The following is a 557,808-nucleotide window of genomic DNA, read 5'->3' as shown; positions in this document are numbered from 1 at the left end:
GGTCTATAATTACTAATAGTCATAAGATCAACTGATTTATACACTGGTGTATATTATAATATTTGAATAAATATTGTGTCCATTCCATATGTATCCTTTGCCCTTGAACAATTTAAAGAGGAAATAATTGTGCACTCTTTGGTATTTGTCACTTCTCTAAAAGTTAAAATGGGAGCATTAGTATTTAGAGAAGTGACAGAATATTTCAATTCACAGGAATTCTGAGTTAAAGTTTTTATAGAATCAATGAAATAAGCATTAAATGCTGTTGCCACTTTACTTGAATCATGGATCACGTTTCCTTCTACATTTAATTCGATTTTTTTATTAACGGTATTGGATTTCCCAGTTAATTCTTTAGATTCTGACAGATTTCTTTACTATTCCCCTTTGCTTCACTTCTAGCATATAAAGAATATCGCTTTTGCCTTTCTAGGCTCTTTTACGACTTTATTTCTCAGTGAGATAAATAGACGCTTCTCATGTTCCACTTTGTTCCTGAGAGCCATCTTAAGAGCCTGGTCCCTTTGTTTCATGAGTGTCCTTATGTTTTCATTCAACCACGGTAAATAATTTCTTTTGCCTGGTTTGTATTTCACTTTCCTCATAAAACTTTGTATAGTTGTTTGAAGTTCACACATCAATCTATTACAGTTATGATCTAAATTTGTATTTACATGTTGCTCATTCCAATTTATTTTTTTAATTGGATTTCCAAGATTAGTTAATTGTCCATTAGGAACTTTATAATGTTTGCTGATAAATTAAATCTCCGTTTTGTGAGTTTTCTTAGAATCAAAATCATATTGTGGTCAGATAAACCTGTAACCAGATTATATGATTTCTTTATTCTTTCTGGTCTGTTAGTAAAGACCAGATCAATGAGTGTTTCTGAGGAACTGGTAATCCTAGTCGGCAAAATTACTTATTACATGTTTTATCTCTTTCCTTTTTGCTTTATCATTCCAGTTTATATTAAAATCTCCTAATAAAATTATCTCATTGTTAGTATCAAACTCTTTAAGACGGATATTCAACTTATCATAGAACACGTTTTCTGCAGATGATGGTCTATGTATTACAATCACAGTGAATTACATTTGGGCTGAGAGAGTTCATTCAAGACCGATACATTCTAAGTCATTAACACAGGACCATTGAATTTGCTTACAACTTATATTATCCTTGACATAAAATAACACACCTCCACCCCGACCAGAGTTTTCATGCAACTATGTCTCTGATAGGCATAAAAAGTCCAAATTTGATTCGTAAAGAAAATGTTGTAGTTGTTCACTTTTAGGAATTGCGCTTCGGATATTCAAATGTCCGCCTAGTGATCCGCTTCGTTTGGCCTGAGAATCCCATAGAATACGAGCTGGTTCACGGTTCTAAAAAGTTTAAACCCACGGTGCACACAGTGATCTACATGTGGAAATAAGCTTGCTTGAGTTTGATGACTTTGTTTGAAGAAGAAATTATTCATCACAGGCTATCAGTGAATATTTTTAATATTTTTTGTGATGTCCTGGTTTAGAATCATTAGCCAGTCTTTTCACCTTGCCACGTTACATAATTTTGTTGTGTTTGTGACTGCTGTAGCAGTTCAGACTGTCAAAATGACCTTGTACCTCTGCAGGTTGTCCTATATGGTGAAGTCTATATGAACTGCTTAGACCTATATTAAGGCTGGTATGTTTGAAATTTACAGTGTTGTTTGGCCACTAAGGGAACTCATGTCTGTTCTAAATGGTCACTTGATGCTGGGGTGGAAAGCTGGGCGGGATATGCTGAATCTTGAATCTGAACAGGAATAAGAAAAACAGAAGTAGTGGCATAAGGAACTAACAAAGAGAGCTTGAGAGACATGTCAGAGCTTGCCTTCTTTCTCACCTCTGTACACCTGGCCAATCCATGCGTCATTGTTAGTTACAGCATTAGAACTACAAGTTACATTGGAACAAGTTACAAAAAAGTGTCAGACGTATTCCCCCAAATTGTGCATCCCAAAAAGCACTCAGTTTGAGGTAAACTATGACGTCTTTCAAGTTGACACAACAGATGTGAAATGGTAAGAGACAAAGTCTGAATTATCTGGAAAATGCTGAAAAACTGCATTAACAGAGGAAGAGTGCTCAAAAACATGCACAGACAATCAAGGACTGACTGGCATTATGACTGGCATACACTGTAGGACCACTTCATTATATTGTAATGTTTTATTTTGCCATGCCCTATAAACTCTAGTCTGTCTTTCTGTGTCTCTCGCTCTCTTCCTCTTCAGACTCTGTCAGGCTGGTTAATGGGACTAGTCTGTGTTCAGGCAGACTGGAGGTGAAGTCTAACCAGTCGTGGTCCTCAGTGTGTGAAGATGACTTTAACCAGTTGGATGCAGAGGTGGTCTGTAGGGAGCTTGGCTGTGGGGCTCCTTCAGTCAGTCCTCCAGGGGGCGCTCTATGCAGGAGTAGAGGGGCCCATGAGGACCAAAGAGTTCCAGTGTAAAGGCAATGAGTCTGCTCTCCTGGATTGTCAGATTGACAGCTCAGGCTCAGCTAGAGACACCTGCTCATCTGGCAAAGCTGTTGAACTCACCTGCTCAGGTAGGAGAGGAGCTGCAGCTTTGTTTTGGACTGATTTTCTATTTAATAAATGTGACTTCATCTATTTTTAATAATTACTCGTCTGCCCAGAGCCCAATAATGTTCGGTTGGTGAGAGGATCCAGTCAATGTGCTGGTGAACTGGAGGTCAAACAACAGGGACGGTGGAAAAAGGTGGACGACCAAACATCTGACTGGAATCTAAAGACAGCAGATGTTGTGTGTGAACAACTGGACTGTGGCTCTGCTGTTTATACAGGGAAGATAATGATTAGGTATTACAAAACAATATGGCGAATTAGATCAACTTGTCTTCGGTCCGTGTCTTCAGTTAGGGAATGTGTGTTTACATCGCTTGGCCTTTCACTTTCCAACCTGGAGATCAAGTGCTCAGGTAACTCCAGAAATACCTCAACTATAACAATAATCTTTCTTAGTCTTTTCTTCCTTTCTTATTTGTTCACTAGCTTAGTGTAGAGAATGAGAAGGCTTATAAACCTGAATAAGAGAGTTCCAGTAGTGGTCACTCTATAGGCAAGAATTTGTGACTTGAACTTAATATGAGCAACAACATGGAGTCAGTATACAGTAGTGAAATGTTTTGGCTATTTGAAGACAAAAGATACCTGCACGTTTTGGACCATTTGATTTCATTTACTGTGCACGTGAGAAGCCCTGTCAGGAGGGCATTACAGTAGTCAAGGTGTGAGATGACCTTTACACGCAGTTGAGTAGCATACTCTGTCACATAAAACCTGACATTTAAGATGTTATACACAACAGAAGGCCCATCTGTTATCACCAATAGTTCAGTCAAGACAGTGGGGTTGTGTGGTGGGAAGGACAGATATAGGTGGGTATCATCAGCATAGCAATGGTAGGAGAACAGAGAGTCAGTTAGACAAACAGCTAGGGGTGTCCCCGACTAAAGATTTACATAGTCAAATCAGAATTGTCAAGTCTCATCATGTGTTAATCTTGGGAAGCTGCAGAGCTGCAGTCTCTATTCAGTCAGTCACTGAGACTTACACTGTACATTTGCAGCTATATTGAGGCGTGCTGTTGCTCTGCTCGCCTGCCGTTGACCGGTTGTAGTGGCTATTCTGTTTCATTATTATAGCCACTGCCCCCAAAAAATACTATTTTGCCTCCTACATTGGTCTTGTGCGGAGTTGCGCATGCATTCGACAGTGAGATTGGCAGTCAAATCAGCTGCTCCTCTTATTGGGGGACAGTACAGACACTGTGGTAGAGACTGAGTCTCTGATTGGTTGTTTTGACCAGGGAGCGGTGGATTCTTAAGTAGCCTGATATTTTATTTTATGTCTAATTTACTACTGTCAGGATAAAGGGACAATTTAATCAAACAAACCAAGAAGTTATTTTATTAAAGGTTACCTACACTGACTGACTACAGAATACATATGGTTGAATTATCCCGGCAGGAGTGGCCTGTAGCTGAAAGAATGGGTAAAAAGTTAAAATTATTTTATTTTGCAGTGATGAGTCTGACTACTCCCGTGGTTGGCTCTTGAGATCCAAACATAGGTCATCAAGAAATGCTCCTACAGCCTTCCCCAATGCAGTAACACAAGTTAGAAAGAGATATTTTCCTTTCATCCGACACATCAAAACAAGGAGTTTTTGTAGATAGATGAGAGATGATGCAATAAACATATCTTTGTTTTTATTTAAAATTCTAATTCTGTCTCTCTTCATCTTTCTTCAGGATCTGTCAGGCTGGTTAATAGGACTAGTCCATGTTCCGGCAGACTGGAGGTGAAGTCTAACCATTTGTGGTCCTCAGTGTGTGAAGATGACTTTGACCAGCAGGATGCAGAGGTGGTCTGCAGGGAGCTTGGCTGTGGGGCTCCTTCAGTCCTCCAGGGGGCGCTGTATGGAGAGGTGGAGCCCCCAGTGTGGTCAAAAGAGTTCCAGTGTGGAGGCCATGAGTCTGCTCTCCTGGACTGTGGAAGCTCAGGCTCAGCTAGAGACACCTGCTCATCTGGCAAATCTGTTGAACTCACATGTTCAGGTAGGAGAAGATCTGCTGCTTTGATTTATTGCAATCTCTGTTGTAATGCAAGTTACTTTACTTCTTTAGCTAATTACTCTCTTGTATCTGTTCAGAGCCTGATGACGTCTGGTTGGTTGGAGGAGCCAGCCGCTGTGTCGGTAGACTACAGATGAAACGGAAGGGAGAGTGGAGACCAGTGGCTGATTCCACCTTTAACTGGGACCTGGTGTCTGCAGCTTTAGTGTGTAGGCAGCTGGACTGTGGCTCTGCTCTTTCAACAGGAAGAAGAGATGATTTAGGAAACCGCAAAGCATGGATAATTGTATCTGCCTGTGGTCCGTCTGAGTCTGCAATCAGAGAGTGTGCATTCATATCGCACCGGACTCATTTGTCAGTGCATAGCCTGACAGTCATCTGCTCAGGTAACGGCATCAATGAAAACACAGGAATCCTTATCTCTTACCTGCCTGTTCATTTTTAAACTAAGTCATCTGAATAAGATTTAATTATCCATTATCAATCTCCTGCTAATAAACAAATCTTGTCATCATACTGTGTTCAGTGTTGCTTTGACAAAACAAATGAAGATGAGGAATTTTATTTCTTAAAATGCAGACTAAATGTTTCATCTCCCACCGTGTTCGCAGATATTCTGGCTCAGCCAAACATCTCCTTCTCTGCCTACACTGACGGGGATTCTGAGGCCAAGCAGCAGGGGCTTCAGGTGCTCATGGGCTCCAACTTCACCATCAGCTGCTCCATCCTGCCACAGTATCCAGGAGGCTCCTTCCAGCTTATCTTCACCAACTCCAACACAACACAGAACTACACCCTGCCAGCTGTCAATCACACTGCCCATTTCCTGTTCTCTGCTGCAGACCACACCCACCAAGGGAACTACAGCTGTGTTTATCACATCTATGTTTTCTCCCATAACTTTTCTTCTGAGAGCCAGCCACTCCATCTCACTGTCTCAGGTAACTTCTTAGACAATCTGGGCCCAATAGGGAAATGTGACACTGAAAGGCTAGAAAGTACTACTGTATTTATCTTACAGACTAATCTAATGGATAAGGGACATGGAAACAGTAACTACGTATAAAGTTCATAAAAGTTTGATTGCCGGAGTGCAGATAAGTTGAGTGCATTTCAACAGGACAATACAACACAATTTAGTTTTGGTTTATAGATTATCTGCTTATTTGAGAACATACAATACAGAACAATTATTATACAATTATTTGACTGCATGAAAATATATTCAGTGATAATGAGACACCAAGTCTTCACTTCCATCCAGAAAACCAGCAGTCTAACGATGTTTTAATTTTTTGTCCATGACACACAAGACAGAGGATAAGGAGAGCAACTTTGTGAGGAACTCAAACGCTAAAAGTCAGCAAAAACAAGATTTATAGCATCAATTCCAACTGAAATGAACTTGCTTTTTTTTCGCTATTTGCTCTATACAGATGAGTATTAGGGCCACATGTGAAAAATGTATTTGAGCTCTGAGTCTATCTCAGAATTTAGACTTAGACTCAGAGCTCAAAGACACTTTTCACATGTGGCCTTCCTCTTCTGTTGCCCGTGAATAAAATGTCCTGTGTTCTCCTTTGGAGATATACATATCTTATACAGCCAGTCAAATCAGATGAATCAAATTAGGACTTGTGATTTCTAAATATTTTTCCTCTCAGTTGAAAATACAAAGCATGCAGATTTTTTTTTTTAAAACCGAACAAATTAATCTTCAAAAGCAAACTGCTGCACACCTGCTCTTATATGAACTGATGTAATGATTGTAAATCTGTTTCAGGGTTTTTGGAACCATTAATGACCATATTCGGGCGAGAGGGTGGCGCTAGCTAGCTTGGTTAGCATGGTGCATCCACAATTTATGTCTGTGATATTAATTGTGATGCTTAATTTTTGCTCAAAACAACCGGAAGAAATTAACCCCCTACTCTTTACAGGTCAGCATGCTAGCGACTTGTTCATCCACTGCTTAATTATCTATTTTACTCTAAATGGGACCATATTTCACTAAATGAACATCATACTGTATTGAAGAAGACTTGAAACTAGCGACTGAAACCAGAAACTCACTAGGAAAATGTTTACTGAGGTAATAAATCAAGTGAGAAGTAGAAGAATTTTGTCACTGAGTGCAATGTAATCAGACTTCTTTTTGCAACTAGTGGAGTCGCCCTTAAAGCCATTTTTTGCCATCTCTCTGTAGGCCACCAGAGGACAAATGCCAAGATGAGAGGACAACACTGAGCTCCATCACTTTGGTGGTTGTAGTGAACAGCCTCATTCAATAATACCCCTTGCCCCACAACCAAAGGAGGTGAAGGAATCACAAACACACCAAGCTGGTTCCCTGTGGATCTAAAGACCACACTTTATTATTCAAACACCATAATGGTGTCCGTCTCTACACTGTCCAGAAGAACAAACTGTCTCCAAAACCTCCAAAAAGTTGCTATGATGAAAAAAATCAAGGATGAGCTGGATTACACTCAGCTGTTTGCTCAAAGGGGGCTCTCACATACTGTCAAGTAAGCTGAGATCCCAACGCTGTTACTATCAGGTCGCATAGAAGAAAGCTGCAGCCATTCTCCCTTTAGTAACAACAGTGAGGAAAAGGGAAGTGTAACATACTTCCATCTGCAAAACACAGAGCTTAACAATGCTATGCAATATAATGAATAATGATTAAAAGAGAGTTTGATTGAACATGATATGATGATGACTGAAAATCAGCATCTCATTGATACTGAACATGAATACATTAAAATGATAATTTCATGGTCAAAGAATTAATATAGTCAAAGTAAGGAGAGCAGCAGAGGATAACCACGTCCAAACCATCCAAAGAATTATTGGACTCTGAAGTTTCTCTTGTTCAACTGCATCGTGGACTGAAGACTTTCCGAGGCACTTTGGAGAAAGTCTCAAGTTTCTACAAGATTCTACAGCTCCGCAGTGGAGGGAGGATTTACATGCCAGGACAACTTCTTCCCCTCCCTCTCTCTGAAAAAAGACATCATAAATTACTCAAGCTCAGCTTTTTTTAATCAGGTTTTCAATTTTAATCATTTTAATAAATTTTAATCAGTACAAGTTGTATGCTTGCCTTTGCTTAATTTTGCAATAAAAAATATAACCACTGCATTTAAAGAACAAGTAGTAGACTTTATTTCTTCACTAAGGTAGTAATTCATTAAGTAAAGTGTGTTTAACATCTTTAAAGTTCGTATAGGTTGCTCTAGCCAAGAAATTAACTTATCCTTGGGGCCCATTCTCCTGGCCACTATATATACTGAACAAAATTATAAACGCAACACTTTTGTTTTTGCCCCCATTCATTATGAGCTGAACTCAAAGATCTAAGGTTTCTGGACCCCCACCAGTACAGTGAAACTGCACGTTTTCAAGTGGTCTTTTATTGTGGCCAGCCTAAGGTCTTTTATTGTGGCCAGCCTAAGGCACACCTGTGCAATACCCATGCTGTCTGATCAGCATCTTGATCTGCCACACCTCTGATGTGGATGGATTATCTCAGCAGAGGAGAAGTGCTCACTAACACAGATTTTGACAGATTTGTGAACACTATTTGAGAGAAACAGGCCTTTTGTGTACATAGAGAAAGTCTTAGATCTTTGAGTTCAGCTCATGATGAATGGGGGGAAAAAACCAAAAGGGTTGCGTTTATAATTTTGTTCAGTGTACTATGCTAGCGACCATACCAAGTGCACCGATCAATAAGAAGAGAGCTGTCGTTAACGAGCTAGGATGAGTTGGTATTTGGCTCTGGGGCTATTCAGTTGGGTGCCATTTCAGAGTAAGCTGGATAGGCATCCAGATGAGTTAGTTAGAAGGAACAAATCTCACCGACACCAGCTTAAACAGTCCTCGGTCATACCTATTAGGGTAATACCCATAGGCCTGGAGGATCGGACCCTTAAGACAGAGAACTGGACCAGTACCTTCTGGAAAGGGATAACTCGGTATCTAACATCACTCAAGGAGAGGGAGGTCTACCACCTTTTGTACTTAACATCTGTGTGTGAACGGAGATAAAATCGACAGACACAGGACATAAAGTCTGATACTCTTTCCTGAGACAGAGGACTGAAAGTAGATCCTTATAACCAACATTGTCATACTATTGCAATCACAATGTAAACGGAATAAACATTCTAATAATCATGTGCAGAATGTATCCTTGATATTGTTAGCCAAAATCCGTTTTTCTTACTGTTAAAATGATTGAATTAACTAACTGTGTTAGCATGGCCCTTTTTCATTAGCTTTTCTTGTTATCTTGTTTTATCATTAGGAATTATGTTTCAGGACATAATTATATGTAGGAAGGTTGAGCTTCAGAAATGTTTTGATGACGTGAAATATATTTCTGTTCTTTATTAATTACTGATATGATTGTTTAACTGCCATTCTATTATTATTATTATAACATATTATTATAATCATATATAATAAGCATTTATGCATACTTACAGTTAAATTTCCCTTAAACAGAGAGAATCTTAACAAGAATGGGCAAAACCCGACCTCCACCCCCTCTGCCCACCCCTCGAAGAATTCTGTGATGAAAGCAGAAACTCTTTTGAACACTCCTGAGCTTTTAAAACTTGCGCCCGAGGACAGTGATGAAAGGACAGCATTGTAAGTGGGGAATAAGTGGTGTCGTAGACCCCCTTCGCTGTTAAGCGAGGGCTTCTGGGGGTCTTCGCCAACACTTATCCCCCACTTACAATGCTGTCTTTTCATCAGGAAACTTAACAAACGTTACCTCTTGGCCTCAGGTGAAGATGCCAACGATGGTCACACTTAACCTTGTTTGGATGACTGAGAACCTTCACAGACATGTTACATTTAATGAATTTAGCCAACGTAATTTGTCAGTGTTAGCTCGCCTTTTTAATAACTGTTTGTGTAACGTTATCTTTCACAGGAGGCTCAGTAATGTGAGCACAGCTAAATGTATTGGAAATGGTTAGTGAGCGGGACTGAATATTGTAAATGTGATCATTGCCACACTTTATATCAGTTTGACCGCAGTAAGTAACGTTACAGTCCAAAAAGGCCATCTGCATGAAATAATAACCTCTGCAAAAACACCAGAAAAGCATATTGGAAAGTCCCTCCAATTCCCTTGAAAGATTTTACTATGAGCAAGAAAAAAAAGCTCTTTTTGCACTCCAGTAGGGAAATTGCTGTCTATTTTAGGAAAGATTTTTATAATGGTGGATACATGTTTTGAGTATAAGAGCTACTAGCACACATCTGTTACTGGACCAAGGACCAACAGCCTGCTGTAAGAAACTGTTAATAGCCAGGTTACATAAGACCTCATCAGTCACTGTTAACAGCCTATGGGGACCTGCTTTCATGGCCGAGCGTCCTGTAACACCGTTTTCCTGTAGGCGAATACAGCTGGAGAGCCTACCTAACTCCAGGAAGCTGCAAAACAGAAAGGCAAAATATATCCTGTGGTCCGTGTTGATTTCAAAATAAGCTCTTAAATCCATAAATTTATAAATTTGAGGATTCAGCTTTCAGAAAATTAAGATTGAAGGAACTACAAATTTTGTTTTGTTATGCAGCCTTGTCCTGTATAATGAAAAAGAGCCATGTACCTTGTAGAGTGGCTGGGTGAACAGAGTAGGATGGTCAAGCTGCACACCCACATGGACTGCTCAGCTCTCACACAACACATTGGAGCAGCGTTCTTCTGAATTCATTGTTTAATCTTGAGACCACGCCTCTCTCACAGCAATAAGGTCCTGGACTGAGACCTCGGTTAGCCCAGGCCTTTCTTTGTGGAGCCTTTCTTTTGTTTGGGTGGGTTTCCCCCGGGTGCTCCAGTTTCCTCCCACCATCAAAGACATGCATGCTAAAATTCATAATTCTGCCAAAGTAATTGTTCATTTTCTTCCACAGAAACCACGGGGAGATCATAAAGCAAGACGTTGTCACTGCCCTCTGCTTCAACTCTAAGGTCCTGTTCACATATTTATTCAGGAGAGGACTGGGTTAAATTGAGTATTTAGCATGATCTATTTAATTAGAAGAGAACAGGTATTTGAGCAATAACAAAATATATTTGCTGTCATGTCTTTCCAGGCCAGTAAAAACCAGAGGCTGGGACGAGAGAACACTGAGATTGATGAGTATGTTCTTGGTGGTTCCAGTACTGAAGACTGGCTAGGTGATGGGGCTGAAGCATCTCCAAGGTGGATTCAGACATAAGAGTAGTGAAAGCAGTGAAATATTTTAGAAGTGAATATACTAATGTATAATAATTATACATCTAAATTGTAGATTTTACTGAGCTAAAACAGTTTAAAACAACAATATGTCTCTTGCAGTGTAGCTGAATCATTTCTTTTTTGCCTAAATTTCTCTCAGCTCTGTTGTCCTTGGTCGCTGCTAACTCTGCTATCTCCCCTGTTTAGGGTCCTTATAAAATAAGGATGAAAAACCAAAACTGTCTGAGTAAGTTTATGTCACATTTGCAAATGGGCTTGTGGGTCTACATAAGAGAAAAGGGAAGGTCTGTCTCACATACTTCGTTGCTAGAAATATGTTATATACCATAGGTTCCTGTTTTTCTCTGAAGACATGCAGCCCAGGCCTTCCTATTCTGAGTTAACTGTCACACCCTGAAGCCATAAATAACCAAAATCAGGCAAAGTTTATCACTTTAATGTTAACAGAGAAATAAAAATCTAGCATTTTAAAATGCATGTTCCATTACAAACCCCTCAAAGTTACAGTGAATTAAAGTGATACAGGTTTTACAAAGGGATTGTGGTAGAAGGATGAAGCTGCAGGTGACTTTATAATAATAATCCTTATTTGTAGAGCACTTTTCAAAAACAAGTTACAAAGTGCTTTAAAAAGTGTAAAGACAATAATACCCAAGAGACAATAATACAAAAAATAATACAAGATAAAAGCAAGAAAACATTGAAAAGACTAAAATACACGTTTAAGATAAATATAAAATTAGTAAAATAGAATAAAATAAAAGGGATAAAATAAAGTCAAATAAGATCGGGAAAGGCTCTCCTATAAAAGTATGTTTTAAGAAGGGACTTAAGAGTTCACTGACTCAGCCGACCTGATTTCCTCGGGCAGGCTGTTCCAGAGCCTCGGGGCCCTGACAGCAAACTTTACTAATGTACTGTGACATGGCATCTTGTAAGTAAAGAAGAAACTGGCAATCAGTGCAAATGAACTAAATCTATGGTGATGTGATACTGCAAAAACATTCTACGCAGGCCTACAACACTTTTAAATGGGATAAAGTGATAATTAAAATATTAAACCCCTTCAGGCTCCCCAGAGATCAGAACACAGTCTGGTTCCAGTAATTAAATGGTGCTGCAGTAAATGTAACTAATGAAAATGTTTTTATAAGTAAAAACATCATGAGGGAACATATGTCAGTATACCATTATCATGTTATCAATTAGCTTTCTGTTGACAAATGCCAAAGAGTCATTTAAGCAAGAAATGACATGGAGCCTGATAAGGAAGTTTAAAGATGAAGAGGAAACTGCACATCTGACGAGCATTGAGAGCTGTAACAGAGTATGAATTTAAGCCGGTAAATGAGGAAGCTAGAGTGACAGGTTTGTATGGACAACACACCAACTGGACATGGATCACGTACTGGTGGTTTTCATGTTGCTCTGGAGCTCAGGTAGGACTTTCGTCTCTTTAACCCCACTGACAGCTGCTCACAGTTTGGACTGAGTGGCATGAACTTTATTTTAACCAATATTTTAAATTAAAATCAAGCAAGGTAAGAAAATATAAGAAATTTCAGGAAGTGACAGGCTAAGAAAGAGAGCTTGGACATCAGACATCTCTAGAGAGCCGTGATGAAACTATAGGATGAAATTATATATCTCCTTTTTTTCATGCACATCTAATTTAAATGTTCTTTGTAATGTGTTGTTTGATGCCTCTGATGAAAGTTAGAAGAGGTCAAAACTTCCACTCCCAATTTTTTAATCCCACTTTAATACTAAAACCAACGCTTAATCCTCAAATGGGCCTTAAAAGAAACAATGACTGGCCAAGATGTCTCAAATTGGTGCTCATAAAAGTACAATCCACAGTTTTTTCTTCCTTGTGAAGACACAGCTTTGACCCTCATATTATGAATGATTCAGTGTATGGAGCTAAATCAGGTCCAAAGATTTTGCTAATCTGAAAAAATAAAATAAAATTGAAAAACTTGAACTGAAAATTAAAGTTTTGGTTTTTCACTTGAAAAATACAACCATGTATTCAAACCTTAAAATAACTGTACCATTTTTTGACAGTTTACATAAAATTTTGATTTAATTCTGGAATATTTTTAAATAAATTATTCATTTAAATTTTTCACTTTTATACATTTGAGGACTTGTTTTTTTCAGTTCCACATTTTACGTTTTCAGAATCAAAAGTCTTTTTCCTTAGAACTTCACTTTTTTTTAGTTTCAGATCTGTTATTCAGTTTTAGATCAGTTTTGCAGAAGCAGGATGGTCAAAATATGTTGTCTCCTAAGCAACTACAAAGTCCGGTAGAAATGCCCCTGCAAGCGTCATGCATTGCATGGGTGTCAATGAGAGGAGAGTGAAATGAATATAATATAATAATATGGAATATGGCATGCATGAATATGGTCTTCCCATAATGCAGTGCTACAGTAGGAGAACTCCATTCAAGTGTCGCTGCTGAACAGCACAATCTGGCACAGTGTATTGCTCTTATAGTGTAACTAGTGCTACGTGTTGTCTGAAACAGCTTTTAAAATTGAACTTTGTCATTGGTATCAGTTTGTTTCCTGCCAATCACACATTGATGGTGGATCCATCCATCCATCGTCAACCGCTTATCCTGCGTACAGGGTCGCGGGGTAGGTGGTGGATAGAAAGCACTAAGTCACAGTGGCTTGGCTACATTTCCTGAAGGCAACATGACTGAGGAGATTCTTCTGCCTTCTCTGTTTGGCTGTCACTCATGATTCCATGTCCATCTCAGTTGAAGCCACTCTCCTCTCTTTTGAAGCCACGGCCTCTACGCAACATCGGTGCCAAAAGTCTGAAACTGAAAAAAATAAGTAATTGAAAGTGAACAAAAATGAGCTTTGATTAAAAAAAAACAACTTAAAATTTGGAACTGAAAAAACAAGTCCTCAAATATTAAAATAAATAAAAGTAAAAAACAAAAATTAAATGTTTCTTCAAAAGAATTCCAGAACTGACCCTTCCCTAAGACACGCCCCGAATTCGCAGCTGGCCAATCACATCACAGTATAGGACTCTCTCTCTCTAACTGAGATGAAGAAGGAGTCGTTTTCTACCTTTTTTTGCTGTATTTTTCCAAGATATGGTCAAACATTGTTCCTGGGTCACATGTAATAGTCGCTACTCAAAAATGTTGAAAGGAGAAGTACGATTTATTCTCTTTCCAAAACCTAAAACAAATCCAGAAAAACATTGTCTGTTCCTAATGTAATGTAATGTTAGCTAATGCTAGCTAACTTACTACTGAATGTAACGTAATAAAGTCCTGCTGTTCTGCTTTTTAGTGATTGTAATAGTGAATAGAGACCTTCCCAGATGTACAGGAACAGTGTTAATCCTTAATATCGTTGTCCTTTGTCTCAATACTCAGGTAATATGGTGGTTCACTTTTACTCTGTGATCTGTAATGTTAACAGGCTTAAGCTTCTATCTTTATTTTTTTCATGTCAGTTTGACAGCCAGAATAAAATCTTCAAATGTATAATGCAACTGCAAAACGGTCTGCTTCTTTCTGAAGTTGCTTTTTCCAAAAATTAGAAAATATTTCTCCGGGGAGTGCAGTAAGACACAGTGGTGGCAGCACCGTGATAAAAGTCTGACAGGTCCGACAGGTTGTCGGACTAAGCAAAGAGTCAATTTTATTTAAACTGAAATATTGATGCACTTATAAAATAGAAGGAACTCTCTCAATACCTCCTAGTTGAAGTGGAGTAGAAGTACATAGCTGTGTGAATTAACGTGACATTTATATTTTAATGTGCCTGTTATAATAATAACACAATTCTAATGGAGTTTGTTTTTTAAGGATCTAAATACTTCTTCCACACTGGGATGTTGCTTCACATTCCCTTCCTCTCTCTTATTCTCTGCTGAAAGTGAATATAGTTTGGGTCAGATTGATTTTTGAACCATGAGTCTGTGAGCCCTTGATGCGTTTTGATGGCTTGGTTAGATCATAAAACCTTAGAAAACTGGGAAGGGGTGCTTCTCCTGCAACTTTTCTGTCTAGCCTGTCCAGAGCAGGACAAATTCCAATGACACTTAATGTTTTTTTTTCATGATTCTCTCCAGGTCTCCAGAGAGTGGAAGATCACACTTTAAAAGGTAAACAGAGAAAGTAGAAATATTTCAAAATTTACACAAGAGATTATTTCACTAATGAAACTCTTACCTGCATTCAGAGATTGATGAAATCCGCTTGCTGGGAGGATCCAGCCGCTGTTCTGGTTTGGTGCAGGTGAAGCACCAGGGAGTTTGGAGAGAAGTGGATGACCATGGCTGGGACCTGAAGTTAGCAGATGAAGTTTGTAGACAGCTGGACTGTGGTTCTGTGGTTCGGGCTTCGTCAAGATCACCTACATCTTCATCTCGATGGAGCATCCCACATTCCTGTCTAAACTCTAAATCTAGACTGAGGAAATGTTTGACAAAAAGGACCACGATTCCTGCTACCGTTTTGGGGATCACCTGCTCAGGTAACGCAATCTATAGCCAAAAAACAAGGCGCAAGGCGGGATACACCCTGGACAGGTCACCAGTCCATCGCAGGGCCACACATAGACGAACAACCACTCACGCTCACACTCACACCCCTAAGGACAATTTAGAGTCACCAATCAACCTACTCCACATGTCTTTGGATGGTGGGAGGAAGCCGGAGCACCAGGAGAGAACCCACGCAGACACGGGGAGAACATGCAAACTCCCCCGACAAATACATTGAAAATGTACTTTTACAACTACATTAAAAAAACTTCACCTTAAATATGTTTGTACAGCAAGATTATCTAACATTCCCTGCTTAAAACACATTAAATCCACCTCCTAAGACTGCATTTTCTTCTATCTGTGCCGTAGTCACCAGGACCGAAGCTTCTAACCACAGTTCAGGAGCTGAAGCTCAAATTATGCAACTTACATACAGTTCGTTGGAACTATGGTTTCGGGGAATGCCTGCGTCGCTTAACGATGGTTTGTAACATGAAATTTACCAACTTAGTTACCTCCATAGCCTGAACAAGGGTTTTGGCAAACAGTTGCGTTGCAACCGCATAGTTCCAACCAAGAAAGTTCCTACCGTAGCTAGCAGCGATGCTTTTCGGAAACACACCCCAGACCAATTGTCTGTATAAGAAAGAAAATATTATTATTATTACATAATAATCCCCAGGAAAGATTTACCTACCTTTTTCACATTTAAGTTAAAAGGGACAGTGCACATTAATGAACATAAAGACAAGGCCCAAATGTAAATGAGCCAGATTTAGCCATGCAGGCTAATTTTCATCTGGAGTCCCTGGCAGGTTGATGTTATAAGAACGTTAAAACATGGCATACAGACAACATTAAAAAAAACAAAACATGCACTTAAAATCATAAGCAGACAACACAGCAGCATGGATAAAACATTAACAAAAATAGATACATATATCTCGACATGAGAGTACAGGAATATATAAAAACAATTACAAAAGCATTACTGCACATTATGACAACATACTTGATTGTCCAGTAACCACTGTTTTATAGCTTTTGAAAAGGTACTAAGAGAAGAAATGTTTCTTAGTTCTGTAGGTATCGTATTCCAGGTATGTGCTGCTCGGTAGGAAAAGACTGACTGTTGTAAGGAACCTCTGGAAGTAGCTCTGGTAGGAGAGTGGAGAGTGTGTGGAGGGGGGGGCTAAACCATGGAACATTTTATACACAAGCTAGATATCAGCAAATTTGACCCTATTTTCCCAGTTTAAAAAAAACATGCTTCTTTAAAATGTTACAACGATGAAATGAATTTGACTTATCCATTGTTTTCAAAGCCCGCTTATAAACCATTTCTATTGACTGTAATGCAGTCCTTCCTGTCTGCGTCCAGCTGGTCATACAGTAGTTCATATGTGACAATATCATGACATTGATGTACAACTTTGAGGCCTCTGTATTTAAATTACTTCTAATGTGTCTAAAATTGACCAAAACGTTTTAAACTTGAGATTTAAATGTCAGTTGTCAGTAATATTATACCTAAATACTTAAACTCACTCACAACTGACAGTGTTGTGAGTGCTGCTACAGTAACCTCTGGGTCTGGATCTTTATTTGCAGATTTTGAAAAGAACGTGCATACAGTTTTGCTGGTATTAAGATGGAAACAAGAGTTTGTTAACCAATTAGAGATATTGACCATAGAAGCTGATAGTTGCTTAGCAGCTTGCTTCTTGTTTTTTGCATGTACATATATAACCGTATCATCAGCGTACATCTGAACAGTTACTGCAGAAGGACAAACTTCAGGCAGGTCATTAATATACAGACAGAACAACAGAGGACCCAAGGTTGAACCTTGAGGTAGACCTAAGTCATTATCAGTCATTTGGGAAATTTTATGGTCTATGCGAACACATTGTTATCTATCTAAAAGGTACGATTGTATCCATTTGATGACACTGGATGAAAAATTTAACTTCAATAACTTGGTAATTAAAACCTCATGATTTACTGTATCAAAGGCTTTCTTCAAATCAAGGACCGCCCCAACTACACCTCCTTGGTCCATTTTAGCCTTTTTTCAAAAGAAAACAATTAGCTGTTTCAGTGGAATGATATTTTCGAAAGCCAAATTGCAGAGGATGTAATGAAAAAGACGTAGCATTTAAATGCGATATTATCTGTTCGGAGATCCATTTTTCGGCAATTTTTGATATTGACGGAAGGATACAGATGGGTCTATAATTACTAATAGTCATAAGATCACCTGATTTATACACTGGTGTATATTTATAATATTTTGAATAAATATTGTGTCCATTCCATATGTATCCTTTGCCCTTGAACAATTTAAAGAGGAAATAATCGTGCACTCTTTGGTATTCGTCACTTCTCTAAAAGTTAAAATGGGAGCATTAGTATTTAGAGAAGTGACAGAATATTTTAATTCACAGGAATTCTGAGTTTTTATAGAATCAATGAAGTAAGCATTAAATGCTGTTGCCACTTTACTTGAATCATGGATGACGTTTCCTTCTACATTTAATTAGATTTTTTTATTAACGGTATTGGATTTCCCAGTTAATTTCTTTAGATTCTGACAGATTTCTTTACTATTCCCCTTTGCTTCACTTCTAGCATTAATAAAGAATGTCGCTTTTGCCTTTCTAGGCTCTTTTATGACTTTATTTCTCAGTGAGATAAATAGACGCTTCTCATGTTCCACTTTGTTCCTGAGAGCCATCTTAAGAGCCTGGTCCCTTTGTTTCATGAGTGTCCTTATGTTTTCATTCAACCACGGTAAATAATTTCTTTTGCCTGGTTTGTATTTCACTTTCCTCATAAAACTTTGTATAGTTGTTTGAAATTCACACATCAATCTATTACAGTTATGATCTAAATTTGTATTTACATGTTGCTCATTCCAATTTATTTTTTTAATTGGAATTCCAAGATTAGTTAATTGTCCATTAGGAACTTTATAATGTTTGCTGATAAATTAAATCTCCGTTTTGTGAGTTTTCTTAGAATCAAAATCATATTGTGGTCAGATAAACCTGTAACCAGATTATATGATTTCTTTATTCTTTCTGGTCTGTTAGTAAAGACCAGATCAATGAGTGTTTCTGAGGAACTGGTAATCCTAGTCGGAAAAATTACTCATTACATGTTTTATCTCTTTCCTTTTTGCTTTATCATTCCAGTTTATATTAAAATCTCCTAATAAAATTATCTCATTGTTAGTATCAAACTCTTTAAGACGGATATTCAACTTATCATAGAACACGTTTTTTGCAGATGGTGGTCTATGTATTACAATCACAGTGAATGACATTTGGGCTGAGAGAGTTCATTCAAGACCGATACATTCTAAGTCATTAACACAGGACCATTGAATTTGCTTACAACTTATATAATCCTTGACATAAAATAACACACCTCCACCCCGACCAGAGTTTTCATGCAACCATGTCTCTGATAGGCATAAAAAGTTGATTCGTAAAGAAAATGTTGTAGTTGTTCACTTTTAGGAATTGCGCTTCGGATATTCAAATGTCCGCCTAGTGATCCGCTTCGTTTGGCCTGAGAGTCCCATAGAATACGAGCCTAGTTCACCGTTCTAAAAAGTTTAAACCCACGGTGCATTCATTTTGCTTTGGTCTGAGTTTCTTGCATTGCTGAAATGCTGTAGCAGTACACTTTATGGCCAAGAATACAGTAAGTGATAAAACCTACAGTAAGAATGAACTGGTGAGTTAATCAGTGGTTTCCATTGGACTCAAGTATACAGTCATTCCGATAATGAAATTCTAAATGGTAAATAAGTGGGCTTGTTGCTGGAGGTTCATGACTTCAAACATTCGATACTGATCTCCCAGCAGCTACCAGTAGGGGACTGTGGCGGAATTGGCCTGCTTCCACTAGTCTCCATTAAAAGTGATCTACATGTGGAAACAAGCTTGCTTGAGTTGTTGATGACTTTGTTTGAAGAAGAAATAATTCATCACAGGCTATCAGTGAATATTTTTAATATTTTTTGTGATGTCCTGGTTTAGAAACATTATCCAGTCTTTTCACCTTGCCACGTTACATAATTTTGTTGTGTTTGTGACTGCTGTAGCAGTTCAGACTGTCAAAATGGCCTTGTTGTACCTCTGCAGGTTGTCCTATATGGTGAAGTCTATATGAACTGCTTAGACCTTTATTAAGGCTGGTATGTTTGAAATTTACAGTGTTGTTTGGCCACTAAGGGAACTCATGTCTGTTCTAAATGGTCACTTGATGCTGGGGTGGAAAGCTGGGCGGGATATGCTGAATCTTGAATCTGAACAGGAATAAGAAAAACAGAAGTAGTGGCATAAGGAACTAACAAAGAGAGCTTGAGAGACATGTCAGAGCTTGCCTTCTTTCTCACCTCTGTACACCTGGCCAATCCATGCGTCATTGTTAGTTATAGCATTAGAATTACAAGTTACATTGGAACAAGTTACAAAAAGTGTCAGACGTATTCCCCCAAATTGTGCATCCCAAAAAGCACTCAGTTTGAGGTAAACTATGACGTCTTTCAAGTTGACACAACAGATGTGAAATGGTAAGAGACAAAGTCTGAATTATCTGGAAAATGCTGAAAAACTGCATTAACAGAGGAAGAGTGCTCAAAAACATGCACAGACAAACAAGGACTGACATTATGGCATTATGACTGGCATACACTGTAGGACCACTTCATTATATTGTAATGTTTTATTTTGCCATGCCCTATAAACTCTAGTCTGTCTTTCTGTGTCTCTCACCCTCTTCAGAGTCTGTCAGGCTGGTTAATGGGACTAGTCTGTGTTCAGGCAGACTGGACGTGAAGTCTAACCAGTCGTGGTCCTCAGTGTGTGAAGATGACTTTAACCAGCAGGATGCAGAGGTGGTCTGTAGAGAGCTTGGCTGTGGGGCTCCTTCAGTCCTCCAGGGGACTGTTTATAGACAAATGCGAGTGCCAGTGTGGACCAAAGAGTTCCAGTGTGAAGGCCATGAGTCTGCTCTCCTGGATTGTCAGATTGACAGCTCAGGCTCAGCTAGAGACACCTGCTCATCTGGCAAAGCTGTTGAACTCACCTGCTCAGGTAGGAGAGGACCTGTGCTTTGTTTTGGACTGATTTTCTATTTAATAAATGTGACTTCATCTATTTTTAATAATTACTCTTGTCTGCCAAGAGCCCAATAATGTTCGGTTGGTGGGAGGATCCAGTCAATGTGCTGGTGAACTGGAGGTCAAACACCAGGGACGGTGGGAAGAGGTGGACGACCAAACATCTGACTGGAATCTAAAGACAGCAGATGTTGTGTGTGAACAACTGGACTGTGGCTCTGCTGTTTATACAGGGAAGATAATGAATAACTATTACAAAACAATATGGCAAATTAGATCAACTTGTCTTCGGTCCATGTCTGCAGTTAGGGAATGTGTGTTTACATCGCTTGACACTTCACTTTCCAACCTGGAGATCAAGTGCTCAGGTAACTCCAGAAATTCCTCAACTATAACAATAATCTTTCTTAGTCTTTTCTTCCTTTCTTATTTGTTCACTAGCTTAGTGTAGAGAATGAGAAGGCTTATAAACCTGAATAAGAGAGTTCCAGTAGTGGTCACTCTATAGGCAAGAATTAGTGACTTGAACTTAATACGAGCAACAACATGGAGTCAGTATACAGTAGTGAAATGTTTTGGCTATTTGAAGACAAAAGATACCTGCACGTTTTGGACCATTTGATTTCATTTACTGTGCACGTGAGAAGCCCTGTCAGGAGGGCATTACAGTAGTCAAGGTGTGAGATGACCTTTACACGCAGTTGAGTAGCATACTCTGTCACATAAAACCTGACATTTAAGATGTTATACGCAACAGAAGGCCCATCTGTTATCACCAATAGTTCAGTCAAGACAGTGGGGTTGTGTGGTGGGAAGGACAGATATTAGGTGGGTATCATCAGCATAGCAATGGTAGGAGAACAGAGAGTCAGTTAGACAAACAGCTAGGGGTGTCCCCGACTAAAGATTTACATAGTCAAATCAGAATTGTCAAGTCTCATGTGTTAATCTTGGGAAGCTGCAGAGCTGCAGTCTCTATTCAGTCAGTCACTGAGACTTACACTGTACATTTGCAGCTATATTGAGGCGTGCTGTTGCTCTACTCGCCTGCCGTTGACCGGTTGTAGTGGCTATTCTGTTTCATTATTATAGCCACTGCCCCCCCAAAATACTATTTTGCCTCCTACATTGGTCTTGTGCGGAGTTGCGCATGCATTCGACAGTGAGATTGGCAGTCAAATCAGCTGCTCCTCTTATTGGGGGACAGTACAGACACTGTCGTAGAGACTGAGTCTCTGATTGGTTGTTTTGACCAGGGAGCAGTGGATTCTTAAGTAGCCTGATATCTTATCTGTCTAATGTACTACTGTCAGGATAAAGGGACAATTTAATCAAATAAACCAAGAAGTTATTTTAATAAAAGTTACCTACACTGACTGACTACAGAATACATGTGGTTGAATTATCCTGGCAGGACTGGCCTGTAGCTGAAAGAATGGGTAAAAAGTTAAAATTATTTTATTTTGCAGTGATGAGTCTGACTACTCCCGTGGTTGGCTCTTGAGATCCAAACATAGGTCATCAAGAAATGCTCCTACAGCCTTCCCCAATGCAGTAACACAAGTTAGAAAGAGATATTTTGTTTTTATTTAAAATTCTAATTCTGTCTGTCTTCATCTTTCTTCAGGACCTGTCAGGCTGGTTAATAGGACTAGTCCATGTTCCGGCAGACTGGAGGTGAAGTCTAACCATTTGTGGTCCTCAGTGTGTGAAGACGACTTTGACCAGCAGGATGCAGAGGTGGTCTGTAGGGAGCTTGGCTGTGGGGCTCCTTCAGTCCTCCAGGGGGCGCTGTATGGAGAGGTGGAGCCCCCAGTGTGGTCAAAAGAGTTCCAGTGTGGAGGCCATGAGTCTGCTCTCCTGGACTGTGGAAGCTCAGGCTCAGGTAGAGACACCTGCTCATCTGGCAAATCTGTTGAACTCGCATGTTCAGGTAGGAGAAGATCGGCTGCTTAGATTTATTGCAATCTCTGTTGTAATGCAAGTTACTTTACTTCTTTAGCTAATTACTCTCTTGTATCTGTTCAGAGCCTGATGACGTCCGGTTGGTTGGAGGACCCAGCCGCTGTGTCGGTAGACTACAGATGAAATACAAGGGAGAGTGGAGACCAGTGGCTGATTCCACCTTTAACTGGGACCTGGTGTCTGCAGCTTTAGTGTGTAGGCAGCTGGACTGTGGCTCTGCTCTTTCAACAGAAAGAAGAGATGATTTAGGAAACCGCAAAGCATTGATAACTGTATCTGCCTGTGGTCCGTCTGAGTCTGCAATCAGAGAGTGTGCATTCATATCGCACCGGACTCATTTTTTGTCAGCGCATAGCCTGACAGTCATCTGCTCAGGTAACACCGTCAATGACAACTTCTTTAACAGGAATCCTTATAAACTCTTCCTTGTCTTTTAATTTTTCATTCAAGTCGGTCGAGGCAGATGGCCGCCCACCCTGAGCCATGGTTCTGCTCGACATTTCTGCCTCTTAAAAGGAAGTTTTTCCTTGCCTCTTTCGCCTAGTGCTGCTCTTGGTGGGAATTGTTGGGTTTCTGTAAATAGCATCAAAGAGTACGGTCTAGACCTGCTCTTTTATGAAAAGCTCTGAGATAACTTTTGTTGTGATTTGGCGCTATATAAATAAAATTGAATTGAAATTTAATTGAAGTGCTCTGAATAAGATATAAATGACTATCCATGCCCAATGTTGAGCTTCAACTTAATGCGAGAAACAATGGGGAATCAGTAGTGAAATGATTTGGCTAATGAAGACCAAACATATCACCATGGTTTGGACCATTTGCAGAGTGTTTACTGGGCATGTGAGAAGCCCTGTCATGAGGGCATTACAGAAGTCAAGGTGTAAGATGACCTTTACACTCAGTTGAGGGGCATACTCAGTCACATAAAACCTGACATTTATGATGTTATACACTGCAATGATACTAATATGTTGAGCTGAACAGAAGGTCTGTCTGTGATCACTAGTTCAGTCAAGACAGTGGGGTTGTGTGGTGGGAAGGACAGATATAGGTGGGTATCATCAGCATAGCAATGGTAGGAGAACAGAGAGTCAGTTAGAAAAACAGCTAGGGGTGTCCCCGACTAAAGATTTACATAGTCAAATCAGAATTGTCAGGTCTCATCATGTGTTAATCTTGGGAAGCTGCAGAGCTGCAGTCTCTATTCAGTCAGTCACTGAGACTTACACTGTACATTTACAGCAATACTGAGGCATATTGTTGACCCTTTCCCTCTGCTCTGCTAACAAATGCATGCACGCTGCTGTACCTCGCAGGTCTATTCCAAGTACTATTTCAAAAACAATATAATATTCTTTGGGTCGTTCATCAATGGTGATTAATGATACGAATGTCCTGCGAGGTGCACACATAACTCCAACAACACCGGCGCTGCTAATGCTCCGTTTCTCTTCCTCTTCAACCACACGTGCACACACAAACGCACCGACACTCCTTCCTTAAAGGTCGCAGTATATAGTTTTTCAATGAAATTATTTTTTAATAAATCAAATTTTCACTGCCTTATTCTCAATGGGCTAAAAATTCACTTACAAATGAAGCATGTGATTGAATAATTTCTTCCCAAAGAATATGGAGTCAAAGGTGTGATGAATCAATTCTTTATACGTGGCCACAGAGAAAAAGCACAGTTCTCTCTCGACAGTCTCCCTCTCCTTAAATGCACTCCAGTACAAACACACAAATAACAAATGGTAGACAAGAAAACATGGCAAATCACATCTAGAGTATTATTCAATTCAATTTTATTTATATAGCCCAAATCACAACAACAGTTATCTCAGAGTGCTTCATAAAAGAGCAGGTCTAGACCGTACTCTGTGATGTCAATTACAGAAGCCCAACAATTCCCACCAAGAGCAGCACTAGGCGACAGAGGCAAGGAAAAACTTCCTTTTAAGAGGCAGAAACCTCGAGCAGAACCATGGCTCAGGGTGGGTGGCCATCTGCCTCGACCGGTTGGGGGTGATTAGCATACACTCAATAGCTCTTCCTGAGCTGACAAAAGAATGCATATGTGTTTACCATCAGAGACGTCCCCATAGTCCTCGATTGGTCTGTTAAACTCTCCCCTACATGCCGTTTATCGTCAAAAACCAAGACTTATTTCTCAGAGTTAATTATAATGAGTCCTAGGAATCTGCAACCTAAAATTTATTTCTCATATTCCCTCCTTTTGACACAAATTGAGAACATTAAGTGATTGATGAATAATTAAAACAACAAAAAACAAGAGAAATATATGGAGGACTACATTTGTAAAACCCTATATCATCCGTACATTAAGGCTTGACAGTTTCAAAAAGTAGAATGATTTAAAAAAAAAAAAAACACTTAATACAAGAGATAAAATAGCCTACATGCATGGTCATAGTAGGGGCCAGAGTTGGTCATTTACCCATTTGTTGGAAAGAAACATGGAAACTAAAATTACAAAATATTATACAATCTGTTCAATAAGGGATGCATACAAAATCATAACGATAGTACTAAAAAGAATAAACAATCAGAAACAGGACTTAAAAAAATGAATGGAATTTTCGGGAGAGAAGAACTACAACAAATATGACAACAGATCATCTTGGTAGTTCAAAACAGGAATACTCCAGAAAACATGGCAATTGTCTTTCCCTTGATTACATGGTTTATTTGTGGTTATTGTGGACCCATTTTCTTCTGTCCCCTCACCCTGTGTTGGTAACATGCCAATGCTATGTCTCCCCTCTGTATCCTCTTCTTGCGCCTCCAATGATGGGGACAGCTTTCAGGACAAGGATGAATCACTGCATCCAATGTTTTCAGAAGACTCTTTCCTCCATTGTCCATGTGTATTGTTGGAGGGGATCCTCACTGGGGACAAACTTTGCACTGGGATGCATGAACCCACGTGTCCCTCTCAGCTACCCGGACAGCAGTTGGAGTCGTCAGCAGCACCTGATATGATCATAGCCTATGGGGATGGTGCCAATGTTTTCTTCGTAGATCCTCGATCTGTCCAGGCTGGATGGTCTGAAGTTGTGTCGTTGAAGGATCAGGGAGGGCCGCTTTTACCATAGGGAAAATAAGCTTCAAAGCATGGTTGAGTGCGCAACAATAGCTTACCATCTCATTATCCATCCCTGCCAGTGTAGGCCTGTTTTGAGGAAAAGGGGTGTTACCGCACGGGATGCCCAGTTAGAATCTCATGAAGGGAGACTGCACAGTGAGGCCCTCAGGTGGTGTGTGTGGCCTGGATTTCTCTTGATCTTGTCCTTCTTCTTGGTGAAAGCCAGAGGTGGGACACTGACATGATATGTGCCCATAGCCATCTGTTGCACCTTATTTTGTTTTGGTTTGTGATTTTGTAGTCCCCTTGATGTTCGGAATGTGGAGCTACCAGCAGAGTTTCAGGAGCAGGACCACTCACCAATCACGCCTCTCCCATACTTCCATAAATACCCAGCTAACCCATCTTTTCTCCTTTGCTCTCGCACTCTGCACCCCTTCCCCACCCTTGTTTCCGCATCTACTCCCTCTTCTCCATAGGATCATGAGGTCTGTCGTGCCCGGGCGCTATGGCAGATCCTCCCTACAGTAGCTACCCCACAATGACTCGAACACAGTGACCAGCATTGCATGCTTGCTCTTGTTATCCATTAATAAAGTATATAAACGTATCCATTGGTGGTGTGGTCCTTGCTAATGAAGTGGTCTTAGGGTCGTCCTTCCTCTGACACCTCGTCCTCTATTGTTTTGATGGGACTGCCACCTCTGTCCAGGATTCTTTGGTGCACCCTGCTGGTAGAACATTAACTGAGCAGTTTAGAGATGTTCCTATTGTTTACAGTCCATATCTGCCTTGTTTCTTTCGGCGTGCAAGATAGTTGCTATAGGTGCGCTTTCCCAGCCGACACCTGTAGTCACAACTTGGATCTTCAGGCCAGGGTGGAGACCCTTTACCAATGCAGTCTTTAGCAGGTAGGGGTATGCTTCATTGTCGGGGTTGATGCCAGAGTTAACTGCAAAAACAGCTTCCATGTGGACACGGTAGTCTGCAGCTGACTCCTCTTCCTTTTGTTTAGTGTTCTGGATCTCAGGCCAACAGACTCTCAGGGGAAAAGCCTGTCGCGCTGCGTCATACAAGGTGTCCATCATGGCACCAAACTGAGTTGATCCTACTGATGGTGCTGTGGACCAGGTGACAGGTCGAATGTTGGCCCGTCGGAGCTTGAAACACTTCCAACACAGTTTCCACTTCCTGCAAAATTGGATTATACGTGGACAACAATTGCTTCATTGATGTAACCCATTTCTCACTACCATTTTTCTGAGGATTAGGCAGTTTTTCTGCAACTTCTTAGTTCATCTGGCTGCCATGGCCAGTATACAAATACTTCCGGCTGGGGATTTGGAAATTTGGAAGGGTGGTTTCTGGTGTCATCAGAATGGGTGGCTTAGAGACAGCATTTGGTGGCGGTAAATTCAGATCTGGCCTTTTGTGTTTCTTTTTTCTCATCATTTAGATTTAGACCTGCATCCCATATTTGTTGTTTTACCATTAAAAGTGTGCTTCTTTTCCCCACTTTTCAAAAGCTAGCCAGCCAGTCTATTTTTTCTTTCCTACTTTATTTACATTCTCTGTCAACATAATTCTACATCTCCCTAAACAATCTGTACTCAGTGTGCCTATGATAGGGAAAACACCTTCAGTTAAATTGTGCCAAAGTGAAGCATCAACAACCACTCTCTTTCCCATTTTTCTGCCATTAATTTAGCTGGACCTGAAAGGGTGTCAGGCAAAGAGTTTAATTTCCCCTTTTTGTTCCCCATGTTTTCTTCTGACTCACTGGGACGGATGTGCTTTCACTTGCAATAGGCTTATCATTCACACATTTCACACAATCACTCTGATCTTCCCATATTGTAATATGGTCGGATCTTATCAAACACACATTAACTCTGGATAAACTTTTTTCAACCAAGTGACCTGTATGACACTTTCGCGTTCTGAGCGGTGCACTCTTTTGTTCTGTGTACTGGACACTGAAATTAGTTTATCACAAAGTTTATATATACACGCCCATTTTAGTTTTTCCCGTTCGTAGTTGGGCATAATGTTTAGAACAAACGCTTATCAAACCACAATAAATTCTTAAAACCTCTATAGGGCTTTAAATGGAAACATCTGGAATGTTTTTCTAAGATGAAAACATAATCACGAAAACATAATCATGCAACAGACCGCTACAGGTCAGAGCCTAACCCGGACCGCTACAGGTCAGAGCCTAACCCGGACCGCTACAGGTCAGAGCCGAATGTCTATTTTTCTTTCAAAAACACAGGAAAATGAGAAACTGTTCCAGGAAAGAATTTATAAATCTCCAAAGGAAATTATGTATTATAAGGAATTATGTCTTTAGGCCTTTGTTTGTATAAACCGCCAAAGGATCTCTAAAATACAAGTATCACCATATAGAAAATGGAATTATATACTATCTTATAGCCATCACCCACCGTAATTACATGTCTATCAACCTAGGGTATTTTTCTTTTTCAAGAACTGATTCATGACATCATACTCACGGTTTAAAATCGATTGGAGCGTCCAACCGGTCATCAGCCAGTCCAAATATCAGGCGGTTTCCTCTCGCATTTATTGAGGTGGACTTCTCTACTGGTAAATGTTACCTGCACTACATTTACCTGTAGCTGAAAGAATGGGTAAAAAGTTTAAATTGTTTTAGTTTACAGTGATGAGTCTGACTACTCCTGTGGTCAGTTCTTGAAATCCAAACATTAGATTATCAAGAAATTCCCCTACAGTCTCAGTGTAGTAACACAGGTTATAAAAGTTTTAAGATCTTTTCCTTTCATCCTACGCATCAAAAAGTTTTTTCAAATAGATGACGGATGATGCGAATTCTGTCTTCATCTTTCTTCAGGATCTGTCAGGCTGGTTAATGGGACTAGTCCATGTTCCGGCAGACTGGAGGTGGAGTCTAACCAGTTGTGGTCCTCAGTGTGTGAAGACGACTTTGACCAGCAGGATGCAGAGGTGGTCTGCAGGGAGCTTGGCTGTGGGGCTCCTTCAGTCCTCCAGGGGGCGCTGTATGGAGAAATGGAGCCCCCAGTGTGGTCAAAAGAGTTCCAGTGTGGAGGCCATGAGTCTGCTCTCCGGGACTGTGGAAGCTCAGGCTCAGCTAGAGACACCTGCTCATCTGGCAAAGCTGTTGAACTCACCTGCTCAGGTAGGAGAAGATCTACTGATTTGATTTGATGTAATCTCTGTTGTAATGCAAGTTACTTTACTTCTTTAACTAATTACTCTCTTGTATCTGGTCAGAGCCTGATGACGTCCGGTTGGTTGGAGGAGCCAGCCGCTGTGTCGGTAGACTTGAGATGAAACATTTTGGAGAGTGGAGACCAGTAGCTGATTCCTCCTCTAACTGGGACCTGATGTCAGCGTCTTTAGTATGCAGGCAGCTGGACTGTGGCTATCCTCTTTCAACAGGAAGAAGAGAGGATTTGCACAACCAAGATGCTTGGATAATAGCATCTTGTATTCCGTTTTACTCTGGAATTAGAGAATGTGCATTCTTATCGTTCGGGTATGATTCTAATAGAAGGGTTCTAAGTCTGGAAGTCACCTGCTCAGGTAACGGCATCAATGAAAACACAGGAATCCTTATAATCTCTTACCTGCCTGTTCATTTTTAAACTAAGTCATCTGAATAAGATTTCAATTTATCCATTATCAATGGCTCCTGCTAATAAATCTTGTCATCGTACTGTGTTCAGTGTTCGCTTTGACAAAACAAATGAAGATGAGGAATTTTATATTTCTTAAAATGCAGACTAAATGTTTCATCTCCCACCGTGTTCGCAGATATTCTGGCTCGGCCAAACATCTCCTTCTCTACCTACACTGACGGGGATTCTGAGGCCAAGCAGCAGGGGCTTCAGGTGCTCATGGGCTCCAACTTCACCATCAGCTGCTCCATCCTGCCACAGTATCCAGAAGGCTCCTTCCAGCTTATCTTCACCAACTCCAACACAACACAGAACTACACCCTGCCAGCTGTCAATCACTCTGCCCATTTCCTGTTCTCTGCTGCAGACCACACCCACCAAGGGAACTACAGCTGTGTTTATCACTTCTATGTTTTCTACCATAACTTTTCTTCTGAGAGCCAGCCACTCCATCTCACTGTCTCAGGTAACTTCTTACAATCTGGGCAGGCTAGAAAGTATTATTAATCTGAATCACATCAAAGTTCACGTGGTGCCAACTGTTCATAAGACGGCATTCACAGTCTTCATGTTTTCTGATGCTGTTCAGACTAATCTCAATAACTGAATGAATGGATAAGGGGCATGGAAACAGTAACTATGTATAAAGTTCATATAAAGTTTGATTGCAGATGTCTGCACAAGACAGAGGAGTAGGAGTGCAGCTTTGTGAGGAATTCAATCTCTAAAACTCAACAAGATTTATAACTGACTGAATTGAATTCTGACTTTAATGTCAGAAATCAAATACATTTAAATAGCCAATCAAATCAGTTGAATCAATGAGGACTTGTGATTTCTGGATATATTCTTCAAAGTTAGAAATACTAAGCTTACAGATTTTTAAAAAAAATATGAAAATCTCTATCTTCAAAAGTAAACTGCTGTTCAGCTGCTCATATATGAATTGACATAACGATTGTAAATCTGTTTCAGCCTCTTCACCAGATCTGATCATTGGGCTGGTTGTCCTAGTGCTGATTGTGGTCTTCAGTGCTGGTCTGTTTTTCTACTGCAAGGTACTATCAATGTGTGGATTGTAGGGATCGAATATCCATAGTCCAGAATTCAATGTATTCGGGATCAGAATTTGGTTTGTATTTGGGACAGTGGGGAAAGCATAAGCTACATGACTGAAATTGCGTGTATCCAACTCTATCCAACACTTTCTGCTCTGATGAAACGCCTTCCAGTGGCTCAGATGACAGGATTCCTCATTTTCCTGGTTGGCTTTTAATTTGAAACATCTGCTGAAAATGCTGTTTTTCCACTGATGATAGCGTCGCAGTAACATTTGAGATATTAGAATACAGGTAAATTCAACCTCCCTCTATTTTGTTTTATTTATTTGAGAATGTTTGGCAGCTAACAGTCATTCATGCTTTGAATTTACGATCAACAAGACCCAAAGCATAGACTATAATTAGTCTGTATTGGACTGTTCAGACTAATTTAGTTAGTCTGCTGACATGCGGACCTGAAACAAGCATGTTCCATCAAACAAACACATTCTTTAACAATATTTATGGGACTCCTACAGAATTGGGGGCTTGAGTTGAATCCTAACATATATGTATTTAGAAATAGGCGTATTTAAAACATAGACTGGATAAAACACGTGGACGTAGCCCCCGTGACGTCACCGATTAGTTGTGGACTACCGTTTTGAGTCCTCAATTTTGGCATTTTGGCTTTTCGCCATCTTGGGTTTTTGGAACCATTAATGACCATATTCGGACGAGAGGGTGGCGCTAGCTAGCTTAGTTAGCATGGTGCATCCATAATTCACATTAACTGTGATATTAATTGGGATGCTAATTTTGGCTAAAACAAAATGTACTTACCGTAAGAAATTAACCATGGGACCATAATTTACTAAATCAACATCATGCTGTATTGAAGAAGACTTGAAATTAGCAAATGAGACCATAAACTCACTAGGAAAATGTTTAAGTAAAAAAAAGGAGCCTTTTGTGATTGAGTCCAATCAGTCTTCCTTTTACAACTAGTGGTCGCTCCCTACTGGCCATTAGAAAGAATGCAGGTTTAAAACTCTTTGCAGCGTGATTTAAAGAGGCGGTATTCATTTTCAGGTTCATAATCTTATTTAGGGGTTGTACCAGTACAAGTTTCATTTTCAAAAAACACCATATTTTTTTGTCATACTGCACATTGCTGCATCTTGTTTCTACATGATCTTTGTTGGGAGTTGCACATGTGCAGTTCCTAGTTCAGGACTACTAGCCAATCAGAAGCAGAGTAGGGCGGGTCCTGAAAAGCTGATAAACACGACTTCGGTTCAGCTGTATTTCCCCTTATCAGCTTAGCAACATGGACTGGAGCAAGAGTTTCAGAGCGGTGAGTTATTAATCTGTATCCATAAAGTTTTAACTGAGCTCTGTCTCTACATCACAGGAACAACTTTCTGTCCACTGACTGCCTGAAGTCAGTCAAACGAGCTGTTTTCAGGCAGTATTTTCTGTGGGAGATGGGAACTCCCTTTGGCCTGAACTTTGGGCTTTTTCACTTCACAAACCTATTACATGCAAAAGGAAAGTATATAAGTCAATAGAGGAGAGGGAAAAAGCATAACACCACCTCTTTAAAGACTTAAAGCCATTTCCTACCATGTCTCTGTAGGCCAGCAGATGGCCACTGAGAGAAGCTCCAAAACAGTAAGGCAAAACACACCTACATCTGTGGTCGGTGGGGAAAAAAAAAAAAACAAAAAAACAAAAAAACCCCACACGATTCAGCATAGTATTGCGATATTTTCCGTGGCAAAATTTGTCAACATCGATCTTTTATTGTTTACTTTTTGGTACTATAATAAAATCAGTCCACTAGAAAAAGGTAATATTGCAATATATTTCAAATGGGTAAAGAAAACTGGCAAAATAAATATCAAATCAGAATCAACAATACTTCAGTATACACACACACACACACACACACACACACACACACACACACATCATTACTTTTAATTAATGGTACTTTTAATCAATTGTTTCAAGTGATTTAAAGCAACTTTACTTTAATTAAAATTATGTCATCGTGTTAGTTATCGCTGCACTCTGCTTTGACTCTTAAGTTACTATACAAACATTTATTCTGTCTTTTCAGGCCAGAAAAAGCCAGAGGCTGGGACGAGAGGAGAACACTGAGATTAATGAGTATGTTCTTATGAGGTCCAGTACTGAAGACTGACTAGATGAAGATGCTGGAGCCCAGAGGAAAGAGTAGTATCTCCACGGTGGTTGTTTCACATTCAGATATAAGAAAATTGAAAACAGTGTTTTAAAAACAGCAATAAAGCTTTTTTTCCCCCTCACCAATTTCTTTCTGCTCTGTTGCCCTTGGTCACTGCTATCTCTTTTTGTGTTACATGAAAATCTGTATTAAAGATGAAAAAACAAACTGTCTTTCAGTACATTTACATTATTTCACCTTTGCAAATAGGCTTAAAGGTCTCTGCAGCCATAAGGCAAAGTCCTCCTTCATTTTTAAACACCAAGCGAGACTATAGGAGAGGGCTGTGACATTAAAGTCACAAATGGTTCACTAGTTTGTTGCTAGAAACAGCAACCTGCAGTTCTTAACCACAGGTTACAGTTTTGTAGGCCTCCCTATTCTGAGTACACTCTCTGAACTTAAAGCAAGGTGTAAAAGAACTAAAACCCAAAATGTTTATCACTTTAATGTTAACAGAGAAGTAAAAGAAATCAAGCAGTTTAAAATACATTTCCCATTACATACCCCTCAAAGTAACAGCGAATTAATGAGACAGGTTTGTACAAGATTGTGTGATGATTGTGGTAGGTGAAAAACACTGCTTCTAAGTAAGTCTACAGGAAATGAGTGTTTGATATTGCAAAGATAAAGAGGTTGGGTTGAGTTTCACTGGTGAGACCTTTGATAAAATGACAAACCAATATATAAAATTGATAAATGTTGCAAAGGTCCTAAAAATCTCTTCCTCTTAACTGCTTTTTAGAAAGTCTAGTAGATTCAAAGTTTATGTGGTGTCCAAACAATTATGCTGTGATGATGTGTTAAGAAATCCGCTTGACACTGTTCTTGATCATAAAAGTTTAATCAAGGAGTTCAGCATCAATTACAAGCTCTGCAGCAGCTTGGAGAGTGACCCAACCCGATGGCCACTCTGTCTCTCTGTACATCAAACACAGCTTATATAGGATATGTTTTGGTATCCGTTAGGTACCATTGAAGGGTGTGAGTCAGCTAAATAAAAGGTCAAACCCATAGAAGGGTACAGAACTATTCTGAGGTAACAAAACAAGGGGTTAGAGGTCAAATTCTATAGAAGGGTTCAGTCCCTACATAACCACCAATCACTGCTCTCCCTGTAGAAGGTCACTGACCCTCTGTCCTGCTGCTACAGTGCTATTTTGAACTGTTATGAGCCAAAAGCACAAGCACTGGACACTAAATTTACCAATGTACTGTGGTGCAACACTTGTTAATCTATAAAAGCTTGTAAGTAATGAGCAGCCTAGGATTTAAAATGAATGCATAAAAATGGTAACCAGTACAAAGAAACTAAATCTAGGGTATATAAAACATTCAACACAGGCAAATAATAAAAAGGGCTGCAACACTTTTAAATGGAAAAAATATTCTCCCCTTCAGGCTCCCCGAACAGCAGAACACAGTCCTGTTGTAAAGTAAATGGTGCTGCAGTACCTGAAATTTAACTAATGAAATTGTTATGATTTTAGATGTTTAAAACATCTTGATGGGGCACATGCCAGTATATAATTATTACATAATTAATTAGCTTCCTGTTGACAAATCCTGCCAAGTAGTTGCTGTGACATTAAGAGGGAAACCACACGATAAGGAAATTAATAGATGAAGAGGAAACCTCAGAGGAGAGCTGTTACAGAGTATAAGATCAAGAGGCAGTAAATGAGGAAGATTGATACACTGATAAGCTTGTATGGACAACACACCAACTGGACATGGATCACATACTGGTGGCGTTCATGTTGCTCTGGAGCTCAGGTAGGACTTAAATCTCTTTAACCTCACTGACTGCTGCTCACACAAGCATGAGCTTGGATTGACTGACCCACTGGCAGATACATAAACTTCAGTTAAACCATCATTTTAAATTACAGTCAAGCAAGTCTAAAAATATAGGATAAAATGATGAAGATGAAATCTAGACTAGTTATTAAAGTGCACTGACTGCAGACTTGTAGCAGGAAAAGGACACTAATGATGTTAAACACGGCCATCAACAGTTAAAGCTCTGTTTGACATGTCTGTTGTGAGAATACAGAGAAATATGGACTGACTGAGAGCAACTTCTTTAGATTCTAATTGAAAATTTAGAAACTGTGTGATATTGGAGGATTGATAAGTGTTACTCACAAATAGGTCATTTTAAGATGATAGCATACTTCCTCATGTTTTACAGTCTGTTAACCCCCAGTCTACAATGTGCATGCAGTTAAGACTGGGCTGGAAAAGTGAGCTTGGATCTCAGACATCTCTAAAGTTCTGTGATCAAACATGCTGCATATGAGACAAATCAATCATAGATGTATATGATTGGTTGTGTTTTAAATATTTTCTCACTTATTTCCTTTTATGCACATCTTATTTAAATGTTCTTTGTAATGTGTTGTTTAAGGTCTCTAATTAAAGTTAGAAGAGGTCAAAACTTCTACTACCTAAAACCAAAGCTTAACCCTCAAATGGCCCTTAAAAGAAGTGATGACTGGCCAAGATGTCCTTACTATCAAGGTATAAAACTCAAATTGGTCCTCTCAAAAATAGGAAACAGTTTTTTCTTACTTGTGAAGACATTGCTTTGACTGATATATGGTGTGCATGCAAAACCTTGAATCTTAAGATGTAATTTTCAGGAGTTAAGTTCCCACAATGTCACTATGTAACCATATTTTTGTTTCTAGAACTTGACATGCACAAATTATAGTTTGGTATTGGGTTAAAAATAAAAACAAAACAGAAATATGGTGAAAATCCTCCTGGGTATCTCTGAAACTCTAAACACATATGGAATCACAGCTTTTTTATACACTAATTTCTAATTTCAACTAGAACTAAAAGCAGTTATAAACAGGGTCCTGCAGGGCTGAATTTCCCACATGGAGTATTTCAGAATAAAAGTGTTTTGCCTGCCTGATTTTGCTGAATTGTTTAGATTTTGTTGATTTGGTAAGTGGTCCTTGATTTTTGTGCTTCTACCGTGGTTAAGAAGGCTACGTGTTACGTGTGGTGACAGAGAGGAACCAAATGCAACGTTCGGAGGGAAGGAGGTTTTTATTGACGGAAAAAGGGGTAGAGGGACTGGAGTGGAGGGAGAGGTGGATGCCGGGGAAACACAGGCACGGGGAACCGAGGAGACTGGGACCAGGGAGCCGGGGAACACTGGGGCCGAGGGAGAACAGGGAGGAGGCCGTGGGGGAAGTCCGAGGAGGAGAAGACCGGTGGATGAGCCCAGCCGACTGAACAGAGGACGAGGGTGAGTGAACCTGGGAGAGAAACAGACAGAGAGAGCGACAGTGTTAGAGATAATGGGGACGAGGCACAGGGAAAATGTGAAAAAAACAAGAAACATGAAAGCCTGAACACAGAGGTGGCACTGGGTATGGAGCAACAACGATCAAGCAAGAGTGGTGTGGAGAACCGGGGTTGAAATACAGGCAGGGATGAGGTTGATTACTGGCAGGTGTGGCAGGCTGACGAGGTGGCTGATGAGGTGCAGGTGCAGGTAGTTGGCTGGGCTCAGGAACAGAGGGAGAGAGAGAGAGGGAGAGCACAGGCAGGGGAGGAAACACAGGGAGGCAGGCAGGGAACAGAAAACCAAGGAAAAAGCAGAACAACTGATAAAAAGAAAAAAAAAAGGACAATCCATAGTAAAATAGTTTTTTTTTTTTGTCTGTTTTAACTGTGTTTATTGTTGATATACGATCAGGAGTCTGCACAAGGTATTTTATTTTGAATTCTGGACTGGGTTTACTATGAATTTAATCATAAAGTTTGCATGCAAAACCTTAAAACATAAGACGTAACTCTGTAGAGGTGTGTCCCCACAATGTCACCGTAAGACCCTATGTTGGTCCCCAGGAACACAGACACACACAAGTAATAGCTCAGTGTTGCCCCTGGTGGCTGCAGCTGGAAATACACGGTGTCCACGTCCAAACATCTGCATGCTTGCTGATGACATGACATAGCCCAAAACATTACTAGTGATTATTTGTATTAGAATATATTTCTTACATCATATGTGTAGAAATAAGTTTAAAATACTTAATAATAAAACCTGTTAAAAAATTGAAAGTGCTAAAATATATAATGAAAAAAGAAATGGAAAAGCTTTTATTTCTTTTGACTCTTCTCTTCTTTTCAGAAATATTTGCAAGGACATTTCAAAATTAAAAATAAATAAATTTTAAATTATATAAGAATATCCAAATAAATTGTTGAGGGGGAATCAAAGTGTAACTCTAATGTCTTATTATTAACCACTATAATATATTTTTATTCCAAATAGTTTCTTTATAGAAAGTTTTGGTTAATAATTGTTTGATTCAAGTTATATTATATTTTAAATTTTTTCATTGTCAGTTTTTTCAATCCAGATTTTTTACTTGACGACTGCCTTGGATATGAGTTATTTGCTTTCTGTCATAGACTTATGAACAATTTTGTTTAAAACACTTTGTTTAAACACTTAAATTCCTGCATTCTGATGAATTGTTGTAAACTTCATGGCTGTGTGGGTGGAGTCAGATACTCTGTTGGAAAAATAAAATAAAAAGACACTGTAGTCCCCCTGAAAACAATCCTAGGGGAAACACTGAACTCATTTCCACCTAGCTGCGATACCTGCGTACACCGTAATAGCAATTAAGAATAGAAGTGGTAAGATAACTGGTAGAGTTTTGCTAAATAAATATCTAAAAAGTGAAGCACAGCCTTGCTCTATTTCTGTCACTAAGTTAACGGTGAGATTTCCGCCTGATGAGAAGTTTCAGTTTCCACCTTGTCTCATTCTCACTCACAGTCCCAAACGATAGTGTATCTGTCAGAAGATCTAAAGAGGATAGAACCATGTCAGCAGAGCAATAACGAAATGTACAGCAGAGTATAGGACAGGTAGACTTTTAAAAATATATGAATTCACATTAAATTATGACATTAATCTCATAATATTGTGACTTTTTTTCTGCAGAGAACACAGATATTTGGTATAGATTTTGAATATGCAGAAAACCTTGAACATCAGCAGGAAACCAGCTGAAGCACAGGAGCTATTAAAGTCCAGGAATTTACGACTTCAAATTAATTATTTTATCATTGAGGTTAAAAAGTGCAACATGCACATTTAAAGAGGTTACTCTGCCAAACAAAAGACACAAAAGAGAAGGGAGGACTAAAAGATGCCTGCATGTATGCTGACTCAGCAGGGATGATATTACATGAGAAAAGTTGACCTACAGGGGAAACATATCTAAAAGCAACACATATTTTTAATTGTCACCTGAATTTTTGTTTGTATTTTTATAAATTGATGCAGGAAAGGCAGAAATTGACCAGAATGCAGGAAATTTAATTCCCAGAAAACTGGGAAGGGCCTGCCTAACCTGTCCTGAGCAAGAAAGTTCATAATGACACTTTTAATTATTTTTTAAAACTTTTTATGATTCCCCAGGTCTCCAGATAGAGGAAGATGATACTTTCAAAGGTAAACAGAGAAAATATAAATAAATTACGATTTACACAAGACATTATTTTACTAATTACACTCTTACCTGCATTCAGAGATTGATGATATCCGCTTGCTGGGAGGATCCAGCCGCTGTTCTGGTTTGCTGCAGGTGAAGAGCCAGGGAGTTTGGAGAGAAGTGGATGACCGTGGCTGGGACCTGAAGTTAGCAGATGAAGTTTGTAGACAGCTGGACTGTGGTTCTGCGGTTCAGGCTTCGTCAGCATCACCTACATCTTCATCTCCATGGAGCATCCCACCTTCCTGTCTTAACTCTAAATCTAGACTGAGGAAATGTTTAACAAAAAGGTCAAAGACTTTTTCTGCCAGTTTGGAGATCATCTGCTCAGGTAACACAATCAGTAGCCAATAAAAAAAGACACAAATCCCCTAGGAATCTCAGAGACCAATAGGATTTAATTTAACAGCTGACTGGATTTGGTGTTACACAAATCCACTGATTTTTGTTTTTCGCTTAATTTCTGAGCACCATGGCATATTTTTTACATCTTGGTAATCTATGCGTTAGATATTTTGTGCGGTGTCCTCTTTTGAAAACATCAGCCAGTCATTTTGCCCCCAATAATTTGTGTGTTTTTTAGCAGTTCAGATGATCAAAATGGCGTCTTTGTACGTTTGCATGATGCCCTAAGTTGTAAAGTCTCTCAAGGAAAACAATAAAGCAATATTAAAGCTGGTATGTTTGAAATATACAGTGCTGTTTGGCCACTAAAGGAACTCATATCTGTTCCAAATAACCCTTGAAGGTGGGGTTAAAGCTGGGTGAGACACGATGAATCTTACAAAGGGGGATAAGGATAATGGGTGAAGTAGCATAAGGAATCAACAAAGAGAGCTTGAGAGATATGTTCAGATCTTGCATGCTTTCTCACCTCTGTACACCTGGCCAATCCCTTTGTAATTGTTAATTATAGTTTTACTATAATACTAGATACATTTAAACAAGTTACAAAAATTGACGTATCCCCGCAATTTATGACGTTGGAAAGCCGTGAGGCGAGCTGGTTTTAGACACCGATCTACATCCCAACAAGCACTCCCTTTGAGATTTAATATGACATATTTAAAGTTGACAGAACAGGTGTCAAAGGGTAAGGGACAAATCTCAAATATCAGGAAAGTACATGTCAAATGCAGGAAAACTGCATTGACAGAGAAACATTGCTCAAAAACATGTACAGACAAACGAAGGCTGACTGGCATAACGATTGGCACTTCATTATATTGTGTTATATTGCAATGCCTTATAAACTCAATTTTCTGTCTGTCTTTCTGTGTCTCTCGCTCTCTTCCTCTTCAGAGTCTGTCAGACTGGTTAATGGGACTAGTCTGTGTTCAGGCAGACTGGAGGTGAAGTCTAACCATTTGTGGTCCTCAGTGTGTGAAGATGACTTTAACCAGCAGGATGCAGAGGTGGTCTGTAGGGAGCTTGGCTGTGGGGCTCCTTCAGTCCTCCAAGGGACTGTTTATAGACAAATGCGAGTTCCAGTGTGGACCAAAGAGTTCCAGTGTGGAGGCCATGAGTCTGCTCTCCTGGATTGTCAGATTGACAGCTCAGGCTCAGCTAGAGACACCTGCTCATCTGGCAAAGCTGTTGAACTCACCTGCTCTGGTAGGAGAGGACCTGTGCTTTGTTTTGGTTTTCTATTTCAATAAATGGGGCTTCAATTATTTTTTAAAATTACTCTCGTCTGCCCAGAGCCCGATAATGTCCGGTTGGTGGGAGGATCCACTCGCTGTGCTGGTGAACTGGAGGTGAAACAACAGGAAGAGTGGGAAAAGGTGGACGACCAAACGTCTGGCTGGAATCTAAAGACAGCAGATGTTGTGTGTGAACAACTGGACTGCGGCTCTGCTGTTTCTACAGGTTTGAGGAGGAGTGACTTTTATGGATATATATGGCGGATCAGATCAACTTGTCTTCAGTCCAAGTCTGCAGTTAGGGAATGTGTATTTACAAAGTCTGGAACTTCAAATTTAAACCTGGAGCTCAAGTGTTCAGGTAAAATACATCAACTGTAACTTTAATCTTTACAGATTTCTTTTCTTTATTTGGTAGAGAGTTTTGTCCAAAGTCACAAAGAACTGAGGTACCACCCAAGCAGCATTGTTGCTGGTACATGCAGAAAGGCATACGTGCTTAGGAAATCAAAAGGCAGCATTGACTTAGATGACTTATTCATCCACTAAGAGACATATTTGAATTAAGATTTCCTTAAGTGTCCATCAGTGATCCAGCCACGGGCCCATCCATCTGGTCCATCAAGAGTCACTGTACCTTCATGTTTAATTCTCTTGCAGTTAATTTGCACCTTTTCTTCTCCAGGTGCTTTTTGCGCCCCAGTGTAGAGACAGTTTCAGTAAATATGCAAAGAAGAAGAAAAATCCCAGCAGGACTGGCCTGTAGCTGAAAGAATGGATAAAAGTTTAAAATCTTTTAGTTTACAGTGATGATTCTGACTACTCCCGTGGTCGGCTCTTCCAAAAAATCCAAACATGGGAGGTTGTCAAGAAATGCCCCTACAGCCTCCCTCAATGCAGTAACACAACTTATAAAAGTTATAAGATTATATTTTCCTTGATCCTACACATCCAAAGAGTTTTGTAGATAGACGAGAGATGATGCAGCAAACATATTTTTCATTTAAAATTCATATTCTATCTGTCGTTGTCTTCCTTCAGAGTCTGTCAGGCTGGTTAATGGGACTCGTCTGTGTTCCGGCAGACTGGAGGTGAAGTCTAACCATTTGTGGTCCTCAGTGTGTGAAGATGACTTTAACCTGCAGGATGCAGAGGTGGTCTGTAGGGAGCTTGGCTGTGGGGCTCCTTCAGTCCTCCAAGGGGCGCTCTATGCAGGAGTAGAGGGGCCCATGAGGACCAAAGAGTTCCAGTGTGAAGGCCATGAGTCTGCTCTCCTGGACTGTGGAAGCTCAGGCTCAGCTAGAGACACCTGCTCATCTGGCAAATCTGTTGAACTCACATGTTCAGGTAGGAGAAGATCTGCTGATTTGATTTGATGTAATCTCTGTTGTAATGCAAGTTACTTTACTTCTTTAACTAATTACTCTCTTGTATCTGTTCAGAGCCTGATGACGTCCGGTTGGTTGGAGGGGCCAGCCGCTGTGTCGGTAGACTACAGATGAAACACAACAGAGAGTGGAGAGCGGTGGCAGTTGACTTCTCTAACTGGGACCTGATGTCAGCAGCTGTAGTATGCAGGCAGCTGGACTGTGGCTCTGCTCTTTCAACAGAAAGAAGAGATGATTTGCACAACCAAAAAGCATGGATAATTGCATCTCCCTGTAGTCCGTCTGAGTCTGCAGTCAGAGAGTGTGCAGTGTTATCACCTTTGACACGTTATTATAGCCCGATTCTCGGTTTGGAAGTCACCTGCTCAGGTAACACTTTCAGTGACAACAACTTTAACAGGAATCCTTATAAACTATTTCCTGTCTGTTCATTAAACTGAGCTGTAAAGAAATAGCTGTCACTTTATAGAAAGAGAAAGTGTATTTTGGATAATTTATTTTATTTCATATGCTGTCGTGGTAGAGGTACTACTAGTAAAAGGATTTGCTTTTAAGACTACATTAACATTTCTTCATTTAGCTGACTTACAATTGCTATACATGTCAGAGGTCGCACACCTCTGGAGCAACAAGGGGTTAAGTGTCTTGCTCAGGGACACAATGGGGGATTGAACCCGGGTCTCTCACACCAAAGGCAAAGAGCCAAAGACTAGGGCCATTAACCAACGCTAAGGAGAAATTCAAACAGAAAACAGCCCTATATCAAACAATGCAGAGAGCTGGGTTGTATTTTTCCACACAGGGCAAAAGTTGGTCTGAAACCAGCTCTATAAACTCTGAACAGTGACGGTTATATCTCCATTTTTCATCTTACTGTGGTCAGTGTTCACTTTGACAAAACAAATAAAGATGAGGATAGAAATGTCTGCATTCTTCAGATGCAGACATTTTTTGATCTCCCACTGTGTTCGCAGATATTCTGGCTCGGCCAAACATCTCCTTCTCTACCTACACTGACGGGGATTCTGAGGCCAAGCAGCAGGGGCTTCAGGTCCTCATGGGCTCCAACTTCACCATCAGCTGCTCCATCCTGCCACAGTATCCAGGAGGCTCCTTCCAGCTTATCTTCACCTCCTCCGACATAACACAGAACTACACCTTGCCAGCTGTCAATCACTCTGCCCATTTCCTGTTCTCTGCTGCAGACCACACCCACCAAGGGAACTACAGCTGTGTTTATCACATCTATGTTTTCTCCCACAACTTCTCTTCTGAGAGCCAGCCACTCCATCTCACTGTCTCAGGTAACTTCTTAGAGAATCTGGGCCCAACAGGGAAATGTGACACATGCAGGTTTGAAGTAGTATTTATCTGAATCACATAAAAAGTCATGATGTGCCAACTGTTTATAAAACAGCATTCACTGTCTTCAATTTTCCTGCTGCTGTTCAGACTAACCTCATTAATAAATCCATGAATGGATAAGGGACATGCAAACAGTATCTACGTACAAAGTTCATGTAATGCTAGATTGCAGGATTGCAGATGTGTTGAGTGCATTCTCTGCAGGACAATACAACACAATTCAGTGTTGGTTTATAGAATTAGATTTTGCGTTTATTTGAGCACCTGACAATCTGAATCAGCCAGTTAATACTTTTATTTGACTGCATGCAAACCTGTTTAGTGCTAATGAGATAACAAAAAGCTTCACATCCAAGGGTGCAGAAGGTTCTGCAACACCCCCTATTGACAGGGAGGAACACAGTGTGCAAATTACATGTGCAGACTATATAATAGGCACTTTTGTTACTATGTGACAACACAAAATACAGCAGGTTAGTGCTGAAAGGAGAGGATGCTCTTGGCAATATAGCCTGATAATTTGACTTCAGCAGCTGTTTGCACTGTTTTGTCACGATTATAGGAGCTACATCGGTGTGATGCGCGGATTGGCTCAGACAATATCTGAATAATCATGTATGCACAAATCATCCACCTGCCCCCAACCTAACTAATTATTTTCTCAGATGTATCCCACCTCTACCTTTCCGTTTATATTAGGGCTGAGTAAGATGTGCTGCATATGTGGGTTCTAGTGATGTGCAGAGCTATATCCGCCGATTGGGTGGGTCATAAAAATTAACCTTCTGATTAATAGCGGCGGGATTGAAAAAGGATGAATCGTCTCCCCATTAAGAAAGACGCTGTGCGCATTTATGCATGAGGTACAGCAGCATAACATCATTGATTATTTGAATCTCCCGACCTCCGACAAGGTCGGCCAGGATGAACTGAGAGCAGACTATATTTACGCATGATCCATCAGGGAAGCTACTGTCTTGTTAAGAGGAGCCGAGCTCCCCCGTAGTTGTCACGCTAGTAGTGCTTCCGGTCGCTAACTAGCTAGCGATGTTTGTGTGTAAGGAGTTGACAGCCCCCCGAGGTAACTTACCCTAACCTTAACCGTCACAGCTAGAAGTTAGTGCCTAAACCTAAGTCAGTAAATATATGCATGTCGACCGGCTAACCCTACAGCTGTGCACCCTACTTGCTATGTGCACATAGCAATTAAGGTTAGCCTCCTTTGTGTTGCAACGCTATTGCAAACTGCAGCGTGTAATACATACGCAAAAATCACCGTTTTGCATACAATAGCACAGTTTTTCCAAAGTGTGTCAATGTGACGCCTTAGATGAGATCCCACCACATCCCAAAGATGCTCTATTGGGTTGAGATCTGGTGACTGTTGAGGCCATTTTAGTACAGTGAACTCATTAATAATAATAATAATAATAATAATCCTTATTTGTAAAGCACTTTTCAAAAACAAGTTACAAAGTGCTTTAACAAGTGTAAAGGATAATACAAAAAAACTAGATAAGAGCATGAAAAATTAATATAAAATGAGTAAAATACAATAAAATAAAAGGGATAAAATAAAGTCAAATAAGATCGGGAAAGGCTCTCCTATAAAAGTATGTTTTAAGAAGGGAGAGTTCACTGACTCAGTCGACCTGATTTCCTGGGGCAGGCTGTTCCAGAGCCTCGGGGCCCTGACAGCAAACGCTCTGTCCCCTTTAGTTTTCAGTCGAGACTCTGGAACAGACAACAGACCTCTGCCCGAGGGTCTCAAGGTACGTGCTGGTGCGTATGGGACTAAAAGGTCAGAAATATAACAAGGCGAGAGGCCATGAAGAGCTTTAAAAGTAATCAATAGAATTTTAAAGTCAATTCTAAAACATACTGGGAGCCTGTGTAATGAAGCTAAAATAGGAGTAATGTGGTCATATTTCTTTGTTCTGGTTAAAAGCCTGGTAGCTGAGTTCTGGACAGTCTGGAGTCGATCAATAGATTTTTTGGTTAAACAGGTGAAAAGGCTGTTGCAATAATCCAGGCGTGATGAGATGAAGGCGTGTAAAATGGTCTCGGTGTCCTTAAAAGTTAACATAGATCGAATCTTTGCTATATTTCTAAGTTGATAAAAACATGATTGAACAAGCTTTGCGGTGTGCTTCTTGAAATTTAAATTACTATCAAACCAAACACCAAGGTTCTTTGCCACAGGCTTAATGTGATTTACTAGAGAACCAGCAGATGGCAGTATTTGATTAGCCATCTGCTGGGACCCGATGACCAGGATTTCTGTTTTGTCTGAGTTCAGCTGGAGGAAATTATTTGACATCCATTTTTTAACTTCACAAAGGCAGTTGTTAAGTGAACTCAGCATTCCAGGGTCTGTGGATCTGACGGGCAAGTATATTTGTGTGTCATCAGCATAAATATGAAAAGAAATGCCATGTTTATGGATAATATGTCCAAGGGGAAGCAGATACAAGGAAAACAAAATGGGTCCTAAGACCGACCCCTGAGGCACACCATATTTAACTGGACAGAATGAGGAGACATAGTTGTTTACAGACACACAAAACTTCCTATTTGACAGGTAGGATGAAAACCATTCTAGGGCAGTACCAGAGATTGTCATGTTCAAGAAACCACTTTGAGATGATTTGAGCTTTGTGACATGGTGCATTATCCTGCTGGAAGTAGCCATCAGAAGATGGGTACACTGTGGTCATAAAAGGATGGACATGGTCAGCAACAATACTCAGGTAGGCTGTTGCATTTAAACGATGCTCAATTTGTACTAAGGGGCCCAAAGTGTGTCAAGAAAATATCCCCCACACCATTACACCACCACCAGCCTGAACCGTTGATACAAGGCAGGATGGATCCATGCTTTCATTTTGGCAACACCCTACCATCTGACCCTACCATCTGACCCGACCATCTGAATGTCGCAGCTGAAATCGAGACTCATCTGACCAGGCCACATTTTTCTAATCTTCTATTGTCCAATTCTGGTGAGTCTATGTAAATCGTAGCCTCAGTTTCCAGTTCTATGCTGACAGGAGTGGCACCCGGTGTGGTCTTCTGCTGCTGTAGCCCATCTGCTTCAGGGTTCAATGTGTTCAGCGTTCAGAGATGGTATTCTGCATACCTTGGTTGTAACTAGTGGTTATTTGAGTTACTGTTGCCTTTCTGTCATCTCGAACCAGTCTGCCCATTCTCCTCTGTCCTCTGACATCAGCAAGGCATTTTCGTCCAAACAACTGCCACTCACTGGATATTTTCTCTCTTTTGGACTGTACTGTGCAAACTCAAGAGATCATTGCACATGGAAATCCCAGTAGATCAGCAGTTCCCCTTCGAGGGAACTCGAACTGCGTCGGTTACGACACTATGGGAACGCCTCTAGGCGAAGCAGGTCTGAACGTGAATGAAATCACTCCAATCCTATTGGCCTGTTGCTAGAACGGTAAGGTGTGACGGAATAACCGGAGGAGTATAAAGCACACCTGTACACACTCATCATTAGCTTTTTTTTATTCAGCAGGCGCTCTGTATGTTGTTTGAAGAAAGCTCCAGTCCTACAAGCAGTATGTCTTACCTGAAGAAGAAGTCTACCAGCATGTCCGGCAACCAGATGTACAGAAGGTGTGTTTTTTTCTTGCCCTCGGTACATCACGGATGGAGATTCTCATGAGATGTGTGTCTCATGTTTGGGAATGGAGCACGCACGGGCAGCTCTCGAGGGGGCTGCCTGCGCCCGTTGCGAAGCCCTTTCCGTGCGGGTACTGAGGTCCCGCATGGCTCTCTTTTCCGAGGATGGCCGGATGTGTTTTCCCCGTGGCGCGGGCCATGCGGCCGCTGAGGCGGCCCGGCGGCTTCACTCATGGGTTCACAGCGTGATCTGTCGGAGGATTTCGGGACGGCTGAGGCTTTTTCCCGACCTTCATCCGCTGGCTCCGACGCTTCCTTTCCTCGTTCGGGGTGCCCGTTCTCGGCTTCTCCCGCTCGCGGTTTGGATCCGGAGACGCGGCAGCAATCCGACTCCGAGGAGGCGGACCTGCTCAGCGCAGTGGACGATGACTTCCGGGTGTCGGGGCGGCGACATCTGGCCGCGCCCGACTATGACGTGCTGCTGGAGGTGGTGACTAGAGCCGTGGCTAAGCTCAACACCAAGAGACAGGAGGAGCAGACACCACAGGCTAGTGGTAAGCTTGATGAAAGGTTTCTTAAGCACCACGCACCACCTCCACGCCGATCTCTTCCTGATTTACATGATGAACTGAGTAAATCATGGGGCAGACCCTTCTCTACATGGCTTTCCACACCCCGATCACTGAACTACAGTAATGTGATGGGGGTTAGGGACCGTGGTTATGGGAGGATGCCTCGGGTGGAGGATGAGCTTGCGAGCTATCTCTCCCCTCGACTTGCGTCCTCCCTGGAGAAGCCGGCGTTACCATCCAAACCATGTCGCACCACATCCACGCTTGTGGGGAAGGCGTACATGCCAGCGGGCCAGGCAGGTGCGAGCTTGCACACCACGGTGCTTCAAGCCTACCAAGCCAACCTGCTACAGGAGATGGTTCAGAGGGGGGGTCCCTCCGAGGAAGATCTGGCGGAGCTTCGCAGAACCACGAAGCGTTAGACGCAGTGCGAAGCGTTCCGCCAGTACCTCCCTCGCCGGTCTGGACCCAAGGCAGCTGAGGCTGCCAGGCGTAGGTCCCTTCCCTCTACGAGCTCCTACGGAGAGGAGGGAAGCAGAGTGTCGCTTCTCGGGGGCCCCCCGAGGAGCTGGGGCAGCGAGACGGCGCTCTCACCCTCAGCCGTCTGAGAGACGCGATCTGAGGACCGTCATCCAGTCCCGACGGAGCTCAGGGAAGACCGGGGTAGGGGAGTCTTTCTCCCCTCCCGCACCCCCCCCACCCCCCCCGGAGGCCGACCGAGGTCCCCTCCGCCGTGGCAACAGGTGATGTTATCCCGCCGTTTACACGTTCAGGACGCACCTGCCACCATCGAGTCCGCACCGTACTGCCTGCCCCGAGGGTCTGCAGACGGACGGCATCCCGACTCACTCACCGTGGATCTTCGGCGGCTCCCCCCTGCCGTTCTGGGGCTTCAGGGGTCCACCAGAAGATCACACGAGACACCGACCACCAGCCCCGAGGGGCTGGTTCCGTTGGCAGTCTTTGCAGACGCTTGGCGGAGCCTGACGAACATTTCTCCGCGGGTCCTGCGCACTGCCATAGATGGGTATCGACTACAGTTCATAGCCCGCCCTCCAAATTCAACAGAAGAGAGGGGGTGGTTTGGACTGTGGTCCGCCCGGAGCAAGGTCCGGTGTTGGGACAGGAAGTTTGTACTCTGCTGAGGAAAGGGGCCGTGGAACGTGTCTCCCCCCCAGACAGAGACTTCATAGTCCCCAAGAAGGACGGAGGGCTGCGTGCCCTATTTTGGATCTGCGGGTTCTAACCGGTCTCTGAGGAGATTCAGGTTAAAGATGCTCATCATCCCCGCCACCGTGACGCACATCCAATCTGAGGATTGGTTCGTCACGATAGATCTAAAGGACGCCTATTTCTAGGTCTCCATCCGTCCTTCTCACAGGAAGTTCCTGAGGTTTGCCTTCGGGGGTGTGGCTTACCAGTATCGGGTTCTTCCATTCGGCCTGGCACTTCCCCTAGCACATTCACCAAGTGTATGGATGCAGCACTGGCCCCGCTGAGGCTCCGGGGCATCCGGATTTCAACTTCATCGACGACTGGCTCATCCTAGCCCAGTCTCGAGAGTTGGCGGTTCGGCATCGAGATGTCGTTCTGGCTCGTCTGCGGCGTTTAGGGCTGAGGCTCAACGCAAAGAAGAGCGTGCTGGCGCCCACCCAACGGGCTACGTTCCTAGGGGTTGCATGGGATTCGACAACGATGCGGGCACAATTGTCTCCGGCACGTGTCGACACCATATTGGCTGCCGTGAAAGGGGTGAAGTTAGGCCACGCCATCACTATGAAACACTTTCAACGAGTGTTGGGTCTCCTGGCGGCTGCGTCCAGCGTAATACCATCTGGACTGCTGCACATGAGACCCCTGCAGTGGTGGCTAAGGAACAAGGGTTTTTCCCCGAGGGGAATCCTCTCCGTCTGGTTTGGGTTACGCGCAAGTGTCTTCGTTCCCTATCAGTTTGGAAGGAAACTTGGTTCCTGTCCCAGGGGCCCGTGCTGGGAGGGTCTTGTCGCCGGCTGGTTATTTCGACAGACGCCTCCCTCACGGGCTGGGGCGCGGTCATGGATGGCCGCTTTGCAAGGGGATCCTGGCAGGTGCATCGATCCGAGTGGCATATCAACTGTCTCGAGATGTTGGCGGTGTTCCAGGCTCTAAGGAGTTTCCTGCCCGATCTCCAAGGCCACCACGTCCTGGTTCGTTCCGAGTAGAACAACACAGCGGTGGTGGCCTATCTGAATCACCAGGGCGGTCTGCGCTCGCGCCCTCTGGACAGACTGGCGCGTCAGATCCTCCTGTGGTCCCAGCAGAGGTTACTATCGCTCAGGGCGATGTATTTCCTGGGGACACAGAATCAGGGAGCAGACCTGCTGTTGAGGCAGGGGCTGAGGCCCGGGGAATGGAGACTTCACCCCGAAGTGGTGGAGCTCTTGTGCGAAGAGTTCGGCCCCATAGACGTGGATCTGTTGCGTCTCAAGAGACTACGCACTGCCCGCTATGGTTTCTCTCGTTCCTCCAGCCCCGTTGGGTCTGGACGCCATGGTACATTCGTGGCCGAGGCTACGTCTGTACGCTTTTCCCTCAGTCGCTCTGCTCCCGGGGTTCTGGAGCGGGTCCGCCAGGACTATGTCGGCCTACTGCTCGTAGCCCCGTTCTGGCCAACCCGGGTGTGGTTCTCGGACATCATGTCGCTCCTGGACGGCCCGCCGTGGCGGGTCCCTCTGAGGAGAGACCTGCTGTCCCAGGCGCAGGGCCGGGTTCTTCACCCTTGCCCCGCCATATGGCGACTGTGGGTCTGGCCCCTGAGGGGGCACAGTACCTAGAGGCGGGTCTAACAGCCGGAGCAGTCGAGACCCTCCTGAGCTCCAGGGCCCCGTCCACACGGAGGATGTACGGCCTGAAGTGGAGTGTTTTCTCCACTTGGTGTAGGGAGCGGTCGGTGGACCCTGTTACCTGCCCGGTGGTTCAGGTACTTGAGTTCCTCCAGGACCGGTTCTCTGCTGGTCTTTCCCCTTCCACCCTCAAGGTGTACGTGGCAGCTATTTCATCTTTCCACACCCCTCTGAGGGAGGGGTCCTTGGGGAAACTTCCCTTGGTTGTACTTTTCCTCCGTGGTGCCCGGAGGATGAGACCTGCGACTCGGTCCAAGGTTCCCCTTGGGATCTGGCGGTGGTTCTTGGGGCGTTGGCTGAGGCCCCCTTCGAACCCCTAGAGTCAGCTGAGGCTAAGCACTTGACCCTCAAGATGGCCTTTCTCCTTGCTATCACCTCTCTGAGGAGGGTGGGGGATCTCCAAGCGCTTTCGGTTTCCCCGCAAAGCCTGGAGTTTGCCCCGGGGAATATTAGGGCTATCCTGCACCCTCGTCCAGGATACATCCCTAAAGTGCCTTCTTGTGCGGCAGGGTCCACAGTGCTGCAGGCATTTCATCCTCCACCTCATGTGACGGCGGAGGACGGGAGACTTCATCTGCCCTGCCCTGTCAGAGCACTGAGTATTTACACTCTGAGGTCCTCCCGTTGGAGGAAGGCTGACCAGCTGCTAGTGTGTTTTGGGTCTCCCAGGGCCGGGCTCCCTGCATCCAAACATACTATTAGCAACTGGATTGTTCAGACTATTTCCCTGGCCTATCAGGTGCGCGGTTTGCCTTCACCTGTGGCTGTGAGGGCTCATTCTACCAGAGGCAAGGCGGCCTCTCGAGCCCTCCTTTCCGGGGCCTCTTGCAGGATGTTGTTTAGCGGCTGGCTATGCCACTCCGCACACATTCATTCGGTTTTACAGTCTTGACCTTCCTTCGGCACCTGGCACTCGTGCGCTCTCCTCTTAGTAGTGCCACTTTATTGCACACAGGGGCAGGCGGGGTTTTCGGCACGGTTTAGTGGGTATCTCGTTCCCATAGTGTCGTAACCGACGCAGTTCGAGTTCCCTCGAAGGGGAACGTCTCGGGTTACGTATGTAACCCTGGTTCCCCGAGAAGGGGAACGAGAGACTGCGTCGGCCCGCCGCACCTCTCTCCCCGCCTGAAGCGCCTGCTTCATAGTTTAAGCTAATGATGAGTGTGTACAGGTGTGCTTTATACTCCTCCGGTTATTCCGTCACACCTTACCGTTCTAGCAACAGGCCAATAGGATTGGAGTGATTTCATTCACGTTCAGACCTGCTTCGCCTAGAGGCGTTCCCATAGTGTCGTAACCGACGCAGTCTCTCGTTCCCCTTCTCGGGGAACCAGGGTTACATACGTAACCCGAGACGTTTCTGAAATACTCAGACCAGTCCGTCTGGCACCAACAACCATGCCACGTTCAAAGTCACTTAAATCCCCTTCCTTCCCCATTCTGATGCTCGGTTTGAACTTTAGCAAGTTGTCTTGACCACATCCACATGCCTAAATGCATTGAGTTGCTGCCATGTGATTGACTGATTAGCTATTTGAGTTACTGTGAGTGTACCACAGTTAAAAACATAAAAGCTGAAAAACTTAAAAAGGAAACTGCTGCACACTTGCTCGTGAACTGACTTAATGATTGTGAATCTGTTTCAGCTTCTTTAACAGGTCTAATCATCAGACTGGTTGTGCTGATTGTGGTCTTCAGTGCTGGCCTGTTTTTATACTGCAAGGTACTATACACATCAATGTTCCACTGTAGGGATGTAATATCCAAAATTTAGTATTCAATGTACTTAGGATCACAGTTTGGTATGTGTTTGGCCCAGCGGGAAAACAGAAGCAAAACTTTTGAGCTACTATGTATCTAAATTAAACTATTAGTTCAAAACATCTGTGGTAAATGCAGTTTTTCACGGGAGATAGCGCCAATAGAAAAGTAGAAGCAATTAGAAATAACCAACATGTTCTCACTCCCGACTCGTCACAAATTAACGCTTGGTCAAGGCCCATTGGCGTCGCCTTTTAACAACCTGGGTAGCCCTTTTGCTTCATTTGTTTAGGGCTCTGCGGTCAAGTTAGCAACGATTAACAAATAATAAATATGCAATGTCCGGTTAGACTTTCAAAATAAAACGCTAGCATTTCGAAACATCGGCATTTTGAAATGGCACATTATTAAAGTCGTGAAACGTTGCAGTTTGGTTAGGTTTAGGCATGAAAAGTACTTGGTTAAGTTTAGGAAAAGATCATGGTTTGGATTAAAATAACTACGTACGTCAGTTAACACGTAAGTTAACTAACGTCACTTGCGTTAATTTACGTAACTTGCCTGAATAAAAATATTTAATGTTGACTTTTTATTTCACTTGGGACATGAACACCGGTCTCCTAGTTCAAAGTCCGGGTTCTGGCCCTCCATCCACCCCTTACCGATGCTACAGGGCTTCCCCCAATGCACTGAACTATGATGGTAAAGGGATCCCCAGTCACAAACTAACAACTATGCATCTACCATGCATCCATATGGGACAACTTGGGAGTGAGAACAGGTTGAAATAACGTGAATAAAAACAGAGTATTATGTTAAAATGACAAACTGAGAGCAGCAGAGTGCTGAGTATCACTTTACTGTATTGTTATGAAATGATGTGTCCTCTGGAAATGTACATTATACTGAATTTACCATTTGAGGTATTAGAGTACAGGTAGTTTCAACCTCCCTGTGTTTTATTGGCTAAATGGGCCTTAATGCTTTGCCAGTCTACACACAACACCAAACCCACATAACGTTACCAGCAAACATCGAGAGCAGAAGACAGCTTAATAAGCAGAGCTAACGTTAGCGATACAGTGGTTCCACAAAACGTAACTCACCACATCCCACTGACTTCTGTGGTGTTTTGATGGGCTTCATGCTCAATGCTAACGCTGCTAACGTGACAAACGTTAGCTTTGCTGTAAAATCCCTATAAAGCAATTTACCACACCTACTACTGTGTTTATTTAATTTACTTCATACAAGGTTTAACGTTCACACAATTCCTCTAGACTGTCTCTCAGTACGAAATGACGTTACTCCAACACTGCTCAGTGTGTGGAACAGACGCTTATCCACATTAGCCACGCAGCCTGCAAGCAGGAAAGTTCACCCGGCTAACATATTGTATAACAGTAAAACTGCATATAAAGACCACAACTTACATGTTCCAAGTTTGAAGTCGGCTTCAACCCATCCCTGTCCTTCCGTCCCGAAGTGAATCCTGGTTTGTTTTGTCACTGGTCCTCTTTGTGAAATGGTCAGTAACGTCACTAACTTACAGACAAGGTGCTGAGCAGCCTGTTAAAGCAGCTGTGTGTTCAAACTTAGCCTAGTTATTAGCCTAGTGTAAATTATTACTAATGTGATTTATGCTTTACTGAAAAAAAAAAACAGTTGCACCACAGAGATAATTTACAAAATAACTCTAACTTCTACACAGGCTATGAGTAGATCTGTCACAGCATTACTCACTAACGGTAAAACTGCCGCTTTTCTGTCCCTCAGCATAACATTTCATTAACTGCATGTCATTTAGCTACACCGTAACGTTAATCCAGTAGAGACAGAATTTATTGATATGATATTTCAATATCGATCTTTACTATGATGTGCTAAGGTGCCAAGTGGCTACATAGCCAGAAAGCTAATGCACACGGCCACTTGCCATAGTTATGGCTTACACCCAAGTTAATCTAGTGAAGGTCTGCCCAAGTAATTCTGGAGCAACCCATGTTAGTAGCTGATTTAGTTACAAACAAACTAGTAGTTACTTAACCTAGAGTGTGCTTTAGGAGATAACTGATGTTGGAGATTATCAGTGTGTCATATCTAATGATGTGGGGAAAGTTACCACTAAGGCCATAGCTAAACTTAAAGGTTAGTAAACCCTAGTTTAATAAAACTGTATTATTGTCTGAGGTTTAATCAATCGATCCAAACATCACGATGGTGTTTGAGAACAATGTTGCTAGCTTGTCGATAACAACAGTGGCCATCAGCCATGGCGGCAAGTATTTGTGCCAAGCTGAGAATGCAGCTGGACAACAAAAATGCGAAGCTACATTGACTGTGCAAGGTCAGATGACTTAGAGACAGAGAGTCTTGTACAGATTTTTGCTCCGATGTGGAGTTCTATAGCTTTTTGTGTCTTAACATCTTAAAACCTAATCGGTCTGTCTTATCCCAGAACCTGCAGAATCCATTAGTGTGACTGCAGGGGATTCAGCCACATTGGAGTGCATAATTTCTGGTAGCCCAGACCTCAAAGTGAAGTGGTTTAAAGATGGGAAAGAGATGCCGGGGCAACAGGCTGCTGGTGTGGAATACAGGAAATGGTCAAAAACAAACGTGCTGATTGGCCCGAAAAAGCGCTCTGTGCATCTGCACTGGATTGCTCTTCCTCAAGGACCTTGACCTGCCTGTGACCTTAAAACTGAATCTTGTGGATTGAAATTGAATTTAGAGAATTGAATTTGTATTGCGAGAACTGAAAGTGAAAGCACACAAAGACACAAATAAAAAAGTTTATTGGAATTCGGTTTCAAACTAATAAATTCAAATTCAAGTTGAGCAATTCAAATTCAGTTTTTTAATGCAAGTATTCAAGTTGAGCAATTCAAATTCAATTCTAAATGATTCAAATTCAGTCTGTACTGATACAAAAATCAGCCCATATTAGTAGAGACGAACAAAGAATAGCATCACAAAATCCACACATAAATTAAGGCAGAACAGGTAGTAGTGGTACAGGCTGACAACGAATAATGGTACAGAAAATTATAGTAATGTTAATAATAATAATAACAATTGGAGCAAAGGGTGTCGAGCAGGAACATGGTAGCAGCAGGCGACTAGCAACCACAGATCCAACTCCACAGCTCCAGAAACACCTGCAGACAGGAGTGGGACGAGAAAGACTACGGATAAAGGGAAGAAGTTAAGTTAGTAACACGCATTAATGGGATGAGTTTGCAACAGATAGAGAGAAAGAAGAGAAGAGAGGAGCTCAGTGCATCATGGGAAGTGACAGGCGCCTGACAAATCAGGGAAAGATACGCCGTGAATGATAAAAACCAAATGTTTGATAAAAGCCAAATGTTTGTTTTCAAAGTCCACTGTTTTTGCCTCTCTGCTCTAATATTCAAAATTTTTAAGACAAAAACAGGGTCTGCAGCCTTTTCCAGTTTTTCAGTCATGTTTCTACAGAAACCCAAACGGGCAAACCGCTTTACAGAGCGGACAAATGGAGCACAGAGCGTGTCGGCCACTGTAGCTTCTCCTGCGTGTTCGCAAAGGGCAGGGTGAACAGTGACTGAGCAGTTGGTTGCAGTTCACAACCCTCACCACTAGATGCCACTAAAACCTACACACTGAACCTTTAAAGACATAAAACCATTTATGTCTCTGTAGGCCACCAGAAAGCAAATGCCAAGACGAGAGGACAACATTGAGCTGGATCACTTTGGTGGTGCTGAAGAGGCAGGAGACCAGGATCCCCACGGTGCACACCCAGATGGACTGCTCAGCTCTCACACAACAGAGCAGCGTTCTTCTGAATTAACTGTTTAATAATCAATCAACCAATAATAATCTGTGGGAGTTGAGACATGAGGGGCTGAACAGTTAAACTATGAGCTTTTGTATCACAATAAAGGAAGCTTGCATTGACTTGTGTTGATGTTCTTGTTATTATAGTGTGTCCTTCTGCTGCAGCAGTTTCACTAAGCTGCTGTTTTGTGAGTAGTGAATGCTGGTTAGTACCGTTTCTGAATTTTTACTGGATTGATTCTTTCTTTCTATCCTCTGCTCTTTGAACTCTCACATTTTCAGTGAAAACTACAAATTAAAGCGCATGCATGCCAGATTGTCACAAAACAACAATTTAAGATATTTTTAGACACATTGTTGTCCATTTATTCAACTCAAATTATATTATATATTATATATTCAGTTCCTCGTGTAACCAGGGTAAAAGCTCTCTGTTAAAACAGGCCGACAACGCCACCTAAGTTTTTGGTTGTGAGGCCCGAGATCTCCTTAGATTGATAAAGATTTAAAAATGTAGTAAAAAGAGTAAATTTTTAAAAGAATAACAATATGTATTCTTAAAAAATATTAAAACAGTGTCTTCCTTAAAAACTACTGTGGGAGCATCAATTAGTCAATCTGCCATTGCATGATTTTCGCGTATGAGTCATCAATCTGTATCATTAATAATAAAACATGATACATACTGACCATTAGTTTTATTTAATAATTCCAAGTGACTGAAAGCGTCTTTACCTTTAATTAAAATGTCATGTCAGATGATCAGATGTGCTAATTTTACATCTGTTTCAGTCTCTAACAGAGTTGATCATCGGACTTGTTGTCCTGCTGGGTGTGATGTGACTTATTATTGCCCTCTGCTTCAACTCTAAGGTACTGTACACACATTTATTCAGGGGAGGAATGGGTTAAATTAAGAACTTAGCATGATGTGTTTAATTAACAGAAACCAGTTATTTGAGAAAAAATAAAATATGTTTGTTTTCTTTCCAGGCCAGTAAAAGCCAGAGGCCGGGATGAAAGAAGAACACTGTGATTAATGAGTATGTTCTTGGTGGTTTAGATACCGAAGGCTGGCAATGTGGAGAGGCCGCAGCTCAGAGGAAAGAGTAGTATCTCAGAGGTGGTCGTTTCACATTCAGATATAAGAATAGTGAAACAAGTGTAAGATTTTAGACAGCTGTTACCTCCAAACTCAGATCTGTGACACTCCTGATCCTATTTTTACCCCCTTTGATTCCTACTTGATTCAATGCACAGTCCAACAGCAGAGAAGTGGTTTTACAGTTTGGTGTTGCAGACCCTGAGGGCAAAACCATGAACTTTATCCACAAATGTCAGTACTCCTTCTGCACTTTCTTAGTATTATTGTATTATTTCTTTATTTCATCAACCGGCTGATTGCTGCTAGATAAAAAAAAACTCTTATTGAACTCAGCTGCTGAGAAATTCAGACATGTTAAATGTGAATATAAAAGTATAAACAGCAACAACACATCACTTGCAGTGTTGTTAATTTCCTTATTATTTTTTTAACCAATGTCTTTCTGCTCTGTTGTCCTCGTTCACTGATAACTCTGCTACCTCCCCTGTGTAGGACAGCAGGTCGGTGTTACATGGAAATCTCTATTAAATAAGGATGAAAAACCAAAACTGTCTTTGAGTGAGCTTACTTCACATTTTCAGACGGGCTCAATGGTCTCCACAGCAAAAAGTGTATTGTTCATGTGTATATTTTTATAGAGGATTTAGGGGACGGCCGTCACATAAAAATCACACGTACTTCATTAATTCATTGCTAGAAACAGCATCATGCAGTTCTTAACTGTAGGTTCCCGTTTTTCTCTTAAGCCCTGCAGCCCCGGTCTCCTTATTCTGAGGATACCATCAGACGCTAAAGGTGTAAAAGAACCGAAACCAGACAAATCGTTTATCACTTTAACAACAGAGAAGTAAAAAATTTATTTTCCATCACACACCCCTCAAAGTTACGCTGAAATAAAGTGATACAAGTTTGTACATGAGGATTGTGGTAGGTGTTGTGCATGTTACCTTATTTTGGAGAAATACGTAAATAGTTTGGATATGAACATATGGATGAACAGTGGAGAAATGGACAACACTGCAGGAAGAGTTTGAGTTTACTAATGTACTGTGGTCTGGCGTCTTTAGACCTGTAGAATCGTGTCAGTAATGAGCAGCCTAGGATTTCAAAATGCATACTAAAAGAAACTGGCAACCAGTGCAAAGAACCTAAACCTAGAGTGTAAAAACCATTCAAATCAGGCAAATAATTAATAGTATTTTCCCCTTCAGGCTCCCCAAACAGGAAATTTAACTAATGAAAATGTAATGGTTTTAGATGTTAAAAACATCATGAGGGGACAGATGTCAGTATATAATTTTCACTGGCAGCTTCCTGTTTGCAAATCTTGCCTAAAAGATGACAGTCGTGTCAAGATACCACACGAATGGTAATGGCTGATAAGGAAGTTAAAAGCTGAAGAGGAAACCACACATCTGACCAGCAGAGGAGAGCTGTTAGAGATCAAGGCAGTAAATGAGGAAGATAGAGTGACAGGTTAGTGTGGACAACACACCAACTGGACATGGATCACGTGCTGGTGGCGTTCATGTTGCTCTGGAGCTCAGGTAGGACTTCCGTCTCTTTGAACTCACTGACTGCTGCTCACACAGCATGAGCTTGCATTGAATAGCCCAATGGTAGATACATAAACATCAGTTAAACCAATATTATAATATTTCAAATTATAGTCAAGTAAGGTCAAAAAATAAAAACAATTGGGGAAGTGACAAGCTGGGAAGCCTCGATCTCAGACATCTCTAAAGTATCGTGATGAAATATGATGTATGCGATAACTGGACATAGATGTGTATGGTTGGTTGTATTTTCTATATTTCATTTTGTTTCTTGCACATCTTATGTAAATGTTCTTTGTAATGAGTTGTTTGATGACGCTGATGAAAGTTAGAAGAGGTCAAAACTTTATATCCCACCTTAATTCAATAACCAAAGCTTAACTCTTAAATGGTCCTTTAATAAAGTGATAAATGGCCAATTGACCCTCACAAAGACACATTTTCTTTTTACTTGTGAAGACACTGCTTTGACTGACATCTGGATTACAATGACCTTAGTCATAATCGCAAGCAAAACCTTAAACCGAAAGACTTAAGTTAAGGAGTTAAGTTACCGCAATGTCACCATGCGACCATATTTTTGTTCCCAAAACTTCACAATAGTTTGGTCTATGGGACTTGGTTAAAGATACTCAAAGATGGCCCAGAGGTTTAGTCAGAACTAAAAAAAAACCTCTTGGATGAGAAGCAAAACATCTTCAAGTATCGTCAACCAACTCCAGTTGCCCTTGATTTGAACCCACTTTGGATAACAATGACCCGGATGACTGAATCTTCACAGACATTTGGGTGTGTGGTCTTTCAGGTGGGCCATTATCTGTCTTCGCAGTTTATAAAACACAGAGTGTTGTGATGTTTGTTGAAATTCCTCCTGGTTTTCTCTGATACTCCAGAGACATATGGAATCACAGCTGTTTTCCTCCCAGGGTATCAAATACAGAGGCTTAGTTAAAGTTTTTTGATGCACTAACTAATTTCTAAAATCAACTTACTCCAATGTAACCAGGGTTAGCAGGAGACTGCTCATGTCCCCCCATTATACACATATATACACTTTCAGACAATTTCATATATTAGATCAAATCATGATTCATGGCTGATATTGACATGATGCATTAGAAGAAATTGTTCCATAGTGATATTGGTAGAACTGATATTATTTCTAACTGCGTCTGTCTGCTGTTTGCTTCTACGTTAGTGTACAGAGGCTCTGTAGAGAGTTTTCTCTGGATCAGCTGCCTGCTGATGATGAAAGCAGTGAGTACATTTTCAGGCTGTAAAACCCAAACAAAGACCTGAAACATGCTAAAATGCTCTGTAGCACTGAGGGGAATGCAAGGCGAGGTGATAATGTAATTTATTACTCGCTACGAGTGATCCCTCTCACATTCGGAAAGTCACTGTCGGTATGGAGAGACTGGGAAGATTAAATACAGCAAACAAGAACTTGCTCAATGTACATATGTATGTAATAAGTATGTAATAAGTATGTAATAAGCATGGGCGTATTTAGTTTCCTCAAGGTTTAGCTCTACCACTTAATATACCACTGGACAGTTTAATCCATAATAATGCATTGTTTTGTTTGGTGATCATGAGCTTTATGTGTAAAATCTGAATTGCTAAAGTAACCAGTAGCTGTAAAATAAATGTAGTAATATAATGTAATAATAAGTACGGCATTTGAAATACAACAGACTGACTTAATCCTTCGTAGAAGTGGAGTAAAAGTACATATCTGTGTAAAATGGATATTTTCAAGCTCAGGTTAATATCCCCATACTCTAATAAGATTTATACTTGAGTAAATGTACTTGGTTACTTTTCACAACCATTATGAAGGTTTCTGATTACCATGAATATAATGCGTCATAATAGATTCAACTGAAAGTGGATAAAAGTTCTAATTAAATGTTAAATAAAGTTAATTTTAAATGTTGCTTAATGTATGAGGATTTTTTTAGTATTGTTCTTTGAGAATCTAAGTATGTCTTCCACACTGGGATGTTGCACATTTCCTTCCTCTGTGAATATGGTTTGGGTCAGATTGAAGTTTGAACCATAAGTTTGGGAGCCCTCGATCTGTTTTAAAGGCTTGGTTATATTACAACTTCCTAACTTTTCTGTCTGACTTGTTCAGAGCAGGAAAAATTCTATTGACACTTTAAATGATTTAAATGAAATCACTATTTTATGATTCTCCTCAGGTCTCCAGAGAGAGGAAGATGATAGCTTAAAAGGTAAACATAAAAAGCAGAAATATATTAAGATTAATACAAGACATTATTTTACTAATTACACTCTTACCTGCATTCAGAGATTGATGAAATCCGCTTGCTGGGAGGATCCAGCCGCTGTTCTGGTTTGCTGCAGGTGAAGAGCCAGGGAGTTTGGAGAGAAGTGGATGACCGTGGCTGGGACCTGAAGTTAGCAGATGAAGTTTGTAGACAGCTGGACTGTGGTTCTGCGGTTCAGGCTTCCTCAGCATCACCTACATCTTCATCTTCAAGGAGAATCCCGCCTTCCTGTCTAAATTCTAAATCTACACTGAGGAAATGTTTAACAAAAAGGTCCATGATTGTTCATACAAATTTGGAGATCATCTGCTCAGGTAACGCCATCAGTAACCAATAAACAAAGACACAAATCCACAGTAAACTCAGAGACTGTTAGGATTCAATTTAAAGACTGTCTGGACGGTCAAAATAGCCTCTTTGTACGTCTGCATGTTGCCCTATGTTGTGATGTCTCTCAAAGAAATGGTCAAACCTATATTAAGGCTGGTTGTTTTGAAATCTACAGTGTTGTTCGGCCACTAAAGGAACTCATATCTCTTTCAAATGACCACGTGAAGGTGGGGTGAAAAGCTGTGTGGGGTTTTTACAGTTGGGAATAAGGATAATGGACTTCCGTCATCCTTATTCCCAACTGTAAAAATGGCCTAAGGAATCAACAAAGAGATCTTGCCTTATTTCTCCCCTCTGTACACCTGGTCAATCCCTCTTGAAAGTTGAAAGAACATATGTGAAAGGGTAAAGGACAAAGTCCAAAGACAAAGACAAAGGAAAACTTCATTAGCAGAGAAACAATGCTCTTTAAACATGCACAGACAAACAACCACTTCATCATATTGTAATGTGTTATTTTGCTTTGCCCCATGAACTGTATTTTCAAATCCAAACTGTCTGTCTGCATGTGTTTCTGTGTCTCTCGCTCTCTTCCTCTTCAGACTCTGTCAGGCTGGTTAATGGGACTAGTCTGTGTTCAGGCAGACTGGAGGTGAAGTCTAACCATTTGTGGTCCTCAGTGTGTGAAGATGACTTTAACCTGCAGGATGCAGAGGTGGTCTGTAGGGAGCTTGGCTGTGGGGCTCCTTCAGTCCTCCAGGGGGCGCTGTATGGAGAGGTGGAGCCCCCAGTGTGGTCAAAAGAGTTCCAGTGTGGAGGCCATGAGTCTGCTCTCCTGGACTGTGGAAGCTCAGGCTCAGCTAGAGACACCTGCTCATCTGGCAAATCTGTTGAACTCACCTGCTCAGGTAGGAGAGGACCTGTGCTTTGTTTTGGATTGATTTTACATTTTAATAAATGTTACTTCATCTATTTTTAAGAAATACTATTTGCTTGCCCAGAGCCCGATAATGTCCGGTTGGTGGGAGGATCCACTCGCTGTGCTGGTGAACTGGAGCTGAAACAACAGGGACGGTGGAGAAAAGTGGGCGACCAAACGTCTGACTGGAATCTAAAGACAGCAGATGTTTTGTGTGAACAACTGGACTGCGGCTCTGCTGTTTGGACAGGGCAGAGGAGGGGTAACTTTTACGGACAGTTCTGGTGGATTACAGCAAGTTGTCTTCAGTCTGAGTCTGCAATAAGGGAATGTGTATCTACAAAGTTTGACTCTTCACTTTTTAACCTGGAGCTCAAGTGCTCAGGTAACACCTTTGTGCCAGATTGTTGCAGGTGCATGCAGTTAGGCATATTTGCATAGAAATCGAAAAGGCAGCATTGAGATTGAGATTTCCTCCTTTCCATTGTGCAGTGCCAAAGAGCCTACTTCTTGTTCACTGGCTTATTGTAGAGAATGAGAGGGCTCATAAAGCCTGAATAAGAGAGCTCAAGTAGGGGGTACCGTGTAAGTGGTCACTCTATAGACAAACATTAGTGCCTTGAAATTTATGCAGACAACAACAGGGAATCAGCGTACTAAATGTTTCATCTCCCACTGTGTTTACAGATATTCTGGCTCGGCCAAACATCTCCTTCTCTACCTACATTGACGGGGATTCTGAGGCCAAGCAGCAGGGGCTTCAGGTGCTCATGGGCTCCAACTTCACCATCAGCTGCTCCATCCTGCCACAGTATCCTGGAGGCTCCTTCCAGCTTATCTTCACCAACTCCGACACAACACAGAACTACACCCTGCCAGCTGTCAATCACTCTGCCCATTTCCTGTTCTCTGCTGCAGACCACACCCACCAAGGGAACTACAGCTGTGTTTATCACATCTGTGTTTTCTCCCATAACTTTTCTTCTGAGAGCCAGCCACTCCATCTCACTGTCTCAGGTAACTTCATAGACAATCTGGGCCCAACAGGGAATAGGTTTTTCTTTGAGTCCCTGAGAATCTGAATCAGCTGGTTTATACAATTATTTGACTGCCTGAAAACATATTTAGTGTTAATGAAGTAACAAAAGTCTTCACTTCCATCTGGAAAATGTGCAGCTTTGTGGGGAACTCATCCACTAAATGTCAGCAAAAACAAGATTTATAGCAACAAATTTGATTTTAAACTATTGAATTCAAACATTTGATCTCCAGTGGTAGATTCTTGAGAGATGTAGAAGTATGTACAGGGTGTAATCGTAACACTGCAAGTACTGCAAATCAGAGTACAATAACAAACACGATGAGAACTTGTGATTTGTGATATTTGTTTTCTCAGCATACAGTTTTCAAAATTGTAAGGTGTAAAAGCTGAAAATAATATCAAATGAGCAACTTTATCTACAAAAAAAAAAAAAAATGCTGCATACATGCTCATGTATGAACTGGTGCAATAATTGTGAATCTTTTTCAGCCTCTTTAACAGGTCTGATGATCAGACTGGTTGTCCTAGTGCTGATTGTGGTCTTAAGTGCTGCCCTGTTTTTCTACTGCAAGGTACTATACACATCAATGTTCCACTGTAGGGATGTAATACTGAAGAACCCTGTATTCAGTGTACTTGGGATCACAGTTTGGTATTTGTTCAGAGCAGAGAAAAAAGAAGCTACATTTTTAAGCTACTATCTATCCAACTCAAAATTTCCTTCACCGACTTTGCACAATAAAAGCCGTTCAGTGGAGCATGGGACAGGATTAAATCAGTTAATATGACATGTTGAACTGAAACAAACGTGTTCCATTGAACAAAAATTAACAGCTGACTGATTCAGGTTGCCGTGGTATCAAATTGTCAATCACAAGGTAGCCTCGCCCTAAAATATCCCCTGCTTTATCGTCTGTTTTACTCTAAATGGGATCATACTTTACTAAATGAACATCATACTGGGCCCATAAACTCAAAAGAAAAATGTTTACTGAGGTAATAAATCAAGAGAGAAGTATGGTCATTTTGTCATTGTCATTAATGCAGTAGGACTTCTTTTGCAACCACTCTTCACTATTTTGATTCGTATGTTAGAAGAAGAAGAAGTAGTAATAATATACTGCAGATAATATAAGTCATAACTTATATCAACATGTTGTTTGGTTAGCTCAGTTGATAAGATGGAGGATTTGCAAACAAAGGGTTGAGTGCTTGACCCCATTTTGAGACAGCTTTTTTCCCCTCTCTCTCTGCAACAAATGGATTCTGCAGCGAATGTTTCTCAGACACAACATGTGCTGCACTGTTTTTGTTTTGGTGTTTGATCCGCATCCATCATCCAACGCTTTTTCATTTCCTCAGTATCTCCAGGCAGAGGACATTCAGGGGAATCACGTTCTCTGACGGCTCTTTCAGAATTGCAGAATTGCAGTAAATAAGCGTCTCATGCTTTTATTTTGTAGGCAAAACCACTAAAGAGGAAGTGATTATGCGAGTAACTGTTACTGTCATGACTGTGATCTATTTTAGCACCTATTTATTAATTTTTTTCAACATAATCTTACCGCCGCCCAGATATTATTGCTGACGGGGAGTTTTGGCGAGGAGAGAATAAACATGTTTCCCTTGTCAATGTTTGTATAAACTTTATTTAATGTGTGGTTTATAATGGAACAGTGACAGTGTTTCACACTCTTGGCTTACATTTTCCATGTTATCTGTCAGTGTCCAACCCCACTCTCTGCTGTCTCAGAAGAGACACCTTTTGTGCTGTGTAAGCCACCATAGCTGTCCTATGCTCTTTCAAAGGTTACGGGGCTGTGGTAGGCTGGACAAATGGTTTAAATTCACAACCTCACAGCTAGGTGCCACTAAATGTTACACGCTGAACCTTTAAAACTATTTTGTGCCATGTCTCTGTAGGCGACCGAAGAGCAAATGCCCAGACGAGAGGACAACATTGAGCTGGATCACTTTGGTGGTGCTGAAGACCGGCTGGGTGAAGAGCCAGGAGCCCGGGGAACAGAGTAGGATCCTCACTGTGCACACCCAGATGGACTGCTCAGCTCTCACACATCAACACATCAGAGCAGTCTTCTTCTGAATTCAGTGTTAAATCTTGATGCGTCAAAGTCCAGGTGTGGGATAAGACTCAGTACTAGGGTCAAAGGGGAATGAAATTTAATTATAAGTAATTATAATTGTATTATTTAATCTGCTAAGCCAGGCTCGAAACAGCAAAATAAAAAAACTCACCATCGTACTATCACAGGAAAGAAAGTGCATGTTGCAGGTTACAGTTGTTACAATTGTAGATGGTCAAAATCTATATTCTTTACATGCTGAAAACAATATGTGAGTAATGGTGACAGAGTTCTATGAATTAATAAAGTTGATTATAAGTGAAATGTTGTTTGTTTTAAGTAACTATTTGCAGTACTGACATTAACCTTTAGGAATATTTGTGCTGCTAAGTAATATTTTGATGCTTCTACTGACTGTGCTTAACATATTTGTCCGATATAATTGAAAAGACTGTGAATCTGTAAATAGTTAGGAGTCGACGAGAGGGGCTTTTGAGCCATTAAAACCAAAATACAAAGATCATTTGTTGATAAGTGAATGTTTCTGAACAGCTTTTGTATCACAATAAATGAGGCTTGCATTGGCTGGATTGTGTGGATGATTTTGCTGTTATTACAGAGTGTCTTTCTGCTGCAGCAGTTTCACTAAGCTGTTATTTAGTGAGCGGTGAACGTGGTTAGTAGCATTTCTGGATTTCAGCTGGAATGATTGTTTTCCCTGCTGTCACCTCTTGGTTACTGGGAAAAGTCTGCAATGTGCTGACAAGAAAAACACACATTGTTGACCAGTCATTCTGTACTAGACAGCAGTAAACAAGTATTAAAGCAGACAGTCAACTTGATAATCAATCAAACTTCAGACTCAAAACAACTTAAAGCAGCCACAGGGGGAGAGGAACAACCTGCAAACACAACATCTGTCACAGTTTATGCTCTCTGACCCTGTCTCTAGCCCCCCAGACCTGCTATCCTCTAGGACTTCCCCAGATGCCCTCGGAGTTTCCCTCCTCTTTTATTGCTGTACCTGCCTGTTTGTTGCCTGCCAGCTCATTTATGCACAATAAATCCTTGAAGTGCACCAGTCTGCATGTTCTTTGTTTGGGTCCAATCTCCGTTGTTTAACATATTATCACCTTTTTATGGTGAAAGTTGTGGTTTGGAAACAAGTGCCTATTTATACATCCAGCAAATGCACAACAACATTATTAATCATTTGGATAAGTGCTTTTGTGCATGGACGTCCACTATTCACTCCCCTCTTAGCTCAGGTTTGACAAACTCTAAACAAGCAGCTAGATGTTCCACTTTCTTCAAGTCTCTAACTGTGTCCATCTGTCTGCTGTTTGACGGCGGTGTACAGTTGGTTTATTAGAACATTTGTTTTCTGAAAACAGCTGCTGCTGCTCAAAAGATTGATGAGAGCCGTGGGACTGAACCAAAACACTCGACCACGTTGTTGTCGAACACTTGTAAGAGTTACAGTCGCTACCTTTTTTACCTATTCCCTTTCCAAAACCTAAAATAAATCCAGAAAAATGTAGGCCGTGGATTGTTCCTAATGTAATGTTAGTTACCTAACGCTATCTAACTTACTGCTGATACCAGCAGTTATAGACTGGATTTATTACGCCGCTGCCACTGGAGAAATATTGTAAAATGTCTGGAAAAACAATAAAGCGATCTCATGAGAAGGAGACAGAATGGTTTGCATTATGCATTTGAAGGTTATATTTAGGCTGTAAAACTGATAGAAGCGAGAGAGATAGAAGCTAAAGCCTCACAGAGTGAAAGTGAACCACGGCATCACCTGACAATTGAGACAAACAACGGTATTATTCTGATTCTGATATCTCTGACTCCAGGACCATCAGCACCGGTTCCCCTCAAGGCTGCATTCTTTCCCCCCTTCTCTTCTCCCTGTACACCAACAGCTGCACCTCCAGTCACCAGTCTGTCAAGCTCCTGAAGTTTGCGGATGACACCACCCTCATTGGGCTCATCTCAGGTGGGGATGAGTCCACCTACAGGTGGGAAAATCTGGTGACCTGGTGCAGCCAGAACAGTCTGAAGCTCAACGCTCTGAAGACAGTGGAGATGGTCGTGGAGCCCAGCCCCACCCTCCCCCATCATCCTGAGTGACTCCTCAATCACCACTGTGGACTCCTTCCGCTTCCTGGGCACCATCATCTCCCAGGACCTCAAGTGGGAGCTGAACATCACCTCCCTCATCAAGAAGGCCCAGCAGAGGATGAACTTCCTGCGGCAGCTGAAGAAGTTCAGCCTACCAAAGACAATGATGGTGCACTTCTACACCGCCATCATTGAGTCCATCCTCACCTCCTCCATCACCATCTGGTACGCTGCTGCCACTGCCAGGGACAAGGGCAGGCTGCAGTGCATCATTCGCTCTGCAGAGAAGGTGATTGGCTGCAATCTTCCGTCTCTTCAGGACCTGTACTCCTCCAGGACTCTGAGGCGTGCAGGAAAGATTGCAGCTGACTCCTCCCACCCCGGACACAAACTATTTCAGACTCTCCCCTCTGGCAGGAGGCTGCGGTCCATCAGGACCAAAACTTCTCGCCACAAAAACAGTTTCCTCCCGTCTGCAGCCTCATCAACAAGACCCGGGCCCCCCACTGACACCCCCCCCACTTCAAATAATACAATCGTCTCTGCACATGTAAACATCACTTCATGTCATATCATGCATGAACCTGGCACATTGCACATATTTGTTGTTAATTGTAAATTGTTCTTGTTCCCTTGTTATTTTTATTTTTAGTATTATTTGGCAGTTGTATTATGTTTCTCTATTCTTCTGTTATTCTTATATAACTTACATTTCTTTATTACATATTTCTATATTTCTACATCTATTTATGTCAGCTGTATGTCTGTCTGCGTGTAGCACCTTAACACCGAAGCAAATTCCTTGTATGTGTAAAACACTACTTGGCAATAAAGCTCCCTCTGATTCTGATTCTGAGACACACAGTGTCAAATCATAATGCGTTTGCTAAGACACTTCCTTGTCACTTCACTGTTTGCTAAATTGAGAGTGTCATCAGGGTTCTCCTACAACCTTGGATCTCAACAGTTGATGTCAGGTGAAAGTGCCAACTGAACTATTTAAAGCCATATTGAGCCACAAAAGTCCAATATTACCCAGGGATTGAGCCAAACATCGGAAATCCTTTGTAAAACATCAAAAATGCCTGTCGCCTTTCTTAGTCTTGACAGGCTGACGTTTTAGAGAGGTTTGTGAAGGGTGACAATGACACGCAGCGCTGCCTGTCATCATTACAAGTTCTCTTCTGGGTAATGGAAGCAGCAATTCGTGCAATCTGAAAACATCCAACACGTCTAACCATGACAGGGAATTCAGCTTCTGTATATAAAACTGACAATCACAATCAGTTGTTTAAAGAACAACACAGAAACTGTTTGTCAATGCACTCAAACATGGCAGTGAAAATGGACTGTCAACGAGACGTCATAATACAAATACAAGTTTTTGATCGGTACATAAGAATACATGTTTCTATTCAGACATGCACGTGCCTAAAGAGGTTGATCCAGATGTGATCATTTGTTCCAATGAGTCGTCACGACGACTAGGGCTGAACGATTTTGGAAAATAATCATGCATAGCGATTTTTTAAATTTTTTTACCAATATTGTGATTGCGATTTAATATGAGATAAATTTTAAGCTCTTTACCATCTGTATTCTTCAGAACAGACAAGCAATAAATCAGTGTACGCTATAACAAACACAATATTAGATAGATTAAACATACGCTGTTCTTTTTAGTAGATCAGGCCTGTGTTATGATGAAATTAGCATGAATGCATGAATTGCATAAATTATTATTATGAGCACTGGTGGAGAAGAAATATCAAATTTTGATAATATGAGAAAGATAATTTGATAATATGATATAATATCATCATCAGGTCGCCCTACCTACAGACGACAAGAAAAACAAAGTTCACCACAGTGTGTTATACAGTAAGCGCTCAATACAAAACCCACCGTTCAACCACCAATTAATGAGTCCTTATCTCAGTTCAAATCTCCTAGCAATCCATTTTTCTGTATCCCACTGAGCAAATAAAAAACACTCAGTTTGAGGTGACGCCTCTCGTGTTTAATAGACAAACTTAGTAATTCTCCGACAACACCGGAGACCCCCACCCCCGCAGCCCCCGATGCTGGTGAGCAGCACACTGGCTGTAACCCGGCAGACTGAGCCTCTTTCGGACTTGTGAGTTTGGTTTGAAACTCACAAGTCCGAAGTTACCAGCAGGTGGTGGGTAATTCTTTCATTCCTTGTGTGACACTAAAGTTTCTGTAGTTTCAGCTTCTGTCAAGCTTAAGGCCGTTGTACAACAACAAGTCAAGGTGCAGCGTAACGTGCAAAGTCGATGCTTCATCTGCAGACTGCTTTACACTTGGGTGTCATGTGACCACAGTGTGATAGCAGCCTTTGCGAGAAAATCTCGTTTTATCACAATATCGCAAATGCAATTAATCATTCAGCCCGAATCACGACTGATTTTAAACATTTTGTGGCGCATGTCTGACTTTCACAAGGTCATCTGAGAAGAATGGTGATATAAAAGAATAGAACATTTTGGGAAATATGCTTCTCTGCTTTCTATCCCAGAGTGAGAGGAGAATATCAACACACTCATATCTGTATGTTGAGAACAGAGCTGGAGTCAGGGGTGATACGGTTGGCTCAGAATACAGACTGGAAGCAGGGGGAAACAGGTAGCAAAAAATACACCTATCACACCTATCCCATTAGTTTAATCTGTACACACATAGAAATAACCATCTTCAGTTCTATGTATGTATAATTGTGTGACAGAGATGTACTTAAGGAGTGTAACGGGATCAAGATCAGTGCTGCTGCTTTGTGTGAGAAGCATACACGTTTTGACTGTGCTTGTGCCATGCACCTTTGTTTTCTCAGTTTTGCACTTACAATGGACATGTATATCACTGTATATTAAGTCGGCCTTTATCTAGGGTTACAAACGGTGCATTTTATAGATTAACAGCCCCTCTGTGGCTTTTAGGTATCGCAAAAGGTCACGGCAATCTCAGTGATGTTTTTAGATTAACCAGTGTTTTTTGAACAAACACTTAAGTCAACATGATACTTACACCCTCACCAGAAAAACAATCTTATAAGTCATTTGTGGAGGTGGATTGGGTGGATAGATGGGTCACACACTCAGAAATTTCCTGTGTATTTAAAGTTTTAAATACTGTTACTTTTTGTTTACTTACTAGTACTTTTAAGAAGAAGAAGAAGAAGATATACACTGCTCAAAAAAATAAAGGAAACACTAAAATAACACATCCTATATCTGAATGAATGAAATAATCTCACTAAATACTCCTTTCTTTACATAGTTGAATGTGCTGACAACAAAATCACACAAAAATTATTAATGGAAATTAAATTTATCAACCCATGGAGGTCTGGATTTGGAGTCACACTCCAAATCAAAGTGGAAAACCACACTACAGGCCGATCCAACTTTGATGTAATGTCCTTAAAACAAGTCAAAATGAGGCTCAGTAGTGTGTGTGGCCTCCACGTGCCTGTATGACCTCCCTACAACGCCTGGGCATGCTCCTGATGAGGTGGCGGATAGTCTCCAGACCTGGACTAAAGCATCCAAGCAGCCAACTCCTGGACAGTCTGTGGTGCAACGTGGCGTTGGTGGATGGAGCGAGACATGATGTCCCAGATGTGCTCAATTGGATTCAGGTCTGGGGAACGGGCGGGCCGGTCCATAGCATCAATGCCTTCCTCTTGCAGGAACTGCTGACACACTCCAGCCACACGAGGTCTAGCATTGTCTTGTATTAGGAGGAACCCAGGACCAACCGCACCAGCATATGGTCTCACAAGGGGTCTGAGGATCTCATCTCGGTACCTAATGGCAGTCAGGCTACCTCTGGCGAGCACATGGAGGGCTGTGCGGCCCCCCAAAGAAACGCCACCCCACACCATTACTGACCCACCGCCAAACCGGTCATAATGGAGGATGTTGCAGGCAGCAGAACGTTCTCCACGGCGTCTCCAGACTCATGTCATGTCTGTCACACGTGCTCAGTGTGAACCTGCTTTCATCTGTGAAGAGCACAGGGCGCCAGTGGCAAATTTACCAATCTTGGTGTTCTCTGGCAAATGCCAAACGTCCTGCACGGTGTTGGGCTGCAAGCACAACCCCCACCTGTGGACGTTGGGCCCTCATAATACCCTCATGGAGTCTGTTTCTGACCGTATGAGCAGACACATGCACATTTGTGGCCTGCTGGAGGTCATTTTGCAGGGCTCTGGCAGTGCTCTTCCTGCTCCACCTTGCACAAAGGCGGAGGTAACGGGCCAGCTGCTGGGTTGTTGCCCTCCTACGGCCTCCTCCACGTTAGACTTTTTATTAATTTGTTCATCAAACAATGCATTTGAATAAATAACATTATTTCCTGTTGAGTGAAAAGATCCAGTGTTTTCTTTCCTTAGTAAAATCTGGCCTGTTCCACTACTGGATGTTGTTGCTACTAGTCAAGCAGACTGCAATAGCACTCTCGTGAAATAGAGTGCTTCTGTCAGAGAAGAAACACATAGATCTGTTGAATAACAACACGTACACTCCAAGAAAAATACCTTTTTATTTCATTATAAATCCACATAATTGTATCTATGAAAGCATAAAATCCCCATTTCGCATGTTGGCGTGTTTTTTCTCCTTATTGTGGTCATTTGTTTTGTTATATTCAAAGTAAATCATGGGTATCAAACCATTGAAGACTGTAAGGTGTATGTCACATACAAACACAGACACTGTCAAACGGCAAAGGGGGAGAAAGTGGGAGGGAGGGGACGGGACAGCGCAAGTTCTGCTGGCCATCTTTTAAAACCGCTTAATACATTTAACGATCTCGAGTACCAGCTTTTAGTATTAGGAACACTTATGGTCAAGTTCACCATTGTTTCATACAGGTACTGTTGCTTTCCAGTGTCAAACAGAACATCAGAATTCACCATTTTCACCATCAATTGTCGAGCCAGACGTGTGTGCTTTAAGTTTGGCTTTGAATAAATCCTCGCTGGTGTTCCTCACGGCTCCATTCTCGGGACACCAAGTTTTTTTTTTTAATACTCCGACATAGATAGAGAACCGATCCACCATGGACGCAGACACAGATTATTTCAACATCATCGAAGTCATTCGCAGCCAGAAGAGTTGAGAGATTGCTAATACTGGAGAGTATACTATTCAGTTGTTCATGAAAATGAATGAGAGAGAAAGAGAGAGACAGACAGAGAGAGAGAGCGAGAAGGAGAGGAAGAGAGATGAGATGAAAACATACTATTAAAGTGCCAGATAAGTTGACCGTTTAGTTTGACAGTTTATTATTGATGCATTGAGACAAGACGTTGACAATGTGCTCGTATCGTATCTCGTAAGAGATAATAGAGAGTTGTGCTTTTGGAAGTCTGCATTTCTCCCAATATTGTAATAATGCGGTCAAAATACTGCAGTAATCCTTTGGCATATGACTGTATGCTGGGGAAAGAGAAGAGCGGTGCCACCGTCAATCGACAAACTTCAACCGAGAAGATCCTGGAAAAAATGTCTTTAAATCGTTTTTTTCCAAATCAACAGTAATCCGTTCAGTATATTCCCAGAGCAGCATTTAGTGTCCGCACGGATTCCAACTGTCAAATGCAGAGACTAAATCCACTCGACACCCTTTAAAAGCCCCAGCAGATCATTGGATACTTCCTTCAGAAAAGAAGAAGCGATTCCAGGCCGTGTTCACTGTGATCCAAGGTTTTAAGCCCCAGTTAAGCACCGAACATGAGCAGGGTCCAAAGCCCCGAGCCTGACCTGCGGCCACCATATCTGATTTCCAACATTGTGGAGACTTTTGCATGTCAACAGGAAGGCTGTTTATCCTCCTCTGGCTGCCCAAAGGATGTTCACATCAGTTCTGGTGGGGAGGGTGTGTCACTGGGATGATTACCTGATCAGCGGGGCTCAATAGAAGGATGCCACCATGCAAACCACTGGGACACCTGAAGAAGACAAGTGAAGGAGAAACAGATTGACTGAGTGATTATTCTGATACTTTGCCCAAAATAAACCATATGCCATTTAAAAAAATTCACAGTTTATCATGAAAATATCCTACCGGTAGATAAAAGTTCTGTTCACTTTTTTTTTTGTTTTTCTCACTCTTTTCTACTCAGAAGTAAACTTGTTTTTCGTGGACTCCTGTGGAGCTGTTTCGCTTATTTCTGGGAAAAAGAAAAATATTGCAGATATTCTCTCCCACCTTGTCCAAAATTAAACAAAAACCCCTCCAGTATCTGCAGAGGTCTATAAGGTTGTTTTTCAGTACTGATGACTCACTGACTGCTTGGCCAACAGCTGAGATTTCAGGCTTTGAAACCCATTTCCTGCCTATACTCTGCTTTGGAAACTACCCTCTTCACACCCACAGACTCTTTTGTACTTGGACTTGAAACACAGACTGTGGGCAAACAAATGGCATCACAACACTCTTCTTTGTCTGGTAAATAAAACAGACGATAAAGCTGTACTGTGGCGCATGGGGAGATACTTTATAAATGTGCAGGAAAATGAAGCAGTTCAACTAAAAGTTTTCCAGTAGGGGGCCCTCAAAGTCCAGTAAATGCAACTGAACTATGGCCAGGTGGAGATTTATAGAAACTGAAGTCATTAACATGTCATGGAAGGAAAGTATTTAAAATGTTTTCCTGGACAGAGGACCACAATGGAAATAAGATATCTTTTAACTTCACTGTGCATTCCTCAACATTCTCAATGAATATGTATTTGTTGCATAGTGTTTGACCTGTTATGTATCTGTTTAATAAATATATCACATTGGTTTCAACCTGTGCTACAACTGCGTGTATATACAAATGACAAGTGGGGATTGTGCAATATATAATAATAATATGTGCCACCAGAGTGATTATAGACTCTCTAATCAGAGCTCAGCTGCTACATCTATTTAAATGAAAGCAAACATGTAATGAAACATTTAAGCAGTAAACTAATGAATTGTAAGATGGAATATGACAGGAAGGCCACATAAGTAAATACACAAATGAATGATCAATTTAGACAAAATAAGGAAAGTCTAGTAAATTTTACAGCCCAATAAGACATATCAAAAATTTGCCTCAAGGGTCTTTAAAATTTGTACAGCACCCTCTATCCTTAGACAGTAAATTTAACATATTTTTATTTGTGCATCATTTAAATGCAAACTGATTTGACTTAATGTATAATCATGAACATATTCAGAATGGAGATACAAAATGATTCACAAAAAAAGTCCTTCACATGTAATGATGCAGAAAAAAAGAAAACATGGCATCTTGGGTTTGAATATCACTAAGTAACCATCATAGTTAAACTTGAATTGGCAAATTAAGAGCAATTAAAAAAAATTTGTAATGAAAAATAAAGACAGTGCTCTTAATATTAAGGTCTACAGTCCAGGTGTGGTTTTGTTCAGCTGTCTCCTGCAGCAGCGGATATGATCTTGTTCGGTGGTTTGTTTCGCTCGTCTGCTCTGCAGTAAAGAAATGAGTACTGGCCTGTCGAGCTGCTGTAACGAAGCCGTCTGAAATCAGCAACGCTCACGAGATGACGGAGGGGAGAAGGAAGGTTGAGGGAGGCGAGAAGATGAGGAGGAGAAATGAGACAAGAGTAGGGGATGAATAAGACGAGGGAATAGGAAGGGAGTTAGAAAAGATGAAAGGGCAAAAGAGAAGAAGATAAATGAAGAAGGAGAAAAGAACAGGGGAAAGTAAAACAAGACCAAAGAAGGTGAAACCACAGAGGGGATGGAAAAGGAAGAGAAGACAGGGAGAACAAAACATGATGCATGAGAAAAGAAGATGGGGGGGGAGTAAAGGAGATGATAAAAAGGAAAAAGAGAAAAGAAAGATGAGATTAGAAAAGGAGAGTAATAGAGGACAAGACAAAGCACAGACAAAAAGAGGAGAGATAAAAAGGAGATGGTGGAATAAGAGAAGTTAAAGAAAAGTTAGGATAAGTGGAGGAGGAGAGGAAAGAAAAGAAAAGAAATAAAGAAGAAAAAATAAAAAGAAGCACCAAAGGGAGGAGAGAGGAGAAGTGAAACGTAAGGTTAGGGTAAGTAAAGCACAATGACAGAATAAATAAGAGCAGAGGGGAGCATGAAAGGATAGAAGATACATGAAGAGAAGAGAAAAAGAGGAGGAGGGAAAAGGAGAGAAAGGTTGCAGAACAGAAGGGGCAAAAGGAAGAGGAAGGAGAAAGCAAAACAAATAAGCAAAGACTGAAAAGAGCGTTAAAAATCTAAGGAGAGAGTGACGAGGAAGTGATGGAGAAGTAGTGAAGAGAGGGAGAAGAAAGCTGGAGGAGTGGAGGAGAATGCTTACGTAACGGAAGAGAAAGCTTACATAATGGAGCGACACCAATCTGCATCCTGTGGGGGATCAGGGCATTATATAATGGCCCAATAAAGAGGAATAATGTTGTTTACTAAGACAAGGCGATATTTACAGAGCACTCACAGGCAGACAGACTCCAGGCCAGCTAATGGCTGCTGCTCTCTCTCTTTCCATCTCTTCCTCATTCACTCTCTCGTCCTCCTTTTCATCTCTCCGTCTTGCCCTGTTAAAGTATGCTTGGCATGTTTCCACATCTGTCTCCCTCAAGATGTTGTGTTGGAGCTTCTCTGGTGGAACAATGAGTGCGTACCCTCTCACCTGCGTGTCTGTGTGCGTGTGTTTGATCTCTCACCTCTGCCGCCTCTTCTCCCTCCAGCGCTGTGAAGCTGAATATAAGTAAATCTGAAAAACACACATAACCGACAATAAAAAATCACAACAAGAAAATGGAATTAGAGGATAGCTGGGCTGTATAAATGGATAGAAAACAGGGGGAAACAGCTGGCCTGGCCCGTCCAAAGGCAACAAAATCCACCTACCAGCGCCTCTAAAGATCACTAATTAACAGTTTGGTTTACAGGGTTATGTGCCAGACCATGGCTGGGCGCAGCAACTTCCTGCAGTCTTTTTGTCACCGTGAGGTTGCCAGACAATCAGCAGAGACTGCACTCGTGAAACCCAGAACATTTTGTTTTGAATCTTTGTTTTTTGTGCAGTCAACTAGTCCTTTAATGAACTTTCTGTCCTGAAAAATCACATTTAGTTTCAATGGTAGATAATGTTGTATTTGCATCTTTGCATCTTAAGCAGCGCTGTTCTTTACTGCCTTACCTTTAATTAATGTGAAGTTATAACTTCTCTTAAGAGAATATTAACTCAGGTTTTTCAGCCCTGAAAAGTGTCTGCAGCTGTCAGAGCGTAGCGCAGCCGTTTGAAGACTGACGCAGACCTTTTGCTACGTTTGCACCTCCCGTCAAGACTAAAACAGTGAATCCAAATACCTAAAACAAAGTCTGAAAACGCTGCTGACCCCGTTTTCGGTTTAAAACTCTGGGGTTGCGTTTGAGTGCAGACAGGCGAAAACAGAGGCTGCAGACATTCACATTTTTGTGAGTTTTTGTTTTGGCGTGGCGCTTTGTCTGTAGTAGAACTTTCTCCTTTCGCCAAATCTTCTGCAACTTGGGAGAAGTAGTACAATCTGCTTCCTGTGAACGGCCACTAGATGCGCGTTTTCATTCGTTTTAATATAGATGGAGATCGACTCTGAAACACAACTAAAACGCGAGAACGTTTTCTTTTTAAAACAAAAACGTAGCAGTGTAAATGTAGCCTGAGAGGGCTGAACAGTTCCCAACTCCAGCTTGTTAATCTGATTGCTATGAATGCAATAAAGTTGAGAAGAAAAAATTTAAGAAACTGAAAGTGTCATAAATGAGTGTCATGATCAGAAACGCCGCACTTTTCTCAAGTGGATTATTACAGCTGCACAGTCAGAGGACACTCTTTAGAGAGATTTTGGTGAGTAAATCAAACTCCCAGTGGAAATAACGGCCTTGAATAGATACAATTAATAGATTGTTGATGAAGACCATGAGATGTGGTTTAGACGATCCAGAAACAGATAGTAAGTGGACATTGACTTAAGATTGTTTTGTGAAACTTCAATTTCCAGGGTTAACTCAAATCAATTGATTGTTTACTGTGTCAAGTCTGGAGGGTCCAAAGTGACGTCTTCAAATGTTTCGTTTTGTTCGTCCAACAGTCCAAAACCCAAAGACATTTCATTTACAATAACATACATAAGAGAAAAGTATGTGGACGGACGGACGGACGGACGGACGGACGGACAGACAGACAGACAGACAGACAGACAGACAGACAGACAGACAGACAGACAGACAGACAGACAGACAGACAGACGCTTGCTCTGTCTTTTCTCACTGAGCTGTATATCTGGGCTTCAGCTTTCCATTTGCAGTCTTCTCCTGATCCTCTTCATGTCCAATCTCCCGGTCCTTCTCTCCATCTCTCTTTATCCCTCCATCTCTTCTTGTCAATAACTGTGTCTCGGGGCTCCGTGACTCATCTGTACTTTCTCTGTTTGGTTGGCTGTTTCTCTTCATATTTCTCTGTCATTTTTTTCGTTCTCTGTCTCACTAACTAAATATAAAGTCCATAATCCTCACTTCTGTCTCTCTTCTCTGGATGTTTCTCTCCTTCACAAGACATAAACCCACAGTGCGTCCGTCTGTCGCAGTCTTTCTGCTTCCTTCCATTCCACATACACACAGGTCTTTTTCTGATGGAGATTAAAATGACTTTGACTTTGTTTCATTTTAGTGAAAGGGTTTATGGAGCCAATGGCAATGTTATGCTGCAAATTATATTCAGAGGCCTCCTTGTAAAAATAGATATCAGGAAACAGCAGAGACTGAGTTGGGATTTCACTGCTTTAATGTGCATTCACAAGATGTATTTAGAGTTCGCAGCTATGTAGAAAAGAGTGAAACTAAACTAATTTAAACCCTAAAATAACTTATTTTGTTATCTTTTTACAATTATGCTATTTAAACCACCTTTGAAAGTGAAACTTGGAGCTTTTATACTTGTATCATATTATAACACAGTTTCTCAGGGGTTTTCCTTTAGATAAAATGGTTAAACTGGGGACTTAATTTATCCTTTTTGCATCGGCATGGCTGCAGTGGTCCGTGAGACATGACGTACATGTGGATACTATAACAGAACCTCCTGCACGTCCTCTGTTTCTGTTAGCAAAATACAATCAACACCTTCAGAGATGACGACCAAAACTATGAAAATAAGTTTCCAATAAAATGACGTAATTCAAACATTAGACTTAACATAATTGCTCAAATCTCAGTAGTCTCAGTATCGCCAGGTAAAGCGAATGGTATAATTATTATTCTGCATGTCATAAACGCATCTAATGCCAACATTCAGTGCCGTTTGTGTGGCATGGAAAAGGAAGGGTATACACTCAGATTAGATGCCACGTTGGCTTTGTAAAATATGTAATGGCGATCTTTCCCTAACCTCAACCGAGCCGTTTTAATTGTTTTAAAAGCCGTCCTTTAACTTCGTGAGGAGTCCTGGTGTTGTATTGGACAGTGCGTTTAAATTTGATAAACAGATATGCGCCACTGTTAGATCTTACTTCTTCTAGTTGAGAACTATAGCCAAGGTAAAGGCCTGTCTCCCTCCCTAAAGATTTAGATTTAAACGCTGCTGCCCGCCACCTGACGGGAAAGAAAAAGAGGGACCACATCACACCTGTGCTGCGCTCCCTCCACTGGCTTCATGTTCAGTACAGGATTGATTAGCTCTGCTTTACCTAACGGAGCTTCTTTGCGTTCACACTAACGCCCCCAACTCTCAATCGCTTTAGATCATTGTTAAAAACACATCTCTTTTCTTTGGCATTTCCTTCGAGTTAAGTAAGTTACTACCCCAAATGCGATTTATATCATTTATTGGATGTTATAATGTTTTATTGCTGTACTATTACTGTGTAATTAATGTTTTGTTGTTGTACTTTAAACCTGTAAAGCACCTTGGTCATCCTCGGTTCTTTTAAGTGTGCTTTATAACTAAACTTGATTTGATACCATCAAATTTTAGTCATTTGTCCAATATTACTATTCTATTTGTTTGTTCTGGTCGGGTGACCCCATCATGTCGAGGTTGCTAAGACTGCTCAGTTTTCCAAACTATAAATGTATCTTTGATGTAATGTTAGTTTATCATGCTCTGATGAAGACTGTGTTGCTGAAATGCTAAATAAACAAGTGATTTTCTGTTTGGGCAAAAATATAGCATATATTTTCCCTTCTGTTGTCAGGAGACCAAAGGAACACTGCAGACTGTCTGAACATGCTGCTTTGCTCCAGCAGCAGACTATGGCTGTGTGAATGTGTGAAAGCATGAACGTGAAAGATGGCATCCTTCTACTTTCCCCGGATACATGAGGGTAAAAATAAAAGCCCTGCCACTGTATGGTGTGACCACCAGGTGTCACTGTGACTCTGCGTAGGGCCGCTGCCTGCCGGCCTTGGTGGGAGCTCTGTCGCTAGCAGTTTAGTCACTGTGCCGTCCTGCTGCTCTGTTCCAGGCTCGGATAATAAAAGAACATTGAATGAGGCCCTGATGCCTCATGGCTTTACAGAGCGCACAGTGATGCTATCTGCCTGTATTTGCTTATGTCTCTCTAGCTTCTCTCTCCATTCCTGTGGTAATCAGTGAGGTGGGATGGTGGGATTGCATTGGAGGGAGCCAGCATGTGTTGAATTAATGTGGGTATTTCTGCACGGTGTGCAGCTTGTTTTCACGTGTGTGTAGGCGTGTGTTGTCCAAAATGATGTTTGTTGGAAAATCAGGCTTGTTCAAGTTGAATGAGTGCATTTCAGACGTCACAAATATAAACTGGCTTCCTACATACTCTGAACTCTTTTTACCACAGTGCTGTAACTGCTGTAAAAATAATAAACTGTTCTGTAAAATAATAAACACTAATACCAAACTATTCTTGAGATCTTTGCTCCATATTTATGCAATGTTATTATAGTAAAGAAGGCGAAGAACTACTGTTTACACGCACATCTATAATGTCTGCACTGAAGTAAGTCTTAATAGACTCACCGGGTGCTCACGGTTATAAAGTAAAGTAGTAAACTCCAGGTGAATGCAAGGTGCTCTTAAAGTCAAATTAGTCAACTCGAGAAAAAGGGAAGCCCCTGGGCTTACTTCAGGCACACTCGCACTGAGCCAAGGATGCAGTTAAAATACCTTATTAGTTGAGGGCATATCAAAGTAAAAAAATCACAAAAGGAGAACGCCGACTGGCTGAGGTAAGTTTCTTTTAATATTACTGCGACTTTAAACTTCTTTTCCTCGTAGCCTACTTGTGGTATATTTATTTTGCGTAAGTTGGCCTGGCCACTAATTGTCTATATAAGGAATCATGACTTTCCACTCTGGTTGACTCGTCTTTCCAGCAACGCCCTGAGGAAGACCCATTGTGGGTCACTGCACAATGTACGATGCTTCTGTTGCTATGATTGAGATATATGTTAGGACCTCCTCGAACACGAGATGGTGCATCTCAAGGGCTTTATCCTGTTAAATAACTTTGAATATATAAAACCAGTCAGTGTTCTCCTTTTGTGATTATTTACTTTGATATGCCCTAACTACATCCTTGGCTTAGTGCGAGAGCGCCTGAAGCAAGCCCAGGGGCTTCTATAAAAAGTCTTAATGTTTGCCGCTGCTTGCATTTATAATTTGGAGCCAAATCCACCCAAAAACAAAACACAGATTATGTTCAATGACTACATTTTTAAATGTCTAATTCCAGTGGTTTTAAAACTTCTGTCTTTGTGCAACATCTGCACACGACAACTTGTTAAGTATGAGGGAAAGATTGTCGCTACTATTAATGAAAAAGCAATCAGTGATTGTGGGTCTGTGATGGAACACAGGGTTGGGTTTACTACAGTACAATACCTTTGTAAAGGTTAGGAAAAGATAGTGGTCCAGTTAACTACGGAAAAAGTCCATATTTGCTGCTTCAAGTCAATGTTGACTTTTCCCTTCCCTAACATTCCCTAAACAGAACAAGGTGCCAAGTCTACAACCTCACTTGCTGCTCTGTGAGACTTCGATACTCACTGCAAAGAAAAACTAACTGGTGATCATCTCCTGTTCCAAAATTTCTGCCAATGCATCTGGTAGATGCTGAAATATTTCAGTGGATAAATGAAGTTTGACCTGCTGGTGGCGCTACATTAAAAGTCAGGAACATGACTGAACGCCTGTACAACATCTCATTGCAGCTGATCCAACTGCTGCTGAGATATTTCACTTTGGACAGAGATGGTGGACTTACTGAATGAAATACGCTGACAGCGGATCCATTCAGAATGAACATTTTGCAAATTATGCTGATAAAAATCTTGATGTGGTCAGAATATTGAAATGGATATGTTGATGAAACTTAATGGTTTATAAACATTACTTTTAGGATACAGAGTTACTCGGGTATCACTTGGCCAGAATACTCCTGTAAGATTTTCTTTTCCAAGTGAGGAAAGTTCCTGGTATCAATAAAACATAAAAGGTTGGGAAAGTATGTGTTTACAGTATAATTGTCCATACAATACATTCTGTGTTCCTGTTGCCTGTCTGTGTGTGTGTGTGTGTGTGTGTGTGTGTGTGTGTGTGTGTGTGTGTGTGTGTCTAGTGGCACTGATGGCATTTCAGGGAGCAGTGAGTCAGGTTGACCGGCTTTGAACACCAACTCAGTTCATTAGAGAGAAAGCAGGTGCGTTGAGTTCGTGTTTGTTTGTGAGCATGTATTTGTGCGTGTGTGAGTGAAAGTAGGTGTGTGTTTTATACTGTGTGTGTGTGTGTGGTAGATATTAAACCCACAACAAATGGCCTAAGGACCATCGGGGGCCGCAGAGATTGCTTCTGTGAGAATAAAATGAGTATGTCTGCATGTGCGTCTGTGTGTGTGTGTTTTTAGATGGGCTGTGTATTATTACAGGAAGGAAAGGAGGGACAATATTATAGAGTAGATAAAAGGAGGAAGTAATATTATAGGAGGAAAAGTGGGATAGTGGAATGCAGATGATGGAAAGAGTTTAGCGAAAAAAGGGAAGAGGGATGAAATATCCAGCGGAGGAGAAAAAGAAAAGGAGTCAGGGAGGAAGGAAGAGATGAGGGACAAATGGCAGACAGAAGGAGTCAATCCTCAAATCTGGAAATACCACATGAAAATACTGTGCTACAAGTAAAAGTCACGCATTTAAAACGTTACTCAAGTAAAGGCACAAATGTATTAGGATCACTATAAACATACTTAAAAGTAATTTTGGATTATAATTATTGGTGCATTACACTGTAAAAAAGGATTCTGTGGTCATGTAGATTTGAGTTAATATATTAGGTAAAATATATTCAATCTGTTTGTGTTTTTGATTTTGAGGCAAATATTTAATTGAATTTCAAATAAAAATGTTTGGAATAAAATCCACCAATTGTAGTTAAATAAAACATAAGCATTATATTTATCTTATCCCAAATAGAGAGAATATTGAGTGAATTCAAATGAATGTAATCAGGCAAATGTTAATTGAAAAGCACTTCCTGTCAAAAATTCCCATGATGCATGGCGGTGAAGGAAGTGTTGTAAAAATAAGCTAATAAGTCTCCTATTTTAATTAAATCAAACATTTATTGACGATATATTGAACATTTGTCATATTGTTCTTGAGGAAAATTATATCGCGATAATTATCATTATTGTTTTATTGGTTTGAAACTTACTGGCCCGGAGACAATTTTTACTGGCTCCTTCCAAAAGTTATTTATCAGTATTACAACAAAACCAAAGACTTATAAGTTTATGTTATACTGTTAACATGTTTAATCAGTTATTAAATACATCCTGGATATAAAAAAACTAAAATTATAAAAAATAAAAAGGTTTACAAACAATTTACTTTTGAAACCAAACATACTAACAGACTCGAACATGACGCTCTCTCTCCTGCTGACAAAATGTACAGAGAGCAGCGGATACTAGTTGCCTCTATCCTGATTGACAGGTCGCCATGGTAGCGATATTAGCATGGTAGCATATTCTGCATTAAAGTCTATTTCCCCCTAAATGGGACCATAATTTACTAAATGAACATCACGCTGTGTTGAAGAAGACTTGAAACTAGCGACTGAGACCATAAACTCATCAGGAAAGTGTTTACTGAGGGAATAAATCAGCTGACAAGTAGAAACATTTTACCATTATTCTAATGGAACCGGACTTCTTTTTGCAGCCAGCGGACTCGCCCCCTGCTGGTCGTTAGAGAGAACGCAGGTTTATGTTCCATCTGCACGGTTTCCCTTTCAGACCCAGAGGTCGCCGCTTGCTTAAGATTAGAGAAATAACATTTGACAACCACTCGTCACATACCGACAAATCTGGATTGGACAACGGTGCGCGGCATGAGCTGCAAAGCATCTGCAGGATGTTGAGTTTCTAATTTATTTATTTTAAATACTAATGTTTTGATCGGGCCAGTGAGTTGCTAGCTCAGCTGTCCCGCCCCGGGCCATCGGGCCACCGTTACTGTCGAGCTGTTGTTGTGATGTTAGCTATAGTAGCAGTAGAGTTGTGAGTATCGCTGGAGCTGGTGTGCTGGCTCTGGGGCCGTCTCATCCTCTCTGCATGTTAGCTTTCCAGCAGCAACTTTGCTAACCCACAACCTGGCTAACGTTGGTTACATTACTTGCTGTGTCATTGTTGGCTCTATACCATGGTGTTTGTCATGTAATTGTATTTCTCCAGAATTGCTTACTCCACCTTTAACATGCAATTTCCTGAACAAGATTAAACTTCCAGACAGATCCAGACATGTTAACACCACGTGGGTTGGGTTTTAATCCAAAAGAACAGCGTTTAAACAGAATTAAAATGTGAACTCCAGTACTGACACAAAGAGAATATGTGAACCATGTCAATGCAGAACCTCTTCAGACACAAAAGAGAATCTTCTGTCACGTTCCTGTCCTGTTGCTTATAAAACTTTTTCAGAGAATCAAGAGAAACAAGAATGAAAAGGTCATACAAAGCCTGTATGTGTCAGGTCACACAGGACATCAAGACCACAAACGACTTTAGTTCAACAGTGAAAGGAGCTGCTCCGCCTGACAGCGTTGGGTGTCACGCTTCATCCATTGAGCCACAGCAATATTTCAATTCTCACAGAGATAAAAAGAAGAGAAACAGCTCATAAACTGTGCGAAGAGGAGAGAATCCTCCAGAGCTTTGATAGATACCTCATGATAGGGTATACATCTCAATTTGAGAGTGAAATTGGTAGCCGAAATATCACAAGATAAAGAGAAAAGCTATGGCGGAGGATGGGAGACAAACAAAATGACCTTGAACTCAGAAATAAAAGCAGCGGAGATGAGAAGGAAGGCATCAAAACAAAACAACTCATTAAAATCAAACAAATGACTATAGGGAGGGAGGGAGAGAGGTGACACTGAGGGAAACACAACTTGTATTGGGAGGAAGAGGCAACAGGAAGTAAGAGAAAGAGAGAAAACAAGACATGGAGAAAGTAATAACGAGTAATATGGTGCGAAAGCGTGTGTTCGTTTTCATTGTCAAATAAAATCCAAGCACAGCCTCATTCACAATTTCTCTTGACAAGGAAAGTGAAAATGTAAAAAAAAACAAAAAACAAATCAAACAATCAAATCAACAGGGGTTACAGTACGATCAGAGCATGTTTGGTTTCAGGTAAATAACCTTATAAAGATTTATATTGTGAAGGGATTATGCGATAGCCGGAGTCTCATAACTTCTCATTAAGCTAGCTGATGAAATCACGGAAATATTAATTCTAGTTTTGGCTGAGCTGTGAATCAACCCGCACTGTCCATTACTAGCTTGGTGACGGTTCATCATTCCCAAACATACAAACAATTAACTTTGCTTACTTGCTCCGCTAGTGTTTCATCATATCATAAGACAGAAGAAGAAGTCAAGGTAGCCAGAATGTGCTAATCGAGGACTGAACAGCAACGGGTGATACGGTTTAAATCATTATCACAATATTTTTCTGTATAGTAAGTCTATATGGTATATTTACAGTAAGTGGGAATGGGTGCTGCAGTGGATAAGAAACATGCCTTTGGTGTGAGAGACCCGGGTTCAAGTCCATTGTGCACCAATGTGTCCCTGAGCAAGACACTTAACCCATAGTTGCGTCAGAGGCGTGCGACCTCTAAAATATATAGCAATTGTAAGTCGTTTTACATAAAAGCGTCAACTAATAACACGATATGAAAAATGTCTGCAAAAGCACATACAGTAATCATATTGATGGTCCACTGTTGCATGTTTTACAAAACATTTCAAACTTCTAAAGTAGTCAAAGTACTATTAATAGTAGTACTACAGTTTTGCTTGGAAAGAATGTTGTAAAACATACAATATGACGATATGATTCCAATAAAATGTGATGAAAGTTAACGCTGAATATTCACTCGTCGACGGAGTGTTGATGATGGGAATTAGGATGATGGCTGCAGGCTGTTAAAGGTTATGGGCGGGAATTCATGTTCAGTTTGGGATGAACTATGACAGTATGAGGTTTGTTCGCAACTGCAACTATGAGCTCTCACACCTCTGACTGACTTGTCCATAGTAATGACGGCAACAGCTCAAGGGCGTTGTGGTATTTAGAGCGACGTTCAAACTGAGTGACTAACACTCTGTAAAAACACAATTTGAAATAATTTAAACTGATGGCCATAACATCAACCTGTGGCACTGTTACATTACACATGACTCTCCTGTACCTCTGTGTTGAGGAACATTGCAGATATCATTGAAAGGGTTACTTGCACCTCGCACTTCGCTCCACTTCTAATAAAACATCACATTCTCACTCTCGACTCGTCACATATTGACGCTTGGTCAAGGCCCTTTGGCGTTGCTTTTTAAAGCCCCGGGTATCCCTTTAGTGTCATTTTTAGACGTTTAATGCTTCACGGTCAAGTTAGCGACGCTTAGCAACAATAAATATGCAACGTCCGGTTAGCCTTTCAAAATAAAACGCCAGCGTGCAGTTTGGTAAGGTTTAGGCACAAAAAGTATTTGGTTAACGGTTCTGGCCCTCCATCCACCCCAACTACCTCCTTACTTAGTCTTTTCTGTTAAATATTACATACCTGCCTTGACGCTTCAGGGCTTCCCACACTGCGTTGAACTCTGACGCTACAGGGATCCCCAGTGCATTACAAACTGACGCCGATGGGTCTTGACCATGTGTCCATATGTGACGAGAACGGGTTGAACAAAATTGAATAACAGGAACATACAGCCCTGTGTGTGTGTATGTGTGTGTGTACTTTAAAGGCTCTTTGCACAGTGGGATTTAACAGTGAATGCCTATTTCATTCAACCCGAGGTAGCAGCACTGCATACCTGCAACACCAAGGGGTCTGAGTGGCTGTGTCTGGGGGATCGGGGGCAGGACCGGATGAGTGAGTGTTCATTAAAGTGTATTTGTAACGGACGAGTGTTCAGTTGCTTCAGGCAGGCTGAACGAGCTGTGTCTGCATGGCTTACTAAAGTTGTTCACTGCCTGTCCCCTTTCGCAGCAGTGATCTGTTTCAGATTTCAATTTCAAACAAACTTCAGATGAAACTCTACTCTCTCTCTCTCTGTCTGTCCTCCCCCGTCTCCCCTGGCTGCACTACTATGTACCGTATTTAACTGAATTCAATCATTACAGCAGCAACAAACACCATGTGTGACGTTACATGTCCCTTCGCTTAACCTTGCAGGTGTTGGGCCTACAGAGCTGTTTGTCTCTACCAGTCCTGCATGTCACTGGTTGTCCTCCCACCTCCCTCATCCTGTACTTGCAGCTACTCACCAATGACAGGGGCCGCTCCTCTGAGAAAAGTGGAGTTTGGCTCCAGGCACCAGCAACAAATCAAAAAAGGAGGGTAGGAGGTGGAGTATTGGTTTGGGCTTAGAGATTGGTGGGTTGTGGGTTTGATTGACAGTTTCTTGTGTGTTATTGGGAGATGGCGTCATCGTCATGGGTGGGATTTAAGTCCACTACAGTCGTCCCTCGAAGAGAAGCTCCTCCCATCCCCTCTGTTGATGATGATGGTTGGGAGTTTTTATTAGCGCCTCCACCTAGGAGACAACAGGATGGAGTCAGGTTATTAGGAGCAGATGAAGAGGAGTGACATATTTTCTTTTCCTCGTCCATATTTTCTGCAGTTACCCTGCCCTGCAGAGGAGGAGGACGGCGGCAGAGCGAGGACGTTGGCTCCCCCTCCTCCTCCTCCGTTGGTCTGGGAACAGACGTTGGCATGGCGCGCGGCGGCTTTCTGTTTGTAGTGGTTACTGTGCAGCTTGTACTTCATCAGGAGGATGAAGATGAAGACCAGGACAGAGGCAACGATGATCCCCCCGATGATGATAATCATGGTGCCTCCCAGGAACTGGAGAAAAAGATCAAACACATGCAGACAGTTAGCCTGGAGTGCAGATCCTACGATTTAATAAGCAGCAGTCATCGTTTTACAAGTCCGAGTCAAGTCTCAAGTCTTAGCACTCAAGTCCCAAGTCGAGTCCCAAGTCCAGACCGATCATGACTGGCAAGTCTGAAGTCAAGGACCAACAAGTCCCAGTCAAGTCCAAGTCTTAAACTTTTGAGTTTCTAATCCAAACAAGTCATAACGCGCTCTTCAAAAGTTTTTACAAGTTAAAAATAAAAAAATGTATTGAATGAAGCTTTAGCCGGTACACAAAGAAGGCAGAGGTGCAGTTTCACACAACAGATGTTCTATAATTTCATGAATTAAATTAAATGTTCATGTAGGGCTGCTAATTATTTTGGTCAATATTGAGATCACAATTATTTAACAGAATTACTCATTGCCTTAGGAAACATTAAACTATTGAACTTCTAACATGTAATACTTTCTTTTTAAAAACTATTATATATGCATTACTCCACAATCTCATATAGCCCATGAAATAAGAAACAATAATCCAACATTATTAACTTTAAGCAGCATCTACAGTGCAAGAGGTAGCAGCACAGTTTCAGCACACAAACATTTTCCTCTGAAATGCGCTTTGTAAATATGCATTGGCATTAGCTTGTTTTGGGTAATATAGAACAAATCTACAGATGCAAATAGACAGAGGGTATTAGGCTTAAAATAATATAGTATTCTTGAAGTTTTATTTCCATTAGAGTAAAAGAAGACACGGAAGCAAAATAGACCACTCCATGAAAAAGTGCCTTAAAGAGTAACTTCATAGTTTTAATGGTCGGCTCCTCATCTAACAACTCTCAATTCTATTAGTTTGTTGTATGCTGACAGATCTTTACATAATACAGACAGCCCTCCCTCAAATGTGAAACTAAGTCCATGTCACCATCAGTAATTGTGTGTGTGTGTGTGTGTGTGTGTGTGTGTGTGTGCATGTGGTAAATGTAATATAATAGCAACAATAATAAAGTATTTGATCAATACATTAATGTATTCAGGCAGTTCAGTATTCCGTTGCTTGGCTGTGTGAAGCTGAAGGTTATCTTTGCTAATTTGGCATCTTGCTTGTAAAACAAAGAGTAAAAGTATTTAAATAAAATTTTAATTCTGCCTCCAGCCCAATGCCACAGTTTAGTGTGAAGATTTATGTGAAGTATTATGTATTCCAATAACACCAAAAGAATTGAAACGATTTATTGCCTTGTGAAAAATAAAGAAATTATTAATGAAACTATGTCATGGAGTTCCTCAAGGATCTGTCCTTGGACCAATCCTCTTCACTTTATATATGCTTCCTTTAGGCAATATTATCAGGAAACATTCCATAAGCTTTCATTGTTATGCAGATGATACTCAGTTATATCTATCGATCAAGCCAGATGAAACTCATCAGTTAGCTAAACTTCAAATGTGCCTTCAGGATGTTAAAACCTGGATGACCTGTAATTTTCTCATGTTAAACTCAGATAAAACTGAAGTTATTACTCTGGGGCCTAAGCACCTCCGTGACGCATTATCTAAAGATATAGTTTCCCTGGATGGCATCGCCTTGGCCTCCAGCACCACTGTGAGGAATCTTGGAGTTATCTTTGATCAGGACATGTCGTTTAAGTCTCACATTAAGCAAATTTCAAGGACCGCCTTTTTTCACCTACGTAATATTGTGAAAATCAGGAACATCCTGTCTAAAAATGATGCAGAAAAACTAGTCCATGCATTTGTTACTTCTAGGCTGGATTACTGCAATTCCTTATTATCAGGCTGCTCGAAAAAGTCCATTAAGACTCTTCAGCTGATCCAGAATGCTGCAGCACGTGTTCTGACAGGAACCAGGAAAAGAGATCACATTTCTCCTGTTTTAGCTTCTTTGCATTGGCTTCCAGTAAAATCCAGAATAGAATTTAAAATCATTCTTCTTACCTACAAAGCTCTTAATGGTCAGGCACCATCTTATCTTAAAGAGCTCATAGTACCTTACTACCCCACCAGAGTCTCCAAAAGTAGACTAGGAGCCAGAGCGTTCAGCTATCAAGCTCCTCTCCTGTGGAACCAGGTTCCAGTTTGGGTTCAGGAGGCAGACACCATCTCCACATTTAAGAGTAGGCTTAAGACTTTCCTCTTTGATAAAGCTTATAGTTAGGGCTGGCTCAGGTGAGTCCTGAACCATCCCTTAGTTATGCTGCTATAGGCCTAGACTGCCGGGGGATTTCCCATGATGCACTGAGCTCCTCTCTCCTCTACTTTCTCTCCCTCTGTATGCAACCTTATCCCATTATTGCATGTTACTAACACAACTTCTCCCCTTTCTGGTAGTCTTGTGCTTTCTCGTCTCTCTCCTCTCTCCTATCACTTCCTGCAGGTTTTATGGCTCTGGAGCTGTGGAGTCTGGATCTGTGGTTGCGGGTCACCTGCTGCCCCCGTGTTCCTGCTCGACACCCTCTGCTACAACAACTATTGTTGCTAGTCTTATTGTTATTATTGTTATTATAATCATTAACATTACGATGGTTACCATTAACACTATTATAAATATCTGTACCATTTTTCATTTAGTCTATAGCAACATCACCTTTACTGTCTGTACCTCTGTGTGTATATTGTGTAGGCTGCCTCCCTCCCCTCTCTCTCTCCTTACATCTCTCTCTCCTTACATCTCTCTCTCTCTCACCCCAACCGGTCGAGGCAGATGGCCGCCCACCCTGAGTCATGGTTCTGCTCGAGGTTTCTGCCTCTTAAAAGGAAGTTTTTCCTTGCCTCTGTCGCCTAGTGCTACTCTTGGTGGGAACTGTTGGGCTTCTGTAAATAACATCACAGAGTACGGTCTAGACCTGCTCTTTTATGAAAAGCACTGTGAGATAACTGTTGTTGTGATTTGGCGCTATATAAATAAAATTGAAATTGAATTGAATAAATATATCCTTGAAACTAGTAGCAAAGAAAACATGCACATTGTGGCGTAGTTTGCGTTTCTGTCGCCTGCTCCTGTGATAAACCTAGTGAATACTAAAGACGACCGTTGTCTCTGTGTGAACTGATTATTTTGTAGAAGAGTAAAAATGTTGCTGAGTTAATATATTTGTCTTTTTTTCACTTGAGCCCCTGCCCACCAAAATGTCTGTGCACGTCCCTGCAGAACACTGAAATACAACCGTGGTGTTTTGTCGGGAGAAGCAGTGACAGAAACCAGCGGTGAGAAAACCAGAGGCGTGCGATCACAAACTGTTCACAGCGCGCTGCTAATAGGCCTACTACACAACCCACTGAAGTCACTGGAGAGGGAATGGGTCGCTGGGGCGTACAGGGCCAGGAACAGGAGATCTTCGGACGGTCGGTGATTGTTCCCTCTTACTGGAGGAAGCCACGTCTAATTCAGCACCGCGTTATGTTGATGCGCTGCACAGTTTTTTTATATCATAATTTATATTCGGGCATGGGGAGTGTGAAGTCAGCTCCAGTCAAAAGGCTCAAGTCCAAGTGAAGTCGCGAGTCATTGGTGTTAAAGTCAAAGTCGAGTCGCAAGTCTCCTTTGATTTTGTCAAGTCGAGTCTAAAATCATCATTTTTGTGACTCGAGTCTGACTCGAGTCCAAGTCATGTGACTCGAGTTCACACCTCTGATAAGCAGCACATTTTGCTTAGTGGCTCCTTGTGTCTGACCTCTCCGATAACCGAGATGATTTTAAAACACGTTTTACCTTTACTGAAAGCTTAAAAGATGGCTAATTCCATGAGTTTAGAAGTTCATTCTTGACTGTGGAAACAAACTTTTAAGTTAACCTGAACAAGAAGTATTTAAAGTGCTCAGAATAATAGGACACGCATGAAAACTGGTCAAAGGAAGGAAGATTGTGGAAGTCGAAAGCTCCATACAAGATAATAACTTGTCGTCTATAAAATCAGAACACCACAGAGTTGGGTGACGCCTAGAAAGACCCGCAACAATCTTAATGACATGAAAAGTTAATAGATCAACTTAAAACAAGATAAATATAAATTTTATTTTTCATATATGTAAAGCTGTATACTTGCTTGTAATTTACAACCGCACAGACAGATTTTACTCTTTTGAGTGCTCGGCTCTGCTGCGTATGCAAAAAGACTAAAAGACTCTTCATTAAGCTACGTGACAAAATAATTGGAAGTAGTTAGCTGCACACTCCATTTTCTTGATAATTAGAATCACACTACTCCTTTCCAGAAGTGTAGGGTGTAACTTTGCACTTTAACACACTAACCTGGTCTCGTATAGAGTGACAGCGTCCGTATTCTGTGTCCGTACTAAAGGACACGCAGCCCACCAGCTTGGTGCCCGTCAGGGCGGTGATCCCGTCATCGTAGACGGCCAAAACACACAGCTCATAGTCCCGGGATGATGCCAGGTCGCTCAGCAGAAAGTACTTGTGGTTGGCTGGGATCATCCTGAAGGAGAGGAAGACATTTTAAATCATACTCATTAGTTAGTCAAAGATGCATCAGCCTCCATGCACTGAATCTGTACCTGTTATCACATGAACAACCTTCCACACCTGAGCTAACTCCATATGACCACAAGATGTGATTGGCAGCCCAAATAAATCTGGTAATTGGACGCTGTAGACGATGTATTTTCAGGCATCTTGGAGCCTTTTTGGGTGTCAAAGGTCATCATTCTCATTTGAAAATACACACATTCATTATTAATGATTCAGCAATTACAGGCACTGACATAGATTAACCACTGGACTACACAGAAGCAAAAATCTATTTCTCTTTTCACTGCGACTCTGACAGTTCTCCTAGAGAACAGGGGCGACAGACTGTAAAGATGTTTGTTGCTGTGTGTTAAACAGACAGAATGAAGGAACTGAATTCTGCACAAATGGACTTCTTTGTGTGACCACAAAAGTATTTAATTCCTCATGCAGTAAGTTTAAGAATGACAAAACTTTCAGAAACTATCAGAAAATGCCACAAGTTTTCACTGTTACTGGCATTAGGGAACTGAATCTCCCGACCCTGGCAGTCTCAGCGCCTTGCTATAACAATTCAGCTACACTAAGAGTAAAACCTGGGACCAGGGCAACAGAAAATATAACTGGGTTTTGGCAAATTCTTTTGGGACAAGTGCGAGTAAAGTCAGAAGCAGGCGCGCGGGAGGGCATTTTCGCTTAGCGGTACTGTACAGTAGAAATGCACGGATGACACGACTGTGTGTGGGCACGCACTTACACACTGTCCTTCAACACAACATGGTTACAAGCATAGTCGTATGAGGTCAGTGAGGTCTGGACCTATATGTATCAATAAAATCATTGATAACATGATTAACTTAAATGAAGGCCATGCAGGCGCAGCTGATTATACCGTCACTGACCTCATTCTCCACATCCAGTTTCCTCTGAAATAAAGAAATCACCTGGAATGTGACAAAACAATGCAAATAGTTGCTGACGTCAAATTATTAGGCTGTAATATAAACCAAAGCGTCCTCTGAATTCAGCACTGACCTGCTGTATTTATGTTGTCATGTATAATAACAAGTGCCCATTATGTAGTCCGCACATGTAATTTGCACACTGTGTTCCTCCCTGTCAACAGGGGGTGCTGCAGCACCCATCACACCCCCCTTCCCACGCGCTTGGTCACAAGTCTTCAGAAGCAATTTAAGCTGCATTTCGACCAAAAGAACCCAGGACTTTTCAAGGAACTAAAAGGTTCCTTCAGCCCACTGTTGTGTGCGTTTCCACCGCGGTCTAAAGACCTGCGAAGATTAGGCAAATTAACCAGCTGACGTAGGCTGTAGGCCTGCACGCCGTACAAAGCGATGCACAGGCATCATTATTTGTAACCACTATCCATGAGCAACATTTATAAATGAACATCAGATTTGATTGGAATATATTGAAAAACTACAGACTGTGCTTGACCATTAAAAACAGCTTTGTTGTGTGGGAGTAAAATGAGAGAGACACACGATAAAGTTCGTTACACATTTCACAACAAACTGGATAAAGCCATCATGTTCTTAAAATAACTCCAGCACAGAGAAAGAAACTCAAAAATAAAATCGTGACAGTTTGGAAGGTTATTAAAACCTTTCCATCGACGAGAGCTGCAGATCAACCGCGGGACTCGAGTCTGTGTCGCCTGAGCGTCGGAGGAAAGGGATTTCTAACGAGCTTTATTAACTGCTGTAATCAGCTGGTCCACTTGTTTTGGAGAAGATGAGAACGACTTCGGCTCCGTGTAAAAACCTCCTGACTGATGAACACTTAAAACAACTTCGGACCCAGTGTTTAGCGTAACTCCATCAGCTGTTTGCTGTAAACACACCGCTGCACGCTGGCTGCTATTTCCGAGCAACACATTTAATGCCGACGTACGATCTTGGGGACATCGCAGAGACTCGGGTTCTATTCGGCTGTTGATTGTGATTTTTATGTTTGCAAACAACGGTGGAAAAAAGAGGAGCAGTCGTAGAAAAACAGCCGACACGCTCGATTTAAAGCTAGCCTCAACTCGCCCATTCAGAAATTCACTGCAAGGCAAGCCCCACCCCCCAAAGGAACCGGTACTTTCGGAAAGTTTTCTGATCTCACAGCTTTCAAGTCTCGTGTTTTCATTTTACCAAGTTTACAGCCCTGGTGAACTATGATTGTTTATACTGAGCTATGCAATAATACTTTAGCATCACATGCTGCAACATAAACCACTGAGATTAATTTGAACATCTTTACCACATCTGAAATCTGGTTTCAGTAATTGCATTTTGCAAAACCACTTAATGTGAACTGTGAAAACTGCAGTAAATGGTGCTCCCAAGTTACCAAGACATTTATTATGAGCCATTATAATTAAGTCACTGCACTTTCAGAACTGTAAGCAGAATTTTTGACCTGAGTTACAGTAACTTTAAGTACGACTGGTTATGACATCAGTGACAGAAACATGGAACGACTCGCCTGTACACATCAGCCAATGTTTAAAGTCTCTTCTATTATTTTAAAAGCTCTTTTACTTGGAACAAGAACTTTGCTGTCAAATAAATTGCATAAAAATGATTTAAATCTACTGTGAAACTAATTTAAGAAAGTTCTCCGGGTCATTTTGTAAACGTTTTGCGACGACGGTGATCAGACAGTTTTGATTAGGTCTCTGAGATGTGAGTCGTATATGAGAAAAACCTGTATGGTAACAGCTGTGTTCATTAATGCAGGCAGACAAACTCTGTGTCAGTGGAGAGGGGAGGCCAGCACCTGCTATCTAAAGGAGTCCAGCAATCGAGTCTGAGGTCATAAAATCTACAGAGACAGAGGCCGTGGAAAACCAACAGCTTGTCCAGGATCATCTAGCAGTATTAAAGTACTTTCTAGCACAGACTGTAGGGCACATGACAACATGTGTTCTCATTTTTCTGTTAACTGGGTCGGAAATGCCAATACCTGAATGTGTTGTTTTTGTGCCATAATCAATAAGGTGATCTGTTGTAGTTACATTGCCATGTAGCTGTGATGCTGCATGTTGTGATTAATTAAATTGACCTCTAAGGGAACAAAATCAAACATCAACAGTCGAATTTCACATTGCATGTGTATTGTGACCTTTGGTGAAGTGTCAAGACCAAGACCAGAGTTTATCGAGACTGAGACAAGACCAAGACTTTTAGGGGCTGAGAGCAGTCGAGACCAAGACCGAGGGAGGGCGAGACTGAGTCAAGACCCAGACCAGTTCCCTGCATTGCATGCAATAAAATGTGGAACGAGATCATAGGTAGTTCTCAAATTGATCTGAAAGATCCACATTAAAACACCCACATACAAACACTAAGAGCTGAAATTAACGTAAGCATCGCAGGGAGGGGGGACAGCCGTTAACAGAAAAAACAGGTTTTAGGCTTATTGGTTGCATTTGAAGCAACAAGTTTTACTTCCAATCAAAGTTAGGATGTTAAATCAAATGCAAAAGCAATTTATTGATATTCCCAAAGTTATGGTCTTGACTGGTCTTGAAATAAAATCCCGAGTCCTCAATGTCCGAGACCGAGACAAGACCAAGTACAAAGGCGGTCGAGTCCGAGACGAGACCAAGACCATCAAAAAGTGACCGATCTCGAGTACTACAACACTAGTGTTACGGTGTTTATTTTTATTTTTGCGTTCTGTATTTTTCATCAGAGTTTGTCATGCTGGTATATTTTATCATTCTCAGTCCAACCTTTACACTAAATATGCTGCTGCAGACCTGTACCTTATCGTTCCGTCTCGGTTCGTCTAGATCTAATCAAGACGTGACAGCCCTCGTGCACTCATGTTTAGATTCTTGTATTGATGTTGCAGCTTTTGCTGGTCATAATGACTTCTGTTCCAGTTGTGCTGGAGAAAAACTGAAGTAGAGATCTAACACAATGTTCTGGAAAGAGAAGAGCTGGGGAGTTGTCCAATAAAACAAACGACTGAAGGTGAAGTTGAAAATTGAAGTGGAGAGAAAGAATATAAACACAGAGGGAAGACAGACAGCAAAAGAGAAGAGGGAATTGAGAGGGATGTTGCACCTTCAATTTTCAAGTTGAAGATATAATAGAACAAGGTAGAGTGAGATTAAAGATGGGAGGTGAGGATGACGGCGGTGAAAAGAGGAAAGAATAATATGAGGAAAGAAGAAGACACTGAGGAGGAGTGATGTGAGAGAGGAGACGAGGTGAGAGAAAAGAGAAAGATGGAGGAGGTGAGGGAGTGAAAATAAGGAATGTCAGAGAGGAGGCGGCAGAGGAACAAGGGGAAGATGAGACACAACATGGAAACAACATGGAGAGGCAGAGACATGAGCAGAGATGAAACGAGAAAGGCAGAGAGATGAGAATATACAAACTTTACATGTTTCAGTGATGCAGAGAGCAGACTTCTGTCAAGGCAGAACAATCTCCACTCTCAGCTCTTACAGTCAACAAGATAGGAATCTATTGACCCACACACACTTTTTAAAATTCATCCCCTTTTCACACTTGTTTCTTCGATATTGCCACTTATGATACATACATGTCAACAGTCCGGATCAGTTCACATACTATACATCTTATTTACCGGAAGCTCATTACTCGACACCATCTCTTTCACTGCTCACGTTGGATTAAAATGATAATCTTTGGCGCGTTACTACTACTTGCAACGAGCGGCTGTAGGGTAGTGCGGTCGTTCACTCATCAGAAGGTTGGCGGTTCGATTCCCGGTCCCCGCAGTCTGCACGTTGACGTCTCCTTGGGCAGGATACTGAACTGTGTGAATGTGTATTTCTGACTGGCCACTGAATTGGCAAAAAAATACGAGATTTGGATTAATGAATAAAGAAATATTGTACAAGCACTTGATTAAATTCCCAGATGACTTCTGTTATACTATACACATTTGAAAGAAATAAACAACACCAGCCCCTCTGACCTGTCTCCATGACCAACATCAATAACATGCTCATCCCAGCACTATACAGAAGAACTCATCTAATAGCAGTTGATGTTTGGCAGACTGCCATGGAGGAGAGACTCATTGTTTTCAAGCTATAGTGGTTGTTAACGCTGTTAAATATGTTGTAATAATGGTCAAATATTATAAAGGAAAATACAAAATATCGCAGTGGAGTGCGTCCTTGTTGTTGGGCAGTGCAAGGTGGATAGAAGGGTAGCATAAAGTATAAATCAGGTGATTCTGTACATTTTTCTTATTGTCAAATTCCATACAAAAGACTCAAATTAACAATGACTGTATTTACAAACAAGCACTGTATGTGTCACAGCCTGATATTTCTTCTTCCTGAGAGCCATAGAGTTCCATTGTTGTCCAAAACTATTAAAAACACATCAGTGAGGCACACTGTTGGGTGCCATGTTCTTTCTTCTTCTCTCCTTCCACTGTGTGGCACAAGACTGGATTTGCAGTGGCCGTTCAAGCAGGATTTTAGCAACACAGTCTCACTCCCTACTCGTCAAATGTCTGACGCATGGTCAAGGCCCTTTGTCGTCGCTTTTTAAAGACTTGGGTAGCCCTTTTGCATCAATTATTGACGTTTAGGGATCCACAGTCAAGTTAGCAATGCTTAGCAACAATAAATATGCAATATCCGGTTACACTTTCAAGATAAAACGTAACGTTTCGATACATTGCCATGTTGAAACGGGCATAATTAAAGTCGTGAAACGTTGCAGTTTCGTTAGGTTTAAGCACAGAAAGTACTTGGTTGGGTTTTGGCAACAAAACTACTTGGTTAAGGTTAGGAAAAGATCATGGTTTGGGTTAAAATAGCTATGTATGTCAATTAAGACTTAAGTTAACTAACGTTAATGTCAATTTACCTCACTCGCCTAAATAAAAACATTTAATGTTTTGTTTCGAACGGGACGCAAACCCTGTTCTCCTGCTTCAAGGTCCGGGTTCTGGCCCTCTATCCACCCCAATCACCTCCTTACTTCATCTTTTCTCTTAAATATCATACTTGCCTTTACCATCAAAAACTGACACAACAGGGCTTCCCTCAATACGTCGAACTATGACGTCAAAGGGATCCCTAGTGCGTCACAAACTGACCATTATGGCTCTTGACCAAGCGTCCATATGTGACGACTTGGGAGTGAGACCGGGTTGATTTTAGCTGTGCCGGCATTTAGATGAGCCTGTTCTGATTTCCCTAAATTATTTTGAACACAGACAGTGATGGAGGAGAGACGAGAGAACAGCTTGTAAAAATAACTGAAGGAAAAAAAGAACAAAGAGAGAGAGTATTCTGGGCTGCAGAGAGAGAGAGGAGGCGATGTTATCGATGGAATGATAATTGAGCGGAGAAACGTGGGAGCTGTGAACTAGGCCACCCTCTGAAACACGCCTGGACCGACTCCTTCACTCTGTCACACACATGCAGCCACTCACAACTAATAGACATGCAGGAATACTAACAGAAGAAGAGTAAGATGTTCTGACAGGTCAGCCTTTCTTCTATCATAGCGTACTATGTGGTAATGTGCCTACCATTAGGTTTTAACCTTTTTACACTAAAGTTCCACTGATAAATATTTCATCTCGAATCATAATGTGTGATGTGAAAGGCGTTACCTGCAGGGACAAATCCTAATGAATGATCTTCTGAGCTTTCCAGCCTCTTTTAACTCCTAGTTGTTTGGGGTTTTTCTAACACCACATTTACTGTCTGGTCCGGTCTCGCTGTTTCCACAGGCAGCGGCCGGCAGCTGTATTCATCAAACAAGATCTGATAAACCCACTGTCCACTACCGGATCAGCACCAAACAGCAGGTGAAGAAAGTGGAAGCAGATTAAGAGCAAGATGTTTTTCCTCACGAGTTGGTGGAGACGAATCACTTGCCAGACAAGAACATCATTCTTGCCTTACCCGATGTCTGTTCATGGCAACTACCATATTGATTAGGGTTGGGAAAATATTTTGGTTCTGGCAAATAAACCATGGATAAGGTAAGAGTTAGGTAAATACATCATGCCCATCCACCACCTCAGCATCATTACTTGGGAGACTACTTCCGGCAATTGGACAGAAATTGTAAGGTCACACACACCACTCTTAATGAAAGGTAATGTTACTCTGATTGTTCTTATGTTGTGTATATATGATGCTTTGGCAATGTTGTTATTACATTCATGCCAATAAAGCTAATTTGAATTTGAATTTGAGAGAGAGAGGAAAAACATCTGATTTGATTAAGAACATGTATACAAAAAGTGAATGTGCTATGAAGATTGGAAACAAACAGCGTTCTTCTCCAGGGCTGGGGAGTGAGGCAGGGATGCAATCGCAGTTCAGTTCTCTTCAATCTATATATCAATAAATTAGCGAAACAATTAGAGAGTTCCACGGCACCTGGCCTCATCCTGAACGACACAGAGATCAGAAGTCTGCTGTATGCAGATGACTTAGTGTTGCTCTCACCTACTAAAGAAGGTTTGCAGCGGCACCTTAACCTCCTTCAGAGATTCTGTCAGACCTGGGCCCTGACAGCAAACACAGCAAAGACTAAGATAATGATCTTCCAGAAACAATACAGAAGGTTACACACAATTTCTATTTAGACACCACTAAATTACAACACACAAAAAACTACACTTACCTTGGCCTCAACATTACATACACAGGGAACTTCAACATGGCTGTGAAAGATCTGAGGGACAAAGCAAGGAGAGCTTTCTATGCAATCAAAAAAGAAACATTAAAATATATATTCCAATTGAAATCTGGCTTAAAAGTTTGCAATTTGTACTAGAACCAATAATTCTATATGGTAGTGAAAGCTGGGGGCCAAAACTTAATAATGAATTTGACAAATGGGACAAAACAATCATAGAATCTTTCCATACTGAGTTCTGTAAGAGCATCCTGCAGGTGCAGAGAAAGACACCAAATAACCTGTGCAGAGCAGAGCTCGTCCAATATCCCCTCTTACTAAAAATACAGAAAAGCTGAAACCAGAGAAGAGTCCCCTCAGCCAGCTGGTCCTAAGTCCCCAACAGCCTCAGGACAGCAACACCAACTAAAGCAGACCAAGCCAAATTATCAGCAAGCAGAAAGAAAAATATATTGAATACTGGAAAGAAACGACCAAAACACAAAGTAAATTACACTGTTATCTGACCCAAAAAAGAGAATTCACACTGGCAAATTACCTGAGTACAATAAAATGTCCTAAACTAAGAAAAATGTTACAGACTGAGTGAACACAGCCTGGTCATAGAAAAGGGTCGACACAGACAGAGCTGGCTACCACAAGAGGAGAGACTCTGCTCTCAGTGTGACAGAGGACATGTAGAGACAGAGCTGCACTTTCTAACCTCATGCCCCAAATATAAAACACATTGAAACACTTTGCAAACATTTCCCAAATATACCCCGAATTCAAATACATATCAGACAGAAACTCCTCTATTTACTGGGAGAAATGCCCAAATGTTAAATAATTGCTGCAAAATATGTCTCCTCATGCCATGAAGTGAGGACAACCAGTGGAACATATACACACACTCACACGTTACTGTTTCATTTATTTATTGTATTTTAATTTTTTTAATATATTTTTATTTTTTAACACACACAAACACAGACACTTACTATTTTATTTATTTATTTTATTTTTAATATATTTAAATTTGTTTAACACACACACACACACACGCTTACCGTTTATTTATTTATTTAATTTAAATTTTTAATATATATTTTTTTAACACACACAGACACACACACACTCACTGTTTTATTCATTTTATTTTTAATATATATATATATATTTACACAATTACTTACGCTTTGATTACTTTATGCTTTAATTACTTGTTTAATGAAATGTATGGGGTTGTTTTTTCTTATGTAGTATGTATGATGCTTTGGCAATATTGTTGTTACACATACATGCCAATAAAGCTAATTTGAATTGAACTGAAATGAAACGAGAGACACAAAGACAGAGAGAGAGAGAGAGAGAGAGAGAGAGAGAGAGAGAGAGAGAGACTAAATCTGAGAGACACAAAGAGAGAGAGAGACAGAAGTGTGCTTGGGTGTATGTTTGTCTTTGTGTTGGTAGCTGTGTTTACAACTGTATTCTCTCGATGCATGTGTGTGTGTGTGTGTGCCTGTAGATGCTTGTGTCCTTTGTCTGTGTGTACCTGTGGGTCTGTGTATGTCCTCTGTGTGTGTCCTATATATTGTTCAGGTGTCAGCCGGCGCAGGGCATTGCCTATTTATCAACAGTGGAGCGGAGGTGACGAGACAAGGAATGGAATTATAAAGCCTAGCCTGACCCGCCGGGCGGGTGTGTGTGTGTGTGCATTTCTGTATGTGTTACAGTGGGAAACATGGTGAAAGGGCAAAAAGAAAAAGATAGAGAGATAGTGTCTAAAGAAAAGTGTTTCCACATTGTGAGTATGTGACTGTGTGTGTTTGTGTGTACTAGAGAGATACAAACAGTCTGTTATCGAGGTCTGGTCTATAAGTGCTGCAGCGTTCTGCGTCAGACTAATGGTTGAATGAACGCCTAAGGCTCTCTCTCTTTCACACACAAATGCACGGACACACACACACAGAAACAGGTGTTGCCTGTAGCCTTGTTGTTGCATGAGGTAAGTCATGTTTCAGCCCGAGGCTTCGATACAGAACTTTATACAGCACCACAGTCAGGGTTGGTTGGTGGTTCAACTCCCTGTGAAGCTCAAAGGGCAGAGGAAGGCACTTACTTGCAATACTGTCCGTGTTATTGATTTAAGAAGGTATAACTTAACTTTAACTTTTTTTTGTTCCTGTAGGGCAATTGGTTTTTGCAGCAAGACATCGATACGAGACTATAAAACACATAAAATACTGAATGTTCTGGGTGAACAACTGGGGAATAAAGGAATAAATGATTAAAGTGCTTGCAAGAATAAATTGCTAAATTGCGGGACATCAGTTACACAATAAACAGGACAACAATGTTAAATACAACATGGATATGTAAATAGGCTTACAATTCAACAGCCGTATGTAAAAATAATGTATGTCATTCTTGGGAGCATCCGTATGCACTCACGTTGTTGACTCCATCTTATCAGCGCTACTGTGGGACCCACAGTATATTTTGTAGCTCTATTTTTAGTTCTCCGCCATTTTTTAAATCAAATCCATCCATCATCAACCGCTTATCCTGCGTACAGGGTCGCGGGGGGGGCTGGAGCCAATCCCAGCTGCCATTGGGCGAAAGGCGGGGTACACCCTGGACAGGTCGCCAGTCCATCGCAGGGCCACAAAAAGAAAAACAACCATTCACACATGTCTTTGGATGGTGGGAGGAAGGCGGAGCACCCTGAGAGAACCCACGCGGGGACACGGGGAGAACATGCAAACTCCACACAGAAAGGTTTGAACCCGCGACCTTCTTGCAGTGAGGCGACAGCGTTAACCACCGCACCACCCAAACCAAACCTAAAAGATATTAATGACTCTGCAAAATGTTGTAAAAATGCTGCAAAATGTAAAAAGTATTATTTGATTTAGAGTTACATAGTTTGTTGTTTGTTTCAAGAACTGTATCTAAATATAGAAAATGCATATCATACATTCCAGTTATCTTACAGTACATAGGTCCATATAGGACTTGTGTAAATCCATCATCTTAGTGGAAGCAGGCTGAGTGAAGGCCAGTGAAGGTTATTCTTTATACTAAAGCTTTCTATTCTATAATACCCAAGTCAGAATCGTGCATAATGAAAATTTGAAAAGATCCAAGATAACTGCAGTTTAAATATGGCAGTGTGTATCATTTTAAGTTTTGAATAATGCAATGCTCATAATGACATGAAATACGATGACTGCCATTTTGGATTTAGAGAGAAGCGGGACCCTCAAGCGTTGCCTCTCTTTCTGTCCATGACAGCTTTGTGAATAATGCAGCGGCCACGACCGTATAAAACAGAGCCGCTCAGGATTTCACACGAGACATGACACTAAATCCAACCCATCACTCAGATTACATTTCATAACGACCACTCCATGCTCACATTCTCTATGTATGAGATGGCTATAAGCTTCCTTTCATTTTATGCTACATTATTAAATGAAACGGTTGAGAGAAATGTAGCTCACCCTGCCAGCATATATCTTTTTATCTTTTAAGTAAAGGTTGCAGGTTTGTTTCCTATATTGGCTGGACTGTACATTCTGTTAAAGCTGTTGAGCAAGACATCACTCTGGATTGGATCAATAACTTTAAGGTGTATATTTGATCAAGTGAGGTCATTACTACCGTGTCCCCGCAACACTTCTCTGTTTAATTGCCTTAAATGACCTGCATTTAGCTGGAGGCTGTGTGAATTATGACTCAAAAGTTGCACAATGTTGTTATTAGTGCAGGAAAACCTCTCAGGGTGGAGGTTAGATGGATGGTTGGGTCAACGAGGGGAGTGACTTGGGAATGTTGCCAACATTATGTCTGCAATGTTTCCCTGAGCTTAAAGAATGGTTTAGGACAAATATACATTTCTGATCTTCTGCTACGTTATGAACCATCCAGACCTCTCAGGTCATCTGGGACAGGGCAGGTTATTAGGTGTAGTAGATCTTGTCCTGTATCTCCAGTGATGAATCTTAAGGCTGAGTGAACAACCCGATTTCACTCCCCAACTTGTCACATATCAACGCAAGGTCAATCGGCGTCAGTTTGTAACTCACTGGGGATCACTATGGCGTCATAGTTCAACATTGGGGGAAACCCTGTAGCGTCAGTTTTTGACGGTAAAGGCAGGTTTATGATATTTAACAGAAAAGACCGAATAAGGAGGTGGTTGGGATGGATGGAGGGCCAGAACCCGGACTTTGAACCAGAAGATCGGTGTTCGTGTCCTGTGTGAAACAAACAGTCAACATTAGTTTTTTTTACGTTATTTGCGTTAGTTTACTTACATGTTATCTGACGAACATAGTTATTTTAATCCCACCAAGATCTTTTCCTAACTCTAACCAAGTACATTTTGTGCCTAAATCTAAGCAAATTGGTACGTTTCACAACTTTAACAACGAGCCATTTGAAAATGGCGATGTTTCACAACGCTAGCATTTTATTTTGAAAATCTAACCTGACATTGCATTTCTATTGTTGCTAACTTTACCGGACATTGCATATTTATTGTTGCTAAGCGTTGCTAACTTGACTGCAGAGCCAAAACATCTAAATATGAAGCTATAGGGTTTACCCAGGGTGTTAAAAAGCAATGCTAAAGGACCTTGACCAGGTGTCTATATGTGACAAATTGGGAGTGAGAATTGAGTGATATACAGTAATGCGTCTAAATATTGAGAGTGGAACTGGCAACCCGCCCATAAATAACACCACCATAGTCCACTACAGAGAGGAAAACTGCTTCAACAATTCTTTTTCTAGTAAATAATGGCAAGCAAGATTTATCTCTAAATATAAAGCCCAATTTCAATTTCAGCTTAGATAACAACATGTCAGTATGGACTATAGTAAGGGTCTTCATCCACCCAAATGCCTACATATGTATAATGTTACACTCTCTTTAGTATGGTGTTAACTAACATTAATTAACATAAGTAATTACAAAACTTCCATAGCCAGTATTTCTTGCATTTGATAACAGCATCTATTTTGTCTTTGCATAGTTTAGGACAAGTTTCAAATGATGAAGTATTGACAATCTCCCTTTTAAAGAGGCCTGGGTTAGGGTTAGGGTATAATAAAACCATCATTACAGACTCACTACGTGACATTATGTGCATCCTAATAGCAGAAGATACAGAATACATTCAACAGTGTTGTTTTTTTTAAATCTCCACATAGACAGAAACAACATCCTGTGAACTGTCCAGTACTTTTCCATCAGATATATCCACAGAGGCATAACGGGAGCACGGCAAGGACGGCTTTTTGAATAAAGGTGTACCAATACAAAACCCTACAGGGGGTGAGAGCAGGCCAACAAGCCGAGTGTGTAATTGACAGCAGTGAGTCAGCGCTATACAATTAGTACGGAACCTGAGGGAAGCACCTGGCAGGCTGTCAGCCATCTGACAACACAACGCTGAGGGTGGCAGAGAGAAAATCTCACACCTGGAAAAATGTGGACCACAAGCGCCAGATTTTAATGACCAAATATGCTTTCAGGGAACATGGAACTCAAGTTTGAACAAACCAAACGTAACAATTAATTGCAAATATCCCTATCAGAACTAAAACATCAACAGAGTTATCTTTAATTCTATTTAATTTAGTCTTACTTTTTAGTTTGTTTCCATTGCTGAAAAGGTGACTTTAAGGAGATTCCACAGGAAACTAAAGGTATAAAATATACATGGATAAATCCCTTCACACCCTACACACAAGGTCAGGGTGAGAGTTTCTCTGCATATCATCACTTTCATCGCCTCTCAGCCTCTGAATATCAACAATGAAAGAAAGAGAGCAGAAGAGAGACAAGAGAGATTGCAAGAGGATGGACGGTGAAGATGAGCAGAAGAAGAACAAGCATCCTTGAGTAGATGAAGAGACGGATAAATAAAAAGCACAGCCACACATGTTTAATGCCATGGCTCATTCACAACTCAATTCACAAAAATGTGTGTTTGGTATCAAAGAGATGAATGAAAGCAAGAGCAGCTAAAGAAAGTGATAACTAATGTCTCATAGTCAGCAACACAACGAAACCTGTAAAAACTGTCCTTCCGGTCTGCGGTTTGAGCACAGTCGGTGTTTAAAGTGATGTGCAGGATGAAAACACTCTAAATTTGGCATTTAAAATGTTTGGCCTTCTTAGCACACAAGCTTATAAAACAATTAAAAAACAATCCTGTAATTTTCAGCCAAGCAGACAAATGAAAAGCCTCTGTAGAAAGAAGAGCTGGTGTTGAATTCTTGCACTGGTCTGAGTTGCACAAATTAAATTCCAATCATCTCCATTGTAAAGACTAAAGCAGAAGTTTCAGATGCCGGTATTTCAAAATATCCGCCTTATAAACCGCAGCTACCTGCATAAGCTCTGAATTTATTTTGTATTGTATGTTTTGTCTTTTTTCAGCTTGATGGACCCAATAAAGACTGTTGACAGGGTCCTCTAAGGAAACAGGCTTGTCTGGCCTTATGTTTGCTGCAAGAACTTTTAGCCGAGGTCATAAAAAAGTAGTAGATGTCAGACTTATTTTACTGCAGATAAACACGAGAGGCCATATTTTCGAGGAACGACTTGGACTTAGCAGTGATGCTTATCAGCCCAGCAATTGCTCAGAATCCACTCACATCATCAGCAACTATAACACTTTTTCCCATTGCTGCCCTCTCATCCTATGAAAAATACAAACAAATAATGATGTTGCAACCACAGAGGATTATGTTACAACGAAACTACATATTTGCAGCTCACGTGCGTTTGGAGGGTAAGATGCGGGTGGGAGGTAATGACGGTAAACGCATCTCCTCCCAGCATCAAAGTTGTGACTGGATGTGTTCACATAAATAAAGAATAAAATTGATCAAATTATTTAATATACTGTAATTTTTTACACTGGGACTAAGCCTACAAAGACCTGTAAACAAAAGGCTTATATTCAACGTTAGAAATGTTTCTATTTTTTGGCACCCACAAAGTCAGTTTGTTCACTCAAACTACAGTAGAAGAAAGCAGCTAACCTTCTGTCTAATTTTATTTGAGCACAATTTTAAAAGACTGACTTGCTTGAGATTTGAATGGAAACGGAGGCAGAGATGGATTGACAGTCATATAATGAAGAGAAAGTGAGTCAGACAAAGAGACAAGGGGAGAAAGACAGAAAAAAGGAGAGACAGCTGGCAGAGAGGAGAGTGGGCATCATTAGTGGGGAAAGGGTCAGCGTGGCCTCGGGTTGGGTTTACTGTGGGGACTTATTACACACATGCAGGGATGTGGGTGTGTTCGGAAAGCATTGTTGCTGTCTGCTGAATGAGAGACTGAGGCAGGTGAGGGAGGTCAAGAGATAATGGTGTCAGATATAGACACTGGTCTACTGTGTGTGGGAGAGTGAATGGATGACTTATATAAAGATACAGATACAAAGAATTATATCAAGACTGAAGTCAGACGCTAGAAACTGTAGATAAATGTGTTTGTTCTGTAAAAGCCCCTTAAGGCAAACTGTGATTTTTGATATTGGGCTACATAAATAAAATTGACTTGATGGTCAATTGATGGACCGATGGTGGCGGCAGAGGAAAGGTCACGTTGTAAATCATAAGGGATTATCCTCTTCTTATTGTCAGCTTGCCAGGCTCAGACTTTTTGTTTGTTTTGTTTTGTTGAGCTGTAACTTCAGTCTAAAAAGTGTCAGTACAGTAAAGATGTAATGCGTCTTAAAAAAAGTAAGGTAAAAATAAAATGCCGACATTTAGCATCAAAAACATCCTTGTTGACATCATGTTTCCAACAATGCGCTACCTCATCGTAATTCAGCAAACTGTGGTGTTAATTCTCATTTCATTATTTACTTTCTCCTTGATTTCTATATGTTACATATAAACATACACATATGTGAAACAAATCTAAATGATTGTCTGTTTCTCTTCTTTCTTTGGTATGTCCTTATGATGTTTGGTTTGTCATCATTTGTAACCTAGGTTTTTAAAATGTAACACATTATTACTATTATTACACATGTTTACTTACATTACTGACGTTAGCAATATAAACACAACATTTAATCTCAAAGTACAGCTGAGGCAAATTCAGTCATGGCTTGTAGAGTTGTCAAAAACTAAAGTGTTGGAACACTCAAGCCCTCTATTCTCTATTTTCTGAGGAGGCTGAGGTCCTTCAACATCTGCAGGACAATGCTGAGGATGTTCTGAGTCTGCGGTGGCCGTGCTACACTGTTTGCTGTTGCATGCTGGGGCGACAGGTTGAGGATGATCCACACGGCCAGTGATGGAGCGGGAGTGGAGCTGGACTCTCTGTCGGTGGTGTCAGAGAGGAGGATGCTGTCCAAATATGTGTCATCTTGGACAGTGTCTCCCACCCACTCCATGATGATCAGACACTGGAGTAATTTTAGTGCAAGACTCAGCACCACAGGAAGTCATTCCTGCCTGTGGCCATCAAACTCTCTGAAGTGGACATTTCAAGGTGCTGGTGACTGTTCACGCACACTATAAAAAAAAAAATCAGGTGATCACTGAAGTCATAGTCTGGGAACTAGAATGTCTCTACCAAAATCTATGTTAATCCATCGAGTTTATGTTGCTGGACTTCAATTTGAACAAGTGACATTGCCATTCTTAGAGCCACTAAAAACAGTTCCCTGGTGATGTCTTTTGCATTGATGGGTCCTTTTTGCTGACTTGAGAACTCTCTTCAGAAGTTCTTACTAACTTTTCAACTTTTATGCAGCAACAAGGAGGAGGACGATTTGACCTCCTGCTGTCTGTAGAAGTGACACTGAGAGCTGAGCTCTGAGTGTGAGCAGGAGTTAAAACCTTTTGATTTGATCTCAGCCTAAAAGCCCAGCTGTCATCTTCTGTACTGAATGTCTTCTGACTGGAGACCCAGCTGGACAAAGTGACATTTGGCTGATGGAGGGAGAGCAGGGAGAGAATAAAAACAATATCCCCCTCTCACCCCTTGCGGGGTGGTCGCCACATCTATCACCGCGGCCTTCTTCTGCTGTTTGTCGATCAACACAATGTCTGGTTGGTCGGCCATCACCGGTTTGTCAGTCTGGATCTTGAAGTCCCACAGGATCTTAGCTCGGTCATTCTCTACTACCTTAGGAGGTGTCTTCCATTTTGACCTTGGGACTTCCAGCCCATCCTCATGGCAGATGTTCCTGTACACTATGTCAGCTACCTGGTTATGGCGTTCCATGTACGCACTTCCTGCCTGCATCTTACACCCTGCTGTTATGTGCTGTACTGTCTCAGGTCCTTCAGTCCAGCCTTTTCCAACCACTGCTAGGATTTCTTGATATCAGCCACTTCTTCTATTTGTCTGTGGTACATGCCGGGCAGCGGCTTGTCCCTATATATATATATATATATATATATATATATATATATATATATATATATATATACGTGCTATGATAGAGTGAGGGAAAAGAAGGAAGAGAAAGAAAAACTTTCTAAAGATCTGTGCACTGATAGAGTGATAGAAAAATTGGGGTCGGAGACAAAAAAAGGAGTGGTGTAGTAAGAGTGGAAAGCTGATGCCTCACCGTCTCAGCAGAAAATGACCAGCTGTCATTTCCTGGACCCTTGCTCTCCTTCCTTTCTCCCTTCCAGCCTCACTGCCACCTACCTATCTCTGTATCAGCTGAGTCAAAGAAACATCTCTTATTCAGAGCACTCCATCAATCTATACCTCCCTCTATCTCACCTCCATTCGTCTTTCTACTTTTCCATTCTACCTCTCTCTCTCTTCTTTAATCTCTCCTTCGAGAGTCAGGCAAGATGGTAATTAGAAAGCCAGTGCACACTCAAATTCAAATTCTCTCTCACACACACACACACACACACACACACACACACACACACACACACACTTTCTCACACTGTGCTTTATAAAGCCTTTCTTGCAGACACACACTCTCCTGTGTGGGACAGAAAGAGAAAGAGGAGCAGAAGAGAATATTAAAGGAGGGAGAATCAATAGATTCATTTCCTGGTGCTGACAGAGGTTGATCTCTCCCTGGACCCATAATCCTTAGAGTGTGTGTGTGTGTGTGTGTGTGTGAAAGAGAGAGAGAGAGAGAGAGAGAGAGAGAGAGGGGTGAACAATAAAGCTGGTCAGGTTATTCTTGCCCTGGGGCAGAATTGAGAAGGGGGAGGGAATATTGTAAAAATACAACTTCCTTTCTTCTCCTCCTCCTCCTCCCCTCCCTGATGCCTCCCCCTAACTCTGCTGGGAGTCCAACAGACACCGAGAGAGGGCAGGGGGGATGTCGATCCGTTATCTCGATGCTTCGGTTCTTCGCTTTTCTGCCGGCGCAGCACGCTGAACTGAAAACCCGAGTGTGCGAGGAAACTGAGATGAAAAATAAAAAAAACAGCAGGGAGGAGGAGGAGGTGCTGCGATGAAAACCAGGCAGTTAACACTCAGGTCTGACCAGCTTTCGACTCGCTCTCTCTCCATCCTTCACCCACCCTCTTTTCTCTTCTCTCTGGCCTTTTCTTTTACTCTTTTCTGTCTCCTTCTCGCTCCCCCACGATTTGCTCCTTATTCTGGAAACTTATGATCTTCAGATTCATAGCCAAAGTTAAAGGCCGAAAGACTTTTACAACTCATCTCTTCAAAACTGTGTTCAGAGAATACTAATTTGATTTAACAAATGCATTTTGAAATCTAATAAAAATATTATTGTAATTATGGTCGGGTGTAGCATTTTTCCAAACCGTGGTTCACATCTTACGTCCTGCACGTGGTTAGGATTAGTCTTCAATCTATCTATCTATACATGGTTACTTTATTTTACATCTCTTTTTTTGGGAAGTAATTTGTTTACACGTTGTTTTCAGTGCACTGTTACATTTTCAATTATTTTTTGGAACGGCCATATTATGCTAGATAGAGGCAAAAGCTTTTTTGAAATCTAAAAGGAAAGTTACCTTCATTCCTTGATTCAGTGTATCTTACATCTCTACGCTTTATTACAAATGCAAAGTCCCTCACTCACCATTGCATTCTGATCTGGTGGGTTGGACATCGCTGACCACCCGCAGAAAACAGCACTGGTATATTTTTATATATAAAGCCATGCTAGGTAAACTTCCAGCTTACCCCTGTACTCTTCTCTGTCTCAATTCTGCTAGTGTTAGCTTTTTAATGTACCCAGGGTTTTGACAGATCTGGGGATTTTCATACTATGCACCCTGGGCATGGAATAATTTGCAAAAAGATCTTAAGCTAGAAACGTGTATATCAATTGATAAATTTAAGAGCATCATAAAGAATGTGGTGAAGGAGACATGTGGTTGTTTTTTTGTTTGTTTTTGTGAATGTATGTAGCATTTTAATATGTTGTGTTTATGTATGGCTGCTACCTTGGTCAGGTCTCTCTTGTAAAAGAGATTTTTGATCTCAATGAGACTTCCTGATAAAATAAAGGTTAAAAAAAAATAAAAATACAATATGATGTGTGTGTTCAATAGTGTGGTATAAAATCAGCTGAAGATTAATGAAATTTTGTTGTCAGGTCTTCAGGTCTTGTTATTCACACATACTGTATGTCTGAGTTATTTCCACATTTAAAGATTAATATTATAATTATTTTACTCCAGATATCAGGAAAAGGTCTATCGATCGTTTTCTCACTGCATCCTTCCTTTTCTTTCTCTCTTCATAACATTTATATTGTCCATGTTGCACTAGTGTTTGTCTGTTATTATGACAGCTACAGTATGTTATAGATTTTTCCTCTGTATATATACAGTTTCCAACATGTAGCATTCATTTCTTTTGTGCCGCTACATTTGAGTCAGTCTTTCACTGTTGCTGTGTTCCTTCTCCTCATGTCACTATGAAAGCTGTTACGGCTAATAGCACAGAGCAAAGCTTTCTGATGTCAGGCTACGCTAGTGGGAAGGAAAACATCTGATGATAGGTTCCCAATGTGAAAAAACCTGGATACATTTTTAACATCTATTTCATTTGTAACACATAATTTGTTCGGCTGAACTGTGCTTCCCTGCAGCATGGGCAGCAGTGATAACCGCTATGATGGTCACCGAACTAAAAGTTTCATCACCCCATTTGTCACGCCATTATGATAGGGCAGCAGTAGCCTACAGAGAACAGCTGGCGCCTTTGGACTGGAAGATCAGCGCCTGTAAACCCTCCATCCTCCCACAATCCCTCGACAACTTGCATGATGAGCCCCAGAGCTGCAGCTCAATAACCGGCTGACTGCGGCTGCTCAGTTCACACTGCAGTTCACCAGTATTGGACATCTCCCAAATGTGAATGTGAAGCAGCCCGGTGAATAACAGCAGGCGTGCTCACTCGAATTTCCCTGGAAAGATAAAGGTTAGAAAAAGGCCGTGCACAGTTTGGAAGAGCCATTTCTGGGGAAGCTGACTGCATCAAGACTAGAATAGTGGGAGAGCAGATTTTAATGAGGGCTTAGAAAATGTAGAGGTGTCTTTGAATCAGAACTGGTAAGCTTTGAGTCTGGAAAATTGAAAAATAGCATATAACTGGAAGTGCAGCAGAGAAGATATTTTTATTACAGGTGTGCAGGTTTTACAGTTTTTCTCAGTCGCTTTGGTGCATTTCTCAGATCAGAATTGAAACTCTCAAAACTAATTGTTCAACCTCCACATCGTTATTCATATCCTTTGCCTACAATTGTATACTCTAGCGAAACGAAATGTTGTTTATCAAGGACCATAAACAAAGTAAGAATAGACCACAGCAACATCACAATAGCAACACTCATACCAATACTCAATACCAGCAAACAGTAACAACACAGAGTGAGAATTAATATATATCTTTATATATATAAAAATCGGATGTTCTTTTCCCCTGAGAACGGGATCATTAATTTTCTCATGCGTTTCTTTAGAATAATTTCAAAGCAATTACCAGTGTCACTTATGAAGTAATCCACTCTTATGAAGTATAGTATTGTAACAGTGGTGCATGTCATATGGTACAGACATGCCCATTATGACAATAGGTTTAGGATGCCAAGAGTCTATGAAGATTCTCTCTCATCCAGGTAATGGGATATCTTGTCAACGGAAGTGTGACCGAACATCTTCAAGAAAACTACGATTGCCTTTGGATATGATGCAGTAAGATAGCAGGTTGCTGCATCTCCTCCATTTTTCTTTTGCATTGTGCAGCTGTCAAGGCAGAAAATGTCCCACCACAAACATTTTAAAGGAAACATAATTGCTGCCTTGATTAAATTCAGTGACGACACTTTTTACAATAAAGGAAATGCGATATTTTCGTACTGCGGGGAACTTGTAAGAGGTGATCTTTGTCTTTAGCACCAGATACTGGGGTTCATAGCCCAGGTTCTTCATGTGGTTAGGTTTAGGCAACAAACACACTTTGGTTAAGGTTAAAGATGATTAAATGATACTCAAGTAAAATGCTGTCTCATGCTTCAAGTCACTGTCGACTTCTCTAACCACGTGCAGTAAACAGAGCTGTAAAATTGGTTTTGATGCTTTAGTTGCTACGAGTGGATGTTGCATTACAGATATCTTCAGGTTGACATTTTGCGTATACATTTATTAAAAATGTTTCCTCATTACGTTGATAAAATACAGAATGCTTGCATTATTAACCCCATTTTGTTTCTATTAAAGTGAATTTGCTGTTGCATATTAGTAGTGTATATATAAAAGGCAAGGTTTGTGTCTGCTATCAAAAGATGAAGTTAAAGTTGGCAGCATATGTTGTATATGGACACTGGAGACAGTGGTTTAACATGTAACATGCTGAATCACTAACTGTATGTGAACAAATAACTATTGTCTACTGATAGTTTGGAGTGTTCGATATGTACTGAGTCAGGACTGGCGGGGACTGCTTCCAGAAAATATTCATATGCTCGTACTCCCGCCTGCTCTGCTTTTATATACTGAACAAAAAATGCTAATAACAAAAAATCTGTGTCAGTGAGCACTTCTCCTTTGCTGAGATAATCCATCCACCTCACAGGTGTGGCATATCAAGATGCTGATCAGACAGCATGGGTATTGCACAGGTGTGCCTTAGGCTGGCCACAATAAAAGGCCTTAGGCTGGCTACAATAAAAGACCACTCGAAAATGTGCCTCTCGAAAATGGAACCACATCCCAATTTGGGATCGGGAATCAAACAAAATCACCACTTTTAAGGCTAGACTTAAAGCTTAGACTTTTCTGTTTGACAAAGCCTTTAGTTAGGGCAGGATTGAGCAAACTTTAAATTATTAAATGTTTTTTATCATTTTATTTTGCTGATTTTATTCTGATTGTATCTTATCTTGTGATTTATTACATGCATTCTGTATTTTATGGTTTATTTCATTTAATTTCAATGCATTTTGTGCAAGTGTATTGGGACCACGTCTTTTGGTGATTTTGCACTTTAAATACAACTTGACCTGACTTGACTTGACTGACACATGTTTTCCCCTCTGGGCTTACTGAAACTGTGTGCGCTTGATGTGTAGAACATTCGATACTACAAACTTGTATACTAAACTTGGCTGCTGCCGGCTCGCATTCATATTCGCTGGCCTCGACACACCCTTACATGCCGAACTACAACTTGTATGCTGAAAAATTCAGAAAAGACTGCTTTGGGGCTTCAGCGCTCACCAGTTTATCATGTTAGTGTGAAAACTCTAAATACTTTACGCATTACGTGGTCCCAACCCAAGGCAGCGTAACACTTGAACCTCCCAGCACTACTCAACATTACATAAATAAATGCACACGGGCAGCCAGTGATCCTTCACTGTGTTAGGTGAAAAAGAACGACATGATGCTCAGAAAATAAGGGCCAGAAAAGGACAATTCACAACAACAATGGATGTGAAGTGTTGCACAGTACAGTGCGTGCCTTAGTATATGATTATGAACAGCTCAGTGATGTAGCTGCCCTGACTGGCAGAGTCTCTGTAAAGCTTAGGACCAGACTGCAGAGGCGGGGCAGAGAAGGGCAGAGTGGGCGTCATGAGTCTCTTCTATTACAGCGTACAGTGGAGAGGCCAATAACTCTGCCAGAGAGCTCCACTTGTATTATAAAATGTTTTGCACTTAAAGTCAAAAGTACAAGTACTGCCACTGTGAGCTAAAATTGGTGTTTTTACTTGAGTCATGGATTATATGGGAGGCCAGAAAAGCCACGGCGACAAGAGCTGACTGCCTGTTTATAATAGGATGCATTTTCTCACAGTCAGAGAGTGTACGGTGGCCAGCAGGTACAAAGTTTCTGTACAAAGACTGTTTAATTTAGATTGGGATGTTTGAAGAGTTTTGTCTGTTGAATAACATAACACAGTTACCTGTTTGCATTACAACATGCTCTTGTCCAGATGAGACTAATGAGCAGGAAAGCTTTTTTTTTTGGACATTTTCATCAACAACCCGATTGGCGCTCAACTCCTGTTCCGTCTAAACCTGCTGGTGGCTCCGCAGGAGCAACTGCGGGGTATAAAAGCAGAGCTCATAGGAAGAAAAACAGCTGGTACAAAAGCCAGAGAGGGTGAATTTCTTTCACTCTCCATACTCTGAGTTTCCTTGCCGAGCGAGAGAATCAAATTGTTGACCTTTGAAACACAAGATGCTGCATCTCTGTGCCTTCAGGCTGCCACAGTAGAGTGAATGTTAAAAGAAGCTAGAGACAGTACCTGTTGTAAATACTGTAGATACTCAGAAAATACACAGCAAACCTTTTCTGTTTACACGGCACTGGTACAGACACAAGAGCTGAAAAAAGCAAACAAAAGGAACCAACTGAACTACTCTCATTTTTCCGTCTTAATTACTAAAAATGTAAAGCCTTTCCTGTTTTAATAAATGAGTCTGAAAGTCTGAGTCACAGAAGATAAATGAAACTTAATCATAGATTAGCCATAAACCACGTAAGAAACAAACAAACTGCTGGAAACAAACAACAGCACAAAGAACCTGTTTACAGCTCCTTGTTAATTAGCCGATTGTATTAATATTGGGTTTTATTAAGATGTAAAGGCCAACAAATCGAATAATGAACTAAATAACTTGTACTGAAGAAATCAAGTCAAGTTGCCCTTGATTTTAACCTTCCTTGGATAACGATGACCTGGATGAGTGAGAGCCTACACAGACTTAATTTGTAATTGCCTTCCAAAGCAACACATAAAAGGGTTTTCTGATTTGATGACGCCCATCGACAGGATGACGTTATTTCAAAATCATTTTGAGCATTCGGAGTCAGAGATATTAATCATCTTTAACAGCTACAATTTCAGAGACTGTCCTCATGCTGTTGAAGTTGATTATGATGAGGGGAAGGTTGTGATTTGGGTTAAAATAACTATTTTGTTAAAGTAAGTAGGGCTCCGTCATCGTGGTTGAAGTAACTGCATGTAAAAGAAAACAATGTTGAATTTCATTAGTCTTTATTATGGGTCATTATGAGTTAATGGCTGCTAGAGGGATTTGTTACTTAAATCCATACATATAGTTTTATGGCATTTAAGGAAATGATAGCCACTGGCTTTTTTCCTGTGAGGACAGACTGAAATTGTAGCTGTCAAAAATGACTAAAATCTCTGACTCTGAGTTACAACTCTGCTGCTTTACGGTATTTACGATGTGACAAACAGATCAAAAAATTTGAAGATCGTGGAAAGGTTCATCAGAATGAACGCTTAGGAAGCCTTTGCAGATGTTTTGCATTAATTAGCTGATCTCTAGAGCTCTTCTCAAATCGACATTTCTGTACTATAAATTCTTTATTCTAAAATTCTAATAGATTTTGAGATACTGGAGTTTAGATTTCCATGAGCTATAAACCGTATTCATCAATAGAAATCTTGCAATCACTGAAATATTTCACTTTATGTGTAATGAATCTAGAATATATATGAAAGTTTCTGTAAAACCTCCTCTTAACTGAAGTGCAGGGGAGGTCGTCTTGCTTAGCCTGCTGACACCAGGCTGCCTGGTCCTAACATTCTGCTGTCAGTGCAACATCCAGCCATGGGAAAACGATTAGGTCACCCCCGCGGCTCACTTTGAAATGATCCATTTGGATGCTTGGCACTTGACCATGTGTTCTCTCCGATTGAAGGCTAGAAAATGGTCACTTGAGTGCCTTTGGTTTTTGGTCGAAATGAGAATTGAGGCCGCGGACATATTTCAAACTGTCATTTGTCAGCCCTCCAAATGCTTCGTAATAACACTCAATTATACATTCTGAATGACGTTGCTAGGTTACAGAGCTGGCAAAGTGGCTGATGGGACCATCCAGTGGTCACTCGGTATCGTGGGCTGATAGAGGGTCCACACTCGGCCACTTGGCAGCTCAAGCCTGAAACATGCTCTGAAATCCACATCTGGTGATTAGGATGTGCAAATCAAGTCAACAAGCTGCTGCACAGGAGGATTCAGGTTTGGAGACAGACGTCAGGGAAGTTTCACTGCACATTATCCTCTCAAAAATGTATAATATATGTATTTTATAGCAGCAACTTATTTCTTGCTTCCTCCTTTGCACATTTGCACATTTTTGGTAAGATATCCTTGTATTTGTTTATTATGGCATACTTTACTTCTTTCTCCATTATAGAATTGTTGCTTTACATTAATCTTAACATTCTGCCTTGCTTTAATGATACACTTTTATATTTTTGCTACTGCATCTTTTACTTCCCATTTCGTAGACAGGCTCATCTATCGGTTCTTTTTTCCATGTTTTTTTCTACTGCTTTTTGCTGCTGAACCAAAAAAGGTTAGCTCCATGGTAAAACCAGAATACAATATTAAAGAGATCGCGAAAACCTGAAAAGAAATGTTGTTCCAACAACTAGTATTATTCATCATTATCATCATCAAAAGAGCATAACACCACTGCAGGATGATTCAGGATTTTCATTAATTGTTGTTTATTCTAGGGTGGACTTTTCCTTCCACCTGTGCACCTTTGTGAGCAGATATTTTTTTCAGCTTACTCATCTTTTGTTGCTGCTCCCTTCCAAAACATCTGAAACAGTCTGAAAAACCCTGAAACAGTCTCCTCTGTGAGGAAGACCTTGTTGATAACTACCCGCACAGGGATGACATGTGTTTGGAGTCACTTCCTTGTCTAGTTTTTACCTTGTAAGAATCTTATTTCTCCTACATTGTAAGTACAAACACAAACATGTAAATACATAAACATAATCAACTGGCCCAGAGGACAAATAAACAGATTCACACACAAACAACAACAAACTCGTCTGCCAGTCAAATTACCAAACTAAACACACACACATCGGAAATATCATGTTGTTAGAAACTCAGTCAGCTAACACTAAACATCCCCTTTGCTGCTACACTGGGTCTGTCAAGCCACCTGAGACTATAATCAGACAGCTGCCTGCATGGAGCCTGATATACTAAGGAAAACAAAGACGTTGAAAACATGTAGATCAGTTTAACCTCCTAAACTGCATTGTTGCTGCACAGCCAAAACATCATTCAAAGCCACAGAGAGTTTAAATTCTACTGTAGTTTGATGTTACACTACTGAGTTAATGGGAAAAGTAACCTTTTGACAATATGTCATGATGACTATGTTTCGGGGCGGCTGTGGCTCAGGAATTCGAGCGGGTCACCGACTTTTTCAGCAACTCCATTATGTATCCTGAGCTATCATCAGTATGTTCTGATAAAATTCAGAGCACAGCAATGAGGAAATGTCTTTGTTTCTCCATAGCTTACTCACGATCCAGTGCTGGTTTCCGTTTACTGCATCTGTCAGGACCGTTCTTTGTGTTTGCTTACTCTGGAGCATCCGGACTGGAAGCCTGTTGTCTTGTATTTGGTCTAAAACTGTGTAATACTAGTAATCCTGTCTGAACACTTTCAGACAGAATTTAGGAGAAACTCTTCTTATCAAAGGAACCAAGTTACTTCCAGCACAATATCTTACCCTTAGCAGCCTCACGCACACACTCTCTTACCTATATATGAGTATATCGTCTGTAGAGCTGTTGTACTGGATCTGGTACATGCGGACTCCTGGTATGTGGTTCTGCGGAGGCCATCTGATGGTAGCAGAACTGGACGTTAGATCCGACACACTGACCCTCTGCTGGTCGGACCGGGCATGACCGCCGCTCACGTTGGACTTGATAGATGTGGGGATGTCCGAAGGCCCCGGGTTGGGGTCCAGTTTAGGGTCAAAATGTGGTGAAGGGTTGACGACTAACTCAACAGGGGCGGTGGCCTCCCCAGCTGCATTAGATGCTATACACGTGAACTTTCCAGAATCCTAGAAATCACCGGTAAAAAAAAAGGGAAGGTCCAACATTTATGCTTTAATGTGAGTAACTCCCTATGAAATCAGTTGTAATGAACACATGGAAAAGGCATGACAGACCAAGAGATCCAGAACCACATCCCATGAAAATAAAACCACATCTCTACCTTGACTGAAGCCTTCAGGATGTCCAGCGAGCCGTTCTCGTAGCAGATGGTTCTGGACGTGTTGCTGATCAGCTTTCCATCAGGACTGACCCAATGTGTCGAAGGTTCAGGGTCGCCAATGGACTTACAGCGCAGGCTGACCTCCTGACCCTCCATCACAAACATCTTGGAGGTGTGACGAGTTATCATTGGTGGCTCACAAACAAACTCCTCCTGTAAAGGGACCAAAACATACAAGTCACCATACTTTAACTGATACAAAAGAACACATCGTCACTGGTACAGAAAAGTACAGTACTAACAAAAGCAGAGATGTTGATAATTTCATTGCTGAAACAGTTTTTACATATTTTGCTTTACACAAAAAACACAAGAAAAAGAAGCAACAGATGGTGGTACAAGTGAGATAAAATGTCCAAGAGTTTCGGGGAAAACATGCCACTTCAAAAGAGACAAATTCCAGATTTGCACGTCACATTTTAATGCAAAACAGTAAACTTTCTCTGCATACAGTCTCTGACTAGCTTCCAGTGGTGTTTTCTTCAAACAATAGACTTTCAGAAGGAGTTCAATTGTTTGCACACTGAGATTAAGCGATCCCAAAATTTAAAACCCACCCACTGGCACCTAAGCCAGTATAAAGCTGGCCAAAACCCTGGAGGAGTATTACTGCTAGGCCAAGCAGGGCTAGCCAAGGCTTACGAGGGCTTACTCATCATTCCTACCACTCAGTGTGCCTGCAAACCTTTTTCTGGGTCATTCTTTGGTCTTTTACCAGCAGAGAAGATTGCTGACCTGCTGACTGTTAGATTCAAATGAAGCACTAGTGAAAAACCAGTTTGTGTTACATTCTAACCCTCAATGGCTCCTCTGAAGCTCTGAAGGCTGTGATTGAACTGCGGTGTTCCTCAGTGTGAGTGTTAGGAAGTGTGAAAGTATGAGAATGTGAAGTTGGGAAATTGTACGAATACTCATTTGGTCTTAATAAATTTATATATGTTTGTCCAGATACCCCTCGGAGTCCAACGGGCTTCATCTTTTCCTCCCATTTCATGAAAATGTAACCTCTTGGACTTAAGCTTTCCAACGGACAAGAAAAAGTGCAGATGCAATAAGAAGCCGAGCAGCTTTCATCGATTTCAAAGCAGGGACTCCTTTGGCGGCTGATGTCTGACCCCTGATGGTTGCAGCAGAAGCTCACTTGTCCTTGCTATGGGAAAGAGGCTATTAGCTCTCTGAGAGTTAATATTCCCAGACACTTTGGTGACACGCAGGTCTCTGGATCGACCTCTTTACAAGGATAATCCTCTTATAGTGATCCTACAGCACCTCTCTTAAGGAGGTCCACGACTATTGCTCGAGGTGAGGCAAAGGTCTGTACATCATCCTCTCTAAGATGATTCCAATTAATCCCATTTTTATCTCATGGTGCTTACAAAGCTACACTTATCATTGTAGCTTTCATAAAGCCCAGAGGGGTCGGCTCCTGAAGAGCTCCAGGTGAGGCAAAAGCCTCTTTAAGGTAACATCTTGAACCACACCACTTAATTCAGCTGTTATCCCTCCAAGTATCAGCATAGTTCTTCTATCAAATAGAAGTATTTTCCTAGCACGTGAACAGATATCTCAGCAGCTCCTCGACCTTTAGTCCCACACCATCTCACTGCTATATGCAGCAATGACACATCCGTAGTGGTTTTGCTCTGAGCTCTCTGATTTGCTCTATAATGCCTGTTGTGGCAATTGGTTTTTATTATATAGCAATAATGAATCATCAATGTATCGACAAAATTATCCACATGTGGTGTCATCCACAACAAAGCAGAAGTGCAGCAGGGTGGCTGTCTCTTCGGGTAGCAGACACTGTAGATTTGTTATGCTCATAATAATGGCATTGCTTCATATTGTCTGGTACCGTCTTCCCTTCCAGTCCCAGGACAAAATGGCATTTGTGGCCTACTTCTATTTATGTGCCTCTTAAAGTATCTTATTAGCTAATATATGGATGTTTTGTACATTTTATTTTCTGGAGGTGTCAAATATGACAGCTTATTACAGACAAAAAACACAACTTACAGGTGAAATCTGTGATGATTTTAGTGTAAATGGCAGCAACTATGAGCTTACAACAGAATCATTAACAATAAATAAATATAAATATATATAAATACTGTGAAGGTTGTTAAAGTGCAACAAATATTACTCAAAGAAACTTGTACTTTTTACTTTTACTCAACCATGACACTAGTCCTCTGACTTATTAGGGGTCAGTGAACACCTAGAATGGAAATGGTTTACTAAAGCATCATAACTAATAAATAACCAAACTTTTAAATGAACTCTTGGCAGCTTCTTCCCCCATTAAGGAGAATCAGAAACAATCAAACTTTGATGCGCACATGTCGCTTGGATTGCCATACATCCAGTGTTGACAGTGCAATAGATCGGGCCAAGTGGTTGCCTCTCGAGGTCAGTGTGACACGGGACTTTTGGAGTTAACTTTTTTTTTATTTCTCTGCATGCTCCTATTTTGTTAAACCTTCTCATGTACTAATCTATGTTGCCTTTTGTAACATGTCCCAGTGGATTAGAAAAATAGCTCTACTGCAGTGATGTTTATTAATGTGCACTGTCGCTGTTAAATAGACCAAAAAATAAATAGAGCTATGTGCATATGGGTAAAGAACAAACGTGGGACCACATCTGTTTTATTTTTGCCTCTTATGACTTAATTTTACACAATTAGCTTAAACTAGATCCTGGTTATTTGCTGTGACATAACCCCGAGCCTTTTATACCCCCTCATTGTACTTAACAATATTATATAAGCAAGAAATACATAATTAAATGTCATGGTTCTGATACATTTTTGCATATAAAACTCCATAACTCCACACTCTCACCAGAAGGTTCACTCCTCTGTGACACCAACCATCTGCTCAAGTGTCCTTGAGAAAGAAAGTGATCATGCATTCAATGAGGCCTAAAGTTAAGAGAGCGAAAAAACATAATTTGCTACAGGGTTTAGTGGATTTTGACACCAAAGACACAGAATGCAACTTCTATGACCAACACAGATTTGTATTAGCCAGCTAATGCTGACTTTGGGCTCCTGTTATCATGAAGTACAATATTTGTGTTATTATTCCCACAAAAGTAACAAGATCAACCAGAGGCCACTAAATGCCATTATGAAACACAAGATGACCTCTCCAAAAGAAAATATCAACGCAGGCCCCCAGCTAAAGAGGAGCACACGCAACAAATGTAGGACCTTAAATCACTGTAATATCAACATATTCTCTCTCCCAACTCCCCACATATGGATGCTTGTTCAAGACCCCTTGGCGTCGCTTTTTAAAGCCCTGGGTACCCTTTAGTTTCTCTTTTGAACGTGTAGGGCTGCGCGGTCAAGTCAGTAAAAATAAATATGCAACGTCCAGTTAGACTTTAAAAATAAAACCAGTTGTTAACGTTGTGAAGAAAGCAAATGTACTTGGTTAGGTTTAGGAAAACATCATGGGTTGGTTACTATCATGTAACTTAACTTTTGTAACTTAAGTAACATAACGTCTGTAACTTACGCAACTTACGGAATCTACGTAACTCAACCATAAACATTCAATGTTGTTGTGGCACCTGTCCCCTGAATGAAAGTCCAGTTTCTGGCCCGCCCATCCACTCCGACCACCTCCTTACTTAGACTTTTCTGTTCTTTCTATCCTACACCTGCTGTTAGTGTTCATAAATGATGCTACAGGGCCTCCCCCAGTGCATCCAACTATGACTTTAAGTAGAGCAAACAATGGATCCGTTGCCCTTGTTCCATTGTTTTTCTTATTTCTGGACACTTAGATGTGCATTACTCTTACTCATTACTCTTATCCCTATTTTCCTATACTGGTAGGAACAATAGCTCTGCTGTACAGTACACACACTCTGACTTCTGACTTCTGTATTAGTTCAGAGCATTTTTCTGCCAGCGTTTCCTCACAGGCTTTAAAATCAGACTTTCATGAAGTGATAATAATGTAGCTCTGCAGTCAGTTCAACAAACCTCTCTAATGGTCCAGAAGTATTTGCCAGCCAGGTCTTTAGGTGAAGCACAGGTTTCTAGGTCATCCTCTCTGGTCAGTCTGCGAAGCCAGACCAGCTCACAGTTACAGTGTAGTGGGTTCCCACCAAAACTCAACACCAGCGCCGTGAGAGGAGAACCCTTCATCTTTGCGTACACTGGGATGCGCAGGAACAACGGGTCCGGAGGAATCTTCTTCAGCTTGTTGGATGTCATGTCCAGTCTGGTGATGGAGACAGAGACACACAGGGCGATGGATCAGTCTCTAATCAGACTCATGAGGCATTTAGCGGACAGGGAAGGGCTGAGATCAGTTTGTTGAATCATATGGAATGGAATTAATTGTTGAATTGTTTAAACAATTAAAACGCTTTTTGCTTGCCAGTATGTGCAGTTTGGAAAAACAGGGGGATCACATCTGCTTACTGAATCTGAATTATTTTGAATCTGGTTTTCAATGTGCAAGAGAAACTTTAACTTAACTTTCAATCATTTTTATGCAACAACCAAAAATGTAATGAGAAATCCAGTTTTGCCATGTACTGTAGATTACATGCTCTGTAATGCCATGTAGGAAATTTGCGATGCAGATTCTGATAGACTCAGCTTCGACTGTTTTGGGCAAAACAATGAATCAAAACATGGATTTATAACCACAATTATATTCTCGGCATTGTGCTGAAAGCTTTGAAACAGCTTGATTGATTAGTAGGAATCTGAGGTGGGCAGCTATATCTAAAAGTGAGTTATAGGGAGGGAAGGGTGAGGCTGGAGAAAGGGTAGCATTTAGATGGAAAGTGAAAGGGAGAGCTGTAAATGGTTATCCTCACCCAGGCCGCTCTCCCCTTTCCCCCATTGTTCCTTATTAGATTGGAACTGAAAGAATCCTAAATGTCTACCACAGGTGTATAAATCTAAAATCTGTATCCATGACTTTTACTTTTTCAGAAGAAAAGGTCTGAAAAATCTCTCTTTCTGGCTGAGGCTGAGGACCTGATGGTGAAATTCAGTCACATAAATAAATAAGATCATTTCAATTTTATCTATACTAACAGCACAAAAGGAGTTGAGGCTTTTTCTTCACCAGCTCCATTCACACGCATGAAGTTTTAATATACTGTAAGTGACTAAAAAGCATCTGAACATCCTACTTGGGTTTATAGATTAACTAAAGTGAGATTATAAAATGATTATTATTGAGGGCAGGGGAGCGGTTTGGCATCGGTATCCTCAGCTCGTAGACGTAGCATGTGGTCCCAGGAGGTAAAGGTGAAAAATAACCTTCCGCCACAGAGATATTGATAACGGCACAGAATTTCTGAGCTCACTTTGTGGTTTGTTGATGTATTTTTTTTATTTCTTGAGGCAGGTCTAGCTACTCTTCACAACTGTATCGGAATATTACTGCCTAATGATCTTTTGTATTAAATAAAACATTTGTTTAATTTGCTTTACAGGCAGTTATGTAAGATAATTCTAACCAACTCTGCAGCTACGTATTCTTTTACCCTCTTTTAGCACCTAGTTTTGGTTTTACAGCATATTTGTGATTCAGCAGGAAGCTGTTTTCAGTAAACAAGCTCTGATAAACCCAGTGTACACTACCTCCCCAGCACCAAACAGCAGACAGACACAGTTGGATACCAGCTGCTGGAGAAAGTGGAACATCTAGTAGCTAAAGAACCAGCAATTTTCTCAGGAGTTGGTGGAGACCAAACCGGACTTAAAAGGAGAATGAACATTGGACTCATCAGGTGACACAAACGTGTCTCTAACAGTAGGTAGGTTCATTTATTGTCACAATATAACAGGTTATATAATGAAGTGGAGTTTTGTAACTCAAGCACTTTGTGCTACGTAGCAGACAATCTACATTAACACAGAAGCAATTATAAAAATGTTACAAAACAGAAATAAAACATTTTCAATAGAGCAGTGCTCTGAAGGCTGGTGGTGCGGCAGCTGAAACTTCTATATCTCTTCCCAGAATGCAGCAGGGTAAACGGGCTGTGGCTGGGTGGGTGCCCTTCTAGTGGTCAGGATAACTATAATTAGGCTTGTCACAAGTCAATCTTGTAATAAAGACTCTTCAAAAGGAAAAAAAGAACCACATATATCAGGAAAAACTACGCCACATGCAAAGTTTTTGCTAATAGAAAAATAATGCAAATGCAAAATCTGCAGCTGAATCAAAGGCACTCTGACAGATGTGTAGAAAATATATAATTAAAGTTGAACTAGCTAGGGCAGGTTGACGGAAATTGGACTCAGACAAAGGGTAAATCGCACTTCATCACAAAATAACATCAGACTAATGAGAGCCAACAGTGGACAAACATTCCAGGGTGTATTTTTTGTAATTCAGCCACTGCACCGTCTCTGGGAATTGACCAGTAATTTGCTCACCAAAACATTGGACCTGATGACTGGTAATGAATGTAGGAGATTTAAGCATTCGCTGCTGTCAGCAACAAACGCAGGAAAGTCCATTTCCCCCCAAAGTCCCTCCAGAAATACTCGACAACAACGATGACTTAACAAGAAGTTAATAGCTGTTGAGAGCAGTGAGCGTGCTGCACTTTACCAATTTCAATTATGTTATTTCATGGGCTGCAGCCTAGTGGTGTATTAATGTGTGTGTGTGTGTGTGTGCGTGAGTGAACGCTCACCTGAGCACACGGACAAGTTACACCAGCTGGCCCGTACCTTTTCGTGTCTCCAGGGCAAAACATCCAACCCATTACAGCCTTTTCAATAAACGCATGACTGTTTATCTGAACCTGGTTTGTTTTCCTTCTCACACATCTGACTGCCTGACTGGCTGTTGGTCATTTGGACGTACATTGAAATGAATAATTACTGTTAATGGGCTCCAAATGTTATAAGTTGTGAGCTGGATTTCCTCAGTGATGATGTGGCAAAGTTTGGATGTTACAGCAAAGGCAGGGTCACACTGTGTTAGATATGATTTAGGCAAAGAGTGCAAGAGGATCTTAGGCAATGGGAGTTGAAAGCTCTATGAACAGGCCTGAGAATAAACTTAGTCATTACACATTTTGGGATAAAGCTACAACAGGACTTCTGTATTCTCCTGTACTTGATTTGATGATGAGTCTGGTTCTGCTGTCCTGTTCTGATGCAAGTTTGATTGGATTCATGTTTACTTAAACAAATGTATAGTGAATTACATGTCTAAAAATGACATGGCCTGATTTGGTCATCAACAATCTGATTTTCTGCATGATTTAGAGCCATGGCTCATTACAGTCTGTGTGTTTGAGAAGTTTGTGTCAGCAATAATAACTTCAGATTTGCCTGAATTTGTGTTTTAATATGGGCAAACACACCATTTGCAAGCAGCTCTTTGAACAGAGCAGCAGAGCAAAGATATGCTGGGCAGAGGAGCGGTCTGAGGTCACTGTTCAAACCCCTTTTCTGTCTGGAAGTCAATGAGGGTTGTAACATTTACCGTCACCTACTATTGGCATGGCCGCGAGCAAGATGCAGAAACCCCGGCGGCTCCAGGGGGGCTGCAGTACAGACCTGGGCGTACTGAGCATCTCCCAGCTGTGAGCGTGTGGAGCAAACTGCTGCTGAATGGAGGTCCGACATGCGGGGATTTGCTCTGTGATTTCAGCTGCATCATGCCCAGAGCTTTAGTTTGATGTCTAACTGGTTTGAAAATCACTTTAAAGCAGAACAAGCAGCTCATCAGGAGGACGGATACAGTTGGACAAAACACAATTCGAAATGCTTTATTTTAATTCTGACGTTTCAGTCAAAACAAAAAAATCCCTTTAAAGAGATGTATTCCCAGAGGACAGAAGCACTGGAGCTCTTTGATGAGTCTTTTGTTCTGCTTCCATTCAAGTATTTTTGTCTCTGGAAGATAAAGAGTTAATTTTATTCCAGAAATAATTCCACCCATTTATTTCACAACAGTGTACCTGAGCATTTGTTTCTTCTGTCTTTTTCAAGCACATTTCATTAGTATAAAGACGTACCAGAGGTGTGAAGGTCATTACTTAAATCTGGGCGATTTAAATGACCTACGGACGTGTGACCAAGCTTGTTTTTAGATGAATGTTTCCTGCACTCAACATAATGCTGAGATCGTCTTTCTTGGTACAACAAGATCATGGTTACAGGTTTCAGGTTTTTACTGGATACAAAATGTGCTAAAGCTGTATTTACTATTTAAAGCCCGTGCATTGGAATGAAACTTAAAGTTATGGAGAGGCGAAAGGAAGCATGAAGGTGCTAAATACAAAGACTTGTTGTATTTCCAGTGAAAAGCCGAAGTTAGGGCTCAGTGACAGTGTTATCATGAGATCCTGACCTGGCCAGTTTGTGCAGGTTGGAGAAGATTCCCTCTGGGACGCTCTCTATGAGGTTATGGTCGAGGCTGAGGGTGTTGACGCTGACGAGCAGGGCGATGGTCTCCCAGGGTATGTCTACCAGGTTGTTGTAGCTCAAATCCAAGTCCTCCAGAGTCTCCAGGAAGTCCTACGGGAGGAAACAGAGGCAGAGACTCTGAGCTTAATCAGAGATTCATATTTTTACTGTTTTTGCAACATTGTCATCAACTTTAATTGCAGAGAGCATAATTGCCAATTTTGTAGCCAGCCCCCCCCCAAAAAACGACTGGCTTCAAATAATTTCTTTTATCTAAAAGAGAGGAGAGAAGTGAGGAAAAATGTAGAAAGAAACACAGGAAAATAGAGAGGAGAGGTGGAGTAAGAAAAGTTGGCAGAAAGGGACAAAGTAAGACAAAGTTCCTGCACCGAGTTTAGAAAGAAACACCAGATGAAAAAAGAAATTCAAGGTTGGATGGATAGAGATGAAGGTAGTAAAGGAAAAAAAGAGAGAGGAATAAAGACAGAGAAATATAGTGGACTGTGGGGTGGACCAGAAGAGAGAGAGAGAGAGAGAAAGAAAGAATTGGAGATCAATTACCCTGGTCAATGCTGTACACATAACATGCTGTTTTCTCTAATTGCCTCCATACAATTCTCATAATCAGCACACTGCTGAAATGCCACGAGTCAGTACACATTACAATGAGGAGAACTAGAAAGAGGGAGAAAGACCGAAAAGGGGGGGGGGGTAAGAGGAAGGGGGGATGAATAGAGATAACAGCCTGTTGATCAGCAAAGTGTTGTTGTCGTTTCTGTAATTGCTCTCACAATTCACACAATCAGGACGGCGTTTGAATGTCACAATGCCTCAATTCTCATTACAATCATCATTTCTTAATGGCAGAAGAAACTGAGCTGCGAGGAGGAGATCAAGAGCTCTGTGAGCAGAAAACGAGTGTGCTGCTTTCGGTCCAAACTGCTGAAAATGAATCACGTTAAGCTCAGCTTCAGAGAGGACAGCTGGTTTGCCACACCCTATGGCTAAAGGCTAAGGTCTGGTCATGTTTAGGCAACTCAGACTACTTGAAGCACATGGAGCAGTTGCATTCAGAGTCAACGGGAACCTAGCCACTGTGAATTTAGGTGAAGACGAGCCTCTTGAGTAAAGAAAGTTCCCGACAGGTAAGGTAAGTTAATACTGGACAATTCTGCAAAATCCTGAATTACTTTTAATGACAAAGTTTTTTTTCAAACACTCAACACCAACATTTTGACTCGTCTTCCATTTTATGATATCTGACATCTAACAGCTTGATTAGTAAACTGGCTATTTGTGGCAAAGAATCACGGAAAGCCATCTTCTTATTTTTGTTTGCGTTATCACCTATTTGTCATAATGTGGGCAATTAGTCCCGTCAAAAAACGTGTCAGAATGAGAACTCCTGTCTGCAAACTATTTTTACAGTTTATTTGGACTTAACTGAATTGACCTCACTGAGAGGGTTTTGTTTAATCTATAATCATAATCTAGTCACATACATAGTACTTATTCTTGGGCAATAAAATCTGTGCACATTTTAGCTGAACAATGAGAGGGAGGAGGGAGAGCTGGAGGGATAAAGACAAGGAGAGAGAGAGAGAGAGAGAGAGAGAGAGCCATCATGACAGTGAGAGAAAAGAGAGTGGTGTTCAGGTTGAAGTTCAGAAGGTCTGGTCCATTAGCGAGTTCAGAGTTCACGTCTCTCTGCTCTCTCTTCATGCAAGTCCTGCAGAGGTCTGAGAGCCTGTCCTGAGGCGACACTATGGTACTTCCGTGCTGGACTTATAATGAGCAGAAAAAGGACAGCGTCATTTAATGAAAAGGGAAGAACAGTTTATTTTAAGGCCGGGTTATTAAAAAGGAGTCCAGCTGAGCAGCGGAGGCAGGCAGGGCACGCTGATTGCGTTGGATTTCACAGTCGGAGCCAGAAATGCGGCGTTGTTTTTACACAGCGCTTGACCCTCAGCACCACAAATAGTCTGAAGAGCTTTAAATGACTTTGCAATAACTTTTTTAAACTGAGAGTCTGAGAGGCAAATGGCTGTCTATTACTGAATTCTTGGGTGATGAATCATGAGGTTTGTACGATCCAAATGTGCCAGTGAAGCTCAGACTACACACACATACACATACAGTATATATATATATATATGTACACACACACATATGTATACTATGTGTATGTTTATATGTAACATATAGAAATCAAGGAGAAAGTAAATAATTAAATGAGAATTAACACCACAGTTTGCTGAATTACGATGAGGTAGCGCATTGTTGGAAACATGATGTCAACAAGGATGTTTTCGATGTTAAATGTCGGCATTTTATTTTTACCTTACTTTTTTTAACCAGTAAGATGCATTACATCTTTTAACGAGAGTCCTGCAAGATAGCATTTCCAAAGAAAGCAGTTTTGCCTTCAGAACTAGTTTGTTTTGAGCGTACTGACACTTTTTAGACTGAAGTTATAGCTCAACAAAACAAAACAAAAAGTCTGAGCCTGGCAAGCTGACAATGAGAAGAGGTTAATCCCTTATGATTTACAACGTGACCTTTCCTCTGCCGCCACCATCAGTCCATCAATTGACCATCAAGTCAATTTTATTTATGTAGCCCAATATCAAAAATCACAGTTTGCCTTAAGGGGCTTTTACAGAACAAACACATTTATCTACAGTTTCTAGCGTCTGACTTCAGTCTTGATATAATTTGGGATTTGGGATTTTCATTAGTTGTCAGTTTTAATTATCACAATTAAATGAAATAAACATTTTAAATATATCAGTCTGTGTGTAATGAATGAATATAATATCCAAATTTCACTTTTTGAATGGAATTACTGAAATAAATCAACTTTTTGATGATATTGTAATTATATCACCAGCACCTGTATAATAAACTGTCCAAAGGAGGAGACAGAGGCTACTGACATCGAGACGAGAAAGCTCCTCACAATGCATGGAGGGATTCACCCCAAATCCTGCACCCTGAGACTGTACACCGAGCGTAGCGAGGGAGGCCGAGGGCGGCACAAGAACAGGCGCTCAGTACAAGATCAGTAGAGGCTGGGGTCTACCACACCAGGCAGGACCCCAGGTGCAGACTGTGCAAGGAGGCCCCTGAGACAGTACAGCACATAACAGCAGGGTGTAAGATGCAGGCAGGAAGTGCGTACATGGAACGCCATAACCAGGTAGCTGTCATAGTGTACAGGAACATCCGCCATGAGGATGGGCTGGAAGGTCAAAATGGAAGACACCTCCTAAGGTAGTTGAGAATGACCGAGCTAAGATCCTGCGGGACTTCAAGATCCAGACTGACAAACCGGTGATGGCCGACCAACCAGACATCGTGTTGATCGACAAGCAGCAGAAGAAGGCCGCGGTGATAGATGTGGCGATCCCAAGAGACGGCAACATCAAGAAGAAGGAACACGAGAAGCTTAAAGGGCTGAAAGAGGAGCTAGAAAAGATGTGGAAAGTAAGAGCAACAGTGGTGCCAGTGGTGATCGGAGCACCGGGGGCCGTGACCCCCAAACTGGGAGAGTGGCTCCAGCAGATTCCAGGTAAAACATCAGAGGTCTCTGTCCAGAAGAGTGCCGTCCTAGGAACAGCTAAGATACTGAGCAGAACCCTCAGACTCCCAGGACTCTGGTAGAGGACCCGAGCTTGAGGATGACACATATACAGTATATATTGGCCAACCAAAACTCCATTTGCAGCACCTCAAAGATTGGTTTTAAATTGAACTAATAATTTACAACTGACGAAGGCCTGAGGGTAATTGGGTAATTTTGTCTATCTAGATTTATTTAGCTAACTAGTTTCTACATATTAAATTTTAATATTAAATCTAATGAACAGAGTAAAACTATGATAAATTTGCTACAGCTTCGGTTACTTGCTACAGTTTTCACCCTTCTAAAATGCAGAGACAGAATCACATATTCTAGGTTTACGCAGCTATGGTGGCTGCATTCACGTGTCAAACAAGTCAGCGGATAAAAAACTGTTTCACATAAATTGAGGATCTCAGGTTAAGATGATCAAAGCCACGTTACAATTGAATTATCTTTAAATATGGTTTCAAATTTAGGAAAAACTATTTTATTTAATTTTTCCATATTTTATACATATACATAAACATTTTTACTACTTCTACAGAAACATGTTAACTCGCTTGATACTTTCCAGATTCATATCTTTCATACAATACATTGTGTATACCTACCCAGCAGTATATGAATCAGTAATAGTCATGCAGTAATATATAGTACACGATAATGTAAATAAAATATGAGCAAACCTGCCCAGTGAGTATTCTACTTTTGATACTTAAGTATATTTTGCTGAAAACTCATCTGACCTTTCACTAAAATTCAAATTCTGAATGCAAGACTTCTAACTAAATCATTCCTGATGCGGTCGTAGTGTTAGTAAGGGGACATAGAGGTAGTAGCGCTACTGTAGCTGTAATAGCAGGAGTAGTAGAAGCCTCGACAGCTGTGTAGTATTAGTACTAGTATCTTTATTTGCATGAAGAAAGCTCAGCAGTTGGTCTCCAAATGTTTGTTTCGGTTTATTGGATATTTCTTGACACTAGATGTGACAGTAAGAGTGATAAGGTTCATGAAACCAGGGTTAGTATTCGTACCTGAAAGGCTCCCTCTGATATGCTGTGCAGCTGGTTGTTGGCCAGGATGAGGTGCCTCAGGTTCACTAGGCCCTGGAAGTGGGAATCATCCAGGGTAGTGAGGCGGTTGGCATCCAGGTGGAGAGCGTGGAGATCCTGGAGGTCAGCGAAGGCGTACGGCCGGATCTGACTGATGGTGTTTCTGCTCAGGGTCAGGTGGATCTGGACGTGGAGAAATTAATGAGAGGAAAACATTACATTTCAGTTTGAATACTGGATCAACCTGGATCGTTCTGGTTCTCTGACTCTGAGACAACAACACATACTCACTCACAACTCGTCACATATGGACACCAACACACAACTGCCCTCTCTCACCGACATTATATTTATATGTATCCCGATTTCTCTCCCGGGCCACAAACATCCTCCAGGACTTATCCCACTCAGGCAGCCACCTGTTAACTCTGCTGCCCTCTGGGAGACGCTACAGGTCCATTAAGACCCGGACCTCCAGATTCCTCAACAGTTTCTTTCCAAAAGCCATAAAAGAACTGATCTGTCAAAAACAAATGAAACAGTACTGCTCGGCTTCATGGCTGAGTGCTACGATGGCCACTGGAACTTGTGCAACATTTTTAGAGTTCTTTATTAAGATATTACATTAACTGCAATATTTGTTTTGATTCGTGGACTGTGCAATATCCTTTAACTCTTGCTGATTCCAGTTTTAACCGTTTGTGAATTTGTTGTCGATTATTTATTATTTATTATTTATCTCATGTCTTTTATCTTATTATGACTGCAGATTGAGGGGAGATGCACTCAAATCTCGTTGAACCACGTTCAATGACCATAAAGCGGTCTGATTCTGATTCTGAATGATCAAGATCAAGCGTCCCTTCTTAACACCCTGGGTACTCCTTTAGCGCTGTTTTTGGACGTGTAGGGCTCCGCGGTCAAGTTAGCAACAATGAATATGCAATGTCTGGTTACCTTTTAAAAATAAAACTGGTGGTTATTGTTGTGAAACATCACAATTTGGTTAGGTTTAGCAACAAAACTACTTGGTTAGGTTTAGCAAAAGATCCTGGTTTAGGTCAAAATAACCACTTTACTTACTTGACTTAACTTGTAACATATGTAACTTAACAAAAAAAAAGTTGTCTTTTTGTGTGACACAGGAAACTATCACCGCTGTCTTAGGAGAAAGTCCAGTTTCCAGCCCAAACTAGGACGTTAAGGGGCTTCCCACTGCTTTGCAAACTGACGCCAAGGTGTCTTGTCAATGCTGAAAAAGTTGCCAAACTTACCCGCTGTCTATTCTTTTAAAAGCTCTATAAGATTATTCAAACTTATACCAGCAATAATTTAGTAAGGTTTCACTTTTGTCAAACACTACGCCATGTTTTAGAGGGACACTGTTTCCATCCTCCTGTTCAGGGAGGTCAAAGGTCAGGATTTAACATTTCACTTAAGAGCGGTTCAGCAGGTTGGAGCTGTGGGGATTCAGTCGGGTTACAGGAAGGCCTTTAAATACCAAGCCACCCTGTCGCCCCTCATTAATAATTATATTAGTAATTAATACTAGAGTACAGTGGATCAGCTGAGGCATGGAAGTACAGATAAAATGGGTGCGCTTCATTACCGTAATAGATATTAGTACTATCAGAAAACACACTAATGAGGTCAGGAGTTTTTAGTCTGCTAAATACTTCCGCTGTACATAGAATGCCATAAGTGTGAAGACGCATTAATCAACAAACCTGTTCTGGAGAAGCGCCGTGATCACCGGAGACATCTGTGGCGCTCTGTCACGCTCAGCCAAATGATTAAAACCTAATTTCCCACGTTGCCCTGCGTGTGAGCAAACATCATCTGTGCTGCTCTGATCGTACTTGAGAGGAAACTTATTTTTCACACACTAAGGGAGTCTCCAGCTGTGATGAGTGTCTCTATTTGGCAATTAAATATCACGACATCGGTATTTTTTCCTTTTTTGCTGCATGCGGCGAAGCCTCTAGACCTCCGTTACATGATTACAGTGGAATTAATTGGTGAAATCTGTAAGATATCATAGAGTCACCTCAGTTAATATGTTACAATGGAAGGCGCAGATGTTCGTAATGTCTTCAGGGTGGTAGAACCATGAAAACTCTCCTCACTGTATTGGCTTCAATTTCACTTTTGCATGTTTCTGATGGGGTTGAGTTGTCAATCAGATCGCTGTGTGCTTAAAAATCTTCCTCACATACTTTCAGACCGTCTGATCTGATGCTCAGTTCATTCCAGACGTTTTTCTGAACTCAAGTGATGCAATTTACCCTTTTGGTGTAGCCACTTCACTCCGCTCTTATTTAAAATACTGATGTCCACCATTTCCCAGAACGCCTTCCTCCTTAATTTAATTAAGCTACTGGTGGAGATAACAGCACATTAACTGGCAGAAAAAAACAGAAATAGATATATTTAGAACGTTTAGCTGACTTCTTTGCAACAGAATGGGTGCAGTTTTACAACAGGACAGCCACATCCTGATGATGGGTATAACTGCAGTAGGTATGGTAAAGGTTCAGGAAACACTGTGGTTATTGCAAATAAACTATGATTAAAGGTTCTGGACAGATGTTAAAAAACTTTAGCATATAAAAGTGGTACACGCCAATCCACACCCGTACTTTAAGCCTCACTACATAAAGTTCACACTGAAGCCGGTGCTGGCACTGAATGTGATGGACTGAGGCTTGAAAAAAATTACAGAACCTGCAACTGCAGGTACAGCAGGGCTCATTCCACAACAAACCTGAACTATCACTGTAATATACAGTATCTGGTGATGATGAGTTCTATAAATAAAAGCCTGAGTTCTGTTAGCAGCACAGTTAACTCCTCATTATCGCAATAAAGAACATCAGGAACATCACTTGGCTTTTACTTAACATTTATAGTATTCTGCTCTAAATGGAATTAGACTGTACAAATTAATGTAAACATGAATGTAAAGGTGTTTAGAAAACTGAGCTCTGACCAGGCTGGACATGTTGGCAAAGTCGCGGTGCCTCAGCGTTGTGATGAAGTTGTCCATTAGCCTGAGCTCAGCCGTCTGGCGGTCAATGTTGGGCGGGACAAAGAGGAGGCCCGTCTTGGCACACAGCACAGTGTAGGACGGCAGCAGATTCTGGCAGGTGCACCGCTTCGGACACAGCATGGAGGAGGAGCAGGAGGGGAGGGAGGACAGGAGGACGAAGAGGAGGAAGGGGAGGAGAGGGCAGGCCTGCCAGGAGACGACAACCATGGCTACTCTGCTGCTGCAACACAAAGAGAGAAACGACAGCAGAAGTCAGTTCACGCATATAGCTGTTGCACACACAAAACTCAAAAATGTAAATATGTAATGCTTTTCCCAAATCATCGACCCTCAATTTGATTTAAAGATTTTGTTGTTCAGCAAAGATCATCATCTATCCCCGCACGACCACTGCCGTATGGGTCTCTAAATGAAGATTATTTCTCCCTGTGACACGGCATGTGAGATAACCGTGTGTTTTATCAGCACATCTTCTATGCTTTTGCAAACAAACCCAGAATTTCCAGGAAAAAAGTATTCGCGAGAGAGGGGAGGATGGAAAAGACTGCAAGCAGGACGGGAGGAAGAGCAGGGGGTGACAGCAGGAGAGAGTGTGAAAGAGGGTGGAGGTAAATCAAAATCAGGAGTTTGTCAGTGCAGCCTCTGTTTTTTTTTCTGCTGAGTAAGTTGTCCTGGGGAAGTGAGAGTTAACAGTACTCATATCATCATTTAAGCTCACTGCACTCTCATGATTACAATCTGAGGAGGACATTAAAAGAACATAAATTATCCTCTGTGTGGTTATCTGCCTCACTTCATAAATTTCATAGATGTTTCTGTGCATAAAAATGAGACTAAACCAACGTTTCCAGCCAAGGCAATAAAGGAATACATTTACATTGATATTGATTTCTCTCCATTCGGTTTCTACGTTCAGCTCAGTGAAGCCCTGAATAAATTCATGCGAAGTGAAAAATAAAACACACACAAGTTGGAGAGACATATGCAAAAGGGAGGCATGCCAACACACACACTCATTCATGCATGCATGCGTACGCCCGCATGTACACACTCTAAAAAGTTCCTCTGAGTTAGATGCCGAGTGACTGGAGGAAGGTCGATTGCAAATAACAGCGGAAAGAGACACGCTCTTTTATTTACGGTGCTAAAATATTCAAACTGTGCCCCAACTGCAGCACAGAATACAGAACGGGAAGTCTGCACATGTCCTCATAACAGGGTAGGAGCGCAGGATACGAGCTAAATGTGGGGAAGTAATGGCAGAGATGTAATGCAATGAGATAAATTCAGTGGAAATGATCAGGAGAATTCAAAACCCAACCGAGACTACGCTCAAATGTCAATGGGTAATTGAAGAGTCTGCACAAGATGGGAGCGTGAGCACAGGAGACTTGCAAGCAATAATAAGTGACACCTGGAATTCACAAATTTGTCACTTCAATGAGAATACTTCAAACTTCACAAAAGTTCATTCAGCCACAAAGTGAATAAAAAGTTTTACTGGTGATCACTGTGAGGTAGACATCCATAACTGTCACCACAGAGCTGAAGAACACGTCACACATGTAAAAGCTATGTACAGTGGGTACGGAAAGTATTCAGACCCCTTTAAATTTTTCACTCTTTGTTTCATTGCAGCCATTTTCCAAAAATCAAAAAAGTTCATTTTATTTCTCAGTAATGTACACTCAGCACCCCATCTTGACAGAAAAAAACAGAAATGTAGAAATTTTTGCAAATTTATTAAAAAAGAAAAACTGAAATATCACATGGTCATAAGTATTCAGACCCTTTGCCGTGACACTCATATTTAACTCAGGTGCTGTCTATTTCTTCTGATCATCCTTGAGATGGTTCTACACCTTCATTTGAGTCCAGCTGTGTTTGATTATACTGATTGGACTTGATTAGGAAAGCCACACACCTGTCTATATAAGACCTTACAGCTCACAGTGCATGTCAGAGCAAATGAGAATCATGAGGTCAAAGGAACTGCCTGAAGAGCTCAGAGACAGAATTGTGGCAAGGCACAGATCTGGCCAAGGTTACAAAAAAATTTCTGCTGCACTTAAGGTTCCTAAGAGCACAGTGGCCTCCATAATCCTCAAATGGAAGACGTTTGGGACGACAAGAACCCTTCCTAGAGCTGGCCGTCCGGCCAAACTGAGCTATCGGGGGAGAAGAGCCTTGGTGAGAGAGGTAAAGAAGAACCCAAAGGTCACTGTGGCTGAGCTCCAGAGATGCAGTCGGGAGATGGGAGAAAGTTGTAGTAAGTCAACCATCACTGCAGCAATCCACCAGTCGGGGCTTTATGGCAGAGTGGCCCGACGGAAGCCTCTCCTCAGTGCAAGACACATGAAAGCCCGCATGGAGTTTGCTAAAAAACACCTGAAGGACTCCAAGATGGTGATAAATAAGATCCTCTGGTCTGATGAGACCAAGATAGAACTTTTTGGCCTTAATTCTAAGCGGTATGTGTGGAGAAAACCAGGCACTGCTCATCACCTGTCCAATACAGTCTCAACAGTGAAGCATGGTGGTGGCAGCATCATGCTGTGGGGGTGTTTTTCAGCTGCAGGGACAGGACGACTGGTTGCAATCGAGGGAAAGATGAATGCGGCCAAGTACAGGGATATCCTGGACGAAAACCTTTTCCAGAGCGCTCTGGACCTCAGACTGGGCCGAAGGTTTACCTTCCAACAAGACAATGACCCTAAGCACACCGCTAAAATAACGAAGGAGTGGCTTCACAACAACTCCGTGGCTGTTCTTGAATGGCCCAGCCAGAGCCCTGACTTAAACCCAATTGAGCATCTCTGGAGAGACCTGAAAATGGCTGTCCACCAACGTTTACCATCCAACCTGACAGAACTGGAGAGGATCTGCAAGGAGGAATGGCAGAGGATCCCCAAATCCAGATGTGAAAAACTTGTTGCATCTTTCCCAAAACGACTCATGGCTGTATTAGATCAAAAGGGTGCTTCTACTAAATACTGAGCAAAGGGTCTGAATACTTATGACCATGTGATATTTCAGTTTTTCTTTTTTAATAAATTTGCAAAAATTTCTACATTTCTGTTTTTTTCTGTCAAGATGGGGTGCTGAGTGTACATTACTGAGAAATAAAATGAACTTTTTTGATTTTTGGAAAATGGCTGAAATGAAACAAAGAGTGAAAAATTTAAAGGGGTCTGAATACTTTCCGTACCCACTGTATGTTTTTTGTGTTGCGTGCAGAACACTAGTGTGTCCAGTAGGTGGAACCTTTCAGCTTTGCATCCAACACAATGTAAGCAGAAAGCTGCACACAGGTGACAGGTGTTGGACTGGAGCAGCTACAGTTTTTTGACCGCTTTGCTAGGTACGCTACACTGGGCGCGTTGTGTGTTCGTTCAGATCTTTGATTCAGTGGATGTTTAAGGACTGTATTATGGATGTACCTGAAGACCATCATCAGTAAACAATAACACTGAACAAAAAAAAGGCAAGAGCAAACCTCGTTATTTCACTAGACCTAAAGCTGATGATACAACTTCTTTCGCTCCGTGTATCATCAGCTTAACGAAATAACGTTGTTTGCTCTTGCCTTTTCTGCGGCTGGGCGAGCACGTCAATTAGTTGCCTGTCTACGCAACCCTCAGTGTTTTTAGATGTAGATTTAGCGGCTACACATGTCTTTGAGTAACTCGTGACTCACTACAAAGTGTCACTGTAGTGAGTCTGGATCTGTGGCTGCGAGTCACCTGTTGCCCCCATGTTCCCGCTCAACACCCGCTGCTACATTTACTATAACTATTCCTATTATTATTATCATTACAAAGGGCTAATGAAATTAATATTTTTTTATTGCCTGTGTGTGAAGGGTTTGTAACTGCACACATACACAATCCACCAGGTTTTTCTGTTACCTCTGACCCCCAGTATGCCTATTCCTATGTGAAGACTCCAGGTGAGACGCTCCAGTAAATCCATTGGCTGTTACGCGCTCCTGAACCTCTTGCCTGATGAATCTGAACCGTACACACAGCAACAAAACACACTCTAACTTCATGGAGTTAGTTTCTGCACAGCACATGAAACATTCTGTGATCTTGTGTTTTAGTAAGTTAGATAATGTTGTCGACTAGTTGCTAACGTTATTCTGTGCAACATACTATAGTTGCCATATTACTTCATCAGCTAATGCAAGGTTGTTTATTTCTCATTATCCAGCACAAGGCTGCTTAACAGAACAAAATTTGTAGTCCCTTCATGCTACATGCAACAACATATAATTAAGTGTATATTAAAATATGGTAACATAAATAAAACAAAATATACTATATAATATAACTATAACAATATAGTTATTTATATAAATATATACAGACACGTGTACACCAAGAACGTTCCGCAGTATTCATTTTGCATTCTGGGTGAAAGTAAACAGCAGCAACCAGATGATAATATGCTTTCAGCCTCACAATAAACAGATCCCATTTTGTCCAGACCGGACCTTTAGGAGCAGAATTAAGTCCAAGCTTGGCCAACATGGCTCTTATCTCGGGCTCTCTTTGCTCTCCTCTGACCGATCACCGCACCCGCTCTGGCGCCTGGTCCGGTTGTTTGGGCCGGGTGGGTCTGGATTTAGATCAGAGGTAACACGTGTTTCGGCAATAAAGCCGGAAAGATGAAAAACAGAAGTGTAGTGACGTTTGAAGGAGCAGCAGTATCATGTGATCCATATTACTGCCCTCTGTTCGGTATTTAGGGTTGATCTTAGCCTGCAAGAAATTGATGTGGAGAAAATGTGGAGCGATTTGTTTACACTTAGTTAGTCTATAGCAGGGCTTTTCAAAGTGTGAGGCGGGCCTCCTCAGGGGGCGTGTTGGATGCCGCCCCCCCCCCTCACTAAAAGAGTACGGTCTTGATCTGCTCTATATGAAAAGTTCAAGGCGATTACATTAAATTTAAAACAAAAAAAGCGACAAATTACATTTTGATGTCTAACTGTTCCCCCGTCCGTGGTGAATCCAGAAAGCTCTATAACTGACCCGAGGATCCTGATTGATCATTGCAGACATAGTTAATCCATTCACAGGATGTGAGACCAATCATCTCCACTACAGAGTCATTGGTTTACAGTCATATCACCAAATTATCAGTCAATGCAGCAATCATAGTGAATACCGATTTTTTAAAGTGTTTACTTTTAGAAGATTCTCTTTAGACCATATTGCGGTACAATCTAGGTGCAATGTGATGCTGGGTCTCTAAGGAACACTGCTGCTCTGAGAACAGATTTAATTTGTTTAGTCAGGCCAGCTCAGCGTGAGAAAAATGCAAAGCAGCTCTTTTGCAGACTACATGCACTTCTCCATCTTTGTCGCCCTCTCCTCCGTCCTTTCATCGCAACCTTTTCGACTAAAGGCTCTTCTCATTTCAATTGCATAGCTCCTTTTCTCCATCCCTCCACTTATCTTTCCACCAGAGTCCTCCCATCATCCCTCTCCTCCCTATTATCCTGTCTTCTCTCAAACTCTTTTCAGCTGTTTTCAGCTCTTCCGACATAGAAGACATCCCTCCTTTCCCCCTTCCACCCATTTTTCTCTGTCTGAAGCCCTGCCTCTATCCATCCCTCTGTATCTGTCCTTCCATTTCTAGCCCTTTAAAAATAATTTATTCCTGCATCTCTCCAAATACCTTCCATCTCTATTTTATTGTGTTCATCTCTCAAACGCCTCCCCAAGTAAGGTTTTCTTAATTTTAACAGCATGTTAATAATGCATTCATGTATGCACATACATAACCACACAAGATGTGTCTGGGATGCGTTGTTGAGTGACTCGTCCTCGTTTCATGTTCAGTATGAAATGAAAATGAAATGCATGATTGAAAGATGAATATGTTAATTTCCATGTTGATTGAGTTGACTTGAGACCTTGCCTATTAGAATAACACTGAATTCCAAATACACAGAGGGTCTACTGAGAGCATCAGCCTTTTCATTCTTACTTTGCACTCGCCTCGTCTGACAGCACCATCTTTACCGATTTATTTTCTATGAACATGGCCACAGGACAAGTCCTTCACAGTTTGTGCCTCTCAAATATTATCATTACTTTAAGTCACATAACTAAGTAAGCAACTAAGCACGCAGCCATGCGAGTGTCTATATATAATGTATATATTTTTATATAATCTATGGGCTCTACTTAAGCACAGTGAGTTAAATACTAACTTCAGCATGCTAACATGCCCCTGAAGACAATGCTAACATGCTGATGTGTACCTAATTAGCAAAAGTACTGGAAAAATTAAAAAGTACCTGATGATGGCGCTAGATGAAAGGTCACATGATCACAAACAATTAATCCTCATGGAGACTTGATTGTCCATCTAAACATTTTACTCTTTAAGCATAACATTTCAAACTCAAGATGAAACTTCATATAATCACAATTAATTATTTTTCATTAGCTGACGTTTTTATCCAAAGCGACTTACAATTGCTATACATGTCAGAGGTCGCACTTCTCTGGAGCAACGAGGGGTTAAGTGTCTTCCTCAGGGACACAATGGTGTGTCACAGTGGACTTGAACCCAGGTCTCTCACACCAAAGGCATGTGTCTTATCCACTGTCCCATCACCACCGCTAACGACTGAGGTCATTAAGACAGTGTTGGAAGCATAAATGTGTTAGTTCTGGCAACCCATTTGGTGTATATATTAATATTAATATAATATTTTACAGTGAAAATAGACCTTGTGCAGGTGAAAGAGCAGGGGATCATTAAAGTCAGAAGGATTCATCCTGAGGGGGAAATCTTGACACTAAAGCCCTGCTGCTAGTTTGGGAACCAGAAGAATCTGCTGGCTCACGATTTATTTGCTCTTGCAGACACCCAATCAGATAGAGTTCCAGCCGTTCCAGCCGACCTGGCATGAGTTGAGCCAATCCCAACTGTTTATTTAATAAAAGGTGGGTTTGGTGCAATGAGGAGTGCCGATGTGGTGTCAGTGTTAAACAAACTGGACCTCCGGATTCTGACGGCGTTCTCGGACATATCAATGCTACACCATCAATCATCTCCGCACGCTGTCTGTTTACATTTTGCTGTCGCTCAGCGCCATGTCACGTTTCGTTGCTCTGATTACTTGTAAAGGAAAATAAAAGACAATAAGGATCTCATCGAGGAAGCAGAGAGAATGGGAAAGTGAAGGACATGAAGAAAAGGGCAAAAAAGGAGCAAATAAAAAGTCTGAAATGGAGAAAAGAGGAGGTGGAGAGAAGTTTGCTGAGGACAGAAGGAGGAAAATTATCAGGAAGGGAGGAGGGGGCTGATGAGAGAAATAAGGGTAAGAAGGGAAGGTAGAAAGCAGAAAAGGGTGACAATTTATGTCCCAGAAGTTGCATTTTCCATCCTGTTGGTGGGGATGTTGTGCTACATCTTTACAAATGTGCACAGTGAGCTGTACACTACTGCAGAGACTGAAACCAGAGAAAAAAAGAATGACAGAGGTATAGAAAGAAGCAAGAGGACTGAAGGAGCCAAAGCAGGAACGACCACTTCATATTTATCTCTGTAAATATTCTGAACTCATTTAGTCTTTGTCTCATTAAGCTCCACTGCTGCCCTGATCTTGTACATGCTCTTGCTGCTGTAATCCATACAGTGCTCCCTATTATTTGTTCAACATCACATGCTGCTCTGGCATACTCCGTTTTCCCCACAGTATTCTTCTTTGATGTATACTATGTACTATCGTAACAACATCTCCTTGATATTACGTTGATATGCAAACATGTTTTGGGAGAAGTGGAACACCACCCGTGTTATCTTCCGCACGTTGAGGAAGAGCTTTTAAAGAAGGCTTCTGTAAATCAACATATTTCATTTGTTTTTCCTGCAATATCTGCTTGTAGCAACTGATTAGCATTTTTATGGTTATGTTTAGGCACTTTGTTAAGGTAAAGATAATGGTCTTGGATATTACAAAAGTCAAAGCATGCAATCATCTGCAATTGTGATCTGTAAGAGTAGCTTAGACACTTTAACACTGCAGTTTACTGAGCTGAGACAAACAACCTTTTTATCATTTTTGATGTTTTTGGACACAATGGAGTTTCACGGAGATATAAGACCATGGACATGCCACACCATACTTACATTTATTGTTGGTTTTTGTCTCCTCAAATTAGGGTTAAGGTAACTTAAGTAAAGCTGAAATGTGTTTAGCCATAATTCATAAAACTTTAACGAATTAATCATTACATTACATGCACGACACTAAATTATATTTCGTCGCTAAGACATCCTGCTCAGTTTAAACCATTTATAATGGGAAGTTACGTGATTTGTATGTTGCTACCCAACATAATCACCCACAGGCAATACTAATGACATGTCCCTTGCTCTTTTATTTTGAAAAACACAGTCTGATCTCAGCGCGACTTGATCGGAACAAAGAAAGTGGTCTCGCAAAGTGCTGAAGTGCTTTACTGCTAAGCTCCACTAGCCAGACATTATATTACATACTGATAATGACGCCTCTCACAGCAGGAGCTACGAAACTGAGCTGAACAGTTCTGCCACAGTCTGACACATGATGCCAGTCTGTCTGGCTCACAGTGCTGCTCTGCCACAGTCAGCTTGCTGTTGTTGAATGATGCTTTTCAAATGGGATTAAAATCAATAATAACTTGATCCACAGGGCCAACTACTGATGATGCTGCTGCACTGGTGGGGGATGTCTGAGTAGGATTCATTCATAGTAATACAGACTGAGCGTTACCTTTCTTACCAATGACATAGTGAGACTGCTGACATCTCTGCTGTATCTGAAGAAGGTGCTGGATGCATGTAATAAAGCTAGACTCATAAATCAGTGTGCTGATATTATCAGCCAATATGAGCTAATTGCAGATAAATATGTATCGTGTTTATAACAGCTGACGACTGACGATTACAAAAGAAACAGAATACATGTTATGAGTGTTGTCGTTGCATAGTTTATCCACCAGAGGGTGCTCTGCCACCACAAAACACAGCACTCAGTTGACATAATCAGCTGTACTTTTGTTCATTCATACTATTTATAACAAAAAAGGAGTTCTTTTTTATAAGTAAATCGGTCCATCGACCATCTACCATCTGTCAGCCATCGCCCAACCCTAGTTGCCAGTCTCTCTGAGGTCCATGAATACACACATGGGACGTGGAATAAGAATCTGGACCATAAGAGAAGAAAGTAAAATGCAGCAAAATAAAAAACAAAACATAAAATGTATCTAATTACTAAAGCAAATAAGCCGCAGACGTAGGACATAACCATCAAGGGAAGCCTTAGTACTAGTATTAGTAACCTACATATAAAAATATAATGCTATAAACACATTTTGATTTAGAACATCTCACCAAAGGACTGGACTTAAAACGATTAGCCAGGCTGGCAAAAAACTGGCATATTTATAGAAATACTGACTAATTCTGCATAAATAAAGAAAATGAAATCCCATACTGTAGGATTAAAAAAAGACAGCAAACACACAGAAGCAGCAGTTACATAACACCTACAATAATAAACCAAAAGAACTGAAGACATTCAGTTCAGAAAAGGTCACATCTGGATCAATACACACATTTAAATAAACACAGAAGAAAGTTAAAAGTGCTGGCGCCCATAGCTCCAATACTAACAGATGCCTGAAGTCTATTACGTAGAGGCCTTATTAGTGACAGCAAATGGAACAGAAATAATTGCGCGTCCTAAAAGATGAAAATGAAGTGAAGTAATTGGTGACCGCAACACGTCCGTTGTTGCAAATGCTCTTTATGAGGCTGAACCCTTAAATGTGAGGGTTGTTGACTGAGTATGCATGCTCTTCTCCAACAGCACCCTGCTCATAAACCGAGCAGCTCCACAGGAAGACTCCGGCTTTAATAATAGATTGAAAGAACCAGTGATTTATTTGAAGCTATAGCCCAGCAAAGCAATCATTTCCACGGGTAACTAGAAAGCACTCGGTAAAGCGCAAATGATTCTTTACAGTTCCAGGCTGCAGCCTTAAATTTATCATTTGTCCAGGAATGATTTTCAGATAAAATATGTGCAAATACAAAGCTGAGTAATTACAGATGGGGTTAAATGTGACGTAACGATATGGATCTCAGGTCTAGATCATCACCAAAATATTATGCTTAAACTGCTGACATTGTTATTCAGACCTCACCTCAGTAGCAGTCAGGGCAATTCTGCAGACTGAAGTGTGACAGGGGGCGCTCACACCAAGAATATGTTGATGAAAAGAGTTTACAGCTAACAAGAGGAGAAACCCATTAATTCTGCTCAAATTAATTTAGATTTGTATATTGTTGTGTGTGTGAATGCGGGAGAGAGACAGCAGGCAGGAAAAATTGCCATTTCAATTAACATCAATCAATGTCATTTATAGCAATGGCATGTTAATGGATTTTTGAATACACACACTGGTAGATGTATGACCTGGAAATTTTCCATTTGAATTTAAATGTCATTTCATTTCTACAGTCACCACTGTTACGCTCGTTACAAGCCACACTGGATAAAGCTGACAGTTTCATTCTTTAACTGAGAGCTGTAATCAATATCACTCAGTGCCATTTAAACCAGTGGGAGGAGCTCGCACATTTAAATGCATATCCCCTTAATCTGGCGCATCTCTCAGTCATCACTGCTGGTTGTGTTTATTATTGTTTCCTGAATTTGTGGAATATTTTACTTTGATGCCAGGACAATAAGTGAGCACCATCCAATCCCCATCATCCCACGAGTCAGTCCTAATTAGATAAATCATTCAAGAGTGATGTAGGAAGCAACCTGATATATTAAAAAACACGTGTTGAGTTGTCATGACTCTTCTCTCAGTCAGCAGTTTTTACCCACGAGACCTGATTTTCTTCAACAAGGCAGCAGCTTATTTACACTGAAACCTGCATTCTGTTTGGAAAAACCGGCTAACACTCTGATGTTTCCACTCTGCCAAGAATATAGCCTGAGACAAAACACTCTTTTCTTGTTTTTTTTGGACTATTTTGGCACAGAGGTGCTCAAATTCTGAAATAAGCCAAGTCAATATTGGCACAAGATATTGACCACCAGCAGGTTCAACCTTCAAAAATCCCCAAGGTGGTTCAACTGAATCAGACTACTGTAAAACTCAATTATGTCTCAACAGCTGAAATGGAAAAAGAAATCTCACGGGTATAAAGCAAACCTGCAAAACTAAGTAATCTAATAACATGTAACATGCAGTATTTCGACTTTGGCTCTTTACAAAGCTTTTACAAACTGAAGTGTGTTACACAGTGCCGTGCCATGTGACCGCTGTACCACACACTGGATGCATGAAACCGCTGCTGTTCTGCAGCATCGAGGCATGAGAGGTTATATAGGCGGGTAACGTTTATTTATTGTTTATTTTAATGTAGGTTATTTAGTATGTAGATTGTAAATAATAATGAGTAGTTACCAATATATATATATGTTATTGTTGTTATGGTCATGGAGGTTCATTTTTGACTTTGGGAACAAATATACTGTGATTAAAAATTCCAAATTTGAGGTTCGCTTGCTTATCTTTTCCCTAAGCTTTCAGATCATACAGCAACCCCTTTCTTTGTTTAAGGTGAAACAGGACGGGACAGTGAAGAAAAGAATGAATGAACACCAAACACAAACATCAAAACAGGGGTTTGGGAAGTTCTACTTTATGATCATGGCTTTGAAATAAATCAGAAAGCTTCGGGACTTTTGTCACAGATATTATTGTCGTGTTTCCACCGCCCTCCTAAACTATAGTGTCAGTGCAGTAAGGTCATTTAAGGTAGCTTTACAAGATAAGAGTCAGTGAACTGAGATTTTGTAAGGCTAGAATAATGTTTTTTAATTAATTTATGCTCAAAATGTCAAAAGCTGACAGACGCCTGAAAGCTCAAATATTTGTTCTTCTTCCAGCTATTTAAAACCACCATTATCTCAAACTGTTGACATCTTTGAGGAAGGACACCCTTTAGCATGCAATGTGGACGCTCATGCACGAAAGCTTATTTTGTCCCCATCATTGTTTCTGCTCTCTTCTCTGCTGTGATTGATGTCTGAACACTGTCATTCATATTAATGCCACTGCAGCCAGTATCAATCACTGTCCAGCAGCTCTGCTCGCTGTGAACGCAGCTCACCAGAAGCATGGAATCTGCCTCAAAGGCTACAAAGATCAAAGTCAAATAAAAAACGGGTTCGCCTTTCATAAAAATTCAATTTAATAAGCCTTTGATCACGCACATCGCACTTCTCCAAATCAATGATCTTTGGATTTTGTCCAGAAAGCCTATTGTGTTTGCTACTGTTTGATCACAGGATTGCAGGCAATCAGCGATTTGTTGTGTGCGCCTTGTTTGGAGCGGCGAATAATGTGATGCGAGTTTACTGTTTGGCTCTGCTGTAAAAAGCCTCCACAGCCTGCACTCAGCAGCTCCGACCAATGTTGAATTTTTATTGATATTTGCAGGAAAAGCAGGCTGAAAATGTGGGCGCTTCGCAGAAACACCTGACTGACATTCTCATATTCACATAGAGAGCTCCACTGGAACTAGGAGATGTATTGTGGCAATACTCAAGAGCAGCCAAACGATATTTGGTAACAATACCAAGTGTGCACTGTACTGCATTTCCAACCCACACAGCCGTGACTTTTTACAGATTGATTTTCTATATAAATGGTAGGCTATTTAACATCGAAAACTATTAGAAAATGTAACAATGATCAATCAGATTTACATTTTTTATTCAAAAGCTTTTTGGTCCTCTCTTCCCTGCTAGACAATCCACTATACTTTCTAGTTTTAATGAAATAAAGAATATTTATTCACAGTCTAAAGGAAATGATGTGTCACCGTCTTGTTCCACATATTGAGAATCTGAAGTTGCGTTTCTTAACTCAGTCTAAAAGCGTTCTTTCCACATCCTGATCACTACAGCATTTTACATTGATCTGTAGTGTGTAACAGCCGAAATTGTGAAATGTGCCTTTAAGACTCTGTGTTGCCTAGATACGGGAGAAACGTCATCGCCTAGTCTGTTTCATGTTGCTGAGCTCTCAACTCACAAGTAACACACTCTGTTTTACTCATGTATGATACGACAGTAGCCGTACGACCGGGCTAATAAGGTTGATGTGTTAATAAAAAACGGCGAGCATCGTGGGAATACCAGAAACCAGTCTGTCTGGCTGGGAGTTTTTTTTTTTCGCCCCTTTTTCGAACTAACATTAGCTCTACCAAGAAAACACAGACCCAGACCGTTACAAGTGCAACACGGGTATGGATTTAACTGGATTTTAAATAAAAAAAAATACTGACTAGCACAAAACACACAGTTTGTGACTGAAAAAGGGTAAAAGTCTAATAATGTTAAAGATGGATCTAAAGCTCAGGAGGGTCTAAGGACAGAGGGTGATTTGTGATACTGGTGATATATTTTACAGCTCCATTTGGAATAAAGCCTTGTGTTCATGGGAATATTGGACAACATGTTTAGATATCACATATCAGTAATCTTCTCTATTTGAAAATCTATTGGCTGCTTCTTCAGTTTAGTTAAAAAAGCACAGATGTGAAACTTTAAACTTTAAATTAAATCACTTCTCTCATCCATACAGGTAATGACTACTTTGAGTGTAGTATTCCTCACAGCGAGAGGGAGGAAGTAGTCTTGGTAGATTTTTTAATGACGGCGTGTAATCTCAGTGGCTTCAGGACCCCTCTGGTGACATTATCACACCATTTGCATTTCCCAGGCTCCCCTGGGAACAGCTCATCTCCTGAACAAACAGGAATACCATTATCACTGCCAGCCACCAGCCCAATCAGAATGAGTTTAAGTCAGAGATGTTGATAGTTCGCTGATATCAATTACTGACACTCTCATACCTCCACCGAGCAGCCGAACGCATCACAAAAACATAAGCACAATGATGAGATTTTGTCCTTTTCACACATAGTGGGAGGTTTGATCCCTCTGTTATATAATGCAATTATGTTTTCACTCATTACTCAAAATGTGAGGTCTCTGTTTATAGTGTGTTATCTTTAAAAGCAGTGTATGGATCCATACTCATCACCAATGCTCAAATGTGGTTCTGGCCTATTACAGAGAACAACAGCTTAAAGTGGTAATGATTGTATTTATTATTTGGTTTGGATTGAGTGCTTCAAGTGCACCCGCCCAATTTCACGGAGATGACTTTTATTGGTCACCCTGAGGATGAAAAATGGTTCAAGAATTATTATTAAAAAACTAAATTATTTCACAATCATCCAAATAATTTTTTTTTATATTACAAATGAGTTGTGAGTTTTTACTTCCAGTAGGACTACGGGGTAACTAATCATCGGCTCCCACACAGGTCCTTTACTCAGCCGCCCTCACCAGAGGAAATGGCCGTATAGGTCAAATGTGCAGCAGCTTTGACGACCCTTATTTATGCTTATTGTTAGGCTGCGACCTTTAGTGGCCTTATGACTGTAACTATAGAGAAAGTGAAATGACAGAGTTCCTTTCCGAGAGGCTCCCAAACAGCTTTTCATTTGTACCACTTCCACTGTTACGTTATTATTTGTTGCGAGAAATAAATATGCAAGATTCTTCATCTGCAGCACATTAAAATATTCTGTCATTGCGATGATTAAACAGTGGGATATGTCAAGGATATTTATTCTAGTTGTATAACAAAAATAAAAATGAAAATTGAATAGAATTAGTAAGAAATAATTGCACAATTCTATACAGAATTGTATATTTCAATTAGTAAAAGCAGGCTTTATAGTATAAGTGTAATTTGTTCATTGTCATGATTTCTTTTTCCGGCTCGTAGAGCCAACTCGTTCTCCACGACAAATTGTGAGAAAGTCGGCCTAAGGATGTGGCTGGGGTTTGATGGCAAAGAAACGCAGGACTTTCACCCAGGAGACCAAGGTTTGAGTCCCGTGTGAAACCTGTTCTCTTACAGACCTCCTCTCGGGACTGTGCGGGCGTGTACTGACTGCTTGGGTGATCTCCCATAAGGACCTGTCTACAGCAAGCACAGGGGTTTCTTGCTGGACCTAAACATGCTTCCTTATTTTGTTTTTTTTTGTGGTTAAAAGCACAGTATATGTTGGCTATCTGGTTGCCGGTGCGTTTCTGAAGAAGGTGGAAGAAGAACTGACTGTCTTGGGGCTACCAAACCCCAGTCCATCCCAATCAAACAGCGGTTCAGGCGTGTCGAGGATGGGATGCGCGCACACACACACACACACACCTGTGTCTGTTCCTAACCACAGGGATCAGTTGTTTGCCCTCAGTTTGCCTTGTAATCTAACAACTCGGTTGAAAAGCTTATTTGAAAGATTTCAGAGTGTCGCTGAGGTGACTCGAGGGGGTTGTGGCAATTGTACGCTCCCGACAGGGTCTCTGAGTGTGTGTGTGTGTGTGTGTGTGTGTGTGTGTGAGGGTGCATCATGGCTGGGTGAAGACAATCATCAGTCAGATCACTTCATCTCATCTCTGTGTCAGTGTGATTGTGGAGCAGAAGACGGGTCACATGACACACACGGAGAGAGAGAATGCCTCCTGATTTACTGTATGTGTGTGTGTTAAACATTTAATGACTGTACTTTTTCAAAGCATCATGGTTTCATGGCGTTTGTGTGTGTTTTACAAAGAGACAGAGTCTAATTATGTGACAGTTTTTTTTTGTGATCTGAACCCATTTAATTATGTTTCTGAATGTCGCTAGTGTGAGTTTATACATGTATAAACTCACAATCCAATCATGTGCGTGTTTGGGAAGACTGAATTTAAATAATTTTACAAGTTAAATCTGAGCGTTGCTGCTGTTTATACAGCATTGTCTGTCTGTGTGTGCGTGCGTGCGTGCGTGGTTGTCTTTTGGAGTCAATCTTGAATAATTTTACATAATCCATGAATGAAGACAGCACAGCGGAAACGAGGCCGACATTTGAAACACCAATCAGCTCTCTGCAGAGAATGTGCTTTCTGCTGGCTGATGCTAATGTGAGCGTGTGTGTTTGTGTGTGTTCATGTGCAGTCTCATCCCAAAATGCAACATGTCAGATAAAAGGAATAAAAAAAGATTATAACAACTTGACAACCAGCGAGAAACAGCTAGATTTTGAAAGTATTCAACAGAAAATAAACACTCTGTCCCTCCAAAGCCACTTTTCCAAAACACATGTTCATGCACAGTGAGGGCATGGGCAGAGACAGGTAGGCAGGTAGAGCAGCCATCATTTCCCTGACTCTTTCATCAGGCTTTGGCCCGGCTTATTACAGTCCTGCAGCAGCCATAGATACCACATTTCTTCATTACCTTCATTTCTTTTCCTTTTTGTGTAAGAACATTTTGATTTATTGATTGCTGTCGGGTTGTAAAGATAATTTCAACAAATATAACAAAAAAAAAAAGCTTCTGAAATAAATGACATATCCACGTCTCTCCTGATGTTCCTAACGTTAGATACAGTGAAATTGGTAGCCTGGGGTTCTGAAGGACGGCTGCAGGGTGAAGGAGAACCGTGCGGGCATGTGCATCCCCCTCGCGCTAAATCCATCCAGTCCGACCCGGTTTGATAAATAACGTTGTATGTGGTTCTCGTACGGCGTGACATGAAGACTTCACAGCCTCTCTTCAGGTAGGACTCTCATACTGCAGCACTTCTCTTTGTAAAGAGACAAACTGACAGGATAAAGTCTCTAACCTGCCTGTCAGCTCGCTCTGGGCTGGTTCAGTTACCATAAATGCTTAAATACGTGTGCACTCCAAATTTAGGTGCGGCTAGCTTCATCGCCCTCTGATAAATGAGTGACATAAATAGACCGTTACTGTAGTTACCTTAAAAGAAAATTGGTTGTCCCGAGTCGGATGCCAAAGTGTGTGAGCGTGCGAGCTTACAGCAGCGCCCACAAAACACAATGTTAGAGGTCTGTAATGTTATTGTGAGACGTGTAAAAATATTTATGGTTCATTTTGAAACTATGGCTATCTATCTATCTATCTATCTATCCAGACAGACAGACACGTTTTATTGAAGTTTGAATACTCACACACACACAAACTCAAGTGCAAATGCCAGAAACTAAACACACAAATACATTAACACACACACACACACACACACACACACACCTGACATAGATAAGCTTGTCTGTTGACACACAAAACTGAGCTTATTGCTGTTTCTACAAACACAGTCGGCCGTTTGTTGTTGACAAGAGGATTACCATGTCAATAAGAAACAGCAAAAGCAGCAGAAAAGAGGTGCAGGAGGAGGAGGAGGAGGAGGAGGAGGAGGAAAGTGGTAATGACAGACAGGAGGACAAAAAGAATGAGTGAGCGACAGAGAAAAGTATCTTTGTTGATAACACTACCGGTGTGGGTTTTGTACTGTCTCGGTGCTGTTGCTTTCTGTGTTAGACTCTGTCTGATTGGCTGCTGACAATGGTGCGGCTGCATTAGCATAAGCTGGTGAGGTGCTCAGAGCGACCGCTGCACATGCTGGAAGTCGCTCTGCAGGAAAGAGTAAAATAAACTGCAGAAATGTGTGTGAATGCAACATGACAGACAAGTACACCAACCAAATTGATAGACAAGAACATCATTATTGGACAGTTCTGCAAAATCATGGATTACCTTTGGTGTGGTTAGGGTTAGGGGAAGGTTAGGGATTGTGGTTATGACAAATTATTGTCATATTGTGGGGATTCTGTTTCTGTCTAAACACCTCCAAAATTAGTGACATCAGCGTCAGATGCACTTCGTCTTTGTAAGTGCTACTTTGAATTGATGAAAACAACAATGCTGTTTAAACTGTAAACACTGTAAACAGTTCCAGAGTCCATCTCGTCAACAGTTCATGCCTAAATGTTCAGAAAAACCCCCACTTTGTATCCAGCTGTCCGCGCTGTGTCTTTATTTATAGCTGTGATCAGCAGTGAGTGCAGGTGGTGTGTTGGCCAGATTTTGGAGCATTTTTTAAATTTCTTTCTAGAACGAGACAAACATGGTAGCGGCTATGATTAGGATTAAAGGAGGAATGTAGAGGACAGCACTGACACAATCAGGTTTAGTTGTTTGATTTCTACTGGGACTAAAAAACTATCCACCCACAGTTCTTTCTTATTGTTTTTATGTTTTGTCAGACTTAAAACAGCAAACCGGGTGGTCGTTATTTTCAGTTGGAGGAAGACGGTAAACTCTAAATAAAGTGAATAAGTAAAGATAATTATTAAAAATTAAGCAAGATATTTCTTTTTCCCAGCTGACTAGTTGGAGCCTTGACACACGTTTCTGATTTTCTGTAAAGATGCACTAACTTTTTGCTGAGTTATTCCATTTCCCTGCTTAGCTTCTGATTCATTCAAGGATGAATCTAATCTAGGACATGCTGCAAAGACCACGGAACGAATGAATAAAGTCTGATCTCTTTGTCATGGCCTCGCAGGAGTCGTACCAGCTAACAGCACATGGATGAGATCTGGGCAAGAATCTATTCATGTCTTACTTTGGTTTTCTAAGTATGAGTCTATTTGGCAATAAGTTAAAACAAAAAATTCATAAAGTTTTTTAAGATGTCTAGGTTGCCAGTTAATTACGTCTGTAGGCAGTGAATCCTACGTTTTCATAATTCTTAGTCTTTGTTGAAATTGTTTGGGGGATGTGTTGACTCAACCGATATTAAATTGAATTGTGTTTTACAGAGAGGTGATATTTAGAGTACGGTCATTGATATAAAAGGAGGTTTATAACTAGTTTAAACAGCAATACATGTCCTTACTACGTGTTAAAATGGAAGTGATTTTAAAACACTGGTTCCAAAAGTTTTGCTACTTGAAAAAACCCAAGCCAGCCAAAGTTTAACCAGCACCAAAAGTGTCCTAAAAAAAGTGCAGACTGTCAAAAAGAAAGCAGTGAAGAAACAAAAGAAACCTGAAGAATCAAACGCTGAGGAAACTCCAGCGACCGGGGAAAGATGAAAGCTTCAGCGCAAATCAAATTGAGGTCACAGGTGGTTACACTTTTCAATCAGGTTCAGTCCCCTTTTAACCTTGATGTCAAGACGTCTGTTGACCCGCAAATCACCAAGGTAGTGTTGACACTATGAGACATTTGAGCCTTTTCTGGTGTTTCAGAACTGATTGCTGAATAATGCCACAAAATGGCCAGCTGTTTTTTTTATTTATTTAATCCAAACGCATTTTCATTTCAGAGTTGGCAGATCTGGAACACATTGAAGAACAGCGTGGACCAAACAAAGTGGATTATCATTATTCTAGGTTGATGAGACAATAAGCATAGCATCCATTGGCTCTCACATATCACCTTTCTACCTCGAACAATAAATCCTTGCTTTAGGGTTGTTTACTGCGGTGTTTCCGATTGCCTCATCTAATAAACCACATCACAGACATTTTCCTAACAGCTCTTAGGAAACGCAGCACAGCCTAAATTTACCAATCACAGGTGCCTCTTCTTTCTACAGTTTCCTCTTTCCATTTTTTTCTGAAGAACAGTGGAAACGTCTTCATCAGCAGCAGCAGCACTAATCGACACTCTCACCCTCACAGTGTGCGCATGGATGTATGGAGAGTAATTATGCAAATGCGAGTGTGCACAAGCATGTTCATATTTAGTTGTGTGCGTCTCTTGAGAGAGCTCTTCACACGCAGGAGGAGGTGGAGGAACAACAGGAGGGAACCGAGATGACGAGAGAGTGGAAGATGTTAGATAAATCACAGAGAGGAGGAGAGGGGCGGAGAGAGGAGAGAGATATGAGAGGATGAGACGTGTGGGAGAAGAGATAAGGAGGGGTGAGGCAGGAGGGAAGGGAAGTGCGCGGACAGAGAGAGAGAGAGAGAGAGAGAGAAAGAGCGATTGAAAGATGAAAATAAAGAGATGAGAAAGGCAGCAGGAAAGCTGACACCTCAACACTGCTGCAGTACATCCTGTACTCAGCACAACACTGGAGGGAGAGCGATGAAACGGAGAGAGGGCAGACAGCGTGAGACACTGAGAGAACAGACTGGGAGAGGCTGATTAGTAGATCAGACTGCACACTCTAAAAACTAATTCAGGAGGACCTTTTGTCATTACTTAAATATATATATATATATTGTTGTGTAATAAAAAATCAAGTTCTGAGATACTGTTAGACTTTTTACTTGTAATTGTTATTTTATTGAGTTTGGATGACACACAAATTATGTAAAATACTATTTGATGACGTGTAAACGGCCCACAGTTTCCCTCTCCTGCACGTGCGGGCATGTTCAAGGCCAGACGAGTGACCACAGGGCCACAGCTGAAACTCATTGAAGCGTAATGTGGTGAATGGTAAGTAATTTTATGCTTAATTACACATATTTGCATTCGCTCAGGATTCTGTTGGTGATAGCCTACTGTAACCGAATACCGAAATCTGGAAGTCCTTTGAGCAGTGTTGATAGTAGGCTACAGTCTGTGTACCGAGGTAAAGTTAGCTATTAGCTGTAGCCTGTCACTGATTCAGTAGGCTAAAATGCAGGAGCTATAGGTGGCCAGGTAGCCAGGGAAAACGTCTTGGCAAGCTAACTTAATACGGGATTACCCATTAGCCACCGCTCCGGTTAGCATGTAGGCTAGCTACGTTTATAAACTACAAGTAGCTACGTTAGCCAGTTAGCTAGACATGATTAGACTATGACTCAGATGAGAAGAAATACTAAAGATAACTCGCTAACACACAACTTAACTCTTGCAGAGATCAACTTAATTATTAAGTTCATGTTACTTAGAAATGTGTTTTATTGTGGCCAAAAAGCTTCTTCACCTAACTTAAAACATTGCGTTAGATCAACAGTGTGGGTAATAGTTTCTGGACAACAATGGAGCTCTATAGCACAGAGGAAATAGATGTATCTTAAACAGAAGGCCCTGAAGCCCCCTTGTGGGTTAATCCGGCCATGATGTGACATTGCTATAGTGCCACAAAAGATCTTAGGTTGGGGTTGATCATTTCTATTTGCGTAAAGGTTTATGACTTTGACACCAGAGTGTGGTTTGCATTATATTTCCCACCAACAGTCAGGCTTCTGTCAACCATGACCATACCCATAACAAACTAGTTTTAGCTGCCTTAACGTTTAGTCGTAGAAGAAGACAACAAATAACGTGTGTATGGCTTGTTCTGGAAGAAACTGACAACCAACTTATTTAGTCATGTAAGTACATACAGGGTCACTTTAAATAAACACAAATACCATCAGACAAACACCTGGACATCAACAGTTATAAAAGAAAAAGATACCGTAAGAGACATAAAATGCAGCAAGAAATGCAGCAAAAGAAAAACCAAAAAAAAAAATGAGAAAAGATCAAACTAACTAGATCAAAGCCATATCAAATGAAGATTTAAATAGTGATAGAATGAAATGTTTCTCTGGCAAACTGAGGCTGTGTATCAAATGTGCCAAAAGTTAAGTATTTATATTAAATGAATATCTGTCGGTGCACATTCTCAATTTAAATTCACCAATTTCACCAAGATAATCCATTCGTTATCGATACTGAGTCCATAATGTATATTCAAATCAAACAGCAGTAAAGTTTGAACAGTCTGTCAATCAAGTGTACTGCCCTGGTTTCAGAATACATTTGAAAGCCTGCAGACTGAAATCTGGAAATCAGTTTGATATTATGGAATGTAGCTTTGCAACAATGCAAACACAGTTCAGCAGTTTTCACATGGAGAAGACAGACGGAAATATACACGTTTGGACAGAAAGAAAAACTAGGAAAACTGTAAAGTCCTGCTGGGAAGAAAAAAAAAGAAAGACTAAGGTTCCAAGAAAAGGAGAGCCAGGTGAACAGACACACAGAGGTGGAACAGCCACTATTTTCCCATCCTCCCTTGCAGTGCAGCCGGAGGTCAGGGCCTCAGGGGGTTTGTTGTTCCTAACAGGCCAACACTGCCAGTCCTAATCAGCCCTGAAAGACCAGAGCGCTCTGCCCAGGTCCACGCAGGAGGCAAGGTCGAGGCAGCTGTTGCGAGAAAATGAGTCTACCAGAGCGACACCGTGGAAGTAAAGAAACCACAGCAACCAGCGGCAGAGCCTCACAGGGCGTCAGGGTGCAGCGGAGCACTGATAACTGACTTCAAGGTTACTTCCTTTGCGCCTTCAGACCTACAGGCTTAACCAGGTAGACAGCAGTCACAGAAACACCCTTACTGCATAAATCCAGTACTAACTACTAGTGGTATGTGTTGGGGCGGCATTAGCTCAGTATGTGGGGAACTGGAGGGTCACCGGTTCGAAGCGCTGCACAATGGCTGCCCGCTGCTCCTAACTATGATGGTTTAATTGCAATTTCCTCACGTATTGTACTGTGTGTAAAATTGTAAGCGGGAATAAAGTTGATTTCATTAAATCATCTGAATCTGAATCACAAAGCTGGTACTTCTTTGTTAAAACTAAATCAAAATTCCGCTTACCGTTTTTGGTCAGTGTTTGATCATCTTGCTTAAAATGTCCATTACAACAAGCAACACAAAACGAACCCCAAAAATGAACCACTTTAATTATCAATGACACTGCCTGTCGTAGAGGTCCATTAGATTTTGGAGACCTACTTTCTGAAGCAAACATTCAGTTTTTCAGTGCAGTGGACAGTCCCAGTGGACTTTAAATGTATTCATCTTTGAATTTGCTTATTGTTAGTTTAAGTCCAGGACATACTTGCTTTTAACGCTTTCGCATAGGAAAGATGGCTGCCATGCGTATCCTGCATTCCTTTGGAGCGCAGGTTGTGCACGTCTCCAGAAATTAACGCTACGTGTCCGCAAAACGCAATTCAGCACTTGAACTTGGGGGCAGTGTGTCGACCTGACCGGCATGTCAGCAGAAATCTCCGGTTCCCCCACAGCAGCCCAGGTGCCAGGTGTTGTTCATTCTTTTGAACATTTCTGCTAATAGAACCAGGGTACAGTGAAGAGAGAACTGAAGGGAAGATGTTGCTGGATCATCTTTACATAAACTGTTAAAAACACATTTGCATATTTACATAAACATGATTTATTTAATCGATGTGTAGGTGGGCACTTGATTGCAAAGTCAAATGTCAGCTTATATAATGACTTAGTTTGCATGTGAAATAAATGGGACTTATGGCTCAGCCCTCCAACCCTCAGAGTGTTTTTTTCATTGAAATATGTCAGTCAGTCCACATTTTAGTCCAACAGCATAAATGTCATTCTTCAGAAAGTTGTTTTGGAAAGGTTCAACTGCAATCTTGAACTGTAGATTGTCGTTTGGAACATTCCCCACTCTTTGTTAAAGACATTTTAACGCTAACGTCACCCACACACATACACCCTTCAACTATTGACTTGAAAGACGTCACATGTTCATGTCTACTTTCAGGAGTTTTGGTGTCTGTAATCATTCCTCTTGTCCTTACTGGCTGTGAAGAGATACCTTCCTATCATGACTTCACTGTAAGAGCTGGGGAACAAAATCCACAGTCCTCGTTCTGTGTACAATTACTTCTAGCCTTCTTAGCCAATGAAGTGTGGGTTTCCCAAAACTACTTAATACAAAATTACTTCCTTGTGTTCTGCAGGACAGTTTCCTTCATAAGCAGCAGTAAGGACAGTAAAGTAATGATGCTAATTATGGGCGCCAGAAGCAAATCACTGTATCCCAGCAAAAGCCCCTATATTGCAGCACTTACGGTAAAGAGATGTTTCAATCATTCCCTTCCACTCTAAGACATTAGGTAAAATAAAGCAGGCAAGCATAAAATGCTAATGCAGATGTCGGTTTCTCTGTTGTTGGCTGCAAGAAACAAACAAAAGTCTTCTTTCAGACTGCTTTCTCAACCACAGCCAGTACAAACTAGGATTCACTTCAAAACTGAAGCTCAAGGATGGATCAATACCGACCTCAAACTTAGAAACTCAACAAGTCCTCCTACCCAAACGACAACATAGGTTATAATACTTTGGTGAGAACAATCTTATGATAATCCATGCCAATGGTGGAAGATTCATTTGGCATTTTGGTAATTGGGTGCACTTTGAAAGGTCAGCAGTAAATGTGTTTCAAGTTCAATACTGAATGCAAGGTATCAAATCTGAGCTTGGTGCGATGCAGAAGGTAATGTTCCTACGCGATTCAGATCAATCTTCAGAGAGTGAGCAGCTCATTAGCAGAGCAGCATCTTCAGTTCTCCAAACCCAACACACAATCATTAAATCCACGTGTAAAACTGAAGACAATAGATATAAGGCGTAAAAATACGCTTCACAGAGCATTTATGTTAGTAGTGCGAGTGCTGTGTAGCTGGGTTGTTTCAAATAGAAGTGTGTCTTCTATCAGACGCAGGCTGAAAACATGGCTAAAGCAACTCCTGTGTAGGCATGCTGTAAAAAGGAGCATAGGGCTGGACACGTTAACGCGTTATTATCACGTTAACGCATTAATTAATTAACGCCAACAATAATTTTATCGCACGTTAACGCAGTTTTTTGAAATAATTATTTTGAAAGTCCGTTGCTCACTGTGTCTGAATACACATACAGTCAAACCGTGGGTCACAGGAGTGGTGGGATGTTGATCAGCCTGCAAATCAGCCACCCAAACAAGCTGCGGAAGGAGGCTTGTGCATCATCTTTTCCCCGTATTTTTCCACCGGCGACCCGATAACACGGCAGCAGGTGAGGCGCTTGCTTGTTAACGACGCAGCCCATCAAACAACCGAAACCAACATCTGCACCCTGTGTGTTCAATGCTGCTTTCACGTTACCTGGTCTGTGCTTGGAAAATATCCACCACGGCTTGTAACATCAAAACCCCCCCAAGAAAACTGGACTCTGATGGTAACTCGTTTTAACAAGCTAGATAAAAGGTAATGCCCTGGCAGTGGAAAATAGCTTTGGTTTAATATTTGATTTGATTACATTAATGTTTAAGTTGAGATTTACAGGAAATATGTTAATGTTATTGAGTAAAGGGAATACTGCTGGTAAAAAGCACCTAATTTGTTTAAAGTGTTTACAAAACACATATTATTGCACTTTTGTGTATATAGCAGTACATTTAAATTAAAGTGCACAATACACTACTTTAGAATTCATTATTCAATTTTGCGCCTAATAATGCGATTAATTGCAAGAAAATAATCATTAAAAATTTATTCGTTGCCCAGCACTAATATAAATATATACACACACAAGACAACAGAGATGAAGTACACTGAACGGCACACTTCTGTCCTGTTCTCAAAGTCTAGCTGGCTTGTACAATAATATTTTCTGTGATAATTATTGGAGTACATTTTAGATTCACATTTGGAGTACTGAAAGTTATTTTTGCAGGCTGACATGAGTAGATGTTCTTCATATGTGTTACATTTTTTAAAATGCTTTCACTCCATGTTGACTCCACCTCACTGTGTAAACAAACACTGAACCATTTAACACTGATCCTAATTCATTGTGTGAATAGGATACACTATGTTCGTCAAAGCCTCAGTGCTGGCTGTGAAAAATTCTTTCTACAAGATCAACAGATAAAAAAAAATGCATACTGAAGGCCAGTCATTTCCACTTAGACTCCGCTCTAACAATGACAGACCAGTGTTGCTGTTCCCATGGTGTCTGTCTGCAGAATGGGTCATAACGTTTGACTAATGCTGCATCTGCTCCGGCGTTTATACTAAACTGCAACATTATTTTCACAGAAAAGATGAACAAAGTGGCCTGTCAACAATGAACAACTTCTTAATGGAAGCTTTGTTACAGTTTGGGATTACTGTATTGCTTGCAGATTCAGAGAGGAGACGTTTGCAATTTGTGTTGTGAAATGTAAAGCTACAGTACTGCAAAGCTTTCCTGGACTATGTGTCTGCACAATAAATATAGATACAATCACGATAGCCTACAATTTGATTTTGGAAATGATCCTTTTTGGAAATAAACTTTTAAATAGACTATGCTTCCTACTAAGGGTCAGAAGGAGGTGGATGCTTGCCCAGCATGCATGGGGGGGGGGGCGAGGAACACTTAGGGAACACTTCTAGCCCACAATATACAGAGAAATACAGGTCCAGATACAAGGTTCACTATATGGACTGTGAGAGTTTAATGCGTGTTTCACTTTTCCCAAGTAGGCAATGCTGCAGGCTTAGCTTGAGGGAGCTTCTCACAGATCATTGGAATCTAATGTGAAAACAAGGATGACAGGGGAAGTCCGAAATCTGCAAATAACAGCATTTGTATTTTTTTGGCATTTAAAGGCACGCTTGACCTATTTTCTCTCATTTATATGTAAATTTAAATACAAATGTAAATGTTCTTTATTTGTCACATACACATACATGTTGCGATATTCATCCTCTGCATTTCATCGAACAACATTCCTAACACTACGCCGTTTATAGAGGACATTCAGAGAGTAACGCCCATGTAAATGGTCACAAAAGTTACTCTCCAGTGCTGTTTCATTTCTCACAGCATCTGCAGCCCTTATACCATGCTGGACTCAGATGAAAGTGATATTTAAGTCCAATGACAGGGTCTGAAGGAGGTTTTAAAGAATTATTGAGCTAAAAACAGTTAACGACAATGAACAGAGCTGCAGTTTGTCGTCTGATTATTATTGTACAGAACAGCTTGACGGCCCGGCTGGGAAAATTGACTTTTCCATTTCAAAAACAAAACGCAGCATGCCAACACTGTTTCTGTTGGCAGACCATGCCAATCTGCAATCTTCAACAAAGGTGAACTCTGATCCACGAGTCAGTCATGGACACCAAGCATTCACTATTACAGGAGAGTCAAGCCAAGACTTCTGGATTTATTCACAGGCTTAAATTGAACTGAATGAAATATTCAGAGTGACCGAGGCAAGGGTTGCCACATCTTTAAACTATCAAGCAGGTGACATCAGTTTAATTCATAGCAGGTCTTTCTCAAGTTCAAACTCACATTCTTGGAAGTTTGAACATGGCAAGCTAAACACATTCATCTAAAACAGTCTCTACAACTATCACTACTGCTGTCATCAAACTACATTTGATTACATAATAACAGTAGTATGAAAAATAAAACATATAGACATAGATTTTTTCTATTGCTACTGGTTAAGATGAAATCTATGTTGGGAAACTTGGCTCTAACCTAAGTTTGCATCTTCAATAAAATGGGTGGAACAAGGAACTTTAGGGCACTTAGACCATCCTTGGCAACATATGGACTTTGAAGTAGGACAATACTTGGACAGTGACTGATGACATTTAACAAGGCCGGCGAAAAAATAAGTACAGAAAAGAACGCAGATTGAAAAAACTGGGCCACAGAGAAACTGACTCTGGATCACTGCTGTGGACAATTTGGAGACTCCAGTTCACCTGACGAACATGTCTTCAGGCTGTTGGAGGAAACTGAAGCAAAACATTTTCTAAAACTTTCTAACAATAGAAAATACTGTGAGGAGGTTATATAAGCTGGTGACCTGAAAGATGCTACATTTCACTAATGAGGGAGTTAAATGAACTGATCCTTGCAATTGCAGCAGTACCTGACATCTCCCAGGTGTAAATTTGTGGCACTGTGTGAGTGTGAAGGATTGGATTACAGCACAGCAGAATGAATCTTGTTTATGCACAAACGAGACTGAGAATGAGTTTTTATGGAGAAATTATTGTGTTATCGCTTCAGAGAATTTCGCCGTTTCCCTCCTGACAGAATCGAGAGGCAAGGCATTTTAAATAGAGACACTAACATTCTGGCTCAAAGAATCCCATTTCTGTTTGTTCTGATCCAGAGAGTTTAGTATCACATTGTCTAAATGTTGTTTCACTGGATTTCCAGCCCACTAGGAGAAGGATTATGTTGGAACTCAGAGATAAATACACACAGCAGTGTAACACCTTATCCACATACCATTTTTTTTTAGTGCTAGCTGTCAAAATTCAGGGTGGATTGCCCTGCCTTCACCTTTAACTGTCTCGCTGGCTTTGGTTCCAGTTTTTGGTGTTTCACAGTTTAAAATCTATTTCTGAGACCTCTCACCCTGCTGAGAACATTCAGAGGCAAGAACTTTGATTGACACGTCCAACAGAAAAGACCAGTTCTCCCTTCCAGTGACCCAAGCTAATAATATTATCTGTTTTGTTGAACTAAGGTCTATACGCTGGTTTGCAGAAAAAAGAAAAACAGAGTTTCCTCAACCTAGACAAAGTGTGGTGTTAACTGAATTGTTTTGTCTTATATATCAGATAAACTTGCAGATAGACGCAAAGGGGTGTTTTTATGCATAGTAGAGTTATTTGGAAAAGGGCCATGTAGGTCATCCCCGGCTGCTGAATAGAAGCGGAGGAAACCCATCACCAGCTGCCAAGGGAGTGCAGTGATGGAGAAAGAACCTTTGTCAGGTTCAAATCCCTAAAAATATTTATTCTAAAAAGCCTCTCCATTAACACAGATCTTGGATTGGATGGGTCATCTTGAAATCTATGGTGCTTATGAGATGAATCCAACTGACTTTTGGTCTGGTACCACCAACAGGTCCACTTAATAACACAATACCTCCCAAACTAATACTGTACAGAGTACTGTCAGCACAAACATTTAGTAGACATGACTAAATACTGAATCCGGTAGGCTCCCACACCAGCCCACTGTTTTGAGTAAACAAAGGCTTTTCCCTTTCTTTTTTTCTAGGTGGTGGACAAACATGACAGGAGCATTTCAGCCCACTGGAGCACAGTAATATTGATCACACAATTCATCCATCCAAATATTCACCTATCCATCTTTGTGTCCACCCATCGGAATGTCCATCCAGCCATTCATCCAGCTTAATTGACATCCATCTCCACTCAACCACAATATCTATTCATCTAACCATCAGTTCGAATGTCTATCCATTTATCCACCCATCCATTCATCTACCGACAGACAGGGAGACCCCCCAAAAAGAAAGAAAGTGGAACGAGGTCTGAGACAGAGGGGGTTTGTTGAAAGGTTGTGTGTTTGGGTGCAAGATAGTATGAGAGTTGAAAGAGATGGTGTTGAAAAGAAAACATCCTCTCTTAGTCTCCTTGATTCTTTTTCTTCTCTTGTATTCCCTTCATGCCCACCACCCTTCCAAACCTTTGCAGCGCTAATGTCTCCAGGGGCGTCAGTTCACTCTGTAAGGACATGCAGGTATTACCTCTCAGCTGACATGTTACAGGGATTTCTGAAGAGCAGGGAGTGAGAGACAATTCAACTCCCCCCCCGGAGGTTCAAGCAGGTTCCCTCCAAAAAGGAAGGAGAAAATACAGTGAGTTCAAAATGCCGCTACTTGGAACAAACCGTATTCTGCACCATGGCCAAGTGAAATACTTGATATACATGATATCTTCCAAAAGGTATATTCACCTGTTGGGTAACCGGTAACGTCAGCTTGATGCAGTCAGTCCAACATTTTGGTTTCAGACTGAAATATCTCGCAACTGTTGTCATGTGAGTTTGTAAAGACAGCCTGACTTTTCTTCTTGCACCACCTGCAGGGCTAAATTGTCACTGTATCTACCAGATGCTCTCTCCTTCTCCTTCCTGACTGACTGTTCTCTAGTTTTGTGTTTTGCTAGTGTCCTTGTCACTTCTGGTAGAATCAGGCAGTTCCTGCAGCCCATTCACTAATTGCACAGGTAATCCAGCTCTTCCAGGATGGCGCATCCAACCATGCTGTTGCAAAAAGGTTTGCTGCGTCTACCAGCACTTTCTTAAGAGCAACTAATTACATTATGTGTTATTACTTGCTTTCTTATGTCTTAACATGTGTGACCAATGTGTACATGCATCGAATGGGATGTTTGCAGCTCCCATTTAGCTTCTGTTCTGAAATATGAAGAAGGTCAAGGTGGAAATAATCCTGTAAATTGATTTAATATTTGCAAAATGGCTCGAGGGGAGTAGAACTGTGGCACTTCAGATGTTGAATGTTTGAGTATTCAGACCTCAGTAACTAGTACCTGTTTAATACTTTAAGACAAAAAGTCTACAACAGTTAAATACTTAATTACCTCTGAAAGACACCCAATAAGTCCTCTCTTTTACCTTAAAACTTATTTGGGAGCTCTTCATTTGCAATTTGCAATTTACTTTGATTAAAACTTAAGAAGATAAATTGAATAGGTAAATAAAAATTAAAGTACTGTCCTGTTTCTTCTTTATAACTTGTAACTTAATATATGTTATGGTTACGAGATTTCGCACAGGGAAATTGGCCTATTGGCTTTCTGGGTGAAAGATCTGTGTTTGGCACCCCAACCTCCTCCCTACGTGGACTTTTTCTGCCGTTTGTTTCAGCCTGTGTGAAAAGCCTATGGTGAGGCAGGATATGGTTGAGGGGAAACCCTGCTAACCTCAGTCTGCCCACCTTTCCATAAAATATGTAAATAATTACATACTGATGTAACTCTTTCAAAACATCTGACATTGGAATTGGCTTCCTATGGACCACTTTTTACTGGGAGTACAGGAAAAATCCATATTTACAAGAAACCAACGTGTTAAAATGCTTTAAATTCTAATAAGGTTAAATTATTTTGTGTTTATAACCAGCATTAGTTCATATGAATTTTTAAGTACAGAGCTGCGGCATTATTACACATACTGTAGGGCTATGAAAGTACAAGATGACCATATGTGCGTATCTCAAACCCTAAATCTATTTTCTAGCAGCTTCTGTAAACAAAACTACTACTAATACTACATTGGACTGATATCAAATCAACTGTAAGACATAGATAAGTCTGCACATAACCTATTGATGAGCTGCAGATTAAATGTGGCTACTGGGACATAAATATAATCATTTTTCATTTGTTCTATAGGCATTGTTTTTTAATTATGATCATTTACGTGCGTGCGACTGCCTTCACTCAAACCCCCCGGTGCTATTGATTTGCAATTAGACTGACGTTTGGATTCATCACTGGTTATAATTAGCACTCAGGACTGTCTTGAAGTAAAAAGTTGGCTTTTATCTCTCCTTGACCAAATGAAAAGATCATTCTTATATAAACGTTATTCCATAAATATAGCATGAGTATAGGAGCATTAATATTCAGAAAGCTGGATGTCATGCTGCAGCCACTAGATACCAGAAGACACGGAAGAACAGAATGACAACTTATTGCAAATTAAGTTACAACTTTTCATCACAATTTTTTGCATTAAATGGATATTTGATGTCTTTGTGTATGTATTTATGCATATTTATGATGATATCTTACCCTGGACTACGAATGGTAGGTTCTTTGCTCAAAATTCTACTCCATATCAGTCTGAAACAAGTCCATGTGTGTTCTGTATGAGATTACCATTAAGCAGAAATGGAAATTAAATGGGGTAATTCTTCTTCAGTTTTAAGCAAAGGAAGCTTAATTTTAATCAGCAAGTGTTCTTAGAGTATCAAAAGTAAAAGTACTCACTACACAGACTGGCCTGTCTGAAACTACTAACTACTTACTAATTGGCTTTTTTATTATTGATGCATTAATGTGTGGCTGTGGCTAATTTTAACTACTTCTATAAGTGAGCTGGTGTGGAACGTATCTTTCTACAATCAATCAGAGCAATGAAACGTGACCACTGTGTCTCCAATTGCCTTCAAACCTAATTGTTAATGTTACCCAGGTTTCACGCCAACTTTACGTAAACGGGCGACTGTCCCAAATTGAATTTTATGTGGTGTAATTTTAGTAACAAACACGGCAGAAATAAACTGATAATCACAGTGTCCCACACATGATGTGACAGAAATCACATGTTTAACATCAAGTGACTTACGTAACATACTTAAGGTCCGGTACACCTGTCGCTGGAGGGGGACTTCCAACTTCATATATCGTTTTCGAGTCACTGGCAATCGACCTATTTTGTTGTTTAGGTGTAAGGATGTGTCGGCAGTGGCATGTCTGGAGTACAACCTTGGTAAACAAAGACTTTAAACAGCAGACTTATCCATATAAAAATGCCTTGTTAAGCTTCATTTCCAACTCCAAGTTTAATATTTTGAGAAAAGTGATAATTTCATGTACTGTGAATCTTGAATTTATCCTAAATCATGTTTACACTGTAAGTTCCCCTTATTTGACAGGTTTTCCATATATATCTGTGGTATTTTGGTATTTTGCACCAACCTTTGATGCATTCTAAATTGAGTTTTGGGGTGTTTCAAGGTGAAGTGAGCAAAGGGCTGTTTTGAAATTTGGTGGTTTTGAAGAAAGGTCTGTTAAGGTGAATTTAAGATCAGAATGACAACAACATATCTCTCCCTCTGGCGCTGTGGTTTCCACCTCACTGATCTGTCCCTGCTCCTGTCCTCCTCCTCCTCCTCTATCTTACTCTCTTATTTAATTTCGCTTCTACTTTATTTCTCACTCTTCTACTTCAGCGATTCTTTGCTGTTCTCGCCTTCACATTTCTTCTTCAGCGAAGCAGGAAACCGTCTTTGTGTGTGTGTGTGTTTGTTTGTTTGTTTGCCCGGACGGCTGTGTGATCTTTGCTTCGTCTGCCTAAATTTGGAGCGTATGAATGTGTTCATGCATGTCTGTGTTTTTAGGGAGCCAGCCTGTTTTGCAAAAACGCTAGAGGATGTGTGCCTGCATGGACCACCATTTCTGTATGTGAGTGTGTGTGTGTGGTCTTTGGGGGCAGAGTGCTGTGTTATGCCCAGTGGGCGAGTAGCGCTCAGACTGGCACTAATGCTACAGGTAAACTAGAATGCCTAGTGGACGCAAACACACACACACACACACCACAAACATACTGATGTGCATCGGAGTGGTAAGCTCAAGACAATAGATTGTATGTGTGTGTGTGAGACAGTAACTGAGACAATGACAGGCATGCTGGCCAACAGTGTTGTTTCATAGGTAACTACAGTGAGTCTGAGTAACTAGTAAGTCGGGGTGAAAGACACAGAGGCAGACCTTCAAAGAGGTGGTATTGTGCCCATTTTCAGGTTCAAAATCTTAATTAGGGGTTGTACCAGAACTGGTTTACATGGTTTAATTTTCAAAAAACTCATTCTCATCCTGCACATTGCTGCAGCTCCTCTTTTCAGCCTGTGTTGAAGGCTTCGTTTTAGCTATGGAGTGATACATCTCGTCTCTACATGATCTTTGTTGGGAGTTGCACATGCTCAGTTCCTAGTTAAGGACTACTAGCCAATCAGAAGCAGAGAAGGGCGGGTCAGCGACAAGCCGGTAAACGGCTCGGGTTCAGCTGTAGGCTACATGTTGCCGACTTGGCAACATGGACTGGAGCCAGAGTTTCAGAGTGGTGAGTTATTAATCTGTAACAAAAGGATCTTTCATCCATGAAGTTTTAACTGAGCTCTGTCTCTACATCACAGGAACAACTTTATGTCCACTGACTGCCTGGAGGGTAGCTAGTGTTTGGAAGGGAGAGGAGAGCTGTGTGCTGCAGCTCGCTGTTTCTGAGGGCGTGTCGGACTAGCCGCTCGGCGAGTGTTACATGATGCGCATTTTGCTTTCATCCCTGTGACGTCACAGGGAAAACAAGCTGTTTTCAAGCTGTTCAGAGCAGAGTTTTCTGTGGGAGATGGGAACTCCCTTTGGGCTTTTTCACTTTGCACAAAAAAGAGATATAACTCAATAAAGGAGAGGAAAAAAGCCAATAAGCAGAATACCACCTCTTTAAAACTACAAATTTTTCATTGGCAGAATTATTAGTATTAATTAGTATAAAGATGTTTGGGCACTACATGCATCAGACAGAAGATAACGTGATAAAAAGCTAAATAAAGGCATACCCATAAAGCTAGAGAATAAAAATATGTGAGAGAAATAAAGCGGAAGGGATGAAACAAAACAGAGGCTTAATGTTTAAAACCCAGACAGGAACTTCATTAAAATGAATCCACTGAACAAGCACAAAACAAATTTGAGCAGCAAACAATGTGCAATGCAAGATTTATGAGCATGCGAGGACAGATTCGTGAGCTCAGAAGAAGTTTGGGGAGTAAGCGGAGACAGAAACATGAGTGTAATCAATGTTTAAGCTGCATGCGGAAACAGTTTCACTAGTTTTGCATGAATGAGCAGTTTGCTGTTTGTCGTACTGTGTGCACCTACAGTTCCTCACATACAAACTGAACAAACCCCTGTTCATACATACAGACCTGAAGTGTCAGACTCTCTTTGGCCTTTCACCAGCCCCTAAGCCTGCAGGCGTGTTTAGCATTTAGCACATCATTTACATACCCATCTCTGATTGGGCAGTTATTTTCTCCCATTGCCTCTATACTGACTTGTGATGAAGTTGTTCATTTTCCGAGTGAAGTGTCTCTCCACACACCAATGATCCTAATCAGATCTTGTTTGCTCATTAAAGTTCCATCACAGACATTTGGGAGTTGTTGGTCGTGACAATCATCTTTTCTTGCATTTAGTAGTAACTTTATCAGTAGGTAATTTTACATAGTTGAGTTAGAGTAGAAAAACAACCCTTTTGCATCTGAAGGGAAACCAAACGAGCTCCAGGTTGACGTCCCCGCGCTTCAGAGGACATTTGCGAAGGCAGAATATTTCTGAAATTTACACAGTCTTAAGTCAATATTTGAGTCTGCACGTGTGAACATGGAGAAAAGCAAACTGTGAAACTGGCACACTAAAATTAATTTGTGCATCTCCCTGAAATAGGTAGAAACTAACCAGACAATGAGTTAACATAGATAATCAAGGATAAATACTTGTACTATCGACTCCTGCAGATTGTGTCGCATCTCTTTTGTGAAGCAGTTTTTACTCAGAGCAAGCAGAACAAGGTTATATGAAATCGTCTTCCTTTTTGGACTCTCCGCCTCTTCGTTCTCTCAAAGGTCAGCCCTACTGAGAGATATTGGTACTGGTCAATGCCAACGAATTTTCCTGAACTTTATGTGGAAGGACTGCAGGAATTTACTTTGCCTCCAGGACTGAACTCACTGATTGCAGCAGTTCCATTGGAATGAACTGATTCTGTCCTGAAGTGTTGCTGTTTCGGTGTGACGGAGCCCTAATGGACAGATCTGGGTGTGATGACATAATGAAAGCTTTTCACAATCACAAACAAGAGGTGTTTAATCCATAGTCCAGGCAGAACATCCAAATGAACATAGGATTAATAAAGATACCATGTTCTGGACAGAAATCATCATGCAGCCTTTTATTTTTTATTTGTGCTGGTTTCATTTCATGGAAAAAAGTGAATCTTGAATGCCGACCTTATCCTGCACATAAATCAGGTTTTTAAATAAATCAAGATGTTTTTTTAATAAATATCCACCATGTATTATTTCATGTTTTCATTCGAAAGTTGAAGACGGAGCGCAACTGCAATTTCCGTGAACTTGAATAACTATACAGAAAGTGCGAGAGAGAGAGAGAGAGAAAGAAAGAGAGAGACAGAGAGAGATCGTCATACCATTTTAAACCATTACTATCTCAGAGAGGGAGCTATTAAAGGTTACAGCAACAAGCCAAGTACCCTGTAGAGAGTGTGTGTGTGTGTGTGTGTGTGTGTGTGTGCAAGTGTGTGGGAGAGAGAGATAATGTGTGTGCGCATCCTTGTAAATATGAGAGAGAGAGAGAGAGAGAGACAGCTGTGTTTGAACAGCCAGGCCCTGAAGCTCAAACACACACACACACACACACACACACACACACACACGCTGCTGTCAATGGAGCTTTACTTGTGTATCTGTAGAGATCCAACCAGGCAGAGCGAGAGCACAGAGCTGGCATGACAAGGTGAAACAAAGCACACACAGGTTGGTGTATACACACACACTTTCTGTCTCACCTCTATGCACTCACACTAAGACGACCGCACATTCTAACCTACACAGAAACACTTTCCTGATGCTCACACGCTCAAAGTGACTTAAAAATAGTATAACACGCAGACACACGCACATCCCCAGCCCATTACCATCCTTCCATTTTAAAGCCCTCTTTCCCCCAGGCCACCTCTATTACTTCAAAACGAGCCATCAGTCAACTCATCACCGGGTCAGATCGTTAAGTCGTCCCTCGGCATCCCTAACGAGGGCTCTGTGACCCCCCATGACCTCTCAGAGTTAAGTGCACTCTGGGAGGATGCGCATGTTTCATTTCCCAGGGCAGTCTCATCCATCATCAGCAGGCAGGTAAAATCCAATTTGTTAAGGTTCAAAAGAACCAGCAAAGGACTCCATCTTTTTCTGAGGTCTGTTTCTGACACAGATGCGCGACTGCAGAGGGTGCAGAGGTCAGGGGCGGTCAGGCAGGTGAGGATTATTATCTGACAAGCTTTGGGAGTGAGGAGGTTAGGTCTAATACCAACCTCACTTTTAATTCATGTTCAGCTTTTGGTTAAATATTCTTTCTTTTTCAATTTATTCTATTTTGTTTATTATGATTTTTTACCAAAGAAAATTAGCTGGGAAGATCCCAGTACAAAAGGTTTATATGACTTAATATAAGATATATTATTCATAAATGATAAAATTGTATCTGTTTGGACAGTATTAGACTCCTGACTATGCATTGTTACTTTTAACAGATCTGTTTCTCTGAATTACTTATATTATCCTCATACTATAATAAATTATTTTTGCAAATGCATGATAAGCGTAAACATATTTTAAATTAATGTGTAATTTAGTTCTTTATTGTTAAATAGTGTTATTACCTTTTTTTCCTGAACAAACATGAAGTAGCCTGACTGCCATTCAGCTGCTGCACTTTAATGAGACTTAACTGGATGCAAAGTGCAATCATTACTGCTAATGAGTTAATGTGTCAACATTGCTGCTATTGTCCATCACTTCATTATTCCCCCAAAGAAATAGCTATCTGTTCATTTACATAGCAGCTTAGCAAGCCCATCCAAACTTTACCTAAGCCACTAAACAATAATACTTATCAAACTGCTAAAATGGGGCAGCTCAGGAGGTCAATGGTTGGATCCGCTCCTCGTGTCCACATGTGTCCTTGGATAAGACATTGAACCCCAAATTGCTCCCTTGAATGAGAGGTACATTGTAAAGCTCTTTGAATAAAATATAAATGCTGCAATTTAAAATGATAATAGAAACTATCTCTGCTAAAGTGGATATAATGGTCATCCTCAAGATTTGTGGGCAGTTCATTTTAAAGGATATTAACTTGAGTTAAAGACTGAAGGTGATGGACCCTTCGTTATGAAAGCAGGAAAATACTACCAGTGCTTAAGTTTTCAGGGGTGGGATAAAACATATCATATGTTATCAGTGATGTAAAAAGAATTATTTTTGCATTTAAACCTTTTTACACTCAATTAACATTCAAGTCCACGTCCTTCAAACAGAGACACCAGAAAACAGACCAAAGCAGAAGGAATAAAAGTGATAGGAGAGGAAAACCTGGATTTCCTCTAATAGCAAAACTGAACTCCCATGTGACTCTGTTGATTACAGCCTACTGAAAAGACTCATTAAACCTGAGTGAGGTGCTGCTTCGCAATGTGTGTGCTTTGTTAGATGTGTTGTTAACTGCCATCATAAAGGTCTGATTGAGTTTTACAAAAGGCATGTAATCATATACCGCAGGGGCTTGAATCAAAGCACACCTGGAATAAATGGAACACTTACACACACATGCAGACATCCTATAAACTCCATTATTGTCCATTCATCATCATCCCAGCCAATTGTGTTTAGTGCAGAGCGGTAATTGCTATGTGCAGCTGGGAGAGGGAGTCTTAATGACGAATGTGTGCCTACACCTTCGCTAAAACACTTAGTGGAGATACATTCTCTTTGTGTGTGTATGAATAATCCTTAATAAATGCTACATAGTCTACTTTTAACTTTTTTTAAAAATGTTTGTGCAGTGCGCAGGTTTTTATGTGTCAGATGATTGGTGTGTATGTGTGTGCATATAGATGATAGGCCTGTAGCTAATATACTGTCTTTAATTACAGTTCAGAGGAAAGCTCATTCCATTGGAAGCTCATTGTTACCGAAGCGATACTGTCAAAGAAAAACGCTCAGAACCACCTAGAGAGACTTTATTGGGCCAAAACCAAATGTTAAAAAGAAGGGAACACCCTCATAAAGAACCTTAGGCCGGTTTATTCATAACATTAAGTGAGGTCTTCACTGCATGCTAGTACAGAGGGTGAATACTCATTTTAGTGCACCATCATTCCTAAAGTCTAGTCATCTGGCCTTGTGCTTACAACCTGTGTTGGCAGGAGGTACGCTCCAGAAGCCCACGCTGCATGGACAGGTTGCTGAGAATCACTGATTTATCTGATGCCAAATCCACACACAATAACTACTCGTGGGCGTACGAAATCATACGGCATGAAAGCAGCCCATCAACCATGATACACATTAGTGTTGTCAGAAATATCAATTTTTTGATACATTTCAATTCTGAATACGGTTTTAATACGCTCTCTTTTCACAGTATTGATACTGAAAACTTTCTTCTCTCCTCCCGACAGCGAGTTGACACACACAAACGCACCGCTGCAGCGCCCACGTAGCCCCGCCTCCTGTCACTCACAGCGCCGTCAACTTGTCTAGTTCCTTCCTGTAGAACTTTCCTGCTGAGTTTCGACAAGTCCCGGCCTACTGTGCTGTGATTGGATAGTACTCGTCACTTGTGATTGGATGCTGGCAAAGGATACAAGTGAGCCAGTACAAAAGTGACGGCACTGAGCGGTGGAGCTGCCTCAGACCTAGCAAAATACTTTGACGAAGTTCAGAAGTAAATGAACTGATGCTGTTCTGCTTAACACACAGTACAATTAACTTTACTTACTAAGATAGGTTGATTAGATAATTTAGTAATTAAATTCAATTTAATCAATGTTGTGTGAGTTTCCCCCCCGTGGTATCAAAAATGGTGTCGAATATTGATATTTTGAACATTATTGACCTTAAAACGGTTAAATCAGCTGGACTGATCAGGGCTGAGAATTACTGTACTGATGATGCTAATTGCTATTTATTCGTTTTTTGAGACACCCCCAAGAGCTTTTTTTGGGGGGGGGGGAGAATATGTGTCCACAGAAAGTGGCCCAGTAACATAAAAAAACACATTTATAATCTTATTTTCACCAGTTTCTTAATAAGTAAAATACATTGTTGGCTCTTTCTATGGATTATTCGGAGTGGTTGTACTTCAGTCCACACAAAATCATAACTGAAAAAAAGTACACTGCAATTAAACATTGCACAGACTCGACTAAACACAAAGACACAAACACCAGAACAAAAGTGAACTGATCCTGCAAATGAAAAGGAAAACTACGCAATGAAAACAATAACAACAAAAACAATAAGCTGAAAACAATAAGACCTATTTAATTTAGGTATCCGGCATGTGTGTGGGTCTGAATGCACTGTGGTAATTACCAAGAGCTTTGATCCAGTGCACTCGTACGCACACTCAACATCCGACACACAGGGCTTTTCATATTGTTGTTAGCTTTGTTTAAAGCCATTGTTCCTCTGCTGGTCTAATTATACTGGAGGCTTTAGAAATGTGAAGTGGGTCACTGAGGAGGACCGGCTAGCAGGCAGGGTGAACGAGAGGCCAATACAGAACGATGTGGTGTCCTCATTTCCCCTAAAAACTTCATAAGGTACTGCAGTGGTTTAACACAATAACCTATGAAGCATCACTCATTTGTGTTACTTATCAAACCATCTGTCAACTTTTCAAGATTCATCACTTTAGTATGAAGTCACCATCATCAGCAGCAGTGTTCGTGAGCAAAGTTACAAAAAGCTTCACAATTAATGAACGTTGGAAAGATGTGACAGTGTTGGCCAAGTCAGGGCAACAAAGACATCAATGACAACGGCCAGTGCAGATATTAATAGGTATGACTTCATAACCAAGGGTAAACAGACTGGGCCTTTTTTCTAAGGTGTGGGCAGATTTAACAACGCTACAAACCCAAGGTAGCACACAGTAGATCATTTAACAATGAGGAGTGTACTGGACAACGTATTAAAGGCGTGGGCACACTGGGCCTCTTAAGTCTCAACCAACCGAAATGCACAAATACGAGGCTCTTAATCAAAGACAGGCACACACCGGGGCTTTTAATAAAGGTATGGATGAGGCTATTCATCAAAGGTATGGGCACACTGGGCCCTTTTATTAAAAAGGTGCTGATGCCTGCTGGCTCCTGCAATGTAAACACAGACACATTACAGGCTCTTTGTCAAAGGTGTGGACACATGCTGAGTACGACAGTAAAGGTATGGACATACACAAGGCCAATTAATGCTGGCATCATGCTGAAAAAAGAGAAAAAGAAATTAGATGGCGTTTTCCAGGCTTCACGGCAAAGATTTCTTTGGCATGTGTGAGTAAGTTGAACGTGTTTGCAGAAGGTAACAAAATAGGTGATGACAAGGTTATTTTTCCATAAAAGCAGCTCAGTAGAAAACATCTTTCCTTTAAACGGGCTGAGCTGGTGAATCTAGGTGAAAGCTCAGATGGTCTTTACTAGATATAACCTCTAGGACAAACTGTTTAGTTTTTTTGAGGAGATATTGCATCGGATTGCTTAATATTGTCCAAGTGTACCTAATAAACAGTTGTTGCTGTTGTTGTGTTTGCACTACAGTACATGCAATACATCCCTTTCCTCCCTAATGAATAACAGAAAGTACTGCCAGACCTTGGATCCCGTCCAGCCCTTGCCTCAGTCAGTCTCACCAGGCGTCTTTGTTCAACCAAACTGTTCATCACATCAAACTATGAATACCATAGTGGATGGAGAAAGAGAAAACAACATCAGTGTCGTTCACTGTTTATTAGGTTATCACGGTTCAACTGAGGCCTCTGTTTACTGGTGTCCCCTTGCAGAGTGAGAAAAAGCAGGCGAATGGAGCTTTCTAACTGATCTGAAGTGACAGATCAGACATTACTTACAGCATCACCATCACATGATGCAGTGATTCCTACTTTAGGTTTGATAATGCAGCGAATATTTCCTCACGGTTTGCTAGTGCTCCGATCTGTGTTTCCTACACAGCCCTGGCTCTTTAAGTGGAAAACAAAGAAAGTGGTGCGGACCTTCCCCACAACATTGTACAGACCAATCAGCAACAGGTGGCATTAGTGTTCATGCACAGGAGTGATGGGTGGAGGGTGGCAGTGGGAGAGAGAGTTCTATACACCGGAAAAGGAAAAGGACTGAGGTGCAAAAAGAGAGAAGAAAGTTGCTGGAGAAACCTCAGAGATTTAAAATTTTGGGGGCAGAGCTTTGGAGAGATCACTGAAGGAAGTTGAATTCAAATATCAACAATCCTTCTGCAGAATCACTTACTCTCCATTTAATTGCATTACATTCAAAGTGTTTATGTGGCCTTTGCAAAACTGATATTTTTATTTAGGGCTCCAGCAGCTGTTTATACTGATTTAATATTTTTCCAGGGCTATTAAGCGCTTAAGTGGCCAACCTTAATGATTTATGAGTGCTTAATCAAATCCATTGAGTCCAAATCAAATCTATTCAATCATTGAGGGGGACACAGATGAAATAAAGGAGGTATATATAATGGGCACGGAAACAAATAGACTCAAGCTTTAAGAATCAAAGCACTAAGAAGGCACTTTGATTTCATTTAAAATAAACTGAAAGTATTTGTATCTTGTTTGCATTTAGACTCCATGTAGACATAAGGCGCTACTGAGCCTGTTCTGCGTGACAAAATGGTTTGTTTAATTGATTGATATGCATGTATGTCTGAAAGAAAATGTTAATACAAAGCATTGGTGTGTAATTTCATGTTTAATGCATGAACATGGTATGGCATAAAGATTACAGGAGCTATATCTGTCTTAGAGTTCTTCAAAAAGAAACAGCAGTGCAGCAGAATTTATAGTACTAGAGTTTGATCCGAGTGGACATATAATGAGCTGTTTATCATATATGGTGGGTAAGTAGCAGTTAATGATGGAGTCAGCGTTCACCTATCCTGCCAGCTTAATAAAAATCACACAGTGCATCAAACTACAGAGAAAATATAACTGCACAGCTTTGTTTACTATTAATGTAATTATTCCATCGTGGCTTTTATCCTTTTACTTAAACAAAGGGTTTGCTTCCCTCTCAGTCAGACCATCTATTAACTTGCATGTGAGTCGATTTGTCATGGAAATTTCCATTGTCTGCTCACCTGCCTGTCCATCTGTCTACCTGTGTGTGTGTGTGTGTGTGTGTAGATACGCACATGTAGATATGTGGGACACTGAACATACGCTCGAGGAACAGAGCGCGCACACACACGCACACACACACACTGTTGTTCTGGGAAGGTCAGTCTGGCTGTGCGGTTGGACGTTGGCTGACAGGTGTCACACAGCACCAGGCAACGCACCTTGTTTTGTTCTCGCTCTGTCAGCTTGACAGCAGCCATCGACCTTGCGAAAACAAAGACACAGGCAGACACACGCACGGGCATAAAAACACGCTGCTGGTGTGTGTGATGTGTTTGCAAAATAAGAAAACGTCATTTATTAGGATCTTTGTTGGATGATGGTGGCATGGACAGAGGTCATTAAACCTAGATTAATGAGCAAGAGGAATAACTTGATTTTGTTGGATTTGCAATCAGGCACTCTTAGGCACCTTATTTTCTTTCTTCATATTTTTTTGAATCATAAAATACCATACATAAACATGTTTCTTTAATCAAAACAACCCTGGAATATTCTCTATTTTTAAAATCCTTAGAATGTCAAAACATCTGTTTCCTTACTGCTCTCCCAAAGCACTTAAAACATTTTTAGCCTCATATCAAACTTAAATGTACAGCAATTACTTTGACATAAAACACTATCTCAGTTTTTTTTCTCCTAACTGGTAATTCAAAATAAAAAAAAGCAGCTTTGTTTCAATAGCAATGTCAGCTTCCTGTTGCTGATAGACTGTTTGGCTGAAATTACTCATGAGATCTCACTGAGGCTGAGGCCGAGTCAACAATGATGCAAATGAGGTGTCCATCTTTCCCAGAACACTTTGTGATCGCCCATCATTTCCTGTGCATAACCAATCATGTCAAGTGATGCAAAAATAAAGGTTATATTTAGAGAATGGTTTTGAAATTGAATTGAAATGGGCATTTCTCTGAGTAAATAAGTATTTGTCTAACGAATATTCGGTGTACTGAGAAGATAATGACTGAACGCACAAAGGGAGAGGCTGATGTTCCATAGGAAATACAAACTGAGGCATTTTATATGTAGAATGAATGTTGCATAGAGATGCAACTTGGGGTGTGACACCCTGGTTCAATTCCCCACTGTGACACCACCAATGTAGATGTAACAATGTAAAAATCGACCCCTAGTTGCTCCAGACCTCTGCGACCTCTGACCTATATAGCAACTGTAAGTCACTTTGGATAAAAGCGTCAGCTAAATGAATAAATGTAACTTTGCAAAACGTGCTGCCACGTCCTACCAGAGTTAAAACCAAGCTTACACCAATGATGTCATAAAATATTTACCTGAAATAGATCTGACAAAACGCAGGATGCAACAATGGCAGTTCAGCAGCTACGGGAATGCGCCTGAAACCAACTGTTGTGTACACTGCCTCCCACATGTAAACCATCAGCTCATTCTGCATATGTTACAGTTTTCTATAATGCTTTGGTACATTTCTCATAAATCAGATCAGAATGGAAAATTGCATGATTATGTACAATTTTCTGCTACATTATCAATAGCGTAAGTCATGTAGATCAAATACTGGTTCTCTGTTGAATAGTTTAACCCCCGAAAACATCTAGGCATTACATGCAAAACGGTTGAACCAGTTGTCACAATCTGTCAGGCATATATGTGAGGCATTTCCATTAGACTGTTTTTAGTAATTGTGTCCTGAATTGATGAAATGCTTTCAGATGAATCTTCACTTTCACTAATTAGGAGGAAATCGAGCGTTAGATAATGGAAGAACAACAAGGAAATGAACAGTGTCAACAGCTGGGATGAAGAAGAGGAAAACGCTGAGTAATGTCAGGGTAGGGAGGCAAAACAGAGAAAAAACTACTGCCTAAGAGGTGTTTCCTAAGTTAGATTTAAAACGTTGTATTTTTTCCCCTTTGTGCTAAGCAGTGCTGCTTACCAGTCTTTTCTGTATTGCAATGACTTGCGTTGTCAACAAATTACAGTAAAAGCATCCATGTAAATTCTGTCTAATCTCTTGCAATCAATACCCCACATACAGTACTGTTTAAATTAATATGTGCCAAAGAGAAAAAACTCCAGCCTTGTGCATTTTCAGTCCCTGTCGTCAACACTTTAGCCACAGTTTACATCAGAGAATACTGACAACACCTGGGTAAACATGGGTAAACATTTTGACTATCTTGTTTGCAAACAATGAAACAAGGACTTTAAAATAAATATTTATTCAGAGATAAACTAAGGATTCTGAGACAGTTACGGGCTTTTGCAGGTAATCGACTGTGTGGTGCTGTTTTACCAATAGTTTCAAACAAAACGCACTTACTTTTTGTTTTGCAAATGTTAAAGATGATTCACAACATGTACCAAAGCCACTAAAACGTTTGGAACTGTATGTTGACATGTGTGTTTGATAAATGAGTGTCCTTTATGGGTCTGAGGGGTAATCAACAACCTGAAATATTATTATGCTTATGCGGCTGTGGTTTGTAATTAAAATGCCATTTTAGAAATGATGTTCCCAGAATGGAAATGGGAATATGTATTGTGTTCAGTGTATAGTGTTACCCAAGCATCCTTGGGTTTGATTTAATAAGAAAGCTTGTAAATGCTTTTCAGCATTTGACTGTTTGTTCCCTCCCCCAGCCTTGAATGTCATCCCTGAACTCATCAACATGAATATATTTCTTTTTTAATGGGTCCTGCTTACAAGTGCTTTATCTCACATCAACAATGTAACTGTTCTCTGTGATAATCTCAGTAAGTGTTAAAGCATCTGATTTTTATAGAATGTAAAGAAAGCTGAGAAACGGTTTGAAAACTGGTCATTTGCAGTTTCAATGTTGTTGTAGATGCTGCAGACTTGCAGAAGTTTGGCAAAGACACAAACTATAACTATGGTCCTTTAAAGGGTGAGGAGAAGGAAAAACAGAGTTGCAATGAAGAATAAGGAAATGTTTTGTAAAGACGCCATGAGAACAGAATGTAAAGAATGAGAAAGGTGTAGTGAGAGAAGAGGATGAGAAGAGATAAAGAAGTCTGAAGGAGTGTAAGAAGACTTTATACTAAATAAGTACAATTTAATAAGAAAAGTAAAGAGGAAAAGAGAACAGAAGAGACGGAGAAGTAGACAGAAGACAAAAGAAAAGAAGAATCGGAGATAAAAATAGGGCGTGCGCAGTGAGCTGTCAGTTATGGAAGCGTAGTTCAGCTGGATACATCAGTCCAGGTGTTGTTGCTGGCCTGGAGCTACCAGCATGCACCTCACTCTCTTTCTGTTTGTGTGTGTTTGTGCTGACTGAGAGGAAAAAGTTCTCACTTAAACAACAATGAGGAAGCCCAGAGGGGCTGACCTTCCGCTGATGGATTAACGCACAACATCAACAACAAAGACACGCTGGCACACATATAGAGATAACGGAAAATACGCACACACACACATGGACCTCTTCCTGTCTCCTTCACCTCCAGCTTATCATCAAACAAATCATCTGGTACTCTAGCAAGACATAAAGGGGCTTTAATTGACGGAGAGGGAGAGAGTATTTGCTGGTCTTTGCTTTAATGCCAATTATGAGAAGTTGCACAGTTCAAGTGGGGAGAGAGAGAGAGAAGAAGACAGAAAGAGACCCATTTCCAAACCCATCCCTCCCCACTGAAGATGGATTCATTGTTCTTATTAAAGAGGTGATGATGTAGCAGCCAAGTCTGTGCATACAGCCACTGTAGGCTAGGTCGTAGCTGGCATGCATCTCCTCGAATCTGAGACATCCTCTGAAGTATGTGGATAAATATTACACCTATGTGTGATAGAAGAACAAGTCGTTGTGAAACTACGGGCACTAATGTGCTGCTGCATCAGCCTCAGTCCTTGGTTTCAGTCTTTCCACCACATGTTGGAGACTGGCGGCAGAGATCAGGACATTAATGAGGTCTAACAGTGATGTTGGTGATCAGGACTGGCTCACAGTCAGCCTTCCAGTTCATCCCAAAGGTGGTGAAGAAGGAATTGTATGAAAAAAAAAGATTGATGAGAAGATTACTAGCAAGATGGATTAATTCCCCAATTCTTTGCGAGAGTGCACACATAACTCAGTATTGATGCAAAGGTATTTTAGTCCATGTCTTGAGTTGTTCCACCATGTTTAACTCTTAACAAACTGGAACGCTATTTTTTTTTTCCCAATGTTGAGTGTGCTGTGAACTGTGACTTCCATAATGTTCTCAAAGGAGCTGCTGCAAAAAGGAAGAGAGCATTTGTCAGGCAAGACAGACTCGTTAAAAGCGGAGCTGTCCATTCATGAAAGATGCAGTGTGTAAGTGTATAACTAAACCCTGGAGCTCAGACAGAGTGCCGAGACGTTTCTCTCTGGAGAGACACCTGATTCTGTCACTGCTCACTTATGTAACGTACACAAGGTTCATCGGAAAACAGCTGAAAACAAGAGAAACACAAAACTGACGGCACTCTATATGAAAAGAAAATATATGACTGAGGGAAATGTGTTTTTTTGTTCTATTGTGATGTTTTGCGCAGCAGGGAACGTCATTCAGTTGGAAGCTTAGAATTGAAATCTGCCAAAGTGTCCTTGAGCAAGATACTGAGCAGCAATGTGACAGCAGTTTTTCTACTTGTTAAAGGGTGCAGTCATTCGGGAATCTGCTGCTCATACAAACAACTGCACAACAAAGCCTTGTAAAGACAGTCCTCTTCCAATAGCTGCAAGAAGAAGCTTTATGTCCAGAGTTTAAGGCTAATCCACAAAAGCTAGTATCCTACGAGCCTAAAAATTCTTATTTTAAGGGTTAATACAATGGATACATTCCCAAATCATTGCAGTATAAAGCAGAGCTGTAATGATAGCTCACCATCAAATACGAAATGCAGTAAGTGGAACTAACTCTGCTGTCAGTACTCTGCTTTTGTATACTAACTGAAGTATGCTAAAGTTGTGACTTTAAGTTTCACGTTTCTTGCATTAAGGTAAAATGCAAATGATATCACACTGAAAAGCAGCCTTTTCTTTAGAAAGTGCTCCGTATCTACAAAAAAACTAAACTAAAGAATAAGAAAATGGATAAACAACTACTATTGAAAACGATGGATTCAAACATCTTTACAGAAACTGATTTTAGACTTTCGTAGTGGGGAAACAGAGTTTAGAGTTTAGTGTTACTGAATGACACGCAACTGCTGGATATGACATTTATTCCATGCAAATAATAATTAGCACCTTTTGGGGTCAATTGATTGTGAGATTTTTCACATTTTTGTATCACAATACACTGTGCCAAATATACTGTTACTCATACCCTGCTGTATATGGTGGTAAATAAGATTTTAATACAAGTTTCATACATTTATCCATGAGACGTCTGGGAGCTTTCACTCACTGCTTACATTTATTCCGAAGCACGGCTGTGTGATTTGTACATTTGGGGACGTAGTAAGCGCTCCTCCGTCTGCAAACCTTTACTAAATCTGGGCCTGAATCCCTGCAAGCTGCCTGACTGCTGTTCAGCAGCTGAACTCTGACCGAGCTCTGGGGAAGGACGGGTAAAGAAGAAAGTTCCCTACAGGGTGTGATACAGGAACAAAAAAGATCTCAAAAATAATAATGAAAGCTTCTCTAGTTAAACTCTAGTTTAGGAAACAACCTGGTATATGTCAGCATAGTTTTTTCATGACTGACATAGAAAGGCTACATGCATCTCCAGTTCAAGTGAAAACAGGAATATTACGCCATTGACAGCCATTTACAAAAACAGGATTTTTCCTGGAACCTTTTCAAGAACTTCACCAACGTTTGACTAGAGGGATTAGGAATTCGATTTTGTTCCTGTCCTCCAAACAGTCCCTTCTCTCATTGCAGTGCTTTCTGATGCTGCTACAAACTGTGTACATTTTGCACAGTAAGCAATAATTGGTTGACAGTAGTTTCTGACAAAAAGTCCTGAAACTTAAATAAAAAAATGGTAGTTTATGAGTGGATCATGAGTCTTCATAACACAGGTTTTCTAATATGCCGCCTTTATGGTTATGATCTGCCTATGCACAATATGTAATCCCTGGCCACATGTTTGGACATGAACAACAACAAATAGGGGGCAGCATTCCTCCTCCCTGCAGTAGCCTGGCTGTTCTCACCATAAGCAGGATTCTGCTCTTCTCTAGTCACACATAAAGCTGATCTCTATAATAACCTCATGAATTAAATGTAAATGCTCCGTACTTGTATAGCGCCTTTCTAGTCTTTCACCACCACTCAAAGCGCTTTTTACACTACATCTGCATTCACCAGTCACACACATTCATACACTGAGCCTAAGTGCTCAAACGGAAACTAGCATTCACACTCACTCATACACTGGTGGAACAGCCGCCAGGGGCAATTCGGGGTTCAGTATCTTGCCCAAGGACACTTCGACACGCAACCAGGGGGAGCCAGGGATTGAACCGCCGACCTTCCGATTAACGAGCCACAGCCGCCCACAATTAAGCCTTGTATGTGTTCCTGGATTAGTTGCTTCACTGTGCTTCTGTGACGACGAATACACAGGCAGTCGGCCCAGTCAGAGACAGGAAGGATCAAGTGGTGGCAGACAAAAGTAGCCGAGGAACGAAAGGTCGAGGAGTGCGAGGGAGCAGCTATCGCAGCAGCATTGACTGGCAAGCCCTCTGGACAGCTCTACTTTGTCGTCCTCTTATGTTGGACTGAAAGCAGACTGGACGCTACAGTGACTATCGCATCTCGAGGCACAAGTGGCTTTAAAGACGGGACAGGCCGGGCTAGCTGGCTAGCATGCTAACTTCAGAAGTTATCTGCAGCACAGTACAGTATCTCACAAAAGTGAATACATCCCTCACATTTTTGTAAATATTTGTCTTTTGATGTGACAACACTGCAGAAATGACACTTTGCTACAGTGTAAATTAGTGAGTGTGCAGCTTGTATAACAGTGTAAATTTGCTGTCCCCTCAAAATAACACATCACAAAGCCATTAATGTCTAAACCGCTGGCAACAAAAGTGAGGACACCCCTAAGAGAAAATGTCCAAATTGGGCCCAAAGTGTCAGTATTTTGTGTGGCCACCATTATTTGCCAGTACTGCCTTAACCCTCTTGAGCATGGAGTTCAACAGGTCGCCACTGGAGTCCTCTTCCACTCCTCCATGACGACATGACGGAGCTGGTGGATGTTAGAGACCTTGCGTTTGAGGAGCCCCACAGATGCTCAGTAGGGTTCAGGTCTGGAGACATACTCGGCCAGTCCATCACCTTTACCCTCAGCGTCTTTAGCGAGGCAGCGGTCGTCTTGGAGGTGTGTTTGGGGGCGTTATCATGTTGGAATACTGCCCTGCGGCCCAGTCTGTGAAGGGAGGGGCTCCTGCTCTGCTTCAGTGTGTCACAGTGCAAAATATTGACACTTTGGGCCATTTGGGCAATTTGGACATTTTCACTTAGGGGTGTCCTCACTTTTGTTGCCAGCAGTTTAGACATTAATGGCTGTATGATGTGTTACTTTGAGGGGCCAGCAAATTTACACAGTTCTACAAGCTGTGAGGGGTGTACTCACTTTTGTGAGATACTGTACATAGTTATCTTTGACAGAACGTCAGGACTTCTTCACATCCTGTGTATAATATTAGATAATTGTTAAAAATGTTTTAAACAATATTTCTAGCCAAATCTTACACATTGTAACTTCAAGGAAAGATCGTCATCATAATTAAAAAACTCCATTGGTAAGTTTTGGTATGGGACTGGACTGCAGGCCGAACCAAAGGCACAAGGTTTGCTAAAAAAAACAAGAACAGTAAATACTCAGATTGTCAGCAGATCATCGTCACTTCGTTGACATTTTCAGTCTCTCGCTCCACTTCTCAATGTTTCCTTTCCAAACATAAAGTCAAACATCAGAGTCACCGAGCAGGAAATTACAAAGAACAACATGATGACTCTTGTGTTGTGTTGTTTGTTGATGTAAACATGACTGAGCACAAGGTAATTTCTGTTCATGATTTAGTTTCTAAATTTAATTCCTGGGAGTTTACTCTGCTGGCCAATTACATCTCAAACTCCACATCAGTCTTTAGTCTGATCCGGTCTGCTCTAAACATCCATCTTCCCTAAACCCTGCATGGCAGAAATGAGAAGAATGTGTTGAGTGAAAATAATCACTGCTGCTTCATATCTGCAGCTCCATAGACGATTGTTTCTCAACAGATGAATGTGCTGTGACGATATGGAGATGGAGAATACTTTGAGCAAAGGATGAAACACATCTTGATAATAAATAGTTTCACTGCTCTATTATTCTTCCAAGAGCCATGAAATCCAAACCTAGAGAATACAATACCTGCACTAATAACAGACTTCACAAATGTATTGTCTCCATTGCGTTTATTAAATCGTTCTTTATTTTTCTACTGCTTCTCCTTTACTCCCTCTCTCCTCTTTTCATTCATTTATTCATCCCCTGTGGTTTCTGTTCTATGTGAGTGGAGATGATCGTTTTCTATGCGCTTTAGGTCTCTGAGCGTTGGTTCCCATTAGCAGCCAGCTAAAATCTGTCACAGACTGAGAGGCTTTTGTTCAGCGTGCCTGCTCCTCGCTATTGTTCAACACAGGGACTCCTATCGGCAAGCAAAACCCTCTAAAGCTTTGTGGCAAAGAGGCTTCTCTAATGTGGCTACATGATGTTGGAAAGAATACATATGAATAGATTGAAAATGATGAGAACAGAATAGAAAAGAACACAAAAAATATGTATCACACACGGAGACATGAGACAATGTGGTTCACGGAGTTATTCCTGGAGCAACCATTGGTTTTCTAAACCTCTGCAGATGAAATGGCAAAATGCTCAAATCATTACAAATCAACAGGTTTTTAAAAACAAAGAAAAGAAGCTTCTTAAATAGAAATATTGAAACTTTTCCAACTTGCATACCAGATGCAAAAAAACTATTTTGATATTTCAGAGTCTCAAAGTTTTTACTGTTTCTGCATAACATGACTGCTTCATGGTACGGTATGATATCCCAGCAGTCACAGGTGTGTAGAATGACTTCCTCCCGGTCTGTATTCTGCACCTCTTGGTGGTTGTGGGGTAGACGTAACACAGTCTTTCCCATAACTATTAATAAATTACAAAACCTTTTGTTAAATGTTGCAGCAGTGCCGCAGTGAATGACTGAAATCATCAAAATACTAATATAGGTTTCTTTGAAAGCAACTCTAAAATACTTTAAATACACTGAACATAGCTACATACATGAGAAATAAAGTATGATTACAGCTGTTTTTATTTTTGGCAGGCTACTTGGGAACAATTCAAAAGATCAAGTTGCTGTGGACAGCATGTTAGCCACTGCTTACTTACAGATCCAACAGACACAGAGCAGAATGGTCATCCCCTTAGCTTTTTAATTGATATATATATATATATTCTCCACTAGCGTCACACTCCCTAACTGTGTCTGTCTGTTGTTTGGTCAAAATTGCATACATATTTATTTGATTTGAGGATCTTTAAGGGACAGTGAAGCTGATTAAAGGTGATTAAAACCATTTGGATATGCTCAGGGAAAAACCATGGTCAAGAACAAATATAGACGAACCTCCAGAACTGAAGGTAAAAGAAATATCAAATTTTTTCACAATACTTCTTACAATAAAGCAAGCCGAGACATTCCCAAGACAGAAAAGTATCATGCCATTTCTCTGTGCCGATGTTTGGTATTTGAAAATGTTTTGCTTCTATAAATGAAATGTCAAGTTTGACATGACAGCCACAACAACGACAGAAAAGTGTTCTTTTAATTGTGGACCCTCAGTGGGATTCTCAATGGTGTCTGAATGTGTATAGCTGTTGTGAAAAGATCCTGCTCACAAAGGGAAGATGCCCTGGGACGCTTCTTTAACGCTAGCTGAAAACCCATTCAGCCAGCGATGAGGACGTTGATTTTGTTCTGTGAATTGAGCAATTGGCAGTCACTTTGCCGTTTGTGGATACTCTCTGAATGCGCTGCTCCTCTCTGGGGGAGAAGACTCTGTCCTCCTGCATCCAAATTGTTTACCAACCGAAAACCAATCACAACATTAAAAATGAATTCTGTGATACATTACACATGACGAGAGATGGAGAAATGAAAATCCTTCCAAGAAACTGTTATCAGCCACAGATAGATAGACAGAGGGATGAATGGATGGAGGGGTAGATGTGATTGTTATTCCCTTAAGATGACAACACAGTTTTCCAAGGCTAATAACTCCGCCTCACAAGTTATTTCTTAACAATTACAGCCGCCACTCACTGTAATCTTTAATGTGTTCAAGGTTCCCCTAAAAGATTCTTATAAATAGAAAATAAATTGATTGCCTTTAAACTTTTTATAGTAACTCTGTTGTAACTATATATATATATATATATATATACACACACACAGTATAAGATGACGTAGCTTTCCAAGGCTGTTTCCTCTAGCATTTTGATTTGGGGAATATAAGTAAAATAGCAAGGATTATTCCTAAATCTTAAACTTTCTAAAACTCATCGTTATGTCCATTTTAAAGAAACGATACAGCAGCAAGAAGTCTTTACACTTCACATTCAAAAGCCCATAAATGCTATTAGCCTCTGATGGAACCCAAGCTATCCACTGTCCACTGTTTTCATTGCCTATTAAACCATTGTTATTGCTTTACAGCTGCTGCAGATAGTCACAGTGTAGTCAGCTCTGCTCAAGAGGCAGCAGACACGTCCTTGACACGTTATACAGAGGCACACAATGGGCGCCATGAGGACACCCTTGGTCCCTCTAGGCCAGAGGTTGGCAAATAAAGTCAGCTGATGGCGGGCCAGAACATAGTCAAATCTGTAATTTATAATCTTTCATTGCACGTGTGCCTGTTTAGATCAATTAGTAGTGCTCAAGTCTCCCATTTGAAAGGTTGCGTGTTCAATCTCCACTTCTTGCTCGTGTTATTTTTCTCCCTTTTTGACAAATGGATCGTTTTACATGTTTAAACAATTAAGCATGTGCAGGAGTGTGTGCGTCCCGGCGATTGGTCCACATCCAACACAGTCTCACTCCCTACTCGTCAAATGTCTGACGCATGGTCAAGGCCCTTTGTCGTCGCTTTTTAAAGACTTGGGTAGCCCTTTTGCATCAATTATTGATGTTTAGGGACCCGCAGTCAAGTTAGCAATGCTTAGCAACAATAAATATGCAATATCCGGTTACACTTTCAAGATAAAAAGTAACGTTTCGATACATTGCCATGTTGAAACGCGCATAATTAAAGTCGTGAAACGTTGCAGTTTCGTTAGGTTTAGGCACAGAAAGTACTTGGTTAAGGTTAGGAAAAGATCATGGTTTGGGTTAAAATAGCTATGTATGTCAATTAAAACTTAAGTTAACTAACGTTAATGTCAATTTACCTCACTCGCCTAAATAAAAACATTTAATGTTTTGTTTTGCACGGGACACAAACCCTGTTCTCCTGCTTCAAGGTCCGGGTTCTGGCCCTCTATCCACCCCAATCACCTCCTTACTTCGTCTTTTCTCTTAAATATCATACTTGCCTTTACCATCAAAAACTGACACAACAGGGCTTCCCTCAATACGTCGAACTATGACGTCAAAGGGATCCCTAGTGCGTCACAAACTGACGATTATGGCTCTTGACCAAGCGTCCATATGTGACGACTTGGGAGTGAGACCGGGTTGCCACATCAACCTATGAATGCTTATTTTCATTTCCCAGTACCTCCAGACAGAGGAAATTCCTACCTTTCTCATTCAGGGAAATCCGATCTCATGCTTTCTGACGGCTGTTTCAGACTCTTTTGAATTCCCTTTAGAACTTTTCAAAGTAAAAGCTCTCAACTAAACATGACATAAAGTACTGCTGCAAAGACATTTTGGTGCTTTTATTTTGTAGGCACAATCACAATCACAATCTGCTTTGAGGACAGGACATACTTATCAACTGCGTAAACCATGTGGGTTTTTTTGATGCCTCAGCAAGTTTAAAACCATCTAAACTCACTTGTCATTAATAGTTGGATTTATTTGTTTGCACTGATTTAATTAATGTCTGAGTGGGAAATCTCAAAATGTGTTTGTAATACACGTGGGCCTCCGTCTAAGTCGATAATATGTGTCCCCTGCTCAAGTTGATTTGCATAATCTTATGACACAACTGCAATCTGTCAATGCAATACACCCTGCAGCGATGTGGAGCTATTAAGAAACAACTGCATTAGGCAACAAGCTGTCAACAGTCAGAACGTGTCTGCAGCTTAACATACATGTTCCGTTTCCCACATTTGTACACACATGTTGTGTTATATGTTCAACCCCATTTTCCGGAAGATACAACAGTATGATAAAAAAATAAAGATCAGAGCCAGCTGGTGGCTGACACTCATACATGCACTCTTGGTACACAGACGATCACCATTCCCATCACACCTTCTTTGTGTACTCACTCAGTATGACTCTGCAAACACAAACACACACTGGCATCACGCAGCTGTCTGTCTATTTGTTTGTTCGCAGAGAGAGAGAAAGTGTGCTTGTGCATTTGTTTGTATGTCAGACAGCAATAAAACCAGCAGATGCACAACATAGTTTACCACTAACCTACTAACCTGTGCTAGGTTCAGTATGTGAGATCACGTTCACAAGAAAGAGTGACTAAGAGTGATTGTGTGTGTGTGTGTGTGTGTGTGTGTGTGAGCGTGCGCATATGTGTCTAAGAATGGTGTGTATGTGTGTGTGTTGGCCTTGTTAAAGATCCATTTCTAACGCTGGCAGATTCAATATTTATCAAATAGAGACGCAGGTGTCTGACTGCTGGATCTGAAATTGCCACTGAGGGATATGAGAGAGAGAGAGAGAGAGAGAGAGAGAGAGAGAGAGAGAGAGCTCCTTGCAGCCCACATCCAGTTTTAAATATTAACAGCTAAATGTTGGCTGAATCCAATTTGTCTACTCAAACATTCTCTGTCACGTTTGTCACATCCATCAAAACAGTCTGTTCAGACCTCTGATTCATCATTGCACTAAAATAGGTTTTGTTTGAAATTTTCAACAAATCGGACCTTCTCGGACATAAACTACGTCCTTCATTCATATATACTGTACACTGACTGCAGGAAAACAGCAGTAACTCTATTAGAAATGAAGGAAACGTACCTGATTTGGAGGGTTTCAGAATTCCTGTATCAAGGGGAACCAATCAGGGCCAAGCCCTGATGAGATGTGATGTGATGACTGGATTTGATCTGCAACAGCCTGAAAAAGAAGATGGATTTTTAAAAAAGAAAGCAATCTATCAGTCTGATTTAAATAATTGTGTTCCCTTATTTGTTATACAAACAGAGAAATTCCATTTCCTGAGATAATGTTGGTTTTTGTTCAACCACTAAAAGGACCCCTCAAATTCTGTTTCTTAAAGTAACATTCTAGATGATTTACATTTAAGTAAATGTCTGTTAAGTCACTATCCATCGCTGAATGACATAATGCACTGGTGATTGAGGCTATACTGACGAAAACCCTTTTTTGCAGTATTACAAACTGAGTGTGGGTGGAAACATTATACATTCCCGGCAAAAAATGCTGTATTCAGTCACTGCTATTGCAACACTTGACAAAACACAAGTTGACTTTTATTTTGAAGAAGTCACTGGAAATGCAATGTGTTTGTCAGTGAGATTAGCACCAGCTGCTATTTTCCATCAAAAATGTGTCTATAAAACAAGAAAATGGTAATTTACAACATTTTTGACAGCAGATCAGTTTGAAATATTGCAGGGAGGAGTGGAAGAGTCAGGAGCAGCCACAGAGAACTGCTAGAGGAATAGCTGCAGGCGGCAGGCTGCACACCGAGGTAACCAACTCTTTTCACTGTGCCCTGCTGTTCGCAGAGTCATGCTGTGCGCAGCATAAAACCAGATCACGGTTGCTCACAGAATTTTGGGAAAAGGCCAATTAAAGCCTGACTTCGTTATTTAAAACGACAATACTTTGTTTTGCCCCCAGAATTCTGTTATCTGTTGAATTAAACCGGATTTGCTCATTAACAACAGGTGTCACCAAATCAACCAGGACTCAAATATTAAGGATTACACCTCTGTGCCAAACATAAACTGAGGAAAGATGTTTTACTGAACAATAAAACACTTCAATATCACTTAACACATCTGTGATGATTTGGCCAATAATAAAATAAAGTCATCTGAAAACTCATTATTACAGCAACCCCACCAGGCACATCAGTGTAACATCTACGTTTGGTTGACTGTGACCCAGACTCCCACAGTGTCACTATGTGGACAATAAAAAAACCCATAACATTAAATCAGCGTGCTGTGATCGTGCACAGCAGTAACACTGGCAGGATTGGACGTTCGATTCCCTGTGGTGACGGTCATGACTCGAATGTAGGTCAGAGAGAGTCCAACAACGTGGGGCTGTTTGTCAGAATCATTCAACAAATGGTAAATTTCATGTAAACTCACAAGTAATGCGTTACAAATGTAAAAAGATTTTACAAAAGTAAAATGAGATGTTGCGCTGATTTCTGGAACCAACCCAAAATACAAGGACATATGGACACATAACAAATGTGTGTTTTCAGAGATATTTTTAGATGTGGGACAGGAACCTGAGGGAGGATTTGTCAAAGCCTGCAGAATACAGATTTATCTGTAATCCATCACATTTTTTTGTTTAGCAGCAACTCCTGTCTCCCACCGCTGTCAGTCAAAACACAGACAGAGCTGCACAATAAATATACTGTACACCTGGTTGCATGGGTGAGTAGTAAGATGATTGAGGTCCAGACTACTTCACATGAATAAAACATTTGAACTAAAACAACCTCATGCTGTAAAGCAGACAACAACAAGGTCTGTTTAATAGACCTGCCTTTTGCTCATATTGGCAAATCCAAATTTATATAAAGCTGTAAGCAGCATTGGGCAGGTCCTCGCACGTGTAGCGCATCAAGGTGTGAGGCCGCTGCGTTGCAGATTCTCGAGATCTGCCGGTGTGGCTGTGAATTTGCCCAAAGGTGTTAATCATCATTGCATCCCCTTTGTGGCGCTGCATAGCACTTGGCGCTAAGACTAACACTGAATATTGGCATGTGGATGTGTTCGGGGGGGGGACTGCTATCAAGCATGTAAAGTTTGGTGCAGATGTCAGCATGTACGCTGAAATTACAACAACGTCCTCTTTCATGGCGAATCATCGATTTTGGACGCCACGCCACGGGGACGCCGTTCCACGAAAACTCACCGTTTGTACAACTTTTAATCGTCAACACGTTTCGAGTAGACAGCGACAACCTGAAGTCGGTCAGACTAATTCTGTAGGAGGACTTCGTTAAAGTACAGAGCCTGTAAATCATCCAAAAATTACCATAAAATTCAAAATGGCCGACTTCCTGTTGGGTTTAGGGCATCGCTCCATGAGGCTTTTTGGTTCATCTGGACATGATACATGTGCCACAGAAATTTCATACATGTAGGTGAAATGTGCCACGGGGGCTGCTTCTTTAAAGGTCATTGCCACCGCCACGCCGTTAACAGAAAACGCACGTTTTACAACATGGCCTCATGAATGTGTTAAGGGTTTTGTGGGACAGTTTTGAAGTTGATCTGTTAGGAGTAGTACATTACAGTGGAAATCATGTCATTTCCGGTTGCCAGCAGGTGGTTCTATGACATTGAGTGATCCATATTTGCATATGGATGGGTTCAGGTTTTGTTTAAAATTTTCACCAAATCGGACCTTCTCGGACATAAACTACGTCCTTCATTCCTGATTTGGAGGGTTCAACTTTTAATCGTCAATGGGTTTAGAGTGCACAGCGAAAATTTGAAGTTGATCGGACTAAATCCCTAGGAGGAGTTTGTTAAAGCACAAAGTGTGTAAATCGGCAAAAATGACCATTAAATCCAAAATGGCTGACTTCCTGTTGGGTTTAGGCAATGGCTCCAAGACGCTTTTTTGTACGCTAGCGAGCCATTTTGCCACGCCCATGCACAAAACCCATAAAAAACTAAATTTGTTCGCCGCGGCTGAATTTTTTCCAAAGTTTGGTGAGTTTTCGAGTATGTTTAGGCCCCCAAAATTGAAGTTGCTTTGCAGAAAAAAGAAAAATAATCCGTTCAGTTTCAATAAACTATATGCCAAATAACCTTTATCCTCTCCAAACCACCCAGTGCAGAAAGACTGAATTTTTTACATGTTATTTTTTTGCTCATAGTATTGGATGGTTCAACTGAGAGTGACATGACATGATTTTAGCATCCACAGCATTGGCTCCATGAAGCTAGGTGTGAAGCTGTTTTTTTTTTTTTTAACCATGTTGCATAAAAAAGTTTTACCTGCAATGTCAACTGTTGATTGACCTCTTTGTCTTGAATCAACATTATGGGATCATCACTCTCAGCTTCTTTGGATTGTACAGTGCATAAATGAATTGAATCTGATTGGATTAGAGAGACAGAGGAACATCTAAATGTCCATGAAAGATTGAAATCTTTTCAACCTTTCAATCTGATCCTCTTCACTGCGTCTCGCTACCCGATATCTGAATCGAGAATCATCCCTCGTATTCATCTCAGCACAAAAAACAGCAACTCTGTGTGAATAGAAGTAGTAGTACCCCCTCCCCTCGGCTCTCTCCCAGAGTGCTGGTTACTGATATCGATGATGGCACACAGCGAGGATGTCAACGTTTCAGTTTTAAATGAGCAAGTCGGGACGGCCTTGTGTCAGCTCAAGAGGAAGCCCTTTGTACTGCGGAGGCCAATATGTCTGGTTAATGAGACTGTGGTTCAGACCCGGACAGCGCGGCCTTATGGGAAGGACGCCGCTGCTGCTCTGGTCTTATTAAGATGAGAGGAGAGATAAGTGGATGGGAGAGTCGGTCTGGCTTTGTTGATCGTCCAACCCCCGTGTCTGCAGTCTGCTGACATTCTGTTACATTCAGCTGAGTCGGCTTTGGGAGGAGTTTTGTCTGTAGATGGAGGTTTAGTTCTGTGCTTCTGATCTGTAGCTGAACAAATAACTGTACTTGTTACAAATGCAATGTTAAACCTTGCAGATGTTTTGTTTTTTGTGAAAGTGGCGGCTTCCCTGGAAGTTAAAGGGTCCATAATCCATTGGAAAAACTACATTTAATGCTACATGGATGCTACAATGATGGGAATGTTTAGCCATGCTGGCAAAATTGCTTTACAGATGGTAAAATAAGAGTTCTTTGGTGTGGCCTGAGATAGCTCAACAAATGCTGAACTGATTAGCATAAGATTTGGTCAGCGTTTTGTATGTTGTATTTTTTATATTGATTGCTGTAAAGCACTCTGTCACTTGTATTGAAAAGTGCTATGCAAATACAGCTATTATAACTATTATTATATCATTAATGTCAGTGCTTCAAGTGGACAAAATAGGTGCCAGCTGACCTGTCCCTAGCGTCCCCAGAGAAAATGACACCTATCTGTCAATATTTTTAAATGTACCGCCCCATCAAGCCTGTGATTGGTCAGTTCACCAAAACTTCTCTTCTCCCTCGTCTCTCTCCGCCGACAGAGATTAGCAGGCAGGCGAGAACGGGAACAGTTGAGCGTCACGTAGAGAACCTGAAATGGAGAGGGCAGAGGAGAGGACCGGCAGCCTGGGAGAAGTCCCGGTACGGAAGAAAATGTCCCGGTACGCCAAAGAGTAAAACGTCGAGGTTCACTTCAAGTACTGATTATTGTAACAACTTCCCCTGAACTTCAGATGGTGAGATTAAACTGGGAGGATAGCAGCAGCAGCCTGTGGTGTACAGGCTGGTAGGATCGGAGGCAGCCAGGAGCCATGGCAGTGGAGTTGCACCCTTCTGTCGCTGACTCATAACACAGGCCTGGACAGCGGCAGCCGCTGCAGCCGCAACTCGCTTTCTGGAAGAACCTTGTTCAGTCTTGCTCGATATGCAGTTTTTTAAAACCGTCTTCACAGACACCTTAAAAATAATCCAAAGCCAGCAGTTGGCCCCATCTCCTGCTAATTTTTATTAACTCTGTTTATGAAGCTTAAAATAGCTCGCATCACCTAATTGTAAAATGTGCATATGTGTGCATATCAGTTAATGAAGACGCTACAGTGTGTTTATCTCTGTTAATATATCCACAGCTCAGAATCCAGCCCTCATTATACAAACCTTAATGTCTACCCACCAAGCACAGCAGGGTGAGTGTGTGTGTGTGTGTGTGTGTGTCTTCAGGCTGTCATCTCTTCAGACCAGCTGCAGAGTCCAGAAGTCTCAGTTTAAAGACCGTCTCCACGCTCCACAGAGCTGCTGTCTCTCTCTGTCCCAATGAAACAACTTGCACTCTGTTTTTTGTTCTTCCCACCAACACTGAAATTATTGGAAGCTAACACACTCCCTTGGAATGCAGACCAATCAAACTACTCCGGGTTAATTAGTAAAAAGTAAACTGGGTACATTCCACGAGGGACTTTGTGTTGAATTTTGGCATTCATGTGTTTGCACTCTGACTATAGTTTGTTTTTTTCCCTGCATTCCTGATTATTACATTTGACAGCTGCTCTGTAAATATTGTAAAGTTAGTTCTGGGAAAAAGTTACTGCTTTTGAGTTAAACGATTTCTGCAGCACTGGTCAATGCAGACAGACTTTCTATACTCTATGCTTCTCATTTATCTGACCTGTCAGTGGTAAGGCATAAAGTAACATAAAGTTTGGAGTTTGAGGTGGTGAATGGAATTACAATGACTCTGTTTTTCACTTTCCTTTACCAAGTATTTAGATGCCTAACCTAACCATATTTTATTTTAGTGGCAATCAGTTCAGATTTCCTGACTTTTCCTTTAGTAAATTATGGTCCCATTTAGAGGAAAATAGACCATAAAGCAGAGTATGGTTCAGGGCGGGATTGTCTATGATTGAAATAAAATAAATAAATAGAACAGTAACGTGTGTGTGTTATTATACACATACATTCAATGGCTACAACTCCACAACATTATATTCAAATTAACATTTACATTAGAAGCAGGAAATCACGGTATGCATCTGACTTCAGGTCATAATTGCAGCTAAATTGTTAAACATTACGAAAACATTTTCAGATTTAGATGGAACCACAAGCCCATTACACACTCAGTAAAAAGTTATGAATAGAAAAGAGCTTGCAGTGATTTCAGACTGAGCCGATTAGATCAGCATGTATGCACCATATTCACTATATTCAAAGGGTAAAGAATGAAAACGATCCCAGCCAAACAGAGTTCTGGAGCAGATTAAGACTCCAAATAATGTCTGTTCTCCTGCCAAAGCTCATCCCCAACAAACAAAATTAGCAGATTGTCAATTTTCCTGAAACGACGTATTCGACTGTTCCCTAACACGACATGTATGAGCTTTGGCATGTGGCAGTCCATTATGTAACTCACATTACCTAAGTCACATGATGTTTGACAAATGGTAAACGTTGTGTGTTTAGGCAACAAAACTACTTGGTTAGTTTTAGGAAAGGTCGTGGTTTGGGTTAAAATAAGTACATTATATAAGTTACGTGACATAAGTCATCTACAAAACGTTATTTACTTTAAGTCAACTTTGAGTTTCTTCCACATGGGACTCAGTCTACAGAGCGAAAGTCCTGTTATAACAAGACATTACTCAGTTCAGGTTTGGACAGGTTTGGTGAGGTCAAAATGATCCTTTATAAAGGTCACTCTTTATATCTAAGAAGGCAGAAAAGAGAGTAAGAGGTCTGAAAATGATTTCTGTTTCTTTGTATTTTAGTTTTTGTTATAGAAGAATAAACAGAGATGGATAAATATCCTAAAGTTATGGATAAAACATGCACAAAAATGGCTGTCACCTGTCAAATGCCGGGATGGAAGAGAGGGAGACTGGTGGGAAGAAAAAGAAAACTGAAATAGACAATGTGAAAAGATGTGTGGGAGAGAAACGGGACAACAGGAGTATGGGTTTGAATAGGATGCGGATGTACTGATGGACAGATAGATGGGTGGGTAGATGGACATATGGACGAATAGTTAGAATGATGGATCAATGTATGGGTGGGTGAATGGATATACAATATGTACTGATGGATGGGTGACTGGATGAACAACGGATAGACTGATAGATGAATTGACGGTGGATGAATGGATAGATACATGGATTGGTGGACATGTTATACATGGATGGAGGGAAGAATAGGTGGATATGTGAATGATTGGTTGGTTGGTTGGATGGATGGATGATTGGATGGATGGATGCACTGGTAGACTGATGATGGATGTATGGCTGGATGGATAGATTGATGGATTAATGGATAAAGGATGGATTATAGATGGTAGGCAGACTGAATGAATTAATGGTTGGATGGATGGATATGTGATTATCTGGCTTGAGAGACACATGATGGATAAATCTTCTCTCTTTGTCAATTTGTTCTTCTCTGATTAAACAAACATCTGGCGTGTACACAGAGGGAACGAAGCACAATAAACAGTAAAAATTGATTATTATTATTATTAGTATAAGAGTAGTAGTAGTAATAAGTAGAGTGCATTACAACTTGTTTAGTCTGCCTCAACATGCTCAACTTCAAAAGACAACGTCTTTTTACAAATATAGCACCAGCACATATGTGAATGAAGTGTTGGAGGATTCGATGGAGGAACTGAGGTTGTATCTGTAGAGATACGGAGGAGTGGAGGAAGAGGAGGAGTGACACACGAGGAGGAGGAAGGAGGGATGGAGGGAGGGATTGGCTGAATGGGTGGAGGGTTGAGAGAAGTAGGAATCCAGCAGGGAGCTGACAGAAGGGCCAGTGCCGGCCTCCATCCTGCCAACAATCGGGCGAGCACACACACACTCACACACACAACACACACACACACACAACACACATACACACACAACACACACACACACACACACACACACACACACACACACACACACACACACACACACACACACACACACACACACACACACACACACACACACACACACACACATACACACACAACACACACACACACACACACACACACACACACACACACACACACACACACACACACACACACACACTAAACAAGGCTCAATGCTGAAAACACTCCTGATTGGATGAAAATATATAGGGTATATTAATATACACCTAAGATGCATCACGTCGTGTGTTTGTATTTGTATCAGTGTATGTAGGCAAAAGGATGCATGCAAGCTCGTCTATGTATTTAAGTGTGTGTGTGTGTGCTGGCAGGGGCTGGAGGCTGGCAGATGGTCAGAGCTGAGTCTCTCTCTCCTGTGGGTCCCTCAGCTCTCTCTCACCCTCTCCCTCCCCCCAGCTCCACCTCCAGGGGCTACCCACCCGTGTTAAGCCCCACCTGAACATCTCCCACCCGGGCACGGAACTGCACCGCCTTCTCCCTGCCTGGAGCTGAACTTGCTTAACCTTCTTGGATTTGTCCGTGGACTGAAGGTTAATGCTGTCCATTAAACAGCGAGGGTGTTTCCTAGCTCTGGGAGCAGCCGAACATTTCCAAATATCCGCGGGCATCGGTTTCTGTTTTCTTTGATTCCTGGTAGATTTGATTCCCGACATAGCCGTGGAATTTCATTTTTCACAGTTGGGCTCAGGCCTAACAGGAGCTCAGTGCCGCATTTAAGGGTATTCAGCTGTTTGTTCCAGGGAGATTTTTATCAACATCCGTATGCTTCTGGTTGTAAGAATTGTTATTTGTTTGATAAATTCATTTACAGTTTGCAGGTTATACCTTGTTTCTTCTGTCCATTCTTATGTCACGCAGGTAGAGAACAGCTCTTCCACCGTTGGGGTAAAAAGTTTTATTCTACGCTATTGTGGTAAATAATAAACTGTCTCTAAAAGGTGTCTATAGGAGGGAGGGACAGTGGTTGATGTTTTAATAATCACCTGGTGGTCACTGATGATGCATTAATGATGTTTGTCTATTAATTAAACTGAAAAACAACAGATAAGGACACACACACACACACCTTACTGAATAAAAAAATAAAAATACAAACGCCCAAAACAAGAGGCTCATCCAGCTCTGTTTGTTGATTCTATAGCGATGTTTACCAGTAATCGCACTGCAAAAAATAGATTTCTGAATATAAATCCATCTGCTTTGATGTCAGAGAAAGTTCAAAACTGAAGAACTCAATTATTCACTAAGCGGCCTTGATAACAGCGCTAGCAGCTGATCAGGGAGTTGAATGGAAGGCGAATGACTATTGCAAGATTTAATGTGGTGAATTTCAGGCAAAACACAACGGACACTAAAAGAAGCCCGCAGAGCACACGTGGAGCAACACATTTTCCATCCATTATTCAATTTCCCCCTCCTTCAAGCTATCCCTCTGACTGTATGAGCTGGACGAATCGCATCTTTCACAAAAACTAGATCCCTTCTTGTAAAATTACCCCTTGGATGTATTTACAAGCTAGCAACTCATAAAAACAATAACTTGTATTGCCCAGTCAAATTACCAAGGCTGCTTTCCATTCTGCTAATTAAGCGTCCTCGCTCCGTCGTCCTCACTACTGAAAGTGTTTTATTCACCTAAATGCGTCTCTGACTATATGGCAGCCTCGTCACTCTGACATCTCTCGTGTATAGGTCCTGTCTGTGCATATGTGTGTAAAACATTGAATTTCTTCTTCTTTCTGCTTCTCCTTTATTTTCTCTCTTCACTGGACTCACTACCCCTTCAGTGTAAATCTGTTTATTCAGTAAAATGAATGGGCAAACTGCCCTGGAAACGGCATCACTGTACAATCACTATTATTGCATGACATTACGGGAGCATCCACGGCTTTAAGGTTATTTATGTTTCTCATCCGAATGACAAACGGATCAAGCAGTCTGACTTTGTATACTGTTTCTAAAAGGCTTTCCTTTTCGATTTATTTTCTTCTCAAGTGCATCTTGGCTCCTTAAAGTCTATATTTGTCCTATACAGCAGCTCTGTCCCGGGAATTATTAGTCCTACAATTTCAGTTTTACTGTAACTGCAGCCTTTCTTAAACAAATTATTTTATTTATATTTTTTACAGTTACAGTGCCAGGTAGTCCGTCACCTTTAAGAGCAGCAGTTCTCTTCCAAACTTTATAACACAAGATAATGTATCTCATCAAAATGACTCATGTCCCATTTGATTCCTTCTCTCTCTCTCTGTCTCTGTCTGTCTCTCTCCAAAGCTTAAAATATAACACAAAAGAACAATTAATTTCATACAGTTCATTAAATAAAAATAAATAAAATAATCAAAGTGTGTGTTTGAGTGTGTTAAAATAAAAAAAACATTTAAAAAATAAAAATTTAAAAATTAAACAGTAAGTTTGTGTGTACTAAAAATTGCAAAATAAATTAAACATAAAGTATTAAAAATAAAAATAAAATGAAACTAAAACAGTAAACATATGAGTGTGTGTTAAAAAATAAAATAAAATATAAATATTAAAAAAAATAATAATAACAGTGAACGTGTGGTTGTTCCACAGGTCAGTAGTATGTAGATGTAATTTTATGTTCAAAAAAGAAACAACACAATATTAATAAACAAAACCAAAAGAATCGCTATAAAAAATAAAATCTAAAAAACAAACATATCTCTTGGGAGGAGCTAAGGCGGGTGAAGGTAGCGAGGAGCCATGTTAGTTGAAATAGAAGCACCCCAAATGAGAGAACTTTGTTTTATGACACACCTGAAAACAAAATTCCACCTGTGAAGGCATTTAACTGACTGACTGCTCTTATCCACCAATCAGAAGAGAACCAGTGGGACATGTCAATCAGTCAGACGGGTCTATTTGGTGTGAGTCTGAGGTGAGCGGTGGGTGAGTGCGTCTGTTTGATGGGCGATTTCCTGGCTGACTGATGGTGTTTTGAATGACTGATGAGGTGGATGATTTGGCCGAGTGCGTTGGCGTCCCTGAGCTGATAGACTGAACCCCTCCTCGCTTTACAGGCTGAATATCAAAGTGGCCCTCTCTTTCATTTTTGTCACTTCTATCCTCCAGTTTTTCCTCTTTCTGCTTTGGTGTCGTTTTATCTTCTTTCTCACGTCACATTTCCTTCCACTCTCTGTTTTTCCTCGTCCTTCGTGACTTTGTTTTTGTCACTTTCCCCTTTAACTCTGTGTCTCTTTTGCTTTCCCTCTAGTTGACACCTTTCCTCTCTCACTTATTTTCTTTGTCACTTCTGTTATTGTCTGAGAGTTTCTCTCTTTTTTGACTCTCTTTTACATTTATATGCACTCCATTTTCACAGATTTCTCAAGCAGTGTTTCCCACAGGATTTTGTGAGACTGCATAGATATATTTGGTAATGAAACAGCAAACAAGTCAACTAATATATTTAATGTTTTTCCAGCAACTCTAAATCAAAGAATAATTACCATTTTATTTGACTTTTAATGGACACATGTAACATTTTCTATACTTCCTGTGAATATAATCCAATTTATCTTATTTCCATACATCTTATTTTGAAAACCAGTCATTATCACATGTGTATCCTCGCCCTACATTCACCAGGTCCGACGCAATTTGACAAATGATACTGTATATTGTTCTTGTATCGTACAATTAATACTTCAAGTAAGACTCTCTAACACTTGTTACCGAGTAAGACAATGACAGAATAAAGTTGCTAACCCGGCCTGTCAGCTCGCTATGCTCCTTTTAACTGCAGTTACCATAAAGGCTCTAATAAGTGCGCACTCCAAATTTAGCGGCTAGCATGATGCCGTTCTCAAACGAGAGACAGTAGATACACTCAACGCAGTTCAAACCCTTAGTTAATGTTACCGTAATTACCTCAGAAGGAAATCGGTTGTCTCGAGTCGGATGCCAAAGTGTGTGAGTGTGTGAGTTTACAGCAGCGGTGCAAAACACAACGTTATAAGTCTTTAATGTTAACATATATTAATTAATGGTAAACACTGTCTCAAGTTCCCTCCACCCCTCTGCTTGTAAAATTCTCTCTTCCTCGTTCTTTCAGACAATTTAAATGTAAGAAGGAAAAAAAACAGACTATTTTCCAAAGTGGCTTTCAAGATATAATCCCCCCATGTTTTACACAGCAGCATAGTGATTGTAAGTCATTTATGAAAACAATTAGAAAGGAGACTTCCCAAACATGTCAGCAGTAACATAAAGAATGAAAGAGAGGAGAAAATATAACCTGCTCGATTTGTCCACACATTTTGGCACTATAAGGCAAGAAGAACAAAAAAAGGCTTGGGACGTCTCTCCATTTTACATACCAGCCTTTTTTATGGTGAGAATGTGCAACTTAAAAATAGTTTGTTCGTTAAAATTCAATAAGAATGGGCTGAGGTAACACCTTGGACAGAGAGATAGAGGATGAGTGGACTAATCCACAGCCCTGACCTAAGACCACATATAGGAGACAGAAAAAAGACCAACTAGAAAGATGTCCACACATAAATCTGGTTTCTATTATCCCTTTCTTTTACTACTCAGAGAAAGCGACCAAACAATAAATCTCAGGTCATCGCTGTCAGTGTGTGTTCATTTCTATAAATGCTCCATGGAAATCCATCACCGACCTACTGCAGCTACACAGGATGGGTGGTCAATGGAGAGAGGTAGAGAAAGGTAGAGATTGAAAGGAGAGAGAGAGAGAGAGAGAGGGGTGATGAATCACAGAGGAAAGTCTGCTCTGAAATATGTGGCTCTAAATCAAACTGTTAAACTCCGACACGACAGAAGAGGAATAGTCCGGAGATAGATGAGAGAGACAAAGAGTCAGGGAGAAAAAGATATAAAGGATAGTGACTCTCTTATTAAATACATGTGAGGTTAAACAATGATGTCATTACAGTTTCATTTGTCAGAACAATGCTCCCATTTAGGACTCTGACCATTCAGCTGACAGCTTGAACCACTTACAGTGTATTCAGCAATAGGACAGCTTCATTAACCCTCACAGCCAAAGATAAAGAAGTCAAATTAAGTTCAAACACGAACAGTACAAGACATTTGAGAATGAATTTTACTGCAGAAACTGACATGTCAGGGAGGAAGATGGAGAAAATTACACTTCAAGTGTGAGAAGAAAGTACAGGTTTCTGTCTAGTTGCACAAAATAACTTGGAGTTTCAGCAGAGACCATAAACTGCAAAAACAAACATGTATATCCCGTCTGTTAGATCACCTAATGAGCTTTTGCTCACCGTGTGTCAGAACCTTGAATTTTTGTATTTTGAGACTTAAGCCGGAACTTAGATAAATTAGTACATTTCAGTGCTGCTGTATTTTAAAGCTTTTGCCAGGGAGTTGATAGGATTTCTGAATTATAACTAATAATTCACCTCCATCTTTTCTTTATTATAAAAGTGTGGCTTTATTATTTAGAACTTGACAGTGATGTAATTTTTCTGTTGCTGACAGAAGTTGATGCAATTGTCCAATTAAAGATATGTACAACTGACCAAAGCAAAGCAACTTTTCTTTTGTCAGAAATTGGTCGGAAAATTTCTCGGAGAACCTTCAAGATCAAGAAGAATAATATTTCACCTCCTCTCCTTACATTGCACTTTGTTTCATTGGTTTATCTGCTCAATTTAAAAGACTTATGTCACAGTTAATTGAAGGGAGACTTTGTCTGAACATAGAGAAGCGAGTGTCATGATAAATCTGGCAGATTGTGTTTCCTCTTAAGAGAAAAGGTGCAGTAATAAACAGAAAGGCCAGAGACCCAGACAGAAACGGCACCGAGGTAGAAACGTTAGGCATTTTAATGAAAATGAGACATTTGCATGGGCAGACGACAAGACATCTCCTACAATAATAATACTGCTAATAATAATAATCACAATATTGTTGTTTCTCTGTTGTGAATTACCAAAGGCAGAATCCATGTTTTCAGCAGAGAATACGACGAATATGAATGTGAGCGTTGGCCAGCTGTCTAGACATAAACAATGTTCTGTTCTATTTCAGCAGCAATGTGCTCCAATCAAACACAGACCTTTGGTGTCTTAATATCTTTATCCTATTTCCTATCTGATGCAAACATGCAAAATGACTTACTATCGTTAGTTTAGCTGTTAAATAATTTACTGCTTTCAGAGCAGTTCAGAATCAGAATCACAAAAGATTGCCAAGTAGTTTTTCTACACGTACCAGGAACTTGCTTTGGAAATAAGGTGCTACGCCTAGACCAACATAAAGCTGACATAAATAAAAGTAGAAATATATAAATATGAAATAAACAAAGGCAAGTTATAAATGAATAATAAAAGAATAAAATAATAGAGAATAATACAACAAATACAGCTATGCGCAGAGAAAGACAACGTCGCAGATATTTTTATGTTCATTACTCCGGTTTGTGTTGTGCAGATGTATTGCAGTGATAGATATAAAAGATATAAGATATAAAAATATAGAATATTTTTATACTTATACTGGCCCTTCATGTAGGCCTTCATTTCAGCCTCTGTCTGAAACATGCAGTAGATGCTCTTGTCTCTTTAAGGCCCCCCCCACTCAAAGCCCACTGTCTTCTGACTGGCTAAGACCTGAAGCATGTTGTTGTCGCTGAGCGGTACAGACAGACTGAGCATAGCTGTGCGGAGCAAAGGAGCAAATTACCAAATATGGAATACCGGCTCCGTGTGTTGTCAAATAGAGACGTTGGTAGAAAAACAGAGCGTTCAGAAGAGGAGGAAATCTGAGGTTTTGGCTCACTGGGATTTCTTTTAAATACTTTAACCTCGATATTTGAAGCTTTGGCCATGTTTAACATGAACATCCAACATTGTAGATAAGTCTTAGAACGTGGAAAAGCATAATAGGTCTCCTTTAATAACAATATGTGCAATACTCTCAGGTTTGTGCAATGATAAATAAACTGAAACAATATTTACATGTGCAGAGACATTTGCATAATTTGAAAGGGGGGAGTGTCAGTGGGGGACACGGTGCTGATGAGGCTAGCTGCAGAAGGGAAGATGTTTTTGTGGCGAGAAGTTTTGGTCCTGATGGACCGCAGCCTCTTATCAGAGGGGAGAGTCTGAAACAGTTTGTGGGGGGGCGGTCAGCTGCAATCTTTCCTGCTCGCCTCAGAGTCCTGGAGGCGTACAGGTCCTGAAGAGAAGGAAGTTTGAAGTAGTCTGGGTGTTTTTAAAAGCAGGACAATAAACGTTATTTCACGTCATCATTAAAGCGACAGTTGACCTTCCAAACCTAACACACACTTTAATGATTTCACAAGCTAATTGACTTTTCATGGGTTTTCTAAGAAAGCCACCATGACCTTTTCACTGCTGTCCAATCAGAAGAGCCGGCTTTTACGAGAGGAAATGACTAAACTAAACTAAATTAGAGGAAGCTCCCAAGTCGTCACATCTGGACGCATAGGCAAGACCCGTTGGCGTCAGTTTGTAACACACTGTGGAGCCCTTTAGCGTCATAGTTCAACGCACTGGGGGAAGCCCTGTAGCGTCATTTATAAAAGGTATGTGTAGGATATTTAACACAGAAGTTTAAATAACAAGGTGTTGGGGCGGACGGGTGGGCCAGATCCCGGACATTCACCCAGGAGACCGGTGTTCATATATTGTGTGTGATAAAAAAGTCAACATTGAAAAGTTACGTACATTACGCAAGTAATATTACTTAACTAACGTAAGTTAAGTCACGTAACATTACTTTAACCCAAACCATGATGTTTTTGTAGACCTAACCAAGTTGTTTTGTTGCCTCCTCACCAAATTATATATATGTAGATAAAATATATCTAACACTTAAAATACGCTACGCAATAAATATGTGAGTATGTGCAACCGATGCAATACTATTGTGCAGTGTAAGTGGGGATCAGATGTCTGGCTGAGTGTGTGATCAATTGATTTGGGGAAATAGATTGGCAGTCATGTCAACCCTACATGAGTAGTGGAACTGCACTACGGAGGGGGTGGAGCTGATTAGCAGTGACGGTCATGTATTAGTATTGATCCTGATCAATACTACAAGAGGTTGAATAGATAATCAATAAAGGTAAAAGATTGGTAATTTGTTGTCAGTGCTCTTCCAGAAAACGTAACCTTTACGAGTAAAGGATTGCCGACGATCATTGATGGTTTTTCCTCAACTCTCACGTAGAGCGTCACCCGAACACTCCCATGAAGATCAAAAGTGAAGCTGCTGACCACAGATTATATAGATAGTCAGTGTTCTGCTCTGGTGTTTAGTCTTAGATCGGCTTCTGAGAGAACATAACAAACATCACGGGACAATAAAAATTTCCACTAAATCAGTAATAAAATTCTTTAGGAGCTTTTTAAGGCAGGGTGATGTACATTATAGGGACAAGTCAACTCTCACAAGTCAACTATCACAGCTTTAATCTTGGCAAAAATCTAAATCACAGCCAATTAAATCATCATGTTAAGCCCTACATGTGAAGAAGCTACACTGACCATCAACATCAACATGTGTGTGAAAGTTCAGTGGTAAAGTACATATGTGTATCAGTCCAGCACTCATTCACCACGAGACATTAAATGTTTGTTGTGATCATGGTGAGGGTTCTTACAGCAAGAAATATATTAAAGGTCAGCAAAAAAGAAAATGGAACAAAAAATGCATCCTCTAAAATAGCTCTTTGGTGTGTCATATTTCAAAAATATAAAAGGTCAAAATAAGTCTGTCCAAACCAAGAGGAGCAGAAGAGTTATCCAGAACATAAAACTATGCAACATGCCTCCAAAGGTACCACTGACATTTGTCTGACATTTAATCCAGAGCAACTGTCCAGATAGGGCAACACACACCCAGAGAGTGAAGTAATATAAATTGAAATTACATTCGGCTGTCAGATCACCAATACTTTATCTCAAGCAGCCGTACAGCAAGAGAGAAAGATTCTTCTGAGATACTCGTGTAATGTTAGAAAACAAAAGTGCTGTAATAGAGCTGAGGAGACAGAGAGAGCGAAAGGACTGCCTTTTAACAATACCTAAGGGGTGGATGATATGGCAGACAGGCTATGATGAGAGCAGGCAAGTGTCAAATTTACACGCTGGAGATAATGAGAGCCAATATAACAGACTAACGAGAGTTTTATTTAATATCAGCCTGTTAGAGTCGTCCAGGTGACGGAGCTTTCTCAGAGTGTTGGTCTTTAATTGACTACATCTTTTGCTTTTGTGATTTTATTTCTCTGAGGTCGACGTTAGACAATGTCAAAGTTCCAAAACTTAATGAAAACATACATCAAAATGCTCCCTCCAAGATCAACAGCAGGTGTCATGTGGAGTCCCTTTTAATCTGAGACAGGCAAAACAACCCTGACACATTATACCGTTGTTATGGCTACCATTTTAGCAAATAATTGCCTATTCACACATCTAGCAGAGAATCCATGAAGGACAAGGCAACATTCAGACTGATGTGGAAACCTTGTATGGTGAAAAGATAAAACATTCTTTTTGACATTGGAGTTTGAATTCTTCTTATTTTCACAGCTGATGTGGAAAATCTACCCTGTATACTTTCATACTGTCTGTAATATTCAGCCATTTTACTCTATAAATACTATTTAATTTATTTCACCTGTTGTTTCATATCTAGTTAAGTTTAAAATGTTTTCTTATATCTGACAACTGTATCTGTGTGGCCTAAATCAGACTAAAACTACTGAGGATAATGTAAAAAGACAAAAGCAGAAATAACAAAATAGTTTAAAAAATAAAAGCAAAATGCACCAATAACTTGTTTCACCTATTTGTCCATTTTATCATTACCCATTTTCTATTGTCGATCAGCGTCTCAGCAGTTTGTTTTTAATCAATTTGCTTTCAATTTTTAATCACCATGCAAACAAACAGAGGTCTAAAGGGTAACAGAACTAAGCTTAACTTCACCAAACTAAGTTTAACAAATCTAAACTTCAGTGGTTGCGTCTGTAGTGAAGGATAACGTCTTCTGTTGATGAAAACATTATTTTAAGGTCACATTTTCCTTCAGATGAAACACTCCACTGGAGCTGTTAGAGATCTAAAGTAAAACATCCTGTGCTAGAATGCTAATGTTCTCTAATTAAGGACACACTGGAAGAAATTCTTTAGAATTATTTTGGACCAAACCAGTTCATGTTCAAAAAATACTCCTAGTACTCGGCACTGGTGAGTACACACACACAGCAATTGAAAGGAATGAGAAAAAGAAATGATCCCTGTGAGGAGAGGTTCTGGGTGTACACACGCCCTCATCAATATTCATAACACGGCCCAGTTATTAATTCACTAGACCTATGTGGTGCGATTGTTATTGAAGAGGAGCCTTGTGGTACTGAATTTACGAGATATGTATGATCTAAATTTTCCTCCTTTGATCCCGTCACAATTACTAAAACGCCTACAAGTTGCCGCCTAACAATAAACATTAATTGTAAAAAAAAAAAATGTGTTTGCAAAGATGACCTATACGTTCATATTAGTTAATTAGTTTTCCTGCAGTGCAAGCAACAATTAACCTCACCTCCATCCACCTGAGTGACCAGTGAAACCTGGAAGATGCTCAGTAAGTTTGAACTCGCCTCTAATTTTCAGTAGCTCGGCTCTGATAAGTACGGATGCTTTATATTTCTCAAGAATCACTTTTCTTTGTAGCTGCACCCAGCAGCTCTATCAGCTGGTCAGTCTGGGAAAGATCATGGTTTAACATTAAAAAAAGTCACCATTGACTTAAAGCACAAAAATGAAAAACACAATCTTTCTCTAACCTTACCCAAAGTGTTTTAGTAGCCCAAACCTAATGCAAACTCTGGCCTCCAGAGTCCCAGGATTTTTAAATCTTCGTGTAGTGGTGACATGAAACTAAGTACATTTACCCAAGTAATGCACTTAAGTACAGTGTAAAGCTACTTACTATATTTGCATAATATCTTCTACTTCAGAAGATTTCAATGAGAAATATTGTACTTTTTACTCCACTAAATGTATTTTATGGTTTTACTTCTGATAGAGTATTTTTAGACCATGGTATCTCTCAGCTGTCATTAAAGGAGTACTCCACAGATTCAGCATTGCACTCCGACATCACTGTCAGGGCAGTTTAAAAGAAAAGCGTGAATATTGATGCAGGGCCTGAGATATCATCTTTTTTATTCCACACATTCTTTCTAAATCTGGTGCCTAACATTACCCACAATTCAACTCAACTACAGACAGTTTGGTCAGAGATTTGGGAGTATTGTGCTAGTAGCAGCTACTGTAGCCTGGGGCCCCTAGTTCAGGAGCCGGCTACATAGTTCCGGTGAGCTTCTCTCTAACACAACACAAAGAATCTTTTCATTGGCAGCACAAGCAGCCCCTGACTCAAGTGACATCACCTGCAGACGCTTATCAGACTTCAAACAGCTCCAAGCTGTTGCGTGTGCATTCTAAAATACTGCACGTGCAATTGTAGTGCCTGTTATGGGTGATCTACTAAGAATTATTACGTAGATGATAACAGGTGCAAACACAATGGAGGTGGACATATTTAAACGAGGGTTTTGCGTGTTTTAATGGTTTCCGCCATGGAGAGTCGGAGGGAAAGCAGTAAAATCCTTGGTTTGTTTCATTCAGTGCGTCCCGAGTATGTGGAAATCGTACCTGCCCATCCTGCCTGAGATTGCACTAAGTACTTGGGCCAGCATATCTGAAAAACTGCTTTGGAAAACCCCAGCAGAAACAGATACAGCATGCTGGAATGACCCGGACGCCAGGAAAGGCCAGCAGATCGTGCTTCATTCAGTCAGAGGGAACAATCGGCGACAGTCTGCAGCGTGCCGGCGTGATCCGTGCACTACTGCAGCTGGGGGCTCTCCGCAGCGCCACACAACTTTCTAAATTCTTCCATCTCACGGAGAAAAGAAGTCAAGTCGAAAAACAATTTGCTTTATTGGCATGAATGTTAATACAACAGTATCGCCAAAGCTTCAAATACAAAATAACAATTCAATTCATATAGTACATCGAAAAATAGTGTTAATTTGCTGGTGATATCAAGTTTGCACACGTTTTTACTCACGCAAACCTTTAGTAAATCAGGCCCTAAGTGGTTTGGCACGTCTTGGCTACCCTGACTAGTCCTTCTGTCTGTAACATGTGTCAGGTGTGTGCTATGTACTCCAACGTGGCCAGTGCGTATTGCACTGTGCTGTTATAGGTGGAGTTCTGGGGAAATCTATTCCATGAAAAACACCATAATGAGTATTTCAAAGTTGAAAAAGAAATACTTTGGCATCAATAATAAAATTTATGACCAGCAGTTTGGGGCATAATTTTAATAAAAACCTTTTCTACTATTTTGTCTATTATTGTAATTTTTATGGTAAATCTAGTTGCTTATCACAGCTTTTCCGACTTCCAGCATTTCAGCAATTACAATTAGAAAATGTTACTGTAATGACTGGGAATTATGTCCAGAAGCACAAGATATTAGAACCAGTTTTCATGTTTCAGACTATCAAGCCTCCCCTCCTCCTCCATGTGGGGATTTGTCTTGGCACGATGAAGCAGGTGGACAAACAAACGCTCCTTGTGGAGGAGAGAGGGAGACAGAAGGTGGATAATCAGGATCAGACTCCTCTCTGCGCTGACGAGAGGTGAAAACACGGACGCAGGAGGCTTGTTAGGAAATTACTCGGTGTTAATGTGTGAGATTATTTAGATGCATACCTGACTTTCGGCTGCTAAATCTAAGTGAAAACACACTTATTTATTGTTTGAGAGTGTGTATTGTGATACTGTTGTCCAAGTGTGTGTCTGTTGTCTCAACAGTTTCACTGGAGAAATTTCCAATATCAGACTCTCTCAGATTATTGATCAGCGTTGTCTTTTCTCTTGTCTTTACCTCTCCTCCACCTCTCTGGCTCCCATGCTAATTTTGTTTCTCTTTGAATCCGCCCGTCACCTCTTCTCTCTCATCTTTCTCCTCTTTCATCTGTGTTTTCTGACAGACTTTTTGTTCTTCTCCTCTATCAGCCCATTATAAACGGTCAACAGTTGAAGCACAACTCATGGAGATGATTACAGTAATTTAAAACCTTTAATGCCCAATTGCGCAATTGGAGTTATCTGCGAATTCATCCTTCTCAGAGCCATTACTCTGTCAAATCTGAACATATTATATATATATACACATTTTTTGATTCGGTGTGAAATATCACACATACTCATAAAAAAGCTTCCATAAATCTGTTTAGAGATCAAAAAGAAAAGACTCTTTTTAACTCTGTTATACCTTTATTAGGAAACAGGAATTGTCAATTGCTGATTCTGAATGCTATAGATGGTGCTAATTTGCCACAAATACAACATAAACATAAACAAATATTGCCTAGGTTAAAACAACAGAGCTCATGTTGTAGCCTACAGTTAACGAACTGAATGCATGAAAACATTATACGTGATATATATTTACGACATGTCCCCACAAATAACAGAAACTGTAGTTTCAGAAAACAGCATGATTATCCCTCCATTGTCAGGGCGGGGCTACAGTGTCAGACTTTGAAAACCCGAACCCTCTAAAATACAGGATTTTTGACACAGACACATTGTTGTTGCCATGACAAAAAGGCTTTGAGGCTCGGTTTCCAGCCCTACAATTGATTAGTATCCTTTCTAACACGTGGATTAGCTGAGCTGAGTCATTTTGAGCTCAAAAAGTTTAGAGAATTACACTTTAAGACGAGAGGTTCACATTAAATCTATCTGCCATTTCATTTAAAGTTTGTGTATTACTGTACGAAATAGACTTCTGCCTCCGTCACTTTGTCTCTTTTCCCATCATGGACGGTATATATTTAGTTGTTTCTTATCCTGGTGAGTCTTGAAGCTGTTATCAACAAACTGAAGCCACCTCGCTGGTCCCCACCACCTGAATCTCTCAAAAGCCGGAGTGATGGCTGAACTTCCCAGCATGCCAAAGGTATTGGAATCAGCATGGCACTACTTCTTTGCAGTTCTCTTTCCTGCTGGAGCCCAGATGGAGACAGAGCCCAAATCAAATACCCACAATCCCCTGGGCGAGGAGAGGGAGTCTGGCAGTGTTAGATTAGATGTAGCCATGTCAATAATACAGCACTTGCATTGGCAGTCACCAGAAAAATAAATCTGTTCACCTACTGTATGTGATAACAATGGTCAGTAAAATATTAAAGCGAGCGAGATATTCTTTTATAAAGCAGCTTATTAAATGTAATCACATATAAAGAAAATTTTGCGAACAAATGTTGAAATTCCTCCAACAAACACAAACACACACACCAGCAACAACAGGGAGACTGAAAATACCAGACATCCGCAGTGCCAGCAGTCCATAGAAGCGCAAGACTTAAATACATACTTATATTCACACAAAGACATGGTAGAGGACAGGAGAGTGAGGACGAAAGAAAATGAGAAGCAAAAAATAGAAATCGAGCAATAAATCCAGATAAAGTAACACCTGAGGGGGTAGAGATAGAGAAATAGAAAAAAAAGAAAGGGATGAAAAGGGCTGGGTGGTAGAAAGAAAAGAAGGACAACAAAACAGAGGCAGAGGAAAACATTCATGTATTAGATTGTGGGGAGACCAAAGGAGGGAATGAAAATTCATTTCAGTAATAGAAAACTACATGCTTACAAGGTAAGGCGTGATGGGAAAGAGTAATGGGAGGAGATAAAGAGGGAGTGAGGTGGAGGGGGGAGGGCAGAGAGCAGGCCGGATACTGCCAGAGAAAAAGAGAGAGAGATTATGATGGTGAGATACAAGGACAGAGCAGGTTTTTTGTTATTATTTCTGAAAACAAGTCTTTATCCTCATCCTTTCTAATCCACCACCTACTCTCTGCTGCTGTATGTTCTGCTTTTAATTATTCTGTTCTTCACTGTTTTCTATTCTGTTAGCTCTTCAGGGAAGTGAGGACTACATTCATTAAAGTGCATCACTACAAACCACGTGAGGGCGTCTGCATTCTGCTATAGTCTTGCCTGCGTATTGAACATATAATTACCACGGTTATGAGAAAATGCCAGCTGTGACCAATAGCCAGAGTGAACTTCCTCAAGTGGTTTGTAAGGATTAAAAAGTATGAACATTTCACATCACGATTATAGTGACCAAAATTATCATGGTTATCAGTGCAATCAAGGTAAATGTGCAGAAAAAGATTAAAAGTACACACACTGAAACCATTTCAACAAGTTTTACACTGAAAACTACAAATAACATTGCCATTTTGTAAACACAGCCAATACCTTCTAAGTGTGCATCAATATCAAGAATGCAATGACCCCGTGCACAACAACAAATAAGTCTTTAGAAGACAGTGACAGTAACTGCAATGAGCCCAACATGAATAAATAGAAGTCTGCAGCGACTCTCCTGTTCTGACACTTTCACAATTAATTTCATAGCTGCTGGATTTAAAATGAACAAGATATACTGGTTGGTTGACAAAACTGCGTAACGTGTTTTCATGTGCAGTGGACGAATAGAGGCTGTAGACACACGACGCACACAGCAGCAGAACAACAACAACGTGTAGCGTTTTTTCCAAGAGCAGCAACACTTCAGTTTACACGCTGTTAGCAAGTCAGAGAGACAAACCAAAGCTAAAAGTTAACTCACCCTGCGTTCACTATAAGGTCATTTTCTTCAATCAAGTTTCCCCCAGCGCTCTCATAACAACTAAAATATGACCAGACTTCAGAGTGACTGATAAATCTCATCTCAACAAAACCATGTTGCATACTGCACATGCGCACCTGCTTCTGGGAGAGTATTTGCCGTGATTTTATAATACCGAACCCTGTTGTCGTGGTAATTAAAATGTGTACGGTAATATTTACCCTTGGGAATTTATAATAATAATAATAATAATAATAATCCTTATTTGTAGAGCACTTTTCAAAAACAAGTTTCAAAGTGCTTTAACAAGTGTAAAGAATAATACAAAAAAACAAGATAAGAGCATGAAAAATTAATATAAAATTAGTAAATAAAATAAAAGGGATAAAATAAAGTCAAATAAGATCGGGAAAAGCTCTCCTATAAAAGTATGTTTTAAGAAGGGACTTAAAAGAGTTCACTGACTCAGCCGACCTGATTTCCTCGGGCAGGCTGTTCCAGAGCCTCGGGGCCCTGACAGCAAACGCTCTGTCCCCTTTAGTTTTCAGTCGAGACTCTGGAACAGACAACAGACCTCTGCCCGAGGATCTCAAGGTACGTGCTGGTGCGTATGGGACTAAAAGGTCAGAAATATAACAAGGCGAGAGGCCTTGAAGAGCTTTAAAAGTGATCAATAGAATTTTAAAGTCAATTCTAAAACATACTGGGAGCCAGTGTAATGAAGCTAAAATAGGAGTAATGTGGTCATATTTCTTTGTTCTGGTTAAAAGCCTGGCAGCTGAGTTCTGGACAGTCTGGAGTCGATCAATAGATTTTTGGGCTAAACAGGTGAAAAGGCTGTTGCAATAATCCAGGCGTGATGAGATGAAGGCGTGTAAAATGGTCTCGGTGTCCTTAAAAGTTAACATAGATCGAATTTTTGCTATATTTCTAAGATGATAAAAACATGACTGAACAAGCTTTGTGGTGTGCTGCTCAAAATTTAAATTACTATCAAACCACACACCAAGGTTCTTTGCCACAGGCTTAATGTGATTTACTAGGGAACCAGCAGATGGCAGTATTTTATTTGCCATCTGCTGAGACCCGATGACCAGGATTTCTGTTTTGTCTGAGTTCAGCTGGAGGAAATTATTTGACATCCATTTTTTAACTTCACAAAGGCAGTTGTTAAGTGAACTCAGCATTCCAGGGTCTGTGGATCTGACGGGCAAGTATATTTGTGTGTCATCAGCATAAATATGAAAAGAAATGCCATGTTCATGGATAATATGTCCAAGGGGAAGCAGATACAAGGAAAACAAAATGGGTCCTAAGACCGACCCCTGAGGCACACCATATTTAACTGGACAGAATGAGGAGACATAGTTGTTTACAGACACGCAAAAAAACCCCATTTACCATGGTTTATCATTAAACCGGTAATCGTTTCATCCCTCGTGGTTTGTAGTGGTGCATTTTGGTTTGTTTGGATTTATCTTTATGTGAAAAAAGAAACCAAACCAATGGGAAAACGCTCCAATGTTACCAACTCATCAAACGCTTTGGACCAGAGAAAACCAACGTTCTTCAAGGGATATAATATACTGTAGTGAGCTGTGTAATTGTTGTTTGCTGAGCTCAAATGCAACCGGAACACAACTGAAAATTTGCTTAGCTTATGATCTGCTTATAATTACGTCAGTCTTTTCAGTTTTAATTACAGGGCCTTGAGACAAGGAAAATCGTTTTACAGTTTCAAATATTAGATAACATTTTAAAATTCAGGAGAAAATAGTTTTAGTACACACTGTTAAACAACCAGTGATGTTAACCAAACATTAAATGATGTAGATCAACCCTACCAGTAAAAAACTGTGATTCAATGGGAAGCACAACTCCCTAATGTTTTTGCTGTGCTTTTCTATGTGCTACCACTGCTGCAGGTGACTGCTGAAATATTCAACCCCTGACTCATCATTCATGAAAACATACATTTCTTTTCTACCGCACTGTTTTTGCTGCAGGTTTTGCTGTTTATCATATCTCGGCTACGGTGAGGATCTTGTCAAAGCACTCAAAGTTCAAAACTGAAATGGGAATGTAGTACTTCAAGGATCCTCAGAGGGTCTTTCTGTCTTTACTTTACTCATTCCACAGTAAGGTCAATGGTCAGGATCACCCAGAGAATAAAACCTCTGGCTGGGATTCAGAGTCAAGGATGAATCAGCAAGGTGGACTGCAACAAATCATCCTGCTGAAGGAGGCTCTTCACTGCATCACCCTGCTGCCATGAGCTGTCATCACAACAGTCGATGTTAGAGATTTGTAACACTACAACTGAAACTACACACACATGGCGATCCATTATTCTGAGGGTAATGTGGATGTGTGTGTGGTTTCAGTTGTAGTGTTACAAATCTCTAACATCGACTTTTGGTAGTCAGAATGTCACTATTCGTCTTTATAAAAGCGTTGTGTTTTGTGAGGCTGTTTCATCATTTTGTTATAACCGAAACATTTTGATGTATACATTTTGATATCTAGAGATTGCAGCTGTATAATGTACAAAGTAAACAGATCACCAACATTGTAAATGACCATAAGTAATGAATGGGGATTCTAAAAGGAAACGGTTCCAAAATTTTTCAAAACCCGAGAATCAGTACGGTCCGAGCTTATCAATACTGCTATCGAGACTTGTGGGTCCTATAATGTAACATTATGTCTCGAGCAACAAATCTGATTCAACTTGAAACGCGATGAATAAGAAAGGGTATCAATATCAATAAAAATGAACAATCCCCATAACCAGTTATGAACACATGAAATTGAAAAAAGTAGTGCTTTGATAGTTACAGCTGTGTCTGAATCGATTCATCGAGAAACTCGTATAACTCGATTACTAAAAAGCATCAATAAAAATTCTTTGTTTAATCCATATAACTATATACAGTGCACTTTTTCGCAAAGACAGTTATTACTGTCGCACAATGCGCTTACGCTGTGGACAAGTGAAGATGACGTGGTTTGATGGTGCGGATTGCACTCGATGAAATCTGTAGAATACTAGATTACTAAAATAAGTGATAGCTGCAGCCCTAGTTACAGGTTGCAGACATGCAACACATCCAAAATATGGTGATAACATTGTAAATTTCAGAAAAGGAGTCTGTCCAGTCACCCATCAACAAAGAAAAAGAAAAGCTCATGTACTGTACAAGTCCACAAACAGTTCTTATAGCTTTCCACAGAGACCTATGAGTATTTCTTTTTTATATCTAACATGTTACAAACGTTGTAACCCCGACCACCCACCAGGACTCTTCTCTCCAAGAGCTTTGGCGGCACAAATAACAATTTCATGCTACCTCCACCTATGGTCATGACAGGCAACGGTCACAATTTACACAGCTGCTGTGTGAGTTCCTTGTCATGTAAAAACAAACAAAACATTGTTAATCCTTTGAACAAACAGGGCTGTCAAAAAAAAGGATAATACACCCTATGGCATTTTGAAATCATTCCTTAAACTCCTTTTGTGGACAAATATGAAATTACATTTTTTGTTGGTTTTGGAGGAAATGTGATCACACTGTCAGGGATTAACTCTTAAAAATAAAAACTTTTCCCTTCGGATGTAATCCTTCATGTCTCCTGCACTTCACTTTCTTCTACATGTCTTGCAAGGAAATGGCCAACTATATGGTTAAAGGGTTTGATAAAGTACATAAATTCAAATAAATTAGACACATACTGTATAAATAACAATAAAAATAATAATTAATTTAAAATGAGTAATTTGAAATGAGTAACTCTGAATAGGAGCAACTCTAAAACAAGAATGATACAATGCACACAAATGCAATTCATTTCCCACAATATGAATTGTTGGTCATGTGTAAAGGTTTACCTAAAATGAAAAAAAAAAAAAAACAACAAAAAAATAATGCTGCATCAATAACAGGGATAAATTCAGTTGCACTTAATTGTCAAGTTTACTAATCCAAACAACTCATGTAGGTGTTGTGCAAAATTATGTAAATGGTGTGTCTTGTGTGATGCTATGCTGATGACGTTGTTGTTTACATCCAAATTTGTTTCATTTGGTGGTGCTGCAGGAAAAACTGCCTGGAGCCAAAGAGAGGAGGTGTGGATGAAGACTCACTTATAAGAGAGAGAGAGAGAGAAAGAGAGAGAAAGAGAGAGGGGGGGGGGGGGGGGGGGGGATATGTAGGAACGACGATCAAAAAGGGAGAGAGTAAGGAGTGACAAAGAGAGGGGACAGCAGGGAAGGGATTGTGGGAATAATTCTGGTCTGTTCCACTCAATATTTTAACAGATGGCACCCTCACACACACTCTTACACACTCACACAGACATTTTCTGTCTCTCACGTGCGTGTGCATACACTCACGCTGTGTTCACTAAAATAAGCAAACACACAAGGACTGGCTGGAAAACTGGGCTGCATTTCAGGAGAAGATGGACAGTGTGTGTGTGTGCGTGTTGTGTTGTGTATGTCTAGGTCAATTTCTGGGTGTTTTTGTGAGAGTGAGTCTGCTTGTATGTACACGTGCTTGGGTGGGTGTAAACGTATGTGTCTGTGTATGTAAAACTGCAAAAAACTTTTCTGGCTGCTTTTTCTTTTTTCTCAGTTTTTCAGAAATGTTATAGTAAATGTAGTAGACTTACCATAAAACATCAATTAATGGCCGAGTCCTAAACAGCTGCATACTTTTTGACAAATAAACGCAGGTCTCGATTAAATCCCTGGTATTGTTTTTAAAGAAGTTCTCTGGATGTATAAAACCTCTTAATCCCCCTGGGTCGGTCGCTTTAACTGCTTCTAAGCTGCTTAGATCGTTAATACAAATATCAATTAAATTAAACGTATCATCAATATGTCAGTATGGACCTGCTGGACATTTAGATTCTCCACGCTATTCAGTTCATTTAACGGAAACAACAAGCCCCAAAGTCTAATTCATATAGACTTACCAGTGTAACCGGCATGGTAGGAAAGAGATGAGACAAAAAAAGCGCAGACTCCGTTACCTTTGAAACGCTCGTTAAGTCAGAATGTGTCTGTTCCTTGATTATTAAATTCCTTTACTCTGTAAGGGTCCGCGGATCGAAAGAATTAAAAAAGCTTTTCATAAAAAGTAATACAAATTGTCAATCCTGTCATGTGAAGTCCATCGCTCTCTGTCTGCTAACTTCTACACCCTGTTGTTGTTTTCGTTATGTTGCTGCCTACAAAATAAAAGTGCGTAAGCCGTCTGTGAGAACTAGATCACATGAATGATGTGATATTATTTGATCATTTTTATACAAGTAATATTCATTCTGTTATAGAAATAAATAAACTGTTTCATAGTAGCCTATTTCAGTTTTGTGTGAAAGGAATTAAAGGAGTGTCCCAAATATAGGCAGTTTCAATTCAGTGATTTTAGCAAATAAAAGCCCGGGCTATTCAAAGTTTTACGGTAGATAGAAAGAGAGAGAGAGGTGACACATTCAGGTCTGTTCAAGCATTTTCCCCAGAGACCTCCATTATAAAAGAGACACCTTCAACTACACACAAGGTCAAGGTTTAATATTTGTAAAACTTTCACAAACCATAAAAAAATATTTTTACTATAACTTTACTTTTGTTTTGGTTTACTTAATGTCAAAGTTTAAATTTAATGATTTTGTCATTCGGGGAGGGAGAAGAACAATAAGAGTAACATGTAGAAAAGGAGGGATGATGATGGAGATGTAGGGAGGTGAAGTGGGAGACAGGAGAGAGTAGAGAGAGAGTACAGAGAGAGAGAGAGAGAGAGAGAGAGACTTGGCAGGCAGAGCAGAACGCTTTGACACCTCGTCATGCTCGGCCCCGAGACACTGACACATCGCAGCTTGTGTGTGTGTGAGAGAGAGATGAGGCTGCTCCCACCAGCAGGCTAATCTACTGTAGATCAACAGATGGCATAGCTGAATGTATGTGTGTGTGTGTGTTTGTGTGTGTCACGCACATGCACTTCTGTTTGTCTGTCTCGGGGAAACGTGTGTACTGACTGTGCACATGTACTGTTAGAACCATGAAGAAAAATCAACCGTCACTGATACAAACACACAGAGATCGGTTTCATGGAATGAAGAACGTGAGAAGCATTAAGACACAACATTCACATGGTGGTTAAGATAAAAATAACTTCTGTGACTGAAATGTGTATCTTTCTGTTTTGATTAACCATTTGATTCAGTCAATGGCCTCCGTGCTGAAATGTTTGCTGTAGTCGAGCTTCACTGATGGTCTGACGGTTTGGCTGCCGCACACTTTATTTAATAAACGATATGAGTGTCATTAATAATTGTTATATAAATGACACAGCCTCCTCGCTCCATTAGAAGGGAATGATTATATGGTTTATATGGTTACTGAAAAACTAATCACATGCTGAACCGCAAAACAGACAAAAACTGTCTTTCATCAAAATCTAATGATCTCAAGTCAGACAACAGAAATGTGGAACAAACAAAACTGTACTGTTCAACGCTCGTTGAGCACCATTAATAACCATTATTTACAGTGACTCTACTTTCTTATACATCAGGCTTATGATTATTGCTGCTAATGGTCCTGATAATTCACCATCAACTGAGGAGTGAGTCTGAGTAGGTAAAAGCTGTCTGTGTGGATGTTCTAATGTGTTCATCCAGCCTTATTTACACACACAATAAACCACTTGCCACCATAAGGAAGTTTTTCATAAAGGAATATCAAATATGCAACATTGCTGACATCACATGTCTCTTTAAATGTTGTCTTTTTGTCATTCAGACAATGGTGAATGAGTTTTGTTTATGCTACAGTGCATACAGTGGGTATTGATTATTGAAAATGATGCTTTCTCTTTATATAATATTGAGCTGTGTCCTCTTCATCATTTGACACGTTTCCACAGACATGAACAGAGCTGTCTTTTGATGGTCAAGTCTTCTGCTGGTAAACAGACCCACACATTAAAGAGTAATTAATAACAGGAAATTCTGGATTACAGATAACAAATATTGGGAAAGGATTATTAAATGTGATTTTCACAGTCTGACTAACTACAATTTTGTTTGAATTCATGAAGGACAATTCTAATATTTTGGAGGGATGCCAGGTCGCTACAAGCCTTATTTAGTTTATCTCATTTTTACATTCAAACATTTTTTTGCATTGATTACAATTTTACCACTCACATACTGATTTGTCAGAGTAAATGCAGATAAACGAATTGCAGTACTCTTCTCTGCATTTTCCGGTTGCTGTGCTTGCTCACTGTTCACCGTCTTTTATAGTACAAGAAGACAATCAAGGCCATCTTTTCATTCATTTCAAGACAAGACATTAAGTTAGGAATCCCATTAAACCTCTTTTCTCACATGCTGTCAGAGTGTTTTTCATGTTATCTGGAGATTTAGATTATGCCCAACAGTGATGGCACCTTTCGACGTCTTTTCTATTCTTTAAAATGTATTGTTCAATTAAATAGCCAAACAAGAAAATACAAACAAACATAACACTATTACACTAATTGAAACATAAAAGCAGACACCATACTCCACAGACACAATGGCCGTATACAATATAATATACAATAAAATACCCTTTTTTTGTTTAACTCACCGTGTTTGAAAATAAAACCTCACACAACTGTAACCCCCCCTCCCCTGCCCCCCTCCACTCAAGTCTTTCAGGCATTGTTTTCTAAAACAAGCACCATTTCTGAGCAAACTAAAGTGGCTTCTCTGTCTCTGTCTGTCTCTCTCATGCACACAGCCAGTAAATACCATTTGTCTCTTATCAGATAATGTGTTGACAAGAGTGGGAAACCTCCACTTTCCGCTGGTAGAAACAGAGAGAGCGCTCTAATGAACCACCAAGGAAATACAAATATTTTTCTAATGAAGACTGCTGGTTGGTTGGCCGGAGATGAAAGCACAAGTACAAAACAAATAAAAACACACTAACACAAAATCATGCTAGTCTACATATGTCTACATAATGTCCTCACACACAAGTTCAATGTAATGTAGACAGTGCGTTGATTCATGTTTCACAAACTATGTAAACTGTTTATGAGACTTTAAAACACAAAGTAAAATTAGTTCAGTAAGTGGGTACACGTACACACAAATACACAGAGCTGTGTCCTAAACACTGTGTGAACTCAAACATTAGTCACTTTTAAGTGGTTACTCCGATCGTCTTGCTGCGAAAACCCATAGAAAATGCACTTTCAGCTTGTTGAGATGATGCATTTTATGTTTTTGCAGCTTAAATAACGGGATCAATGTGAAACAAAGCATCAGTGTGAGGATGAACTCCCAGTACTGTCTCAGCACTTACAGAGGAAGTAAATATGTTGTCCCAGAAGAGGTTAATTTCTTTTCATTAGGCTCAGAGGACTGAAAGTTTGCAGCAAAGTGATATAGATGTTAAAAGATTACCTCATCAAGAGGTAAAGTGAAAAGTTAGTAAAACACAAAGGCCTTATTGAAGTAAGGTCCAAAACAGAAATCAGAAATAGAGGGAGGGCAGCATACACTCCAATGCAAGGCACTGGATAAAAATTGGACTTTGAAAATGTAAAAATTGCCATGCTGATAAAAGCTAATATCGCTCTGTATCTGCAGAATATGTAAATATGCTACTCTTTGCTAACAACTTTCAGAGGAGTTGCAGCAACATCCTGTTCTGTTTGCGGTTCAGCAGTGTTCTGTCCCTGCTGAGCTGCAGCATTCCCAAGTCCCACAGCTGCAGCATTTCCCTGCTCCTAAGCAAAAACAACTTCCTTATTCTGCTGAGCTACAGCTACTAAACGACTTTGTTGAGGTTGAGCAGCTACCATGTCAACCCCCTGACTTTGTTAACCTGCTGCAACTACCTGTCACTGCCGAGTTACAGCAAGCCCCTGACTTTGTCAAACTGCTGCAACTTCTTGACCCTACTGATTTACAGCAACCCCTGACTTTGTTAAACTGCTGCAACCCCTTGACCCTGCTGAGTAGCTGCCATGTCCTGTCACTGCCGAGTTACAGCAAGCCCCTGGCTTTGTTAAACTGCTGCAACCCCCTGACCCTGCTGAGTAGCTGCAACTTCCTGACCCTACTGATTTACAGCAACCCCCTGACCCTGCTGAGTAGCTGCCATGTCCTGTCACCGCTGAGTTACAGCAAGCCCCTGACTTTGTTAAACTGCTGCAACCCCTTGACCCTGCTGAGTAGCTGCCATGTCCTGTCACCGCCGAGTTACAGCAAGCCCCTGACTTTGTTAAACTGCTGCAACCCCCTGACCCTGCTGAGTAGCTGCCATGTCCTGTCACCGCTGAGTTACAGCAAGGCCCTGACTTTGTTAAACTGCTGCAACCCCCTGACCCTGCTGACTAGCTGCCATGTCCTGTCACCGCTGAGTTACAGCAAGGCCCTGACTTTGTTAAACTGCTGCAACCCCTTGACCCTGCTGAGTAGCTGCCATGTCCTGTCACTGCCGAGTTACAGCAAGCCCCTGACTTTGTTAAACTGCTGCAACCCCTTGACCCTGCTGAGTAGCTGCCATGTCCTGTCACCGCTGAGTTACAGCAAGGCCCTGACTTTGTTAAACTGCTGCAACCCCCTGACCCTGCTGAGTAGCTGCCATGTCCTGACTCTGCTGAGCTGCAGCAACCCACCTACTCTGATAAGCTGCCGCAGCTTCCTGTCCCTGCTGGGCTGCTGTAACTTTCTGTCCCGGTGCACCGCTGGCTTCAGTCAGGCCTCCCAGTTAACCTCCAGATCGATTCAGCTCTTCGATCCTACCACTAGGCTTCCTGCTGAAGGTCTCCGGCTCCTCTAAAGTCTGACTTTCAGGCCACCCATCTGAGGTCTCCTTCTCCGCCCATGTTTAGCTCTCAGGTCGCCTGAGAGTGCCTGCTGTTTTCCTCAGGAGCCGGACACTTACCGCTGAACCCGCCCTACTCCGGACCTCCCTCATCCCAACCTCGTTTGTCTTAGACCTTTTGGGCCTTTCTTTTCCTTTATAACTTGTTGGGATGGAGTTTGTCTTTTGTGATTTACATAAGAATGTCGAGGGTTGTTCCTTGAGGTGGGATACTGTCATAGTTTATGTGTTTTGGTTCGGTAAGTCCTTCCTCTTGTGTCCTAGTGTGTTTTTGTGTCCTTCTTGTCCTTCTTTCTTGTCTCGGTGTTGTGTCATTTATTCCGTTTCCTGTTTTACCGTTCCTTTAATTTCTGGTCACTGCGCTCCGCTCTGGTGTTTTTCCACTAGTTGAACTGTTTTGATTGTTTCCACCTGTGACTTTTATTTATTACCTCCCTCTTCTATATTATGTCTGTCTATTCTTTGCTCAGTGCTGTTTGTCTTTGCATCCTGTATACTGTCAGTCTCCTGTGTTTTCTTCCCTTGTTTCTGGATGTTTTTTGGATTACGGACTTTGGATATTTGTTTATACCTTCTGGGTTTGTTTGCTAGTGTGTTGGACTGCGTGCCTGGTTTCAATTGCCTGCTGCCTCACAATCCCATGAGCTTAGTACCCTTTTGAGTTGTTTCTTAATAAACACTAGAAACTGCATTTGCTCCGCCTGTACGTTCTGTACCTGGGTTCAAATTCCTGTATTGCTGTGTCAACGCTTGACAGATTTATGAGGTCATAATATGTTGCTGCCCCCAAGTGACCAAAGCATTTTTTTAAAATGTGGGTTTAACCAAGGACGTGCCTGAGCTGATAACAGTATAGATCATATTTTGTCGTTTGTAAATGTTTTCTGCACAATAGGGCTATCAAATCACAAAACATATATCGTTTTGGAAGACAAACTACATATTTTGCGATCTTCAAAATGTGCGTAATTTTTTTTTTTGTTCATATTATATTTCTTGTGTTTTATTTTGTTGAAATGATTCGGTGCACATCGCAAACCTTGTATACCTTTCTTTTAAAGCTGTCATTCTCTAAAGCAAACTTGAATTTGAAGATATAAAGTGCTTCAAAGAGAGCAAGAGAAAGAGAGTGGGCTGGGATATCATCAACTAATAATAAATTCTGCTGGACAGAAGTGGTGGGATGTTGCAATCAACATCACAAGATTACATCAGAAAAAGCTAATTCTCTTATCAAATCCTCCTCTCACTAAATCAACATAGGAGAAACAGAGAGAGTGAGAGTAGAGGGGGTGACACGTATAAAGTGATAAATTATGACTGACAGAAACAGTGGGAAGTTGCAATCGGCATCAAACCAACATCTCTTCCTCATATCACATGTTATTCTTGGTAAATAAATACAGAAAGGGAGAGATGGATGGATGGATGGAGCGAGAGTGAAATGGATAAAATGACAAATTGTGACTGACAAAACTGGTGGGATGCTGCAATCGGATATCACACCAACAACACCACCGCCTCATGTTGCATCTTCACCTAAAGTAAATAAGACAGAGGGGGAAACGGATGCGAGATATATAGAGATATGAGGTGGTGTGTGGAGGAATGGATAGGTGTGGGGGATATATCAAGCAGTGATAAATTTGGAGAGACGGAAGTGGTGGGACGCTGTAATCAACATCACAACACATCAAATCCCACACAGGATCGCCGTTATTCCTCCTCCTCTCCAGTCACATCTACATAGTCAGCCTGTGCGTATCCGTTCTGCTGGAACGGCGCTGATGTGCAAACAACATACATCAGACACGATGGTGAGATGCCATGATGGAGTATGTGCAGCATGATGTTTTTTGCATGATGACATTTTGCCTGCCACTTTCTGCTGCTGCAGTTGAAAAAAGTAAATATAATAATCGTCCAAATATGACTTTTTTCTTCTTATTTTATTGATTGTTTTTTTGTTTTCTACATTAAAGCCACTCTGTGTACAAAGCTACCGTAGCAACTCTGATTCAAAAGGTGAATGTTGTTGCAGTCTACGTGCTGTTTTCTGCCAAATCATATCAGTGGAGGTTGTAGCAGTGTACATTGTTGTCTTCCAGAGCGGCATTCTTTATATTTCCACAGGGTGACACCGGAGCTAAGATTTGTCAAACCTTACACATAGTGGCTTTAAATTTATTGAACCGAAAAGTAATGCTTCATTATTACATTTGGCCTACAATTAAAGCTAATTAGTTTAGAATCTTTTACAGCTGTGTATAAATGTTATTGTATTGTTTACTTGGGATAATTAGGACTCGAAAATGTATTATGTGTAATCTTTCTAAACATTTTGTGTCTTATCATTTGTGTTGACACAATGTTTGCAGATGAGACGTTAAGCTATCCCTGGCACCTATTGGAAAATAAAGAAATATACTGTGAAACCAGGAAGTTGTGTTTCTTGCTTCAGCTCTGCCCACCATCGCCAACAATATTCACATGCCAGTCTAAGATAAATATATAGGTAAGGTTAAATTCACTGTCACGGTCAGCAATTGTTAATCTTGTGTTTGAGCTGGCTTTGTTTTGTTTTGTATGATTTGTGGTCATGTTACAAATGTTGCTTTGTCTTTATTTGTTTATCAGAACCACTAAGGACATGAATAAGCAGGGAAACCCTGTTTGGTAAGATACAGAATCTATACATGCTGATTTGTTCTCCTTTTTTAACTACTGGCTTGTGAAGAAAGGTTTATTATTTCATTCATAATAACGTCCATGATAAGTAAGATTTTAATAAAGCTTCTGCTGTCTTCTTACTTATATGTGTTAAATGCTGTTTTGGCAACAGGTTGTCTAATTTCCTATTTAATTTTGGATGGTTTTAAGTGAGATGTGCATTAACCGCAGCACTTGACTTGCCAAGAAAGAGTTTACAAACAGCTTTAGTGATCAAGATTCTTCACTTTGTCTTTTAAATTGAACAATCCAAGGTAGCGGCAGACCTCGGAGTCATTTGGTTGTTTTAGCTCCACCACGTTAACACCATTTTACAAAAGGATTTTATGCTAACTATAATATTAAAAGTATAAATATTACAAGTCCCTCACTGACTATTATTTAACCACATGGTACCTGCCATATTTGAAAGGTCAAGAAGCTAAGGAATTTAAATCCATTGTACATTAACATTTTTATTTTACCATTACAGACCAAACGGAGATGTAATACAGAAAAATTATTATATTTTCATCCTCGTCTGGTAAAAGAAGCTTTATTTTAATGCAATAAACCATCAAAACCATCATAAGGTAGATTATAATGCACCTCAAAATCTTCTAATACACCTAGAATACAACTGTAACTGTAAATCTGATGAAAAGAAACTGATATACAACAATTATTACACAATCTTTCAAAAATATACCAGAAATATGTCCATGTTTTGGCCATATTTACTGCTTATATGTTCACTTTTATTGGGAGTTTTCTTCAAAACACTATTTCTCTCCATACAGCCACGTTCCAAATAATATAGCTTCCAAAACATTGAAATATTGATAAAAACAGTCAATATATATGACCAAAAGCACTCCCATGCTTTACAGGCCACAGCTTGGGAACAGAACATGGTACAGGGCTGTAAGTGGGCTCTTCATATTGAAGAGATGAATCGATTGATCCTGCATGTGTGTGTAGCTCCTACGGGTCGCCAGCAGAGGACGATAAAGACCGCCTCCGCCAAAGCAAACTCTTCTTCTCTACTTCAATCTGACCACAGAAACGAAACTCATCAGCTTAGCCAACCTCACCAAGATCGCGGCCCGCCAGACGATCTCTGTTGACACAAACGGTTGCAGTTTTTGGACGGAAAACAGCTAACAGCGAAATCGATTATCTGCCCGATATTTTAAAAGAAGCATGTTGATTTGAATTCATTTTAACCTGGATTTTAGATCCCTACGACACCCAATTGTGATGTTGACAGGCCAGAAAAGACTCCTGGTTTTAGAAAGTGAAGAGAGTATGTGAATAAACCACAACTGAGCTGCCGACTATGTATGAGAAACCCCCCATGGAAGTATCCTTTGTTTCATTCTAGGATCCTTATACTGTTTGGGTCCAAAATACTTTAGCTTTTAGATTTTGTATTGCATGATGTCTATTTTTATTTATTTAACCTTGTAACCAGGTAAGCCAATTATGAACAAGCTCTCATACAATGGCGACCTGGTCAAGATAGGCAAAGTCGTGCAATATAGCATGTAGTTTCACATAAAATACAAATATTCAATTCAATTTTAATATTATATAGCCACATGATCACAACAACAGTTATCTCAGAGTGCTTTTCATAAAAGAGCAGGTCTAGACCGTACTCTGTGATGCTATTTACAGAAGCCCAACAGTTCCCACCAAGAGCAGCACTAGGAGACAGAGGCAAGGAAAAACTTCCTTTTAAGAGGCAGAAACCTCGAGCAGAACCATGGCTCAGGGTGGGCGGCCATCTGCCTCCACCGGTTGGGGGTGAAGGAGAGAGAGAGAGAGGGGAGGAGGCAGCCTACACAATATCCACACAGAAGTTCAGACAGTAAAGGTGATGTTGCTATAGACTGCATGAAAAATGGTACAGATATTTAGAGTAGTGTTAATGATAATAGTCGTAATGTTAATGACTATAATAACAATAATAACAATAGGACTACAAAGGCAAATACAATGTGGTATAAAGAGGTCAGCTGCTAAATACCATTCATATAATCATTCAACTGTCACTCATACAATTACAACAAGGCCTTACACAAACAGAAACAATTACTAACTAACTTTTTACACTCTACTGCCCCTGTGGTCAAGGTGCAGTTACTAAACATAACTAGATGAAGTTCAGAAACGACTGTCTTCATTGTTAAAAGACAATCAGTTGGAGACAGCACATGAACCGCAGTCTCCAGTGTCACATTTAAGATTTAGTTATGTTTTGTATGCCAAAATACCGAACCAGTGCTGTCAACGGACTACCTACCCAGTAATAAACACATGCAGCTCACACAGAAAGAAAAGAATGTCTATTGGTCTCCACAGCCTTCTGTCCATGTAGCATTGTAACACACCTGCAAACACACACACACCTCATTTTCACTGACCACAGGAAGAGAGCAGTTCCCAGCAGACTACCAAGAGTGCATCAATCAGTACATTCAGCCTAGTGCTCCCCAGACAGCGCTGAGCTCTGATAGGCCCCTGAGGATTACACACTGCAAAGGTTTTTTACCAATGGGAGCAGGCCATTAGCTCAGATGAAGTAAACACGCGTATAATGAAGAGCTGAGAAAATTTAACTGCCAGTGTATCTGAGGCTCTGTGTGTGTGTTTACTTGCCTAAGTGTCATATTTCTTTCTGGCCAACACGAGCATATAATAAACCTGGCTCTGTCAGAAAGCTGGTGGGAGTGGGAAGTGGGAAGTATACTGGGAGCTACTGGTGGAGCTTGGAACTGGTTTCTCCCTCGAGCAATGACTTCTGGTGTCGAGATTCGACACCAGCGTCTCCCTAACCAGACGGAGGGAATCCTGCCTGTCTGTGGAGATATACAAGCTTACAAGGTTTTGGCCTTATCTGCTCTCTCCCTGCTGCTAAAGCTCTATACGAGGGAGAGGATGAGGAAGAACTGGAAGGATAGACAGAATGGAAAAGAGAAGGCAGGAAAGAAGGAATAGGAGAGCATAGGCAGGAAAGAAGGTGCTCCTGTGCTGTGTGGCAGCCATCTTTAAGTCTGTCTCTCCATTAATGCTGTCAAAGTGATTTATACAGTTTAGTCAAACCAACCTTTACACATCATTGTATTAATACACTCTTTTTCTAGTCAGTCCCCAAAGCTGAAGAAGAAAGACAATATGAGGAAAAACTGAGATTTAAAAAGGACCATTCCAGTGTTCCGCCACTTCAAATAATTTATCAAACATGCTTTCAGTGCAGTATCCCTTTGGATTACGTTCATATTGGACAGTTTGCACACTTTATGTCCAATGCCATTGTTCAGGGCCAATACAGTGTATACTGACCTTAACTGTGTTGTAGTTGCCATGCACAGATACATGTATTGTTGAAATTACTTGCCATAATTCATACAGAAGAGGTTGGGTTGGATGAATGAGCAAACACAATGTGCAGCTTTTATGCCGGAGACCATGGATTTTCCTTCTAACGACTAAGATTAAATACAACATTAACCAATTAGCTGCCTAACAACCAAACCAACATTTTTGGAGGACACTATTTAGTTGTTTAGACGTTAGGACTTGTTGGTATAGAGAGAACCATCCAAGTATTAAAAGAAGAAAAGAAGTGCTTTTTATTATAGATTAACTGTGGCAAATAAATCACACAAATACCATGTTAGAGGGTCATGGAAGTGTAACATGAAAAATTAAATATACCTATTAACAGGTTTCTTTAACACTCAAGAGATGTGATTACAGTACAAGAAGGAGGTTTCCACGTCATCTTTTTTATATATTTGCATGTGAAGTCAGCAGCCCGGAGAAAATGATATACAGTATATCCAAATTCCTAATTAAATCCTGGTTTGTAAGCTACAGATCCAAACAGATTCCCTGTGGAAATGTGGGCAGTTGACATCCTCTTTATAATGAGGTCTGTTTCAGGTTGTAGTCAGTGTACCGGAGGTGAATGAGGACACGTTTGACATTAGAGAAAATGAGCAGCTTCTGGGTTTGGATCCTTGATGCAAATTTACTGTCATGTTAACTGCTCCGGGATTTCAGTAGACTGGTGATCTTAATATACCCCAGTCAGTCAGTCATGTAACAGACTATTCAGTCAAAGCAGTGTGAAATACAGACAGCCTCTCAGTGCTGCAGCACAGTCAGCTACCATCCGTTATATCTCAATGTCTGCCTCAGTGCAAAAACTCTGGAAATTCATCCATTACTCTGAGTGTTGGTGTGTGTCGGAGCCTCCCTGAGCCAGAGTGCTGCTGGTCTTAAAGGACCATGCCAGTGGTTTTGGCATTTAGTACACATCATGTACACTAAATGTAAGAACTGTATCTGTACACCAGCAATCCTGAAGCTGTGTGTTGTATTATACGTGTTGGTGTGTCTGCATTCACTTTAGATTAGGGTTAAAAAAACATGTAACTGACTGAACACAGCTTCATAAACTGTTAAGATCAAATAGGGAACCTCCAGGTCTGAAAAGTGAAGCCACTGTGGAAGTGCTCTAAACCTGCATTCTTTCTAATGGCCAGCAGGGGGCGATTCCACTGGTTGCAAAAGTAAGTCAGCTAAGTTTATGACAAAATGATCCTACTTCTCACCTGATCCATTACCTCAGTAACCACTTTCCAATTGAGTTTATAATACTATTAATTATAATCTTTGTTACTTTTCAAAAAACATGTTACAAAGTGCAAAGACAATAAAAACAGATAAAAACAAAATACACAATAAAAGCAAGAAAACACTTAAGGAGCTAAAATACAGTTAAAAGAAAATACAATGTATATATATAAAATAGAATAAAATAAAATCAACTAAAATCAGAAAAGGTTCTCCTATAAAAGGATGTTTTAAGAAGTTCACTCAGCCGACCTGATTTCCTCGGGCAGGCTGTTCGAGAACCTCGGGGCCCTGACTGCAAACGCTCTGTCCCCTTTATTTTTTAGTTGAGACTCTGGAACAGACAAAAGACCTCTGTCCGTGGATCTCAAGGTACGTGCCGGTGCGTGTGGGACTAAAAGGTCAGAGATATAATATAAGATAAGACATAACTTTATTAATCCCCCGTAAGGGAAAATTTTAGTCGACATAGCAGCACAAAGGAATATAAAAGAACAGATGCAGTATTATAGAAGTATCAGCACACTATGCAATCAATAATTATTATTTACAACCATTTACAACCAGATAAATGTCTGAAATTAAATGACATCAGGGATAGTTTCTCAGTTTGGTGCTGTGTTGTTGTGAAGCCATAACAGGGCGAGAGGCCGTGAAGAGCTTTAAAAGTAATCAATAAAATTTGAAAGTCAATTCTAAAACATACTGGGAGCCAGTGTAATGAAGCTAAAACGGGTGATGTGATCATTGTTCTTTGTTCTGGTTAAAAGCCTGGCAGCTGAGTTCTGCACAGTCTAGAGTCAATCAATAGATTTTTGGGTCAAGCGAATAAAAAGGCTGTCGCAGTAATCCAGGTGTGATGAGATTAAGGCGTGCAGTATCCTTAAGCGTTAACATTGATCTTATTTTTCATATATTTCTAAAATGGTAAAGAATTGCACAAGCTTTGTGGTGTGCTGCACAAAACTTAAAGTACTCTGGAACCACACGCCAAGATTTTTAGCAACAGGCTTGATGTGATTCACTAGGGAACCAACAGATGGCAGTATTCCAGGGTCTGTGGATCTGAAAGGCAAGTATATCTGTGTGTCATCAACATAAACATGAAAGAGACACCACGTTCCTTAATAATGTATGTGCAAGGAAAATAAAACCTGTCCCAAGACCGACCCCTAAGGCATAGAACCTCCTATTTGACAGGTACAATGAAAACCACTGCAGTCTCTTCAATACAACATGATGATGTTCATTTAGTAAAATATGGTCCCATTTAGCAGAAAATAGACGATAAAACAGTAGCAATGCATCAATCATTACCCAGCTTCACCCTCTTGTCCAAATCCAATCTTGAGGCTTGAAAATGGTAATCCACAATCCAATGGGTGACGTTCCAGTGGATACGTCCACTTCTTTTATACCGTCTATGGTCTAGATCAATGCAATTTAAGTATACACAAGCCTAAAAATGACTTGTTTATAACAATTTGTGTTTTACAGCCTGATGTTAACTTGCATAACATGATCCAGAGTTCTATGCACAATTGGGAAAAAGAGAGCCATGGTATATTGGATCAGTAGGTCGGCAGCTCCGTTTTCATATTGGAATTGAAACAAGCAACAAAACAAATAAAAACATGAACAGTAAGAAAGCAAACACAAGCAAACACAAAACCCAGAAACCCGCAATTAACACACACAATAGACAATTAGTCTACCACTTAAGACAATTAACTGCAACAATTTTAACACATCATGCCTGTTTAATAAAACAAATTCTGCACAATGTCAGCAGTAAATGTATTCAAGAAGAGGTGTTTAAGTAATAGATCTGTACACAGAGCTCATTGTTTCAGAGTCAGCAACTGGAAGAGACGCAGGATCTACTTCATATCTAGTCCTAATTAAGATTATAGTTCAAATTCTACTAAAGGCTTTCAATTCAGTCTGTGTCAAAATAAAACATGTATTGGTCTTACTGCCTGAGTGGTTCAGAGGGGAAAATCCGATTAACAAAACAAACAAAACAAGACTCTTGATTTTCACATGTGACAACATGAATCCTGGCTAATTTAATTTGACAGGGCACATTAAGACATTATTATTATTTTCCTATTAACAAAAATACTCCAAAGCCATAAATACCAGACACCAAAAACCAGACAAAACCCAATTAGACTGGATCAGATGTCTCTGAAATTTGCCTCAGATATACAAAACAAGACCATATAACAAACAGCCAGCATTACATTTAACAATTACAAACAACTGACCTCCGCTAGACTAGAAAGGAACAATCGAATTACATCAGAAACAAAAAATATGCTAGTGTCTTGCACACCATTCGTCAAGACAAGTCAAATAATTATTAAGCACATGTCAAAAGAACCCCCTGCGATGGACCTGTCCAGGGTGCACCCCGCCTTTCGCCTGATGTAAGCTGGGATTGGCTCCAGCCCCCCGCGACCCTGTACGCAGGATAAGCGGTTGACGATGGATGGATGAATTTAAAAAGAACCACTGTTGAACAAAGTGCTGTACAAAGTAATGCAATTAAAACAACAACAAAAAGAAGACCAATCAGATAAAACAATGAAATTTAAAGCAACCAAGAGAGATAAGCATGAATGTCCCTGGACTGACTGAAACGCCGAAGAATAAAAATATCTTTTAAGACGAAACTTGAAAGTCTCAGTAGTCGACGATGATCTAATGGAAGTGGGAAGTTTATTCCACAGTCTTGGAGCCAGGCACAATCACCCTTTTTTTGTTTAATCGATCCAGTGGAATATCTAAAAGAAGCTGGTTTGCCGATCTAAGAGGCCTGGAAGAGGCATTCTGAACAAACTGCAAACGTGATAATAATGACTGACAGATGCCCGAGTACAAATAATTGCAGTAGACAATTTGTCAAGTCCTCATGTAAGAGAAAGGATTTTAGGTGTGCGATAGTCCTTAAATAAAAAAAAGCCACCTTTGACAACAGAACTAATTTGTTTTTCTAATTTTAATGCTTAAATCAAATCACATGAACCAGAAAACCTTTTTTCTCCTGCCTCCATTCTCAACATTTATAGTATAATATATTGAGCAAAGATACTTTTGTTCTGCCCAAAGGCACAAAGAGAGGACCCTGTTCCTGCAAGTATGACATATACCATATATCCTGTAGGTCTACTGCACATGCTCAGTGGAGAATTAACCTGTCCAGGGTGATATAACATGTACTTTTCCTTATCAAAGTTACCCACAGTATGTAATTTCTTCATTGTGTAAAGTATTCTGTTCTGTACTGCTTCTGTAATGTTAAACTGTCATTCACATCAAGTGGTGTCTCTGCTGGTGGTGAATTTTCTTCCGTGGATATTCAATTCAAGAGGATTTTAATCCGACCTGCACGCGTATTTCATTTATCCCCTGTTTTCTCGCTGGTCTGATAAACGAAAAATAATGAAATGAAAAGAGAGAAAACCATACCCTCCACTCCTCTGAATCAGCAGCCCTCTGTAGTGTTATCAGTAAACTGTAGGAGCTGCAGTCCACAGCACGGAGCTGAATGAAACTAATTAAGCTGTCCAACAATATTTTCTGTGATCACTGTGGAAATCAAATCCCACCATGGCAAATTATGCCTGTCATTGTATGTCCACTAAAGCATAATGCCACCATGGGCTCATATCCGCCGAGTTATATTACAAATGTTCAGCGGTACATGAGCACAGTCAAGCTGTCTGCAGTACAATAGTTAGAAAACTCCACTCATTCACCAAAATCCATCACACAGAGAAATAAATGAAGAAGGGGAAGTAGAATTGAGGTTTTGTTCAGTTTACAATAGCAGACTGAATATCTGATTGCAGTTTATTAACAAATGCATGCAGCAGGATCTCTATCCAACACGGTGGAGGCGTAAAAGTCAATGAAACCTCGTAACACGCCTGTGAAAGTACAAGTGGAAAAAGTCAACAGCTTGTGACAATGAAATAACCTTTTACTATTATTCTCTTCTGGGTTTTAACATGTTTATGATCTGTGGTTATCTGTAGCTACTGTATAGTCTATGTACTCGCCAAACATGAAAAAACAAGTTCAATCAAATCAGTAACAAAATCTTTAACATGTCATATCATAATCATTTTTAAACTATCGCACAGTAGCAGATCTTGGGCACACGTGCTGTTTGGGAAACCCCAAGCACACCTGCATGCTGTGTGGTTGTTTCATAGCAACCTGGTGTTGTTTGCATGGGATTTAATAAAAGGCATCATTTCATTGAGGTTTAGGCAACAAAACTACTTTGTTAAAGTTAGGAAAAGATCATCGTCTGGGTGAAAATAACTACGAACGTCAGTTCGTCACTTGCGTAACTCATGCAATTTAACCCCAACCACCTCCTTACTCAGGCTTTTCTGTTAAATATCATATACCTGCCTTTACCGTCAAAAACTGACGCTACAGGGATTCCCACACTGCATTTACCTATGTCACTATAGGGAGCTTCAGTGTGTTACAAACTGACACTGATTGATCTTGACCATGCGTCCATATGTGACGAGTCGGGGAGGGAGAACGGGTTGGCTCTCCACTGAAATGATTGGTCAAAGAAGATTTCAAGGTCAGGAAATACTAAAACTGTCAGAATGCTGCAGATTATGATGAAACAAATGAAATATAAAAATGCATATGACAAAAAATAAGTCGACTGTTTCCGGAACTGCCACCACTATGGTTAGGCTTTAGTTAAAGTCAAAACCACAATGTGGTTAAGGCAAAGATGGTGGTCATGGTTACAGGACAACTACACTGACTGTGGGTAGGAGAACGTGTTTTTGTCAGGGTCTGTCAAACAACGATTGATATATTGGAGTGTTATGATCATAATTCAATAAAAGGACCCCTACAGAGGAACAAAAAAGCCTTAAAATGATACTGGAAAGTTAATTTGGGAACATGTCTGAGGAATGTACAAGAACCACCAGCCAACACAGCTGAGATCTCATTGGCTTTAGAGATAAGCAGAACATGTTACTTCATCATTTCAGGGGTGAAGTATAACATTACCATGACACTCACATTCATCCACTGTTCCGCCTCACACAGACCTGCTGGGCCTCCTCAGGGGGGCATTAATACAGAAAAGCAAAGCCAAGCAGCAGATCAGGCCACTGTTACCGCCACACACTCGGGCTTGTGGAATTCATTCCAGCACAGATGAAGAATGAAAAATTGCCCTGACATTTACAGCACGCGTTGTGCCACAGCAGAGTCGACAAACAGCAGGAGAGAGCCACAAGACAGTGTTGAGATTTTTGCTATTATTAAGTTATCCCCGCTAATTTAAAAGATTAAGGCTGAAATCCCACATTAGAGCTCATTTCTCAGAGGTTTGCTTGCTGCATACAGATCCAGTGATACTGAGTCGACTGCCACTTTGTGTTTGATGAGCCTAAGCTAGCCGGATCCCAACTGGTCATTTAGAGTTAAACAGAAGCGTGAGTAAAGCTAGATCACCTCAGCTACTGAATCATGGGCCTGTGTTAGGCCTGTATGTTACTGTATGTGTCCTATGTGTAGTGGGGGTATGGCAGTCAGAGAGATGGATGGGCATGTAGCACGTCCCAGTGTGACGCAGGAAACCGGAGTTTGCATCCTGTCACTGACCTTTTATTAACAGTAAACATGATCTTTCACTAGCCACCAGTTTCCATGCATGCACTGATAATGAACATAATCTGGGATTTTGCAGAATTGCCCAACACTAATGTTCCAACAATAGGGTTTCAAACAGATATACTGTATATGTATACATAGAAACAGCAGACTTACCGACGCAGAGCACTTTAGCTGCAGATCAGAGCTGAAAGCTGCTTTCTTTTGTGGAATTTTATGTAATAGATGATTTCCACGTTTTAAGACTGCTGGATTTTCACTCTGTGACAATAAGTCTTATCTGCCTGACCTTCAGAAGTGACACCAGTCCAAACTTTTGTTACCTTCGGTCTAGTATCAGTGGATGATAGGTTAAGGGCAGTTGTGTACCAAGATCCAATGAGAGGATAGACATCCAGGTGCCTCTGTGAGTAGCTGTAAATGCATTTTGTTTGATAAGTAAACATGGCTTAGAGATGTTTACTCTCCACTTTAACTGAGCTGAATGCGTTTTGGAGTGCTTTCTGCTGCCTGTTGGCTAAAACGGCTAACTGCAGTTTTAATTGTTAATAAAAGGAAACCATGTGCAATCTTTTTACTGTGCTCCCCACCCTAAATAGTGACATTTGTTTTTCACTCTGAAAAATATACACGTGTAAGAAAACAGTTTTATTCCCATTTGTGTAAGTTTGGTAAATTTGGTCAACTCACCGGTGTAGCAGACTAAAGTTGAAATTGTTGACCTTGCAGGCAGTTAAATATCTAGCAAACCCTGACACAAGCCGAGCCCTCTATCTACTCTAATCAGAGGTAATCGGCCAATCAGAGAATTGTTCAGTGTTCAAATTACGCATGTGTTTGACATTTCGTTCTAAAATGCTGGTCACTCATGAAAGTTGTAGTGGTCATTTAATCAAAAGCAGAATCTGAAGAGCGCTTGATTTGATTAATTGTCTGTAACACATATGGTTTCTCTCTCACACACGCATACATACACACATACAGTACAAGGCAGTCTGTGTGTGTGTGTGTGTGTGTGTGTGTTCATTAAGTCTAAGCCCTGTCAATAATTAAATGATAAAGAAATGCCAAGAAAATGAGGTTTGGCAACATACCGTAAAATTTTTCTTCTATCAGTAAAACACAGACATGTAATCACACAATGTCACACACACACACACACACACACACACACTCACACACACATATAAATATGCCTTTAGACATATATAATACATATTTGAAAATTACTTTGTTTAAACTACGGAGAAGATTTACTCTGAATAAAGGTGGTGAGTTCTGGGACAAGTTATTCGTAAAAACCAAGTACAGGCCACCTCCCCTTCAACAAACCGCGTAACAAACATGCACCAAACAGCAGCCAAAGAAAGCCCATCTACTTTTAGCTGTTAGCAGATCTGGCACTTTGGCAGAAAACCAGCTCTGAACTAATTAGACAGAGAGTCAAAGAGCCCGATGGTTTATGGAACTGACTACAATTGCTGCTGTGGCACAAGATAATACCATGCAAATGAAAAGGAAATGGGAATATGTGCTCAGTGAAAGCACTGAGAATGAAACATGGAAAGAAATGTACAAAAATGTTAATACCATAACTCATGTGAACACTTGGAAAGAATACTAATTATTAGTTTCCAAATCCTAGAATAAAAAACGTAAGAATCGACAGAACCACCAGAAAAATAAAGAATTACCTCCATATTTTGTGGTCTTGTCAGGAGAAATCTAAAATAATCCAAAAAGAGCACTATTGGGAGTAACATCCAAGATTCTAATAATTATATCAAGAAAATGTATATATAGTTAATGAATGTTAAAATAGTTTAAAGATTAGAATGAACAAATAGATTAAAGGAAGTGTGTGAAATGGAAAATCTCAATACAGACCAAAGAATTTAAGTTTTACTTCTTCCTACTCCTTTTTGCACATGTGATAGAAGTATGTTAACACAAGAAAGAAGGGTACTTTGTTTGCTGCTCATCGGTTGTTTTTTTCTCCTATTTTTTTAAACGTTTTATTTTTTTATACTTGCTCTTGCATGTTTGAAATAAAGATTTCAATTCAAAAATTCAATTCAAAGAATTTGAAAATAATAGTACATACAGTACAACAAGAAAAATACTCCAATTCCAATATCCACATCACGTCCCCTTGCATTGTTTGCTAATCTGAAAAAACTCAGTGAGGTGGATTAGTTTGAGGTGTTGATGCAACAAGCAAGTTTACACATCCAAACAGTCTCAACAGTCTGACTGAAATTCAGTTTCAGCCATTCCAACCCCAAACCCAGCCACCAGTTCAGTTCGGTTTAGTTCATTCAGTTCTGGGATTTACCTCCAGCTGAACCAAAAAGCACGAAGAGAACAAAACAAAAGATAACCAGGAAGAAGAAGAAGTTTGTGTCATCGCAGTCCAATGATAACAGAAAATAATACATTTCAAAGACGTTTTATTACTCAAAAACCGCAAACTACTCAGGCAGTGTTAGAGGCACTGCTGGCAATAACCCACTGGGTGGAGCTTTACCGTGAGGGGTTCTGCCACCAGAGAGGTTTAATGCTCACTCTCTGGAGGTACAATCCATTCCACGACAAAACACAACCTCCAAAAACCAGGCGTCAGACTTGCACAGCCCCCTTTCAGCTGCTGTCACTCTGGTAACCAAAGCTCCCCTCCCCTCCTCACCGCTGCTCCTCTGCTAACAGGAAGTCACCCCAGGAGGAGATATATGGAGGAATGGAGTGTGAGAGCGAGGGGAAGTGGAGGCCATTTGAGACACTTTATTTGCTCCTCCATCATCAAAACTGGATGCGTGTTATTGCTGAAGAAGCACTAATATAATTGACATACTGTAGCCGTATTCAACAATACAACTCGTAGCCAAAGTTATATGCAGAGCCAGCAGAAAAGTACAGAAAAAAGTACTGTGAAGTTGCTGACATTAAATAATAAAATTACACGTTTCAAAAGAGCAGGAACTGTAATGTTACCTGTCCTAACATTTATGAGCTGATAGGTGTGGGATTAGTATTTCATCCAGGAGGTGGAAGATAACTCTGTACATTTACTAAATGACTGTACTTTTTACAATTTTGAGGTTTTTGTACCATATAAAGCTACTTTATATGACCACACTTCAGAAGAAAATGTACTTCACTGTAGGGCTGGGCCATATGGACCAAAAAGTCCCGGTTCTGTTAGGCAGAACTCCGGTTTAAAATATATATCGGTATTTTCTGCTCAACATCAAACTATTATCGGTATAAACTGCATTATCTAATTTTATATCACTTTTGAAATTATACCGCCCAGCTGTACTGTACTGTATTTGTCTGCAGCATAATATTTAGATTTCACATATCAGCTTACAAAATACAATGTGTAGATAGATTAAATTAAATTTTTTAAGTTGATTTCAAGCTACTAGAAAGTGCAGTTAGCGCTAGCTAACATCTCCTCTTCAGACTGCGGTCTGGAAGCTGAGCAGGACGTTATTTGGCTGCTGTAAAGTTGGTTTGTCGAGAACACAATGAACGAAATAGTGTTTCTCAAGGCCCATGGTGCTCAATACAAGATTACAATAATCAACTTACAGGACAAGACACAAACATATTACTGCGCTATGCGAGACAAAAAAAGGGACAGACATATTAAGGTGGAGTGAGCGTGGTCTGGCTGGAGCATTGTAAAGTGCGTAGTTTCTTTTAGAGATCTGGACAGTTTGTATATGGAGATATTCTTTATTTGAGTTGTTATCTACAGGTGACCAGACTAGTAGTTGTGGTTATTTTGTGGAACACTGGAAAATGCATAACATTGTGGTGTGTTGGGAAAGGCTAAATCCAGTGAAAGGCTAAGTAAACGTTGCAGTGCGACTTTAAGTGTAAATGAAAAACTTCCCCTGGAGGATGAATGCTCCTTTTGCTTCTCTCTTTCCCACACTGTGGTGGATGTGCTGCCGAGCTGCACCTCTGCTGCTGAATGACCACAGAAGGAACACAGTGGCCAACACCGTGTACTGTAATGGGCTTGTCTGCTCCGTTGTTCTGTCCAGATCAATAGAGTTATAAAGCGACGCACAGAGAGACCCAGTGAGGCCGAGCTGCCAGCAGCCGGCCGTGTCCTCTGTCCCTGACTGAGTCCACTGCTGCTGTCAGGCTGGTAATATGTCTGCTGACCTTGAGTTTACACAGAAAGGAACAGAGAGTAACATACACACCAAGCTACTCCATTTCCAAAAGTGTTTTCATAGTTCAGCAGCAGCAGCATTATGTTTACTTCTACAGGTATATTTATGGCATTTGGCAGACAGTCTTGTCCAGAGAAAGTATTCATAATATCTTTGACTAAAGAGTCCCTGGAACTAAAAGTCCCCTTTCCCCAGTTCAGTCTGTGTTCACAGCACATCTGAATAACTTTGGGTGAATTTGACTGAATTCAAAAGCAACAGCCTTCTTTAAGATGCAATTTTTACATCTTTTGAAGCATCCGTCAGCAAAGTAGCATCATCAGCGCTTTCTGTTTTAATAAAGTTGTTTGGTTTTTCTAGTTGCAGCTTGCTGTAGCTTGCAACTTGTTCACTTCTGTTAGTTGGGAAATTGCCTATTGCCTTTTCACCGTCAATAAACAGTACAAGAAATGTCCATCATCGGTCATACTGATACTTACAGAAACCAGTGCCCCTCCTACTGCGTGGCTGAAGCTGAACACAGATTGCAGCAGCCTCAAGGTTTGAGTTTGACCACTGAACAGCGTCTATCACTGCAAACTATACCCCAGTAATTGGGCTATTAATAAGTACTACCCCCGCAGCAGGGCTTTCTTGTCTTAGGAACAAATGTAGAACTATGTTCCTCTGGCTGAAATGCAGGCTGCAGTTTCTAATGATGTTCCTGGGCTCCTGATTGGTTCACACTGATCTTGCACATACAAATGAGAAATTCCTGCTCTCAAAGTAATGTGAAGTTACTGTGGGTTCTGTCAGAAATACTGAATGACTTCCTTCATAAATTGTCAGATTCATTGATGTTTAATGCGGGTTTGTTTTGGATTTGGATGGCGATATGTGGATGTGCTTGGAATCTTAATCTTAACGTTGTGAGCCGGCACACAGATGGATAATGGCTATACAGTAATAATAAGAAACATTATCAGTGTGCAATTGGTCGTCATAATACTACCAAAGTGCCACATGCACATGATAACTGAGGGCAAACTTTCTGCCCAACAGCTCTGCAGGAATGCGCACAAACATGGCAGCTTCACTGCTAATGATGAGTATTTATAAGACAATTTTCTTTTCTCTCACACTGCAGAGCTAAGCAACAAAAGCAACAGGGAGGCTGTGAAGGAAACCTCTCCAGTATTCAGGTAACACTTTCATGTACACTGCTCCAAAAACTTGACCTTTAAAAAACTTTAAATTCGATTTAAGCAACAAGACCGAGCTGAATATTAATCAAAACAAACCAATGGATGTATAAAATCTCAACTCTTCTGTTAATTCATTAAAGCAAAGCCCACACCGAAGCAGCCTCACCTGATCTTGTTCCAACTCCGTTATTTGTCTGACTCGTGTCCCAAGCTTCGCTCTCATTATTGGCGCTCTCATCCTGCCTCTGTACTTCTTATAATTCTGCTTGTGACCATTAGGCCTGCTCATCTCATTACTGTAATTCTGATTCAAGGCCCACACCTGCCATTACTGCGAGCACTCTGTCTCATTAGGACACTCCTGTCACCGCCACAGTGAATGCAGTGGCAGCAAATTAGTTCTGAAAGGAAATCCTTCAATGAGACACAGAATGGCAGCAGGAAAAGATATGACTCTGTGTGTGTGTGTGTGTGCATGTTAAATCAGAGAGTGTGTAAATTATCGAAAGAAAGACAAATTGCGAGTACACGTTTGAGTTTTGTGAGAAAAAGGAGAACACGAAGCATGTGGGTGGATGCAGGTTTGTTGTGTACTCAGGGCCTCATTTCAGTGCGTCTCTGTGTGTGTGCGTTATGAGATCTATAGCTACCTAATGGACCTATTTTCTTGTTGGAGTTGCTTCAAACAATTCAGTCGGAGCAAGAAACTAATGTGCCTATTAAGACTGCATTAGCTTAAGTCAGTGTCTCACACACAGACACACACACACACATATACACACTGTAATTGCGAGTTGTTGCGAATGTTTTCTTCTTCTATTATGAGACTGTGTAAAAGCCGTCAGTGAGGTCACCCTCAGGCCACTGAAGCTCATCACAATCTGCTGTAGATGTACGGGTGTTAGCCTGTTCATTTAGGTTTTAACCTCTTAGCCTAAAACGCCTAGGCATATCAAAGTAATGTGTTTTGGACTAAATATTTTACTGGTTTGGATAATCTGTACCTTTGCCAATGCAACAAGACCATTTGTGCCAGAATATGTTCAATTGTTGGATTGCTATGAGGCTTCACAGGTGATTTTCCTCAATTTTGTAATGTTTGTCCGTGGTCTGATTGAGAAATTGTATCTCTAAATGCATCAATCAACAGAATCTTAGCTTTGCAAAGATATGTCACATGTGTTCCCACTGAAGCGCAGCAGTTGTTTACACGGCACAGTTGTGTACTAACAGTCATTAACAGTCTATGAGTTTTTAAAACTCATTCACAAGGTGTGACTTATCTTGCACTGAAAGCGTGAATGTCAAAGTGAGATTGATGCTTGTTTTTTACCCAGCAGCCAAGGCTGACTGGAGTTGATCATGTTTGACATCCAGTTAAGAAACACAGCAGGAGTGTCTGCAGTGTTTCATTGATTTTCATATTACTATTGGGTAGAATGCGCCACAATTCAACAGTAGCTCACAGATCTGTTGAGGGAAAATTAAACAGTAAGAAGGGTGATTTTTCTTCAATGTCCCCATATTTTAACAAACTAAACCTTAATCTTGACAGAATGTGTAATAAGGTTAAACCTGCATGGTTTTACAACCCTGCAAGTTCATCTGTTCATAGTTTTAATGAATCTCTGCTGGAGAGAAATAAAAGAGAAAAATGATTTGCACAAAAACTGACCAAAGTACTGCGGGTGCAGAGAAATTAATTAAAACAAACTGCATTGAGCTCGTCGCCATTACTTTTACAACACAGAGAACTATTTAAACATAAGAGTAATCAATCATACCTGTTCCAGACAAATGGAGAGAGGATATATTATACCAGCAATGTCTCAGCGTCGAATCCGTAAACAACCAATACTTTCAGCTTCTCTTTATTAATCCCTGTGGGGGAATTTGTCTTCTGCGACTCAAGTTACTCGTAAAGCTGAAGAGTCCAGTGCATCCAACTCAAAGGCCAAGGCCTTGATCTATTCATTCCTATTACCCAACCTACATTCCAGATATCACACTGCTAACACACCTGAAGATTATTTCATCCTTATTACTGACTATATAATGACTTATGTCCAACAATACAGAGTCCAATTTAAGCAAATACCGAACAACTGCGTAAATACAGATGGCAAGGCAGTGAATGACATCTAGTCTACGATAACTCTCATTGTAATGGATAAATTAATTCAAATGTCCATCAGAAACAGTTTGCCTTGCTAATCCATGATGCAGTTGGCATGTAAAAGGCAACAAAATGGTCGGGGGCGTTTGACTAAAACATTTCAACTCTGCACTGTCTCTACTCGCCAGATATGTCTCAAGACTGGTTTTTGGATTTTAAATGCAACACTGACCCGGACATCGAGGCAGATTATTAAGTATTTTAAGTATTGTGAGCTAACATGCAGTATATAAAAGTATACTACACAATCACACATGCTGGTGGAGCACAAATAGACAAGATGTGTAAAGACAGCAATATGGCATCGCAAGGATCTTTCTAAGGCACAGTTCCTGCAGCTGGGGAAATCCCAATGGAACCACCATATGTGTATCTGTTCTGACAGGCAGACTTTACATAACTCCAAAATGTTTCTACTAGACATGACGTTGATCTGTGCAAACAGTACGACATTTATTTAAAAGTCCGCTTATCAGGAACAACAACAAGCTATGACAATCAAAAGTAGGAAGCAGAAGAAATAAAGTCTAGTGTCTATTATTGTTATTTTGCTGAGACAATAGATTCTAATCTAATTATCAAACTCACTTAAAAGCAAATATAGCACTACATTTGCACTTAATGACTCATCAGCAGCCTACCTCTTTAGCAGGGAGGGCGGCCGTCCTCTTCTCACAGGGCACAAAACAGTGCTGGCGCTCATCCGGGTTCACATGCACGTACTCAAACCTGGATGACCCTGCAGACGTGTGTTAAAAGTCTTTGAAGTTTGTCATTGGCTCAGCCAGCTGTCCGTCAAAGTCTGCCAAGATTCCCTGCACATAGAGACCAAAAAAAAAAAAGGATAAGCGGCGAGAAGAGGGAAAAGGTAGAGAGGACAGAGGGGTAGGAAGACGGGACGCAGACGAGTGGACAGATGCAGTGAGAGGACGGCAGAACAGCCAAATGGCAGCTTTTTTTAGTAAAGTGACATGTTCTGTCAGTCAGCAAAAAGCATCCAAGAGAAGAAAGAGAGACAGAAAGAAAGAAAGAAAGCATCATGGGTAAAAAGAGACACCATTACTTCCTGTGGCTTATCAGTGACAAAGTGAGAGAGCTCAGGGTTTAGAGAGAACGTGAAGCTGAAGTTGAGGCACAGCAGCAGAACCGCTGCTTATTAATCAGTCAGAGTCAAGCTGCCACCATTACACTTCAGCTACAGAAGTGTCCAATTTGTTTTGTTAAGCTCAGCATCACGTACATGCAATACAAAACAATACAAAAATACATTGAATGAATGGCCATGCCGGTTTGTGTGTGAGAAGTCAACTAAAGGAAGTCCTGATGGCTATGGGGAAAAATGCTCTTTGTGAAGCGGTTGGTCTTGGTGGAAAGTGACATATGGCGCCTCCCTGAGAGAAGAAGCTGGAAGAGGTGATGAGCAGGATGTGATGGATCGGAAATGATTTTCTCTGCTCGCTTTACAGCCCGATGAGTATATAGGGAATCAACTGAGGGGAATGGGTTGACTATGATTTTCGTATTTTTTAAGCTGCCCGAGGAAGTCAAGTCTTTGTTGAGTTTTTGCAGTGATGCGTTCTGTGTTAGTTGTCCACTTCAGGTTATTGCTAATGTATGGTCAGAGGGATTTAAAAGGGAAATGGCGTACATCTAAGGTCAATAATGAGTTCCTTGCTCGTGGCTATGTTGAGCTGGAAGTCATTGTTTGAACACCAAGTGACAGCTTGGTCCGCCTCCATGCGATGCTGGGTTTCATCATTGTTTGAGAGAAGGCCAACAATGGTTGTGTTGACCGCACACTTTATTGTTCTCACTGCAGTGTTTGTGGATGTAAAGTGGGCGGTGTCAAGGGAGAAGAGCCAAGGGGGGAGACACAGCCCTGAGGAGCTCTCTGAGGAACCCTCTGTGATCTATTCCACAGGAAGCTCCTTATTCAGTGGCATATGGCTGGGTCAATGTTCATATCCAAGAGTGTGGGTTAATGGTTAATAGAATTAATGGGTTAATAGAATTAAAGGCAGAAGTAAAATCTATGAGTTGCATGGTATGGTGGAGTGGACCTGTTCCCTCAAAGAAGATCTCAGATGAAGACTGTTGATTTTGGGTGACTGTAATATTCACACATGTTCAGGTAAACCCATTCTTAATCATTTCATATACATCGTTGACACATTTGCTCTACTTCAACATATACATAAGGTTACTTATATACTAGTGCAAACTCTTGACCTCATTATGTCTCTCAGAGGTATCGATAACCACATGCCTATTGTATTAGATGCCGCTTCATCTAGTCCTCTGTGCACTGTCAAAGCCTGTGGCTACTATTCCCACAAAAAACGCCTATCAAGAAACAACATTGCAACCCCCATACATTCTGCTTCTGACCTTCTTTTGAGCCCAGATAAATAAGCCCCCCCCCCTCCACTCCTTCTGCTTAGCTATCCTGGATTCTGTAGTCCCCCCTCAAATATAGGCATCCCAAGCTTAAGCCTCATCAGTGTTTGCACGATTCAACCCGTTCCCTTAGGCAGGCTTGTCAGAGAGCTGAGCTGATATGGAAAAAAAGATCACCTCTCTGTTTCATTTGAAATATTTAAAAACTGTCTGGCTAATTTCCATGCAGCAGCAAAAAAGCCAGTGCTAAATATTTCTCTGAGACATTCAGTAAACACTCTCACAGACCTAAAATTTTATTCAGTACTATAAATTCTGTCCCCCATCTCCCTGTCTCTCACACGTTTGAAGCACCTGGAAGGTTTGAAGTTCTTCACTGTAAATATTTAAAACTATAGATCAGTTTTTTCTCCTTCTCTCCAGGACCACCAGATCCATCTACCTTTATTTTCAACTGGTTCTTTTTCCCGGTTGAGGACCATTGTCATGCACATGAAACCCAATCCCCCGATAATTTTTTTTAGAAAAAAAAAAAAGAAATAAAGAAGATTCTTTATTGTCACATACACATAGCAAAATTTGTCCTCTGCATCTAACCCATCCCTCAAGGAAGTAGTGGGCAGCCACTGTGCAGTTCCAGAACTTTTTATGGGTTACTGGTTACTGGTTACTTTACTGGTCAATAACACTGACAGAAGAACCTAACATGTTGTTGGTGGTGGGGGAAACCGGAGCAAGCCCACGCAGACACAGGTCTAGTCTGAAAGAAGACATGTTAAGGAAGCAAAGTAGCCCAAAATCTCATAATTGACCAGTGCATGATAACACACTGCGTTTGCCTGCTGTGTCCAGCTTAGCCTCTGGCACCGTCCCTGCATGTTTTAAACATATAGTTGTCCAGCCTCTTCTTAAAAATCATAATATTGATGTTAAATGTTTAAATAATTATCCGCCCATCTCGAAATTGCCATTTGTTTCTAAAATTATGGAATAAATTGTCCTGTCACAACTGCAACTATTCCTGAATACTAGAGTTTCTTGATCCATCTCAGTCAGGGTTCGAAGCCCTCCACAGCACTGAAACAGCTCTGTTAAAGGTAACAAATGATCTGCTACCCTCTGTTGACTCTAGGAAAAATGGCATCTTGGTTTTACTAGATCTTATAGCAGCTTTCGAAACCATGACATCCTTTTGACACATTTCGAAAAATGGTCTGGTATTAAAGGTACAGCACTAAACAGGAATTCTCAGTTTCTATAGGCCACTTCTTCTTCTGCTCTGGTCACCCATGGGATCCCTCAGAGATCTATCCTGAGTCTGGTTCTGTTTTGCTTGTACATGCACCTTCTTGGAAAAACACGTATAAATAACATCTCCTATCACTTCTACGCTGATGATTATCAGCTGTGCCTCCCTCTAAAATCCTTACAATCTCTCCTGCCCTGTTTTGAGTAGAAGGCTAGATGGGAAATAATCTCCTTCAGTTAAACATCAAAACAGGAGTAACTATCATTGGTCCCTCTACGTCCACAAGTCACCTCACCAATATACTAGGCCACCTCACCCCATACATAAGGTTACATGCAAACAACCAGGGTGTCTTTGATTGTGAGATCTGTTCTATTAAGCAAATCAGTTTTTGATTTACTACCAATTAAAAAACATTTCCAAACTTTTGCATGGCCTGTGTTTGCATGATATTGTAACTGCCTTTACTTAGGCCTTCTCCAGTCTTCCTTAATTGCAGTGGCATTGCAGTTAGTCCAAAATGCAGCAGGGTATTAACTGGGGTCAAAAAGTGTTAGCACTTCACCCAAGTCCTATCCTCTCCACATCTCCTCCCTGTTAAGTTGAGAATTGAATTTAAGGCATTGCTGCTTATGTCAAAGACTTTTCCCACGCCTAGGTCTCTTACATCTGTCCACAAATGTCGCTTGCGTTTTACACAGTCTTTTGCTGCAGTTGTTGCTCCACAACAATGAAATCAGCAGCTGTTAGATAGTTGATGTGCCTCCTCCATCTCTGTTTTTAAATCTAGGCTGAAGGCACATTTTTGTTCATTGGCCTATTTGGCCCACTAACTAACTTTTAATTGGTTGTCTACAATTCTGTATTTTGTCGTTGTTGGTATGTTTTATTTTGTGGTTGTTACTTTTTACTTTCTATTTTAATGTTCTTTTTGTGCATCACTTTGGTCACCTGAGACTGTGTTTAAATGTGCTCTAGAAATAAACCTGACATGTTTTGACAAAAGCAAAACATTTTATTGCGGTCTTTAATAATTTGTGTGAATTATCTACAGCTAAAAGTGATGTTTGATCTAATTGTAACAAACTTGCTGAAGTTCAGACCTTTCATCTTTTTAGAGTTGTATTAATGTGCCATAATTACCAACACATGCCTCTTGTCTGAACAATTTCATCCAGTCTGCATGGATGAAAATATAAAGACAGAAGGAAAAATGTTAAACCCTCTGGTATACAAATTTACCCTCATTTTTGTTTATGTAAATCATCAGCACAGATGGAAGACATCTTTCACTTAAAATAATATCTAAAAATACATATGGCCTTATAAGTATTAAAAATTTTGTAAATATAAACATTTTTATTGTGTTGCAACAAATATAATTCCTTTTGAGATGTCACTTGCTTCGCCCAGGGTGCCTCCCCAAGGGTTATCCAGTCATTGTTGTGAGGCTGCCAGAGTGAGAGATGTTCATGTAAAGTCCATATAGGTGAAGATAATTGACATGCAGCAAAGTTAATCACCAAAGATAACATTTATAAAGAAGCAATACTGATGCCCCGAAGAGATTCCCAATAACAACATCATTTTAACCATATGTCACTCGGAGATGTTGCTGGATGTCAAAGAAATGTGTTCTGCAAATATCTACTGCACATGTACATATTTTGCTACACCACAGTACACATGCTCTTGCTTTGTTGAATCTGAATAAACAACCTCGATGATGCATTTATAGTGTCATCGAGATTATCGCAGTTTGCATTGATAAAACAGAAACCTGTCACAAACCGCTGGCTTGCAGTTTGACAGTCTAATGTCTAATAAAAAACACTACTTGGACTTTCTTTTGAAATGTCGACTAGAGCCTCTTGCAAATCCATGAAAGTGCAATACACCTGTGTTGTGCTCCCTCCACTGGCTTCCTGTTCATTACAGGATTGATTTTAAAGTCTTACTTTTAAATGTCTTGGCTTGGTGCTGCATTTGAGTGCTGAGATCTGTCAATCTCCTCTTCCTGGATGTACCTAAGCAGGCTCAAAACCAGAGGTAATCGAGCCTTTGGTGTAGCGGCCCCTAACCTGTGGAACAACTTGCCATTCCATATAAAAACAGCCCCAACTCTTTTCAACGCTTTAAAATCTCTGTTAAAAACACATCTCTTTGCTTTGGCTTTTCAGTTAAGAAAGTTCTATTCCAAGCGATTTCAACATCATTATATATATATATATCATGTAGTCTATGTGATATACTGTATATTCTAATTCATGTTTTATTGCTGTTGCTTTTACTTTGTAATTACTGTTTTATTGCTGTACTTTTACCCTGTAAAGCATCTTGGTCAACCTTGGTTGTTTTAAGTGTGCTATTTGAACATGGGAACAGACTGAACTGGTACGGGGGACGTAATCGATTTTCGTTGTTCTAGCTGTTTTCCGTCCAAAAACAGCCGTGCTTTGTGTCAACAAAGACCGTCTGGCGGGCCGCCATCTTGTTCAGATCGGCTGCGGTCTTAAGTTTCTTTTCTGTCTTCAGATTGATGTGGAGAAGAAGAGTGTGATTCGGCCTCTGCTGGCGACCCGTAGGAGCTACACAGACATGTAGGATGTTCTGTTCTCAAGCTGTGGGCCTGTAAAGCATGGGAGTGCTTTTGGTCATATATATTGACGTTTATAATCAATATTTCAATGTTTTGAAAGCTTTATGTTATTTGTATGGAGATAAATAATGTTTTGAAGATAACTACCAATAAAAGTGAACGTATAACAAATAATAATATATAATAATAATAAATATGGCCAAAACATGGACATTCCCCTGGTATATTTTTAAAAAATTGTGTAATAACTGTTGTATATCAGTTTCTTTTCATCAAAGTTATAGTTACAGATGTATTCCAGGTGTAGTAGAAGATATCCAGGTGCATTATAATCTACCTTATGATGGTTTTGATGGTTTATTGCATTAAAATATAACTTTTTTTACCAGGCGAGGATGAAAATATGATTTTTTTTCTGTATTTCATCTCCATGTAGTCTGTAATGGTAAAATAAATATGTTAATGTACAATGGATTTATATTCCTTAGCTTCTGACCTTTCAAAGGAGACCAGAATTATTCATCTAGGCCTAATGGTTGAGTTATTACTGATTTATTTTGGGTTTGTTACTTTAGGTGTTTTTCCTAGAAATAAGTGCCAGGGTCCACGTGGTTAAGTAAGTTGATATTGATATATTGGAGCACTCTTTGAATGTTAAAATACATCTCTGTTTTTATTGCACCAATCAGTGTCAAACCGCAAAAACCATGAAAGCAAGCAACAAACTGCATTTGAATTTACAGGATGATTGGTCCATCGTCTAGCAGTGCATTGTTGGAGGCGCTGGCAACATCTGGCAGCCTCGCCATGTGCAGGTCTGGTTCTAAGTTCAGTATTTCGCTCCTGATTGCACACAGTTTTTTCTACACGACTGTTACCTCTGATGGTAAAGCACAGAGGAACACACAGAGCCAAGCTGGTAACCTTTGAGGGTTATAGCATCACAGCCAGATGGGGTGAAGTCCCTCTCACTCACCTTGACTGTTTCTACTTCGGTTTTGCCTAAACTGTCTCTCTCTCTCTTCATGATTCTCCCCTCTGTCATTTATTTACATCTCTCCTGTTTTTCACCTCGACACTAAATGCTGCTCTCTTTCTACCTCACTCAGTAAGTTTTTTGCCTTTCTTCATCCCCAGTGAGAGACCCACATTCTCCATTAGAGGCATGTGGGAGATGAGTTTGGCCCACTTCCTAAATGTGTTTCCACAGTTATATAAAGATCCATTGAGACTCAAGTGGAAAAGGCTAAATAGGTGACTGCGGGAAATTGTCTGGGTTTCTAAGCACATTTTCTGGTTGGAAACTGTCAGCACTTCTGTAAAATAATGCTGGCTCCTCCAGCTGCCCCAACTCAAATCAGCCCAGCTTGGCAAATCTACACCGTTCTCCCCACTCTGCTTTGACCAGAAACGTCCTCTCAAAAACTCTTATAAAAAGCAATTGATTTTGTAATTTGCATTCCTGATTTTCCATTGTTGTAAGGAGTTTTTCCTGTGGGTACCTGCCAGAAGTACAAAACACGCTGTCACATCCAGACATTTGCTGCAGCTACAACTGAGAGTGAAAGCGAGAAAAAACTTTAGCAGGAAATGTCAGATTTTGGTGTCAGTACGTCACTGATCTTCAGCACTCAGACCAAACAGGAAGAAACCAAATTTTACAATGGAAAACATAAATACGGCAGACAAGACTGCCCTCTTTGTCATGCGAATGATCACTGATTAATGTTTAAATGCATTGGAAAGTAATCTGTAACTGAAATAGAAGAGGTCCAGGTAGGTTGAGGAAAGGTGGGAACACCAAACAGTGATTGTCGCGATTTCGCATAACACCGCGTCTGTTCAGACTGCAGCCGAGATAGCGTATGTATTCCCCGCCTGTTTGTGCATATTCGATAAGTACCTAGGAAACTTTTGCAAGCACTGATTTATCGTTTTTGCCTGTTGTCGCTAATTTGCATGATACCGACATCATACCTGAATTTATATCTTTTTTATGTTCTATAGACAAATTAACAATCTCCACTTAATTTAGCATCATCTTGAAAGCAAATGAAAACAAACATAATACATTTTCATATATAATTGTATATAAATCAAGTTTTATTAATTAATTTCTATGCCTTATGTTAGGCACTTTCAACTGCCTGATAATTCGTCTTAGGTGGATAAAAAATAAGTAAAATTAAATAAATAATTGTTTTACAATGGTGGGCTCTTATTTAAAGCAAAAGCCAGTGATGCTACAATATCTCTAATTCCCCAGCCTGAGTCTGGAGGTAAACCAAAGTATCTGACTTTTTGAAAGCACCTCCCGGTGAAAGCTGCTTCTGGCTGTTTTCCAGTGTTATCATCCTGGTAGGAAGCCACACATTATCAAATATCAAGGATAAGAGGTGTCTTGTGTGAACCAGTTGTGTGCATGTATGCGGTGTTGTGCACATGGCATTTTGTTCAGGCAGCCATTTTCAAAACTACAATGAAAAGAAATTGCCTTCCGCCGGTGATGACTTTCATTTCGATTTTGTAGCTCATCTAACACTGAACTGTCAGGCAAGAGGAGCTCTGATCACTACACTCACTCCTAGAGGCAGATTCAAATTCTGGCAAAGTGAAAATGACGCTTAAACTTACTTACTGTTGCACACGCTTTGGATATGACAATGACTTCCTGCCCAACATGTGAAATGGGATGTTAATGTATTAAATCCACATGAGAAACTCCGTGGCACCGAATATTGAACACGGTGCCATAGCCTAAGGCAGGTTTAGAGACAATGTGACCAATCAACTAAATTGAGTGTTTCTAAGAACATTTTGCATTTTGAATTGCACATTTTACTAAAATAATCTTTGAAGCAAACAACATTCTCATATCAATATCTGCTGATAGAATCCACTTGCTCTACAAGTTAACAAGGAAATACATTTAAGTCCAACCTGAAAATACTTTCTGAAAAAGAAGCAACGGGAGCTCCTGTAGTGATTTTCACATCTCCTGACTATCCCTTTTCTAAGCCTCAAACAGACAGCACTGATCCAACCTGGCAACTTCACACAGTGTTGAAACCTTCATTCCGCACCAAATAACACTCCCTTGGATTTAACAAAACCTGAAGTGGCAACACAAACATTCCTTTCCCTCTGTTTGGATATCTCTGAGTGCAAACTCTTATCAATCTAACCTGGCAACCCTGCCCTGCCATGGAAAAAGTAACTTCTTCTGCTCCAAATAACCCCTCTTTTCTGTACTCAATTACCCCTTTTTGTGAAATGGCTCCATATATCTCTGAGGTCGAGCTTACAACAATCCAAACTGGCGACTCCACACTGTGGGAACAACTCATTTTATCCAACTCTTGAAGGAAATAACCTCCTTCTGTGACAGATAGTATTTGAAGTGGAAAGACAGAAAGCGGTTTACTTCAACCTGGCAACCAAAACCCTCTTTGGCTTCTGAAAAGTCAAATAGCCAGCTTAATTTTCCCCTCACTCTACCAGATCAGCCCGTCCTCACCAGAAAAAAATGGCCTTACAGGTCGTCTTATTTAACTCATATTTATGTTTACTGATAGGCCTCGACTTCTATTGGCTGTATGACGGTAGCAAAGATGAACTCGGGTATAAAGAGCAAAACGGTCTGTGAAAGGAGGAGGTTGGTGTGTTGGTGCTGGATTGGTCAAACAAACACAGTCAATGTTGACTTATTTATAGTTTAAAGTTTATAGCGTTACTGACATGCGTCATGTGACTTATGTAGCGTATTTTAGCCCAAACTATAATCATTTCCTTAACCTAACTAATCTGTTGACAATTGTCAATCGGCAACAGGACTTTCTAATGGCCATATATGTCATTTTGGAAGTCACTAACAGTCCTATTTTGCCACTTATGTATGAGGACATTGGAGTTGTACTTTCCAACAGTTATTTATGTAGTTACGGTTATTCAGGTATGAGGACATGTTGACCTGATTGCTCTATCTGGTTTTCCAACTTGGCAAATTCATACTGTGTTAATAAAACCTTACCTCCTCCAGCATGCATCAAATCAGTGGTCATCAACCTTTTTCTCATCAAGGAACCCTAAACTGACACAAATTAGACCACGGACCCCCGTTTGATAAGATTTGGTCCCAGGATCACCCATATGGTAGGATTTAGGCTTTTAGATGTTTTATTCCAGAAAGTGTATAAAATCCATGACCAGAAATAGTCATTCATACAGTCACTATGTCACCTATGGATGGACTTATTATGAAAATAAATGATTCCCCTTTTGGCTGTGGACCCCCTGGAACCCCCTCAAGGACCTCTGGAGGTCCCCTGACCCAACTTTGAGAACCACTGCATCAAATAACCTCCTTGTAGGGCTGTCATCAATACACACAGTGCACAACATGACACCACTTCAGCTGGCAGCCCTCCCCCCTTTTTGGCTACCAAACCTTTTTTTGATCCCCATTCTTAAGCCAAATAATAAATGCATTTATTTTTTACATTTTACTGTAAACAAACCTGGCAACTCTATACTGTTTGTAAAACCAAAATCATCTACCTCTGGGGATTATATCTGAAGGAAAGTGAACTGGACCTATAGGATAAAAGTCAGGATATGTGTCCTATAAGTGCATTGCTAAATGAGTCAGATTCAATTCAGGCATTATATGAATGGTTGTCAAAAATATCAACAACTGTGATGCACACTGAACAATGCAGAGATATCATATGGCTGCTGAGTTCTTCTCTCTGTACATGTTAACGCCCAGCTGCTCTAACATGACAAAAACATTTCTCTGTATGAAAAAACATAACTCTAACGCAATGGGAACGGACTGACTCGGTACCGGGTACGTAATCGATTTTCGCTGTTCTAGCTGTTTTCCGGCGGGCCGCCATCTTGGTGAGGTCGGCTGCGGTCTTTAGTTTCATTTGTGTCACGAGGTATGAGAGCCGAAGAAGAATGTAATTTGGCGGACGCGAAATTTATCGGTCTCTGCTAAACCGTAGGAGCTACACAGACATGCAGGATATGCCTGAAATCGTCTCGGTGAGACGAACAAAATGAGCCCTGTAGGATGTTCTGTTCCCAAGTTCCCATGTCTGTAAAGCATGTCAATATAAATGACCAAAAGCACTCCTTTGGTCATTTATATTGACTGTTTTTATCAATATTTCAATGTTTTGGAAGCTTTATGTTATTTTTATTATTTTTATATTTATTCTTTTCATCAAATTTACAGTTACAGTTGTATTCTAGGTGTATCAGAAGGTATCCATGTGCATTATAGGATGGTTTTGATGGTTTATTGTATCAAAATAAAGCTTTTTTTACCAGGCGAGGATGAAAATATAATAATATAATTTGGGTATGTTATTTTAGGCGTTTTTCCTAGAAATAGGTGCCAGGTAGGAGATGGCTAATTTAGGTTATTCTAATTTGGCAACATGACTTCACAGCAATACATGCTTTCAACCCTGCTTCATGCTAAATACCTTCAGCGTCTGATTAAATACCCCCTCCCTCTCCAATCTCTGAAGACAATAAGCTGTGAAACTGGTGTTTAAGCTCTTTTATTCTTACTTCACCTGGGCATCGCATGGAATTATGGATCTGCCATATGCATAAAAGTATGCATAATCTAAATGTCATGTTTCAGGGATATAACCTGGCACACTACATTCTACAAACCTGACATGGCAACATTGTCCAACTTTCCAAAACAACCTCAGCTCATCTTAAAACAATGGTTAGATAATGGTCATATGTACATTGCACAGGTTACTAGGACACTGTAATTCTTCTTCTTGACTCACTTTCTAAAGCGAAACTGATTTAAGTGATGGGGAAAAAACCTACATCCTCCTTGTTTGTAAAAATGCATTCCAAGGTTTAACTAACCTTGGAAGTCTGTGTTCAAATCTAATGAGGATCTTTCAAAGGTAGTGTTTTGGTGTAAAACATTGTGATAGGGCAACGCACGTCCACCTTTCCTCCATCATCTTCTTTTGTACAGATTTACTGTGTTTCCTACCATGGTGGAGAAAACTATTCACTTTTTTTTGTAACTATATAAAGTTACAAAAACTAGACAAAGGTGGCCTGGTTTTTCTCCCTGGTGTGGCCCCTGTGAGCTGACGAGGTGCTGGATGAGCAAAGCCTGGAAGAACCTGATTCAAAAATACACTGTAGGCACATCTCAGCTACTACATTTCCACAAGACACGAGGACAAGGAAGTGGAGCTCATTATAATAAGTCTCTGGAGGGCGAGTAAAGTCATGTGACCAGGACTATATGAAGAGCGACAGCCTGTAAGTGGTGCACTGAGGCAAAAAACAAAGGACTTTGCTTCTTAACAACCTAGATAGTAGAAATATACGTACATTTGTGTCCTTGGAAACTACTACTTACTTATATGAGGCTTGTCCTCTAATTTCAACCATCTTGCCTCTTGATCCGTTCTCAAAACTTTGTGTCATGCTGTTAAATAAATAAAATAATAAAAACTATTTCTTGACACTGGCAACTAAGTTTTCCCCCTCCCTGCTGTTAAAGTTGTGAAAGGACAACTAAGTCTCCAACTTGCAAGAAATGTCTAGCCGTGAAAACTCTGACTACACCTTCAAACACTGTCACCAGCTGTTTAAAATGACTCCAGCCTCCGCAAACCGCCCTCACCTGTTTTTGCTGGGGTGAAATCCTCTAACCGTAACCTTTTCACTGGATTCCATTCCATCATTCCAAACAGGCAACCTTGTCAAAAAACAAGCTGCTTCAAACAAACTACAAAGCAACTGAGCCTCCATGTCTCCAATTACTCTGTCCACTTCGCTACCTTAAAAAATTAGACCAACATGACAACCGTCCATGTTCTCCCTTAACCTTTGTACCTGTTGAACATCCTGACAACATCTGCCTCCGCACGCCTCCTCCTCCACCGACTTAAAACTCACTCCAACCTGGCAACTTGTGCCCTGCATCAAACCGAGCCACTTCAAATCTGAAGAGCCTGACATGGCGACGGGATTCTTTCCTCTGTGCTGCCTCCAAATCCACTCACCTCCTCTGCTTAAAATCACTCCAACACGGCAACTCTGCCCTGCTTGTAAACCTGGTCTGCAACCTGGCAACCACAGCGGGCGCAGTGCTCTGTGGTGCGATAAGCCGAGAGTGACAAGGTCTCCTCATCCTCCCCCACCCTCCCACCTCCTCCTCTCGTGTCCTCTATGTAGACTGCAGCTGCAGCCTCTCACACAGACATACTCACAACCAAACTAATGTGCGTTTCAGGCACTGCGCTATCACGAACACGGACAAGATGTGCAGAAAGTGTGTGTTTGTGTTTGCGTTGTGTGGGTAGAATACTAAGGTGATTTTTGTCGTCTTTCCAACTAGACATGTCTCCATCATCACACGTTTGTTTAACTGAGAATGTTGAAATTACTCATATTAATCCCCCAGAGGAGTGCCATTGCCTAACTCCAACTATAACCCTAATCTGAACTAGTAAACCATTGTATGCACTGGGGTTGGATGGAAAGGCACTGATACAATTAGGCATAACAAGACTGTCCTTCCAAGAATGACAGGCCATCTCATCAAATGCCCATAAACAACAGAGGATTTGTCACGTGAGTATTTACATAAATCTAGCACCCATGATTGTGACTCTTGTCCATCATGATGAAATAGTGAGGCACTGTTGTACACTCACATACTTTAACATGTTCTCATTCCCAGGTCGTCAAATACAGAAACATTTGTCATGCCCCTCTTTGTCTCAAACAGATGCACAAGGCATGGTTCAAATAAATGTGTAACTACATAATGTAGCTATGTACCACGTATTTTATGTACATCATGTATGCGCCGTAAGATAAGTTAGATAAATTAACTTCAACGCTGACTTTTGGTTTCACACAGGAACAAACAGCAGTATCCTGGGTGAAAGCCCTGTGTTTGTTTGAACCATCCCTCCACCACACCTCTTCCTTACACGGACTTTGCAGCTCTCTATTCTAGGCGCTGCAGCCTTGGCTGACCGACAAGCTGGGAATGACAACGGGCTGGAGAGAGAGAGCTGCTCCTTATCGGTTTCCAAATGACAGTCAACGCTCTTTTAACCATGACCTTTTTAAGGGGCCTCTATCCAACCAAACCTTAAAGCCTCGCCGCACTCAAAAATGTTTTGTCTCCTTGTTCTTGATTGGATGTTTGACCTTCACCGTGCAGAATGATGCATGTGGTGAGTTTGACACAAGAATTTCACAGGAGGTACAGCGGGTTGCCCACTTATCGGAAGATCGGTGAGTGCCCTTGGGCAAGATACTGAAGGACATGAGCCATAACTATAACGACTGCTTGACTGTGTGTTTATGCTCAAGTGACATTTGCTGAAATAACGAAGGTTACGATACTCTACCAGTAGAGGGCGGAGCCTGTGTGAGATAGAACCAATGTTCTCATTCTTGGAAGGACAGTCTTGTTACACCAAAGCGTAGAAAACGTGATATACAAGTACAGAACATTAAATTCATCTGCTGAGGAGGGAAAGTTTCTCTGTGCTCACCTGAAATCTGAAGTTTAACAAAGGTATATATAAGCATGACTGTGAAAAAATCGCAACTAGTTTGAAAGAGAATTATAGTCAAAAATGCAACTTACACAGGTATAAACCTCTAGAGCGCACAAAGGTTCCTTTAGCAAGGAACAATATTTTAATATTCAAAGATTCTGGGTTTTTCAATGAGGGAGGAGGAGCAGATGTGATTTAGAAAATGTTCACTTCAAACTTTACATACAAATACTATTGCAATTTTAGTATTCTTGGCTGGTGGGAAACTTTAACCAAACTAGAGTTAGAGCAGAAAGCGGTATTTCTTACAGTTTTGGAAGGCACTGACAAATTATACTGTATCAAATAAAAAATACGGTATCAAATCCACTCATCATATTGGGATCATTTTAAATCCCTCATTGAATCTTAATAAGTTTAGCTTTAAAGAGTGTCACACCTCCTGCTGTTTCAATACATCTCACAACAAAACTGAAGCTTTTAATTAGCATGTATTGCTCTGTTTACATATTTCCCTGCTGTCAAGCCATAAGAGCAGATATGAAAATCAGTGTGTGCTCTGTGTGTATCCTTACACATAGTTGACCTTATGCGCTCATCGTCATGGAAACCTCCAGTTGATAACAACCTCTAATAACCATATGGACGTGGTTTGTGGTAATAGAATAACATTACTGGCGCTGATAACCTGTGAGTGTGTGTGTGAAGTGGTTTCTGACCACACCATCACACAACGCCGCCTCATCCCTCAGCCTCTCTCTGGCTTTCTCTGTCGCCAATCAATTCATTGCCTTGGCGACCGTGGAATCCAATTAGAGCCGCCTCGTCACGAACGCTCCACATGTGCTTGTACACCTGAGAGTTTGTGTGTGTGTGTCCCGGTTCTGTACGTCCAAGCTTTTACTGAAAGCATTTAGAGACACTGCTGCTGCTTCACAGAGTGAAAATATGGACTGATGGAGGAGAAGAGGGAGAATGGGGGGGGGGGGGCGGAGTGAGGTGGAGCATTAGAGAAATAGTTGTTTTCTTCCTCACAGTGAGTAGATTCATACCAATTTAGTGTCTGTAGGTTAAGCCTAGTGTAACATAAAGACTGGAGACAGAAGGAAACAGCTAGCTAGGCTCTGTTGAAAGGAAATAAATATACAGCTAGCAGAACCTAAAAGACTGATTTATGGACTTGTAATATCTTGTTTGTTTACTCTGCACAGGGTTTCACACTTTGCCTAAGCACTCTGCCACGCCTGAAGTAAAGAGCGAAAAAATGATTACATTACATAAAATATATTTTAGGCTTCAGAGAAAACAAGCAGCGCCACTTAATCACTCAGCAAATGCCGTATATCCAATGAGTGAGGTGGCTGTTAAAGCTTAGCAGTGACTACGAGGAGTACAAAATGAAATGCATCAAGATCTGATTGAGCCCAGCAGCTGACGGATTGTTCACATACAGTGATACACTTGGCTATCATACGTTTAGCAGTAATTAGCTGGAGCAGCACATCACGTCATCAGCAAAAAACGAAAACCTCAAAGTTTTTCAAGTTGGAAAAAGTCAAGACAAACAACCCAGTAAGTCATGAGAAGGTGCTGATATGTGAGAGAGAGAAAAAATTCACCACAACGCTGCAGGTCAGGTTAGTTTGATAATCACACAGCCACACACACACACACACCCCCGCTAAGCTGCAGCAGCCCCCTTTTGAAGTCCAGCTCGATTTTGTGCCAGAGCTAAAAATCCCATTATCAAAGAGGAGAGAAAAAAATAGAAAGGCAGGAGAAAATAAAATGAAATCCTTCTCCTGTCTGAGCCCTCTTCAGCAGTCTGATGAGGACAGACAGGCAGGGTCTGACAACAGGTTCCAACGGATGTCCATTCATTTTACACAGCACTGTTCACCAATCTACATTATGCTGTCCTCACACAGAACCACAGTGCAGGTGAGACGTTACTGTTTCCTGCTTAAGTACCAAAGGCTTAGTGCTCCCGCGTCACACTGGAACGACACTTCTTTTCTCCATTTGAGGAAATTATATTATATTTATATATATTTTTTTATAATCCGGTTGAAATTAATATATTTTGTAAGACCCACTCATCACTGAAGCATAGTCATGCAAGAGAGCCGCTGAAAATAAATGGAATTTAAGGTGTGTTGACTGCCCATGCATGGAGTAACATGCAAGACAATATTTCACCTTAAAAGTTATCAACAGCTACAGGTAGCTTTTGAGTGGCACAGGGAATAAATCATTTACAGCTAGCTAACATTAAGTAGTAAAGACGACAATGCAGCAAAACATCCTTTCATTCATCATCCACTCTGAAGGTTTTTTTATTTCTGATGCATTTGCTAGAAAACATTACAAAGCCAGCCCGTTAAACTCGGCCAGTGTGTGCTGCATGCACGATGCCAGCAGGAAATGAAAGCTTACAATAAAAACATTTTTGAACTTTGATATTTTGCTCTTTAGGATCCTCCTACTCTTCATTTAAGAGGAAACAAAGGAAAGAGAGAAGGCGAGCATGGGGAGGATATGGAAAATGGAGAGACACAGTGAATATAGTTGTGAATTACTGAATGAAAAAAAAGAACATTTGTAAGGTGGAGTGAGGACTGAGACAGAGATTTCATGTGAAAGGAGCCGAGCAGAGCGAGAAGCATCTGAAGGACTCTTAATTTAAATATAATTAATTTTGAGGATCAACCGTCTGATTCAGCGAAGAAGAAGAATACGACGATAATGATCAGACTGCAGCTCCTCAAAACCTCCGCAGCCTCTCATGTCGTCCTCCTCGTCTTATCTGTTCCACCCCCTTCTCCTCTCCCTCTCCATTTCTTTCATCAGAGGGAAACTCCTATCAACGTCTTCAGAATCTCTCATTTCAGCTCCTTCATTTTGGTTTCTCTCCTTCATGTCACAGAACAGTCCTATCACTCTTGTCCAACTCTTTTATCTCTCATCCAGTCAGTGTCTTTATTTTCTTTCTTAATGTGTCGGTCCATCTCTTCCAACTGTCTGGTCTCTTTTGTCTCTATTACTCCATCTCTCCTCCTTGTTCTGTGTGTCTTTATTCAGATATTCTCCACTCTTTCTTCTCAACTCTTTCTTTATAAAGTACATAGATCTAGACTTGACACTGCCCTTCTTAATACGTAATTGCAAACTCATTATTTCCTTTTACTTAATAAAAAATAGTATAAAAATATAACTTACCTAGCTAACTAGAAAATCTAACAGCTAATGCACATTTGGATCAGATATCGGCTTCCCTTTTTATGTAGGGGTGGGGGAAAAAATCGATACAGCAGAGTATCACGATATTTTGCAAGGCAATATCGTATCGTAACACGAACATCAAGTATCGATCTTTTATTATATAAATTGTACATGAGGAGTTTGTTTTTTGGCAATAAAAAAATTGCTTTTTCAGTCCACTAGAAAAATAATTTTCCTTTGGGGACACAATTTGAAGTTGGGAAAAAGATAAAATATGTTTAAAATCGCAATAATATCGTATCGTGACATAAGTATCGTGATAATATCGTATCGTGGGGCCTCTGGTGACCCTATTTTTATGTACGTCTGCAGCCTGTTTTCCTGGTCTACTGTGAAGATCTTGTTATTTGGTTGTGAGCATCCTCGTTGACCAGCCTGCAGCCTAGTGGACTCTCCCTCCTGCCGTATGTAAATAAGGTAGAATGGCTGCGTGTCGGGACGAATGAAATCAATGCAGTGTTTCATTCATTCCCGGCCTGTCTGAGTCTTCCACACCTTCTTCCTTTCCGACTTCCCTCAACTTTTATGTTCTTTAACTGATCTGCTTCCATTTTTCAAAAAGTTCCCAATCTCTCCAAGCATCACACACACAGCTCAACAACTACAGTTTAGTATTTAGAGTGCAGGTAGGCCTTGGTTGCCAGACACAACCATAATCCCGGCCTTTATTGCATTGCAGTTGACATTTCAGGTTATTACTGTCTGATCTGATCTGTGATCTGTCTGCATAAGACCTTTACCAAAACACAGAGAGACTGGGAGCTGCTTACATTTGAGCAAATCATTTTTTGGATTCATATCAACTTGAATTAAGGAATGTTTCTATCCACCAATTTTGTGCACATTGTGTGCTTGAAAACCCTGAAGATAACAAGTATGTAAAGTTTCCTTACAATTCGCTCAGGTGGAAAAGTTAGAATATCAAAAAAGAGACTATGTCCTTATACTACTAACCTTTACAGGGCTCCATACTGCCAGAAAGGCCAAGATATACATCGAAATCCAAACGGGACTGATATGAGTAACAGCACTTTATTCCTCACGGGTAGGAAATTATTTCAGACCTAAACTTTTTTTTCCCTTCCGCTGGTTTAGAGGTATTTTTCTTCTATAATTGCATTAGGTAACCTCCAGCGTACAAGATGATTCCTTACCAGCGATCACTCCTTACATCAGAATTTAAATTCCAAACATGGCCAATGAGCAAAAGCTGCATAGGTAGATGGGAGACACAACAGTCTTCTTTGTTGCAGCACCATTTCAAAGAAAATGCAAACTCCTCATTTATCAAAATGTGACTTCAGATAAACAGTCATTTGCAGTCCCATGAGTCTCTCTGTCTGCCATTTAGTGAAATTAGAGCCTGTAATATTACCTAACAATGTAACCATAGCTACAAAGGGAGGGAGAGAGAATACCACTAATTTTACTGTCACCAGACTGTCTGGCTGCTGGTCAGTAATGTTTTGGTTTATGATTTCATTTCCAAACCGACACAATGAAGAAGAAGGAGACTGAAACAAAGACATAAAGAAAAGACAGAGCTCCTATGTTTCTATGGTATCTCTATCATCATCATACATGATCGATTTTGGCAACAACATCATTACCAGACACTCTAAATCTCACACACTCGCACACCTGGACCATTTATACTTTGAGTATAGTAGGTTTTCTATCCATCCATACGTAGGGATCCCGCATCTGACTGGAAGAATTCCCCCCATGCTTAACCGTCATTGGTCTTTACTTGTCAAACTGGAAAACATAGTTCTTAAGGAAACATCCATTTTCTGCAGAAACTATCCACAAAAAATCTCTTTCCGATCAATTTCAGATGATAATTAATCTAATTGGCTTTCCAGAGTTAAATCTCTGGGCTCAAAGGGAGCATGTAAAATGGCAGGCTTTGCATAGCTAGCCATTCAGTGAAGCTTCTGGAAGACAGTCAGCCAATTACCTAGTCAGTAAGTCTATAAAAGGTCACCCAGTCAGTCGGTGAGTCAGTAGATTAGTCAGTTGATCAATAGGTCTCGTCACAGAGAAGCCAGAAGTCAACAAGTGAGGATATTTTCAGTAATCTTGGTCTCACACAAACACAAACATAGTTATTATAACCAATAAATAACCCCCAGCATCAGCCCATTTTAAAACACACACACACACACACTACTGATTGACCTGAAGTGGACCTCTTGGCCTTCATTTTCTCTGTTCTGCGTTAATCAGATGGAGATTACAGAGGGAGAACATGAGAGGTTGTGCACACACACACACACACAGAGGACAGAGAGGTACACACAGACAGACACACAAAACACAGAGGAAATGATAGAAAGAACAGAAGAACAGACGATGGATAGTGTGATGGAGGGAAAGTGGCTGCTGGTTGGATAATGACACGACAAGAGTCTTTGTAGTGTTCTTAACTGCTGGCTGACAGCCAGTTAGTCAGGGTGGAAACACTTCTCCTTATAAGTGTGAAGGACTCCCTATTTGTAGTCAAGTCGAGCTCTCCCTTTTCTACCTCCTTCGTCTCTGAAATTCAAAATTGTTAATCAATGTATGTCAACAAGTATTTGCTCTGATTAATAACTGTGAAGCAAGTGTGCGGTGTGATCAATCAAACAAACGCTCATCTAAATCCAACAACTCCTGATGCATCTCATCTTGTCAATGTAGTTTCTAGACATTTGCCTCACTATTATATTTCATAAACATCGAATGGTTTCCTCTGACATGGAGGCATGATTTACTTTACGAGTAGACAGAGGCGTCCACATACTTTTGGCCATGTAGTCACTTTGTTTATGAACATCATCATCTTCTTCTTATCTTATCACCTCCTATCATATTTTCCTCTGTTTATATTTGCTGATGATATTTAGAATCCATTTTCTGTAGAGAGCTATACATACTGTATGTTTCCTGCTTACCGAGATTAAATCACCTGTGGCTCAATATTTTATCCATCATTTGTGCTTTTTTATGTCATTACAATGGATGCTCATTTTAGTTTCCTCCAGCTGACCCTCCATTCTTCTCTTTGTTTATTTCTTTCTCTGACATTTCTGTCTCTCTTTACTCGCCTCTACTTTCAGTCTCCATTTGTCATTTTTATTATTACATACAATATTTTCACCAGAACAAATTCATCCATTGCTGAAAGGGTTTATTGTGGGATTTACCTGCATTTGATTGGAGTTGCTACTGTTCCAAACTGAGCTGAGTTAAGATGATTTCAATATCTTCTATATCTTCACAGAGCACACAGAAACAGGAACTTATTTAAAGAAAGAAGTATTAAAAAGTCCAAACTTGTCAAAGGAAGTAGATTCTACTGATATTATATTGCTCATTGTTTTCTGTCATAATCCAAGAGAGAACAACCAGCACAAAAGAACCTGTCAGTACATGGTGGAAGAAATATCACTTTAATGAGTAATTCCGTCAATTAAGTCTTTAATTTAAGCCATAATTAGTTTGAGAGTCAGTCAATTAAAGCACCAGCAGATAAGGAGTATTTCTATAGAACAAGACTCAGGGTCATTCCTCCATCATGATGTTTGCTAAATTCTCACCACTTCACTGTATGACTCGGGCTTTGCAGGCTTGACAAGAAAATGAAGCTCTTAAAATGCATTGCAACAACACAAAGAGCATCCTGTACAGCAGAACAATCTCCGATGTAGAGAGCAAAGGAAAAAAAAAGAAAGAAAGAAGCATTACAGAGAGAAAAGTGATTGTAATTTGGAAAGAAAATGAGGTAAACAAGTTTTATGAGTAGAGACAAACACGTGAGTAAGAAGCTGAATGAACAGAAAATGAGCACCTGGAGTGCAAAGGCAAACACAAAGACAAAGGAGACTGTCCTCTGCACTGGTTCGCACAGCTAGCATCGACACCAGAGGCTGCAGTCCATGTCACGTCTGCAGCCAGCATTCATCTTTCCAAAACATTATAGCAGTTGATATATTCACACTCAAAAGTAAGTAGTAAGCAAGTACAAGATAAAGACTGTCGGCAGTGAGTGCGTGTCATTTTTAAACCACGGTTCACATGTCGTTTCTGACCGACGCTCCCGAAGTTCCTAAACCTTAACTAAGTAGTTTTTGTGCCTAACCCTAAAAGTGGTAAATCAAACAATGCTCAAATAAATCCCTTTTGTAGCGGTCAAATGTTGTAGTTTTGGATGACACTATCATACAGAATGGTTTGTTTGGAAGGCAGTGACAAATGTAGTATGTCGCTTAATTTCAAGGAATTGTTAGATGAGAAGTTGGTGATAAAGTTGGTGAAGCACTAGAAACTGCTACTGGATGGTCCTTGTTTAAAGGTTTCTTTTGGTCATATGGAGTACTGGACTTTAAGGTACAATTCCACCTTTTTTTGTTATTGTACTGTAGCAACAATTCAGACAATGCTCATACCGTACGGGTCATATAGATAATAATAATAATAAAAAAAGATTATTTGGTTCAGTGGCTCACTGATCCTGAAAAGAAAAAGCAGAATTGAGGTAATCTATGGATATACTCTCTGGATGGTTTTTCTAATATCTCTCACGCTAACGCCCAACACATATTTATTTACCATGTATCAATACTGCAGAAATCACGTGGAATTAACCAGATTACATTTAGCTCCTTACTGCACATATGCATGAACTGTAAACGGCAAAACTGTAAAACATGAAGCCACATTTTAATAATAAAAGAAGCTGTCCTCTGCTAACCGACGAGTGCACTCAGTAGGGTGCTGAGCTCCTCATTTTCCATGTTTGCCTTTTTTTTTCACACCATTTAGTCTCATCTTTCAAAAACCGTGAGAGGTCCTTGAGCATACAGTCATATATGTGCACAAAAAAATATTAGGCTGATGGGTCCAGTAGCATGTGAGATTAGCTGCGGAAAAGACACAAACACCCCCCCCCGAAAGCACGATCCCTCCCAGGCTTATGCCTGGCGGAGATAATGATGTCCTCCCTCTGTGTACTGTACTGTATGTGTGTGTGTCTCCTCTGCTCAGAGTCAACACAGCTAATTGCTTCAGATAATGTGAACATCAAGAGTAGTGCTGTGGATTGTGCAGGGTTTTTTCTTATGGAAATATTTCATGAAGACATTTGTAAAGATTAAATATGGAGGATGACAAGTGATGTGTATTTAGACAATATGAAAACTGAAGTAGAGAGAAAAGTGTTAAATGCATGAAACACGAGTTAACAGGAGTAACATTAGACACACAAGTGTTGGAGTAGTTAAAATTTTTAACCACATATCGACATGACTGAGTGAAGGGTTTTATCATTATGACACACATCTGACATTGGATGACCAAAGATTCGAGCACTGAAGCTTAAATGCTATCTGACGACGCACTGGATCGAGACGTGACTCACAGGACCAAACGGGAATCTCCAAGATGGGCGACAGATTAAAATCTAACAGCAGTGCGTGGCGGTACAGGCGGTATTCACCAGGATGTGACCTCCAAACACGCCAGGAACCCAGAGAAAATCCCATCATTTGTTTAAAAAAGAAAGGAATCTGCATTTTAATTAAACAGCTCCATTCTGAAGGACCTGCTGTGATCAATGAAGCGGCAGTCAAACAACAGTGCTGAAGTTCTTGTTACACCTCAAGGGCCTGGAGCTCTAATCCGTGTAGTGACATTCGACTGGAGAGTGTTAACACAGCTCAAAAAGGTACAAGAAAGGAAGAAAGGGACTTTTGCCACACATAAAATAAGTTTTCTCCATACAGAAAAGAATATTCTACAGAATACTGAATATACCATTTTGCTTGCATAATGCTGATATTTATTTTTAATTCGCAAAACACTGCATGCATCTTGCTCTTACATCAAAATGCTGTTTGCTGTCACGAGGTAAAGATGGCTACACAACCCAACGCCTAAAATAACCCGAAATGAACCAGGAATATCTCCTCAACCATTAGGCCTAGATGCATAATAGATCAACTGTATTAAATGAACCTATTTACTGAATGGAGATGCAATAAAGGAAAAATTATATTTTTATCCTCGCCTGGTATAAAATCTATATTTTAATATAGATAATACAACCATCAAAACCATCATCCAACTGATTATAATACAACTTATTATCTTTTAATACACCTGGAATACAACTGTATCTGTAAATTTGATGAAAAGAAACTACTATACAACCGTTATTATACAATTTTTCAAAAATATACCAGGTGAATGTCCATGTTTTGGCCATTTTTACTGTTTACTTGTTCACTTTTATTTCTTCAAAACACTATTTCTCCCCATACAACCACGTTCCAAATAAAATAAAGCTTCCAAAACATTGAAATATTAATAAAAACAGTGAATTTCGATCAATATTCCTATGACCTAATGAACTCCCATGCTTTACAGACCCACAATATGTTGAAAATGAAACTTAAGAGCTCAGAGGGATTGTGCAATATCCCAGATGGCGCCCAGGGCTATTTTTATACAAAAAATAGCTTTTTATGGACTGAAAACTGCACAAACGGCAAATGTAAGTCAGTGTTTATAACTGTTTATATATTGGTGCGTTTTTTGTTATTATCATCATCCGTCTAATAAGTAAGTGCCGGTGTAGGATGAGATGAGAGATATCTAGAAGGCAATAACTGCAGGCATGTACAGTTCACAGAGCGATTTCTGTTGTGATATAAGTTCATTTAGATGCTTGGTGTTTGACGTGCGAGGATCAGACATCGATCGTCGGGGCTTAAGTTCAACCAAGTTCAGATTGATCACCGAAAATGAACTCAACTTCTCAATATTGGTGTCTTTATCTGTTGAGCTGAAACCACGATATGTGTCTAGATGCAAAGGATAAACAAACACACACACACACCACAACAAATCCTGATTTTTTATATTATTTTTCAAAACATACATTTATATAGATTTAATTGATGATTATTTAGCGGCTCCCAAAGTATGACTTTTTTTTGTGTGCTCTATACCAGTATAATTAAACATTTTACTTAAATTAAAGGTAAATTGAGGACGCTGGACAAAAGTCACTGTAAACAAAGAAAAAAACAAGTAAGTAAGTAATAAAATAAGTTTAGTATGTGGGCACTAAATAGTACAAAACATAACAAATAACATTAATTAAACAATATCTACTCCTCAGGCTGCTGCAGACTGTCCCACAGCTCAGTGTGTACAGAGCTAAATGAGGTCTGACTCTCGTGGAAATTAATCAGCCAATGTTTTGCTTTCAGGCTAGTGATAAGGCAGAAAATTGCCTGTTTCCCACGTCGCCACCATTTGTTTAGGCCACTGTTTGCCACCGTGTGAGTGACAGCAGGGAAAGACAAGTGTGTCACACTCTGCTCCAGTCAGACAGGTGTTTAGGTCACTCTGACACGAAGGGTTTTCTGTTTGAAATCATTTGACACCTTTCTGACAGGTCCATTAAGTTAAAATACAGATATTTCAATCCAGATGGCAGTCCTATTTGTTTACAATGCAACATTTGTTTATCTCTGAATAACTAGATGATATATTAGAATTAAGTAGGGCTGCAACTAGTGATTATGTTTATTGTCAATTAAGTTATTTTTTATGCATTTAGTTTAATTAAAAAAGCTCATCACAATTCCCCAGAGGTTATTGTGACATATTCAAGTAGCCCCCCCCACCAGCCTACAGTCTAAAACCCAAAGATATTTCATTTGCAATTATGTTAATAGAGTAACTGATGAATAGACGAATTCTGCACTATATTTCAGTCACATCTCCTCTTTCTACCAGATCCCCAAGAAACAAGTTGAACCAAGCTAAAAAGTTATATATTGTGATTATTATTACCCGACGAGCAGACAGAGATGCTCCTCTTGGTTCCAGCTGTCAACCTGCCTCTGCTCTATTTGCTACCTATCGAACTGTATGTACATTCCATCACTTTATTGCAATGTCTGTAATTTTAAATGTATGCTCGCTATAGCTCCCACAATACAACAAGAAACCTTGAACACATAAGAAGTACACTGTTCTTCTTCATCTTGACTGTAAAGCCTAGTTCACGCGACACGATTTTAAGCTCCTGTGATCGGCGGTCGCCAGTCTTTACGTGTGAACAACTCCATGACGCTTCCGGGTAGGGAGGTGTGTTACAACAAATTGTTTATAATAAATAATATGGTTTAAATTCAGAGTTAATTGAGAGTTAAGTTCTTCCTTTGTTTGATCCCTTCCCACTACCTGTTGCAGTACAGTTAAAGATTCAGTGTGGAGGAACAATACGTTATAAAAGCAAGCGTTTTTTATAAAATCAACAGGATTGTAACGTACATAATGAGGGACAGTAGAGTGCGACATGGTACAGGGTGTATGAATGGTGATGGTGTGTTTTGTGTATATTAATGTCTGTTAGTTGGACAACAGTTTGAAATACATTAAAAATGCATAGAGGAGGGCGACACTCAGCACTTCTCCGTGATTGTATTGACTTCCTGAGCAGGCAGCTCAGACAAAGATCTGGTGGTATTAATGCCTGTTAAATATTCATGATGGTGATCACTTTACACACCCAAGGAGCCGTTAAGATACACATTCAGGTATGCACACAACATATGAGGGATCTCAAGGCATCGATCCATGTTTTAATGCCCTTTATGCTTCTACAGGACTCAAAATATTTCAATTTGGACAATAAAATAATACTGATGTTGAGAAAATATCCCACTTTAGATACATAAGACATCACTGTCCTCACGAGAACGAGATTAGGGGCGGACTCACACAGGCGGCGTGTGCGCCGCGTTACGGCCGCCGGAGGAAACCGCTGCCATTGTAGTCAATGCTTGTGCTCACACCAGAAGAGCCGCACCTGTTAGCATGCTAACATCCTAAATGCTAGTATTTGCTAATTAGCACAAAACAGAAAGAAGAGCATTCATTTGAAGGTCATTTAGTTATAAACCAAAGTGGTGGACAAACTGAAAGCCGTTGTCGGTGCTATCGTGCTAAATGAACAGATAAGGGATTACAATTCATCCTGAAGGGGACATGCATTTCTGCAAGAGATTTAAAGCCAATCCATCGACGTTATATAGAGGAGACATGCCACTTAAAAAATCATCAATACAACTCTATAGGGAAATCCCACAACGCCAAAGATGGCAGTTGTCCCGCCCCTCCCACTAGAATGCCAATAGTCTTCTTTTTAACAGCCGAGGCGGGAAACATATTGCAGCCAATCGTGTGGTTCCGCTGCCATAAGGAGTCTATGGTGTCTCTACTACTACGCATGCACAGCAGAAGTATAACCGGTCGGGAAAAATGCTTTTGGAACCTTATTTTGAGGCAAAGTACTCAAACTTTTTTTAGCGATTTGGTCGTGTTAGTCTGAAATAGCTGTCCATAGGTGTTGCCAAGATGGCTGCCGAGTGGCATGACTTGACCTATAAGGACTTTGAATCCATCCATAAAGCGATGATGCTAGCTGCTGGCTACAAACAACCACACTGATGCTGAATGAATGTGGTCTGAAACTCTTTGTTTTCTCTAACTGTTTTGGTGCCATTTGGTGAAGACTTATCAGATAGAACTAGGAGTGAATTTCAGTTTGTCAGAGTGAGCAATTGATTTTCTCCAGTGCTAAATAGTTACAGCTGAGGATCGTTGTTTGTCTACTGAACTGAGTTCACAAAATATGGATGTAGCAAAACCTTCAAGACAAAAACTTCAGTACACTCAGAGTTTACTACTAAGCTTTACTTAAGTTCGACACATTTGTGATGCTGACGGCCTTTGTTCAACACATGTAATTAAATTTCTAATATTTTATCTATCTTTTCTTCTTTCAAGTTTCTGTAAACGCATAGGGGAGATTAAGAATTGTGCAAGGGTTCCTTTGCTGTTGTTTACCACGTTCATAGTATCATTACAGCTACAAATTAGTTGATTTATCAGTAATAAAAATTATTTCTTGTTGCAGCCTAGCACAAACTCAGTTTCCCTTCATGTCAGGGTCATATTTCTTCGCTCTTTGTTAGTTATCATAGAATGCTGGATGTGGTCTATTTGGTGTGTAAAGGCCAAGCACGTGCTTGTTTGTGTGTGTTTGTGTGTGTTAAGTCTATTTCAAAATATACAGTAGCTTGTATGTGAATGGAAAGAGGAACACATTTCACACAAATACATTTCAGTGTGTACATGTGCAAATAAAATCATGACATTGTCCACATGAAGCAGGCCTGCATAGATTATAGTCTCTGCCTTCATGTAATATATCCCTGTTAGAGATGTGTGTTTATTATGAGTTCCAGATCCAGTTTTTTTGATCGACTGTTCACGTTATTTATCAGACTCCAGTGTGAACTGGCTACAGCCTGCAAGTGACCCACATGCACAAAATGATAAGACGTCCCATGCAGTACGATGTCGTATGGAAGTACACATGGAGGCGTCAGAGGTCATCTCAAACTTGCTAACCCTCCCGTTTTTCATTTCCCGGTTCCCTTCCAGATTCAGATTCATACTTTACCTGCCCGACAGAGTTCAGTATCAATAACCAGTTTTAAACTGGATCAAGTTGCAGATGAATAAACATCTGGAATTCATGCAGACATACGTGCATATATGTTTTTTTTTAGAATATAGAAAACAAAGCAAAACGTATTGTTGACTATTTCAACTGCCCTGCAGCAGTGTCACCATGAAGCACAAGCTGAAAGTATACCAGATAATATGATTCACCATGTCAAAGAGGAAAGGATATAATATTGCCTTTCATTATATGGCATTGTGTTATTTGTTTCCCCCTCCATATGCTCAGATTGTATTGACTGTAACTGTGTAGGTGGGATGTTTGCAGCCTGGAGGCAGGGCTTTTCCAGGTCTCTTTTCACTGTTCTGCTCAGCCTCATCTCATTTTTCTGACCACTTAATGCTGCAACAATCCGCCAGCAGAAGTCACATTTCTGTAACCTTTCTTTTATCTGGGGAAGTCTGCTGCTCTAACCGCGAGGCATCTCTTTTCTGTCGTACCCGGGCAACTAAATGGATCCTGACAGTGTTATATTCTCCGTGCCGGGCTGCTCTGAGTGCTCTTAGACATTTATCATCTCACTATCCTCACATAGCAATCTGGAGACACTTGTCACAGCTGGAAGCACTCTTATTGTTCCTGCAGCAACTGTCGCTTGTAAAGCAACACACTGCTATGAGAACACAAATGATGTTGTTGGTTACCTGAGCCTTTTCAAAAATCCAAAACAACAAAATGGGAGCATCGATTCCCGACAGTCAGTTAAAATGAAATGCCAAACTCGTCTGAGAAATGCTTACAAACATGGCTGAAACGTACAAATACAGCTGTCCTTTTCCTTTATGAAAGAACACAATTGAATTTAATCACGTTCACGGGCGATTTGTGTAGAGTTTTCAAATGTGAGTCTCATTTTAGAATAAAAATCTTTATAGTGATTTGTGTTGGGAAAAGTCCCGTTTGTGATAGGAAAAATGCCAGATGTTACAAAAAGTACAGAGGAGAAGACCAAAGATGGATCAGGCATCTCAGTCAGATTTGACAGGACTTCGGTTCCTGACAGGATACTCATGACTTATACAGTATCTCACAAAAGTGAGTACACCCCTCACATTTGTTGTAAATATTTGATTATATCTTTTCATGTGACAACAGTGAAGAAATGAAACTTTGCTACAACAATCCAAAGTCCAACTGTCCAAGCTCTACACATTTTTTTCCCATTTGTTTTTCCAACTGTTATGTTATTTGACACAGTATGTCCCTCTTCTCTTTTCCTGAGCTGTCTTTTAGTCCTGTGTAGATCCGTATCTGTGTTTATAATTCCATTAATTTTTTGTTTTGCAGCCCATTGCAAGTTTTTGGTCACAGCTTAATGAATTCCCTATTTGGCTCACCCAATGGGCGACAGACACAAACACACACACACTCACACACACAAAAAAACCCCAACACACTTGCGAACACACACACACACACACACATGTAGAGCAGATGGTAACTCTCCTGGATACTTAGCATGCTATCGCTGCTTCTGTTTCAAAGCACAGACATTAAACACGTTCAAGATAATAAGTCAGGTACTGATGAGATGCCAGATCAGATTATACACACACGGACATGAATGTGCACACACACACACACACATAAAACATTCCCACAATTTTGTAGTTGCTCCCTAATTAAAAGTGCTTGGCATCACATAGACTGGGCACAGTTACTGGCTTCATCAGTAAAGCCAGGTGTGTGTGTGTGTGTGTGTGTGTGTGTGTGTGTATCCAAAATACATTTTTTGACACACCAGCCACGACGACCAGTGGATTAAAAAAAACCCACCTGCCTTTCCTCTCCAAGCCAGAACAGCCAACCGAGCACAGAATCTGTCAGAACAGGGACGGTTAGCAGCAGCCAGGGCAGCAGGGCCGCCACAGTGGACGACTAGTGAACGAGATCCCACAGTAAACACTGAACCCTGACCACACAGAGAATGTTCACAGGTTTTCATTTCCAATTTTCCCCGTTCCATTAGTCTGTCTGATCATACTTTTTTTTTTCAGAAAGCCAAATGTGCAAAAGTTACACCTGTCTGTACATCGCAGGGCCACACACCTAAGGAGAATTTTGGAGACACTAATTACCCTAGCCTGCATGTCTGTGGATGGTGGGAGGAAGCCAGAGCCCCCAAAGAGAACCCACGCGGACAACATGCAAACTCCACACAGAAAGACCGGGGCAACCGGGGTTTGAACCCACAATCTTGTTGCTGTGAGGCAACAGTGCTAACCACTGCCACACCGCGCCACCCAAGGCAAGGTCAACACACATTAAACATTTCCCAGCTGTTTGGGGAGGAAGCTCTCTTCCTTGGGTCAATTTTCATTATTGTGAAACACCTGAAGCAGTTATTGGGTTGAATTAAGAGAATGTTTAAATGAATCAAAGACTTGTGTTTTGACTTATTCTGGCTGATTAGATGTCTGGTTGGTGGAAACATGCTTACTCACATCTTCTCATTTGAGACCACGTCACTTCCTGCCCTTGTTCGATTCCCACCTGGGATTTTGGTTGTGGTCAGCCTACGACATCCTCCCGACTACTACAGTGGCTCTCTGCAGTATTAATACAGCAGTTTTCCACTTCATTGGAGCAAAACATCTCTCCAGAAACAACACAGCCCAAGCTGAGGAAGTTCAACATGAGGAGTTTACATCAATTATAAAGCAGGCAAAAAAAAAAGTGACAACTTCACCTTCAAGATGATTGACAGAAATAAATTAAAAGTACTTCCATCCCTGCCGCATGCAACTGTGACCACTTCACAGAGTGGACTCAATGTTAGTGATGCTCCTTTTTAATGATTTTTCAGTTAATGAGATCTTCTTTTTTCACCAAAGTCAATATACATTACAACACTTTGAAAATAAACTTTTCATTTGTTCATTATAATTTATGGCCATTGTTTTGCGGTGTTCATTTCCAGAGCTATTTAGGTCTGCTGCTTTTAATTGATCGTTCTGCAGCCAATTTGGGGCTGCAGACTTTAGTAGTTAATTTCAAAAGTAATTTCAAAGTGTTGCTTTTAGCTGTTCATCTTGGAAGCAATTTAGCGCCACTGATGGTAGAGAGTCTATTTAGTGACGCTGCTGATTAATTGAGCAGAACAGAGGAGGCAGGAGTGAGACTGTACCAGAGAGATTCTGCAGAGACTAAAACAAAACTACAACGTTGCCAGGAAAGGTGAAAATGTCCCTTTAGACACACATATACACAAAACCCCACACACGCAGTGGGCGTTACATATGTGTGTCAGTATGTACTGAGAAACAAGTCAAATTTATTTGTATAACCTTTAATCACAGTTACAGTCTCAAAATGACATCAAACACCCACATTCTAGAAAGAAAAAAAGCACGTTTATTTTGTTTCTGCATCAAGACAAATCCCCATACATGTATTTGTACTTTGTGGTTAAATTAAATCACATAATGTGCAATTATGTCACTTTCCTGGCCTCATAGGTTTAAAGTTTACTAGTATTAGTATTTGCATTTTGGAAGCCAATCATAGTCCAATATGTAACTTCCACAAGTGTAATGTAAGAGCCTGAATCGTCTGCACATACTGTAAACTGAGAGTAGACTTTACAATGAAGGAGACGTCTTGTGTCGACATGAACAAGAACGTGTGGTGCCGCTGAGCTGCCGTCGAGCCGCGCATTAATGTCAAGGATGGTGTTTAAGTAATCCATAAAAGTAATCCATTACACTACTAGTTACCGGGAAAAGTAATAATATTACAGTAGCGTTACTGAGTAACGCGTTACTGTCCAACACTGTCTATGATCCGCCTGTACGTGGAGTCAGGCACACTCAGCTAGGACAGCTTGTCCTGCTGCAGAGCCAGGATGATGGTATTTAGGGGTGGGAATCACCAGAGGCCCCGCGATACGATATTATCACGATATTTATGTTGCAATTCGATTTTATTGCGATTTTAAATATATTGAGATATATTGCAATTTATTACCTTTTTCCAACGTCCAATTAGGTCCCTAAAGTCAAACTTTGTCATCATCTGTTTATCTAAAAACATACATTTCTCTGCTTGTTCATATCACTTTTTCAGTCCTCTATATGGTCCTGTTAAGTTTTCTAGTGGATATATCAATACTTGGCGTCCGTGTATCGATACAGTATTGCCATGGCAAATATCACAGTACTATGCAGTATCGATTTTTTCCCCCCACCCCTAATAGTATTGAAGGTGGAGCTGAAACATGTTGCTGGCATTGGTTCCTGAGGAGTCCAGGTGCTGCAAGAATCTTGCAGCATTTTAAATCATCCAATCCTCTAAAGCATCATTAATGTTGTTACAGTTGTGTTTAGACACTCGTGGGATTTGGTTTTATTTAGGGAAAGATCTTTGTTTTGGTTAAATGTTAACCAAATGTTAACGTCAGTATTGACTTTTTCGTATGTGCATGACTGAGAGGCAAACATCGTTGTCCAGTGTTAAAGTCCTGCACTTTGTTTGCCATCCATCTACACCAACTACCTGCCTATGACTTGCAGAATGTAACACTTCCTTCATTGGGGAAAAAACTAACAAAACAAAAACATTGCCATAATCCAGGCTACAATTACATTTCCCTCAAAATGTTTTTGATTGAACAAATTAGTAGTTAATAAAAAAGGAGATAGTGTTGTGAGTGTGACCCAATTTGGGATCCTGAGCCCCCACTGCTGAGTATCTTTTGAATGTGTCCTCTCCACCCTGCTTGGGTGTCAGCCAAGATTCCTGGGTAGACACCTTTACCGAAGCCGGAGATGACCATCATTTGACTGACAGACAGTGCTGAAAATCATTCTTCAACTGCATCGCAGCTTCATCAATACTTTAAAGCTTATGGCTCCTGTTACTGGTGCACAGCCAATATAGACTGCGTCAAGGTTGTGAATAATTAAATAACGTACAATATGTTTGACAGCTTCATTAAAGCTGTTTGGTGAGTTACATTATATCAGGGTAGCTGGAGGCAACACAGGCACAAACTCTCGTCTCTCAGACGTCAGTGAATTTCCTCAGCACTGCACAAGAATGGAGATATGTGTAGGGAAAGAAAGGAAAGAAGGGTGCAAAGATGAAGGTGCAGATTCTGACTTATAGTGTCTTATAGATCTAATTTCACAGTATCAGATAAGAGCTTTCTTTATCGTCATTATCGTAACTGCGTTGCAGTCACCCATGCAAGCTAACAGAACAGTGTGACCTCCTGCTGTGTGTTGTTAATGTCAGTATGAGGAGGACTGTGGGAGTCTTATGAAAAATCACAGCTAGCAGGCGACAATTCTACTTAAAAAAATATAGTTTCATAATCACAACTCTCACACGCTTTTATCAAGAGGATACGGCACAATTAGAAAATAAAATAAGATTATTCATAGAAAGCCAAGTGCTGCACACTGTCATTAAGTTTAATTGCATACAAGTATTGTAGAATAAAGTGTTTCACCCAGACTCAAGTGAATTTGTCTCTGTGAAGGCAAACACAGAGGCTAAATTTATTAGCTCTGGTGTCAGTTTAAACTTTTGACCTTTAATTATTGTTCCTCATTCAGACCAAATTATGTAATTAATGGAACTACATAGAGGCATCTTTCCTCCAGGTTTGGAAAAAGCGTTAACATCTACAAAAACAGATCTACAGTCAGAGACAGCGCACAGTGTATTTAAAACATCAGGACAGAGCAGTAATGAAGTACAGGCATAGAAACTCCCTCAGGGTCAGAGGCCAAGACTCAGGCAGTGCTTCAGAAAAATTCTCAGTCCTTTCACATCTCTCTCCAGCGAGGAGAACAAGTTTGTTCTTGGCTTTCTTTGTGTTTAATATGTAGAAGCCTTCTCCCACACTGCATATAACTCATCCAGACAGATTTATGACTTTCAGTAAGCCTGAGGCCACAAGGAAGACTGATCTCACCAAGAAAAGCAAATATAAAAAATAGGTATATGAATATATTAACTCAATAGCACACATACAAAGACAATAAGACAGAAAGGGAGAAAGAGAATGAAAATTAAATATGAATAAAACAAGTAAAAGTCTTTTGGTGAATAATGGTTCAGTTAATCAACATTAATTAGCAGCAATTTTGGCAATATATTATTAAGTCATTTATTAAGATAAAAAGTAAAAAAAATGTGAGGATTTTCTACTTTTCTGTACTTCATATCCCTGCACACTGAATATCTTTGGGATATGGACTGGAAGAAGACATCTGAAGACATCACCTCTGACTGCGGGAACTCGTGATTTCACATTTTTTGACATAGATTATAATGACAATTTATAATTGAGAAGAAAAAAGCAATAAACTAAAAAGAAAAGTAACCACTTATTGTAGCTATAATGCTTTTACTACTGTGAACTTTGTGTTTTAAAAATGTGTACCTCCTCCTGTCCACTGTATCTTCATTCTAAAGATTTTAATTGGATAAGAAAAAAAAAACATTTTCTTTGTTTAGTCTAAAATTGACATAAAGAGGTCATTTTATGCTCATTTTTAGGTTCATAATTTTATTTAATAGTTGTACCAGAACAGGTTTACATGCACAGTGCAGCAGCTCCTCTTTTCACCCTGTGTGTTGAAGACTCTGTTTTAGCTACCGAGTGAAGCATCTCACTTCTATCTGATCTTTGTTTGGAGTTGTGTGGTAACTAGTTAGGTGTCCTGACAAACCAGGAAGGAGGGAGGGTGGGGGTGAGGGGAGGCAGCGTGTGGACGTCTTGCTGGACACTGCGTGCTGCAGCTCAGTTGGTTTTTCCACCAGTGTTTTTGTGGGCGTGTCTGACTAGCTGCTAGCATTAGGACACCTGTTACAAAGTGACGCAGATAGGTTACAGAAGTAAAGACTGGACTTTAATCAAGGTGTGTTCAGCAAAAAATGTATATAATACAACAAATACTATGACCTCTTTAATTGAGCTTTCTGAGTTTTATTGCAACAGTTCAAATACAGTTAAAAAGGTATGTGCAGACAAGGGAGATCCCGTCTGCAAAGTCAAGTCACACTAAGTTGCGTGATTTGTGTAAGCCAAAGCAAGTGTAAGCAGGTGCCTGATGAAAGACATTACTGCATAGTATTTTTGTTGCTCTGTTGATTTCAAAATGCATGGAGTGAGCAGAAAGTACCAGGGATGTTTACAATGGTCAAAAATGGATTTGATGTTTCTATTCAGGGCTGTGTCGGAGAGAGAGAGAGAGAGAGAGAGACAAAGAGAGTGGGATGTGAAGAGATGGAGAGATGCAGAAAGAACCAATTGTTCTCCCAGCAGAGCTGCTATCGATTGTTCTTCCTGGCAGAGACGTCCACATTAGCAGAGAGAGAACGCTACGCAGTGTGACCTATTTACAGCTGCTATAATTATACACAAAGATATCACACACAATCACACATGCTGACACACAGCAGGAGGGGAAATCACATGCAAACAAGGTATGTATGTAATCAAACACACATACAGAGGAACTGCAAACAAACAAATGCTAATTAACAGCTGATGAAATCAAATTACACACACACACTCTCTCCCTCTCTGTCTCTCTCTGTCTCTCCCTTAAGTTATACAGTAATCTTTGCTGTCTGTACCACACACAATTATATATCCTATACTATAAGTTATACTGTACCAAGGTTAAGGAGAACACTTGATTCTGATTGGTCCTGTCTGGTTTGAGTGGTTCCAGTGTTAAAATAATGTAATATATATTCCAAGGTTGGTTAATAATGGATTAAAGGTGCTGCAGGACATGAACCCCAGTGTCTGGCGTCTATGTCTTGCACATTGTAAGCCTGCCATTCATGTAAATGTAAATGCACCCTTCTAGTCTTTGCGACCACTCAAAGCGCTGTTCCACTACATCGCATTCACCATTCACACACTGAGCCTAAGTGCTCAAACAGAAGCTCAAACATTCACACACTGGTGGAACAGCCAGCAGGGGCAATTCAGGGTTCAGTACCTTGCCCAAGGACACTTTGACATGCAGCCTGGAGGAGCCGTGGATTGAACCGCCAGTCTTTCGATTAACAGGCAAGCCGCTCAACCTCCTGAGTCACAGCAGCCAAACTCACAAGTGTGTGTTTTGTTAGATTGAAGCCTCATCAGTTCATCTACTGTTTAACTTCAGTGGTGAAAACAATAAACAGGGTGGTTTTGCAGCGAAATGAATAAAAAACACCAATATCAGTATTGGAATCAGGTAAAATCGTAGCTTAGATATGGCTTCAACAACACGTGTGTAAATGTGTTAGAGTCACAGAAAGTGCAAACCCCGCTTGAAGGCGCATCAAACGACTGCATCACCTTAGATTATATCTCTGTAAAAAATGGAAAATCATTCATCTATCACTCCTGCTTTATTCAGGATTGTGCAAATCCACTTATACTCATCAGGAGCACGTAAGTGATCTAAGCAGGGAACCTGGGTGTGTTTATTCCACAGCGGTGTGATGATTTCTGAATAGCAACAGTACCACATGGTTCGATAAGGGCAGGATAAAAAGAGGGAAGAAGGGATGTATGGAGGGAAACTGAAAAGGGAGAAAGGAAAGAGATAAAAGAGCAAAAGGGAGAAGACAAAAAGAAGACTGAGAGATAAAAGATTCTCCAAACTATATCAGACAGAGCTCAGCAACTGGAGTCTTTTATTTTCCGCCCATCTTCAGGGAGAAAGAAATGACACAAGCAGCAGCGATTCAATCTGACCTTTTGTGGTTTAAATGTTGAGTCATTTGTATGGCAGAAAGAGCAACATGAATCATCTGAGGGAGCCACGACTCTGACCTCTGCACTTTACGCTGTTGACTCACATACAGTACGGCTGGGTTTTATTTTAACATCTGAGAGGAGGGCTCTGGAGGTAAACAGCCTCTGTTTAACAACATCCTACTTCATATTCATACAGTTCTAAATATTCACCAGCAGGAGCTGCCAGTACAGTCTGAGCTTCAATGCATCACTGCGTCCTTCTTCAGCTGATTATCTTCTCACATAAGGCCGAGACCCCCATTTCCACCTGGTATTAATATGCAGTATAGAAATCTTTACCTCACCTGGATCAGGAAAAACATGAACAGTTGCGCTATGCTTCACTATGTCATGTCTGTGAAGGATCTCATCCAGGTCATAGTTATCTAAGGAGGTAATAATTAAGGGGAAACTGGACTTGGTTGAAGATACTAAAAGACGTTTTGTCGCTTATCCAAGGGACTTCTTCAGTTCTGACTGACTGGTGGGGAAATTCAGCTATTTAACCTCTTGGACACCGACACTTATTTCCAGGAAAAATAACTCCTCAATCATTAAGCCTAGATGCATTCTGGTCTGCTTTGATAGGTCAGAAGCTAAGGAATATGAATCAACTGTAAATTAACCTATTTATTTTGCTATTAAAGAGTAAATGGAGATGCAATAAAGGAAAATATGATATTTTCATATTGATGATTTGGTATAAAATCTATATTTTAACAGCAATATCGCCATCAAAACCATCATCCAACTGATTATAATGCAAATAAATATCTTCTAATACATCTGGAATACAACTGTAACTGTAAATTTGATGAAAAGAAACATATAAAACAGTTATTACACAATTTGTCAAAAACACACCAGGCGAATGTTCATGTTTTGGCCATATTTACTGTTTATATGTTCACTTTTATTGGGAGTTTTCTTCAAAACACTATTTCTGTCCATACAAGCACGTTACAAATAACATAAAGCTTCCAAAACATTGATATTAATAAAAACAGTGAATATTCATCAACATTCCTAGAACCGAACGAACTCCCATGATTTTTCAATGTAGCTCCTACGGGTCATTAGCCGACGATAAAGACAGTCTGTTCCAAAGCAACACTTCTCCCCTGATTTAGTCTCTGGAGAGAAACGAAACCTAAGCCCTCAGAGAGATTGTGAAATACCAAGATGGCAGCCTGCAGTTATTTATTTATTTATTTTTTTTTTTTACACACAAACAACAGCTGTTTTTGGACTGAAAACAGTGAAAACGGCAAATGTAAGTCAGCAGTTGTAACTGTATATGTATATCGGTGCATTTGTTGTTATTATTATCCGGCTATTAGGCTAATAGGTCTGTGAGTTTTGTGATTTGAGCTACACAGCTGATCAGAGCTGGAGCTGAGCTTTCTTTAGAGTGGCCGGACGGTGTTGTAGGATGAGATGACAGATATCTGGATGGCAATAACTACAGGCATGTACACACAGTGTTCACAGAGCGATTTATGTTGTTGATATAATGCTCATTTAGATGCTTGGTGTTTGATGTGGGTTTGGTATGGATAAAAAAGGTTGGTTTGACGTTCTGTCTGAGACTCCTAGCTTCACGGAGGTGCGTGGCATACAGAGGGTGACAAAATACTAGGATCAGACATGGATTTCTCACTTTCATTTGGCGCGAAAATCGATTGTCCTCCCCGCACCGGGCAGGTCCGTGTTTTTAACCTCTGTAGAATCGTTAGCCAAGATGATCGATACCGCTGGTTCACTCCTGGCTGTTGCAAGGATTCATTAGAGCTCTCGCCGAGACTGAACGGCCATCGTTGACAACCTCACCTGAAGCCAGCGCCAGTAGTGTCCTAGCGGCACCTCAAGAGTATCCACATTCTTTTCCTTGACCTGAGGCACACTGTGTTTGTCAAGACCTTCAGCTCTGCCTACCTCATTGCATATTAAGATACAGTTTGGGCAGAAGATGGAGATAATTCATCCATCCATCGTCAACCGCTTATCCTGAGTACAGGGTTGCACGGTGCTGACATCGGGCGAAAGGCGGGTACACCCTGGATAGGTCGCCAGTCCATTGCAGGGCCAAGATGGAGATAATGACAATATTAATTAATAGCAGGTGTAAATGCAAAGGCCGATGATCAGATGTCTATATCCAGATATGAAATAGATTGCATGGGTGGAAATGGGATCTGAGGCACCAGTCTTACAACATGTCTAGAACCACACCTTTAACTGCAAGTCAAAGCATTCAAATGTCACAGATTTTCACTTCAAACTGTTTTAATTCAACGTGGGCTTTGATTTGTTTGTCAAAAAGCTGAAGCCTAACATGCAATTTAAAAATAGTAAAACAAAAATCAATGGCACTTGAGTATTTTGATATTACCTGCTATTTATTTCATCTGTCTGTATGTATGGTCAGTCCACTTCAAAGACAACGTTTAGTACGACTCATTAGAGTAAACACAGGGTCATGTGTATTACAGTTATTAGGCACTAAAGATGTAATGTGTATGGCCAAAGCTGTGCAAAAAAATAAGAGAGAGGGTTTAAAAAGTTGAGGGTTTAGAAAGTTGTATCTGGAGTCAGCTCTGCATTAAAAAATACACACAACAATCATGGGATACATGTGGCACATTATTTTCTTAAAACAAAACACATTGAGAAAAATGAATGCTAAGAAATCTTGAAAGAAATTCCACGGTCCACACACAAACGGGATCAAAAGTGGAACTCTATTATGGAACCATATTCCACAACCGAGTGTGACAGTAAGTAAACATCTTCTAATAAAAAGAAACTCCTGACAGCATATTCAGCTTTTTGTTTTCTAGCATTAAACCTGCACTGTGATTCATTGTGTGTGAAGTCGAGTGAAGATTTGGAGGGTCTGTGGTCACTGATGAGAAAAAAAACACATCATGGAAAGACCTGTGTGTTTCTGCTTGGTTGGTCCTCGAGCAAGGCGAACATACTGACTCACCAGCACGCGCACACACACACACACACACACACACACACACACACACACACACACCTGAAGATAGAGACATAAAAGCGTTATGATCAGACATGAGAGCATTCAGCTAGTCTCCCCTGTACATCATATTGTTGGCTGTTTATAAGGTTAGCTAAATTAGTAACGAAGTAATATTAATTAGCTCAGCTGTTACTAACTTACTGACTTGTCAAGAGTTGAGAACATCAGGTACAAGCTTAGACTACACTGGTGTACAGCTCTGTCCTGTACACATACTGTACATCCTGATAATTATATTTCAGTTTTCTTAGGATTCTGACAACTGGTTGAAAGAAATGAGGGACCATGGAGCTGAGGTTAATAGAGTAAACTAGGGAAGCAGACTAGTCCTAATTAGGAGATGTTTCTTTTGGATTTTAATGTTCAAATTAAATGCTTAGTAATTGTCCAGAAAAAAATTATGCATCAAGATGCATCGATAATTGTTTTATAATCGAAGCCCTCTGAATCTTAATCGAATTGAATTCCCCAGAGGGGAAAGGTGTGTTTGTCAGCGAAGACCAGCAAAAAGACAGAAACAGGCAACACGTTGAAATGACTATCACAGAAACAACAAATCAGCTTTTAAATGATCATAGGTTATGTTGACTCAAAACTTTCCTGTCCTGACTTGAGACTTGACTCAGGACTTCAGAGCCAGGAAGACTAAATTAAATGTGACTTATAAAACAGTGACCCTGTCCCACTTCTGCATGAGCAAGTATTTTTTAATCCACATAAAACAGAAAGAGATGTGTGCGCTTCACAAAAACCTGCGCAGAGGTTTCTGCTGTGTGTGTCTATTCTGTGTTCATATGTGATATGTATGTGTGCATTTACATGTGTCATATGCACAGTATTACTGATGGTTTGTGTTTTAGCACAGGAAATAGCTAAACTAAATCCAAACAACGTCAGAAAGTACGGGGAGCTGGCTATGTGTGTGTGTTTGTGCTGTGTGTGGTGGACGGCTCTCCTATCTCTCCAAGCAGTAATTGTCTCATAATTATTATTCACCATAGAGTCTTTGATCGTGGAAGTCTCAACTGATATTAACATTATCATCTACTGAAGAGAGAGAGAGAGACAGTGAGAGAGATGGGAAATATATGAAGAAAGGGGGGAAGCAATCAAGCAATAACTTGAAGACAGAAAGTTAAAAAGAGATATAAAGAAAAAAAGAGAGAGTGAGCGAGGAAGAAAGAGAAGCGAGATAAAGTGAAGAGAGTGATAGAGCGAGTTAGTGTGGGGAAGTGGGAAAGAAGGATAGTGTGTGTGTGTGTGTGTGTGTGTGTGTGTGACACAAAAAGACAGAAAGCAACAACAGCACTTAGAGAAATGTATAGCAAAGAAAAAATTAATAAAAACAGCCACAAACAGGTAAATGTGTGCTGCCCTGTATGTTAAGTTGAGAGCAGACAAAAAGCTGACTAAATATAGCCGAAATATGGCATTTCAAATGTTCTCATTTCCCAGAGCTCCCAGAGGGTGGTCATCTATTGATTTTTCCAAAAGAGACAAAGTGTAGTGACATTTGGTTTGTGTTAATTCTGAACCTGAATGTTCATTCAGTCCAATAAAATCTCCCAGAGGAGCAAAAAGCAGAAGAATTGGATGTTAAGCCTGAAGAGGTCAGAGACAGAGAGAAACACAAACGGAGAGTTGGATATGGAGACGAAGTCAAAGGTCGCCCATTTCATAAAGATTAGATTCCCATCGTCCGCATGATAAATGACTGATCATGCGCTGCATAGGCAGAGATCTGAATCACAGTAGGGTGACACTTTTAGAGTTTTGTGGAACACGATTTGCTCCTTGGAGAGTGAGTGCACCCCGGAGGAATATGAGCACGTCCCCTGGTGCAGGAACAATATATCTGCTGTGTGATCATATTTCCTGCTCTCGCTGGAGGCCTTTATGTCAAGAGCTCTTTGCTTGAATTTTCATGGTAGTTGTTAAATCTGAGGAAGAGGACAGCGTTGGGCCATTTCATAACACAGTGCGCTCCCCAGAGACAGAGGATAAGAGCCCGGAGAACACTGTCGAACCCCTGTTACTGTTTTGTCAGTTTTGCTGGGGTCTGTAATTTCTCACCCTGTTTCGAATCAGAAGCACTTTTGAACTTAGAGTGTAGCCGGCTCTCCTGGGGTGGAGCTGCCAGCATAAATGAAAACTATTTACATTTGTGCTCTAAAAGTTCAGGGTTCAGCCAAGGGTTCTCCAGTCAACAGGGAATCAGTGAGCAATTTAAAGTTCCACACAAGGACAACACATCACTAACTGCTTTAGTTACAATGGGTTCATAGAAGTTGTGTTTCTCAAAGGCTGGCAGAAAATAGCAAAAAAAGCTCTTTCAGTTTTCTGCCTAATGAGTCAAAAGACTGAATAAATTTTACAGAACAATTAAGTTTTAAAATGTCGGCAATGTGGAAGCATTTGAAAGTGTCAGAGAAAGATGCAAAAATCGCCATTTGCAGATGCTGTTCTGCTGAATCGTCTTCGAGCACATTCGCTCCATCTGTGGCTGACTTCTTCGACAAGGCAACAAACGCTCTGAACCGCTTTGAGTGTTTCTGTCACTCATTTGTGAGAAGACGATTAAGATAGCTGCACCTAAATTTGGAGTGCACACATAATCAAGCCTTTACGGTAAGTGAAGCGGCCCAGAGCGAGCTTACAGGCGGGTTAGAGACTTTATCCTGTCAGTTTGTCTCTTTGCAAAGACAAGTGTTAACCATGTTACGCCGTACGAGAACCACACACAACATTATTTATCAAACTGACTGGATGAATTTAGTGCGAGGAAGAAACACATGTGACAATGTACGGTTTTCAAAATAAGGCGTATGTACAGGATGTAAATAAGATTAACTGGATTATATTCAGTATATATATATAAGTATAAAACATATTACATGTGTACATTCAAAGTAAATGGACGCATGTAATTTACTTTACCGCCCACCGTAGTCTCACCAAATTCTATGGAAAACACTGAGTAACAAGCACATTTTGACTGTCTAATTTATGCAATGGTAAAAAAAAAGGCAAAATAAATGGATTTTTATTTTGAAAAACCTTGTTCGGTGTTCGGGTTTCAGAGTCATGAGCCATGACAAACAAAGAATAAGGTCAGCCAAGAATAATAACCATAGACAGGAAACAAGTTGAACACTGAATAACCAGCTATTATCAAAACACCACTTTTTGTTTCATATAGAAAGAGAAGTTTAATGGAATTTTTAAACATTTATTAATACCACAATTTAAATTCAGTCATGTAAAAGTAAATGCCCTGAATTCAGAACGTTTGTATATATCATCAGTATATAAGTATGTTAGAAAATGCACTTAAAGTAGCAAACATTAAAGTATACAGAATGGCTCCTTTCAGAGTGTTATATTATTGTGAAATAAATCATTAGGTCAGAATTACCATAGCATTAGCATTAAGATGCATTAACAAGGAAGTGATGCTAATTCTAACCGTTTAACTTTAATATTCTGTTGGGAAGTTTAATCTGTGACAACGGATTGTATTTATTGGATGATTATTTCTGATGAATGTCATGGCATAGAGAGTGCATGTCCCTCCGCAATGAAGTGAAGCAGACGTATGAAGAAACAATCTCAAGCACCTTAAAGGAAATAGTTTGTGGTTGTTGTGCTTTACTTTTTCCACCTTGGCTCCACAAAGAAATGACACTTTGTTCAGCGGAATGCAGTTAATACTGAGTTGAGCTTAAACTCGCACTGCAGTACGATGCATGTACTCATTATGTTCCACCACCTCTGGTTACCTGGTGGCCAGATGATCAGGTTGCATGCCACTCTCAGAGTTGTTCAGTTGTAGTATTAATATCAAGTGGTGCTTGTGTAACATCAGCAGAGGTTCACTCCCACAGTAACTGTGCATTCACCGGACGCTGTGGATAAATGGATGTAACAAATGAGGTAGAAAATTGAAAAAGATCTGGAATATCCAATGACTGATTCTCTGAAGGGATGATATTGCCTTTCTTCACACACACACACACACACACACACACACTCACTGATTGGCTGAGAGTGGACTCATTCCTCTTCATTGTCCCTCTTCTGCGCTAATCAGATGGAGACTGTTGAGAATGAACGCATACACACTGTTAACCAGCCCCCTACGGGTGCTGCGCCCACCACGGTGTGTGACTGAGCGTTTGTGTATGTCTGAATTTTCTATGTCTGTACAGTCTATATGTTTGCCGGCTGAGAGGCTCTGTCCACATAAACTAAGTGTTCTGCCCTCTGATTCTGCATATTAAACACATTATGGGCGGCCCGGCTGCACAGAATGAAGACACTGAGACAGACGAGAGTCAAGAGTATCACTCCCTCTGGGATCAAACTCACTGAATATGCAGTTTGACCCTGTGCATAATTAAAAGAGCTCTCCAGCAATGTAATGTCACACTTATATGAAGTTGGAAGTTGAGGTAGCTGTGGCTCAGGTGGTAGAGCATGTTGTTTTTGGTTGGGTTCCCCAGTTCCCCTAGTTCAGTCTGAGTGTCCGTGGGCCAGATTCTGAACCCCAAATGGATCCAGATGGCTGCGTCAGTGTGTGTGTGTTTGGATGAGCTTAGGATCAGCGTGACCCGCCACCAGCAAGCACTTGGAAGGAAAGAGAGAGAGATAGAGGGGGGTAACAAAAAGTTGTTTCGTGCACCGACTGCATCAACCAGCTTCATGATGTCCTAGATTTCAGCTTTACATATAGGTTTATAATCACTTGTTCTGTAAGACTGGTCTGATTCCTTGAATAGATGTTTGGAATATTAGCGTGACAGGCTTGCAATTCACTTTTCTTGTTCTTGTCGGCCTCGGGCTAAAGAAATACATTTAATAGACCAGTAACTTTGAAACAATAATCTAATGCAAATGGCGCTTGGCAGAATTGTTTTTCATGGATAAGAAAAAAAAACAAATGTAATGGTGTCTTTGTGTTCTGTCTGTTCTCTCTCACTGCTGATCTCACCACCTGAGTCACTTCAAAAACCAAATAGGAGAAAAATGTTGTAGTTTTTCATATTGAATTTCTTCTTTCAGCTCTTATTTTATGCCCCAGCACGCTGTTATAATACAGTACAAGGTCTCCTTTTCTACGGATTTATTCCATCTTTTGTCCGTGCACTGCAGCTCTGACCCTTGCAATCCTCTTATAGCTCTTCTTCTTGGACACTTATACTGTGGGTGATGCAGGAATTGCAGCTTATTACAGCTTATACTGTTGGAGCCATTGTGAGTCACTCTGGATAAGTTAGCTCCACTACTCAACTGGGAGACTTCACCAAAACATTTATTTAGTAAAATGACTGCACTGAGTTTAGAAAGTGCAGTGGCAATAAAGACAAGAAGGAGAGTAAAACGGTAAAGGTCGGGACATGAACTTAAGATGCTAGAATGAAATTAAAAAATGTATCACCGTAGGATGTGCAACTAGAAACACACTGCACAAATGATCTTCTTCATCTGTGTTATTTTGATTGTACAACGACACATATGGTTCAATGGCATCGAGTCTGCTACAAAACACACACACACACACACACACACACACACACACTGAGCTGGAATAAAGCACAGTGCCATCAGCTGTGCATGAGCCAGCAGAAGGTCTGTCCTGTCCTTTACATCTAATCAGGAAAAAAACACACACACAATTATCTATCTGCGACTCCAGGCCTTAATGCCACGTTCCGCTCAATTTTCCCAGATCTGATTTTTTTGTTTGACAGTTCACATTATTGCTTAAATGTGGCCCATATCAGACTTCAGTGTGAACTGTCCGTGGCCTGAAAGTGACCCGCATGCGCAGAGGAATAACACGAGGTCACACGCAGCAGCACAGTGTTGTACAGAAGTAAACAGAGCAACAGAGGTTAGCTCCGGTTAGCTCCTACTTGCTAACCCTCCTAATTTTCACGGGAAATTCTCACGGGTCACATTTCTCCCAACGACTCTCACGACTGCACAACGCAACTGCCCCACAACTCACTGCCTCCGTCCCTCCCCACTGTGTCCGCACAGACAAGTAGCATGCACATAGCTCAGAAGAGAGCTCACGCCCTGGTGGATTTCAGGTGTCAGAAAGGGAATCTGTGGGCAGATGATAGCAAGGTAGAGAAGAAAGAGAGCCACATGTTTATAATGGCTTTTTGAGGAGCTTTTTCGTTCACCGCGGCTCCGACCCGAGTGTCTAGACTGAGGTCGCATTTAAAAAGATCCCGTCTTTATTGAATTTGGACCACATCTGAAAGTGGCCCAAATCCGAACTGGAAACAATCAGATTCCATTTGACTTGGCCTGTTCACACCATCATAAAAAGATCAGATCTGAGTCACATATGGGCAGAGAAATCGGATTTGAGTCACACTGGCCTGCAGTCTGAACGTAGCCTTTGTGTGTCACATTGGCTTGCTTAAAAGAAACATCAAAGTGTGCTGACTCACACCAATAAACACCACAAACACATGCTCATGGAGTAAAACACCCACAGAGAAACATGCACACATACTGTACACAGAAACAGACACAGCACACATACAGTGTGTCAAAGGTCAGATGGTGAGTCTGGTCACAAATGTTAATGTCAACAAACTGGGCTAGATCACCAGTGCAGTACAGTGGATGAATGAATTCCCACCTCCAGCCGTAACCAGTATTACAGGTTCCCCTTGAGCATGGTTCTTGAAAAGCCAGAAGACAACGTGTCTCCTTACATCTACAAACTCCTGCTTTTTAAGGTCGTGGTCTGTAGTAACCACGACAGGGTTTGTAGCTCAGGTTAAAGTTGGGCGGAGCAATGCTGGGAATTCTGAACTGAAATTGTTGACAAAGCTGTAAATTGGCTAAAAGGCGCAAAAAAGCAAAGAGAGAAGAGTGAGAGAGCGGCTGTAGCTCAGGCAGTGATTAGCCATTAACCGTAGGGTCGGTGGTAAAGCACACGACACACACAAGTGTCCTTGAGAAAGACACTGAACCCCAAATCACTCTGGTTGTGTTTTTGATTATGGAAATAATGTAAGTTGATTTGGAGAAAAGAGTTTTCCAAATGGCTGTAATGTAAATGTCAATCAAGCATCGTCTGCACTTCCCCCGACTTCTAAAGGAGAGATCTAATCAGGCAGAGCAAGACTTGTTTCAAATTCATGACAACATTTATTTTGCAGACAGAATTAAAGCTCTTTCCTCCTTCCAGTGGGAGAGCTGCACCAACCTCGATAACACAGCGCTCACATATCAAACTAAAGCAGGAAAAACTATTGTGATAAATAAATGGTATGAACATTTCGTTACAATGACACGTTTATCCACAAATGCAACATTCCCCATTATTAACATGATCTGATCACATCACACAGACGACAAGATGCTATGAGGCCACGGGACAAGTGCATTAAAAAGAAAAGTGCCTGCCTAGTAAATCCCCAAATTAGTTCAACACCCACTGCTCTTTTTCAATATTCTTTATATGTTGAACATCAACAACCTTTTAACAAACTTCCATCAAACATTCTGCCGTTTTTACCAAGAAATATCAACCACCAGGTCCTAAATTACTAATGAGCAGTCACTTCACCGGCCATTTCCACTATTCTACCAACCATAATAAACTTATCCATCGCCAATTTCTCCTAGGTAATTCCTTTTTCAGCTGAATGACATTGCTGGTTAGTTACCTGCCAGACTTCCAAGTAAGGAAGACTAACCTGCCTGGCCTCAATCTGACATTAAACATTTGCTTTTTTCCTCTGCTGGTCACCGTTTGTAATTATTCCACACACATAATCAAATCACTTAAGAGGATTAGTGCATTAAACATTCCATTATAGACGACATACCCGGGGAAGAAGGGAGTCCTCTGGTAGAGTCAGTCCTTTTTAGGGTGAATCTAAATTCCAGTCACATCACTGGCCTCGGGGTTACAACAGGATGACAAGCTAACAAGGGCACCATCCCACCTGCAGAAGAGGAGAGAAAAGGGAGGAGGAGGAGGAGTGCAGGGATGGAAAGGAGAAAGACAGAAATGTCAACATGTTGCATCATTAATTCATTAGTATTCCTAAAGCTTCTTTCCTTCTGTCGTCTGCCCCTCCTATCACCCCCCCCTCTCTCTGTCACTTTACATCTGTAAAGTCTATGCAAACAGACTTGCATACTGTCCTAGATGTGCTTATTAGAGTGGATTTATGTTCTTCACATTTTAGTTGTGTGACTTTAATCTTATTTTATTCATGGTGATGGCGCAGTGAATAAGAGACCCGGGTTCGAATCCACTGTGAGACACCAATGTGTCCCTGAGCAAGACCCCTAGTCGCTCCAGAGGAGTGCGACCCCTGACATACATAGCAATTGTCAGTCGCTTTGGATAAAAGTGTCAGCTAAATGAATAAATGTATTTATTGTTGTTGTTTATACAGAACGGTAAAGAAGTTTGTGAGTAGTGGCAATGACTCAAAACATGGGACACTAGTAATTTGTAGTACAGTTCCACATTGTTTAGCATATCAGAATATCACTGTGTTGGCAAAGAAGCACACAAGTCTTATGATTTCCCTTCAATAAAATTACTTTCTGCACATTTCTGCTGCTTTCTTAGTCTATATAGGTGCTATCTCTTGCTATAATGTTTACACCTATGCCTCCACACCTAGTAATAATAATAAAAAATAATAGTAATACACTTTTATTTTAGTAAAATTATGACAGATGTGTTACTTCACAATAAAACTAGTAGTGTCCACTGATTACTTGCAATCTTTCTGCACTGTGAAGAGTGACGTGAGCTTTCTCTATCCTCACATGCCGTGTTTGTTCAGGAAGTTGAAGAAAATGGTGAAATGAATTGATTCAAGCCACTTAAGCTACAACCATGCACTTTAGGAAATGACAACTGACATCCAAACAGCTCTAACCTGCTAGCTTCTACGAACCCCGAGTTAACCAGGCCACGTGCATTTTCTTTTTAATGATGTGAGGAGTTAGCTCGTCACCCAAATTCATGTTTAATTGGATAAATCAGGGAACACATGCTGAATACAGGACGACACATTCGTTCATTTGACTTTCCGCGGGGAAACAGATGAATATATACACTCAAAAATGCTTTTGTTGGTAATTTTGCCAACATTCTGGTGTCAGCCCTTCAGTTTTGTGTGGAGCTGCTGACATTTATTTCAACACTCAACAATCACACAGGTAAAAAATCCAGCTGAAGCTGAAGAAGAAGTGCAGTCTTCTGTAGCCTCAACAGATGAAAAAGATTTGTTTTGAGTTAAGTGGCATGACTCTAGCTTGTCTCAGCTAGAAAAAATCCTCTTACTTTCTTAGGTTCCCCATCACCCTGTCCACCTACACGCTGCAACCGGCAGCAGATTGTTCACGTTTGCACTCTCGGGTTTCTCCTTAGGCATTTTATGGGAAATGCAAGATACCATGAATTTGACGAGTAAGGAAAGTGTGTACACCAAAAAACATATTAGAACATTTCTTCATAGAATAACTCCTGGAACATCATATCAATGATGTATAACACTGTGCCAACAAGGTGCCTGAAGGTGGAGTTTTTCTCTTAGTTTGATGTCAGAGTGGCGTGGGTGTAGCGTAGGTGACTGTTCGCCTTTGGAGGAATTGTTACATCACATTGTATGGATTGGCAAATACATACATTTTATTTCTCCAACAATTTTGTTCCACGCGAAATCCCATTTTCTAAATGTTTTAACTTGAATTGTCTCCAGGCCTGCAGGGATGTACTTCTGTTTACTTTAGTTAATTTACTTTGCGTGTCCATAAAATATACAAGTAAGGTAATTAAACAAGGTGATAAAATGCAGCCACAACAGAAGAACACAGGAAAAACACAATTTGTGCAGCAGAGATAAATAACAGAAAAAAGGAGAGCTGTAATAACTGTGGCTTCAAAACAAAAATGAAATATTGAATAAAGTCCTGATGATAAGTTGCGATTGAATTAGAAATCAAACTCTAAATTACTTTTAAAACACAACATGATGGATGAGGACAGCAAAACAACAGTTTCCATGAAAAATAAGCAGAAGAGAACATGAATAACGGGGAAAGAGTGAGTGAGTGGGAGGAAGAAGGAGGAAGAGACTGTATTTTAGATCACTTGGGGAACTTCAAGCTGTTTTGTTCAGACACTAAAAAAGGAGGGAATTTTAGCAACAACAGGAAGCTGTCTAGCCCGAGAATCAAATAAACAGGAGGTAACGGGAGAGAACAGGAGATCAGGAAACTTCCAGCAGACCTAATTCAAAGATGAGCACGCGAACAGTTGAAGTGATGCAACTCTGAAGGTGAATTTCCCAGTGTTTTTGTTTAGTTTAACTCTTAATGATATCCAAAGCCTGATATCTCTACCTTTTACTTCTACATACTGTTGCACTGGGTGACATGATCCTTCATTACCGTAAACACACAGACTCTGTGGTTTATTTTGACTCAATCGTCCTACGTGGACAACGCATTGACAGTAATGCAGGTGAGAATACTGCAGGTGAGCAGAGATTTAGGGTATCTGAAAAAGCAGGGTTTCTGTGAGGTCTAACTTTATGTGTGACATTCTTGGGAAAGAGGGACGGATTAGGAAAGAGATTACCTGGAATGTAGTCAGATAGAAAGGGAGAAATGGACTCAAAGTAGGGGATGAGAGTGACGGAGGAGAGAGTTGGACCAGAGTGAGCAGCAGACAGGTGTCTCACAGTCACTCTTCTTGTCTCCCTGACGGTCAGCACTTCTCTGATTGACAGCTAGATTAGCATTAGCACGACTACATAACAGCGGATTAGCTTTAGTACGGCCGGTACTACACAAAAAGGGATTAGCTTTAGCACAGGCTAATGCTGCAGGCTAAGAGATTAGCACTAGCTATGCCATGGCTCCAAGCTACATGAGAAAAAAGATTAGCTATACTCTGACTCCAAACTAAACAACAGTACATGATCAGCAGGGGATTTAACATGTATAGGATGCAAGGTAGTGATGAGAGATTATCAGGGCTTTAACTTGAAAGCATTCAAAAGCCAGTGCTATTCATAACTAGTGAGATTAAAATAGCGCTCATAACAGAAACAACATTAAAACAGAAGATTTAGTGTCCAACAGGCTAGACTGAACTGGCTGCAGGACTCTTTTGTTCCTCAGTCTGTCAAACTGAAATCAGTTGTTTTTTCTGTCTTTGTAAATCAGATCAGGTGTTCCAGATGCGATCCGTCAATCCAGCAGCAATTTGGTCAAAGCACATTGACTCTGAAACGGGGCTGATGTTGCTCAGGAGGTAGAGCAGGTTGTCCAATGATCAGCGGTTCGATCCCTGACTCCTCCAGTCTGCATGCGGACAAGATACTGAACCCCAAGCTGCTCCCTCACTTGCTGTGAGTGTGAGTGAGTGATCTTAGTTTCTGTCAGCATCTTGCATGGCAGCCTCTGTGTGAATGTGTGTGAATAGGGCGAATGTGACATGTGGAGTAAAGCACTTTGAGTGGTCGAAAGACTAACAAGGCGCTCCAGTCCATTAGTAAACCACTGTCTGTAAAACTAGACAACAACTCTGTGATGTTTCGATATACTGTATCTCTACAGGGAAACATTTTAACAGAGCAGCTTGAAACTTCACGAAACGAAAGAATAATACCTGCCAACATTAACTGTCTGGGCTGCTGTGCTGTTCAGATAATATATATATATATATCATTTCAATCGCTGGAGTGAGTTCAGCAAAAATCCTTCCTGACTCTGTTATGCAAGCAGCTGTCAAGTGTCACTTGTAATTATAGAGGAGCTGACACTCCTGCGATAAACATGGTTTGAGGAATGAACAGTTACAGTATGTCCTGCTGTGACACTACTGGCACAGAGGGCAGAGAACAAAGGGAATGAAACTGGTGCCTCTGGGTTTGGGTTTTATATCAGGGAGAGAGAGGGAAAGTTATAATCATGAAGGTGTTTCCTGCTTCGATTCTGTGTCTGCTACAGTTCAAGGAAAATCAAAACTGGGGCACAATGCATAAATCTGCAGTTTTCCCATTACGTGAAATATATAGTACTGACACAGTATAGTTTGGGATTTATCCATCTAAAAAAGTCCGTAGTTGAAAGAAACAAACACAGCAAAGTTTCTCTTATTTTGCATGTTATCTTGATATCCTCTCCTGAGCACATTCAGTGCTTTTCTGTGGAGGAATTAAAGATTCAGGTGTAGGTCTCTCAGTCCGTCATTCAAAGGAGCTATAGACGGGTTTCTGCACAACGGCATCACCAAGATGCACATGCAACTAGGTGGCAGAAAGCAGCACATCAGTTTATACGGCATATCTAGCTGCAGTGTAGGGCAAATTACTCAGAAATTGTAATGACTTAATTTTTTACTTATTACTCATTTAAAAAGTAATAATATTACTTTACTTATTACTGGGTATTAAAAGTAAATAGTCACGTTACTCGTTACGTTGCAATTACTTTGAACCAACGCACCCCATCCTTAAAAGTGACGGGAAACCTGTTCAACTTTCAGTTTTAGAAATTAATCCACTTTACTGGAACAATAATTAACCTGAGGAGGCAACAAGCAGCCGAACTGAAAACCTCTCAGACCACAGGATGCTGGATCATATAGGCTATTTTAAATTATAAAAAACAAAGCAGGTCCCTCCCAACATTTTAACTGATTGCGTATTCAGTATCAGTTCAATGAGTATGATTTTTACAGTACATAACATTTCTTAATGTCACTGGCTGAAATAGAAAAAAACACAGCTAGTCTCTCCCGACACAGAAGTTGGAAGCAGGAGTGTAGAAACTATATTATACTATACTATAAATGAGTGAGTGATAGACGCTACAGCTGTTGTATCAGTACCGTGACCACAGCTGACTCCACGCTGTGTTCGGTCGGAGTGTAGCCTAAACATCCAAACTGTTTCGCTTACAGTCTGTATGACAAAAAGTATCAACTCGACATCAGCTAAATAACCATCCACGATACTAATGTTGACTGGCAAGACAATGTTGGTAACGATGGCGAAGATAGTGGAATATAAGCCACGAATGCGACACATCTGGGACTATCACCATTTAATCCAGCCACCACTTAAACTGTCACACCGTGTCTAACGGCGAGCAGTTGCTAACGTTATCCAGTGCAAAGTTGTATCGCTTTCCACATTACTTCACCAACTAACGCCACCCATATTACTATCCTGTGTACCGCCAGTATTATGTCAAAGTGTTGATTTAGCCTGCGAGAAAAGATGTTAAAGCAAATGTGGAACGATTTGTTTACTAGCCTATAGTGATGCAAAGCAGGGCAGCCAGCTAACGCTAATTAGCTCGGACATGCCGCTGTTTGCTTCATAATGTTCAATATAGATTTATTGTCCTTTTACCGACACATAGCTTCTCTACCTCTCAGTCGCTGTAACTCACGTGACCCACATAATGCAACAAAACGGCGACAACAACACACAGGAACAGTCATCCATTAACTCACAGTAAGGTTACTTAGCTGTGGTCAAACTGCTATAAAGTGTGATACTATCTCGTTATAATATTCAGTCCAGATCACTCACCGTTTTGTTATCACCCGATACATTTAGCGGTGCTCACACTGCTGAGCCTCCGGTGAAAGATACACAGATAGTAAAGATAGTTACTGAAAAGCTGATGGTGAGCTAACGCCAATGTATCACGTCGGCTAAATGCAGTAAATGCACCGTTATCATGTAACCAACACGGATTAGTTCAGCCTCAAGCTGATAAAACTATTGCTGTAATGCTGCAGTGGGAGTTTACCTGAGTCTCCAGCCTGCTGTGTGAAGCTGTCTCCCTGTCTGTCTACAGCCGCTGTCACTCTGCCTTTTTTTTTGGGAGTACTGTGCCAATATGCCAGTGTCTCGCTGCGCTGAATGAAAGGTTCGGAGCCGGTGTTGATCTGCCTCTGAGCCAGGAACACTGAAGTAACAGAGCCTGAACATTTCTGGAGAAAAGCCACAGCCGGCATGCTGGTGTGTGTGCGTTTACTGCAGGATTTCTGTATGAAAGCGGTTGTGTTTCAGATTATGCTCGGTCATGAGTTCAAGCGAACACGCGTACGAGCACACACCTGGTTGCAATCTTAAAAATGCACCACTAGTGGCCGCTGAAAAGACCCCAATGTCCCTTTAATCCCCCCATTTTCTCTTTCACCAATCAACACCTTTAATGGACTGCCGATTATCCAAAATGCTGTAGATCATGTGAGCACACATTGCACCTGTTTCAGAGAAGTCGCACACTGCAATTGAGACTTGTGAGGTTTCTTAGCGTTTTGAGGGTTAGGGGTAAAGTTAGGGTTAATGTGCTATTACCTCTTTAATAAACTACCGCCCCACTATTAACATGTTATTACCAAGCTATAAGGTAAAGTTCTACCAAAAACTGATGGTGCAAATGATGAGTGTAGTAGTTTAAAACAAATCATCAATAAAAAGCCACAGATGGCCACAGTGTCATGAACAGACAGCGTGTGTGAACAAAAGGAAAACCTCTCAGCTGCCTCAAGCATACAACTCAGTTCACAACTTAAAATATACATTTTTCAGTCTATGGTTCATGCAGGTAAGTGTGTCTTGAATAACATGACATCTCTTTCAAAACAGTAAAAGGCCTGTCAGCCGGCAGACGCTGAACTCCTCAGTCTGCACTTGCTGTGTGCTTCTAGCTTCTCTTGCTAAACCACAGAACAAACTGAAAAACAAGTCTGCTCGGCAACTCGGAGGAGGTGATACGGTTACCCACTGACATTTGCTTCATGACATTTGAAGACTCAAGAATAAACATATTAAATAAAAAGAGACAACATGGGTTTGGTTGTTAATGTGATAGAAATTAGCAATCAGATTTCTGAAGGGGGCCTTTAAAACCGCAGCGAGCTCCTTCCTGATCAGATCAGATTTCTCAGGATGCTCTATTGATTTGATGTCAATTACCCTATTCTTTAGTCAGCAGCTTTAATCAACAGACCATGCTGAGAAACATGATCTGCTCAAAACCGTCTGATTTGCACAGACAGGTCGCAGCTCCACACGCACATACGATCACATGTGCACATGCAAGACCTTTTGAGAGAACATTTTGGCATACACATAGCATTGCTACTCATGAAATCAGTGAATCAACGCATAAAAAATGTAAACAAACAAAACGGGGACCCACTTTCACAGCTCCTTAGCGCTAACAGAGGTGTAAAACTCCACAAGGAAGCTTTACCATGACCATAAATTGACCTATCTTAATGAACAAGAAGCCGGCTTGTCAAAAGTCAAACGAATGATATTCATTAATATAATTCTCAAACACAAACATCCTGTCAGAACAATGTGCATCATGTTTTAATGTTATCGTTGCTGTCCTGTACACATGCCAGCTCAGTTAGTTGACTGTCTACAATCCTCCATTACGGCGTCAGCGCAGACGTGAAGAGGATCACACTTTGGAGAAGTGTTAATAACAGTCTCTTCGAAGCTGCCTGTGGTCTTACTACTGTAGTCCACTGACTCAGAAGCGTTTCAGCAGCGGAGCATGGAGCCTGCCCCACGTTATTGACTTGTTAATTTGTAATTTTTGTGCTTTACTACCTTCTTCACAGCTCTTTGTGGCCCCGTTTTGTTCTGTCATCTGCACGGCTGCATATCCCACAGGGAGCATTTCAGAATAAGAGCATGCCTGATTTTGCTGACGTGTTTAGATTTCATTGATTCCGTAATCAGCGCTTACTTTATTTGCTTCTACTATGATTAGGTTAGCTACGTAGTTAAATGGTTTATTTTTTTGTTTGTTTTAACTGTGTTTATTGTTTCATGATCGGGGGTCTGCACAGGGTGTTTGGATTTTAAAACTGAGCAGCAGACAGCTTCGTATGTTCATTTTAAATGGAGATTCTGCCGGGAAAGAAGCTTACATTGGTCGATCATGACATACATCCTGTAGCCTATTCTAATCTGTTGGTTGCATGCATTTTAGGTTGGTATTCAAAGAGAGAAGAGATTAGTCATCAATCCTGCCATATCCTAGTCTCTGGAATAACAATATAAAAATAGGGCTATAGAGAACTATTTTTAGTCAAAAGTGGTTTTAAGGGATCATGGACTCGAGAATTGCTGTATAAGTAAGATTTTGATGTGAAACATCATCTACAAGAAGTGCTGTTGTTTTTTAAACGGCAGCTTTACAGCAAAAAAGGATCTGACTAATTAGTGAGTTAGAACAGTTTGAGATACTCAAACAACTGAGTGGTGAATAAGTGCCAAGAAAGTGTGGAAGCGTTGAGTTGGCACTAACAGAAACACCTACAGTATAGCACATCAATATTACAAATGGAATTAGATCAGAAAACAGGAAAGCTTGTCAGTAAAATATAATCAAATATACTTGAAGAGGTGAAATTTAAATTAATGGTTTAAATCCAAACCTGCTCTTCAGCTGGGGTAACTTACAGCAGCTTAAAATAAAAAAAAGTCTGTCACGACACACCCCTCCATTATCTACAATTCATAGTCTCAAAAATTTCTGTTGTGGAAAAAAAATGTAATCAAGGGAACTTGACAAAAAGGGAAGTTCCTCCTTGAATCCTTCTGTCATAAAGTGTGTAGTTAAGACACCCATGATGTCTCCTTTCAAGCTTTTGTAGATAAAGGACTTGATATAAGATACAATAATTTCAGTCACATCTTTAGAGGTTGTTTTTGTCTTACGGATCCAGCACTTTCTTCACCTCGTCTCCTATCTCCTCTGCTATCTCCTGTGTTCTTGTCTCCTAGCAGGGATCATCTATCCTCTGCCTGTCTGCCTGCAGTCGGCTGTCAGCTCTGACTGATGGTCCAGCGTTTGATCCTGTCTGGGTTTGATTGCCAGGGTCTTGTTATCTGTCATCCCGGCAAAGGGGAAACTCAATCTCAGTTTCTCAGCCACAAAATGGTTTCCCCGGGCAACGCCCCTCACCGTGGAAACAACACGGAAAGTGGCGCCTCTGTCGCCACATTCAATCCGTCGACCTGCCATCTGTCAGCGTCAGTCAGTGCTGTGTGAAGATAGCGTAGGAGAGAAAAATTGTGTGGGTACATAGAAGTGTGTGTAAGACATATATTGAGTGTGTATGTGCTTATGTCATTTATCACTGTCATTGTCGAGGTGTGTTTACTTGGTTAAGTGTGTGTGTGTGTGTGTGAAGGAGAGATATTGTGAGGATGCCTGTGTGTACAATAAAACTGCATGCTTAGTGTTTAGAGGTGTGTGTTTGTGTGAAATTGGTGGTTCCCAACTTTGGGGATCAGGAACCTCCAAAAAAGGGTCACAAGATGGGTGTTATGGCAGAAAATTGTGTCTTCTTATATTGTGTGCATTCAAAGCTGAGAGAGAATCTCTGTTCCCCAAAACATAGAAACCTAGATTGTGTAAATGATTATGCATCGCTTTGCTCGGGGCCAGACGCCTGAAGCTGCCCTAGGCAGCAGGCCTCTGGACCAGCTGTATGTGTTATAGTACTTCTCTTTTCTTAATAAATTCTTCAAAGACAACGGTTGGTTGTTACTCAGTTATTTGCTTAATCCCTCACCAGTAATATACAATTTCCAAGTTAGGGAGAAAAACTCCAACATGTTTGTGCTCCATGAAATTATGTTTCTTATGTCACCAGTCACCAAAACACAAACTATCTATTTACCACTAGAGAAAAAATATATTCTAAAATTTCATCATCTCATACTCGTTGCACTGTTGAACACAGTTTATTGCAATCTTGCAACATCTCCAGACCTCAGCAATACAATTGGCACGGACAATGTTGTCATAACCACTGGGAATAATGGTCAGGAATACCAGAACAACGCCTGGGGTATGAAGGGAAATCAAGCTTCACATGACCCAACAACCTCCAGTGGTCGGTGTGCTCACTCTACAGCATTACAGTGGAGGGCGGGAACTTTCTCACCTTAAAGTCAGGGGAAAACTGCATTGCAAAATTTTCAGCCTAACCTTGACCGCAGTAAATTTTTCTAATGTTGGCACTGAACACTGAAAACAACATCATAAAAAGAAATCCAGTGTTTTTTCCTCCCATGTCATGATCTTTGATGTTAAGTTACTCTAAGTTAGAATGGTTGGAAAATATTGCAAAGTTAGGCAGGGCAGGTTGTAAAGGTTGTAAATTCCTGTTTTGGCCATCGGGCTGACGATCGTTTCGGAGGCAAAACCATGAAGAAAACCAACTCTGTCTCTTACAAATTACCTTTATATACACAACTAATTTTAAGCAGCAACATGATGTTTCCTATTAACATAATGAGGAAATGTCGTTAATGAACGTATCAATAAACTCTTTATTGTCAACATATTTAATTTGTTTCCCATAAATAAATCTGATCTTGCAATACACTATCCTCTTCTAGTGGCTGCAGCATTATTCAGCCTTTTCTCTGCCTCTCTTTAGACAGTGGCAGCGCCTGGGTAAGGTTACAGAAAAAATTGTGGTCTGGTTTAGAACAGAATAAGTCTGCCGTGACTTGTGTGCAGTGTGTTTATTTACATTTAAACAAAGCCACAATCTTCCCCCAACTTTTACCCAACCACAGACGGGACTCACCCAAGACTTTGGAGTCGAGGTCCAGCGCTTTGTACGCCCACCATCGTTGAAGAAAACTAATTCTAAAGGTTTTCTGATGACAGGCCACAGCCAGGTGCTACGTACTATTTTTCCAGAAACATGAATCCTTATACAATAAAATTAAAACATTTAGAAGAAGATGTTTGACGACCAGCATTCCCCACTGTAGTCGGGACCCTTCTGCAGCGGCCTGGTAGTGATTTCCACCCTGGCTGCAGAGGAGATTACTGTGACAGATTCAGAAAAACCTGCCTTTACAAGCCTCCATTTTACTGCCTCTTCTCTGTATTATAAGGAGAATCCAGCGCGGTGTCACAGCTGGAGACTGTTCCAGTGTGAATAAGGACACATCTGTCCTCAGTAGGATCATGATGTTTTCTGGGTAAAACTAATAACGTGTTTCTCCCCACTGCTTTCCCCCTCCTTCCTATTCATCTTTCCTCACTGGTTGTCCTCAACTAGTTTCTCCCTTCATTTCCTACTTCCTTCCCCCCTTCTTTCTCTTTCCTCTTTCTAATCTCTTATAAACACATTCTCCTTACTTCTCCTCCTCCTCCTCCCCAACCTCCATGCTTCCTTCCCCGCCTCCTTCTTTCTTATACTCCCTTCTCACAGTCCCCCCCCCTTCCTATCGCCTCACCTTTATATTCCTCATAGTGTCTCTCTTACCTTCCCCTTCCGACCACCCCTCGTGCTCACACCTCCCTCCCTCTCCCCCATGAGTTATAACAGATAAGTATGGAGCTATCTTAAGCTCTGCGCTTCTTGCTAGAAAGTAATTTGGCGGTGGGTCGCTAAGTCACCCCCAACTGTCACCTGGCAACCACCTCTATCACTGGGCGGCCATCTATCTCCACCTCCTGGTTAAATCCTTCCGCTCCCCCACATACACACACACCCAAAAGAACACAGCTAGCACAAACACACATTTAGAGTCTAAAAATGTATAAAAATAAACACGCCGAGGCAACACACAGGAACTTAATCAACAAGTTTAAATAAACAGGCGAACGTACATATGTATGAAATCTATATTGTTACACATATATTCGAACCTCAAAGCTGCATTCAAGGATCATCACAATCAAAGCCCCAAACACACACATGTATATACACACACTCACACACAATGATTTTTCTCTCCTATCAGTCCAGACAGACGGCGGCACACAGCTGCCACACTAGTATTAATAAGATGTGTGTGCATGTACTGATTTTATGTATTAGCATGAACAGTGCCGTGTATCCCTATTCAATGTTTGTGTTTATGTTTTCATGTGTGTGCGCGTGTAGATTCCAGCTGTACTGCAAATCATGTTAAAACAGCCGGCGTAGGGCTCAGGCACAAAGAAAACAGCTGGGGGAGAAGAAAAGACAGGGACGAGGAGAATGAAAAGATGGAGAGAGGGAGAACGCGCACAACAACAAACAGCAAGAAACAAACAAAATGAGAGGGGAGAGAAAGAAAAGACATTAAAGAAGACACGAAGAAGCAGCGAAAGACAGATGGAGCTGGAGGTATAAAGCGAGGGAGGTCTACTTTAATGGACTATTCTGCATTCAGTTTGTTGCTGGAGGCTTTTGGAAACCCCTGCACACTGTGTCTATTAGTCTAGTGAAAGGGCAAACACAACAGCCGCTACAATGTCCCGCTGCCGACTACACATCTCATTACACTGACCATTTTCAGGACAATCCTCGCCTGATGAAAGCTTTTCACCTTGCTGTTAGACCACAGGCAAACTCTGAAAACCAACTCATCAGAAGTCTGTTAACTGTGTCCCACCTGACTCCGGCAGGACAAGACGGAGAGACACTTTTTTTTATTCCCTAGTATTTTAACTGACAGGTTCACTACAGATACACTGGGTACAGACATTCAACCACAAGATCCATGTTCAGTGCATGAATGACAGGATCTGCTGTCCTCAAACAAGACGCTGAGTATCTACCGCTGCTGTCTAGCTGAACTATAGCAGGGCAGTGAGAAAAAAAGATTCATTACAAGGTGTGCTGGTGGCTGACAGCGGTGTATAATGCATATTATGTAACTGTGACATTCCCAGTTCACTTCAAATCAGGATCTGTGTTGCATTTTGTCGCCCTTTCATTCCTCTGCCTTCCTACCTTTGGCTATCAAAAAAGTCTTTCATTAATATAACTAAATATCAGTTTCTTGTCTTTTTCTGCAGCAACACTCTGGCGTCTCAGATTGTTTCCTAGTAAAGTAAAAAAGTGTTCCCATTTCCTTGCCTTTTTGTTGGTTGCATCTAAGGTCCATTAAACACCCCATTAAAATCACCACGAATACTTTCACACCTGCCTCGTTTGGTCCAGACTTTGATCAGAACCAAAATTGTGGGTATGAAACCTCCCCTGGTCCAACGAAAAGAGGTAGTCTCGGTCCGGATCAAACTGAACCATGGTTCGGTTCATTTCTAGTGTGAAAGCATTTTTTGGATGGTTTGGACTACAGGAAGTTCGGCGGTTACTGTGTGAACCGGAAACAAACAAATGCACAGAAAAATGCATTGAAATAAGAATACAATTAAAAATCTCCCGTGAGAGCTCATCTTTTCATACAGACGGCCATTATGGAAGCAAACTGCCACTCGCGTCTCTCCTCGAACAGAGCATTTTCCCCGAAGTTGAACATTTTTCAACTCTTGGCGACGGGAAAAAAAACACTCAGTGCCTCGGCACGCTGCTGGCATTCTTACCAGCTTGTAAAAATGTAGCACTCTCATTGCAATGAATTGAAAAAGACGCTGGCATCAGAAAAAAAACGCTTTGGTCCAATAGATTGGATATGGCCATGTTGACCTACTTAAAGCTAGACAGGATGTAGCTTGTTGCCTCTTGACCAAAACGTGGGTCCATAAAAAACGGAAACAAAAAAAAACTATGTTTCAATTTCAATAAAGCTTTCTTCTAGTGCTGCCAATAAACAATAAAGCAGCTTTATGTCCTGTCAGCATCACTTCAGTATCACATCACGCACCATCCCCATGAATGTTCAGCCTGGATGAAGCAGCTCAGTATTCTTTCAGTTTATTGTCAGGAATCCTCCAGGTTTGTTTCACTTGACCTCTTTACTGCCTACTGCTGCATTTAAAGCATTTATTTTGCTCAAGTGATTCTCATTAAAGCAGAAAAGTAATAAAAATAATAGACAAAAGGTTAAAGAAACACTTCAGGCTGCAGAGATGCATGTAAAGAAGGATTTACACAAAACAACTGCACCAGCATGCAATGATATTTATAAAATATATATAAACTTTTATCTTCCGTCTTATAGAAGACTTACAAAGACAATATCACAGCTGGTGAAGACAATACTTTACTTTCAAACCTTTAACATTCCTACTGGAGATATTTCCCAACACAGACATTTACATATTTATTTCCATATTCAGTATATATTCTCTATATTTTATCTCCATTTGATTTTTCCATATTTTGGACTTCATTTAAGCTCTATGAAGCATGCTTTAACGGCCAATCAAGTGTTTTATTATGTTATAATTTAAGTTTGAAAAACTTCAATATTATATTATAATATTAGATACCAGACTGCTTTCAAATGCCGCTGGCAGCTCACACCTACAGAAATGCACAGGGTTAAAGGTGAGTTCCGATCGCCTCTTTACAATTGGACCAGACACAACGAAGGAAAGACAAAACTTTAAGATACAAACTGGGAATAACAAAAAACAACCAAAAGACCTGACAAGAAATGCACAAAATGCCAGACCAACACTAACACATTTAATCAAATAACTGTTCTGTCTTCTGCATCCTAAGGTATTTGACAAGTATGTACACTTATTCTGTACTGCAGTGGAGTTCTTTTGCAAAGAAAAAACAAAAACATAAATTAACGCCTTCGTGTATCCATATATGCTTTGCAGAAACCAAACTTGCAGCCAGCTGCTGCTGTCAGGGGAAACGACATGTTCAAGATGAAGTGTGACAGACTCTGCACACAGTCTGGATTCATCTAGAAAAAAACGTCTCTGTGTTGGTTTGTTGTCTGCTGCTGTGCTTGAAGGTACTGATTTCCTGTCTGCAGTTTATATGCTCCAATCAGAGCACTGAAGGACCCCACCTACGCCTCCGCCCATCGTTCTTTCCTTCGTTCTGTGTTCTCTCCATCTTGTCTAAATGACAAGCGAAAAACGACCGACCCCCTTTCTCCTTCATGTTTTCAGTTGTACCGACGTTTTATGATACACGCCAGTTTGCTCGTGTTATCAGCGCTGTGTGTGAGTTAGTGTGTGCACGCAGGTGTGTAGGCGGGGGTTGTGTGTGTTTGTGTGTCTAAGAAGTTCTTTGGCGTTGTTTCGTCTGCTACCTTGTTGTGCTGAAGTTCATTACAGCAGATCAAACGTGGAAGTGTCTCACTGTCTCTGCTGGCCAGTACTTGGGAAGGTGAAAGATGGAGTGAGAGAAAAGAGGTGAATGGAGAGAGGGAGAGATTTCTATAGTGCTGTCTCGAAAACAGTTAACCTTCCTCACTCATACACACGAGATAAACATCATACTTATGTGTGATGTTAAGCTCTCCTATCGATTTCTCTAACTTTCATGTCTCTTCTACAACCCACCCCTCTCTCTCTTTTCCCCCTCAGTGAAACATGTTTCCATCCAAATGCTGCACAAACATTATCTGAAATAAGAAGCAGTCAGCAAAAGAAAATGGGAATCATTGCACCCAACGAAAATACCTGGTTGTTTAGCGAATGAGGTCCCGTTGTGCGGTTGACGGCTCGGAAAAAGAGAAAAAACTGATAGAAAATGCAAATGAGCTGCTGACTACGCGACGATGCGAGTCGACGATGGGAAAGATTTAAAAGTAGCGTATTCTGACGAGCTGACGTGTGCCAAGATGATGTGTGTGTGTTGCTCTTAACTCCAGTGAATAGTGGCGTTTCTTCTTTCCTAGGGAGGAGCTGTTTTGTTTGATTGTGTTCCAGGTGGTGGACAGCAGAGTGGGCAGGAGGATGCGCCGTATAAAGGGGCCTGTGTGGAGGCCGCCCGCCCTCTCCTGCCTTCTCCCTTACCAGCCCAGCCAAACGGGGGGTTCTGGGGGAGACCTCATGGCGTGATGTACCCTCTGTTGTAGTTTACCTATGTGCTGGAGAAGAACCGTGTAAATTTCAGAAACAGTAGGGGAGAGCTGCCATTTATGTTGAATATGGTTTTCTCCTGTTTTTCAGGTTAAGTATGTGTTGTTGGTTTTTTTTTCTTTTTGTATTTACTTTGTTAGGGTTACTTATTTGGGATGGGAAGAGCTGGTTTTGCTTGTTATTTTGGCCTGGCTCTCCCTGATGTCTGGGTTTTCTATACCAGCTCTAAATAAATCCATGTTATTAACAGACTGAATATTCCGTGGCACTTTGATGATTTCTGGGGAGTGCGCTCAGGTTTCCCCTATGCCGGGCGCTACTTTTATAAATCACACCCATGCTGTGTGGTATTTATGTCTTAAACTATTATTACTTTTAGGTTTCTGGCATTCGTGGTGAATCAGAGGCCTGTTACTTTGGTTTGCGGCCACAAGCGAATGCTGCCTCCTGTTTCCTGCAATATATGTCCAGTAATGGTCCAACATTGTGTCCAACGCAGGCAGGCCAAAAAGTGTTTTATTTCACAATATCTAACTTTTTTTTTTTACAAAATCCTAAAATTTGCAAGTTGTGTCTCTGTATCACCTTGTCAAGTGCTCTCACGTTCTCTTCTCTCGTCACCTCTCCCTTTTTTTACTCTACTTTGATATTCATTGTATCTGTGCTACTCTGCCATTATTCCTCTCTCTCAGCTTGCTATCCTGTCGTCAGCATGTCTTCCTTATCATGCTCTGTGTTCACGAAGCTAATTAGCTCCGTGATTGTTAGCCGACGCAGCACTAGATAGAATGGACTAGCAGTTTTCCAGACAGGTTTGTATACACACACAGAGCAAGGAGAGCCATTTGAGGAACTACTGTAGAAGTCCTGCAGTGGCTATTCTTGTGCGTGTGCGCATAGTCTTGAACTCTAGTATAATGACTTGCTGGATGCAGTGCGCTGCAGTCTCGGCGGTTCTGAAGCAGAGAAATGATGAGGCTCCTTCTGTGTTGGACACCAGTTTATATTTAGCAGTTTCCTCTGTTTCCATGCAGCAGCAGCAGCATTCACACCACTGAGTGGAAGATGGGAAATTATGACAACATAACTTTACATCAATGGTCACAACTGCCTCTTTAACAGAAATACATGCCGTGCTTTGCTACTTTTATCCAATGAATTACTGTGGAACAAAACACACTCATGCTTTTATATTAATATTTTAATTTTAATTGTGTTAATCAAGCTTTATATTCCTGTCACTGAAATCAAGATCTCTTTTGCAATTAGAGACTTGAGAACAAATTACATATTTTAAAGATGTTCAGAGTTAAACTTTAGAGTCACCTCAGAGGAATTAGCTTCTAACTTGTGTTGTACGAGTGTTGGAAACACATCAAGTACTCTTAGTAGGATGATGTTAAATACGTGGTTAATGTTATGAAAAGGTCGTAGTTTGGTTAAGTTTGTGGTTTGGGTTAAAATAAGTACATTATGTCACGTGCAACATGACTTAACTCGTGATGTTAATCTCCAACTTAAAATTATTTAACTTTAAATAAGTCAACTTTGACTTTCTTTCACACGGGACCCAAACCTCAGGCTCCTCAATGAAAGTCCTCTGTTTGCTTAACCCATCCATCCATCCATCCATCCATCCATCCATCCATCCATCCATCCATCCATCCATCCATCCACCCTGACACCCTGACACCCTGACACCCTCCTTATGTGGACACTGTTGCTCTTTATGTTACGTCACCTGACTTCTTCCTTTGCTACCATCATGCGGCCGCTAGAGGTCGTGACCTAACAATGAACATAGATGGTGAGGACGGGCTGGTTGTTTAAACTCTCACTCACTGTTTCATTCATGGACACAGAGCTGACACTAATGATTCAGTGACTTCTGAGCCCGTCCTCCACAAAAAAAAAAACATTTTAGACACACAAAATTATGACTCATGTTTACGTTTGTTGCGGCAGCGACCTCATGAAAAAGACGATGATTTATTAAAACAGACAGAAAGTGGAGTTTTGGTGGTGGATGGTAAGTTGGCCGCCCTTCACCCAGGAGAACAGCGTTCGTTTCCCATGTGCATAGGTCGCATGATTTCCAAAACGAAGGTCTGTCCGTCCACTATTGTAGGACAGGCTCATATGAGTCATTTTTAATACGACCTATGTTGTCGTTTAAGTTGGAGGACTTGTTGAACTACCACACTACACTGTATCTTTTGATTAATTAGGTTAATTAAATGTTCTTGCTTTGTTTTTTTTAAAAGTAATACCTTTTCTGCAGCTAGGTGTCGCATTCTGATCATTCGTGTCAGGGTTTTTGAGCCAAACCCTGACACAATAAACCATTTTGTTTTAATAAAGCAGAAGGGAAACACTAAATCCAGCCAATTTGGATTCTATTGGAGACAAAGTTAAGAAGCGCCTGCTGCACATTGAGTGTGAGCAGTATTCAGCAATGTTTACTAGCCCATTTAATCAAAATGTCACAGGGTTCCTGGCCAGGGACTACTGTTAACCGTCCTCATTCTTTGGGGACGAATGAACCAGCAGGTGTGAAGTGATTTATTGAAACGCTACTGGTCCATGAAGTTGATTTTAATTTCTTCTTTCTCTCTGCAGGGAGGTCAGAGGTCATGGTTCAGTGTCCTGCTCAGGGACACTTCAGCAGGGTTGAGACTGGGCCCGCGCTGAAGGATGTCCTCTGAGCTGTCGAGCTCCGTTCAATAATGTTTAATATGCAGGCACAAGTTTTGGTCCAACTCTTAGATTGATTAAATGTCCACAAACTCTGTCACCAGAACAGAAGCTAAATCAGATTTGACTCTGTGTGTTTGTGTGTGTGAAATTGCAGGATTAAAGGCATCCTGGCAGTTAAGCAGCTACTACACCTTCTTCTAGCTCTTTCTTGTTTTCCATCTTACTGTTTACTATTCTGTAAAGCAGAGGCCCCGCTTTTTCAGCCAGGTTGTCCTGAGGTTTCAAACAGTTCTGGTCCTAATGAGGGCAGTGAAGCCTCCAGCCTACAGAGAGATTTATTGTGCTGCAGTGATCTGTAACTTTTAAGTTGAGGTGTCATTGTGGATTAAAAGTCAAAGTCAAATATCACCCGAGGTGAAGTTTGACTTGTGCTTGCAAGTTGTGTCACATCTGATCGCTCACATCTCTGTGTCATCTCTGCCATCACTTCATTTTTCCCATTTTCGGTTCAAAAGAGTAGAAATGGAAAAGGAGCATGAAATAGGCTCACTCCCGTCAGTTTGTAACGCACTGTGGATCCCTATAGCGTCATAGTTCAACGCAGTGCGGGAAGCCCTGTAGCGTCAGTTTTAGACGGTAATGGTGGGCATTTCATATTTAACAGAAAAGACTGAGTAAGGAGGTAGATGGAGGGCCAGAACCCGGACTTTGAACCAGGATACCAGGGTTCGTGTCCCATGCGAAACAAAACGTCAACATTACATATTTTTATTGAAGTGAGTGAGTTACATAAATTGCGTAAGTTACGCTAGTGACGTTAGTTAACTTACGTGTTAACTGACATACATGGTTATTTTAACCCAAACCAGGATCCTTTCCTAACCTTAACCAAGTAGTTTTGTAGCCTAAACCTAAACAAGTACTTTTTGTGCCTAAATCTAACGAAATTGCAACGTTTCACGACTTTAATAACGTGCCGTTTCAAAATGGCGACGTTTTGAAATGCTAGCGTTTTATTTTGAAAGTCTCTGTGGACGTTGCATATTTATTGTTGCTAAGCATTACTAACTTGACCGCAGAGCCTTAAACGTCTAAAAGTGGCGCTAAAGGGGTACCCAGGGCGTTAAAAAGCGACGCCAAAGGGCCTTGACCAAGCGTCAATATGTGAGGAAGAATGTGTTGTAAAAACACATTAATCAATGACCACAAGGTCTTAATCATCATACATGGTTACTATACTAAAAGTGCGGACACTCATCATTAGAAAAAGAAAAAGTAGTACTAATATACTGTAGGGGTCCTCAAATAAGTTTTGAATCGGAGCAATATTTTCAACCATTAGATGGTGGATGAGAATATAAGCCATAATTTTACCCTTCTTCAACATGCAGCTCAGTTAGCTCAGTTGGTAAGGTGCAGGGTTCATTATCAAAGGATAATGGGTTTAAATCCACCTCAGGACATGATTTGTTATTTTTTTTCTCCCTGCAACAAATGGATTCCGCAGCGAATGTCTCTGAGATCCCGACATGTGCTGCACTATTTTTGTTCCGGTGTTTGATCCTCATCCATCAACCTACGGACGCTTTTTCATTTCCTCAGTATCTCCAGGCAGAGGACATTCAGGGGAATCTCGTTTTCTGATTGCTCTTTCAGAGGGGTGTCAAGCAGGCTACAGACTCTTTTAGTGTCGTTCAGAATTTTTCTAAGTAAAAGATCAGTTGAATTTCAAATAGAAAATTGCAATAGACCATGCTTTCTTGCGCTTTTATTTTGTAGTAGTGAGCAACTGCTGCTGTCATGACTGTCTATTTTTAAGCAAAGCTATCAAAGTATTTATTTATTTATATTTTTAGCCGCTATTAAAGCACCATAATCTGGCATCGGGCCAGTTATTATAGTTGCCGGGCAGTTTTGGTCCATAATCACAGAGAGAATTAATGTGTTTCCCTTGTCAATGTTTGTATAAACTTTATTTAATATGCGGTTTATAATGGACTGTGGTGCAGAGACAGTTTTTCACACTCTTGGCTTACATTTTCCATGTCACATCTGTCAGTGGGCAAGTCGCAATATGCTTTTACTGAGTAATAATAAATCTACCTAAAGAAACCTCATTTCTTGACTGGCCACTCTCTGCCGTCTCAGAAGAGACACCTTTTGTGCTGTGTCAGGCACCGTAGCTGTCTTACCCTCTTTGAAAGGTTAGAGGGCAGTGGTAGGCTGGATAGAGTGTTGCAGTTCACAACCCTCACCACTAGATGCCACTAGAGCGTACTCACTGAACCATATATTATTTAGAAAGGCTTTCACAACAAAGATCCACCAAAAGTAGACAACTGAAGAGCAAATCTATTATTTCCTTATACAGAGCGCAGCTGTGTGAGCCATGTCAGCACACACGACGCTGAGGCTTTTTTTTTTTTTACTAAATTGAATTGAATTGACCCCAATGAAACTGACCTACACATCGCCATCAAAGGGGGTTCTGGTATTGATAAGACAGAGGCAGAAGTTAATTATGCTGTAAAGGAGAATGGTGGAAAGGTCTCCCTTCAAATTCAATGACTTTTGCAACTCCATTCTACCATCCTACATGTACTGGAGTGAAAACCTCAAACATAGCAGAAAATATCAGGGAACACGAGGATACCAGATTAAAAAGATAATGTTAGGATGATTTATATTCTGGTTTAGTTTGTTACTTAGCTGCTTTATTTTGAAAATCTTTGGTCTGGAAATTCTAAGGTGTTTATTGTTCTGTTATTTGACACATTGACAGTTTCCATCAGAAAGCAGACATGTGAAAATACCATTTGTCTTCTGCTATTTTCACATGATTATCATGTACAGTTCCATTTCATACTGTAATTTGGGAAATTTCATTAAAAAAACACAATAACGCAAAGTAAACTAAAGGTCAGTTTCCACCTTATCTACTAGACTTCTCAGTTAACAGTTAAATACATTATCCAACCAAGATGTTCATTAACCTCCTTGTTAAATCCAAACATGTCACGTAATGTTTTATTGATGTGTTGTCTGCCGTTTAAATTGGATTATGGATGATGAAGATGTTCAGCCATCTAGCTGTTGGCTGGGAGGCCACGGTGTAACAGCGTTAACGGTGCCCCCTGATAAAAAAAATATTTATTAAATGCAAGCATATCAGCACATTCTCACAGTTAATGTATTAGAGTATCTATGGACCAAAGGACTGCGTTGGAATGAAGCTGAATTCATAAATGCAGTTGGTCTGAAAACTCCCTTCCTTATTAAATTCTGTGTCCATTAACAGGGTTGGAGAACCACAGAAGGTCACTGCGGTTAGCAGGGCAGCCTAACTGTTCACTTCTTGCTGCAGCAGTCAAAAAGTTAACTAAAGTCCTTATTAAATCTGAACTCATCTCATAATATAAGCCTGAAACTGTGTGAGAGACATTTCAGCGCTCTGTCATCTACAGGTAGCAGTTGTAAACAAAATAAATTTGACCTTTATGCTATAATCCTCCTTATTAAACTCAAACAGACTGAATCCATTATCAGTGCAAAAGACTATAATATAATCATCCTAAGTAATGCAGCTGTTGCCACAGGGACATGTTGAACCATTTCAATGATAAATCTCATTTTAGTCTAACATGTGAAATGGATTTGCAGTTTAAACACAGAACATGTACGTACTTAACTGATATGTGGCCTCTAGGCTCTGACCTTGTCACTCTCTGTGGACATACGCAAAGTGGACAGCGTTCATAATAATCTCAGAAACTACAGGTAGAGGTGAAAAGGGGGCTTTAAAAAATACAATATGAGCACATGCCATTTTAAATCAAACAAGAACTCAAACATTAAAACAATTAAAATATTGTCTCTTGTTTGTCAGTGTCTTCCAAATAAGCCCAGAGGATTGTTCCAAATTACTCAGAATATAAGAGGTTCTTACACCTCAGTGGTTCTTGTAGGTTAACTAAAGGAAACTGTAACTTCTTGGTTCAAGTTGAACAAAGATTTTCTTTGTGGTTAAAAGAAATCAACATCAACTGTTGGGAGGAGATGCTCCTCAGCATCACACATTCTGAATGCCAAACAATCAGACTTGTAGACTTGACCTACTTCACCTCACTGCCTAAAGACTTGACTTGAAACTTCAAAGTTTTGAATATCAAAATACATGCACCTTGATGTGCAAACTCTTCATGAAGACTCATGACTTGGACTTGCTCCAAAAAGACTTAAATACAGTTCTGCTGATGGTATACTGATGTTTGCAGTAACTAGAGTGTCATTTTTAATTGATATATCTGATGTGATGGACCATTTGTATCTGTGGCAGTTCAGTTGTGCTGCTGTTAGACCATGTACCAGGTTATAACGGTACCGTATGATAAAATAACCTTGTTGACTGACCCAATAATTAACCCACAAATATCACATACTGCAATATTGAGAATGTGTTTCAGTTATTTGAACTAGCCTTGCCCTTGAGTAAATCTATAAACCACAGACCCATGCTGTGTAATTATGTTAATATGTCATACATTATTAAAATGCAATACAATTTATTGCTTGCATCCTCTTAACAGGTTCACAGATATCACTGGCTGATTATGTGTGTGAGCCGAGCCAAAGAACAGTGGAATTTAATCTGGTTGAGCAGTGTAGCTGCTGGAGTCACTCTGTAGCACGCGCTGGCTGCCAAACAAGGGATCAGTGGCTTTAGATAATTTTTTAATTGAGGAACTGGAGAAAGAGCAACTCTCTTTTATCTTCCCACCTACAGAACACTACTTTCAGGCCAGTGTTTCTCCAACACTTCTCCGCTTAGGGGTCCTTGAAAAGAAGACATTTGAGAACCCTAGATGTACCAGTGTAAAGTGACCACCAAAACAATCTGTTTTTAATTGTTAACCACTGACCCGCCCCTATTTTTCTATATTTTTACTCTCGTTCAAACTCTTTTTTTTTGTACTCTTGAAAGAACAGACTTGAGAGATGTTTCTTGGAGGTCTGTGCCTCACATGGAGATTTGCAGGTAGCTGGAAGGCAGAGTAGAAAGTACAGCGTGGCGGAGCAGTTTGGCTGCAGGCATGGCCTCTATCTCCGTCTAAGCTGAGCTGAGTCCAGCCAAACACATCAGACATTCTCGCACCACACAGCAGCGACTGTTGGATCTGCAATGTCTGCTCTACCTGCCAGCTTGGCATCTAACAAGCGAAATTACTATGGCTGGTGCAAAAAGAAAGAAATGTGGTCAACTATAGATACTAGAAGAAGAAAAGTCTTCTAGTATCTTCACCCAAGTCCAGTTGCCCTTGACTTCAACCTTCTTTGGATAACTATGACCTGGATGACTGAGAATCTTCACAGACAACTATTTCAAAGGTTTTGAAGCAACTGCATCCCTAACCTTATGAGATATCTTGCTGACAGACAAGAAAAAAGACAATAATATGACGAAAATTACAATCAAACTGCCATCAAAACCCGGCCTTTTGACAGCGGACGACCGATTTCCCTACCTTGAAGCCACAACGAGTGAAGGTAAAGGGAGGAACCAATACTTCTACAAATACATTACAAGTACTATCCTGTCTTGTGTCAGTCTACATTTAGCTTGTGCTGACGTTGGGCTTCCTCTTGGCTGCCGCACTCTGCTGCCATGTGCATGCACAACATCGGTGATATTCAGTATTTTTCTGCTCCGACTGTGACTGATGCTCAGCATGAGCGTGTTACCTCACTGAAAAATACCCCTTGTAAAAAGTAAGCCCCCCTAGCCCTAGGCTAACTCAGAGCTAAGACATTTATTTCCATGTTAACAACCAGTGACAGCTGCCAACCACTACCATCAAATGATAAAAATGAGGAAAACACGGCAGGTAATATGTAATTCGCTAACAATGTTGTGGAATGAGTGTCACAGTAACAGGTGTATTTACAGCAGAGTCACTAATAAGTTAGCAGAAGTAGCTACAGAGCCCTGATACATTATGAAGCCACATCAGCTCAGCTCTGCTACAGGGCTGTATTGTACTGAGAGTTAGAAAAATGTGTTAATTTACCCAGAAATCATAGGAAAACACAGCTTTGTTTATTGAAACTCTGACTATTAGTTAGATTTAAGCAGTACACAAAGTTTCTCTTGTGAAACCGGCTCCTGGTCTAAAGGTGAGAGTCCAAGATTTAGTGGTGCCATTTATTACTATCCTTGTCTTACATCACCGTGTTGATAAGTTACATGTAAAAAGGCTTATTGGCCATGTCATCTTTGAAGCGTGTTTTTTTTTTTCTCAGATGAAAAGGCTCTGGTTTTCTGTGGAGGATGTAAAGAGGATTCAGTGAAGGATCAGAGAAAAGGCAAAGCACTGACTGGAGTCATGTTAGACAGACAAGGAGGAGAGGCTGGCACAACTTAAAAACCACACTAGAAAATATACCTGACTTCGTTTCCTCAAGTCTTAAATCTAGTTCAGACAAGCTGTGGATTGGCGCTGTGTGTGGACTCACTGCTGCTTCAAACTCCCACCTCTGCTCTGGACAACGCCCCTACACCTTATAACAGTCAGAGGGCACGGTCAAACTCCAGCTAAAGGAGAAAGGGACGCTCTTTATCAGCACAGTTCACATTTTGGACAAAAACCTGATGAATGAAAGAGAAGGCCATCGATGTAAAGCTGGAACAGCGGTCCCTGATTGCAGAGGAGGGACTGTGACACCCCTTATCAGCTACTTCCACTGCTGCCCTGACATTTTCTCCTGCCAGATTCATAGGAAATGCAGCCAACGCTGCAGCGACCACTCCTTCCTGAAGACTACTGGATTCAGCAAAAGAAAGGCTGAAACTCGTCAGCAGCTCCAACAGAGAAAGTTTACCGATATCAACAACGACTGAAGTGGGGGTGTTTGCTAGCCCTGGAAATGCAGCTTTAAGATGGAAATGTCGGAATGCTACTAGCAACAGCAAGAGAAGTTTTTTGACATATGATGATTAGGACAAAGACCACAAACCACTACTTCAAACCACAGAAGTTATCTCATTACACTTTTCATACAGAGAGGGTTCAGATTGTACTCTTTGTAATGTTATTTACAGAGACCAAACAATTCCCACCATGAGCACGAACTGAGACTGAGAAAGCTCGATCCCCCCTGCTCTTCAGCCGTGTTTTAGGGACAACAAGAAGAGACTGGTTTGCAGACCTTGAAGGAGCATGTGGCTTCAACAGATCAGCGATATAGCCTGGAGCTGGTCCATGAAGGGCTTTAAAAACAAACAATAGAATCTTAAAATCAATTCTAAATTTAACTGGGAGCCAGTGAAGGGAGGCGAGAACAGGGGTGATGTGATCTCGCTTACGAGTTCCAGTAAGGAGACGAGCAGCAGCATTTTGAACGAGCTGTAGTCCAGAGAGTGAGGCCTGGCTAACACCTACATACAGAGCATTACAATAATCAAGGCGTGTTGTGATGAATGCATGTATGACCCTCTCAAAGGCCTTAAGCTTAGTAAGAAGCCTAAGTTGAAAGAAACTTGCTTTCACAACAGCATTGATCTGCTTTATAATGCACCACTGTAACAGCTTGACCAGTTGCTTGGGGTGCCAACACCCAACACTATTTGTCAAGTTTGCGTGTTTGTCAAGTTAGTCAACTGCACACAGAACTCAAGCATAGAGAATAATATCACAACCCTCAAGAACACATCCCTAAAGGAAAGTATATAGTATTGGCCAACAAGAATGAATCACAATAACAGATGGTCTCAACCTCTCAGTTCACTTAATTAGTAGTTGCAGGCAAAACAAACAACAAAGAAAAGAGTTCCTCCCAGAAAACCCCCAAATCCAGTCTGTATCTCCCACTCTAATAAATCCCCAAAACAAAATAATATTCACTTCCAGTTCCACAATCATTGCAGTTCACTTGCGAGTAGTTCTGAACAGTTCAGTTTAAGTCAATGAACAAAGAAAACAAGAATAAAGGAAAAAAGTAAACATAGGAAATATATTTCTCACAGAGTTATCTGCGAGTCAAGTGAGTCCTGTCAAGTCCAGCCGGGTTTATTTACAGCTGCAGCAAGGGACTCTGAAACACAAGAATGTACTGGGAGTGTGATATAACTATGTTACATCTGAATCATTAAGTTGATTACTTGATCAATGGAGCAACAGTTTTTTATCACATGTAAGTTAAACATGTTCAGCCGGCAGATGCAAACTGGCTGCAGTGGCCGCAATGTATTCCTCGGGGGTAACTGCGGCCGTCAAAATTACGTCGACAAAAAGTTTTTCCCGCCAAAAGGCTCAGACTGTTCTGTATGAGGTGTCTGACAAAATCATGAAAATGATCCCTATGAGTAACAAATACCCAAATTATCCTTTAAATACCTTCCCCAGATTTCTGATCACTGTCTGACATGTTCGCAGGTACGTCTTCAACACGAGATGTAATGATGTACTTTTCTTCCAATTCTGGTTGTCCAGTGAAGAAGCTAAATTCACTGTTTTATTCCCAATATGATGAAATACTCTTGCGGATGTGGAAGGTAATTCATGGTGAAAGCACTTTCTCACTAAAGTTGTTTTTACTTTATCTAGAATTTGTACCAGGGGTCCCTTGGATAACAGCATCAGATGTAAATGCTCTGCCTCGAGGAATAAAAGAAGACAAATTGAGGGTGAGCTGCAGTCATGAATAGGTGTCATGTCCAGAGGCTGTGCAGGTACACCTAAGCTGCTTCAAGCCACACAAACAAGAGATAAGCTGCGCGCCTACACATCACCTTAGCTCAGGCTTAGTTCATAAATTTACTTCTCATGGCAGCACTAACCTGAAGGGAAGAGGAGTGAGCCTGCGAGATGTTCAAATCCTGAAGCAGATGGATTAAGGTGGATCAGAAGTCTGCTGCCCTCCTTAAGAGGAGGAAAACCCCTCCTCTCACTGATAAAGCTGGGGGCAATTTATTCTGGAAGCACTTTTGTTGTATTTGTTGAAATTCTCTTTACATCCCGACAGCAATCAATAACTCAAATGCTCTGACACAAAAATTAGAAATTAATTTGATGGTGGGGCGATGAAAAGCTATGTATGTTAGAGAAGATAAACAATCTAATTTAATCAACATCAAGTTTATATCTTAAAATATATCCCACTAAAGATGAAAGGTGAAGGGTCATCTGAGAGTTTTTCCTCCTTTAGCCTGAACCCACAATTAGGTGGACAGATCACGGAAGTTTATAGCTCCTTTGTTAATCAGACTAAAGTAACACAGATCCACTATTTTAACTAGATGGGAAGTCAGAACACAAATGAAATCTAAAACTGGGAAGTGACTTGGTTGAAGATACTCGAGTCCAGTTGCCCTTGTTTTTAAACCACCTTGGAAAACTTGGATATTTCTAAATTGGTTTTGTCATCTGATGTCGGTGATGTGATTTAAAGCCGCCCAATCAGCTGCAGGATCCAGTCACTAACAGATTCCCAATAAAGGTTTGCGTTGTCTGAGGAAAGATTCCGGTGAAGGTTGGTTTTGTGTATTCTTACTCCTCCAAGGAGAAATAAGAGCATCAAAATGGCCTTCATCTTGGCGGACCAGATCGATTTTACGGTTACCTTAGGACGGAGGATTAATCTAAAAGGGGTATGAAATGCAGCAAAGATATAGCAACAGTAGGACAGCATGGACACAATGTGATATATCATGACAGTAATATAGAGTATATTGTGCTATAGTACATGTTTTCTTTATATTCAATTGAGAAAGGTATTTTTTATCCAGTGAATTGTCTGCAATGATCTAATACAAATGCAAAATATCATCTCAGAGTCTATCACCTGGCACTAAATACATGCATTAGCCAAATATGTGGTCACACTTCATAAAGGGAGCCCTGAATATCCTGTAGTGAAGCCTGCTGGAGACCCGCGCTCCTGTAGTGAACCAGAATGTGCTGTAGTATTGTGTGAGTACTATTCACTATGTGTACTGAAGTTCTGCCTCTGTGTGATTTCCTGCCAGGCTGTTCAACACGCCTCCGAACGTCCACAACGCCTCCGCCTTGTTTAGGAAACTCATAGCAGTGAAAACCCAACACTGCTCCAGGAGTTCACAGTCTGCAGCTCTGCTCGCCTCCTCCTCACTCACCCATTCCAGCATTTTCCATTTCACCATAATGACACCACCAACACAGCAGAGCGTGACATGAGGAAGAAAACCCTTCTGAGCCATTAAGAGATAGACACAGACAGGGTGGAGTGTTTACAGTGAGCTGGCCTCTTTCTGCTCTCCAGCTCTTCAATTTTATCCACTTCCCCTCAGTCTTTTTTTTCCTCTCATCCCCTCGTTCTCTCTCACACTTTCTCTCACCACTCTTCTGTCTGTTTCCTTCTGGGTTTCTCCGTCGCTCATCTCAGTCTCTGTTCACGCCACAGTCCTGTCTCTCACGGTTCACTTTCCTCGTCTCTCTCTTTCAGAACCTTCTCCTATGTCCCCCCCCTCTTCAACCTGCTCTCTCTCTGTCAGGTGATTTCTTCCCCCTGCCACTCTCCCTTCCTTTGTCCATTTAAGGAGAAATGTATCTGCAGTACCAGCACTGAAATAAGTGGAAAATATTCACATAGCATATATTTTACTGAAAAGTATAAGATGAAACATTGTCCAGTGATTGCTTCTTCACTTTCAACACATTATCAGTTTTGATTCACCTTTCTGGTTTCACATGCATACAATCAAACAATGCATTTTAGCAGCATACTGGTTTTTCATATTGAGAGAACAGCAGCATCAGTTGTTTCACCCATCACCACAAAATGAGACGTGTTAAGTGACACAAGTCCTCTAGTGGACAAAGTAAATATAACCAGAGTAAAAAATGAAGTCAGAGTATACCATTAAGGCCTTTTCACACGGGAAGCGATTTAGGCACCTCGTAATTCATTGACAATGAGAGGGGAGCGTGTCAGAAGGGAGGCGAGGCAATCTGATAGGTGGAGAGACAAGTGGGTGCCTTCCCGTGAAACTGTCAATGTCATGCTCGCCTCGCGTACACGCCTACCCGCTGCCGGAGTTAAATTGTCTTGAATTTTAAGACAAAGCACAGCACAAGTCATTGGAAGAGAGATTGACCTGTTGAAGCCGTTGCTGTGCGTTTACTCCCTGGTCTCCCTGTCTGTTCACATGAGGAGCGCATAGCGACCCGCGGGGCCAAGCGACTACGCAGGCGCAGTGTCGTTTCCCGTGTGAAAAGACCTTTATAGAGTGACAGATCTGCGTCATTGTTGAGGACATGGACGGATCTTCTCATTTGGAGACCCTTTTCCTGACACAATATTTCACTTTTGTATATTATCATATAAACATTTCAATTATTTTATACTTCGTCTTGATGATTGCCAGGTAAATAACAGAAATACACCACTTACATTAAAAAATGCATCCACATGATATTGTTTGGGCAACAAAGTTCATGATATTGCGTTGCGGAAAAGGTTGAGACAGGTTCAACTTGTTAACCAGAAAACCCTCCTGTGTCAATATGAACAGGGTGTGTGCATTAATTGCAACTTTGCAAATGTCAACTATGTTGAAAAGGCAGTAAAGTACTCAATAATGAACATGGCATAACTTTTGCTACATCTTCAGTTGTGTGCCTTTCTATAAATTATAGTTCTGAATCAGTGTCGCTCCACCTTTCAAATGCTGCGCTGAGGGTCATTCAGGTTTCTAACCAGCACATGAGCAGTATTTCAGAGGAACAGGGATAATCGTAGCAAATACACAGAGCTGGGCCAGCTTTGTTTGTTTAGAGAGTCTAAAATCTCAGGAGCAACTGAGGTAACACTGAACACTTATTATGTCTATATGGTGTAAAGAGACTATTGTAACCACATTATTTGTAATTTGTAAGAAACGTAAATAAAAACAGGTACTGTCAGCAAATTGAGTCCAGTTCAGAGGTGAGTGGAGTTTCACTCTTCATTGTTGGTCACTGTGATAATGGCAATAAAAACCAAAACTTCTCTATAGCCATTTGTCATGAAGACATTAAGATAAATTGTATTTCACCAGTCCCTCTATTGCCCGTGTTCTCTCTGCCAAACTTTTACTCCCTCGCCCCCTCCTCCAGCCTGTGCAGTGTCATACATCCCATATATTTAAGGTGGACAATTTCAGGGGCTTATTAGGATGAACAGGCAGAGCCTGAATGCAAGTCAATCCTGACATTAAGGTAATTCATCACACTATTGATGCTTCACGCTTGCCACATTGTGCATGCTGGGCCTGGCTTCTGTTAACGTGTGTGTATGAGAGACAAATAGAGTGTGTGTTTGTGTGTGTGTGACTGCATGTGTACAGCTTGATGCTCAGGGGCTAATATTGCTTCATAACAGACTATTTTCCATGCCACATTACCCCTCTATCCCTTCCTCCATCTCCTCTGTCTGTCTTGTCTCAGGCCCAGTATAATAAAAAAGAAACAGCATGCCATGGGCCAGAGCTGCCGCTGCAGTTGTTGAGCGCTGCTGATCGATAAAGGCTGTGAATATTTTCCACTCATCTCTGTCCTGTTGCACAGAGCCATTGATCTGGCCTAAACAACACCCTTCCAGAGACACAAAGGTGAGCACAGAGACGGACAGGAAGTCAGGCAGGTGGCTCTTCAAAACGTCCAGGAATGCCAAAGAGCGAAACCCATTTCGCTTCTGTGGTTTGATCTGTGAATTGCTCACTTTATACAGTATGTTCATGACAGCTGAAGTCTCCGCTCTGGGGCGAGAAGAAAAACAAGAAGATTATGTCAAATCATTAGCGTCTGATTAAAATCATGGAGATGATAACTGAGTCTATGCAGCTTGTGTGCAGCCATAACCATAACAGAGCCATATTAGGGAGGTCAACAAAAAGATCACAGGTTCAAAGTGCAAGAACAAATGTGTCCACGAGCAAGGCATCCGTTCACTTGTGTTTCTCTTGACATGAGGATGTCAGGTGAATGCCTTAATTTGAAACCTGTTTTTTTTTTTTGGTTTTCAAGCCTACTAGCTTCTTGTAAATTGAGCTGCTGGGAGATGTCATGATATAGAACCTGCACGTGTTCCACATGCACATGTTATTATTAAAGCTATATTTAATATTATATAGCTTATTTGCAACTTCTATGGATATAGCTCTTTTTCTGCTTGTATGTAGATGTACGAACTACATTTATATAAATTTATATAAATTTGTTACATCTTTCTTTACATTTGTGATAAGTACGTTCTGAACTTGTGATTGCAGTTTTGTGATCATGCTGTGGGCGATGTTAACAAGACATTGCCATTTTGGCAAAACACACAGTCCACCAAGTTTTCAGCCCCATCACTTGGACTTCCCCAGTGCACGGAGTTTGCTTCTTTACCAGGGAGATTATTTAATTGTTATCACGTGACCTACGTATGTGTTTTGTCACATGATAACCAGAGGCAGCCTTAGCTATGTTTCACCTGTTTCAATTAAAACGGGCCCCGCCCTCAAAAGGGCCCTGAAGAATTGTTCACCCACTTCTAAAATAAACTAGGCCTACTTATTTCACTTAATGTGTAAAGATACGGACATAAGTTCCCGTTGTTGACTGTGTAGTTGCTGTCACTACTATAGCTAATAAAATAGCACTAAAGAATAGAACTATAGCAATACCAATGCTGGTAAATAATACTATAGAAACACTACAAACTCACAACAGGACACTATACAGGTCTTATACTATACTAAAGTCTTCCTATGGTTCATTTATGTACACTTTTCACACTCTAATATGTTTACGTACACAAATGTTATATATAATGTATATAATGTTATTTTTTGCCCCTTTAAAAAGGTCACAGTAACAAATGCAGCAACAAAAACGTTTGCTTTGTTAACGGTTCAGAGTGTAAGTTTTAGTGACATCTAGTGGTGAGGGTTGTGAATTGCAACCAGTGGCTCACGGTGCATTCACATGCTCCTCGGACGGTCCCATTTCCCGAGTTGTGAAGTCGTTCTTCCAACTTCAGTGTGTGTTCAGGTGCTCTTAAGATGAAATGTGGAATCAAAATGGTCACTGCTACAAAGATGTGTTGGATTAATATTATCAGAGCGTATAAAGAACACGCAGACATCTAGTTCACTCTACACGAACAGCAAACTAACTGTTATAACCATATTACACGTTACATGTTGGAAAAATATGTATATGCAATATGTGATTTTGCACAAATCAAAGTGCTGTACATTTCGTTATCTCCCGTGTCCCCTGTAAGGGGACCCGCGGTACCTGCCACCTATTTCCAGGAAAAAAACAACTAAAATAACATACTCAAAATAAATCATTAATATCTCCTCAACCATTAGGCCTAGATGCATAATTCTGGTCTCCTTTGAAACGTCAGAATCTGAGGAATATGAATCAACTGTAATGAACTTATTTATTTTTCAATTAAACAGTAAATGGAGATACAATAAAGGAAAAACTGATATTTTCCTCCTCGCCTGGTATAAAATCTATATTTTAATAGCAATATCACTATTAAAACCATCATCCAACTGATTATAATGCAAGTGAATATCTTCTAATATACCTGGAATACAACTGTAACTGTAAATTAGATGAAAAGAAACTGGTATAAAACAGTTATTACACAATTTTTTCAAAAATATACCAGGTGAATGTCCATGTTTTGGCCATATTTACTGTTTATATGTTCACTTTTATTGGGAGTTATCTTCAAAACACTATTTATCTCCATACAACCACGTTCCAAATAAAATAACGCTTCCAAAACATTGAAATATTGATAAAAACAGTGAATACTGGTCAATATACCTAAGCACTCCCACGCTTTACAGGCCGACAGGGCTGTAAGTGGGCTCTTTGTCTTCGTCTTGAAGAGACGGATCGATTGGTATTCTGAATATCTCTGTAGCTACTACGGAATGCCAGCAGAGGGCAATAAAGACCTCCTCTCACAAACCAATTCTTCTTCTCTCCGTCATTTTGAGTAGATGAAATGAAAGCTAAGACCTCACCGACCTCACCAAGATGGCGGCCCGCAACTATGATCTCTATTGACACAAACAACCACTGTTTTTGGACTGAAAACGAACGAAAATTGATCTCCTGCCCGATATCGGTTCATCATGTAAGGTCTGTATAAACCACTGGAAACATATTTATGGAAATTATTTGCAGTTCTGTCAGTACATCCTCCTAAATGTCGCACACTGAACGTTTAAGAAAAAATGTGATAATGCATTTAAGTTGAAGTCCGAATATATACCATCATTAATGCAAATCAACGTATAGCCTCACTTCTCTCTCTTATGTATAATTTGTAGGGGATTTGGGGGGGGTACATTATCTCTTAAAATGGGCCCCCAGAGGCTTAAGGCTGCCACTGGTGACAACATCCTCTGAGGAGGGCCATGGGATGTGACTGTATGTAAGGGATGTCCACACAATAATAACTGGATTACTGTCGCTACTGAAGCCTAAATTTGATAATTATGAGTCAAGGTTTAGAGTTTTTTTGATGCTATGTAAATTTATCCTCAGGAGACACCAGCGAAGCACTACCACCTATAAGAGTATGCTGCTCTGATTCCAGATATATGTATCTGATGGCTGTGTTCTTGTTCGACTGCCACTGAGAAGAAGAGATGTAATGTGTGATACACTGGCATCAAACAGGAGGTATGAAATTAAAGGATTAAAACTAAATAGAAACATTTATGGGGGGATCTTGTGCAAATAATGCATTAGTCCCGAACCTCAGCATTTCATCAAACATAAAATAAAGTTTAAATGCGTCTGAAGTTTGAGCTGAAAATTCATTTTAGACTTTTCTTTCTCAGGTCTTCCTATTTGGATAGCAGGAGGAGGAACACAAAAACAAAAGATAGATAAGAGAAATTGCACAGAAACAACAAATTACAACTGAAATTGCAGAGTTTGATTCATACAGGATTAGTATTGTCAGGGGGGCTCCGTCTTCAGCAGAAAGTGGAAGGCAATTTGCACTTTTACTTTACAAATTACAGACGGTGCAGATTCGTTGAAATCACTTGCAGTTCCCGCAATTATTACAAATCACCGGATGTCCCCTGGTAGGATTAGACCCGAGTGAACAAGATATAAGCGAATAAATGCTGAATTTTTGAGATTTTAAACCAAAAGAGAGAAAAATAGTACATGCTTTTGCAGCACTGGGGAAAATTAGGAACAAAATATATGAATCAGTGAATATTTCCTTTACCGGCTCCATTACCTGATGTATTTTTTGTACTGCCAGTCATTTCTTTTTGTCATTTGCCAGTAAATATCGATAAATTTTTTTTTTCAGATTCAATTTCTCTGTGATACCTGATGGAAATGTATCTGGCTGCAGTTGAGGTCGCAGTAGGGTTCTTCTAAGATGTGACGCAGTCAAGGAAGCGGTCTCTCTGTGGTCGAGCGTGTGCGGTCAGTGAACTTCGTGTAGAGTTATTAAAGTTTGATCACTCTGATAAAGGTTTGTTCTCTCGCTCTACCTCTGCCGCTCTTCCCAGAGACAAAGGGCTTATTTTTAGCTGAGTAATACACATACACACTATCTACAATCTACACACCGTCACGCTTGATCGTGAGCGCAGACTCTCTCACACAGATGTACGCCGACAGCAGAGAGGCAAGGGTACACAAAGATTTTGTTTTGTGCTTGACAAAAATGTTTCACACACAAAGAGAAGCGTGCACACATACTCTCCCATGCACGTCTCTTGGGTCAAAACACACACAGGGTCTGAATCATTTAAGAGACATGGAGGTGTGTGCGGAGTCTTTTCTTTCCACCGGGATTATCTAATTTCTGACCTTTAAAAGAGAAACAGGAGGAGACATTTAAAAAGGCTAAAACTGAAGCCAAATTCAAGCATTCACCTTAGTTAGGAGCCAAATTTGGACGGTGCAGATATGCTTCATACACGAGGAAGAAATGTTGGGGCATTATGTTTTGGACTTCAGACAAAATCAAAGTCATCGGTTAAATGTTGTGCACACCCAAATATCCTTCATGCACTAACTATAAAGAGAGACACATAATAATTAATAATGGATTATGTAAAGCAAACTGAGTTTACTTGACTACATCAAAAATGTAATTTAGGAATAAAATAGCTTTTCTTTGCAAATGCCAAAACGTATATATTATGTTGCTGTCAGTTAATTATTGAATGTGCTATAAGATAATGTAAACATCTTGCCTGGTTAGTATTGTGTTCAAGCCTACAGACCTACATCTGACCCCAAATTAAAACACAAAGCCCAACATATTGTTGGTTTAATTTATGGACATGGTCTGCATTAGGGTGGTGTCAGTATAGGTGCGGCTAAATCAACAGTAAGCTGATGGAGAAGTAAGAGTACTGTGGGACTAATTAAAAGTCTAATAGCATCTATCAGCTCCGTTGGATCAAGGGTCCTTAACCTTTTAGAGGTACGAAACTCCCTGAGCTACACTCAGGCTCATTAAAACATATTACGTCTTCACAGCCGAATGCAAACCAAACAAGAAGGTTAAATTACCAAACACCTCATTAACAATGTGACATTTAAAAGAAAAATATATATATATACTGGTCTCACCTCGACAGCCAGAGTCATTAAAACACATTACTTCAGTTTAACTGCAAACCGAACCAAGAAGCCCAAACTATAGAACCAATTATCAGCTTTAAGTTAGAAAGAAATAGCTGTTATCATGATGGTGAGCTCCGAAACTTCTGGAGCCATAAAAAAAACAAAAAAAATAACTAACTGGAAATTAAAACTAAATGAATTGTAATTTTGTTACAGTGCTTAAGTCGTAGAAACAGGTTTGGTAATAACTACTGTAATTTCACGATTCCAATTAACTTGGCTTATAAGTTATACTAACATCATTCACAAACACTCGCTAATGATATGTGTCAAAATAAAGTGATGAAATACTGGCAGGGCTCGACAATAACGGTGACCCGATGGCCCGATCGGGCCAGTGCAAAAACATTAGTATTTAAAATAAATAAATTAGAAACTCAACATCCTGCAGATGCTTTGCAGCTCATGCCGCGCACCGTTGTCCAATCCAGATTTGTCGGTATGTGACGAGTGGTTGTCAAATGTTATTTCTCTAATCTTAAGCAAGCGGCGACCTCTGGGTCTGAAAGGGAAACTGTGCAGACAAAACTTAAACCTGCGTTCTCTCTAACGGCCAGCAGGGGGCGAGTCCGCTGGCTGCAAAAAGAAGTCCGGTTCCATTAGAATAATGGTAAAATGTTTCTACTTGTCAGCTGATTTATTCCCTCAGTAAACACTTTCCTGATGAGTTTATGGTCTCAGTCGCTAGTTTCAAGTCTTCTTCAACACAGCATGATGTTCATTTAGTAAATTATGGTCCCATTTAGGGGGAAATAGACTTTAATGCAGAATATGCTACCATGCTAATATCGCTACCATGGCGACCTGTCAATCAGGATAGAGGCGACTAGTATCCGCTGCTCTCTGTACATTTTGTCAGCAGGAGAGAGAGCGTCATGTTCGAGTCTGTTAGTATGTTTGGTTTCAAAAGTAAATTGTTTGTTAACGTTTTTATTTTTTATAATTTTAGTTTTTTTATATCCAGGATGTATTTAATAACCGATTAATCATGTTAACAGTATAACAGAAACTTATAAGTCTTTGGTTTCGTTGTAACACTGATAAATAACTTTTGGAAGGAGGGCTAGTAAAAACTGTCTTGGGGCCAGTAAGTTTCAAACCGACTGGCCCACTGGGGCCAGTTGCAAAAAAGTTTAACGTTGAGCCCTGACTGGTGTCTACATGTAAATTTGAATTAATGTTGGCATTTAAATGTCTTTTTTTTCTATTAGTTTTTATCTATTCAGGTTTTTCAATTTTTCTGTTTTCTTCTCAGTTTGTTTCTTTATTCCTCATATTAAACTTTTTTCTATGTGACCAAACTGTACAGATGTCATTTTCACTTTGGTGATATGGATCACATTTTGACTGTGATGTATAAATTTCCACCTGCATTAACTAGTGTAGACAATAGGGTTGCGCGATATGACAAAAAATCCATATGCAGAACAATTCTAGTAGATTTAATGAAATATGACATTTCCAACTGTAACTTGGACATTTCTCTGATTCTGGACAAATCCAGCACCATGACAAACCATGATAGAGTGAACAACGACACAGCAAGTAATGTAACTAATGCCAGGTAGGTTGTGGATTAGCAAACTGACGCTACTTGTTGCTACAAAGCTAACATGACACTGCTGGATAGTGTTGTGAGGCTCGTCCATTCTTTTTAATGCAAACTTCTTCCCCGCAACACCGGCACGTGTGGAAAAGCGGTGAAGTTAGTTTCAAGTTGGATATTAGTTTTACGTTCGACAAAACCTCGTTCCCTCACCAAAAGTGTGGAATTTGCAACAACGAAATAAACGATAGATATCGTCATATCGCACAGCCCTAGTAGGTAATATATCCAGCTATGGACCAGATGTTAATGTCAGGTGGAAATGGGGAACGTAATGTACTGTTATAGAAATAATCAAAGACACGCAGACAGTTCTTTGCTGTTATCAGCTGCTCCAACAAGAAACATCCTACTTTGGACAAAGAAAATCCACAAGCCTCTGCTCTGTGAAATCAATTTCACTTCAATTACTCTCCATTGAATTGTCACGTTGTGTGGCAAATGGCAGACCAGGGAGTGCAGATTAGAACCACAATCCCGCTGTATGATGGGTCCAAAAAGGGATGGGATGATGGGATCATTTCCCAGTCGTATATGAGAAAGGTAATATTTGGGATATTATGGTGTCAGTCTTAAAATGTCAGAGGAAAAAGTTCAGATGACATCTAACTGCTAACCGCTGACAGTAAGCTATCCTCTTTTCTTCAAGCTACACCAATATGCAGAATAACGAAGCCAAAGTGAAAGTGTGAAGACTTTTTCCTAATGACATTAATTTTCTCTCTTTGTGTCTCACTTTCTAACTTTTTCTGTCTTTACCAGCAGCAACGTTCAACTCTCGTGTGACTGGTCTTCCATATTAAACTCGCTACTCTCCTCATTCTTCTGCCTTTATCCGTCTCCCTTTCTTTCTACTTTCAACTCAGTGCAGATTTTACCATCTTTAAAGCAGCATTAATCCAGCTGAACATGTCCTTTTCTCTTCCAGTTCATCTCGTAATTGATTCATAGTCATTTACCCATGAGTATGATTGATTTTGACATTTTCTTGCTCCTATCCGGCCCTTAACTGACGGCAAACCAAAATGAATTATAAATAATACATATCAAAATGTTGAGAAGTACAATATCATCAGATTGAGGTATTGAGGTGAACGTATTATATAAATATCTTAGAACTGTCTCCATATACTTAATTCAGTGCTGAGGTAATGGGTATGACAGTGATGTATATAGGTATGAGGCAAAGTTGAGTACCATCAGCGAGAGTGAAGTACCTCTAATTACAGTACTGAATGCACTCTGCCCTGCAGGTAAAGAACATGGTCAGTGTTATAACAGCTTCAACGCAACTGTTAACACCAGTGGCTGTACTGTCTGAAGTACTGCGGCTTTAGAATCTGCTACATCACTGCTTTTTGCTGCAGTGCACGTGCATGAGTTTTACACCTGATTGTTCACTTTAAGAGTAACAACGTATTCAAAGACTTTGCTGTCAGGATTTGTTTTGGGTTTTGTGTTTTTTGCTTGTCTTAGACTCACACAAGTGCAAAAGAAAAGCTCAGTGGAGGACCACCATAGGAAGGCTACAGAATGACCATGGCGGAAACTGCTAGCCTCACCCTCACTCCCAATGTACCAACACGCCAGTTTGTCAAACAAAGGACGAACCTTTGGAGGAACTCACTGCGTTTCCACCGCAGGGACCAGGGTCTAAATTTAGTTAGAGGATCTTTATTTTACCCCCCCCCCCCCCAAAGGTCTCTGTGCGGGGTACTTTCAGAAACTACCGGTACTTTATGGGAGTTTGCAAACCAATAAATCACAATCAACAACCAAATAGCCACACAAGTCTCGCTGATGTCCTCCTGAGATCGTACATCGGCCTTAAATGTATTCCTCGGAAACCGTAGCCAGGAGGCAACGGATGGAGTTAACGCTAAATACTGGATCCCAAGTTGTTGTTTTAAAGTTTTCAGTCAGGAGGTTTCTAAACGGAGCTGAAGTCGGTGTCCTCTCCAAAACCAGCGGAACAGCTGATTACAGCTAATAAAGCTCGTTAAACATCACGTTCCTCCGACGCTCGGGCGGACACAGACGTGAGTCCTGCAGCTGATCCAAACTGTCGTGATTTTACGTTTGCGTTGCTTTCTCCGTGCTGGAGTTAGATTTTCATTCTGGTCATTCCTGACTTAAAACTTTGTTACTACCTAAATAATATGTTTACAAAGCAATGCAACTAGAGATGCACCCATCCAATCTGCTGGATAAGTATATGTGCGGATATACTGAACGTGTATCAGCCAAAAGTGCAATGAGGTTTGCAAGTATCAAATTTGGGGACAAAAGGCCACTGGTATCAGATTAGCACTCGGTGTCAGCCAGTGCCCTGAATATGCATGCCAGAATCAGCAACAGGAGAGAAAAAGTCAACTTGGTGCAACACTAGCGAGCTCTAAATATCTATACTGCAACCAGGAAAAAAAAACATTCTAAATAAAAAACATATTGACCTAATGTTCATCTTTCAGTATCTATAATAGATCAAACAGAGTCTGTCATGTGTGTCAAATTGTCAGAAAGAAATCGCCAGCCTTGAGCTCTAAACGAAGGAGGATAAGAAATGACCAGAGCAAACTGGCCACAGATGGAGGTTGTGACATCAATTGAAGGAGAGAGAATGAGGTGTTTTTGTCGTCCAGAGGCAGACCTCTGGCAGATAAATTACTTTGGTTTCTCTCACCGGCATCAGAAATAACATCTGCTTCTTAGTGTCTCAGTTCCATCACTCATCGTCTGCAGCAGGTCACTGCGGTGCTCTTCACACTCCGTCTGTGTGTCTGTGTGTATTCCCATCTGTTTAAATGCACCTATTTCTGCTTGTGCGTGCATGTAATAGAGTGCAGGACAATTTCATATAGTGTAAAACAGCGGACGTTATATATGTGTGTGTGGCATCCATCTGTGAGTCTGACGCATCGTCCCAGTCAGCAGTCGTCTCCCCTTCACACGTCATTGGCTGTCGCCGCGAGACCAGGACTTATTTAACCAATTAGCTCAGAGCGAGATAACAGGGAAGGGACCTGCTGTGTAAGCTGTTGCCGTGTCTCTAAATGTCAGCGGTTTACAATCAATGGCTGTGATACAGCGATTGGAATGCGAGTTAACAGGTGACATGTCACCTTATTTGTCATTGGCTGAAATCTCAGCAATGCAGCTGTGTGGGCGCTGCGGCGACACGGATGCTGACTGAAAAATCATGTCAAGTTTAATTATTGAGTGCGGGACTGTTGTGAAGTCACAAACAAATAAAAGCATCTCAGTAAATACAAGTGGCAGGACAGGTAGGCTCAATGACCCAGAATGCATTGCTGTCAGGACAACAGAAAAACAGTTCCTGATTTCAGTCAGAATCTTGAATCTGTGTATGCGCTTTGGTTTTGACACAAAAATTGAGACTCTTCTCAAAAAGAATGAGATCAGGATTCAAAATACAGGAGAGCTACAGGGAGACTCCCTGAGAGACGTGACCTCCTCGTTACAACAGGGGGAGCTCAAAAATCTAAACATTTAGCTGCCTTTTCTTTTTTTTTTGCATAAAATTCTATTTTCCTGTATATTTAGGTTCCTGAAATAAATAATAGACCGATAGATAGACTGGTGAGTGTTTATTTGCACATAATTTCTGATATGCAGCGAGCACTGGCTGTTGGAGGAGTCATTGCTATGCTTTCTGTAAGACAACATTCGTGCGTTGGCATTTTTATCGTTTCTCTGCAGAGAGAGATTAAAATAAAAACATTGCTATGGTGAATAATTTGTCTGTTTCCTTGTTGTCCCAGGCTAAATATTTGATGACTTGAAATGTATTGATAGTACTTTCTTTTTTCTCTTTTTTTTGGGCACGTAGGCAGGTGCATTCATGTATGGGCATGCATGTGTAGAGTACCCTCTCCGAAAAATAGGGCTCCCCTGAAAGACACAGTGTAATTTGAAGTAGTAATGTATTAATGCGTTGTGTTATAATATATTCATTTTACTTTGGTGTCTGTTCCCTAACAAACTGCAGGACTGATACAACAACAGTAAGCAAAAACCACCGGAGCCCGACTGCATCCACTCGATAACGGATGTTTCAGGTGATCCAGGTATGGATATTTGACAGTTTGTTGCATAACACAAATACTTTTGACAAAGATCCCTCAAACTTGGTTATTTAAGAAGTGTTTGTCTGAAAAATTTTTCAGTTCAAAAGTTAAATCATCAGTGCTTTATGTAATAGTGATGCTGTTAAAATCTCTTGGGTATTATTGTCTTTACACTCGTTAAAGCACTTTGTAGCTTGTTTTTGAAAAGTGCTCTACAAATAAAGATTATTATTATTATTAAAATCTCAAATTGTCAGGTTACTTCCAAAAACCAATGTGCTGTGCTAACAGCACCGATTTATTGCTGTAGCTCACCTCCAGACAGGTCATCTCTGTATTAGGGTTTGAACTCAGGTGCATTGACAAGCACAAAAAAGGAGAGATTAAAACACTGCTTTTGGGGCATCATGGTAGCCATGGCACGTACCAAGTAATCATGTCATCCCCAGTTTGACTGTAACCCCGGACTCACACAGGTGGCGTGTGCACTGCAATATGCAGCCATTGTAGTCAACGCTTGTGCTAACACCAAAAGCGCTGCAGCACGTCCCAGAAGCGGCTCTTTGCTCCGCTGAGTGGAGAATAGGCAGCCGGTCTCTTTTTGACAGAAGGCACGTCAAGCAGCACAGAGCAGATGAACCGGGCATGGGAGTCGGTTTTCAAAGTGCAGACACCCGATTGTGGGCGGTACGGTGGTGCAGAGGTTAGCACTGTCGCCTCACAGCAAGAAGGGTGTGGGTTCAAACCCCGGTTGCCCCGGCCTTTTTGTGTGGAGTTTGCATGTTCTCCCCGTGTCTGCGTGGGTTCTCTCCGGGTGCTCCGGCTTCCTCCCACCATCCGAAGACATGCAGGCTAGTTTAAATGGTGTCTCCAAAATTGTCCTTAGGTGAGTGGTTGTTTGTCGATGTGTGGCCCTGCGATGGACTGCCGACCTGTCCAGGGTGTACCCCGCTTTTCGCCCGATGTCAGCTGGGATTGGCTCCAGCACCCCGCGACCCTGTACGCAGGATAAGCGGTTGATGATGGATGAATGGATGGAGACTCCCGATCGTATATCAACAATAAAGACAGTTGAAACAGACAGAAAAAGAAACAGTGTAACTATGTAGCCTTCTCAACAATGGTACAAGTACACATAATAAAGGACAACTTACTAAATCTAAACAATTTAAACGCTTTTATTCTGAAAAGCTCCGTGTGGGAGATTCAGCCCTGCAGGGAACCGGGGGAAACAGTTTGCAGAGAGCTGTGATCGGTAGTAGAAGCACACAAAAGCACAAATAAAACAACAAATTAACAACGTGGGGAAGCTTAACATTCTGAAACACTTCCAGTGTGAGTTGACGCAGGACTGACGACAGGTCAAAACCGCGGCGCAGCTGTAACGCGGTGCACACGCCGCCTGTGTGAGTCCGGGGTAAGTTTAATCCTCTCTGCATTAGACACTGGAGCAGCTCATAACCGACAGTCTGAAGTACTGGGTGAACTGTATATAATTGAAAATGACCATACATCTCCTGCAGCTATTGAAGGCCCCTTTCCCCCCAACTTTTCCCAAAACTGAATGGTTCAGCTTGTGGTCTCAGCATTTGACCACACTAAGCTCTTAGTGTTCTCTGGAAAGTGCAACAGACTGACATTTACTGCTAATGTAAGCAGAAGAAGAAGAAAACTGTAGACAATTCCTGGAGGAGACAAAGGCTCCATTGAATGCTGACTCTGTCTCTTCTCCGTCCTCCCGGATGCCTTCTGCTGAGGCTGCTGTCGAATATGAGACCGGACAGTTGTTTGTCTATTAGCAGTGCTAATCACCATGAGCCACCCATGTCAATAAAACTCATTATACGAAACAAGAGGCTCATCAGCCGGGCACTGCCCTGCTTATCCGCACAGCCAGGTCCAATTCATCACTGCCGCATTTATGAAACATCATCATCTTTTTATATCACAGCGTGGGCTAGGCTTTAACTGGTTACATGTAGGCTAATGGACAAAGTCTAATATGATTAGTAACTTAAAAGTAGTAACTCCAGTTTGAACATCAACTTAGAAAAGCTGCAAATAACATGGTTTACACATCTTTATATTACTTTATGGTGCAATGCTCTGAACCAGGCTGTTTTTGATTGGTTTTCTCTTTATTTACAGGTGTATGGCATGGTCACTGCATGTCTTAGCATGCATTGTTCCTTAAAGGATAAGTAGGCTACTCAGAAATGCTATAATTTGGCATACCCGTTTCACATGTTCTAGGGCAATTTTATATTACAGAGTAAGCCCAGTTGTTTGCAGAAGTTGACGATCTCACTTTAAAATCAGCACAATGACCCTGTGATGGATACAGCAGTTACAGTACTTCATATTTTAGCCGTTTTTACCAAGAAATATGACTATAAAATCCTGTTACACCTGTTACATCCTGAAAATATAGTCACTGAAATGGCCTTGAAAGGAAGATTATTTTGTACAAACTTTTCAGTTTTAAGACCACTGGATAATTCACTACAGTCAAACTTACTGGGCTGTGTTATTATCAGCTGCTCCAGCAACCAGCTTTGGAAACGCAAAATCAACAAGCATCTGCTTCATGAAATCAGTTTTACTTTGAAACACTGACCACGGGACCACTCAAGGCCCGGTAAACAGCCTACACGGGGCCAAATGGTGAGCCGGCTGCTTGCAGATCTCTGCATACGTCTCCTGACCGGCATTTTACCTCCACACTTTCATGGACTGAAAGTTTGTTGATTTATAATTATATGCAATCAGTGCCAGTGTTGGTATAATTACCACACAACAATTCCACTGACTGTATCAGAACCAGATGTTGAAGAGACTGTGTGTGACATATGTGAGCTCTGGTCTTGCCAAACTGTTCAATCTAAATTAAAATCAGAATGGTAGATGTTCGGATTTGGTAAAGTCATTTCAAACTCTTTAAATCACAAAAGGTTCGTCCTGCAAAGCCACTGAAATGAAAATGTGTTTCGCCATGGAGTATCTAAAACTGATTAAATGTTCTTTTCGCATTTAAAAGCTGAAAGTGCAGAGACATGTTATTGTTTCTGGGCTAAACACAGTTAGGTATAATAACCAGACCCAGAGAAAAGCACAGAGATCATATGAAAACATACTGAAGCTTATCAGCTAATTAATTAGAGTAATACAGCCATGTTGTGTTCGCCATCTGCACTGTGCTGAGGTGTGTGTCTGTCAGCCTGCGGTACTTCATCACTGTTGTTGTCACATGTCAGAGCTGATGCCAGATAGTGTTTAAAGCCTATTAACAGTGTCAGATGTAATCGGCAGCAGCTGGACAAACAGTGAAGCTGACAGTATGTTGCTTCCAGCCAGAGACGCAGATCTACATGTGAAGCTTTTGGCTTGAAAAGCGATTTTCAACCACTGCATCATTACAATGTGGGTAGTAAATGAAAACGGCCAATGGTTAACTTGCCTGCACCCAGAGCTCCTCGTTCACTTGCCGGCAAAAGTACGCTGGATGACAAGAGGCGCATTAGTGCACGCCTCCGTCTGAGCATAGAGTAAGTTCAACAGCAACAGTGTTACCAGCAGGGCAACGTTACAGCGCGAAAACATGCAAAACACGTTTGTTTTAACATTTCTGATGAATCAGTTTATCCGTATTTATTTCTCAAACAGAAATGTCAACTGCTCCATGGTTGCAGCTGCTCTAATGAGTGGATTTAGTGGGGTTTTCTGTTTTAGTGAGCATGCAGCCTGTTGCAGTTGCTCCCGCCCGTCGTCTTATTTTCGAACTTTTTAATATCTCACGTGTGTGATTTTTGGTCTATACGTAATTTAATCCACACTCTCTCTAACCATGCAAGTTTGGCGAGTTTTGGTAAGACATGGCACCGTAGCGCAGCAACTACACGGCCGCTTTGTTTACACCCGGGACCAGCTGATGGCGGTGAAGCCGACCGGCATGGCGCCCAAACCCACAGACATCCCCACTGAGATCTGGAGGACGACACAAATAGGATGCAGAGGAGGAACGAAACGGCGAGGGAAGAGAGAGGGATCCAGACAACAGAGACCGAGGAGAAGGAGATTTAAGCCCTCTCATCGTGGGCAACGTGAGGTCACTGGCTTACAGCGTAAGATGGACGAGCTAACAGCGTTAGCCCGGAGGCAGAGGGAGTTCCGGGAGTGCAGTTTAATGTTCTTCACAGAGACTTGGCTACACCAGGTTATGGTGTAACGTCACCCACACCGCCATTGCTGAACTCCAGACTCAAAACCCGAGTGCCCTCATAGTGATCTCGGGTGACTTCAACCACGTCACCATGACGACAACACTAACCAACTTCACCCAGTATATGAGCTGCCATACTAGAGAGGAGAGGACCCTGGACCTGCGGTTTGGTGGAGGGCGGAGCTGGACTCTCTGTCGGTGGTGTCAGAGAGGAGGATGCTGTCTAAGCTACATGTCATCTTGGACAGTGTCTCCCACTCGCTCCATGACGTGCTGCTCAAACACAGGGAGACTTATTCCCCCAAAATGCACCACAGAGCGCCACAGGAAGTCATTCCTGCCTGTGACCATCAAACTTTATAACTCCTCCAACTAGGTGTCTGACACACGGACACTTAGTTTTAAACTGGACGTTATAATCCGTTTTGTGCGAGAATACCTGTTTAAATACTTAACGTGCAATACTCTGCTATTTATTCATTATTACTCTTCACCATAACAATTCTTTTAATTAAGTAAATATTGTACATATCCACACTCTTCTTCTTTTTGTATTTTATATTTTTACTCTGATATTTATATACCTCTTTATATACCAACTTTCTATCTTTATTTATATTCCTTTTGTCTTTTGTGCAATGTGTGCAATGTGATAACAGAATTTCCCCTCAGGGACCAATAAAGTATTTCTGATTCTGATTCTGATAAAATGTTTGTTTAAGAAAACAAGACACCTTGAGCTCAGGGAAACTACAATGGGATTTTATTAATTTCCTTTGTTTATTTGCTTGTTTGTTCTGTTTTTTTTTTTTTTTTTTAGTAAATGACTAATATTTATTTTGCAATTGTGTAATATTGTGTAGTATGTAAAACTGGAAGAGACTGTCTCCAGCAGCAGTAGTAAATATGTGGAGGGCAAAGGTGGTAGTCAGGTGAGATCCCTGTGGAAAAGTGCACGTTGGGAGGAGGTCGGCGTGGATGTATGGGTCAACAAAACATCAGACTTTAACACGGGAGAACACAGTTTGTTTCCCGTTTCCAATCAACAGGCTTTAGGCATGACCACAATTGTCCCCTAACCGTAACTATGTTTCACCATGATTATACAGTATGCCCTAAACAGAAGTTACACAAAATACTATCATTATGCAGTGTATAGTTAGACTGTGAGATATATTTAGGTCTAGTTGCTCTTCAGAGTTTAGATTGTTATCTACGGTTCTTTGGTGTATTTTCTTTCCTACCTACCACCTTGAGTGTATTGTTTGGTTGTGTGACTAATAAGTAAATGTTTAATATGTCTGTTTTCACAGTTTCCACTATTGCTGTGGGTTATGAGTTGTATCTGTGAATAATCACAGCAGATATAACAGGCAGGTTTCCAGAGTCCATTGGCAGATATAGCAAAAGGTTTAATCTTTTTTTCCCCTTCCTCTGCATTCACTTTACCTCTGAATGGCTTTGATCCAGGTGCGCTGGCAATACTTGACTTTTTCATGACAGAGTTTACAAACAGCTTCAGTCCTTGAAATCTAAAAGGATTCCAGACCTCCTATTTAAACTGGGCAGGTGCTTTCAATCCTTGTCTCCGTCAGTGTTTGCCTCCAGTGATAAATGTGTTGTTTCAGTCCAACATATTCAGCATTTTTGACCTGGTTCAGATAAAGAAAAAATGCCATAAATATGGCAATAAATAGTCTATAAATTCTGCATAGTAATTTAAAATAGTTTTTTTATTTTACCCCACCTGTTCATGTCGCATGCCTCGCATCAATGCAATGAAAAAAAATTGTTTAAATTAGTAATACAGACAGAAGGCCTCGGTGTCTTGGGTTTAACTAAATCTGTGATAATGAGGAAGAAGGTCAGTCAAATGTATAGCAGGTTAAAACACCGTTAGCTATAAGGCTCTATGATAGGCTCAATCAGTAAGATCGTTTTTTGATTTTTACCACTACCCACGAGAGATCCTTGATCATACAGTCAGAGCAAAAAATAAGGCTGAGGGTCCAGTAGTATATAAGATTAGCGGCGTGCACACACACACACACACACACACACACACACACACACACATTCTCCTCCAGGCTTACGACTAGCAGAAATAAGAGAGCAGTGAATGACAGCACACCAGCAGTTGGCAATACATAAGTTATCTCTTCTAGCAGGGGAAATAATCATTGCCATCCCCTGCAGAGAGATTTTCTCCACATTCATGAGTCTTACTTTGTCAAAACACAAATTGAAATTTTACATTTTAAGCCTCTTATATACTTGCTTTCACCCACGCATGCGGATGCACATGACGCTGACATTAAGTAAGGCCACACTACCTCGATGCAGTAGAAGTCACAGCGCAGAGGGCGAGGAGTGAATCTTTACCAGGACTCTGACAAATAAAGAAAGGAGCCAAGAGCAAAACAGACAGAATGGTTACCCAGAATGCATTCATACAGGAAAGAATACGAGTCGTGTTTTGTGGGAACTCGAGAGCTAATTGAGTTGTTGTAGGTGACCGAGGCCCTCTGACTGTGAGGCAGCCAGACTGGTGCAGAAATCTTTCTCGCTTGATTTGTTGAAGGAGCTCCAGTAGAAATTTGACCCAGTGCCGCTAGCTCGCTAGCATCGTCTGGCAGCTAGCTATCAGCTGGGTCAATACTTGGCTGTAGTCCCCTGTCTGCAGTCCAGAGGCTGCCTGCTCCCATTACTGCTATCCAAAGCCTGCATTCACTCCCCTTCTCTTTTTGTAGGCCAAGACGCAGCCATGGCTCCGGCTCTGTCCTGACTCCTTGCTGCTTCTCTCCAAACTCCTCTCACGTCTGCTGTTTTCTTCCTCCTCCTCAATCTTGCCAATACCACATACTTAAAGGAGAACTGAAATTTAAGCCACAGCAAAACACACATTGACCGTTATGAAACAATCTGTTTTTCTGCACAGCTTCGTTCATCACAGCCTGCAGCTGATCGACAGTGTCCCACAACAGACCAGAAGTGACCTCTGAGTGATTTCCTGTTTCTTCTGCACTTTTTTTTATAACCCTAACCCAATCACTTCAGATTTATCCCTTAAAAAATTAGATGCTGAACTTTGTGACTCGAATGTGATGATGATACATGAGAGGCTCAAAGCAGGTCCAGGTAGACTAAATTGGTTTAAAAGATTTTAGACGTCTAGGTTACATAAAACAAAACCTGCTTCACATGGACACAACTTCGCTAAATGTTGTTAAAACAATGATTATATGTGGTGATGCACCTGAGTGTCTGTAGCTTAAGCGGGTCTTATCCACACTAAATACAGTTTCTTTGTTAGTGTCATTACAATACCAGCTATCCTAATTGATTCATCTCCTCTTAATTTAAGTAACTATCATAAGTTATTGAACTTAACTTAGTGACACTTATATTAACACAAACAACCTTTTCCTAACTGTAACCAAGTAGTTTTGGTGCCTCAACCTAACCAAACTGTGTTTCTCAACAATAACCACACATTTTATTTTAATCTAATATAAATATCTAACCACATATTGATGCATATTGCATATTTATTATGATTTCTAACTTAACTGGACGGGCTAAAGAGGTACCCTGTGAGTTAAAAAGTGACAGCAAGTGGTCTTAACCAAGCTTCAATATGTGACGACTCGGCAGTGAGAACATTGATTTGCTGTCAGCAGATACCATGAGGTGATGTACTGAATCAGGATCGGTTCAAGGACAGAAAAAAAAAATCGCACGACCCTGAAAAAACTTCAAACTCCAAATCTTCGTCAAATTTTTCTCAGACCTCCAACATGTCTTGTGACCTGCAACTTAACAAATGATCATTTTCTGAACTGTCTGACAGCGGTTTCAATCTGTGCATATTTAACTGCTGGAATTACTGTTCAAACTTCAGTTTTCTCTTGCCATGAGCCCAAGTATAAGCAACCACAAATTCCACAGAAATTAATTTGTGCTCAGGCTCAGCCGATTCTGTCTCACTGCAGAGGAAGCCCTGGCACAGCCAGATCTACATGAGCCGCCTCCCTCCTCCTCCGCCTAATGACAACAATTTGCTGCTCCTCTGCTCTGATGCACTGCACCTTTTAATCCTTGAACATCTGAGTCTCGGCTTAATGATGGCTAATTCCTTCCTACTGTAACATACAGAGGGAGAGAGAGAGCGGGATGATGCGTGCCTGCTGCTGATTTGTCACAGGGAGAGGAAAATAGTTAAGTGAGAGCACGACTTTGCAGATTGGCTCTGTGCGTGTGATGTCACCAGACCCAATCAAGTCTTGTATTAGAATAACATGGGACCTGGAAATACCTGGATATCTGCATTCAGGCTCCATGATTTCCCTGCAGCAGGAGCAGTCAGGTCATGAGACTCTTTTACACGTATCGCTTTTAACCATATTATTTAACCCACTTACCATGCATGGAAGTGAAACCAGATGTTAAGTTGGGTGTCTGTTTGATCCTCTGGCTACGTGAATTGCTGCTGTAACAGATTTTTTTGTATGTTATGTGTAGGTCTGAGTCATCAATCAATCCTCTATGAAAAAAAAAAAATTCCGATAGCCAAACTTGACATCTTAAAATGTCTAATTATCTATCACCTTTCTACTGTCACATCTCCAATAAAGTCATGATACTGTCCAAAAAATACATGTGCTTATGTACAAACTGTTTTGTTTGACCGACTTATGAAAGGCAGCACATTTTCATATTTGAGAAGGTGAAATGAGAGTTTCCCCCCACATTTTTGCTTAATTAAACTACTGTTTTTGTCGACAGGCTGAAAAATTATGCGAGTGAAGATACATGAGAGAGATTGTTCCAGAGGAGATTGCTTCCTTGATTGTGTATGTAGTTGCATGTGTGTAACAAAAGAAAGAGTGAGAGAGGGAAGAGTGCGTGCGTGAAAAAGTTTGTTAAGTGTGTGCTGTTGTCTCTCTTGCAGCAGACTGTTCTCAGCAGCTCAGCGCATGGTGTGTATGTGTGTGTGTGCGCATGTGTGTCAGAGTGGTGTCAGAGAGTATTACAGCCTATCAGAGCTAAATGTGAAACACGGCTGTGTAAATGGGCTGAGAGATAGAAATGATGAGAGCAGCTATCAGCAGGCAGAGAGACCACAATTACCACCCAGCACCAATCTCAACCTCCGCTGAATGTCTGATTCACTGAAGGACTGACTGTTTCACTGGCTGTGCATTATAGATTTCACCTCAGTCACTACTCAGCAGGTACAACACATGTCTTATCTGTACGTATACACATGTCTGAACGCAGCTCTCTAAATCTAAAAATCCCACTGCCTATTACTCACCACGTTATGCCAATCCAATAAATATTTTTATCTTTGTCTCCATTTTCCTTCTATCTATGTAAAAAAGAATATTTTTAAAGGGTTCGTTGTTCCCCCCCCCCCCCACAGTCTTCATTCCACTCCTGGGTTGAGTTTTATAGAGGCTGTGGAGGAAATTATGAAAACTAAAAGCGTTTTTTGAAGCCGGTTCAAGAGGCTCATCTGGTTATTCAGGATGAAAATTAAATCAGAGGAGCAGCAAACTCAGTGTATTAAACCACTGCAGAAAATACAGATGTTGGCCATGAATTCCTAAATCAAACGGGGTCACCAGGTGATTCTAGACCAACGAGATGATGGACTTTGTCCCCATCAAAGTAAACAAAATTAACAGACAATGCAATCGACAAATACCGGTGATGGACAGAATATCATGAACATCAAGGGAGTGTAAAACAAAAACATAATCAGTCAGTCCTTGGATTTCAGCAGATATAACCACTGGGACAATGAGTCACTTGCTAATCATTAAGAAAGATTAAAAAAAATCATTAAACTTAAGGAGCGAATTAGTGAAATTAGTGAGTAGGCAAGGAATACAAAGAGGCAGCAGTGAAAGTTCAAAACATAATAAAATATCAAACAACAAAATCAACGGACTTAATCATGCAATTTAATATGACATTTAAAAATGTTAAGTAGTCTGGAACTGGCATTTATGCTTTTATGTCTGAATATGAACAAACTATTATGATGAATAAATAAAAAGAATTGACTGAAACGGTGCTCCATCAATGTTGCATAAGGTCAACGCGACTCGACTCTTACATGTAAAATGTATTAGGAGCTGATGTTTACTATGCAGATATGTCGCACTCATTAGGGAACAGTGGCACATGTGCGGCTCGGTTTGTGGCGCTCGCCTCATGTTACCCTGAGCTGCAGTGATGGAAGATGAAGAAGAACCGTAATCGACTGCCAGGAATGCTTTTGGGAATCCCATCAAAGAATTCCAATGCAATTAATATGCCGCTGCAAATTTGATTCATTATTAATAATGTGCCGCTTCCTGCTCTATCAAAGAACATGTTAGAAACAGCCTGTCCTCACCAGAGAAACGGCCTAATAGGCTGATTGTTCAAGCAGCTTATTACAACCTATATACACCTTTATTGGCGGCAACCTCTACTGGCTGTTGTATGATGGCAGCAAATGAAGTCAGGCCTTTTACCCAGGATAACAAGGTTCGAATCCCCTGTGAAACTATGTCATATTTGACTTGACTAAACCGGGACTGATTTCAAACCACATGTTTAACATCAGGTGACTTAATGTCCCTAAGGTCTGGTTCGACTGTCGCTGGACTTGTCATACGGTCATATGTCATTTTGGGGAATGGTCACGTTGTTTTGGGACTCACTGACAATCAACCTATTTTGTCGTTTAGGTATGAGGAAATGTTAGTAAGTAAGATGATATTAGAAATGACTGTCAAAGTTGAGTGATTCTACTTCTGATCCGTATTGTCCAGCCAGAAGTCCGAACCCCAAAGATGAGTCTATAGCAATGGCAGAAAACAGAGGAAAGCTTTGGCATTTGGTTTGATTAAACATTGTAATTTGTAAATAGAAGATTGAGTCAACAAAAAATCAACAAACTGTGAAACGGATAATCAAAAAAGTTGCATCTTGTTTAATCGACAAATCATTTCAGCTCTTTCTCCTAGCCGGATAATAAGACTGATGTCGAGTTTATGTTGGGCAAATTCTGCATGGAAGGAGGGTTGTTTTCTGACTAAACAAGTGCTAATTCAATTGAAAGTATTAAATGCCTCGCAAAGGACGGATTTTTACCAGGGCTTTTTGCATTAGATTGTATTCTGCATATCAGATCTACTGATGACAACTGAACTGTGCATCACAGCATCTCTAGTTACTCAACACCATGAGTCAATAAACGTTTATTCACATTCAAAAATCTGCTGCCAAGTCATCACCACCGAGCTGAAATCATTGTTTCTGCAGGAAAGAAAAAAAAAACCCAACTGGACTCATTACAATTAGCTCAGAGATAATATTTTGAAACAGCACAGCACCCATTGTTATTCACAATCCCTCCTAATCCGAAACCTCCCTACAGCAGAACTCCGTGCCAAGCCTGCCCCTTTATTTCTGTCCAATAATAAACGGCCCAACAGCACTGCCGTCCCAGAAGCCCCTGCGGTTGCCATGGTAGTTAATAAGGCTCGTTAAGATCAAAGGCACAAAGAAGATTGTTGACTCTCCAAGGAACGCCAGTTGAGCCCAGAGGAACGCAATTAAGGCAGGGATCCGCTGCATACCTGATGTTACGCTAACAAGTGCGGATGCAGCTGCAGGACGCACGGCAGCTTCAGGAGGCTGTGTGCAGGAATGGGTGGAAAGACAGGGAGAGTTACACAAGCTGTTTGTGAGCGCAGAAGAGAGCAGGTTGTGTTTGTGCGTGTCTATGAAACAAGCTCCGACATGTGCACACGAGACTACGGCAAATCTGTGTCTCCCAGTTTAACCGCGTGTGTGTAAATTGAAAGCAATGGGTGGGCACAGAGGGAGATGAAATGGATAATGGGTGCTCACTGAAGGCAGAAAGCTCACCTCTAATAACAAAGACTGATGGTTACAATTATTATAATCACTAACAGATTTAGTGTAACTGCCATTTTAATGTGATTTTTTTATGAAAAATAACTTTGAACCAGAGTGAGCACATTCAATCTAATTACATTCGGAGTAAAATTATTGGTTTTGTTCGCAGCTGCTCTGAGGCAGCAGGAACGTCCATGCGAAATATTTGCTAAACAGGGTTTTTGCTGCTCTGAATTCTATGTCCTGTGAGTAATATGTAAATATATTCTAAGTTAAAAAAAGTGTGTAAAATGATATTTATAAGAATAAAAAAAATACAATAAATAATAATTAAAGCAAAATATATTTTTTCTCTTTAACACAACTAGAAGTCGAAAATATTTAAAAGGAAGGAGAAAAGAGATGCTTCATTACTGCCATTCGGCTTGTTATACCCTACGCCCGACGGTGGCACATGCTCCCCATTAACATCAGCACAGCAGAAACTCTACACATCTTCTGTCGCAGACTGAAAACTCATCTGTTCAGATTGCACCTTGACCCCACTCTTTCTACATCTCTTTCTTTCTCCATCAGTTTCTAAATGTAGCACTTTCAGCATATCATGGCGGTGGTGACGTCTTTCAAAACCTGGATCCATGTATGATGATTATTCAGTTTGAGGGCCTTGAACAATGCAGAAGATGGTCTTAAAATGGGAGTGCTGGCAGCTATGACAACGCTATATGGACAAAAGTACTAGAACACCCGTGTCCCAATACTTTTGGAAGGCACTGTTTGTTTAAGGTGTGGTCTTTGTTAAGGGAAATCTTAATGCTACAGAAGACAATAGTTTGTGTTTGGCCATTTCCTGTTTCAGTTTGACAATGTCCCTGTGCACAAACTCAGCTCCATAAAGAAATGGTTTTCCCACTTTGGAGTGGAAGAACTTGACCGGCCTGGAAAGAGCCCTGACCTCAACCCATCCAACACCTCTGGGATGAACTAGAATGGAGATTTCGAGCCAGGCCCTGTCGTCCAACATCAGTGTCTGACCTCACAAATTCTCCTCTGGATGAAAATCCCACAGACAAAATCTTTTAGAAAGCCTTCCCAGAAGAGTGGAAGCTGTTCCAGCTGCGGAGGGGGAACAGACTCCATATGTATGCCAATGGACTTAGAATGGGATGTCCTAAAAGTAATGTGTAGGTGTCCCAGTACTTTTGACATAGTGTTTGTTGTCACACACAACTTTGTGAGCAACCTTAAATTGTGTATTTTAGTCTTTTCAAAGTTTTCATGCTTTTATCTTGTATTGTTTTTGTATTATTGTCTCTTGGGTATTATTGTCTTTACACTTGTTAAAGAACTTTGTAACTTGTTTTTGAAAAGTGCTCTACAAATAAAGATTATTATTATTAAAGGACAGATGCTTAAATTGACCTTTATTAATTCACTAATCATGTTTAATCAACAGAGTGAGGCAGCCTTTATAATCTGAGGAGCTGTCAGTCCACTGATTATCACACTTCTGCTGCTGCTTCCTGTCTGATCTGAGCTGCTGTAAACAGCTGCTACTGCTTGTGTTGATTCTTTTTGTTTCTTGCAGCACTATTGACTCCTCCTGCTTCCCTTTCTTACCGTTCTTGGCGATGCCATCTCTTATCTACCACACCTCAATTAGAAATGTCCATTGAGCCGTTATGTTAAACTTTTAAATGTTAAATGAACAAGAAGCGCTCATACCTGAACAGCAAAATACGCCAGCACCTTCCAACCAAACAACCCGCAGGGAATCACCCAAAAGAAAAAAAAAAAACTGCATACCAACTTCATCTGTGGACTTTGCTGTGTAATGCAGTACCACTGTGTTACTCTCTAAGCTAAACAAACCTAATATATCACTTAATGAAAACATAATTTAACACATGCAGACAAAGTAACACAATGCATTAAAAAAAAGGACAAAAACTCAAATCACACTGGAACACCAGCACAGACTGGAGACACACACACACACACACACACACACACACAGGCAATAATATTGACTTATCATGCAAATGTTCAGTGAACTGATCGGCGTTGACAGTAATGGCGTGTTTCTCTACAAGAGAACAATCAGGAAGATCAGAACCACGACAGACACATTAAAATACTAAGTGTAATGTTGCCGTCACCTTAATGGAGCCAAAGAAAAGGCTCAAATCAGGTTTAATTAGTGTGCGTGTCACTTCTGCTCGCGTCACCTGTGCTGCCTCCACTGAACCTGTTTCCTGTTTGAGCGGTAATTATTTCTTCATACTGTGTGCTATGTCACTGAAACGCCAAGTTTGCAACCACCCAACACACACAACTTACATATTACACTGAAGCTTTAAAAAAAATTAAAATCCACCTCCTAAGTCGTGACAAGGGTTCTTCAGTGGTTCGTTAAAATGGACTCCTCTTGTAAAAATGGTTGCCGTGACACGACTTGAAGGTAAAAAGAAGTCTGTAGCTGTCATCAGTAACTACGTTGGCTTAGACTCAGTTTTATTGTAATAAGGGCAGCCAGCAATAGCAAATGGCTGATATGAATGTGCTGGGGAACACATGTACTGTGGGTAAGATATTTCAAATTGCTAATGAACACAAAGCAGCTATGCTAGTATACAATACTGAGCTAGTATTTTACAGTGTTGCGCAAATGACTGCTGCTGCAGCTTTGCACTATATTTCCTGGCTTATGTTTTGTTTCTCTCTTTACATTACATTTATTCATTTAGCTGACGCTTTTATCCAAAGCGACTTACAGTTGCTATATATGTCAGAGGTAACGAGGGGTTAAGTGTCTTGCTCAGGGACACATTGGTGGATGTGTCACAGTGGGGAGTTAAACCCAGGTCTCTCACACCAAAGGCATGCATCTCACCCACTGTTCCATTTTTTGGACAATGCTGTTGGTCTGAACATGTGTGTATGTATGTTTGCAGTGTGAATCTTTAATAGGCGAGACCCTAGGGCAGCGAACTGCAGGTGAATAGGTTAAAAAATTTAACTAAGACGCATCATCATGAAACTTTCCTAGTTGATTACTCACATTAAGACAATATTTTTTTGTATTACTGGTTTTCTTAAATATTATGTTTAAATATACAAATGAGGCAGTAACTAATGAAATAAGCGTAAATGTATTTTACTGGATTAAGTCGGGTTAAAAATATTGTTTTATTTTGATGACAGATTAAACTGAACTGAATTTTACAGAGGGGATTTTGGATACCTCTTTTTATTATTTCATAAAAAAATTCTGTTAACAGGCATAAAAAAAACTATTTTTGACCTGTTTTGGGGGATGTTCTGTAATCAGGCTGTGAATGATATCTGAACTAACCCTTTTGTAAAATCCTTCTGAACATAGTCAGGAATACGACTTGAAAGTTCGGTGTCTGTAAGTGCTACTGAAGTGGAGACGGGAGAGAGAATGAGGAAAAACTCGTTTCGAGAAAACGGCCTGTAAAGATGTAAAATTCTAGACATTTTCATTGAAAATAAATTAAAGACCCAATACCTAATTAAATCCTTAACAACATCACTTTATAACATGTCAAACTCATGAAAACTGATAACTAAGAGCATGTCTGAACGGTCACACTTGCGCACACAAAGCGTCACGTGACGCATCTAAACTAATCACGTTGTCAGAAATTGATGCCAGCTATTAAGATTTCATATTGAGCTTAAATCCGCCTCTGTACTTTCACGATTGGTTACTGGTACAAAGGAAATTACCATACTTGGATCCGACAGCATTGTGCAGGAGAGAGAGAGCTTTCCAACGGTACCGGGTTTCAGATGGTGCAGACAGCGGCACAACATGTAGCATTAGAATGCTAACTTTAGGAGAAATCTGCAGAGACAAACTGTAGTAAATAAACCACAAGGGGGCAGATTTACCAAAGGTTTGCGTGAGTGAAAACGTGTGCAAATGTGATGTAACCAACAAATTAAAATGTCAGCTGACCTACTAACGACGTGCAAGCAGAATGACGTCTTTCAACTTTCAGGCTGTTTATTGTGAGGATGAAACCATATCATCTGATTGTTTTATTTTAGAGTTACCATATTTTAATATAGGCCTACACTTAATTACATGTTGTGTGTGTAGCATGAAGGAACTACAAATTTCATTTCATTATGCAGCCTTGTACTGTATAACGACAAATAAACAACCTTGTACCTTGTAAAAGTGCAAGACAGCACCTGTTGTTCATTTACCACTTTTGCATTAATAAATATTGCACTTTTGTGCGAATTGGTGGGAGGGTAACATGCAAATACATTTATTTACTACACGCAATGTGATCTACCAAGCCTAAAAGCAATTTCATGTGAGTGCAACAGCATCTGTGATTGTGATTGTTCCTTCTGGCTGGATGAAGCACGATCTGCTGGCATTTCCTCGCGTCCGGGTCATTCCAGCATGCTGGGGTTTCCCAAAGCAGTTTTTCAGGTTTGCTGTTCCAAGTAGCTAGTGCAATCTCAGGCAGGATGGGCAGGTACATACGATTTCATACTCGGGACGCGCTGAATGAAACAAACCGTGGTTTTAACACGGTGGCTGCCTTCCCTCCAGACTCTCCGTGGCGGAAACCCTGATTTAATTACTGCCACCTCCATTTAGGGCTGGACGATACAGCCAAAAACGTTATCACGATAAAAAGTTTCATATCTTTTGAGATCGATAATTATCACGATAAGTATCAAATACTTTTTTCTTTCAAGTTTACAGGCAGAATTTTTCTCCTGTGTGAAAGTTGAAACCAGACGGTTAATTGTGGTTTAAACTTTTCTTTATGGTCAACACTTGATGCCAAACAGTGGATCACATCACAAATCTGAGAGAACATTCAAAATGTTTATGTTATTAACATCTTTGTCAACAAATATCTTTAAGTAAAATTAAGTCCTAATTCGTGTATGATTTAAGTGAATAAAATCAAACATTTATTGAATATTTATTGAACATTTCTTATATTGTTATTGAAAAAAATTATATTGCGATAATTATTGTTAGTGTTTTATTGTCCAGCCCTACCTCCATTGTGTTTGCACCTTTTGTCATCTACACAATAATTCTAAGTTGATCATCCATAACAGGTACAATGTACAATACAATGCACACGTCATTTAGTACTCTTTATTCTGGGTGTTAGTAAATCAGGCCCCAAGTATAGATCCCCCCCCCCCAACTAGTCTGAAAGAAGACATGTTAAGGAAGCAAAGTAGCCCAAAATCTCCAAATTAACCAGTGCATGAAAAACGTTGTTTTCGCCAGCCGTGTCTTGCCTTAACATCGCGTTTTTATTGTAAATAGTGACATCATGTGAATCTCTTGGGAGAGCGATGTTAATAAACAGGCAGACTGAAAGAGTGACAGTTACAGAGACGATGGAGAAAGACAAGAGACATAACAAGGGTGACAAGCAGCGACAGAGGAGAAGCAGAGGTGGTGTCGCAGAGCAGCAGCAGTTTGTGTGTGTTGCCAGTTCGGAAAGCTCGGCAGCATAATTGGTGTCAGAGTCCAGCTGAAGAGCCTGTCACTGCTCGGCTCTGCAGGCTGGCGGACCGTCTCCAAGAACAAAAGGAGGACAAAGACAGTGATAAAGACCTGAAGATAATAATGACACAGTCAGAGCATGCACTAATCTTTTCTCCGGATAGTTCAGATTGTCAGCAAGCTTCTATTTTTAGCTGGCCACGATGATAAAAGAGAGAACCGTGGTCAAACTGCCTGTCTCCTGCTGAAGGGTAGGGAGATAAGAGACAAAGAAAGTCCCTGTTCAGCGTAGATTTTACAATATCAGTTGATCAGCCGTGGTCGTTATGTGAAAAGAATCACTCGCAGTAACAAACTCACTGAGAATTATCACCAACTCTGCAGCTTTATGGAGCCTTTTTAGCCTCTAGTTTTCAGTCACACATACACACACTTTAAAACCCAGCGGTTATTCCCACCCTTATCATTAACTACTTAATGCACGTCAAAACAAGAAATAAACAAAAAGGGTTAAAAATATTTTATGTTAGTAACTTGAATAAAGGTCACATTTTAACATCAGGTGTTCTAACTCACGACACCTAGTCTGTTTTATTTCCTAACAATCCGTGAAAGCCTCTATTCAGTCCAGCCCAAGCTGTTGTTGGTCCACAGTGTTTCGACATTGGACATCTCACTAACAGGTTTTGCTCTTCAAACACTTCAGAAAAGCTTCAGAAAATGAAAAAGTTTCGCCCCTAGATGAACACACACCATCTGTCATGAGTATGGGTGTGTGAAGACAGGATTGCTCACAGGGATTGGTTTAGCTGAAAACAACTTCAAAGACCAAACAACAAACTTTAAGGACTTCAAATAAATCCATTGGAATCCATTCAAGAGAATAGTACTGGGACTGTCTTACTGGAAGTCAATCAAATGCTGAAGAAATGCTCAAGGTTTGACATTTTTAGGGGGGAAAAAGGGCACCTCATCAGGAAAACTGGTCTACTGATGTGCTGCACTTTCAGGGGAAACTGATCTGTGATCACCTACAAATTTAGAGGAATTTTAGATTAATTTTCAGTTACTCATTAATATATTTGGAATAACGGGCAGCAAGATTAAAAAACATCAACACTTGTAACTGAAACAGCAACACATTTGTTTATATTAGATTACTCCAGAATTTAAATGCATCAGCCCATTAGCCATACTAGTTTGACTTGATACTGGTAATGTTTGTGTAGACGTTGCAAACCGCAAAATGATGCATCTCTTTCCAAAGAAGGAGAAATCACGGTGCTGACGATCGGCAGCATGTTGCATGAGCAGAGCTTAAGTTTGATCGTAAATTTGAGTGTAAACTGTCACGTTATAACACTAAACTCGCCACAAAAACTGTACCTACTGCAGTATTTGGGTAAAACGGAAGGACAGAAACAGAAAGACTTGATTAAAGAAGGACAAAATAATGTATGATGTCACATGTGACCTAGCTAAGATATGGCACAAGGCGTTTGTCCGTTGCCTCATTGATTATTAAATCATCATTTATCAATTACTTCTGCAGTACTTTTATGTTGTTTGCTAGGGTGAGCTGGATCTCACATAAATATGCTCATAAAAGAGCAACATGTCATTGAAAGTCTTTGTAAAAAACATCCATGGTGACTAAAAGATTCTGCAGACACAGACTAAGTTTTCGTATGACTGCAATAGGTTCATGCAAAATGTATATAATTCTAATAAAAAGGGAACCGCTTCATGATCACTCAAAGACAGCTTTATGGAAATTATTCTATTATTATCTTGATGACATGGAAATGACATATGCATCATAGAGGGACATCTTCAACAGGCTGCTGGTGTCAGATTCCACTTAAATAACTGGCCTGGTGTCTGACGCCATCTGTGCTTTTTCAATTGTGAGAATCTATTTCCCACTTTGTGTTAATGTAATATTATGTAAGCTGTATGTCCACAGTCTTTCCCATTTAAAAACTGTCACAGTCGTTTTACTATTTTTAAAGATACCTTCAAGTGGTCGTCCTCAGAGAGGGGATATCTCGCATCTCTGATAAGATAATTATTTATTTAGTAGGCCTTTTTATTTATGTTTCTATGGCCTTCCTTTTGTCTGTAAAGGCCTTTGAAACTTTACTAACATAAAGGGCTGTATGAATAAATAAACTTCTCTAATGGCACCAGCAGAGCCAAATGTGGTGCTTACATATTGATGCAATGAAGCATCATATAATCCATCTGTTTAACTCTCTCCCTCTGGTCCTACTGGTCCAACTAAGCAACCTAACTGTTTCTTTTCTTCGCTGCTGCATCTTTAAAGAGGCCATATTATGGTCATTTTCAGTTTTATACTTTTATTCTGGGTTTCTACTTGAATAGGTTTACATGCTTCAATGCTCAGAAAACACAGTATTTTTCCTCATACTGTACATTGCTGCAGCACCTCTGTTCCCCCTCTGTCTGAAACGCTTCGTTCAGCTCCTGTCTCGTTGAGGCCTCCCTACTGAAAAGCCCAGTCTGCTTTGATTGGTCAGCTCCCACAGAAGTGTTTCCGCATCATGTTTTTGCTACCAGGGACTCACAACAGAGTCTAGCTGCACTTCTACTGTGAATATCTCCAGAATAACTGCTTCTAAACAAAACCTCACCACTCCACATAATCAAGCAGGAATTGGATACGTATTAGAGGATAAAGCTACTCAAAGTTACACAATGTTGCCGAGCAAATTCATTCCTGCAGTTTGATTTCTTTTTCATAGCTATTAAATGACCACACAGATACCTGCAAGGATTGCGGTGCAGAACGGGCTTCCATATAACAACAAAGCTAAAGCTAAAGGAGCTAAACAAAGAGCAACAAGAAAAAACAGTCACCAGCATCTACTACTCTCATTATTTAGCTGGCTTCAAATGAGGCTTAACGTTCATACAGATTCTCTTGGCTGTCCCTCAACATTAGTCACACATCACCCCAGTCTGTGGGAGTAACATAGAAGCAAGCCACTTTACATGCTAATCCCACGTTTAACAGGCTAACATACAAAATAAACACTAAAACAACATAAAACATGGCAAAACTTACAGTTTCCATGTTCGGAGTCAGGTCACGGACAGCCAGAATTGCTTGTTTTCAATATCGACCACAGTAATCAGTAACTGTGAACTGTGTATGAGAGTGGTGCTGCAGTTTGTAGTGTCGTAGCGCAACATTACAAGACAATGGCACACCAGTCTAAATTTTCAAACAAGATAGAGCAAAACCTTGTTTCTATCGCTCAGATTGCAAGTTGAACAAGGGAGACATTTGACCTTCAAGTCTGCCAGAGCACACACCAAAACAGGAAGTGCATTATTGCATTCATCAGTCGCACGGCATCAATTGAGATGAAAAAGGAAGTGAACTGATTCAAGAGTGATGGCGCCTTCCGCCCGTTCAGGTCCATTGCAGGAGCAGCTACAGACACAGAACAGCATTCCTCTTTCTTTGTGTTGAGCACATTGTCGCATTAGCATACATAACACATATAAGTGTTAAGCACATATAAATATACATCAACTCACACCTACACTGCTAGAAGTGGACTGTACATGCTTAAACGTACATACAGTCTGAAGTGTGAGGGCACTTACAAACTACACACAGTCAAGTACAGGGTTAAAAAGAAACAGGCATTATATGTGGAGGACACTACAAATATCTATTACCGTTGCTCAAATAAACAGCTGAGTGTTTGAGATTTTATTAGATATGAAGAGAGCAGAGGAGAAGGTGAGCTTAAGAACTTGATGTGTGGCAATAAAGAGATGATACATTACCTCCTTCAGCCATTTTATTTAAAAGCAAAGTAGCTGTCTTTTCATTTAGGGATGTTTATAGTTCGAGCAGATTTACGGATGTCCAAGAACAAAAGGGAACATTTTAACAACGTGACAAATCACCAGCCACCAAATGCTGGGAAGTTCTAACTTGCTGGTTAGTCAAACATGCGATTTATAGTTTAAAAATCAGATGCTTAAGTTGCTAAATGATCAGCCACTGTGGTCTGTAGACTAAGCAGCCAGTATCCTGTTCTGAACATCGTGTGACTGAAAGCATTAAAAAGCACTAAAAACAAAACTAGCTGAACTTTTGCAGGTGGGCCTGTTGGTATTCAGCATGGATTATCAGTACTGGGGTTTAAACAAAATGTAACTGGGGAAAAAATGATGCCAAAATAACTGTGAGCATTTCTGTGTAACCCTAGGCATATTTTCAGGCAGCAAAGTTTGTTATGCTGCAGTGTAGAGAAAAGGCCATGATATGAAATAATTGTAGTACAGCAATATATGCTTGCATTAGTACTAAAAACATCACTCATACTCAAGACTCTCAAGTCAGTGCTCATTCAAATGATGAACTTCCCTCCTGGGGAATCAATAAAGTTTTGTTTTGAATTTATATCATGGATAAAGATGTTAATATTTCTAATTTAACACCTTTATCAATGACAATCCCCTTTTAATGTGAAATAAAGATTGATGTCTAGTGTGAGACTGTGCTTGTAAAACTGGTGTTCTGGTGTCGGTGAATGTCTGCTTCTAACAGTCTGAGCAGGTTAAATGCTCACTTTAGGTTTGTGTGAGATGTATGCCAAATTTAGGCAAGTCCTTCATGTTCTTCTAAAGACAGCAGGGATCATTAATAATACTCCCATTAGTCATAACAGCGGCGTCATATGTACACAGATGTGTCCGACATGCCTGAGTTACAGTGCAGATGTGACTGAATGAGATCCTCAACCCAACATGGCAGAATCAAACTGTGCTGGTACACTGATGGGCTTTTAGTTTCCCTGTTTCAACTGATATTTTAAATCCCATCAGACCTACAGAACCAGTAGACTCCTGACTTGATTGACAGTCCACCCATACAGGACTGGTTGCACTGGGATGGATACGTGGAAATAAATATAGAGCTGATACTTGCTGAAAAAAAGTAAACTTCTCTGGATTGTTTCTCAAGATGAATGGATAAATAGATGAATAAACCAGGACAATGGGCGGATAATAAATTTGATTTATGTTAGACGCAGACCTAAAGCTAGAGTGCGGTATTTTTGCATATAAATGAGTATCCGTTACATCCATCAGTGGGTCCTTGAGGGCGTACCAGGGGGTGCCCAGCAAAAAGTTGAATCATTTATTTTCACTGTATTCCGATCAATAAGTAACACAATGACTATTTTGTTCATGGGTTTTATACACTTTCTGTAATAAAACATCTAAAAGCCAAAACCCTATCAGATGGGGGTCCGTAATTTGTGTCAGTTTAGGGTCCATGACGTGAAAAAGTTTGAGAACCACTGCATTACATTGCCAAACAAAGTTTACAAAACCGCCAGGTTTATCTGCAGAATACCAATAAATAAAAAAGGTTTTTCCTTGCCTCTGTCACTTGGTGGGAATTGTTGGATTTCTTTAAATAATATCTCAGAGTACAGTCCAGACCTGCTCTTTTATGAACACTATGTGATAACTGTTGTTGTGATTTGGCGCTACATGAATAAAATTGAAGTCCTTAAAATCTGGTTACATTTCCACACTGGCAAAGTGGTAGTGATGCAGACAGCAGATCCAAAATGGCACCAGCAACTGAACACGTACTCCTGGACTTGTACTCCTTACGTGAACATCAGCTGAGCACGGGAAACTGAACTACAAACACACATTGCATTTTCTCCATCTGCTTGCCATTTCCAACAGTTTTGTAAAACAAATTCTCCTGCTGTGATGTTTGTCCCGATTCCAGTGGTAAAAGTCAAACATTTTATTTCACAAATTATCAAAATACAAGCAGTGACTGGATGAAATGGCAAACCATTACTATCATTTCACACTGGGGTTGAAACACAAGGCTACTGCAACCGATTATGTAGCCAAAAATAAAAATCTTATGTATATGTATAAGTTTAGCTGCTCACAAAAAAACACAAAACACATATTTTATTAAGCGTCTAAAGTCTAAATAAAAGCTATGTAACTGGAAATTAATCATGGATATTGAACAGGATGATTTTAAAGTGTAAAAATATAAATCAGTGTTGAACTGAGCGATCATTTTTCTTCTATTTTAATTTGAACTTGATACCCAAATCAGAGTTATAACAGGCTTAACAGTCGCCATGTAGGTCCTTAAGTGTTAAATCACGGATACATTAATCAACATTAAAACGCCGTGTTCAGCCTGCATCAGTTCTTTACGGAGGACCTCCTGCCCGCTCCGTATCTGTGTTCTGTTTGAATCCCACCGTAGACGAGTGTAGATGAATGACTCCAGTTTTACTTACAGATAATAGAATGTGGTGGATCCATCGTGGATCAGATAGAGGACGCTCTGTCATTACTGCGGTCCCACTTCCAGATAATGTCTACTCTAATCTGATAGTGTATGGACGTCCATTATTCAAACGGATACTTAACTCAGTGGTCAGCAAGCTTGATAAGTGGTAGTTCCATTAGAGGATGGGTGGGCCGCTACTTTTGGTGTTTATGTCTTTAAGCGTTTTACTCAACTCAGTTGTTTTTTTTAACTGTTATAAGTTTTTGTGAAAATAAATGTCTAAAGCTGTCCATGTGTGTTTGAACCCCGAGCAAATAACTATCTGAACACGCCTGATGCCGATACTCTCTCCTGTATGAACTCATAATGCATCTATCTCTTCAATAATTGCTGATTTTTGACACTTCCCCTTCTAAAGATACAGCCTTTCATTCATCCGACGTTTGAGCCATTAGATCTATAATTCATTAATTTGTTTTAAGTCCACGATCCATCCTCTCATGTAAATACAAAAGCTGTGACCAAAGCCTGTGTCAGTGAATAAGTTGCCACTCTCAACTATACCGAATTTTGAAGTTAATCACGTACCTTTCTGTCATCTGGTTGCCAGATCAATTCTTCCTGACACCTGAAACAAGAACAAAAATGAAAATGTTTGTTAATTATTATTCACAACTTAATACATACTTAATAAATACTGTGGTGGAAATTGTTTCTTAATTGTCCAAAGGTAAAGAGAAAACATTAAAAACCCTTTTGTTGCAATTATAGATTTTTTTCAAACATTATACAAACAATCAAAAATAGCGTTTTCACATTTGGCGGATTAATGCAATCCACATTTGGTCGGTGGGATTGAAGGGATGGAATCAAGACAAATGATTGTAAATGGTCTGTACTTGGACAGCGCCTTTCAAGTCTTCCGACCACTCAAAGTGTTTTTACACTACATCACATTCACTCATTCATTCACTAAGTGCTCAGAACAGAAACCCTTTGGGCTCACTTTTTAATGCCCTAAGTACCCCTTTGGTGTAGTTTCTTGGACGTGTCGTGCTCCGCGGTCAAATTAGCAACAATAAATACGCAACGTACGGTTAGACTTTATAAATAAAACTAGTGGTTAACGCTGTGAAACAGCACATTTTGGTTAGATTCAGGCACCAAAACTGCTTGGTTCAGTTTAGGAAAACATCATGGTTTGGGTTACAATTACTATGTTCCTTACTGACTTTTGTTTCACCCAGGAAACGAACACAGGTCTCCTGGGGAACGTACGGTTTCTGGCCAACCATCCACCCCAACCACCTCATTACTCAGACTTTTCTGTTATTTCTATCCTATGCCTGCTTTTAGAGTTCATAAATGACGCTACAGGGCTTCCCACAGTGCGTTTAACTATGACACTAATTGGCTTCCCAGTGCGTTACAAACTGACATCAAGGCGTCTTGAACGTGTCCATATGTGACAACGGGTTGGTCACAGAGGAAGAAGAGATATCAGTAGGGCTGGACAATTAATTGAAAAGTAATCAAAACCAAATTTCAGAGCCTCTAACTGACGTAGTTTTCCCATTTTGGTTATTTAATCCTATTAATATTTCCCCTCTGTGTGTGTTCATGTTCATTAACGGACACAGTTTGACCTACACTGTACATCTACTGCCTGAAAGACCTAACATTAACTCCGCTGCTCTTATAACAGCAGCTGTCACGTAACTTAGATGTCCTTCAATGAATGAGGAGAGAAAGCTAGCAAAGTGTGTGTTGCCGTGTGTGCACAGTGTGCGGGTGAAAATCATTTGTTCCGCACTGACACTAATAATTGAGTGAAATTTTAGTAGCAGTGGTCATTATTCTGCAGCGGCGATGCGCCGAATAAAGGGGAACCATGACTCTGTCATGTGCACGTCAACATTACCTTATTAATTAACATTTAGATCATGGATTTTTAATATCTGGAATAAAATAAAGAAATCCAGCTTTAATAATTGAGCATATTTACAGTAGGCTACAAACCTTGTCAGTGAACATTCATAAACAAATAATCATTCAATAACCATAATGGAGGTGAAATTAAACTAATTGTGATTTTAGGTGAAATTGTCCAGTCCTAGATATCAGGCTTTAAAATAATAAAATAAACTGCAGCATTCAAAACTGTAGTCAAAACAACATTAAACTGCACACCTTTACACTATCTCTCAAGCATTTTATTAAGCAGTTAGAGAGTGGAAGGGCAGAAGAGAGAAATGACACGTAGAGGAAATCATGAGTCAGATTTGATGTTGCGAGAATATAGTTGAACCCACGAGTCATCACGACTCCAATTCTCATTCCCACTTTTAGCATTTGTTGGCAAACTGCGTGTTTTTGAAATGAAGAAACGCTGAAATGAAGCAACTCGGAGGCAAATGGTTTCATTTTGAAGATGTAGTGGCAGCTGACAAATGGATGTCATCTTACAGAGGAGAAGGAATGAATGGAAGCAAACACAGCAGAATGAATTACAGGGACGAGTTTTGTTCCATCTACATGTCTCTGGATCTGATATATGACTTACAAACAGTAGGAGAGAGAGAGAGAGAGAGAGAGAGAGAGAGAGGTGGAGTGTGAGAGAGAGAGTTTTTTTTTAAAAATGAGCAAAATATAGATTGATCCATCAGCTTTGAATATAGTCTCCTCCCACTTTCCCTTCTTCCTTCCATCACTCTACAATCTTTTCTTTGCTTGTCCCTTCTCTTCCTCTTTCAACTTACCTGCCCCTTCCTTCCTTCGTTTTCCTTTTCTTTTAAAAAACATATTGTGGAGGAAATCTCACGAGGGACCGTCTACCTCAGAATGCAATTAGACTACTTGAGTTTTAAAAGCCAGCCTGCTACTCTGTGTTTGTGTGTTCGTTCTTGTGGAGGACCCAGTGGTTCTTACTTTAGGATGGAGCTATTTTGAGATTTGGATTTAAAAGATGAGGCAAATGTTAGGTGAAGGTAAGGTTAAGCATTTAATGGGAATAAGTAGTTTGGATGAAATGGCTTCAGGTACAGAGTGAATCAAACAGTTATAGTATGTGTTCCTTTGTCACTCTCAGCATCAAAGCATCATGTTTCAGTGTGTGACGGCTCCAGCTGTCACTGCTTGCTGCAGGAAGTCGACCTCATTTAGAGAAGTACCCACATTGCTCCCGGTGACTTGTGATAAGGGGTCCCATGTTTCGCTTTGAGCTCAATCAATTATGAAGGTAAACACAAGCAGCAGTTAATTTGCTAATGACCATCCTCAGTGGGTTTTATTAATCTTGTAATTGAGCAATAACACGGTAGACCAAGACAGAGATGCAATTACAGCAGCAAAGACCTTCAACTATAACCCTTTGCCAATAAGTTACATATCATACCACTAAAAAGGCTGAGCCATCCAAACAAACGTCCACAAATTAGTCAATTTAATCATCCCCTGGCTGCCAAACTGTGTGTTTACTAGTTCTTAACAAATAAACTCCCCGACTGATCAAAATACAAACCTGTGCATCGTTCGAGGAAGCAGTGGTCATGGTTGTCTGATCTAATCATCTGTAGACGTCACTCCATCCAATCAAGCATCTGCTGATATTATTCTATTAGGAATCCCTCCTCTGTGTGCCGTCGTTAATGCTGAGGCCCTTTTAAAGATGACGGCAGAACAAGCAGAGTTTGTTGCTAAGTAAGGGAGGAGTGCTGGAGGGAGGTATGGATTCAAGGGAAGACTAAGAGTCTATAATTGTGTGGTTTTCCTTTTAAAAGTTGATATATGGGCTAATGGCATTCAGCAGGGAAAGTTTTTATGCTGATGATGGTGTATAGTTTCAAGTTTAAGTAAAGAAGTAAACAAGAGAAGTGCTGAGGCATGAATGTATTAGCATTTCGACCAGCAGACAGGCAGTTATGGACCAAGTGCGCACACATACACACAGTATATTTATTTAATATATGGATGCACATTTACATCAAATGTATATGTACATCCACACACAGCCAGCTGTGCATATTCTCTCCATTTGCAACCCCAAAGAATGTCTGCCAGCTGCACAATACAATAACAATATAACAATAAGTATATATAACGAAGTCATTGTTGTTGTTGTTTCCAGCAGGTGAGACATTCCTAAGTTTGCTTTGTCTTTAATGAGTGAGCTAGCTAGCCTCCTCACTAGTAATGCTGAACAACCACAGGTTTACCTACAACTGAAGGACAAGGGACACTCTTCTGAGGACAACCATGTTGACATTTTGGATCGGGAGGACAGATGGTTTGAAAGACGAGTGAAGGAAGCCCTCTACACAAAAGTAGGGAAACCATCTCTCAACAGGGAAGGAGGTCTGTGACACCACTTATCCCCCCACCTACAATGCTGTCTTTCCACGTCTTCCCAGGAGATTGAACAAACACTCAAATTTGACCTCATGCAACAATGCCAACGGCAGGCGTTCACTCTAACGACCACAACGACTGTCATTATAACAACCAGCAGCACTTACAAACCAAGTGGTATCCATCACATCGATAACGACCCCACAGGGGACTCCTTGTCTGTCAGTTAGAAATGAAGAAGCCTCTTGGATGAGAGATGTATATAAAAATTCCCTTTGGTTTATTAATTGTGTTCATTGGTGCATTTGCAAGTTTAGAATTTATTTTTATTATTAAGATTCATTTGCTAAGTCTTTTACCCCTGATGTAAGTTGGGTACGTCTTTTTTCTCAAGATAAATTAAGTCTAATTAGTGTGTTGTTTTCTTTTCTTAATTTGACGTTAAAGTAACACCACTTCAAGGCGAACACAGCAAATGCTCTATAATGCTATGTAGTTTAGGCTGAGAGATAAGGGGATTAAGGACAGTCTGACAAACACAACCTTCCAGCAAGCCTCATCAAAAACAACTCATTACTTGAAAGCAGAGCCCTTGGGAGAAATCCATACAAGAGGACTTTATATTTCAAATCTGCATCTAGACGACTGTGAAAAGACACAACACCTGTCCAGAAAATAGCTTAGTTCCTTTCTACAGATTTCTGCTTGATTGTTTCAGATTTAAGTCTTTACCATAGTGACTTAAAAAACGAAAAGGAGAGTAACTAGATAACAATCACTTTGTGAAACTGTTACAAAGGAAAAAAGGAGTCAGACAATGAATGATAGCAAATATACTGTGGTCCAAGATAGATCATAAGAAAAAGAATTAGAAAACAATAACAGATACATGCAGAACTACTGCAAATTCCTTATTCTATTAATTTTTTCTTTGGGAGTGATGGTATAATGAGGGTGAAGGGGTGAGGCTTTCCACACTGCATCACAGCATTGTTGTATCGCTGGATCGCTAGATTTAATTGTGGCGTCATTTAACAGTTTACTCTGCCGTAAACACGGATACTAAAACCACACAGAAAATGTGCCATAAAACCAAAGCTATGAGCTAAAAGAAGCAAAAAAAAAGGTTCTGTAGAGCTGCATAGTTAGTGATTAGTCATTAAAACACCACAATCAACACTATCTCACGTTCATGATCCTGTCTCAAAGTACATGATGTACAATCAGCACAAAATTCCTAACTGCAGGAAGCTCTGGCGAAAAAAAAAAAAAAGTTTCCTCTGCGAAAGCTCTCCCTCAATAAATAAAGGGTGAATAAATCCTTTTTTTAAAACCTGCGTAATATGACGGAGGGCCACAACTCACACCGATCATATTATACTACTTGTTTATGTTAGGGCAGCGACTAATAATAACTTTCAAGATTCTTTTTTTTTTTTTTTGATTTCCCAGGGGTCAATGTGATGGATAAAATTCTTGTTTTATCCAACCAACAGTCCAAAACTCATTTTTAATTTACAATAATACAAAACACAACCTGTAAATGATTGGGATTTTTGCTTGATAAGTTACTTGAACTTGAATTAATTTGTTATCAAGATTATTCTTTATTTTTGTGTCAATTAGTGAGGTATTGTTCCAAGTATCTTGGGTTAAATAACTTTCTTAATTTTTTTGTTGAGTCAATGCATTTGGACAAAAATCTATATTTAATGGTAGGTAATATTAAGCACAATGTGATAGAAGTGGAAGAAAATGGGGGCAATAAATCATAATCAACAACTATTGACACCTTTTCACTTGTTTGGCAGCGTACCGCTCCACTCAGTTTACTTAAACATGCTGCAAATCTAACTAAAAAGGTGAAACTTGTAACTTTCTGCACATTCAAACCACAGTAATGGTGATCATAGTCTGCTGCACGAAGCCTTGAGTTAAGCTGTTTTAATCTTATTGCTGTTGGTGTGTCGTGATCATATCAACTGGCCAGGTAGCATGGTCATGAATATTCACTGCGGTAATGAAGTTAGCGCTGGCTTTGTCAACTGAACAGGTGGGAGAGGACAGGTGCAGAGTGTCTGTGACCACATTAAAAGCTTGGTTTTTAGTGTTTCACCACGCAGATGGATATGAAAACATGTTCATTAAAGCCATGATGGATGCAGCTTTAAAACTGTCTACATCCTGTGACAATGATATTCACATTTATGAGTTGAGACCAAACTGCAGAACTATATAGCGCTGCATCCACAAGGCCAAATTACATTGAATATGAATGCATCCACAAAATTTGAGTGCATCAGCTAATGGGCCAGTGCACATGTACATCCTCTCTCTGTGACTCGTATTATTTCTCTAACTCCACCTCTTTCAGTCTTCAGGTGGAATTATAGTTGTGTATTTCAAATTCATTTTTAGCCTCCCTGGCTACCCCAAAGCAACCCATTCTCACTCCCAGTACGTCAAATAGGGCAGCCTGGTCAGTGGCCGTACGCTTGCTGAAATGACAACACACGATGAAAGGGTCAAAGTTAGACGAAAACACAGACAACAACCAAAAACAAGTTCACTGCAAGTTAAATGCACCACCTACGAAAGCCCTAAGCGGCCATCGATAAATTTTTTCACTCCGTTTTTCCGGGATCATTTTCTTGTGAGCGAGATAACAAAACAGTAGTTTAACACAGTGCTTTAATGGTCATTTCACAAGTATCAGTGTGAGTGTTTAGCCCAGTTGGTAGAGCACAGGGCTTTTCTTCTTGGAGTTGTAGGTTCGATCCTCACGGGTAACCAACTTTTTATTCTTTTTCATAATCCTCTTCAACAAAGTTCTTATAAAGAGACAGGCGACTGGTCCACATCCATCACCCTATGGACTATACACTCACCTAAAGGATTATTAGGAACACTTGTTCTATTTCTCATTAATGCAATTATCTAATCAACCAATCACTTACTTCAATGCATTTAGGGGTGTGGTCCTGGTCAAGACAATCTCCTGAACTCCACCTGAATGTCAGAATGGGAAAGAAAGGTGATTTAAGCAATTTTGAGTGTGGCATGGTTGTTGGTGCCAGACGGGTCGGTCTGAGTATTTCACAGTCTGCTCAGTTACTGGGATTTTCACGCACAACCATTTCTAGGGTTTACAAAGAATGGTGTGAAAAGGGAAAAACATCCAGTATGCGGCAGTCCTGTGGGCGAAAATGCCTCGTTGATGCTAGAGGTCAGAGGAGAATGGGCCGACCGATTCAAGCTGATAGAAGAGCAACTTTGACTGAAATAACCACTCGTTACAACCGAGGTATGCAGCAAAGCATTTGTGAAGCCTCAACACGCACGACCTTGAGGCGGATGGGCTACAACAGCAGAAGACCCCACCGGGTACCACTCATCTCCACTACAAATAGGAAAAAGAGGCTACAATCTGCAAGAGTTCACCAAAATTGGACAGTTGAAGACTGGAAAAATGTTGCCTGGTCTGATGAGTCTCGATTTCTGTTGAGACATTCAGATGGTAGAGTCAGAATTTGGCGTAAACAGAATGAGAACATGGATCCATCATGCCTTGTTACCACTGTGCAGGCTGCTGGTGGTGGTGTAATGGTGTGGGGGATGTTTTCTTGGCACACTTTAGGCCCCTTAGTGCCAATTGGGCATCGTTTAAATGCCACGGCCTACCTGAGCATTGTTTCTGACCATGTCCATCCCTTTATGGCCACCATGTACCCATCCTCTGATGGCTACTTCCAGCAGGATAATGCACCATGTCACAAAGCTCCAATCATTTCAAATTGGTTTCTTGAACATGACAATGAGTTCACTGTACTAAAATGGCCCCCACAGTCACCAGATCTCAACCCAATAGAGCATCTTTGGGATGTGGTGGAACGGGAGCTTCGTGCCCTGGATGTGCATCCCACAAATCTCCATCAACTGCAAGATGCTATCCATCAATATGGGCCAACATTTCTAAAGAATGCTTTCAGCACCTTGTTGAATCAATGCCACGTAGAATTAAGGCAGTTCTGAAGGGGAAAGGGGGTCAAACACAGTATTAGTATGGTGTTCCTAAGAATCCTTTAGGTGAGTGTATTTCCCCATCATTCCCAGGCAGCAGAATCCATTTAACATTACACATTTCCTGAAGACTATTTCAGAACCTTATGCATTGAAATTATCCTAAAGAAACGCACCGGCCGACCCCTGTATTCAGTTATGGTTTGTTATCCTGGGATCACGAGATAATTATGCCGTTATCATTGGAAAACAGAGTAAAATAAATATTTGAATGGATGGCCGCTTAGGTCTTCCGTAACCGCCCTCTCTGCCTTTCCTTTTATCGCTCGCAGTGCCTCCCACTCTGTCTCTTTGACATGAGAAGTCCATTCCAGTGTCTCCCTGTCAGTTGACACTGCGCTCCATGACAGTAAGTCTGCTGACACTCACCATCAGTCGATGCATCTCCACACGGAAAGGTACAGCCTGTTACACTGAGAGGTATAGTGTGTGTGTGTGTGCGCGTGAGACAGAGAGACGGGGTAAGTGGTGCATGCCTTTCTTGTGTTTTGAGAGCACCCATGCGTTCACGAGTCTCTGTGTGTATCTTTATACAGTGTGTGTGTGTGTGTGTGTGTGTGTGTGTGTGTGTGTGTGTGTGTGTGTGTGTGTGTCAGAATGGTTCTGTGTTGATTTCCACCATCTCTTCTTCATGAATGATTCAACTGACTCCAAATAGGAAATGTCTCCTGGCCAGCCCACTTTCCATCTCTAAAACCTTCTTACGCTCTCCCTCCCTCTCTCTCTCCCTCTCTCGCACTCACACACAATATAACTATCCATCTACCTTGGCATATGCCACTTTGGGAATGTGTGTGAATGTATTTGTGGAGTGTCTGTGTGTCTATGCATCCGTGTGAGAGTGAGCCTCCATGCTTTCAAGCGTGCATATGATTGTACAGATTTGTGTGTGCAGATTCTTTGCTGCTGTGTGTGTGTGTGTGTGTGTAGCTGATCAGAGAGGTGGCCTGAGGCTGTGGCCGGATCAGATTAAGTTGGCGGTGCAGAGCAGAGAGCAGCGATCAGGAGGAGATGCTCAGCCTTAATCTGATTGTGGCTCAAAACTCTGCACACTGGACAGAAAACCACTGAAGGGAAAGCTGGGACCACAGACAAACACACACCCCAAAAACATTAAAATAAAAGGTGCTGTGTAGCAAAACACTGACAGTGAAATAAGAAAGCAAATCCCAGCAAATCCTCACATTTGATTGATTTGATATTACTTTTCTGTTGACGGATTAACTGACTAATCACGTCAGCGTTGTATGTCAGTGTCAAGAGCTCCAGATTGATCAGATGTGACAGTAATGCAAGTGGAAGAGCAGGTTGCCCACAGGTCGGATGGTGAATCTAAAAACACACTTTGTACAGCTTTCCACTATGTTCTCACTATAAAGTCAATTTACTGTATCATCAATCACTTCCATCTATCCATTAGTTTGCTCTCTAGCTTGATTTATATCCTTGGAGACAATAAATACTGCAATACTGCACCGTTAGAAGAGCACAGAAAGGTTTTTGTACATCTGAAGAAGATGAGCGCTGAATCAGATGTGTGGTTTAATATATACAAAAATAAATCCTTGGATACTCCCTCTCATAGTGTTGTAATACTCGAGACCGGTCTTGGTCTTGAGACCACCTTTTTGATGGCCTCATCTCGGAATCGACCACATTTGTACTCTGTATCGTCTCAATCTCGAACTTAGAGGACTCAGGATTTTATTTCAAGACCACAACTTTAAGAATATCAATAAGTCTGATTTCTATAGCGATATAATTTTACTCAATCACAATATAACAAATGTTCAATAAATGCTTGATATAATTAACTTGAATCACAATCGAATTAGCACTTAATATTAATTTGGTTGAGGAAAAAGGGGACTGAAAAGACATTTTACTTCATTTTAGTCATGCATATTTGTTGAAAACTGATTTTATCATGTATGTTTTGCCTCAGATTTGTTAAGTGATACAATGTTTGGCATCAAGTGTTTTTTCTGACCATAAAGAAAAGTTTAAAACCACAGTTAACCATCTGGTTTCTTAAAGAAAGAAATAATGATTCGACATTTATTGATATTGAATGATGAGAAATGATGTATTGTGATAACATTTTTGGCCATTTAGCCCAGCCCTAGTGTTAGGTGGATGGTAAACATGGAAAAGCAGTGTTGAATAAAGATGCTTAATGTTTGCATGTGGGTGTTTTATGGGAATGTGGATCTTTTAGATTAATTTGCGAAGTGCTTACGATCCACATTTTTGTGTGTGAAGAGTGGGGCGCTGGTCTTGGTCTCGACTTGGTCTCCGTTTGGGCAGTCTTGACTACAACACTACTCTCTCGTTAACACAAATGGTTTAGAAAAGTGCACAAAGTATACATGATGTACTGAATGCATGCTGACAATCCAGGAAGGCGTGAAACTGCAGAGTGAGTGACACTTGGTCGGATTCAAACTATTTAAATATTCTCCTTTAATGAGACGGGGGGAGTCTCATAATGAAATAAACGTGCTGCTTATATCACTATCAATAATTAAAGTCCTGCTTGAGGAATTAAAACTGAAAAAGCTCTCAAATAATATGATCTCCCAACGTGATTATCATCTGTTTTGTTGAACGCTGAAATTTCTAGATATGGTAGAAGATACATGCATCAATACAATAATTGTTTAGAGTCAGCTACAGTATGACAAATAACCAGAAGAAAGCTCTAAATACAAAAGAACCCAAACCCATCAGCCTCCATGTGACCCACAGTTCACCCACACAACTGACCTTTTCATTCAGTTATTCCCCCCCAACACTTGTCACCCTCTTCAGATTAAATATGGCAGAGTATTAATGGGTTTATTAGCAGCTACTGCTGTCCTGGATCTAGGCTAATAACTGTTATTAGCTGTTGATGTGCATCAACACATGCCATGATGTGTAGGCTTATATAGATAATAAGGGGTGCTGCATCATATGCCACCAGTGTTACAGTCTTCAACTGTCAGCAGTGGGGACAATGACATTTAAAAAGGGCGGTGCGTTTGATTGCAGCAAAGTGCCCATAAGCTTCCCTCATGAATACAACAGCTTTTAAAATGTAGCATGTTTTCACTGAATATACATATATAAAGAGAAATGTAGTACAGGTCATGGCAACAGAAAACACTAATTATCTCCACAGTTATGCCTTCGACTTAAGCTTCCTGCAGGGTCAGATGTCTCTCTGTGTTTTGTCCTGGTAGGTTTCAAATCCTGTCAGAGGTCACGGGGTCAGGAAGCCAGCATGAACACAGCTAAGATGCCGAAATAGGCCACTGCTGCTCACTGGAGAATCACAAGGTGCAGGGAATAAAAAGAAGAATAGTTTAATTTTACCAGGAGAGGAAGACAGCGGAGGTTGGATGGGGAGGTGAGAGAGGTTCGAAAGGCAAAGGCAGGACGTTTTTCTTGGTAACTAATGGTGTGTGTCACATTGAAATTTAAAAAAACATGTTACCAGAACAGGGCCACCCCAGCGAAAGCCCCGGGGAGAGAGCAGAAACATTAAGATCGCTTTGCTGCCCATATTTTAGCTTAATATGCCATATGGTGGGCTGTTTCTCCTCCTCCATTAGACCATGATGAATACTGTGATCGCTAAAATATATCCATTATACAATGTTGTTGAAATCTTTCCCATTTATTTAATTTAAATACGGTGCCTTTTTATTTATCATTTTATTTTCATTTTTCATTCATCGCAGCAGCTTTTATTTGTCCACACGGGAAACCGTTTACTGATTGAGTTACTCTGGACTGAAAGATTAAGGTGCTCCTGTTTAGCTTCAGGGCTGACTCAGGTGCAACAGTGTCCTAATCTACCTGTGAAAACATCAAAGCTACCACAACATTCACTAGTGTTGACCTGTTCTGCACACAGAGAACACCATCCGGTACAAAGACAAGAGGGGGAGGCACAAGCACAATTCAAGGTGAAGTTTAAAAAGGAAACCTGTGTAGAGAAGGTAGGTGACACCTGCTTCTCCCCCCCCACACTGAACTAGAACAAAGGACAGCACCACCAACATCTGCCCTGTAGAAAGCTGGAATGAAACAATTCATTTCCAAACTTCCCCAACATCGGATTTGAAAATGTCTCATGTTTCATAATGGCACATCTAGCATACTGGCAGAGAGCAAACACAAATAGCAGCTGGACTTGCACTTCACTGAATTAGTCAAATCATTTTTTGTTGGATATCACAGTAACTGATATGATTCCAGTGTGTCCATTAAAAAAACATCAGCTAGGTGGATAACTGTCCTTTCAGTTGTTTTTTGGTTTACTTTTTAAATAATAACAACCCTGAACCCTTGATTATTATTGGAACTAGTAGGAATTAGGGCTGCGTGATAATGCCAAAAAAGTCATATCATTCAATATCAATAATTATCAGGATAAAAGTCAAATCATTATTTCTTTCAAGTTTAAAGGTTGATTTTTGCTCCTGAGTGAAGAAAAAACCTGATGGTTAAATGTGTGGTTAAATTATTCTTTACGGTCAGAACATGACAACACTTGATGCCAAACTTTGGATCACTTTACCAAATGTGAGGCAGAACATTCAAAACAATTATAATCAAATCTTTTAAAAAAATGTTTTTATTAAATCTTGTTTCAGTCCCTTTTTCTCAACAAAATAAATATCTTAACAGAAAAAAGGGCTAATTCATAAGTCTATTGACGATATTTTGAAAATTTGTTATATTGTTATTGAGGAAAATTATATTGCAGTAATTATCATTATTGTTTTATTGCCCAGCCCTACCAGGATTGTGTAAGCTTGCAGCAGAAAATACAGGTAGCGTTTAAATTCAAATTTTTTTATATAGCACATTTAAAAACAACCCTAGTTGACCAAAGTGCTTTCCAAATCCAGGATACACAACAAATACACACAACAAAAACAGTAGAAAAGGTCAATAATGTCAAAGCTCAACTCTGTTTGAAGGCCAGTGAATAGAGGTGAGTCTTTAGCAAGAACTTGAAAATGTCAGCAGCCCAAGCAGTTCTTACAAGTATTCCAAAGATTAGGAGCAGCCACTGAAAAGGCTCGGTCACCTTTAGTTTTTAACCTGGATCTGGGGACATCAAGGAGCATCTGATTGGACGACCTCAGTGCTTTGACAGGACTTGTAAAACTTGTAAAACCAAGAACTCCGGTCTTGGTCTTGACTTGGTCTCGGTTTGGGCGGTCTTGACTGCAACACTAACTGTCGAAGATCACACCAGATTCTTGGTAAATGGACGACTATACAATCGTAAAGTACCAATAGCATCTACACAACCACTAAAATCCCCAGGACGACCGAACACAACAACCTCAGTCTTACTTTCATTAAGAAAGAGAAAGTTCTGATCTAACCATATTTTTAGATCTCTCAGGCAGTTAAGCAAGGACTGAGTTGAAGTTTTGTCATTGGATTTTGCAGGCAAATAGATTTGTATGTCATCGGCAAAGCAATGAAAGGAAATATTGTGTTTCTTGAAAATGGACCCCAACAGAAGCATGTACAGTGAAAAAAGCACGGGGCCCAATATGGACCCTTGGGGGACCCCACAAGAAAGAGGGGCAGCACATGAAGAAAATTCACCAAGGTGAACAGAGAAACTCCTATCCACCAGATAGGATTTGAACCATTTGAGGGCTGGGCCCCTAAAACCGACACACTGTTTGAGTGGGACTCACTACAGTGGCTGACAGGGATCCAAGCCTGTGATGAAGCACGGCACAAGTCCCATACAACAGGAGCAGCACAGATACAGGTAGCTGATTGGTTGGAGGTTTGATGTTGGTCCAAACTTTAGTGAGAGCATTTTCCTTTCATCTTTAACAAAACTGTTCTGCTGAACCAAAACGTGCCGCAAAGTGTTCATATCTTCAGTGTAGCCCTATATTTATGCACCATGAGTAAGCTATGCATCACTAGCATCATTGATTGAGACTACAGGAAGTTGTAGTTGCTTCATAACCGCAAAAGTCCACGTAAGGAGATGACGCAAACAAAGGACTTTCACTCAGGAGAACCGGAGTTTGAGTCCCATGTGACACAAAGTCAACTTTGACTTATTTCGGTAAACGTTAAACAATTTTACATAGGTGAGTTAAGTCACGTGCTGCAGTTTCATTGCCAAAATTTAAACAAATGACAACCGTTTCACTTACGTAAAGTACTTAAGGTTTGGTACGCCTGTCACTGGAGTGGTACTTTCAAACGGGGTTTGGGGAACGAGTCCTTTGTGTCATGGTACTTTCCAAATGTCATATGCAGTCGCAGGAAAAAGTATGTGAACCCTTTGGAATTTGGATTTCTGCATAAATTTATCTGATATTCCAATGCAGCCGGTATAATAAATAAGAAGAAAAACAACCTGCAGTAATTCTTCTGCATTAATGATTACAATTATTGACAAGTTAGTACTTATCATTAATAAATTAGAGACCAATGTAGACTGAAGCTTTGGCAAGATTGTTCATTTGATATTCATGCCAATAAAGCAAATTGAAATTGAAAAACTGGGATCTATATATATACACACACACACATATATATATTTTTTTTTTTGCCGGGGGGGTCCTTTATTATTTCCCTTATTTTTAAATCCCAATGTTGACAGGTATGTTTAAGAACAAAAGCAGAGGTGACGGTAAAGGGCTACACCTGCTGGAGGGGGTCGTATTACTTTGATATTTATCCTGTGTGATAACGGCCTCAGCCGTTCCACTAGAGCACCACAGCAACAAATCGAACACTGACGTTAACACCAGGCAGCTTTTAGGTGACAATATAAAGTAGAGCATTTATTAACTATAACCCTAAAAAATTTCTCTGGAAGTACATAAATTAAAAAATATATAACGATACAAACATGAAAAAAAAGGATGACAAAATAGTCCAATTAAAATAACTTAAAAAGTATAAGCATTGGATGTAAGTTTCAAAGTCTTCTAATCTGACAGGAGAGCATGATTTAAGGAGCCCGAGGCCCAGTGTGACTGTGAGTTCATTCTATTTGTGTCCCGAGTCGGATACGTAGAAGAAATCCAGGCCTGCAGGCATCTCCACAGGATCTAAAGCTTCAACCAGCTAAATCCTTCTTCTTATTTGAAGATCCCTAGGTTATCTGACATCTCCTCCACCACACTCCTCCTTTCCCCATCCACCTTAACCGGGATCTGCACACAGCAGCTGCATTCAAAGAACAACATGACTGTAATTTTTATTCTCTCTATGTGGAAATTATTTTTTCTTCCTCCCCATCGAGTCGCAAATCATGCAACAGGGTCAGCTGTAGAGCAGCTGAATTCACAAAGAATGAATTGCAGCCACTGACAACTCCATGAATTGCACATCACTTGCAACCTCAAGGTCCAATTCACAAAAGATATTGTACTAATGATGTTACAGTACAAACCCGGTCCCGGGTAGCATATCACACAACATGGTTAAGCAACGTTTGCGTCAAAAATGTAATAACTGTAGCTGCAAGAACAATACTTTCCAATCATATCTAAAACGGTTTCATTTGAAAGAGAAAGTATTCTAACTCCTATCTGCACGATGTGTCTCGTTTTTTCCATGACTCACTATGTATAGTTGTTTTGAGTATTTCGGATATTTTAACTGTGCGTTCTCCCTCATGTGTCTGGGCGCATGGAGAGCTGCTCTCTCCCCTCTGCTCTGTGCTGGACTGGTACAGTGCGTAACCATCATCTGCGCTTCTCACAGGTTTTATGCTGTTTTCCAGTTTCATTGCCTTGTGGTGAATATCAGCTGTTCTGCATATCTGTCTGCATATGATGAACTGTGAAGCGCTTTTGCTACTATCACATCTGCCATGATTACTGGAAAGTCTGAAACTAACATATTTGCACAAACAATGCAATCAAATAATTTTCTGTCAATCCACTAATCGTTTCAGCCCTAATCTTCAGACACTTCTTGCTTCGTGTGAGTGAAGGGGAAATCAATGTGTTTAAATATGTTTTACAGAACTATGCTGCCAGAAGATTTAGGTGTTATAAAACCACCCCTCTGAAAAAATTGATAAAAGACAAAAATGGAAAAAGTACTTGTTTTGCTTTCACAGCTTTACAAGTGTTCAATTTGAGTAGGGTACATAAACAAAAAGTAGAATAGAGCATAGAAAAAATAGTGACCAGAGTGAACTCAAGTGCACGGCAGCATTTGGCTGACAGCCAGCGCGAAATGTCCCATCTTGGTTTGCATACAATGCTTTTATCATCCTGGAGACAACCCCGTCACAGTTTGACAACATTACAATCATCCACAGAGCGCTGACGGGATTACCATATTCACTGTTCTGCTCTGACAGTTACGTCATGGCACTTTGTGATATTATATGAGATCAAACTCTGTGGTAATCCAAACAGAGGATATTCAAGTGTGTGTATTGTAAATGTGGCCAAATGTGTACATTTATGTGTTGCAAATCTTGTTTGGATGAAAGCAGCATTTTGTGGCGGCTGCTGGAAACTAAATTCTGTTCTGAGGCCGATGAGGAGAGAAACTCTGAGCAATGAGAAGAGAGGTGACAAGGAAGGAGAGATGGAGAGGAGGGGGAATGAAGAATGAAGTGGAGGAAAGAACAAGGAGAGCACAGAGGGGAGGAGATAGATGCGAGGAGGCAATGAGGACAAACAAGAAGAGGAGACAAGGAGGGGGAGAGGTGGCAGGTAAAGGAGGACAGAGAAGAAAACAGAGGAGGACGATGAAAAGGACAGGAGGGAGAAGAGGACAAAGGTGGGAAGAAGAAAAGGACAAGGGGATGGGGAAGAAGAGACAAGGAGAAGAGGAGACAAAGAGAAGATGCTTAGAGAAATGGATGAAGAAGAGGTGGATGAAGGATGAGACAGAACGTCTCTGCTTTTTGAACACCGGACACCAATGAGAATAAACCAAATCATAATGTAATGTAAAGAAACCTATCTGAAACACCGGAAAGAAGAAACTTAAAGCAAAAAGGAGATCAGAATGATATCTGGGCCTAAAATATAACGATGAACTGGCAGAATATCTCTCTGCTCAGAAAGTAGAGACAGATCCAAGTCCACAAATCCAAAAAGGAAGACACATCAACAATCAAAAAGGCAACCAAAAGAACACAGAATCTGTCTTCACTGTTCGACACAGAGATGAATTTCCTCATATAAATGTAAAACATTCAATGAAAAATAGGAACATTTTCTTTAACAAATTCAACTCTGTAATCTCAGATGTCAGAGAGCTAAATGAGCTCTCAAGACTAAGGAGGAGACAGGGGACATATTACTGCCAAGTACATATCAACATGCCACAACCCGAGGGACAGTGAGTGACCTAGACTCAAAGCACACACACTCTCACACACATTTACATTCGTTCAAGTGTTGATGTAGTGTATTTTTTAAACAGTGAGCGACATCTGTATACACATTTTTAAACAGCAAAATCACACTAAAAAGTTCAGATAACAAGAAAAGACATGAAGACAGAGCCAAGCGTCCGGAGCCTGCAGGATACTTGGACTTGTTGTCTTTACACTTGTTGTATAAAGGACAACACATGAGACAGGAAAGAGGAGAACAGAAGGAGAGAGACAAAACCAGAGGACAAGAAAGAATGGAAGGAAGAAGGATGTGACCTGGACAACTGATCTGAGTAGGAGTTGGTCAGATTTCCAAATGGCAAAATCAAAATGTACTTTTACTTGCAGACTTTCATTTCTTGATGTGATTTGTGTTCCTTTTAGTTAACAGGATGTTACTCAGTAGCGACGTCCAGGCCTGGAGAGTCGGACAGAAATGGGGCGATTGTGTCCAGTGTAAGATGGAAGATTTTTCCAGTTTTTATTTATTAAATGAGGATAGATGCAGAGAGGACTGAGGCTTGGGACGCACCAGAAGAGTCTAGTCCTGGTTAGCTCACAGCCCCAAGGCCCTCTGGGTATATGAGCAGTCTTGCACAAAGCAGATGCTAGCCAGGGACCCCGCTCTCCCCAGCTTCCCTGCTCCCTCACCCACTCCCTCTCTATCCTCAGTCAATGAGCCAAATGAATGCCCATGTCCCCTCACCTCCCCACAGTTCCTTTTTCCCACCGTTCCTCCTCCTTGAACCCAAACTAATTTCTCTGCCTGTTCCCACCCCAAAAATGGCCATATAGGTGGATTTGGCAGCAGCTTATTATGACTCATATTTATGGTGACGTAAAATAAAGAGCGACAAAGTCCACATAAGGACGTGGTCAGGGTGGATGGATGGGTCAAACAAACACCCAGGAGACAGAGGTTTGAGTCCAGTGTGAAAGATAAATACCATTTTCATAAAAGACTTAGATAATGTACTTATTTTAACCCAAACCGCAATCTTTTCCTACACCTAACAGAGTTGTTTTATTGCCTGAACCTAACCAAACTAGGGCAGTTTCACAATATTAAAAATGTGGTTTACGTCAAGTGACCTAAGTAACTGACTTAAAGTCCGGTACGCCAGTCCCTGAACAGTCATGTTATTTTGGGACAATTGACCTATTTTGTCATTTAGGTACGAGGATGTGTTTGGTCTTAGCTCTACATATCGGCCTCTTGTGTTCTTCCTCCTCTCTCATTCTTGTTTGTCTCTCTTTTTTCCCCCCTCATGGTGCCTTCAAGTAATCTCTCTTTCTCTCCCAAAGATGGTCAATTCTGACGCCAAAAAACAAAGATGGCTTCTAAGTTTCCTTCTTCCCTTTTTAGTGTCCTTTGCTTGCTCTGCCATTTCATTCCCTTTCTACCCGTCTTCTTCCTATCTCTTCAACTTTCTCCCTTTCCCTGGTGACCTCCGTCAAGCTTCTTTCCTCTCCTACTCTCTACAACTTTGGGTGCTTCTCAAGTCTCTTAATTGCTGACATGTTTCCCTCACTTGCGTCTTTTCCACGGGGAGGAAACCAAGCCAGGAGAACAAGGAAATATGTTTCTAGAGACATGAGACGTTCTTTCCTCTGAAGCGTCACGTGAAGCGTCACATGAAGCGACGTCCGTGTATGATGACTGCGGCTGCTGATCACAGCTGGATCAGCTGTCAGTCGGCTCTAACAGCTCTAGAGACCTTTGATGGAGTTTGTGTCTGCATACATGTGCACTGTGTTGGTACTAAAAAAGTCTCACAGTTATCGGTGCAGAGCAGAGCAGCATGATTCTCTCTGTACACCTGCACATGAAAAATTCTGCTCAGAGGATCATTTCTACTGGCACAATGCTGATATTATCTGCATTTATATGTATTGATTCTGATTGTAAATTTGTTATTGAATAACCCAGAATATGATCATGGTGTCTTGGGATTTATTAGGCTAAATGTTTCAGGGGAAATTGAAATGACGTAACTTGTATCAAACTCAACACTCAGTTTTTGGCTTTCCGTTTATTTCCTCTTCTGATATCCTTTAACACTACTGCATACTTTTTATTTGCAAGTCACATCACTTGTCACCGATCGATCCCTGCGTTCTCTGCGGGCTTTATTTTCCTTTGCTTGCTTCATTAGAGACTTTAGGGCAGTTTAGGGACATTTATCTATAACACAGGAATGAGCAGCCTCACATGTGACTGAATAGAAATGACATGTTTCTTGCTGACAGACTCTCCGACTCTCTCTGATTTTAATTGTCTCCATAAAAAAAGTTGAAGGGAGAAAGAAAAGAAAAAAAAATCTTTCTAATACATACATAAAGTTGTATGTGGGGCTTTTGTTGTTCAGACCTACAATGAACTCAGATTTTAACTAGACAGTGAATCATAAAACAAATCAAATATAAGACTTTGCAGCGATACACTCGAGTTTAATGTTATCTGTCCTGATGTATCAGATCAGTCCGATCAGCTGCAGCGTCCAATCAATATAACAGCAACCCAATACTGGGGCGTGCCGGTCAGTAAAAGACTTCCGCGAAGGATGCACTGCTGTATCCTCACTCATAGCTCCTCAGAGGTCTGCAAGATGATGGAGCGGAATAACTTCCGGTTCAAGCAAGGAGCGAGGAAACGACAAATAAGAGCCTTGAGAAGCAGCCTTTGTCCTCGTTCCTCCATATCCGTTCTTCCGCTCAGTGTTGAGTGTCTTTCGCTTGCCTGAGCCTTGGCTCTGCGGGCGCCTTGCGGCGTTTCTTCCATCAGCTGACAGGAGGTGACAGAGAGCAGAAAGAGGGAAATAAAGCACGAGACAACAGAGGGTAAGAGTCAGAGGGAGGGAGGGTTGAAGGTTATGAGAGGAACAATGAAAACAAACAAGACAGGATGAGAGGCGAGGAGAAAGATGGGGAAGATGGCAGAATCTTGGCTGTGTGCTGAGATGCAGAAACCTCAGGCGATCGTCTCCGGCAGTTGGAGGGGTGAGAGGGGTTAAAGAGAAAATCAGAGGAGAGAGAGACCATTTAAAGAGGCTGAAATCCACTGGCCCTCTCCCAGAATCTGCAGACATTTTCACTAAACATGAGATTAGTGACTCACCCATCTGAACACTCAAAATTAATTTGCGAATCAGAAAATGTGTTTGCATCAACTCTCACTCTATAGACAGCACTCTACCTTCACGCCGCATCCCATTAAGTCATTAAGTCATTTTCTTGTTCAAATAACAGCTCGTCTGGAAATGAGCAGAGGGTGGAGAGGGGGAGGACAGTGGAGGTGTAGCGATATGAGTGGGTGGCCAGCAAGAGGAAGACAATGGAAGAAAGAGAAGGAAGTCAGCAGGGGCGGTGTCAGGGAGAGGGGAGTAAAGGATAATATGGGTAAAGAGAAAATATGAGAACAAAAACAAATTATTTTTTGGGCTAAAAGCAAAAGAAAGTAAAAAATAAAATGCAACAAACAACTATTTTTAGATCTGTAAAATTCTATACTGTTTTTGTTTAATGTTGCAAGGAGAAGCCACTGCTGCCCAAACTGTAAAACAGCAACAATCTACTTTGTTCTGCAAAGCTACACTCGTATCTTGTCAAAAACAATAAATCAGAAATCTTAAGGAAAGCATACGACTATATTTAGATTCAAATTAGAGACCTCTATTTTCAGATTTCCTGTACGTCTCAAGCTACAGCCAGCCTTCAGAGCCCGTTTCACATTATTATTATTAATTATTATTCAAATATAAAAGGTAGGAAGAAAAACAGCTAGGGAAGACCAATGACAGACCAGTGAGTGGTGAATCATTCAAGCAGGCGTCATGTCCTCTGAAGGACATCACTGTCATCAACATCTCAACCTACTACTAATAAACTCTCCAACAAACCTGTTGAGCTGTGAGTCAGGCGCACACTTGCTCATCATTTGGAGGTACAGAGATTATCCTGCAGGCCCTACCTGAGTGTGAAGAAAAACAGGGAGTGAAAATCTGAAACAAATGATCTATAAAACACAAAAAAATGAGTCAGAACTATATATAGAACTATTTGTTATATAGAACTATAACCAACGGTGTATCTTATCACAGCGAGGCCAGAATCTATTTTTAATGGAAGACTGGAAAGAGGGTGGACAGAGGAGGGAAGGGAAAGCAATGAGAGAGAAAAGGAGATGCTGTAGCGGCAGAGTGTGGCGAATCAACAAAATGGTGACAGTGGAGGACACGCTGCTCGTCTCAACACTTCCCTCTAAAGGCCTCTTTCATTTCATTTTACTGGGTCACATTCACATCAAAGGATCTCTTTCTGTTTGGGAGTGTGTGGGTGAGTTGTGTGTGTGTGTGTGTGTGTGTGTGTGTGTGTGTGGAGTGAATGCAAACTGAAGTGCATGGAGATGGATAAGTGTGTGTATTCTGTGAGATGGAAAGACAGACACAATCTTCATGATGTAGCAATAGTCATACAGTAACACTGGCATTAAAATGTGATCAAAACATTTTGCTACACATACAAACTTTCATGTTTGTCCACATGGTGCAAATATTAGCACCGAAATGAAAATTCTTGACCGAAGCCGAAACTGAATAATGAAAAACTTTCCAGAATACTGAATAAAGGTTTTTCACATTTCTTTCCATTTATTGCACCTTTTTTTTTTTTTTTTTTAACCACTGCATACATTAAATAATCAAAATGTGCTTGTTACTCAGTGTTGCCCACAGGATTTAGAGGGGGGGGGGGGGGGGGGTCCGGGGCCCGAGAGGGTCCGGTAAAGTAAATTACATGTGTACATTTACTTTTAATGGACACGTGTAATATGTTTTATACTTTCTGTGAATATAATCCAATTAATCTTATTTCCATCCTGTACAGACGCCTTATTTTGAAAACTGGATGTTGTCACATGTGCTAAATCCATCCAGTCCGACCCAGTTTGATAAATAATGTTGTATGTGGTTCTCGTACGGCGTAACATGAAGACTACACAGCCCCCCTTCAGGTAGGACTCTCATACTGCAACACTTGTCTTTGTAAAGAGACAAACTGAAAAGTTGCTAACCTGCCTGTCAGCTCACTCTGGTCCGTTTCAGTGGATTTACCATAAAGGCTGAAATACGTGTGCACACCAAATTTAGCCATTTAGCTGAAGCTTTTATTCAAAGCAACTTACAATTGCTAAACATGTCAGATGTCACACACCTCTGGATCAACTAGGGGTAAAGTGTCTTGCTCAGGGACACACTGGTGGATGTGTCGCTGCAGGAATCGAACTCACCGACCTATCCACTGTCTCTCATGCAGGAGACCGGGGTATTAATGTTTGTTTTTATGAACCATAATCACCTTCTTTCTCTAACCGCTGTTCTTCCCTGTAGGAAGAAGCTTTGCAAAAGTTGACTTTGAAAGTCAAAATTGTCGCCACTGAACGGGCTCTGGGGTTTCGCAGAATTGTGAAATATTGACCTTCTGGTTGGACAACGGGGTCAAAAGCCTACGTCGTTGCAGTGCTGAATTTCAAGGAAACAACTTCATTAATAATTACAGAGGATACTGCCAGTATTCCAACATTTTAAACGGTATCCTCTCCAAAACTGTTGTGTTTGCACTTCAGCTTTCTCTCTGCAGAAAGAGAATTCCACCGATCTCAGAAAGACACAACAAACAAAGAGCCACCTGTGCATGTCTTTCTGTGTGTAGGTGTGTGTGTTATGTATACTGTATGAAGCTGGGATATGACAGCGTGCTCCAAGACCCACAAGTCCTCCAGCCTCAACCTTATCTATATTGTATACATTACATTGTACACTCTCTCTCTCTCTCTCTCTCTCTCTCTCTCTCTAGAGGTGTATGATTCACGACCCGGCGAACCGCACATAACACATAACCATGAAAAAAAACCAATGTATGCATCATTTCTTCACCTTATATAAATAACCTTTAATTATTCAGGTTCGAGCACAGATGCTCTCGTTCAGTCACGCTTTGCTTCACACACACACACACACACACACACAGGTACAGCATGCATTCACACGCTCACTCTTCTAATGCTACTAATTGTATTAGAAGCCCCATCACTATTCCCCACAGCAGACACAGGGCTGCTGTGGAATCCTTCAGGTTTCTGGGATCCACTACATCCCAGGACCTGAAGTAGGAGCCCAACACTGACACCATCATCAAGAAGGCCCAGCTGAGGACGTACTTCCTGCGCCAGCTCAGGAAGCTCAACCTGCCTAAGGAGCTGCTGATCCAGTTCTACGCAGCCATCATCCAGTCTGTCCTCTGCACCTCCATCACTGTCTGGTTTGGATCTGCCACCAAAAAGGACAGGAGCAGACTACAACGGACAGTCAGGACTGCAGAAAAGACACAACCTGTTCCAGCTTCTCCCCTCCGGTAGGCGCTACAGAGCACTGTACGCCAAAACCAGTATACAGTTTCTTCCCACAAGCCATCACTCTGATGAGCAGCTGACTCTGACTCACAGTGTCAGGAACAACTCCTGTGCAATAACCCAGTAACTCTGCCTTTAATCAGCCACCTGTTTACTGGCTACCACTTACTATTTATTCACCATTCTCTATTTCAGAGCTGTTCATATTGTTATATTTTCATATTGTATATGCTGTATACCAAATCCACCTACCACACGTACATAACACCTGCACATAATACTTATTTATCCCAGCATCCTTTGCACTATGTTCCATCACACTGTGTACATGTGTGCTTGTATGCATGTATGTGTATGTGCACCTGTATATCTCATTCACTTCCGACATGTACATAATAATTCACTCCTGCCTCCTTTGCCCTCTGCTCATTGCTCTATTGTCTCAATCTGTCTATATTGTTTTTGTTTATAGTGTGTAAATATGTGTTCTCTAGACTGCAGCCTGTGTCTGATTTTATTATTTTATTATTGTATTATTGTACCTCGTAGGTGTACTCATACCTGGCAATAAAGCTGATTCTGATTCTATTAGTTTTAAAGCAACACGGTCCACTACAAAGTATGTTTGGATTTGACTAACACATTTTGCAGCCACAAAATTTACTCCTGGATAATGACAACAACTTTATCAATTCAGGGGCCAGATGAATAAAACTCACTAAATGTTTAAACGAGATTAATTAAATAATCAAACACTACGTTTTGTTGTTTATTATTAATTCATTGTGCGTTATATAAATAAATCAGATAACCACTTACTCAGTGTCTCCCGCTTTAGATATTGAAAAGCCAACACACTGCAGCTGAAAGAATAAGGCTAACAAGGTCAAACACACCATAAGAATACATGAAACACACATGTAATTATAGTCAAATCTACTGGTGTCACACCTAGACAAAGCAGGTTGAACTGCAGCGTGAACACAAGAAAATCAATTAACATTCTTCAATTGAATTACAAGCTCAGTCCTCAGCAACGGACTCCAGAAAATGTCAGGGATCCAAACACATTATTTAGGAAGACAAAAAAAACCCCCAGAAGAAACGTTCCTGCAAAAACTTCACTTGATTTGGCCCAGTGATGTCATCCGTGACCTCACCAACTACCGCCAAACCTGGAAATGCTGTGCAGGCCTCTCCACAAACAACAGTCCTGCGTAGTGGAACTGAACAAATCAACAAACAAGGTTAAGTAATACACACTGCTCATGCTTAGTGATGGCCAAATGAAGTGTTTCAAAGCATTATTACTTTCCGACACAAGTGAGTCGAAAATGGCTCAGTACTCGAAGCTTCACTCAGAAAATGCACACCACCATTTGCTGGTCAAGATGTAGGCTAATGCAACGAAGCTGACAACCACAAAATGCCAACATGTTAATGCCAAACCCAGAGGAACATTTATTGCACTCATAGGTTGTTTTTTTACAGCTTCGGAGTCAAAATTGCGATTCTTATTTCACCCTTAATTTTAGTGTTGTAGCTACCACCTGTTTCTCACATTTTGGTCCTAAAATTCACTAGGAGAAATAGGTTAGGACAAAGCAATTAGCAGCAGGAATCATAATTGAGACTTTATGGCGATACCTTGCTCGCCCTCATTAATGGCAATGGCAAAAAACCCAGAGTAGGATTTGAACCCTGAGCTTTTTACTCAAGGGGCAACAATTCTGCCACTTCACATCAGACAAATGATTGGCTTTAAATATCGCACACTTTTCCTTTACTGGAGAAAAGTAGAAATACTATATTTACCATAAAAGTTGTCAAAATAGATTAAAGGTTCAGTGTGTAATATTTCTGCAGATCTATTGACAGAAATGCAATATAATATCCATAACTACGTTTTCAGTGGTGTGTAAAGACCTTACATAATGAACCATTATGTTTTTATTACCACAGAATGAGCCATTTTTATCTACATAACCGCGGGCACCCCCTGCTGTGGAGGTCGCTGTATTTTGTCGTCATGTTTCTACCGTAGCCATCAACGAACAAACAGCACTGCAGAGTGTGTGTTTTTGTCATCACGGCGTTCTTCTTGTGCTTGTATAATTCCGGCAGTGTCGACGACCGTCACTACATTAAATGCGTCCGTAGAAGAAGAAGAAGAAGAAGAAGAGGAGGAAATAATAATAATAAACTGAGTAGCCTTCTGGTTTATTAGAAGTTAGAAGCTAAGTTACATTTGGACAAATGAACGAGCACACGTGTTGTTTAGCAGGAGAGCAGACAGCCTGTGGATCTTTATACCATGAAGCCAGACCGGGACAGATAAAAACAGCTGATGGCAGAAATCACGGATGTGGATTTTCCCAGATGGAAGGCTTTGATATGACTTTAGCGATGCAAATGAAAACTGCTGTTTGATAGCTTTAGCTAGAAGCTGGCCATAATCACCGAGAGACGTGAGGCGTTTCCCCTGTCAGTGGTGTGAAATATGTAGTTGCATTAATTTCATGTCGTCTACTGATTCTCCAGCCTGTGGTTTGGCTTTGCCGGTTACTTAGCGAGACAATCAGCTGATCAGTAACGTTAATTGGCAATAAAACCATAACGTTAGCTTAGAGCATGGAAGCATCAGCCAGCTAGACTTTTACTGCGTTGGTAGAAAAATCATGTAAGGTTAGTTGCATTGGTTTATTCTCCAGCACTGGCTTTGGCTTGTGGTGTAAAATATGTAGTTGGATTAATTTCTCTCCAGCGCTCTGATTTGGCTTTGTCAGATATGTTCCTGAGACAATCAGCTGATCACTAATTGGCAATAAAATGGTAGCTTACAGCTGGACGCTCAGAACAGACAGCAAAACATTTTCTGCGCTGGTAGAAAAAATATGTTGTTGGATTGTAATTTCTTCTCCAATGCTCCGATATGGCTTTGCAACGTGGACAGAAATGTGCCGTTACTTTCCTGAAAACTGTTGTAATAGTCACCTATTCTGCCTTCATGTATGGCTTTTATTGTGATGGTAAACATGCTTTGGGTGTATTGGTTTTTCCTTCACATGTAAAAAAGGAACTGTGTTATCAGAGGCCTGTGGGGTAATCATGGATTGTTATAAGGACTTTCCTTATGTGCCTCACCACTAGATGTCACTAAACCTTACACACTAGACCTTTCAATATAAATGTTTACTTATCATGTTAACCAATTAAAAAATTACCACAAAATAACAACCACATAAACAGTTAATTCTAAAAACGTGTCCTGTTGCTTTATGCACTGTTTTGTGTTATTTCAACTTCTGTCTTACCTAATAAAGACAAACGTTTCTTGTGTGCATTGTGTGGAGTTTTCCTCTCAGTTTTTCAGTTTGCTCCAATGTTTTTCTCTGGAGCATCTGATAATAATATTGTTTGTTTCTGGTGGTAAGATCTTAGTTTTATCATTGTTGATAATCTAATATCTTGTCTCTAATGCCTGCCATGTCTTATTTGGAGCTTTTTATGAGGCACCGTTTGAATCTTCTCTTGTTTAATCTCTTAATAATGAATAACTCCCAACTGTCTCTGCAGCAAAGATTTATGGAATAAAGAACAGTTGATCAAGATAATCATCCAATCAAACTTTAATCATTAAGCACATTTAATAACAACTTCAATCAATTAATGCATAAATAAATAAATCAGTGGAAAAAAAAAACTGGTAAAAAATCTCAAACTGGTAAAAAAAGGCATAGGATTAAAGGAGTTTTTTAGCCCCGATTTAAAAACTAGAAGGCTCGGTGCCACCTTGACATGAAGAGGCAATTAGTTCCTCAGGACCGTGACTGAGAAAGCCCGATCCCTCCTGTTCTGGAGCCATTTTTTAAGTGGCAAAAAGGAGTAACTGGTCAGCGGACATGACCTTGAAGGAGCAAACAGCAAATAATACATTTATGATAAGACATTACACTGTAGGGACATTTTCTTTTCTGCTGTCTGCAGTGAAGTCAGAGGTCAGAGGCAGTAAGGTTTCAGTGAGGTGTCAGCTGAGGGCCTCTTCTACAGCAGGTTGGATACCTGCTGATGGGTCTTTATCTTCACATGAAGGGTCACAAGGCGACCTGCTGACCTTTGCCGTGTCCCACAGTGGATTCTACTACAAGTCTAACAAGTGAAGCTCACACCTGCCGAGGCTAATCGATGTCTTTAAGTCAGCCACTGATTGATGAGAAATAAAGAAGTCTCTGTCAGCAGTGTTGAGCCACCACACTGCTGTTGACACCTTCTATTGACTCCTCTTAGTGTGTATTAGTATCTGACGTACCACATACCAGAGGCCGTACATTCCCATCTCATACAAACAGTCAACTAACTCTTTTCACCCTGAATATGACACCATGCGCTCAGTAGAAAGAGCACAAAACGCTCACATGCCCATAGGTCCTCCTAAACGTTACACATTGGACATTTAAATATGTTTCTAATCACTAAAGTCCTGAAAGAATAGGTTAAGAATATAAAAATATAACCTCTGTCGCAGCTTTTTGTTGATGGTTTCCTATAAATATTTTATATGTTGTCCCATAAAGAACATTTGAGAGTGAAGCAAACCCAATTTTAAAGGACTGACTTCCATTTAAGGTTAGTAAGGGTTGCTTCTATACTATACTATACTATACTAGAGTGCATACATATTTGTCTATAAGGATTTGTGTGGATGTCGAGCGGGAAGCTTCCGGTCAGAGAACTGAGTCGAACGTGGAAGTCCCTTAAACCTGCATTCTATCGAACAGCCAGCAGCTCTTCTGGTTGCAAAAAGAAGTCCTGTTCCATTAGAAATAATGGTAAAATGAGGCCACCAGCTGATTTATTCCCTCAGTAAACACTTTCCTAATGAGTTTATGGTCTCAGTCGCTAGTTTCAAGTCTTCTTCAACACAACATGTTGTTCATTTAGTAAATTATGGTCCTGTTTAGAGGAAAATAGACCATAAAGCAGAGTATGCTTCAGGGCGGCATTATCTGTGATTGAGAAGTCGTTTCCATGGCAACCTGTCAGTCAGGCTAGAGTGACATGTGGCTGTTCACTTCTTCTGATGAGTACATTTTGTTTTAAGCCTGTTTTTCACTAGAAAAAATTATCATTCCGGTTAAGATGACAAATGAATTACAGATGCGCCTAACTAAGCAAGCTAGCTAGCTCCACACACGGCCGTTATCTCCACCGTTTCATCCAAATATGGTCACGTCCGGTGCCCCGAGTTGCAAAAAAATCAACATGGCGGCGCCAATTATTGGATGTTTTATCTGTGAGTGGTGGTGCCTTGGCAGGGCGATCAGAAAGGCAAACTCAGATCTGAATGGAGCGAGCATGGACAAATAATAAGGTAAGTCTGTATCTTTCTTTTATTCAACATCTTCAAGCCAAAGGAACAAAACGTCAAACTCAGCAGGGCTCAGTGCTCTCTGCATTCTGCCTCATTGTATTTTGAAGGTTGAAAAATAGATTTTTTTAAAACACCAGCAGGTGGCTCAAGGCCATCACTGCACCTCCTGGTATCCAAACATAGAAAAGCTGACAAATTGTCGTGACGCACCGACCCAGCATCTTCTCTCCATAAACAAAATGTGATTCCTGACTTGGATATCAGTAAATACAGTGCTCTCTATTTCCCAAATTTAAAATTAGCTAAACTCACAGCATGAGACTATTTCTATGTAAGGTAACGTGAGACCGCGGATGCTGCAGCAAGATGCTGCAAGTTTAACATCATCTGTGAAAAGAAAGCATCACTTTTCCACAGAATTTTAAAAAATGTGTGTCGTGGTCAAAGTTCAGTTATAACCTCTAACCAATGAGTCTCTCTTGCCAGGCTGCTGACGTCGTTTTCAGCAGAAGAGCCAATCACCCTGGGCAGCAGTAGAGGAGGCTGCACCAGTGTCTGTTTCAAAAGAAGTTTATCCGGCTTCACTGACATTCAGCACTGGATTTGAGAGCGTCAGAGCAGCTTTAAGATGTGCTGCTCAGCCTCGCTCTGCTCTCCATTTCCATCACAGCGGCATTTCGTTATCCCGTGTTGCTCTGTGTACAGTGACGCAGCTAAAACAACAGCAGTGACTGGACTGACGAAATGCAGTTTATCAAACATTGGGCAAAACCAGGAAGACAAAACATGTCAAGAAAAAGAAGAAATTAGTAGAGCTTGGTCGGTCAATAACCCCCCCCCCCTTATTTTAAGAAACGTACAACATAGATTATCCCTAATATTTTTTATGTTGAGACCTCACCAAGATACCATGACATAATGCAGTATAAAAAGAAACTTTTTTATTGTTATAAATAGTACTACAAAATATGTTAAATGTTTGATAAATAAGAGTCAAATGTATAAAACTTTTTTTTTACAAATATCTGATTTGTTATATATTATTATATATTATGAAGTACTATTACTAATGAACATTAAATTAGATAGTGTATGTACTGTGGGGCCAGCAACACTGAAACTATAAAAAATACCAATATAGTACTACTACTACTAATAATAATAATACCATATATCAACTCTTATGTCACTGTTTTAATATTAATGGTATGGCAAATGAAGAGGCATATATTTTGTCATGAGATAGTTATTACTTTACATCTAATCTGCCACAATTACTACTTTCTAATATGTAGCATATTCACATCCAGTTTATCCCTTTAACAGCACTCTGTTAATTATATCCAAAGCTACGGGAAACCATTTCCTAACTACCACTTGGGTCTGAAACATATCGTCTATGATACAGTCACCCAGAGGAAACGCTGATGAACTAATCTAATTCTACATGACTACATGTCTATGTCTACAAGGAGGAGCTGCAACTTTGAGATTTCACACTAACGTTGCAGAGCAGCTAGATGACTTTGTGAGATAGGCCTTCTTGTTCAGCTCATGTTTATTTGCATGCCCCCTCTCATTTTCCACGTGCCGACTGTAAGACGAGCGGCTCGCAGATATATTTAGAATACGATAAACAATATAGATTAACTGCTCATTAAAGTTAGCGCTCCTCTACTGATAAACATGGCATTGGCCAGCTATGTGGCTAATTTAGCTGCTGTAAGTGATGTTTAAGGATATTTAGAAGTAATGAATTAGAGAGAAATGAGAGGACCATCCGCTAGAACTGTTTCAGAAATAAATCTATAACCATGTTTGTCAGCAACTTAACCACCACTCCCCTACCGTAACATTAAACACGCTGCTGTGAGCCTTGAGAGGGAAGTGAAAAACGGGAGGGTTAGGAAGTATGGTAGGGTAAGAGGAGACGTAATGAGGGCTATTATTATTTAAGTCACGCAATTGACACGACAAAAGTCCAACTCACCGGGAAGTGTGAGAGCTACCGGGAGCTACTCTCTGTGCTCCGGTAGACTCCGGTCAGCTGGTGTTTGTTTTTGAACAGAAGAGCTGCAACGTGCCATCTGGTGGGCAAACTATGCAACACTCATGACACGAGGGAAGGATCCGACTCTGTGTTTTTCTTTCTTTCTTTTCAATAGCCGTATATCGCTGTTTTAAACGCAGATGCAGGTTTATCTGCAAGTAGCTTATATCGGCTGATAATATCTGCAAATTAGAAATTAGATTTTGTTCATTTAATACTATTTGGTTTAATTTTTCATTTTGCCTGTTAAATTCTAGGATGAAAGCATTGTTTCCACCGACTGGCTCTAATCATTTCTGGTGCTTTGTGTTGTTTTCTGTTTTTGGTGAATTGGACCTAGACAATGGGACTATTTTCATTGTATTTCCCTGTGTTGTAACACATATCTAGCTGCGCTGCTCCACACACACACACACACACGCTTAACAGAAACAGATACACAAAGACAAACAATACACACAGGAGAACACACACACGGACAAAAACAGACAAAGACAGATTATTCTCCTCTCCCTCTAAAACAGGGATTAGTCAGCTGCTCCTCAAATAGCAAACTGGCCTAAATAATTTCTGCATAGCGCACACACACACAGTTACACAGTCAGTGGTGGAATGTATGTATGTGTGCATGTGAGAGTTAGTGTGGATGCGGAGATAATTTTGTTGATGTTTAAAATGGAGAATTACAGGACGTTCCTGTCCATGTGATTTTAGTTTGTGTGCATATAATTTATTGTATGCAGTGTTTCAGCTTGTGCTTAGTGTCCAACTGTATGGGAATAAATGCAGTAGTCAGACATTTACGCCAGAATAGCATAATGTGTGTGACGGTGCAGCAGCATTGATCCATTCTTTTATTTAATTTTTTTTTGTATGTGTGCATGGGTGTAAATATCAAACATTCATTTTTTATTACAGAATAACTGAAAATGCACACTGACAAAGGCCTGTTTACATTCTCACAGTGGATCAATTGACACTCTAATTCTAGGTGGTGTGGATGGTCATGGTCATCTTTTTATCTCATAGTTTCGATATAAAACCTTTTTTTGTAGAGTATACCAGCTGTCAAGTGAAAGTGCAATATTCCCCTGTTGTGCAATTTCACTCCAAAGTGTGGTGTTAGTAAAGGTGTAGTGTTCACATGGAAAAGAAAGTATTTAAAAGAAGTACTTTCAAGCTAGACTCAAGCAATGTATTGTGGAATCACAAAAATCCATCTTGTGTGTGTATTATGTATCATGTTTTGTGGTGTGTATGTCCGTCCCTTCACTGTAATCCAGTACAGATTTGAGTGTGTGGTTCTTCCATTAGAATAAAAAAGGAGAGGGCTTACTAATTACGGTGGACATATTTCACCGCTGCATCATTCTCTGGCCTATTAAAGTCCTGGGCTGTAATTAGGCCCAATGAGACTGCATTGACATGTGTGTGTGTGCCTCCCGCCAGTGGACAGTTTAAATGGAGATCAGGATTCCTCCTGCCAAGAAGAAGAGTCATAATGTGTACAGTAATGATAATGATCAGAGAGAAGATTCGGAGACGGAGACAGCGATACACAGACAGACACAGGGAGAGAGAGCACAATAGTGATTAGTTGAGTGGAAAAGACAGCCTGCCTGCCCAATCATTGGAAGACTACGGAAAGAGAGGAAGGGACAAAAATAATAGGTTCTCAGACTTGAGAGTGAGAAAAGAAGCAAATACTTAGTGTTAGAAGACAGTAGTTTGAAACTCATATTTTTATCACAATAAATCATAGTTCAGTCAGGACAACTTCATCAAATACTTTCTTTGCTTTGCGGTAGTTACGTTTGGCGGTGTGGCTCTGTTCTGGGACTCCCCGCCCTTCCACATGCCCATGTGGAAAGCCAGCAGGCAGGGAAAGGACACCTCTCTGCCCTTCCACATGCTTACATAGAAAGAAGCAGCAAGCCCTCCAGGGAACAGAACAAATCAGCATCCATAAATATAGAAATGCATTGATTGGTCAGGAATAGCCTTAAAGGAGGCTCGCAGAGAAAGCAGCATGGGTAGGCAGGCTAAAGCGGCGTAAATAAGGCGCCTTGTATGGCTTTGCCAATGAATTCTAATATAGAAATCAGCTGAGCTGTCGCCTGATGTGGGCTTGACATGACAAGGGCTGAACACTGAAAAGGCACGAGGAACACCGAGCACATCAGTGACTGATTACCGCTTTTACTGTGCATAAAAATGCGTTCAATGACTTCCATTTGGTTTGGTTTAAAATTTAGATTTGGGATAAAGAGAGCGCTGATATCAGATTCGTAACTGGTCGTGGGCAATTTTTGAGATCCTGCACTCAGAATACTGGCATATGATCACATGACAGGCTTGGAGATTTCAAACAAGTTGGCGGCATTTCAGTGGCAATGAAGCAAAGAAAAGGAGCGTCAACCCTTTTTACGCCAGTGAGTTGCCGTGTGTGTGTGCTTGAAAACACTGACCCCTCTCATTTTGTATAACGAGCTGCAAAGTCGGACTACGTTTTAAATATATATAATAATAAATAAATTGATTGAACCCTATAATAGTATAGCGGCATGGCAGGGCAGGCCGGAGGGGTTGGTGATTACGGGAGTTATCTTTACTCCCACACGGTGCACAGAAATCATTGTACTTGTTCGCAGGTTATCTATTTTTAGGGGCATTAGTGACTAAATTGGTCGCATTTTAGAGCCTAATAGACTTCTAGCATTTTGAAAGCTGACACATAAAAATGGTGCAATGCATGTATGTAATTAAATTAATGTAGGCTATGTAATAATTATTGCAAATTAACCAGTATCTACTCAATTTTGTGCTTTATGTGATACATAAAGAGGTGGTATTCTGCTTTTTCCCTCTCCTTTATTGAGTTATATACCTTTTTTGTGCATGTAACAGGTTTGCAGAGTGCAAAAAGCCCAAAAAGAGTTCCCATCTCCCACAGAAAACTCTGCTCTGGACTGCCTGAAAATAGCTCGTTTGTAGACCAGCCTTTACTTCCGCTTTATGCCGACCATGCTCCCAAAAACACCGGTGGAAAAACACCCTGAGTTGCAGCACACAGTGACAAGACGTCTGCTTGCTGCCTCTCCTCTCCCTTTCAAACCTTAGCTACTAGGGTTGGGTATCGTTGAAAGTTTTAGGATACCAGCACCAAAACCAGCATGAGCGTGCCTGACTCCACCTGCAGTTGGATCACAGACTTCCTGACGGACAGGAAGCAGCACGTTAAGCTGGGAAAACATCTCTCTGATTCCAGGACCATCAGCACCGGTTCCCCTCAAGGCTGCGTTCTTTCCCCTCTGGTCTTCTCCCTGTACACCAACAGCTGCACCTCCAGTCACCAGTCTATCAAGCTCCTGAAGTCAGGACCTGCACGCCTCCAGGACTCTGAGGCGAGCAGGAAAGATTGCAGCTGACTCCTTCCAACCTGAATACAAACTGTCCCCTCTGGCAGGAGGCTGCGGTCCAACTTCTGCACATACTTGTCAGCATTTTATTACAGTATTATTGTATCTTTTTATATTTTTTGTATACATTTTGATCTCCTTACTTTATATATATATATATATATATATATATATTACAATTTATGTTATGTGAACTGTAAGCAAGTCAAATTCCTCGTATGTGAAAATGTACCTGGCAATAAACCCGATTCTGATTCGAGATTCCAGGTATCGAATAGTAGCCTAATATTATTTTTATTGTTGTTATGGACAAGCAAGGTGATATATTTTCTTTTTTCTTGTTTCAAATAACTGTATTGGGAAATTGTATCAGATCACTCCCCATCCTAATTAGTTCATCCTCACGGGCAGTATTATACTGGAAAAGACTACAGCTTGGGAGTTTTTTATATTTGAATGAGGGAGGAGGAATGAAATACTTTAGTGAACAAATACGTTGTGGGAAACGAATTCAAGGTGATTTTTGATACATTTGTGGAAAGAAAATTATTTAGTTAACTTTCGATCAATAAACTGAATTGAAAGATCCCCGAGTGCTTTTTCCTTTATCGGTGAGACACAAACCTCCAAAAACGACAGTCACAAGTATAAAACAAGTAAAGAGTCTGTTTAAACAAGTCACTAAAGACTCACAAACAGAGGAAAAGAGAGGCTGCACGTCCAGCCGATCAAACCAACTACACCTGAAGCAGCTGTGGCTGCTGCCGGAGGCGTTCCATCACACCAATTAAACGCTTTTGTGGAACGCAACAAAAGCGTTTAATTGATGTGATAGAACGCAGAGATCGATCAGAGACAACTGATGTGAACAGCAAATAAAAAGTGTTAAATGATATGAAGATGAAACCAACAGAAAGCCATGCTTGTGGTGATAACAGTGACGCACATGCCTGAGACTAGGGCTGGACCAGGGTATATACAGGAATCCTGAAGTAAAATTCAATATCTTTTTAAGACCTTTTCAAGCCTTTTTCAACATATTTTAAGACTGACGCGCCACTTTGAGCTGTAACCGATTAAATTAGCCACAAACCTTTAAATTTAAAGGTTTAAATGTGAAGAAAAAACTTGTTTCTATTATTTAGGTGTTTCACTGTGGTCATAATGTTTAGAGAAACAACTTGATTTAGTTTTCAGATTTATAGTGCATACTGTGAACATACTGTCTAATGTCTGAGAGGAAAGACAAATAGAAATACTGACAATAATGGAAATAAAACTGGGAAAGAGACAACGGGGGAGGACATAGAAAAAGAAAGTGACAATTAAGAAGGAAGAAACCAGAGAAATGTGGGGAGGTGCGAATGGGTTGCTAGACGCACCAATCAAAGTGTTGAAGCAGAGGACATGAGAGAAACGATAAAAATTAAAGGCTTTGTCAAGTTGGCAATAGAGAGAACAAAGAGGAAGAGAGGTGAAAGATAAAAATCTATCTCTCTCTTGCTGGCCATGGGGGAATACTGTATTCTCCAAATTTTACATCAGCCTTTAACTTTATATACACACACAAACACGGAAAAACTAGCTGACACCTCCCCTCACATACACAATCACTCTGTCTCAATACAAAATAACTGAAAACTTTAACCCAGTATTTGACTAGCAGCACTACTGACACATCGGATTGTGACTGTTTGAGCCAACTGCCTTGAATTTCCTGACTTTTTTTAATGAGTATTGCATTGATTAATTACAACAAATCCAAAGCTCAATACGAAAGGCTGGTTGATTAATGCCTGTCCAGTGAAGTAAAGTGCAGATCAGTTTAATTACCTTATGATGATCTAGCCTTAAGTATCTTTGCTCCATGAAAACAGCACCTCTAGTCTGTGTACAGCAAATCAGATTTTAATGTGATTTTATGATTCTCAATGAGCCTCTCATCTGCATAATGTCCCTACATCTTTTAAAGTCAAATATACTTGCCAACGTCCACACAGCACAGCAGGTCCTGGGAGTCAACAACACATCAGACCAACCTAAAAAGGACAAGCTGACTTTTGGCAGCATTGGGGTGATGGCTGCTGGTGACTTCCCACAGATGCCATTATAAACTGCTGTGACTGAGCCCCGAGTGGGACCCGTTATGATGTAAGATTTCTTGACCTGAAGGACTGGCTGCACATATGGCAAAAACTAATAATTTGCCCTGGATACTGTTGGCTCTAAAACATATAATGGCTCTAATTATTTTAGATCATATGTTGTCTTTGGCCGCAATGCCAAAATCACCCCACATCCCAGTGCTGTTCCTCGAGGCCTTGTTTGAACAGTATAACTGGCTGGTAAAATGTAATAACAATCACTCTGACCTGCTAATCAAGGTTAGCATCCTGACATTTGCTATATTTTATAAAGGGAGTCAGTTTTTAAGGTAGAGCGTTCAATCAATTATTAGTTTAGCAAAGGATGTTCCTATTTTGTTAGTTTTAGTGCCTCATAGTAAAAGACAATGGACCAGGTTATGACTGCAGTCCATAACTGACTCCTGTCCAGAACGCAGCATTAACTTTTATCTACACTTATTCTTGCATTCATCCCATTATTCTGTCTATTTTGTCATTACTCTTTTTTTAGGACAGTGAAGACTAGAAATTTTCCAGTTTACACAGGCCTATTGGAACTTTATCTAAATAAACGTAAAGAAATCTTATCTTGAACCCAATTCCTAAATATTGATGTTTCTGCTCATCTAATTATTCAAGGGTCGCTGTTCACTTTGTTTAATGGTTATTGCTTTCAATAACATTTTAAGCATGACAATGGTAGTCAAAACTGACTAATAATCTGACTGGCTGTGTGCAGTCACATCACATGATATGGGCCTGTGCACTGCCACTCACTTCACTGACTCACTCAGTAAGTTTTTAAGGTGTGTGGGTCAATGGGGTATAAAGGCTTTACTGGGAGTCAATGGCTGTTTTTTGCCCGGGATTCATTGGAAAGTGATGCATGTATCGACCGCAGATAAGTTGCACATTGATTAAGTGCAAGACTGAGTTTTCAGCACCGTTGTACTCTGGCTGGCTGGAGCACTAACGATTGGTCTCCACACCACACTAAACCAAAAGGAAAGTTCACAGACAAGAGGCGTCTCCATCTGTCTGTTGGTGACTATGACAGTGATGATTTGCTTGCCATATGCTAAATCTATAATGATTATGAAATAAAATAGGTGTGCATATGAGTTGTTATCTGCCACATTGAAGGAAAAGGATGACGAGTATTAATCCACCACTGAAAATAGTCCCCAGCAAATTCACAACGCGTTTCATTCTGTTTGAGCAATGTTTGCTAAAAACTACAGTGGCTGCTGTTTTAGGAAGTTATTGAAGTGGATATTTGTGTGGTGTTTTTAAAGATTTACGGATTGGAGCTGACAACCACAGACAAGGTACGGAAGTCAGAAAGTATTGTAAGACATTGTTTGCTTTGGTCTTTCCAAGGAATTTGATGCCAATAACAAAAATATAACTATCTTTTATGGGGCCAATCAATAAGTCACAAAGTGCCATAGTTTTAGTTGTCATCTAGAGTAATACATTGGGTGGACAACTTGTCAATCAATTTGGTAGTGAGCTTCAAACCTGTTTTGAATTTTGCTCAGGGAGCAACCTTTCTGTTCACATTTGGATCCTGAATTGATCCTTTGAATCAAACATGTCGATCCCTGGTGAGTACTGCAGCAGAGACAGACAGAGGAGCTTCAGGGGGAAAAAAAATCTGAGAAGTTTGGCTGCTTCCAGCCCTGGCTGTCTTTCTACCCCTGATCTGAAGAGGAGAGGAGAATAGATCTGAATAAAAAGACAAAGAAATCAAACAAAAAGACTCGTGAAGACAGCTGGGAGAAAGATCATGACAGACAAGAGAAAGAGGGAGACAAAAAAGTTCTGAATGCTACCCCAGCATTGTCCTCTTCCACCATCCCATTGCCCATTTTTCTTTCATCAGTTTTCCTCGCTTTTGCAGCCTCTGCTCTCACTCTTAGCAGTAGAGTAGATCGCCATAAAATTAAACCATTAATCAGTTTCCCCAACATAAAAATGTGATGTTTTTCTCTGTTTTGCATCATTATAAATTGAATATCTTTGGCTTTAGGGTTGTTGGTTTGACAAAACAAGATATGAAGTTGTCGCCTTGGACTCTAAATTTGTGAACCATTTTCTGAAATTCTATGGACTAAAGTACGATATAAGGAAATATTTGAATAAATAATATATTATTGTGATTTATTGATCAGAATAATGTTACTTCCCATCCACCTATCAAAGTTAAGTGGAGAGTTTTGTTGACCAGGGTCTTGACAGAGTCTGACGCTGCTTTTTACCTCTTTACTGTATCTTTCAGCTTTCCCTCTCCTGTCCTTCCACCCATGCAACCATCCATTTATTCATCTTTTTGCATGTCCCTTAATTTGTCAAGCCGTCACTGACTGATCCATCCATCTCTCTTAGATGTGGATTTTGGTGTGGTCTGTGTCCATCTTGGTGATGGACAGACCACATTCAAAATCCATTAGCGCCCTCTTCTAAAGCACTGATTACACCCATGGGAGACGGACAGAGAGAGAACTAGCAGGCTGAGAGTGCAGGAAGAATACAGTGAAGTAGAAGTTATTCAAATATCTAAACTATGGGTATTAATCTGCTGCTATAACAGTCTCCACTCTTCTAATTTCAAGCTTCCCACCAGTTGGTGGAAGCTGCATTCAGCCACAAGTGTCGCCTCATCCAACGCTGGTGTTGGGTGGATCTGGCTCGCAGTTAGCGTTCTAGTGAATAGAGTTAAAACAGGAAAGAAACAAACACAAACTGCCACAAAGTTGAACACCGTTGTTTAAAGTATCGTATGCTATAGCATTAAAGAGGTCATATTCTGCTTTTTGGCTTTTTCCCTCTCCTTTATTGAGTTATATATCTTTTTTGTGCATGTAACAGGTTTGCAAAGTGAAAATGCCCAAAGTCCAGCCCAAAGGGAGTTCCCATCTCCCGCAGAAAACTCTGCTCTGAACTGCCTGAAAACAGCTTGTTTGTAATCCAGCCTTTCTTCCCGCTTTGCTGTGACGTCACAGCGACAAATCATCATAATGCACGCCAAGATGGAAAAACACACTGAGCTGCAGCACACAGTGACAAGACGTCCGCCTGCTGCCTCTCCTCCCCCTTCCAAACACTAGCTACCCTCCAGGCAGTCAGTGGACAGAACGTTGTTCCTGTGATGTAGAGACAGAGCTCAGTTAAAACTTTATGGATGAAAGATGCTTTTGTTACAGATTAATAATTCACCACTCTGAAACTCTTGCTCCAGTCCATGTTGCCAAGCTGGTCGGCAACATGTACAGCCGAACCCGAGCTGTTTACCGGCTTCTCGCTGACCCGCCCTTCTCTGCTTCTGATTGGCTAGTAGTCCTTAACTAGGAACTGAGCATGTGCAACTCCCAACAAAGATCATGTAGAGACAAGATGTATCACTCCATAGTTAAAACAAAGCACAGGGTGAAAAGAGGAGCTGCAGCAATGTGCAGTATGACAAAAAATATGGTGTTTTTTGAAAATGAAACCATGTAAAGCTGTTCTGGTACAAGCCCTGAATAGGATTTTGAACCTGAAAATGAGCACAATATGAATATTGCCTTTAAGATTTCCCTTGATTGGAAATAAGGGGCCTATACTAACATGTGAAAAACACCACAATACCAAAAGTACACAACAGCATGTGGTCAGGCGTGTCCATGTACTTCTGCCATTAAGTGTAAACTTGCATTCTTTTTATTCGCAACTTCTTACTGACAAATCATCATTAGAAATGTCTTGCAATGGCCTTTATGTTTGTTATTTTCTCCTGCCTCCTTCTCCAAACTCTGGTTGTGCTATGATAATTTCCAAAAAGAGATTTTGATCGCAAGAGACCATCCTGCTCGCTTAAAAGGTCAAGTAAAAACAAATAAAAACATTTATTATTCCACCATTATGCTTGTTTATGCCTGCATCTTGACGGCTGCAAGGAGGAATCACTTTATTATTATTGTTTTCAAGGGCATGTTTAGCTGAATATTGGGAGCCACATGTACTAAATGACCACTGGAAAACAGCCAACTGCAGCATGCTTAAAGACTCAGGAGACAGAGTGGGCGTGAGCTCTTTGCTTATCCGTTAAAGACTGATTGAACATGAGAACGCTTTATTAGCCCCCACGCCTCCATCTAAAACACATTACCAGATCAGAGTATACACTCGGGCTAAGGCGGAAACACACTAAAGGTGCAGTTCAGTATCAGTAACCCTGATAGTTGCATAAAAAGAGATGAATGAGACCGTTAGCCAGGTCAGAAGAGCATGTGTTATTGATCTGCTAGCCCAACAAACAACTCAGCCTACTGTATATGGAGGATGTCAGCCTGCGACTAATAGCGCTTCATAGAACACTCTGCCGAGTGATGGTCTTTCCCTGAGGGGGAGAGCAGAAAAGTTAAGCTTGTGTTATTGATCAGCCAAAAGTTTGAGCACTGATAACACCGAAACACTGACACCATTGTTACTAAGAGCGAAAATGTAAGCAGCATTTCAAGTTTGATTTAGAAACCAATTAAATCTGCTTATTGGGCATTAAAGATATGGACATTCATTTGGGGTCCATTAAAAATATTCATTAGTTTTTTCCTCCAATTAAATAGATTTAACATCCTTTCATATTCCACAGCCTACAAACGTTTACAATGCTATTACTACACTACACTATTTTCTCACAAAAGAGCTCTGTGTTTTAGGACTTATTAAGTGTTTTTTTTAACAGAAAATGATTCTACAAAAACTTCCTTTGGATGCAATGAATTGGCTGCAATCACCAGGAAATCCCTAAAAAATTGAATGAATGAATTTCAGGATTTTTAGCAGCCAACTACAAGTTGAAACTAGTGTTTGTCTGACAGTGGGTTGTGTGTTCTGCCTTGACACCTGCTGCTTGTTAAATTACAAAGGACTGACAATCTGCCACAAGATTTGAAACAAAACTGAAAGTGTCTTTAAACTCTCTTCCTCTGAGGGTGACATTTCAGGCTGCCACTGAGCTTTGACCTCTGTCAGATACAGTATCTACATGTACAGTATGTATGAAGATGAAGGAAAACATATCTGATTTCATTGTAGTTCAGTTTTTTAAGTAGCGGAAGTTGGTTGATAGTACTAGGTCCTCACAGCCTCATCACATATGTAAAAACCGCATCAAATCATCATCATTTTGAAACAGTAAAGCCAGGAAACACCTTTTAAAAACTAAATTTTGTTAATGTTATTTATGGTTAAGACTGAGCTTGTAGAGCTTGTCTTGTTAATGGGATCGTATTGATGTTCCCTGCATTAACTCATCATTTAAGAGTTGGAAGAAGAGACATGTAATGCCTTTAATGGATACAAATCGACTCACCAAACAGATTTAAACACCAGCTAAACTGAACTGAAGAGGAATTATAAACTAGAATAAAAGCAGTGTTTTCCCCCTTAGGTTTACCACAAGTGTCCCCTCCCATTCATGACCCAACAATCGTTTCCCTGTCTTCAGAAGAAGACGTGCTATAATTTGAAGTTAAAATCAAAAAGAGTCAAATAAACAGAACAATTAAGAAACCACAATAAGGAATTAGCAGGAAAGCAGTGAGGGAATCTCCTCATTCTCCTTCAAGCAATTTGATGACAGAGAAAACACTCACACAGTTTCACACATGTTGAAAGTATGTTTTCCTTTTTGAGACAAAAAATAATGATCAAGTATTGGCAAGGATAGACACACCACATTGGCTCTAGGCAACATCAGTCTCCTACAAATTACATAGCTATATTTTGCAGCAGCAACATCCCAATAAAATATCAGCTTGGATCAACTGAAGCACTTTTTTATCATGATTATGTTTAAGGATTCACAGCACTTGGTTAAAGTTAAAGAAAGATCATGTTCTTGGTTAAATATTGCAAACATCAACAGCGATTTGAAGCAGATGACAGGACTGGTTTATTTTATCTTGATTTTCTCTGAAGTGTTCCTGTTGCCTAAATCTAACTACACACGGGAATATGATGCATTAATGTAGCTCTTCCTACACTAGACATAACTTTGCCAAAGAACATACTCCAAGTTGCATTTACATTGTTGACATTTCTAGCAGAGGTTTGGAGAGGGATGCACACATCACACTGGCTCTTGCAAACATCTGAGACAAGGTGCGTCCTGAACACGGGTGGAAATTAACTTTTTGCCTCACTAAGGTGGCTAGTAGATAAAAAAAAGCCACCGGCCAAAATAATAAATTGCCTTTTGTTTCACATATAATTTTTTTCCCCGTTATTTTAATTGAGATAATAAGGTATTACGTCAAATACAAACTTAAGAAGAGGCCAGAGTGAAATTTGAAGCAAAATTATATCATTGCTATTAAATGTACTTAAGACATAACAGTGAATTGTTTTATAAACTTACAAGATGCTCATTAATAATTCAACTTAAATCTTATTACTGCTCACTCTTGTCATGCTTTATCATTCAACTTAATCCTCCTCCTTAGACTGCTCACTTTCTGCAGTCACCCTCTTCTGGCCTCCTGGTTCGGACAGAGTCCTGGTCCCACAGCATCACAGCTTTTGTGGGATCAACATTTTTTTATACAGCCCTGTGGATCAATCTCCTTGATCTCTGGGGAGGACAGCAGGACCAACAGAAGGTCGCTGATCTCCGTATGACAGCGGCTACACTCTCACTTTCTCCTCCCGATGCCCACCCCCTTACAAATCTGAGCCAATCAAGCACAAGTAACATTAAAAGAACATAAACAACAACCAATGAACGCCTCTAATCCGTGTGTTACACGAGTTTAGATACCTTGGTACATCAGGGACCAATTTAAGTGCGACACACAACCAACAAGAACGCCGGTCCGCTGCTAATTACCGTCAAAACATTTGGCCGCCAAACGGAAAATCCACCCACAGGTGTTAATTTCCATCCCTGGTACTCAAGTTAGGGCATCTACACTAAGCTTCAGAGATCTGACATGAAAGCTAAAAAAAAAAAAAAAAAAACCAACAACCCTGTTTTGGTGTTTTCTAATTCCACCATTTCTCCAAGTACACTCTTCCCTTCTCCACTTTGCCCCTGGCTTTACGAAATAATTACCATGTAATGAGCGGCCTCTGGGGCATTATAAGATAAATCACACATGGCTCAGGCTTTTTTTTTTTTATTCTTCCAAATGTGTCCCAGGGGTTTCCACAGTGCTCAGACAATTATGCTGCAGAAAATGACATACCTAAATGATGTATTTAAATGATGTATTTAACAAATCAGTGAAGTCCCACTGTAAATACACAAGTTTGTTTCGGCAATAAATTTCATTTTTAAATTTTCATTTTTTCTCACCTGTAAAAGTGAAATAATAAAATAAGATCAATATGTGCACTTCATTTAAGCTTTAACTGGAATGCATAAGTGGTGCTTGAGGGTAAGTAGTTTTATTTAAATTAGTTATATTAACAGTTGTGAAGCTGGATACCAGGTGTGGCTTCTGTTATTTAGGGTCTTTGAAGAAACCAGTATTAAGTGAATTATCGTCTGTCAGCATAAATATGTATCTACAGTGGGATAATACTTCAAGAAAAAACGCTTGAGTAAAGTAAACAGTGGATAGAAATCTTTTTCTGAACATGTCATTTCGTGTAGTGTAGGTGGTGCGGCTGGTGCCAGGGCGGTTTATTTTGGAGCGGAGTTATGAGATTTAAGGCTCCTGTCGAGCAGACAAACATTTAAAAGCAAATACATTTCTGCTGGAAAGCATTCAGATGCCAGGAGCAGAGAAAGGGCACCACTTAAATCCTATGAAATGATTTACTCGGGATAAAAATAAAAACCATCCAGCACATTTCATTTTTAAATTCCCGACAACCAAAATATCACAGTCAACTCCAGAAAGGTTAAAATCAGTTTACTGGTGTTTTTCATTTAAACAGTTGTCCAATTATAGAACAATTACTTTAGCACACAACCCTTTATGTCGCTGTTTTTGAGAGGCACTGTAAAACATATGAATTTAGACTTGAATTGTCTTTAACAAAGTTCGGTGCATCTCTCTGTGGTAAAATATCATTTTTGAAATTTCACTTCATTTTAAACGAGGCCTCTTGTGCTTTTCCATATTTTATCACTTAACTACAATGTTGGATGTTCATGTTTTGCTGTGAGCTTTAAGTACTTAAAAGAAATCCCTGTGAGTAAAATCCTCAGATTTCCTCCTGTTCTGAACGCTCTGTTTTAAACAGCTTTCTCTACCAACGGCTCCGTTCATCGACATACGGAGCCAGACGGAGCCGGTATTCCATACGTGGTCATTTGCTCCCACAGTAACGGCACAGCTACGCACAGTTTGTCTGTACCACTCAGCACAACAAGAGTGCGGTAACATGTTTCAGCTCTTGGCCAATCAGAAAACAGTGGGCTTTGAGGGGGAGGGGAATGATGCAAAGCTGCTATAAAGGAGTCACAGAACTACAATATAGGACTGGAATAGCAGTATAATAGGTTTCCTTTAAGTATCTGGATGGTCATCTTTATTATAATTACAAACGTCTTATTTAAAAAAATAAATAAAAAGGAGAAATTTGTTGTAAATGGGGTGAAAGAGAGCAGGCATTAGCACATGGTTAAAATGCCATTAGATAAACACACAAAGCCTTATCAATCAGCTGCACAGGTAAGCAAGGTTGGTATGCTGCAATAAAACACACACCCCATCTTCACATCCTCTTTCCACATTATAAATAATACCATAAATAGCCTGTGGGAGATCTGTCTGAAGGTGGTGCCAGACTTTGCGTGCCCAGACAGAGACATGCATGAAGTGGAAGACAGAAAGAAGGAACGAAAGACGTGGTTGTCTGGAGGCATGTGAGGCAGTTGTCGCCTCTCATCACCTGTTTGTGTATGTCGAAGCTACTCGGCCTCTTGAAGAGTGCCGATTCGGGAAAGGGTCTTATTACTGCCTTCTCTTCCTCTCACTTCACTTCACTTCAGCAACCGACTTCACTGTCGGAGAGGGTCGAGAGGGGAGAGGAAAATAGGTGGAAAGAAAGAATCAGACAGAGAAGAAGAGGAGGCAGAGCGGCAGAGGAGAGGGTGAAGAGGAGATCAAGTGCGTGGGTGTGTGGTGGACGTCTTTATGTACAGTATGTTTACTCCAGCGGACAATGTATATATTTTAAGTTGTTGATCCTGTGTAGGTGTCTTTTTTGGTCTTCCTGTGAGAGCCAAGTGTTTACAAGTGAGTGTGTGTGCGTGTTGAATGTGGGAGTGTGTATGCATCAGTGTCAAACCAGGACTAAGTCCATGACATTGCTGTGAAAACGCAGCATTTGTAGTAAAAACAGTTGTATTTGATGATGTTGAAGTTCACCATGGTAACGCCGTGATAATCTCTTCCGCTACGACCTCTGTATTAAGGAAACCATGACGGGGATTGTTGTTGAGTGGTTCCGCTGCCCGTCTGTTACTCAACTGTTCATCTGTCACTGTGCGGGCCTGATGCACAGGAATAAATGAGGAGCTTATTTTAAACCGACAAAGCCAAGATGGAGGAGTAACTTTCTTTTATCCAGCAACCACCAAAAAGAAACATGTCAGAACAAACTTGTCATTTAAACCAAAATGTACAGCTGTACTATTGACGCAGTATACTGTATCCTAATTAACAGTTTTTATGTGCCCATTATTATTATTCTTTAGAATTAAGTCTAGAAAATATCAGACAGTGATATTCCACGAATACTCCAAACCTATAAATTATTCAGTGATGTTGGACTGCAGCTCATTAACAATTCATCTACTGATAATATTCTGATTGACTCGATTCATCTTCTGGTCTCAAACATGTCAAGAACAAATTGAAAATGTCCATCCAACAATCCAAAACCCGAAGATACCTAGTTTACAGTGATTATGAACATTCAAAAACTTTTCAGCCGAGTTATTTAGGTCTCCATTTCCACTGTTCTCTATCTTTCAAAATAATTTATTCATGAGAAAACAGCCTTTTCCTGAAAGGGCAGTTTCTAGTTTTGCATTAAAGGGTATCCTTATCCACTTATTGACTGGATTGCATAAAAAGTGAATTAAACCCTGTTGGACTCTTTAATCTAATAAGATTAACAAGGCATTTCTAATCCACAAACAACCAGGACTTTTCAGCTTTATAAACCCTCTTTCAGCCCTGCAGCCCTGAAGACACGCTTTTACAGCTCTTCTGTTCACAAAAACACTGAAAATCATCATCATTATTTCCAACTCACTATCATAGTCAGTATCTAAATGTTGTGTCCTTCACTTTAGAAACGGCCTCTGAATAGTAACATCTATGATGATGCCTTTAAACGTCTTATTTTTGCTATCAACTTTAGCCAGGAGTCACGTAATCCCGTCATATCTACGCCAAACCCAGTATATTGGTCTTTTTACGAGCAAAGCCTGTATAATTCTGCGGCTCCCAAGCAATAAGTGTAATGACAGTGTTTTATCTAATAAGATCAGCGGCACTCTGTCTAATCCTCCAGCCACCTCCTCCACTGTCAGAGAAACAACATTAGCATTTTTATGATGCAGCTACGGTACACAAATGTCATCATGATTTCCGATATCAGCTTATATTACTCTCGTTAACGCGCCGGGCTACAATAACACTCTCCTTGGATGGAAATATAGCCAATTGATGTATGCTTTGTGTTCATGGAGTACATGGAGATATAAATTCAGAGCGCCCCCCCCCCGTACCTCTGCAGTGCTTTATGATGGAGTCAGTCAGCAGGTATCACAGCACAGTATAAACATGTATGTCAGTAAACAATGTCACGGCTTCAGACTGCATGACCATCATTAGACTGAGTCTGAAACATTTCTACAGAAACAGAAAAAAGGACATTTTCCTAACAATGAAATTATCAAAATGTGATTTAAACTAATACACATTGCAGTAGCTGATCACACACACACACACACACACACACACACACTGCTGTTTGATGCACATGTGACAGAACTGTTGAAATAGCAACATGGATGAGACAACTTAATAAAAGCATGAATAGCAGATCAAGACGGCAAGACAGAGGCCTGAATGCACATAATGCAGGCAATTAGCCTTTTAATGGGACATTCTGACCGTGAACCAAGATAGACGTACTAAACATAAAATGAAAATAATTCAACACATCCTCATACCTAAACAACAAAATAGGTCGACTGTCCATTGTCTAAAATCGGCAGATTAAAATGTTTCCAATAGTTTGGTTAGGTTTAGGAAAAGATCGTGGTTAGATATTTTAAAAAGTTTATTACGTAAGTCATCTAATAAACGTGATTTAGCTCCAAACTTAACACAAACGTCCGATTCAGAATCAGAAATACTTTATTGATCGTTATGGTATTGAAGAATTGTTATGGTAGAACAGTACAAGTGAATACATAGCAGCAGAATAGTAGCAGAGAATATTGCGCATTTATTATTAAACAGATAATATCGCACAAAAACAGATAATAAGGTCCAGTTTAATAACTAGGTAAGGGCCTGTGTGTCAGCCACTTAGAGGGACGAGTTATAGAGTTTGATGACCACAGGAAAGAATGACTTCCTGTGGGGGATGAGTCTTGCACCGAAAGAGCTCCTGTGTTTGAGCAGCACGTCGTGGAGTGAGTGGGAGACATTGTCCAGCTTCCTTTCACATGAGACTCGAACATTGGCCTCCTAGATGAAAGTCCTGAGTTTACTGGACTCATCCACTCACTTCATCCATCCCACTACATCCTTACACAGACATCACCTGACTTCTTCCTTTGCTCCTGTCATATGACCGCTACTGCATTCGCTGTGCGAATACGACCCCGGCCTGACAATAAACGTAAATATGGGTTAAAAGAAGCTGCTGCATAATCGACTTACATGGCCGGGTTTCTGGTGAGGACAGGCTGAAATAATTACATGCAGAATAGGTGGGGTTTTTTGTTGCAACCCAAGGAACACTTGCACAAAAAGAAAACACATGCTTTCTAAAACTCATTCAATATTTACTGTGAATTTAAAAACCTGAACCTCACACTACACTCTACTGGATTCGCCATGCTTCAGACAAACGACAGTTAAAGGTAAACATTTCTAATGTGTCTTTGTCAAATCATTGTCTGTATGTGCTCACTTCAAAGACTGATGATCTGTGCGAATGTAAAGCAAGACACTGCTCCAAAACACAACTCAATATCTCTCTGGATAAACACCTTCCAGTCTACATTTCCGTGTTGCGATTTAATTGAACAGAATGACTTAAGCATTGACATGTATTCAGAAAAGGTGAAATCCCAGAGGCAAGCAGTTTCCTGGAAAATGTTAAATTTGTATTATTCACAGAATGTGTTTAGTGCACAGTGAATACAGTAGATGGATGTGTGTTTTCCATACAGACTGTTTAATCTGTTGTTTAATCTACAGCAGTACTTTAAGGTTCTGACAGACACATTAATTTTACAACAGTTAAACCACAAAGGCTCACTTACTTTCAAAACAGGATTCTGTAACATTAAAGAATAGGCTATCTTCAAATACATTCAACAAATTAGAAACAGTTTGTCTTATAGCATTTTTCCTGCATTGTCTCATCAGATGTTCTTTCTTCATTAATCTGCTCTGATGTTTGCACTGCTCAGGGAGTCATTAGTTAGGGCCGAGCGGCTGAGCAGCTACAGGCCCCAGATGAGTTGTAAACAGAATATGAAATTAAGCTATAGCATTGATGGGTTATTCTGGTTTTGACTCAATCAAATTGGTCAATTCTACCAAACCACTTTGGAAAGCAACCAAAGAGTCCTCATAGCTGAAAACAAAAGTGCCATTTTTTTTATAGACAACTCATATGGGGTTTTTCTCATCGGGCACATCTTTGGTGGAGGTTTAATTACCTTTAGGACATTAACTCTATTTCATTAAGGCTCCTGAAACTTAGGCCTTTGGTTTAAAGAATGGGATACAAATCAGTTTCATAGTCACGCACTTTGCTGACCTGACCATCCCCCTGAACTTCAGAGCTTTTCTGTGGCGATAAAACATTATCATTACTCAACCTCCTTCCTGTATTCATGCGTCATTTCAAAGTAATAATCACAAATATTTTCATTTGTCTGTTAAGTCACTGCCTCTGAGGTAACACACTGGTGACTGGTTTGCAGCAGAGCTGAACGCTTTACCGTTTTGAAATTGAAATTTTAAAGAATGTGATTAGCTAACGGTGAAGACTTCAAAATGTAGGTTAATTATACAGCGCATCTCAGTCACGCAGTTACAAATTCATTGCGTTGTCATTCTGCGTGACAGAACTGCTCGCCAATCACAAGCGCTTTCCGCCTCCTGTTATGGTCCTACTTAAAAATCACAGCGGGGCGTGTACAATTTAGAACAAACGAAACTGGAGGAAAACGTGTGGGATAATGGCAAATCGAATGGTAATTGCAATATCTGGCAGAAACATCTCGATTAGATTTTTACCACAAATCATTCGGCCCTAATTTGCAGTATTATGAACTGGTTGCTGGTGGCGACATTCCCAGAATAATTGCTGTATTAAGTTACTGCTGATGCAAACCACACACTTCCTGCTGCTGCAGCTTCACATTAAAACACAAGTTGACTCAGATTATGGAAGAACCCACAGGAAATGCAATGTGTTTGTCAGTGACATTAACACCACTACAATAATGTGACGCTAATTCAAGAGCAAAATTGTTTTGTTTTTTTGTGGACACCCACCGCCAGGCTCCTTACTAAAACTAAAATGAAATATCTTCCAAAATAGACACTGCACCACAAAAACAGACACATGTAGCAGCACAGGTGTGGCTGCGGACATTTTTATATAAGAACAGGGTTGTTTTTTTTTTGTAAACAATGCCACAATGCTGTACCCCTGTACAGCCGTGCCTCCTGTCTTTAGGCCGATCTGGCCCCGACCACAGACAGGCTGCCAGTCCAGAGCCATTAGTCAGACAGAGGTGAGCGTGCCTTGTCGATCAGCAGCGGGCCCCTTCACAATGAGTTGTACGGTTGTTCTAATGGGGTCAGCCGGCTCTGGCCTCATTCCACAGTCTGAGAATTATTTCTAGACAGTGCAATGGACTCTATCAGACCAAACAGCCAGGCTATTTCTGCCCATGCTGCCATGCACGACGCATAAGGGATTATTACTGAGACAACATCCGGATCAGGAACGCACACAGGATTATGAATGCAAACGTTCTACAATGTGAGAGGTGCACATTTAGGCGCAGATATGTTTCTTTATGTGTGTGTGTGTGCTGATGACACTTAGAGCTCTGATAGGATCTTTAACCTCTCCTGTAACGACAATCATGATGGCAGCGAAGTCGAGATGAGAGCTGGAGAGGAAAGAAGGATGACATGGCAATGATACTTATGGCTGGCGCTGGAGAGGTCAGGGTGAGAGCAAAGGATTAGGAGACGGGGCTGGGAGGAGGTGGCGGAGGGGTCGGGGTGAGACAGGGAGGAGATGAGTTAAAAAGGGTAAGTGTGAGGTGGAGGACACCGCGAGGAAGCATGAAGGCTAGAGGGAGGGATGAAGGCCGAGATCAATGAGGGAAGGTATGGAGGAGAACAGATGAAGAGGCAAAAGGTTAGATTCACGAAGGGCAGCATAGATGAAGGACTGACGGATGCACGGAGGAAGGTTGGAAGGCAACGGGAAAATAGCGGTGGGATAGATGGAGGTTTTGAGGCAGGGGTGGAGGACAGGATGGACAGGTGAGAGGGGAAGATGGATTTGAAAGAGGTGAAGAGAAGAGCATGGAGAAAGAAGGAGGGATGTATGTATAGGAGGACAAATAGGGGAATAGATGCAGGGACACAGAGACAGGGATGCAAGGATGAGGAGGAGATGTTGAGAGGTGGAGCACAAATAGAGGACAAGATAGAGGGATAGATGTGGGATAAACAGAGCAGTGTGTCTCATTAAAGTAGGCTCAGGGGCTAAGCTGGAAAGGTAATTGTCTGGTTTGGTCTGGCATGGACTAGTCGACCCGGCTTGGCACACACTAGCTGCTGAGCCTCTCCCGCACAGCTGGCTGGACTGAACAGATGCAGGAGGATTAGCTGCTAGTTGTGGGTCCTGCCTTCACTTCAGTCTTACTTAAAATGATGGTGAAAGCTCTCTGAGGCTTCCTGTTGACTCATTGGTTCATAGACATAACGCGTACTGTCTGAATTGTGGGTTTGAATCTGGTGCGTCATAACAAATTGCATCATAGAAAGACCAATGAAGAGCAAACCTGATGCACAGTGGTCCCCCGCCTGCACTGAGAACAGGGGTTCCTGGGGCCCCACTCTAAGGGGGCTTTCACACCGGTCTCATTTAGTTTGGCTGAATCGCACAAGAGTTCGTTTTCCCCCTTGGTGCGGTTCGTTTGGGCAGGTGTGAATGCAGCAGTCACACTCAGGTGCGCACCAAAACAAGAGTATGCACGGGTGCGGTCCGCTTGTGGTGTGAAAGCAAACAACTCATAAATCCATCTGCTGACCGCAAAATGTGTTCAGCGATCTTATAACTGATCTGTGTAAGCCATGCTAAGTTTATGAAAATCATTTGGTAACATATACTTGCCAGCGCAGGTATTTTCCTGGATTAAACTCTGTTAAAAAAGGAGGGCTAGTAGTAAGTTCATAAACATTTGTGACAGCGGTACCACAGTATACTATAGGCTAATAAGTCCCAAATTATTACTGGACAACATGTCATGTTTTAAAGTTATTATGTGGTTGCGGTCTAGCATTACTAATCATGCTTATAATAAATTATTACTTTGTGAGCTCTTTGCAGTGCATATCAGAGGCGTTAAGTGCTGCATAAACGTCTGTCAGTCACCGGAGTTTGATTTCGCCACGTGGGTCCTGATGATGCAGGATGACAATCGCCAAAGCTGTCCAATCAACAACTTACCTGTAAGTCCGTGTAACATCACGTTACTTGTCTTTGTTTGTAATACTGCATTGTGAACATGAACCAGACCACAACTAACATGCAAGAGTGTATCATTTTTTTCCCCTCACTTGAACCAAATGAACCGAACTGCAGGTGTGAAAGCGTCCTGAAACTCCAACCTTATTTGTAGAAACGTCTGCATCAGTTCTAACATTTTACTCCAAACCAACTGTCTTTGCTGAGATCTGGAGATGCAGTAACACCACACAAGTCCAACAGGGTAGCAACATAAAGGATAAAACAATCAGACAGCCGCACGGTCTATTGGAGTGAATTAGAGCCAAAGAACTGCATGCATTAGCACAGTGCTAAGTGGTAGATATGTTTTCCAGATGTATGCTACAACATCCCTGACATCAATAAGGTAATACAATTAAGAGGAGTAGGACTTTCAAAATAAAAATTATATCTGGAGCGCAGTCAGTTTTCAGCTCTGTGGCTGGCAGTCTGGGGTTGTGGGAAGCTCTTTTTCATAAGATGAAATGTTATTGGGGACAATATATTGAATCTGTTCTGTGTCTGAACAAGAATGTACAAGAGGACTGCTGATAAAAGTTGCACTAGGTTTAATTTCCAGTTCATACAATTTTAATTTTTCAGATATTTGACCAAAAGTCACAATTTTGATCGCTGTATAAGCCGCTCTGTGGCTTCTTGTTTGATAAGTGGACCATGGGCATACCATGTATTGTCAGAATTGTGTGATTGCTGTGTAGCTGCCAATATAACAGTGTAAAATTTAACCGCTTGGCGCCTGAATTTATTTACAATTGTATAAGAAAATGTATTATTTTTGTTTTCATTTGCTTTCAACCTGATGCTAAATTAAGTGGGGATTAAGTGGGCAAATAAACTCTCATTTGAAAGTGGTTTGCTCTTCACTATGGTTGTAATTTGGATGGGAAATTACCTCCAGGTAAATTTTGTGGTTGGTTGATCGCCTTGTCTGCTGTAACAGACATTTTGGCAGGAAACCAGCCATTTATTTAGAAAGAAATCAAGATTTGATGAAATCAAACTTCATTTACTGATCCCTAAGGGTAGATTGAGTAATTATGTCAAAATCATTAAATTTAGAAAGAAACTAGTTATAAAAAATGTGACTAAAATGTATTTAACTGAAATAATGCCTCCATCAGTCACAATAAAAAAGTTAATTGGTAAACATGTCCCCGAGGATCCCCAACCACTGAGGCTGATGGGGGGAAAAGCTGGAAACCACTGAAGCAGATTTTCCGCTTTCGTGCCAAATCCATCTCATTCCCAACAGCTCTGCCTAAATCTTACCAAACTGCCTGGGGAATCCCTCTGACCTTCAGTGGGAGACAGAGGAGGAGCTCGGGAAGACGGTAAATGATCCTTGATCAATATGTTACATCAAATTCCACAGCTCTTGTTTCTAATGGCCAGGCAGGGTTGCAGTGCACAGCAAAACAGCTCACTCACCCAGAACCTTATATCGAAGAGATAATGAGCAAATGCATGTCCTAGAAGTGACCAATTGTTTTTCAACCTTGTTTTTATAGCAGACAGATAAACGTGGGTCAAATGTCAACCGGAGATTCCCGACTATGCTGTTTACATTTTGATTTTAAAACTTCCCATTTGCCACAAAAAACATCGGGACTAGGTATCGCACCTCAATACTTTTGGAGTACAAAGCAAATTTTGCCCACAAATAAAAACTGTCAAGTACCAAAAGTCAGAATTAAATGCTTTGTTAATTTTTTTTTTGTCTGTGTTAAGACAACATTTAACACTGATGCATTTGAGAATTTGAGCTAATCATCATGAGTTAACAAAAGACAGATTTTAGGAAAGTATTGTCTGGTGTCGGAGCAAAAAGTCAGGGTGGGTTCACACCTAAAGGACCAGTTCCTGAATCGAGCCGATGTGAGTGTGATGCATTGTTTCAATTATCCAACTGGTCTGGTTTGAGCTCACAAAGTCAAAAACTCACAGTCCAGAAAATTTAAACAAAAGTCATGTGGTGGAAAAGGCATTTGATTATTGGCCATACAGTTGCTGGGTAAAAAAAAACCCCACTTCAAATCTATTTACATACTAGAGGGCGACACAAGAGTGGATTTTACTCTTGTCCTGTCAGGTTCCCACAGAAATACTCCTGCCCAATCCCAGAAAGATATAAAAAAGTGTTTATTCATACTAGAACTGCGTATTAATATGTAAAAAAAAAAACTGACCTATGACTACTATCCCGTCCAGTGATGATTAGTGAAATTAACCCCCGTTGTGTCGGCCTCTTTTAAGCCTACATTCTACAGTTCTTTGATGTTTGTTGACGATGTTTATATCTTTCACATGACACTGCTCAATAATTTGCTGGATTTAATTTTCCTTCATTTTATTGCTGAATATTTATAATACATCAGTGCTCTTATTCACCTTCTGTAGTAGGCTAACTTAGAAAGTTCTATTCTTGCCAAATATTCAGGAGTCCACACTTGTCCCCTGTCAGTCGACATTTCGGTGACAAAGGTCACCAAAAAAGGAGTAGAAAAGTTTTTTTAACCAATGTAATGACTCGTGCAACAGTATCTTTTCCATTATTGGTTCGAATGAACCGCTCCAGAGTTCACTTAACACGATCCGAGAACACTCCTTCGAGGCGAACCGGAGAGCATTTTTTTGGTCCGCACCAGAGTTCAAGTATGGCGTTCACACCAACCCAAACCACCACCAAGGGGGTAAACGCGCCAGGGTTCGGTTCAATCAGACAAAACAAGGTCAGTGTGAACCCGCCCTCAGCTAGTATGTGCATTCTAAACGATATTCACCTCTACAAAAGAGATGTTTGTACTGCTGAATACACAGCTCACATCGCCAGGAGGCCACTTTGCATTCTGTTGATGACACATGGCGTGACCGAGAGCTGCCTACAGATATTCAGTACCGTGTAAACTAAATTCACCGTGGATTCAAACACAACATCTTGGCTCCAGAACAACAGTCACACACACACACACACAAAGCTAGAACCCTTTACCTGCAGCCAGGCCTCTTGACAGATGATTTAAACTATAAAAGTGGGTTTTAAAATATGCAGTAATGTGTGTAGAAAGGTGAATCATGAATGATTAAAGACGGCATTATGATGAGTGCCATTAAACCTCTCTACCCTCATCCTCAGCAGAGCTATAAAGACACGCTGTCATGCAAATATAGCCTTTCATTTTCCCACAGCCGTGAAAATGTGGACATTCACCAGTCAGCTACAGTTACAGATGACGAGATATGTCATTTGGTCAAGTGCGAGTGACTAAATAAGCCTAAAACACCAGTTAAACGCCTCAAAGTCTCTACTTTTAAACAGGGCAATGTCCCATAATATAGGAGGATATTCATGTAGTGTTTAATGGGCACTTTCATCTGGAACACCTTGCAGTTCCTTGAGTGCATACAGTTTTATGGTGGCCTCCAGGGGGAACTGAACCAATGGTGGTGTAATATGGTACCTACAGATCTCCAGCATACAGAGAACAAAGGATTCAATTTCATCTGCACTATAAATATCCACTGCTGTCCATTGAAAAGCGTGTTTCTCTGAAATGTCAGCTTTGGATGATAAAAGAAACAGCCTCTTTTAACCTTAATGTTAATGCATTGTTTAGATAATTTGTTTTTTAAGCCCAAGGTGTAGTGAAATGCTTTATTTCTGCATTTTCCTGCGGAAACATAGAAATTTGAATGGAAAAGAAAAAAACATTCTTTATAATGTATACAGAATCTATACATTATACGTGACGTTATAGATTGAATTGTTAATCAAAGATATCACCAAAATATGACTGATAACGAAAACAAGCATTTGTTACAGCCCCAACTTTATGTAAATTAAAAACCTTTCTGATTAGACAAAAAAATTTTAAGAAAGACTTCACCTTTCTGACATTTAATTGACAACGAAATGAATAAATACAAATAAAAATAATGATTTGTGGACACTCTATAATACCTTACATATCACGCATCAAGATACAGGAGCAAAGTGACAAACATTTTCCAGAAACAGATTAACATAACTGTAGATAATGTGGATGCCAGTTTCAGAGCAGAGGAGGTCATTTAAGTCACCAGGGAGACTACAGCGACGCTGCACTGAGCAAAATCCACAATACCATCTGCCATCAGGACTTCATAGCACAGTGATTGAATAAGCTTCCATCAGAGCCCTGAAGTAAAGAGATCTATCCTGAAAAAAGATGCTCTCTAACCATTCTGGAAAGCAGTTATGAGAGCCAAGAAAAGGCTTTCAAAGCACTGTAATCTTCTATGGAATTAAGTTTCTTTCACATTTAGTAGCTTTTCTGACAGATCATATTGACTTCAGCCAGATTCTGTATAGGTATTTGTTTTTCTTATCTGCAGGCTGGTGATGTGTTTTCAATGGAGAGTTACACAACACTAAATTTGTTTCTTTAGATTTGCAAAAACAGAAAAAAAAAACAACACTTAGCATGTTTTCCTGTATCTCTGTTTATAAATCAGCTGTCTGCATCCTTCAGATTGCCACTGCATCGCTGTTTGATATTTTTTTTGTTTGATTGTGTATTTTGTTCAAAAATACCAAAAGTGATACGTCTGTCAGTTAGCTGACTGTGCATCGATGCATGCAGTTCTCCAACCTCATTTGTTCTCGCTAGCTTGACAGTTTCTTAAACAAGCCTGATTCAAAAACTACTTGCTCATGTGTCCATAAGGATTTACATATAAACACATATACATATTTGCAGGTGAGGATGGCAATGTGCAGATATGGTTGTTGTTTCTGTATTTTCACCCAACAGGAAACAGATTTGCTCTTCACAACATCCACAGAATTTTAATATTTTGTCAGCCAATTCTGGAAAATGTGTTTTGATGTGTTTATATTTTAAGCAAGACAGTAAAAATAATCTCTCTGCCTCTCTCTTCTACCTTTCTTTTTTGTCCACGCCTCTCACATCCCATGCTCCCTCTTACTTTCCCTTCCTTAAACCTTCATTAATCTCTTCTGCTCCCCTCTTTCTGTTCCCATCACTTCATTTCTCCCCTCTTCTTTCTTCCTCCGTCTCCTCTCCACCCTTCCCTTTCCTTCCTCTGGCTCTTTCTCTCCTCCTCCCATCTATCCATTACCACTGTCAGTGTGTGACAGATTAGCTCTCATCTCACCATTACCATTTAATGACCCGGCCTTACATGGAGACACTCACCCATGAAACTCATTACATCAAACATGACATTCAGCTCACAGTGTGTGAGTGTGTGTGTGACAGGGAGTGTGTGTGCGTGAGTGAGTGCAAAAATGGATTTCTTGTTTGTTAGCCAAGCACACACACACACACACAAAAACAAGATTATTTATCATGATTATTCATTGATTTTAGGGACAACTTATTTTTATTGCACACTTAACAGACCACTGCTTTCACATCCATGTTGTGCTGCATTTCTGCTAATATACAAATCTTTGCATCAAAATAAGACTGGTCCTTGTGCATCATCTCCTAGAAGCAAAATATGAATAACATTTGTAGTCCACTGATTCTGGCTACTGCAGTGCCACGGTTTTGTTCGTACTCTGAACAGCGTTCCACGAATTCCACTGGAAGCGTATCAGACGTTATTGGCTTGTTGGTATTTTGTCCTTTCTGTGGTTCTACCTATTGCTTCTACTCTGCTTACCAGCAACGGCTCTCTGCGAGCAGGTTTTGTTCAGTTGTGTGCATGGCTGCATATCCCACAGGGAGCATTTCACAATCAGAGCATTTTGCCTACCTGATTTTGCATGACATGTTTAGATTTTGTTGGTGATCAGTTCTTGATTTTTGTACTTCTTCAATGATTAAGTAGTCTATGTAGATAAATGGTTCTTTTTTGTCTATTTTTTAGTTTAGTTTTTTTGTTGATTCATGATCAGGTCTGCACAGGGTGTATTTTTGAAAATTGACCAGATTCTCTATGCGGTTCTGTGTCTGACTTCCTGCCCAGTTTGATTAGCTCCGTGCAGCTTGATGTGGCTTTCCGTCAAAAATAGACGCGTGTATTCTTCGCGGAGCGCAGCAAAGCCAAGAGCTGCATCTGGGACGCTTCCAAGCATTGACTAGAAGGGCTGTGGTGACCAGCTCCGGCAGCCACGGCGCAGCGGACACAAGCGGACTCGTGGACTGCTGTCTACTCTGGACTGCAGCAGCAGGAGGGGGAGCTCACAGCCAAATCGCCCCCTTGGCTCTAAGTTTAGGAAGCGCTCGATTTGATATGCGATTTGATATGAGTTTTCCATGAGCGGAGCACAGATTTTAAAACGATGATATCGCCGTCATGTTCATTTTATTGTGGGAGGCTAAAATCATAATCATGATCAATATTCGATTAATTGTGCAGCCCTAAACCACACACACTCTCTCTCTCTCTCTCTCACACACAGACACATACATCCCAACAGATAGTGTCTATTTTTATCTCGCTGCTGACAGCTCCTTGTCCCACTGTTCACACTAAGCTGAGCCACATAATTGGCTGCCATCTATCCTCTTTCTCTGTCTTTAATTCCGCTGGTCTCTCCCTCCCTGCATCTTCCTTTGATATCCCACCATCCTATACTGTGATAACCCCTGCGAGTAGTGCGTTCAGAGCTAAAACCAAGCACCCATTTTCTGCCTCAGCAGGAGGGCTGAACTGCAGCAGGGCTGAATCACAGGCTGCGTTTCCACTGAGGCTCAATACAGAGGGATGGGTGAGAAGAAGAGAACGGGAGATTCAACAGGAAGAGAGGAGAATACAAAGGACGTAGAAACAGGAGTTTTTGGGAGCCAGACAGAGACAAAGGGAAGGAGACGGACAGAGACAGAGGGAAAATGACTGTCTCACAGGGTATTTTTAGGTTGCTATCAGGCGTGTTATTTAACACCTGCTGGGTTCTGTTAGAGATGAGAGAAGAGGAGAGGGCAAGGGAGGGAAGGAGAAGAGAGGGGAGGGAAGGAGACCAAATATGGACACATCCGGTGCCGCTGGTTGGAAAAACTGAACATGGCGGGTGACGTCACGATGACTATGTCCACTTCTTATTTACGGTCTATGGGCTTGATCAAGAGTGAAATACCTCCAAACTGCTGACACCTTGTTTTAGCTCCCTCCATGCTATGTTAGCTCTCCTAGCAAAGTTTTAGAGTCTACTTGAGTAATTGAATTGATCGGCGCCATGGATCAGCCCCCTTGTCGCGATACCGATCCATCCATCCATCTATCCATTCATCATCAACCGCTTATCCTGTATCCTGTGTGAAAGGCAGGGTACACCCTGGACAGGTCCTTGGCACCTTGGCAGTGTCACCGATAACCATCCAGGTATTTGAGTCAGTATCATTCCAACATCCAATATCAGTATCGGATCAGTGCCTCCATAATGTACATATATTTATATTTTCTTTCATTCCGTGCTTAAAGAGCTCAACAGTTGTGGTTCCACAGATGCTGATTAATAGATAGATGAAATTCAAATATCTCTCGTCTTGCAGTGAAAACAGATACAGTTGCCAGATGAACAGCCTGTCCTTGAACAATCAAGTTGTTTTGACTCCTCCAGAGATTGAAGGTTTCCCACAGTGTGAGGTTGAAATGCTGAAATGCAGGCCACCTCACTAACCTCATCGAAAGTCTAAGAAAGAAAGAAATCCTCTACCATTCCATTCCAGAAATAGACATATTTAACTATTGCAGAGACTTAAGACTTTATTTGGACTTGAACCCAAACTAGCAGGGATTAGAAAACCGGGGAAAAAATTAAAAAAAAGAGAGCGAACAGGAGCAATCAGGTTTCACATGAACAAAGAGTGCTGCTTTACTACTCTGCTAGGCTATGTTTGTGTGTGTGAGTGTGCACTCATACTGTGTTTGATGGACAGTGAAATGGAGGGTAAATCTACAGAGGCTTCACTTTACAGCAACCTCCATCTGCCTCACACAAACACACACACAGTCATGTTTCCATCGCTTCAGAGGACATTGCATTAACTTATATATATTCATTCCCTGGAGACTTACCCCAACAATAACCATAACTACAGCCTGCCTAAACCCAACTCTTACACTAACCTCTAACCAAGTACACTAACAAAGTCCTTACCCTAACATTTAATGATTTACATTATGGGGCATTTTGTCCCCAAAAGGAAGGCGGGTCCCCACATTGTCACTGTGTAACCAGATGTATGTCCCCACAACATTCCCCACACACACACAGCTCTGTGGTGCTCATGTATTTCTAATAAAAGTAAAATCCCAAGTCTTTTCATCTCTAAGGGGCATGACACACACACACACAAACACACACACCCCCCCACACACCCCCACACCCCTTTTGGGCCTTTGGGAGGCTCCACATGGTTCAGGTGGAGAAGCAGGCCAGCAGCAGCTCAGCCATAACGCCACACGACAGACAAACAGGACTGCATCAGGAGGTAAATGAAACTCACTGGCAGTCCACCACATCTTCAGAGACACTGATTTTAGTAGGTTTGTTCAAGAGCTGCTAACTAAGAAATATTTTCAATTGTCAATTCGGATTATGTTTTTCTAATTAAAAAAATATCTAGTCTATAAAAATCCTCCCCCCCCCCCCCCACGCACACACACACACACACACACACACACACACTCAACAACTCAGTGTACTGAACTCAACACAGTGTTGCTGTGTTGAGTTCTCTTAAATCATATTGCACTATCCATCAGTGAGCTGTCGGATATGACCTTCAACTTGAAAAAGAGAGAGAGAGGAATAAGTCAAGTAACAAAGAGAAAAATGAGGAAGAGGGAATAGAGGGGAAGGAGGGAGGCTGATCGACAGTTTTATGGAAACAGAAAGACAGAGCGAGATGTGACAAGCATTAGATCACTGTCCTGCTGAGATTAGTATGCTGACATCCATATTGAATTTACATTGGAGCTGGGCTTGTCATGTGTCCTCACACTGCCAGTTCTGGGGGGGGGGGGGGGGGGGGGCGCTGCAACAGGCCGGCTCATATTCAATTTAAACTTGACATGTTTTACTATTTTCTCATTAATCCCTCAGCTGTCACATCACATGTGAAGAATCACTCCGGTGGAAGGAGGAGGGAATGAAACTACCCCTTTGTTACACTTCAGAGTTATCTGCTCTGAGCTTTTAATTCAAATCCAGACTGGATCTTCACTGTCATGTGTGGGAATCTGCTTTATCATTTCACACAAAGAAAGTCACTAAGGCACAGAGGATGGACAAGAAAGATTTTTTTGGAAAAATGAAAAAAAGCACTAAAGTGTTGTTGATGTTACGGCAGCTCACTGATCATGTTTGGTTTAGTTTACTTTTTACTTACTGTATATCAAATAAGGAACTGTGGATTCCCAATTACTCTCTTCTTTAAGAACAGTATGTGTCTTTCTAGTCCTGCTACTGGTGATTATTATTATTATCAAGTACCCCTTTATTATGTGGTTGTCTACCTAAACAAATGGATGTATTTTCATTTGTTTGTTTCTAATTGTTGCACCATTGTAATGAATTTGAGCATTATGTTTTCAATAATTAAATATAAAGGTGAACTGCCAGAATACATATTTTTAAGGATTTTGTTGTATACATTACCAAACCAACCATAAACATGTATATACAGTAACTACCATAAAATCCAATGATAGCTGTATTGTTTTTATGAAAGAGTTTAATTTTGAAAATTAACATAACATCCAAATAGCAGAGCGTGTAGTCTAACTTTTCATAGCATGTAGCAGCCTGCAGGCAGAACACTAGGTGGCTAAAGGGTAATCTACTGTTGTTTTTATATATTACTTGAATAATTGTTTAATCTACAGTACAAAACATCAAAATAGTGAACAATGTTCATAACAAGTCCTTAGGAGCCAAAGGTGACAACTGGAGGTTGCTTCTTTGGTCCAATACACTGTCCAAATCCCTAAGGGATTCCCACATTTGAGGAGCTGGAACATGAGAATGTTTTGCTTTATAAATGGCTTAAATAATTTATCGATTATCACAATTGTTTTTCATTTTTCTGATTAGTCAATTAATCGGTTCAGTGCTACAATAAAAACAGATAATGATGTCTTAGTGACTCATTGTTAAAAACACTCTATTCCTTCATGCTACAACGTTGCCCATGCATGTGACTTGCAATTTAATTAAAAATTGGTCCTTGACCACCTCAACAAATAAAGGAATCCATATGAAACCCTGACACCTGGATAAAAACAAGTGTCTAGGTTGCAGGCAATGTTAGAAGCGATCATTTTACACCACTGTTAATTTCTCCAGTAGTCTGACAAAGCAAAGAAACTGCAATCCCTTATTTGGGCAGAAATCTAGGTCACACTTCTGTGGTCTATTTAGAAAAGGCTTTATCACTAAAGAATTTACAAAAATAAACTGGAAGCAAAACATGAGGAGGAGAGGTGAGGATGAGGAGGAGAAGGACAAAGGAGAAATAAATTAACACTTTATCACAGTATTTGCGGCATACTTCTGTGTCCTTTGAGATTAAAAACAAACTGTTGATATTACAAGACTGGGTAAAAACAATAAAATGATGACAACCATTCATTTCAAACAGGAAATTCATAACCAATCCTAACACTGGTTTTGAATCTAGTTATAGTACCTTTACAGTGACACTAATCATAATAGAAACAGGGAGTCTCAAAGTAAGCAGCATGTAATACCTCTTTACACTAAAAAGATCTATTCTAAAATGGGATGAAATTATAAATATACATGGCCTTTCTCTGTGCTTTAGGGAGGAATTTATCTAAATTGCAGTGATTTTAAGTGTATATTTTGTGCTGCAGTTGTATTGTAGTATTTTTGTTTTGTTGGCACAACACTGCTGCTATGATCCAAAGCAAAGCAAGTGACAGCGGAAAGAAAGTAAATCTGCTGATTAGAAGGACCGTGGGCCCAAAGAATGAAATACAAATAGTTGTCATCAATTTAACTCAATTATAATGTCTTCAGTAGAAAACAGTACACCTGCAACAGATCTTCCCCTGAACCAATCTGAGAATCTCTGGAAAGAAAGCAGTAAAGAAATTTACAGAGTAAATGCAGGCAAGGAAAGAGTGTTGGCTGGTTGGTTGGACGGACAGATGGGTGAAGAAACAGATGGGTGAATAGATGGAGGGATTGGGGGTATAGCTCTAGGCTGGGAGATTAAGCCACAGATTAATTCTTTAACCAGACAGGATACAGAATTTTCACTGGAATGTAAATCATACATTATGATTTGTGATGGCCTCTTACCTGCTTATCTGTCACTGGAGCGGGGTTATTGTTACATAACAATGCTTTATGCGTAACAAGTACCGGTTCTGGAATTGACTCTGGAAAACCAACAGCCTGCAATACATTTAAACATTTCTGCAAGACAGCTTGCAGAGATCAAAACACAACCTAATTCGCAGAGCAAGAAAAGACCTTAAAGGAAATTAGAAGTACTTCAGCCTGTTTTCTTTTTTTAGCTGGCAAGCAGATTTAAGAACAGAGGGGTCCAATCATAGACGTGCTGGATGGTGTGCCAGTTGTTACCAGACTTTGTAGCTGCCAGTAATATATAAAGTCTGTAATATTTTTAAGGTCTGAAGAGATACGGTTTAAAATAAGTAGACCTGCATTATTCCTAATGGCCAGCAGGGGGCAACTCCACAAAATGTCCGAGTGTGTAGAAGTGTATGACAAAATGACCTTGCTTGCCACTTGATGTATTACCTAAATAAACGCATTCCTAAAGGGATTATGGTCTCAATCGCAGGTTTCAAGTCTTCTTCAACACAGCATATATTGATTTAGCTAATTATTTAGAGGAAAATAGATGATAAATCAGGGCATACTTTAGGCCATCCACAGGGAACCCCTAGATTAGACATAAGTTACAGCAGGCCTGATTTTAACTTCTCCGTTTGATTTGTGGCCATTTAACTGTCTCATTTTGCACTAGTTACAAAGCCAAGCACAAGGAATCTGAACTATTACCTTTATTAGGTTAACAGATAGGCCCGATGTTGAGGCTGAATCGACATTGAATTACCCTCAATCTTTTACATCTGTTAAATCGTATTTTTCAACTTGCACTTGATTAGATGCTTAAGATGTCTGCTGGAGGAGCTTTTTATAAATAACAGTTGGGTCTTTTGTGTGCTGTCTGACAAGGGAAAATACAGCAGCCAACAAATGTGTCATAGGTAGAAGAAGGTGTAAAGCACATCAGAGTAGCATGCTGAGAGTAAGTGTGGAGGTGGGGATGTCTCCCTCTGTCTCTCTGCTAATGGGATGTGAAGCACATTGTAATGCTCTCCATATGATAATAGTCGCCACAAAACAACGCATCACTCCAGTCGCATTAATGCATTTCACTCTATTATCACACTCCAGCATGACACTGGCTGGCTTGCCACCAGGCTGTTCTTTTGCCTGTCTGACTTTGTGTCTGTCTCCCTGCCCACCTGCATGACTGGTGCTTTTATAAGTCAATCTGTCTCTTGTTTACTGTGTGTCTGCCTACCTGCCTGTCTGTCCGTCCATCTGCTGGCCTGACCGTCGTCTCTCTCTCCTTATATTCTTCCCAACTGTTTATTTGCCTTGCAAGCGTCAGCAACTGCATCACAATAACATGTACACAACTATTCATCCTCCTCTAAAAAAAACATACACAGTGAATTCAAGGCCCACAATTGGGATTAGGAAGTTTGACAGATTGCCAGACCTAGAGAAACACACTGACTAAAACACTTCCTTTCAACACATCCAGTCTAAATGTTCTGTGTTTTCTATTGCCTTTTCTGTAAAGCTTTCTCAGCTTGTAAGGCTCCCTTTAAGCTCCTGAAACCACTGCAACTTCAAATGCACCTCTCATGCGCTGAAATCAATTTAAATAAATAATCTTACACATGCGTTGGCCTGTTTCCTAATAACATATACACATATATATATTATGTTGTGTATTTTAATGACCCTGAAGCAGCACATATGAGCGGACTTATATCAATGATGAGCAGCTAGACTAAATAGTATAGGCTTGTATTCTTATGGGGGTCCAAACCCATTTGCAACCTATAAATGCCAATAAAATTTTGATTCTAAAAAATAGATTACAGTTCATGGCGAAGTATATATGGACTGAAACCACAATAATAATGGTCACATAAGTTATTGATTCTACTACAGATATTCTCCAGAGGTGGGAGGGTTAAGTGAGAAGTCAGGCTCAGTTGCAAAACACTGACTCTGAAGGTGGTAGTGTCTTGCTCAATAGCAACTCAGCAGGCAGGACTTTCACTAACATGCCTGTTTAAACCCGCAGAACATACTCTCTCCACTGACTACACCAACCCTGAAAGCTAATTTCATCTCCTGAGGTAGGGACAGGCAAACACAACCACTGGCTATCTGATGGAATGGAGAACGTCCAGGATGTCCAGCTTCTATGCACCCTTGCGCTGATACTCCTGAAGCGAGGCTGGTTATGTCTTTCAAATGAAAAGAAACACAGCCTGACTACATCCATACTACATGACTCTTTGTATGAACTAAAGTTCAATCACAAATCTAACACTTTGTCCAGGCTCGCCAGTCTCATATGGCACTTGAAACTGCAGTCAGCATGTCAGAAACTTCATGGATCTGCCCTCAGCCGTGTAGCTCTTTCAGTAAGTCTGCAGGAGCTCTCCATGGGCCTATGTCAGACCTCAGCACTGATATCGGTTGTTATTACTGTGTCCCTCAGAAAGCATCTAAGGAGCTATTCTTGATCCTGAATCCCATATTCAACCCTACTGTCTACCTAACCATTACTCTTTACGGTTCCTTGAACTATATCTACTCTCCCCATGGAACTGAAACCAATGTCAGACCTCAGCTCTGAGATCAGTCTCTATTAGAATGCCATTGGTCTTGAATTCTGGTCATCTTCTTTTAATCTAACTGCAAAATACAAAAAGCTATGCTGGATCACCACATGGTTCTAAAACCATGTAGGAGCTCACTGGCACTGAGCATATATTGGAGCTCTCCGTGGTGCTTAAACCGTCTAGAGCTCACTATGGCACTACAATGATGTTAGAGCTCTCCAAGTTCTGAACCCACGTCGGATCTCTCCAATATGCTGAAGATTAGTTAAACCTCACCACTGAGTTGAGTTTCTGTTACACTGCTCCTGGGACTGTAAGGAGCTCTGAATCCTAATCAACCTGTTTAATTCCATCCACAAACTACAAGCAGCTATGTTGAATTATGTTAGAGCTGTCCATGGTTCTGAAACCACATCATCTCTCCATTTAGTTAAAAACTTGCCATTGCTAGGAATCAGACTGCCTCTGAGGATCTCTCCATGGTCCTGAATTATGAACATTAACATATATTTGCATATTAATGCCGAATGTGTAGGCGACAAGGGACAAGAAGAAGCATTGTGGTTTCCTTTTGTAGTCTGTAGATAATGATTGGTCAATAATGCAAGTAGTATTGACCAATCACGTTTGAGCGGGAATTGATTGCATGCAGGTGAACAGTCCGTGTGGAAAGCGAAATGAGGCTGAACGCAAAATGCAATCTTGGAACCCTAGAGATTAGCTTTTCATAAATGTATCTGCACTAAAAATAATCATCAGGCGATTGCCGATGGGTTATGAGATTGCTAATTGGACTGTAAACAATTACCAGCCTGTGAAGAGGAAGCCTTGGCCTGAATATACATTATCCATTATCCGGAGATCCGCTAAGTTCACCAGAAGCCCCGAAACATTGGACATTGATCCCAGAAGCTGATTGTCGGTGGGTTCCAAGACTGATCCATGAACTAAAAGCAGCTTGTTCAGATGTCTGTGGAGATATTTTTGGACTGCTCTTTCAGATCTTTCTTTGAAACAGAAGCCATCTCAGTGTGGAGCTGTCACTGGTCCCTAAACACTCCCTGGCTCCCTTTATGCTTCGAAACCATCTCTCTGTCGTGTTGTGTTCTGTTCGGCTGTGTTGTTTCCTCTACTCTCTAAAAGACATACAGTCAGGACCATCATCATCATAAATAATATAATTAAGTCAGATTTTTTAACGTACTGTATGTGTTAGTGGTTTCACAGGGAAGCTCTGCCTGCACAGTGAATTACCAATTCTGAGAGAGCAGATCTTACTTTGCTTCTTTCTTCCTACACGTAGAGTCAAAATCTGCATATCTTTGGTGAACTTATGTAAGATTTTGGTTAACATGTAACATATATTGCAAAAATATCTTAATGTTTTTTTTTCCCCTGCAGGATTTTTTAATCATTCAGCCCTATTGCTCTTCTACTGCCCCTTCTTTACTCTCCTCACCCTTCTCCCATCCTTCCCCTCTCCTCATCTCACCTATGCTATCCTCACTTCCACACCTCTCCTCTGACCTTGTCTTTTCCTGTATCCCTTGTTTAACACTCTTTTGTGATTTCCTCCCATCTCCCCCTCCTCCTCCCTCCTTGTCCTCTACTGCTCCATCTACTCACTTCTAACATATTTCCTCACCTGCCCCTTTCCTGGATTCCTGGATTCCTTACCTCTATTCCACTTTCTTTTCCTTCCGCCTAGTTTCCTTTTCCTCCCCACTCTCCTCCCCTCTTGTGTTCTCATCTCCTAGCCTCCTGCATAATGGATGTGGCTGTAACGCCAGTCAACTGGAGCGGCATGATGAGGCAGCTTTAGAAACAGAGAGTGAGACAGAAGGCTCCCCCAAAATGGGTTCTATTACTGCGCTCCCACACACACGCGCGCGCGAACGGATGCAACCATACGCGCGCAAGCCCAACGTACACGCACGCACACAAACAGCACGCACACATTCCCATACAGGCACGACGGGGCTGCCAGCCTGTCCAATGCATCACAGCACAGAAGTGAGACGCCAAATAACAATTAGCCTTTCACCGTTTGAACCACCAGAGAGAACACTGTCAATAGCGCGAGCGCAGGTGTGCTAGATTTTAGAGAGCTCTAAATAAATAGTCTGCAGCCTAAGAGAATGGCAGAGTCTTCAAACAGTGCCAACACAGGCGCAAAAAGAGAGCAGTCACACACAGAGCGAGGTTATGGCAGAGCCTAATCAGATTACAGCGATGATTCATTTCCTGGGCACTAAGAATAAAACTATTGTTGGCACCGCGATGAGCCCGGCATCCCCGTGGCAGAAAAAAAATCAACTGCATAGCTGAGCTCGGTCCCACCGAGCATCCTCCGCCATCTCACACACCCTGCATTATTAACAGCCGATCAATCAGCCTTACCTTCATCGATCTCCAGCTCTTCTAGTCTTGTCTCCAGAATCCCTTTTTCTTCCTCGGCCGATCCGTCCACTAACAGATGAGTTAAATCACAATGAGAAGGCTTTAAAAACGGCGGTCAGGCTCGGCGGCTTATCCCAACTCCTGGTCTCCTATCCTGCGAGACTCCTCTTCCATCCACACAGGGAGAGAGAGGCTATCTTAGTAGTTTTCTGGGGCTGAATAAACGGGAGTGTGTGTGTGTGTGTGTGTGTGTGTGTGGGACCGGACCGCAGAAGCTGAATTACCGCAACAGACGTGCTCGCAGTTAGGCAGAAGAAAAAAGGGTGGCGAACCGGGAATCCAGGTGCCGGTGGTCTCAACGTGCAAACCCACGACAAGCACCCACGTACACATAGATCCTCAAACGAGAAGGGTGGGTGGATGGAGGGGGTCACACGGTTGCTGAAAAACTCCAATTAGCCTCCCATTCGCCCTCCAAAGCCTAATTGAGGTTACTCCAATAAGGCGTTTAAGGTAACATGGACGTAAGAGCTCGTGCCATCAGTGTAAATTTTCTCTTTCATTGGACACAGTCCTCAGAGATATCCAACGCCAGAGGAAGCAGAGAAAAGTGATGTTGGGAGGCTAAATAGCTAATCTCAAGTCCCAATATAAAAAACCAGTGCGCAGCTCCGGTTTGTGCTTTAAAAGACAAATAGCCTACTATAAGAAACTACAGACCCACCAACACTGAGGATGTCCCTGAGCGCAAATAACCCTTTCACTTATCCGAGCATCCGTTTGGGGGATAAGGACGACTGGTCTGCTCTCAAAACATGCAGCTATTCCTCCAGGTAGGGCCTATTTAACACATAAAACAATTTGAATTCCAAAAATATTCCAGTAACATGCGCGGTTGCCATCTGTCAGCACGCAGGGCTGGACGCTGGCTGTCTTTTTTCCTTCCCAAAACCAAGGTAACAAAATGAAATCCCGTCCCGGTTTCCTTATCACGGGTCCGGGCGGTGTCCAGCTGCGTCCTTCCTGATCAACAATAAATCACACAAGTGAAAACCGACACTGATAATCCAGGGTAGAGCTCCGAAAACATTTGAAATAAAAAAAAAACTGTTTAAGGGAAATTAAAAATCTGTTTAAAATGCAATGACTGAAGCTCTACTTTCAACACGCCAACATCTCGGCAAATATCTCCTAGTGGAGACCTGCCTGCAGCGGGCTTTTCATACCGAAACTCGCCTATTTTTAGAGAAAAAAGATCACCCCACAGTTGGAGACTGTGGAAGCGTAATCCTCGGCGAGGCTCCGAAACGTCACACGTCGGTCTGTTAATTAATCCGCTACATCCATCTCTGTCTGATCCTTTCATTCAGCTACAGCTGCTGCTGCAGGTATTTTTGACAGACGGTTAAAGTTTGAACTTCAGCCGCAGATTCCAGCGCGTGCTTCCCGCCGGTTGGAGGCGGCTGCAAGTGCACATGGCTGAATGAGTGGCACGGGAGGGTGGGCTGTGCAGTGCGCAAGAGAGGCTGCGCAAGGGGTTAGAACAAAAAGACACACCCTATCTATCTATCTATCTATCTATCTATCTATCTATCTATCTATCTATCGATAGAGATTAAATTGTAACTTCATTGTTACCACTAAATTTATGGGAATTGCGTGTAAACATAATATTGAACTGATAACATGTTTTCAGAAGTGCATTTTTAGAAAACTATATTACTTCTCTTTGGGGTCTAAGATGTAAAACATGGTTAGATCCTATGGATCCATTACTTTACCAAGTAAAATTTCCGGTGCCTTTCTGTTTCTGATCTGTTTGATCCCATACATAAGTATTATCACTATGAATGAATGAATGAATCTGGCAAGCAAAAATAACATTTGTTCATACTTAGCGCATATAAAATAAGAAATAGTTCTACACTTTAGTTCACTATTAACATGTTTAATTTCAGGCACACATCAAGGAGCAACCAGCAGTTCAGATACAACATACTGTAACCTTAACCAAAATAAGAGCTTACCTTCTGTGGTTGTGTTGTTAATAATCATTGCCACAACTGATGACTGAGGACACAATTGATAATAGCCAAAGCCCCTGCATATCTAAAGTAGATATTGTGAGTCTTCCATCTGCCAGAGAGATCTACAGTGTGCTTGGTGTTAGCATTCTCAGACAATGAAAAAAGGGTGATGGAAAAATAAAGAAGATGCCAAACCATATTGGTAAAAGTTTGCATTGAATGAAGTTTGCAAATGCACTAGGGCAGCATTTGCTACTTTTTTCTGGAAACTTATTTTACAAATAAACATTAGTTGTGTATGAATCCATGAAGATTAATATATTTGGAGACATAGTTGAACAGAAATGATGCTTTGCTGTCATGTTCACCTAGAGCAGAGACCAACATACTTCTTTTTAAACAGACATTTCCTTAGTTTTGAAGTTTATTTTTACATTCAGTAGTGTGTTTATTTAAGCTTTTAATATTCCTCCACCCTCATCTGTATGCAACAAGTAAAGCACCCATTGCTTTTTAAGTTATGAAAAGCAGATCGGAGTGGGTTTGAACTTTTAAATAACAGAGGAGATAATTATGCCTGATTTTTTTTATCAAATTGCACAAAGAACCGGGCCAACTTCTAGGAAAAAATCAGGAAAAGTGATTTTTTCTTACATCTGTATCAGTTCTTTTTCACATTGAATGGCATAAGAAGGAAATAAGGATGGAAGAAGGGTAAGCAAGGAAATGGTTTCAGTGGCGTGAGGGGTGGCTGCTGTTGCCAGTGCGGCCGTGAATGAGAATTAGCAGCGTCAGGAGAGCGTTCTACGTGGACTGAATGATGAATATTGCAGCACTGTGTAAGTGGAAACGTGCTTTGCATCTCAGTTAATAGCCAATGCCATTAACCTGTGGAAGCGTGAGCAGACATGGTGATGGAAGACAAATGAATAGCCATGATAGATGAGTTGACTAAATGGTTGGGTGGGGAATATGGAGAGCCGTTCACCATGACATGAAAAGACATACGCTATAGACACACATACACATTTACACTGTGGCACACTTTTGTCCCCAAAAACTCATCCCCAAAGTCAGAAATACACACATACTGTACATGTACACATACAAATATAGATTCACATATAAATAAGCGATCCAGCCAGTGAATGATCGTTATGTTTAAGTAATGAAATATACAAAACGGAGAGGCATACCGAATCTCTGTAGTGTCTGCTTTCTCTCTGTTACAGACATTATATCTGACATGTTACAGCAAATGCATAGATTAAACATGATAGATTCATGTGGTGAATTGGAAATATGAGGAAAGGCTGTTGGATGTCAATGGCACTCCCACAGATACCACCAACACACACACATACACGTTTGTTCCACTATCCCCAAGGGGACATCTCATTGACAAAATGCATTCTTTAGCCCTTTACACTGACCTTAACTATCACAACTACATGCCTAACCTTGACCCGAACCCTGGCCTGGTTGTAACCTGAACCCTAAACCTAAGTCTCTATCCTCAAGTTTCCAAGTCCCCACGGTAACACGAGTCCCCGTTGGTTAGTGTACATTCAAGTTCACACTATGATATGAGAACATAAAAATACACACAAATAATTTTCATCCAGTAGAGGAGAAAATTTTTGTCTCTGATCTCAAACTCTCAAAGAATAGTGCCATTAAGACACAGGAGCATGCAGAACAAACAGCTGAACGGGGGAATGACTTGTGGTGTTTGGTTGAAATGAAAGCCTCTATAATCTTTAGGTATAATGGCACAGAAATGAAAATCACTGGTCTGCTGCTCATCAGGAGATAATAGGGGTGAGAGCACTGCTCTTAGAACAGCCACATTTTCTTCAGTCCACATCAATTCGTCTGATGATCCAAGTCAAACTATCTAAAAAGGTTATCTTACATGCTCCACACGCAATACAACGTAGGGGTTGTGACATGCAAAATATACCAATAACCAGAGCATCAGGGGCAACGTTTTGGCAAAGATGATTGGTTTTCACATGTAACATATTTGTCAGAATACAATACTGCTGTAGTTATAAACAAAAAGGGTGAGCCACCCATAGACTGTAAAAAACATGGATGTAGTGTGTGTGCGCCATCCAAAGGTTTCTGAATAGCCTTTGTGTAGCTCAATGTGGGCGGCTCCCAGCGGCTCCAACTGTTACCATCTTGGAAGTGCCTGACCCTGGCCACTTCAAAAAAAATGGGCAAAGAGGTGGAGCTAATGTGAGCCGAATAAAGCGTGGTTTTTAAACCACCTAGTGGCTAACCACCTGAGAGGGCACCCACCTGTCACTCAAAGCAGCACGCTGTTAATTATGCACGATGCATATTTAATCTAATTATTGTCACGGTGAGCCAAGCGCAGACACAGGGAGACAGAGCAGGTTCAGTTTTAGGGTGTTGAAATGTTGAACAAGCTTACGGAGAGTGGAGGCAGGCAATGCTCCAACAATCACAGGTACATTTTCAACACACGGGAAAACACTGGGGAAAGGGCTGTGGACAAAGATGATCTTACAACAATGGGAAGACATATACTTAAATACACAAGAAGGAAGTGATTAACAAGGCACAGGTGGAAACTATCAGGGAGGAGCAAACAATCACACAAGCGGGAAGTGAAGGGATCGGAAACTAGAGGAGAGGTAAGTAACAAAGGAAAAAGGAAAAGCACAGGAAAAAGCTAAACAACTATGGAGAACGAATAACCACAAAGACAGGAAGTTAAATACACCAAACACAAGGAGAATGAATGAATAAATGACACAAGGAAAAACATAATATAGAGAATGGAGAAAAATAACACTGTGACTGGAAGTGTAGTGGACATACGTTACTTACTGCTCCTTACTGCTCAGATCTGAGGATTTTTTTCCTCAGATCTGATTTCTTTTTTTTGACATTATTGCTTAAATGTGGCCAATATCAGACTCCAGTGCGAACTGTCCGGGGCCTGAAAGCAGAAGAATAACACAACGTCACATGCTGTCATGCAGAAGTAAACAGAGCCACAGAGTTTAGCTCCGTTAGCTCATACTCGCTAACTCTCCCAATTTCACTGGAGACTCCTGTTTTTTTATTGTCCTCCCACACGGGTCAAATTTCTCCCAAACTGAATGACAAGTGTTCACAACTTTCTGTCCTTTTCATTACGGCTTCTGGTGCTGTACGCATCTGCTCCACAACTCAGTACCTCTAACTCTCTCTCTTTCTCTCTCCACTGTGTCTGTACAGACAAGTAGGATGCATAAAACTCAGAAGAGAGCTCGCGGTCCGGTGGATTTCAGGTGTAAGAAAGGGAATCTGTGAGCAGATGATAGCAAGGAAGAGGAGGAAGAGAGCCACATGTTTATACTGGCTTTTTGAGGAGCTTTTTCGTTCATCTACAGCGGAACTACAGTACAGCTGCTCTACAGTGACATCAAAGTCGCATCAATTCCAACCCGAGTGTCCAGACTGAGGTCACATTTAATCTGATCTGTATCGGATTTGGACCACATATGAAAGTGGCGCACATTCGAACTGGAAAAGATCAGATTCCATGTGACTTGGCCAGTCTGAAGGTTGCAATAGAGACATGAGGAAGATTAACCAACATAAAAAAGGAAATAGCCCACAAACCCAAAACCAGGACAAGTATAATTTATCCTGGTATGTATAATTACAATTAGCTACCAAGACCAAAAAGGTTTTTGCAACAGGCTGTAAACACATTTATTTCTGCTCTAAAGTTGTCCTTTTTAACATGGGGGTCTATGGGGATTGACCCGCTTTTGGAGCCAACCTCAAGTAGGTGTTTCCACTGTGTTCTGTGTAATTTCTTTATATTCTGGCAACAATCACATTGTCAGTAATGTCTAAATTCAGACATGGTCCACTGGCCAAAGATTTATCAATGTTCCTATTTTCTCACAAAGACCAAACATTTACTGACAGATTTGTCACAATAATATGAAGAAAAAAAACGGGTCTGTTTGGAGCAGGATAGCAGTTAACCTTTGCAGACTATTAAATGTAAGCTGGCTCCCACAATGCCTCTGATTGGTCATTTCTCTGACCAAACAACCAGTTATTCATAACTGCAGCATCCTATGTTTGTAAATTGCTCCATAAAACTTAAAATATGAGCACAAATTTAAAAGTCAGGCTATTAACTTAGATGGCCAATTGTTACACCAAAATTTGTAACAGTTGTGAGGAGGGTTATCTATAAATTTAACAAAAAAACCCCAAAACAACTATTCTCAACTATAATCACAGAAGATATTACAGTATTACAAACTTAACAATAGTGTAATCATCATTACCATATCAACTAAATTTTCAGCTGGACCAAGGACCAAACACAGACACACAGAAATATTCGCGAGGCAACATAATTGATTCACAGTAATGTAATTATTTTTCCTCCCCTTTTCTAATGAACTAAGTTGAAGTCATTTGCAGCACTTAATAAAAAGTTCTGCCCTTCACCAAATTTTTAATTTGGCTAACAAGTGATAAAGTGACTTCCATGTCATCACTCGCCCTCTGAGAAATAATCTCAAACAGATGCCATCTGAATCTAAACAATGTTTCCTGGCCTTTATTAAAAACCTCCTGCTAGTATTCTCCCAGATGGATGCCTCAAAATGAGAAAAAAAAACTACCAATCTGCAGTTTGCACCTGTGCAAATGGCACATAAAGTAACTTGAACTTGAACTTGATATGAATGTTTGTTGATCTGCCAGGTTTATGGTCAAGGTAAAGTAGCTACAAAATCTTCTTCTAAAAAGAAACCAATTTTGACTGTACGTAGGTATGTGACATGATCTCACCATTCACACAGTCAACATCGCTGAGAAGTTGTGGAGATGGAGGACCACTGAGCTTAGATTATTGACGAATAAATCTGTTTTTTATAGTGAGGACAGTCTAGATTTTTCTACATGATCATATATGTCTGAAAATAAGAGGACAATTCAGAAAACATTGTATATTTCAAGATATTAAGTCAAGGGAAGTTTATTTGTACAGCACCTTCCAATAATAAGGCAAATAAAAGTGCTTCACATATGATCTATAATGCATTTAGACGAGATATAAAAGGAAAACTAGGAAAATAAAAAGAGACATAAACAAATTATAAAGAAATAACTGAAAAATAGATAACAATCTTAAAAGAACAAGGCTAATTACACAGAATAAAGGTACAGTGCAGTGCAAGAAATAAACAGTCCCAAAGAGAAAAGTTTGAAGCCCTAGTTTAAAGGAACTGAGAGTTGGAAAGTTTTTTCTAGATATGTGGCGCATCAACACTTCTCCGTGTTTAGTTTGGGATTGTAAGCAGACCTGATCGTAGGCCATCTGACAGGTGTGAGGCTTCATAACATAGCAGCAGATAGAAGTAGAAATAAACCATTTAATGCTACGCATACCAACAATAGTGTTTTAAAAATCAATTATTTTACAAACAGGAAGCCAGTGTAAAGACCTGAGCACTTAAATAATGTGTTCTCTGCTGGTCTTATTGAGGACTCCAGCAGCGGTGCTATCAATCACCAGCAGCTGTCTGATCAATTTTTAAACAGACCTTAAAGACAGCATTACAGTAGTCAAGCCTGCTGAAGTAAAATGCATGGACAGGATATTCTAAATCCTGCTGAGACATAAGTCCACTAATTCTTCATATATACTTGAAAACGTTGTAGAAACTACCAAGAGGCAGCTAGATTTTGATCACGTTTACGGTAGGAATGCACAGAAATTTCGGCAACCGAAATTAATCGGACAAAACTTTTGGTGTTCGGCCTAATAAGTCAAAAGACCGAATAAATGTTACCGAACAATTACGTTGAAATATCGGCAGTGTGGAAGCATTTGAAAGAGAGAGATGCAAAAATCGCCATTTGCAGACACTGTTCTGCTGAATTGTTAGTTTCTCTCTTTACAAAGTAAATGGACCCCCCCACCATAGTCTCTCCAAATCCTGTGGGAAACACTGAGAAAATGCACATTTTGACTATTCAATTTATGCAAAGGTAAAAAAAAAAAAAGGCAAAATAAAGTGAAAGTTATGTAAAACACCTTGTTCCTTATTCATCATAAAGTTTTTCATTATAATTTTGGAGCATCCCTAGTTCTGGAGCTAGGCACCTAAGCATTTCACTCTACACTGTACTGTGTATGACACAATAAAACTTGAAGGAAAGCAACAAACTTGCTAAAAATGTGCCTTTACGTCACATATGTCAGCCGAATAATCTGGTTAGTCACACAGTTAAGTTGGAGAACATTTATGCCAACGCAGTGTTTCCTAAACAATGGACCAGCACCCCTAAAAATGCACCAGCGCTCTCTTTTCTGTGGAGTTCTTACATGACAGCAGAACAATATTCTATTGAATCTGTCTGACAGAGCGAGAGTGATTTTATTCAGTTTGAGCCCCGGGCTTAAACATTTAACAGCTGCTTCATTCAAGTATCTGAGTTCGTGAAAACTTCAACACAATTCAAGCAACTCATGAATTATGGAACAAACAAACGATTATGCGTGTACTTGAAGAACACAGACCAGCGTTGCGGTTAGGGAGGATAGCGTACAAGCTAAATGGAAATATGATCAACCTGCATTCAGGCTGTGTGATACAAGCAGACTGAAACACAAATGGGAAATAAAAGTTTGCATATGGGTCTAAACAGCAATATCAGCTTTCAGGTTTGTAAGCACAGCGCATATCTTGTCTCAATGGACTCGTGACCTTTGTAGTCTGTCAGCTCGTTTCTGTTGCCTGTCTTTTCTGTAGTGCTCTTCAGTAAACAATGTAATGAGGCAGAAATGCCTTTAGGACAGCCAGAAAATTTAAATGGCCCCCTAAATTACTCTGGAACAACCTCTGATGTTTTCTGACAGGAGAATTCTAATTTTGTTTGAAGCCACCAGCTACGATGTGCTGTTGTCATCTCCTCAGTTCCCTGCAGGCACTGACAATGGAGAGACAGGAGCCCAGATGTTACATATGGGGGCTTGTGACTGCAAGGCCATTAGTTAATTTGAGTGGTAAGAGGTAATGAGAAACATTTATCTTCTCCCTTACAAAATAACCACAGTGTCTTGGTTACAAGCCTGGCCGGGCACCTTTGTCCCATATTGTTTCCATTTTTCTCTCAGAAGTTCTGTTGCTCTACTCAACATTAACGGGGAACTCCACCACATCAAAGTCTGTTTACATGTGTTAGTGAGTAGGCCTACTACTACTACTACTACTACTACTACTACTACTACTACTACTACAACTACTACTACTACTGGTCATATAATTAGAATATCATCATAAAGTTGATTTATTTCAGTACTTCCATTCAAAAAGTGAAACTTCTATATTATATTCATTGATTACACACAGACTGATATATTTCAAATGTTTATTTCAACTTTACACTGGACTTCAAGCAACGTGGATTCTGTGCCTCTCCTCTCTTCCTCCAGACTCTGGGACCTTGATTTCCAAAGGAAATGCAAAATTTACTTTCATCAGAGAACATAACTTTGGACCACTCAGCAGCAGTCCAGTCCTTTTTGTCTTTAACCCAGACGAGACGCTTCTGACGCTGTGTCTTGTTCAAGAGTGGCTTGACACAAGGAATTCGACAGCTGAAACCCATGTCCTGCATACGTCTGTGCGTGGTGGTTCTTGAAGCACTGACTCCAGCTGCAGTCCACTCTTTGTGAATCTCCCCCACATTTTTGAATGGGTTTTGTTTCACAATCCTCTCCAGGGTGCGGTTATCCCTATTGCTTGTACACTTTGTTTCTACCACATCTTTTCCTTCCCTTCACCTCTCTATGAATGTGCTTGGACACAGAGCTCTGTGAACAGCCAGCCTCTTTAGCAATGACCTTTTGTGTCTTGCCCTCCTTGTGCAAGGTGTCAATGGCCATCTTTTGGACAGCTGTCAAGTCATCAGTCTTCCCCATGATTGTGTAGCCTACAGAACTAGACTGAGAGACCATCTAAAGGCCTTTGCAGGTGTTTTGAGTTAATTAGCTGATTAGAATGTGGCACCAGGTGTCTTCAATATTGAACCTTTTCACAATATTCTAATTTTCTGAGATACTGATTTGGGGGTTTTCATTAGTTGTCAGTTATAATCATCAAAATTAAAAGGAATGAACACTTGAAATATATCAGTCTGTGTGGAATGAATGTATACATTATACAAGTTTCACTTTCTGAATGGAATTACTGAAATAAATCAACTTTTTGATGATATTCTAATTATATGACCAGCACCTGTACATATGTAAAAATAAATAAATAAGTTGCACACAGCATTTTGTGTCTGAAGAGAGAGCTGTGTGAAATTTGATAAATGTCCTCAAGGGATTTCATATGAGTCAGCATCAGTTGGGGCTTGAACTGAACGACAGAATAGGTCGATAGTTGATGTCTCCAAAACGACCGAAATGAGTGTTTGGTTCCCCATTGCAACACAGGGTGCTTAACCTTATCTGCAAGCACATTGGCCTAGGCCGATGTGCGCAGCTGTAGGGTTAAAACTGGTCGACATGTATACAATCACGGTTTAGGCACACACCCCTGTGATGGTTAGGGTTAGGGTTAACCAAGCTCCAGTCTCCTGGGTGAAGGTCACCTAATCATCTAACTATCCACCTCCAAAATAGGAATTTTCAGGTTATTTATATCCTGCATCCTATATCCTACAGTTTGTTAGTTTTTATCTGCACGTTATCACACCTACATTGTGGTTTTCTGGGTTAGGACAGCTTAAAATGACAATGATAAAAAAAAAATTGGCTGTGGAGTTAGAAAGAATTGAGTTTACCAGACCTCTGCAGCCCGCTCCTCATCTCTGCTGAGGCTAGCGGCCGAGGCCACATAAGCGGCTACTAGCATAAGACACCTCAGGCTCCAACCAAACTGTCAGGGGTGAAGTTGTTTTGTGGGTGATATAGCTCCTGGTTTGGCGATGAAGAAAGCAAGGAATACAAAAGATGATCTCTCTGATATCAATGTTATAGGAGTGCAGTCACTCTTTCTTAAAAATAGCACAACAGCATAACAATATTCAGAAGGAGAGCGGAGAGGGTTAGTAACATGCATTAATGGGATAAGAATGCATACAGATGGAGAGAGAGAGGAGCTCAGTGCATCATGGGAGGTCTTAAGCAGCATAACTCAGGGAGGGTTCAGGACTCACCTGAGCAGTGTTCTAGTGGGGTAAAAAGTAACTATGAGCACTTTAAGATATGATGGTGCCTGATCAAAAAACATTAATGATCCATTATTATCTATTTCACTTTAATTAGCACTGACTGATAGATAACAAGTCCTCCATCAGATGCTTGTACTTACAATTCAGAATGTTTTATGAGTGCTGATATAATGTATCAGTGAGCATTATATATTCTTGTAAGCATGGCCGAACAAGCTGACTGCATAATAATTGCTTATGAGTACTTTAAAGCTCCACTAAATTATATTCTTCACATAAAAATGGAATAGAATTTCTTTCTGTAATGTGAAATGGGCACTAGTACTGCAGAACCCAGAGAACGTTACCAACAGCTCTGCAGGTTTTAACTCACTGATTTGGTTTTTAAGTCAGTACAAAGACTGATGATTTCCTCCCAGTGACTCGCAAAAACCTGTGGGCAGACATTCCCAGTGAACAAGCACAAATCGACTGTTTAAGACAACAAAAGCTGTCTGTTGTGCGCAGTGTGGTGTGATCTGACATGCATAATTTGATGCCAACAAGCACCAAGACAAAGTTGTCAAGGCAGAGAATTTACCTTGAGTGTGTAATCATGTAATGTAATTCCTGTATGAAAGGTGTATGAGCTGTGTCAGCGGATTGTCAGGGTAAATAAGTGCCCAGTGAAAAAGTGGAATAACAAGCCAAAGTGACCCAGGTAATTTAAAGACCAAACCGGACATAAAAGTGAAATAAATGCTCAAGTTATAATTGCCTGTGCACAATGATAGGGGCTGCTGCATAGGGATAGACCGCACACACTCAGGTACCATAGCTACACTAGGTGACACGCACCTCTTCAAATATTTAACCACACGTCAGGGCTACAGCAGCTGCAGATTTTCTCCTTCTGGTTCTGATGCCAGTGGATATAATTGAGAGATGAGACAACATTAAGTAAGTTGAAGAAAGCCCCAGTAATCTCCTTTTCAGTAAATCACATCTAGCGAAGCCATGCATAGTGGATAAAGGAATGTCAACACAGCAACTGCAATCGAAGTACTGCAAATGTAGGTCAGTATTTGATGAAATGTACTTGTTACTCTCTGCCAGTGGTATTCTCAAACAAAATAATTTAAGTTTATAATCTGCTGTTATTGTTATTTCTGTTATAAACTAATTTTGGGAAACTGAGGACTGGGAGACACCTCTCGACTTATAAAATTCATACTTCCAAAAATTCTGGCGGCGTGAAATATTTTTCACATCTGTGAAGCCTCTCCATAGTTCTATGCATTCTTGGTTTTGAGGTTTCATGGAAGGTGCTGGCTAACACATTAAGTGCAATAGTAAATCAGTCACTTATAGAAGTAGTCTACCCTGTCTTGCCTTCTTCACTATTTTTCTCCTAGTGTAGATACTAGTGTTCGTTCTGAATAGTAAACCTCATTCACTTAATGGTAATGTTAGCTAGTTAGGCTGTGTGTTGGAGATCAGTAATTCACTTGAAAGATATTTAATTAGTTAAATGGTTTAATTAGGGTTAGGGTTGACAAAAATAATTGCGACTAGTCGACTAATCGAATAAATAACATATTAGTCTACTACGAAAATAGTCACTGGTTGCAGCCTTGTATGGAATCCCGATGTTTTTCCGTTTACTCTTCTTGTCCTCATTCCCCGTACTGTTGGTGTTCTTCCTGGATCTTGTGGCAGTTTTCACAAAGGAAGCCATTTACAGAGGGTGTCTGTGACACCACTCATCCCCCACGTATAATGCTGTCATCACTTCCCAGGAAACTAAACAAACTAGGGCTGAAACGATTAAATCGATTACTAAAGTGCATCGAGGCTTCGTTTAATCCATATAACTATATAGCACACTGTTTCACACGGAATATTTATTCACGCTTACGCTGTGAACATGATGTGACTACGATGGCGCTGTTTGCAAAGTGGAGGAAGAGAGAGAAAACAGAGAGGGACGAAGAAGAAAGTGTCCAAAGTATGGGATTATTTCAAGCTAAAGAAAACAACAACTCTGTAATGTTACCGTCCGTCCACCGTAAAACGAAACTTATGCCGTCTCGGCAACAGCACGACGGCAGCTGAACAAAAAGCAGCCGGTGTTCTGCCAGCGGACCACAGACTAGGTAACAGTAACAGCAACTTTAGCATTTAACTGAAATCATGATTGATTGTTGAGTTGAAGCCGAAGTCAGCCGCAGTCCTCAGCTGAAAATGTTTGTTGTTCTCCTTTTTGGGCCGTGAGTTGTAACCTCACAGTTAAGAGTTAACTGGGTGTTGGGACGCATGAATGGTTGTGAAAAAATGTATACAAGCTTCGAGTACTAAAATCATCGTTAGCTGCAGCCCTAAAACAAACATTCAGTTTTGGCCTCAGGTGCAGGAGCACTAATAAAAAACTATAAACATGCAAGAATTAAATCCCCCTTCCAATTCCATAGATATAAGTGGTGCAACGGATTACAGAATCAGTAATCCGTATAGATTGAGCAAGACCACAGAGTGGTGACTACAGACAGAGGGAGGCAGCTACATCAAAGCCATAGCAGCGCATTTAAAAATAAATTTAACCCTAAGAACACCACAGATTGATCCAAACCTTTTGTGATCCGTTGCACCACTAGTGAAGTAGCATTGATTACTTTAAGGGGGGGATACATTTTGTCTCCCCCAGGGGTAGAAATAATCCCCCACATGCAGGGATATATTGACCAGAAAGGGGGAAATCCCTCCCCCTCCCCATATCAGACATAAGGACACACAAAGAAACAGAAAACAAAGTAAACATTACTCTTTGTGTTGAGAACAATTAATATAATTAATCCCTATGTGTGATTCTTATAAAGATGAAAGCTGGTAAGATACTGGCTTCAACATGTAGTTCCTCTGGTTTCCCTGTTAGTTTGGCCAACACAACAGACCAGCTGCTGACATAAATAATTGAAAAGGTGGGAAAATACTGGAACTTTAATCTCCATCATTTGGCACGTCCACCTACTCTGACAAATTTAAATGATCTCTGGCACAAAAAGTAAAAGTCAGGAAATATACTTTCCATTCATTTGCTTAGAGGACGCAGTCTTAGAGCATCTGTATTTGAAAAGGCTTTACAATAATACATCTCTCAGCCTGAAAAAAACAGATACAGTACTTTGGTATAAAAATCTTCAATTTTAGAGGTGTGGGCGCCCAGGGAAACAATTTTAAACCCACTTGACTAGAATCAGTGCTCATGAAAACCTCAATCTAACTCAACCACCATATGAATAATGGAAAACAGTAACTGCCACAGCTGTAACACTGTAACCTCATCAATTTTGTATCACGTGTGTCCCTCTATCCCTCTCTCTTTTTTATTTTTCCCCATTTGTGCATGTTTTAACTCATTTAATCCTCTTTTGTCTTGTTCTTCTCTCCTCTTAACCCTTTCTCTCCATCAGTCCATCCACTGTTAGACAGGTTCTGCTCCATTTTCATTAAAAACCTTTCTCACTTCATGCTTTTCCTTCCATTCCTCCCCTCTCTACATACATATTTTTCCCTCACTTCCTTTCAATCTGTCATTCTTTATCTCTTTGCTGCCTCCCTCCATTCCTCTGGCAAATGCTCCCTTTCTATCTCTCTTTCACCTCATCTCCTCTTTGGGCACGATTTACTAACATCACGAATAAAGAGTACTAAATTATATGTGCATTTTAAAATATTGCACATGAAATTGTAGTACCTGTTATGGGTGATCGACTTACTGAATTACTGCGTAGATGACAACACGAGCAAACACAATGGAGGTGAGAGTATTTAAATGAGGGTTTTGTGTGTTTTAATGGTTTCCGCCATGGAGAGTCTGGAGGGAAAGCAGCCACCGCATTAAAAGAGAAAAGAAGTCAGGTGGAAACAAAATTTGCTTTATTGGCATGAGTGTTTTTACAACAGTAGCCTATTGCCAAAGCTTAAGGAAAATACAAAAAAACAATTCTATTCATGTAGTTCATCGAATAAATAAAATAATTTTATTTCTAGGCTATATATTGGATATTAGGGATCGACCAGTATGGTTTTTCCTGGTGCCGATCCCGATCCCAATTATTTGTAACCGATTGACCGACATTTGGAACAGATATTTTTCTAGAAAATTTTTAATCTTCGTGTCAAAATTTAGAATAACACAAACTCCAACACAAAACTTTGTTAAAAATAACAAGATTAAAGTTAATTGTCATGTTGAATCTATTATTAAATTAATTACATACATACATCCCAGAGATGGACTTGTTAACTATGATAAATCATAAATTATCATAAACTTTGTCTTTACCTGCTGCCATTTACATTGAATTTATTTTATATTGCCAGGATTTTATTGATACAATTTATTACTAAATAATTGCCTTTTAAAAATATGCTATTTAAGAATTAATTCAGAACAGTAATTAAATTGAATATTTCATTATAACTAACTGCTTTCAGAACAGCAACAAAAGTAAAACTTACAGCAGCAAAGTCACTTTATAAAATCAATCTCTCACTGGAAACAAATGGAGACTGTTTAATAAAATATATTCCTGACATTAAAATACTGAGTGAAGTTTAGATTGAAGACAGCAGACTGTGGCAGCCCTCCTCCTCCCTCTGCTGCTGCTGGTAGAGAGGAGCTGGTTTCTCTCAACAAGCAGCTGAGCTTACAAGGATTTGCTCAATTTTTAGGTACGTAGCTTGTTTATGACAAACTAGAAATTAGCCGAGCTAGCACATGTGCTTGTGTAAAACCAGAACACAGCTGCGGTGGATGACACAGAGCAGATTAAAGTATCTCTTGGTGCACGTTCGTGCTTGTTGTACTGATGCAGTCTCAGCTTTTTACTAAAACTGCTGGTTTTGCTGCACTTACTTATAGTAACGGGTGTAGTTATGGTTAACTAGTGTAATCTACACTGATCTGCTCCGCTAGGTTTGCTCTGCCTGTGGGGAGCTCTGCTGAGACAGGTGAGGAGGGGCTGCAGCGTGGTGACTTGCTTATTCTATTGGCTGCTTCCGCACAATAGTCAGTGTTCAGCAATCAACAATCAGCTACTACTGTGGGCCTGACATTGTACTCACCACTCTGTGGACTCGAGCAGACAGAGAGAGGCGGCTGCATCAGAGCCAAAGGAGCGCATTTTTTATTTATTAATTATATCGGCACCTTCCTTTCAAACGTATTAAATACAGATGCTGTTGCACATGAAATTGCTTTTAGGCTTGTAAGATCACATTGCGTGTAGTAAATAAAGGTATGTGCATGTTACCCTCCCATTACTTTGCACAATAAAATTGAAATGCCCCAAACTGCATATTCATTAAGGCAAAAATAGTAAATGAACAACAGGTGCTATCTGGCACTTTTGAAAGACGTCATTCTCCATGCACACCGTTAGTAGATCAGCTTACATGTTAATTTGCTGGTGATAAAAAGTTTGCACACGTTTTTGCTGAAGTAAATCTTTAGTAAACCTGGGCCTTTGTCTTCATCTTGTCTCCTCAAGCCCCGCAATATTTGTTTACAGTCTCTTGAGTTTAACATCAAGTGAAAATATACTTTATTTTGCATGAATCTTGCGACTACTCTGACACACCGTCAAAAACAGCGGTGGAAAAACAGTGAGCTGCAGCACACAGCTCTCCTCTCCCTTCCAAACACTAGCTACCCTCCAGGCAGGCAGTGGACATAAAGTTGTTCCTGTGATGTAGAGGCAGAGCTCAGTTAAAACTTTACGGATGAAAGAGACTTTTGTTACAGATTAATAACTCACCACTCTGAAACTCTTGCTCCAATCTATGTTGCCAAGCTGGTCGGCAACATGTAGCCTACAGCTGAATTGAAGCTGTTTACGGGCTTCTCGCTGACCCGCCCTTCTCTGCTTCTGATTGGCTAGTGGTCCTTAACTAGGAGCTGCACATGTTCAACTCCCAACAAAGATCATTTAGAGACAAGATGTATCACTCCATAGCTAAAACGAAGCCTTCAACACACAGGGTGAAAAGAGGAGCTGCAGTTTTTGAACCTGAAAATGAGCATGATACCACCTCTTTAAAGTGATTTTCACCTGTACTTTACGTTCCCACGAACCCAGATGTTTTCTTCCTGCTGTAAGAAGACACTGTACAACAAAGAAGGTCCACAAGGTCCTCTTTGTCCTCCTCTTGTCCTTTTTATCTCTTTCTTGTTCACATCCATTCCTCGTCCCTCTCACCCCCCTCACCCTGCCTCATCCTCACTCTCCTTTCTTTATGTTCTCTCCTCTTATTTCATCCTCTCTCCTACCTCCTGACTGACTTGCAGCAATGAAAGCTGGGATAGCAGAGAAGAGAGAAATTAGAAGCGCAGATCACTTTCCTAAGTTTCCTAACCTCTTCTTTCCAAAGAGCCAACCGATAAGAGAAGTATTACAGAGGAGGATGATGGGTAATTATGCTGGTCTGGAGATATGCCTCGCTAATCTGGGCTCTCCCTCCCTCTTCATCTCTCATTATTTCTGTCTCTGTTTCTCAGACTTTACTCTCGGAGTTTCTCATTATCGTCCTCTCTTTATTTTATAAGTCTCTCTCTCTCTCTCTCTCTCTCTCTCTCGTGCAGTAGGATGTGATATGTGCAGTGACTGAAAAAGGACTGACTGTGTGCATTTAATTCTTTTATTTTTCAGCTAAAGGCATTATATAGATGTTTGTGTGTGTGGGTGGGTGACTATTTGGTGAACTGATAAAACTTTAACTTGTTTTATTAAGATTGCACATTGCACAATCTGAATTAATTAGATTAAACAGCTCATCTGTGTGGGGGGAACAGAAGGACATGATACAGAAATTATCACCATAATAATTGAAAAGACGTTAAGAGACAGAGCAGACGATTTAAACAATAGTTAAACGTCTACAATAGGTTTTGTCACCAACTCTCCTGGTCAACCTTGCAAAAGTTTTCTTTAACCGCACTTGGGCATACCTGGTTAAATTTATATAAAAATTAGATATAATACTCATTTAAAAATAATGTAATATATAGTATGGTATTCTAACATGGTAATTTCAAATCCAGATACAATCATACTAGTTTCAAATCCATTAATCAGAGAAGTAATAATATTTTCTAAAAAGTGTGTTTCTGAGAAGAGCTTTAAAGCTTCAGATGTTTCTGTCTTCAGATCCAGAGAGAGGAGCTCTTCATAACCTGAACTTTTAAGTACCCGTCCAGTTTTGCTGCTTGGTTTTACCTTTTATCCCACTCTGTTTCAGAAACAGGAACATTTTGAATAAACATCACTAAAAAGGCTTCACTGCTTCAGATATACATACTGTATATAGCAGCATGGCTCTAAGGATCGCAGTGTTGTTTTGATCTTCTTTTTGGTCCAGACTGAAATATCTCAACGGCTATTCGATGGATTGTCATTAAGTTTGAACCATTCACGGTTCCCAGAGGATGAAGCCTACTCTCTGACTTTTTATTTCATGTGTGAAATGTCTCAACAGCTATATGGCTTTTCATGAAATTTGGAACAACTTTCAACTTCAGTTGTACACCCCATTGCAACATCGGTAAAAGTCATCATGTATGTGTTAGCGTTTGGCTCAAATCCCCACTACGCAAAAAGACAGCCTTACAGAGCTGCTGGCATGACTCTTAGTCTTGTTATTGCTTTTTTGGTAGGTGCGTGCAGTTCATTTGTCGGAAAAACAACAACAGAAGTGTCACTAAATATTAATGTTCTTGACAGAAAGGGTAGTGAAAAAAACCAGCAGCAGATCAGCTCCCACCCAGTCGACCAGCCCTCCATTAGAACAGGCTGGCGGCTGGACCTGCTCTGTTTGCTTTATTTTGTTGTTGTTTTTTTTTGTTTGGAGCTCGGTGAAATTTAAATATGTTCGTCTCCACCCCCAACTCTCTGTTTTCTGAGTGTTGCTGCCTTCTTCAGCCATCAAGCCACATAGTTATTTTGCTATTTCACCACTCTGCTGATGGATCAAAGGAGATGTGGTGTCTCTCTCTCTCTCTCTCTCTCTCTCTCTCTCTCAGGGCGAGTGCCTGTATCTTAATGACAGGGGACAGCTGGACAGTGAAATGACATGTTTCTGTGTGAATGAATGCTCACTCGGTTTCTAAGTGAAATTTGACACATGAGACTGCAGAGCTTGGGGAACTGTGTGTGTGTGTGTGTGTGTGTGTGTGTGTGTGTGTGTGTGTTCATGTATTTCTATCTTTGTGAGGACTACTGTGAATTTTAGGACTTGTTGTTTTGGCATGTCCTCACTTTAGTTGTTCAAATTAAAGATAGTTTATCCAGTCCTTATTTCTTTTTTTTTTTTTTACTATTTGTGATTTGTGGAAAGTTAGTGCTCTGGCTTGTCCTTATTTCTCTAAAAGACATTTTTTGGGAACCTGAAAATGAAGGTTGTGTTTTGGTCGTGACATTTTTCACTGGGGAGCAATGATACTTAATTCCTCCCCAAGGGGAAGGTAATATCTTACAGATGGATGCTTGGTCTTTCTCAATGCTATTTGAACAACAGCAGCGGCGCTGGCAGCGGTAGCAACAAGCAACGGCATAACTTTTAGAAAAGCGGTGTGGCAGCAGGAAAGAAGCAAAAGAGTTAGAGCACTCGTGGCTTAAGTACAGCGCCGTGGTTGAAAGGGTGTGTTGGATATGTGTTGCAGTGAGAGGATCAATGTAAGTGTGGCGTTGACCTGAGTTTGGCCGCTTGAACTGGCTCACAGACTTTGCTTCATCTGTTGAAAGTGACAATGTGTAAGCCAGTTCTTGCCATTTGCCATTGGCCAGTCCTGACTTCTTCAGAGGGCTGATAGAGGCTTAACATAGGAATTGGGTTTGGCTTAGTGTAACACATTGTAACTCCCACCCTCTCACCCTGGCGTTGCTTGTTAACACCCTGGTTACCCCCTCATGTTATATTTGGACGTGTATGGCTCCGCTATCAAGTTAACATTAAAACATTACTAGTGGTGAGCGTTGTGAAATGGCACGGGGTTAATTTTGTGAAACATCGCAATTTGGTTAGGTTAAGGAAAACATCATGGTTTGGGTCAAAATAACTGTTACTTACGTGACTTAACTTGCGTAAGTTAAGTAAAGTTACTTACGTCGCTTACGTTACTTACGGAACTTCAATAAAAACAATTAATGTTGAGTTTTTGTTGCACAAAGGAAACAAACACCGGTCTCCTGGGCAAAAGTCCGGTTTCTGGCCCAAGGAGTCTTGACCATATGTCCAAATGTGACAACATGGAAGTGAGAACGGGTTGGTTGGTGAGGACAGTTTTCCTGGTCGATAGCAGTTGGAAGGGAGGAGATTTTATCTGATTTTCAAACACATGTTTGGCAATTGACGATGTTTTGTCAAAGGGTTCTTTGAAAGTTAAAGCATGAATGCTTCAAGTTAAAATGCAGCTGAGGTTACAATTATGTTTATGAGCTAGGGTCTGTATCACTGAGAGTTATAGTTTAAACATGTGAATGTGTGTGTGTGAAAGAGAGAAAGAAACAATATGTTTACACAGTTGGGCACTCGCCTTCCTTTTAGGGTCAAAACTCAAACCCCCATAACCTAAATGATAACATTTAGGGTGAAGACTTGGTTTAATGTTAGTTTACGGTAAGTGTCAGGAAAATAATGCAAGTGAAAGTAATGTAGTGATGGAAACGTGACTGTGTCTGATTGTGTGTGTGTGTGGCGGGGGCTGACTGCACTTGCATCTATGCGCCTGTACGACATACGCTTTGTGTGTCTCTCAGCATATGTGTATGAGTATTTTTGCTTGCGTGTGTGTGTTACTGTGTGTGTGCGTATGTGAAGAACTGCAGCAGTTAAAATGCTGACTGTAGTAAATTGTGCGTTCTCTCCCCAGACTCCAAACTCACATTTTCACTCTGGTCATTCTGCTACAGCAGCTGGTACAAAAACATGGAGCTGCTATCGCAACTCTCTGTGTTTTCATTATTTATCTGTTGAGGTCTGATTGAGCATGCAAGCACTCTCCTAACAGCTTCCTGCTTTGTATTCATGCAGCCCCACACATTCACACCTCAGAGCTGCCACAGTCCAACCAGCCAACCACAGACCTCTGCTTTGCAGCACTCAGCTGCTCCACTAGCCGCTTTGCTCATAAAGTGACCTGATTTTCTGCACCTCTGCACAGGTTGGACTCAAACAAATAAGTCACGTTTACTTCCAGGAAGGTTTGTAATGGAAACAAATAATGTCTAGATCCTCTAAGAGTTAAATAGTTAGTTTCAAAATGTTCTCGGTTATAAAGATTAGTCTGACCCATGTCATGACTAATTCTATAATCTATATTTGGAAGTAAAAAATAAAAATAATAATACATTAAGACATAAGACATTTTTTCTACAAGATGTACATGTACAAGTTCTACAGGTTGCAAACTAATAACTTCATCAAATCATTAAATGGTTAGATAAGAAGACAAAGTTCACAGAGAGCCAGAAAGGGTAAAAAGTCAACTATTAGTAGTAATTATTTGTAAGGTTCAAAATGTTTTAAGGACTTGTAATGTGTTCCCGCAATCACATTAGACTGTTAATCCAACACATTCTCACAAGTTGTCACATATGGATGTTTGGTCAAGACTCCATGGCATTGCTTTTTAACGCCCCTTTAGCATACTGTTCCGTCGTGTAGGGTTCCATGGTCATGTTAAAAACAATAAATAGGGAACATCAGGTTAGATTTCCAAAAAATATTAGTGCTTCACATTATGAAACTGAACAATTCTGTTAGGTTTAGGCACCAAAACCAAAACTACTTGGTTTAATAATAATGTAACATATGCAACTTACTCAATTTCAATAATAAAAAAAAAAAAATTAATGTTGACTTTTTGTTTAACACCAGAAACAAATACAGGTCTCCTGGGTGAAAGTCTGGTTTCTGGCTCACACCCCAACCACCTCCTCACTCTGACTTTTATGTTAAATATCTTACACATACTGTATCTTTATGCTACGGGGCTTCCCCCAGTGCGTTGAACTATATGATGCTAAGGGGCTTCCCAGAGCACTACAAACTGATGCCGAGTGGTCCTGACCATGCATCCGTGAGTGACAACTTGGGAGTGAGAATGCGCTGGTTAATTTTAAACTGAACATTATAATTGGGTAAATATTAACACAAACTAAAATAAATATGACAAAAACATTTTAAAGATAATCTTCTATTGTACAAACGATAACATAAGGGTAAAAAATCCAGGATACAAAATACATCCAGTAGAAAACATCTACGTACTGCAATTTGTATTTGCACGGCTGCCAACATACCCATTCATCTGTGATGTAAGCCACCATCAACCATTAATATGTTCAGCCTCAATGTTTAGAGATCTGGGGGAGGCATCAGCCTTGAAGTTAGAGCAACAGTCTTATTCCCCACAGTCCAGCCATGTGTTTCTTTTCTTTGAAATATAATACCAGACTTCTAGGAGCTTTTGACTGTGAAAGGACGTCTACACAACACTTTGTCGAGCCACATGCACGTTTTCTGCAATATACAGCTTTCCGGAAATACCATCTCATTGTGTGATCGGCTGCAGCTCATCCCCGGGAGGAAATCCAGAAAAGAAACAAACTTTCATCTCATTTAAGCCAAAAAGATGTGAAGACTAGTTTGTTCAGAACTTTATTTTGTGATTTTAATTGTGCAGTAGAGTTATGCCTTCAGCAGAGATAAAGGTTAGATTTACGATAATTACAAAAATATGGACTTTAATTTATAGCATTAAAAGTGTATTTAAAGGGCAGTGAATTGGATAAAAAGGAGCTAAGTAACTAGCTCCCTGCTCACAGCAGGAGGAGGCATATTAAATCAGTTTGAATCAGTTTTAATACGTTGTTAGAATTTTCAACACAGTTGGAAGAGTATTTAATCAAATAAAATTAGATATTTCTGCGTTAAAAGTGCCTTTGGCAAAATAAATGCAGTGTTGTAGTTTTGATCAGTTCATCCATTATTCATTCATTTAATTTCATATGTGATAAAATCATGCATAGGCGTATGTCATTAACCTCATGTTGCATGTGTGTGAATGTATATATGAGGGGTGGGCGATATTTGATTGTGAATGATTAAAATGTCTCCACGATCTGCCTTTTCAGAGAGATTGTTACTATCGTGCTACAGTGCACAATCTATCAGTTCTAGTTCTTCAAAGCAGCTGCCTCGCTGCCTGCGTACTCCGATGTCTACATAGGCAACACTGTAACTGTTGGGCATCATAAAATTAACGTCAAAGTTCCCCGTGTCCCCCAGCTGCTCTGCCTCAACTCTCAGGATTTACGGAGGTTGCTGATAAACAGAAAGTGTTACTTGTTGCTAAATAACTGCTAACCGCAGCTAACTAGCTGCTGTTATATAAATAGCTCAGTTAGCCTAGTGGTCATCTGAATCAGCCCGGACTGGGAGCTCAGAGCACCAGGGGAGTGTATTGTGTTTAACGTTAATTTAACGTCATACCTCTACTCAAACACTGGAGGTGTTCAGGCCAGGATAACATCAGTGAGTGGCGCCCCAGAACTGAAGATGAGCGAGTGGTCAACAAAAATGCGCTCAGCAGCTTCCAAGTGAACACGGTATGAACGGGACCGAACACAGAGACTAACGGGGAATATAGTACCGAGGTTATTTGCAGAGTTTGTTGATGGACAGACACATTTACTTTTTGCTAAACCGCTAACTGTATCTGTCTGTATCTGTAGCTAGTTAGCTCGGTTAGCAGTGCTGCTAGCGGTGCTTTAATAGCTGAGTCCCCCCCGGGGAGTAAAGACAGTGTTTACTCACTGAGAGCTGAACCAGTTCGCACAGTCTACATGACAGTGTGGAGGGCGTAATGTCATTCAGCGCTATTGGCTATTGTAAACGCCAGTCAATATCTGCAACAAGTCCCACCCTGTCTTTGTGTTTTTAAATATGCAGAAGCAAACGGCACATTCATTCATGGGGAGATCAAATCAAAAAATGTATATTAAAATCTTTAAAATGTTATAAGAACAAAATGAATCAGTTCTTTGTTGTTTAAATGAATAATTAGGCTACATTGTATATGATTAATAAAGTCGTGTTATTTTACTTTAAAACCAATTACTTGCAAAATAGTCTTAAAAAACAACAAGAAAATTAATTGTGATAAGATCGTGAATCGTGATCCTGCCTGAAATAAATCGTGATATGATATTTTTGCCATATCGCCCACCCCTAGTATATATAGAATATATGTTTTCACTTGTCATGTATTACATTTCACAAGGGAAATATCTTAAAGTAACAAATGCTTGTATATTTTTTGTAAAATGTCCAATAAAAATGCCAAACTAATTGCTGACTTTGATATCATAGTTATACATGAGTTATATTTTATTTTAAGTCCCCAAATGTAATGCCAAGATTTACAGAGTGGCAGCTGGAGTTTTCACACACACAACAGATGCGATGGTTGATGATGAAATGTCTTTTTCCGCTACATCTTCCATCTATGAAATGGAAGAGCGAAAATGTTTGAGTGGGAAGAGGTGAAATGAACTGCATTTTGCAAAGATGAATGTTTCACTTACAAACAGAAGACGCTGCTGTTTTGAGTCAAGTGAAAATGTCATCGTACCACTGCGCAGTGCAAAACAACGAGAGGTAGAAGGTCAGTACATTTTGCTCCCAAATCACTGGATCTTATTCACAACTCAAACATAAATAAATAAAAAACAACACCAACAACAATAAAACACAGCCATCATCCTCTACCAGAAATTAAATGTATACAAGTAACATGCACAGAGTGGGAAGGCCATTTTTTTACTTTGATAATGGGGGGACGGCCGCAACAAAAAGTATGAGGAACATCTGGTAATCAGGGCCCGTATTTATCAAGCTTCTCAGAAGTGCTATTTTAGTCTTAAGTGCTGAGAATTCATGAAATTTACTCCTACTTTTAAATTTAAGAATAAAAGCAAGTTATCAAATTTCTCAAAGCTAAGAATGACTCTTACTCTCCCAGTTATTTAAGACAGCTCCAGAGGACTCAAGTGGTTAGGAGCTGCCAGTAGGGGCTTGTGACGGCGCTGTGGAGACAGAGACATCTTTCAGACACAATCTTTCAGAAGAGGAAGAATATCTGAATTATTTGACGACGTGCAGTTAATAAGACGGGGTTGGACAGCGCAGGCATAAACTTTGTCAGCGAGTTGGTGAGGGACGTCATCTCACCTATCTCAACTGTCAAGACCTAACAGGTCTTGACAGTTCTGATTCGACTATGTAAATCCTTAGTCGGGGACAGCCTCAGTGTATATTGTAATGCATTATCTTGAAAATTCTTTATTGTTAAACGTGTGTTGAATATAAACTCCTCTTAGGAATTTCACCATTCAATGTGAATTTATCTGAGAATATTCTTAAATAAGGAAATCTATTCAGTGATTGGTCCTTGGCTACATCGTCATCCAAAATCCTGTTTGTGGCACAGCAAAGTGTCTAGAGAGCACTAAGACGATTTAGTCCTACACTTCACTCAAATTAGGACTATGATGCTTGATAACTAACTTTTAAGCTGAACTTTGAGCCAATACAGGCCCTGGATAATAACATGTCATCACTTGGATGTTACTATGTTTCCTTTTTTATTCAATGGTGAGCAACCAAGTTACTCCATGTCACAGTGGAATTTAGTAGTCAGACATTTTACTTCAGTGAAGGTGAAAATACCACGGTACTCGTTACAAATATTTCCGTGTGTTAAAAAGTGGAACCCATTTTTATATAAACTGATGGGTAGTTTCTAAAAATTAGACATATGCCAGATCTGGACCTGCAAAGTAGCAGCTGTCAGGTATCTGGAATGGAGTAAACATTACACAATTCCCTTTGAGGTGCAATGAAATGTAAGTATAGGGTACTATTAAAAGGAAATACAGAAAAACAAGCACCTTAGAATTGTACTTGCGTATAGTATTTAGTTAATTTACTTACTAGTTACTGTGCTTTTTACTACTGGTAAGTAATCTATTCAAATTGAATGTAAACGTACAGATGAGGAGAGAGCAGAACAGAGACAGAAACAATCTACTGGCTGCTTAGCTGGTGCCGCAGTGATCTCAGTGGGAACGCTCTGCTCTTACAGTGCAAATGTATTATAGCCGGGGGGAGTAAAAAAAATAAAAAGGTACCCTTAAATGCAAAAGAGCTTTCCAAAATAGTTATGTACATCTAACCCACCTGTAGGATGCGAGTTGAGAGGAGACCCAAGTTGCACAGTTTCTGTACTCCCTTGGTTATTTCACATTTATACAATCATCTGTTGCATCTTAATACCCATTACCTCCTATTAAAATGCTTTACTGCAGTTATGTGCTTACTAACTTTCTACAAAGCAATCACTGTTTTCTTACAAATAATATATTAAATGGTTTTTCTGTTAAGGTAATCACACATTTAGCAGATTTCTGCATAATGGCTTGAAATTCTGTCCTCAAACTATTCGCAGAAAATTCAAACTTGTTTTCAAGGCCAATTTATCTCCACAACGTTTTATGTTTAACTTTTCCGGCTGTGTATGTACCCCAATAAGCTCCAATATTTCAAAACTGAACTAATTCTAACCTGTTTCTCAAACTGAATAAATCATATTTTATTAATATATTACTTAAATAAAACATGAAGGCAATTGTCCATGCCTTTTGAAACAACCTATATATATATATATATATATATATATATGGGTATCTGTAAATTATTATCCTGGTGATTTACTCTTTGTAAACATTACAATAACAGAACACACTGCACTGACTCTGTTTTATCTGTGAAAGTTGCTGCAGTTATCTTGGAGAGAATGTTCTGTTCCCACAGTCTAAATGTATTCCACAGGAAATAAGTAGTGAACCGAGAGCCAACAGGGTGTCCTTAAATGCTAAACAGTTTCCTAAAGATAGTGTGGGACATCATTCCACCTGCAGGACACGGCTTGACTCCCATCCTCATCATGTGGCAGGTAAACACCAGCTTCAAATATGGAGGCAGTTTGTGAATACCAGGCTCAACTATCAAGAATGAGCCAGATCTCCAGCCAGCCGGCACCAGATGGCGAGACAAGATATGAGAGTATAAAGGCTAATAGCTTGTAGCAAGGTATTAGCCATGGAAGACTGCATCTATTATAGAGGCACTTACTGGAAATGAATGTTTTATCCAAATGTCAAAAAATCTAACTTATAATTGTTTTAAAATTTGATAAACCGCAAGGTCTGCTCAGCCGATTATGATTGCATAAATGCTGCATTTTTATTACATCTATTAAAGATATTGGGCAATAATTGCTTTAAATGGTCCAAATGATGGAATGACCTCAAATTTGCACACATGCATATGATACAAAACAAATCTGATGGTGACTAGAGAGTTTCTGGCAAGACCAACATGTGTTTCTGTCCCATGAGAGGAACAAGTTGCAAAAGTAATGGGTGGAAAATGTTCAATATATCAAGAAGGAAACATGTTTTCTCATCTACCACCTTTGTGGTAAAGATGTAGGTTAGGGACAAACAGTTTAAGTTGGAGGTAGATGATGGTCAAAAAATTATATATATATATATATATATATATATATATATATATATGCCACCTACTTTACATTATGTTTTTATCAACATGATGAGGAAAAGGTAATTTATATATCTGGCACGTTGCACATTTTTCATGTATCAAACGGTCAGAAAATGGATTTCATCTGTTATTAAGGGATTATTTAATTTTTAATGTTTATGTTTGGCACTCACAGCACTTATTTAAGTGTAGCGAAATATACTGAAAAAATTCAAAGCATCTTGATGTAGGATGTGTTTAATTTAATAACATTTAGCCAATCCATCTCACAGGTGTGGCATATCAAGATGCTGATCAGACAGCATGGGTATTGCAGATGTGCCTTAGGCTGGCCACAATAAAGCGCCACAAAAAAATGTGCAGTATCACTGTACTGGAGGGTTCCGGGGGGTCCAGAAACCAGTCAGTATCTGGTGTGACCACCATTTGCCTGCAGTGCAACACACCTCCTTCGCATAGAGTTGATCAGGTTGTTGATTGTGGCCTGTGGAGTGTTGGTCCACTCCTCTTCCATGGCTGTGCAAAGTTGCAGTCAGGTTGAGACCCTAATGAGGACGACGAGCATGCAGATGAGCTTCCCTGAGACGGTTTCTGACAGTTTGTGCAGACATGCTTTGGTTATGCAAACCGATTGTTGCAGCAGCTCAGACGATCTTGGAGGTGAAGATGCTAGATGGGGAGGTCTTGGGCTGGTGTGGTTACACGTGATCTGCGGTTGTGAGGCCGGTTGGATGTACTGCCAAATTCTCTGAAACGCCTTTGGACGGCTTATGGTAGAGAAATGAACATTCAATTCATGAGCAACAGCTCTTGTGGACATTGTGCTGTGTGATGGAGCTGCACATTTTCGAGTGGCCTTTTATTGTGGCCAGCCTAAGGCACACCTGTGCAATACCCATGCTGTCTGATCAGCATCTTGATATGCCACACCTGTGAGGTGGATGGATTATCTCAGCAGAGGAGAAGTGCTCACTAACACAGATTTTGACAGATTTGTGAACAATATTTGAGAGAAACAGGCCTTTTGTGAGCATAGAGAAAGTCTTTCTTCTTTGAGTTCAGCTCACAATGAATGGAAGCAAAAACAAAAGTGTTGCGTTTATAATTTTGTTCAGCGTATGTCCATTAATACACACTAAAAGTTTGATCATGTATGTAGTGGTTTAATATCATAAAACTGAATGTGAGAGGAATAGATAATCATGGTTCTCACATATTTAAATTCACTTCATATCACATCACTTTATCACATAAACATTCAAACCAGTAGTGTTATTCGTGCTCACGCTAGTCAGCCATAACTATTCCATACTGCACCTTTCAATTGTAAAAGAAATAAAATAAGCCAAGTGCCAACTCAGAATTGAAATCAACGTCCGCTAAATATTTCATCAGCCCCCCCCCCCCCCCCAGAGTGCAGCGGAGAGGGCCGGAGTGGTCATGGTCAGCTGTGGAACTGCCAGCCTAAAGCCAGGCTAATGTCAGGTGGCAGGAAGCAGGCTGCCTTTCCCCGATATTAGACGTCAATTTAGATATTGGCGTCTTTTCAGACTTTAACTCGGCTAACTGATGGAATTATCATCATCGTAAAAATCCGAGATAACATCAAATAGCATTAGAGAATAGCAGAAGAAAGCGTAGTTTTTAATAATATCCTCTGTGCATATTTAGTTTTCAATTTAGTTTTCGTGTGTAAAATCGCTGCAGTGAATAGACTATGCTGTCAGCCGCACAGAGCGCACTTAGACGCCACAGTGGCGCACAAACAGATCTGCCTTCTCACCTCGACTCACCTGACACATCTTCACCACCTGCACATATGGACTATGTAAATTAAAAATGTCTGGAAATAAAGCCAGGAACAGCTCTCACACAATCGCCACTCTCCATCCTCATCATCAGTCCTCATTATGATGCAGGCCACACATAACAAAACCCACGTTAAAAAACGTATTCACCTTTAAATGATCTCCCAGGGTGGGGGGTACCACAGACTGAAGCGATCATTCTGGCATGGTGTGAAGTTTACTTTGTATGACTGCTGTAAACATACAAATACTGCATGACACTTGTGCGTAATGCTGCATGGCCGCGCAACGGCACTGCAGAGGAAAACACGAGTGGAAGGATTAGAGAGTGTCCATGAAGGTTCCCTGGCCCATGATGATGACTGGCTAATACTTTGATTTAGATTCCCTAGAGCTGTGCTCTTGGATCTGTGTGCTGAACTGGGTCAAGCATTAGACAGACCAACCTGGCGGAACTGTGCCATCCCGGTACAAATACTAGTAAGCTGTTAGCAGCAGGAGCCGACAGGTGTGTGTCTGATGTGATCAACAATATATAATGTTTACCTTTCTACCTAAACTCTCAGAATTTTATTTTGTTTGTGAACAAGCTGCATCAAACAATGTGTTTTCTAACTTCCACCTCACAAACACCTAGATTTCTGCATTAAAAAAACTCTTTTCCCGTCTTTTTGGACATGTCAAACCATGTTTTCTTTATTTCAGCCATTATGGGTTATGTTGTTATTGTAACACAAAGCCACTCGGTCGTTTTGCGTTTGTTGATCATCAAAGACTGCAAAGAAACCATCAAATAAAATATTTCTTCCCTCCTCCACTTCAGTGATCAGCACCTTGATCTTTCACTAAGTGAAGTTTTTGTTTTGCATGAGGATTGGCCGTTGTTATTTTGACCTTAGAAGGTGACGCTGGTGTATTTGTAGTCATTTGCATAGGAATTTATGGGAGGAGCCAAGGTGGCTAGTGCATGTGCGCTCACTTTCACGTTGATTGGGATGTATAAAGACAAGGTGTGCAGGACATAGGTACGCCTGGTTTTAAACAAATATTTATGCGTGTACATATTTTCAGTGTAAAAGCTGTGAAGTCGGGACTTTGACATCCATATGACTTCCATATAGGACAAGAACAAAATTTTCCACATGACCATAATTGTTCAGCTGAGTTTATGAGTGTGAATGTGAACCTATGGAGTAAGCACTCATTCATTGCTAACACACTCCAATGGAACGGAATGGGACAGCTATTGCTCACTGGTGCACATACAATCACATCTCCATTACCATAACCCCGGCAGAAGTTAAACATAACTGGCAAAACAAATTAGTGGGATATATAACCATTTTTTCTACCAGTCACATTAGAAAGGCTAGTGATTATGGACAAACAGAATTAGGGCTGGAACACCACAGGTAAATCAAACAACGAAGATCTGGCGAGTAAGAAAAGCTTATTTGGCAGGTATGCATACTGAGAAACTGATTAAGGCAATGAGGGGCATGTGGAAGGACACTTAATGGAAGGAAAGGACACAGATGTAAATGGCACCATAACACAGGTGCTGCTCTCCTCAAAATTTTATACATACATTGCAGTCCTGTTTGAACTGTAGGAGACACATCCCTCATTATAATGAAATACAGTGAAAAGGCATATCTCCAACGGACATGTGTCTTACAGCATGGCGGTCTATGTTTATCTAGTAGCTGTTTGCAGTGACTCACCACAGTCAATTAATAGAACCAACATCATCTTTGTTTTCCAACAAAATGCAAATAGCAACAGAAATTCACTGCTGGTCAGTCGAGCAATGTTTCCTTCTACGTTTAAAGTTCCTGTCCCAGAGTGGTGCCCTGTGCGTAGATATTGTTCAGCTGAGTTTATGAACATGAATGTCAACCTATAGAGGAAGCACTCGGTTCATGGACAACGTACTGTATAGTAGGACTGAACGATTTAGGAAAATAATCTGCTTACGATGTTTTTTTTTTACCAATATTGCGATTGCAATTTAATATGCAATTCTTTTTTAAGCTCTTTATCTTCTGTATTATTCAAAACAGCAATAAATCAGTGTGTAGTATGACCAACACAATATGAGATAGATTAAACATACACTGTTCTCTCTTTCCTATGTTATGATGAAATCAGGTGATGCATGAATTGCATAAATTATTATTATGCGCAATGGTGGAGAAGTAAAAAATCAAATAATTTCATAGAAAGGTAATTTGAGTCAAGACATGCAATTAAATATCATCAGGTCGGCCTACCTACAGATGTGTTATACAGTAAGTCTTGACAAGTATCTCAACAAAAACCTCTTTTTTCTGTATCCCTGCAAGCAAAACAAAACAAATACTCAGTTCGAGGTTCAACACAAAAGTTGGCAAATGAAAATAAAACCAAGTGAGTGCGCCGATCACCACAATACACTAACCATACCACACCTGTCTTTCAGTTGTGCATTTTCTGCCACAGTGGCGGATGGCCCGACGATTTCACCCGCCATCGTCAACAATTTACCCGCATTTGCCGGGTGCTACTTTCATTCCCTGTGTGACACTAAAGTTTGTGTGGTATCAGCTTCTGTCAAGCCAGAGGCCATTGTACAATAAGTCAAAGTGCAGCACAGCGTGCCAAATTGATGCTTCCTCTGCAGACTGCTTTACTCTTGCGTGTCATGTTACCACAGTGTAATCGCAGCCTTTGCTTTGTTTTAATATTGCAAATGCAATAAATCGCTCAGCACTATAAGTCCAATGCAATATGGGACAGCGATTGCTCACTCATGCACATACAGTCATACATGCTACAGCTCACACCTACACATCTACACACATTCAGCACAACACGGTGAGTGAATTAAGCTTGAGAGCAGGATACACTCCCAGCTGACTGAAATTAAATCATTGAAGTTATTATGTGTATGCTCCCAAGAGGTCTCACACACACACACAGGCAGTGGGCAGACAGAGGAAGGCCACAGGATAAAGCTTGGGGATATTTGCTTGTTAAAGCAGTGTGCTGTTTGCATGGAGATGCACTAAAACACTTATATTTAAATGGCATTAAATATAAATTAAGACTGAGGAGTGAACAGATGATGAAAGAAAAAGAAGAGAAGGAGGAGGACAGAGTGGGGGTGAAGAGGTGGAGATTTTTGTTTGAACTCTTTGACTCTTGATTAATATAACCAGGTAAAAACATTATCATCCAAACTTTACTAAGACGGAAGTACAGTTCTGAGACAGTTTAAAGAAATGTTAAAACACAATTCAAAATTCAAAAGAACACAAAGTTATAATAAATGAATAAAAGCTGTGTCCCAATTTAGAGGCTGGATCCGTTGGAGGACATCCCCAAGTGACATGTTCCAGCATCACAGAGACCATTAGCAGAGCATCTGTAAGCACTCTTTTCTTCAGCGGACACATTTCCAGTACTGTTTGAAGTTGTTTAAATGCGATTTCTGTGTTTTAAAAGCAGACTGAAAACACATTTGCAGCTCCTTCATGATTGATGAGATAACAGATACTGTGTGGCTTTTTGTTATTGTTTGCAGCCCACCATCTTATCTTCATTTTCTATCTGTATCTGTATCCCTTTGTGCATTTCTATAGCGTGAATTTCACGCTTACAAAATGGGAGTCAGTCAAGCAAAAAAAGACCTCTAAAGACAGTGGAGTGAAGTGCAATTGGCTCACGCTGGCTAGAATGGCAGCAGAAGCCCAATAAATCTGATGAAAACGCATGAAAAGTTATTGGGGATAAAGAATGCCAAATGTCTACACCTCTGTGTTTTTATTCTTAAGACTATTTGTTGCATTTAGGCAAATCTGCATCCTGGAAAGCCCTGCTGCTTTGGCTAATACTGTAGAAGGTCCTGCTCAGACTGTACAGACAACAGTCACCTGGATTGTTTTTGATTTTGAAGCAAATGTCCGAGGCTACATCCACACTACTATGTGACCTTTTGCTACGTTTGTACATCCCGTCCAGACCAAAACGGCCAATCCAAAGACCTAAAATGGAGAAGTTTGAAAACGCAGCCAACCCCGTTTTCATTTTAAATCTCCGGGGTACTGTTTTAGTGCGGGCAGGCGAAAACGGAGGACTTTAAAAAAAATGACGCAGACACACACATTTGGCTTCCTGATTGGGTCTGAAGCTGTGGCGCCTGCAGAAAACTTTCCTAGGGGTGGCCAGATGGACTGAAAAACCTGGCGTGGCACACTAAAACCAAAAGCCATAACTCAATTTTAGGAATTCTATTATGCAGTATATAGACTAGACTAGTTGAAAACTATGTAGAAATAGGTGTTTAGGAATCACAGACTGATAGACTTCTTTCTTATTTTACAGTTAAAATTATATAATGTTCATAGACTAAAACCAGTTCAGTGAACATTTTGAGTTCCATCAAAATCCTGTTTAATGTGGTTATATATCTGTATGAGTTAGCCAATTAATTGTTCTTCAAATACACTAGTTGGCCTTTCACTTAAAAAGACAAATGCAGCTTTTATTTGAAGGAGTGCACTGACTGCAAAGAACAAAACTTTTACTGGGAGCAAGGCTACTTAAGATTACAGACATATCGAGCCTAGATATTTTTACATGTTTGGCGTTATTCTTGTTGCAAACAACTAGAAAAGTTATTCTTGAAATATCCCACTTTTTTTAACCACAGATTTGACCAGTGTGGCATTTCTATGTAAAAATGGTGGTGAGGCACCAACCATTTCAACACATAGACACCAGTAAAACTACAATACTTCCTCTTGCTACTGTGTCAACAAACAGCATGGCTCCACAAAACACTTAATGAGAGAGAAAGAGTGCATTTACACAAGTTACAGAATCACTGTCACAAACCTAAATTAAGAAAGCAATATTTAAGCCGACACAACCAAGCTTGGAACAAATGAGCCTACAGGTCCATTAGCAAACAGCAGTGAGCTCAACACCATTGAAGTCAACAACGACGCGCACAGTCAGCGTTTTAGGGATCCAGAGCCTTTCTACAGCCGCTTTCCACAGAGATCCTACAATAAAATAGGAAAGAATGTCCGCTGGCTCAGTACCTTTCATACAGCGCAGCGAGCCGGCATATTGGCGTAATAATCCCGGATAATAAAGCAGTATGAAAGCAACTATATGACAACATCATGACAACAACCGTAATCTGTAGTTATCAATCAATCCAGCACAACAGTTTGTCCCATGCAGGGAGCAGCAGCAGAGAGTCAGGATAATATAAGATACTTTCACTCAGCACACCTGAGGCCTCACTTGAGGAGAAAGACGGCATAGCGTTTTTCCCTCTGGGCAAACTTCTGGATGACTCTGAAGTTTTTCAGAGGCCGACTCCTTGTGGCCCCAGTACTGTCTGACATTTCCACGTTACTTAATAAACATTACAATCCGACTGTCACTGAGCTCCTAGCTGTTTACCTCCACCTGTTTGCTGCTCCATGGAGGCCTGTTGGGCAGCGATGTTTACCCTTCTGAGTATAAACGTTGAGCCCAGTTTCACAGCAACATCCAGACGACTCCCGCTGTTCCCATGTTTTGCAATCCTCTCAGAAAGATGAAGATGACGACAGGCACAGGATGGTTTCCCTCAAAGCCAGAGGTGCTTTTCCCGTCCTGTTTGAAGTTAGCTTGCTGTTGGCGATAGTGCTAACCTGTAGCACTATCGCAGACTAGTATAGCACACAGCTCACACACAGTGCAAAAACACAAAACTTCTTAGCAGTGTGACAAACTGACTGTCTCTCCACTGCTTGTAAGTTATGCAAAGAAAAAGCATACATCTGCTGACAGTGTTTTAGTTGTTTAGTTTAGTCTGTTTTCCACTGCCAAAATTACTTTGTTACTTTCAGTAACAGTTCCACCTTGTTGCAAAAAATACAAACAAATCTCTGGTGTGGTTATCCGTCAGTTGTAGTACTTTCTTCTTTCGCTAAATATTCTGAAACTGCGGTGACATGTTAACACCAGCAGGCACGCCCCGCAGCTAAATGCTGGTAAGGACAGACATCGTATTAGTTTAAAACAAAAACGTAGTAGTGTGGATGTAGCCTGAATCTGATGATTACATGAAAAGCTCTGAAATTCTGAGGAGTGTCTTTTTTTTTTTATGATTTCTGAATGGGTTTGTGTGGATGTTTTTTCTCGATGGACACTGCCATCTGGCAGTGGCTTTTGCAATGGCCTTAGTCATTTTTGTACATACGAGCGACCAGTTATGTGTGTCTGAATACCTGGTAAATACTTTTTAGCACACTTCCAATATCACAGCTTCGTTTGACCTGCAAATCCCAAAGTAATGCGTTACGTCCCTTACTCAATTAACCAAAATGCCATAACGGAACAAATTCAAACATTTTGCCATATTAGGAAAAATGACATAAACAGTTTCTATTCTAGTGCGACCCAGAGAACGAATGAGGTTAGAAAATGTGAAACACAGAATGAGAAAGAGGATGTTTATCTCAAAGTGTGTTCCAGGGAGGAGCAGAGGACACCGGAGAGAGAGAGAGACAGAGACGCAGGTTGTCTCTGGTGGACCTCAGAGAGACATAGAGGTGAAAAGGCTAAGGACAAAGACAGAGACAGGCTTTTTATTTAGTTTATCACTGACACACACACACACACCAGAACCTCCTAACCTGAGCTGAGTGCCCAAATCTCTCTAGCGCACACACACACACACACACACGCGCGCTATTAGAAATAGGAGAGGACAAAGTTATAAATCAAACACACGTACACCAGCAGCTGAGTGTGAGGAATGGGGAGGTAACAACAGTGTTGTCATGGTTGCCTCTCGTAAAGACCTTCTATGCTTGCTTTGAAACCACACATATACTCACAAACACACACACGCACACACACACACACACACACACATCCCTACAGGGTACCCTCTGTTTCCTCCTCTCCAGAATCCTCTCACCAACCAGGCAGATGGTGGAAATGGTAATTTTTGGAATCATTTACCATCAAGTGTGATCTTGTAATGTTGTAGACAAGCACAGCAGAGAGAGAGAGAGAGAGAGAGAGAGAGAGAGATGAGACTTTTTTTCATCTGTTATTTTTTTATGCAAGCAGTGGAGCTGGTTAATCTTCCAACCCAGAAGTGTTGGTAAAACAAAAAAAACTGTTGCTCGGATGAAAAACCAATAAGTCTGCGAACAACCAATTACCACAAGTTTTCCAGATAGAATGACCAGTCAATATGAAGATCATGTCTCTGTGATGTGGTGCTGGGGTTTACTTTAAGGCTGAACGCTGCACATAAAAACACTTTGTCCAAGGGATGGCCGCAGTGGAGATTCAGTGGCGTGGGGATTCATTATTGATGCGTTGGTCATCTGTCTATCTTTACTATTTTAATGTGAATTCATTCAGGGGAGTGTTTTTTTTTTAAACTAGCACATCTCTCTGCAAATAACTGTATTGTTTTTCTCTATTCTGTTATCATTCTTATATAACTTGCATTTGTTTATTCCACATTTATATTTTGTTTATGCCAACATCTACCATCACCAAAGCCAATTCCTCGTACGTGAAAAATGCTCCTTTGCAATAAAGCTCTTTCTGATTCAAGTCTTTGCTTTGAAGTCCCAGGTGTAGTCCAAAATCAAGACCATTATGCTGAGTCATGTCATAAGACATAAAGGTCAGAAGTCAAGACCCAAAGGATTAAAGTCAAGCTGAACAAGAGTCACCTTCCAAGTTAGGACAGCAAATTACCAGGTCAAGACATCTAGTCATCATATGCCCTTTTACACGGTGCAATTTTAGCGTATTACTTTCAAATAAACTTACTGTGACACAATCATTTGTCATTTCTAAACATCCAGTTTTTACATCTCAGTCTGATAATATTGCGTGTCGTCTGCGGTCTGCTTGTTCAATGTGACTGACTTCAAATTACATCTGATGTCAGGAGCAGTTAATTGGCTGCACACCCAATCAGTTTCAGTGCAACTGTGACATTTTCATTTACTGTTGATCCTGGATGTCTGTTTGTATCGTCCCCTTGCAACACCAGAAGAAGCTCCAGAACAGTTTCTGCAGTGATGAAAAACTCAGTCACAACACCAAGTGAACCTGAACTGTCTCATCTGCTCAGTCGGTCTTCCAGCTTACAGGAAATTAAATATTTCACCTATCACTTGTGTTCCCTTCTGTCAGACTGTATGAGGCAGCACCCCAGTGGGAGTGTGTACAATTGACCGGGTGCATCCTTTAATCCCCGCTGGGGGACTCGACCAAACTGTTCTATATTAATTGTGTCCTTTAATCAACAAGTGTGCTTCCTGACTGAGAGCCAGATGGTGTGAAACAACACCTCTGGTCCCTTGCCTCAGACCATGAACAATAATATGGTGGTACAGCAGAGGTGATAAGCATCACCTCCTGCAGATAGGCACTACGACACCTAGGCAGCTTGTTCTTTGTGTGTTCTCAGTGTGTTCTTAGTTTGATTTTTAAAGAAAGCAGCCAAAGAGAGTTGTTGTTTTTCATTCTGAAAAAACAACCGATTAATAGTAAAAACAATTATGGAAATAATCAAGTTACTTTTAGTTTATTTGTATTAATTGATCATTTGATTTTCACAAATGATCAATATGTACATAGTGTACTGTATTCACATTGCACATTGTCAAAGACACAAATACACACATCCAAACATAAACATCATTTCTGCAAGTACAACATTATATCAATCCTAATACACTGGGTTATTTTAGGTTCACTGTTGGTGATAGTCAACTGTAGGAAAAGTCTGAAAGTTCATACAAGTATATAAGATACATATTTAGTTGAGGTCTTGGTTGAAGGGTGGTATAATGGGATCAGTCCTCCTGTTTGCATCATTTAGGTCATATATATATGTATAATTGATAATCAGTGTTATGCACAGGCTGCAAAATCTGCTTCTGAGAGAAGTCAAGGTCTGGAATGAAGATGCTGTTTCCAAATTACAGGGATGCTGTAAGTCTACATATTGGTCTGTTTAAAAATAAGCTGGAGGAGAATTTAAGCAGCAACAATTTGAAAGTAGCTTGGGATAAAGATGAGGAAAATGACAGGCCAACAAAGAACCAAAAACAAGTCATTTGTTTTCAGCAACAAAGACCTCGCTGAAACACTTACTTTTCACTTATGATTCGATGCACAGAGCTTCGCAGATGAACTTGGAAATATGCAGAGGGTCTGCCCTCCCCACAAAGACAAATCGTATCTTTAAAGCTCAGGATGTTAAAGCAGTTTTTTAGAAAAATTTGATAAATAAGAGCCCAGGGCCAGATAGTATCACAAAATGACTGCTTAGGTGCTGTTCAGAGCAGCACTGAGAGGTGTTCTGTGCTATATTTAAGACGTCTCTGGAGCAGCGAAGGGTTCAAATGGTGTGGAAGGAGTCCATTGTTGCTCTGGTAGCAAAAAGTGGAAACCCCAAGGAGCTTAATGACTAAAGACCAGCATTGATATCACTGATCATGAAGTCATTTAAAAGGCTGGTTAAAGGGGAACTGTTGGAAATGGTGGGGAAGACTGTGGAAAACTGTGCACTTGGGATGGAAGTAGAGGATGCCTCAATTACATGACGCAACTTCCAGCACAAACATCTAGAAGCTCCTTTTATGTTTGGTTTTCTTGCTTATTCATTTTAATCTTGGTGTAAATTTTGTGGACTGGATTGTAGATTTTTGAATATGTAGGTCTCAGAGGGTGAAAGTAAATGGCTTTTTGTCAGAACAGCGCTCATCCACTGGCTATCCTCAGGGCTGTGTCCTGTCTCCTCTGCTGTACATTCTCTACACCAATGGCTGTAGAAGCCAGTATGGGGACAGGCACATCCTGATGTGGAGAGGAGTAGACCTATTATACTGCATCCAGTCCTATATTGTGGTTCTGTGACTCTTTTATAGCAACTTTGCATGATTCAAAGTAAAAAAAAAATCCTTTTCTATCTTAGGCCCCATCCACACTACTACGTTTTGGTTTTAAAGAGACCTTTTGCTACTTTTGCACCTCCGTCCAGACCAAAACGGCAAAAACGAAGACCTAAAATGGAGAAGTTTGGAAACACTGCTGACCCCGTTTTGCGTTTTAAAACTCCGGAGAGCGTTTTAGTGAAGACGGGCAAAAATGGAGGACTTTGGAAACGATAACGCAGACGCTCACGTTTGGCTCTTTGATTGGGTCTTTTAAATCATGCAAAGCAGAAACACAATGCTATTGACGGAGTTTTTCATTTGGTATTTTTATTAAAATATTTTGTACCGCGCACTTATAGCCTACACTTGAACTGTGCATGCCATTTACTTTGCGAAGACTCCCCGTCTGTTTTCCGCCACCACAGCCTTTTAACTCCTGTGTTACATTCAGAAACAGTCCCAGCTCGTTATTGATCCATGCAAAAAAATATTTCTTCATTTTTTCACCAAATCTTCTGTAACTACAGAATAGTCCATCTGTGTCATTTTCACACCGGCACGTGCATGCCCTGTGTACCTGAACGGCCACTAGATGTGCGATTTCAGCCATTTTAATGTAGATGGTGATCAACTCTGATATGCTGGTGTGGACGGAGATAGTATTAGTTTTAATTATCCGTTTCTAAACTAAAACAGAGTAGTGTGGATGGGGCCTTATACTGGCCCTTCATGTAGGCCTTCATTTCAGCGTCTGTCTGAAACAAGCTGTAGATGCTCCTGTGTCTTTAAGCCCCCCCACATCTCAAAGCCCACTGTGCTCTGATTGGCCAAGGCCTGAAAAACGTGTACCAGGCTGTTGTTATCACAGACTGAGCGGTGCTGTGCGGAGCTCCGTGTGTCGTCAAATGGAGCTGTTGGTAGAAAAAGCTGAAACATTCACAAGCATTCAGAACAGGAGGAAATCTCACTGGGATTTCTTTTAAATACTTTAACCTCATTATTTGAAGCTTTGGCCATGTTTAACATGAACATCCGACATTGTAGATTAGTCATAAAATGTGAAAAAGCATAATAGGCCTCCTTTAAAAGAAAGGTGCACAGGACCTGCCATATACACCTGGTTTTCTACATGTAGATATTTCTGTGCATATGTAGTTTTTAAATTTTGTGAGTACACCATATTATATATATGCACAGTCTTTTACACATGAGGCCCCTGGTCCATATTGGACTACACAAACCAGCCTGTTCATTATGAGTTGGTAACCCTCCCTAGTAGGTAGAAGATTTCAGAAGTACCACAATTCAAGTGCAATAGGAGCAGAAACCCCTCTGTTCCCTGTGCAATAACCCTTAATCGTCTCAGGTAACTTCGCATTTTAGAGATTGTTTTATGTTTTTAGAGTATTTTAAGTGTACTGTAAGTACTGGTCACATCTTTTGTTTTTTGTTCTTTTGTTTATCTGGTCCATGTATGTTTATATTGTGTGCCGTGATTGGAAGTCAACTTTCCCACTTGGGATAATAAATTAACTGAACTGAACTCGAATCTACAAATGGAATTCATTAAAGGTTTGGCCATCAGGGCTCAGGATTCATGATGTTGTTCCACTAGTGTTCTTGGATTGACATTTAATGCACATGTAGCCCATTGCAATTTAATTAAATGTTATTTTTCTATTTTTCTATTTTTATTTCCAATGCAAAACATAATCTTTTAATCTATAAAATATTGTTTTTCAGTTTCTAATTGTTTAACGTCCCCTAGTTAAAGGTTGGGTGGTTGTTGGGCTCAGACAGTTCATAAAACTTAGTTTAGAAAATTTTAAAAGAGAGAGAGAGAGATGAAAAGTTCAGTATGTATTAAATTAATGTCATGCTTTGTAGGAAAAACAATACAATATACAATATTTGCCTAATTAATGTGAACGTCTGTATTAACCACACCCACTAATGGCCTTCTATCCTAATACAGATACAGATAACTTTGTTGGCTGAACAGTTAATGTCATCTCTGTACACCTCCAACTATTAGAGTTTCATATTTCCTTTTGTCATTGTTTTTTTTCTTTTTTTGGATTAGTGTCTCAGTCCTGCCATACCTCTGTCGTTGCTATCAAGCTAAACATTTGGTGGATGTCAGGCTGAAAGTTGAAACGTATTCATTCTCTCAACAGTGCTTTTTTGTCCCCACCTCATTTCCTAACAAATTCTGTGCAAGGTAGGGACTGAAAATAAACTTGTTTACACATACTGGGATAATCAGTGTAGATAGTTTTCTGTAACTCACACAGTTACACTCACTCATGCACACACACACAAACACAACTCAGCATCTGCAGCAGTGTAATCATTTCTAAGGGGTGGCCTATTTCCTTTCTGACAGAACAATCAGCCCAGACAGTGAACTGTGGCTTTGTACAGTGTATTTTACTGATGACATAAACAAATGAATTATTCCTAATGATTCTGCCCCGCTGCCTCGGAAAGCAGCATCAGTAATGAGTGAGTCTGCCACAGGTAGCATGAAGCAGGAACATGAAACACCCTAAAAATAATTGGATTTCAGGGGATAATTTTCACATTCTGCTGATTTATTTTCCTTACAGCGATGCAGGCTTAACCTTGATGCTAATAGTGTCTCTGCTGCTGCACTCATCATAACTTTCTGGAGATGAGAGAATCAGCTAGTCTCAAAAATGAAATACACAGGGGTCATGTTATTCAGCAGAGCTAGGTAGACGTCTGTACTGAAGCACCTCAAGAACAATTAAAAATTACCAATATGGACAACCCAACTCGACTACTGAACAAAATTTGACTGAAGAAAGGACAACTCCCTGAGCAAGATGTGGTGGAACCTAAATGAACTGAAACCGACTCCTGAGTCAGTGCATGAGCGGGGCTAGCCTGACCATGCAGTGAGTGAGTGACACTGTGAGGAATGAGTGGAATGACATCAGAAAGTTAGTCAAGCTTTCTTAGGCCTGCACCCTTTTCTTGAGAGGCAACAAAGGCATTATGTGCATATATGGCCTGCTAGTAGCTGGTGCAGACACAAGGATTTGTGGTCATTTAATCTCCTAAAACCAAAACCTGCCAGTACATACCTGTGCCTTTCAATCATGGTTGAACTTATCCAGGCTAATCTGATGTTAGCCAGCCAATTTACCTGCTGATTCCCATCCAGCTAACATGGTTCTTTTGGTAGAGTTACATGATTGATTTTTTAAAGGCAATATTTCAGAGGATCTATTGACGGAAATGCAATATATTAGACACAACCACGTTTTCAGTGGTGTATAAAGACTTTACATAATGAACTGTTATGTTTTTGTTACCTTAGAATGAGTCTTACATGGAAGTCGCCATGCTGCGCCGCCACAGGAACAAGCGCTCTGGAACAGCCTGCCCATAGAAATCTGAGTCAATCGGCTGAGTCAGTGAACTCTTTTATATCCCTTCTTAAAACATACTTTTGTGGGAGAGCCTTTCCTGATTTTAGTTGATTTTATTTATTTATATACTTTTCTTTTAACTGCATTTAAAATTTCTCAAGTGTCTTCCTGCTTTTACCTTTATGTCTTGTTATTTCTTTGATGTGTTTAATTGTCTTTGCTCTTGTGAAAGCACTTTGTAAAATAGTTTTGAAATGTGCTCTATAAAGATTATTATTATAATATTATGTTTCTACAGTAGCCCAAACGGACAAACTACTCTACAGAGCGTTTTTCTACATTCTCTAATATGTACAAAGAAGAAGAAGAACAAGTAATGTTAGTTGTAGTAGTAATTGAATTGTTTGTTAGTAGTAAGAAGAGGAGTGAAATTTGGACAAATGAAGGACCACACAAGAGCCGACAGAGCGTGTCGGCCACTGTAGCTTCTCCTGCACGCTTGGAAAGGTGATGGCTGAGCGGTGACTGATGGTGCATTCATGTGTTGTTGGAATAATTAGAATCTTTTTTTGTTTAATGTTTTTTGCAAAAAGAGAAATAAAGTGTACATGGGACATAAAGAAGTATACAGAACTTTGATTTTTGCAAAATCACATGTTGCATTTACATATTTTGCTAACATGTAATCTGTAATATGGTTATAACAGTTAGTTTGCTGTCCGTGTAGAGTGAACTAGATGTCTGCGTGTTGTTTATATTCTCTGATAATGCTAATCCAACACATCTTTGTGGTAGCGTCCATGTTGATTCCATATTCAGACTGAAGAGCACATGAACACACACTGAAGTCGGAGGAACGACTTCACCTCTTGGGAAATGAGACCATCTGAGGAGCATGCGAATGCACAGTGAGTCATTGGTTGCAATTCGCAACCCTCACCACTAGATGCCACTAAAACTTACACACTGAACCTTTTAATATTAGGTGACATAATCTTGCTGCGCAACATACAGTATCTCACAAAGTGAGTAGACCCCTCACATTTTAGCAAATATTTGATTATATCTTTTCATGTAACACTAACAAAATTACATTTTTGACAGTTTATTTCAGGACTCACTTTAGTTGCCAGCGGTTTAGACTTTAATGGCTGTGTGATGTGTTACTTTGAGGGGACAGGCTCACTACTTTGCATTGTAGCAAAGTGTCATTTCTTCAATATTGTTTTTAAAAACGTGAGGGGGGTACTCACTTTTGTGAGATACTGTAAGTAGAGTGTCTACAACATGATCAACACTTTTAGCCAACTTCAAAGAACTAAAGAATCCAGGCTTGTGTCAATTTATCAGCAACCCCTCGTGGTTGTCAGAGCAACAGCTTCTCTCAAAAAAACAAAAAACACTGCACCTGGTTCTTCTAATGTGGTTTAACTAGGCCTACACCTGGCTAATATGTGATCCTTAGCTAGCAAACTTTACTTGTTAATCTTGGATTCAATTTAAAATAAATTAGCAGCATTGTTTTGAAATAATGTAAAAAATAGTCAAACCATCATCAGCATTCATATGATTAGCTGAGTGCTGATATGATTGCACTCATGATTGGCTGAAGTGTATTATGGCAACAGACACATTATTATAACAGCTGTACAGTTGCTAACTGAATGTTGAGGAACTATGTGAGTCATATTTGGAGCGGTGATATGGGTGGTTTTGGCACTGACATGATTCATTTGTAGTTTTGGTACGAGGAGTAGGACTACAAAAATGTAAAATTAAGCCATATGAACAAATGACAGTTTTCTGATGAGGAAAGTGTTGCTTGTCAATGTCCTTGAGTGAGATACCTCACACATACACACATTGTTCATTCATTACAAGTCACTCAGGATGAGGACATCATCAGTTAAATCCCCAAGTAATAATACTGCAAGGGCACATTGAAGGAAGTACTGGATGTTACTAATTTATCTCATTTGAGTTCATCTCCACAGATTGCACTAGCAAGCAAATTCTCATTTATTAATACATTTCCCGTTTAGTGCAGTGATTCAGTACAAGGCCTCTGGCAGATGCCTTGTTTTTATGACTTGTGTGCTTCTCTGGTGCATCTGCCACACAGATTAGTGTTCAGCTGTGCTCCAGAAGGCATTCTCTATCACAGAAAGGATTGTAACCCTCATTTACCCGTTTGAGTCAGTAATGAAAGTCATATTTGTCTTTAGTCAGTGTTGTATCCAGGGCAAGAAAAAATGGAATTTTAGACTGAGCAGATGGGGGAATTTCCTAATTTGATTCAGCACTTCAGAAAATCTTTAATTACATTTTTGCATTATCCCACAATAGTAAGACAGTTGATCTTTACTTAAAAAACATTAAGGTTGTTGGTCTCAATCAATGAGACCAACAAAGAGCCCCACAGCAGGCTGCCACCTTCTCTCCCAGACCATGACTCATGTTTCAGCCTCACCTGAGCCGAATACTTTTCTCAGGTAAGCACAGGTTAACACTTGCAAACAAAGCTACTCAGTAACAAACCAAATACTACGCAGTGGGAAGGACTCAGCTTTGTGGTACTTGCTTTGCCAGGTGAGCCACTGGGGCACCCCACAGATGTTAGTTATTGTTCAGGATACAATAATGCACACCTGTTTTCACTGTCATTTAATGAGCAGAAAATCTGCACCACACAAGCAGAAAAAAGTCTATACGATATAGTCGATATAGTATATCACAGTTTTAGTTATGACTCTTTTTAAGTTTCTAAACTCACATATGACTATTATTACCATTACTATTATTTCAAATCTCTATGTATCTCTCTCTCTCTCTGGGCTGGGGAGAGGGACGTCAGGGCTACCTAGGCTGTTGCCACAATGACCCGGACCCTGACCAAAAAACACCCCCGATAGAATTTACTAAATAAGATATTTGTGTTTAACTGTTAAATAAAATTAATTGGGACACTATTGTAACTTATAAACTAAATGAAGACTCCAGCTCCGATGCTAGATAACCAGGCTCTGTTTCTGGGAATTCGTGTGACAAATGTCAGCTTGGAAAGTTGGCTCTCCTGTAATTCACAAAAAAAGTTATCAGACCTTTTGCCCCTTGTAATGAATCATAAATTCAAACATTTACATTTACTCATTTGGCAGATGCTTTTCTCCAAAGCGACTAACATTTGAGGAACAACATACAAGCATCAATACATTCAGCTGACGCTTTTATCCAAAGCGACTTACAATTGTTATACATGTCAGAGGTCGCACGCCTCTGGAACAACTAGGAGTTAAGTATCTTGCTCAGGGACACAGTGGCAGCAGTCTCACAGTGGGAATTGAACCCAGGTCTCCTACACCAAAGGCAAGCAGCTTATCTATGCGCCATCACCACCACCCCAATACAGCATGAAACTGACATTACATTCTAGTAAGAGCAGCAATAAATACTAGTAACAGCTAATTGCACATATGGCAAAAATGGGGTAAATACCTAGGGAAGGAAGTAAGAGTTAATGAATGGAGCAATCAATACAAGACAATTGTACGGAGATAGAAGAAGAAGAGAGTGAATGTTAGAGGTTAGGAGTTAGAGGTGTTATAAGAGGAAGTGTTCTCGGAAGAGATAAGTTTTTAACAGCTTCTTGAAGTCAAAGAGGGACGCCCCTGCCCTGATGGCCTGTCGTAGCTCGTTCCACCTTCATGGTGTCACAGATGAGAAAAGCTGTGAACTGAGAATGCTTTGTGTGTAGGGATAGCACAGCCAGTTCGTTGGAGGAGCACAGTGGCCGAGAAGGAACATAGGCTTGGATTATGGAGTTTAAGCAGATGGATGTAGACCCAGTAGTGACTCTTTATGCAAGCATTAGTGATTTGCATTTAATTTGGGAGGACCCAGGTACTCAGTAATGGAGTGACATGCATCCTTTTGGGCTGATCAAAAACCAGACGCGCTGCTGCGTTATGAACCATTTGTTGGGGTTTCAGCACAAGCTGGAAGACCTACTCGGAGGGCATTGCAATAGCCGAGGTGAGAGATAACCATGGCCTGTACCAGAAGCTGGGTGGCATATTGAGTAAGGTAGGGCCTGATTTTTCTTAGGTTGTATAGAGCAAACCGGCACAACCGAGAGACAGCAGCCAACATGGTCTGAAGTTTCTCACCACCCTAGTTGGAGTGATGGTAGAAGAGTCAATTTGTAGTTTGATGTTATGGTGGATAGACTGCTTGGCAGGAATGACCAAGAGTCCAGTCTTAGTGAGGTTTAGTTGAAGGTAGCAAGCCTTCATTCATGCAGGTATGTCCGAGAGACAGTCCGAGAGACGGTCCGTGATCCACGCCGAGATGGTGGGGTCATCTAGCGGGAAGGATAGGTAGAGTAGCGTACTACGTAGCAGTGGCAAGAGAAAGATCGGCCCCAGTGAGGTGGTATACATGAATAGTAATAGGTCACTAAATAATTTTGAAATAAGCAAAGAGCTTGGTTTGCTGGTACTTTTGTCTCCCCCTTCTGACCGTGAGAGTAATTACACAACACTGGCAACACATGCATGTGATGTGTTGGCTCTGCCATACTGAGTTACTGCTGTTTCTATGGTTGCTTCCCCCTTCAACTCTCAATTATTGCTGGTTGGCATAAAACACATAACTACCAGCTCGCCAATGGCAGGAATGTCGCCATGGACACCAGATTTAAAAACTCTGGTGTACGGCAAATACAAAGAGATTAACCTGCCTTCACCTTTAATGAAGAACGGCGGAGAATTACAAGGGCTTGAATGTAACTGAAGACAAAGACGAAGCAACAGCAGCAAGATGCAGACATCAAGGCAGAGCAGCTTCAGCTTGGGTTTGGGTTTGGCCAGAGTTTGTCTTGTCAGAGAGAATGTGCAGGTTTGGCTGGCTGATGAGTGGAGCTGAGGTTTGGAAGGATTTGTGGCTGGGTGAGATTGCTGCCAGGCTTGGCTGGCAGAGGTGGAAATCCAGTTGATGGTTAATCTGAAGACTTAACGAGAATAACGAGGGTTAGTAAGGGACACAACAAGCAGAGTTTCTAGTTGCAAGCAAGTTAGGCTGGTACGGGACAAGACATAACATGTATGACTCAACAATCAGGCGGGGACAGGATGTAAGCCCAGGGTTTTTGTAGTTCGATGACGGCCAGGTGCACAGATAGCTGATTGCAACAATCAGAAGCGTTCCACACATTATTCTAAATTAAATCCATAATGCAACTAAACAAAAAATCCAATAATATTGGTAAATAATGCCATAAAAAGTGCACAAATATTAGTCAACAGACTGAAACTCAACATTGACTAAAAACTCACCAACATTACCTGTGCCCAAATAGCAAAAGGTGCAAGACCAGTCTATAATATAAGAAACAATTGAAACCTAAATAAATTCATATTAAGAAGTGAACCATCATCGTAGGACTGAAAACCCAGGGTTAAATCTGAAGTTACAGTACAGTATAGTACAGACCCCAGATGCCACACGCACGGGTCACAGCAGTGGGTTTATGACAAATCCAAAAGGGAGCAGTCCAGCAAGTCCAACAAATGAAGCACAAAACACAAAAACACACAGAAAGGGCTGGAGCATTTATAAGAAGCTGAATGGCAACAGACAAGGGGAGCAGACAGCTTAAATACACAAGTGAGGGAAGGATAACAAGACATGGGTGAAACTAATTAGGGCAAGGCAGACATTCACTCAGGCAAGAAAACACACATGGACAGGAAGTTAAGTGACACATGAGAAAAGACTATTACAAAAAGAAAACAGGACATAACCAAAGCAAAATCCAAAACCATGACATCACAACCTCAAATCTGTACATATGTACCCCTACTGATGAGATGAGGCTTTCACTGTGGCAATGCAATACTTTCCCATCGTGTTTGTTGATATTTTTACCTTTCACTTGATGACAGATTGCATATTGTACTCATTCATGTTCATGGTTGAGTTTATGACAGCTGAAGGTCTATAAAATGTGAACAGGCTACAGTGCAGTCCAAGAGCCATCACAGAAAAATAAAGCATCACTGTCGAAACAAGAATGGACGGCACTGTTATTACCATCTACGCTTCTTGCACATTTCTTCTTTATCATGATTACCGATTATTTATTCTGTCAGATTTTCTTTGAAGCACTACAGACAAACCATAATTACTTATATATAGCATATTCATGGAAATAACCATTAGCTAACAACCCCCTGCTGGGCACGTGGCAGTAGCTTTGATCAGTGAAGCTGACCAATGTAAAAAAAAACAAACAGAGGTGCTGCTGTTGTCGATGGATAAATAAATAGGTAGTCGTAAAGGAACGCTCTTGTGGGCTGTCTGGACTGTGAACAACACTTTAATAGTACAATCAATCTTTAATACCACAATCAGCCCTTTAATAAATAACTTTTCTAGGAATTGACGCTTTGAGATGCAGCAGGAGGCTCGGCCGCAGGTAATGACGAACATAATGTAAAAGGGGAGATGGAGGGAAGGAAAACAGAGGAGATGAAAGAAAGGAAGACTAAAGTGAAGCAAAAGCAAAAGTGAAGAGCTGAGAGAAGGATTGAACAGCTCACAGGATTCGAAGGCGGGGAGATGAAAAGACTAAAAGGAAGAAAAAGAAAGGGGACAAAGAATACAGAGAGGAAACGGGGAGAGAAAGGTTGAATAGGTAAATTCAGAAAAGCGGAAAAAGATGAAGACAAAGAAAATGTTAACAGGAAGGGAACATTTTGTCAAATGGAGGTGTTGAAAAGCAGCAGAGCAATGAGATGAAAAGGAAAAGAAGAGTCATTAGATAAATGTTTCAGTAAGTGGAAACAACCTAAAACCTCACATGGAACCACTATGTTAATAACCTGGATTTCTATTTAATGAATCAGCAGGAGGTAGAAGGCCTCAGGTCGGAGGACACGAAACAAGAGGAATCAGAGTGAAAAGGAGAGGGAAGAGGGAAACAGAGGAGGAGAGGGTAGGAAAGGGAAAAAAGCACAGGAAAAATGAGGACACAAAATAAGGATTAGAGAAGGGAGGGGGAGAAAAACAAGTGAGAAGGAATCAGGAAAGAAACATGGACAGGAGAGGAGAAAACTTGAATAAGGAGAGTGAATAAGAGAGGTAACAAGAAGAGAAAAGGGAAGAGATGTGGATAAAGAAGAGAAGAAGCTAAACAGAGGGACGAAAGAATGAGCTGAAGGAGGAACAATGACTGAAAAACTAAGTGAAGATAATGAGAAGAATTTAGAAAGAGGGAGAGAAGGGCAAGATAAATGGTAAATCAGTGGGCCGGTGTGTGTATATTTAAAGAGTGATAAAACCGGAGTTTGTAATGCAGCGCCGGCCGGATGTGTGAATTTGAGATGCCAGAATCAAGTTGTTATTATGATGAAGGGATGTGGAGGAAAAACCAATCACAGCTGGCCTTCTCCCAACTCGGCAGAGAAGAGAGAAATTGCTGTTCCCTCAAGAAACATCAATTTCATCTGCCCACCAACACACACACACACACAAACACACTGCACATTCTGATGGGTGACACCTTTACATGGTTAGAAGGCGCTTTACCATCAGAAAGGTTTTTTTTCAACACGGGCCAAAGAAGCATCTTAGCGCCTAATTGCACATTGAAACTACTGCAACAGCAAGCTGGTCAAACACACACACATTCACACACACTCTGGTCTATCTGAAGTGTTTGGCTGGTGCTCAGCAGTTTCACTGGCTTGTGTTCATTTCTGTTGATACAGTGCTGTCTGCATAAATTGACCAGTGGGCAGCCTTGGTTTTATTACTTCATAAATGGACTGCAGCCACCCACAGGATACGTGTTTATGTGTGTGTGAGTGTTTGTGTGTGTGCGGTCACAGGCCACAGACGATTGGTGCTGTTGCTTGCACTGCTACATTGCTTCTTGAGTATGGATGAATGTGTTTGTGTGTTCTGGTTTACAGTTTTTAAAGTGTTGCACCCCAAGCTGAATTCACAGTGTCTCATCTTTTGCCTTATGTTTTCAGCGCTCTTCGGAGCGAGGGGTATCGACTGGGATTTCAGCAGGTCATCTCTAAGTGCTTCCTCTAGGGAAACCAAGATCAGCCAACACCGGGAAGAGCAAGACTCACCTTATATGCCCCTTACAGAATAGGGGAAATTGATCTTTTAGTGAGCTTCCTCCCGAGACATTCACACAGACTGAAACAAACACACATACACGTACAGATTCCAGGGTGTAAAGCGGGACTTAAAAGGCTGGTTAACCTTGGTTTCAACAGGAAACACAAGAGGTTTTCTCACACAACAACTGTGGAAGGTTAACAAACCAACAATGTTTGTATTTCGTATGTGCAAGCTTCATGTGGTAGATTTTCTGTGGGAACACGTTTCATTTTGTATCAGTGCCAAGCTGCTGGACTGTTACTTGCTTTGTTCCTGACCCTGCATCTGAAGGCAATAACGGAGCTGTATTCAGGCTAAAGTCCAGTAACACGACCGTCTAAGTTAACGTTTGCTGTTGGTTCTTGTGTGATAAGTGGCAGTTATTGTAATTCACCACAGAAATTATGATTTGGATGTTTTTTTACCTTTTTAACAACAAAAACTTGCCTTTCAGCTAACTTGGGTGCATTTACATCGAATGTTGATTAATGTGCATTGTCCCTTTTCAAAATTTACATCAACCACATATTGAGAAATTTGAAACTGATTCAATGATTTGTCATTCATTGGAACAAAAAAACAAACACTAGGGGATGGTGTGTGTTCATCCATTGTACTTAATCCACACATAATAGTTATGCATGTGTACAAAACGACAGAAACACTGTCTCTAATCTTGAGTGTAAGTTGGATTTCTGCCTTTATAGCTTTTTAACATTGCTTCACACTGAAGGCTTTAGAAAAACGACTTTACTGAGTACCACATTCACAGAGTGGAGAAAAAAAAATGCTACCATTCAACACATCAATTTGAATAAGCATTACATGGGAGTGAAGGTTTTGATAGTTTACTGCTAAGACTTAAATGCCTTGTCTGAGACAGACACATCTATAGGCAGTAGACACGTGAATAAAACCTCAAGTTGGATACAATCATCAATATATCCCTGTGAGGCAGCATTGTGCGAGCAGTTTGATTCACTGGAGCTGAATGAGCCGCATTACGAGTTTGTGCGCCGATGTGTGGCATTGTGTTGGCTTTTGTGTATTGCGTTGCTGATAAGGCGGCCATGTCAGTGCACTCCACCGCATTGTTCCTGTGATAAGGAAGCAGCGGAGGGAGACATTTTCCTCTGCAGGAGACAGAGATGCTATCAGTGGGGGAGAACATTAGGTGAGGACAGTGGAGGGGAGGGTGTAGGTGTGGCTGGAATAGATGGGCCAGTGTGCATGTTTACACTCTGTCTGTGATGGATGGGTGGATACAATAGGTGAATAGGTAAGTGTGTTGGGTAATGGATAAGGTGGTGTGTGTGTGTCTGTGTGCATGTGTATATCTATTAATGGAATTTCTGTGAGTCAAGGGCAGGAAGGAAGAAGACAAGCTCTTACAACAACCAATGGAGCAACCACAGGATCAACTCAACAGCAGCATCTTAACAGTTTGTGTCTATAAAACTTGAAATGGAGCCAATATTTTTGAGCCATGGGTTCTCTCACCAGATTTCAAATGTTGTCTCCCCTGAGGCTTTTTCTTGTTATTCAAAAATGAGTGAATTTCTGTAACTGTATAATGTTAGCTTATACTTAAGTGAAGTGTGTGTGTTCATAAAAAATGTGATGATTTGTGGAATTTCTATTGTGTATAAAAGCCCAACCAGGGACAGGAGTTGAAAATTAGCATTAGCTATAAACTTTATATGCAGCACTTCAGTGACAAGCTTTGTTTTGACACTATGTTTGTTTGCATTGTCCCTGTCAAATAAATAAATAAATAAAAATAAACAATATCTTGTTGAACGTGTGAATCAAAGGGTGCTCATGCAATTCGGTATTTCAATTTAGGCTCAGCAAATGTTGTGCAACTACTTTATTCTTTCATGTGCATGTGAGCTAAATGTGGAAATTGTTGCCAAAGTAAGCAATTAAGTGCAGACAATCCTATATCGTATTCTCTTACTCTCCCAAGTTGTTACATGGTTTGGATTTTGGGTATAATGTTAAGCAAGCTAATTGGTTGAGCATGATGACATAGAGGGCTGCACAAATTGTGGTTCAGATTTGGGAGGTGCGCAACTTAGCTCCTCTGTGACCCATGGTTACCCATGACTCCCTTCTCATGAATGGACTATGTGGGAATGACACCACTTTACCGTGGACCCAAAACAGTGGACAAGAACATGCTAACACACGGCTAATTAGCACCAACAAGACTACCAAGAAGCAGGAGGCCTGTGTACTGGGTAATAAATGTGAAAGTGGGAGTCCTGCCTGGAACGCTCTTGGTGCAAAGCCTAAGAGTAAATCATTTCCCCAGGAAATGGGAGGACGAGTAACAGGCAGAACCCAGCGCCCTGAGATTTGTGATGCGACTGGCTGGTCTGCATTATCATCCAGGCAGAGCACCTCTTCAAACCCTGTTCTTGGTAGGAAACAGCCATGGACAGCTGCAAAAGGGAGAGTTAGCAACAAACTTCCCCAACAACCGAGTGTGCAACTGCAGAACAGATTTTCACCACTATTGCAGGACCCTGGATCTCCGTCTGATGACCTGGATAACCTCCCATCCTCACACAGAAGGGTAAGGACTGAGAGCAAATCAGAAAGTAAAAGGCTGCAGGGAAAGCTAACGACTGGGCCTCAAACTCTGATTGTGGGTGACTCTGCTGTAAACGATGTAAGAAGCATGTGCAGTAAGAACACCAAAGCTTTCCGAAGGATACGGTGTCTGACTTGGCAGAAAGAATCCTGCGTATCGTGGCTGAACATCCTGCTGTGAAAAACATCATATTGCACATCGGGACCAATGATGTTGTGAAGCAACAGTCTGAAGTCTTGAAAGCGGACTTTAATAATCTCTTGAACACGGTCAGCTCTTTGAATGCTGAGGTGTTTATCAGTGGCCCTATACCGCCAATCCAAAGAGGAGCTGAGAGATTCAGCAGATAGATGTATGTACTGTCCATTCAGTGCATTTCATCGAAAACTTTTACTTTCTGTGGGACCGCAGACATCTTTTTAAGGCAGATGGACTTCGCCTTAACAAGTCAGGAGTAATATTGTTTAGCCCCAACCTGTTTTACTTTCTGTGTCACTCATCTGTTCCCTCTGCCAAGGACAAGAGACAAGAGGAATCAAAAGAAGAAGAAGACATAACACAACACGCCAGAAACCTTGAAGGAGAGCTTCCTCAGCCCCCGCCGGAAGAGAGCTCTGATCACTGGAGACATCTCAGCCAAGAGGAAGAGCCTCCACCTCCCTCACTGAAAACCATTAGTGAGGATTCACCATCTTTACCCCCCAATCCCCATCTAGGTCACCCTTCTCTCCAGACACCCTTTCTCCCCTCTCCCCCCTGTTGGACTTCACTGATCACATGGAAGACCTGGTTAGAGCTGGGACCAAATTTACTCCCCGCACCTTCCCTCGCTCCACTCCCATTTTCTCCACCCTAAACCCCCCTCACCGTCCACCTCCATCACTGGTTCTAAGTCCTCCAGGTTTGACAAAAAAAGCCCAGTAAGCTCTGTCTGATATGTGCTGGGTCCAGGCTACAAGGAAAATAGCACTCATGACTCTTCCCAGGACATCCCATTCCCATTCTCCATCCCTGTCTTGACAGGTAACAGAAAAAGCACGGTGAATGTGTTAAGAAACAGGAAACACTCAACATATCCTGCAAATTTAGTATTAATTCCTCGTCAGCCGCAGCCTGTCAAAAAAAGTGGGCCAGATAATGTTTTTAACACACTATAATTAGCTTTGTCAAACGTTAGTTTTTTGGCAGGAAAAACATTTTTAATCAATGATTTTATAATCACTCACAATCTTAATTTCATGTTTTTAACTGAAACTTGGTTGGACCAAGATAACAGTGCAGCTGTCCTTATCGAGTCTACCCCTCCCAACTTCAGTTTCATGATTGAAGCTAGAGTGCATAAGAGAGGAGGTGGAGTTACCATTTTGTTTAATGACTCCCTCCAATGCAAAAAGATGTCTTATGGGAATTTTGCTTCTTTTGAATATGTGGCTCTTCAGCTGAATTCCTCTTCTTGAGCTATCTTTCTAAATATCTAAAGGCCCCCTAAATACTGTGGAAACGTTTTTGATGACTTTGGTGAACTGCTGTCTATAATCTGTATTGACTTTGACTGTGTGGTTATTGCTGGTGATTTTAACATCCATGTTGACAACCCCCAGGACAGAGGGACTAAAGAACTGTGTTGTGTTCTTGATAATTATGGACAGACCCAACATGTGACGGAGCCCACGCACAATAAGTGGCACACTTTGGACTTAGTCATCTCCAAGGATCTGGACATTTCCAAGGTTGTGGTGACTGATGTTGCTCTCTCTGATCATCCCTGTGGTCTTTGAGAGTGCTATCTGCGTGCACACAAATATACAAACAGAGGTAATCATAAAACGGCTGAGAACACTAGTGAAAAATTTATTGAGGCTTTCTCCTCAACACGCGCCCTCTCACGGGTCTCAGTCAATGAGCTTGTAGATAATTTCAGTTCTAAAATTACAAATGTTATTGATGCCATTGCACCAGCCAAGGTGAAGGTGGTCTCTGGTAAGAGAAGATCTCCATGGAGAAATGCCACGCTGGTTAGAACTCAAAGAAGAGAGAGTGTCGAAAAGCTGAACACAGGTGGCGGAAAACAAATCTCCAGGTACATTATGACATCTATAAAGAGAGACTTTGCATTTATAATTTAGAACTGAGAAATGTAAGGCGGTCCTTCTTCTCTGACATCATCACCAAAAACACTAATAATGCATGTGCCCTGTTTGCTACTGTCGACAAGCTAACCAACCCTCCTGTGTCTGTAGCCTCTGACCTTCTATCCACCAGGGCCTGCAATGAATTTGCTTCCTTCTTCACAGACAAAATTCAAACAATTAGACAAGCAATCAGTGCCTCCATATCAGTAACAGGATATGTCTTGTCCCTATGTCCACTTAAAAACAATTCATATAGCATGAGATAATTTGATTCTATTAACCATAAAAAGGAGGAGGACATAATACAACATCTGAAATCCTCCTCAAATCCTCCTCATGCTGCCTTGATATTCTACCAACAGGTTTTTTCAAAAATGTGTCTAAATGCATGGCCTCAGATCTACTACAAATTGTCAACATGTCTCTCCTATCAGGTTTTTTACCACAGGCCCTGAAAACTGCAGTCATTAAGCCACTCTTAAAAAAGAGCAATCTGGACAGTTCACTAATGAGCAATTACAGGCCCATATCAAATCTCCCATTTTTAAGTAAAATAAAAAAAAAGCTATTTTTCAACAGCTTAGTGCTTTCTTGGCACTAAATAACTGTGTTGATGTCTTCCAGTCAGGATTTCGACCACACCACAGCATGAGATGGCTCTTGTTATGGTCTTCAATGACATCCATTTAAACACTGACAGTGGCAGAATTTCAGTCTTAGTATTATTGGATCTCAGTGCTGCATTCGACACGGTCGACCACAACATATTACTAGACAGACTTGAAAACTGGGTTGGACTTTCTGGCACAGTACTAAAATGGTTTGAATCCTACTTAAAGAACAGGGACTACTTTGTGTCTATAGGTAATTACACATCTGAGCTGACAAAAATGACATGTGGAGTTCCCCAAGGCTCCATTCTGGGGCCTCTTTTGTTTAACATTTACATGCTTCCACTGGCTCAGATTATGAAAAACAACAAAATATGTTACCATAATTATGCAGATGACACACAGATTTACATAACCATTTCACCAGGGGACTATGATCCCATACAGGTGCTGAGTAACTTTATTGAGCAGGTCAGCTATTGGATGTGCCAGAATTTTCTTCAATTGAACAAAGATAAAACTGAAGTTATTGTTTTTGGTGCCAGGGAGGAACGATTGAAAGTCAGTGTTGGACTTAAATCTGTAATGTTAAGAATCACAAATCAAGCCAGAAATCATGGTGTAGTCATGGACTCAGACCTGAATTTGAGGAGCCACATTAAGACAATTACAAAGTCAGCCTACTATCACCTGAAGAATATATCAAGGATTAAAGGACTTATGTCTCAGCAAGACCTGGAGAAACTTATCCATGCATTTATCTTCAGTCGACTCGACTACTGTAACAGTGTCCTTACAGGGCTCCCTAAGAAATCCATCAGACAGCTGCAGCTGATTCAGAACGCTGCTGCTCTAGTCCTCACTAAGACCAAAAAGGTGGATCACATCACTCCAGTTCTGAGGTCTTTACATTGGCTTCTTGTATGTCAAACAATTGATTTCAAAATCCTGCTGTTAGTTTATAAAGCACTAAATGGTTTAGGGCAAAAATACATTTCCGATCTTCTGCTTCGTTACGAACCATCCAGACCTCTGAGGTTGTCTGGGATCAGGTCTGCTTTCTGTCCCCAGAGTCAAAACTAAACAAGGAGAAGCAGCGTTCAGTTATTATGCTCCGTATATCTGGAACAAACTCCCAGATAACTGCCAGTTCTTTTAAATTAAGACTGAAAACTTTTCTTCTTAACACTGCTTTTAATTAAATATTTAAGATTTTTCTTTTTACCACTGTTTTTAACTAGTAGATTGATAACTTACACTGCACTGTAACTGTTACTGTCCTGTTTTCTTTTTCTTTGTTTTTAGCTTTTTACCATTGCTTTTAATTAAATATTTAAGATTTTTCTTTTTACCACTGTCTTTAACTAGTAGATTGATAACTTACACTGCACTGTAACTTTTAATGTCCTGTTTTCTTTTTAGCTTTTTACCATTGCTTTTTAATTAAATATTTACACAGTGAGAAATGAGTAGGTAATTGAGTGGAAAGATAATGAGAGTGAGATTGAATAGAGTGAAGGAAGTGGTCTTAAATCTCGTGCCTGAGTGATTTGCAGGAACCTCTGACCACCTGTAAACACGAAGGTGGGTCCAGAGTATAACTGGATCAAAGTGGCCTGCGGACAGACATGTCCTGGTTTCTCTGCAGTGTCCGAGGGTTTTTGGAGTTTCAGTGGACCCAAAGATTGCTATGGACCCGAGTACAGACTAGCTAGAGAGAGTAGATTAAGTGTACTTCTCTGTTTATTCTCTTTTCAAAATAATTGTAACTCAATTATTTGCTCAACCCCTCAGCCTGTTTTTATTTTCCATTTAACTCTTTTAACCCTGATTGTACACTGCACTGTTTTATGTAAAGCACTCTGAATGTGCTATACAAATAACTTGCCTTGCCTTCTCTAGATATGCAGGGACACTTATGTGTATTTAAGAATAACTTCATCTCCCCTTCACTCCGATACAGTATTTACTTTAAGGTGTTCCTAATAAGCTGGTATCCTGTTGTAGTTGTTGTAGATTTGAGCACAGCATTTAATCTCCAAGTGTAAGCACAAGCACTTGCTCTGTCTTATGTCATATTTGGTCATCAGCGCCTTAAATTTACGGTATGCCACAAGGCTCAATTCCTGGTCCAGTCTTGTTTGCTGGGTACATGCTGCCTCTTAGTGGGCTTTCACACCTAACTTGTTTAGTCCGGACTTTCTGACTTTTCAGTTTGATCCAAACCAAAATTGCAGGTGTGAAACCTCCCACAGACCGGACCAAACAGACGAAATTTGGTCCGACAAAAAGAGGTAGTCTCGGATCAAACTGAACCATGGTTCGGTTCATTTGTAGTGTGAAAGCATTTTTTGGATGGTTCGGACTTTCAGACCATTTACAGGAAGTTCCGCGGTTACTGTGTGAACCAGAAACAAACAAATGCACAGAGAAATGCAGTGAAATAAGAACACAATTAAAGGGTCTCCTGTGAGAGCTCATCTTTTGATATAGATGGCCATTATAGAATCAAACTGCCACTCGCATCTCTCCTCGAACAGAGAAGCAGAAGGATTGCTTGCTGTCTTCTCCTCCCTTCCTGCCCGGCCGTGACGATATAATGTAATTCACAACGAGGACGTTTATTTGGTGAATATGAGCAAGCCTCGAGTAGGCTATAGGCTAGCTGGTGCTGCAGGTAGTAATGCCATAATATCAATACAGTGGCAACGATATTAAATGTTCATCAATGTTAAACTACCCGCGGAACTGTTTACAAACCAATCAATGTCAAGTATAGGGAGACGCAGCCCACATAGATGATGACAACAGGATGCAGGTCTGTCATGTAAAGTCCTTTAGTGCGGTCGCATAAATGCAGTGGGAAACCAAAATCAAAACTAACCGAATGCATGAAAGTATATCAATACATAAACTTTAGTTCGGACCTTGGTGCGGACTTTCAGGTGTGAATCCTCCCTTAGTCACGTAATTTGTCACTTTGGTATCTCCTGTCATTGTTATGATGATGACACACAGCAGTATTTCTCTTTTAATCTTAATAGCACTATGCTGATAGACGCAATTTAGAACTACCTCAGTGCAATGACAGAATGGCTGTCTTAACAGAAGTTAACTTTATTAGCCCAAGTAACTTTCTTGCCAGTGAAAGTGACACTGTGCTTTATTCCAAGAGCATATCTTTGACACACCAGTGCCACTCTGGGGCCCCCAGCCCAAGTTTCCCTGAAATCTTTTGTCTAAATTCAGACCAAGCTGTGCACATGGGCAGGGTTGGGAGGGTTACTTTAAAAATGTAATCCAGTACAATTACTAATTACTTGTTTAAAAATGTAATCAGTAACGTAATCCAAGTACCACAAAATAAAAGTAATGCAATCTGATTACTTTTAGTTACTTTTGGATTACATCAATGCCAAATAGGCAAATGAAGACAAGAGAAGTATCAATGATGTGTTTTCTGCTCAGTGTATTTTTAACATAGAATAGAAGAAACACAGAATAACTAAATCTCCAGTTCCCACAATCCATGTTTAAATGTTTTTATATGATTTGCTTTGCACTATGTCACCACTACGGCGGTATCTCGCCTATCAATGACAAAACATTGTTTTGTGGGTATTCTTTATGATATTTAAGTTTGTCATTTGGAAAACTATTTTACAATTTTGATTACTCATTCTGCACTGTATTAATTTAGTATCCAATGAAAACAATATGAAGCTGCTGAAGCATAGTGTTTCTTGGGCCGGGCCCCACTGATTACTGTACAAAAACACAACTTTCTTCACTGATTCTGGTGAAACTGGATCATATTTGATACAGAAAATATTTTTCTGTGATTCACAGAGTTTCCAGCTGGACAGATAGCTTTACCTGTTGCTGAAGTTAGTTAACAAGCTGCTAGCTGCTATTATTAGCTCAGTTAGCGGTGCAACTACTGGTCAAATTAGCTCACTCTGCCCGTACTGGGAGATCAGAGCACCGGGGGAGCGTTAGTGTTTATCATAGACTGTAACATTATAAAGGTGTTCAAGTTACACGGGGCGCGGTGCCTGATTGGGAACTGTAGCTGGGCGAGTGGGCAACGAAACCTCGCTCAGCAGCCTCCCAGTGAACACAGCATGAACGGGACCGAACACAGCCTCAATGACCAAAATGGAATCCAGTAACTTACTGAGATGATTTACACAGAGCTTCTGTGATAGCACTTTAGCAAAAAGTAAAGCCAACCGTAGCCATTTTGTGGCAGGTTACTTCGGTCGGTTAGCCGTGCTGTTAGCGGTCCTATAAGCTAACTCAGCTCTGGGTTGCCAAGAGCCAAACCCGGCAAGAAAACCACATTCATACTGTATTCCCAGTGGTCAAACTGGCCTCTGTCGGTCTCGGAGGCTGTGCTCGGTCCTGGTCCAGCTGCCTTGTTCGCTCACTCGGACCAGTCCGAGTGAGTCTGCATGATGGGGTGGGGGCGTAAACACTCATTTGCTGCTACTGGCGACTGTAAATCTATGTATACAGTTATACTAGTTAATTGTAATTATGTGTTTACTCGGCAATCTATGCCACATAAAGATACCTGAAATAATTTTCATTGCCACGTTGCAGCAATCATAGCACAAACCAAATGCTGTTTAGCCCAACTCTCACAATGGTGATTTTGTGTCTTACCCTGCCTACAAACTTGTATGTTTCAGGCACGTCCATAACACAAACACTGTGAGGAGCTTTAACAAGACTGCCTGTGGGTGCCATAACCCTAACACTCAATCAGAGACACAGCTGTCCTCTGAAAGGAAAGATAAAATAAATGGGATGCGTAAAAACGTTTTTAGTAGTGTTCACTGTTCTTGAACTTCTCAGTCAGGATTTGTCTTTGGATGTTGTTTTCTTGTAGTCTTTCCCCACGGGCCAATTATCACATTCTAGCATTTTCTTTGAAAATAATATGAAAAGGCAGCCAGAGTTATTGTTGGACATGAAGCTTAACCAATTCAATAGAGCATGGTACTGTCATATAAACAGCTGAAAATAAAATAAATTACAAGATGGTATTTTTCTCATTTCCCAAAGCTCTTTGAATATTTTAAACATGGATGATGAAATTATGACTCAACCCAGTCCCAATATCTTTCTAAGCTACGTCTATGAAGATAACACGAGGAAGTGACCTGAATTCTTTATAAGGTGTTTTATTTATTTATTGGTTTGTTTAGCTTGTTAAGGGGTTGCCTCTGCCCCCTGTACAAATTCTGTTTGTTTCCTTCTACTGCACATATAAATTTAATGATATATAATTTCATTCATGGGTTGGCAGCACACTGTGTTACGGTGGCCATGGCAAGTATGTTTTAATACAACAGGTGCCAGAGTTCTATTTGAAATCAGCTCAGCTCTGTCAGAAATGCAACAGAGGAAGAACAATTGGTGCATCTTCTCACAGTGTAGCCAAACAAACCATGGGTGGAAATGGGTTTGTTGTGTCAAGTTGTTTTAAGACAGAAAGTCAATAATTGGCCTTTTTCTGTCATCGTGTTGGCTACTTTGATCTCATACAGTGCACACAGCAAAAGTAATTTTCCATCAACAGTATGCGAACATCAAAAGGAGTAGTAACCATCTTGACAAGTTGGAAGTATGTTGGGTACCTCAACGCAGCTGCTTCTGATTATTCAATTAATTAATTATGGCAAAAATGACTATTTTCATGTTTTGTAGATTTTATATATCTCTTTCATGCATGAATCATGACAGGTTTTCCCAGGATTTTTTTCCTCTGTGTTTTTATTGCTCTTTAGGCATGCAAAATAAAATCATAATTTAATTTGTTACACATTTTTCAAGGAGTTTCTTACAGCGTGCGCCCAAGGTATTAACAGAATTGTTTGTTATTTAACAAACCAATGAATAAAATGATATAGTATGTGAAAACTATATTTTGATGTTGTTAAACCAATGTGGTCACATATTTTAACATATTCTAAAGCAGTTTAATGCAATACGTAAATGATGAACCTCACTTCTGACTCGGGCAGGGAGTGGATACGCATGTTGCGGAAGCGGGCCAATCAGAGGGATTGGGATCAAGAAAACAGTCCCGCACAGGTGGGACAGGTGACCACTATAGTGGATGGCTGCTCTACCCTGAGCCAAAGCCGCCCACTTATGCCATTTCTGTAAAGAAGGTCTATCTGAAGGTCTAACTGGTTTACATGTGCATGTTATTCGTCCACTTCATAGAAATCTGCAGCTGCTCCGTGGGCTGGAGAGCTAGCCTACAAGAAAACACATGTAGCTGTTGCTAAAGCTGCGATACAGTCATTCTCTGGACACTTATGGATACTTAACTGTTTATTATTCACTTATAAAGTAACTGTTAGCAGCTATTGGTCTTCTTTTTGAGGATTTTTGCATTATTCTAACTTGTGATATAAAATTTTATATTACATGATAAAATTGGAAAATGTTGAATATTGTAAAAGTTTGTCAGTATAAATATTATTAGAATAAATCCAAATTTTGTCACATTAACACATTTGGGGGGTGGGAAGATGTAAAATTAGAAACTTTATTTTTGTGTGGCACCCTAACACAGACGATACACAACTGTACCTATCCTTTCGTCCAAACGACCCCACCATCTCGGCACGGATCACGGACTGTGTCTCGAACATATCTGCATGGATGAAGGCTTGCTACCTTCACTTAAACCTCTCTAAGACGACTTACATTGGCTATATATGTCAGAGATCGCACGCCTCTGGAGCAATGAGGGGTTAAGTGTCTTGCTCAGGGACACATTGGTGGATGTGTCACACTGCCAACACCACCCCATAACATCAAACTACAAATATGCTCCATTACTCCAACCAGGGTGGCAAGAAACTTGGGTGTCACGATTGATGACCAACTGTTGCCGCTGTCTTTTGGTCGCGCCGCTTTGCTCTGCAACATCGAGCCCTGCCTTACTCAGTACGCCACCCAGCCTGGTTATCTCTCGCCTCCACCAGTGCAATGCCCTCCAAGTGGGTCTTCCAGCTTGTGCGGTAAACCCCTAGAAATGGTTCAGAACGGAACAGTGCACCTGGCATTTCAATCAACCAAAAAGGACTCCTGTCACCATTACTCCGTGACCTCCACCGGCCAGCCATGGCCTCCCAAATCAAACACAAATCACTAATGCTTGCATACAGACATTCCTTCTCGGCCTGGCTCTGCCGTCCCCACACACAAAGCAATCCCTGTCCCGAGTGACCGCTTGTGATCGGATCCCACTTCTCACATGCAAATAAACACTTCCATATTTTCTGTTTGCGTTGTTGTTTTTAACATGAATTTGAGGAATTAACTGTTTATCAGACCTTAAATAAGACAGGAATTCATTTGTAAAAAAGATAGATGCAGCTGGAGTGGAGTGTTTCTGGGGGTAGGGCCTCACTGATTACACTGAATACATTGAACTGCTATTGCTCATAGTAAGTCTTTAAAAAAAAAAAAAAACATTAATTATTTTAAAAAGCTTGTAAAATGGATGAGAGTCTCTAAAGACCTGAAGTAATGGTAATAATGCCTGTTCTGTTTTAGTTGAAGAGATTACCCCAAAATATTATAATGAATCAAATTACCACAGACAAATTGACACATTGAACTAGCTTGTTATGGCTGTTGACAGGTGGTGAGTAAGACTCAGCTTTTATGAATGCAGCAGCTGTTTTCTACCAGGCATTCTTTGTAAGTCGCTCTGGAGAACAGTGTCTGCTGCCTGACAGGTGCAATGTGGCAGTTGGGGGAGAGAGTTAAAGGTAACACTGCCCCATTCAACCCCAGTTTCCAGATCCTCACTGGGCAGCTCCACCGGCTCAGACAGGGGTTAAGCACCTTGCTCAGGTGCACCTCAAAACTATTTACTGAGACAGGCTTTGAACTGTTGACCTTCCAATCACCAGCCTACTCCCCCCCCCCGGCTCAGAGTGATCCCCCCACACCACCCTCACCAGGCCTGATTAATGTAGGAGGGTAAAGTGAATGAGACAGACGCAGCAGAGGCTATTCTTCCTTGTTGTCTCACTTGCACTTTCTGTCTCTCTGTATCTATCTGCCTTCACCACAGGCTACCCTGTATTATAGATGGTCACTATTTACAGCTTTCCCTGAACACTGATTAAAAGTTAATTTAATCTAACCTCTCTCTTTGTATCTGTCTCCCTGCTTTAGTATATTTATCTTTGTCTGTGTGGGTCCTCTGGTGTCCCTAAACACTGGATTTTGTGTGTGTAAACACTTTAAGATGCGTCTTGGTTATTTATTCACCATTCTCTATTTCAGTGCTGTTCATACCGTTATATTGTCACATTCTAGATACTGTATACCAATCCACCTACCTCAAGTCATTACTCCTGCACAAAATATTTATTTGATCCAGAATCCTTTCCACTATGCTTCATCGCAATGTGCACATATATATGTACCTGTATATCACGTCCACCTCCGACATGTACAGACTCCTGCATCCTTTACACTCTGCTCCCTGCACTATTTGTCAATATCTATATTGTTTTTGTTCATAGTGTGTATATTTGTGTTGTCTACACTGAAGTCTGTGTCTGATAGTATTTTATTTTTATTATTGTGATTTTTTTATTTTTTGTATGAGCACATCGTGAGTAATGTACAATCAAACTCCTCGTCTGTGTACACATACCTGGCAATAGAGGGTATGCGCATGACGTCACTGAGTGGCAGAAAGACGAGCAGCAGTGTTAGCTTGAATCAGTGAAAACACAAACAACACAGCTAAAATGGGAAAGAGCTGGACCACTGGTTCCTTGGTAAGCAGTAAGGATCACTTTTGAGTCCGACTGCCTTTAATTTGTCCAAATAATCACTTGTTTTACTCCCGACTTGTACTACTGTACTGCTTGAGGCTGGAAAACAAAACAGTAATTTTCTTGTTACCAGCCAAACATGGCCCATACATACAGTTTTTGAAATTCAATGAATGTTCAGCACTTCGGCTTGTGGTTTGTGGTATGCTGCAAATGTCAGTATGAGAGTTGATGCAACCCCTACCGGACACAGCAGATAGATAGTAAAGCTTTTGCGTGTTAGGACCTTCTGCTGAATCTCATGCATAGCAAGTAAAACGTGATTGGCTCTGTGTCACCGAGGTACTGTAGCACAGAGGATGTCTGATTGGTTAAGGTCAAGGAGTGATCATGGACATGGTAAAAATAAAATTATTCAGCACTGACTTTGGTCAAGAACAGGAAACCGACAGGAGCCTCCCTTGTCAAAGTCCCATGTTTTGTTGATCCAACCCTCCACCCCAACCTCCTTCCTCTGCAGACTTTGTAGCTAAACAATAGTGTCATCAGTTGGGTGGTGATGACGCAATGGATAAGACACATGCCTTTGGTGTGAGAGACCCGGGTTTGATTCCCACTGTGACCCATCCACCAATGTGTCCCCGAGCAAGACCATTAACCCATTGTTGCTCCAGAGGCGTGCGACCTCCGACATGTATGGCAATTGTAAGTCGCTTTGGATAAAAGCGTCAGCAAAATGAATAAATGTAATCAGACTTCTTCCTTTGTTCCATATAATAAGAGTCACAATTCCTATGGCTGCCAGAGGGCACTGTCACATCACTTTAAATATTCTGTATGTTTTTGGGCCTTTGCTGAGATAACTGATGCTGTTGTTTTTCTTGGAAGGATACTCTCGGTCTCCCGTGTGAAATTGCAATGTTTTTTGATCCATCCAACCATTCCAACCTCCTCCCTCAATCAACTTTGTAGTTCTCTAAAAACTTACCAAGGAACAAGATTTGGAATTCTTATGGCCTCTAGAGGGCTTTGTCTCTTTCAACGTTAACATGTTGTTTTTTGACATTTGCTGAAATGATGTCTGGAGGACTGTCTCTACTGAGCAGTCAAAAGGATTTTCTGTCTTGGTGCAGATTTTGAATGTTACTGGTCCATTAAAGGATTATTAAAGCTTACAAAGATATCTATGTTTCGGGGGTTGTTTGCTGCCTAGACTGAAATATATCTCAGCCTGTCACATTCTTTGATGGTTCCCACCAGGACTGTATTACTTGGTTCCACTAACTAAAAGGAAGCATTACCCAAACTTTCAGTAACACAATTTTACTGTGATCAATATTGTATGAGCTGCCCAAGGCTGTAGGAACATCACTGCACTGTGTTTTTTTTAACCTCAGCAGATCTCAGTCTTTTTACCTTCTTTGAAAGGTAAGTCTTAGCAAGTGTATTAGAATAGTGGTTGGCATAGGTTAATTCTGATAATCCAAAAGTAATTTACTGCATCGTGTAATGTCGGCTCAGCAGACTTCTGTATATAAAGGATGCACTTTGAACACAGTGTTCAGAGATTAAACACTAATTTCTAACCTGTAACATCCTCCTTTCTAAGAATCTCAGAGGGTCAAGACTTCCCTATATGAATTCATATCATTTCTGTTGATGAAAAGAGACCAATCAATAGTAAAGAACGCTTTCTCAAATGTCCTGAAAGCAGAGACCTCAGATTGGAACTGTTGAAGAGCTGACGCAAAACTGAGTGAGGCAGCGAGATGGAAAGCCCTTCTGTTTGCCATCTCTCCTTCATATTGATTTTGTTCTTTTTTCTGCTGTTACTGCCCTTGAGACTTCAGTCCTTAATTGATTCATGACTGTGTATTCTCACCTTGGTCACCATAGCATTTAAAAACATAAGTCATGTCCCACACTGATTTATGAAGGACAGTGATGTTATATAGCTCTCTGCTGGACCACATATCTCTGCTGAAGAAGAGCCACTGGAATCTCTGAAAGCCTAGCACCATCATGCTAAAGCAGCACGGTCATTATTTGTCCAGATACCCAAAGACCAACTGGTCCTATGCTGGAATTTGGTGCCGGGTTTCTGGGTGTCAATGAGTTTGTGGTAATTAGATTTTGTGAAGCCCGATGTATGTGCATGCCTCTCTGGCCTCCTCAAGGGTAAGTTAAAGGGGTTTGCTGGTGTTGGTTGGGTCAACCTCTCTTCAATCTACATGTTTTTCTTTTTCACTCATACCATCTTATTCCTCCCTAAATCTTTCTCTTTCTGCCTTTGAGGTGTTCAACATGGGTCAGCAAACCCCTTGGGGTTCTCAGCAAGTACCGCAGGGGATCTATGGTCAGAAGTCAAAATAAATATACATTATTCTGCAGACTAGAGTGTTTCTTTGTTGAGGAACATTGAGGTAAATCAGTAATCCACATCCAAATTGGCCAGAAACACTTTAGCCAGAGTATCACTTTGATGTATTTCTAATGTGTTAGGATGCCTTAACAGTATTGGATCGTTTCTACTTCCCACATAACCGTACTTCAATTGACTGTAATGTAATTTCATTGGACTGAGAGACAGTTAAGGATGTTTTGGTCCAACAAAAGTCTCTTTCTCAGCTCCTTCCTGCTGCTTCTGAGTGGCTCCACATTGGCTGATGTAAATTATTTGCAGCGCAGCAACTGCGAGAAAACATGCATTTATCAGTATACTACATGAAGCCTGTGATGATTCACTATCTAAATCAATAGATGCTTCATCGATTCACCCTCACACAGGTTAACATTAGTGTTTTGCACACACACACACACACACAAGTAGGACTACACATAGAACACACTGTCTCACATGAATTAATGTGAAAACTTTAGACACACACTTACAGACACAGTCTCAAACATTTCACAAAAATTAATACAGACATTTAAAATCATACACAGAGCAGGTGTGTATACTCAGACACCCAACCCCCACACAGCCTCTTCAGTCTGGCCTGGGGCTACACTGACTGAGTAGACTTCCAGTGATTAGATGGAGCCGGGGGCAGCCTGACAGACAGGGCTGATAGATGATCCCTGGGTTTTGACCGAGCCCCCTGAGAGAAGTGCAGAGGCAGAAGCATAGAGATGACAAACAGAGAAATCTACATTGTCCCAGACTGTGTTGATGAGATGCTCCTCTGGGAGGCAAACCCTTCTTGTGATTTAATTTATGCTAACAGGATTATTTTAAGGACACCTAGTGCAGGTTTAACTCCTACATTTAAAAATGGTGTTGCCAAGCTGTCCCAATTAAAAGACAATATTTTCTTTTGGATATTACACATGTATATTCGAGGAGTACACATTTACATATTCGCAACAGCAAACTGAGCTTGCATTTCAAAGTTAGCCTGTTACATTAAGGGAGTGTTGCATTATGGGTTGTTTGCCTTAATATGGTAGACTAGCAAGTTTCTGTTTATAATGAGCCTTTTACATTTAGCCAGCACCAAACGTGTTTTGTTTAGCCTAAAATCCACTGACTCCGGCCACAGCGCGTTACGGCTGCGCTGCGGTTGCCGGAGGTAATCGCAGCCATTAAAGTCAATGCTTGTGAGTCCACCCGAAGCGGATCTCCGCTGCCGTAGCCGGAGTCCGTGGATTCCTGGCGTTAGTGTGTTTGACAGCTCGTCTAACATATTGCTGGGCTTTTAAGCTGCATTAACACTGTAATGTTCTGGACATCTCAGAAGGTTCTTACAACTAACAAGGCTCAAAGTGTTGCGTTACTCTCTCAAGCAGAACACTACTATCATGCTTTACTGAACATATTTCAGGTTTCACTTTTAGTGAAAGGCTTATGCTCGGACAAATAGTTTCTCAGGAAATCTTTCTCAGCAGGATTTGTCTGGGTTGTGTATCTTCAAATTTTGGTGTTGGTCTTATATTCATCTAAAGTTGACCTTTAACCTCAATGACAGATGAGAATCAGCTCAAAAATGAAGAACACACAGATCAAACCTTGTTATGTGTACCAGGATCAGCTCTGTAAGTGAACTCTGTGACGTCACAACCAAACTCACGGCCCAACCAGACCAACAACAAAAGCACGTGTATGCATTTACAGCTGAGGATTGCGGCTTACTTTTGCAAGCCTTCAACTCAACAATCAATCATGTTTTAAGTTAAATGCTAAAGTTGCTGTTACCTTGTTTGTGCTCCACTTCGTGGACTTGATGACAGACCGGGTGCTTTCTGATCAGGTGCTGTCGTGCAAACAATGTAATTGACAGAGAAAGAAGCAGGATGGATAGATGATAGACAGATTATGGATAGATGTGGAGCAATATGGAGGGATTAGCAGTAGAGGAGAGGGAACTTGGAACCAAACTAAAGGTCAGTGTGGATCAAACACTGATCCTCAACCCTGTGTACTGCTGCCAACCTGCCACACTGTGTGTTTGTGTGTGTGTGTTTACTGCAGTCCTCTGAAAATCTGGGTTGGCTTTACATGTAATAGGTCAACTGTTGCAACACACACACACACACACACACACACACACACACAACTGCAGTGTGTCTCAGCTCATTAGTAGCAAAAGTCTCTCATCCCCTCACACTCTCTCTCTCCCGGTACCACCCTCTCTTCACATTAATTGGTCGTTTGAAGGCAGAACAACATTAGTCATAACAAGAACATTAAGAAAGCAGCAGCTTCATAACATTATGTTTTAAACAGACAACACTGGGTTATTTATGTTTTTTAATATATGAGATAAAACTCAATTTACTCTGATGAATAAGGTGTTTGATTTTCTGAAAATTACTAATTTCACAGAGACCGTCAGGTTGTCAAAGCAACATTTACAATAATGTGCTGGTAAAGTCACTGAATCTGCTCATGCTTTCTGTTGATTTCGTGGCTCTCTTTGCATAAAAACAACCAGAATGAAAACAAGCAGAGGTAGAACAGTCTTCCAAATAGAAGCATTCAGCCATTGCACTAGTCCCAGGTCAAGACTGACAGGTAATTTCAACTCCACTGAGCTTTTGAACCCTAAACTAGAGCTAATGAGAGCTCTTGTTTAGCTGTTTGAAAGTTGTATCAACAGAATTATAGCAATAGTAATGGCAATGAATTAATAATAATATAGAACAGGATACATAACATTAAACTGCAGTTCTACTACTAGTATAGCTGAAACCTTTTTCCAATGTCAGGTGGTGTTCAGTTTGAACAAGCATAGTTTAATTGGCTTTTTTCCAATGTTTGCTTTTTTCATCCAGTATGTGCTTAAATGTGCTTATTTTAACAATACGTCACGTTTAAAAATACTGATTTTGGTGAAAATATTTTACATAACATCTCAGATTCAATATGATAGATATATACTTTATTTATCCCAAGGGAAATTCAAGAATATATACATTTATGTATTCATGCAAAACATTCTTATCTTAGGGCACTTAGACCGTAGACCTTAAATTTGCATCAGGTCTCATTAACGAAGGGTCTAGAGCAGAATATCTGCTTTCTGTTGTGACATTCCCACACTGGCACACTAGTAGTCATGCGTTTTACTGGGTGAGCAACCCATAGTTTGTGTAAACATGCTTTGGCAATGTTTTATTAAATGCAGTCACGCCAATAAAGCCACTTGAAATGAAATGAACGGGATGGCGCATCCCTCGCTCTCTACATGGCTCTGGAAGTTTGACTCTCTAGTGGAGTTAACTGGATCTGCTGTCGTCTTCCACGAAGGAGAAATCTGTAAACTTTGCATTCACCTTTTACATCTTCTGGCAGTGGAGTATTTGATTAAAACAACCTATGTCTATACTCAAATCAGGAAGTTGTATGATATTCTGCTATTGCTGTGGGAGGTTGTTTATGTCCTCTCTCCTGCAGTCTGTTTCTTGTAAACGTGAAGGTGATCTGTACCTCACCCAACAACAAGTTGTGTCACCGTCTGCTGGTTTTCCAGATCAAAAAAATGCCCAGACAGGTCAGTATTACAAGGGCTGTGACATGTTGAAGTCAAGTCTATTTTGTGTTAAGGGCAAAGCTGTTGGATTTTGAGCCCACATGTAATCCTCCACCCTTACCAGTTTAGACATTCCAGAGACCAGTTTGACCAAGTCCACCACATGCCGATCTATGATGCTTTTTAGGAAGATCAAAATATTATCCCGTGATTTTAGACTAGCTAAACTGCTGAAGCCCCATCACATATCTGCAATGACTCTGATGTCAAACAGCTACTTCCTGAGAGCTGCACATATCAAACATCTTTCAGTGGCTCTTCTGGGTCTCCCTGAAGTCTGGAATGGTGGTGCTCTTGAAAAACCCACAGCCCATCATCATGCTTTTGAACTTGGACTTTTGACTGCAGTCCAGACGTACTCTACTTGAGATTGCAGGGCCCCTGTCTGCTTCTCTGACAATGTTATTTTACCTCACAGGAGGAAAGTCAACTTCATTAATTTATGTCAAAAAGCATCTGTGGCTTTGCTGTTGGTTGTTATTTTGGTTCACTAAGGCAGAGATGAGGTGGAGAGGCTGAGTTTTTGAACTTAAAATCTACCCTGTAGACTTCCCATGAAGCATTGGCTTGGGGATTTACTGGTCAAAAGGCAGCCCTAGATTAGGTTAAAACTGGGCATACTTTTACTTTTCAACAAAAATCAGTTTTAAACCAGAAATCTAGATCTTTTCCCATGAACATTTCCCCCTCACTTTTCAAAATCCTACTTTAGTACCTCTTAGTTTTTATTATTTCAGGTTGATTTTCAAACCAAAACCTCTTCTCTTACTTTCCAGCCACCATATTGCAGCTGAGAAAAGATCAGAGCTGATTAAAAGTGACTCAGATGAGTGTATCAACATTTTAGTCATCACCATACAATCAGAACACTAAGCTTAAGGAGCAGCTGCGAGTTGCGTGGAAAGGGATTTGTGGACTTTCGTCAGGCTGTATACAGACTGCCCGATCCTATTGGTGAATGTTGTTAGGACTATACCTGCAGACACTACTCAGGGCTGAAAGAGGCTCTGGCAGCTTCCTAATATTTTTTATACAGATCAAAAATTAAGCGAGTAGAGTACTTTTAACCCTCAGCTAAAACAGGATCGGATACTTTAATGCCAAAACCAGCAATTTCATTTCAACAATAAATTGTCATAATTGCTATCATTTACAGTGCGGTGAAAATGGGTTCTTATCTGCAATATAATCTTACAAACTCCTGGTATATGCTGCCCCTGGGCCAGAACCATAACCAGAAGAGTAAAACTGGATTTATACTTGCATCAGCTTTATCGACTTACATGCTACATATTAGCAACAGAGCCTATACGCACGCACTGTTTCTTCGCCGTAGTTGATGTACACCTCCTCAAAAATGCAACACATCAGTGCAAACCAGGAAACACAGCGGAGATCTGGCAGCTGTAGTAATAACTTCTTCTGTGGTAAACATTCACACTCAGAGCCTACAGGTGGATGCTAGGCTGGAGGTTGGGTGAAAACTACGCGCGTGTACGAAGGTGCCAGGCGATGACGATGGGAGCAAAAGATGAACGTAGTCTAAAGAGTGAAAAAGTCTTCACAGAGAGGTGGTTAAGGTGCCTTGGTCGGTCAAACACTGGACTTTTAGACAGTAGACTGGGGTTTGTTTCCCTAAACCATGATGTTTTCCTAAACCTAACCAAGTAGTTTTGGTGCCTCGGAGATTTATTTTGGAAATCTAACTGGATGTTGCATATTTATTATTGCTAACTTGATGTCAGTATCACGCTTAAGCGTGTAATGCACGCGTGGGTCCACCGTGTAGTTTTCATGCCTCACAGGCTTCAGTTCATTTCTGTGTGAAAGTTATTAAACTAGACAAAAGAAAGCAATAACAGTGTTTTTGTTGTTATGAGTCATCCCAGATGCTGCGCCAGTTGTCTTTAAATATGACACACTACACACAATAAATTGAGTAACTGTCACCCACGTCTGCTCGGGCCATTATCAGGCCAGTATTATGTAATTTGATTGTGGCATTACATCGACTGACAAGTGTGTGTCATTATTATAAGTATATCTTCTCATGCTGAATGCAACCCCGGTTCTACCTACAGCCTATTGGCCAATAAGAAAGTGTGGAAGTGCAGAACCACCAACGGAGCATTTTCTTTCAAAGCTATCAATATTGAATCCATTTTTAGGAGAAACAACATGTGTACAACAGTGGAGAAACCAGATCTGCAAAAGTTAAGAATCAAAAATGTATTATTGCAGGAACTAATGAGGGATTAGACTCACGCAATTATTTGTTGATAATAAAAAAAACAACTTCTGCACCTCTTACCAGCACAAAATGTATTTAACAAGCCAACCATTTAGTTTCGTTTCACCTTTTTGTTATATTTGATTTTGTGACACACCCTCCAGGCGTGCACTGAAATATATGTGTGGTACGCTTAAATGTAAAGTTAAGAAATCATTTCCGCAGGAAACTGTCACCAAGTCCACCACTAATGATGGTGTGTGAGATGTTCATGATTAACTCTATTTATACGTGTCAGTTTGGGTTTGTACACATGCGAGGGTATGTGCAGGTATGTTTAGTGTGTGTGTGTTTGTTTAGGTGTGTGGTTTATATCAGAGCTGACATTAACAGACAGACCTCCTGCTCTGAGATGAATGAGAGGGCAGATTGTGTTGAAGCTGATGAAGTGGCCTGATGCTTATTAGACGGCTGCTGATAGGCTGATGGATGCTTCGCAGTTTTAAGGCAGCGCTCCTGTAATGATGAATTGGGCTCTGTTTTTAAGGCGGCACCTCTCTCTCTCTCTCTCTCTCTTTGCTTTCCCTCTTCCACAGCAAACACAACCTTTTAGTGTTTATTGAACTATTTGATTTAATAAAGAATGTCTCATTAAAACAAACTAGCACCTGGTGTGATTAATGATATGTTCATCAACAGCCATACAAGACTATTGGCTCAGGCTGACTGACTCAGGCTATTGATTGGCTGATGCTAATTAGGGAAACTATTTTCAGTAAGTTGGAGGAGTTTACAAAGTAAGTTTGTGGTCATTTGATTAAACATACCTTTATTTAGGAATCAGGAAGAGCTTTATTGCCAAGTAGTGTTGAACAAGGAATTTGTCTGCGTGTAGCACCTCATCACCAAAGCAAACAGTTGGCATAAATAAATGTAGAGATATATAAATATGGATTAGACAATGCAAGTTATATAAGAATAAAAAGAGAATAGAGGGAAATAATACAACTATTTGCAGAGGAAAGAAGTATTGCCTGTTCTGCCAAATTCATAATCCAACCTTGGGTTCTGTTTGTCTCTGATTAGACAATAGACATTACCAATTTTTGTCTCTGTCAAACACAGATTTCTTGACTGTTGATACAGCGTTTTCACAAGTACACATAGCGGAACTAAGACTTCAGACCGGGAAAGTAACAGTAGGTAATATAGATAAAAGGGGAGATGGGTCCCTTCATTTAACATCTAACCATATGGAAATTTCACAATGTAGACCAGGGGTGTCAAACTCATTTTCACCAAGGGCCACATAAGCATTACGGTTACCCACAGAGGGCCAGTTGCAACTGTAATACTGTATAAACGTAACTACTCCTTAACATATTGTTAAAAAACTCTCTCTCTCTTTATTTGATTATGTATTCAAGTTAAGGATTTTTAGATTTATCAAATGTAAAAATATAGCCTTAGTAAGATTAAAAAACCCTCCATCAATCAAAGATCAAACATTTCAAGTAAATAACAAAGACAAATATCATCAAACATAAGCTTTTACAGTAACTTTTCACTTTTTCACAGTCCAGAAGTGCAGAATGGTAAAACAAATAACTGTGAGCTGCTAATAACATGAGGGACAGATGTGGCATTTGATAAAACAAATAGTCCAGCTGCACACAGCCTTGCAGAGGGAATACGTCCAACTAATGACAGATAGTTTGATTACCTGGAAAAATGCAGATGTACAGGCTACTGTAGCCTAAAGCCTAGTTCACACTACACAATTTTTAGCCCGATTTGCTGCTCGGCGAGCTCGGCGACCATCAGGCTGTGATCGGGATTGATCGCCAGCCGTTATGTGTGAACTACTCAACAACAATTCAGTTTCCACTGCTAAACCTCTTGACTATTTGTTTTTAATTCAGACAAAGTTGCACTTGTCCCTGTCCTCCCTGTCACTCACTCTTGCCAAAAAGATGAAATAAAAACCTGCTGGTGGCGCTAGAGGAAAAGTCAGGAGTCACCAAAGTCATAAGGTTTCATCCTCTGGGGACCATGAGGATTCATCCTCTGGGGTCTGTACAAAATGTCATGGCAAGCCAACCAATCATAGTTGAGATGTGGACTGACCGACTAGTATGGCTTAAACTGAGTCTGCGGCAGAGTGAAAATGATAAGAGGGATTGAGAAAAGAAACAAATAACCTGCTACTGAAAAAAAATCATATGCAGAAGAAGACAGAGGGAAGGAGAATTTAAAACAGATGACAACTCACTGGGTGAAGCTCAGTCATCACTTTTATAGATGAGAGAGACAGGAGATCAGAGTGTGAGCTATTGATTTCCAACCAGCAAGAACAAACAGGCTTTGAAATGATGCTCTGATTAGGCCAGGCAGCATGATTAGTTCATCAATAGCACAAATGAAAAACAATCTCTCTCTCTCTCTGACTCTGACACTCTATCATTCTTTACTATGGCCTTCTTTCTGCTTCTGTGAAATGGGTCTTTGGTGGATAATATATATAATATATAATGTCAATGCTGGTCACTTTCTGAAATGACAACATGTGAATGTCACAGCCGTGACAGTCTGTTTTTTTTTCCTTTGTCACTGCTGGAAATAAACCTAAGAGATGTCTTTATATCAAACAGACTGCTGATTGGCTGTGTCGTTCACGGCTCTAAACACAACAATTGTATCTGCACTTTTAAAAAGAAATCTTTTAGCTGATATCCAAAGCGACTTACAATTGCTATAAATGTCAGAGGTCGCACGCCTCTGGAGCAACTAGAGGTTAAGTGTCTTGCTCAGAGACACATTGGTGGATGTGTCACAGTGGGGAATTGAACCTGGGTCTCTGCTACCTTATACAGTAGGTATAGTTATTTACTCAAATCAGAGCCGGTGTGAAGACACTGACCTGACAAAATGAAGAGAAAAGGGATAAGGGAAGACATTTTTACATCAAACATGTTCTTGTCTTCCTTGGATGCTTCACACGGGGCCTTATTGTATAGGTGAAATGTTCGAAACTTTGAAATATGCATTGGCTATGTAAAATGTTTGAATTCCAAATACATAAGCATATTAATTATTTCAGCAAAAATGTTTTTGATGTTTTAATTTGCCTGACTTTTATTCATCGAACTGCTAAAAGGGACATTTTTGGAGATTAGTGAAAGATAAAAATTAACATCCCTCAGCTTTACTCCGACTCACAAACTTAAGAATAAAAGATATTTATCAACTTTTTTTTTTCCTGAAAATAGTCTCAAATTTAACTTAACTTAACCTTTTGAGTAAACAATGCAAAATAAATTTGTGGCCTTTTTGGGGGGTTTGGTCTCTTCTGCCTTGTTTGCACATACAGAGGCAGACACTGGAGACACGCCAGGATACAAGTTCAAATTGGACTGAAACGAGAAAAACATGCTGGCGCTGCCCACACCAATTTAACACTCAACAGCTTCCCACAATAAATTACTTGAATAAGAAAAATGATGCATGTAAACTGGGCGCTCTGGAAATGAGATATCATGTCTTGTATGTGTGAGAAAATAATTGCCCAATCACAGCAGAGAGTTGGTAAATTGCTTCAATGAACACACCTGCAAGCTTCAGGCTTATGAGAGAATCTGCTAGTTCAAATCTGTTTATGTGAACAGATTACAGGGTTACTACTGAAACAGTTTCAGCTCGTTTCTTCTTGCTGTGACATTATATACATTTATGCATGGCTGAAGAAATGAATAGATGAATAGACTGATCAGTGGTGTCTATATTCTGGTTAAAAAGGTTTAACATAGAGGCACTTGCACTCAGAGGGAAAAGAGCGTCTGCTGCCATCCCTACTGTAATGATAGTTCTGGCAAATTACACTCTAAAACTGAAACCAAGCACGTGTGCCAAGAATTTGTAAAGCCCCACTTTCAACTGCACCACCTTGAATGTTTGTTTTAAAAATGCCAAAAGTCACCAGAGTGGGAGACAAATGCAATCTCAAAGTAGAATAAAGTACACTGTAATGCCAAATACTGCCGATTTGAATTTGAAGTAGTTTAAAAAGTAATACACTTTTTTTTAGGAATGCCTAAAGCTGTAGCGACATGCTTTGAGTTAATTCAGTGATAAACTTTAAACACAATAAACTTTGTAGAAACAGCGTTTCCAATTTTGCTGAGATCTTGACAAGAAAGACAGAAAAACTAAACGAAAGTGAGCAAGAGAGTGCATAAGTAATCCAGTGATAGTTGTCTGTACATCCAGGGATACACTGCATACAGGAACCACTAATAGCTTATTTGGCACAATGTATTTTCAGCCAATCTAACAAAATATAAACACATATAGGGCTAAAGTTGCAGCCCAAAATATAACTCACTGAATCAATGGCAACATGATCCTTAGTTTTTACACCCCCCAAAGCATTATGGGAACTGTAGTTCTAAAACTTAAAGCATGATTATCCCCCAAATACAAGACAACCCAAGCACAAAGGTGCATGTGAATGCAGGTGATTCAATACACATTTCTACCAATGGTTTCGCTTTCATTCACTGACCTACAGGTGCTGTGAACAGTTGGGCAGTAAAGCGTTACTGTAATAATATCACTTTTTACAGTAACTAGTAGTGTAACGGATTACTTTTCCAAAACAGTAACATTATTACAGTTACTAAGCCACGTAACGCTGTGTTATTGCGTTACTGAACGCACCATCCTTGACGTGATTGCGCGACTGTACAGCAGCTCAGTGGCACCGGACCTTATGTTGTTTAAGTCAGCTGTTAGCCAAAAAGCTAAAGGAAGAAGCGAGAATGAGGGAGAGAGGCATTCTTTCACAAGCTGAAAGCAGCTACTGCCAAATCTTGTGTCATAGTCTAAGATGCAAAGAACATTGTCGTCGTTATTCAAGCATCTGCTGAAGCAGCACAGCAATGTGAAAGATGCATACACTCATCGGGAGAGAGTGGCGTTAACCACTGGCGCTAGCCAGCGGAATAAAGAAACGTTAGGCTATATGTTTTGTAGTGAAAGTAATATAGTAATGTAACGAGTAACGTAACTAGTTACTTTTATCACCCAGTAATAAGTACAGTAATAATATTACGTTTTTAAGGAGTAATAAGTAACTAGTAATATATTACAATTTCTGAGTAACTTGCCCAACACTAGCTGTGAAAGTGTCAAGACACACAGCAAGGGAAGGAGAAGTCTAGTAGCAAACAAACATGGATGAAAGCAATGCAGAGATTTAAAATGTTCAATAAAATCAGTTTTGCTAATGTTCTATATTGAAGGAATTTAACATGTTTAAGTGCAGTGAGTAATCCACACTTTGTTTACAAGGAAAATCCACAGGGTACCTTTTAATCATACCACTTCCTTGCAGCCCAGTAGCAAATGTTCTGGTCTGTGGCCCACGGTTGGGATCCACTTAATTAAAAGACTCTTAAAACCTGCTTGAGCTGTGTATTTCAGTGGTACTCAAAGTAAGGGCAGGCCCCCCAAGCCTATCTTGCTGTTGAGTTTACTGTCAGTATGGCAGGAAAGTCTTGAGTCTTTTGTATCTAATTAATAATATGAACTCTGGCAGCTTAGGAGAAGTTTAACTTTTCTTTTGTACAACAGCCTGTCCTTAGCAGAAAAACAGCCGTAGAGGTTGATTGTTCAAGCAGCACATTATGACCCATATACATTTACATTTATTGTTAGGCCGCAGCAAATGAGGAAGTTAGTGACATAGTATAAAGAGTTGGAAATTCTATGTTAACACAGAAAGTTTACCCAGCAGACGAAGGTTCAAGTCCAGTTTCAAGTCAACATTGACTTATTTAAAGTTTTAAGGTAAATAATGTTAAGGTGACTTATATAATGTAGATATTTTAAAACCACACCACAATCTTTTCCTACACCTAACCAAGTAGTTTAGTGACCTGAACCTAACCAACCTAACCATGTTAACCACATGTCATGTAATGTCATGCGACTAACATCACGTACTTAAGGTCTGACACCTGTCCCTGGTACTTTCCTACAGTTAGATACAGTATGTCGTTTTGGGAGTCATTGACAATCGACCGATCACCGGGTCTATTTGAAGCCTTTTACTGCATATTTATTTAATTAGTCCTAATTAAACAAATATACTAATTCATTAATTAGTCCTAACAATGTATTAAGTATTAAAATTAACAGATGATAAAGTATCATGAAATTTGAATGAAGTTTATTTTATTGCCAGGAAACATGGGCAACAAATTCCGGTCTATCTGTCTGAGACTTAAACCATAGAAGCCTTTTCATGGTTACTGTGAACATCTTAAAGCTTAACAAATATAGCTGTGGAATAAACTACAAAAACAAAACATATTATAAATTTACTTCAACTATAAAAACAGCAACAAAAAAAGGCCGTAGACAAAATATTTAAGAGATAAAGGAGCACAGGCATCCTGAGTCAATGATAAACTCTGAAGTAGCCACTTTTTGTTCTGGAAAGCTCAGGCAGGTTCTGTGGGCTTTAGGCCTTATGTCATTTCTGTGGGTTGTTATTATTTATTTAATCCTTGTGCAAAAAGCACAGTTTACATCTTTTACATAGGCCTACTGCCACCGGCTTTACCAGAGGAGAGAGTAGCAAACACTTTAAATTATTTGATTTTATAAAGGTTAAAGATACGGAGACTTACAGGGAAACATTTAAACGGGAGGATACCGAGTGAGAACGGAAAAATACGGGAGAATCCCGAGGAAAACTGGGGTTGACATGAGGAGTAGAGAGAGGTAATGTGAGGCTACATCCACACAACTATGGTTTTTTAGACAGTTTTATAACGAATACGATCTTCTCCATCCACAGCAGCGTTTTAGTGTTTTTGATCCCAGTCTATAAGTGTTTGAGATGAGCACAACCGCGACAGTTTCACATGATCGCTCCTGCTTGTTGGTCTGCTTTTCTGATTGCTGCTCAACCCACATTGTAAATGATTAACTGGGAGCATCAGTTGCTTCCTGTCTGAAAAGGACTTTGGTGCTAGCTAGCTTTGAAAACTGCTAGCTAGCTTTGAAAACTGCTCAGACGCGTTGACCAACATGCAGCTGTCGTTTTATTGCCGCGAGTCTCTTTCATATTTCGTATTTATTCTTCAGCTATGGGTAAGTGCAACCTTAGTGACTCTTGTCTGAAAGAAACAGAGCTTAGGGCTTGGTTAAAACCAGTCGCTAGCAATGTATTTGAAGCCCACTGTTGCTGCATAATGAATGAGTGCCGCTACTAAAATTTCACACGATCATTAATGATTTTCAGCACAGTAACACTCATGGCCAATGATCTCACAGAAATACATGAAATGAACAGGACCCCTTAACCTGGATTTACCTGATCTCCCTCTCCTCATTCTTCAAAGGGGCGAATGTGAGAGAGAGGGAGAGCGACAGAAAGTGATGGTGAAAGTTAGCGGAGAATAAGATAAGCATTCAGTTGTCAGGTTACAGCTCTGTCCTGTAGTGTAGCCTACATCTCGATATTAAATTATAAAGAAAGGACGGTGATGACCACGGAGGAGCTGAGGTTAGTAATGTTGAAGCAAATTAGTGATGCAAACTAGTCCTTTTAAGCTAATGAGGCAATTATTCCTTTGGATTTTGATGTTCATATGAAATGCTTGTTATTAAACAGATGGGAGGTGGTTCTCATGTTGCCTTTTATGTTAATTTCTACAAATGTATAAAGCATTAAATCAAGACACAAAGGGCAAACATGAGCAATCTGTAATTATTCTGAGGTCGTATTAACAGTGTTTTCCTGTCATTATTAGGCGATGAGGCTCAAAACTGCTTGGTGCTGCGCCATGAATGTAAAATCATTGTGGAAAGCATCAAAACTAATCACATGAATTTTCCCAGATAATTAAAACCCAGTGGATTTATTTATGAAGTTTAGCTTTTGGGGTGCAGTTTATTCAAAATCTGCTCTAGATTTTCAGTCTTATTATTCACAGATGTGGTAATAACAATGTTCCAAAATTATGTGTAATTGCATGTTTCTTTATGGGAAAACATAAAATTTTCCAAATCAAAAGTACCATCTTAAATATTTTCATTATACCGCCATGTGAAAGCACTTTTTAATCCCCATGGACATTATTTTTTTTAATTATTTGTAAATGTACCTGCTTTGCACCTGCATCAACTTCTTCCTGCACTCACTCACACACACACACACTCACACACACACCTTTACCTCTTTCCCCGCCTCTCTCTGTCTCTGTCTCCCTGTCTGCTCCTCTGAGTTTCTCCATCAGCAGTAGGTTATGTTTTATAAAATCACTGAAAAGACAAAGAACTTGTCTTTTTTCTGGATATTTCCAACCGTGATCCTTTTTCGTGGCAGCAGGTGCACTGCATGCCAGCTTGTTGTCTTAAATTTGACTAGGTGAAACCTGCAGAAACCCTGATCCAAGTGAACATCCAGTCTGTGTTAAGACATTATAAGGCAGTGGTCACCAACCTTTTCCAAGTCAAGATCACTTCTCCATGATCTAACGTTCAGAAATATAAGAAATAAAAGCCCACAGATGTTTAAATGCGGGATGATGCTGCCTAGTGCTATTACTTCTCTCAAAATGAATTGATCAAGTCATATTTGCAGCACAGGAATACATCCATGAGGATATTCGCTTTGAAGTGTTTTATGAGAATACTGTTGCTAGGCAACAAAAAACAAAATGGACGCTGTAGTGTTTCTTTTTCCCTCTGTATTTCAGTGTTTGGAAATAGGAAAAGTACCAACAGCAAAAGTAATGAGCTAACATATTAAGATGGTAGAAAACAAAAGTAAATTAAATTAGTACTACATTTTAAAAACACATACTTGAGGCCGTTGACTTTGGCGGTGACTGAGTCATGAAGGTGATGTCGTTTTCTCCTCTTTCACCCTGATGGGTTTTCTATTCAGCTACTGCTGAGATGAATATAAACACCAGCAACCGGATGACAATATGATCATCCTCACAATAAATAGTCTGACAGAGTCCATCTTGACTGTGTTTCTGCACCAAGCATCATCGATGTAGTTATGAGTCCACCTCCTCTTACAGGTCTCTGTAACGATGTGGGCACAATGGTCTCTGAATTCCGTTGCTTGGTCAAAATGAGTCCCATTTTGTCCAGACCAGACAAAACTGTCCTTTTAATCCAGAAGATATAAAGAAAGCAAAGGAAGTATATAATAAGGAAGGTGGGAGTGGATGAACCCAGGTAAAGTGTAACTGGATGAGAAGTAAAGTGAACACGCCCGCAGCAGGGAAAGGTTTATTTCATTAGTAAACTCTACACCTGGCATTCTATTGGTTAGGGGATTTTGACAGGGTTTATGCGCAATTAAAAAACCAGAGAGCAGAAATCTTTCGTTTGAACAGAAGTAGAGTAAATTTAAGAACAAGCTGGGGTTATATGAGGGGCAGCTGTGGCTCAGGAGGTAGAGTGGGTGGCGTCCAAAATCACAAGATCAGCAGTTCTAAGGCTGGGACATCGGCGAGTGAATGATTCGTTTGGTTCTGACGAGCAGTTGGCACCTTGCACGATAGCCTCTGCCATCAGTGTATAGATGGTTGTGAGTAGGGTGAATGTGACGTGCAGTGTAAAGTGCTGAGAGTCGTTGGAAGACTAGAAAGGTGCTACACAAGTACAGTCCACTTACCATATGAGTGCAAGGGCAGTGCTTTGAGGGAAAGCATGTTCAGAGTACTGGATTACATAATGTGGTTTAGAATATGAGAAGGTCATCGATTAAGTGCAGAGTTTGTGATTCTTCCTGCTCTGCTACATATTGAAGTGTCCTTGAGCAAGAACTTTTAATTGCTCTTGATGGGCAGCCCAGTGTCTTTCAGGGCAGCTCTGCCACCTTTGGAGTGTGTGCATGGGTGAATGAGAGGCTGAAGCACTTTGTCCTACGCAGGTTGAATAGCATTATGTAAGTGCTGCCATTTTACAATTACACAACTGAAGAAAGTTTGTCAGAAAGAGTCTGTTAATTGATTTGTATACCTTACAGCAATGAATGGAAACCAGTGCTTGCCTGGAGTGATAAAAATACTTTCAAAACTCTGTATTTAAGTATATTATATACATAATGTACATAAAAAATACATATTTGTAGCTAAAGAGGTACAACCTGCACCTACTTTAAGATGAGTCACACATAAACACAAACCTACACACCCATAAACAAAACACGCACACACACACAAATACACATTACTGGGGTCACATTTCCATACATATAACAATATATTCACTCCATCAAAATCCCAGTGTGTCGCCCACCACTGCCAAACAAAAATGCATCACACACACTCACTTTTATCCCCATGTTCATCTTTCTCTCATATGCACACAACACACACACACACACATCTTCACACGTCCACCATGCCTTTCCTCACATTCCACATCCTCTTATCTTTCTAAAAAAAACAACACAACCACACGCAAACACACATCCATTTTCACCTGCTCTCATTCCTCATTACCTCTCCTTGCAATATCCATCCTACTCAAAACAATACGCACACCCCCACCCTGTGCTCACAACACACCACTTCATGCCCCCTACCTTGCCTCTTCTCACACCCTACACCTTTTTGAAACTAATGAAAAAAAGATGTAATGCATGTCAGAACAGCTCCCCAATACTTTCCTCTCCTCCACCCAACCTACTACTTTGATCATTCTCTTGCTCTCTTCTTCTCCTCCTATTCCTTCTTTCGTGTATGCCTCTTGCTTTCAGCCTACCTGGTATTATCAGTCCTCTGCCATTCCTTCTTCCCTTTCTTTTTTGCATCCCATGTCTGTCATCTATTATCCTGTCTGCCTTCATCCTTCTCTCATTTTGTAATTTTTTCCCATTATTCCCCAGTTTGAATTCTCCTCACATCAATCATCTCTCTTCGTCCCTGCCCAGTCTCTTCAAAAGAAGGATGATATAATAACTTAAATCAAGTAAAATGCCATAAAAGTAATGCAATAAAATCTGTCAATAGTGTTTTTAAAAATAAATTTTATTTTATTAGATTTTATTATATTAGTAGAATTAACTAGCAATCTTTTAAAGCAAGTTTTCTATGCTAAATACACTTCGGTGATGCCTAGATTATGTTCACTGGCAAAAGTTCATCCATGGTTTATTTTTGGGTCAGTTTCTTTTTTTCATAATTAATATACATTTCTTGTATATTCTACTTTAAATACAAAACAGGAAGTAGAACATACTGTATTCAGTATTAAAGTAGGGATGCACCGAAATGAAAGTTCTTGGCCGAAGCCGAAAATGAATATAATGAAAAACTTTCCAGAATACCGAACCGAAGTTTTTCACATTTTTTCCCCCATTTATTTTACTTTTTTTTTTTTCTTTTACCATCGTATAAATAAACTAGTCAAAACGTGCTTTTTACTGGGTGGGTGTGTCAGAGGCCAAGGCAAAGGTTACATGTGTCCATTTACTTTTAATGTGAATATAATCCAATTAATCCTGTATAGACACCTTATTTTGACAACATTGTCACATGTGTATCCTCTAAATTCAGTGACACGGTGTAATGGAAAATTACTATATAGTGTCAAGTGATGTAGAAGGACATTTTTATGCTTAAGTTATATCATGTTATATGATGTGACATTTTGTGTATATCTTATGTTAAAGAGGTGGTATTCTGCTCATTTTCAGGTTCAAAATCTTAATTAGGGGTTTACATGGTTTAATTTAAAAAAAACACCATATTTTTCTCATACTGCACATTGCTGCAGCTCCTCTTTTCACCCTGTGTTGAACGCTCCGCTCTTGAGCTACAGAGTGATGCATCTTGTACAAAATCTTTGTTGGGAGTTGCACATGCGTAGTTCCCAGGTAAGGACTACCAGGTAAGGACTACTAGCCAATCAGAAGCAGAGAAGGGCGGGTCGTAAGAAACAAGGTAGTGTGATCCAAATCAAAGCCGCTTCAGACTGCGACCGTAACCTAGCAGATGGTATAAGTTACTCTCAAGTCCACAACCACACAACATCATTGTTCCACATCTTACCATAAACCACTACAAAAATCACCATATTTCAGCTCAATTTTACATAAAAATTGGCCAAACAATTTGAACGTTGCTCAGTAGTTTTCACATCAGGTGTAACATTAGCATTATAGTTATAACTTTAGCTGTGTTAGCCAACATTTACAACAACTCCGCACTTGAACAGTCTGCGAAGTTTTTCAATTTAATTTCAAAATTTCCAGGCCCAAACAGAGTCGGAGTTGCATCGTCTTTTAGGACTAAACGTTGAACTGTTGCCGGTGTTCTGACGATCTATGCTGCCTTGCCGAAAAATGCTACCATAGCGCAAATCGATAGACTGGACTCTACTCGGCCCTGCTCCGTTTTCCATTGCAGACAGTACCCAGAGATAGTACGTAGCTTGTCGTCATAGCGACGCCACTGCTGCTTTCTCTTTTTTAAGTTAAAACGTTTCAACATTCCTCAGAATGTAAAGACAGATAAGCGGTATGAAAACCTTCCAGCTGTGTTTTCCTCTGCCGTTGTTGCTGCAGCGGTCTGTGTGACAGCGGGAGCAGAGGGCTCTGTGAGCGGGCGGCTGGCCGGCCTCACGCGCTCCTCCCGCAGGTCACAGCAGGCTTCCCCCGCAGCCACTTGCGGAGCTCCTCAACTCCGAAAATATTCAAGCACATTTTTGTTCCGCCATCACTTCTCGTAAAACTGTCAATATTCGAAATCTACACAGCTGATTTCACCTCAAAACTTCTCAGAAGTGGATTTAGTGATGAAATTACATACGGAAACTGTAAAACTTTCTGTTGCTGGCCTCTGTCTGGTGCAGCAATGATGATGCAGTGAATAGTGACTATTCTGACCAATCAGCAGTCTGCTGTGTTTTCACGTTACATTTTAGTATCTCTCATCTCGCTTGGATCCTCGACGGAGGTGAGGTGATACAAAAAAAGTACCTGGAAGCAGGTACAGGTACAACATTTCTACAATGGAAAACCAAAAAAAGGCGAGTCGAGCCAAAGGGCCTCCGCTCAGACTAGCTTGGTTTGAGGGCGTGCCTGTTTTCATTGTGACGTCACAAGTAAAGGAAGTGAAGGGCTGGACTACAAACGAGCCGTTTTCAAGCGGTTCTGGGCAGAGTTTTCTGTGGGAGATGGGAACTCCCTTTTGGCTTTGCAAACCTGTTACATGCACAAAAAAGATTTATAACTCAATAAAGGAGAGGGGAAAAGCCAAAAAGCATAATACCACCTCTTTAAGTTCTATTACAACAAGGTGTGACGTCATGCAACATAACTTTGTTATGTGAAGTTTCATTATGGTGTTAGTTATTTAACATTTCCTACCCAGTGTTACATTTTGTTGTTGTTGTTACGTTCAACACTCCTTGAACCCAACAGCAGAATACAGTCTAGGAATAAAGTTGAATTTCACAGTTAAGTTTATTTGACAATTACAAAAATGTGAAATGAAAAGAGGTGAGGCACTGAATGAGACTGATGTTCAGCTGTAACACATCACAAGAACCTGAGGCATAAGCAAAAGACAGGATCAGGTGAGGTCAGGTTAAGTGATTTTAAAGATGTGGGATACAGAATATACCGATTTTTAATGTTTTAATAGTATGAACCCACACAAGACGTTTCAGTTTCAGTCAAGACGCAGGACCACACTCTCTGCGTTTGTACCATAGACTGTATATAAGAAATGGACGTAGTCATCGTGACGTCACCCGTTGGTTTGTGGACTGCCGTTTTGCAGCCTCGAGTTTGGCCGATAGGGCGCCGCCATGTTGAGTTCTTGCAGCCAGGAAGTGCCCGGAAGCAACGATAAGGCGGAGCTAACGGCCGTGTGCGTAGTTAGCTAGCTTGCTTAGCTAGGTGCAACTGTAACTCACGTTAACTGTCATTTTAACAGGTCTTAAAACTAAATGTACTCACCAGAGAAAGTGAACAGCCAACTCCTAATAAGCTTTTTCAGCGGTGCTGGTTAAATTTACACAGCGCCGAGGGTACGAGTCGGCTCTAGCCTGATTGACACTGGTAGCGACTTGTCAATCATAGATAAACCCGCCCTGAAACATACTCTGCTTTGTGGTCTATCTTAAAATAAATTTTAAAATATTGAAGAAGACTTGAAACCAGCGACTGAGACCATAAACTCATCAGGAAAGTGTTTACTGGGGTAATTATTCAGCTGAGAGGTAGGGTCATTTTCCCATTATTTCTAATGGAGCCCCCTGCTGGATTTTCAATAGAATGCAGGTTTCAGGGACTTCCGTGTCGGCTTCATATTGTAGACCGGAAGCTTCCCGCTTGGTTTATACTAAACAATTTCAAAGGGAAGGTTCTGGGGACCATGCACAGCCTGATCAAACGTGACTTCAGACATAAACAAACATGGAGGCAGACTGCATGGAATACTTTCATTGGCTGTAGTGGGTTTCTGATAGGAGGCACTCTGATTTCATATTTTGAAATTGAAGTGCATCTAATCCAGTCCAGATTATGTATGTTGTCCCCTCATACTACAGGATCATTTGGGCTGACAGTCGGTTCATCAGTGAGCAAAATGTAATTAAAATTACAGTAAAGTAGAAATGACATGGGGGTTAAGTTATTGTAAAACATGTATTGAAAGAAATTGCAAAAAACTGGTATAGAAAAAAGGGAATTTTTGGACCTGACTGATGTTGTAGGTAACTTCTGAACAGCTTCTGAACTGTTTTTCTAATGAAAATGTTTTTTAGGATGCATGAGATTTTTCAGCTCCAGTGCCACCTTGTTAAACTGAACAGCAAGAAACTTTCCACAGGGCTGGCCTTCATCTCCCACACCCACAACCCCCCCACCCACACACACACACACAGACACACACACACCTCTCTTCTGAACAGTAAGAATGAGCTGCAGCTTGTTCCGAATGTATGGAGCATGCTCTGAATAAATAAATGAAATTCTTCGGCTCAGTGTGGAAACATCAAAGCTCTTTCAACATGGTTGTAATGTCCTCTCCATCCTGCACCCTGCTGCATTGCCTCTATATGGCATTTGTTTTTATATGTCTGTTTCCAGTACGATGGAAACATATGAGACCTGCAAGGATGGCTGTACTGTTCTCTGCTCAGATGAACAGACAGCATGCAGCATATGATTTCTCAAAATTACTATTATTCCTAAAATAGATGCAGGTGCTGAATGAAATATAGTTCTGTAAAAAAAAGAAAATGAAGCTACAACCTCATATTTTGAAGGGGAGGGCTATGACTTGAGAGTGAGATAGGGTCGGACATGTTGGATTCTGCAGGAATATTTTTTATGTCCACACACAAGTTATGGCAGAACTCCCACAGCGGAATATCACTTGATGTCAAAATAAATCCTTCATGATGAGATGGAGGTCTGATATGGTCAGAAAAAGCGTCAAATATCACGTCATATTTTATTGTATTATTGTAATGATTGTGAGAATATGTTTCCTTCATTTTATTATCAGACAAACAACAAAAATATGTTTTATAGAGCTTCTAGATAACTCCATTTCACTGTTTTATTAATTGTATTATTCCTCTCAGCTTCTGAATAAGTTGTTTTTACTGTCATCTAATTTTATCTGTAGTTCCATATCGTTGAAGCTTAAAAACAACAAAGCATCTGAGCTGTATGTATGTTTGAGGCCAGTTTCAAAGCGCACTACAAAACCCCCACGTGCTGCAGTCTTAACCCACATGTGTGGCAGTTAAAGAAAATATATGTGACCTGAAGTAGGAAAACAAAATCTGCAAGCTCACGTATCGGTTATTGTATAAAATGTACTGTATCTGAGCCAATATTTCCTCATTGTTTACAGTCCCATTAGCAAAGGACGTATGTACTGATAAATAATTTAAGTAATAAAAGGGTTCCTGAGATTGATAAAAAGCTAAGTCATCATCAGACGATGAGTTCAGAGATTGCATTTTGGCCAATTTCATCCCGCCTCTTTTGCTCTCCACACGGACTGTTTACCTGCATTAAACCTCAGTATTACTGACTACAAACTAGAACACTTCCAATACCAAAATTGTGTCCCTTGCTGCTTTTATATACAGATATGTTTATAAAGATTACATTTAAATCCTCTCTCAACCGGACACATGAAATATGTTAAAGGGAGCAATCTTTTCTCTTTTGCCCAACGGTTGGGATCTGCTATGTAAGAGACACTGGACCTAAAAACAAAATAACGTTTTAAATGAAATTTTTAAGAATTGTTCAATGTGTAGCAACATGTAGGAGATATATATATATGGGATTTCCAGCATCAGTACCTCGGTGCTTTACATTACATGGGTAAGTAGATTTAAGTCTGTGCAGCACATTCATTGTAATCTACTTATTCGAGGACAACTATACAATAGTTGAGGGGGATGGAAATTAGGTATGCATGTAGGCTTTGTTGAAATCAGAGCATACTGAAAGTCATACTTAGTAAAAATGTCAGAGCCACGTTGGCTTAACGATGCAGCGATTATAGAGTAGTTATATAAGAGTAAAGTGTCAGGGGAAAAAACACAGCTGATGAAAGATGGAGAACAAGTTCTTCTGAGGAGAGATCAATTAGAGACAGTAAAGGGGAGATGTAATGTGGTTCAGCAGGGTGAAGGCCCTGCTTCAATAGATTAGTGTTCAGCCTCTGATGGAAGATGAGGCGTAGCTGCAAGCTTACCCTGTCATTTTACCTTATAAGAGAAAATAATCTACTTTTGGATGAAGGTCAGATTGTCAGAGGACACAGGGAGTTTAGCAAGGGCATGGCATTCAACTAGAAAGTGTAAGACTGGACTGAAGTTATTTACTTCTTTTCCCATTTTTGTAATTTCAGTCCTCATTCCTCCATCTGACACTCAGACTAAGTGTTTGGATTTGGGAAACTGGCTGAGGAGATAGAAGACAAACTCATAAGGCAGAGGGAAGGCAGAGTAAAACACTGCGGTAATAATCTGAGGGAGATACACTGCTGCTGCATCCTATGGAGACTTCTTTGTTGTCTGCAAAAGAATCTTATTATTGTGAGAGGAAAACTACAGTTTTATCAGTTCAGTTCATTATTGTACTAGCTAAAGTAAATGCTGCACATGCAGTCAGACACTCAAGCACGGGAAATTGTGAACAAACCTCCAGGTTTATAAACTGTAGTTTAAGTGTTGACCTCTCGTAGCAACAAGGTCCTAAAGTTCAGACCTACAAACTGACAGGGATCTCTCTGTGTAGAGTTTGGCCCAATCCCAATGTCCTCACTCACAAACTCACAGATTTTGAGGCGCGTTCCCGGTAAGGTGGCTTAGGGCTGTCCCACTGCCAAATCGTCAAGAGCTCTCTCGCGGCCATTTTGAGCCCTTTTTAGACCCTTTTCGTAAGTCCGCATTTCTGCAGACTTTGCCTGAGGTAACAGTTCATAGCGGTATGACGTGAAACACGGAGGGTTACCAGGGGAAGAAAATCCACCTCATGAGAGAAGAAGAAGAACGGTAAACAAACAAGCATCGACACCAACGCTGAAGTTAAAATTGTCAGAACATAGAATTAAGATGGTACATAAAACAAATGAAGTCAGAGGAATGCAAACACCTTGTTACAGTTTATTCAACTATTTATTTTAGTTTTTGCTTAATGATGTTTTGACCAACAAGAGTGCCTATTGACAAATATATATTGACATTTACCTCTCGTCCACTCTGTAGAGCAAGAGCTTGCAAAAACATAAAATAAAAAGTGTGCAATGTGTTTCAGCGTCGTCAAGGTAACGTGATAATGTGGCATGGTGCTGTCCCGTTCCGGTTTACAGCATTTTGAGCCCTTGCAGCCTCTTACACTCAATCACTTTCCAAGTGATGTCAGTAAAGTCTGAGGGTTCAGGGCTTAAGGGGGACATTGGGATTGGGCCACAGTATTTGGATCTAGATGTTTCGTCTGGGGTCAACAGTTTCCTCACAGCCTAAAGACATGCAGGGTCAACAGAAAACTCTTTCATATTATATCTTCTCTTCTACTGTAACATCACTGTTTGTCTTAGATTTTTACTCTCTTCTGTTGTTCTGATTCTTCCATTTTCAATTCATTATGCATTTTAAACTTTGAATCTCATCAACTTTTTTCCTTTAGTAAAACTAAGTGTACAAAACATTGGAGGTTGTTATTTAGTTGAACAAAAATATGTAACATATGTGGGGGGAAAGTAAATGAATTGTGTTTTAGTTGTTATTATTTCTAACTTACTTTGTTTGATAAAGGATGTTAAAAGGATTTAGATTCATAAATGAGTCTCTCACCAGCTTCCACAAGCTGTACTTGTTGTCGCTTTGGACAAAAGCGTCTGATAAATGCCCTAAATGTATATAAACAAATCTAATAATGAAATCCAACGAAGGTTAAAATCAAGGGCAACTGGACTGGTTGAAGATACTGGAAGACATTTCGAACCAAGTCGAGTTGCCCTTGATTTTAACCTTCGTTGGATAACTATGACCTGGATGACTATTAATCTTCATAGACACCTAATAATGAAATCTTATTTAATACATATTTATTGAACTCCAAAACTATTCATGGCTGCCAAATCTTTCATCGCATCATCTGATGTGATCCTGTTTTAGGTAACAAACAAAGAAACTTCTTTGTAAACAAACTTAAATGGCTGGGCTGAGCTCATTAGACAGCCTTTTAAAGGTAAAAGCCTCCGCATTCTTTAGATCTTGGTGCATCCATCTTCTGTGAAGGCTTGTTACACGCAGAGGCCAGAAGTTCAGCGAAGAAGCCAGCCTTTTTCTCCATGTTACCGTTTCATCTGTCACTTGAGTCATGGCTACAGTAAAGGAGTAAGAATTGAGTATGAGTGTGGGATGTGCACTGGGAATTGACACGAACGTACGGTTTTGAGGGAAGAAAGAAACATGGCCTCCAGGTAACCTCCTATACCTGCAGCAGGAGTTATCCCCTGCGATCAATGTTTTCCTGTTGACTGTTTGAGGCACACATTTATTCTACCACCACATTACAAACTGTAGTACTTTCAGGACAAGATACAGATAATCCACTAGGAGAAGAGATATTTAGGAAAATAGAGCCAGGTGCTTCTTAAAGCTGATCCATCGCCGACCGTGCATCCTGAGGCAACATTACATCTTCTACAAAGAGATGTGTAGGAAGGTTCGGGAAGGAAAATCAATGCTTCCGACATACTGCACCACCAACTACAAGATCTATACAGAGAAAATATTGCTGCCAATACGACGCTGGGGCAACATTACACTGAAATAGCCAGAGGAGAAAAAAATAGACCCATAAAGTGGAGCTGGACGATGTCATGGCCATGAAAGATTCATTAAAGGCCGGTTCTTTCACGGAAAGCAGGGGAGCGATGCTGGGTCATTGCTGTGGCCATTCATCTTAAATAGAGCAATACAGGGTGAGTGTGAGAGTGAGAGGAAGGAGAGATGGAGGGAAGGAAGGAGATGGTGAGTGCTGTTGAGGGATGATTAATTCTACAATGAGGAGAGAGTAGATTTAGACAGAAACATCAAGATAATCATTGTTGTATGGATGAGGTGAAGTGATGGATGGATGACGGGGAGGATGGAGGAAGAACAATGGGTGGAGAGAGAGCCATATGGAAGGAAGGAAGCTGTGCCACTAGAAAACAAAATAACAAGTTCCAACATGGAGTAGCTTTAATCAGACTTACAAGGGCCCGGAGAACAGATTCAGTATGTGGAGGAATGGATTGCCAGACGCAGGGTTGCGAGGATGTTATAAATGAGTTGGTCACCATATAATAAGTGGAAATATGTTGGACTACCTAGATGAGAGGAAAAATGAAAGTAGTGATTGTCACATAGAAAAAAAGGTGGTCCAAAAGGAATAATAAAAACCCCCACTCAAATTCAAAAAGTGGTAGTGTTAGAGTGATGCCCCCCAGACACCCAGGCAAGGGAAGTTGTAAACAAACCTCCAGGTTGACCACAGTTATAAACTGGTTTATCTCTAAGCGTTGACCTCAAGGTCAACAAGGTTCTGAGTTCAAACCTTCAAACTGACAGGGATCTCTCTGTGTGGAGTTTGCATCTGGGCATGCATTTCCTCCTAAGAAGAACTTCGGATTCTGTGTGCGCTCAAAGCACAGTTTTCTCCTCGCGGGTTACAATAATGCTCACCTGAGCAGAGAAATTCTGCACGCAAAAGTAATATGCACTTACGGGTCTCATTTTCTCCTGCGATATTTGGCAGGGAAATACCGCCATAAAATTCCCTCAGGCATAGTTTGCAGAAGTGTGGACTTTTAAGAAGGGTGCAAAAAAAGGTCAAAATGTCTGAGAGACAGCCCTCGTGCACTTGATGATTTGATAGTGGGACAGCCCATTAGCCCTCACAGACTGTGAGTCCGTGAATATGGAGACTGAGATGGGGTCATGGACAATTTGGCAGATGCCAAAAAGTGAAGTGGTCCAAAAAAGAAACAACAACAAATACACTGAAAAAGTGATGGACTGCTGTAGGAACAGAAGAGGGGTGTGGCATGGTCACCATGTAAAAACTTACATTGCAGTTTGGTTAGGTTTAGGCACCAAAACTACTTGGGTAGGGTTAGGAAAAGGGTTAAAAAAAGTTAATTAGATGTAACCTAAGTGACAAATAGGCTACGTTCTGTTAACATTGACTATTGACTATTGACTATTGGTTTCACATGGGAAACACAACCGCTCAAGACTTTGTCATTCTTTATATAACGTCACGTGACATTGACCGGACATAAAATGCTTGCACAGCTAAAAAAATTATACTAAAGGGTACCCAATTAAAAAGTGACACCATGGGGTCTTGACCAAGCGTCCATATGTGATGACTTGGGAATGACAACAGATGAACTATGATTGTTGTTGACCATGATTGAGAGAAAAATGGAAGGTAGTAAAGTGGATGGACAGTGATGATGACCTCATTTCCATTTAGTAATTGAAACAGTGAGAACGGAAAACTAGAGGTCAAGAAAGATGTGAAAAGGAAAAATGGATGGATGGATGGATGAAGCATGTCTTGTGGGCAACTTGGCCACTGTCTAATAACTGGAACAACAACTGATGGAGAGGATAAGACAACAAAGTAATAAAATAATCAAAAAAACATCCCCAAAAAACAGAAAAGGGACTGATGGGGACCGGATGGACAGACAAATGAATGAAAGAGGTGGACTTGTAGATCATTATATAACTGGAGGGATGACTAGTTTCCATGATGAAAGTGGAAACTGTGATTGAAAGACAGAAAAAGAAAAGTGGTCCAAAATTGGAACAAATGCAGATGCGCGCACACACACACACACACACACACACACACACACACACACACTGTGATGCATAGCTTTGCCAGTGCCTTTTGAGGGGAGGGGGGGGGCAGGCAGGCTGATGGATGGTGATGTCACAGCGGTTACGAACGAAGCATTTATTCCCGCATGAATAATGTATATACTTAACCGTCAACCCATTTCTTTCCTCCCTTCATTCTTTCCTTCACTGTCTGTCCACGCCGCCGTCCATCCATCCATATCACTTTGCCCGCCTTCTCATCTCCAAGCACAAATAAGAACAAATTGAAGCTGTAGGGAGTGTGTACGTGTGTGTGTTTGTCTGTGGAGATAAGTGTTGTATGTAACCTTCTGTGTGCATGTTCGTGTGTTACTGTGTGTGTGGGGGGGTGTAAGGGAGAAAAAGTAATAAATTGACTTTGCAGACAGCTACAGAGCTCCACTCAGTCGTCTATACAAACTGTTGAACCGTTCATACCTCACAGGAATCCAGCTCACGTTATATGGACTTTTAACCTACTGTGGTTTCTCACACTTCTGCCCCCAACTAGTACAGAACGCAGCAGCTAGACTTCTCACTGCTTTTAACCTCTTACTATTCCTGTAAAAAGTGCTTACCCAAGGCATACCCAAAGTAAATTGAACCACTAGGACTAAATGCATGGCGTTGGGTTTCTCTGAAAGATAGGTTAGGTTTTTTAGACCGATATTTGCAGGACTGAAGCTGCATGTTACATCCTTTTCAAACGTGTGTAGTTATAATATTTTCCAGCTAAAGCTATTCGCATTTTTGGTATTTAATTCCTAGACTGAATTCCTTCCACTCTGGTACTTGACAAACACACCACTGTACACGTTTGGGACCACACACTTAATATGGAACTTAAAATGTATTTGACACCAACTCATAATCATCACTAGTACCACAGAAGATGTATACGTGAGGCCTTCTAACCACAGCCATACCAAAACCCAAATCTGACATGTTGTGGCTCATTTTCTTGAATTTTGAAAATGACATGTGTTGCATGGGGCCGCATCATCTCATAATCTGTCCATGCTAAACAAGTCAGTCACCTGACGTTAATACATACAGTATTTTCATGTGTGTCACTGCTGGAGACCAGACTGATGGCAAAAAGACCTTGAAATACACATGAAGATACGGACTGTGATTCTTACTGCTGAATCATTAATAGCTGCAAGCATGTAGGCCTGGGGCTGACTGTGAAAGTATCAGGGCATGTTTGTGTCATAATAATAATAATAGTTATTATTATTTTTATTATATTATTTTTTCAAAGCCATTTTGCTACAATTACGCTTCACACAACAGCTGTGGCTGTGTTTGTGACCTGACCTCTCTTTTCTCCATGAGAGGGAAGAATTTAGAAAGTTGCGTGACGCTGCCCCAGCTGCAGTAGTGCATGGATCATACATAATATTCATCCAGCCAGAGGGTGGTAACCCTAACCCTGATTTTACGCATGGATCCATGATGATAGAGAAGTACAGAAATTAATGGCAATAAAGCATGCTGTCATTATTTTACAGACCTCCCAAAATATTCCAAATTATGCTTTTAGGGGAGCTGATGTCTTATTAAAGAGGTGGTATTCTGCTGATTTTCAGGTTCAAAATCTTAATTAGGTGTTGTACCAGAACAGGTTTACATGGTTTAATTTTCAAAAAACATCATATTTTTCTCATACTGCACATTGCTGCAGCTCCTCTTTTCACCCTGTGTTGAACGCTCCGCTCTTGAGCTACAGAGTGATGCATCTTACTTGTACAAAATCTTTGTTGGGAGTTGCACATGCGCAGTTCCCAGGTAAGGACGACTAGCCAATCAGAAGCAGAGAAGGGCGGGTCGTAAGAAACAAGGTAGTGTGATCCAAATCAAAGCCGCTTCAGACTGCGACCGTAACCTAGCAGATGGTAGAAGTTACTCTCAAGTCCACAACATCATTGTTCCACATCTTACAATAAACCACTACAAAAATCACCATATTTCAACTCAATTTTACAGAAAAATTGTCCAAACAATTTGAATGTTTGCTCAGTAGCTTTCACATCAGGTGTAACATTAGCATTATAGCTATAACTTTAGCTGTGTTAGCCAACATTTACAACAACTCTGCACTTGAACAGACTGTAAAGTTACATTGCCGTGTTTATTTGAAATATAATTCACAACCAATAAAGCATACTTACAGGTTGTGATTGTGAATTTCCAGGCCCAAACAGAGTCGGAGTTGCATCGTCTTTTAGGACTAAACGTTGAACTGTTGCCGGTGTTCTGACGATCTATGCTGCCTTGCCGAAAAATGCTACCATAGCGCAAATCGATAGACTCGACTCTACTCGGCCCTGCTCCGTTTTCCATTGCAGACAGTACCCAGAGATAGTACGTACCTTGTCGTCATAGCGACGCCACTGCTGCTTTCTCTTTTTTAAGTTAAAGCGTTTCAACATTCCTCAGAATGTAAAGACAGATAAGCAGTATGAAAACCTTCCAGCTGTGTTTTCCTCTGCCGTTGTTGCTGCAGCAGTCTGTGTGACGGCGGGAGCAGAGGGCTCTGTGAGCGGGCGGCCGGCCTCACGCGCTCCTCCCGCGGGTTGGCGCAGGCTTCCCCCGCAGCCACTTGCGGAGCTCCTCAACTCCGAAAATATTCAAGCACATTTTTGTTCCGCCATCACGTCTCGTAAAACTGTCAATATTCGAAATCTACACAGCTGATTTCACCTCAAAACTTCTCAGAAGTGGATTTAGTGATGAAATTACCTACGGAAACTGTAAAATATAAAACTTTCTGTTGCTGGCCTCTGTCTGGTGCAGCAATGATGATGCAGTGAATAGTGACTATTCTGACCAATCAGCAGTCTGCTGTGTTTTCACGTTACATTTTAGTATCTCTCAGCTCGCTTGGAACCTCGACGGAGGTGAGGTGATACAAAAAAAAAATTTCTACAATGGAAAACCAAATAAAGGCGAGTCGAGCCAAAGGGCCTCCCGCTCAGACTAGCTTGGTTTGAGGGCGTGTCTGACCCCGCTAGCTGCGTTTTCATTGTGATGTCACAAGTAAAGGAAGTGAAGGGCTGGACTACAAACGAGCCGTTTTCAAGCGGTTCAGAGCAGAGTTTTCTGTGGGAGATGGGAACTCCCTTTGGGCTTTGCAAACCTAAAATAGAACTTTAAATTAGCCAAGATATAAGGGAAGCTACAACAAGTACAAAAACTGTAAAATAAACAGGCAGCTCAGGTAAAATTAGGATATTCTTTCCGATAAAGGTCGTTCCAGAGTCTTGAGAGCCAGGTCATGGGGAGAGAACAAAATTACAAAAAAAGGGTTATAAATGGCTCTACACAGTTTAAAATTGTTCAATTTTGGCTCCACAATCAGCAGCAGAATCAAAGTAATACAAAGGCCAGGAGACATGTAGGGTCTCATTTCCTGTGGTAGAAGGCAAAGTACAGTCATGTTATGTAAACTAACTACCAACATTGCATATCATTTCATGCTCACATTGTAAGACAGCAGCAGGCTGTGTGATCGGACCAGTGATCCTGAATACAAAGACCACCCACAGCGCTGACCAGCTGCATGTAAGCGAGAGTGCGCAGCTTCCTCTGAGCTGGGCCGTCCTGCTGTGTCCTCCTGATGAGAGCAGACGCCAGGACACGAGTGTCCGTCCTCCCCTCCTGCCTGCAGCCAGCAGACAGGACAGACTTTGATCTGCTGATGCCCCTGCAGGGACCAACCAGCCGCCCCAAACACCTGACTTCCTTTTCCTCCCTCTGCCTTTGAAGAGAGCCATGTCAAAAGAGACCACAAACAACACACACACACACACACACACACACACACAGCTTGTGCAGGGCTCCACAGCAGCATGTGTCTAGAAGGAGCCTTAATATACACAGATTGGAAAAAAACTTCATCAGACAGAGATGTTTCTCACCAAATATCCCAATAATAATTTGCCACTCTTGATCAGCTACCAAGGAGTTTTCCCCCTTTGATACGATAGCTGAATTGTTGTAGTGGAGGGGAAGTAGGTATTTATGGGTCTTATATTAAAGTCCTTTTAAAACTCTATATAATAATACTGGTTTTTAAGTTTGAAAAATTAATTTTACAGCCCAGGGCAAAACCAGGATGGTGTTTGTTTTTATAGTTTGGCTTCAAAAGCAAAAATGCTTCTTAATATTATTACAGACAGCATTTCTTGTTGAAATCTTCCTGACAATGAATGTCTCCTGGAAATAAGTTGATGCTGGTGTACGGCCGCAAAAGGTCTTAAGATGGATGTTGAGATGGAACACTGAGTTTGCCAAGTCAGTGACTTCGACATGAGATACACCCCATCTTCTACGAACAGTCAACTTTGTGTTTTTATAACCATAAAGAAAATTCTCCAAACAGTAAAGCAGCATTAATTGATTCTTTTGTCACCATGAGACAATGGAATAAGCTTTCTCGAGACTTTTCTGGACTACAATAACTCCTGAGGGAAATATCTGGCTTTTACCTATTAAAATTTCCACTTATTTCACCAGCTAGTTTTTGTAACTTTTGTTCTACGGTGGCTTCATTAGAGCTGAAAACAGCGGCCTGCTGCTGGACACTGGTTTGATAAAATCGTTGTTTTTGGAACAGCTATGTAGGTTGGGTCGCAAAGCACTGATGAACCACCTGTTTTGTCTTTTAAGCATGAAAAGTATCCATTTGCAAAGTTTTCATCACTTATCTGTGGAGTTGACCAATATGCTAATCACCCAAAACTTGGTACAAACTCCTGCTTATTAAAGTCCAGTCCAGCTGAGTCCTTTACTCTCCTGGGTCGAGAGCTGAAATGGGTTTTGGTCGCTTCCTCATATCCTGACTAAAGAAGAGTGTTTTAATGAGCTTACGTCCCAGAGGAAGGTGTGAATAAATGTGCACAGATCTGGGCTCCTTGTCTAAGAAAAGTTTAATAACATGCTCTGCTGGGTTATATGTGAATGCAGTGTGTGAATGCCAAATGCCCCACTATAAATACTCAGATCCCGAGTGCTGAAGACGTACATTTTGAGCAGATAGCTGAGCGAAACGGCAGCCTTGTTTTATAACAGCGGCTTGCTTTGTAAGAGTGTGTGTGTGCTCTCGGGGTGCATTATGTCCACAGTTAGTGAGTGACTGACTCACTCAAACACAGGTGGCTTCATCCATCTTTCTATTTCATCCCTGCTAACTCTTAACCCAGCTCCTCCATTTAAATAACAGAGAAAAAGTAGAGGAAATGGGTATTCCACAGCAATGGAGAAGGAGTTTTATTCAAGCATAAACAACAACAAAAAATCTTTTTAAATAAAATGCACACCTACAAATACACCAAGATGGGAAATTAGACAAAAACAACAAGGGGGGAGGAGGTGAGGTGGGGAGATGCAGGCAGGGTGGAGCAAAGGAGGAAGATCAAATGTGCAGATGGTGGAACAGTTCTTGTCGAACTCTACGAAAACAGCGTGATGTACTTAACAAGCCAAGACTCTCTTCTCTTCCTCTCCTCTGACTCCTCTCTTCATGCTTTTCTTTTTTTCTTCCTCTTTCAACTTGTCTCCTTTCGTTTTTTATCTGTCCCTTGCAGTCCCTTCCTCTCTCCCCAAAAATGTGTCTCTCCCTCTCCAGCCCCGCCAACCCTCTATCTGTCGCTCTCATGCAAGTGGTGCAAACTTTGTGTTTGAGAAAAAGCAAATGAGCCGCAAGCAGATTTGCTGGAGTGGAAACACCTCATTGTCCACATGGAGCTCAGAAGAGGAGTGTGCCTAAATAAAATGCAGATTTGAGAATGTGGTCAGGTTTGAGTATAGTTGTGATGACTGGCATGACATCCTACTGCATCCTACTGCATCCTACTTTCCACAGGAACTTTCAGGAAATGATTCCATTTCAGGGGGAAGATAGAGGATTCAGTGGGCGTTATTTTAATTTTTTATTACTAACAACTATACCTGTGATTGTTGGTATTAATATCAATGGCAGTACACTGAAAAAGGCTTGAGGCCAAGATTTTTGTGCTGTATTTATTCCCTCTTAGTAATAAAAAATGTATTTTGGGCCTTGAGGCCTGCGAGTGCAGACTTTGTGGATGGGTCAAATACAGGACTTTCAACAAGGAGGCAGCTGTTTGTGTCCCATGTGAAACCAAAATTCGATGTTGACTCAATATTTTAATCCAAACATATTAAAGTGCTCTTTGTGCCTAAACGGTAACTGTTTGGTTTGGTACTGAAACAACACGGTGAGGCTTTCTGGCTGGCAACTTACGCCCCTGGGTCTAACTCTACATTGTATTGTGTAGGATCAAGAACCACACTTCCAGCAATAAACATGACAACACCCTAACCTCCCTTCAAGAGAAACAAAGCACTCACAGGGTCTGAAAATATCCCAAAACAGTAAAATATGCAAAAGGCAAAAAAAAAAAAGGAAAGCTAGCCAAAGCATAAGACATACTGTTTGTAAAATAACCTGTTCCATTCAAAATAAAAGGCTATATCTCCACATATCAGTAATGTATAATGCCCTGTTCAGCATTTACCACATCATCATCATCACAGTACTACAATAGTACAAATAAAAAGATGAAATGATGCCAGCGTTATCCTTAAATTATCCTTGAGTTTAGAATAAAATATGTCAAAACTAGCTGCTAAGTGCAGCACAGATCGGCCTCTTTGTAAAGCGTTGCATCATGTGATGCACACCGAACACAAACAGAAGATGTAGTCAGGCTGTAGTAGCTGAGATGTGCCAATCTGGGGTGAAAATGGATGTGGGTGTTTAAATGCACATCATGTGTATTCAATGTGTGGTGCTCTTTACAACCTACGTAAACCAGCATTCTGGTGAGGAGAGATACTTGTGCCATTCCATGTTTTCCGGCAGTGATGCTCCAGGAAAGCAGCCTTTTATGCAGACTCACCCCTTGATTGAGCCATCCCAGCACTGTGCCTCGATTCTTCTCTTGTCAGGTGGTAGCATGTCTGTGACTGGATATGGAGTTCAATTAGTCACTAAGCCTGCTCACATAATAAACAGGTGCACAGAACACAGAAAAGTATCTGTAAGCAGAAAACCATCGTCACAAAGGGAGCATGCACAAATGTGGTCCTTCCAGCACGGGAGCTTGTTCGACCCTCACTACGCTCTGTACACGTCAAAACACAGCTTCCCTGCGCAGAATTGGAGCTAAAAAAACGACAACCTGCACATGCATAACATTTTCAAAACTAAGGTTGATCTTCTAAACAAGGACTTAAGAGCAGGAACATTTCATTTTATTTGACAGGTATGTGTTCATGTCATATCTTGAACTAAAGTATTCTTTTTCTGCTGTCACTGTCACAATGACTGAGAAAAAAACAGCCATTGTTGAGGTTTAACAATATCCGGACCTCAGAGACCCCCAATTCCGCTTTATACAGATAATATTAGAAATGACACCGGCTGAGGAGCTTTGCCGGAGAGGTTGACTCTCCAGATGAGGAATCAAGTGAAACACAAAAGGCTCCTGGGTCCAGGGTAGCACTTCACTTTATATTCTTAACATCACCTGCTGATGTGTTGAGCCGCAGCTCTTCCTGTGTCTCATCACATCCTATGGTGGCATGTCTTGGACTAGATACAGATGTGCTCGGGGTGGTGATGGTGCAGTGGATAAGACATATGGTTTGGTGTCAGAGACCCGGGTTCAATTCCCCACTGTGACACATTCACCAGTGTATCCCTGAGCAAGATATTTAATCCCTAGTTGCTCCAGAGGTGTGCGACCTCTGACATATCAACACATTCTCATCTCAATGCGTCATAACTGACGCTTTCAGACAGCGTGACAAAGCATAAGGATTTTATGCTAAAGGTACTGTGGGGTTTTGTTCCTTGGCTGGGTTTCCCTCAATGATAGACCAGAGACACAGAAATCATTAAGTCTGTATCTTTAGATTTTTCAAAAATGCCGGCCGACATGCTTAAAGTCAGTGACTTAGGTTTAGGTACTAACATTTCTGATGGTTGTGGTAAGGGTAGGTGCTTCGGGGGGCTGTCAACACCTTTATCACCAACGTAGCTACCGCTAGCTAACTAGCACTTCCGGTCTGTATGGGATGCCCCAGACCGTCTCATAGAGATGCTTCCGGACGCACTTGGTGCGTCTCTATGTCAAATAACTACACTTTGTTACTCTTAAATCGTCGGTATATGACACCCTGAGATGAGAATGGGCTGGACATATATAGCAATTGCAAGTTGCTTTGGATAAAAGTGTCAGCTAAAAGAAAAAAGTTAAATGTAAATGTTCCGATATGATGTGAAACACGGCAGCAGCAGAATTACAGACAGACTTAATTTAACTTATGCCAAGAGGCACCTTAATTTAATTAGAAAGTCTTTTAACTTTAATTGGAGAAACTTCCATCCAGCCATCGTCAACCGCTTATCCTTCGTACAGGGTCGTGGGGGGGCTGGAGCCAATCCCAGCTGACACTGGGCGAAAGGCGGGGTACACCCTGGACAGGTTGCCAGTCCATCGCAGGGCCGAGAAACAGCAGTGGGAAGGCTGGGGCCACTGGGAACTTCTAGCCAATAACTTTCTTGTCTAATCATTAGCCGTGTTTCCATCACCATTTTTAGATGCACATTTTGAAGTATCGCATTAGAAAAGGTTGATGGAAACGGTAAAATAAAATAAAAGCGCCTTAATTTCGCCAAAAAAATGTTTGTGCTCGCTTGAGATGGGTTTTGCCTTTGTCGAAAAAGACTTAATGCACTAAATGGGAGATGGAAACACTTTTGCCGAAAAAGTTCTGATGTAGCGAACATGTAAGTCATGTCTGATCAGCTGTTTCCGCTGTTGGCGTCTTACTGGATATTCCCATAACGTGCAGTAGCAGTTTGCCCGCCTGAAACACATTCCTGAGGATCTCTCTTAATTTTTCTAAGATCAATGGCCATCAGTTCCATGCAGCTGGTTTTGTTTCTGGTTTGGAACCCATACATCTTGTTTAATACAGCCATGTGAATCATCAACTAATGACGTAACTACGCTCGCCGGTGTGTTCGCTCCAAACCAGCTGATGTATGATGAACGCACACATTTCGCATTTACTTTTTTGTTTTCTGTTTGCTGAATCTTATTCCTCACAATCACTACAGTTACTTTTCATGTGAATAACTGAGTTCAACACCACCTTTTAGGAGAGACTGTTGGAAAGTGTGCTCCGTTGTTGTTGTTGACTTATAATAAAGTCCCAAATCTATATGCCAGAAAAGAGAGCAGACAGGATACATATTGTATTCATAGCTGTGTTCTGCACACTAACCTTAGGAGAGTGAACAACATTATTCATTTCATTTGTGTCTTTATTTTTCCCTTTCATTTCTCTATCTCTCTCGGATTCAAACCAACTCTCCAGTCAAAAGGTCAATTCCTTGTTCTCTACCGCCTGCAATATATTGTTGCATCATGGAAAAACTAAAACAAGGAATGTATTTGTTTACTCGACATGATTTGAATTAAACCTCACCCAGGTCTTCATGTCAAACTAAGAATAAAGGAATAAAATATCTTGCTAGTGACTGGAAGGTGCTCTTTGGTAATGGGGTCTTCAAAGCAGTAAACTTCACTTTTGAATATAAAATACACATTAAATAAGAAATGTTGGCGATGAATAGAAGCTGCTCTTTGCTAATGGTATTTTTTGAATGTGAGAAAAACATGAGTAGCAAGGTGCCGTTTGATTTTAAGCGACAAAAGAATAGACATTAATAGACTCAGACAGTGTAATTACAATGCATAAGAAGTGAAATGTTATGTGATTGAAAGCTGCCCTTTGCAATGAATAAATGTAAAAAAAGATTTAAAAGACGCAAGCAGGCCAAGGTAGTCTTCAGGTGGAAACAAAAGCATTATCACTTTAAAAGAAGTCAAACTAATAAAGGCAAGGATTCAAAGATGTTAATGTCTTATTTTCTGGCTGTCATAAGAATTTGTCTTTTAACATCCAGAATTTGTGAATTAATCTCTCTTTGCTTTGAGTCCTTGAAACGTCTCACAAAACCAGCAAGTAACAATAAAAAATGCTTAGTTTTTATTATCCTATTTAACTGAAAGAAAAGATGTACTGTTAGATTTTAGGCAGTGAGACAACAGTAAGAGTGTAAAGAAAGTTATATTCATGTTAGTGTGTGTGTTAGTAAGTGTAAAAGAGAGCAATTGCAGGTTTGCTGTGAGAGTGTGAGAGTCACTGTGTCAGAGAAAAACAATTAAGGGTGTGTAAGATGTGAGTGTTAGAGTGAGAAAAACGTAAGTGTAAGAATACCATAAATCCTAATGCTTCTCATCATAATAACGTATGTCGTTTTCAATGGAGAAGACAATTTAGAGATACTTTTGTGGGGCTTGAATAGTTTTTGTCTATGCAAGGCAAGTTTATTTGTATAGCACATTTTAACAACAAGGTAATTCAAAGTGCTTTACATAAAACATAAAAGCAACAGGGAAATATAAGTTTAAAAGCAACAAAATATAATAAAAGTTACAGTGTTACAATCAGGGTTAAAAGGAAATATTTAATTAAAAGCACTGATAAAAAGCTAAAAACAAAGAAAAAGAGAACAGGACAGTAAAAGTTACAGTGTAGTGTAAATTATCAATCTTAAATATTTAATTAAAAGCAATAGTAAAAAGAAAAGTCTTCAGTCCTAATTTAAAAGAACTGACAGTTTCAGCAGACCTGCAGTTATCTGGGAGTTTGTTCCAAATATACGGAGCATAATAACTGAACGCTGCTTCTCCTTGTTAGTTTTGACTCTGGGGACAGAAAGCAGACCTGATCCAGACGACCTGAGAGGTCTGGATGGTTCGTAACGAAGCAGAAGATCAGAAATGTAGGATAACAGCAGGATTTTGTAAAGACCTCAGAACTGGAGTGATGTGATCCACCTTTTTGGTCTTAGTGAGGACTCGAGCAGCAGCGTTCTGAATCAGCTGCAGCTGTCTGATGGATTTCTTAATGAGCCCTGTAAGGACACGTTACAGTAGTCGAGTCGACTGACGATAAATGCATGGATAAGCTTTTTCTGCTCCTGCTGAGACATAAGTCCTTTAATCCGTGATATATTCTTCAGGTGATAGTAGGCTGACTTTGTAATTGTCTTAATGTGGCTCCTCAAATTCAGGTCTGAGTCCATGACTACACCAAGATTTCTGGCTTGATTTGTGGTTCTTAACATTACAGATTTAAGTCGAGCACTGACTTTCAATCATTCCTCCCTGGCACCAAAAATAAAAACTTCAGTTTTATTCTTGTTTAATTGAAGAAATCCTGGCACATCCAATCGTTGACCTGCTCAATACAGTTACTCAGCACCCGTATGGGATCATAGTCCCCTGGTGAAATGGTTATGTAAATCTGTGTGTCATCTGCATAATTATGGTAACATATTTTGTTGTTTTTCATAATCTGAGCCAGTGGAAGCATGTAAATGTTAAACAAAAGAGGCCCCAGAATGGAGCCTTGGGGAACTCCACATGTCATTTTTGTCAGCTCAGATGTGTGATTACCTATAGACACAAAGTAGTCCCTGTCCTTTAAGTAGGATTCAAACCATTTTAGTACTGTGCCAGAAAGTCCAACCCAGTTTTCAAGTCTGTCTAGTAATATGTTGTGGTCGACCGTGTCGAATGCAGCACTGAGATCCAAGAATACTAAGACTGAAATTCTGCCACTGTCAGTGTTTAAATGGATGTCATTGAAGACCATAACAAGAGTCGTCTCAGTGCTGTGGTGTGGTCAAAATCCTGATTGGAAGACATCAACACAGTTATTTAACAGCCTTTTCAATGATTTTACTTAAAAATGGGAGATTTGATATGGGCCTATAATTGCTCATTAGTGAACTGTCTAGATCGCTCTTTTTTAAGAGTGGCTTAATGACTGCAGTTTTCAGGGCCTGTGGGAAAAAACCTGAGAGGAGAGACATGTTGACAATTTGTAGTAGATCTGAGGCCATGCATTTAGACACATTTTTGAGAAAACCTGTTGGCAGAATGTCAAGGCAGCATGAGGAGGATTTCAGATGTTGTATTATGTCCTCCAGGTTTTTATGGTTAATAGAATCAAATTGTCTCATGCTATATAAATAGTTTTTAAGTGGACATAGGGACAAGACATATCCTGTTACTGGCATGGAGGCACTGATTGCTTGTCTAATTGTTTGAATTTTGTCTGTGAAGAAGGAAGCAAATTCATTGCAGGCCCTGGTGGATAGAAGGTCAGAGGCTACAGACACAGGAGGGTTGGTTAGCCTGTCCACAGCAGCAAACAGGGCACGTGCATTATTAGTGTTTTTGGTGATGTCAGAGAAGAAGGACCGCCTTACATTTCTCAGTTCTAAATTATAAATGCAAAGTCTCTCTTTATAGATGTCATAATGTACCTGGAGATTTGTTTTCTGCCACCTGTGTTCAGCTTTTCGACACTCTCTCTTCTTTGAGTTCTAACCAGCGTGGCATTTCTCCATGGAGATCTTCTCTTACCAGAGACCACCTTCACCTTGGCTGGTGCAATGGCATCAATAACATTTGTAATTTTAGAACTGAAATTATCTACAAGCTCATTGACTGAGACCCGTGAGAGGGCCGGTGTCGAGGAGAAAGCCTTAATAAATTTTTCACTAGTGTTTTCAGTGATATGCCGTTTTGTGATCACATCTGTTTGTACATTTGTGTGCACGCAGATAGCACTCTCAAAGAAAACACAGGGATGATCAGAGAGAGCAACATCAGTCACCACAACCTTGGAAATGTCCAGACCCTTGGAGATGACTAAGTCCAAAGTGTCCCCCTTATTGTGTGTGAGCTCCATCACATGTTGGGTCAGTCCATAATTATCAAGAACACAACACAGTTCTTTAGTCCCTCTGTCCTGGGGGTTGTCAACATGGATGTTAAAATCATCAGCAATAACCACACAGTCAAAGTCAATACAGATTATAGACAGCATACAGATTATAGACAGAGATTACATTGATCTTAAAATAAGGCAATTACCAATGGAAAGCCAGTCTTAAACAAGAGTACACTATGGTATGGAGGCCTGGAAGGGACATAGATAAAAATATAAAAAAGGAAATAAAAACAGGACCTGGTTTTGCATTCTGTCACAATACAGATCAAAATGACATGCAGTTTTGCACTTCAGTCCAGAATTGTTCAATTTAAATAAATTTTTCATATATATTCAGGCATGTCAGTTATACAGTGTCTGATTTGAAGAGCTTGCACTATTGTTCTTACACATCAACAGATTACAAATTGAGAATAAAGTAAAAGGCCTGGAAGATTGTATAGATGTCTCTATCTCATTTCCTGTGTTGTCCAGCGGTTTCCCTCTCCCTGTGTTTTCCCTGTTCATGTTTTCTCTGTTTGTGCTTGTCTGTGTGCGGTTGCCTGAGTGTGGCGTTCTGTTCCTGCCCCTCTGTGACCCACATCCTGCACACATGTGATTCATTTCACTAATTAAGACTCTGCAGCTCTTCACTACGGTTTTGGCCAGATTGTTCCGTTTGTTAATGTGGAACTACGCCACTGCCAAGCTATCGGAGTTGTTGCTCAGAGTTTTTGGACACATGACTTACCTTTTGTTTTTGCTGTGTTCTCAGACAATTCACCAAGCTCACAGATCTGCTCTCCTCACCCAGCACCTTCCCTCAACTCTGGTTTCACGATAACGGTCTTTTACTGCAACAAACTTCTGTGGAGTCTTTCTTTTGAGTCCAGCCTTACAGGCGTAACAGTAGTTATGAAATGTGTGCATTAAAAATAAGAGGAGTTTTATAGTAGACAACTTAGTCCAACCACATCCAGGATGAATAGGATGAGTATGGTCTCCCCATTTTATTTTATCCCTTTGTGCACATTTACCCACGAGGTACAGCAGTGTAACATCATTGATTATTTGAATCTCACGACACAAACACATTTAGCCTATAGAAATCTATGTGCGTATGATCCATCAGGGGAACTACGGTCTACATAGCTACATAGTTTGCACCCTGCCTACAATCGGATTCCCTTAAGAAATAAGTTACTCTTTTACTTATGGATTTGTTTTTCTGGTGCTGAAATGTCGGTGTTGGTGAATTATCAAAAAAACAAACAAAAAACACCACTTAATTTCTAGTTAAAATGTGTTGTAACGGGTATAATATTACCAATTTTATTTAAGTAATGCCTTATACTACTGCGTAACAGCAAAAAGTAATACATTACTGTAATTGCGTTATTTTTGTAACACGTTACTCCCAACACTGGTTGCATGTTGTACAGACTGTAGAAGAGAGACCTCTGAGATTATGTATACTGTAAATATGGAGTTGACCAGTTTAGGGATAAAGTACAAGTCAGCAGGATTATTTTAATATTTATTTTTAATTATTTTCTTCAGTTACTTATAGTTAGTTATTTCTGAAAAGAATGCATGATTCTTTGTTCTTCCTCCAAAATGTTTTGCTCAATGTCCCTTACAGGGATCCATACCATGGTCTCCATTGACTGTGAAGCCGCTATAACGTTTAAGAAAAAATGCTCGAATTTTCAATGTCTCCAGTTTTTATACCGTCCATGGATGTCTGCATCACTCTGAACATAATCTAATCTTACTGCTGCGCAGATGAATAAACTAAACAGCCCCCCCCACTATAACCCCCCACATTATGTGTATCATTTTAGCCCTGAATCCAGCTGCGTAAATCATCCCTGCGAATAAACGTCTTGCCGGAAGCCTCAGTGAGATACTCTGACTGCCGTTCACTGCCTTTAAAATTCATTTATCTGAACCATGTACGCCAGTGAATCATTTCTCATTTGACTCATCTAAGCCTTATCTGCAGTTTTTAGCTGGTAATCGTGTTTCATGCTAATTTGGATCTGATTGGACGAACACAGACGACTCTAATTGCTCATTATCCTCCCGTTTTGTGGAGCTGTCGTCTTAGGTGAGAGGTGTCTGTGTGCTGAGGGTGCTCACACACACCCCCACACAGAGAAGCTTTGTGTGGTTTTTCTTTTGGTCATATTATTACTCTCCCTGATATTACAAAAAGCGATGACAGGCAGGCATGCTGTTACCGACACACAGCGCTGAGTGATATTTTTAGTCTCCTTTGTAGCATAAAACGCTGCAGTTAAAGCCCCAGTTCACCCTTTAGCAAACACCTTTGCCACTCTTCTGTGTTACCATTATCATTCCAGTTATGACCAACATTATTCTGGCATCACTGTTGTGCTCCTTGCTGCCCATACAGTGATTCCTCTTCTCCACCAAGCTGCAGGTGATTCGCTCTTTCCTCATATTCTCTGAAACTTCATTCATCGCATTAAAGAATGATCATTCTATCAACTCTTGTCCCTGAAAGGATCGAACATCATCGTGAGGCCACATTTGTAGGTTAAAAGGAGTTAAAAAGAGTTGTGTTTATCAAAGATGCACGTCCACCTGTGAATTGGGATGCTACATCATTTATTAGCAGTTAGCAATTGAGTGCAAGGCAGAGCTGACGGTTAAAAGATGCAGCATGTGAAAACAAAAAGAAGAAACTCCCACTGTCTACAACAAGAAAAGGATCTGACCCACACAAACTAAAGCACCTGTATGCATGTGCGCAAGACACAAACAAAATGTGGATTCGCTCACAAAAACAATGCTCCTCAGTATCATTAGTACCACAAATCACTGGTTGATAAAAGCCTGAAAAACCTGCACCCACTGATTTCACTAGACAAAAATTGAGGTTAAGTCTTAACATAATGAGGAAAACAGAATAATTACTTTGTTCCTGCTTGAACTTGTACTAAAAACTTGAAGACATTTGCTTTGTTGACAGCTCCTGACGGGATGTCTGGGTTATATATGCAAAGGTGCTTTGCTGCTGTAGTGTAAGTGAGTGGGTAACTGTGTGTCTCATTTAGAAAAGTCACGGTTGTCAATCAATCCATTTTCCACTTAGTCGTGCCATGCTTCACTCGCTGTGTGTTCCGTGCGAAAATATTTTGCACCAGTTTGCAGTGATTTTCTGGCTGAACGATGTGTTTTGTCTCAGTGGCGCGCTGTGTTCTGCAACAGCCTGTAATGGTCCGTCTGCCGTCCTTCGGTGTGTATGTGTTGGGAGGAAAACCAGTACACTTGTTGAAAAACCAGCAGAGCAGTGACATGAACACAACATGGGCAAAACTTTTTCAGCCATTCTGTTTGTGTTGCTGCCAACTATTAGTACCGTCACTCTGCAAAATGACACTGAATGCACAAACAAAACAAATCCCACATTTTGGCACTGCCGAATGTGACAGAGCTCAGACTGTGACAAAATGACAAACAATCTGATTGTGGTGCCATGCTCATTTTGATGAACTAATAACAAAGGTCACACTGGTCTGCAACAAAGAGCGGAGTGTGTGTGTGTGTGTGTGTGTTCTTTAATGTCCAACACAAAACAACATATCGTGTTCTACCATTATTGAATATATTGTATTTGCTGGAGAATATTTTGAAATGTTGGTAGTCAGACAGACACACCATAAAAATTATAATAAGTATCTGAGATAAGATAGATGTAAATTATTACCCCTTAATGGGGGAAATTATAAAACAACCTCAGACAGCACCCTGATGAAGGTGAAACAGGTGAAAGTTGAAATGCATTGCAAAGCGTGCATATACTAGAAATAATTCTTATACGATTACTTGACGAATCGATGAAATAATCTGTACTGGATTACTAAAATCATTGTTAGCTGCAGGCCTACTGGATACTAAGGCTAGGCATACATGCAACATGCTTTAATTTTGATGGACTCCAATGAAAAGCCAACCAGTAACTGGATGGAAGACTGCTGGAAGTCTTTTAATGCGAAACATCAGTGCAAGGTGGTGCAGTGGATAAGACACATGCCTTTGGTCTGAGAGACCCGGATTCAACTCCCCACTATATACTACGTCCACCAATGTGTCCTTTAAGACACTTAACCCCTTGTTGCGTGCGACCTCTGACACATAGCTATTTTAAGCTGCTTTGGAAAAAGGGTCAGCTAAATGAATAATGGTAAGGTAATGCAAGTAAAGTTTCGTTGACAGGAAGTTAGTAACTTCAAAGCAAAAAAACGATTTCTTCACATTAAAAGAAATAAAACAGGGAGGTAAAAGTAAATGAAAAGAAAGAAAATGAAAGTCAGAACAAGTGTAACAGCATCCCGAGAAATATTGATGGGAATCATGTTGCTTGTGTTGGTGGCAGCAGGCAGATGTTCGTCAGCGCTCTGAAGTAAAAAGCAGGTTCTGCTTCTACAGCGGCTAATCTTCATTATGGATTCAAACAGCTGCTGCGGACTGGAAGCTGTCACATAACAAACACCTTGCAAGTTACCTCAGACAAAAATCCATCATCCATTAAAGTGTCAGCTTTGATGTTTAACCACATGCTCCTGATTTTTGATTTGATAAATCTCAGAAATATCTAGAAACTTATCAAAATGTGTTTTGATGTGCTGGATGTTTGCAGGCGCAGTGAGTAATATTTCTGAGGGTTTTGACAGAAATGCAATATAAGATCCATAACTATGTTTTCAGTGGTGTATAAAGACCTTACATAGTAATAACCGTTTAGTTTTTATTACCTTAGAATGAGCCATTTATATCTACATAACCGCAGGTCCCCCTTCCATGGAGGTCACTGTATTGTGTTGTCATGTTTCTACAGTACCCGACAACGGACAAACAGTGCTACAGAGCGTGTTTCATCATAACGGTGTTCTTCTGGTTGTATAATTCCGGCAGTGTAGACGCCCGTCACTACATTAAATGAGTCCGTAGAAGAAGAAATGATAATAAACAGTCTCTGAGTAGTCGTCTGGTTTATTAGAAGTAAGAAGAGAAGTGACATTTGAACAAATGAACGAGCTCATGTGTTATTTAGCACGAGAGCCAAAAGCCTTTGGATCTTTATACCATGAAGCCAGACGGAGTCGGGACAGATGCAGACAGATGATGGCAGAAATCACAGATATAATTGTTGTGGATTTTCCCATATGGATGGCTCTGATATCAGACAGATGTTTTCAAAGCTGTGTTGAAGTTGTCTGCTGGACAGGTAATTAAGTTAGTCAGACTTTAGTAATGCAAATGAAAACTGTTGTTTGATAGCTTCAGATGGAATACGGGCATAATCACAGAGAGAAGTGACCCGTTTCCCCTGACAGTGGTGTAAAATATATAGCTGGATTAATTTCATGTAGCCTTGTTATTCTCCAGCCTGTGGTTTTGTTTTGGATTGCAGTGGCGTGGGGTAGGGTAAATTAATGGGGAAGCCAAGTGAGAGTGGATGTCCTTTTTGGAGGCCAATTATCTAACATTGTGCCATTACAGGGTATAATTTTACACAAAATTTAATCATACTTTAAATGTGCACCCTATCTGTTATCAATACACATGCTGAAAGTTGCATTTACCGACACTCTCTCTCTCTCTCTCACTCACTCAGCCCGCTGCTTATAGTGCACAGTACAAATAGGCCACGGTTAAGAATAAAAGAAGCATTCACAAGCTCAATCAGGAGACGATTGAAGACATTTGCATAGTAGCAGTGGTGTAGGTTTCAAATAGACCTAAATACTTCTTAATGCTTGGCCAAATGTTCATAACACTGAATACCAGACCAACAGAGTAAGTTCAGTTAAGTACAGAGAGCGAAGGAGGTCACATTTCACTCACCCTATTTGAAAAGGAAGGGCATTCTCCTGTCTTTCATGGTGGCGAAATGGTCAATAACCAAGTTATAGAATTTCCCACTGGCTTGTAGGTCCTCCTCCAATTGAAGTTTTGTGCTACCAGCTAGCCACTCTATGTGGACATAGTTTTCCTAGACAGAAATGTGCTGTTACCTTCGTGATTCAAACAGCTGATGAATATTATTGGCAATAAAACGGTAACAGCACGGAGATCATATCAGCAGCTAAACTTCACATTTTACTGCTAATGGTGATTGTGACCAATAATACTTTCCGCAATTATTTTTGGGATGTTGCTTCAGTACTGTGCACACAAGTGTAATTTGTACTTTCACATGCTAAATGCCCATTAAAAACGTAGCTCTGTTTTACAACAAGCTGAAATTACACTTTGTTTTTATTGTATGTTTTTGGGTATTTTTTTAAATTAAGACATTTTGGTAAGATTTTCATGTGTAGCGCGGCGGACCAGAAAGGGGGGAATTGAATGAAAACCAACAATGCCACCTAGGGAATTGCACCCCAGGAAATACTATTTAAACCTTGATTGATTGGAGAATAAAGAGCTAAAAGGCACACAGGAACATTACTGATGAGGCAGAGATGTGAAGCAAAGTATACCAAAATATTTTTAATCAGCAAAGAAAAACAATCAGGGACTGGAATTGATCATCATTTAATCATTTAGCTGATAAGCCAACAACGCCACCTAGGGAATTAGTTAAAAACTACTTTAATATAAGTTCAAATAAAGAAATATAAATCCAGCGCCCCAAAATAACTTTAACGAAAACTAAGCAGAGGTCACTTGTGGAGAGGCAGACTACGCTGAGGAGTGCCCAGGAGTACTACCGCTACCCACCTTAAGCCTTATGTGCAGCACTAACAAAAAGTATGATTACAGTACAGTAAAATAATGTATTACAGGAGTATAAGACATCATGTAGCACTTTCTAGATGTGGCTGTTGTTTAAATGAACAAGTAACAATGTTCACAATATTTGGTTTTACTGAATATTTAAGTAAATATAATTTCTTAATATCTCTCTCTCAAGAAATCTAATTTCTTGACTGACAACTCTCTATCTCATAGATTACATCTTTTGTCCTGTCACAGGTACTGTAGCTATACTATGCCAATAAAAACTTACACACTGAACCTTTCAATATGCTCACACCAGATTGTAAAAATGTTTAAAACATTAATAATAACTGTGTCTTTCTGTCTGTATGTGTGTCTGTCTGCTGTTTGTTTCTGTGTTACGTCTCTGAAATATGGGGAGGTATAATCATGAGTGTGAAAGATTTTTCCTAAGCAAAAACTTTACTCTAATGAGGAAACTTCTCCACATATGTGGGCGGACACAGAAGTAATTGATCTCAGGATCGGGACCATCTTGTACATCACAGATCAACACTTTTACATTCCAAATCAAACCATAAAAAGGGGAAGTAAACAATGTAATATAAACCACCTTTTAGCTTTAAGCTAAAACATCATGAAAGATTGACTACTTTACACAATTTTAGATAAACAAAATCATATCAAACATAAGGATGGTCATAAGTGTATGTGGTACCAGAGGCAACCTCAATTCATTTTGACCTTTTCTTGAAACTTTTCAAGTTTTTTTCACCAGAATATTGACATAGATAGTATGACAGAACACTGACAGATTTTTTGTTTTTCATCACATTTTATCCATTTAGTTTAATGTGTCCTCTCCTGCCATGTGGGTACTAACAGCTGGTACTTCCATTTTCCACTTCCAGTCAAGATTGCAAGAGCACATGTTTACCTGTCTTCAACTTTCAACCATGCAATAGTATGAAATTAATGGACAGCCACAGTCAAATGCCCCTGCAGCTGGCTGTGACCTTGAGTTTCATAAGAATGGTGTCATCTGCAAAAACAGGAACACTCAGCGGAGAGGAGATTTCAACCATCACATTCTGTCTGATGTGGAGAGGAGTAGTGTGTCAGCAGTCCGTCTAAAGCTTGTCAAAAGTGTGTGTGTGTGTGTGTGTGTGTGTGTGTGTGTGTGTGTGTGTGTGTGTGCGTGTGTGTGCGCGTGTGTGTGTGCGCAAGTTTCAAATTTCTCTTTATATATGGATGTAGTGTCTGCTGGTGTGCAGGTTAAGTGTTCTTTTCTTTGTTTGTGTGACTTCAGTGACCTCATATCTCGATATCAAAGACTGCAGCTGTCTCACACAGAGCTGTCTGCCAACACTCAGCAGACTTGACAGCTTCTTTGTGTGTATGTGCGCATGTACCTCTCTAAATATAAAGGTGTCGTAACTCACTCCAGAAAAAGGCCTTCACAGGAAAAGACCCAAACCTGCAACAAAAACAAGTGTTTCCATCTACCTGTTTTTATGCACATTTTAAAATTTACAATACAAAAAATAAACTGAACTGAATGAAGTACGTGACTGAAACGTTACTCAAGCCTCCACTGAAGAGACAAAAACATCTGATCTGTGTGGAGCGATGAGACTGGGACCTTCCACAAGTTGACGCATCAAGGAAACATAATTTCATATAATATGGCAATCACCACTTGAGGTTTGACAATTTAAATGTGGCCAACTCCTAAGATTTGCATAATGGTAGTGGAGAAACTCAATTTTCTGGACATTTGGTTAACATTTGGATGGAAACCTGGCTAATGATTGGTTCTTCTTTCTCAGTTCAGCTCCATAAAAAGGGGATCTTTTGTTGCCTTTACTGTCACCCCTTAATTGTCTAATATAAAAAACACTATACTACTATATTGTGGCGGTACTGATTCCACAGGTCTCAGCTCAGAAGAAAGGAGCCTGAGACTCAGTTCCCAACCACATATTAAAAAATATCCACTTGGAGCACAAATTTAATTAGTACTTTTAAAATGAAAAATTGCTTCTTGACTTAAAGTTAAAAAAGAAAATGGGTAAGGGGTTTTAATGAAAACATACATAATAAACATACATCAGTAAGCCTGCAGGCAGCAGGTAATTGTGAAGCAAGAAAACCTTTGCATGAATGACAGCAAAGACTGCCCTGGTCCAGGCACTAAGGGGTTCTATGTTCAGTTCATATCCCCAAAACTCCCAACTTTCAATGATAAAAAAGCCACAAAACAGAAACCACAGTGGGCCCTAAAGGACAGAGCTTCAGGCCGACAATGGCTGCGTTCTGATAGCCTACCAGTTTTAAGTAAGATTCCAAACCACAGGGAGCAAAACATGCTCACTTCAAAAGGGAACTGTGAACTGTGTAGGAAACAACTTATCAGTTCACCAGAAGTTGACAAGCAAGATTAGCCATCAGTCTTTGCACTTCATAGGAGCAGCAAAAACAAACAACAAAGCAGACAAATGAGTACATATCCAAGTCACTGTAACTGATGTTCAGGAACAAGCCCTCTTGCTTCTCATTAAAACAATCAATCTGTGCCTCCCTAATCCAATCACCTGCACATATGTACACTTACTGGCCACATTATTAGTTACACCTTGCTAGTACAGGGTTGGACTCCCTTTTGCCTTCAGAACTGCCTTAATTCTCCGTGGTATACTATCAACAAGGTGTTGGAAACATTCCTCAGAGACTTTGGTCCATATTGACATGATAGCATACGTTAACAGGTAATGCAAGGAGCAAGTGACGTCTGTGCTGGTGACGTTGCAGGGTGATCCGACAGGAAGGATTGTGTTAAGGGAAATTCCATTAACCGACATTCCCTGAGTAGGGAGCAGGGCGTCCTTTTTATGCACACTTTTGATCAGAATGAAGCCTATGTCTGTTGATTTGAGTCCTGCACCAAATGGAGGAAGGATCCGAACACCGTGGGTGTGCAGTTCCCAACCTCTTTTATGCTTTCAAGAATGAGCATGGTCAAAACCCAATTGGCCAAGAGGGGAATCACCAAGCTGCTCTCAATCATCGTTGCATGAGGGTCAATCCGGATTGACCCTCTAATCAACCCAGAGGAACGTTGATGTTGAGCCAAAATACGTATGAATGAGGGACTTAAACAAAGTCGGTTGTACGTATTTATCAACATGAGATATCTTCTGCTGCTCATCTAATGTTCGGGTTTCAGGTATAGGTTGTGAACATTAATTAGAATGAATAATTAGCTGACAGTGGAAACTGAAATGTTTCTGCTGATTACAGATCCCACTTTAAATTCAGAGGATGAGGTGTCAAACACAGTTTTAGTTATTTGTTTAAAAACAAATTATATTAAATGGTTTCAAAAGGATTTAGAATTGATAAGAAAGTTCAACACTTTTTCCACAAAACACACAGACACACTGTGTTCTATGACTACTACTTCCCACTACTACTACTACTTCCTGCAGTGTGTGTTTGTGTGTGTGTAGGTGAGTAGATCACAATGAGTGTGTGTGGGAGTATCAACCATCCGCCTACATTATGTGTGTCCTGTGTTTGTTCAGTTCTACAGCAGACAGCTGGCTGACAAAGACAATAAGAACAACAAGATAAGAGAGAGGAATCACTTCACCTTCACACAATACACCTGACAACAACAAACACTGCTCTCTCTCTATCTCTCTCTCTCTCACACACACACACACACACACACACACAAACAGTTTGACACTGTGACTTTTTAGTTGTTTGTTGTCTGTGAATTTGTCAGGACTTTTCTTGTTGGTGAGATATTAACAGTTTAAAATGAACCTTTTGATTGAAGCCTTCTGTGTGCCATCACACATCAATTAATGCTTTATCTTTTAATTAATTGTGATACCTTGATGTAATTACCTTAAGCAAATTACAGTAAGCAAATTAGATAATGGTGGCCCTGTACTCATAACACTAGTTAATCAGTTTCATTGATAAACTCAGTGAGTTGTTCATCTTCTGTCAGTGTAATGTTGACTGAAAAAAGCATAATTTTGCTCAGGCAATGTACAGAGTCACTGTGGTGACCCCAGAAGGATAGCTATAGTTGGCAGAAAACCAATCCCTAGTTTTATGAGGAAAGATCAGTTTTATATTTAATTATAGGTCATGCCCTGTCTTCACTACAATGCCAACTGGAGCTAATTGTCAAAAACCTAGAAAGATCAGAGGTATGTATACACAGGCCACAACAGGCTAACATTTGGTATTTCAGTGGCAGCTGCAGAAAACAACACTCAGCCACAGTGAGTAGCTCAGAGGAGTAAAAAAATGGGTGAATGGACCAAGACAAAGAACAGAATGGGAATTAGCATCGGAGGAAAAAAGCAGTAGGCTATATCCTGTTCCCAGCATGTGGAGCACATATCCAGCACGTCACACAGTCTTGACCCACATCCATGGGACTGTATTGAATGAAGCTCTTTCCTGCATTCCTAATACTTTAGATGGAGATCTAACCGTATAAAAAACGAATGCTGTCATGCTAATAATTCATCTGTAGAGGCATAACCAAAATGATTGATTGTTGCAAAGTGTCTGAAACCCCCTTGTCCTGCACCTTTTCGATGACAGAACTGATGGGCTGCGTCCGACGAGAGTTTTTGTCTGCTGTCTTTGAGAAACAATTGCTCAAACATGTCTGCCGTTATCACCGTATTTGAACAATTGCCTGCCACGTCAAGTCCTGTATGGACAGCTTCATCTGGGTTGCTGGCCTGCAGGTGGTCAAAAGAAGCAGTGCAAAGACCAGTTAAAAACATCATTGGAGAAATGTTGTATTGACCCCCAGGACTGGAGCAAGCTGCCATCCTCTGTTCCAGCTGTGTTCTGTGTGGCAGAGCTCCTGCCAGCTGGAAATGGAGAGAAATGTGAAAAAAAATACAAAGGAGATCTGAAGACAAGACAAAGGAGACACACAGCTATGCCTGCCCCCACTAAGACAGATTTTATATGCCCAACGTGCAATAAAACTTGTTGATGAAGAATTCGACTCTATAGTCAAAGAACACATCCTAACAAGGAATAAGTAAGTAAGTGTTCACAATATAATGTAATGCCACTACAAAGTAAAATACATTGCATTAGAAAATTTTATACAAATGGAAAACTTACAAAAACCATAAAAACCCCACGTCTAACTAAAAGCCTGCTTGAATAGCAGCATCTTAAGTTGCTTTTTAAAAGAATCAACAGAATTCACACAGCGTAGAAAGGAAGGCAAAGCATTCCACAGCCAAGGTGCCACTGCTTGGAACGAACGATCCCCTCTGGTTTTAAAATGAGTGTGGGGAACCACTAACAGCCTCTGACCTGATGACCTCAAACTACGAGTCGGAGTATGAAGCTGTATCAACGCAGGGCTCTAAAAGTAAGGACCAGGATTTTAAACTGAATTCTATACTGGACTGGTAACCAGTGAAGTGATACTAAACAGGTGTGATGTGTGTTCTTTTGTTAATGGGAGTTAAAAGCCTTGCAGCAGAGTTCTGAACAGCCTGGAGACTGTAAAGCTCCTTCTTGCTCAAACAAGTAAAAAGACTGTTGCAATAATCTAAAAGAGAGGAAATAAAAGCATGAATGATCATCTCTAACTCACTCTTTGACAGCAGTGTTCTTAATTTGGATATATTCCTTAGTTGGAAGAAACAGTTTCTGATTAGTTGTTTAGAGTGGTACTCTAAGGACATCGTCACCAATATGCTGTTTAATCTGAGGGATTCTACTTTCAGGGGCGATAATCAGTGTTTCTGTTTTCTCTGAGTTCAGAAGCAGGAAGTTGCTACATAACCACTGTTTAATATGGGTCATGCAGTTAGACCAGACAATTTGTGGAACTCAGTTTCCTTGAACAAGCAGTACAGTTGAATATCATCCGCATACAGATGGTAAGATGTCACTGAACTGACTAATTATCTGTCCTAGAGGAAATATACACAAAAGGAACAAGATGGGTCCCAAGACAGAACCCTGAGGGACCCCACACGACAGTCCTGCAGTTTGATGATCTGATTTACATAAACACTAAAACTTCTACCAGAAAGGTAGGATGGGAACCATTTTAACACTGATCCAGACATCCCAACCAGATCATGGAGTCTATTTATCATAATATTATGATCAACAGTATCGAAAGCAGGTGAAAGGTCCAAGAGAACCAAAACTGTGTATTCCTTAGAGTCAGCTGACATCAGAATGTCACTAGAAACTTTCAGCAATGCAGTTTCTGTGAAATGCTTTTTACCGAAACCAGACTGGAATTTGTCAAACAGCTCGTGGTTCTCTAAGAAAAGTGTGAGTTGTTCTGCTACAACTTTTTCTAGAATCTTTGACATGAATGGAAGTTTGGATATTGGCCTGTAGCTCCTGGGGCGTAATGGATCCAAACTGGGCTTTTTAAGTACAGGCTTAACAACAGCATGTTTAAAAAAGGAACAACAGTTAAAAGTGAAGTATTAATCATCTCCACAATACAGGGGCCAATAAATAATAATAATAATAGATACAAATAGTACAGAAGGAGAACATCCGTAGGACAAGATGAGGGTTTCAATGTATGTAGCAGAGAGGTGATGTCATGTAATGTCACAGGTTTAAAATATGACCAAGAATGAACAGAAGACAGGTCACATGCAGAGTTCTGAGTAAGTGATGTTTGTCCTAACATCTCTGATCTTACAAAGAAGTGAAGGAATTCATTAGTCTGATTTAGAGGACGCAGTTGCTTGAGGGGCAGAAGGAGAAACAACTGCATTTATAGTGTCAAACAAGATTTTAGGATTGTGCTTATTTGAGGATATAAGCTGCGAAAAGAAGCATGTTCTCGCATTTCTCAGCAGCTCGTTTAAGGTAACCCTTAGTTCTATCAGATGAAGCCTATGAACCTTGAGTTTAGAAGATTTCCATAGCCGTTCAACTTTTCTACAATTTCTCCTAAAACTGGATTGTTTCATCAACCCAAGGACAAGGTTTTTTATGGGAGACAATGTTTGTTTTCACCGGTGCCACTTTATCTAAAATAGCTAAACACTGATTATTAAAAGACTGGATAAAAACATCTGCGTCACTGCATCCCATCAGTGAACATGGGTCAAACAAGGCAGAGAACCTCTCAACAGCATCATGATTAATAATCCAACTCTGAGCCCTAATTCTCAGGGGCGGAGGGTCCAGAGGAAAATGAATGTCAAAGAACACACAGCTATGATCACTCACATGAACATCTTCTACACGAACTTTTACTATATCAAGACCAAGTGAGAAGACAAGGTCCAGGGTGTGACCCTTAATGTGTGTGGGTCCAGTAACATGCTGAGTAAAAGAGTCAGTGAGAGATAGGAGATCTGCAGCTGTGTTGCATGCGATATCATCAATATGCAGGTTAAAGTCCCCAGTAATTAGGACCTTCTCCAGTTTGATGATGGATAATAAAAAGTCAGTAAAATCAGTAAGAAAGACGCCAGCCGGGCCTGGAGGACTGTAAATTAACACACAGTAAAATGTGTTAAAAACACCTACTTTGAGCATCTGTGATTCAAAAGAGGAAAACTTTCAGAGTTTATAGCTCTACATAAGAATCTGTCACGATGCACAACAGCAAGCCCACCACCACGGCGTGCCATGCGGGGTGTCCCGGTAACAGAGCGGCCGACAGGACAGAGCTCATTAAAGTGAACAAACTTGTTTTCTCTTTGCCACGTTTCACTTAAGAACATAAAATTCATGTTCTAACTGGTTAAGGCTGATATGATAACAAAACATACCAGTACAAATACTGAAAGTTGACACATACGTATGCGACGCAGCAGCGGCCAAGCCAAACATAGGCGCCATCTTGCTGCTTGTTAGAATACACACTGAACCCAGGAGGGATGTCATCATCGGACCTGATGGACTACCAGCAAGCAAGCAAGCATTTGAACAGTTAGGCTATTGTGTCTTGTCCCTCTATGACAGCAGGCTTTTTACCCTGCCTTTCAGTGTGGCTATGAACACCTTTTGATTCTTCTGTGGTTGAACAAAACATATGAGCTTGTTAGTTTTGACTATACACACACCTTAAGGCTTCAGGCACTGTGGCAAACCAAACAGATGTTGTGAGTGTGGCCAAAATGAGTCCGTGTGATGCCCTCTGAAGTACCATATTGTTTCGATCAATATCGAGCATGAAGCCGTCAGTGACCCATCCATCTTTTAGGATTACTGATTAGATTTAAACAACCCTCATAAGGTCTCAAGCATTTCACTGAAACATTTTACCTTGTGGGCTGTTTTCTGTGTCGTGCCTGGACCAAGGAGTTAATATGGTACAATGAGGTATGATGAGATGTGTGATCTCTGCACCTCCTAGTTAGCAGAGCCTTTTAAAACTGAAAAGACTGTATGAAAAATGACCACGTGTAATTGACACATAAACACAGATTTCAACACTTCTCATCTTTTCACTTATGAGGCACTCCACCTCCACTTGCCAACATTAAAAATTAATTCAGTGGGTAACTACCTTGCTCTGCTTGGCTACAGGAAACTTCACATTAATTGGTGGCTACACGTTTGGATTTTTGCTGCAGCTCCCAGGGATTAGTGCAAAAAATAATTAGTGTTTCCACTTCAGCTTGTATCCAGACTATGAGGCTGACAAATATGCAAATCTCAGTCCCTGTATAAGTTTTATGTGCAAGACACACAACAATATGCATTTTTTTGAATATGAATGCACAAACATGCATTAAAATTCACAAATCTTTTATCAGAAGTATGTGAAAAATGTTCAATTAACATTTGTTTATTCATGTTTGTAGATCTTGTAAGTCATTCTATATATACAATTTATAAACTGTTAAAAACAATGAAACGTTTAGAGATAGTGTCAGCTGTTTAAATAGCATAGTTTACAGCAAAAGTTTTATAAATGCACATACATATAAACGGATTTCTTTGTTTGGAAGAGAGAGGTCAGAAGGAGGATGCAGTTCAAAATTAATTCCATTGTTCACATTACAGGATAATGAGCATAATCTAATTTCCATCTAGTAGATCAGTGGCTAATGCCAGGGATGTATTTGATGGAATTGAGAAACTAATTGCAAAATCTAAAACTGGATTGCCTGACTGTTTCAGCAGATATAATTATTTCTCTCAGTCTCCAACCATAGTCTTTGTTTAGTCTATTTCTTTGGCTCTGTTCAGTTTTTCTTTCTGCTGTCATCACTTAGAACTGATTCTGCTATGGAGAATACTGTAAAAACTCAACAAAGTGAAGTCTGCAAGTTAGTTCAGGAAGACAAATCTGCTGCTGGCATACCGTATCTAATGCAGACTTTGCAATTGGGTGGTGTAATAGCTCCATTTATTCTAACCCCAATTGCCAGACAACAATGTATTACATTGAGTTTTTATGCCCAATGCCAAAGCTTTTAAATTCTCACTTTCTGAAATATCTACACTTGGTGACTATGGTATGGTTAAGGTTAGCAACATACTGTGGTTGTAGTTAATAAAAAAGGTGAATGTTGATTGCAGGTCAGTAAGAGGACAGAAAGAGGGCGTCTTTGACAAGACAGAGAGGAAGTGAGTGTATCATATTAGCTGTGTGGCACCATTCAATTGAGAGGCAAGGGCCATAATCTTATAACATGAAGTTTAAATTACTCACGCAAATTAGTGGAAAATTAACATTATTTGAAGTTGATAAGGGTGATATAAGTACATTACATGGTTAGGAATCTACAAGCAGAAAAATGTATTTACTGGGTGCTGTGACAAAGATGACCGTTTCAACTGATGCTACATAAATAGTTCATGTATTGTTTGCCGATGTGATGGTTGACTTCACCGTCTGTGTGCATACGATAGGTTGTTGCATGTTCATTAAAAAAGTCCATCATGACCATCAATAATTCAGCAATTCATAAGAGATTAATAGCAATAATGTCTGCAATAATAATCTTCAGAAGGGTAAAATAACCACACACACACACACACACACACACACACACACACACACACACACACACACAAATCCACTGGTGTCCAGTTTGTAGTAGTTTAGAGTTGAGTGTTATATCTCTTGTCTGTAACGGAGGTCACCTTAAAGATACCAATTTAAGAGCTTTGCACTAGAGAACACACACACACACACACACACAATTATACATGTATATATAAATACACACACCCTGGAGCCCACCCGGTCGGAGATAGAGGACTTGATAGAAGGAGACAGCAATGGATTGTCCTCAGCTCTCACTATGGTGTGTAGGTATGTCTGTGTGTGTGTGTGTGGGGGGGGGGAATTAGAGCTGTCACTAGTCCAATAACAATGTTAAGGCGAGGAAGTGTGCTTATTACATATACAGACATGCACAAACACACACACACACACACACACACACGCAGCCTTCTGACAGGAAAGGTGACTTCTGGCCGATAAAGAAAAAGAGAGAAAGAGGCCTAAAGAAGAAGAGGGAGAAGCAGCAAGACAGACTGAAAGAAAAAAATAAAAAGAGGTAAGAAGAAGGAAGTGGCAGAGATTTGTCATTTGTGACTGACATGCCTCTTCATAGCAGGTAGGATTAAATGGACAGATATATAACATGAGCAAAGGAGGGGCAGATGGGAGGATGAAGTGTTGCTGGGATGAGGAAGGAAAGGAGAGAAGAAAGATGGGCACAAGAATGAAATAGATGAAGTTGAGGAGAAAGTGATGGAGGAGTGAAAGGTAGTAGGGGTGGTAGGATGGAGGGAGGATGATGCACACTGACAGAGAGGTAAACAAATACTGTTGAGGGGCAGACTAGCAGGCAGAAGGGTTAACATTAGCATGTTTGCTGCAGGACACTAACAAGCAGTCAGACAGGATGCAGGGTTTAGTTTGAGGGCGTCGTCAGTCTCTTTCTTTCTTTGTTGGCGGGGCTGTAAACAGGCCTAGCTAACGGTGCAGTGAGGAAAGAAAGAATGCAAAGGAAGGACACAAGGAGGGCTGAAAACCTTCCTGGATTTTCTTTTCATTATGTTAGTTTTAAAGACCGGCTGCATACAAAAAAACCCGGCACCATTTATTCAAATGGGAAGAGAACCATTTTTCATATGGCTTTTCCAAAATAGCAAGCTGTGTCATAACACCTCACTTTTAGGGTTTTATAGGGTTTAAAGCTTTCAGTCATTTACCAAAGTCACACTTGTGACAACCAAACCATGAATTTCATCCACACCCCAAAATGGCTCCTTGTCACTTTGGCAGGGTTTTTTTCAGTTTTTATCATCTCTGTCATCTTTTGGCCATGATCAGGACTCTGGGCTTCATACAGACGGAACACACAAACAGATAAAAACATTAACACTTTCTTATTCCCACAGTCTGAATACTGACAACTCTAAACTCTGCTTGACCCGCTGAAGCTCCTGCCGCCAAACTTGTTTCTGCTCCTTTTGTTTTTGTTCCAGTTCTCCCCCCTCTTTATGTTCTTGCTTTAATTTTAAGAGGCTTAACTCATGGTGCCACTCCATTTTACGGGACATCCAAAAGAGAAAGTTTTCATGCCAGCAGTTTTGGAGTTTTTAGAGAACTGGCAGCAGGCTCTGCTTGTTAGCAGTGCTGGGGGAAGTTAACAGGAAAGCAATGTGCTAGTCTTAAAAGCCAGATGCAAGCTGTTCAATGGACTGCACAGATGCAGACACACTGCATCTTACTGCAGGCTTCATGAACTATTGCTGCACTATGGCTTCAAATCACAGTACAATGTAAGTGTTTGGGTTAAAACATTTGAAAAAACAACAACCACACCTGCTCTTACAAAAATGCCCGATGACAATATGGTGCTTTGTAATTTAGAGTAAATGAAGTTTGAAGTAGAGTGTCTGAATTATGCATCATTAAAAGAGGTCATGTGGTGCTTTTTGGCTTTTCCCCCCTCTCTTTATTGTGTTATACATCTTCTTTTGTGTAAGTAACAAAGTGAAAAAGTCCACCCTAGAAGTGAGACGCAACACACAGGGTGAAAAGAGGTGCTGCAGGAAGTGCACTATGTAATATATGGTGTTTTTTGAAAATTAAACCATGTAAACCTATTCTGGTACAAACCCTGAATGAAATTATGAGCCTGAAAATGAGCATAATATGACCACTTTAAGAGACTTTCAGATGATGAGCTCTGTGATGTTTGGAAATGAATAAACCAATAGCGTTGTCTCCTATCAGTTAAAAACCAATAGCGTTGTCTCCTATCAGTTAAAACCTCTGTCCACGTTCTGTGCAAAAAAACACTAAAATTGAGTCGATTTGAGGCTTCAGCTCTGTGAATAAGCTAAATAAAGGGAGGATCTTCCAAAGTTACATCATTTTTAGTAAGATATTCCCACCTCGTGTATGTACTGAAAAGGATATTGGTATCTTTGTGAGATATGTTCTTGATTTCTCTCAAGGCAACTGAAGACTGTACCACAACAATGATCGTGTAAGTTTATTGAATATCACACTTTGCAAGGTAGGTCTAAAAAAATCTTGTGACTGTACGATCAACCTGTTCTCACTCCCAAGTTGTCACATGTGGATGCATGATCCTTAGCTTCATTTTTGAACGCTAAATGTAGGTGTAGGATATTTAGCGGTAAACCACGTGAAACACAAAGTCAACATTGGATGTTTTTATTGAAGTTACATGGGTTAAGTAAGTTAGAAACCTCGTAAGTAATGTTATTTAAACCCAAACCATGATGTTTTCTTAAACTTAACCAAATTGTGACGTTTCACAACATTAACAACATTGCACATTTATTGTTGCTAACCTGACTGCAGAGCCCTACATGTCCAAAAACTATGTTAAAGGGGTACCCGTTAAAAAGCGACACCAAGGGATCTTGAACAAGCAGCCATGTGTGTCAAGTTGGGAGTGAGAATGTGTTAGGCATGATGTCAATTTGAGGCATGTCTGATGAACATGTGGTGAATAATCCCATTAACATATGATTCCAATATTATGTAAATCCCATTCATATGAATGAGTGTCGAATTCATGAAGGTAGAGGATTTATTCCGTGGTTGTTGCAGACTGCATTAGCCTTAGCTAGCTGTACCCGATAAACTGGCAATGGAGTGTACATAATACTGTAAGTTTAGGATAACCCAGAACCACAGTTACCACAGGTCCATATCTCTTTGATAATGGTATATTAAATGTAAAAATCCTTCACTTGCTAACCTTTTTGCATAGAACTATGATAGTATGAATTTGAGTCACTGTGTATCAAGCCTACTCTGCGCAGACAGCAGACTGTCAATCACTTTTAACTGAAGGAGCTCTGGGGCTGATAGCCCAAATCCTTTTGAGGAAACTACCCAAATGGCACAAATAAAGTCCAAACAGTCACAAGCTGCCCATATAACAGTTTTTACCCACAGAATAAAATTAAAAGAAGCATTTAAATGATTAGGATGGGTTAGGATAGTCATGAAAACGAGCTGAATCTAAGAAAAGTGTCTGCCAATGGCCTTTGATCATGTCTATATTTTTTGCCCTTGTAAATCTCAATAGAGAACGGTTACTTGTGCATTTTTCCTACGGAGTTAGGGGTATTTAATGTAAATTTGACATGTATACAGCACTTAGAGCACCAGGCACCAGGAATTTGAAAATACGTCAACCTTCAGCAAAATCAGACAAACAATTTAAAGGGTTTTCAAACAGGGGCCTGACCAACACTTTCTACAAGCAACTGAGTGGAGCCTCAAGCTAAAACAGAAATACATTGTCTTGTCTTCTTTTGGCTCACTTTGTCTCTATTTTGTTTTCTCCTTTCAGTTGAAAATACTGCTCTGCTGGCCTGAAATACCATTAAAACTTAGAAACAAAAGACTGTAAAATTCAAACAGGCTTCTTCAGTTCTTTGACCCCCCCCCAGATCAACAAACTGGCTTTAGAGTGGGAGAAAGGCTCAAGTAAGCATCTGAGAATTTAGGAATTAATGCCCCGCTATAGGGCAAACTGGCAGCGGGTGTTTAAGAATTCATCCTTGGACTGATCTTCAAACTTCTAACTGTTTTACACCTGCAAGCTCTTTTCTAATCTGCAAGATGCCAAAACCTGCACGCGCACACGCGCACGCACACACACACGCACACACACACACACACACACATAGCTATTCCTACTATTATTCAAAATTACTCAGAGATTAACAGAAGCCATTTTTTATTCCACTGAGCACTAAAGGCAGAACAGTGACAAAGGGCACTTAAAGCAGCTCCGGGAATAAGTCCACAAAAAGGCAATTAAAGCTGCAAAGTGCAATCAAGGACAGGCAGGGCAATTAAGCATACACACTTGTGTGTCATTAACTCTTTCAAAGTTCCTACTTAACAATGAACCATTCGAAATTCTGAGTCAGACCGGTACGTTCTGATTGAGTGAAAGCTGTTGCGTTTGTAGAACAGCTGACGACCGTGAAACTACTCAGAAGTGCATTTTAACTTTTACAATGTAGTAAACATTACGAACAAGACCAGAGATGTCTATCTCTAAGAGCTGCATCAATGAAAACATTAAAACAATTTTGAAATAAAGATTGAGAGCAGTACCAAAAGTTTTTGGGTCAGGCTTTTGAAAAATGTTATTCATTAAAGATCAGCAGG

General features: G+C 40.5%; 3 protein-coding genes across 5 annotated transcripts; 2 read left to right on the top strand and 1 right to left on the bottom strand.

Moving 5' to 3' along the window:
- Positions 1-2,440: 2,440 nt before the first annotated feature.
- On the top strand, positions 2,441-32,707 carry LOC119882968 (scavenger receptor cysteine-rich type 1 protein M130-like). Its single transcript, XM_038693394.1, has 10 exons — positions 2,441-2,484; positions 20,436-20,551; positions 20,643-20,945; positions 22,205-22,510; positions 22,606-22,917; positions 28,527-28,832; positions 28,928-29,239; positions 29,471-29,800; positions 30,310-30,392; positions 32,500-32,707. The coding sequence occupies exons 1-10, from the start codon at positions 2,477-2,479 to the stop codon at positions 32,581-32,583; spliced, it is 2,160 nt and encodes a 719-aa protein (XP_038549322.1). The 5' UTR covers positions 2,441-2,476; the 3' UTR covers positions 32,584-32,707.
- Positions 32,708-34,358: 1,651 nt separating this feature from the next.
- LOC119882488 (scavenger receptor cysteine-rich type 1 protein M130-like) lies at positions 34,359-42,565 on the top strand. The gene is made up of 8 exons (XM_038692529.1): positions 34,359-34,401; positions 38,087-38,119; positions 38,197-38,490; positions 39,462-39,773; positions 39,861-40,163; positions 40,844-41,149; positions 41,245-41,559; positions 42,165-42,565. The coding sequence occupies exons 1-8, from the start codon at positions 34,359-34,361 to the stop codon at positions 42,563-42,565; spliced, it is 2,007 nt and encodes a 668-aa protein (XP_038548457.1).
- A 28,673-nt stretch (positions 42,566-71,238) lies between these two features.
- On the bottom strand, positions 71,239-429,791 carry si:cabz01090165.1 (uncharacterized protein LOC100333421 homolog). Of its 3 annotated transcripts, XM_038694087.1 has the most exons (17): positions 428,627-429,791; positions 428,343-428,509; positions 359,443-359,482; positions 292,837-292,956; positions 245,133-245,306; positions 190,505-190,603; positions 134,930-135,209; positions 131,923-132,123; positions 127,208-127,374; positions 122,851-123,091; positions 118,794-119,006; positions 118,328-118,638; positions 91,417-91,600; positions 86,903-87,122; positions 86,543-86,811; positions 75,418-75,467; positions 71,239-72,668 (listed from the first exon to the last, which is right to left on the bottom strand). In XM_038694087.1, exons 7-15 carry the CDS (start codon positions 135,194-135,196, stop codon positions 86,687-86,689), a joined length of 1,929 nt encoding a protein of 642 aa, XP_038550015.1. In that variant the 5' UTR covers positions 135,197-135,209; positions 190,505-190,603; positions 245,133-245,306; positions 292,837-292,956; positions 359,443-359,482; positions 428,343-428,509; positions 428,627-429,791; the 3' UTR covers positions 71,239-72,668; positions 75,418-75,467; positions 86,543-86,686. The 3 variants fall into 3 exon arrangements, with proteins under 3 accessions (XP_038550015.1, XP_038550013.1, XP_038550016.1); XM_038694085.1 differs by having other exon boundaries at positions 428,343-429,791; XM_038694088.1 differs by lacking the exons at positions 245,133-245,306; positions 292,837-292,956; positions 359,443-359,482; positions 428,343-428,509; positions 428,627-429,791 and adding an exon at positions 214,024-214,152.
- Between the last annotated feature and the right edge of the window lie 128,017 nt (positions 429,792-557,808).

Source organism: Micropterus salmoides, unplaced genomic scaffold (assembly GCF_014851395.1).
Source record: "Micropterus salmoides isolate LMB-PRFRI ecotype aquatic unplaced genomic scaffold, ASM1485139v1 Ms_hic_scaffold_3, whole genome shotgun sequence".
NCBI classification, from domain to species: domain Eukaryota; kingdom Metazoa; phylum Chordata; class Actinopteri; order Centrarchiformes; family Centrarchidae; genus Micropterus; species Micropterus salmoides.
Note: the sequence above shows the minus strand (reverse complement) of the source record. Positions and strands in the feature narration are given on the sequence as shown.

Coding starts and splice junctions, on each gene's coding strand:
- LOC119882968 (XM_038693394.1), top strand. Junction 20,946..22,204: donor CCTGGAGATCAAGTGCTCAG/GTAACTCCAGAA, acceptor ATCTTTCTTCAG/GACCTGTCAGGCTGGTTAAT. Junction 22,511..22,605: donor TGTTGAACTCGCATGTTCAG/GTAGGAGAAGAT, acceptor GTATCTGTTCAG/AGCCTGATGACGTCCGGTTG.
- LOC119882488 (XM_038692529.1), top strand. CDS start 34,359: ATGGATCACATACTGGTGGCGTTCATGTTGCTCTGGAGCTCAG. Junction 39,774..39,860: donor TGTTGAACTCACCTGCTCTG/GTAGGAGAGGAC, acceptor TCGTCTGCCCAG/AGCCCGATAATGTCCGGTTG. Junction 40,164..40,843: donor CCTGGAGCTCAAGTGTTCAG/GTAAAATACATC, acceptor GTCTTCCTTCAG/AGTCTGTCAGGCTGGTTAAT.
- si:cabz01090165.1 (XM_038694085.1), bottom strand. CDS start 135,196: ATGGTTGTCGTCTCCTGGCAGGCCTGCCCTCTCCTCCCCTTCCTCCTC. Junction 127,375..131,922: donor TATCAGAGGGAGCCTTTCAG/GTACGAATACTA, acceptor TTCCTCCCGTAG/GACTTCCTGGAGACTCTGGA. Junction 123,092..127,207: donor AACCTGCACAAACTGGCCAG/GTCAGGATCTCA, acceptor CTCCATCACCAG/ACTGGACATGACATCCAACA.